Below are 576,716 nucleotides of genomic sequence, written 5' to 3' on the forward strand. Positions count from 1 at the left end.
AGACAGACATTCATGCACACAATGACACACACAGCATGATACTAATGCAGGAACTGGCACATGCATGCACACACTAATCATGCACTGATTCACCCAGGCAGACATTAATGAACTACTTGACACACCCTTAATACACTGATTCAGACACTGATACTTAGGGAAACACTAATACAGTCGCTGACATACCCAGAGAGACATTGATGCAGTCACTGATACACCCAGCCAAGACACTAATACGGCCACTGGCAGATGCATGGAGACATTGATGCCCACATTGACACACCGAGGAAGACTCTAATGGACTGACACACCCATGCATATACTGATGCAGACACTGACACTCTCAGCTGAAATCTAAACCATTTACTGACACACCCAAGCACACATCCATGCAGGCACTGACACACCCACCAAACATTGATGCAGCCACTGATACACTCATGAACAAACTGATGTATGGCCTGAAAACGAATCCAAATTCTAATACAGCCACTGACACAACCAGGGACACACTGAAGCAGCTACTAACACATCAAGAGAAACACTTGTGCAGTCCTAAACACACATATTTGCACACTGATACAGACACTGAAACACTCAGCCAGAAACAAATTTAGCCACTGACACAGAAGTATAGTCTGATGCAGTCAGAGACATATCTAGGCACAAACTGAAATTAGCACTGACAAACCTAGACAAAATCTAATATAACTAGTTACACATGTAGACATACACCAATAAAAACACGGAGACACCCAGCAAAACCTTCATGCAGCCAGTGAGACACCCATGGAAACTGTAATACAGACACTTAGACATGACGTTCATTTAGATATGACAAGTAAGGCACGTATAGTGGGTATTACATAGTGATGTACATTTTTATGTAGCTACTTAATTGTGTAAAGTATGTAATTCTATATTATGTGATGTAACCTTAAATATATTGGATTTTATTTCCTTATTAGACGTCTACCTTTATTTACAGATAAAGAGTAACAATGGCAAAAAAGACAGAAACAGGAAAACAGAGTAACAGAGTAAATAATACTATCTATAACAAAAACATCATATTGAGAAAGTAGTGATGAAGCATTTGTCCTAAAGAGGAAACTATTTATTTTGATACTGAACAGAATGATAACACTGCATAAAACAGTGTTGTCTATGAAGAGAAGAAGTAAACAAAAAGACTTGTGAATAGAAATATTTTTTGTAACATTTTCAGAGGAGAATGGAGGCACACATCCAGTACTGAGCCTTTCTTTAATGAAGAAAGCTACTTGCAAGAGAACACATTAGTGCACGCAATTAAAACAACTGGTGAGTGTTATGATGTGAAAGATGGTACTCCTATTACAAAAGAGGAGATGGTTCCTAGGAAGAGCTGAAGAGGTACAAGGAAGACGTCGACAGACCCCTGTATACAATGGATACAATCGATTAACAAATTAAGACATTTTCGACACCAATTTTTAAATAGAAGTGTGAAGCAGAAAATTGAAACTCTGCAAGGATTAGATCGATGAGGAATTTTGCTAATTTACAGGGACTTTCACTGGTATGTTGATGGAATAAAGTGTGTAGAAGCAACTTTCATAACTTCAGAATGTTAGCTGTTCATCAGACTAAAATGGGCATTTTAGTTAAGAGTCTACTTTGTGAAAACTCCTACCTTATGTGAATGAGAGATGAATAGAGCTCTATTGCATGGTACACTGACAGAGGCGAAAAAGGTTTGTGAAGATGTTCAGTTTCATTTCTTTGATCCTAAAGAAGAGTCTAGGGAATATGAGGAGTTGGTAACTGGAGGTGTAAAGGTACAGAAGAGAGGCATTAGCATTAAAAACCTTTGACAAGAAAGTATAATGTTTGAGACAGTTTCTTCTGAAAAACCAAACTGTATTTGCCATCGACATGCTCACTACAAAACTCAAACTTGCAATGGAGTTGTAGTCTCAAAAACGGAACAGGAGAACAGAGATAAGTTGAAATAATTTGTTGTATATTTATTTGTAAAAGAATGCTTTAATTTGTCAACGCTCAAAATTAAATATAAGTACTACCATGATAAGTTGGAGCAATACATAACAGGTTACATTTGGTTTCAAGCCCAGAAGAACTTAGAGAATTAAGGGCCAGATGTAGCAAAAATAAAAATTGCGACTCGCATTTTGCGAGTTGATGCGACTCGCTAAATGCCAGTCGCAAATTGGAATGCCAGAAAAAAAAGCGATCCGATTTTGCGACTCGCAGCCGGACTCGCAACGCTGTGTGCAAGTCCGCAGTTTGCGAGGTCGCTGTTTGCGAGTGTGCAAAAACGAACTCGCAATTAGCGAGTGGGTGTCGCAAATTGCGAATACCTTCAAAATTGCTTGCAGATGCAGCAGAACACTCCAGAAAGCATACCAGAACACCCTGGAAACACTTCCTGGCACATGATGATGACATCACAGCCAGGAAGTTAACAAATACACCTGGGAGGAGGGCTCAACAGTGAGCAGTGTCTCTGCCACTCACAGTAGAGTGCTGAGGAGTGGTAGGCACAGCACCATGGACGCAGCAGGGACCAGCCAGGCTGGCAGGAGGGGCAGGAGATCATAGATAACAGCCAGGACAGATTCATGTGGCACATGGCGTTAATGTGCCACATGACTGGTTGGCATTTTCCTGCCCATGGACAATTTCAACTTGTATATAGTTTCTTCATGACATTAATAAAACAGTTATTTTTGTTCCACTTAACAAATGGTTAATAGGTGAGTATGGTGGGAGTTGACACGTACCGTCCAGAATATTGCGTTGCAATGTGGTCCCGTCTCAGTCTGCCTTGATTAGCTAGACTCCAATCCCCAAGATGGCGATGTGGTTGTTCTTGCTCTTCATCATCAGGATCTGGGTCTGCAGGGGTGAGAGGTAGCCCACGTCGGGTGGCTATGTTGTGGAGGATGGCGCATGCGACCACAATTTTGAAAGCGGTAATGGGGGTGTATTGGAGGGCGCCTCCGCTGCGGTGGAGGCATCGGAATCTTGCCTTCAGGAGTCCGAAGGTGCGCTCTATGAGGTTCCTGGTCCTCTTATTCGCACTGTTGTATTGCCTCTCTGAATCATTGCTGGGTGTTAAAAATGGAGTCATGATCCATGGCCTTAGAGCATATGCACTGTCACCTGTTGGGCACAAAAGTACACTGTTAGTAAGTCCAGATAGTCGTGCACAGTGACCTGTGTGTATGTCTGCAAGGTGTATGCAGCTCTACCTAGGAGGTATCCGTCTCCAAACTCCCCACGTTCCAGGCGTTGATGTATCCCACTATGTCTAAAAATGTATGAGTCATGGGTACTGCCTGGAAACTTAGCTACGATGTCCGTGATGACGTAATGGGCATCACAAACAACCTGTATGTTGAGTGAGTGGGTACACTTTCTGTTGCGGAAAATATGTTCCAGATTAGCGGGGGGCATATTTGAATGTGTGTCCCATCTACACATCCAATGACATGGGGGAAGTGGGCAATGCGGTAAAAGTCCAGCTTCGTGCTGTTAATTTCTGCCTCATTCCTTGGTAAGTATATGAACTGAGACCTGTGCGCTACTAAGGCATCTAGGAATGCCCTGAGGAACCTTGACACTGCACTTTGGGATACCCCACCTGCCACGGCAATGACCCCCTGATAGCTCCCTGAGGCCAAGAGGTGCAGTGCGCATAGTACTTGCACATGCGTAGGGATGGCGCAGCCACGCAGAGTCTTGTGTTCTAGCTGTGGTTTTAGTAAATCTATTAATTCTAGAATGGCAGCGCTGCTAAGGCGGTATTTATCATAGATCTCCTCTTCAGTTTGCTGGAAAAGGGTCTGCCTTGTTCTATATATCTTCTCCTGTCTGTGGCCCCTCCTCCTCCTCTGCTGGGCTGCGTAGACTCTCCTCCTCACTGCTATCAGGTATATGTCCGCCATCTTGAGTGACCCAGATGCCTTCTGGGTCTCCTTTTATACTTTGGTAATGGTTACCACCTGCTCTGAGTTAGTGGTAAATGCGACTTGCAAACTGGGCTTTTTGCGACTAGTCGCAATTTGCGAGTTGCAATTGCATAAGGTTTGCGACTCGCAAATTGCGACTTGCAATTTGCGGGTCGCAAAATGGGGTCGCAACGGATGCGACTCGCAAACGGGTCCCATCGCTTTTTGCGAGTCGGAAATGGGCTTTTTGCATCCCATTTCCGATTTTGCACTGTCGCAAATTGCGAATCGGCCCGTTTGCGAGTCACAAACGTTTGCTACATCTGGCCCCTAATGTTTATAAATCAATTCTCATACAATTTATGCACCCTTTTTAAGCAATAGTTCAAATGGACCAAAAAACTGGGAAACTACTACAATCAGAGTTGGAGAAGGCCTTAAAGGAAGAGTTGTGTATTTACCCTAAAATTGTAAATTAAATATTGAAACTGTTGGTGTAGAGAGATGTTGATGAACCAGTTATTCTAATAAATAGTGTGCCTATGAAAAACAGAAAAATCTGACAAGATTAAGTGCATTATAATAAAGTTTAAAAAACGTCATTATACCTGAAACAACATGATATCTATTACATACATGCCGATGTTGTTGGCAATATAACTTCTATGGAGGATGAAGCATTACCCTCAGGTGGACAGACTGAAAGATTGGATAGATCGAAATCAGAAGAAATATAGGGACACTACAGTATCAATCTACTCCATTCTAAAGAAGCTATTGATCTCTTACAAATTAAACAAGCAAAAGGAGCCCCAATGAGTGTGTGGAAGAAAGGTTTAGAGGCTCGCTGTTTTATCACAACTGTCCCCAACACGAGTCGATTGGTGGTATGATAATCACCCTGTACAAATACCAGCAGCTGAGTATAGGTCAATTAAATTATATTCAGAGAATGCTAGATTTTGTCAGTGTATTCCATGTATATTCCATCTATTATTTGAGAGTGACTTGTCTGGACTATCACATGCTGTAAACCATATATTTAAGACATGACTTAATTTATAAAATCTCTCTGAAAGAGAATTTGCCAACAAAGTTCAAGGTAAAGATTAAAAGTTGGAAACCAATTTAATTATTTTGATGGCATGTCAATGTGGTACCAACGAGTATTGATATGGTCATCATGGATAACTGAAATGCATGTTGTCAAACTTAGGTGCACCTACTTGGTTTGTGATACCAGTTGTGCAGAGGATCCAGAGGATGAATTACTTGACTTTTTAGGAGAAGCAAACGCAAGCATTAAGGACATCAGCATGAAGGCAGCAGGAGAACTTTGTTCTTTGGATCCTGCAAATGTTTAAATAGTTCAGTCACAGGTTTCAAGCCATGCTCTCTTTCATCAGTGATAAAACAAATGTTCCTCTTGGTGAAATTACAGATTTTTTTCTGGTGCAAAGAGTACCGAGCAAGAGGTGCACCTCATATTTACATGCTGTTATGGGTAAAAGATGCACAGAGATCTGGAACAGACATTGATGACTGTGTACTTTCTTTCATGGAACTGCAGATGACATGTACCATCCCGAAAGACAAAGATGATCAAGGCCTAAGACAACAGGTTCTGCGTTTTCAAACACACAGATGTGGCAAGTACTGTCATCAAAAATACAGATGTAAAGGAAAATTTTATAGACAATGTCCTTTTGGATTTCCAAGACTTACCATTTCCAAAGGAAGAATGAACAGCTTCTTATTTGCAGTCAGACATACACTGGCACGAACATCACTGAAACACACATATAACCTCAGAAGAACAGAGGCATCCAAGTATATTAATTACTATAATCCTGTCATTCTCAAAATGTTGAATGCTAATATGGACACACAATCTTTGCAGACAACTCCATCGCTGTTGCTCATTAAGTCACTTCATACATTACAAAATCAGAGAAGACAGAGATGAAGGAGATGTGGAGGAGATTTCTGTAGAAATGTCTCTAACCAGGAATCCTACATCTTCAGCTAGAAAATGCTTTCACCTAGGGCAATAGGCTCCTATGAATTTTGTGACCAGTTGAGCTCTGACAGTTTCTACTCAAAGTTAATGGGAATTGTTTGGGTAAGTCTAGGCCTTGAAAGCATGTGAAATAGAGTTTTGAAGTCTTTCCCAGTAAATCAATACCTAGCAGAGTTTGATCCGGAAAGTACAGATATTGTGAAAGACAGCATTCAGTGTTCATGTTTTTCCAGTTACATGAAAATGTTAAATGATGAAATTGAAAAAAGGAAACAATTGCTGCTGAGGTAGCTAAGGACAGTTCACAAGGCAGCTAAAGGTCAGGACCTCTCAGTCAAGATCCTCTTGAACAACTAATTATTGAAAATGAAGCTGCCATAGCCATGAATGAGGTGGAGACTGAAATGTAACAAGCAAGGCATGAAAGTTTTGATTTGGAGCAGTTAGTTTAACAACTGAACGATGAACAGAAAGAAATATATATGGAAGTAAAAGAGAAAATAGAGCATGGATTCCTCTATCAGAAGAATGACTGTAAATGCTCATCATTTAATCCAATACTTTTGTACATCAGTGGTCTAGCTTGCACTGGGAAAAGATTTTTAAATGAAGTTCTTACCGCTCATCTACAGAGAATTGCAAACTCTAATTTGTTGCCTGTAGTAACAACATCAAATGGATTAACTGCACACAACATTAAAGGAATTACTTTGCATCGACTACTTATGCTACCTGCAGAATATGGCAACATAATGGAATACCAAAAGAATGAAGCTTGTTGTGAAGTCTCCAGAGTACAGAAGAAATTGAAACTTTTAAAGTATCAATGAGGTTTCAAACTTAATGCTTGCCTTTGTATACTTGAGAATGCAACAGATTCTGAATGCAAACTATGACGTACTGTTTGGAGGAAAGCACCTAATTTTATTTGCCGATCTACTACACCTTGCCCACATGAAAGGGCAACCCATGTTCAAGACACTTCTACATGAAAAAACTCCTATTTCCTTGTGAAGTGTTGGAAATGTAAATAATTGGCTACACTTCCAATACAAGGAACATGTTCTGAAGGATATTAGAGAAGGGGTTCTCACAAAAGAGGGAACACATTGCTTAGGAAGTCGACTTATAAAGAAACCTTTTTCTTCAAAGAAGTAAGCAGCAAAGCTAATTTTTAATTTCATCAAAGAATGAAAATCCATTGTCTGCCTAATGTCTAAACTTCAGGAGTGCTACTGTTTCAACTAACAATTGCTAAAACTGGAGAAAGAAGAAATTTGGGAACAGTAGTCAACAAAAATAAAACACCAGGCGGTGACTGTACAACAAACAAAGTTGGATTCAATGGAGAAATTGGTGTCCAGAACTGTGGGGGTGAGAAAAGTGTTGGTGTTTACAAAACTTATATGGTAATTTTGCAGAGTAATTTAAATGTTGAGAAGGGGTTAGTTAATGGTGCCATAGGCAATGTAATTGATTTAATTTAGTTTGCTAACAGGAAGGAGGTTGTGTACCTAGTAATTAAATTTGGTCAAGTTGAAGGTGTAAAACAGACTGGAAGGTCTGTTGAGAGTTTCTTGCTTGTAAAAGACTTGTATGCTCGGAGGAAGCAGTTCCCAGTGTCTCTAGGATATGTCTCTAGCATATGCTGCAACAATTCATAAATCTCAAGATTGAAGTATAGATGCAGCATCCATTAATATTGGTAGTACTGTGTTTAAGGAAGCTATGCCACATGTAGCCTTTTTGAGGGTTAGAATATTGTCTGATTTGTATCTGGTAGACTTTGATGATAGTAAAATATATGCCAATGCAAGTTCTGTCAAAGAGTAAAACCGATTTAGAAGTGTTTATGCTCGTCGTGTGGAACAGCATCCAGTGTATGTAAAACATTCCATCTGCCCAAAGTGAAAGCTTTCAAAGGATAGTAGTGACATTGTTGAAATGAAATGCAAGAAAGAGAACAAGGAACATTTTAAGGAAAAAATACTGACAATGCTGGTGATATTGTTGGTTACCAGTTGTCAATCCCCTCTGGTGTCAACTGCTATGCCAATGTGGTTCAAAATGCACACTTCTCTTTACTTCCTGTTGATCATGCAATTAAACAGAGAAAAGAGAAAAGATTGTGTTCTGCACTTTCTACGTTATTGGAATGCCTGTGCTCTGATAGAACTAAAACATATTCTGCATCTCATATTCAAAACCTTGTAAATGTGTGCATTGGATCTGTATACTTTACTCAAAACGCTCAAGAAGATACACAAGAATTCTTTATGGTAGTGTTTGATATCTTAGAAAAAGAGATGGGACATATTTAAAACTTATTTGAACTTAGTTATTCACAGGACCATGGGCGTGAGAATTGTTCTTTTTCATCAAAAACACAAATAGATTCATAGCAATTTATTTACTTAACTTTATAGGACTGCAAACCTATCAATTTTTACAGGTTGCTTCAAGAAGCTTCACAGAATAATACCTGTGAAAATGTCAATCAAATCTTCTATCAACTTTGTATAAATGAGGAAGTGGCAAATATCTTATCCTAATGCTACAGCTATGTACAGCAGAGGAAAGTAAATTGGAAACCCAAATTACACATTTTTAAGTAGGACAAGTATCTATTTCCGGAAAAACATATACCACTATGGCTATTATTTTCCATGCTGAGTAACTATTACATCTACACTACATCATCTTTGTAAAAACTGCAACTGCGTGGACAGAATTTAACAAAAGCAACCTCACATTCAAGAAAAACTGCCTTTTAAACTACCAAATTCCTATCTTCTGTTTCTTGAATCTACGTTTTAACAAAGTTTAGAACTAAACAATGAAACAATATTACTTCTTACACTCCTAATACAACCACTTATGACATCATACACAGCCTACTCGAATTGCTGACATACAGTTAATGATACAATGATACAAATCGGATGCCAGTCATTATAAACTGAAGACCAGGACAAAGGTACAAGAAGGATTAGAATTGGAAAACTCAAATAGTCTACTTCTAGTTTGTGTAGTACCAACTTTTATAACATCATATGATCTGCCAGGGGTGATGTCTTTATATGGCTCTTTATATGCTAGTGTCCTTAATACATATTAATTGTATTGTAACACTTTCAATTAAAATCAGTTACCTGTAGCATTAATAGTAGTGAGTGCAATGCATAGTTTTGCTAATTTAAAGTGACATTCTGTGCATTTCTGAGGTTTTTTTTCCTACAATCTATGTGATTGTTTTTTTTCCCCACTGCTCAATGATGATTCTTTATACAACACATCATTTATGGAGTTAAAGTATGGACGCTGAGAACAGTAAAAAAGGGAAAATAAAATGTTTAAATTATATCTATGATTCCTTTACTGTGGTACAAATGTGTAGTGCTTTATTATTAACATGACAATTTACATTGCAGAAATGTGATGTGCAAATGTATACCATGAAACATTAACTTCTATTTATATGTTTTCTCTCTTTTTACACAGATCAATGGACCCATTTATTGTAGTAATGTAGGTAACTAGTTACATCGTTCACCATTCATAACCCATCCAAAAAGACACAAAGGCAGGCATTGGTGCATACACCAACACACCCTGATACACACTGATATATACAGTGATACATCCAGGCACACACTTATACATGCTCTAACACAGCCAGGCACCCACTAATGCATACACTAACATACCCAGAGGCACACACTAATGCATACACTAACACACCCAGAAGCACAGTGAAGCATGCACTGACACATCCAAGTACACACTGATACATATACCGGCTCACTCACACACACACTGTTGCATGCACTAACATACTCAGGCACACACTGATGCATACACTAATATACCCAGACACACACTCATGCCTACACCAACATACCTGGGCACAAACTGATACATACACTGACATGCCCAGGCACATACATGGATGCATTAATTCGCCCAGGCACACACAAATACATATGCTGACACACCCAAGCACACACTGATGCATGCACTAACATACCCAGGCACACCAATACATACACCAACATACTCAGGCACACCGTCATGCATGTACTAACACACCCAGGCGCACACTGATAATTACACTATCAGACCCAGACATGGAAGTCAACATTGAAAAGACACTGAGGTGCTTTTGGATGTTGACTTCCATGAGCAAATTGTGCAGCAAACAAATTTGCAAGCTGAAGAATTTCTGAGGGAGTATGGAGGCACTCTAGAGGTCTCATTCTAGGCCACACCAGTAGACTCCCATTTCAAATGAGGTGTTTAAGATATCTTTGGGCCTTATACTCAACAATGGGGTTAGTGCAGAAACCAGTCTTGCAGTCCTACTCACTCAGTTTGGGTAACCCCCTTCTTCGCACCGTACATGAGCAGAGATCATTTGTTACTCTTGCAGCGCATGCTGCATTTCAATTATAATTATGCTTCAAAGCCACAAAACCATCCAGACAATGCCAGCTTGTTCACAATTCGTCCTGGTGTGGAATATTTAACTCTGCCAGGTTTCCAGTGATTTATACTCCTGGATGAATATAGCCAACAATGGACACTTGATTCTGTCCAAAGGGCGGATTGAGGCAGTAAATTGCTAGCAAAAGAGCTTGCTATGGCATGAAGCTGTATATGCTGTGTGAGAGCTTTACTGGCTATGTGTACAGCTTAGAACTGCATACAACAAAGGACTCCACTGTTAACCCTGTAGGTTGCCCTCCCACACTAGGTGTCACAGGAAAAATAGTATGGGAGCTTGTCCAGCTACTACTTGACATAGGTAATAACCTTTTATGTGGACAATTTCTATGTGGGAGTAGAGCTGTTTAGTGAGCTGTACAAAGCTGGCACTGTGGCCTGCAGTACAGTTCATTGTTGCGGCAAAGGATTCCAACAGGAGCTTGTTTGTACGAAGCTTCAGGAATCCTGGAGCTCTGCGTTGCATTCCAAGGAACTGCTTGCAGTCAGGTTCTCGAATGTGCATGTGCTCACTATGATTCATGATGAGAGCACTTCCTCCGTCAATGTTTGGGGTCAGATGGCCAAAGTTCACAAGAACACTTATATACTTGATTACAACAAGGACATGGGTGGAGTGGATAAGAATGACCAGGCCCTTCACCCCTACAATGCGAGTCGTAAATCTTGCACTTGATACAAGAAACTGTTTACCCACCTGATCTAGGTGGCAACATAAAATGCATATGTTGTTTATTGTCAGACAACCACAGGAAGACTCATGCCTTTCCTTAACTTTTAGTTGTCCATGTTTGAAAGTATTACTGCTACAGAAGCAGCCTCCTGCACTTCATATGTTCTGGAGGATGTGACAAGCTGCAAGAGCAACACTTTGCTGATTGCATTCCTGAAACATCTAAGAAAGATCAACCATATTGTCATTGTAAAGTCTGCTCGAAGCAGGGAAAGAGGCAGGAGAGTCTTGCTTACTGTTCCCAGTGCCCATATTAGCCAGCCCTATGTTTTCCTACTTGCTTTATGTTGTATATCATGTGAAGTACTGGGAAATTGACTGAGGTGAAGCTGCCATTAGGTAAAACTTACAATGGTTGTGCTTGGATACCTACCAGCCATTGGCCACTACTTTGCTAGGTAAGCAGTTCATAATTTTAGTTTTACTTGAGGAAATCATGGACTTCCTTATGTCCTGCTCAACACCTTTATCTACCGTCAAAACGTGATAGGTGTTCTGTTAGTCGATTGACAAGTGCATTTTAGTTCCCTACCCACACTGCACATTCTGGTAGACAGAACACATGCCATGTTGTCAGAGAGTACTGTAGGAAGTTGGCTCTGTATGTGCTATTTCAAAGTAAGGAATAGCATGCACAGAGTCCAAGGGTTCCCCTTAGAGGTAAATTAGTGGTAAAAATAGATAATACTAATGCTCTATTTTGTGGTAGTGTGGTCGAGCAGTAGGCTTATCCAAGGAGTAGTGTTAAGCATTTGTTGTACATACACATAGACAATAAATGAGGTACACACACTCAGAGACAAATCCAGCCAATAGGTTTTTGTATAGAAAAATATATTTTCTTAGTTTATTTTAAGAACCACAGGTTTAAATTCTACATGTAATATCTCATTCGAAAGGTATTGCAGGTAAGTACTTTAGGAACTTTAAATCATAAAAATTGCATGTATACTTTTCAAGTTATTGACAAATAGCTGTTTTAAAAGTGGACACAGTGCAATTTTCACAGTTCCTAGGGGAGGTAAGTTTTTGTTAGTTTTACCAGGTAAGTAAGACACTTACAGGGTTCAGTTCTTGGTCCAAGGTAGCCCACCGTTGGGGGTTCAGAGCAACCCCAAAGTCACCACACCAGCAGCTCAGGGCCGGTCAGGTGCAGAGTTCAAAGTGGTGCCCAAAACACATAGGCTAGAATGGAGAGAAGGGGGTGCCCCGGTTCAGGTCTGCTTGCAGGTAAGTACCCGCGTCTTCGGAGGGCAGACCAGGGGGGTTTTGTAGGGCACCGGGGGGGACACAAGTCCACACAGAAATTTCACCCTCAGCAGCGCGGGGGCGGCCGGGTGCAGTGTAGAAACAGGCGTCGGGTTCGCAATGTTAGTCTATGAGAGATCTCGGGATCTCTTCAGCGCTGCAGGCAGGCAAGGGGGGGGTTCCTCGGGGAAACCTCCACTTGGGCAAGGGAGAGGGACTCCTGGGGGTCACTTCTCCAATGAAAGTCCGGTCCTTCAGGTCCTGGGGGCTGCGGGTGCAGGGTCTCTCCCAGGCGTCGGGACTTTGGATTCAAAGAGTCGCGGTCAGGGGAAGCCTCGGGATTCCCTCTGCAGGCGGCGCTGTGGGGGCTCAGGGGGGACAGGTTTTGGTACTCACAGTATCAGAGTAGTCCTGGGGTCCCTCCTGAGGTGTCGGATCTCCACCAGCCGAGTCGGGGTCGCCGGGTGCAGTGTTGCAAGTCTCACGCTTCTTGCGGGGAGCTTGCAGGGTTCTTTCAAGGCTGCTGGAAACAAAGTTGCAGCCTTTCTTGGAGCAGGTCCGCTGTCCTCGGGAGTTTCTTGTCTTTTCGAAGCAGGGGCAGTCCTCAGAGGATGTCGAGGTCGCTGGTCCCTTTGGAAGGCGTCGCTGGAGCAGGATCTTTGGAAGGCAGGAGACAGGCCGGTGAGTTTCTGGAGCCAAGGCAGTAGTCGTCTTCTGGTCTTCCTCTGCAGGGGTTTTCAGCTAGGCAGTCCTTCTTCTTGTAGTTGCAGGAATCTAATTTTCTAGGGTTCAGGGTAGCCCTTAAATACTAAATTTAAGGGCGTGTTTAGGTCTGGGGTGTTAGTAGCCAATGGCTACTAGCCCTGAGGGTGGGTACACCCTCTTTGTGCCTCCTCCCAAGGGGAGGGGGTCACAATCCTAACCCTATTGGGGGAATCCTCCATCTGCAAGATGGAGGATTTCTAAAAGTTAGAGTCACTTCAGCTCAGGACACCTTAGGGGCTGTCCTGACTGGCCAGTGACTCCTCCTTGTTGCTTTCTTTGTTCCCTCCAGCCTTGCCGCCAAAAGTGGGGGCCGTGGCCGGAGGGGGCGGGCAACTCCACTAAGCTGGAGTGCCCTGCTGGGCTGTGACAAAGGGGTGAGCCTTTGAGGCTCACCGCCAGGTGTTACAGCTCCTGCCTGGGGGAGGTGTTAGCATCTCCACCCAGTGCAGGCTTTGTTACTGGCCTCAGAGTGACAAAGGCACTCTCCCCATGGGGCCAGCAACATGTCTCTGGTGTGGCAGGCTGCTGGAACTAGTCAGCCTACACAGACAGTCGGTTAAGTTTCAGGGGGCACCTCTAAGGTGCCCTCTGTGGTGTATTTTACAATAAAATGTACACTGGCATCAGTGTGCATTTATTGTGCTGAGAAGTTTGATACCAAACTTCCCAGTTTTCAGTGTAGCCATTATGGTGCTGTGGAGTTCGTGTTTGACAGACTCCCAGACCATATACTCTTATGGCTACCCTGCACTTACAATGTCTAAGGTTTTGTTTAGACACTGTAGGGGTACCATGCTCATGCACTGGTACCCTCACCTATGGTATAGTGCACCCTGCCTTGTAAGGCCTGCTAGAGGGGTGTCTTACCTATACTGCATAGGCAGTGAGAGGCTGGCATGGCACCCTGAGGGGAGTGCCATGTCGACTTACTCATTTTGTTCTCACTAGCACACACAGGCTTGTAAGCAGGGTGTCTGTGCTGAGTGAGGGGTCTCTAGGGTGGCATAAGACATGCTGCAGCCCTTAGAGACCTTCCTTGGCATCAGGGCCCTTGGTACTAGAAGTACCAGTTACAAGGGACTTATCTGAATGCCAGGGTGTGCCAATTGTGGATACAATGGTACTTTTTAGGTGAAGGAACACTGGTGCTGGGGCCTGGTTAGCAGGGTCCCAGCACTCTTCTCAGTCAAGTCAGCATCAGTATCAGGCAAAAAGTGGGGGGTAACTGCAACAGGGAGCCATTTCTTTACACAAGCCCCCCCCAGCCCACAGGCCAGGAGACTCAGCCCAAGCTGGGAGAGTCTTCCTAGTCTGTCAGGCGAGGAAGAGTAGGAGAAATAGGCTGGTTAGTTGCAGGGCCTACTCTGCCTTACATCCTTCTGTTCAGGTCATTCCCTTTGGGGAACTGACCTACTTCCACAGTGATAGGACCTAGTCTGAATTGCCTCTTGTCTGCCTCTTCAATGTCTCCACCCATTCTTTCTATTTTGGTCCTAGAGGTATCCACCTCTGCTAACCTTATCTTGGCCAGGGTTACCCCTAGCTTACCCAGAGAGGTTACCCAGAGCTGGAGTAACCCCACCATGACCAACAGGGTCAGGGGGCCTAACTTGCTATTTGGCATGGGGTCTGACCACCATGCCAAGGATAGTGCAGCCACAAAGGCTAACACCCAGCAGAGGCCACTGACAGCTGTCAGTGCCCAGAACCACACCTTTAGCTCTTCACCTAAAAGGGAAGGGGCTAAGTTACAGGCTTCTTTGGGTTCAGGTTGCCTGTCTGCTGTATTGGAGTGGGGGGTTACCACATCTTGTAGTAAACACCCTTCTTCCACTCTTTCTTCTGTTAGCTGAGGAGCCACCCACTCAGGTTTAACAGTTGCCTGACTAGCCAGGACTTCTTGTGGGTCAGGTTGGACTTTATCAGGGCCATTTTTGGAGTTCTCCCCTACTGGAGCAGAATCTCCTTGGCTTGCTGTAACCTTGGCTAAAGGTTGTCCACCCTTCCTACTCTGTTTTCTTTTCTTCTTCTTCTGGGGCCTGCTTGCATTTACTGCAGAGGCAGGACTTCCAGAATCCTTGGGAGAGGACTGGCACTGGACCAGTTCCTCTCTTGAGCTCTGACTAACCTCTGGGTAGTCATTTCCAAGGAGACAATCAAGGGGGAGGTCTGTACTGACTACTACCCTTCTCCAGCTAAGAGTGCCACCCACTTCTATGGGCACTAAAGCCACAGGCCTCTTAGTGACCCTGTCTAGGCTAACTCTTACCCTGGCAGTCTCACCTGGGATGTACTGGTTTGAGAGCACCAGCCTGTCATGCACAATAGTGTGACTGGCACAAGTGTCTCTCAGGGCAGTGGTTGGGATTCCATTCACCAGTAGGTGGTGGAAGTGTCTGCTTCCCTCTGGAATCTCCAACTCACCTGTTGGGCCCTGTTTCCAGTTGAAGGCTAGGAAGACCTCCTCATCTGAGGAGTCATCTCCCATGGCTACACTGGTTACCCCAGGAATTTTGTTCTGGGGTTTGTTTTTGGGACAAGAAGTGTCCTTGGTGTGGTGCCCAGACTGTTTACAGTTGTGGCACCATGCCTTAGTGCCATCCCAGTTCTTACCCTGGTACCCACCTTTGTTTTGGGTTATGTCCTGGGGCCCACCCACCTGTTCTGGTTTTTGGGGGCCTACAGAGGACTCTTTTTCTTGGTTTCTAGTGTTACCCACTTTCTCCTGGGGAGTTTTTGTAACCCCTTTCTTTTGGTCACCCCCAGTGGAAGTTTTGGTTACCCTAGTCTTGACCCAGTGGTCTGCCTTCTTTCCCAATTCTTGGGGAGAAATTGGACCTAGGTCTACCAGATACTGATGCAACTTTTCATTGAAGCAGTTACTTAAAATGTGTTCTTTCATAAACAAATTATAAAGCCCAACATAGTCACACACTTCATTTCCAGTTAACCAACCATCTAGTGTTTTTACTGAGTAGTCTACAAAATCAACCCAGGTCTGGCTCGAGGATTTTTGAGCCCCCCTGAACCTAATTCTATACTCCTCAGTGGAGAATCCAAAGCCCTCAATCAGGGTACCCTTCATGAGGTCATAAGATTCTGCATCTTTTCCAGAGAGTGTGAGGAGTCTATCCCTACACTTTCCAGTGAACATTTCCCAAAGGAGAGCACCCCAGTGAGATCTGTTCACTTTTCTGGTTACACAAGCCCTCTCAAAAGCTGTGAACCATTTGGTGATGTCATCACCATCTTCATATTTGGTTACAATCCCTTTGGGGATTTTTAGGATGTCAGGAGAATCTCTGACCCTATTTAAGTTGCTGCCACCATTGATGGGTCCTAGGCCCATCTCTTGTCTTTCCCTCTCTATGGCTAGGATCTGTCTTTCCAAAGCCAATCTTTTGGCCATCCTGGCTAACTGGATGTCCTCTTCACTGGGGTTATCCTCAGTGATTTCAGAGGTGTTGGTCTCTCCTGTGAGGGAACCAGCATCTCTGACTATTATTTTTGGAGTCAGGGTTTGAGGGACCCTGTTCTCCCTAGATAGGACTGGTAGGGGGGAATTTTCCTCCAAGTCACTATCCTCTTCCTCTGAGTTGCCACCCTCAGAGGGGTTGGCCTTTTCAAACTCTGCCAAAAGCTCCTGGAGCTGTATTTTGGTAGGTTTGGGGCCCATTGTTATTTTCTTTATTTTACAGAGTGACCTTAGCTCCCTCATCTTAAGATGGAGGTAAGGTGTGGTGTCGAGTTCCACCACAGTCACATCTGTGCTAGACATTTTGTTTCTAAAAGTTTGAATACTTTTTAAGAATCTACAACTGGTTCTAGAATCTAATTTCAAACTTTTAACAAACTTTTAAACTCTAAAAGACAATGCTAAACAGGGACTTAACACACAAGGCCCTAGCAGGACTTTTAAGAATTTAGAAAAATTTCAAATTGCAAAAATGAATTTCTAATGACAATTTTGGAATTTGTCGTGTGATCAGGTATTGGCTGAGTAGTCCAGCAAATGCAAAGTCTTGTACCCCACCGCTGATCCACCAATGTAGGAAGTTGGCTCTGTATGTGCTATTTCAAAGTAAGGAATAGCATGCACAGAGTCCAAGGGTTCCCCTTAGAGGTAAAATAGTGGTAAAAATAGATAATACTAATGCTCTATTTTGTGGTAGTGTGGTCGAGCAGTAGGCTTATCCAAGGAGTAGTGTTAAGCATTTGTTGTACATACACATAGACAATAAATGAGGTACACACACTCAGAGACAAATCCAGCCAATAGGTTTTTGTATAGAAAAATATATTTTCTTAGTTTATTTTAAGAACCACAGGTTCAAATTCTACATGTAATATCTCATTCGAAAGGTATTGCAGGTAAGTACTTTAGGAACTTTAAATCATAAAAATTGCATGTATACTTTTCAAGTTATTGACAAATAGCTGTTTTAAAAGTGGACACAGTGCAATTTTCACAGTTTCTAGGGGAGGTAAGTTTTTGTTAGTTTTACCAGGTAAGTAAGACACTTACAGGGTTCAGTTGTTGGTCCAAGGTAGCCCACCGTTGGGGGTTCAGAGCAACCCCAAAGTCACCACACCAGCAGCTCAGGGCCGGTCAGGTGCAGAGTTCAAAGTGGTGCCCAAAACACATAGGCTAGAATGGAGAGAAGGGGGTGCCCCGGTTCCGGTCTGCTTGCAGGTAAGTACCCGCGTCTTCGGAGGGCAGACCAGGGGGGTTTTGTAGGGCACCGGGGGGGACACAAGTCCACACAGAAATTTCACCCTCAGCAGCGCGGGGGCGGCCGGGTGCAGTGTAGAAACAGGCGTCGGGTTCGCAATGTTAGTCTATGAGAGATCTCGGGATCTCTTCAGCGCTGCAGGCAGGCAAGGGGGGGGGTTCCTCGGGGAAACCTCCACTTGGGCAAGGGAGAGGGACTCCTGGGGGTCACTTCTCCAGTGAAAGTCCGGTCCTTCAGGTCCTGGGGGCTGCGGGTGCAGGGTCTCTCCCAGGCGTCGGGACTTTGGATTCAAAGAGTCGCGGTCAGGGGAAGCCTCGGGATTCCCTCTGCAGGCGGCGCTGTGGGGGCTCAGGGGGGACAGGTTTTGGTACTCACAGTATCAGAGTAGTCCTGGGGTCCCTCCTGAGGTGTCGGATCTCCACCAGCCGAGTCGGGGTCGCCGGGTGCAGTGTTGCAAGTCTCACGCTTCTTGCGGGGAGCTTGCAGGGTTCTTTCAAGGCTGCTGGAAACAAAGTTGCAGCCTTTCTTGGAGCAGGTCCGCTGTCCTCGGGAGTTTCTTGTCTTTTCGAAGCAGGGGCAGTCCTCAGAGGATGTCGAGGTCGCTGGTCCCTTTGGAAGGCGTCGCTGGAGCAGGATCTTTGGAAGGCAGGAGACAGGCCGGTGAGTTTCTGGAGCCAAGGCAGTAGTCGTCTTCTGGTCTTCCTCTGCAGGGGTTTTCAGCTAGGCAGTCCTTCTTCTTGTAGTTGCAGGAATCTAATTTTCTAGGGTTCAGGGTAGCCCTTAAATACTAAATTTAAGGGCGTGTTTAGGTCTGGGGGGTTAGTAGCCAATGGCTACTAGCCCTGAGGGTGGGTACACCCTCTTTGTGCCTCCTCCCAAGGGGAGGGGGTCACAATCCTAACCCTATTGGGGGAATCCTCCATCTGCAAGATGGAGGATTTCTAAAAGTTAGAGTCACTTCAGCTCAGGACACCTTAGGGGCTGTCCTGACTGGCCAGTGACTCCTCCTTGTTGCTTTCTTTGTTCCCTCCAGCCTTGCCGCCAAAAGTGGGGGCCGTGGCCGGAGGGGGCGGGCAACTCCACTAAGCTGGAGTGCCCTGCTGGGCTGTGACAAAGGGGTGAGCCTTTGAGGCTCACCGCCAGGTGTTACAGCTCCTGCCTGGGGGAGGTGTTAGCATCTCCACCCAGTGCAGGCTTTGTTACTGGCCTCAGAGTGACAAAGGCACTCTCCCCATGGGGCCAGCAACATGTCTCTGGTGTGGCAGGCTGCTGGAACTAGTCAGCCTACACAGACAGTCGGTTAAGTTTCAGGGGGCACCTCTAAGGTGCCCTCTGTGGTGTATTTTACAATAAAATGTACACTGGCATCAGTGTGCATTTATTGTGCTGAGAAGTTTGATACCAAACTTCCCAGTTTTCAGTGTAGCCATTATGGTGCTGTGGAGTTCGTGTTTGACAGACTCCCAGACCATATACTCTTATGGCTACCCTGCACTTACAATGTCTAAGGTTTTGTTTAGACACTGTAGGGGTACCATGCTCATGCACTGGTACCCTCACCTATGGTATAGTGCACCCTGCCTTAGGGCTGTAAGGCCTGCTAGAGGGGTGTCTTACCTATACTGCATAGGCAGTGAGAGGCTGGCATGGCACCCTGAGGGGAGTGCCATGTCGACTTACTCATTTTGTTCTCACTAGCACACACAGGCTTGTAAGCAGGGTGTCTGTGCTGAGTGAGGGGTCTCTAGGGTGGCATAAGACATGCTGCAGCCCTTAGAGACCTTCCTTGGCATCAGGGCCCTTGGTACTAGAAGTACCAGTTACAAGGGACTTATCTGAATGCCAGGGTGTGCCAATTGTGGATACAATGGTACTTTTTAGGTGAAGGAACACTGGTGCTGGGGCCTGGTTAGCAGGGTCCCAGCACTCTTCTCAGTCAAGTCAGCATCAGTATCAGGCAAAAAGTTGGGGGTAACTGCAACAGGGAGCCATTTCTTTACAAGTGTGGCAAAAATGTTAAAGGCTTGACTAGACTTTGAAGTGCTTGTTAGGGAATCATGTATACTGCACAAGGACCACCCTGATTGCACACAAGAATAAGAGTAAGTGTAATAAGTCAAACACCTGTCCTATGGGACTTATTCACCTACATTTCTAGTTGCTATGAAAGTGTGCAAACTCAATTAGTAGCTTGTATCAGAACCAACAATATTGAAACAATGAACAGGACACAATATCTTGTATGATGATTGTTTCACATCTTTAGAATTAGATGTGAAAACAATCATACAAGATATTGTGTCCTTTACCCTATTTCAATAACATTACCCTATTTCATTAACATTGGGTATGATACAAGTTTGTAATTCAGTTTTCACAATTTCAAAGTGAAAGTAGAAGAGTCAGTGAAGGAGTCCCACAGGCCATTTGTTAGGCTTACTACTTTAGGGAACTTAGGCAGTATTCCTCAGCATGTATGCCTTAGTTTCAAGGGTCGATATACTCATTCAATTTGAGGAATAGGCCTTGGAAGGCATCCTTAGACACCTCCAACTTACATCCACAAGCTGGAAGGAGTTGGGTTTAGCAGAGTAAATGCACTGATGGTGCATGAAAGAAATGTTTTATGGTCCTTAAGTAGCTAGGGATGAAAGGCATTAGTATAGATTCACTTGGCAATTATACAGGATTAGTCACAATTCTGATGAGGACAGAGACATGAATAGGTAAGAAAAGCTTATGGTAGGTGTGCTTTCCGAGGTTTATTGCATAGGTAGAAGGCAGACAGTAAAGGTTGTATAGATACACATGTCATAACTACTTCTTCACCTATGAATTCAAACCCATTGGTACCACACTGGCCCCAATACTGAGTTGCTATGGCACATATGGATAAATGCTTGACCTCTTTGCCCTGTTAATTCTCTGTCAGAACTTAGTAGATGTTCAGTTTGCTGTATGATTAGTACTTGACAGTGACAGCACTGCACATAACAGTGGATGGGACATAGGCTACATTCTCACGGACTACCCTGTGTGGCAAAAACTACTGTTCTTCATAGCTCATAACGTTCTCTTTAGAAAACTTCAGCAGTATTCACCAGCATGTTTGCTTTGGTTCAAAGGTAGATATGCTCCCTTAGTTCAAGGAATTATGCCTTGAAGATATACTCAGACACTCTCAACTTCCATCAAAAAACTGGAAGGAGTTGGATTTACCACAGTGAGTACGCTAAAGAAGCATGTAAGGCATGTCTTCCTGAGCCTTGTGTGGCTGTCATGTGATCCATTAGTAAAGGTTCACTAAGCATGCATTTGGTAATGTTCAGAAAGAAGGAGGCAGTTAGTTAAAAGGTGGGGAAATGTGATCACTGATTTTGTCCTGTGGCATACGAATGTGATGGGCCTTTGCATGGTGGCGATATGCTGATGCAAGTGCACTAATTTGTTGTATTGGGCCTGCAGCCGGCGGTATAAAAGGCTTGAATGTGGCGCATGAATGGTATGTGAAAGGACCATAAAGTGGTTGGTGCCTTGACGTGACTTTATGGGTCACCTTCAGAAGTCTTGGTTTCAATATTCAGATACTTTGATAAGTACTTGTGTTTTGAAGCCATCATTGTTAGAGCTTCTAAAACCAAGCAGTATAAGCGGTGGATTAACTGCAATAACAAATACCAGATTTATATTTGTGGTGGTAAAATGTCTCTCACTAAGAACTCCTTCTTTTTTTCTCATTTTAGGTAGCTGTGGATTTTGGGCCCTAGGTCAGCCGGTACCTAGGCAAGCCTTCACAGTTTTGAAAACTAGACAACCAGGGGAGTTCTGGGGTACCTGACTTGCATGTCTCATGCAAAGTAATATAACCCAGAAGCCCTGGCAAACCTCCAACTTTGGTAAGAAACACACATTGTCATCATAGTTCGGACGAACATGGCATATACGTGGAGCCACAGGTTGCGTACCATCACAAGTTATCACATCTCCCAATAAGAAAGGTACCCCACTTGTGTGGATGGCCCAAGAGAAAAGGACACAAAAGGCCCTAAATTGCTATGTTGAGAGATAAGCAATAGAGGATACAGCACTTTTAGGGCAGTGCTGTGGTGCCACCTATGCAAACCTATGAACTACAGACATTTTTTAAAACTAGATAGCCAAGGAAGTCTGGGGTGGTGTGCCTTGCATGGATCCCACAAGATTTTCTTGCCACAGTGCTCTACAAACCTCAAACGCTGACTGAAATCACATGTTTACCTTTCATTTCTGTGAGGGAAGGTTCTGGAATCTGCAAAATTCCTACCTCTCTGCATTACCCCACTTATGGTGATAAAAATGCTTCCCCAGTTGTGCCTAGTGCCTGCTCCGGGAGTGGCTCAAACCAAGTTCAAAGGGAGCCCTCACCAGGTGACTCCCATTTACCTTCGTTTGATCCGTTTCTGTCACATGCACTAGGCCTACCCACACAAGTGAGGTACCATTTTTAGTGGAAGACTTGGGGGACTGCTGAGTAGAAAGACCTTTGTGGTTCCCCGCAGATTCCAGAATTTCCATCAAAGAAATGTGAGGAAAATATACTTTAAAGTCAAAGTGTTAGGTTTTTAAGGGATTTTGGATAACAAAAGCATGGAAAGAGCAGTGCAAGTCAGCAAACCCTTCATACCTCTAGATGTCTAGTTTTGAAAAAGGCTGGATAGGTTTCCCTGAGTGCCGGCTGACCAAAACTCTAGAGCTACCCACATTGGAAAAAAGGTCAGATTTCGGTGGAAAAATGTGATGCATTCATTTTGCGTCCTTGGCCATGCTCTGTTGCGGCCACTAGGCCTACCTACACAAGTGAGTTACCTTTTATATCAGAAGGCTTGTGGAAGAATAGAATAGTAGAACATTTGTTATTACCATTTGGATTTTGCTGCATTTGTATCTTTCAAATGTAAGCCAGAGTATAGAAAAAGACAACATTTAGAAAAATACCCTCCAAATCATACTTTAGCATAGTTACCCACAGATTCAGAGATGTAGAAATAGCCACTGCTCCAAAACTCCATATCTTGTGCCCATTTCAGAACAAAATTGGTTTCTCAGATATCCATTTTTCACTCTGCCTATTTCGCAATATGAATTGGTCTATGATTGGTACTCAAGAAAAAAACATTGTACGGTGCAGCTCAATTGTTGGCTCTGGCTATCTTGGGTTCTTGGACAGCCTACAAACCATATATATCCCTGCAATCAAAATTATCTAGCAAACATAACGGTATATTGCTTAAGTAAAATTGTAACAGACACTTTTATCTGGAGCACATTTTACCTATTTTTCTCAAAAAATTCAAATTGTTGTTATATTTTTCCTAATATTCTTGGTCCCCTCTGGGGGAATCCACAAACCCTGAGTATTTTTGGAATCCACAGGATCTTGGAAAAAATGGACAAAAATGTGGTGTGGTTAGCTTATCTGAAAAATAATTAAAAACCCTAAGCGCAAACTACTAGAAATAGCCAAAAAAGGGATCAGCACGGGGGGAAAAGACCCAGCAGCAAAGGGGTTAATAATAATCTTGCAGTTGCTCTTGAAATCTGTTGAGGGTCCTTAATACCATCAAAGTTCACAAAAAACAAATTCAATCTCATCATTACTTGTGTATAAACTTTACTATGTGGACTATTGTTCCATTGACAAATCTGTGTCCTACATCCAAATTGTGTTGTAAAATAGCATGACGTTTTGCACAAACAACGCTGTTCATGACGCAGATTTCTCCATGTTTAATAATTTCATAGATAATGGTTTTGTTATTGGAACATTTGCTCCATTACTTTCAAATGAATCTTTGCAAGGGAAATGTATAATGTTTTCATTTTCTATTTATAATAGTTCCATATTTAAACCATTGCATTCCTTTAGGATTGTCATCAAACAAAAAACAGATAGTGCTTTCAAAAGACATGAATGGATACCTTCTCTTGGAGTTTTGAAATGGGGGAATTAAGTGATAATTTTTGCACCTTACGTAACAATCCCTAGCCCAATATCTTTTAAGATTTTGCCATATTTTTGTCATCTGCTTGCCTCATATTTTGTGTAAGTTCACTTGTGAAAAATATAACTAAATATTAAAATTACCTATATTTTCTAATGAGTTTCTAGCTTCTTTAGCTGTGACAGTTTAAAAAACTGGGTCTCCTTTCACAGGAGTAATCTGAAGTAAATTGCCAAAAACTGTCACGTGTTTACCACCAAAGAGATTATCATGTGTTGTCTTTAGTATGTTTGCCATAGGTAAGTGAACATAAGCCATCATTACGTTGGAAACCATACTAACCTCGTCTATAAACAAAATGTGTTGGTTTTTGATAACTCGACAAAGTTTTTATGGGTTATCACTGTTTAATATTAAGTATTCCAGTTTATTATTATTCTCCACTGGTAGTAATAGTCACAGTAATATTTAACCTTATGTGTGGCTAATCCAGTTGGAGCTGTAACAACACAAGATAAGTTTGAATACATATGTTTTTGAAGGTAGGCAGTTATAACATTTATAAGGAACCTTTTCCTAGTACCAGACTGGCCTGATATATATTGTAATATAGGCTGATATTCAGAGTATATCATATATATATATATATATATATATACACATATATATATATATATATATATATGTGTCAATCAAAATTTAGCAGTGCACTCCATTAGGGGTGATAAATCTTGCATTTATTTCATTTCAAGCTGGAAACAAGGAACGAACAACGCGTTTCGACCGTCTGGTCTCGAAAAAGAATTGACACATTGTACTTTCGGGTTCGGCTCGCCCTCAGCAGTAGCACCGGTAATTGGAGCGCGGTGCCTTCGAGAGCCATTTTGCTTTATATATATATATATATATATATATATATATATATATATATATATATATCATGTTCATGTTGTTGTCCATGATCAACACTTATTTTAACTTCCTCAAATATTGAACGTTGATCACTATTTAATTGTGATAACATGTATGCAAAATTTCACTTCAACTTCACCCATAGCAATTGTTCCTTCATTTATAATATTTGCACCCCAAGTAGGTCTGCAGGATTTAGATTATAAATGTTTTTTTTTTACTTGCAGAATCATAAGCAAATTCCAAGTGGATTTTTCTCCCCATCTACAAATTCTTGGTCCAACATTTTGACATAAATCTTGAACTTGCATCGTGCTGTTCGGTTTGTAATCATAAAAAGCTTCCTCATAAGATATAAATATTCCAATCAATTCTTCCTCTTTTTGCGCATAGTTTAAGAGGCTGTAAAAGTGTAAAAAATTAAAAATCTTTGTTTGCAGGGTTATCATATATACGTTTGTTGTGATTAATTAGCCTAAATTTGGATTGATGTATTAAGCAACCGTCTGTTTTCTACACATGAAAATGTCCATTATGAACATCTTCTACAACATTATTTCTGTAAGGTTAAAATTGAGCTACTTCATATAGTGACATGTTTATCAATAAAGGGCTTCTGTGAGGATAGTATATGTCTTTTAAATTTGTTTCCACAATACCTTTTCTTTCAGGATCAAAGTGAGCAAGATATTGAATTTCAAGCAAATGTTTTAAAACTCTTCTTCACAAGAACACAAATCCTAATCCAAACCATGTAGTTGTGACAGATTTAGCATATAAACTTGAAAAGTTTAAACCCCTCACACACCTCATAACTGCTAACCTCTTTGTGAGAAAGCATTTGAAGGATAAATTGATAAAGCCTTTTTGTTAAAGATTGCACAGCAGGTATTTCTTCCCAGACTTCCTTAATATCACTTTTTTCAGCTTTATTAATATATCAAGTCACATACCGGGCAACAGCAGTAGTATTTACAACAAACTGGATATTAATATAATCATTCCACGTATGCATTATTAAAGGGTGGTAGTCACTGTGATGCACATCCTCTTGATAAATTGTATGTGTTATTTGAAGACTGTCCTTAAACAACATGCCTAATAGAAGAGAAAACATTATTCACTCTTCCTGTTTTTAGAATGGGCCTTGGGAATCCAAACCAACATTTAGGGCCTCACTATGAGTCTAGCAGTCTTCAGACCGCCAGACTTGCGGTGACAGTCGGAGCACCGTGGCTTTGATGGTCCGACTGCCAAATTATGACTTTGGTCATCAGACCAATAAAAGACTGCCTTCCCGACTGGGAACATGGTTCCTTACGGCAAGATGGCAGTCTGGCTTGTAATCAGCCATGGAGGTGGTGGATTCAGCGCCGCCATGCCGATTACAAACCCTCTTTCTGCCAGCTGTTTTATAGCTGGGACCTTGCTATGAAAAGGTCAGCAGAAAGGTAGTGCAGGGACCCCTGCCCAGCACCATTGAAATGTGCACCGCCTGCTATGCAGGCAGTGCACATCCTGAGGATGCTAGTCGGCTCAATCTGTGCTACGAGATAGCACTTGGCTCCTTTAGGGGAGCAGAATGTTATCTCATAGCACTGTTCCTGCTGGACTAACCAGCGGGAACACTCTATTTCAAAGTTTTCAGTGGTCAGCCAGGTCAGACTGGTGGAAAACTTGTAGTAGGACAGGGGCACACCACCGCCATGGCAGTAGTGTCCTCCCTGCAAGTTCGGGAGTCCTGCGTTGAGACCAGCAAACTCACAATGAGCCCCTTAGTGTACTGTTTTGATCTCTTTTCAAATTTCCTTAAACAGTATTTTCTACATTTGTGGGTTTGAAGTTTCATAACTTGTTCAAGCAATTGTCTGTTACTTTCCTTATTTGGAACTTCACACATAACACATTGTTCAATAAAGTGAAGAACAGATTTATCATAGTCATACCCAAATTTTGGTGCATTCTCTTTCTTGGTACTCTTCTCTTCTTCTTTTTTATTTTTTAGAAATTGAAGCATTGGTTTGCATGTGTGTATTCCGCAAAAGATGGCCACTTAACTGGGTCATAGCTGGGTGGCTACAACGGTAGAACTGTGCAGCGGCTTCTTCTGCCTTTTTCATGTTTTTTTAATCAACATTACTGAGGAGAATTTCTTCGTTCTTTTTTTTTCAACATCACTTTGGCTGCCATTTTGAATTCTCCTTCACTATTCTGAGGCCAAATTGTGATACCTCAGTTATTGTTATGTAAGTAATGTAAGAATAACCCTCTTTGCATGCACTCTTTTGCTCTTATTTGGACTTGTAGAGTTTTTTTTTTAATAATTCCCCACTTCAGATAATAATGTATGAGGGAAACTCTTTAATAAACTCCTCTCAAGTGATTGCTGGAATGAGGAATACTCCTGAAGTATCATGTAAACGGTGACACATACTTTCATGATTTTCTTGGCAATGGTTGACGCTTGGCGGAAGCAGTTAATTTTCTCTTGCATGTTGCTGCAGAGGAATTTAAGGTGACATATTTATTTTTTACATTCCTCTTCCTAACCTTTTCAATTGCGTCATCAATCCTCTTCATTTAGGCGGAAAAGTCACGCCTCAATTCACAGGAGATATAAACATCCCCACTCCTCATTGGCAAACCTCATAAGCTGAAATATAAATCTAATTCACCTTTCATTGTTGCTAAGCCTACTACCAGGAAACCTCATCATCAAAAGGACGTTTGCCCACACTATCCTGCAAACTATAATGGAAGGAGATTGTGACCGCAAGAAGGCCTCACCGTCACCTGTGACGGGCCATTTCCAAGAAGACGCCTGGGTCAGTGAAATCTGCACTGGTCTGGAAACAAAGTCTACTTCACCCAACACATTTCTAATCCATCTGCTGCCAAACAGAAATTATTTCTGGAGATGAGACCTCAATTAAAATCCTTACTATCAGACATGGCCCCTCATTATGAGTTTGGCGGGCAGAAAAGGCCACCCGAAAAATCTCCCGCAGTGAGGTTACCGCAAGTGTGGTCCCCTTCCCACAGCCCTATTAAGAGTTTCCCACTGGGTCAGTGGGAAAGAGCCGGCAACATTGACGCCAGCTCATAACTGAGCTGGCGGCAAAGTTGTGGTGCGTAGGGTGCACCAGCACCCATCTCACTTTTCCCTGTCTGCTAAGTAAACAGTAAAAAGTGCAACGGGGCTGGCCATGGGGGCCCTGCACTGCCCATGCCAAGTGCATGGGCAGTGCAGAGGCCCGCATAGGGCCCCCTGCACCCCATCTCTGCCAGCCTTTACATGGTGGTGCTACCACCATGTAAAAGTTGACGGAGAGGGGACTCGTAATCTCCAGGGCAGCGCTGCTCTGCCAGATGAGGACCGCCAGCCCCTCCAGTGGAGGAGAAGTGGTGGTGCTGGTGGTCCAACCGTGGCGCTACCGCCACTGTCTTAATGTGGCTACTGGACCACCACAGTGGCGGCGGTCCAACCGCTACCTCGGCCCTGGTGGTCTGAAGACCACCAGGATTGTAATGACCGTCATGGTCTGCTGCATCCTTGTTTCTTCAAAATTAGTTAACAAAACAAACAATTCACATTTGAAGAACCGGATCACTTCCAAACTTTCCCTCGGCAACATAGTTATGAAAACATGGAAACTGTTATGGACGCCTTAACATAATATGATCGTATGTTCACTTGCTTTGAGGTATAATTAGTAATTACTTTGTTTTCATGTTTTATTCCATTAGATGATGATACAGAAGTTCCTTCTCCTCTCCCTTTTGTTCCAGTATATAGTCATGTCAAATTACCCTATACCCCAGAGTACTTACCTTGCATGCGTTATGTCCATTGACATCATCTTGCTTTATCATTTATGGTAAGTTTGTAATCCATATACCTTTTTGTTATCTCCTTTTCATATCCTTCCTATTATCATCTCTGTTTAACGTGTTTATTGTTAAATATTATATCCAAGTTCATTCAGAGTTGAGACATGTCCATCTTCCTTAGGTGTTCTGACCCCTCACATCATTTGGGATGTTTACTTTTGTTATTTTTCTTTCACTCGCAAAAAAGGAAATTGCTTTCCTGTATTGCCTGGTCTACTATTCTGAGGATTCTCTGTATTCCCCTTTCCCTTCTCTTTATGTTTTCTTGTATCTCTTATATCTTCATTCTCTTCTTTTCCCTTTATACTTGGATGTTCTTATACATATAATGCATGACTTTACAAATGTTTTTAAGTTGTTATTATGTCTGACCTAGCAGTTCATTTACAAGTTGTTACATGGAATGTTAAGGGTTTAAAGAACCCGGTTAAACTTCAGTGAGTTTTGTTTATATAACCTCAAATGTCAAATTGCCCATCTTAAAAAAACACATCTTACTGACAAAGATGCAGGCTTGTTAAAGAAAGCTTGGATTAGTATCTTGTGTTTTTCTCCTATAAATCACAAAAATTGAGTTGTTATTCTATGTCATAAATGTCTTAATATTTCATTTGATTTTCAGGAATGTGAAGATGAAGGTAGATGGATAGTGGTGAAGCTTACCATTAACAATATCCCCTTCACTCTTCTTAATGTTTACACATCCAGACCCTAATTTTGGACAGTAATATCTTATAAAATTACACAATAATATTCACAAAATTTAATATTGGGGGGGAGTGTAATCAGATTTTAGATCCCTTCCTTGACCGCTCTTCCTCTACAAAGGTTTTACCTCATAAAGCTCCCAAAGAGTTCCAACATACTATTTCTCAACACTGCCTCTCTGACTCCTGGAGAATATATAACCCAGACTTAAAAGAATATTCCTTCTATTCTTCCCCCATCAATCCAAAACTAGAATTGATTATATATTTTTAAGTACAAATCTTCTACAACACTTAACTTACTCTGAGATAGGATCAATTGTGAATTCTGATCATGCCCCTGTAAAAACAAATCTGGAAATCTTAACTACAAGCAACCACAAGTCAAGATGGTGACTCAATAACTCATTGCTTTCAGATAAAGCATTTCTCATTGTATTTTAATTCTTTGCTTCCAATTTTTTTAAACAGAATGATACTGGTGATATTGCCTTTAATTTTGTATCGGATGAATTTAAAGCAGCCTCCTGAGGATTTATTATTAATTCTGTTTCATCTAGGAAAAAAGTCAGGGAAAAAGAGATTACTCACTTATTAACTAATATTAAAAGCTTAGAGCGCACATTAAAATAATAAGGAAGATTTAGAAAAGGTGACTGCAGCAAGGATGCAGTTTAATAAAATATTTACTGAAAAAGCATGTGGTACGCTTCTTAGAGTTTACGTTTGGTATTATTGTGATAAAAATAAAGCTGGTGATTTACTTGTTAATTATTTGAAAGGAAGAAAAGAAAAGAACGTTATAAAGACCATCACTGACTCTAGGGGCACCCAATTACTTCACGATGCTGATATAGCAGATTGTTTTGCACAATATTACAAAACACTTTATACCCCATATAGTAACCCTACAGAAGCCCTTATAGATTCTTACTCTGTAATCCAATAAATTCTGATGAGTCATTCCTAGAAGTTCAATTCACTTTATATGAACTTCAAACAGCAATTAAATGCTTGCCAAAAGGTAAAGCGCCTGGCCAAGATGGTTTTACCATTTAATTTTAGCTTCAGTTTTCTCTGATTGTATTCCCTCAGATTTTTAAACATATTAATTACATCCTATCTATTAATTCTTCCAATGGTTCCTTCTCAGAAGCAACGATTTGTATTATTCCAAAATAGGATCGTGATTTGACATTAAGTAAAAATGATCATACTATCTCTTTGATCAATGCGTATTGTAAGATCTTTGCCAAAGCCTTTGCTCTTGGACAAATTGATCTCGTGCCAGATCTAATTTCTCAAGAACAGTCTAGCTTTGTCAAAAATAGGAACATTGCAGACAATCCACGTCTTCTTGAATATTATTAGTAGAGCAAAATCCTCTATAACAGCACTCACTTTAGATGCAGAAAAGGCATTTGATAGAGTTAATTGGCAATTCCTTACGAAATCCTTAAAATGGCATGGTTTTGGTCCTAAATTCTTACAATTGATCTCCTTATTGTATTCTTCACCTCGTCCAGTATTGGTTAATGGAATCCAATCACCATGCTTTCAACTTAGGAGAGGTACCAGACAGGGATGGCCCTTATCCCCAGTGTTATTCATATTAGCACTAGAACCCTTCCTCCATCAGCTTAAAACTTCTGACATGTTACACAGATTCCAAGTCAAAGATAATCATATTAAGTATACTGCGTACACTGATGACATTCTTCTTTTCATTTCACAACCTGACACATCACTACCATCCTTTTATAATTAGCTGAGATCCTACTCTGCAGTCTTGGGTCAAAAGCTAAATTTAGTTTTACCTCTTAATAAATACTGCATTAAACATTCCTTTAAAACAGCAGGATTTTCATGAAATCCTGTTAAGATTAAGTGACTGGGATTTTTTTACACTAACAATCTCAAGGGTACACTAAAAGCCAATTTTGATAGTTTAATCACTAGAATTACTTATTTTATCTAGACATGGTCACCCCTCTTTTTATCTTGGTGGGGACGTCTTGACACAATTAAAATGATGATACTTCCTATTATTATGTTTTCCCTTCAGAAGTTACCAATTAAAATACCTAAGACATATTTTATCTCCAAGGATAAAATTCTATCTAAATTCTCATATCATTGAATAGGCTTAAATTGCCCAAAGTATTGTGTGGAGTTAACTTCCCTGACTTCTATCTTTATCATAAGGCCTTTGGTAATAAGCAGATTCAATCTTTTATCTTTCATCCTGATGTCACTGAGCCTAAATTATGGTTTACATTAAAAACTTCCATTGTTTTCCCTTTTTCACATGAACAAGTTATTTATATGTCTCAACCGCCAAAGTTTTGGCTACCTCCACTTATATCACACTCCTGTTCCTTTATAAAAAAACACTTCTTACTGCCATATAGCAATTTCTTCACAGTCTCATTTGGTATAATAAAATGATCCTTCATAAAGGAAAGCCTCTTTTGTAGAAGGGATGGATTGATAAAAGTCTTATTACTGTATCTCAACTCATGACAAAAGGTTTAATCGCCCCTTTCTCAATTTGTGCCAAATCATATAAACTATGGTCTTCATTCATTAATCAATATAATTTATTACACATTCTTCTTTCAGAGGCTCTTATCTCTCTCTCCAATCCTTTTAGTAGTGCAGTTGTCACACAGGCACCTAAATATTCACCACATAAAACTTCCACAGCCTCTCTTACATATAAAACACTTATCACAAATATAACAAAGAGACCAAAATCTACACAAGAAATACTATGGGAGCCTGACTTCCAACTCACTTGGCCACTCTCCTTATGGGACAAAATATGGGCAAAAATATATCCTACTGGTCTTTCAGCCAATTTGACCCAGACACTGTGGCCCATATTTATGGATGGTTAGCGTCGCCTTAGCTTCATTAATTTTGATGCTAAAGCGAAGCTAACTTAACTCCATAATTATATTTTGACGCTAGACCTGTCTAGTGTCAAAATATTGAAGTTAGTGCCATTTCTAGGAAGCACCAACCCACCTTGTATCAATGAGATGCAAGGTAGGCGTTCCCTTCCTAAAAAACAAAATCCCCCAGCACCATATTTAACTCCCAACGCAGAAACAACACGTAAGAAGGAGGTGTACCTAAATAATGGCGCTAAGCCCACTGAGCACAATTTTTAATGCCTGATCAGACTGGCCGTTAACGTGCAGGTAGGCCCATTTCCATGGGGAAACACCATGGAATGGGCACAATGATGTCCACCCCAACCTGCAGCATCACCACCACCCTGGTAAGTTGCAGGTAAGTGTATGTGTGTGGTGTGCTACTGGGAGCCCCTTACCTGAGGACCCTTGGCTGGCACTAGGTATGTTGGGCTTGCCCTGGGGTCACTTGTCCCCTGTGGTGGGCATCGGGGTAGTGGTAAAGACTCCTGTCTATGGTTAGACAGGAGTCATTTTTTGGGTGATTTTGCGTCAAAAAATGAGCTAGGCTCAGTAGCAGCAGATATTTTTAGACGCTATCCATTCTTTACTGCCATTGTGCGTCATTTTATACATTTGCGCGTGGATAGCGTTAGGGAATGGAGTTAGCTCGCGTTAACAAAAATGACTCACAACTGCGCTAGCGCAGTTGTGCGCCATTTTTCATAAATATGGGCCTATAGTTTTTTTACAGTAGGATATTTTAGACGACTACACATATGTTCAAACTCAAACTTATTAAGCAAGATACGTGCTGGCATTGCAATTCATATCCTGGTACTTATGTTCATATGTTCTTTCATTGTCGAATAGTTCCTAATTTCTGGAAACAAGTTTGGGATAAGATTACCACCATAACCCAAATCTATGCACAATTCTCTTTTGGCAAAGTAATTCTTAGAGGATTACATATACTATGGACTAATAATAAAATGCTAGGTAAATGTGTAGACTTGTTGCTTGTATTAAGCTTTCAAGTTGCAATGTCTAACTGGAAAACCACAGAAAATCTCAATATTCAGCAATGGTGGAGCTTAGCATGTTACAACCATAGATTTGACAGGTTTAATTTACAATATTTTCCTATGCTGGTTAAAAAAGGTATTATATGGTCTCCTTTCACCACATATCTTTCTAATGTTGCTAAAACTTGAATTGTTTAACTATTACATGTAGTTCATTTATACTAAGCGATTTAGTGCATTACTAATCAGTCATATGATAGAATGTTTTCCTATTTTATAGTGTTCTATATTATTGCTCATGAAGATATATATGTTCATATTTTACTTTTTTTCTTTCTCCCTTCTTCTCTTCCCCTCTCTTTCTTTTCTGTTTATATTTCCTTAGTCCTTTATAACAAGTGCCATTCATTTTTTGATCTAAATGACTGTACGCACATTGTTTGATTTCTCTCTAAGGTTTATAATCTATTTATTAGCTTTCATACTTTCCTTCTATCAAATGGCAACATTGTCGAATGTTTCATTGTTTCTTTATTGAAAATAAAAATTCTTAAACTGGAAAAAAAGAAACGTAAACATTGCTTGGAATTAGTGTTTAAATAAAATCTGGAAACATTTGCTGGATCTAAAGAACACAATTTTCCTGAAGTTTTCACAGCCACATCTCTCAAATTATTGTTTGCCTTAAGTAGGAAAGTGTATAATTCATCTCATATGTATTTGGCACCTGAGAAACCAAGTCTGTGGTCCCAAATTTCTCAACACACTTTGTAGTTCTCCATGTCTTCTAAACTAATATTTATTTGTACCTCGTTGATAAGCCATCGTATTTATTGAGTTGTATTCCAGGTTTGGACAACATTGAGGCTCTAAAGATTTTTCCTAACTACTAACAGGATCTCCTGTAGCCTCTCTGTTTGACAGAGTTCTGAAACATCACCCATTACACGTTTGAATGTAGTTGGTGTATCCAATAGCACTTGTATATTTCTTCAGAGTGCTCTTTAGTAATTCACTGAAACTGACCTACATTATCTTTGTCTGGAACTAGAAGGTTGTTAGTGGCTATGAAATAACTGAGTTGAAAATTCTGGTAGTGCTGTAATTTGCTAACAAGTATGAAATAGCATCTTGTATTTTGGGAAGACTTACCAACTCTTGCCATTTTTTAAAATCTTTTGTTGGAGCTCCCTCGACTAATACAACTAAAAGTTCTACTAATTTGTGCTGTATACTCACAGTACAAATATATTTGTTTATATAATGGTAGAATAACAACCTTTGCTTTTAGGACACACACTAATTCTTGAGGTTTTCCAGATTTAGGTTGCATTCTAATAACAGTTTGAAAAGGATGTAAAGTTTAAATTAAGATACCTTCATATAAATTTAAACTTTGTAATTCTGCAGGTATATGGTAAATCTCCAAATTGCATGTGAAGGCATAACTTTATGGTCAAGTTCCTAAAGCCAAGAAAAACATACAATTTGATCAGAATAAACATCATATCTGTTTTCTACAATAAGATACATAGCAGGCTTTCTCCATGCTACTCTAGCTTCTTTTTCTATTCTTTAAAGTAAATTAATATATTTCATTTGGTTTCCATAATGAGTCTGTCTACAACAAAGGCACACTTTATTTGGAATTTCTGAAGTAGGTTTATGGAATAGCAAAATATCTGAATCAAACTGTTTAAAGTTCATAATTCGGATTGTCCTTTGTGGTTTCTGGGTATAAAATATGTTGAGACACGTCATCTTCAGACTTGCCACCAAAGTCTTTTGATTCTATATACTTTAATAAGACATTCTCAGGATTGAAGTATAATAGACCATCATTATTTTGCTCCAAATTTATTGCAGGTCCTTTAACAAAGTATAAAGTTCTTACAAATCTTCATATAGACGACTAATGAATTGAAAGCATTTTAATGTAATGAAAAGTGGAATTGCACATATTATTTTGAAGACAGCCTAAACAATGGCGTTGCAGCTGTGTAATATTGCAAAATGGTCAGTTGTCTAATGTTTGCAAAAGTTTAACTGTACCTTACACTTGCCTCCTTTTACAAATAGTAATTATGTTTTGCAGTGTTTCCAATGATTTTGTCTCAATCTTGCACATTGAAGTGCAATTTCATTGGTAAAAATAATGTTTATTTTTTTCCCAAATCTTGTTTTGAGGGCTCTGTTACATCCTTCACTTTCCTTCTCTAAACCAACAATGGATCCATTCTTAACTTCATAGCAATGTCCTTCAGTGTTTACAGATGGGACCCAATTAGTGTATGTATGGTAACCTTCTTCATCAAAGTATGGTTCACTACTGGACATGCATCTCCACTAGCCTCTAAATATGTTAGAAAAGTTTAACTGATTCAAAGTTTTTATTGGCAATCTTATATATTTATTTATATATTTATACGTCAAAATCAAACGTGTGAGTTTTTGCATGCGATCCAGTGTTAAAAGATATACTAATTTCTTCTTCTTCTTCAATACTTTATTCGGTGCAAGTAGACCATAAAAGACATTTAATAAATACAACCATACAGGGTTCAAAAACAGATAAAACATTATTAATACAAATTCCGAATTCCGAGAGAAGCATATATATAATTCAGCATAGCCTGTATTGTCTCTCCACCTCCCAACTTGTGCAAATAGGAATAAGCGAGCTGACTAGATCTAATACTTTTGGCTAAAAAGACAGGGCGTAAAAACTGTTTTCTTGGTATAATATAAAAATTACAAAAAAGTGTAAAGTGCAACGTGCTTTGAGATGATTTTCCATCACAGCAACGTGGTGGGAGGTTCTTAAATCAAGTACCACAGGAAGGAAATGCTCCCAAATAATGCAATGTATTCAGGCGAAACCTGGTAAGTAAAAACCTTTGCCGCTCAGAGCTAATAATAACCAGGTATAACATTGGTTGTAATTGTTGAGTCATTTCCTGGTTTCTCTCTTAGCATGAGTTTGGCTCTTGATCCCATATTTATATAATAGGTATATATATATATAATAGGTATAATAATTATTTTCATAGAAAGGCTTTTTCCACAATCCGCTGAACATTGTTTATGTTTCAGTTATGTCATTTGCAAGTGGGATTACTTTTTACTAAATTACAAAGTACTAAATGTTTATAGATACTATTTCTAATTGTCTCCCTCCTTGCACGACTGCACAAGAATGAACAATTCACCCGTTTCTTTTTGCAGTTGTGTGGTTTAGATGTAGTAGCATTTGTGGGTTTATTTTTCGCATGCAGAAGCATATTATCATTGGAAACTTGAGCCTTACTTTGCCAACATGCGATAGAACTCTTACCATTTTCCTTTTTGCAACATCCACTTTGTTCTTTTGGAGGTATGGTTGCTATATCTCTAATACATTTAGAACACATTTTCATTTCAATATTTTCTGGTAATATTATGAAGGTATTGTGGTCACATGTGCTGTACTTGTACATAAACATAAAAAGAAAGGGAACAGTACTATTAGTAATAAGTAAGTACGCATGTAACATTTTCTTTCTGAAAAATATTAAGCCACTTTATTATAGTTTACTTTCACTCCTAGCAAGTCATGTTTTTCTTTTCCTAACAATAGACCAACATAAAACAAAAACCTTTAGCTCAAAGATGTATTTGAAACACAGTTCTACTAAAGACACACAAGATATGCAAAACTGTCTGCATAAGTCTAGTAGTATAGGGCTATGTTTGTAGCCTAGTTGTAAATGAAATGCAATAGCATTTTCTGTAATATACAAATGTCATTTATAACAACCCATATAATTGAGTATTGTTCTCATGTGCTTAAAGTTAGTCTGTGTTTCACATCAGTTTTCAATGAACCACCATGTACATAACAAATAATTGGTGCCTTACCCATGTAATACTATAGTCTGTTGGTTTCAATAATCATTAAAGAGGATGTGGCGTAATGGCCTGAGCTGCCAACTTAGGAGCTGGGGTAACCAGGTTTGAGTCTCAGCTTTGGCTCAACATCCTGAAATTCTGGGAAAGTCACTAAACCTCTCCGTACCTGATCAGTGCCTTGAGACCCTCACGGGTGACTTGCTGTGCTTTACAAATTCAGGATTTATTTATTTATTATATGACCATAAATTGTAGTGAAATAGCTACAGCTACTCAATAGTATGTTTAAAGTTTACAGTCTAGTCTTTTTAGGAATAAATGTGCTTCTCTAGAACTGTTTGGGCTATATTACAAGCTAAATCTCACATAGCACAGGTCAGCCTCTTTCTTTCATAACTATAATATGATCCATAGAAGGTAAATATACAGTGTTGTAGCCCAGTACATCCATGTTTAACTTTACTACATTGAGTCACTGTTTCTTGAAGGTGTTTGGTACTGTTCAAAGAACATAGTTCTTGTGTAGATATTTGGACACAGTTATATATTTGGGCTATAGAATATGCCAAGAAGAGAGGAATTGAGTAGAATTTAGGTATAGCAAATGTTGAGATCACATGGGTGGCTGAAAGAGGTTTAAGATGGAATAACATCCTTCCTCTAATTTCATCTCTTAGTTATTGTGAACATCCCCATTTTATAAATAATCGTGGCGGAGGCATTAATATTGGTCTCCTGACTGGTGTACGATTTGAAATAGAGATGAACGCTAATTTCAAATCATTAATGAGTTTATTTCCTCACACCCATGTTGTATATTCTAATAATCGCCAAAGGATAAAATGAAGTACTCAATAGAAAATGAGACAAAGTATTAAAAAACATGACACATATCAACAAAATGATGTCTGCCTTTTCTAAGAGATCACACCATGTCTTCCACATATCACTTCAACATTATGTTTTCCAAACTTTACCTTCACCGTGCAGAAGGTGTACATTTTACTGCAACTGGCAATAACATCTTCATTAATAACATTTGCCAAATCCTACTAAACCATATGTAAATCCAAAATACACTCTTGTAATAAAAGGCTCAGTAAACATGAATACATGTTTGGGTCGTTTTTAATCAAATATTTTTACAGTGCCGTGGTACTCTCAATAGAGACCAACATGAAAGTACTGCAGTACTCAGTAATTTTTGTACAACACATTAATACAATTTCAAACACTATTGACTACGTATCACAATAGTGTTCTCAGTAGAATTATAAACCAGAACTTTTTCCACAAGATATTTGGAAAGTGTATTGTAAAACACAGTGTAAGTGCAGAGTCAAACAACATGGCTACACATTAGCCAATCAGATTATCCCTCGTCATTGCCATGTTCCAAGCTTGGTCCTCCATACTACTCTGGCCACAGATGTAGCTAAACAAAACATTGCAACTTAATATTTACTTACTGAAAATACCTGCACTGCACCACAGAATCATCTACACCCTACTATGTAATACTGCCAATTTTCAGAAAAAAACAGCTGACCGTTTTGCACTATGCAAAAGAAAAACATAATCTATGGAAAATGCATTGGGTTTCAAGTCCATTTGGGACCCCCCTTTTTTCTTTGCCCCCAACACCTCCCCCCCCCCCCCCCCCCCCCATGTAAACACTTTCAGGACCCCAACAATGAAACTAGGCCAGCAAGTCTGCAAACTTTCATGGACATTCATGAAATGGGTGCAATATATACTATAATTAGATTATATATTTATTTATTTTATCTTAATGTTACCTTTAAACGTGATTTATTTGGGAATATTAGCGCAAACCAGAACAGGTGTACTATGTAATTTCCTTGGAAACACAGCTTTTAAAAATAATGCATAGTGACATGCAGATCGTCGGCTAAATCTCCTTGAATTCAGCTTGTGAATCCACCCTGCAGGCTCCATCCCTTTTCTTCCATCACAAACTCCGTTTGGAGCAGTTCCCTGTACCTTCTTTGCTAAACTTTGACATGGCACACCCCCAAGACATGCAGAGAGGATTTATTAAGCAGACTGTGCCTACCCAAGGTTACACTTGTCTGTTGTCACTTCACTTTTGTGGGGAACATCATTTACAAAGCAGTCTTTACCACGCAACACTGCCTTTAACATTAAATAATAATATATATATATATATATATATATATATATATATATATATATATATATGTGTGTGTGTGTGTAAAAAACCTACTAGCGTTTGTCAGTAGGTAGTTAGTTGTTATAGTTATGACATAGATTCCATAGAAAAATAGTTTTTTGACTTTGCCATATCTGTGGTGTCATTTGCTGGGGCTTTATGGAATTTTCTATTAAAAAAAAAGAAAAGAAAGTATGCCCAAGGGTCTTGTTGTACATGGAAAGTTTTGAGGTGATCCGCCAAGCAGGGACTGAGAAATGGGGGTGGGGGAATGGGGGGGCAAAAAAGTGTGTTTTCCATTTTAATTACCATAATGATTTTGAACACCCCTACAGATTGAACTGCTGGACGGAATTACATCAGATTTGTCAGAAATGTAACTTTTAGTCCAGAAAGCAAGATTTCTGTTATTTGGTGTGAATCCATTCAGTAGTTTTTGAGATATTTAAAGGAAACCAAATATATATATCTGGGTGGAGCCTAAGCACAGATCTCATGGTTAGATCTGATTGGCTGCCAGCACTTTAACAAGGAAGTGCTGGCAGCCATCTTGGGACCGATATACATGATGACACCCCATTGAATTGCATTGTAATGAATGGCAAGCTTTGAGGATTGCAAAAAGTAGAACATTTAAAGGGTGATAACAGATTTTAGTTACAATAGAAACCATTTGTTGATCGCACCACGCTCATTTTAGGAAACGTGGTGTGTTCTAAGGTGATATTGTTTACCTTGTGTAAAAGCCTTCTGATTCATGTGCTCTCATGATTTTCCCACGGAGGTGATGGAAAGTGCTCCAGAAGCTAAAAATAGATCATTTTCTGCTGTAACCTTTATCAACCATTTGAGAATGAAGTCTGACATTCTCAGTAAAACCTGCACTTCCAACAGGTGCACCCTATCAGTTGATTCCCTTTTGCTCTACTGCAGCAACCCAGAGTGTTCTAGAGAACAACTAGAGCACTACTAGTCTTACCTATGACAAAAGTGTGACACACCTGAAGCCATCTTGATTTAATCAAACTAGTAAAATAAAATATAATTTAGAAAGGATCAAAATGAGGGTTTCATTTTTTCTTAGAAATTATCATTTGTGCTGTAGAAAGAAACATTAGGACATGTTTTAAGTGAGTTCTCAAATATATTTCTCTTCTACTTCATGAAAACATTCTGACATGGGGGCTGAAACATGCACTTTTAACACCAGCAGTAACTCCCTGGGGTTCATCAGCTTACAGTGTTCTAATGAGCAACTAGAGTGCTAACATTCTGTATTTATGCCAAAAATGTGGCACATCTGAACGCAATCTTGATGGAATGGAAGAGGAAAACTGAAAACATTTTCTACAGTGGATACTGCAGTAAATAAAGAAATTAGAGCATTTCATAACAAATAGGTCTCACCAGAGAAAAAAGCACACATAGCACACATATCACCCAAATGTAGCCCAAGTATAGACCAATGACAGAAGTGTGCAAAACACTTTAGATTTTTAGTTTTTTGCAGTTTTATATATCCCAGACTTGATCTGAAGGTATTGGAGTGCTTTACATGAGCATCAGTTACATTATACAGGTATACATTCATTTTGGTACATTAAGATAGCGACAAAGCACTTTTAAATTATTTGCTATGTGAGAACTCAAACAATATGTCCTCATTTCAGTTTTGTTGCACACTAACTGTGATTTCTATAGGAATAAAGCCCTCTCATTTTATAATTTCTAAAGGAAATGCTTTAGGTAATAATGTTTTGATTACATCAAAATAGCATCAGGCTTGCTACACTTTTGTAATAAATATCGAATTTTAGCAACTTAGTTGTTCATTAGATTATGGTGGGGAGGCAGAGGTCAGGGGCATGGACTCAGATAATTTAGGGCAGGTAGGAGGGTGTAGTGGCAACAAGTTGATCACACTGGGCAGGCAGAAGGGGCAGTGACAGTACAACAGACCATGGAGGGCAGTTGAAAGAAAGAGTGAAACTACTAACACGTGGATTTTAAGAGCTGGAAAGATAAAAGTGGGGGAGAAAGAAAACATTGAGAGGAAACAGAGTAAAGGAAAGAACAGAGTGGGATAGGTGAAACAGACCCTCCAAATATAGACGGCAGCTAAGAATAGATTTAATTGGCTCCCCCAAGTCCTCAAACAGAAGTCAGAGTGTGGGACAGGAGGAGGCCCTGCGGAGCATCAGGCGGTGCATTAGCAGAGTTGTATGTGAACCCCAAAACAGCAATATTTGGGTGCTTCAGATCGGGATTTGGGGTATAGTCAGAGCTGTGTCCCGGCCCAGTGCTGAAATAACAGAAAGGCAGCGGGTGAGGAATGAGAAACAGAGCGATGTGTAATTCCAGGTATTGGAATAATGGCGCACTGCAAGTTAGGGTTAAGGTGCACTAACAGCGTGGTATGTGGGCTGCAGTACTGGAATAGTAACGGGCACACAAGGTCAGAAGTGAAGTATGTTAATGGAGTTATGTGTGGAACCTAGTATTGGCATGTCAGTGTTGCTGAGTGTTAGCCTGGAGGTGCCATGGTAAGGATGCAAGTGGGGCCCAGCATGGGAGTGGCATTGCCTCTGAACTATAGAAGCAAGGAGTCCTGAATGGCGTGTGTGTGAGCCTTAGTACTGAGAAGAAATGTGCACTCAATGTTAGAATTGATGGAATCTGGCCGAGCTTTGGTGGTTCCCATTAACAGTGGCATTGGATGTTAGACTTGAGGTGCACTGACTGAGCTGTCTTTTGCTCTTTTGGGTCCAGAATTGGCTTGTCAATAGCACGGAATATTTGTATTGAGCTGCTAAAATGGAACTGTATGTGAGTGCGGTCCCAGTATAGGAAAGGAAGTGAACTAGTCATGGTAGAACTGAGGTGCACTGATGGAGCTGCATCTCTGGTCCCAGTACTAGAACAGCAGTGTACTGATGGTAAGAACTGAGGTGCTCTGGCAGACAGCATGTATGGGGTTCTAGCATGGGCATGGCTGAGGGGCTTGGAGTGTGTAAACTGAGGTGCACTGATGGAGCTGCGCCCGAGATCCCAGTACTGGAGCAGCAGAGTGGACTGACTGGGGAAGAAGTAAGGTGCTTTTAGTAGACAGCGTGTGTGGGATTCCTGGCACCGGCATAGCTGAAGGGTTGGAGTGTGTGAACTGAGGTGCACTGATGTAGCTGTGCATGAGGTTCCAGTACTGAAACAGCAGTGTGTACTGACTGGAAGAACTGAGATACTTTGTCAGATAGTGTGTGTGGGGTTCCTGGCACTGACACAGCTGAGGGCTTGGAGTGTGTGAACTGAGGTGAACTGATGGAGCTGCTAGTGGGATTCCCGTGTGGAGCAGAAGTGGTCACTGTCTCTAAGGATTGCAGAGCCTTGGTAGAGCTGGGTGCCTAGGATATAAGCAATTACAAGTGATCATCTGCCTTTTCTCCTCAGCATTGGGGTCCACAGGCAGGCACACTTGGTAACAATCCAAGCCAAGGAAGGGCGGGAGCCAGGCAGCTGAGAGGGGTTGCACAAAGTCCAAATGTGACCAAGATAACAGCCTGATTTATAGCCTTGTTTACAGCTAAGCTTAGAGCAAGAGTGCTCTGCAAAAGAAGAGGGAAGCCTCCCTGGACAGGAGCAGGAAACAAAGAGTAATTTTACAGTAGTTGGTCCCTGCTCCCGCACATAAGGAGGGACAAAAAGGCATGACTGACCACTAGGAAGCAAGGATTTTTAAACGACACTGAAACTAACAAATTAAATAGCTGGAAGCCCACAGGAGAAGTATACAAGATGTTGTGCGCTTACGCTAGACCTAAAAAGCAGGTGGGGAAGACTCTGCAAGACTGCTACTCTTTTTGCTGCAGAAATAAGATACTAGGGGGCATATTTAAGAGTCCCTAGCGCCATCTTAGCCTTGCCATAGTGTCATTTTTTTAAAGCTAAGGTGGCTCTAAAGTGACTTTGCAATCCCGTGTGCCACATTATTCCTGCGCCAGGCATAATGTATGCAAAGGGGGGGCTTTCTGGTGGTAGGCGGCCCGCAAAAATGGCACAGTGAAGTTCAAAAGATTTCACTGTGCCATTTTAGGGCGTCATTTTGAACACCTGCTCAGAGCAGCCATTACAATGACGCTCCCATAGTAACCCATGGGCCTCCTTGCACTTTGCTGCACTAGTGTCAAAATCTCTGACTCAAGTGTAGCAAAGCACCATAATAGCATAACAATTTGTGTCACTATTGTGCTGAAAGGCCGCCATGGTGCGTTGTATCATAAATACAGCGCAACCATGGTGTTGTTTGGTGCCAGAAAGGGGTGCGTAAGAAAAGTGGCGCATTATTGCTGATACACCACATTTTCTTAAATATCGGCCTTTTTGCGCCATGATTGCTATTGCCTCATGCACCTTCAGAATCTTACCAGCCCTACATATAAATATGAAGGTGGGAATGTAGAATTATAATTTCAAATCAAGTGTGAAAATAAGAAACCTCTAGAACAACCCGTTAGCGCATACCAAACAAATTAAAAGTTTGGGTTAAATACACAAACGTGAAATAAGCTGTGGGAAAGGCAGACCACGTACATACAATAAGGACGCGCGGCTGTGGTTGTAGGGGAGTGAAAAGCACAGCTGTGAGAAAACAGGACGGATGGGATATGCTTAAAAAATGATTAAAAAAAGGCACGATCTTATCCTAATTACAACAACATGCGATTTAAGAATTGGCTAAGAGGCTGGTTATTAAACCCGGTGAATGGCTGTTTTTCGACCGGCCTGGGAACTGCAGTCCATCAATAGCACTGCTCCAACACTGAATGCACTTTACTAATGGTAGGCCGATGGGGACGTCTTGCCTCTGAAGAGGAGGGGGCCTGGGATGCCTTTCTTGTCCCCGCCAGCCAATGGTCACAGGGGGGTGTAGCCGGACCCTGTGCTTGCAGTGCTAGCTGCCAGCTGGACCGAACTGACTGAAAGTGCTACTTGGCAGCATCTGCCCGAGTGCCTGTGTGCTGCAGCTTCTGGCACATCTCCGCAGGAGAGCTGTTGTGCAGCCTCTGCTCGGATTCCTCTCCGCCAGCTGCCTCCTGCATCGCAACTTTACGCACACGGTTGTTTTGGTCCGGCTGCATGTGCAACAAGAACAAGGGTAATCAAGCAAACATAACAACAGAAAGAATTCTCTCCCAAGGACTGACTCACAATGCCACTTCATGTTCTAATGAAATCCTCGTTCTGTCTCTGGATCTTGGTGATGCGCCTAGAAGCAGCAAGCAGTCAGCAAGGTAAGAGCACTGCGGGAGCATTGGGAGACGGGCAGGCTAAGCATTTCCAAGACGTTCACAGGTCCTCACAAGATCCACTGTTGGAAACTTTTCTTTGGGGGAGTTAAGTGTTCATCCGGTGGATTGCAGTCGGTGAGTTGTGTGTTGGTTATGAATGATTGTCAGGGAGAGTTTGCATTGAGCTGTATTTTTTGCTCTGCGGCTACTTAGTGGATGACAGTCTGTAAACAAATGTTCCTTTATACTGACATGGTAAAGTTCCCCATGCTCCTGGCATAACATATAGTATCTCAAAGACTCGTACATCTCCTCTTATCGGGATCCCAACTTGTATGTGTCAAGGGAGCAATGCATGCACCTGGGGCATAAGAGGGGCCCATCAACTCATGAAGGGTGGGGACATTAAGCAAAAGGCCAATGAATAGCTGTGAGACAGGGGAGACTCAGGGACCCCTCGTCACTTTTTGCCGCATGGGTTGTGGGGAGGGCGCATTAATTCTGTATGTGCCACTTGGATGTGTTTAAAACCGAATACGTGTTGTCGTTTGTTCTAAAAGTGGCTATTCAGTTTCCCCCGTTTTGATTGTATATTCTTTAAATGCAGGTGTACAAATGACGCAACTAAACATTGCATTTTGAACTGTACAGTTGTGCGTTTCACTGCCTCCTCCACAGAATAAGTCTTACCTCCCTCTAGATGGCTGGTGCTATCGGGAGGCTTGACCTCCAATTAGAGAGCTGTACAAAGCAGCTCCTTAATTCTAAAGAGTGCACAAAGGCTAGACGGTTGGAAAAATGTTCTCTTCGTGTGCAAAGCTGAACCATAGCGAGAAGTACTTAACGAAGAGCCACTCTTTACCGAAACACGCAGAAGTGTGTCTCCTTAGAACCATCCTTCAGTGGAAACCAGCACAGCTGGCAACCACTTGAGTGCACAGCCCCAGGCAATTAGCGCTAGCAACTAACATTTAGCAGGGCAAAGCTACTCGTTTTAAAGTGTTACAGCTTTTCATAGTCCCCCGTTTGTTTACATACTTCAGATGTGTTCGTTTATATTGTTTATTTACATCCACAATTAAAGACAACTAAACTACAGGCTATGTTTCTTTAAAACGAACCCTAAACAGGTATTTTCTACTCGTACTGCGACTTCTTGCTTTTTAGTGGCAGATCTCCCTTATGATTGGCTCATCTCTTTATCCTTCAGAAATGCATCCCAGGTTGAATTGAATTTATTTACTCAGACCCGTAAACAGCCAAGTCGTGTGCTCCAGACAACATGCCGCATGAGCTGGTTGGCTTTCGTGTTCATTTAGGAAGCATTCCAGCGCGCGAGCATTCCAGCCTTCAGCATAGTTGTCAATCCATTAAACCTGTCATGGGCTGGTCTCTGGTTAGCAGCTTGCAGAAAATACTCACCGAGTCAGCCCCACGCTCACCCATCACCCAAGAGTCACATTCTTTAATTAGTAACACCCTGCCTCGGAATTAACAGCAGAGGGATAGAAGTTAGAAAGAGACGTCTGACCTTCTAAAAGGCAAACAGTTTAGAAGCGGCCCTTTAATGTTTCAAAGAAACGATTAAGACTTGTAATTTTGGTAATTAAAGACAGAGGCAGACATTCCGTGTAACATGTTTCAGTTGTCAACTTTAACATGCTCCTAATGCCAAGAAGACATTTTAAGGATGGTGCATTTATTGAAGTTTTTAGAAACACTTTGCATCTGAAGACGTTGGGTAAGTTTCTGAACATATTCTTTAATTATGCAACTCTAGGTCAACAGAGCCTTTACATTTTCCAGGTCCATGCGTGAGGAGCTCTTCCAGTCCAAGCTTTCGCTTTACATTCTGGGACTGTTAGTGCTAGTTGCCCCACAATAGGATCAGAACTACAACTCCCAGAATGCATAGCTAACACCCTGACTGGATGATCTACTACTTTATGGATTTAAGAAACTTGAGCGCTCAAGGAAGATAATATTTTTTTAAATTGTTTGTTAGAAGGTACTGCCCTGTTTATGTCTATGTACAATCAATGGTCTAAGTGAAAAAGAAAGCAGTAGTAGCAGAACTGAGACGAGTGGGCACCATTGTCACTTGTCACCTATTACACTATCAGACAAACTTGATATTTCATTTGCACTTTGTATTCTGGGACCTGTCATTTTCACTTTTAACATTGCAAGTATGGGCTCAAAAATCCCATCATGCAAAGTGCTTGTACATAAAAAGCCAAGACTGGCTGATGTTGTTAAGTGGCTGCAATGGGGATGACATGGGAGAGATTACTGGTGAGTCAAAATCTTTGGTACCTGATACCATCAACAGACCATTACACCGTTGCTTCCTCAGATAGCATTACCCAAAATTACAGGTTGGGTGAGGAGGACAGCTGGTTTCTCTCAACAGAAGAGGCAGACAGAATGGAATGATAGGAGGCTGGGATTGTAACAGGATAAAGAACATTTCAAGATAAGGTGTGCAAAAAACGACTCACTGATAGGAGCCAGGTCCCGTAGCTACACAACCCTTCACTCCTTCTTCATGGTGTGTGTAAATAAATCGGTACAAATAGGGTGACACTGAATAGGCCCTCTTTTTTCCAGAAACAATAATATTTCTTTATCTTTTAAACTTTGGCTGATTGGTCTAAGATAGGTGGTTGGGGTTAGATTGCTATTTGGCACCCCATTCCACCACAATGTTTCACTGATATGACCCATATAGGTATTCAGTTTGTTTATACATGGTATGAGTATGCACAGTAAAAATTAATAGATAGACCGAATGGAGACGATACAAATAAAACCCCAATCAAAATTTGGGTCTCCAGTTCTCATGCCCTCGTTATTCCTAGTATGGACTACATAATACCCTGGTTGTGGCTCTCCTGAAACTGCTTAAACCACTCTTCCACTCATCAGCCAGATTGGTCTAATTAGGCACAAAACTCAACCACATAACCTCTGCTCTGAAAAATGTACATTGGTTGCCCAAACTATGACGCGTGACACACAAAGCTATCTATTTTAAACCTACCTAGCAAATCAGGTGCGTGTCTCAGGACCTGATAGCAAGGGTGCCTACCTTTTTTACTCTACAAGATTAAAAACAAGCTTAGATATGGGACACTCCTCAGGGATGGCCACGGAACATTACACCGCTGCTTACTCAGATAACATATCACATGCCTGAGAATAGTACATACCCTCCTCTCCTTCAGGAACGCCCTGAAAACATATCTGATCTGCCAGCATCTCACCTTGGATATCCATAACTTCAGTGTTATGATGTATTCTTGGATATGGGAAATAGTCACTTCTTCCTAAAACTGTGCTTTTGCTTGCTTCTTCTGCTTTAGTTCAATGTTAAAGCATTCTGTATTTTCTTGAGACATGCTCTTTACCTTTTTCTATTATAATTAAGTAGCTCTAATATAATTTTAGTGCTGCCAGCATTATATATAACTGTAAAATAAAATAAATAAGTAAAATTAATTTGAACTGGTGACCATCACATTTAACTTCAGCATCACAATGCTGACTGTGCCGCTCTGGTCAGAGATGATACTGCCGTGGTTTCCTTTTACGGAATATGGAGGGTATATGTCCCAAGTGCTTTGTCCATGTGTTAGCAGCAGAAATATTGGAGGACTGTATTGTAGTTGAATTTACATAGCGCTTTAAACCCCTGACAAAGCGCAGCAGTGCATTAGCAGATGGCTAGTAAGCTACCCTGTAAAATATGTGCATAAGTAGTGGAGGGAACAGGATCAAGGAAGAGCTTTATAATAACATAGTATTGTGCTGGTTGAAAGGGTGTGGATTATTAGTGTGGCCAGCATTGGATGTGTTTTGGAGTCATGCATAATCGTTGTGGAATGTTCTCATGTCACTGACACATTGCCAGTTCTGCTGGCTTAGTGAACTAATACATGCACTCTAGGAGTCTTGCTTTACCCTCATGACCACAGGTTGATTCCCAGCAGGCCACTCACACTTCCATCCTTCTGAAGTTGATAAAATGAATACCATAGTGTTGGGTAAAAATAAATATCTGTTATTCCGCACTAAGATGTTTTAAAGGGTGAGCCTGCTCCATACAAATGCACATTTTATGTTATGTTGTAGCTGCACTTATGCGTGAAGTTTAATGCAGTTGTGTTATTAATTGCGTTAGTAGTTGCAGAGGATGTGAGTCCTTCATAAGTAAAAAGCCTGCAATTGTCATTTTACTGGGAACCGAGTACCTCACTATGGCACTTGACTCTCTCAGGGCAGTGGTGCAGAGCAGTCCAAGGCCTACTCAGTAGAAGTGGTGGGAGCTAGAAATCCCAATTTTCTAGCACATAACAACAACACTCAATAAATTATACAGTGGTCACTGCTTTTTCATTTAAAAAGGAAAAGTACATTTATTGCAAAAACATGACTAAATACTATGCATAAAATTGCACACACGTGTGTGTGTGTGAATATATGTATGTATATATATATATATATATATATATATATAGTAGCAGTCACCACTAGGTAGTTATAGTTAGGACAGTGTTTCCATAGAAAAGGCATTTTTGACTTGCCTATCTCTTTAGTGCCGTCTGACAAGTCTACATGAACATTTTTCAAAAAAAGTATTGCAGTAATTCTTGTCATGCACAGAAACTTTAGGGGAGACTTGTCAAGCAGGGACAGAGAAAAGGAAGGGGGTGAAAAAAATTGCATTTCCCATCTTTATTCCCATAGGACTGCTAGAAATTTCTGCAGCCCGAACCACTGGACCAAATTTTGCAGAAAGCTAGCTGTCATTACGCTGATTGTGTTTCATTTATTTGGTGTAAATACTTTCAGTAGTTTTTGAGAAATTTAGATAAAGCTAAATTTGTATATCTCTGGCCGTGAAACTTCGCGAATATGTACCAAAAATTAGTGAATTTACGTGAATGCACATGCAAAAAAAAGCTGTGTGATTGGATGACCGCAACCTGACTAGAAGTTGAAGCCCCCATTTTATTTCACGGGACATGGTCCCTAGGAGTGAAAATCCTAAGTGAAAGTGGCATAAGAGGTCAGGGTGAAGGTACCCTGACTTTAGGGGTGTTATATATATATGTGTGTTTTAGGGACAAATTATGGGTTTAAAATACTTTTGTGTTGCCGTGCATGATAGGTGCAAAAATTCTTGATTTTGCGCAAATTTTTCACAAAATATTTGTGAATGTGAAAAAATTTGAAAGAAAACCCGCAGACTCATTTATACACTAATTCATTCACTCATGCACCCACTCACACACCCACTTATGCGCCCACTGAGACCCACTTATAGACTTTCACACCCACTATCAGACACTCATGCACCCACTCAGATCCACTAAGAAAGACAGGCCCTGTGGCAAACTTGTGCTGCGTTTGGCCAAAGGTTGTGTGTGGCGCGAGTTTGGGTGGTTAATAGGGCTTGGCTGCAAGGCCTGACTGCAGGATTGGAATAATGTATAGCAGCAGTTAAAATTACTTTATGTTTAAAAACCATAGAAATTCACTGAAAAAAAGCAAAGGTTACAGAGACGTTATAGCTAGGTTCTGAATTTACTTGTACAAAACCATAGAAATTCAGCAGTTACAGTTAGAGTTCTTTCAAGTAACTATAACTCGCACCTTCGCCATGCAAAGTTTTCTTATCAATAATTCTATTGTATATGTTGCAGTGATAATATCATAGATGCCAAACAAGATCTCATCAATGATATAATATGTGAAGTAATGAGCTGTACATGGCGAAGGCGCCAGTTATAGTTACCATATGGTGGAGTTATAGTTAGTTGAAAGAACTCTATGGTTTTGCACAAGTAAATTCAGAACCTAACTATAACATCCCTGTAACCTTTGTTTTTTTCAGTGATTATATATATATATATATATATATATATATATATATATATATATTAGGTCAATTGGAATACTTTTAGTGGAGCCATTATCACACATTTCACCCCTATTGGGTCCTGGCCAAATAATCCCAATGCCCCCACATATAATAAAGAAAACATCACACAGTAAGGGGATGTCTTTAATTACAAGCCAGAACTACAGACTTTGTCAATAGATCACCACATCAATATATATAAGACAGGCCTACTTGCTCTGTCAGGGTGTCATATTAATATAAAAGCAGGCCTCTTTGTTCTGTCAGGGTGTTGCCCCATTAATAAAAATAAGGACATGTTATACTGTACCAATATACCACCGTTAAACTAATGGAAACCAAAATCATACTCATAGGCAACCATTATAAACATTGTAATGCTAATTAATTAAATTAATAACAAAGCATTTGCATTTAAAGCAATCACAAACATATATATTTTCATATTTAATTAACGCTCCTCCGGCCACATACTAAGGATCCATTACACTCCAGACCCTAAGAGCAAACAAAAGCTAAAGCTCTGCGAATGCTTAAAATGATGTAAACCTCTTCTGGAGTCTTGATGTATAGGCCTCTGGAGAGTTAGACTCAGTTTGGCCAAATTCCTTCAGGGGGGCTGCTGCACTCCCTGCAGACCCCCACTGCACTTACTATATCCAATGGCGGTGCCACTGCCCCTCCTTGAGGCCACCACAAGCAGAAACTCACATTTAAATAGACCTTTAAGGGCATTTATGGTGTGATCCTCTCTAGACTGTAGTGAATATTAAATAAGCAGCTTTTGGAAACACAGCTTCACTCCACACCATATTTTTTAAAATCATTCTGAGTGCTCTTGTCACACCTAGTGCTTCTGTTGATCTTTCCTGGTTTCTTTCATTTTCAAGAAGGCAGCATGGAGAGCCCACATCTGCTGCATGGTCTCCCCCTCACCCATGCTCCTGCTCCAGCAAGAGGGGAAAGCACTGTCCTCTTGCTATATTACCCACCTGAAGCTATAGCTATGGGATCCCCCATCCCCCATAGATACAGGCACAGGGGAGGAGGATACAGCCAACATCACTCCCAGGGCTATGGCCTCCTCTTCAACAATTGGAAGACCACAATGGCACTCCAACAGTTGGTTTCTGTTGTTATGGGCCCTAGCAGAGGGTTCTGGCCCAGAGCCCAACATTATTGTGGTGGCCCTCTGTGGAGATGAGGGTCCCCAGAGGCAAGAAGGGCCCAACACACATCCCCTCCCCAGAGTGGTTAAGTGAAACACCAATGTGCTGAATCCCGGGCCCTGACCACCCCCGGGGGTATTTCTCAGAAACAGCAGTGGAGCCCCACATGCTTGGTTTTGTCTTTTTTTGTTTTTAAAAGGGCGGATCTTTAAAGATGCATAGGTTGGGCCCCATTTTCTCCATCTTGGGTTTGTTTTGCTCTTGGATCGCAAGCTGTAGCCATGAGGCGTATTTTCAGCAAGCCTCATGACCTCTAAAAGGGTGCACTTTACTGGGTGCTGGATTCTATGGCTCCCTGCTCCAGTCTTCTCCTCAGCCTTCCTTGCTCCTGGTGCTCACCTCCTGCTGGTGGGGGCATCTTGTGCAATCAGCCAACACAACTCCCTCTTACATGCCCCCGTCAGACCCCATGGCTGTCTTGCAGAGTACCTGGGGACTGTGGAGTCTAGGTATCTCCCCCTCCACCCCAACTGGTCCTCCGGAGGCATAATGGGATCAGCACCACTGTCCTGGAGAGACCCATCTTAGGTCTGGGATCAGCTGATGATAAAACATTACATGTTGCAGATTGCGTACGATTTCAGATAAGCATGCCCAATGTAAGATTGCTTAGTTGCAGTTTGTCTTAAATGCTCATGCATTTATACAGAATGACAATTAAAAATCACATTTGGATAAATGTAAATTACTCCATTCAATTCAATCAGGCTTCTGCCTTCCATGTGACTGACTCACGCTATAAACAAAATAGTAGAATCATTATTGTCTATTTTTTCTATGTATTATGGAATAGAAGACTGTAGTCTTTCTTGTATCTTGTAGGTGAAAGTCTAGAGTCAACATAAATTAACTGCTATGTGCAACAAGCATGGGCATGCTAACAGTTCTCACCCACAAGAGCTATTTGCATTGGCAAAGTTTTTTTAGCCACATTCCACATCAGGGCAGCTGCTGTGCAGCATGGCTGAAAGTAATACAAGTACTGGCCAGGACTGGCTGTGTCATAATACTTTTTTATTACTGACGGCATGTCAACATGGAGGGATGGAGGGTGTGGGGAAAAAAGCCCTATGACATGGTTGCATCATTGTACCTTTTTATTGTAGAGTGGGAGCAGACGGGAAGCAACACAAACAAAAGAGGTCTGGAAGCAAGCAGAAGCAGATGGACAACAAACAATGGAGGGGGGACTGGGGCAACCATAAGGATGATGTAGGGTGGGATGGTGGTGATGGGGGGGGGCAATCAGACTAACAGAGGATGAAAAGCAAGAGGGTGATGTATGCAGACAGACAATTGAGGGAGGGGCAAGCATAGGCACAACAGAGGGTAGGGTAAGCAGACAAACAACAGAGGGTGGTGCAAGCAGGGGTACAACAGAGAATGGGCCAGCAGACAGACAAGGGATGCTAGAAGGGAGGGGCTGGGACCAAGCAGACAGACAAATTCAGAAGGGAAGGGCTGTGGCCAAGCAGACCGAGAGGGGTTACAACATAAGGAAGATGGCAGAAAGCTCTTCTAGAATGCTTTAATACAAAGAAAAAAGTAGCACCTAAAAATAGGAAGGAAGCCTATGACAGCTGAGCAACAAGAAGAAAGCAAACAAGAGTGACAATTAAGCCAAACAACAGTAAGCAATTGGTGGCCTCTAAGGCCAGTGTTAGGAAACAAAAGGTCCCAAAGAGACAGCGCATGCACTGTTTAAGCAAGACCTAAAATGGGAAAATCCTATAAAATAATCTCACTGGAACCCACTTGAAAGCTTTGAGTTGAGACAAAAGCAGTGATCTTGAATATATTAATATTAAAGACTGTACCAGTCTCATCATCACTCAAATCAGTGTGAAGGAATGAAAGGGTGTTCATTCCTGGAATAAAATTTCTCAGTTTTCTGCTCCTAACCATTTTTCTAATAATGGAAATAGCTTTATTGTCTCTCGTATCCAATGTCACCTTAACACTGAGGTAAGAGGCACAATTAGTGCAGAGGAAACCAGAACAATCATGAAGACCATTCACTCTGAGGCCCTGGAAGACGCTTTGAGAAAGGAGCAATCCCTACCAGGAAGCCCCTCATCCTTATTCTCAACACCTACATCAGTACAGCCACCTTCCCAGACCCGTGGAAGTACACAGCCATCAACGTCCTCCTGAAGAAACTCTTTGCCAACCCAACCAAAATCGCCAGTTATGGACTGACCTTCCCTACCCAGCCAAAGTCTTGGAAAAGGCCATCAATAAGAACCTCTCCAACCACCTAGCCAAACATCAACTTCTCAATTTCACACAATCAGGATTTAGACCCATATGGAAACCACCCTATAGCAGCAACAGATGACATTTGGATGATCCTTGACAGGGGGACACAAAGTCCTCATCTTTCTAGAATTTCAACAGCCTTTAACACTGTCTGGCATCCTATTCTAATCAGGCAACTCCACAAATCAGGCATTCAGGGACACACCCTTGAATGGATCTGCTCCTTCCTCACCAGAAGAACCCAAACCATCAACATGCCCCCCCTGCTCCTCTGAAGCACAAGATCTTATTTGAGAAGTCCCACAGGGATCCTCTTCAGCCCGGCACTCTTCAACATCTACATGCCTCCTCTGGCTGATGTTGTACAAAGTTCACAACATAAACATACTCACTTATACCATTGATACACAACTGATACTGTATGTCTCAGACCAAACATCCAACAACAGACACAAGTTGACCACATGTATGACAGAAGTAGCCAACTGAATGAAATCAATTTGCCTTAAACTGACTCTGACAAGACTGAAGTGGTGGTATTCAGAACTCCAGCTGGTGGCCCACAGACCTTGAACCCACTCCCATGCCCTCCTCTCAAGCAAGAAAATTGTGAATCATCATAGACAACAAAGTTGATATGACCGGCCAAGTCAACGCAGTTGCCTTGTCCTGCTGCTGATGCTGAAGAAACTCTTCAAGTGGCTGTCAAAGAACCCCAAGAAAATGATCACTCAAGCCCTCATTACCAGCAGACTAGACTAGGGGAACACCCTATACGAAGGAATAACCAACCAGCTCACAAGAAGACAGTAGACCATCCAAAATGTAGCAGCCAGACTAGTCCTCTACTCCCCATGCCAAGCCTACATCTTAACACTCCTCAGGAAACTCCCGATACACTAGCTTGCACAATTCAAACTCTGCACCCACACCTACAGAGCACTCAATAAGACAGACTCTGCTTACCTGAATAACTGCATTCACTTCCACCAACCTTCCATACACCTCCGCTCTGCCAGTTTCTCACTAGTACACACCCTACGCGTGCACAATGCCTAAATCCTGGAACGACCTCCCACAACACATCCAAGCTTCTGTCTCTCTTTTTGACATACGTAAGATGCTGACGACTCAGCATTTCGGGTTGACCTCTAACACTTGCTGCAGAATGTCTGTATACCCTTCAAAAGGGCAAACTGCACAGACCAGACCTACCCAACACCCAAAGACTTGAATATATATATCTTCACTGCAAAATCCAAAGGTCAAAGTAACGTTAATCGTTAGGTCTCAGAAATTGATGCTTTAAAAAAAAAAAAAAGTAGAAATTCCATGAAAAAAAACAAAAGTTAAAATAACATTATAGTTGTAGGTGACTATGTCAATCACAGCATTAGCATTTTTAACTTAAAATCACACAGAAATTCACCAGTTATAGTTAGCAAAGCTGACTATAACGTCTACCCCCACCATGCACTTCTTGGGACCTCACATATTACATCACTCATTACATGTTCTTTGACACAATTTATGGCATCACTCCCCTCCCTGAGCCATCATAAGCCGGGTAGAGCCCACCCTTGGGGAACGAAACTACCAAAAAGGGGAAAAAGGCTGCACAGCCCCCTCCCTGAGCTTTTATTGGTGATGGGGACACAGTGGTTTCCCTGCCCGAACAGGCGCGTTTTTAAAATTCTTGCCAAATGGAAACAAGCACAATATTGTTATCACTTGCAGGAGCAGCTATTTATGCTGCTCCATCCATGCGGGAGCAATCTCTTGATCTGTTTCCCTGTCCGCATCATTGCGAACAGGGAAACAGATCAAAAGTCTGTTCCCAGTTGGCTGGAGAATTTTAAACCTCAGTCTCACTTGAGACCAGACTTTATGTTTGCTCCTGTGTGGTGGGAGATTCACAAATGCTCCAGTGAAACAGGAGCAAACACAAGTTTCCCTGCCGATGCAGGCTGGGAAACTACTGTGTCCTGGGGTGGGCTCCCTAGGACACAACAAGTAAGCCAGTTCCTGGGATGGGGTCCTCTGTAAAGGGTCAGGGAGAGGTGGCACAAGCTCCCCCAGTCCTTTTAAAAAAAGGAGCAGCCCTGGGGAATGGGGTCCCCAACGCCTTTTCAAGGCTTGAAGAGTGAGCCCAAATGCCCCCTCCCATTTTGATGACATTTCAGCTCCCAGAGGTGGGCTCTCCGGGGCGTGTGATGGCCTGAGGCGGGGGAGCATGTGTCCTTCCACCCTTTTTAATGATTTTGGCCATGGGATGAGCTCCCCAGGGACAATAATGGCACAGGGAGGGGGTGCTATGTGGCCCTTCCCCTTATTGACTGTGGTTCCGGGGTGCAATTCCCAGGCCTATAATGGCTTGAGGAGGGAGGGATGCCCCCCTCACCCTAATGGAAGAAATCTGCCCTGGCCACCATTTTTTTTTTTTTTTAATGATCCCTAGGGATTGCAGCAAAAATTGCAGCATTTTTTGTAGTTGTTTTTGACACCAGAGGTTTTTCCTGAAGGTCCCCCTGCAAGGGGACCTGGGGGGCAGGGTATCCCTACTATGCTGGCCCATATTTTATGGGATTCAACACTTCAGGACAGGGCACTAAGTCCTCAAGTCCTGGAATGGCTACCAGCAACATTCTGCTGATGTTGCCAAGAGCCAATCAGAGCGCTCACTTGCAGGAACCTGACTCCCACTGGAGCAAATTGGCCCAAGGGAAAAAAGCTCCCTTGGCCAATCAGAACAGTCCATTTTTAAATCGGTGCTCCACAAGATTCTCTCGAGCCTCTCACAGACCCAACCATCCAGATATACAAATATGTTTGACCCTGAATTTCTAAAAAAACTACTGAACGGATTTACACCAAATCAGAAAAGCACAATCTGCAGACCAAGATCTAGCTCCCTGCCAAATTTTGTGTAACTCCGTTTAGCAGTTATTGTTGTAGACCTGCCTAAGGAAGTCTATGGAAAAAGCATGGAGATTTTGCATTTTGGGTTCCCCTTTTTTTGGTCGAGTCTGCGTTGCATGCGCTCGCGCATGCGTTTCGCAGCGAGACTCTTTTGTATTTAGAAAAGGGCTCAGAGCCCTGTCAAGTTCACGTCAGTGTTGTTTATTGGTTCGTGGGCTTCCCTAATAAAATCTGCTTGCTTTCATTAGTCGAAGGCACGCATATGTCATGCCTTTTCCGGTAGCTAGCCCTCCTCCAGCGCAGCGACCAAGTACAGAAAACATGCGATGCTCGCTGTTTTCCATCGGGCTCGTGGACTTTTTTTTCTCTAATTTACGAGCCTGATCTCGCTTGGCAGAAGTTGAGCGCTTTACATACTTGATTTCACTTTTTCGGGTTATGTACATAAATGCACTTTTGCCCGATAGGTGAAAAGCTGGGTTAGGAGTTTACAACGCGATCAGCTCTAACATGAGCAAACGCGAGACCCTTTGCATTGTAACTGCTTGTTTTCTTAGCCCCTGCTTGACAGATCACCCCAGAACTTTTCATGCACACACAAGCAAAAAAAGAAAGTTTCCTGGATATTTGTGAATCTGTGCCAAAATCATTAGCTTCACAAAAAGTGCATTTCCTATAGAAAGGCTGACATAAATATAATAGCTAGGCAGTGGCGACTGCCACTAGGTAATAAGTATATATTATATGTAAAGATGTGTCCACTGTTCTCGCCTCTAAACCAGGCTAAACAAAAGTTTAGCCACATCTAAATGGATTCACACTATATTTACCAGGCTTACTGAGAAAAATGCAGGTTTTTTTTTGTTCACCTTGCTTTAGGTGCATTACCACGATCTTTTTCCAAGCCAAAGGTACAACAGGGGAGAATTCAATACATGTTGGTAGTCCTAACTGGCAGTTGAATGATCACACTTTACCATTAAAGCTGACTTCTGTAGCTTGTAAATGGTGACATTAAAATAGAATTGGTAGATGTGGGAAGAAATCCTTTTGTGTACTGTGGAAAAAGGAAAAAGGTAGTTTATTTGTTTCATATTGAGAATTAAACAATGCATGGCCAGCCTGCCTGCGAGCGAGGAAAAGGAAAGAATGAAATATAGCCAGGTGGATGGGTTAACTACAAGCATAAAAGGATATGGCCCAAAAACATAGCCCTGGAAAATTGCCCCAGAGTGAGGTTTCGTTTTTTTTCTTTTCATTTTTTTGAAGTATGGCGTAACACTTTAATGAAAAATGTTGCGTTTTAAGCCACGGTTTCCTTTCCGTAAATGGAACAATAGATGGATTGAGTGGAGTTATTAAAAAAATCATGTGCAGTAGGGTTTTATTAACAGGTTCAGAGTTATTTGGCATGTGCAAAAATATTCCCCTAGTTTCACATAGTGATCGTGAAGGTTGGAAGAATGGAATTATAGCTCCCATGTTGAAATTGCTAAACTCTGCAGAGGTTGCAAATTATCGAACAATCACCTTGCTACTTAAGTGTGTCAAACCCTGGAAAAAGTGGTGGCCACACAAGTCGTCAACTTCATAGAGAATTAAGAGGTACTGAACTAATGCCAACTGGACACCCGGCCTAGAAGAGGGACAGACAACCACTCTTATTCTAGGAATTAAGACAAAAACTAGATCGGGTCCAGATAATTGTGATGTTCTTTCTGGACTTCTCAACAACTTTTAATACGATGATACTATTGGGATCAGCAGTATGAGCAATCTAGGTACTAAGGGAGCTGTCCTGAGCTGGAATTTTTTCATAGGGTACAGACAGTCGATGTGGGTACTTTTACTCAGAGGTTATGGAGTGCACAGTGGAGTCTCTTAGGGCTCTCCACTTTCCCAGTACTGTTTAACATCTATAAATAAATGCAAGATAACCTAATTCTCTCCTTTGGCGTCATGCCATTATCACATGCTGATGGCGCTTAGATCATCATCCAGTCTGAGCCAAAGGCACCAAGGGCTGCGCACAATTAATTTGATTGTATGATAAAGGTAAACAATGGAAAGCAGGGAATTCTTTGAAACTCAGACAACAAAAATACGTAATGTCATTTAAGAAACATAAGGATTATTTGGCCAAAAGTAGTATCTCCCAGCCAGTGCCAAGTGACGAAGCAAAATCGTTAGGTGAGACATTGGATAGTGAACCTACATTCCAAAATTGCCCCAACGTACTTTGTTGCTCCAGTTTCCTCGCACTCTCTCTATTAAAGAGGGAATGAACTTTCCTTCCAGAACAATACAACTCCAAGATAGTGATTGCTTGCATAATACCAAGATTGAACCACTTTAATGATCTCTTATTGGTCGTATCACTTAACCCGACAGCCAAACTACAATATTTGCAAAACACAATAGTCCAACTGATATTCTGAATGTGAGAATGGCCACTGTAAAACTGTGGTAGACTTGGGCCACAGAAGAATGGACCATAATCTCAAAAACGTGCCCCTTATTTGGAAAAAGGTAGATAGCTGCTGCCTCAAGTTGAATGGGGATAAGATGAAGGTTATGGTGCTTGGCAATAACCCAAATTTCCAGCTGATGTTAGGGTTACTGTCTAGGTACAGCACCAACCCCTAATACCTCCTATAAAAAGCTTGGGGATTTTGCTTGACAAATCACTTTCAATGGAAGCACAAGCTTGGAAACTTGCTACCAGATGCTATGATCTCCTTTAAACAGTCCAAAAAAGTTTAGATTTGCATCCTTTTCTTTCTAAAAGGAGTGTTGTTTAGTCCTTAGTACTCTCATGTCTGGATTAAGGTGAATTCCCAACACTTAGGGGCCCCACAATATGTTACCAAAAGGCTACAAGTTACTCACAACGCAACAGCTCAGCTTCTGCTTAACATTCTTAGACATATCTCTGGCTTCCAGTTCATCAGTGGGTGTAGCTCACGGCTCCATGGGAGAGGCTTTCCTTTGCTTCAGATTCTAATGTGCCTTACACACCTAGTAGGGCACTGAGGTCAACTAAAGCATGACTTATGAAATTGCCTCAAATACACAGGACACAAGGGGATGGGCACTCTTTCTCTTATCTCATTCCCAAGCTGTGGAACTCTATGCCCATTACCCTACGAATGATGGAAACTGAACTTATGTTTAGGAACGATTTCAAAGCATGGTTTTATTTAACTTAGTTTCTAACTTTAGAGTGGTCGCGGTAAAGCTTAGGTATCAATAATGTGATGATGCTGGCCCTGGAAGCCTTCTGTTATCTATGTATTCTATAAATCCTGATAGAATAGAATAGTACAGGATAGGACTGTCAATTTATTACTGGAAGAAATGTAAATTATTCAAGCATAGAGATAGCAGGCCAGCATGGCAGCTTAGGAAGCACCTGAATAGATGATGGTGTGGTATTCGGTAGTGCAAGTAGCCAAATCATCATTAAAATACATTTTGTAGTATGATTTGCATGACGGGTGAATTGCATGATTATATGCAGGGTGGTTTTAGGAGAGATTGGAGGGTAGTGGTAAATTGTTATTAGTGAGCGTGAAGATGAAAATCTTCGGTGAAGGTAGGAATATTATGGATGTTTTCAACCAGTTTACTGTAGTCAGGAACAGAGAGGTGTGCAGGCATACTGCTCATCTTTGATACAGCAATGGTGAAAAAGAGCAAGCTGAGTTTGACTTATTGAAGGGTTAGGATGAAGAAAGGGAAGAATACATTTGTTCAAAGTTTTGGTAAAAAGGAGGTTGCGTTGATGTGGAAATCATATAGTGTATGATGGATAATATTTATATAAGGATTCCATTAAGAAATTACACCTGGCGATAGCAAGGAGGAGACTTACCGAGCAGTGTGGTAAAGTAAACTGCAATGACAAGTATGGACAGTACTCAAAGTCAATATTTTGAGAGGTGAATTCAAAGTAAACTAGGAGGTGCTCATATGAAGTTGGATGATGCTGAAGCTGACTGGGAATAGTGGGAAGAAATGTGTATATGATGCAATCAACTCTGCCCCTCTTTGAAGAAGATGGTCAAAAATTAAACATCACTTGCTCAGTGTGAAAAAGCCCTGCTAAGTAGGAGTTGTGTAATGGGTTCAGCGAAATTGAGGAATCCAGTGGAACATAGTGGAAGAAAAATTTATCAGTGATAAACAACGTCTTATTATACATGAATCTCTCAATCCATAGGTAGAACAAAACAGCCAGGGGAGAAGCTGGTGACTGGAAGGTATGTTTGGGATCTGGGGCAACCTGGTGGGATGAGTAGTATTTTTATTTTACAACTTTTACTACTTTAAGCCACATCAGCGCATCTACCCATCCTCAGACCCACTAGGCTTTGACGCATCACCCCATGAGGCTGTAAAAGATCTCAGTTTTGAGGGGCTATAGGATATGAGCAGTAATCTGCTAGTCCATATAAATGATGCTCCCACCTTTATTGTTATCAGCCAATCTGAGGTTTCAAATCGGATTGTGCTTGCGCCTCATGTGAGTGCATGTTGGCGGAGCAACAAATAGACAGCATTCCTTTTAGGAGTAAAGGAATCTGTGCATGTGACACATGTGAGTAAAGGTATTCCCATCTCTTATGATGAGGGTAGTGAGGGAGAAGAGGAAACAGAATTATAGTTGGTTGAAAGGTATCACATATGATAGGGCTGGTGAGCAAGTTTGGAGTGTTGGTTGGAGGAAGATCAAGTGGTCTTAGTACTTCAATGCAACCTTTGACCTAGAACCTCATAATTGTAATCTCAGTTTAGGTTTCTAGTGGGATCAAGGTGGGAATCATAGAACCCCCTCCTTCATGCTGGAGTCAACAGTTGGCTTGTTGGTGTCATTATTTCAAGGGATGAGAGTACAACATGAGGTTCATGCTCTCAAAATTGTCCTTACTGCCTTGTTTACAGTGTGAGTAGACAATAGATCTGTGCTAGTGTGATGCTGGGGACTATTCTCATCTCATTGTCACACCTCAGTATATGTTGAGTTCTTTGGTGAGACACTATTTCTGATCACTTTTCTTACTTTTGCTACAATTTCACTGTTCACTGGTGATGGTCTGAATGATAAAGAGGGTGGGTCTGAATAACCTTTGAGAGTGATGATCAAGTTGCCCTGTGAAGTTTTGCTCCTTCAAAGTGTATATTGCATTATGGAATCTGCAGTGCTTTTAAAATGAAATGAAATGAAAATATATTTTATAGAGCAAACGTATACCTGAGGGTGTCATGGCACTAACCACAAACAGAAACAAGAAGAAAGGGAGAAGCCCTGCTGTCAAAGATTAAAAAGCCAAATTTTTAGATTTTTCCTAAAGCAGGAAAGTGATGAGCAGTTCTTCAGATCTGCTGAAAGAGAGTTCCACATTTTGGAAGTCCTGTAGATGAAACTACGTCCACCCCGACAGGCTTTCTTGAACTGTGGGACCACATATTTTGATCCAATGATGAAATCCAGTCTCTTGCTGGAACATACCAAATTAATTTGTCTTTTAGATATTGTGGCCCTAGACCATGTAGCGTTTTAAACTCTATACACAGTGCTTTAAAATAGATGGGCTTGTGCACAGGAAGCCAATGCAATTGGACCAGGGCCTCAGACATTGACTGGTATTTTGCGATTCCTAAAAGGAGTGGAGTCGTACCTTTTGCAGAATCTGCAATTTGTTTAGTAAGCACTTCTGAAGATTCATATATAGGACATTACAGTAGTCCAATTTTGAGCGAATGAGTCATGCAAATTCTAATTTCCTCAACTCTAAAGAAATGAAAAGAAGAACATTTCTAAGACTTTTCAAAGCAAGAAAATAGGAAGAAGTGACTGACTTAATTTGTTTGCCAAAAGAAAGCGCTTGTCAAAGAGAACACCCAGATTTTTAACTTTGGAGAATGGGAAAGGAAGATTGCCCAGATCTGGAGGCCATCAATCTGGGGGCCAGAATTAACTGTTGTTCCTTAGAAGCAGCACTTCAGTTCTACTAGAGTTTTGTTTAAACAGATACTGGCCATCCAAAGACTGATCTGGTGCATACAGCTGAAAAACGTAGGTGTGGCTTCTTGCTGAGGGTCTGAATGCTTGTTTCCTGAGATGGAGATGACAATCTTCATGTTGTCCACATAGCTGACTACAGAATAACCAAAGGATTTGATCAAAGATGACAGTGGGGTCAAATACAAATTAAAAAGAGAAGGGCTTGAAGAAGAGCCCTGTGGGACCCCGCAGGGAAAAGTAAAGGAGCTAAAAATGAAATTATCCAAAGCTACAGATTGCTCTCTCTCTGAAAGAAAAGATTTAAGGAAATCTAAAACAGAACCAATGGACAGGACATGTTCAATCAACACCTTGTGATTGACCAAATCAATTGCAGCTGATAGATCAAGCATAATCAGTGCTGCCACACAACACCCATCTAAGATAGCCCTCAGTTCTTCAGCAGCTTTTACTAGTGCAGTCTCTGTGCTGTGCTTCTGAAACCAAATTGGGTGTGATCCAGTAAGCAGCTAACTTCAATGAAGGACATCTGCTCTTTATTTATTGCCCTCTCCACAAGTTTTGAGGGGTAAGGAAAATGAGAGCTAGGCCAATAATTATTACAGTCTAGACGCTCAAGATTTTTTTTTTTTTTTTTAGCAGAGTCAGAATGGACACAACCTTCCAAGCTTTTGGAAAGTAGTCTTGATGGAACATTTTTTAAAGATAGGGGTCAGATGGGTGGTGATGGTTCTGGGAACTGACTGCCAGACCTTAGGGGGACAGGGGTCCAGGGGTGAACCTGATCGAATAGTTAGAATCAACTTGTGGACTTGATCCGTATTTAGTAGGGAGAAATTGGAAAAACGGATGTGTGTGCACATGAAAGATCGCTGAAGAGGCTGGCAATTTGGAAACCATATTCTCAAGCTCAATTTTAAACATGCTGCCACGTAATCTGACCACATGAGAGGTAGGACTTCAAAACAGGATAAAGAAGTATTGTCTGAAAAGATGCCATCTATCGTGTTTCAAGAAGTGTGGGATGGGGCCGTGACCAGCTGATTCAGACCAAGACTATTCTTTAGATCAAAGAGATTTCCCAAATCTCTGTCTAGGTCATTGTCCAGATGGAAGTTATAATCTTCTAACATAGTAAAATTATCTAAGAAGGCCTTGACCTCTAAGAGTCTGCCTAAGCTTTGAATGAAGGTGGACCTTGGTCTGGGTGGTTGATAGATTAGGAGACCATTAAAGGAGATATGATGTTTGAAGGTGATCTTAAAGTTTAAGGCCTCACAGTGAGGGGCAAGAGGAGCAGTGGATAAGAACAATCGCTGAGCAACCGCCACGCTTACCAGTGTGGTCTATCTTAAAAAGTGAGTAACCATCGCAAATTGCTAAAACTAAATCCGGGTCACTTGGAAAGTCAGGACTCTCAGCAGGAAAGCTCAGGTACTAACAGATTAAGTCTTTGGTGTCCCAGAGACTTCTTAACAGGAAACAAGCTCAGTCCAAGTTCCTCCTATAGCATCCAGCTTTTCTTCCTATGCAGAATGTTCTCAGTCCACAAGGACTGTGGGGCCAGAGGTCCAGTACTTATACCCATTTCTGTCTTTGAAGTAGGCAAAATTCAAAGAGAAGTCTTTGTAGTACACAAGACCCTTCTTTCCCTACCCTAACCCCAGACACACCACAGTCGGTTAGAGACTGCTTTGTGTAAGGACAGGCACAGCCCCATTCAGGTGCAAGCTATTACTGCCTCTCTAGCCCAGGAAGGCCCATCAGGATATGCAGGGCACACCTCAGCTCCCTTTGTTTGACTATGTAGAGTGAATTCAGCCCAACTGTCATTCCAGAGACAGGTAGAGGCACAGGATTATTAAGCAAGAAAATGACCACTTTCTAAAGTGGCATTTTCAAACTTACAAAACCATCTTCACCAAAAGATGTATTTTTAAAGTGTTTGTTCAAAGACCCCAAAGTCTACATTGCCCCCTGCTCCCAATGGTAAATTACACTTCAAAGATATTTTAAGGCAATTCCCATGTTACTCTATGGAAGAGATAGTCCTTGCAATAGTGAAAAACAAATTGGCAGTATTTCACTATTAGGACATGTAAAACACACAAGTACATATTCTACCTTTTATATACATGGCACCCTGCCCATGGGGGGGATGCCTTGGGCCTACCTTAGGTGTGATTCATGTAGAAAAAGGAAAGGTCTGGGGCTCGCTAGTGGGTGCTCTTGCCAGGCCAAAATGGCAGTCTAACACTGCACACACAGACACTGCATGTGAGTTTACAGGGCTACTCATGTGGGTAGCACAATCAGTGCTACAGTCCCAATAGTAGCATTTGATTTACAGGCCCTGGGCACACATGGTGTCCTATACTAGGGAGTTACGATTAAATCAAATCTGTCAATCATGGATAAACCAATCACAAATACCATTTAAACAGAGAACACTTGCACTTTAGCACTAGTCAGCAGTGGTAAAATGACCAGAGCCCTAAAGCCAGAAAAATCTAAATTCAGCACAGGATCAAAATCAAGAGGGGAGAAGCAAAAAGACAGGGGAAACCACACCAAGATCTGACAGGTCTAACATGCTTCTTCCTATTTCCCTTCCTGTGCTGCTTCCACCTCCTGCCACCTAGTGCCCTACCCTCCCCCCAGGACCTACTTAATGGAGGTTGCAGCGTGACCCCATTGAGCAGGCTACCCCACGAAGGCCTCTGTCCAGCTTGACCTTTGCCAGCTTCTGCTGTCTGGTTCTGCTCTTTGTCTGTTCCTTTTCTCCTCTGCTCTGCTTGTTTTCTGCACCTTCCCCCCCCCTTTTCTGCTCGTTTTCTGCACCTTTTTCCTCCTCTTTTCTGCTCATTTTCTGTACCTTTTCCTACTCTTTTCTGCTCATTTTCTGAAACCTTTACTCCTCCTTTCTACAATTTTTTACCCTGCTTTTGACTTTTCTGCTCCATCTCCTCTATTCCCCATTTCATTCCTCCCACTAGTTACTGCCTCCTGCCATCCAGTGCCCCACCCTCACCCCATGACCTACTTAATGAAGGCTGTAGCATGCCGCACCGCTGACGTGCTGAAGGTGTACCGAAGGCAAGCCCATCTGTGCCTATCCACACCTTAACCACGTCCAGTGCCAGGAAACTTTGCCCTCCAGCCACCACCACTACTCCACCGAGGAGCTCAAGAGCTTCAAATCTTGGGTGCCACAACAGCAACTGCTGCACCATGTCCCCTCATGCTACCAAAGGACCCTTCCAAAACTGCTTCTACTCTTGCAACATCGACCTGCCAGCTCACACCGGACCCTGTGCCGAACCCACCCAGAAGGCCATGGTTAACCCAGAACTTCTCTGATGTATGCTGCTCAATGCTTGATCCCTGTGCAAACATACCACAGATATCTGGGACCATTACTTCCCTCTTACCAGACATTGCCTTCGTCATCGAAACCTGGCTAGGAGCATCAACATCATATTCAAGAACACCATTTGATGCATCTCCACCAACGACAACACCTCACCTCTCATGGAACACCTCAATTTCCAACTACAAACTGATGCCAAAACTACCGCAAGAGGCACCCTCGTAAACAGACCCCCTAGGACCCTGACAAGCCTTTTGTGATACTACATTCTACTTGGTGACCTCAATTTCCACATCAATGATGCCAACTCCATCCCCCTCCTCGAGCAACAAAGGTCTTGTCCAACTAGTTAATGTACCCACACACAAGGCCAGACACACTCTCAACCCCCCTCTTTACTTCCAGTGACAGAGTCAGATTCAGCCATGTCAGAGAACTCTCCTGGTCCGACCACAGCATCGTCCACTTCACCATTGCCGATGCCCAACACACCACCACCAGGAACCAGAGAGCCGACTACCGCAACTGGAGTAGAGTAACCAAATCACAGTGGACGCAGGCCCTCATCTCATCCACACCCAAGGCCTCATCCGACTTTGACCAGGCCATCCTGAAATTCTCTTCCTGGATCAACAAATAAGCTGACTTAGTTAGAAACAACAAAATCTCTACAAAGGCCAGCTGGTACAAGCCAGAGCTCAGAGACACCAAATGCAGCTGCTACAAGGCCTTCCAACAAAACACCCCACAAAGCAGCCCTCAACACTTACCACTGACAACTCAAGAAGGCCAAGAGAGCAGCCATCATGATCCGCATTGATTCAGCATCCAACCGCACAAAAGAACTTTTCAAGATAGTCAAAAAATACTCCAACCCAGCAGGCACAGCCCTTCCAAGAGGTCTGCAACACCCAGTCTGACTATTTCCACAGCAAGATCGCCACCATCTACCAAAACATTGACCCCCCAACCCATAATCTCCAACCTCAGCTCTCTCACACTCCCTAGCTCTCACCAACAGTACAATCTCCACATGAGCACTGCTCACCACTCAATCCACTTCAGCCATCATGTCATCCATTCACTCAAGGGCAGCCACCGACCCATGCCCCTACCACCTGTTCACCTCAGAACCAACCCCTTCAACACAAAACCCACCAGCATCCTCAACACTCCCATCACTTTGCCAGTTTTCTGAGACAAATGGAAACATGCGGAAATCAAACCCCTCCAGAGAAAACCCTTTGCTGACCTCAACAAACACAGGAATTACCAACCCATCTCTCTACTCTGCTACCTGGCCAAAGTATGCAAGAATGCCTTCAATCAGCAGCTCACCAGTGACCTGGAAGAAAGCAACCTACTGGACACCTTCCAATCAGGTTTCCGTTCCAACCACAGCAACGAGACTGCACTCATCTCTGCCACTGATGACACCAGAGCACTCCTCGACCATGGGGGAAACAGCCACCCTGATCATCCTTGACCAATCAGCTGTGTTCCACACCATCTCCCACCACACCCACAACAGACTCCACAGCATTGGAATACAAAACAACGCGCTGAAATGGATTGCCTCCTTCTCACCATCCCCTCTCACCTCACTCCCAAGCGGATCATTTGCAGCATACCCCAAGGTTCATCCCTCAGCTCCACTCAGTTCTATACCTCCATTACCCCCCTGGCTGACATCATTAGAGCCCACAGACTCAACATCATCTCCAATGCAGACGGTACTCAACTGATCCTCTCACTTAGTGAAGACCCTTCCACCACCAGAACCAACTTCCGCAACGCCATGACCACCATAGCTGACTGGATGAAAACCAACTGCTTGAAGCTCAACTCCTCCAAGATGGAAGTCCTGATCTTCAGGAAAAACAACTCCATTTAGGACTATCGGTGGTGGCCAGCTGAACTCGGACCCACTCTGACACCTATAGATCACGCTTGCAACCTTGACAGATCAACGCAGTCGCCTCCTCCTGCTTCCACACCCTTCGCATGCTCCGCAGAATTTTCAGACGGATCACCGCCAACACCAGGAAAACCATCACCCAGGCCCTCATCACCATCTGCCTCAACTACAACAATGCTCCCTATGCAGACATGTCCTCCCAACTCCTTACAAGACTCCAGACAATACAGAACACCTCCACCAGACTCATCCTGGACCCTTCCATTTGCACCCACATCAGCCCCCACCTCAGAAACCTCCACTGGCTCCTGTCCAGAAGAGATGTAATTTCAAGCTCCTCACTCATACCTACAAAGCCAGACATGATCAAGGACCGCACTATATCAACCACCGTCTACACTTCCACCAACCCACAAGGCACCTGCGCACTTCCTCTCTGGCCCTTGCACACACACACCCAGGATATGGGGCAGTGGTGGCTACTCTTTCTCCTACTTCCCCACCAAGGCCTGGTACAACCAACTCTTTCCCCTATGAACTACATCCTCCCTGGCAGACTTCAGAAAGAGACTAAAGACCTGGCTCTTCAACAGAGACATCACACCCCAGTGCCCAGATACCCTCAGGGGTGACAGACTAACTCTACAAATGACTGATTGATTGACAAATGTATGACTGTAGAATTATTAGACTGCCTGTTGAAAATAATGTATTTTATTTGATCACATTTAGTTTCAGTAAAATTAAATTAGTGCAGCAGTTGTGGACTCTGTTATACAGCGTTTTTTCACCATTTTGGTGTGGAAAGGGGGCCATGACTAATAGCAGGGTGAAGCCTCGAGTAGATCATGATATTGCTCCTCTCCCTCATTGTCATTTTTTAACTTCGCCTGCTCTAGCTTCTCATTAGCCAAACACCCACCCTACATAGATCAGTGGCAGCCCGCTCCCAAGTCTGTTTTACGCATCGGATGTCCTGTTAATGAGCAAAACTAAGATTGGTTTACAGCATATGATGAACACCCTTCATTGCTACTCCCTCTTAAATGAGCTAAAAGTATAGCTTGACAAAACTAAAGTTATGATTCTGGGGAACAAATTCAAAAAGCATGGAAGTTGGGACCCGAACCACAATAAAGTGCAAAGAGAAGCTGAATACAAATTCTTGGCTCTGTTCATCAGCAACAGAAGCTCATTTTGATCCCATAAATGACACGTGAAAAATAAAGCCTGGGCCCTCCTTTTCTCGTTCTGCTCACTCAATAAGCAATTATCAGGCCCTGTCTTGGCCTCAGTGCATAAAAGTAATCCAGGTAAAATTAGTCCTTGCACTTGCCTACGGTTCGTAAACCCTGAGGGGGGGGGAGACCAAAATTGCTTGACAATCTAACTACAATAGTTTACAAGAGGATATTTCTTCTACTACAACACTCCTCACTTCACTGGCCCAGCTTCAATTAGAATTTGGCCTAGTTAAGCAAACGATAACTCGCAAAGAGGTATTCTTGAAATTGTGCTTTAAATTTAGGCAGGCCTAGATTAATTTAAATGAGATCTCAAGAGAGAACATGTCTTTAAAACATTATCTAGATTAGTCTCTGGCTGAACTGGAGGCAGAAGAACTATGGAATACCCCTGTCACCTTTGGCTCTTTCAAAAAACCGATTTCCAGGAACATCCATTCTTTGTCACTGCTAGATGACAAGCAGGAATTGTCAAAACATTCCCACACTTGGACAGTAATTTACCGCTACCCAGTCCTCTCCAATCAACTTTATCTTGGAATTCCTTTAGAAAAAGCTATAAAGTATAATCTTTTGTTATACTGTCTGCATGGACCTCCAACCTTGAACCTAACGCCTATTTAGTGCAATGCCAATGACTTGCAGCATTGTAGACTCAAAGGTTACTCCAAGGAATCCATAGAACACATTCTGGGTCTAGTCCCATATTGACATCAGTGGGATGAGCTTGGTTAAAACAATTGTTCAATCGGATGGGCTCCGCACGTGCAGGCATGCTGTAGTATCTACAATTCAAGTTACTAGCATCCTTTTGCCTGCTCAGTTTGTGAAATTCACAAATTTGGTAGAAAATTCAGACACAATCTGTGGCAAGTTAATCATTTTAGAGTGTCTTTTAAATGGCATGCCTATTTTTTATTTTTTTCATTTGGCATTTTATACAATGGTTTAATAAACTAGCATAAATAAATATAATTTGAATTCTTCTGATCTAGCTTCTCAAGAAGTATTTTTTGCTTACTCGTATCGATGCACAACGTTGCATAACTGAAAATCATATGAAAGTCAACATTATATGAAAAGCCAAACAACAGGCCTGCTATCTAGAACAATAAATAGACAGTAAGGGTCACAGCAACTACTCTAACCTCTACTATGGGGGTCATTATGAGTTTGGTGGACAGAAAAGGCTTTCTGCCAAACTCCCGCGGTCAGGCTACCGCCAGTGCGTCTCCCTTCCCGTGAGCCACATTAAGAGTTTCCCACTCGGTCACCGTGCGGCCAGCGAGAAACAGCCTACAACATTGACGCCAGCTCATAATAGAGCCGGCGGTAACGCTGTGGTGCCTAGGAAGCACCAGTACTTGTCATGACTTTCACTGTCTACAGAGCAGACAGTGAAAATCGCGAGGGGGCTGGCCAGGGGAGCCTCCTGCACTACCCATGCCAAGTGCATGGGCAATGCAGAGGCTCCCCTGGGGCACCCTGCACCCCGTCTCCACCAGCCTTTACATGGCGGGGCTACTGCCATGTAATCTCCGGGGGAGAAGGGACTCATAATTCCCAGAGCAGCGCTGCTTGCAGCACTGCCCTGGTGGATTAGAACCGCCAGCACCACCAGCTCCTGCAGTGGAGGAGAACTGGCGATACTGGCGGTCCAACCCTGGTGCAACTGCCACGGTGGTAATGTGCCTGTCGGACCGCCACATTGGCGGCGGGCCGACCACCACCAGGGCCCTGGCAGTCTTAAGCCAGGGTCATAATGAGGCCCAATATATTTATTGATCAGTGACAAAATAGTGTGTCCAAAAGTAATTATTATTTTCTTCTACCCACAGCCCCAGAGTGCTATCCCAATGGGCATCAGATTCTTCAAAACTCATACAGAAGCATTGGATTTGACTCGTCAAGAATCCAGGAATCGTCCATTCAAGATCTGATATGCGACCATTCTCTGACACCAGGGTGGTATCGTTTTGTCATCTTCGATAAACCAGCAGAGATGCCAACCAAGTGCGTGGAGGTATTGGTGCACCTCATCTTGCATATGCTGAAAAACAAATGTGTTTCTTCTAATTTTAGAATATGGCTCTCTTGCCTCCCTATTCATTAAGCCCAAGAAATAGAAGTTTAAATGTGCTCAAATAGGTTTACTGCTACATTTCTGTCTTTTAGATGATCCACAGTAAATCCCTTGAGTACTTCTGGAAGACTCTGATTGTCTTAGCAAGGCATTGGTTTTTACTTGAAAGCAACTGTAGTACAATGTGTATAATTTCCACTACAGGGAAAACTGTACGGTCCCAATTCACAAAAGTATACTTCGAATCGGGGCCAGGGTCGGCGGAAGCACCGCCAACAGGCTGGCGGTGCCCCGCAGGGCATTCTGACCGCGGCGGTTCAGCCGCGGTCAGAAGAGGAAAACCGGCGGTCTCCCGCCGGTTTTCCGCTGTCCTTCTGAATCCTCCATGGCGGCGCAGCTCGCTGCGCCGCCATGGGGATTCAGACACCCCATACCGCCATCCTGTTCCTGGCGGTTCGCCCGCCAGGAACAGGATGGCGGTATGGGGTGTCGTGGGGCCCCTGGGGGCCCCTGCAGTGCCCATGCCAATGGCATGGGCACTGCAGGGGCCCCCGTAAGCTGGCCCCACTTTGAATTTCACTGTCTGCATTGCAGACAGTGAAATTCGCGACAGGTGCATCTGCACCCGTCGCACCTTCCCACTCCGCCGGCTCAATTCTGAGCCGGCGTCCTCGTGGGAAGGGTTTTTACACTGGCCTGGCGGGCGGCCTTTTGGCGGTCGCCCGCCAGCCCAGTGCAAAAGCCAAAATACCCTCAGCGGTCTTGCGACCGCGGAGCGGTATTTTGGAGGGGGGAAGTCTGGCGGGCGGCCTCCGCCGCCCGCCAGACTTAGAATGACCCCCCAAATGTCTAAGTTTACCTTTGTGATTCGATCCCTACAAGCAATTGTGCTTTCTCACATTCAAGGTTATTGTTTTTTGTTTTTTGTTTCCCTAACGATAATTGTTTTTCTGTGAAGCATCCATATCATTTACACTGCCATTAACTATGGAATGTACAATTCCCATTTCCACACTGGAAACATATTAGAAGTATGATTACAATTTGGTGGTGAGGAAGATTGTGCAGATTTGTACGGGAAGTGGTGAATTATCCACTGAAGGTTTCTCCACCGGTTAAGAAGCCTCCTGATGGTGGAGGTAATTGTGCATGAACAGTAGGGTATCCTTCATCTGACAATTTAGCACTTTTTGAATAATTTGAAGGATGTTTTGGAACCACCAGGAGTAAACTGGCAAGCATTTCTAGGATAGGATATTACCTGTGAGAATTGTGTAAAATCCACAAATCGTGGCTTCTTCTTTTTGCAGGTAGAATATTTCCAGAATGGCTGCAAACCTACACATGTTCACTAGTGTTATTTGCAAGGTATAATTAAGCTAATCTTAATTAGTTCAATCAGGATTGGATTACTGTCCTTCCAAATATATTTTAGGTGCAAGACTAAACTGAACTTTTGTGCTCAAAAAGCTTTGTGAATCTGATCTTTAGAGATCAATCATAGTAACTAAAGGTATTATCCATAAAAGTAGAAATTTACAAAATGTAATCTTCACCCAGCTACCAAAGTATGTTTTAAAATACTACAATGGCCAGGGATGGCCAATGTTCTAGATAATGTTTAATGTGAAACACAACAATAATGAACTTAAACAGTTTAGGATTCACTTATTTTGTACATTCATTATACAGTCATTTTCAGGGATGTTTGTGTTTACTACTACAAATGCTTCTTAAAATGTTTACTGTCTCCACAAAATATTTGTAAAGTCTGTCAGACGTAGGAATGTTGTCAGAATTTCTACTTAAATTTATATTATCACTATAACATGAATTGCTCTATGTTTCGGTGTGTCATTGCTTTCATATTTATTTCTTTAGAAAATGGGGGATGTAGTTTGGTCCAATCACCTGTGGGCCACACTTGAAATTTGGCTATATGCCTTCTTTTGTAGTTCACCTGATCCCTTCCTAATCTATGTACATTAAATGTCCCTCTTTGCAAGGGTAGGCAAAAAATGTACACCATCATATTTTTCCTAAAACAGCTCTACAAGTTGTGGCAAACTGAAAGCACAAAGGAGCTTCATCTGAGCACGACACAAACTATAAAATAGATGGAGAATGTGGTGTAAAAATGGCTGTACACCGTTTCTATCAGCTTGTGTACATAATGCAATTATGACAAATTGTGCGCACTCAGAAATTACACAAAAATATAAGGTGGTAGAGGAAATACTGATTCTGAACTTGTTCCATAGTAATGAATGCAACAGCAATAATCGGGCAGAAACAGACCCAAAGTCATGTGCCAGTATTCATCATACTGGAGACATTGTTGTGCCCCGAGTTACCACGGTATTTGTATTACGAGTGCATGTGCATTAACAGCAGTGATATAGGATAAGAAAGGAAGAGTAAGTAAGAGTTGCAAAGGAAAGGTGTGCTGCTGTTGCTACTTCTGCTGCTGATGAAGATAACCTTTAATGAAGTTCCCAACTTGAAAGAATCTCTAGTCGCTGGGTGTGCAGAATTTTGCATCTTTATGTGGATGAGATGTGCATATTTGTAAACTTGCAAGTGGATTTTTCACATATTTATTGAGACATTTTCACTGTCAGAAAAGCTAAATCTCATGACTGAGGGTGATGCACGCTACATCTTAATCATCAAGTGCCCTAAATATAGTGAATTTTCAGTACAAGTGTATCCAATATGATCAAAATCTCCTCAGTTGTTCGCTGAAAATCAACAAGTAGATTACTGATTTATTAAACAGATTTGTGAATAAACTCATTAGAACACCTGATCATGAATAGCGGACTGTAAAACAAAATAAAACGAAATTATTGGCACATGCATACCTTGACAATGGGATAGGGAGACATATGTACACTAATTTGTTCTGTTGCTGATTCCATAAAATTGGAGCTCATTCTTTTCAAAACACTGTTTTCACTGAAATTGCATGTGCACTACATGCTGTGCCCAAATTCCTCTAATCTTGTATTTTCCCTGTCTACAATAATTGACTGAAGAGTTCAGAGCAGGCAAAGTCACTTATGAAATCGCATGGAAACCCAGGATTTCCTGTAGTAGAATGCTTGAAACGTACTTATTGTTTATAAAATATGAACATTACAGACTGTAGTTTGCTTTCTACCTCCTTTGTAATACTTGCATTGCAGTTGATAAGGGTCTATTTTTCCAATCTTACACACATCACATATTAATTTTGTTATATCATGGATGCGTTGTATATTTAATATACTTAAAGCAGTGCTTTTTGCTACTTTAAAGAAAACAACGTTTTTGCTGTGCGAAAAAGCTTGATGCAAAATAAATTTAAAACTTGAGATTCATTGCACCATATAATTTTGAATATATGCAAAAGGTAATAGTGTTTGAGGCACAGATAGTTGCTTGGTCCACAATTTACTCACTGTTGACAGGGACTCGGGTAGGCTTTACCATATGACTGGGTTCTACAACTTCCTCATGTGCAAAATTACTAAAATGCTAATTACTCTAGGGACACTGCAGGCATCAACACTGAAATAATTTGCTCCCTCCCATCACGTGAATGACAACCATATTCTCCTCATATTCAACTTGCTTCAAACCTTAAACTCCAAAAAAAAAAAACACCCCATGAAATTCTGACAAAACTTTAATAGCCTTGTTCTATTTTTTTTTACTCTTAAGTACGAAAAAAGAATGAATGTGTGGTATCATACCTTCATACAAAACAACAAAAATAAACTATTTTATATACACAAATAAATACATTATTTACAACAAATCATAAAGTTGTTCCAAACATCTCACAAATCTGTGGGAATACATTGATGAAATCGCAAATTAGGTTCCAATAAATCTTGAACATTTGTGTTTTTATGTTCACCCTAAATTGCATGGATGAGGAAGCCTGGCATTTTCAAGTTTTTTGCAGTCTGATAATGACTATGACTAGGTTTTTGTTTTTTAAACATCAATATTTCCAGTGTCAACAACACAAACTCACTTGAAGAATGTCTTGGTCCACCCAATACTTTAACATTTCCCATCTAAGTAACTAGGGACACCATAGTAAAGAGCCTTTAACAGCAAGGCCGACATTTTTAAAACCTAGCTTGATCATTAGTGAGAGCCACTAAAGGCCTCTAAGAATCGGATGTCACAGTCTGACCCGTTACTTGGAAAATAGCATTTATGTGTTCAAATGGATTGTTGGTGATGACAGGCAGCAGAGAATCCCTGCTTTTTTTGCACCTGGCCCAAGTGCATTAAAATGCTTTACAGGAGAACAAGATATCTTACATGAGAACCAGTCATTACATTGTTTTTTAAAGTGATTTGCCTAGAACCAAAGGATGACAAGCTAAGACCAGGACTCCAGCCTGGACAGGTCCTGGACAGGAAAATAAAAACAACATCAAAAGGGATGTCCTTAATAGATTAGCAATATGCATTCAAACACAACTGAAGAAAATGCAGCAAATAATTACTTAAAAATAATCTAACCACCCCTAGTAAGCCAAATGTGGGACTGCTGATTGTTAAAATGAAAATCAGTTATATTTATAATAATATGTTTTAAATTAAAATTTATAGTATCTCAGCTGGAATAGGAAAACCCATCACTGAAGTATTTCATTTTAGTATTAACCTGAATTAGATCATATTTTTTAAACATACCTTTAAAACAAAATGTACTTACAGGAAGTGCTTCTGATTTATTAGTACCTAATTTACAAACTTAAGCAACGTTTTTAAATTCTTGAACAGTTCAGGGTTATTAACATGGAGTAGAATATGATTTGCATAGGTGGAATACTTTATCACTATTTACCTATTTTAAATGTCCTACCACTAGCATTATGGTAAATGTTAATTAGAAAGATTCAAAAGCAATAATATAAAGAAGCACTGAAATGGAGCACCCTTGTTTAGTACCTCTTTTAATAGAAAAATAAGGATGTTAGATGTTAGTATTAAAGATAAAAGCTTTTAGTGGAATATATAATAGAGACAAAAGATGTTTGAAACTTATGAACAAATATATGTCATTCTAAACCATTCAGCATAGAATTTAAATCAACATAGTCAAATACTTATTCAGCATTTTAAGTAAATGCGGCAAAAGAGGGTTCTAGAAAGTTGCTTTACTAATGATATCTAAAAAAATATACATATTGCCACAGGACAGCTTACTAGGTTGTATTTTGTAAGTACTCACGTGTAAAGCTAAAAGTTTTACAGACATTGTGTAATCTTTAGAACTAAAGGCATATATGTCAAGAATTTTTCCAGCGATTAGTACCTTTCCCAGATTTTTGAATGAGAGACATAATTGCTTGTAAAAATGAGCCATGAACAGAATTTGTGTGGCAAAAGTGCTAATTGGTCTCTAACAACAGTATCAGTTGAACTTCAGAAACTGTGAAGCAAAAATTAGAATCAGATTATTGAGAAACACTGCTTTATAAAGAGACGTATGACTAAGAATGATAACTCAAATTGTCTTCCCTAGTACCGGTGAGTTAAAATTTAAAAACTGCAGGTAACCTTTGTTCTTCAAGATCCGGTGAAAGAGTTCCCACAGGTAAAGGTATGCTAGGTTTAAATATGGGAAAGGAGGCTTTGCTGTTTTATCAGGCCATGGAAGTCCTTAAAATTCTTATATTTTTCTTGAAACATGTGTCCAAATAACCCTAGAATTTATGAAAGCACTTAGCTGCTCTAATATACCACGTCAAACAAAAACATTTTAAACTGGCATCACAATAATAGAAGGAAGAAGAGGAAACACACAAGATTGATAAATAAGAAACAGATAAGAAAAGGGAACTCAATTGCTCTAAAAGAAAGACCGCAAACAAAGAGAAAAATAGAAACATTACTAGTGGGGATGGTGAAGACCACATGAACAAGAATCAACTCAACTTCTACTGCATCAGATGAAAGCTGCCTAGAAGGTGTATCGGTTAATACCATATAGAACTCACAAAGAGAAACTCCTGCTGATAAGAAAACATAAGTATCTGACACTCAAATAAAAATGATGTTGTAAGCAACATAGAAAACTCAACAATCTTTGCAAAAAAAGAAAAATCCCACAAGAGAATACACAATTAAAACAAGAAAGAAAAATAAAATCTTCATGCTGTACCTTGCTTAGAAATATCCATCTCAGCATCTCTTCGATTGAGCATATATGTCATTAATTTGACCTGATATGAATGAAGTAAAGTTCTCTAGTTATGAGTTGCTTTAAGAAAATATGGCTGGATGAGACTCCATCATGCATTTTAGTTTTTCAATTTAGGCCTCAACTATATAACCTAATTACGAAGAGGCTGACAATTATCACACTTGATAAAAATCTGACATTGAAATCTTTTGAATTAATTAAATGTAGTAACTAATTATCACTTATTACTACTGCTTTGCTTTGCAAATAACATTCCATTCCACTGGCATAAGTGGCAGAATTTTTGCAACTCCACGTTTCTCTTGTAATACTTAGATATGGCCATATTCTGCCAATTACAGTGTGGCAGGATTTTTTCTCTCAAGCATGCTGAAACAGTAAGTTGATGACTGAGATTTGATGGTCCATGTCATGATTTTTATTCGGTAGACATCCGGTGAGATCTTTAACATGGGTGATCATGACTGTTTGAGGTCAGAATGCTGCCACTCAAGTCGAAAAATCTACTTGAGTGGCAGCAAAATCAACTCGAGTATCTGTACCCTCTGGCAAGTTGTGCCATCTGTGCTGGGTCTTCAGCACAGAACACGCTCCTAGCACAAATTACAGCACAAGCAGCTCAATGTGCTTATTTCCGCCAACTGGGAGCAGTCCACAGACTCTTGTAGAATATTTTTGTTGCTCCGTGGAATTCCGCAGAGTCAAATTCCGCATCTTCCTTCCACCCTTAATTTATATGTGGGAACACCACCGGGATACCATCAACAGAGCCTGTGCTGGCTCCTCCAACAGTAACCCCGGTATGTCCACCACAGAATTGCCGGAGTGCCTTTCAATCATGTTCGCTGCTGGTATCTGCCATGCAATGCCTTGGGGGACATAGGCAGGGAAAATGCAAATGCAAAATGGCCACCGTGCATAGGGATTAGTCTCCCTTTGCATTGAGGCCTTTCATTATTTATTTTTTGTTTTGAAGAAAAAAAATAACTTTTTCTTTGGGAGTTTGTTTTCTCTATGCAAAATGTTTCCGATTAGTTGATTTAAACCTGATGCATTCTTTGCAAATCATTAATGATGGAAAGGATCTGCCACTGCAGTGACTCTCTTTACAGCACAGAGATCTCCACAAACCAGGCAGGGCATCTACAAATAGAGCAGAAGAGTGACACACCATCTCCCAGAGTCTAGATGGCACTTTAAGTGTTCGCCAGTTGTAATACCCTAAACCCTCACACTTTCTCCAATTTATATTCTTTAAATCCTTTTGTGACATTTTACCTCACCAATCTCCTACTCCACTAATTTTTGGGATAGCATACTCCAAGTTGTTGACTCTTTGTTTCTTCTCAGATAGCCTCTTTTCAGCTACCGGCCATTAATCATCTAATTTTCACAATGTTTATACATTTTTCCCATGAAAGGACAAAGTGATTTATTCTTTTTCAAAATCTAGGGATAATCCAGAAGATTACTTTAGAGGAGACAGAGAATCCTAGCTCTTCTTTACAGAGGCAAACATTTATAGTTGCATGCATTAGAAGTTGTGGATGGTAGTATACGCTTAGGAATATTTAAGTAGGCAATGTTTTGTCAGTGGCACTGGATTCCATTTTGAAATGAAAATTCGAAGGACAGTGAACTGTGAATCATGACAGAGCATGGGTCAGATACACCACTCAGGTTTGACTTAGTCAGAGAGTTTACTTTAGGACTAAGTCTAGAAAATGGAAGTCAAATTATTTTAGAGGGGCAAGAAGGGATCCACAACATAAAATAGCCATTGGACCTGGTCCCGGTGAAGTTATTGGTATAGGTGGGAATGGCGCAGATTGGGAGAATTAAAAATTCACTCTCAGGAATATCTTGTCTGTGGCCGGATACTTTTGGTTCCTTTACCTGGCCACATTTTCTATGATTGGATTTAGTCACTAGTTTGAAGCTCTGATTCCTTCAGCGGGGCAGGTTGTGGGACAGGGCTGGTGAGAGTCCCACAAAGCTGGATACTTTCTATGTGCAGTCCAACTGAAATGAATTTGCTGCTGTAGAAAAGATCCAAGTGGGAGAAACCACCAATGCACCTTGGTGGGATTGATTTGACAGCTTTGTTCATTCCTCATATGCCTTTGGAGACAAAATGTTTCTATACATAAGTTAAATATGCCAATTAGAAAAATAAATAGTTTTAGCATGTTTTATGGGTCAAAGCAGAGTTCCTGTACAAAGTCAAAAATCCAGCAGCATCAATCCACACAAAATATGTGTGGCCATGCAAAAAAAGGTACTTTCAGACACATGGGATCCCTAATACATATTAGGTCTCCTGACCAACCCCCTCCTAGCTTTATTGCATTATTTAATGACACACGTAAGGCCAGATTCAGATATAGACGGACAAGTTACTTTGTCACAAACAGTGACGCATATTCCAATCTCAGAAATCTAAATCCCATAGCAAATATTCGGATTTAGATTTCAGTGGATGAGATATCTGTCACCGTTGTGACGGAGTAACTCACCCGCCACTATTTAAATCAGCCCTCTAGTATGGAGTCTTAAAGTGTGCATTCTTTAATTGCTAGTCCTACAGCATGGAATTCATTTTTTTATCTGAAGTAGTTTCGTTCAGCAATATTGTGTTGCCTCTTGGCTACTTAAAACCTTTCCAATGTAATCAGTCAGTCAATCAATCAAATAGAGTCCACAAGTAGAATGCCACAAAATCCTGCATATTTTAGTGACAGTCTGCTTCTTTTTTTGTCAAATGCAAAAGGTTTACACTATAAACTATAACACTCCCTTAATAGTCACTGTATTAGTTATTACCTAAAAGCTCCTGGTTTCCAAAACAGGTATTGCGTATAAGTGGGGACAATTTGCAGATCTTTGTCAGACCAGACATAAGCTATATAAATTGTAATTTGATTCGAGCCGATGGCGGTCACTTAGGTGTTCCCATGTGAATGTGTTGCAATAATGGGAAAACGAGAATGAACATTATCTTTCACCTCTTTGATTTATTGATTTATTGGCTAGGCTGCTATCTGAACACCTAGCAATTGGCCCAAAAACGGATATATGTGAACATTAGAGAGAATTTTATTTGCATTTGCGTCCATACTCTAGTGATATGAAATGACCATATGCTTAAAAAATAAGAAGCAGAACTTTGCCTGTAAACTGTACGAAAAGGCATTCACAGTGTATCAACACGAAACCTTTACTAGCTTAAAAAGGTGCACGACTCAGTGCCAGCCATTATTAAACATTCTGCCCGCATTCCTCGTCTCTCTTGTTCATTCATATGCCGAACCTCCTGCTGTCCTGATCTGCAAAAGCTCAATTTCCAACTTGACCTCAACTTCCCTGCACAGCACGTGCTCTGATTGACAGATTCTATCAGACGCCTCAGTTCCGTTATCCAGATTAGGTAACCTGCACGGGGTGGCCTTGTACACAGTTTATACATTATCACTTTCCATTTGGTAAAATCACTTCTGAAATTTAGATGACAGTTCTTCCATTTTACTAATAAGATTAACAGTTTTCCAAAAAGCGGTCAACTGTAAAAGGCACAAGCTTAAATCAGCAGACTCGTTTGAAATGAAACAGCGTGGTGTTTGTAAACCCCAAAGCAAAGAACAAATCAAATGTAAAGAAATTATATTGGTCCAGTCTATTTGAACAGCATTTGTGAAAACAAAAAATGATGTATGTATATGCTGATATGCTTACTCCTTGATAAAGACAATAGACCAACTTTTTAGACTATGGTGTTCTGACCCTTTCACAAAGTCAGCAACTCTGTCTTACTTAGAATAACACCCTCTGTATTACAACATGGAAAGGCTGCATGCAAACCCACTCTGAGCATCCTGATTAACATCTTACTTTACCTTAAAAACACATAGTAATTCCCTGACAAAACAAAGGCTAATGTGATTTTATATTTAGGAATTGCACTAATATGTTACTTTACATTAAAAAAACTAAAAAATTCACTGAATAAAGAAAGGTTAAAGGGACATTATAGTTAGGCGAAAATGTCATATCATACCATTTGAAATTAAAAAATAGCTCACTGGTTATAGTTATTTCAAGTAGCTATAACTCATTTTCTAAAGTAACTATAACTTGTGACCTCACTATTGATAGAGCGTTCCGTACTAATAAATTACCTGTATTTGGACGCTCTTAGGTCGATGAATCTTTTGACCAAGTGGGGCTCTCTTCACCCGAGATTTGTCAATTTACTCAAATCAATAATCAATAACGAACATAAGCAGTGCTCAACATAACACTTCACAATTAATCCAGAAAACATTTCGGCGAACCATGACCTTTCGGCCATGAATAACCACACCAGTTTATTCAAAGTTAATGAATTTATTTCCCTATATTAACAAAGCTAGCACAATATAGATGTGTCTCAACACCAAATGATATATGTAAATGAACATTAATAGCTGTCCATAACGGCGAAAAAGATGCAATCTATGCAGCATTTGAATAACAATGCATTCAATAATAGCAACGCAAACCACTAAAACTATAATCTGTAATGAGCTAATTGCATACATTAGTCAGCATAACAAGGTCTCAAATTGCATCGTGCGACAAATGAATCCTCATCTAACCTCAAATTAGCATCGGCATGTGGGACTTCATGCAAAAACAATTTAGCAACATTGATTTGGAAAACTCCGAACTAGGGCTCTTATCAAAAATCAGCAGTTGGTTACCTAAAAAGAAACACAATGCAATTGTACATTTTCCCTTCATATTTACCAAATTCAATCAGCATTCAAGGAAGTCTTCGTCTCACAGGTACCGGTTTCCATCAGCATGGGACGGGGCAAAGGGGCAGGGTGGACGGGGCAATTGCCTCACAGCGGCAAGATAAAAGGCAAAACTATTACTTCATGCAAAGGGACGAATCAAAGTTAAAGTCTCTAGGGCGAGAATTACTTAAAGTCTCTTTCTCTCGATTAGAGAAAGCATCAAAGTCTCATCGAACATCAATTGGCATCGTAGAAGATGGCAAAATGACAAAGTCGGTAATAGCGGGTAATGTCCAATGGCTAATGGCGGGTAATGGGCTGGTAAAGGCTAAAATGGCAAAAGTGGCTGGTTTCTTCTCGTGCACCAGGTTTAAATAGACAACAGTTCAAATCCAGTAGGGTCTTCCATTGGAGGGTTCATAGGTTGGCTTCAAATTGTCCAATCAAAAACTACAGTTCACAAGCTTCTACCTAGGCATACATTATCCTTGGAATCGGGAACGTAAGTTGCAACATATTTTACCAATTAACTCACTTTCAGAGCGTCCATTGTCTGCACCTGCAGATTGACCTTGGAGCAAAGAAGAAGATGCCAGGCTGGCACGAAACCTTAAAGATAAGCATGTGAACCGATCTCACTGGAAAAGTACAGCTTCAAGCAAGAATACACATTTTATTAGCACGTTAGAAAAACACGAGCATCTAAACCGTGGGACAAGGCAACTAGGCCGAAGCCTCCACTAAAGTTATGCTAAGTTAAAACATTTCAAACAAGCAAATCATAGCACACGTTTACGGTTATGTCAGATTAGTACAATTCTAATACATCACGTTATATAAAGCACGCTTATAAATGTTGGCAAACTACTCTGAGGGCACATTTGTCCCCGTACAATCTTTATTAGTTCGGTTAAAGTCACACTTGATTATTGCAGTACTACGTTTATGCGCTAATAAATGTAAAACCTTCATTTCTGCGTCATCAATCCCTCCTCTGATGACTACTTGTCATCACACAAAACTATTCCCACAAATTTTATTCCATTAAAATTCTGTCAGTTCTCTTTGCCTTTTAATTCCCCTTGTTCTTGCCTTGTATTCTTCTGCCATTCTTTTCATCATTTTCTCTTCCTTCCTTCTTTTAATTCTTGCCATGATCATTAGTATTCCCCTCTTTATTCCCCAAATCCCAAAGATGCAAATTAGTACTATTAGTATTCCCTGTATTATTTTTAGTAATATTCCATTCCAAATGCCACCAAGCCAATTTCCTACTGAAGCAATTCCCTTTCCAACCTTCTCCCAAACTCCTGGTTCTTTCAATTCCTTCAAGTCTGCACTCTCTTTTGTTAGATTTGCAAGCATTGTTTTAATCTTCACACTGTTGTCTGGTATATACGTGCAACAGTGACGCGCACCAAGCATTTTGCAAACGCCGCCATCCTTTGCTAAAAGAATGTCTAAGGCAAGCCTGTTTTGAAGAGTCATAGCTCTTTCTGCTGGAAGTTCAGCATCCATCAGGATTATAGCACCTGAAAACTTTGTCAACATGTTATCCACTATAGTAGACAACTTTCTTATTTTGATGGAATTCAACACAACTCCCAATGAAGGAATCATGGCTCCAAATATATCTCCTACCACAGCAGCTGCGGTCTCTCTTTTCTGGATACGATGAGATCCAGACGTCTTTGGAATCACCGATAGGTCATCCAGTTGATAAACCTTTGGGAACACTATACCCAAATAACATCTCCCCCACCATCCCTTTGGAAGACGATAATAGGCATTATGCCCACAAATGTAATATACACCCGGTATGACAGGGTCAAGTCCGTTCAGCATGAATGTCCATTTGGCCTTAAAGATAAACGTATGTTTACATTCACTCGCTCCCACAAAAATGTTATCATAATAATATTCACCACGATATATACAAAATTTCCCTACATGCCAAGCATCTAAAGCTATTCTCCCTTGTGTTTTTATTGCGGCAAAAGCATAATTATCTACTGAAGTCCTCTTACTTAGCTCTTTTTCTAATTTCGCATTCATTTGTGCCCTTCTATCATCTGTGCGATCTAAAAAGCTTATTTCTACTGCAGTGAGCGAGCAGGTAAGATTTTCCCTATGAGCGTGAGCTGTTTCAAAAGGTTGCATTGGCTCGAAAAATTCCCTCATTATTTTAGCATTCCAATCTTTAGCAATCTGGCTTAGTTGCGTTATTATAGGAACATATGCAAAGGTAACATCATAATTTGAGTAAAAATACTGTATGTTAGTTTGACCATAAAATCTAGAAGTTACTAAACTACATGTAATCCCATATGTAAGAGGCATGTGGTGATAAGTCACCCCTTCCTTTACCGATGTCGGTATCTGTGTACACACATAACAATCTTTCGCATCCATAGTCTCAACATATTCTGTTAGTAGGCGATAGAAAACATTATACGAAAGTTCCTTCTTATCATGCAAGTGTCTCTCATCGAATTCTAGTCTTTTCAATGCGGTTAGTTCAGTGACAGTAACAGGAGCAGAAGTAGAAGCATCAATTTTCTCATTCTCACCCTTCCCACGCGTTGCAAGCACTATTGCCATTATTATTAGTACACATGCAGTTATCAAGCCTATACACGCATATTTACAATATTTCACTCTACTGTTTTGTGTCATGATCTGTATAGAATCAGAGAGCTAGAAGTACTTATAAAAAAACGATTTAGCAATTAGTTACAAAGCTTGAACGAGCACAATGTTCACACAGTTTTCTTCAGGAGCCCAGTCACTTATCGGTTAGCAGCATTTGTCTCAATTCGGCAATAACTCAGTCTTTTTTTTTTTTCTTTTTTTTTTTCTTTTCAATTAGCAACGTTGTCTCAAATCGGGTTTAAGAGTCAATCAGGTTATCAAAGTCTTATCAAGTTAGCAAATGTCTCATCCGGTTTAGCAATGTCTCAGCTGGTTGTATCACGTTAGATTATAGCAAGCAATGTCATTTATCAGTTTTTTTTTTTTTTTTTTTTTTTTTTCAGTCAATAGTGTCCATAAAACTTTTCTTTTCTATTGGTATCTCTTCTTCTTCGTTCTCGAGGCTAAGAGATACAAATTCGTCGGTCCAATCGTCATTGACTACATATGCCCATTCTGGACCGGAATATCTCCTGTTTGGTATTCTTTTCCTTTTCAATTTTGCATCTCTCTTTGATTCTGCCTCACTGGTACTTTCCTCTTTGGCCAAGTCTATTTCTTCACTTGATGTTGGTACCACGACAGACACTTCCTTTCTTTTCTCTTTCACTCTTACTTTTACTGGTGATATACTTGGTCTTCTCTTTGCACTGTGTCCACTTGATGGACCTGCGAGCTCTTCTGAAGAAGTTTGAACAGTTTCGTTCTGTTCCGCCTTGTCCCCTCCTTCTGGGGAGTCAATCAGGTTTTTCTTTTCTTTTTCTGTACCGTCTGCTTCTGGGAAAGCCCTCCTCTGATCAGGCTCTCCTGCTTCTTCACCTCTTTCGAGCCCTTTGTCACCGTTACTTTCTTCAGGCTCTTTGTCACTTTCAGCTGCTTCAGGCTCTTTGTCACCTTCAGCTGCTTCAGGCTCTTTGTTACCTTCAGCTGCTTCAGGCTCTTTGTTGCCTTCAGCTGCTTCGTCGCTGTCTGAGGTTTCTCCTTGGTCTTCCCCAAGTGAATCGGTTGTTTCGTCCTCAGAGAATATTTCTCTCTCCTCTATTTCTGCCTGTTCGCTTCTAGTTCTGTTTTGCTCTGTCTCAGCGCTTGGCACTTTGTTATCAGGTACTGGCAGTTTCAGCGCTTCAACTTCCTCATCTGTGGGACACAACACTTTCTTTGTATGACTGGCGTGAATCCAGTTGGGAACTCCCGCACACTTCACAGCGGTAGTGGTCGTCAGGATCACTTGGAAAGGGCCTTTCCAACGGGGTTCCAGACACGACTTCCTCACGTGCTTCTTTATCACGACCCAGTCACCTGCTTTCAGTGTGTGTCCTGGACCTTGGATCGGTGGCAAGGTGGTTGCTTCCACCTGGTGAGAGAAAGAGCGAACCACGTCAGCCAGACCTTTGCAGTAGTCTAACACCATATCATCTGTAATATTCAAAAGCGCGTTTGCGGGAACTGCAGGAAGTCTCATGGCCCTGCCCATGAGAATTTCATGCGGGGACAATCCAGTCTTTCTGTCAGGGGTGTTTCTCATTGACATTAACACCAAAGGCAATGCGTCAGGCCATTTCAAATTTGTCGATGCACATATTTTCGCCATTCTTGATTTCAGTGTACCATTCATTTGTTCCACCAGTCCTGAGGCTTCTGGGCGATAGCTACAATGCAGTTTTTGCTCAATGTTCAGCGCTGCGCAAAGTAACTTTATCACCTCGTTATTGAAGTGACTTCCTCTATCTGATTCTAAAGAGATCGGGAATCCGAAACATGGTATCAACTCCCTCAACAATAGTTTTGCAACTGTAAGGCTGTCATTTCTACGTGTGGGGTATGCTTCAATCCAGTGACTAAAAATGCACACAATCACCAACACATACTTCAGACCTCCATGCACAGGCATCTCGATAAAGTCCATCTGCATTCTGCTGAACGGGCCACCCGCCCTACCAATGTGACTCACGTTCACAACCATTCCCTTTCCTGGGTTCATCTGTTGACAAATGACACAACGATGGCAAACTGCTTCTGCAACTTGACGGAATCTGGGGTTAAACCAATCAGTTTTGAATAATCTTATCATGGCATCTCTCCCTAGGTGAGCCTGCCCATGATAGAACCGCGCTAGCTGCGATAAGAGACTATTTGGTAAAACAAATTTTCCCTCATTTGAAACCCATAACTCATCTGGTCTCTTTGTACATTGTGACTTAATCCAGGAAACTCTTTCATCCTCCCTGACGCTATTCTGTAATGCTTTTAGTTCATCCATTGTATCCACGACCTTCAAGGCAAATGCTTCAGCTGGTTCGAGTTCTGGCTCATTTATCGAATTCCATTCATCCCTGAGCAATATACAGTTCAAGGCACAAAATCTTGCGACCTGATCCGCATATGCATTTCCCAGGGAAACATAGTCCTGTCCTTTTGTATGAGCACTACACTTTACCACTGCAATTTCGGCTGGCATCTGAATGGCGTGTAACAATTCCCTTATTCTCTCCCCGTTTTTCACTGGGGACCCTGAAGAAGGTCAGGAAACCTCTCTGTGACCATAGTTGCCCAAAGTCGTGCACAATTCCAAACCCGTACTGACTATCAGTGTAAATGGTAACCTTCATCAATGTAGACAGTTGGCATGCTCTTGTAAGGGCTACAAGCTCTGCTACTTGTGCGGAATAGACTCCTTGAAGCCAGGACGCTTCCAAGACACCTGTTACAGTACATACAGCATATCCTGCTTTCAATATTCCCAATGCATCTCTTAAACATGACCCATCAACAAAAACAATTTGGTCATTTTCATCAAGCTTAGTATCCTTAATGTCAGGTCGGGGTTTTGTGCAAAATTCAGTCACCTGAAGGCAGTCATGCTCGACGTCTTCAGCGTTCTCAATTTCAGCATTTTCACCGGGAAGCAAGGTTGCTGGATTCAACGTAGTGCACCTTTTCAGCTGCACATTCGGTGAGCCCAGAATTATCGTTTCATACCTTGTGAGTCTTGCTCCAGTCATGTGTTGCGTTCGGGAGCGGGTCAAAAGTATCTCAACTGAGTGAGGGACCATGACTGTTAATGGGTGTCCCATCACTATTCCTTCACTCTGAGTGAGGCTGATACCAACTGCTGCTACGGCGCGCAAACACCCTGGAAGTGCTGCTGCGACCGGATCCAAAGTAGCTGAAAAATACGCTACTGGTCTGTTTATACCACCATGGGCTTGGGTCAAGACAGACAAAGAACATGCATCACGTTCATGACAAAACAATGTGAAAGGCTTTGTGTAATCAGGCATACCTAAAGCTGGAGCCCTGCACATGCATTCTTTCAATTCAATAAAAGCATCCATCTCCTCTCCTTTCAGCTCAATTTCATCCAAAGCATCCTTCTGGGTCAGTTTCAGTAAAGGCTTTGCTAGAGTCGAGAAGTTGGGAATCCACTGGCGACAGTAGCTCACCATCCCCAAAAACTTCCTCACCTCCCTCCTCGTCTTTGGTGGACTCATTTGAAGTACACTTGTTATTCTTTCCTTCATTATTCTCCGTGACCCTTTCTCTATCTGATGACCCAAGTATTTTACTTTCTTCTGACAGAACTGCAACTTTGAAGGAGACACCTTGTGTCCATTCCTTCCCAGATGGTTCAACAGAGCAATGGTGTCGGCTGTGCAGCCGCTTTCTGTCTTAGATGCAATCAGTAAGTCATCAATGTACTGTACTAGGGTTGACTCGAATGGCAATTCTAACGCTTCCAAATCTTTCTTTAGAATCTGATTGAAAATTGACGGTGACTCCGAAAACCCTTGAGGAATTCGACACCAACTGTAAACTCTGTCTAAGAATTTGAAACAAAAGAGAAATTGGCTGTCCTCATGAAGAGGCACCGAAAAGAATGCTTGTGACAAGTCGATGACTGAGAACCACTCGGCATCGCAAGGGATTTGAAACATTATCACAGCTGGATTCGGTACTACAGGGCAGCATTTAACTACGATGTCATTTATTTTCCTCAAGTCCTGCACAATTCGGACCTTTCCATTCGGCTTTATTAGTCCCATGATTGGTGAATTACATGGACTGCTTAACACTTCTTTCAGTACTCCCTGTTTTACGAACTCGTCAATGAGTTGGGCGACTTTCATGAGGGTGTCTTGTGCCATGTGGTATTGTGGGGTCTGGGGAAAGGATACATTGGGTTTTACGGTCACTTTCACTGGTTCCACTCCTTTCACCAATCCCACCTCTTTTCCTGTCATATCCCACACTTCCTTTCCGACTGTTTCCCGTAATTCAGCTGGAATATCTTCTTCAGTTATCATCGGAAAAAGGTTAATCAGAGGATATTCTTCATCGACAGTTTCCATCTCATCCCCTTCTACACTGTCCTCTTCTTCCCCATCACTGCTCGTCTGAATTGTAATTCCATCGTGCGAACACATAATCGAACATCCCAATTTGCACAATAGATCTCTCCCTAACAGTGCTATCGGGCTTGAGTCACATACCACAAAATTATGTAACCCTTGATAGTTACCAATGCTGACTGGTACTGGGTCTGTGATTGGGTTCGTCAGGTGCCTGTTTGCTACTCCCACTACTTGAACTGCTCTCCCTGAGAGTGGCAAATTTGGTACTTCAATGCTCCTAACAGTTGAACGTGTGGCTCCTGTGTCAACCAAGAATGAAACACGATGACCCATAACTCTTCCTTCCACATATGGGCCCTTTTGATCAACTTCCAAGGATGCTGCAAGCACACAATTTCCCTCCTCATCTGAACTTTCACTCTCCCATACATTGTTTATTCCATTCTCACTGTGTAATGGGAACTGTTGTACGGTGCCATTTGTACTCATCACCTGACTCGAGACCTGTGGAGGAACCATCACTTGCTGCTGACTCACTGGTGCCAAAGGTATTTGCATTTGCTGATTAGGTACCATGGGAAACTGCTGTTGCATTGGCTGCATTTGCGTCATCTGCATACGGGGCATCTGCATCTGCTGCGGCTGCATAGGCTGTAATCCCTGCAGCTGATTTATGGTCTGAAAATGTGGGTTTGGACCTCTCATTTTCGGTCCCCTCATTGTCTGAAATGCATTGACATCATTGTTTTGCTGACCAACACCTGCACCTTCCTGCACCACCATCGGGCACTCGCGTTTCCAATGTCCGACGATTCCGCACACGTGACACGGCATCACCCTTTTCATTGCCTGCACACCATTCGGAATCGCAACAATGTTCAAATCCAGACCATTACTCCCAAAGCCTCCTCTGCCTCTGCCTCTCGCCTGTGGCTGAAACACCATATTTCCCTGCGGCTGCGGCTGCGGTATCTGCTGTTGGAACCCTTGCAACCCTTGCAAACCTGTCTGAGCTGCTTTAAGTTGCATCATCATCACTTTCTCCTTCAACCTTTTCTGTTTCACTTCAATTTCGTCGCTACAGTATTTTGCATAATTCAACACCTCATCAATAGGTTTCGACTGCCAACAAATCAAATGCGTCTTTATCATCTGACTTATCTCTGGTCTCAGCCCTTCCACGAATCTAAACACAAAATGAAGCATGTCCTTCGCCTCTATTGTTTCCGTGCCACTGTAGTTCTTGAACGCCTTCAACAACCTCTCATAGTAACCATGATTCGACTCTTTAGCCTCTTGGGCAGTTCGATCAATCTTCTGCCAATCCACATTTTTCACGGCAACCTTCGTTTTCAAATGCTCAATCACCTTATAGTACAAGCTCATTACCATAGGTGATGGTGCACCCGTATCCCTGTCTCTCTCTGGTTCACTTGTCGGCCAACCTACAGCCCTTTTGCAGTCTTGCCACAAATCTGCCGGAACCACAATCTCAAAGAGGGTGTTCAGGTCCTCCCAAAGACATTTTGCAAGCTTCACAAACCTATCAGTCTGTTGATACCATTCAATCGGTTTCTCTCTCAGTTTGGGAAAATCATCCGTAAAAGACTGAGGGGGTTATTCCAACTTTGGAGGAGGTGGTAATCCGTCCCAAATGTGACGGATTTACCACCAGCCGTATTACGAGTTCCATAGGATATAATGGACTCGTAATACGGCTGGTGGTATATCCGCCACTTTACTGTCACTTTTGGGACAGATTACCACTTCCTCCAAAGTTGGAATAACCCCCTGAATGTCGCTTCTGTGCCACGGTACATGTATTAATTTTCCCCCTGCTGTCTCCCTCATTGGTAACATGGTTATTGCATCACTACTCTGTGGTCTTTTCTCGTTGTGCTCTGGGACACTGTCTTTCTTCTTTTCCCTTTTCTTTGCCCATCTGCTTTCCCATTTGTCTAAGCACCTCCACACTTGTGCACTCTGCAGCAATTCTCTAAGGTGCGTTTTCATGCCTGCTGACCTCATGTGTTCAAAGTCTGTGGTCCTGAAATCCAATCTATAGCTCCTGCTCAAGTGTTTTGTCTTGTCTATCTCGACCCCGTTTTTGTCAGCTATTTCTTGCAACCTTCTATGTACCTTGTTCACTTCTCTCGTAATCCTGGGACATAGATACCTCAGCTCTTCTTCTGAGTAGGACTCTAACCTATTCACACCCATAGTCCCTTCCACCAATTCTTCCGCTTCCATGTTCAACCTTACCCTATTCAGATAGTCTTCTCCCTTCCCACTGTCTGAGCTTTGTGTGGAATTCAGACTGTTGAACCACTGTGTTAGCTGTTGCGCATTCAACCCCATCAGTGTAGCATTCACATCGACTGCCATTGATGGTTGCGGCAACTTTTCAATGTTCAATGATAGCGGTATCATCAGTGGGGGACTCGACCTCACCACTGTTGACTGAGCACATATGGGACTAAACTCCATCAAGGACCCAGATCCAGTTGGCTGAGCCGCTATCGGAGTTGTCTCTGGAGTGCTTTCTATGCACCTCCTTTCCGTCCCATTCTGCACCATTGATCCTTGACCGCTCATACCTGAGTTAGGCTGAATGTACAAAGGTACCAGTGGACCTACAGTAATGGGTAGGGATATCGCATCTGGGTTCTGTCCATTCCCCAGGTTCTGAGGCATGTTCATTCCCACACTATGGGTCATCATTGCCGGCATGCCCGTCTGACTCCCCGTCATCTGAGCATGTGCTGTTCCCCCCTGCATCTGCTTTTGAGGCATCAAAAACTGGGTTGATTCAGCTTGTGCCAATGTTGGGTTGCGACCATTCTGTCCTCCCATTACGGTTGGATCTAGAATCATTCCCGTACTGTTGTCACTGCTGTAGTACCTTGGGACCTGCGGCTGATAATTTTCTGCTGTTTTCAATATAGGCACATCTGGATATATTCTCCTAACCTGCGGTATCTGCGGGGTGAATAGTAAACTCGGGTCCTTAGATCCCGATGGCGTTTCTGAATTCAGAGTTTCATTATTCTGTACCGGTGCCGGAGGGGCAGAACTGGTACTTGGACCTTGTTCACTCTCTACATAAGGTGGTGGACGGTCGTTCAGCAATTGCATGATGAACTCCTCATCCTCTGACTCTTCTTCTCTCCTTAACTTTTCCTCGTCCTCTCTATCTTTGGAACACCTCCTGTTTGTCTTACAGGTAGCTTTCTTGCCTATCGTCGCTTCTTCCTTAGCAATTGCGGGAAACAATTTTATCCCCTGCAATATATCTGACCTCCACACCTTCTGTGCATTATCCCACCTAGCGTCCGCTAGTGTCTTTTCTGCCTTTCTTATCCTGGTCTCGAACTTCTTTTGCTGTTGCTGTCTAGCCATTAGTTCCCAAATCGCTAGAGCCTCAAACTGTGCTGGCCTTGGAGGTACCTTCATGTCGTACATCGCGAATCTCAAATTCTCTAGGATCCTTATATTGAATGTCCCATGGATCGGGAACGCTACGCTCCCATGTTTCTCTGTCAGTTTGTGCCATTGCTTTAGCCAAAGGCACGGAGCTACCCCCCTTTCCTCCATTACAATGTAAGCTGGTGTACCTTCGGGTGGCGTCTCCTCTCCTACGCTCGCTTTAATGTAAGACTCCCCCTTCATCGCACTCTTTAATGCTTTAAAAAATGTCATTTTCTCGTCTTTTATTTCACAAAATTTGTAATCAATAGGTGACTTTAATTCCCGGAATACTCTTCGCTTGCCTTTCCCCTTCCAATCGAGCCCCACGGACTGCGTCCAATCCGTGCGTGACCCTTCTCTGCAACCAACCTATCCCAGCGCGGCTCCTAGTGACGTCACACTCACACACTCTGCGGCTGACAAAGCCTCGCGGCTAGTCCTCCTTCACTCAGCTCCTCTCGTAACAACTTCTAGCATGTATCGCGAGCAACCAAATAATAATAAAACAGATCTGTCGGTTTACTACAGGAAGGGTAACACAATCGCTTCAGGACCTTAGGGATTTTTCACTAGCCTCGGCAGTTATTCCATCTTTCACGGTCCCCACGTTCGCAAGCAAATCTGACCCGCAGACTCTGCTCTCAACTTGTCAGTGATCTATTCTAGTGCACTTAGAATTTGTCAAAGCCCGAAGTCGAAGTTTTCTTTCACTCCCTTAACACACGTACCGACTCGTTGACCACGCCCGGTCAACCTATTAAACCGACCAGACCACAACATAAAACAAGTGTCTCATACACTTTTCAACATACTCCGGAGTCTCTTGACCTCGCAGGGCCGGTCTCAACAACAACAACCACGTGGACCTTTTTCCTGCACAAAGCACCACATACACATGAAGTTCGACGACTTCCCTACTCTCACACTCGGAGTCGCACCTCCGCTATTCTCTAAAATCCTCGCAACCTTTTCAAACAATCTGCGGCAATAAGCTGTGCAAGCGCAAAATCCTAACTTCACTCATACCGTCACTAGTACCGCCAACGCCGATTTCACACCTCCATTCTCTCCATTCGCAAGCTCCGAGATCCCGGGAAAGTCGCGGGGGACTTAGCCCATCATCATTCTCTCAATCTGTTTTACCCAAGAAAAATCTAATTCAACACCATATACCTCTCGAGTGGGGTCCCAAAATGCCTAACCGTCCTCTGCTACCATCTACTGATAGAGCGTTCCGTACTAATAAATTACCTGTATTTGGACGCTCTTAGGTCGATGAATCTTTTGACCAAGTGGGGCTCTCTTCACCCGAGATTTGTCAATTTACTCAAATCAATAATCAATAACGAACATAAGCAGTGCCCTGATCAACATAACACTTCACAATTAATCCAGAAAACATTTCGGCGAACCATTACCTTTCGGCCATGAATAACCACACCAGTTTATTCAAAGTTAATGAATTTATTTCCCTATATTAACAAAGCTAGCACAATATAGATGTGTCTCAACACCAAATGATATATGTAAATGAACATTAATAGCTGTCCATAACGGCGAAAAAGATGCAATCTATGCAGCATTTGAATAACAATGCATTCAATAATAGCAACGCAAACCACTAAAACTATAATCTGTAATGAGCTAATTGCATACATTAGTCAGCATAACAAGGTCTCAAATTGCATCGTGCGACAAATGAATCCTCATCTAACCTCAAATTAGCATCGGCATGTGGGACTTCATGCAAAAACAATTTAGCAACATTGATTTGGAAAACTCCTAACTAGGGCTCTTATCAAAAATCAGCAGTTGGTTACCTAAAAAGAAACACAATGCAATTGTACATTTTCCCTTCATATTTACCAAATTCAATCAGCATTCAAGGAAGTCTTCGTCTCACAGGTACCGGTTTCCATCAGCATGGGACGGGGCAAAGGGGCAGGGTGGACGGGGCAATTGCCTCACAGCGGCAAGATAAAAGGCAAAACTATTACTTCATGCAAAGGGACGAATCAAAGTTAAAGTCTCTAGGGCGAGAATTACTTAAAGTCTCTTTCTCTCGATTAGAGAAAGCATCAAAGTCTCATCGAACATCAATTGGCATCGTAGAAGATGGCAAAATGACGAAGTCGGTAATAGCGGGTAATGTCCAATGGCTAATGGCGGGTAATGGGCTGGTAAAGGCTAAAATGGCAAATGTGGCTGGTTTCTTCTCGTGCACCAGGTTTAAATAGACAACAGTTCAAATCCAGTAGGGTCTTCCATTGGAGGGTTCATAGGTTGGCTTCAAATTGTCCAATCAAAAACTACAGTTCACAAGCTTCTACCTAGGCATACATTATCCTTGGAGTCGGGAACGTAAGTTGCAACATATTTTACCAATTAACTCACTTTCAGAGCGTCCATTGTCTGCACCTGCAGATTGACCTTGGAGCAAAGAAGAAGATGCCAGGCTGGCACGAAACCTTAAAGATAAGCATGTGAACCGATCTCACTGGAAAAGTACAGCTTCAAGCAAGAATACACATTTTATTAGCACGTTAGAAAAACACGAGCATCTAAACCGTGGGACAAGGCAACTAGGCCGAAGCCTCCACTAAAGTTATGCTAAATTAAAACATTTCAAACAAGCAAATCATAGCACACGTTTACGGTTATGTCAGATTAGTACAATTCTAATACATCACGTTATATAAAGCACGCTTATAAATGTTGGCAAACTACTCTGAGGGCACATTTGTCCCCGTACAATCTTTATTAGTTCGGTTAAAGTCACACTTGATTATTGCAGTACTACGTTTATGCGCTAATAAATGTAAAACCTTCATTTCTGCGTCATCACTATGCACTAATTACCTCCCATATTACACCATTCAAGACATGTTCTATGACATCAGTGATAACTTTGCTGCAACATCTGATATTATATCATTGAGGACGATACTGTGCATACTGGAGGTACAAGTTATGGCTACTTCAGAACACTGGCTGTTTCTATGGAGTCCACCATGAGATGACAGAAGACCCAAAGACCACAAAAGAATAACAGAGGACACACCTTTTTGATGTACTGTTAGACTTCCAGGAGAGTAGTATATTGAGACCACCCAGAATCAACTGCCGGCCAAATTATTAAAGGCACCAATGAGAGGTAGTGGAATCCACACAGAAGCGGCCCACCCATTAAAGCATCTAAGACTAAGTAGAATGAGGGCAAGAAAGAAGGGACTCAGGCCAAGGTGTTTCTAAGCACCAAAAATGCCTTAGCAAGACAGATGCCACAGAAAGACACAGAAAGAAAGTGAATTATTATTTAGGATGGATGGTAGTCCAGCGCAAGTAATAAAGTCACTAACCTGTTAGGTCTAAGCAATTGTTTCAAAAATGTAAACCTGCACTCAACCAATGATAGGTTTTGCACAGAGAGGACAACCTTAAATTAAAGAGAATGTTAAAATCATTTAGAGGTACCAAAACTTTAATAAGTCAAAGATATAGCACAGTTAAATTCCCACTCCAATTGATAAAAATAGAGTAAAATGTAATAAACAAAATGACAACAAAACAACAAAAATCCAATACAGGGATCAGGAGATTTTTAATCAGAGAAGTTCCTTGAAAAAGTAAAGTGCTAATCAGTAGTCAGTGTTTGCAGTTGGCCGGGACCTAGGCATGATTTGAGGCCAAACGCAATGAAGTGTTGTTCAGATACACCGAGTGGGTTCATACCGGTCAAAGATTTTACCTTCTGACTTAGGGCCTGACTAAGACCCTCGTGGACCGACAGACAGACCGTCAACACAGCCTCCAGCTTCCAGGCCACCGTATTATGAAATGCCCATGGGGCTGGTGGGACAGTCAGTGCGGCAACATTGGCTTCAGCTCTAAAAGAGAGTAGAGGCCAAAGCCAGCTGCACTGACTGTGCTGCCAGCACAGTCGGAATGCACACTGTCTGCCATGGCAGACAGGGCACATCCCTAGTTTGCTGACAGAAGGGCCCCTGCAGTGCTCTGCATTTCTGCTGGCCTTTTTATGTTGTCGGGGTACGACCACCAGCATCCTAATACATTTAGTCGGACCGCCAAGGATGCAGAGGTAGGACCGCTCCTTAGGGTATAGCGGTCCTAGGGACTGCCGTTTTCGTATTCAGCCCCTTAGTCTCTGAAATGTAAGTCAAAATCCTCCAGTGAATCAAGGTTGCAGCTGTATCCCCTCAATGCTGGATAGCCACTGGATAATGTCTGTTGAAGCCATTGGTTTTGGCAGGAAAAGCTCCTAACAGGAGAAATTCAAATTTCACAGCCTCAAAGTCCTCATTTCAGGCAGATGCAATCTGCACCTTGAATCGTTCAAGATTTTTACTTTTGGACTTAGTCTTTTTATAACACTCAAAGCCCCCCATTGGGGCAAGCCTGAAGCTGTATCCAATGCAGCTGTGTTGAAATTGGCTGCAATTGCTTTGATGCCCCATTCATGCTTCACAGCGCTTGAAGTGAAAAATATGTCTAAGTTCCAACTTTTCTCACTTTGTTGAAGAAATCCAGATAGATACAGTCACGGACACCAGGACCTCAGGGATTGCACAAAGGGGTCAGGACCTACTCCAGTACAGGCCATCAGAGCAGAAGGATTCAATCCAGTTCTAGTTGTAACTGGTTAATTGACCTTTGAAGAAAAATACATCTTGCAGCTAGCGATGTCCCTGTAGCCACAAAAAGAGGCCAGCAAACTGATGCTTTAAGTCTGCTTCTTTGCCCTGGAAAAAATGAATGCAATTCCAACTCTTTATATCTCCTCACTGGCATCAAATAATAGTTGAATCCCTTCTTCTGTACTGTGCCAGTCTTGTAGATTTCACTAACCTTTGGGTAGCGGTGACCTCTGACACTCCCTAACCAGTTGGCATCTCTATCCACTTTTACAGAACATCTTGTTTGCCTCACTTCAGACTTTCCCACCCTGCACCATTTTAAGGGAAATCCAAAATGGAACAGGCCTTTTGCCCCAAAGGGAAGTCAGAGGGCAAGTCAGTGATGTGTTAAGAAAAATAAGCATTCTCTTCCTCCTCAGCCTCACCAATCTGGTTTTTGGACCAGCTTCCCTCCCAACCAAACACTATGGCCTTTCAGGAGAGTTAAGTACAGCAGTCAGGGATCAGCCAATTTTTACAAGTTTAGGGGGCAAAGGATATTCGATGGATACTGGTGTGCAGAGTCTAAATATCTGCAATAAAATTCTGGAAAAAACAAATGCGGGTCACCACTAAAAAAGGGGCAGTTTCTCACACTTGCACTTAACATTGCCTCCTTCCACACATTTACCTGGCCTCGACATCCTGTGAGGACCCAATAAGAAGGATTAAATGTACATGAACAAGTGGGGCCAGACAAGCCAGGGAAAACAGAGGAAGAGACAAGCGTGAGAATCCTGGACAGAGGCGTAGCTTCAGGGATGGGGGAGTGTTTGGGGTGTGACACCTCCCTAAATAAATGCATTATAGGCTTGAACTGGGGACCTTTGTTGTTTTTTTTTCTCTTAGTCTTTCTTTGACTAAAAGGTTTTAACTTATTTGTTTTTTTAAATCTTAGAAAAAGCCCAACTAATGCAAATAAGTATTGAACATGTTCCTCGTGGGAACAGTGTATCCCAAACTTTGGTTATCTCTCCACCCTTGGACATACTGTTTTTAGTTAGTAATTTTGCAATTCACACCTCTCGAATCTCAGTCCGAGCTATGCCCCTGAGCCTGGTAAAGTCGGAGCAGCTGGTACAAGACAGTTGACTCACCATGTCCAAACATCCAGTGTGGCTGAAAATGTTACAATTATCTGTATTGCAGTTAGAGTACATAAATCATCTGGTCGAACAGACATCCATGTACCTGCCAGCACACCCAATTAAAAGAGAAGGCTCCTGATTTTTTAAGCTAAAAAATAGCTTCATTTCAGCTTTTTCGCAACTGACATTGCCTCCACTGTATGCATCTGCTGTTTTTGGCAAATGTTCCCAAACTGATAAACTTTTAGTAACACCCCTGATCTTGAATACATGCAATGCAAGGAAGTTTAAAATTCTGTGACTCCTATGAAACACACGTTCCAAATCTGCAAGACTGGCCTTCTTGAATTGCATACTGAATATTAATGTCCCATCTTCAATGTATAGGATATTATGAAAACATGTCTTCCCTCTCATCTATTCAGCTACCCTCACCACATTTTTGGAAAGGTGCGCTGCCATGCTTTGTGTCTTTTTTTCTTACTGAGCTCAAAAATCCTGCTAGGCTTTTTGAAGGCTCTTCCTTTAACTGTACTATTTTTCGGTGGTTGAGAGAGGCTCTGACGTGAAGAGTCACCAAAGGATACCCTATTTTGTGAAAGTGACTATTGCCACGTTACCCAGGCTATGTGAGACTGATGATGGAGGTCGTTCTGGCCAAGGCCACCATTTTACCTACACCTCTGTGGGATGACTGTATGCAGGCTTCCTGCTGTAAACGGCCCTTTCAGTCTCCAACAGCAGGGACGTTTAGCCTTCATCATGTCTGGGATTAGCATGAATGTACGTGTGGCACTTAGATTTATAAATGCCTCCTTTTTCATCTATGGGCTTCAACTATTTTATGGAGATATATTCAATTTATCAGAATCATTGGGTACCACGGGAATTTAAATCAAAGTGAAGACTGGATATCAGCATCCCTGCACGTATCCCATTAATCGCCCTCCATATTTTGTCACTGGATCAGCTGGGTTGGCAGTGCAGTGTGCCTGGACAGCCATAGGGGAAGAAGAGCAGAAAGGGCTTAGGGAGCAAGTGTGACTACTGGAGTCCCTTATTACGTCCCGTTTTACTACAAATAACGTGATTTAAACATATTTTTTTTTAATAAAGACATGGCAATTCTGAAAACAGTAAATAATTTGAAAGACTCATGAAAGCAATTGATAGTTAAAAGACAATCTCTAATCACCCTATCTGGTTAGTGTTAACTCCTTCTTGCAAATATTGCTTGTAGAAGGGAAGGAGTCAGTATATGGTGTCAACAACATAATTATGTCTTCTGGTACCTACTAGATAAGCTGTTCCTTACCCGAATTAACCTGCTCCCAACTCACTCAACTTCACTTCCTAGCCGCAGCACTGAGTGTCCTCTTTTATCTGCAAGGAACCTTGCACTCTAGTGTGTAGAAGGGAAGAGCAGTGTCTTCAGTGATTCACCATAATATAAGTTTCAAGACTTTTATGAGAAACATTAATTTTGAAATATCATGCAGAGCTGTTTTAAACTGATTGAAAGAGAGTGAAGCTGGAGGTCACCTTGCATGTGTGTTTAAAGATTAGGTGAATACATGGTGGCCCATGTCTGCTACAATACACAAATATTTAAATTGTATTTTCTTAACACTTTTATTTTCATGTTAGTCTTTAAAAAAATGTTTCTACTCTTCACATTCATTTTCATCGTTCTTCTGCCATCTAACCCTTTTTTCTCCCTGGCTGCAATTCATCCCTTCATTCTATCCAGACTTCTATAAGTCTTCTTTTCTTCCCTCTGTTTGCCAGTTCTCAGTATTATCATTTCTTGTTCTCCCAGGTCCTTTACTGCTTAAATCACCTTCTTAGCAGTCTCCACATTTCTTCAGCATTCCCCACCTCATTATTTTTCTTTCCACTTTTCTCGAGTCTCTTTTCAGACTCCTTAGATCTTCCTCACCTCTGTTTAGCAATACAATTTTCCTTCCTTCACTCTTCTTTCCTTCTCACTAACTCTCTTACCATCTTCTCAGGACTCTTTGTGTATCTCCCCTGCAGTCAGTTCTCTCTCATCCTCTCCCCCCTCCAATGCCTCACTCACTACAGATGCCTCCACTCCTGTGTCTGGGAGACGGAGAGCAGGAGCCGTCACTCCGGGCCCAGCTTGTGGAGTGAACTTGCCTCTTGGCTGGTATTGTCGGACCAAGTGATAAAGGCAAAGGCATGTTTCCTGTCTGCAGATTCTGTACCATCAAGGCAACTGGATTCATCAAGGCATAAACATAGGCCAATCTGAGACTGAAAAATTGTATCCCGTTTACATGTCATAATGGAACGTCTCCGATTTTATGTGTTCACATTAGGTAGTGAAATATGGACTTTAAGGCAGACACATGTAACAGCATTAAGGTATCTCAGTTCATTTCTGATGTTCATTCTAACTTTTTGTTCATGCAGATGAACCATTGTGGTACCCAAGCACCTGTTTGGTTGTCTCTGAGGGAGTCTGAATCACTTCCCAGGCCTGGTGAGATCAAGCAACTTACAGCATGTGCAACGTGGCAGTTTTTCTTCAGCAGTTCAAAAGATTGTTGTCTCTTCAGAATTCCTGTCACTGTACGGAACTGTGGTGGATTTTTCGTATACCTGCTACAGCCTACTCAAGGATGTATGGGATACTGTGCCGAAGGTGAGCAAATATATTAGATGACTGAAAGGAGCATGGTTGGGATAGAAACGTTCCCTGCATGGTAATGAATGTGCAACCCTGCCTGCCCTGACTGCCCATCTGCACTGATGTCTGCATCCTTAATGCTTATTTATTTTGTCTTAGACAAATGCACAACCACAAATCATGCATGCGTGCTATGACACTGGCCGGTCTCATGTTGGACCGGGAGGGGCACCCAAAGCACTATCCTGATACTGGTGGAATGCTACTGCCTTCACTAGGAGTTAAGCAGCACAAGCACAATGGTGGCAGCATACTGTGTAGTGATCAGTAAGAGTTAACAGGCCCTTTTTAACTTTACAAAGACAGAGGATACACAGTTCCAATAAAGAGAAAAGAGAAAATATGATCCTTGCTGAGTCCTAGGGGCAAGAAAAGGAAGTCTCTGAGATCTAAATATACTTGAACAAAAGCCCTCACTCACCAATAGGTGACATGCTTCATCATTGGGCTATGCTCCTCGTCAGGCCGGCACTACAATGCCTGACGGGCCCCACAAGGGAGGCTCTTTGCCGGAGTTCTTTTATTGTAGGAAAATGCCGGTTTAATGTAAATTGGAATGGTAAAGAAGCAAAGTGCTGTAAAAAATGGCAAGAGGTAGAAAAAGTAATTATTTGGTATTGAACCTCTGTCATGATTAAAAACAAGAAAGAGTAATTCGGGGAAAGGAGAATAAGGTCTTGTCTCCCCTGCAAAAGGTCAAAAAACACCTTACCCTGAATTCTGGGAGTGTAGTATGAGCAGGTATAGGAGCCCCTATACTGCTAAAAAGGTCACTTTTTAACTTTAGACATTGGAGTGAGGCATATCGGCTCACTAATTTTTAAAGTTTTGTTGCTGTGTGGTTAGCTCACACTTTACCTACATCGGTTTGGTGTGAAGTGCTGCACAGTGTGGGAGTGGTGTATCTGCACTGAATGTATGTGTGCTTATGACTGATACAATACATGAAGGATGTAGTGATGTGGAGTGTGTGTCATTTAAATGCATGTGCTAGGTTTATATGTGCCTGTGGATAGTTCAATACAGGAAGGAAGCAGTGCATGCAGATTAAATGCATGTGCTTGATGTATGGGTGCCTATGAGAGCTACAGTACATGGAGGATACAATACTCTTCAGAGTGTGCATGTTGTATACTTGCACTGAGTGTATGTGTGCCTGTGGTCTATGCAATATATGGAGTGCTTTGGGTTTCATTTTGGGAGGACTCCATGGTAAAACATGGAGAGGAGGACAAGAAATCCCCTGACAAATTTGTGTATTGCTGCATTGCTGTAATCTGGGTGAGAAACACTTGAGAGGAGAGAGCCAGGCTTAACCTGTACACTTCAAAAGGTGCTCTTTGATTCAGTGAGAGGTCACAAGGAAGGGGCCTAGGCACATCTCAGGAAGGAGTTGGGGCCGAGAAGAGAATCATAAAAAGTAGGTCTGGGGCCCCATGATAACCTTTGATGCACGAAACACTGTGGCTGACTTGCAGTTGTGAACTATAGGCAATCTTTTGGCTTGTGTTGTCAGATGATCCGCTTTAGTCACTTCTGTTGTGTCAAAAGAAACAGACCTCAACAGAAAATTTCACAGACCCAGACACTAAATCACATTTGGTGTCCATAAATGTAGGATAAGAAAGGGGATTTGAGACCCTAAAAATGATCATCTGGCCAAGGCCTGCTAGTCTGCCTGCTTGGTGAGGGTATATCACCCAGGAAATCCAAAATCACCTGCCCTGGAGCACCAGCACCTGCATTCTTGCTAGACCAGTATACCCCGTGAAGAAGATGAGGGCACTGGGGGAAGCAAGGACCAGTGGGGAGTCCTGTTGAGTGGGTTCCCAGTACAAGTTTTAAGGAACTTCTGCTGCACCGATCGGGTCCTTTCTCATGTGCAGGACAGAGTTGGCGACCCCTGTACAGTAGGAGAGAGCTGCCATGAATGGAGCCATTGCTCTGCCCATTGGGCAAGAGTCCATGTGTAGTACAAATTCAGCAACCCCGTATGCCAGCATGGACCGCATTGAAAAAGACTGCAGTGTAGTAAGGGCTGTAGACTTGTGCTGTGGTGGATGGTGACTCTATATGCCAACAGAGGCCACCGTGAAGGATTTCATTGTTTTGATCGGGCAGGAGCCTGTGAGATACGGTGACTATGTATGCCAGAGCTGGTCAGTGGGAGCATCAAGAACTGTGACTTGAAGTGCCACCTCTTATCGAAGAAGTAAGGATGCCATAGGAGCACCTGTGCACCATCACCCAGGTGACGGACACACAACAGGACCATCATAGCCATCCCCTCTCTGGGAGAGAAACCAGACACTTAACCTGCAGGAAGAGCCCAAAAAAGCCTCCGGTCACTTCAAGAATGTGACTGCGCATGACAAAGTCTGCACCTGCTGAGTGTAGCCGCTGGGACCACGTGCAGTCGACACCACTGAACTCAGCTGCAACTGGTGCAAGCGCCCACGTACACGGTGTACTCCAGAACTCCAGTTGCTGCACGCCTCCTGGTGTGGGTAAGTCTGTTTTCGGGCCGTTAGCTTGTAACTAAGTTTGTGCAATAGCGCTGAACACTATTGACTCTAAATTAGAATCAGAGTATAATTTTGAGACGTGCACTACTAGTCAGGCATACCCTGGATGTTACCAATAGAGAGTGGAGAATAATTACTATCTCGAGGGGGGAGTGGGAGGGCAAATTGCCACGGATACACTTGAGCCCAGACTTCAATGGAGACTGTGTGATTGTTTGTGAATGACATAATTCTCCTTTGTGCTGGTAGCAGTAGAATATAAAATATTTCTCTTTTTTCATAAATATGAGTATTTAGCTGGGTGATGATTTATTGCTGTAGTGTCCCTCGTAGTTTGTGAGCCTTGAACTGCTCAGACCATGACATTTTGAAATTTTTCACCTCTTACACTTTTAATCTTTATTTTAATCTTTTTAATTCTTGCAAATTTGGATAGTCTGGGGGAGATACCGATTTTTAATGCCTACATTTTTTTTTTATTAATGATGTAAGTATTGTGGGGCGTGGAGGGGAAGAAACCTTTGTAATTTTTAACTTTACACTTCTGCTAGAATCTCATTGTTAACACGTCGTGCTTTCAGTAACTCTCCTACTTCCTGGTTCCCTTCTTGGCCATTTTAGAGATGTATCTCGGGGCTCCTGCGCTCTAGTTGTTGCTGGCTAGCTCTACTTCAACAGCCCTTTGGTGCTGATGCGTGCAGCAGACGCGCTGCTGATGCACCAAAGGAGCACCTTAGGCAAGCCCATCTGCACCCATCTGTGACCCGAGCATGGCCAGGGCCAGCCATGCTGCCTCTTTGCCAGAAGGTAAGCGCTATCTTGGCACCATGTTGAAAGATATTTTCAAGATGGCACCATAATGTGACACGATTTTAAAGATTAGTAACTTAGAGGACCCGGTTTCTTGTAAGAAATGCAGAAAGTGTTTTGGTGCGATTGACTCTTTGTATGTGCCCTCTTACCACTATATAGTAAGCACGCCCTAGGGGGCGCTCTGGTCAATGCCCGGTCTCTGAGCAGGCATGCACATGAAATAAACAACCATATTTGTGATCTTAAGTTGGATTTTTTGTCGGTAACTGAGACCTGGCTGAAAGATTGGTGCAGCTCAGATATTGCAATGACATTGCCCCCAGGATACTTAAGTTCCAGGCAGGATACACCCAATCACTGTGGGGGGGGGAGGGGGCTTACCATCACCTTCAAGGAGATTTTTCAACTTGTCTCAGTTAACAGTAGCCCATTTGAGGGTGCTGAGAGTCTGGGATTTTGCTTTAGAGTAACTCCTTTATTATTCTTCCCAGGCATCCTGAACTATTGTCCTCCAGGTCAGGTTCACAAATTGTAACATCACTTGGTGAAAACCTAGCTCCTCTGGTACTCTGATACTCAAATTTCCCCATCTTAGGTGATTTTAATTTTCACCTGGAGTGCACAGGTAATCCTGAAGTAAATTGTTTTTTCAACACAATGAATCTCCTGGGCTTGTGCAATCTTGTGAAAGGTCCTACCCATAAGGGAGGCCATTCCGGGGATGGTATTTGTACAAACAACCCATTACTTCTCATAAAAAAGCAGAGACCTGTAAGTTGGTCAGACCATTCTCTTATACCTTTTATGCTTGTCTGTGAATCAGATAAGCATACTTCATCTGTTTCATGTACGCCCATGGGTTAAACTGGTATCTAATCCTTTATTTCTGCACGCTCTTAATGACTCATAATCTCCTCTTACAGGCCAAGTAACATATTATGATGAGACCTTTAATAGATGGATAATTCATTGCAGCGGATAGGTTCCACTCTGAGGTTCCATCAAAAAGAAAGCCTAAAATGCACCACCTGGCCCCTTGGTTTGAATCAGCCCTGACAGGGCTACATCTCTGCTGTAAGCAGTTGGAGAGAAAACGGCAGAAGTCTTATAACGTCAATGATTTAGAAATGTTCATATCACTTAAGAACTAGCATGAATAGATCAAATTATTGAAGAATATATATTTTGTGGCACAAATAGAACCAGCTGATCAAAAGATAATTTTTAACATCTCTAATTTATTTCTTAAACCCAAGGCTATGGAGAATCAGATTCCTCTCAAGCATTATGAAATGAGATTTTGGTCTTCTTTACAGAGAAGATAGAGAGTTCTGAAGCTAAAACCATCCCAGCAAAAGACCCTAGTATGCTGTCAGAATTTCATACAGTTTCACTTCTCCAATCTCATCAAGCCATTTTAGCTTGTAAATCTGGCTGTCCTAATGACCCCAGTCCTAAACAAATTAGTAGACATAGTTAACCCTGTGATTAACCTGATTTTGAATAATTCTTTGAGCTCAGCTGAAGTCCCAGGAGCCTGGAAGGTGGCCGTGGTTAAACCACTTAAGTAGAAACATTCTCTCAGTGCGACCAATTATCTAACCTTAGGCAAATGTCTCTTTTGCCGGCACTAAGCACAATCATGGAAATTATGGCAAAACAGTCAATTAATCTAATTCTCAGAGACATCAAAGGCACTCCAAGCCTTTTAGTCAGGCATCTGCCCAAAGCACTCAAAGGAAACTGCCCTCTTGGAAGTGGTTGACACTTTGAAACCTACACTAGATAAAGGGAGGATTGCTATATTGCTACTTTTGGACTTATCAGCAGCATTTGATACCTATCTCACATGACATCCTTCTACAGAGAATTCAAGAGTGTGGAATTGTTGGATCTGCTTATCGCTGCCTGAAATCATTTCTTTTCTGGACACAAACAGTTGTTAAAATTAGGTTCCTATACATAAGGAAACCATGGTTGCCACAGGAGTCTCACAAACCCGGCCCTGTTTAATATTTACATGGCACCACTAATCGCCTTGATATCATCCTTTGGGATTGATACTATTTCCTACGTAGATGACACCCTGCTGATCCTGTCACTCGACAAATCTTCTCTGGGCTCAGAAAGGAATTTTAATAATTGTCTAGGAGCTCTTCCTAGATTGATGCAAGCCAATCACCTGAAATGTAATACAGAGAAAATGGAGTGTATGCTATTTGGAAAAGCCAATGATTGTGTCCCCTCAGTCTGGTGGCCAGATGATACATCCCCCTGACAGTAAATGTGATCAGAAATCTGTAGGTCAAATTTGATTCTCAGCTGTTGTTTTTTTCCTTATGCTCTGGCAATTGCAGGTATTTGTTTTAACTTAATAAAATCTTTAAAGACATGTTTTGATCTCTTACAGCTACTAGCCAAAACATGGGTAGCATGTGCTCTAATCACCTCCAGGCTAGATTATTGTAACAGCCTGTTTGCAGGCTCCTCAAAACATGTACTTCACAGTCTTCAGACTGTGAAAAATGCTGCTGCAAGGGCAGTCTTTAAGCTACTCAAGAGAACTTCTGCTTCAGCAGTTATAAAATCCCTTCACTGGCTGCCAATCCATAAGAGAGTACTTTTTAAAATTATCTTGTTCACTTTCAGAGCCTATAAAGGGACTGGTCCTAAATTTCTCTCTGAAAGGTTCAAACACTATTCTACCAACAGGACTCTAAGATCGTCACAAGCCAATCTATTAAAACCATTTCACTTTAGATTAAAAACCAAAGGAGGCAAAGATTTTACGGCCCTAGAAGTTAAGGCTTGGAACTCTCTACCTAGTCATTTTAGGTTTTTGAGTCCTAAACTACATTTAGGAAATGCCTCAAGAACTGGGTTTTGGGGATCTCAGATACCCTTTGTTATTCTTACATTTTGTAAGTAGTTGCTACTTCTTTATCTCTTTTTTCATGAAACTACAGATGTGTCTCCTTTGCTGCCTTATTACTCTTAGTTCAGTAATAGCACCAGGATACTCCCCTGGGAGTGACAGTTCGCCCTCTACAAATAATAAATTCAGTTCAATTCAATTCATGTTATCCTAAGAGCCAAATGAAGAAGGGGTACTTGGCCTAGTTACTAAGACTCAATAGTAAATCAGGCCCCAGGACATCAGGAGTAAAAGGCCTCAACCTCCATGGTAGGGCCCAGTGAACCCTGCTTGCCCTGTGGCCCCCTGAAAGGGGTTCAGACAAGCATTGTAAACATCAATTTGTTCTCCATTGACCTATGAAGGTCACAGGTGTCACAATTAGTTAACTGCAAGTGTTCATTCATTACTGTTTAAAGCGTTGTAGTGGTCTACCTGCTTTGTAGTCAGTGTCGATTCTCTATGCTCCTATGGGAATTAGAAAATGCACTAATTAGACATGCAAATCAGCTCTGGTGTTGCTTGGGTAGATATTTATTGCTCCAGTTTTAGTTTCTGTGCAGACATATCTAGCCAAAGCTAGTATCATCAACACAAAAGGTGTACAGAAAGGTGTTGTGTTGGCTTACTTCTGCCATTGATTGATTTAGATCAGATCCTTTCACCCATTACTTTTTAAATTGCCAGTTATGATGGATGGAGTAATTCTTCTTCATGCAGGTATGGCACATTCTTTGGCCATTAATTATACAGGAAAAGTGAATGGTATCAAGATCAGTGCATATGTTACTGCTCCTGCAGCATGAGATACCCCTTCCTACAACCACCTCTGGCAGCTGAACCGGGTATTGAAAGTGTCATCGACTTCACCTCATCAGAGATGCAGCAGCAGAGATTGGTCAAAGAATTGGTACAGGCCTCTACTCTGGCACTGTTGTAATGCTGTGAGAGGTATCACCCACAGACTAAGTGGTAGGCATTTGGAATTGAGTGCCACCTGATGTTTACTCTGTGTTATGATTTTAGCAGAGAGTATTTGTTCAGTTGCAGAGATGGCAAGTGGGTGCTGAGCACCACCCAGACTGTACACATCTACTGCCTGATGGTGTGAGAAGTGAGGGACTATTGATACCAAGTGGCCTTGTCGTAGGACTCTTCACTTGGGGGTAGGACTGCATAGCTTAGGGCAGCAGCACCGCCGAGTATTGGTGCCTGAGTCAGTCGGCCTGACTTCTTTGGCTATCTTGCAGCACCTCACCCAAACTTAGAAAGTAAAGGTGATTTGTGGCAGCCTAGAAACATGACACTCTGACTCCTAAGGGAAGTCGATGTGAACATATCACACCCTTTTTCCTCAGTTACACAAAGTCTCACACATGCCAAAGCAAACGTGGAGATTCAAGATAAGTTTTAATAGATTTATTGATGCAATTGCATTCGATTATAAAAAAACATAAGCTGTGATGATTAGGAAGATGAAACATTATACAGTAATTATTGTTACACTTAGAGCGAAGAAAATAAACTATCTCACCATCCTGATATGATTATAAAACCTACTGATTCCTACCTACACTCTAATGTTTAAACCCAGAGAGCATAGTGGTGTTAGCCCTTCTGCCTGTCTCAGCCGATGGTAAGAGCCCCGAGTTCATACCTGAAAGATTGGCAAGGATCTGCATGTTGTCTTCTGGCAACCCTCCCGGTTGGTTGTAGAGTCGGAACCAGGATCAATGAAGCTGTCAATGAAATGGTGTACATCCTCTGATGGCAATGGCTGGAATTTCCTCTACCCTCCTAAGGCTTATGCATGATTATGTAACAAATCAAGCGTTGTTCTAGGAACAGGCCTGACGAGATAATATGTCTAGCGCTGAGAGTTGACTCCGTAACTCCTGGAGTGGCAATACTAGTTAGAATATCATGTACAGGTCATGACAGCCTTGAGCAGGACACAGAGTCAAACATGTGTGAAGGGCTGATAAAATGGCAAAACAAACAACCATGCCTTCTCAGAAAAGGCAGATCATTAAAATATAAAAGCAATGCACGGAAAGCAAGCATTGCAAGAAATATAAAATGAATAAAATGTGCATGTGTATTTAAAGGCTCATGCTACGGGCCTAAAGCTAAAATAAAACTGTCCAACCTAGATATTAAGGGGAACCCACAACAGCCTCCTTCTCCCACAGATGCAGAGGCAGGCTGTGGGTGCTGAGCACTGCTATACCAGCTTTGCCACTTTGGGATGTAGATTGATTCGGTTCATAAACTGTATACATTTAAAAAACGGTTCCCTTCCTTCTTTTTTGTGTTAGGTATAATATAATACTTCCCAGTCATATAACTTATATTATTGTATAAATAATAATAAATAAGACTTGGCAATATATTTGTGTTTAGTCATTTTAATGAAGTAACATGTATTTGTATTGGTACGAAGCAGCCACGTTAAGTTAGGCCAATATGCCCTTCAGAGATAGAACAGGTGCTTATGTCTTAACCTAAAAGGGCCATTCTTTAGGACTTAACAACATCTGGCACTGTTGAAATTATTCACTTTACCGTAGCCATCCTTCAAGTCCTTTGTTATTTATTTATGCATTTATTGATTTATTCATGCATGTATTTCTTTCTTTCTTTATTTGTTTATGTTTTTTATCTGGGGTTGTTTAGTGCACTGCGTACAGACTTTTGGTCACTTCTGAGACGCAGTGGAAAATCAGATATTATAGATGCCCTTACCCGATGTTCTGCAGTCCCTGCTAGTGTGACCGTTTTGTTAGATAACAGTCTGAACAGTTCAATTTCGAAGGTCCCTGAAGTGCATGTGGTTGTGTTTTGATCTTAGTGAGGGTTGAGTGCATTTATCATTCTTGGCCTTGCAAAGCACTAATCCTCCTCCATGCTTCATCCACTTGAATGAACGTTGATGAATCAAGTTAGATGCCAATGAATGAAGGTTGAAGCATGAAGTTTTTTAGGGCCATTTTCCAGAAGGCTAGTTGTAGGGCCCAAAGAACGTTTATCCTGGTTTCAACTACCAGTTTATAAAAAGCCTGTGAAACAGACTTTGTGCAGTGATATTTACTAATATTGCTGGTTTATGCATAATAGCATATCCTCGATGCGAACATTCCTTTGCCATAACCATAGAGGCTGAGTGCTTTAAGATAGTAAAGAGTGAAAGGGTTGATTTCAGAAATAGTATGACCCTTTATTTGGGCCCATATTGGCTCGTTAATGTTGTTTTGTCGTCATTTCTTCCCTGGACAAATTCAATGTGGAAGTTTGATTATCCTCAACTGTCCATTTGGCATCTACCTTTATTTAAATCATCCTTATTGATCAAGGATTTTGCATTTCTCCCATAAAATCAGTCTCTGTCATATTACTATTTGTTACAACCTTTTTAATATGAGTGAAATAGCTGAACTTTTCTGCTGAGAATATTCCACTATCTCCAAACATTCCTAGTATTGTAATAATTCTGAGAATTTAACACATTCTTTAGATTATAAATTCAAAGCATTAAATGGGGTCTTCTCTGCATCTAAATTTAGGGCACAAATTAGCTTACATTTAGTTTCCCTTAAAATGGTGGGAAGAAATTTGTTCTGAACACATCTCAGTTAATCATTTGATAATGCTGTATTTTGCTACTGTGCGTCTGACCCCAGATGATTTTTGGATGTAAGGCCTTTCTTTATCTAACTACAATTTGTTTTGTGACTTTTATAATACAATTCACAAACGGCACCTTAAGTAGAGGGTATTATTCTGTAAACCATAATGTGTTGACCTTATTTCCTTTTACATGCAAAGATGATGCCTTTAGAAGTAAGACTGGCCACTACTTCAATAGTAATGCAGGAACAAAATATTCACCCAGACCCACTAGTTCTTATGACATGCTCCCAGAAACTAGAATGCCCTGCAACCCCATATCTGACTATCACCTTTTCCTGCACTCAAAAGTATGGTTAAATGGTATGGAATGACGATGGTGGCACAATAGGATGCATATCTCTCCCTGCATAGTTAGCTGCCCTGCTGACCCTATCTGGCTCCCCTGACACTAGAGCCGGCACTGTGATTCCCCCTGCTTGCCAGCATGGAGATGAAGGTGAGTCAAAGGAGATGGGGGTAATAGACTGCCCCCAGGATATGGAGCAGTGGTCACAAAAGTAACAAGATGGCAGCTGCTAATTGGGAATTGTAGAAAGGAGGGCTTGACACCTGCCTCAGAATGTAATGGCGCTTGTGGAGGAGCGTTTACTGGAGCGGGCCACACATGAAGAGGTGAAACTGAGCTGAGCCAGGAGAGGCCACTGTGACTGACAACAGAGCGGGAGAGCTGCTGCGTTGAGGGTGCCTTGTGCTCCACAATGACAGATGCTAGTGGAGTGGGACTGACGGGCCATATGGGACCCCATTACTGGAGAGAGCGGGCACTTGGTCTGAGGGCAGGTAGAATTGGGTGCCTGGAGGTCCTAAATGTCTGGATTACTCCCTCTTTGACTGCTGCGGGACTTGTGGAAAGTTGAATTGTAATTTTTACCTGTTGAATATAACCTTGCAGATGGCCTAAAGGAATCAATAGATTGGCTGCTGGTGAAAATGAATGAATGGACACAGAAATGGAAAGGTGTACCATGACACGATGGGGCTGAAAAATACAAGCAGGAGGCAGTTGTAAAACACATGCATTGTCATACACTGTTGTGTAAACAAGTAAAACATTTTTTCCTAAAAGTGGACTGTGGTGTATCTTCCATTGGTGCAGCAGGTATAGTTGTTCTCTGACCCATATTACTGAGGGGCCCACTAAAACCTGATATCTGATGTTTTTTCATTCAAAATAGCTGGCATGGGGCCTGTACTATTCCCTGCAGTAGGGGCCATTACACACTGGCTATGCCACTGAAAGATTGATCTTAGAGAGGTGCATCTCGTGAGGTGCAGCAATTAAGGAATGTGTATTGAAGACAAAATGTTAAGGAATATGATAAAACATACAGCTAGAAAGACTGTGTATGTGAATGTAATGTAAATATGAGAAAGGCCTTGACGAGCTGCTGTCACTGGACAGGATGGAGCTTGGTCAAAACACGAAGGCAAGCAGCTGTGATAAAAAGTTTAATATATGAAAAAATGAAGTAGTAATGAAATTAAAACAGAAAACATTAATAGAAAATGTATATGGCTTCAAGTACTAGTGTCATTTTAAGGATTTTGGTGGGCCCCTGGCAAGTCATATGTTGGGGACAAGCTTGGAATATCTTAAAAGTTTATATACCTTAAGCTATCAAAAACAGTGTCACTCAAATAGCCACAATATCTCTCAAACAAGACCATAAAAATCTTCAAAATGACAATGGGTAGAGAGAAAAACAGGAGTTAGATGCAGGCAGAGAGATGGAGTGTACAGTGACGTAACAAAACATGAGAGGCCCCCCCCTTCAAGATGTGCTGAAGGGGCTCCTACCATCATATCAGTAGTTGCTCAGGGGACCCCTCCTGTGAGGGTAAGCCTTGGGGCCTCCTGGACCACATGGCGTGCAGGTGCCTCTATTACACCCATGAGAAGATATATATATCATGAAATGGATACAGCAGACAGAGGTCTAATAGAGGGAAAGTTCATTAACTAGGATCCTCTTGGAAGGTGGGGGCTCTGGCCAACTGTACACTTTGTGCATGCCTTTAAAATGTCTTTGTCAGGTACAATGATATGGAAAGTGTATGTGACTGAGGTGCATTTAGTGTACTGCAGTGGTGTAAGAATGGAGATAGAAAAAGGAAGTTGTTCAGAAATTATTTCAAAGCATACAGGATTAAAGTAGCATTGCAGACGGACTGCAGAAATAAATTAGCAGTTGGTTACAAATTAAGATGACCAGATTTTGAAAAGCAAAACCCGGGACAGGCCAGTCATACAAGTAAGACTAAAGGGTGAAAGGACACCTAGGAAATGTAGAATTGTTTATAAATATATATATATATATATAAAACCTAGTGACAGTTGCCACTAGGTAGCCACTAGGTAGTTATAGGTAGGACCATGTTTCCTTACTGAAAGCATTTTTTTACTTGCCTATATCTTTGGCACCGTTTGACGAATCTTAATTAAATTCCCCCTCTCCCCCCCCCCAAAAAAAAAGCGGCCTGGTGATTCTTGGTGTGCATGGAAACTTTCAGGGTGATCTGTCAAGCGGGGGCTGAGAAAAAGAGGGTTAAAGAAACGTTGTGTTTCCCATGTTAAACCCCATAGGATCTGTCAACACATCTACAGCCCGAACCGTTCGACGGAATTACGCCAAATTGGGCAGAAAAGCTAAATCTCGGTACACAGATTGTGCTTTTTGTTAATTGGTGTAAATTCGTTCAGTAGCACCAGGGCCGGCCTGCTATCTCCTGGGGTGCCCACCGCAGGACATAGCTTTTTGCTCTGCCAAGCCAAGCCGCCGCAAACTCTTCGAGTTTTGACAGCAGAACCTGTAAATCAGGTCCCGCTGTCAAAATCTGAAGCTTTCAAAGCAGCTCCCTGCTTGCTGAAGCAATGCACTGCTAGGGAAGTCTCAAGACTATCCCCACCCCCCAGTGACTAGTAGCCCATAAAGGGCATTTTATTGAAAAACAAAAAATAATTTAATAAAATAATATGTTGGGTCCACGGGGCCCCCTTGTGGTCTCAGATAGTCCTTAAAGGGCTAAAAAGACAAAGAGAACCCCATAGCTCATGGTGACGGCCGCAGTCCTTTACACTGAGCTTTAGGTATATTAGTCCAGCTGGACTGATTTCCTTTAAAAAAATTTTTTTTTAAAAAGCAAATTATTATGTTTAAAAAAGTGCATTTTGTATTTTCAATTGGTGGCAAATATCTCATTCTTAGTATATCAGATATCAAAGCCTAAAAAACCCTATCCCTCTCCCTCTCTCTCTCTCTCTTTGAATCAATTTTCCAACTCATACACCCACTCAGACACTTACACAACCACTCGCAGACCCACTCAGACATTAACGCACACACCCACAGACCCACTCAGACATTAAGTCCCCTACTCAGACATTTGCGCACCCATGCACAGACCCACTCAGACCGTCATGCACCCACTCAGACCCACTCAGGCAGTTACACCCCCACTCACAAACCCACTCAGACCGTCACACAGCCACTCACAGACTCACTGACACCCTGATGCACCCACTCACAGACCTGCGCACATACTGATGCATCCACTAAGACACTGGTGCATGCACGCTCACACCCAGACACTCTGACAGCCACTCTTACCCCAGATACAATCTGTGATATGTATTTTCACACCTAGAGAGGCCGCGGCCAACTTCCTCCGTGCATGCGCAAAGGGCCGTGCACAGCATTGGGTTGGGTGGTTAGGGGGGTTGGCTGCAGGGACTGGTTGTGGGCCAGCCCTTACGGGCAACCCCTACTGCGCACGGGAGAAGGCTGTGCATAGTGAAAAGTTTGGTGCTTATAAGGGGTTGGACTCAAGGCCTGGCCGTGGGCAGTGGTTGGATTCATGTATAGCAATGAAAATTACTATACATTAAAAAAAAACATAGAAATTCACTGATAAATCCAAAGGTCACAAGGATGTTATAGTTACGTTCTGAATTTAATCATACAAAACCATGGAAATTCAGCAGTTACAGTTAGAGTTCTTTTAAGTAACTATAACTCGCGCCATAAGGTAACTCTAACTCGTGCCTTCACCATGCATAGTTAATTACTCCACATGTTATATCATTAATGACATCTTCTATCACACCTTTCATATTATCACTGCAACATTTGCAATAGAAATATTGATCAGACAACTGTGCATGGCAAGGGCACGAGTTATAGTTACCTTAGGGCACGAGTTATAGTTACTTGAAAGAACTCTAACTATAACTGCTGAATTTCCATGGTTTTGTACGAGTAAAATGAGTAAATTCAGAACCTAACTATAACATCATTGTAGCATTTGGATTTCTCAGTGAATATATTTATATATATATATATACATGCACTCACACACACAGTGTGTGGCAGTGACCTTCAAACACTGAAAACTGTTCTAATTGAATATTACAGTTCAAGATTATATTTAGATATTTAAGGCCTAATTTCGAGATTGGCAGATGGGGTTACTCTGCCACAAATGTGACGGATATGCTGTCCGCCAAACTATGATTCGATTATATTTTATCGCCATCATACGGCGGATGGGATATCTATCACGTTTCTGAATGATAAACCCGTCTGCCAACCTCTAAATCAGGCTCTAAGTCTCTGGTACTTTTAGGTACTTTTTTCATGTGAGTATACACTTGGCACTTTGATAAGTAAAGGTTTCTGAACTAGGTGTGCAATAGTTGCGCTTGGCACAGACTCGTTCTATAAGTTGATTGCACTTGTTCCTTTAAGCTGTCATTTACAAAATATTATCTATGGCAAATCGGCATGACCACCTCCTGCGCTGCTTGGAGCATAATTACTATTTGCCTGTGGAAATAAAAATTTGTTTCCGTTATACAGAACCACTAAACATTCTTCTAAAATCCGCTATATGTTTTTTAAATTATCAAGAGTGTCGGGACACTGGGTATAGGAAGTTGGCTCTGTATATACTATCTCAAAGTGAGAGATAGTGTGCACAGAGTCTAATTGTTCCCCTTAGAGGTTGATACTGGCAAAATTAGATAATACTAATGCTCTATTTCATGGAAGTGTTGTCGATCAGTAGGCTTATCAGAGGGTAGGGTTAAGCATTTGTTTTACACACACAGGCAAAAAATGAGAACACACACTCAAAGACTTAACTCTAGGCCAATAATTTTTTATATAGAAAAATATTATTTTCCTAATTTATTTTAGAACCACAAGATTCATAATTCAAGTAAGTACATAAATTGTAAGGTACGTGGCATAGGTAAATATGGAACTTTGAATTCAAACAGTAGTGTACACAGTTTTGGCAAAGATGGCAATGAGCTATTTTAAAAGTGAACAGTGCAAAAATCAACACTTCCTGGGGAGGTAACTAATGGTTAGTTTTTCAGGTAAGTAAAGCACTTACAAGTTCAGTCTCCACGACATAGGCAGCCCACCGTTTGGGGTTCAAGTTAACCCCAAACACCCAGCAACACAGGGCTGGTCAGGTGCAGAGGTCAAAGTAGGGCCCAAATGATATAGGCACCTATGGAGACTAGGGGTGCTTGGTTCCAGTCTGCTAGCAGGTAAGTACCTTCATCCTCGGGGAGCAGACCAGGGGGGTTTTGTAGAGCACTGGGGGGGTCACAAACAGGCACACATAATACACCATCAGCGACACAGGGGCGGCTGGTTGCAGTGTGTGAAGTAGTTGTCGGGTTTTGCATTGAAAGCAATGGAGTGACACGGGGTCACTCTGGCGATGCAGGCAGGGCACAGTGGGGCTTCTCTGGCCAGCCACTGACTGGGCAAGGATGAGGGCTGCCTGCTGGTCACTCCTGCACTGGTAGTTGGTTTCTTCCAGTTGCCGGCTTCTTTGTTACCAGGCAGTCGCGGTCAGGGGGAGCCTCTGGATTCTCTCTGCAGGCGTTACTGTGGGGGTGCAGGGAGGTCATCTCAGGGTGCCCACGTCGTTGGAGTCGCCTGGGGGTCCTCTCTGCAGTGTTGGTTCTTCTGGACACGAGCCGGGGGCATTGGGTGCAAAGTGTTGGGGACTCATGCTTCCGGCGTGAGGCTGGAGTCCCTTTAAAGATGGATTCTTTGTTGCTGTTTTGATAGAGCGGCTGTCCACAGCACTTTCTTGATCCTTTGGTTGCAGGGCAGTCCTCTGAGTCCTCAGAGGTTGCTGGTCCAGCTTGATGTGTTGCTGTACAGGTTCTTTGAGTCTGGAGAGAGGCCGGTAGAGCTGGGGCCAAGTCAGTTGTCGTCTCCGTCGTCTCTGCGGGGCTTTCAGGTCAGCAGTCCTTCTTGTTGTTGAAGGACATCAGGAATCTGGTTTGCTGGGTTCAGGGCTGCCCCTAAATACTCAGTTTAGGGGTGTGTTTAGGTCTGGGGGGCAGCAGCCAATGGCTACTGTCCCTGAGGGTAACTACACCCTCTTTGTGCCTCCTCCCTGTGGGGAGGAGGGCACATCCCTAATTCAATTGGGGGGGAATCCTCCAAAGCAAGATGGAGGATTTCCTAAGACAGGGCTCACCTCAGCTCAGGACACCTTAGAGGCTGTCCTGGCTGGAGGGTGACTCCTCCTTGTTTTTAGGGTCGAGCCTGCGTTGCAAGCCCTCGCACATGCGTATCGCAGCGAGGCGCTTTAGTGTTTAGAAAAGGGCTCGGAGCCCTGTCTACGTCACGTCCGTGTTTTTCATTGGTTCATGTGCTTGCCTTTTAAAATCTGCTTGCTTTCATTAGTCTAAGGCATGCATACATCATGCCTTTTCTGGTGGCTAGCCCTCCTCGAGCGCATCGACCAAGTACAGAAAACATGCGAGGCTCGCTGTTTTCTGTCTGGCTTGTGGACTACTTTTTCTCTAATTTACTAGCGCAATTTCGCTTCTCAGAAGTCGAGCACTTTACATAGTTAATTGCACTTTTTCGGGTTACGTGCATAAATGCACTTTTGCCGATAGGTGAAAAGTCGGGTTATGAGTTTACAACGCTATCAGCTCTAACATGAGCAAACACGAGACCCGTTGCATTGCAAATGCTAGTTCTCATTATCTCCTCCGGACTTGCCGCCAAAAGTGGGAGCTGTGTCGGGGGGGACGGGCATGTACACTAGCTGGTGTGCCCTGGGGCGCTGTAACATCAGGCTTGAGTCTTTGAGGTTCACTGCCAGGTGTTAGAGTTCCTGCAGGGGGAGGTGTGAAGCACCTCCACCCAGTACAGGCTTTGTTCCTGGCCACGGAGTGCACAAAGGCACTCATCCCATGTGGCCAGAAACCCGTCTGGGTGTGGCATTTTCGTAAATGGCTCTCGGTTACTTAAAACGCCGTGGAATTATCTGACCACGGTTTGTTTGTCTGATTAGATATTGACACGTGTAAATAAAGATAGCGACATAGGATTTCTTCATTTGTTGATTTGTACTGAGTTTTCCTTGCACCTTATTGAGATTAGACAAGTCTCTGGATAAGATTATTGCTTACATATTACGTACCTGAATCAAGCCCTGATGAAGTCCGTGAGAGGGTTCTCTCATAGGACGAAACACGTGTTGGCTGTGGTGGCTATAGGATTATGAAATTCAAGGACGATTTTCAATTATTATGATGAACTGTGTGCTTCAAGAAATAAATCTATTCTGAACTATGGATGGTGTGATTGCCTTTCCACACTGAAGATTAGACATATCATTAACTTCAAATTCTATATTCATGGGTGCCCTGACATTTGGCTTCTACATTGTTAGTTTCCTAGGAAACATTGGAGGACTAAGGAAGGTCCTCTTGCCAGGAGCACCATGCCACAATTGAAACGTTAATACTACTATATGGACTTACTGTGAGCGCCCATTTTCCTATGACTCTCTTTCTTGGTGCTTTCGTCTTGGCCATTTATAAGGGACTTATCTGTGTGCCAGGGCTGTGCCAATTGTGGAGACAAAGATACAGTTTAGGCTTGGTTAGCAGGGTCCCAGCACACTTTCAATCATAACTAGCATCATCAAAGGGCAATACGTTAGGGGGTAACCTTGCCAATAGTGGCATTTTCCTACACTGGGGCAAACTACTGAAAACGGGCACTGTCTGGGGAATTCTAGGGCATATGGTCACCCCATTACAAATTAACCGAAAACATAGCAGATGTAAATGACTTTGCAGACCAGCGAAAGAAAGCAGGAGATGGGAGGCTCTAGAGAAAAAGTGAAAGGTCGGAGGAATAGAAGCGTGTAGCACATCAGGACAGGATTGAAAAGCACACTTAGAAGAAAGCTGGAAAACACCTGCACGCTTTAGGAAAAATTAAAAATAGTTGAACACTGGTCAAAGCAAAGAAAGAGCCCATTAGAGACATGGTAGACAGGATGTTCCGTAGGGGAGAGACAAAAACAAATGTGATGACCTAAAATTATTAAACTCATCAAATAGAAAAAAGGACATTTTAGAGAGAAAATAAATATGCCATGGTAAGCAAGGGACAGTGTTGATTTGTATGTGAGCTCTTTTCTTGGTAATCCCTAAGGCTTTAACCTAATGAGCGGTACATTAAAACAGATAACTCTTATATGGTCTCTATATCAAGAATGCTAAAAGTTGTGCGAGTAGATGACCTGTTCTTAGTCACAGACTAGAAAAACAATATTGCTGTAAGAGCCATCTCGCTTTTGAGAGATGCATGAAAGCAAAGGCTTTTTTCAGAAAAATTGAGACCCACGTCTACCATCCAAAGGTCAGAAGAACATGGGTTTATTCATACCAACCTTTAGATCTGAAATCCCTAAAATCTGAAAGCCATTGGACAATTTCCAGGGCAAAGACAACACCTCTAGCAAACAGTTGCTCTACATAACCATGAGAATCAGTTGAACTGAGCTACATATCATGGTATTACTGATGATGAACTGAATGTGTTTTGTAACATTCTGTGGTCATTAGGCTTGTTATATTCCAATTAAGTGTGTTTACATTTTTACTGTATGCAAGGCATAAGCTGAGAGCTCTATTAAATAAAAAAATAAAAAAATCTATTTGCATAACGGTGGAAAAACACTACCACGATATTGCTATGTTTTTGCCACACATCCATGAAGGAAAGAAATAGCCTAATGGCTGCCACTGCCTGAAACCCCAGATAAATCCTCTGCATATTCTTGCAGAGTCATATGTTCAGTGCAGGTGAATTACATGGCTTCATGGTTGATGTTGATATATATTCTTATGGGGTGCACAGGTATACCCTGAAACAAGGTGAAACTTGGGGCTTTAATTGGCTGTACCACAGGTACTGTCTGATGGAACCCTTGGGATTCACCTGTGCAAGACTGTCTAGACACATCTTGGGTACTAGGTATTATCAGGAACCCAACCAAGGACTTCAATTTGGCAAAATGCCATGGGAAACATAGGTGACATCACCACACTTTGACCTAAATTACATCATCACAGAAAGTGACATCATATGACTGTTGATGCTGAATGAATCAATCAATCAGTCAATCAGGGATTTGTAAAGCGCGCCTACTCACCCATGAGGGTCTCAAGGTGCTCGTGTGGAAGGGAGGGTGGTGAGGTTCAGTAGAAGAGCCAGGTCTTGAGGTCCTTCCTGAACTGTGACAGGGTGGGGGATTGCCTGTGGTGGATGGGGAGGGTGTTCCAGGTCTTGGTGGTGATGTGAGAGAAGGATCTTCCTCCGGCTGTGGTTTTTCAGATGCAGGGGACGTTGGGGAGGGCCTGGTTGGCGGAGTGGAGTTGTCTGGCGGGAATGTAGAAGGAGAGTCTCTGGTTGAGGTAGGCTGGTCCGATGTCGTGTAGGGCCCTGTAGGTGGGGGTTGGGAGCTTGAAGGTCCTTCAAGGAACTTCATCTAGTGCATGCTTGCTTAGCTTTGACACTGCTGCTGACATGGGGCTGATATATCTCAGCTACGCATATGTGTATTTGTTTTAACGTTCTGTGTCTCAACGAAAAATCAGCTCTCTTTATTGTGGGGACTGCTCAAAATCCAAGTTTATGTAATCCACACTGTGCTTGTGCTATCATGTTTATATTTTTTGGTGAGCACAAGCGCAGGATTAACTTGGCCACAGTCAGTGCTCAATTTGTAAATAAAAAGGTGCTGGTGCCCAAAGCCCTCCTCTTAAACATGCGGCTGCTGCAATTAAATGTGTGAACACGGAATACTGAGGTGGCGTAATCCTGTAACCATCTTGGGCCTCTTTAATCCATATAAAGCCACTCCCTGCCCCTTCAGCTCACTCTTGCAGATTTCTACTTTCTTCCTTTGTGACGCTTTTTTCGTTTTTCCCTTCCTCAGTCTTTCCCATATGTGTCTGTTGCTTGCAGAAAATGCTCGAGGCAGAAGAATAAGCCCTGGCCCTCAAAAATAAGTGCCATTGCTCAGCACCGGAAACAACAAGCACAAATTAAGCACTGGCCACAGTTCATACATCAAATGGATAACGTTACTAATAACGTGGATTTTGGCAAAGCTTGACAAGTCATCTGCCAGCTACTTATTACTGTATTTGGTTGTTAATCTGGTACTAATGAGGTAAAATCTTTGCCCAGATAGTATAAAGCCATTTAAGTTGACTGGCTTCTGGAGCAACCACAAATGCCCAAAAGAGAATACCAAAAAGGATTTATTGTAGGAGGAAAGGGAGTGCCCGAAAGACAAAATGTAACTTTTCTTGGGTTCTCAAATCATTGGATGATATGGAATGCATGAAGCAAAACAAATTAAATAACCGGAGAGCCCTTGTCAGCCTTCCAGTTGACCACTTAGGTACCATTAGACACCTATAAATACATTTACCAGCAACAGCGTCCACAAACCAACAACTATATTTGAACTGCTCAATTTGATTTTCGTCCAAGGAAAGGTTCTGTGAGAGGGAGCGGAGTGTTTGGTCAAAGACGTGATTTTCTGGTCAAGAGAATAAAGGAGAGACAGACCATAAGATGGTGAGTGCAGTTAGAGTGGTCATGAGGTGATGAGACAGATGGGGAATGTGCCACGGAGGAGGTTCCTGATTGTGGAAGCAAAGAAAGCGCCTGTGTCTTGTGCGTGTGAATTTTCTCTCTCCTGCCAGGGAGCACTGCTTCTGCGGGGTAGGAATAGATCTGAAAAACTAGGATTACCGAGGGGCTGCCTGTGGAGCCATGTCAGGCTTGCACCCACATCATAAGTTCCAGATCAAGAGACTAGGACAAGGACACGCTGTCAAAACAAAGGGTCGGGAAAGGCAAGAAGAGAAAGAACAGGGACGAGCGGATGGGGGAGATGAAACACATACAAGGGTGGGTGGAGGGAGATAAGCCAGGGGCGGGTCGAGTATAAAATGAAACAGGGACCGGGGTGAGAGGAGAAAAGTAACGCAGGGGGAAGGAGATTGGGAAGGCAAATAAGAAACATGAACGGTGATATGGGAGACCCTGAAAACACAAGCACTCATGAGTGCTTGATAACAAAGAAAACAAGAAGTTCGCTCCAAAGTTATCAGCAATAGTGCAATTATCCATGTAACAGGGTCGATGGCAAAGGTGGTAACAAAACCGCCCTAAGGAGGGAGTAACATAAAGCAGTTACCAAAGGAAACAAAAGATTTTTGAAAGGCAAGCCCATGAACAAGTGATAGTGATGGACGTAAAGTGGACGTGGTTAAAAGTCCAGATACATACCAACATGTTGGAAAAGCAGCGCTTGCGCGCTGCTGTGTTCGACCTAAAAACGGTACCTGGGGAAGTTGGGGAGAGAAGAATTGGGGAGATGGGGGAATCGCTGCAGGACAAACATGGAGAATAGAGTGTGTTGCTGTGTGCCCCGCGGGAAATGTCTGCAAATCGTTATGGATGCTTCCATGTGATGTTACTAGTGAATATGGCAATGATATAATCTGTGACATATCTGAGGTCACCGGCAGAGAGAGATTTGTTTTGTGTTTTAAGAGCACATGCACCTGTCTCTGAGGTGAAAGCTGAGCTTAAGTTGTGAGGGCTGTCGAGGAATACGGCAGAAGTAATGATGTACGTCAACTACATAATGCTGATAAGCTTCAAAATAAAATAGTCAGTGACTTTTGCCCCTGCAACATGGCACTAAGGGCCCGATTTATATTTCGGCGGACAGGATGCTCTGTCACCAACGTGACATACATCCCATCCGCCGTATTACAGGTGCCAAAGGATAAAATGCACTTGCAATACTGAGGACCGGGATCCCTCACGTTTGTAACGGAGTATCCTTCCGCAGAAATATAACTCGGGCCCTAAGTTAAGAATGTGATATTTTAATGCAATAATGTGATTTTTCCTTGGAATACATGAAGGGCTGCAGCAGAGATATGTGGTAGGAAGATTATCAGGTGCCACGTGTATTTTTTAATGTTCGCAATTATCTAGTCAAAAGCATATAATGTGCTGATGTTGTATCCACTCATTTATATAGAGTGGCATGTTTATTTTTGGCATGTTCATTTTGAAATGTTCTTTTATTCTGCTTATTAAATAACTCAAAGTAACTGTTTTCCAGTTGTTTCTGAAACCATATCGCCAACATGTGGCCCAGAAGAAATTGAAGTTGGGGGAGCATGCATCAGTAAGTATTTTTTGTTCTACAAATTCCTTAATTGAAGGTGCAATCTAAATATGAATTGGTATCTTCGAAGCAAAATCTTATCAGAAACTGCATCTCAAGGACATCTACAACTTCAAAACAATCATTGAAATACACATCGTTTAAGATTATGAGCAGTTAAAAGGTGTTCTCAAGTTTCAGTGAGACAGATGCCTGTTACTGTCTGGCGAGCAGCGGTATCAGCTCAATTCTCCCACAGAACAGGCGCAGCTCAGGCAACAGAAAGGAAATCTGCACATAAACAACAGGTGCAACACCAGTCTCAGTACAACAAGCTTCCTCACACAGAGAATGGGCGGAAATTGGCCAGCAGCAGCACAGAATGACCAAACATGCACCAAGAAAGTGCAATATATGCAATCGCAGTGGAAGCATTTAATACAAACACACAACAGGTACATTACAACAAGCAGCATTAGTAGCTCTTTTCTCAAACGCAGAACCAATATTACAGGGAGCAGCAACACAAGCAAACTCCCCCCAGCTTCAACTAGTCATCAACAGTTCAATCTTTTCAAGAACACACAGAACACATACAATAATGGCAGTGACAGCAGCAGTGAAAGCATCCCACAACTGTACAGTATATGTACAGAACAGACTGCGGTAATACAACTATGCCTCTCTCAGATACATAACTGATACAGCACATGTAGTAGAAATCAAGATTTCCAAAACCTACGGAGCCGATACAGGATGGCATTATACCTGATAGTGTTCCTTACAGACAAAAGGCATAGTTTACAAATAGAACAAGCCCCCCCTTATAACATACAGGGAAGAGGTAGAACATGCTGCCTCAGGGGGAAGGGTTGTGGTGCCAAAGCTAAGGTGTCACTTGCCACAAAAGTGGACATACTGTCTGAAAAAAAACCTAGGGCTCAATTTAAAGGCAGTTACACTACCCTACCTTCATGGTTTGGCACAGCTGGTTTCCTCCTTGGCCTGCATTCCAGTCATTTGGCACAGGGGATTCTAGGATTTCCTTAGTCTTGGGGAATGGGAATTGTATCCTATCACCCATGCACCTCAGATCACTTTACTAATCATAAGAATTATTTTTCCCTGGGCGCACTTGCATTTCTTACAAAACACAGAATCCCAAATGTTCATGTGCCAAACCACACAATTGTGCAGCACAGAAAGGGATTTCCCTTAAACCACACGTGCACATCTCAAGAAAAGTAATTCTTGGGAATGTCAATGTTCATTGAGCCTCTCAGGTCTTGTTGAATCCCTGGAATTTCCTCATAGCTCAAATGCCCAGCAAGAAACACTCCTAACAGGCTTCACTCCAGGACAACCAAGGAAAACAAAACACCAAACACTGGTTGGCATTGCACTATTTTACCCATATCCGCCACTGTCCCAGGATCCCCCCAATATAACACTGCCAGGCTGCTATCAAGGGCTAATTACAGTGAATGGCGTGGCAAGGGAGAGGCTAGCAATTTCAAATTTTAGACAAGGGAAAAGGCAACACCTCTTCCAAACTGTCAATGTGGCCCCCTATTATCTTGCTTTGTAGTTTTAGTCTCTTGTCCCCTTTCCTTGAGAAGGAGGTGCTCAAGGTAACCAGGAGGCTGTCTTCTGTGGACTTCCTTTATAGACCAGAAATTAAAAGACAGGAGGTAATGGCAAAAACAAGTCCTAGACTCAGAAAGAAGGAGGGCAGATGAAGTGAGAACAGCACAGCTAATACAGAGAAGAAGAACTAAGGCAAAGATATTGGCCATGTCACTAGTCACTGTTGCTCTAACAACATTTAAAAAGAGCAGTTACTGGTTACTTAAGCAAAATCAAATGTCCACTTTCGGAATGATTGTTGCAATCTTTTTGTTACCATTCTCAGAGCAGGTAGTAAATGGAAGCATTCATCTACCACAGAATTGGGAATTACTTAGGAATTTGGCGCAGAAAAATGGAGTCCACACGCTTACACCTGATTCCATGGGGATTGATTTATAATAGCAATATATATATATATTTGTACTTGTGTGTGTGTGTGACTCTGGCTAGAAACATTATTTCCAGTCACATCATAAATCTGCATACCTTGTAATCGGAGCCTACGTATTTTGTTTTATTGGCTTAGAGATTAAAACCTGAACAATTGTTTATTTCTTACTGATCAATTATACATAACCCTCTGCCAGATTCTGAATGAGCTTCTAAGGCTCACATTCCTCCTTTTTCACAACAGGGTTAAGCCAGGGAGAAACAGGCACAGGTATTCTGAAAATGACCTCTTCTCTAGAGTTTCCATTATTATCCCCTTTAATATTCTTGAGTGACCAGTTTTCATTGTGAACTAAAGAGACAGAAAAATGTTAACTGTTGAGATGGGAATGTCCCCTGCATGGTATACAGGAGTGTTTCTCTGCTTTGAGTTCCTGACTGCATTTATCAGATATCCTGAATTTGGAATTTTGGCCCTGGCATCTTGATAATCTTGTATGTGTGCTGAGGCCTAAGTCTGTTCCTGACATGAGTAGGTCCTGGATTTGTCTACTCGTCTGGAGTAGCACCCTAAGTTTGTCCACATTTGGGGAAACTTGGGCCCACATTTATACTTTTTTTGTGCCGCATTTGTGCCATTTTTTGGCGCAAAAGCGGTGCAAACTTACAAAACATAATTGTATTTTGTAAGTTTGCGCCTCTTTTTCATAACAAAATGACGCAAATGTGGCACACAAAAAGTATAAATATGGGCCTTAATGCTTTAAATGGGGCAAAAACTAGTACAGGTACTCATTGGTCTATGGACTAGGTCAGGCTAAGAGGTGGGGCTATACTGCAGGGCTACATTGTGCACATTTAATGGGATCAAAGTTTTCCTGATGTGAAAGTGCGCATGTTGATAGGGACTTTTATCTAGAGTATTATTTTTGTCCATACATGTACATAAGAGTAGTTTTAATACTATCTTCACATTTTAAGTGTGTGAATTATCTTTCCATATATTTTTGCATTATGCACAGAAATCAATAGTGGGGAATTTTAATAGAACTTTAAAAAAGAACTTTGAAAATTAAACATCATTATCTCAATATGTTTAACAATAGTCCCCATCTATTTAATATGTATGCTTTTCATATGTTCATTGTAACAGTACAAAGCCAGCTATAGGCAGGCTACTCCACTTCATAGCTTTCATATTTTCCAGTGGCTCCTTTTCAATCAATCGCCTGCACCAACAAGAATGACATGGCCTCGTTGGTATTAAAATGAAAGATAAATACCTTCTTACAAAAACACCAGCATCACATCCTTGAAAAAGTACTCCAATAGATACATTTTTATAGAAATAGTAGATTTCCGTAAACTGACTTGGGTTTTAGCCTATTAGCGTAGGTTCAACACAAAATAGACACTTTTAAACAGATGCCTGTTGAGTACTTGTACAGTAGGTGGCGGGGCTGTACAAACAGGAATTTGTAACGACCTGAAAGAACCCATTTTAGCAACCTTAGTACATTCGCATTACAAAAGGTTGTGAAACAAAACAATAAGAATATAAATCTGTGCCTTGTAATTTGCTTGCAACTCCCTGATGCCAGTTTACAGCTCACAGTCCAATGTTAGAAGGATTGCAACTTACGAATTTTAAGTAACAAAAGAATCCCTGTGACAAAAGGAGATATCGACATAAAATACAAATCTGTGATCTGCATGTTACAAGTTGTGCATTGCAACAGGCACATTAACCCTTTAAACTACATTATAGATTACATCTATGAGTAGACAAAACACGGATCCCTCTAGCAACTTAATGAACCCCCTGCTATGTCATCGTTCAGAACATTGCCTAAAAATCGATGGGCATGGGAAGATCTCTGCAGCAGGTGCCTTAACCTCCTTTGATATTTTAAAATACAGCCTCCTGTTTTTGACTTTGTATGCCAGAACAAAGTTACTGTCACAATTGTCCTTGTTTCCATTTATTTTTGTGGTAGAGTGTTTATAAATAAATATATAAGTGGACTGTCAGGCTACGCCTTTCTTGACCCCAAATTTTGGGATTCCCGAATATTTCCTTTTTCATTTCCAGCACTACTTTAGCTGCACAGCACAATAGAAGTGGTTCCCCTATGGTATGACACTTAAACCACATATGGTTTACACAAGCTATTTTCCTTAACATTTTTGGAAATGTTTAACTACGTTTAAACCCACTGTCTCACTGCCGCCTAGCGGACATCATTCAGCTGCTTCTAGCTGGTCCATCATTGCATCAAAGCTCCTCCGTGCATTAAAGTTTGACCCCTTCTTCCAGAGCCACCTCTTTATCACAGACAGAATGGCCCCTTCAAACCCAAGTGTGGCCACCACACAGAGAAAGGCTGATCCGCACTGGGAGATCCCTGGACCTGCAAAGGTAAACCTGGTACTTGCACTTCCTGGAAAGGGCAGGCTGTGCAGAGGCAGGGCTTGTGCGGCTGTCAGCCGTTTACCCAGCTACATGGACAGTGCAGACAACACCTTTCGGGCATGCAAGCGCTCTCACACGCACACAGCATTCATACATCTGTTTTCACAAATGCTTGCCCTCTGCCTTTGTAAGCTCTGCTGTACCTCAAATCTCACCCACTGTGCCTCTCTACCACTATCACCAACTTCAGAAAAAAACTAGCTACATACGGGTGCTGGTGCAATATGCGTTTAAGTTGTTTTCACTTAAGACTTCCTGCAAGTCCCTGGACTTTTCAGTCAGGAAGCCTAGCATCGCACACCACAGAGTGATTGACTTCACCGGGACTAATTGGAACCTGTGCCATCAATCTCTGTGTGACCCGACCCCTTTCAAACTCCAGTGCAGCTCCGAATGGAAACAAATGAGCCAACAGCACAGTACAATGCTAGATTTGCATTCGATTGTCAGACTGTGCTGCTAGAAGATGCCCTCCTGACAGACTTATCAGCAGCTGTTAAGAATTACCCTGCTGCTAAACAAAGTCATTTCACTCAACTTGCTTTGCTGCCTCATGAGTACTGGTGCTCTCCTCGGCGAAGTTCTGGTACCCTGGGCAGAAAATTCAGAAGTGCTGGTTCTCATTACAGGGAGTATTGGCACAGTTAAAGCACTGGTGACACTGGGCCCTTGTCCCTGTTATTGGTGTAGTACATAGAGCAGTGTTGGTAGATTAACATGTTTTGAGAATTACTGGTGTGCCTAGATCATTTTATGAGTCACTGGATTGAAGGCATGCTTGCCCATCAATGTAAAGCTGTCCTCACTCAGTCTTTAGAGCTAACATCCTGAGTGTGTGATAGTGAAGCCTGCAAAGTAAATGAATGGGATGTGTGTGAGTCAGAGCAATGTGATCTATTTTGGATACCCTTGCCTTGACCTTCAAAAAGATGGACGCAAGGAATGTCCTCCAAGAAAGTAGAAGTGGAAATATATTGCTTATATTCCTGTAGCTGGAGGGAGGAGACCTAGTCTCTGAAGGGAGGGTCTCTGTTAGGTATTCTATGAAGCCTTTTTGCAGCATGAATCCTTTTCTGGATTCACATGCTGTGGTTGGGTCCAGAATTTTCTTTCTTTCTCTTATTTTTGTTGTTGATGTGGGCGTCATTGAACGTCATTTGGTGGTATGTCTATCTCTTGTGTGATGTCAGACGGTGCACTGTATGTTCCTGTGCATAGTGACCATCATCAGATTCTTTTTTCATCCATTGGGTCTGGAAGATACAGAGGAACTCTGAAACCTTTTTGGAAAAATTCAAACATTCAAGGAAAAAAACACAGAATTTTTGAACCAGGTGAAGGAGAAAGTGACAATAGAGAAGGGGATGCTTCATTCTTCCCTCTGACGGCTGACCCCGCCAAAGTCAGCACGTCATTGAAGAAAGAGGCAAGGTAGCGGTCATGGAAAAAATCCTGTTTACATTTTGACCATGCTTCCACCACAAGTTTGTGCATTGAGACCCCAACAAAGTGGCTGCCAGAAGACCACCAGGACAAACATTGCAGGGCCTACACCATGTTCATACCTAAGATCCTGAAAGTACATATAAAAAAAAAATGGAACGCTATAACTCCATGTCAAGTAGCCAGAAGTCACAGATGTCGCTTAAAGATCTAGGACTGTCTAGCGATGTTGATGACAATGTCGAAGAGGCAGAAGCAGTCCACGGAGGATCGGACACATTAAAATCCTCTAGGCAGATGTTGAGAAGAGACAAGTGGAGAAAAAGGCAGTAAAGGTTGCAAAAAGGAAGGTAAACAAATCGCTGAAAGGCTCGGAGGCAAAGTCCGCAGAGAAAAAAAAACACACTCCAGGCTTGATGTCAAAGAAAACCTCGATCGAAGGTCAGCAGTAAGTGAAAGAAGCCCATAGATTTTAGCCGTGGGTTACCGATGAAGGCAAAGCACAGAAACCACCAAAAGGTCCATCATGTTGAGAGACCTCAAAGGAAAAACCCAAACTTTTGGAGACTGAACTATTGACGCAAAAGAAAAAGCCATCCCCGACGCTCAACACCAAAAAGGACCAAGAGGTGGCAAGGAAGAAGTGAAGTTTAGAGACAGAAATGGGGGTGCTTCTCCAACGAAATAAGGAGCTCAACCACTCCTGAAGGGAATTTCGGATCCCAAGTAAAACTTCGAAGCCCTTCAAAGCTGAAGAGCAAGAAATGGTCTTAGAAGCTCCTGCCACATCTGAACCTCATGAAGAAGAAGCCGAAGATGAGTTTTACAAACCTGAAGGGGTAGAAGGAACAGGTGGGTTCGATGAGGAGTCATGGAATGACCTCGACACAGAATCTCCAGAAAAAGAGGTAGACACCTATCCCTCGGGGCCATCACCGCCCAATGACCTCACAATTTACAACAGTCTGGTAATAAGGCCTGCAGACACATATGGGGTTCCACTGGAGGAGGAGAAAGGAGATTCCTGTTTTCTCCTGGAGACATTAATGCCTGCCAATAAGAGGAATCTATACCTTGCAATGCTACCCCTTTCGGGAACTTGCCACAGCCAAACCAGTTACACCACGCTCCAGAGTGGAAAAGAAGTATATGCCCTCAACAAAAGATCCCAAATACATCGAAGGGAACACACCAGCTGACTCCATCATTGTAGCTACCACCAGAAGAAGCAACTCACACACCTCAACAGGTCCTCCACCAGAAAGGGAGAGCAAACAGCTCAATATGGTGGGAAGAAACGTGGAGAGAGAGGTGGCAACACAAAGGTGAATTGCTAATTCCAATGCACTGTTAAACAGATATAGTTACCATCAATTGTTTGAAATTGAGGCACTCATGCAGAAACTTCCTGAAGAGGACATAGAGAGAGCCAAGACATAATGCAGGAAGGCAAGAACATTGGCAACACACCTGAAGTCGGCTTTGGACGCAGCAGACAGATGTACACAGGGACAATGTTAAGGAGACATGCCTGGCTCAGAATATCAGGGTTGAAGCAGGAAGTACAAGACTCCATCATCCACAAACCCTTTACAGGGGAGGCACTATTTGGCTTGGTGGTTGATGAGTCCTTGCAGCAAATCAAAAAGGACTATGAGACGGCTAAGGCGATGGGAGCCTTACAATACCAAGTTGCATTCAGGATGGGTAGAAGTACACCCAGACGTTCCACAGGCACGTGACCCTTCCCTTAGGGTCAACAACAACAACAAACTTAAACCAGCTTGCAACAAGCCGCACAACAGTCCACATACCAACAGTGGCATCATACTGAAAGGCAGACCTTCTGGACAAGAGGAAGGGGAAAAGGACAAACCCCCTGATGTGGAGGAGCCACAAATAAGTGGCTTAACAGCAGAAATAGGTCCCCACAAAACAGCAGTGTGAGGCAGTACAGAAAATTACCCACTGCAGTGGGAAGAAATCACAGAGGACAATTGGATTTTAAATGTGATATGTCATGGATACTGCATAGAATTGATCAAAAAGCCACCACCAATTTCCCCCAAACCAAAAAGATATCACAAGGTGGAGCTCATACAGCTCAGGAAAGAAGCCAAAGAACTTCTACAAAAGTAAGCGACAGAAAAGGTACCATTAAAGGAACAAAACAAAGGAAACTACTGACCATATTTCCTGGTTCCAAAGCAAGTCCTCACCCTAAGACCAATTCTGGACCTCAAATTCATAAACAAGGTCATCCACACACAACATTTCAAGATGGGTTCACTTCAAGAAATAATCCCACTCCTACAAAAAGGGGACTATATGGCAACATTAGATTAAAAGGATGCCAACCTGTACATACCCATGAATCAAGCACCTAAAAGATACTTGTGATTCATACTTGAGAAAGTACACTAGCAATTCAGAGTCTTACCATTCAGCATAAAGTTTGCACCAAGGGTCTTTACAAAATGCCTTACAGTGGTTGCAGCCTTCCTGAGAACTAAAGGAATACATGTGCCTTGATGACTGGCTGGTACAGACAAAACAAAAATGTCAAAGGGGCATTCAAACAAAGATCATATAGTTAGAACATCTAGGATTCTCTGTAAACCTCAAAAAGTGGTCTCCATAACCAGAACAAGGAAAGGTTTTCCTAGGGGCAACACTGAACTCCAAAACAGCATGGGCATACCTGACTCAGAAGATGGTAAAACCATGGTAGGGCAAGCTCACCTATACCAGACAGGGCAGTCTCTGACACTGAGGACAGTCATGAAGCTAAAGGGCATGATGGCATAATGCATTCCACTCATAACACATGCAAGACTGCAAATGTGCCCATTCCAGGGGTGCCTATGCAACAGGTGGTCACAGGCCACTTGGAGTTTGGAGGATCTAGTGATGGCAACAGCAAAGATGCAAAAGGAGATACAATGGTGAACATCAACTTAGGATGACCATTCACAACACCAACTGTGACAATAACAACAGATACATCCCACAAAATGTGGGGAGCACACATGGGTGACCTGAAGGTATGTGGGCAATAGAATGTCACAGATGCGATTAAACACATCAACTTTCTGGAGATGAGGACAGTGTTCCTTGCTCTAAAGGCCTTATAGGCACACATAACAGGGAAGACTGTACTGATACAAACATACAATACAACTATTTTTTGACCTGAACAAACAGGGATGTGCGAAGTCATTCACCCTCAGCAAGCTAGCCCAGGAAATATGGCACTGGATGATCCCAAGGAGGAACAACCTACCATCAGTCCACCTCCCAGGAAAAGAAAACACAGAGGTGGACAGACTAAGGAGACAAGAGCCCACCTCACACAAGTGGGAACTAAAACAGCAAACTCTGGAGAGGATCTTCAGGGCCTGGTGCAAGCCAAAAATAGATTTGTTTGCAACATCAGAGAAAAACAAATGCCAACACTTTGCATCCAGGTTTCAACACCTCCAGTCAGAAGGGAATTTCCTGTCACTAAAATGATCAGAGAGATTTGCTTACGCCTTTCCACTGATTCCCCTAATTCCCAAGGTACTGGAGAAAGCTATACATCTTGGGTCAAACCTCATCCTAAAAGCCCCACAATGGGCCATCCAGACGTGGAACTCAAACCTACTAGGGATGTCTATGGAACAAATGATCAACATCAGAGTGGAACAGAACCTCCTTATAATGCAGCTGGGGAAGGTGTACCACCCGGAGCCTACATCTACGGCCTAAAACTATGGAAATATTAAAGGAGACTAGGAAGCCTGGCACAAGATAATGCTATGCTGCAAAATAGAGAAGGTATCTCCACTGGTGCACAAGAAACAAAACAATAGAAACAAGACAGGAAAGTGTACTAACATAACTCTCTCACCTGAAGGGCAGTGGGATAAACTTAAGGTACATCTGGAAGCTATAGTAGCATACACCAGAGGCACATCAGGTAACAGCTTTTTCACCTTACCAGTGGAGAAAAGATTTTTAGAGGGTTCAAAGAGAATTGCAACCCCCTCTCCGGACAGCACCAGCACCTATGTGGAGCCTGAGCACAGTACTAACACAATTCATGACACCTTTTGAGCCTATGCACAAGGCAGATCTCCTATCTATCACACTTAAACCCGCATTCTAAATTTGCTATCACATCACTATGGAGATTGAGTGAATTTCAAGCATTAACAATACAGGAACCATACGTGCAAATACACAAAGACAAGCTGGTTCTCAGAGCAAACCCACAGTTTTTAACCCAAAGTAGTGAGCAACTTTCATGTCAACCAAAACATTCAACTACCAGTATTCTTCAAAGAATTGCAAAAAGAAATTGAAATAGCCCTACACACCTTGGACATAAGGAGAGCTTTGATACACTATGTGCAAGAAACAAAACAGTTTTGCAAGGGAAATCAATTGTTCATCTCCTATGCAAAACCAACCGTCTGGTTCCTTGCATTTAACTTTTGATATTCATTGTGCGCAACCATTTCCTGGCATTTGCATGGTGACATTCGAATCGGCAAGACGCTCAATTCATTCCTTGTATTTAACTCACAAGGAAAAATCTTCCAACATGAAAACGAGGCCCAAGAACTCGAATGCCTTCGAAAATGGGATCGGGGGCCCAGCCCGACCTCCATCTTACCGCCCTGATCAAGGATCACTAATACAATGAAGGGCAAAGGCCTGGAAGATCTAGGTAGGACTCCGGAACAGGAGCTCAGGAAACTCTGCAATGCCAAAGGTTAAACAACAGCATATCAACATAATGCATGAATTATGCTCTTGCATAAAGACTGGGTTTTTGCATTGTAGTCGCCCGTAGAGCGCACACTGCCCTGATGTTGACACTGTACCAAGGTTGTGTCTGAAGAACAGGCTGGATAAGACACTTGGAGTGAGAACCACAGTTTTACAATTTCAGACAGTGCTTCCACATCTCCTGTCTGACAAATGTGAATGAAGTGTAACCCCTCTATCTCACTAATTGTTCCAGTTGTGATTCTCTGTGGCAGAGGAAGGGAGTGTTCTGCAGAGTACTCAGGACTAGTGTCTGCCTGAAAAAAGTGAGCGAATATCATGTCCGCAGCAGCTGTGGGGGCACAGAGTAACAGACTGATGGACAGCAGGAATCAAAGGACATCCCTAGATACTCCTGATGTTTCCAGAAAGGAATCGCAACTCATGAGAGTACAAATGCCAAGGCCCATTTGGGGCTGTAATTGTGACATGTGATATGCCCATACAGGATGACAAATGCTGAAGATTGTCAATATTCATTGTGGGGCTGCAACAACCAGTGGTGTGAATGGCTCATGTGAGCCTGTAATTGCCAAAGTTATGACTGGCTTGTGCAGGGCTACATCAAAATAATTTGTGACCAGCCCATGTAAGGGCTGCAGCTATCAAGTATTGCAAGACCTTGTCAATGGCTTCATTCTTCTTTTATCTGGCTGTGGTGTGTGCCCAGCTGCCAGAGGAAAAGGCCTGAGACACTTACCACTAGTTCAGTTGGGACAGTTTTATCTCAGGATTGCCACTTTCCACTTCCACAAGCAGAAGAGGCAAAATGGGCATGCTGCCAAAAGAGGCCCAGCACTGGAGGCAGGAGGCACTCTAAGACTACCTGTCAGCATGCTGCCACTTATCAGACTATGTGAGCATGCCCAACAGTACTGGGCACACCTAAGGAGACCTGAGAGGACTGAATTCACCCATAAGAGGGAAAGAGATTAAAAAGACTAAGGCCCTCATTTGGACTCTGGCGGTCAATTCCACTGACCGCCAAAGCCCAATCCGCCAGATGACTGCCAGGGCTGGTGGTCAGCAGACCTCCATATTACAAGTGCTGGTTGCTTTCTGTCATTATTGAGACAGAAAGCAGCCAGCATTCATGCTGGTGGTCGGCGCTGCAGAGGCGGGTCCCTCACTGGAACTGCCACACCAGCCGGACTCCGCCCTCTGTATTACAGGCCGTAATACGGCTTGGCGGTGTCCTGTCTGCATGGTGATGGCAGCGAGGGAAGACCGCCAGGACCCATCCCCTCCCGGACGTCCTCCTCAACGGAAGAGGAATGTGGATGTCCGAAAGGGAGGGAGAGGGTCTGTGGTGTGTTTGGGTGCATGTGTGTGTGTTTGCGGAGGGGGTGCTGAATGTGTGCATGTCTGCGAGTGTATGTGTATGTATATGTGTGTGAATGTGCGCATGTATGGGGGTGTCTGTATGGATGAATGCGAGTGACTGAGGGTGTCTCTGTTGATGAATGCGAGTGAGTGGGGGTGTCTGAGTGCATGCATGCATATGCTGAATGGGTGTGCATGTGAATGCATGTGTGCGTGATGGGGTGGGGGGTGCATGTGAGAGTATGGACGGGTGGGGGGGATGTGTGCATGTGTGATGATGTGTGTGTGTGTGTGTGTGTGTGTGCTGGTGACAGGAATGAAGATTCTCATGACCTCCAGTCTCGTAATGAGGGCCTGAGTGTGCATACAGTTTGGTATTGAGCTCACTGGACCTGTACAAATTCACACTATTCTTACATCCAACAAACTAAAGGGGACTACCCAGAACCATAGAGAGAAATACCTAGAGACAGTGGACACAGCAAGGGTGTAGTCTGTGCACAGTGATTGCATGACAATACTACACCAACATTTAACATGCGTGCTTTACCACACAATGCCCTTACTATGCAATGCTTTTACCACTGATATACCATTATCACATATGCCTTTAACGCAGAGGGTAAGTTTATTAAATGTGAGTTGAACAGTCCTGATTTATTTATTTATTTGTATATATATATATATATAAACAAAGCGGCTCAAATTCAAGAGGCACCGCGCTCCCTGTACCGGTGCTACCGCTGTGGGGGAGCCGATCCCACTGAGAATTGTATACGCCAAGAATTAGCAGTGCACTCCATCAAGGGGAAAGTAAATCTTCTTTTTAATTTCTTTTCAAGACTGGAAACACAAAAGAACAACGTGTTTCGACCGTATGGTCTTCTTCGAGTTCACCGGGGGGCCGAGCAGACAATCAGGGCCCCATGGACCACCACCTCCCTGGGGCAAAAATATTAAATTATGTGGGAGGTCGAGTCGACCCCCAGTGCCCCACGGACCACCACTTCCCCGGGGCTACAAAACAAAATTATGCGGGCAGCTGAGCGAAGGTTGTGTGGGCGGAGGGGTCTGCATTCCCCTCTAACTTTTTTTTATTATGTAACCCTGGGTAGGTAGCTTTCCCCAGGGCCCGGGGGGTCGTTGTGGCCCCCTAAATATTTATTTAATGTTTCCCTGGGGAGGTGGTAGTCCCTGCACCTGGGGGGGATAGAAACAGCCCCCCAACTTTTTTTATAATGTAGCCCCAGGGAGGTTGTGGCATGGGGTTTGGACCTTAAAAGGGGATAGCAGCAGGGCCTGACCACAGGCCGCACCCAATCCACGCCACGCATGGCCTGAGATTTGCTGCTTGTAGTCCCTGCAGCCAATCCCTGCTGCGCATGGCCAGAGGCTGTGTGCGGAGGTGGTTGGATTAACACATAGTAAATAAAAATACTTTAGTTATTATAGTTATAGTTACCTTAGGGCATGAGTTATATTTTCTTTGAATACCTCTAACTATAATAGCTGAATTTCTATGGTTCTATAAGTTTAAAATGTGAGCCTAACTATAATGTCCCTGCAACCTTTGTTTTTTAGGGTGACTATATATATATATAAATATATATATATATAAAAAAACAAAAGAATGATTGCCACGCACTCCGCTCAGCCACAAAATTAATTTAAGTGTTTTATTCGGTGCAGAAAAAAGAGAACAACGCGTTTCGACTTTGCAGTCTTCTTCTTAGTTCTACAGTCCTTTCTCTAACAGATCTATTTATACTGTCTATTTTACACACCAGTCCAATGCATTCTGGTTATGATAGTTCAATTATACAATACAACATTTCACTAAGTTTATACTAAATTTCATCAAATCAAAATTTGTTAATCCCATGAAATAATATTTATAGTACAAAAAGTATATTTTATAACTTAAAAAACTGATTGTCATAAATTAGAGAAAGAACCAAATAATTATAAATAATAATTCTACAATAATCAGCCATTTCATTTGATTCATGATTAAATAAACCTCAAAATTAATCTCCATAATTATTCACTCACAATTCATTTATCGTGTGTAAATTATGTGCAGAAAAAGTAAATTAATTAGTGTAATTCTACAATTTAATATTCAATCGTGGCTCTGATGATTTTTGTAAAATAAATTCTGGTTCATTTTAGTTCATAGATGGACATAAAGCTCCTCATCATAATTAAGCCCTAACGGGGTCTTAGTCCTCATTGAAATAATGTATTTAGATTCAAGTTGTCTCAATTTTTTTACTCTATCTCCACCTCTTTCATTTTCAGGAATGTGGTCTAACCCATAATATCGTAACATTCTCCAACTGTTTATTTCATGTTGTTGGAAGTGTTTGGCTATGGCATATGTTAGATCCTTATGTAAAACTGCTCTGACATGCTCTAGGATTCTTTTCTTTAGCATGCAGATTGTGCTGCTTACATATCTCAAGCCGCAATGACATTCAATTACATAAACTGTAAATTTGGTGTTACAAGTTATTCGATATTTTATGTTCATTTCCGTTTTATCCCATAATTTTACAGTTTTAGTTGATTTTCCAATTTTGCAAGCTTTACAACTGTTACATTTAATGAAGCCACATTGTTGTTCAGTTAGCCAATTCTGTTGATTTTTTATTGTAAAGTGGCTTCGTACAATATAATCTTTCAATGATGGAGTTTTCCGATACGTAATCATTGGACCTGAGCCTATTGTTGGACCAAGATCTGGATCTTTCCGTATGATATGCCAATGTTTGCATAAAATATTTTTGATAAGGCCACTTTCTTTAGTGTATTCCATGATCATTCTCACATTGTTTTCCTCTATTTTATCCTGTGTAACCTTTATTTTCTTGGGCACTAGTGTCTCATCTCGAGCACATTTCAAACATTGGCATATCATACGGAAAGATCCAGATCTTGGTCCAACAATAGGCTCAGGTCCAATGATTACGTATCGGAAAGCTCCATCATTGAAAGATTATATTGTAAGAAGCCACTTTACAATAAAAAATCAACAGAATTGGCTAACTGAACAACAATGTGGCTTCATTAAATGTAACAGTTGTAAAGCTTGCAAAATTGGAAAATCAACTAAAACTGTAAAATTATGGGATAAAACGGAAATGAACATAAAATATCGAATAACTTGTAACACCAAATTTACAGTTTATGTAATTGAATGTCATTGCGGCTTGAGATATGTAGGCAGCACAATCTGCATGCTAAAGAAAAGAATCTTAGAGCATGTCAGAGCAGTTTTACATAAGGATCTAACATATGCCATAGCCAAACACTTCCAACAACATGAAATAAACAGTTGGAGAATGTTACGATATTATGGGATAGACCACATTCCTGAAAATGAAAGAGGTGGAGATAGAGTAAAACAATTGAGACAACTTGAATCTAAAAACATTATTTCAATGAGGACTAAGACCCTGTTAGGGCTTAATTATGATGAGGAGCTTTATGTCCATCTCTGAACTAAAATGAACCAGAATTTATTTTACAAAAATCATCAGAGCCACGATTGAATATTAAATTGAAGAATTACACTAATTAATTTACTTTTTCTGCACATCATTTACACACGATAAATGAATTGTGACTGAATAATTATGGAGATGAATTTTGAGGTTTATTTAATCATGAATCAAATGAAATGGCTGATTATTGTAGACTTATTATTTATAATTATTTTGTTCTTTCTCTAATTTATGACAATCAGTTTTTTAAGTTATAAAATATACTTTTTGTACTATAAATATTATTTCATGGGATTAACAAATTTTGATTTGATGAAATTTAGTATAAACTTAGTGAAATGTTGCATTGTATAATTGAACTATCATAAACAGAATGCATTGGATTGGTGTGTAAGATAGACAGTATAAATAGATCTGTTAGAGAAAGGACTGTAGAACTAAGAAGAAGACTGCAAAGTCGATACGCGTTGTTCTCTTTTTTCTGCACCGAATAAACCACTTAAATTCATTTTGTGGCTGAGCGGAGTGCGTGGCAATCATTCTTTTGTTTTATATATTTTGAGAGTTCAGCCAACTCTCCTGCCCTGCACCAGCTGACAGTGCGCGTCGGAATCCTTGGCTTGCTTTGTTTGGAATAGATATATATATATATATATATATATACATAATATACACACACACCTACTTACAAGGTCCTGGCACCCTGGTAGCATTCTTTCTTATGTCTATAATTTAACAAGTGTGACTATTGACCCCTTATTATGAACCATCCATTACACAATGAGAGGTTAAGTGGCTGGTCTCTATAGAATCATTCTTGGAGATTGCTGTAGTGCCCTCCATGCTGGCAGAAATTGTTTGGAGAAATCATTTCCTATCTAAAAGGTCTCCGAACCCTGCTTCAATTGTCTTCCACCCTTCATTCTACAGAGAATGGATCTGCATCTGACTTAACATGCAGTGGAAGCAAGGGATGGAAAGGCCAACTACAGACTAATCTTATTTTGGACAGTGCTCCTAGGACATTTTTGCAGTTTTATGCTAGGTCCTTCGAGGTGAGGACCTATGAGTTCTACTTTGCCATAGAGTATATTTTTCCCTGCCACACCAGCTTCGGTCCACTGTGAGACTTGACTGCCCAGGAACAATCAGCCATAGCACAAGCCAAATGGATCATATTAACAGCCCCAGTTGGAAATAATTATTTCTATAATCCTCTTTCGCTGGAGCATACAACCATGTGGTTAACGTTATTTTCTGTCACAAAGCCAATGATGTGCTCAAAGTAAATATGCATTTTACTGCTGCTATTTTAAAGGGTTTTATAATTCGAGCCTAACAGACAGTGTGAGCTTTCTATTTACGAAAGACATATTGTGGCTTTACCAAGAACTTCCTGAGACTGGCAGCTGGCTCACTGTTTCTCATTGGTTAGCTTTACTACTGCTCTCATTTGCTTGTTTTCTTTTGGTTGGCTTTCATTGCATCATCCCGTCCTTGTTTTTGTCGCTACCATGGTGCATAACCTCTTTATCTGTTAGACTGGCTGACTTCTGTGCTTCCTCTGCTCACTTTTAGTGAACTATTTTTTGTCTTTCTTCCAACAGTCCATGAGAATGCATGTGTTTTCCAGCTGTTTCTCTTGTGGGATGTTCTCCCTCCTTGTTCTCTCTCGCTCATGTGCTCCTGTTCCCCATGCTCCACGTTGCTCTCTTTCACACGTGTTCTCGCCCTATTGTTACTTCTTAGTGCACCCACTGTAATACTTCTTTCCCTATTCACTTTGTGACTTCACTTCCACCACCCGGCATCTCCCCAATCAGCTCCTACAAGCTGCTGATCAATTACATTTTAGAAGCTCTTGTATGCTACATTTTGAAATAGTGCTTTTGTGCTCTTCGTTTCTTAATCCATCTCGGATCGGTAAAAAGCATGTGTACTCCTGCAAAATAAACCGGCAGCCTCATCATGTATTGTTTTTCTTACCACTGCTACACAGCAGCCGTGATACTGTACAGCATTGGCTTTGCCAACGCTTGTTTATGCATGTTGTCAGTCACTGTACAGCAACATGCTGTAGGTTAAAAAAACATAGATGGGACGTATTATTTCTTTGCCAGACATGTCACGATTGGTCAAAGTGCATTCGATGCTTCCCCCACCATGTTTATGAATTTGATGAAATGATATTACTGTAAACTTGTGTCAGGTGTTTAGGAATAAAGGCATTGCGTTTCTTCCTTGTGCTGCAACCATTTATAGTGCATCGACACGAGAAAAACTTCATTACACACCTGACCGTAATTATGGAAATTAACTCTTTATTGAACAAATCAATAATTAACAATAGGGGATTGTTGCCAAGCTTGAATGTCAGGACTTTCTAGAGTTTAAGCTATTAACTCAGGTAAATGTGTCTCAACTTTTATGCCAACCACCTCTGTGTATTATTTTAATTCGAATTGGTCCAAGGGGGCATTTGGGGGAATTCGTTGTTATCTAGAAAGACTCAAATCAGCAACAAAAAAAAACAATGAAAATATGATCTCAAATGACTGGATTGGAAAACAAACAGGTCTCCTGGTATATATGCATTTTCTGTTCTGCTTTCTGTGATGCATCATTCTTAACATTTCAGTGGTTGCATCCACTTCCCCTAAATACTAAAAGCATGTCTGTCTTACCAGATAAGTTTTCAGCAGCGCTGTCATCATTACCACCAACCTCTTCACAACCACCACCACCGCCGGGGACCCCTGAAATTGTGGCCGAGTTGTCTCGAACGAACATTTACCTCAAGTGCTCCTTTGAAACCGCCTCTGCAAACAGCTCTATGGGGTTTGTCGTGACCTGGTCCAGACTCTCTCTTGAGGGTCTCACAGAGGAGGTCCGACAGGAGACGACCGTGCAGGCATTCTCCCTCATAGAACTGGACGGCATTAACATCCGGCTTGGAGACCAGGTGAGTTTCAGCATGTTCATTCCTACATGGAGAGATAGATTAAGCGTAGCTGTCTGTTTTTGTCCTCTATTGTACATTTAATTTTGATTTTCAAAGGGATACATTCATTAAAAAAGCTAACCATGTTTGCCTCAGTGCAATGTTTCACCAAGACAAACATAAGATGTACCACCTTGGAAACGGCGGTGCAAGCATCACTCTCATTAAATGCAAATGCAACATGGTCTGCAGCAGTGCAGGATTCCCTAAGTACACAAACCTACTACTGAATAGCAAGTAGCCGCGCAAACTCTCATTCCACACAGAGAATACGCACAGCAGGTCAAAAGCAGTTCAAACGTGCAGTGCAAACCTTCCTCACACGGACAAAAGGTATGCTTCCTATTTTAGAAACCCTATTTTGTATGTGGAACTGTCGTGAAAGGTACCCCTTGAGCAAATGTAAACCTTCTACTTAATTAGGCAACCAAGGCTATTGACCGCATGTTCCTTCAGTGTTTTTTGTTCTGGGATTAACCCCTTAGCTGCTGGGCCTTTTCCCCCCCAGTGCTGAGCCCTTTTTTGGCTATTTGGGGTAGTTCGCGCTTAGGGCTTCATAACTTTTTGTCCACATAAGCTAACCACCCCAAATGTGCGTCCTTTTTTTCCAACATCCTAGGGATTCTAATGGTACCCAGAGTTGGTGGTTTCCCCTGGAGGAGACCAAGAAAATAGCCAAAATACAGTGAAAATTTAGTTTTTTCCAAATAAATTGGAAAAAAGGGCTGCCGAAGAAGGCTTGTGGTTTTTTCCCTGAAAATGCCATCAACAAAGGGTTTCTGGTGCTGAAATCACTATCTTCCCACCTTTCAGGAACGGGCAGACTTGAATCAGAAAACCAAATTTTTCAACACAAATTTGGCATTTTACTGGGACATACCCCATTTCTACTATATTTGGTGCTTTCAGCCTCCTTCCAGTTAGTGACAGGAATGGGTGTGAAACCAATGCTGGATCCCGGAATGCTAAACATTCCTGAAAACTAGACAAAATTCTGAATTCAGCAAGGGGTCATTTGTGTAGATCCTACAAGGTTTTCCTACAGAAAATACCAGCTGAAATAAAAAGATATTGAAATTTAGCTGAAAACAACAGCCATTTTTCTTTATGTTTTACTCTGTAACTTTTTCCTGCGATGTCAGATTTCTGAAAGCAATATACCGTTTTGTCTGCTGGACTCTTCTGGTTGCGGTGATATAAAGGGCTTGTAGGTTCATCAAGAACCCTAGGTACCCAGAGCCAATAAATGAGCTGCACCCTGCAGTTGGTTTTCATTCTATACTGGGTATACAGCAATTCATTTCCTGAAATATGAAGAGTGAAAAAGAGGTATCAAGAAAACCTTTGCATTTCCAAAATGGGATCAAGATAAGGTTTTGAGGAGCAGTGGTTATTTGCACATCGCTGAATTCCGAGGTGCACATACTAGCATGTGAATTGCAGGGCATTTCTCAAATAGACGTCTTTTTTACACACTCTCTTATATTTGGAAGGAAAAAATGTAGAGAAAGATAAGGGGCAATAACACTTGTTTTGCTATTCTGTGTTCCCCCAAGTCTCCCGATAAAAATGATACCTCACTTTTGTGGGTAGGCCTAGTGCCCGCGACAGGAAATGCCCCAAAACACAACATGGACACATCCGATTTTATTTATAGAAAACACAGCTGTTTTTTCCAAAGTGCCTACCTGTAGATTTTGGCCTCTAGCTCAGCCGGCACATAGGGAAACCTACAAAACCTGTGCATTTCTGAAAACTAGAGACCTAGGGGAATCCAAGGAGGGGTGACTTGCGGGGCTCGGACCAGGTTCTGTTACCCAGAATCCTTTGCAAACCTCAAAAAGTCGCTAAAAAAACAAGTTTTCCTCACATTTCGGTGACAGAAAGTTCTGGAATCTGAGAGGAGCCACAAATTTCCTTCCACCCGGCGTTCCCCCAAGTCTCCCGATAAAAATGATACCTCACTTGTGTGGGTAGGCCTAGCGCCCGCGACAGGAAACGCCCCAAAGCGCAACGTGGACACATCCAGATTTTTGGAAGAAAACAGAGGTGTTTTTTGAGAAGTGCCTACCTGTAGATTTTGGCCTCTAGCTCAGCCGGCACATAGGGTAACCTACCAAACCTGTGCATTTCTGAAAACTAGAGACCTAGGGGAATCCAAGGAGGGGTGACTTGCGGGGCTCGGACCAGGTTCTGTTACCCAGAATCCTTTGCAAACCTCAAAAAGTCGCTAAAAAAACAAGTTTTCCTCACATTTCGGTGACAGAAAGTTCTGGAATCTGAGAGGACCCACAAATTTCCTTCCACCCGGCGTTCCCCCAAGTCTCCCGATAAAAATGATACCTCACTTGTGTGGGTAGGCCTAGCGCCCGCGACAGGAAACGCCCCAAAGCGCAAAGTGGACACATCCAAATTTTTGGAAGAAAACAGAGGTGTTTTTTGAGAAGTGCCTACCTGTAGATTTGGGCCTCTAGCTCAGCCGGCACCTAGGGAAACCTACCAAACCTGTGCATTTCTAAAAACTAGAGACCTAGGGGAATCCAAGGAGGGGTGACTCGCGGGGCTCGGACCAGGTTCTGTTACCCAGAATCCTTTGCAAACCTCAAAAAGTCGCTAAAAAAACAAGTTTTCCTCACATTTCGGTGACAGAAAGTTCTGGAATCTGAGAGGAGCCACAAATTTCCTTCCACCCGGCGTTCCCCCAAGTCTCCCGATAAAAATGATACCTCACTTGTGTGGGTAGGCCTAGCGCCCGCGACAGGAAACGCCCCAAAGCGCAACGTGGACACATCCAAATTTTTGGAAGAAAACAGAGGTGTTTTTTGAGAAGTGCCTACCTGTAGATTTTGGCCTCTAGCTCAGCCGGCACCTAGTGAAACCTACCAAACCTGTGCATTTCTGAAAACTAGAGACCTAGGGGAATCCAAGGAGGGGTGACTCGCGGGGCTCGGACCTGGTTCTGTTACCCAGAATCCTTTGCAAACCTCAAAAAGTGGCTAAAAAAACAAGTTTTCCTCACATTTCGGTGACAGAAAGTTCTGGAATCTGAGAGGAGCCACAACTTTTCTTCCAACCGGCGTTCCCTCAAGTCTCCCGATAAAAATGATACCTCACTTGTGTGGGTAGGCATAGCGCCCGCAACAGGAAACGCCTCAAAGCGCAACGTGGACACATCCACATTTTTGGAAGAAAACAGAGGTGTTTTTTGAGAAGTGCCTACCTGTAGATTTTGGCCTCTAGCTCAGCCGGCACATAGGGAAACCTACCAAACCTGTGCATTTCTGAAAACTAGAGACCTAGGGGAATCCAAGGAGGGGTGACTTGCGGGGCTCGGACCAGGTTCTGTTACCCAGAATCCTTTGCAAACCTCAAAAAGTGGCTAAAAAAACAAGTTTTCCTCACATTTCGGTGACAGAAAGTTCTGGAATCTGAGAGGAGCCACAAATTTCCTTCCACCCGGCGTTCCCCCAAGTCTCCCGATAAAAATGATACCTCACTTGTGTGGTTAGGCCTGGTGCCTGCGACAGGAATAGATCACACAACGGTCAATGTTGGTCCTTACGTGAGGCAGCTGTTGACCCTGGGGTGATCCATTCCTGACACAGGCACTAGGTGTAGGCACTCAAGTGGGGTAGTGTTTTTATCAGGACAGGTGAGGAGTCACTGGGTGGTAGGAATGTTGTGGATCCCAGCATATTCCTGTAGTTTGTGTGACAGAAATGCGAGAAAAATAGAGTTTTTTTTCAACATTTCAGCTTTGCAGGGTATTCTGGGTAAGAAAACTTTGGGGAATCCACACAAGTCACACCTCTGTGGACTCCCCCGAATGTCTAGTTTCCAGAAATGTTTGGGGTTAGTGTGTTTCTCTACATGGCCGCCGAATCCAGGACCAAAAACACAGGTGCCTGCCTTACAAAACCAGTTTGTTTTGCCATAGACAATTTTGATGTCTCCACAATATGATTTGGGTGGTGGAATTTGGGGCTGAACTAAATTGGTGAGCTCCCAAGAGAGCACTCTCTCTCTGCTTGCCGCCGCATTCACCTGCTCTCTGGGTTGGCCTAACCCACTATTACCCAGTTGCACGAACAGCTTGCGAAGGGACAGCAGGACTGTCCTCATCACCTCCCTCATAATGTACTGGAAGAGGAGTTTTCGAATGGGACTCCTCTGACTCAAAAATCACTCCCAGAGTCTGCGCCATTGTCCTATCCCTCAGATGCTGTCTCAGTATCTGATGTCTCAGTCTCTGATCCTATGTCAGAGCGGTCCTCTATAACCCGAGTGCAGGCAGCAGTCATCCATCAAGATGCCATCTCTGCTATTGGCTAAACTGTTGCTCTAAAACACTAGCCTACGTAGACCGTCACAAAATCGATGGTGTGTGTGAGATACGTGCAACAGTAGAGGCCACCTTACCTGCGCTTCTTCCCTCAATCAGCACGTACTTTCAAGACACTCAAAAAACACCTTGTCACATACCATTCGTCACAGTCTTTAGCACCTCCTGCGCCCAGTCCAACAATCATTATTGGTGCTCCCACTCCCTCCTCCTCGGATTCCCTCATTACCACCCAGCAAAAGTGCCCTTCATCTCTCCATAGACTTTACTAATGTACTCAGCTATTTACATAAAATACAGATGTGCTCTTTGCAGTAGGCATATAAACCTTCTGCGCTTCTTTATGGCACTAAAACTGCCACTAGACAAGTCGGACCCTTTTCCCCCCAGGGAAACCACACACATATTGACAAAAGTGATGTATATATGACAGCCAACCACCTGAAACTCAACTCAAGCAAAACCGAAATAATCCTCTTTGGCCCACACAAAAACACCTGGGACCCCCCATGGTGGCCCACCACGCTAGGCCCTGCACCCACCCCCGCCAACTACGCACGCAACCTCAGCATCATCCTAGACTCCTCCCTCTCTATGACCCAACAACTCAACGCTCTTACCTCCTCATGCTTCAACAAACTCCGTATACTGAAAAACATTCAAATGGATCCCCACAGAGACCAGAAAAACTGTCACTCACGCACTCATCAGCAGCAGGCTTGATTACAGAAACGCCCTCTACGCCGGCACCACTCTAAAACTCAAGTGCAAACTACACGCATCCAGAACTCAGCAGCACGACTCATCCTCGACCTCCGCCGACACGAACACATCTCTCCACACCTCAAATCCCTCCACTGGCTCCCCATTGACAAAAGGATCACCTTCAAGATCCTCATCCTCGCACACAAATCACTCCACAACACAGGCCCTGCCTACTTCAACGAGAGTCACCTTCCACACCCCCACACGAAACGTCCGCTCAGCTGACCTCTCTCTCGCCTCTGTCCCCCGCATCAAACACACCACCACCGGGGGCAGATCCTTCTCCTACATTGCACCCAAAACCTGGAACGCACTCACAACCCACATTCGCAAGACCCAAAACCTACTTCTTTTCAGGAAGGGCCTCAAAACCTGGCTTTTTGAACAGTGAACCTCCTAGCCCCTTTCCCTCCCCCCCCTCCCCCCCCCAGCGCCTTGAGACCCTCACAGGTGAGTAGCGCGCTTTATAAATCTCTTTGATACAGATCTACCTATATATATATATATAGGTTGTGCTGCGATCGGGGGCCAGGAAACACTTTCATGAAGGCCTCGTAAGAAAGGGGAGACTCTCCCCTTTCTTACGAGGCCTTCCCGAACGTGTAAAAGGCCGTTTTCCCCATGAAAGCAGGAAGCGGCCGCAAGGTTGCTTCCTGCTTTCATGGGGAAAACACCTTTGCAACGTCAGCGCGCCTCACGGCGCGCTGACGTCACAAAGGGGCGGGTGGGGGGCGGGGGGAGACACGGTAGCTTCCGTGTCTCCCGGGGGGAGTAAAAAAAAATCCTCGGGTGCGACGCACCCGAGGATTTATTAATGCCCTTCCTGGTGTCGGCCACTGGTCGTGACCCGCACCAGGTCGGGTGTGTGGGCGTCGGCCAGTGGCCGACGCCCGCACCTAAGAGGTTAAAAGAGCACTTGTCTAAACAGACTTGTTGTTTCCAAAGTACACCCTGTGGGTTTTGAGACCACGCCATTTAACCGTTGGCCTTTTAGGTCACGCTTATTAGACAGTGCATGCACTAATGTTGTGAGGCATGTTGTGGCTTACCAAGAACATAGACAGTCTTTGGAGACCGCCCACTGGTTACCATTGGCTGGCTTTCCTTGTCATTCTCATTTACCTGCTTCTTATTTGTGTCCCTTGTTGATCCCATGGATCATTGCCTCTCTGCAATACATTTGACTGTCAAGCATTGCAACTTACTCTGCTTGCTTTTCAAGCACTACTTTTTTCTCTTGTATTACTCCAATAGAATGTGTGTGGTTTTGACCCATCTCTCTTGTGTATTTTTCTATCGATGCACTCTGTGTGTTCTCTGTTGCCAGACTGGCTTTTCCTGCCTTCCTCCTTCTTGAACTTGTCTGTGTGTTTCTCCCCATTGCTTCCACCCACACACCCTCAGTGTGCTTTTCCTAACCCTGTGTGCTTACTCTGCCACCCTCCAACTTGTTGCTTAAGGGTCCCTTCCAGTCCACCCCCCATTGCCTTTGTGTTTTCTCCAATGTTGCTTGGCATTCCTCCCACCCTCCACCGTGCTGCTTCAGCCTTTGCCCCCACTCCCATGTTTCTTTATTTTCTTTTTAATTGCCGATTTAACTCAGATTGGTAACTAAAAATAAATAAATGCATCTGCCTCATTTTGTAGGTGTTGGCGCCTAACAAATGATGTGGGTGGCTGTGTCAAATACTCTTTTTATCTGTAACCACACTGCACAGCATTTCCTGCAGCGTGCCTAAAATCCATTGGCAAAGCCACTCAGTCACAAAGTCAAGCTCTAATTGGCTTTGCCATTGCTTGTTTGTCCAGTCTCTTTCAGCCACTGACTTGAAACTTTGCCAATTACACCTTGGCTCTCCCAAGAGGAATATTATCTCTCATCTAATGCTATTGGCCGTATGGGTGTACCTCCCTGCCTCAATTGGAGTGCTTGTATTGCAGTGCATGAGGGGCTAATTTACAAGTCCTTACACACTCTATCAGCTTCTCTTAGCTAGTGTATGCACAAATTCATCCTTGTTCCTTCCTGTCTTTACGTTCATTAACACATTAAATCCAGATATGTCTTTCTGGAGTAGGCCAGCCAAGTTTCGTGACACACACTGATTCAATTCTTCAATCGTTATAAAATAGTGTTTTTCCATGAATCCCTAAAACACTGACGGTGCATGCAGTGTCATACCTCTCTATTCTCCAAATTCGCTATTGGCATAAAAGTGCTCTATGGGTCATAGTCACATGTGCTATGCACCGCAGTTTTACATGCTGACCACTGATAATGATATTCTTGCAGCCAGCATAAGGCACCTGTTGCGGCCAGTGCAACATTGTCAAAAGAGAAAGACCCCGGTCCAAAAGTATTGTCAGCAGCCCACAGAAGGTGTTATCGAAGTCAGAGTGCCCAATGCCAAGCTCTCTATTTAGTCTGGTTTACACTTCCTGCTTCTTAAAGCTTCCAGGATAGCCTCTCTCTGCTACTTTATTTCCCTCTTGCAGGTTGTTTTTCAAACTTGCATTCTCTCTCAGCCACTGTTTTTCCGTCTTTCATTCGTTCCTTCTTCGCCCTTTTGCATGTTTTCTCTCTTGCTCTGGATCAAAGTTGGATGAGTCAAAATGAGCTCTGGTCCCTAAAAATCCTTGCTGCTGGTCCCCACATGCAAGCACTGACTCACATTAAGCAATGAGTGCTACAATCAGGCTGGCTTCACTTTTCACAGCCTCCTCATGGGGCAACTTTTAAAACCAAGCTAGAGAGTTTTGCAGCATAAATATTTCTGGAGTCACATGGTGAGTTTGCGTTGCTGAATTATGTCATACATGATACCATTTATTTTGTTGCCAGCTAATAGGAAAGTTACATTTTAAATACAGACTGCCATCAAATGCCTCGTGTTTTTTTAAATACATCTGGAAGATTCTCTCACAGGCTTTCTGGCACGAGGATAATATTATTTTTGCCTCTGGCTGTGTTGGGAATGGTGCCTGGATATTGCTTACTGGGGTTCCACGTCTGGTACATTTATCAGTCGTTCGATAGAAATGTTCTGTTGCAGAATTTTATAAAAGGAATTGGCAGTCCTGTTTTGCAGTTTAGGGGAATGTATGTGTACAATATTCTGTTACAAGTTGATTGGTTTACCCGTTGCTTAAGCAAATGATGCAGTCAGTGGTTTTTACAGTCTACTAGAACCCACCTCTCAATTTATGATATGCACGTTTTCATCCACTTAGCGTCAGTGGCACAGAACACAAACAATTTTCTCACTGGTGGTGTACAAGATCAACAGTTGCAAATTACGTCTAACCAATAGGCCGAGGGCCAGAAAACTCTCCTTATGTGGTACCGGAGAGCACTTGGCTCTGTCATGTTTATGAACCTTCAATAAAATATCATTTTGTAAGCTGTGACAGCGACTCTCACAGGGATGAAAGTGAAGTGCTAATAAATTATTGGGAATATCTAAATACGTGAGCTAAAATGTATTGGTTTCAGAAATGTCATTTTTGAAATGCATATAATATATTTTGAAATGACTAGCCCAGATGACTAAAGCTTTTTTGCGGTCACAACCCGGCAGAATCGCAAAATCGGCCCGTTTATAAATGCAAAAAAAGCATTTTGTTATGTATGTATCCCAAACTGTGATTCAGTAGCACGTTATCGAAACCCAATTTGTAATTGAGAATTCATACCAATTCTTTTATTTGGAAGGGGATTATTTAGGGTGTTCCTCCCAAATACCGAATCTAAATGCGGTGTATTAATCATTTGCAACAGAATTTCATTCACAAAATATTTATATTTTGCACACCCCTCAAAGGAGATGGTAACCCATTTGCAAATGGGAAGGGTGCCCCAGAGGACACCATGGGACCCTTTCCCCTGTGAGAATGTTTAAAAAAAGGTATTTTTTAAGGAGCAGTCAGTGGTCCAGTCGACCACTGCCTGTTTTTAGAAAATGAAATTTAAATCTTCAATTTTCTTTTTTGCAGTGTATAGGTCTCACCTTTGGGATCTTATAAGTGTTTAGCCATGCAGCACATTATCAGACTACCCAATGCATCACAAATGTAATACTGTATGTGCCATGTAAATGGAGATAAGCATAAGTTGTGGCACGGTTAGGTCTCATGCTGTTGTAGGCCGGACAACCCCTAGACTAAACTGTAAAAGCATGTTTATAGCACATACTAAGAATTTTTGGGGCGCTAAAATGTTTACTGGGATAGGTAGCAAGCTATATGTGTGTGGAAGTGGCCAACATTATCTCTCAAAGTGGGGTATGCTCAAGTTCCATCAAAGCTTTGAAGTTTGACTCTCAGATTTTCAAACATTGGTATCAGTATGAGATTGTGAAACTGTTTTATAAAGTACTCCTATGAATAAAGCTAACAGCACCACTAAGTCACTTCATGCCTTTAGGTGATTTGCCCCACAAAACCTAAATGAAATAAAAAACTAAAATAACACAGTAATGTAATACAGAACAAATATGTGTGTGTGTGTGTGTGTGTTTGTGTGTGCGTGCGTTGAAGTGAAAAAAATGCCATGTGGTGATAAGGAGATGGCCAGGCAGGCAGCGTGGGGGTGATGGCATGTAGAGAAAGGATGAGTGGATAGGGCTCAAGTCTTCTCTTTGTTCCTCCCAGCTACAGGTGAGCAAGAGTTAAACTACTGCAGCCTCACGAAGCAGCACTTAGGTTCTAGAGAGGCCGCTAAGTGCCCCTCCACCCCCGCACTGACGGTGCAGGAAGCAACAAAAAATGTGTACACTGTGTAAAAAAAAATTATGTTAGTCACGTGCGGGAAGCAACCAAAGCAAGCGTGTGACCTGTAAACAAAAGTAAAGTTAAGTGTGTGGCCCTCATGTAAGTAAAACAATCATCCACAAAATACCAGGCCTTCAAACATATTTTGCTTTTTAACCAATTAGTAACTGTTAATCTGGGTCTTTTTTTCATTGTCTGCACATCTGAGGGTGTCATACAGTCGTAGAGTAGTCCGGGGGTCCTCCCTGAGGTGTTGGTTCTCCACCAGCCGAGTCGGGGTCGCCGGGTGCAGTGTTGCAAGTCTCACGCTTCTTGCGGGGAGATTGCAGGGTTCTTTAAAGCTGCTCCTTTGGATAAAGTTGCAGTCTTTTTGGAGCAGGTCCGCTGTCCTCGGGAGTTTCTTGTCGTCGTCGAAGCAGGGCAGTCCTCAGAGGATTCAGAGGTCACTGGTCCCTTTGGAAGGCGTCGCTGGAGCAGAGTTCTTTGGAAGGCAGGAGACAGGCCGGTGAGTTTCTGGAGCCAAGGCAGTTGTTGTCTTCTGGTCTTCCTCTGCAGGGGTTTTCAGCTAGGCAGTCCTTCTTCTTGTTGTTGCAGGAATCTAAAATCTTAGGTTCAGGGAAGCCCTTAAATACTAAATTTAAGGGCGTGTTTAGGTCTGGGGGGTTAGTAGCCAATGGCTACTAGCCCTGAGGGTGGGTACACCCTCTTTGTGCCTCCTCCCAAGGGGAGGGGGTCACATCCCTAATCCTATTGGGGGAATCCTCCATCTGCAAGATGGAGGATTTCTAAAAGTTAGAGTCACCTCAGCTCAGGACACCTTAGGGGCTGTCCTGACTGGCCAGTGACTCCTCCTTGTTGCTTTCTTTGTTCCCTCCAGCCTTGCCGCCAAAAGTGGGGGCCGTGGCCGGAGGGGGCGGGCAACTCCACTAAGCTGGAGTGCCCTGCTGGGCTGTGACAAAGGGGTGAGCCTTTGAGGCTCACCGCCAGGTGTTACAGCTCCTGCCTGGGGGAGGTGTTAGCATCTCCACCCAGTGCAGGCTTTGTTACTGGCCTCAGAGTGACAATGGCACTCTCCCCATGGGGCCAGCAACATGTCTCTAGTGTGGCAGGCTGCTGGAACTAGTCAGCCTACACAGACAGTCGGTTAAGTTTCAGGGGGCACCTCTAAGGTGCCCTCTGGGGTGTATTTTGCAATAAAATGTACACTGGCATCAGTGTGCATTTATTGTGCTGAGAAGTTTGATACCAAACTTCCCAGTTTTCAGTGTAGCCATTATGGTGCTGTGGAGTTCGTGTTTGACAAACTCCCAGACCATATACTCTTATGGCTACCCTGCACTTACAATGTCTAAGGTTTTGTTTAGACACTGTAGGGGTACCATGCTCATGCACTGGTACCCTCACCTATGGTATAGTGCACCCTGCCTTAGGGCTGTAAGGCCTGCTAGAGGGGCGACTGACCTATACTTGCATAGGCAGTGAGAGGCTGGCATGGCACCCTGAGGGGAGTGCCATGTCGACTTACTCGTTTTGTTCTCACTAGCACACACAAGCTGGCAAGCAGGGTGTCTGTGCTGAGTGAGAGGTCTCCAGGGTGGTATAAGACATGCTGCAGCCCTTAGAGACCTTCCTTGGCATCAGGGCCCTTGGTACTAGAAGTACCAGTTACAAGGGACTTATCTGGATGCCAGGGTCTGCCAATTGTGGATACAAAAGTACAGGTTAGGGAAAGAACACTGGTGCTGGGGCCTGGTTAGCAGGCCTCAGCACACTTTCAATTGTAAACATAGCATCAGCAAAGGCAAAAAGTCAGGGGGCAACCATGCCAAGGAGGCATTTCCTTACACAACCCCCCCCCCAAACGAAAGAGGATGAGACTAACCTTTCCCAAGAGAGTCTTCATTTTCTAAGTGGAAGAACCTGGAAAGGCCATCTGCATTGACATGGGCAGTCCCAGGTCTGTGTTCCACTATAAAGTCCATTCCCTGTAGGGAGATGGACCACCTCAACAGTTTAGGATTTTCACCTTTCATTTGCATCAGCCATTTGAGAGGTCTGTGGTCAGTTTGAACTAGGAAGTGAGTCCCAAAGAGGTATGGTCTCAGCTTCTTCAGGGACCAAACCACAGCAAAGGCCTCCCTCTCAATGGCACTCCAACGCTGCTCCCTGGGGAGTAACCTCCTGCTAATGAAAGCAACAGGCTGGTCAAGGCCATCATCATTTGTTTGGGACAAAACTGCCCCTATCCCATGTTCAGAGGCATCTGTCTGCACAATGAACTGCTTAGAATAATCTGGAGCTTTTAGAACTGGTGCTGAGCACATTGCTTGTTTCAGGGTGTCAAAGGCCTGTTGGCATTCTACAGTCCAGTTCACTTTCTTGGGCATTTTCTTGGAGGTGAGTTCAGTGAGGGCTGTCACAATGGATCCATATCCCTTCACAAACCTCCTGTAGTACCCAGTCAAGCCAAGGAATGCCCTGACTTGAGTCTGGGTTTTTGGAGCTACCCAGTCCAGAATAGTCTGGATCTTGGGTTGGAGTGGCTGAACTTGGCCTCCACCTACAAGGTGGCCCAAGTAAACCACAGTTCCCTGCCCTATCTGGCATTTGGATGCCTTGATAGAGAGGCCTGCAGATTGCAGAGCCTTCAAAACCTTCTTCAGGTGGACCAGGTGATCCTGCCAGGTGGAGCTAAAGACAGCAATATCATCAAGATAAGCTGTGCTAAAGGACTCCAAACCAGCAAGGACTTGATTCACCAACCTTTGGAAGGTGGCAGGGGCATTCTTTAAACCAAAGGGCATAACAGTAAACTGATAATGCCCATCAGGTGTGGAGAATGCTGTTTTCTCTTTTGCTCCAGGTGCCATTTTTATTTGCCAGTACCCTGCTGTCAAGTCAAAGGTACTTAAGAATTTGGCAGCACCTAATTTGTCTATGAGCTCATCAGCTCTAGGAATTGGATGGGCGTCTGTCTTGGTGACAGAGTTGAGCCCTCTGTAGTCCACACAAAACCTCATCTCTTTCTTTCCATCTTTGGTGTGAGGTTTGGGGACTAAGACCACTGGGCTAGCCCAGGGGCTGTCAGAGCGCTCAATTACTCCCAATTCCAGCATCTTGTGGACTTCCACCTTGATGCTTTCCTTAACATGGTCAGACTGCCAAAAAATTTTGTTTTTGACAGGCATGCTGTCTCCTGTGTCCACATCATGGGTACACAGGTGTGTCTGACCAGGGGTTAGGGAGAAGAGTTCAGGAAACTGTTGTAGGACTCTCTTACAATCAGCTTGCTGTTGGCCAGAGAGGGTGTCTGAGTAGATCACTCCATCTACTGAGCCATCTTTTGGGTCTGATGACAGAAGATCAGGGAGAGGTTCACTCTCTGCCTCCTGATCCTCATCTGTTACCATCAACAGATTTACATCAGCCCTGTCATGGAAGAGCTTAAGGCGGTTCACATGGATCACCCTCTTGGGGCTCCTGCTTGTGCCCAGGTCCACCAGGTAGGTGACCTGACTCTTCCTTTCTAGCACTGGGTAAGGGCCACTCCATTTGTCCTGAAGTGCCCTGGGAGCCACAGGCTCCAGAACCCAGACTTTCTGCCCTGGTTGGAACTCAACCATTGCAGCCTTTTGGTCATACCAAAACTTCTGGAGCTGTTGGCTGGCCTCAAGGTTTTTGCTTGCCTTTTCCATGTACTCTGCCATTCTAGAGCGAAGGCCAAGTACATAGTCCACTATGTCCTGTTTAGGCTCATGAAGAGGTCTCTCCCAGCCTTCTTTAACAAGAGCAAGTGGTCCCCTTACAGGGTGACCAAACAGAAGTTCAAAGGGTGAGAATCCTACTCCCTTCTGTGGCACCTCTCTGTAAGCGAAAAGCAGACATGGCAAGAGGACATCCCATCTCCTTTTGAGCTTTTCTGGGAGCCCCATGATCATGCCTTTTAATGTCTTGTTGAATCTCTCAACTAAGCCATTAGTTTGTGGATGGTATGGTGTAGTGAATTTGTAAGTCACCCCACACTCATTCCACATGTGTTTTAGGTATGCTGACATGAAGTTGGTACCTCTGTCAGACACCACCTCCTTAGGGAAACCCACTCTGGTAAAGATACCAATGAGGGCCTTGGCTACTGCAGGGGCAGTAGTTGACCTAAGGGGAATAGCTTCAGGATACCTAGTAGCATGATCCACTACTACTAGGATATACATATTTCCTGAGGCTGTGGGAGGTTCTAGTGGACCAACTATGTCCACACCCACTCTTTCAAAGGGGACCCCCGCCACTGGAAGTGGAATGAGGGGGGCCTTTGGATGCCCACCTGTCTTACCACTGGCTTGACAGGTGGGGCAGGAGAGGCAAAACTCCTTAACCTTGTGGGACATATTGGGTCAGTAGAAGTGGTTGACTAACCTCTCCCACGTCTTGGTTTGTCCCAAATGCCCAGCAAGGGGAATATCATGGGCTAAGGTCAGAATAAACTCTCTGAACAACTGAGGCACTACCACTCTCCTAGTGGCACCAGGTTTGGGGTCTCTGGCCTCAGTGTACAGGAGTCCATCTTCCCAATAGACCCTATGTGTTCCATTTTTCTTGCCCTTGGACTCTTCAGCAGCTTGCTGCCTAAGGCCTTCAAGAGAGGGACAGGTTTCTTGTCCCTTACACAGCTCCTCCCTTGAGGGTCCCCCTGGGCCTAAGAGCTCAACCTGATAAGGTTCAAGCTCCAAAGGCTCAGTTCCCTCAGAGGGCAGAACTTCTTCCTGAGAAGAGAGGTTCTCTTTTTCTGACTGTTTTGCAGTTGGTTTCCCAACTGACTTTCCTTTTCTCTTTGTAGGCTGGGCCTTTCTTCCAGACTCCAGCTCTACTTTTTCACCCTGTGCCTTGCACTGTGCTCTTGTTTTTACACACACCAGTTCAGGGATACCCAGCATGGCTGCATGGGTTTTTAGTTCTACCTCAGCCCATGCTGAGGACTCCAGGTCATTTCCAAGCAGACAGTCTACTGGGATGTTTGAGGAGACCACCACCTGTTTCAGGCCATTGACCCCTCCCCATTCTAAAGTTACCATTGCCATGGGATGTGCTTTAGTCTGATTGTCAGCGTTGGTGACTGTATAGGTTTTTCCAGTCAGGTATTGGCCAGGGGAAACCAGTTTCTCTGTCACCATGGTGACACTGGCACCTGTATCCCTCAGGCCCTCTACACTTGTCCCATTAATAAAGAGCTGCTGCCTGTATTTTTGCATGTTAGGCGGCCAGGCAGCTAGTGTGGCTAAATCCACCCCACCCTCAGAGACTAGAGTAGCTTCAGTGTGGACCCTGATTTGCTCTGGGCACACTGTTGATCCCACTTGGAGACTAGCCATTCCAGTGTTACCTGGATTGGAGTTTGGAGTGGAACTTTTCTTGGGACAGGCCTTGTCTCCAGTTTGGTGTCCAGACTGACTACAGTTTCGACACCAGACCTTTTTGGGATCAAAGTTTTTACCCTTGTACCCAGGATTGTTTGGTGAAGAGGCTCTGGGCCCACCCTCCTGTGCAGGTTTTTGGGGGCCTGTAGAAGACTCTTTACTATTTTTATTTTTGGCTGTCTCACCACCCTTCCCCTGGGGAGGTTTTGTGACCCTTTTCTTTTGGTCACCCCCTGTGGAAGTTTTGGACACCCTTGTCTTGACCCAATGGTCCGCCTTCTTTCCCAATTCTTGGGGAGAAATTGGTCCTAGGTCTACCAGATGCTGATGCAGTTTATCATTGAAACAATTACTTAACAGGTGTTCTTTCACAAATAAATTGTACAGCCCATCATAATTACTTACACCACTGCCTTGAATCCAACCATCTAGTGTTTTTACTGAGTAGTCTACAAAGTCAACCCAGGTCTGGCTCGAGGATTTTTGAGCCCCCTGAATCTAATCCTATACTCCTCAGTGGAGAATCCAAAGCCCTCAATCAGGGTACCCTTCATGAGGTCATAAGATTCTGCATCTTTTCCAGAGAGTGTGAGGAGTCTATCCCTACACTTTCCTGTGAACATTTCCCAAAGGAGAGCACCCCAGTGAGATTTGTTTACTTTTCTGGTTACACAAGCCCTCTCAAAAGCTGTGAACCATTTGGTGATGTCATCACCATCTTCATATTTAGTTACAATCCCTTTGGGGATTTTCAACATGTCAGGAGAATCTCTGACTCTAGTTATGTTGCTGCCACCATTGATGGGTCCTAGGCCCATCTCTTGTCTTTCCCTTTCTATGGCTAGGATCTGTCTTTCCAAAGCCAATCTTTTGGCCATCCTGGCTAACTGGATGTCCTCTTCACTGGAGTTATCCTCAGTGATTTCAGAGTTGTTGGTCCCTCCTGTGAGGGAACCTGCATCTCTGACTATTATTTGTGGAGTCAGGGCTTGAGAAGCCCTGCTCTCCCTAAGTAGGACTGGAGGGGGGGAATTTCCCTCCAAGTCACTATCTTCATCCTCTGAGTTGCCATCCTCAGAGGGGTTGGCTTTTTCAAACTCTGCCAAAAGCTCCTGGAGCTGTACTTTGGTAGGTTTGGAGCCCATTGTTATTTTCTTTAGTTTACAGAGTGACCTTAGCTCTCTCATCTGTAGATGGAGGTAAGGTGTGGTGTCGAGTTCCACCACATTCACATCTGTGCTAGACATTATGCTTCTAAAAGTTGGAATACTTTTTAAGAAACTAAAACTGGTTCTAGAATCTAATTCAAACTTTTAACAAACTTTTAAACTCTAAAAGAAATGCTAACAGGGACTAACACAAGGCCCTAGCAGGACTTTTAAGAATTTAGAAAACTTTTAAAATTGCATAAATCAATTTCTAATGACAATTTTGGAATTTGTCGTGTGATCAGGTATTGGCTGAGTAGTCCAGCAAATGCAAAGTCTTGTACCCCACCGCTGATCCACCAATGTAGGAAGTTGGCTCTGTATGTGCTATTTCAAAGTAAGGAATAGCATGCACAGAGTCCAAGGGTTCCCCTTAGAGGTAAAATAGTGGTAAAAAGAGATAATACTAATGCTCTATTTTGTGGTAGTGTGGTCGAGCAGTAGGCTTATCCAAGGAGTAGTGTTAAGCATTTGTTGTACATATACATAGACAATAAATGAGGTACACACACTCAGAGACAAATCCAGCCAATAGGTTTTGTTATAGAAAAATATCTTTTCTTAGTTTATTTTAAGAACCACAGGTTCAAATTTAACATGTAATATCTTGTTTGAAAGGTATTGCAGGTAAGTACATTAGGAACTTTGAATCATTTCAATTGCATGTATACTTTTCAAGTTATTCACAAATAGCTATTTCAAAAGTGGACACAGTGCAATTTTCACAGTTCCTGGGGGAGGTAAGTATTTGTTAGTTTTACCAGGTAAGTAAGACACTTACAGGGTTCAGTTCTTGGTCCAAGGTAGCCCACCGTTGGGGGTTCAGAGCAACCCCAAAGTTACCACACCAGCAGCTCAGGGCCGGTCAGGTGCAGAGTTCAAAGTGGTGCCCAAAACGCATAGGCTTCAATGGAGAGAAGGGGGTGCCCCGGTTCCAGTCTGCCAGCAGGTAAGTACCCGCGTCTTCGGAGGGCAGACCAGGGGGGTTTTGTAGGGCACCGGGGGGACACAAGCCCACACAGAAATTTCACCCTCAGCGGCGCGGGGGCGGCCGGGTGCAGTTAGAACAAGCGTCGGGTTCGCAATGGAAGTCAATGAGAGATCAAGGGATCTCTTCAGCGCTGCAGGCAGGCAAGGGGGGGCTTCCTCGGGGAAACCTCCACTTGGGCAAGGGAGAGGGACTCCTGGGGGTCACTTCTGCAGTGAAAGTCCGGTCCTTCAGGTCCTGGGGGCTGCGGGTGCAGGGTCTTTTCCAGGCGTCGGGACTTAGGTTTCAGAGAGTCGCGGTCAGGGGAAGCCTCGGGATTCCCTCTGCAGGCGGCGCTGTGGGGGCTCAGGGGGGACAGGTTTTGGTACTCACAGTCGTAGAGTAGTCCGGGGGTCCTCCCTGAGGTGTTGGTTCTCCACCAGCCGAGTCGGGGTCGCCGGGTGCAGTGTTGCAAGTCTCACGCTTCTTGCGGGGAGATTGCAGGGTTCTTTAAAGCTGCTCCTTTGGATAAAGTTGCAGTCTTTTTGGAGCAGGTCCGCTGTCCTCGGGAGTTTCTTGTCGTCGTCGAAGCAGGGCAGTCCTCAGAGGATTCAGAGGTCGCTGGTCCCTTTGGAAGGCGTCGCTGGAGCAGAGTTCTTTGGAAGGCAGGAGACAGGCCGGTGAGTTTCTGGAGCCAAGGCAGTTGTTGTCTTCTGGTCTTCCTCTGCAGGGGTTTTCAGCTAGGCAGTCCTTCTTCTTGTTGTTGCAGGAATCTAAAATCTTAGGTTCAGGGAAGCCCTTAAATACTAAATTTAAGGGCGTGTTTAGGTCTGGGGGGTTAGTAGCCAATGGCTACTAGCCCTGAGGGTGGGTACACCCTCTTTGTGCCTCCTCCCAAGGGGAGGGGGTCACATCCCTAATCCTATTGGGGGAATCCTCCATCTGCAAGATGGAGGATTTCTAAAAGTTAGAGTCACCTCAGCTCAGGACACCTTAGCGGCTGTCCTGACTGGCCAGTGACTCCTCCTTGTTGCTTTCTTTGTTCCCTCCAGCCTTGCCGCCAAAAGTGGGGGCCGTGGCCGGAGGGGGCGGGCAACTCCACTAAGCTGGAGTGCCCTGCTGGGCTGTGACAAAGGGGTGAGCCTTTGAGGCTCACCGCCAGGTGTTACAGCTCCTGCCTGGGGGAGGTGTTAGCATCTCCACCCAGTGCAGGCTTTGTTACTGGCCTCAGAGTGACAAAGGCACTCTCCCCATGGGGCCAGCAACATGTCTCTAGTGTGGCAGGCTGCTGGAACTAGTCAGCCTACACAGACAGTCGGTTAAGTTTCAGGGGGCACCTCTAAGGTGCCCTCTGGGGTGTATTTTGCAATAAAATGTACACTGGCATCAGTGTGCATTTATTGTGCTGAGAAGTTTGATACCAAACTTCCCAGTTTTCAGTGTAGCCATTATGGTGCTGTGGAGTTCGTGTTTGACAAACTCCCAGACCATATACTCTTATGGCTACCCTGCACTTACAATGTCTAAGGTTTTGTTTAGACACTGTAGGGGTACCATGCTCATGCACTGGTACCCTCACCTATGGTATAGTGCACCCTGCCTTAGGGCTGTAAGGCCTGCTAGAGGGGTGACTGACCTATACTTGCATAGGCAGTGAGAGGCTGGCATGGCACCCTGAGGGGAGTGCCATGTCGACTTACTCGTTTTGTTCTCACTAGCACACACAAGCTGGCAAGCAGGGTGTCTGTGCTGAGTGAGAGGTCTCCAGGGTGGCATAAGACATGCTGCAGCCCTTAGAGACCTTCCTTGGCATCAGGGCCCTTGGTACTAGAAGTACCAGTTACAAGGGACTTATCTGGATGCCAGGGTCTGCCAATTGTGGATACAAAAGTACAGGTTAGGGAAAGAACACTGGTGCTGGGGCCTGGTTAGCAGGCCTCAGCACACTTTCAATTGTAAACATAGCATCAGCAAAGGCAAAAAGTCAGGGGGCAACCATGCCAAGGAGGCATTTCCTTACAGGGCTCATGACAGATATACGAGGGGCATCTCAGCTACTGTTACAGCAATTCAGATGGCTCCTATTGCAGAGTTTTGAGGAGCCACCACATGGGGGCTGCACCTAGTACTTTTGTTAATCATTACAGGATTAAATAACAGATGGACTTAAAGGATATTTTTGGTTCTGAAGTCATTTTCTCTATCAAGGGAATAGAGGAAGGTTGTGTGTTTTGGAAATGTAAGATTAAAGGCTTAATTTGCTCATGCAGCCTTAGTTGTGCTAGAATTGTTTTGGTACATATCATAATATTATAAATTCACGTGAGGGAGGAATGAAGAGGTTATACTTTGTTCACTTACTGATAATTGCATTACTCCTAGTCCTACTCCCTTGCATCAATTCCTTAATTTCCTCCTTCTGCTCTTTTCCATTCTAGGCCAAGTACTGTTGGTTGTGCCTTGTGCACTCACAAACATGATGGGTGGAGGGCTCATTTAGATTATTGATTGTATGGTGATAAGTGTCGCTGGAGGCAATGCAGCCTCTTGATGTGATCATATGAAGCGAGGACGGAGGGGTCGGATTAATGCAAGTGCCTGTACGTAATTGAGGCATAACATAGTCTGTGTGGCAGAGATTCTATTTCTCATTAGTATTTCGGATTCTCAGAACAGCATTATCAATAAAGTATACACCAATACAGCTATCATGTGTTACATACATTAAAGCAGACAGTGTCATGCTTCAATGTTTCAGGACTGTGGCCTAGGTACACTACATCTGTCAGCTACTGTGTATCAGAAGATGGTACTATGTCAACCAAGTCTGGTGCTGACACCTGACTGCAAAGGTTCCACTGTGTGTGAAATTACTGTAACGATGAAGACAAGTGTTTGGTGTGCAGTCATGTGCTACTTTTGTTGATGAACAGAGCCACCTATCTCTGTTATGGCAGCCATTGCTAAAGGGAGAATTGGGCAGACAAACACACTCAGTTGATTTCAGGTTTAAGGCTGTGGCAACGCAGCTAGGGTAAGGGGCTCTTGGCTGGTTACATGTGAACATGTGCACACGTGTGTACACGTGTGTGGACTGCCCATGTGAGACTACCATCATGCACAGCCCAGAAACAGCACACACAGGTAGACTGCCACAGAGAGGACGCCACAGGGTTATATATTGACCCGGGATAGGCCTTATACTATTAGTGGGCACTTATAGGTAATGTCAATGTAATTTACTGTTTTGTCTGCAGTCACACTTTATTATATACATAGGGAAATATCTGCCTTAGAACGCAGTCTTGCTTCCCTTGGGTCTACAAAGTCCAGTGAGGTATGAAGCTGGGGAGGAAAAGATGCACACAGTTCATATTCGCATGTCCTGAGATCATAGTTGTACATTTACATTTTGCCCTAGTAGAGGGAATTAAGGGCCTGATTCTGACCCTGGCGGCCGGTGACCGCCAGGGTCACCGGCCACGGGAGCACCGCCGACAGGCTGGCGGTGCTCCTGCCGGTTTACCGCTGCCCTTCTGAATCCTCCATGAACAGGATGGCGGTAGGGGGTGCCGCGGGGCCCCTGGGGGCCCCTGCAGTGCCCATGCCAATGGCAAAGTATTTCAGTGTCTGCTATGCAGACACTGAAATACGCGACGGATGCCACTGCACCCGTCGCACCTTCCCACTACGCCGGCTCAATTCTGAGCCGCGTCCTCGTGGGAAGGTTGATTTGCCCTGGGCTGGCGGGCGGCCTTTTGGCGGCCGCCCGCCAGCCCAGGGCAAATCTCAGAATCACCGCAGCGGTCTTTCGACCGCGGTGCGGTGTTCTGACGGGGTTACTTTGGCGGGCGGCCTCTGCCGCCCGCCAAAGTAAGAATGACCCCCTAAGTCTGTCTCACACAAAAATAAATACTTAGTAGTGATTCTCTCAGCTCCTGAGGGGGGAAGGGTGGAGATTAAAAGCTGCATCTGTTAATAACCTGTCACACTGTTCAGTGTGCCTTGGCTGTCCACAGCCCTCGTACAAAGGCGGGAGCCTAGATAACTGGAGTCAGCATAGTAGGAGGGGTCCTCATTGGTGTTTTGGTGGGGGAGGCCCTGGTAGTGATGTCAGCAAGAGTCTGAGCCGAGCCTCCAAGAGCAGATGTGACCAGCGACTAATGGATGACACCATCTTGAACTTTCCCAGCGTGCTGGGCAGGAGGGTTAGACAGGGGTGAAGAGGAGATGTTACATCCTAGGAATGGCCAGGGCCTGGCCTCTAGAACCTTCCACCCACTTTTAAGAATTCTTGCACAAGGGAGAGAAAAAGCTGTTGGTGCTTTTTGCTTCTGGGCCCTGGGACTGCAACAGCCATGGACAACAGGGAGAACAAACACCCTGATGCCCAAAAGGAATAAGGGCTATGCCCCCAGTTGGCCCCAGGAGCAGTGGGCCTCTCGAGGATCCAGTGAGGCTGGCCCTCTTACTCCTATAGGGACCAGTTGGAGGAAAACTCTGAACTCCTGTGCCCAGACACAGATTCAAGGAGGAAAGGTGGCACAGACAGCCAGTGGAACCCACTCCCTGCAAGGTATACCATATTTTAGGCAAGGAGACCTCCAGCACCCACAAAGGAGGGGTTTAATGGCTGCCTTAATTGTGTCATGATAATGTATAAAGAAGGCACATAGAGTGCAGCACCTTCCAGGGGTTGGTTTTGTGGCTGAATTTAATGCTGCCTGAAAGTGGCACCCTCTAGGGGTTGTTTTTATGGTTGCCGTTATGTGGTCTGAAAGTATATAAAAGCACGCAGACATGTTATGTTAATTTTAAAATGCTTTATTAATATAACAATGTTGACAACGGCTACTGATCAAGTTTTATATATGCTATTGACATTAATTATTGGATCTACATATGGTTATTCTTGCTTAGTGCATTTGCGCACACAATTATGGTATTTTTAATATGTAGTTTGCTGTTCTTGTAATATGGTGAGCCCTTGTTAAAACCAATAGACTGTTGTAGCTATCACAATACCCCATTTTTTTATATGTTGTCTTGTGTAGGTGGGGGAGTCACTCTGATTTTATGGGTCATTACCCTTTGAGTTCAAATGTGATTTTGTAGTGACATAGGGTGTCATAGGGTATTTTTGATCTGGTTTATTTATATATTAGTAAAACAAAGCATAATATTTATTCATGTGTATAATATGTAGGAAGCTGGCCTGGTGTGTGGTGAGCACCTATGTTGTTGTCACTTTATACCAGGTCCAGGTATCACCTATTAGTGAGGTGTAGGCTGTGTCTAGGAAACCAGGGCTCTCTAGAGGTAGCTGTGGATGAGCAGCCAAGACTTATCTAGGAGACATGCAAAGCTTATGCAATACCACTGTGATCACACAGCACTTACACACATGAGGGCACCACACAGTGTCACAAAAATAAAGATACTTCATTGTGGTAACACAAATACCAAAATACTGTATCTGCAATACCTCAACTGGAGGTGAGTAAACACACTAATATGAACACATTACAAGTCAAACGTCGGGCCCCAACTCAAGAAAGTGGAATCGGTAGAGGGGACCAGGGAGAACTAGGAAGCCTACAAGGTAAGTATTTGAGTGCCCCCCAGCAACCAGGAGAAAAGAGGTAAGTATCTGGTTTTCCCCAAACCCACCAACAGGACTTCAGAAGAGGATAATGCAAGATTCAGACAAGTCTACAAGAAACCAAAGGTGGATCCTAGAAGAAGACCTGTAAGGGAAGGAGACTATATCCAGTTCACGTAGGAGTGTCCGGTAATGGCAGGAGCCACTACCCACCCATCTCTGGATGCAGGAGCAGGTCGACAGTGGACGAAGACAGTCAGCAGTGCAGCACTAGAGCAGCTGAAGAGTTCCAGAAGTGATGCAGTTGATGTCCCACTTCGGAAGAAGGATTGCAGTCAGTCTGAGGTGTGGAAAAACCACCAACAATCCTTGGGAAAGGCAACTTTTGTGGAAGAAGAAATGAAGAGCTACTGGGGACCAGCAAGGACCAGGGGGACTCAACCCATGAAGGGGAGTCCCTCGTGACTCTCAGCAGTGAGTAGAGTCACAGGAAGAGGAGGCAGCCCCGACATGCGACCCACAGGCAGCAAGAACAGGAGTCGAGGTGAGGCCCATGCAGTACACCTAGAAAGGAGTCCCACATTGCTGGAGAAGCACACAGAGGACTGTGCATCACAGGGAAGAGTGCTGGGGGCTGGGGCTACATGGAGCCTTCAGGTCTATTGGAGGAGATGCCAACAAGCTGTGGTAGTTGCAAGAGATACAGTGCATGGGGTACTGTCCTGCATGAACAGGCAAGGGCTTACCATCTCCAAAGTTGGAAAGCTGGTAGAGAGGAGCGAAGGGACCACTCCAGACCACCACCCCTGATGCAGGATCCACACAGCTCTGAAGGAGAGGAGATCCATACAGCCCATCGTCGTTGCAGTTGGTGCCTGGGAATGCAGGGGAGTGACTCCTTCACTCTAATGGAGATCCTTCTTTCTTCTCAAGCAGACTGAAGACTTGTCACCCTCAGAGGATGCACATCCAGGGAAATGCCACAGTTGCTAGAAGGAGCTGTGTGAACAATGTTGCAAGCAGAGTCGTCGATGTGGATGCAGATTGTCGGTTCCTGGAGGGTCCAGTTGCAGTTCCAGTGCCCAGAGGTGAAGCAAACGATGCAGAGGGATCCTGTTGGAATCTTGCATGTCAAATCTGAGGACTCATCCAAGAGGGAGACCCTAAATAGCCCAGGAAGGAGGATTGGTCACCTAGCAGTGTGACCACGTATCAGGAGGGGGCTGTGATGTCACCTGCCTGTCCTGGCCACTCAGATGCTCCCAGAGGCCTCTGCCTACCTTGGATTCAAGATGGCAGAATCAACTGGCCACCTGGAGGGGCTCTAGGCACCACCCCTGGGGTGGTGATGGACAGGGGAGTGGTTATTCCTCTTTCCATTGTCCAGTTTCGCTCCAGAGCAGGGACTGAAGGTCCCAGGACTGGTGCAAACCGGTTTACGCAAGGAGGGCACCAAATGTGCCCTTCAACGCATACCAGTCAGTGGCTTGGGTAGGCTACCCATCTCAAGCCATGTGACACCTATTTCTAAGGGAAATGGTGTTACCTCCCTCTCCCACAGGAAATCCTTTGTTCTGCCTTCCTCTGCTTGAGCTGGTCAAGCAGCAGGAGGGCAGAAACTCATCTGAGGGGTGGCAGCAGCGTTGGATGCCAAGAAAACCACAGGAAGCTGGTAGGAGCAATGCTGGAGTTCCTCTAAGGAGCCCCAGAGTGCATGGAATCATACAGCCCATACTGGCAACAGTGTTGGGGTATGATTCCAGCATGTTTGATACCAAACATGCCCAGGTTCGAAGTTACTATTAAGTAGCTGGACACAGGTAGTGAGTGATCTGTGCCCAGTACACGCGTAAAATGGTATCCCCGCACTTACGAATTCCAGGATAATGGAGCTGGAGTTCATAAGGGCACCTCTGCTCATGCAGGGGTGCCCTCACATACAGGTACCTGCACCCTGCCATCTGGGCTAGGAGGGTCTACCATAGGGGTGACTTGCAGTGACCTAGTGCAGTGACCTGAAGTGATAGGGTGCATGCACCTTTTCATGCAGGCTGCAATGACAGGCTTGCAGTCACACTGTACATGGGCTCCCATGGTGGCATAATACATGCTGCAGCCCATAGGCAAATCCTGGTGCCCCAATGCCCTGTGTACCTGGGTACCATATACTAGGGACTTATATGGGGGTACCAGTATGCCAAATGTAGGGTGGGTGAAGTGCCAAGCAACCACATGTAGATCCAGAGAGCACAGTCACTGAGGTCCTGGTTAGCAGGATCCTGTGAACACAGTCAAAACATACTAACAGGCAAAAAGTGGGGGTAACAATGCCAAAAAGAGGGTACTTTCCTGTATAATGAATATACTTTTCCTTTTCTAAAGAAACGGAACTGACTGGACAATCATTTATTCAGAGTTCTTACTGTTTGATAGTGAATGGCGATTACTATCCCGCATCACCTCCTCTTAACAAGCCTTGGGCGGCTCTGCTTCACTAACCTGAGAGAGTCAAGTGGTACAATGGGGTGCTTGGTTCCCAGTAGGGATAAGTTGTGGACCTATTACTTGCACAGACCCCACATCCTGCATAACTAATAACCCAATTTCCTTCAACATCCATTTGCTAGTACACGGCACCAAAGAGCTTTGGTCAGGAATCAAACAAAATAAAGCAATGCAGTTTGGTTTTGAGTGTGTTTCATGTTATCTTGTGATATTTTGAACGCCTGCTAGTTGCTGAAGGCAGTAGATAACATGAGCATTAGTAAATTCATTCCATTAGGCACAGTAACAGCTTTTGTTTGGCAGATAAGTAAATCATTATAAAATACTGTACCGCACTGTGTTCTGACAGTCCAACTGTATACACCTCCAAGCAGCCTCATTGGAGCAAACTCTTACCTTAGAGTTTCTACAGCAAAGATTTAAAACAAGATTTGTGGTAACAAAACAAATTATGCCTTAACCTATGTCTTGTCATACACATCCTACGGGTATTGAACTCAGGCAGCAAACTAATACATAAACTGAATTACACCCACCCCATACCAGAGTTCAGGTCTAACTACGTAGTAATATAACATGCTTGTTGTATTGCTGCGTTGCATATTGTTAATCTCTGTGAGATGTGTACAAAGGCGGTTTATGCCATTGTTGCGTTGTATGTTCTAAATAATTGTAATGACAGTAAACACTTTCACTATTGCTGTACAATTAGTTTTATTATCCCTTTAAATAGAGGTGTTTCGTAATTTAGGTTAAAGCCTTGTCATTGGAAAGCGAAAAGGTCTGCTTATAAATGGCAATAATGATCAGACCTATTGGCTTTGAAAATCCTTGTTTAAACATTAATGCAAAAATCACGATCACATAATAAGCTCAATTGTAACCTTATAGGATATTTAAACACACGGCTGCACTGAATGATACCATGGGAAGCAATTTTCTTTTCAACGTTGCCTAATATGTATTTTAAAATGATGCATTGTTCATGCTGTGAATCTCATAAAATGTTCATGATACCCATTTTACACATGGTTAACCTTTGAGTTCACCGCCAGATTATTGCTAGTCATAATAGCTCAGCTCACTTTCATGTTGTAATAACCCGCCAAACTCGGTTTGACCCCGAAAGGAAAATAGGTTGGTTAAAATAGCAGTCTGTGGACCCCTTCACACACATGCTTGCAGATCACGATGTATACCAAGGATTTGTTATTCTTGGCGCTTCAGTTAGAAGTGCTAATTATGTTAAACGTGTTTGTAGAACAAATTAAGTTTAAGTACTTTGGCAAACTTTTCCATCTAAAAAAATAAATGTCAGAGAACTTGTACCATCTTAAACTACCTTTTTCCCAAGAAAGTTGGTATTATATAGCCCGAACCTAGCTGAAATGCTGCACATTAAAAGGAGGGAGGAAACAAGATCACATGTTTAAGGAGGCTAAGATGATAAAATGTTGAATCAAGTGCTGAGGCTGGGCCAGTGATTCATCTGTAAATGAATGAGTGCTGGTGGCCAGAGCTCTGCTCAGAAGCCGGTGGCATTACACATTGGCCGCAGAATTCCAAAGCTGAGAAACCTTCAATTTATCTCCGGCCTCTTTAATTCAATACCATACACCCCCTCTCCCTTTATCTCACTCTTGCAGGCTCTAGTTTTCTCCCTAGGTGACAGTTTTTCCGTCTTTCTCTTCCTTCTCTCTCTGTCTTTCCGCTTTGTGTGATTCTCCGTCTCTTGCTATTGGTAGATATCACATGCGGATAAATAGGTTCTGGTCCCCAAAAATAGGTGCTTGTAGCCCCCACCGGCAACCACAAGCCTAAAGTAGGCACTCGGCTATGTCAGAATCCAGAATCCCTTGTTTCAAAGTCCCCAACGGATCCATTAGAGCACATATCCTCCCTTGTCTGTGTTGTGTGCGTAAAATGGAATGTTTATGTATGTGTGCATGGAACTAATCTATTAATTAAAATTGTGTTATAGAATGAAATCAAAGGAAACACCTTTCAATTGACCAACATTTTCATGTCTGCTGCTAAACTGGAATTTGAGACGTATCTTTTCATTAAAGATGTCTACCCTCATTCAAAAATTGTACAATGCTACAAGGTTATTTTTTTTTAAATTATCTTTGATCCATTTCCTTTTTAACTCTTAATTTTGTGTTGCCTCCATTTACTTTTGTTGTATGCATGTCTTCCGAAATAATTTACAGATGCCTTACCTATGGTTCCCGACTCATTTCAAAATGTCAGTGTGAATGACACACACATGCATACACTGGTGTTGTTTTTATTGAAACATAACTAGATCTTTAGAAAAGTGTGAAATTACATGTTTGTGCTAAAAAATGGACGTCATTGAAGCGACGAGAACCTAACAAATATTCAGTGTTGGTTATTTATTTTTGATTGACAGATTTATTGCAGTTGTTCAAGCTTCTTCCTGGAACATCCAGAATTTCAAAGTCAGAGTATGGAAAGCAATGAATTCTTTGCTGGTGTAAAGGTAAAGACGAATAATTCTGAAATATGCTTCCAAAAAGGAATCTCATTATGGTGAAATTATCTTGTTAATTGTGTACCACATCTGTGCAAGAGTTTGTGTCATCTGGGTCTACAATGGAAGAATAGTCTAGCACCAGTATTGTGGAACGTTTACAAAAGACCAAAAGTACATACAGTTTCGTTGAAACACAGGACCTCTTCATCTTAGGTTTTTTTGTTTTTTTCCTATGCCTCAATTTTCTTTTATACTCAGCTAGAAATCTTTCCGGATTGATTTACTATTAGGATTGCATATAACTATTCTTTTCGTTGGAGTTTTTTTTATTACGAATTCCAAATCAAGTATTGTTTTGATTCTGTTTCCCTTTAGCAATACTACTTTTCTCTTCAAATTTGTCAAATTCAGCACCTTCTTGATCAGGGTCTCCACCAAGACCATTTTGGGTGACATCAGGTTTTTGTCTTGAAACAAGAATATTGTTTTCCAGTTTGATGCCAGATTTCGAACATATAATGGGCTTAAAATTATTAATATCTGATCAGCAGGAAACCTCAATAGTTTCCACTGCATCTGTAAGACAAATGTTTGCAAAGAGAACAAGCATTTTCAATGCAACGGGTCTCGCATTTGCTGTAGTTAGAGCTATTAGCGTTGTAAACTCCTAACCGGACTTTTCATGCCACACAAACTAAAAGAAAAAAAAACACAGCATGATCGCACTATGTAAAATGCAGCAGAAAACAGAAAAACTGAGCGCTATGTAAACCCCAGCGCGATCGAGCTGGGTGGGAAATAAACAGATAAAGTAGTCCATAAACCATGCTGAAAACATCGAGCCTCGTATTTTTCAGTAGTTTACCAGTGCTGTGTAGGTGGGCTAAACACTGGAAAAGGCATGACGTATGCATGCCTTTCCGACATGAAAGCAAGCTGATTTTAAAAGGCAAACCCACAAACCAATGAAAGTGACGGATGTGACATGGGCATGGTTGGAAGCCCAAGGAGAGATTACTACAGGGGACGGAGCGCTTTGCGCTCGCCCCTAAAAAGGGGTTCTGCGGTCTGGCTTCTACCAGTGTCACAATTTGAAACTTTTTGTATTGTTCAGAAAAATCCATTTTCATTAGAGTGGGCAAAAAAACACACATCAACAATTCAGTTAGTGGCTTTTGCAAGTGCAGTTCCGATTATTGCACTTCAACCTGTAATCTAAGAAAAAAATGTTCAGAAGTTGCATTTTTCTTCAATTATTTTTTTCAGTTGCTTCCTGAATCATTTACTATCTCCGAAGATGGAAGAGAGTACAGACTGAACATTCAGAGTACAGTGCCCATTCCTTGCTCGGAAATCAGCCAAGTGGGCCATGATTGCGGGGTCTTGTTAAAGCTTCAAACAGTCAATGAAGGTACAGTACAAAGCAACAGATTTTATCATGAAAATGTTTTCTTTGGACGAAAGAAACACCGGTGTTGCTTAAAATATAGCAAGTGAGTGCTTTCATCAGTACTTTTTGTTTGACTCGCCAAAAAGTAACGAAAGATGAGATATTTAACTCATCCAGTAATTATTGTCTCCATTAGATATCATTAAACTCGGAATTGTAATCACTGATCAAATATGGATTAACACAAGGGTCCAACCAACCAACTTGTAAATAGGGCAATAGTCTTTCATTCGTCTGAATTATATGAAACACTGCTTTGAGAATAATAATTTAATGTCTAGAGGTTATTCAAATAGTAGAGCACACTAGATATTTTTATCATCAATTTGTATAACCAGTTTAGTCACCAAGAATATATAAGGTACAATAAATGTAAGTTCTTCTGAATAAACGTGCAAAATGTTCTACACATTTGTATTTTTCAACAACATTAGGGACTCAATTTAAACATATTTTACATAGCAACTTTGCATTTTGGTGTACACAAAGTTCAATCTGCAAGTTCTAATTCCATATCCTGTTTCTTAGAATGAGTAGCAGCAGACCTTTAGGCATGTAAATTAAGCTAGCAACTTTTAGAAGTCCAAATGTACATCAATTATTTAGCAGTGGTAACAAGAGGGTTAATGGGGATGACTAAGAGGGGGGACACTGTGGTTTGGGTAATGCCAAAAGAAATTGGACTGATGGTACACATTGGAAAAAGAGAAAAGATGTTGAGGTGTAATTCTACCTTAACCATATCCCAGTAGATTATCCACCAACATGAAAATAGTTTAGAGTGAGGGTTACAAACAGTGTTATGTATTTACTTTCATAAGGTTGTATGAAAGTATTCATTGTCATAGGTTGCTCTTGACTGATAATGATCACACTGAATTTTTCTTCCAAACAGACGAAGACCAGTTGGATCTAAATCTGGCTCTTTCTTCTTGTCAAGTGGCTCTCCGGCAAATGTCATGCTATAACAGCACCTGCAGCCATGCTAGTCTCAATTTCACTGCTGTGACAGACTTCACCCGAGATGGAGACCGAATGACCAATATAAGGGTGGAACCAATTGTTAGTGATAACTTCCTCTGGAATGGATATGCCCCAAAAGGCATACAGGTTGGCATTAGTTAATAATTGTTAATAACTGTGTGTAAGTTTTGTTACTTAAACATCCAAGAGTACAATTCATTCATTGAATTAATTATAGAGATCCACGGTCATTGTGAGGACATTTAAAGTAATGAATAAATACAAATTAAAAAGATAAAAAGATAAATCTTCCTTGATTGACTGTAAGGCACCCTTTCTCTTAGAGACTATGATCGTCATCAATATAAATTAGCAATCAGTTCAATGTGCCCCGAGGTTTCAATCCAACACTCACATTGAACATTTAGGAATTAAAAATAATGATAAGTCAGTATAAGCATACTGCCAAAAAAATAAATGTTTGTGCATGTATGATGAGAGTAAGGCAAACAATATTGTTCTCACTGGAGATAGTATTATGGATATTAAGATTTCCCTTGTAGCAGTATTAAAACACTAAAGACCATCATCCTATCCAAAATAATTTCATATATTCACATTTCCATTCAATTCTGAAAAACTCATAAAATAGTGTAATATATTGTGAGTTTAGGTAGCTAATTACTAAATTGAAATCATAAATATACCGTATGGAGATAAACATTAACAATATTATACATCCATTACCAGTGAGAATTACTTTGAATTAGAATTAAAGAATGAGATGTATTGTAAATCCTCAATGAAACAGCTGAACTACTGTTACATGATGCTAGGAGCGTAACTGCCAATTATGAATTTCTCTAATGTCACTACTGTCCTCACCACCATTGATATGGTGGCAGATTTGTTGCCTAATGAAAATATTAGGGTAGTGAAAACAATACTTATGCTGTTATCATTGCTGCCATCACCAACCTGACCCTTTTGCTTTGATTAATTTCTCAGCTGCAATCGTTTTCTGCCTAAGGTCTAAGCAAGGGGCCTTGTGCTCTTCAACCAGAGTTTTTAAGTGCAGTGCAAGTGCTTGGAGTACCAAATGTCAAGAGAGCAGTAACTGCTACCACCTCTTAATATTTTTAGTTGATGTCCTTTTGAGCCTACTGATCCCCAACGTCTAGGAGCGCTTGTCATAGTGCAAGAACATGGAAAGTAAATAAGGTTTATAACCTCAACATGCTAGGACACATCCCCACATGCAAGGGAGACTAGTATGCAAACAATGGTGATGAACCTCTATTTTAGGGGGACATTTCGAGTAACCATGTTTGCTAATGCAAATTATGGCAGTTAATATGTTTTCCAGTGTTTTCAAAGTTTCTATTGCCACCATAGTATTTTTCTCCCACTGGCCCATCTGGAAGGCATTCAGAAATTGATGCTGAGAATCCCCTGCTGAGAGAAGGGGTCCTCTAGACATTCCAGATGTTCTTCCGTCACTTTGGCTGGTGTGAGGACATTCAGCCATCTTATTAGATGCAATTTGTGAACACTAGGTTATAAATCAAATCCTTGGTGTTGGAAAATGGGTTATTGGTAAGGGCAGGTAGGTACCTACACCTAGCAACAAGCCACTAACCTCCACCTAGGTACAGTTAGGTCTCAGTAAATTAATCCCAGCTCAACCCTTGGTAGCTTGGCAACGAGCGTCAAGGCTTAACTTAGGAGACAAAGTGTAAAGCATTCAAATATCACAAAACAGTAATTAAATAAAACACAGGAAACAGTTTAAAAATCCAAAACCAATTTATAAACATAGTTTATATTTTTATCTTTAAAATGACACCAAAACGAATAAAATCGGATAAAGGGAACCGGAGATATGAATTTTTAAAGAATTATTACTTTTCTAGCGCTTAGAAACAAAAAGCGCCAATCGGGTCATCTGGTTGCACCTCGACCGGGGCAAAGTCAAACTTTCAGGCCGACCGCGATGGAGCCCTGCTCGGCTACAGATCGCGGGTGGCCTCGGTTAAAAAGTTACCTTCTGACTTAGTCTTTATTTTGAAGATTTTTCTTCAAGCTGGACGAACCTGCCAGTCGAATCCGACCTCCTGGAGCCCTTGTCCGGATACCCGATGTGGGTTTCCTCGGTGGAGACTTTTACCTTCGGACTTAGTCGTTTTTTCGAGATGAAAATCCTTCGACCGGGGTAAACCTGGATCTTGACCCGACGTCCATGGAGCCCTTCTCGGATACGATGGCTGGGAGGTCCCGGTCAACTTTTTACCTTCGGACTTAGTCTCTTTTTTGGATGTTTTTCTTTACCGGGACGAACCACGAAGTCAGGCCGGGTCGCGGTTGAGGCAAGCCGGCTAGAATTTCCGCGGCAGGTCGGTCCCTCTCTGGAGCTTTTTTCCAAAAATTCTCAAATCTTTTCCAAACTTCTGGGGCTTCACCCAGATGTTCTTTTAAGGTTCTTTTGGGGTCCACAGCTCACCCTAAGGGTCCAGAAGTTCTGTGATGGTCCTAGGGGGGTGCGGACTTCAACTCCCAGAATGCACCTGGCGCAAACTCCTTTTTGGCCACTGGACAGTGGTCAGCTGGTCGCTTTCTTCAGGAGTTGGTGCAGGGGACTCTGGTTAGCAATTTTTCACCTGTAGCAAACAGGGAGTCCCTCCTTGAACCAGTTGAAGCCAGGCAAAGTCCTTCTTGTGGTGAAGCCCAAGTGTGCAGCTGGTGCAGTCCTTCTGAGTGCAGGGTCCAGGTGCAGGCCAGGGGTCCAGCAGGGCAGTCCTTCTTCTTCTTTAGTTCCTTTCTTGTTGAATTCTGGAGGGGATCTGAGGTGTGGGTGCAGGTCTGCCAGTTTTATCCTTGCTCCTGGGTGAAAAGCAGGGGGGCCCTGGTTCTCCAATCAGGGACGGGGTCGTCCCCCTGTGATGACCACTTCCTGGGAAGTGTGGCAAAAATCCATCCCAGAAGGCAACAGTCTCTAAAAATCCAACATGGATGAATCTGATTTTTGGAGGTTACATCTGGCTGAGCCCACCCACTGGTGTGGCTAAAAATCATAAACACACCCCTCTCCTGCCCTCTCCTAATCTAATCAAGGGGGCACCTAATTGTCTGGGGTTGCAGGATGTGGGGGTGTTGCTGGGTGCTCCAAATGTCCTTCTCTGCCTTTGAAGACCAGTTTGGCAGCCCTCCCCCTTCCTGCCTCACCATCTGCTGAGGGGAGATTCTCTCCCCCAAGCACATTCCTTTGTGTGAAGTCAGGCCACTTCACACCTCATCAAGGTAGCCTGGCAGAAGCTGCTGCAGGCTGGCTAATCAGAGCACAGCAGCAAAAACAATGCAGAGCTGAAATTGGCAACTTTTTAGGTAAAGTCTAAACTTTTTACCTGAACTAGTTATATTAAATCCAACAACTGGAAGTTGTGGGATTTATTACAACAATCAATTTGATACCAAATTCTTGGTATGTAACATTTAAGGAGACTTTAAAATTTAAAATAAAGTCTGCCCATTCTAGCCTATGAAGGCCATTTACTTCCATGAGGGAAAAACGAATTTGGCTGTTTTTACCTCACCAGGGCTTATAAATCTATTTTTATAAAGTCCCTGCTTATAGTTACATGGCACCCAGCCCTAGGGGCACATAGGGCACACCTTAGGGGTGACTTATATGTAAAAATAAGGTAGTTTAAGACTTTGGAAGTACCTTTAATTCCAAAGTCGAATTTGCATATAACTTTAATTTAAAAGCAGCCAGCAAGGCAGGCTTGCTTTTAAAATGACACTGGGCACCTCAGCAATGCACCTAGGTGTGCACCACCTATGCTGTGGTCCCTAAACCTACATGCCCTACCATATACTAGGGACTTATAGGTAGGTTAACTTAGCCAATTATAATTAGCCTAATTTGCATATCCATTTTACACAGAGCACAGGCCCTGGGACTGGTTAGCAGTACCCAGGGCACCATCAAAGTCAGGAAAACACCAGCAAAAAGAGGAAAATGGAGGCAAAAAGTTAAGGGGCCTCTGCAATCAGCCCTGTTTTCTCACACAACCCCCCCCCAGCCCACACGCCCAGGAGACTCAGCCCAACCCTGGGAGAGTCTTCCTGGCTTGTTAGGCGAGGAAGACAGTGAAGAAAATTGGCTGTCCCTTTGCAGGGCCTACTCTGCCTTATATCCTTCTGTCAGGATCACTCCCTATGGGTAGTGAAGCCATCCCAACAGTAAAAGGACCCAACTCAAACTGAAACTTTCCTCTAGGGGGGTCTTCCTCCTTTCTCTCTGCCAACTTGGGTAGTGAGGTGCCCACCTCCCCTACTCCAAACTTTGCTAGGGCAACACCTAGCTTACCCAAAGAGGTCACCCAACACTTGAGCAACCTCACCATGAACAATAGGGTCAGGGGGCCTACTTTGCTATTGGCCCTGGGGTCTGCCTCCCAGGCCAAGTACATTGCTGCCAGGAAGGCTAGCACCCAGCAGAGGCTACTGACAGCTGTCAGTACCCAGAACCACACCCTAAGCTCTCCACTGACAGGTGGCTGAGCTGCTTTAGGGGCATCTTTGGGGTCCTGGCACCCCTCTTGCTGTCTAGAGTGGGGGGCTACCACCTCCTGTGGCAGACACCCTCCTTCCACTCTCCCTTCTGTCAGTGCAGGGGCAACACCTTGCATCTGGACAGCTGCCTGACTACTCAGGACTTCCTTGGGGTCAGGTGAGGCCTCACCAGTGCCAACTCTGGGCTCCCCCCTTACTGGGGCAGAAGGCCCTTGGCTCCCTGGAACTCTCTTTAAGAGTGGCCTACCCTTCCTTTTCTTCTTTCCTTTTCTTGGGGACCCCTGTCTCCTAACTGTAGGGACTGACTCCCCAGGACTTTGGGTTGGGGGGGCGCCCTGGGCGACCACCCCATCTGTGACCAGACTCACCTCTGGGAGGTCATTGCCCAGGATACAATCTAGGGGAAGGTCAGCACTGACTACCACCCTAATCCAGTCAAGGATACCCTCCCTCTCTAGGGGCACTATGGCTACAGGTTTGGAGGTGACCTCCCCTGTGGCTATCCTGACTTTCTTTGTCTTTCCTGGGACATACATGTCTGGGGTCACTAACCGGTCACTCACTATAGTGTGACTGGCACAGGTGTCTCTCAGGCCAGTGGTAGGGATCCCATTCACTTGAATGTGGTGGAAGTGCCTACTCCCACCCTCAGGGATCACCAGCTTACCATCTGGTCCTGTCTCCCAGCACAATGCTAGGAGGACTTCATCATCTGAGGAATCCTCCTCTATGGCTACACTGGACAGCCCAGTGCTAACCACCTTCTTTGGACAGGCTGCATCTCCTCTGAAGTGACCTGTCAGCTGACAGTCAAAGCAAGCCCTACTGTCCAAGAGCTTTTTTAACCCTGGGTCTAACTGTCTCTGCTGGTCTGCGTGGGAGTGGGATTTACTCTCCTCCTTCTTAGGGTTCTGGGGTACAGAGGGAGTCTCTGTGGTGGGCTTACCACCTCCCTCCTTAGGTTTTTGGGGACCTGTCCCCCCCTTCTTGGAGTCTCCCCCCTGGGACTTGACAACCACCCTGGTTCTCAACCACTCATCAGCTGCCTCCCCTAGCTCTCTAGGGTTGGTCTGCTTAGAGTCCACTAGATGCTGGCGTAACCTTTCTTGGGTACAATTGGTCAAGATGTGCTCTCTCATGATCAGATTGTATAACCCCTCATAAGTATCTACTTTGTTACCAATAATCCAGCCCTCTAGTGCCTTTAGTGAAATGTCCACAAAGTCAACCCAAGACTGGGTACTGACCTTCTGGGTGTCCCTGAACTTCATTCTATATTGCTCTGGGGTCAGACCAAACGTCTTGGCTAAGCACCTTTTCATACTAGGGTATGAATCTGCCTCCTCCCCCCTTAAGGTCAGAAGCCTATCCCTCCCTGAGTTGGGGACCAACTCCCACAAAAGGGAACCCCAGTATTGAGGCCTAACCCTTCTCATTTGGAGTGCCCTCTCAAAGGCCCCCAGCCACTTATCTATGTCATCCCCCTCTACATAAGCAGGAACCACCCCCTTGGGTAATCTGGGGCAAACTCCCCCACCCATGGACACCTCAGCTTCTTTATCGCTGCTTCCATCTCTTTTCTCTTTGTATGCCCACTTTTTCTTTTATAGGGCCAGCTTCTCTGCTTCCAAAGCTATATATGCTAGCTGGGCCTCCAGCTCTCTTTCTCTGATGGATGGGTTCTCTCCTCCTGAAAGGACCCCCTTCCCACCACTAGCTTTGGATCTGCCCCTAGTGACTGTATTTACTGAAGACCGTTCTTCCTCATCCTCACTTGGGCTCAGATGCCTTCCCTCCCCTGAGTGGTTAGAGCTTGCATCCTCCCTTCTTTCTCCCTCCTCTGGAGCTTCTTCTGACTCTACCTCTTGGGCCTCAGCCCATGCTGTCAGGGATGTTATCAGGATTTGCTTCCTGAGATCAGTGGTTGCAGGCAACCCTCTTTCAATACACAACCCCCTAAGCTGGACTACTGTCAGTGTGGGTAGGCTAGCCAGATCAAGCTCCATGGTTCCCTAGTTTTGTGTCAACAAAAACTTTTTGCAAAAATTGGAAACAAGAATTTAGAAAAATTACAAAAATTCAATAATTGAAATTAATCCAAATTAAAAATTAAAAACAATTTTTGCACTAGGACAATTTAAAGGATTTTCAATTTGTTTTACCTAAAACTGTAACGTGATATTGAACACAAGTACAGGATCCCGTCGCTGCTTCCAATTATGTTGGAAAATGGGTTATTGGTAAGGGCAGGTAGGTACCTACACCTAGCAACAAGCCACTAACCTCCACCTAGGTACAGTTAGGTCTCAGTAAATTAATCCCAGCTCAACCCTTGGTAGCTTGGCAACGAGCGTCAAGGCTTAACTTAGGAGACAAAGTGTAAAGCATTCAAATATCACAAAACAGTAATTAAATAACACACAGGAAACAGTTTAAAAATCCAAAACCAATTTATAAAAATAGTTTATATTTTTATCTTTAAAATGACACCAAAACGAATAAAATCGGATAAAGGGAACCGGAGATATGAATTTTTAAATAATTATTACTTTTCTAGCGCTTAGAAACAAAAAGCGCCAATCGGGTCATCTGGTTGCACCTCGACCGGGGCAAAGTCAAACTTTCAGGCCGACCGCGATGGAGCCCTGCTCGGCTACAGGTCACGGGAGGCCTCGGTTAAAAAGTTACCTTCTGACTTAGTCTTTATTTTGAAGATTTTTCTTCAGCGGGACGAACCTGCCAGTCGAATCCGACCTCCTGGAGCCCTTGTCCGGATACGCGATGTGGGTTTCCTCGGTGGAGACTTTTACCTTCGGACTTAGTCGTTTTTTTGAGATGAAAATCCTTCGACCGGGGTAAACCTGGATCTTGATCCGACGTCCATGGAGCCCTTCTCGGATACGATGGCTGGGAGGTCCCGGTCAACTTTTTACCTTCGGACTTAGTCTCTTTTTTGGATGTTTTTCTTTACCGGGACGAACCACGAAGTCAGGCCGGGTCGCGATTGAGGCAAGCCGGCTAGAATTTCCGCGGCGGGTCGGTCCCTCTCTGGAGCTTTTTTCCAAAAATTCTCAAATCTTTTCCAAACTTCTGGGGCTTCACCCAGATGTTCTTTTAAGGTTCTTTTGGGGTCCACAGCTCACCCCAAGGGTCCAGAAGTTCTGTGATGGTCCTTGGGGGGTGCGGACTTCAACTCCCAGAATGCACCTGGTGCAAACTCCTTTTTGGCCACTGGACAGTGGTCAGCTGGTTGCTTTCTTCAGGAGTTGCTGCAGGGGACTCTGGTTAGCAATTTTTCACCTGTAGCAAACAGGGAGTCCCTCCTTGAACCAGTTGAAGCCAGGCAAAGTCCTTCTTGTGGTGAAGCCCAAGTGTGCAGCTGGTGCAGTCCTTCTGAGTGCAGGGTCCAGGTGCAGGCCAGGGGTCCAGCAGGGCAGTCCTTCTTCTTCTTTAGTTCCTTTCTTGTTGAATTCTGGAGGGGATCTGAGGTGTGGGTGCAGGTCTGCCAGTTTTATCCTTGCTCCTGGGTGAAAAGCAGGGGGGCCCTGGTTCTCCAATCAGGGACAGGGTTGTCCCCCTGTGATGACCACTTCCTGGGAAGTGTGGCAAAAATCCATCCCAGAAGGCAACAGTCTCTAAAAATCCAACATGGATGAATCTGATTTTTGGAGGTTACATCTGGCTGAGCCCACCCACTGGTGTGGCTAAAAATCATAAACACACCCCTCTCCTGCCCTCTCCTAATCTAATCAAGGGGGCACCTAATTGTCTGGGGTTGCAGGATGTGGGGGTGTTGCTGGGTGCTCCAAATGTCCTTCTCTGCCTTTGAAGACCAGTTTGGCAGCCCTCCCCCTTCCTGCCTCACCATCTGCTGAGGGGAGATTCTCTCCCCCAAGCACATTCCTTTGTGTGAAGTCAGGCCACTTCACACCTCATCAAGGTAGCCTGGCAGAAGCTGCTGCAGGCTGGCCAATCAGAGCACAGCAGCAAAAACAATGCAGAGCTGAAATTGGCAACTTTTTAGGTAAAGTCTAAACTTTTTACCTGAACTAGTTATATTAAATCCAACAACTGGAGGTTGTGGGATTAATTACAACAATCAATTTGATACCAAATTCTTGGTATGTAACATTTAAGGAGACTTTAAAATTTAAAATAAAGTCTGCCCATTCTAGCCTATGAAGGCAATTTACTTCCATGAGGGAAAAACGAATTTGGCTGTTTTTACCTCACCAGGGCTTATAAATCTATTTTTATAAAGTCCCTGCTTATAGTTACATGGCACCCAGCCCTAGGGGCACATAGGGCACACCTTAGGGGTGACTTATATGTAAAAATAAGGTAGTTTAAGACTTTGGAAGTACCTTTAATTCCAAAGTCGAATTTGCATATAACTTTAATTTAAAAGCAGCCAGCAAGGCAGGCTTGCTTTTAAAATGACACTGGGCACCTCAGCAATGCACCTAGGTGTGCACCACCTATGCTGTGGTCCCTAAACCTACATGCCCTACCATATACTAGGGACTTATAGGTAGGTTAACATAGCCAATTATAATTAGCCTAATTTGCATATCCATTTTACACAGAGCACAGGCCCTGGGACTGGTTAGCAGTACCCAGGGCACCATCAAAGTCAGGAAAACACCAGCAAAAAGAGGAAAATGGGGGCAAAAAGTTATGGGGCCTCTGCAATCAGCCCTGTTTTCTCACACTTGGTAATATAGATAAATACAGCATTAAAGGGTGCCACATCCACTTATGTGGGGTATGTGTTCAATATAAATCAACACCGATGATATATAGAGATAAACTGAATACAAAAAATGAATGGAAGGAGATGGGCAAACACTTTCACACACACATAGTAACGTTGCAAGAGTGGAACTCTGTGCATCATTTATTCAGCTTACAATATGGACATCTTTGAATACTGGACACACATATTTAAAAGATGTGAATATATACCTTATCCTATTATGTTTTTGGTCATCACGCTTAAGTCTGTTAAGACTGTTAAGTATTCAAAGTTTAGCCATACTGCATGTACTAAGAAAATTTATTTTTGTAGTAGAATACCTGCTCATTTATATAAAAGTGCAGAAGTATGAATACACATTCTCATTTGTGGTTATATGTTGTGCAAATCACTTCCCTATGCCTCTTACTACAAGATGATTTACTAAATTGGCCATACTCGTATCACACGGAACACGCCGCCCACCCAGACCTTACGAATAATATTCTTCAAAACCTCTAGATGGCTCAAGTGAGTACTACAAAAACACTGACATACTTTTGTGGCCTACAGAGATAAAGCCATTTTCACCAGGACACTATAAAAATAAAACACTTTCATATTCATTGACAGTTTGTAAAATCACAAAAGAGTACAGTATGTATATTTTCTTAAGGTACCTCCATTCAATTTTATTCATACTCAAGGCATAAATGTCTTACATTATAATGAACCAAGCAGAAAGTTATTAGTCATATCAATGGCAGTAACCCATCATTCAAATGTAAACTTAATAAAAAACACTTTTCTGTAGTAATAGCCTTACGTTATTTTATATTACTCTGTTAGGTACACAAAGGGATCCCAAGCTGCTTGATCAAGTATTTAGGAACCCAGGTTAAGCTTCATGGTGCTAATTGAAATCCACCATTGTATCATCAATTGACTGGATTGCTGATTTAATCTGTCAATTCAATATCTGCATATCATAAATATGTTTAAAACATATGCTTCCTGCAAGTATAATGGGAGCATGTATATGTTAAAAAACAAGGTTAAAGGGTGTTATATTCTGCTCTCTATTGGTAAAAAATGACAATTCCGTTTAGAGTAGTATTCTTGATGCTGCAGTGCAATGTGCTTCGTAGAAGGAAAGGAAGACTGAGTTTTTTTAAGACTACAGACATTTCTGGAAGAATCAGTGCCTCAACACCCCCATCACCATAGTGTGTTGATTTTCCCTATTTGAAAGTCAAATGGATCTAAAATATGATTTGTTTCTATGCATGCATTACATATGTCTGAAAATGCTTGTACTTGGGATGCAGTAGTTTGTCAGATTATCAAGTGAACACAAATTGCCCAACTCTGTTGGGTGTAGAGATGGCTTCTTGAGCTATCGTCTTAACATTGCTGTCTTCAAATCAAAGTGTGCTGTTCCATTAGGCTAGTTGTTCTTGTGTTCTTGACATTTTTGAAAAAAATATGCTGAGAGCAAGTTGAACATTTTAGATTTGCAAAGGTTATATGGCAGTCAAACAGGCAACATACTTTTATATTAGTTATCTATTCATAATGAGTTATTGAAGCCAAATAAGATACATTTTCTGTGACAGCAGACAAAGGTTGTCTAAATGCAATGATGTGCAATGCACACCTGATCAAAACAAAACTGCATATTCTATTGATTCCAGCAAAAATGGCAAATCAGGGTACAGCAGCAGTCCGTAAATATTTCTTGCACCCAGTGTTAGTAGAATGGGATTGTTGTATGAAGGTGAAACTAACTATGAAGATGTTCAATGCAGATATCAAGGGCTGTAGTAAAGGTTAGATCTATACAAATAACAATATAAAAGTTCACTAAGGTTTCAAAATGTCCACTTATTTTGAACAGTTACCTTTAAATTCATTGTTATTGGGGCAGGTTAGCAAGGTTTCAGCTAAAGCTTTAAGTACAACTGAATTGAAAAACAGAAGCTCCACATGACAAATACTAGAAAACCAAAGGTAGCATGGGTTCTAACTACATTTGCAGGAGAGTGCAGATTGAAATTTCAAATGTAGGACCTGCCACCTCAAAGAAGAAAACTGAAGCATTTTGACTACAAAGAGGTAAAGCACTTTTGTGTGCTCATGTTAAAGGACACATGTATCAGAAAAAAACTGGTTGGATGGATTGAGATGCCTGCTCCCTGACACCAGGTCATACTGCATTGGTATTCATACAACTTGCAGAAGGTTTTGGAAATGTGAATCACTGCCTAGCACCAGCTGAAAACTTTTACTGCCTGCATAAATGATCCACTGAATCAGTAGCCATCCCAGTAGCATGACAAATCCCATATGGGCCCATTATTCACCATGAGCTGCTACATATGTCCCACTGGACATGATGCAGTGTTGCTTGTAAAGAGGTTGGGGGCTTGCCACTTCCACTGCAAACAAAGAAACTGTGCGTGCTGGAGATGCAGTAACCTTATTCCCTTCCCCCTCTAATTCAAAATGGCCTCCTGATTTACTTCTAGACCAGGGCATTGCGAACAGAACATTTACAATGACATGAAAATATTAAGCACTCGATCATATTCGCATTTATTGTGGTAGGTTTGAACTGAGCATCAAACTTTGAGGAAAAGATGTTTTAACAATATTTGTTTTCATTAAATATTGCTTAGAGTAACCCACTCTCTCTTAAACACTAAAATTAGTGCATGTTTTAATTCTTCAAATGTGTTATATACACTGTAATGTATTGGAATCGATTGGTAATTAAGAAAATGTATTAATCTGTCACACATTACAGATTCCCTGCTGATTCATACTGTTGCATGAATAAATGGTCAGTAATGAAAGACTGGATGGTTGTAATGTATGATTAGGTCAGAATTTCATGAATGCTGACTGTACCGCTACATCAATCAAGGTTTTTAGAGGCTGATATGAATGTGAAACAAGTGTTTCCTTCTTACACACTGTATTTTCATACAAAGTTTGAGATATTTCATTTAATATTCAACACATTAATGTCCTTCCCAAAAGTCATGTCATAAAACATTCAATAGTTATTTAATATAATTATTCTCAATTTCAGTCTATTTGCCTCTTTACAAGTTTGGCAGTCATGAGACCAACAAACTTGCAGTGGTGGTCAGACCACCGTGGCTCTGGCAGTCTGATTAGGAGGTGGTTCGACCACCAAATTACGACTTTGGCAGTCGGACTGCCAAAGGACCACCGTTCCCAACAGCATGACGGTGGTCGGGCTTGCAATCAGCCATTGCGGCGCTGAACTCAGCACAACCTAGCTGATTACAACCCCTCTTTCCACAGGCTTTCCATGGTGGGGAGCCAACCATGAAAAGGCCGGTGGAAAGGAAGTGCAGGGGGCCACAGGTGGACCCCTCCACTACCACTGTCTCTGTTGTGGGCAGTGCAGGGGTCTCCCTCCCCAGCACCATATGGATGCACACTGTCTGCTTTGCAGGCAGTGTGCATTCCGAGGGTGCTGGAGCGTTAGGATATTGGCCTCAGCTTCCTTAAGGGAGCCAAGGCTAATATTCTAACACTGTTCCCATGGACCAGCCCAGCAGGAACATTGTAATAAGCTCAGGGGGAACATCGCCGTTATGTCGGTGGCGTCCTCCCCATGAGTTTGGCAGTCCTCATATTGAGGCCCTATGACTTTTATATCTCACTCATAAATTCTCACTTTAACTCGGAGTCCTGAGAACATAATGTAGACCTTACATTTGAACCCATTCTCCAGTGTCTCTTCCCTAACTCTCATTTAACCCTCGGTAACTAGGCCCATTCTCCCTCTTTCAAAGATTTGCCTGCAAACTGAAGAAAACAAGCTTCTGGCAGGACCCAATCTCCGGTTTCTTCTCGATGAATGCTCTCCTTTTCTCTTTTTTATAACCTAACATGGTTGAAGCCACACCCATTCTCTAGCTTCCCCCTGGTAATTGGTCCTGCTGCCAGTGGTACCACCTTGCTTCTACAACTTCCCTTTCCTGATTAGTGGATCTTGCCCTTGATACAACAGAAGACCCTCACCCTATAAAAAAAGATATACTTTCCATTTCCTCCTTCGATACTGGCATGGTGGTTTTGGTGTTTCTTGACCATCCTGGGATTTCCAAGGAGTTGGCTCCCTCGCCTACAGAAAAATAACAGATACAGCTACTGTGGGAACCAACAGAAGTTTCCATGTCTGTTCTGGCAGAGTTTGGGAATGGCCTGGGTACCACAGGAAAGCCACGGCCAAGGCTTCTCTACTTGCGATTAGTGCTGTTTGTCACTTGCCTCTCTGATTCTTCCGAGAGGTTTCTCATGTGGATTGTTCAACTTATTAAAGAATCTCTGTTAGGGTTCTTTTGGAAAACAATATTTACCACTATCTTGGGAAGAAGCCTCACTGTCTTTGCCAGGATCTCACAAAGTGTTACACAGATCAACTGTGAGGCACTACAGACCGAATGATAACTTATGTTTATCTGTTACTTTTCTTCATTTGGCAAAATGCTCATTGTTCATCAGCGCTTATCTTTTCTTATTTGAATAACATTTTTTTTACAGATTACAGTGAAGGATGTGCCTACTGCTTTCTGCTACTCGTTCACAGACCCTCACATAATTACATTTGATGGAAGGTAAATATACTGCTAATTAAATATTTTAATTAGACCATAATTTCTGGTACTTTACATTTTAATTCACCCTTAACCTTACTCTTCCATTCCATATATGTTCTATTTAGCGAATGTTCGTCTATGACATGGCCAGGTTCTAAAGAGACGTAGCAAACAGTTTGGATAGGAGGATCCTATGTTCAGTTTTATATCAGACTCTCCTGGAAAGCCAAGGTAGTTTTTATTGCACTCACTGCAGATGTATTTCCAGCATCGTTCATTGTCAGCAAGTTCAGCAGCAGGGTTCTGGATCTTCAGTAAGCGACATATAACCTTATGTTGAAGATTAAGAAAAAGTATGATAAAATAGCCATATAGTAATGTATCATGGGCCTCACTGAAGTGACTCATTTATGAGTGTTTCTGACATGAGGAAATCAGTTAATACATAATTTCTGGAAGATGTTTGTGAGGTACGACATTTGAGTGGAAATGAACAAGTACATCTCTTAAGAACGAAGTTTGTTAATTTTTTTTTATTAGCTCCACTGGCCTATTCATCATACCTCAAGTAAGTGCCGTGCTCCTATGAGAAGACAGTATAGAAGTCTTTATGCGTCAACAAAATATGTCACACACACTCACCAGCTCAAAGGTATAGAACAGTGGTTCCCAGCCTTTTGACTTCTGTGGACCCCCGCATTATCAGTACTGGATCCCGGGCGACCCCCGCTGAATCATTACTGGAATCCAGAGACCCCACACTGAGCCAGTACTGAAAGCTGGGGACCTAATCTGTTATTCTTATTTAATTTTCTAAGCAGTCGCGGACCCCTGAGGAGCCTTCACGGACCCCAAGGGGTCCCTGGACCACATGTTGGGAACCACTGGTCTAGAAAGATCCATCCTGCTTTCAGTTTTAAATCCCCTGTAGCATCAGCAACCGAAAAATCTTAACAAGTTACCAATTTCGAGTGTTCCCTTTGAGTTTGAAGTCCAGGACTAATGGCTCTCCTGTCCCACCCCCGGGGACCCCTCCCTATATGTATTATAAGTACAGGAAAGGAAATTAGTGGGAAGAGATGGATGCTGAAGTGGTAAAACGAGCTGTTTTTGAGCAAGTCACATGGGCAGGATTGGAAGCACATGAGCTCGACGGGAGCTTTTACACTTCACAAGTCTGTGGCTATAATTTAGACTTTGGCGATCACTTTACCACCTTAGTGAACGGGCTTCTGTTTCCTTGTTAATGGCGATGAGTTCCAGATGCCCCTCGGACCCTTCTGAGCGGAGCACAGAGGCCATTTCTCAACACTACCGTGCAGCTTGACCTTCCCCATGTGGTAATGTGACGGGGAGATCTCCACCATGCAACACGTCACCAGGTGTGTCAGAGGTCAGGGGCGCAATATTTTATTAGCAACGTGACACACGCATCCTGTGCGGTTGGGAGGGAATAAAACACCGGGCGCCCAGCAGTAAAACCTTTTTTTTTACACATTAGCGTCTACACTCACACAGATCATGTAAAGTAAAAATGGATCGAAAGCTGGCTCCTTGTGTTTTTTAACCGTGTTATGAAGCGTGAACTTGACCCGAAGGGGCGCTTTACGTGAGCTCCAGCTGGGTTACACAAGGACACATTTTTACGTGATTTGCCGAGAATCACAGGAAATCGTGGCGACGCCGAGACTTGCGCCTGGTTCCCCCGCTCCACATACTGCAGCTCTGGCCGGTAGGCCACATCCTCTCCCTGGCTATACGAACTTTGAGATGATGTTGACCGAGTTTGTTGGAGGGTTCCTGTAAAACAGGGTACACTACACAATCTACTTCAGTCATCTACGTTTTAAACAATGAGTACATTAAACACAAATGTAATACGATTGCATCATATTTGTTAGTGAACATTTATAGATGTACGGTATTGGTCCAGTCTAAGGCGATATCGAGATAGATAGTTAAAAATATAGTGAAGCAAAGGGAACATGGCAAGAAAAGGTCCGAAAACAGTGATGTTTTGCTGTAGATTGTGTGAATGCTGTGTTTCTGTGCATCCCAGATCTTTTGTAGGGGCACTTTCTGAACCCTGACTCACAGTTGTAAATGCACAACCACCTACTGTTTTGTACAGAATCATCAAATACATAAACTTCATTGTAATCTCAAAATCACAGCGGATTTTAAATCTTTACCCAGTGAGATATGAAAACTGCTTCCACTCAACAGCTCAAAGCCAGTGATTTAACGCTATTACACCTTGTACTACAAGGTGTCATCAACAGAGATTGGCAGACACCGCTCACACACTTCATCCTTGATTGACACTGACCGTGTTGGTACAGGTGCATCCACATTTGTGCATCTGGATCATCCAGATTTGTTGCACAAAACAACTAATCTGACTTTTCTAACCACTTACTAACACTTGTTTATTAATTGCATAAAGACATGTTTACATTTTAAATTGTATCACATCTACCTTGCTTTCTGAATATACCATTCCTACTTTCGGTGTGTGTGCTAGCAGTGGCACAATTTAATATGTGTTCTTGTCATACTACTAAGAATTGTCTTAGTGGAGCATAAGCAATCGAGAAACTCATCCCCACAGGCCACGCTTGTTAAGAAATCTTCAACAACAGATTCTCAGTTAGAATATAATACCACATATCTTGCAGTTTCTATGGCCAATTAAGTTTGTCATCGTAAAGTTTAAGTGATGCTTCCCTTGTTTATCCTAGTTCTAGATTATTGGTCCACATGGTGCTGAATCAGGAGACAGGCCCAGTAAGGAAGAGTAGGTCTAGTGGTTAACATAAGTACTCCACGTACTAGCCATTTTCACCACTCACTACTCTGCATCATTGCCAGCCAATGTTCATTGGTTGACAATGTACCAATGTTGCACTTATTTTGGACGTGGGTCAGGTTTCTTTTATAGAGTGTTTATTATTTCATGACTGCTTAAAGCGAGAAATCTAACTTACATGTTCTCTTTCCTGCTAGTAGTACCTTTAAACCTACAGCACAACATCCTTAGTTGGCTATTGATTTGGTCCAGATCCAAAGGGTTTTTACCCATCAGAATCAATGTAATGACCGTATCACTCCTCCTTCTATTACATAATCCGTATTACATTATTGAGAAAGGCACTGATCGACTTACTCCTTAATTCCCCCAGTTGCTGTGTTTTTGGTTGTAAATATATTTAATACATTTCCATGTGTCATGCGCAATCACACCCAGGAAAATATTTACATAGATATTTAAATGAATGGCTGAATGGCATTTGCTATTTACACAGTACTTCAATGGGATATAATTTGAATTTACATATGATCTTAAGGAAAAAGAAGAACATGCATATATATATAAAACAAAGGTTACAGGAATGTTATAGTTAGGTTAACATTTTACTTATGAATTCAGCAGTTATAGTTATCTCAAGTAACTATAACTTGTACCCTATGGTAACTATAACTTGCACCCACGCCATGCACAGTTTTCTCATCAATGATTTTACTGCAAATGTTGCAGCAATATTCTCGATGAGGTAGAAGAAGTTATGAGTAATGTAATATTGTGGCATAATTATCAGTGCATGGGGAGAATTATAGTTACCTTAGTACATAAGTTGTAGCTACTTGAGATAACTTTAACTGCTGAATTGCTATGTTTCTTTTAACGTAAAATAACATTTGATTACCATATCCAGACTATTCTGGACTGGGCAGCTCCAAAACCCAGACTCAAGTCAGGGCATTCCTTGGCTTGACTGGGTACTACAGGAGGTTTGTGAAGAGATATGGATCCATAGTGACAGCCCTCACAGAACTCACCTCCAAGAAAATGCCCAAGAAAGTAAACTGGACTGTAGAATGTCAACAGGCCTTTGACACCCTGAAACAAGCAATGTGCACAGCACCAGTTCTAAAAGCTCCAGATTACTCCAAGCAGTTCATTGTGCAGACAGATGCCTCTGAACATGGGATAGGGGCAGTTTTGTCCCAAACAAATGATGATGGCCTTGACCAGCCTGTTGCTTTCATTAGCAGGAGGTTACTCCCCAGGGAGCAGCGTTGGAGTGCCATTGAGAGGGAGGCCTTTGCTGTGGTTTGGTCCCTGAAGAAGCTGAGACCATACCTCTTTGGTACTCACTTTATAGTTCAAACTGACCACAGACCTCTCAAATGGCTGATGCAAATGAAAGGTGAAAATCCAAAACTGTTGAGGTGGTCCATCTCCCTACAGGGAATGGACTTTATAGTGGAACACAGACCTGGGACTGCCCATGCCAATGCAGATGGCCTTTCCAGGTTCTTCCACTTAGAAAATGAAGACTCTCTTGGTAAAGGTTAGTCTCATCCTCTTTCGTTGGGGGTGGGGGGGGTTGTGTAAGGAAATGCCTCCTTGGCATGGTTACCCCCTGACATTTTGCCTTTGCCGATGCTATGTTTTGATTTGAAAGTGTGCTGAGGCCTGCTAACCAGGCCCCAGCACCAGTGTTCTTTCCCTAACCTGTACTTTTGTTTACACAATTGGCACACCCTGGCATCCAGGTAAGTCCCTTGTAACTGGTACCCCTGGTACCAAGGGCCCTGATGCCAGAGAAGGTCTCTAAGGGCTGCAGCATATCTTATGCCACCCTAGGGACCCCTCACTCAGCACAGACACACTGCTTGCCAGCTTGTGTGTGCTGGTGAGGACAAAACGAGTAAGTCGACATGGCACTCCCCTCAGGGTGCCATGCCAACCTCACACTGCCTATGCAGTATAGATAAGTCACCCCTCTAGCAGGCCTTACAGCCCTAAGGCAGGGTGCACTATACCATAGGTGAGGGCACCAGTGCATGAGCACTGTGCCCCTACAGTGTCTAAGCAAAACCTTAGACATTGTAAGTGCAGGGTAGCCATAAGAGTATATGGTATGGGAGTCTTTCACACACAAACTCCACAGCACCATAATGGCTACACTGAAAACTGGGAAGTTTGGTATCAAACTTCTCAGCACAATAAATACACACTGATGCCAGTGTACATGTTATTGTAACATACACCCCAGAGGGCACCTTAGAGGTGCCCCCTGAAACCTTAACCAACTACCCGTGTAGGCTGACTGGTTTTAGCAGCCTGCCTCACTCGAGACATGTTGCTGGCCACATGGGGAGAGTGCCTTTGTCACTCTGTGGCTAGTAACAAAGCCTGCACTGGGTGGAGATGCTTATCACCTCCCCCTTGCAGGAGCTGTTAAACCTGGCGGTGAGCCTCAAAGGCTCACCCCCTTTGTTACCGCACCACAGGGCATTCCAGCTAGTGGAGTTGCCCGCCCCCTCCGGCCACGGCCCCACTTTTGGCGGCAAGGCCGGAGGAGATAATGAGAAAAACAAGGAGGAGTCACTGACCAGTCAGGACAGCCCCTAAGGCAACCTGAGCTGAAGTGACTCTGACTTTTAGGAATCCTCCATCTTGCAGATGGAGGATCCCCCCAATAGGGATAGGAATGTGACCCCCTCCCCTTGGGAGGAGGCACAAAGAGGGTGTAGCCACCCTCAGGGCTAGTAGGCATTGGCTACTGCCCTCCCTGACCTAAACACACCCCTAAATTCTGTATTTAGGGGCTCCCCTGAACCTAGGAACTCAAATTCCTGCAACCTAAGAAGAAGAGGACTGCTAAGCTGAAAAACCCTGCAGAGAAGACGGAGACACCAACTGCTTTGGCCCCAGCTCTACCGGCCTGTCTCCCCACTTCGAAAAGACACTGCTCCAGCGACGCTTTCCCCACGACCAGCGACCTCTGAATCCTCAGAGGACTGCCCTGCTCTAGAAGGACCAAGAAACTCCCGAGGACAGCGGCTCTGTTCACCCAAGACTGCAACTTTGTTTCCAAAGAAGCAACTTCAAGACAACTGCGTTTCCCGCCGGAAGCGTGAGACTTGCTACTCTGCACCCGACGCCCCCGGCTCGACTTGTGGAGAAACAACACTTCAGGGAGGACTCCCCGGCGACTTCGAGACTGTGAGTAGCCAGAGTTGCCCCCCCTGTGCCCCCACAGCGATGCCTGCAGAGGGAATCCCGAGGCTCCCCCTGACCACGACTGCCTGACTCCCAGATCCCGACACCTGGAAAAGACTCTGCACCCGCAGCCCCCAGGACCTGAAAGATCGGAACTCCAGTGCAGGAGTGACCCCCAGGAGGCCCTCTCCCTTGCCCAGGTGGTGGCTACCCCGAGAAGCCCCCCCCTTGCCTGCCTGCATCGCTGAAGAGACCCCTTGGTCTCCCATTGATTTCCATTGGAAACCCAACGTGTGTTTGCACACTGCACCCGGCCGCCCCCGTGCTGCTGAGGGTGTACTTCCTGTGCTAACTTGTGTCCCCCACGGTGCCCTACAAAACCCCCATGGTCTGCCCTCCGAAGACGCGGGTACTTACCTGCTGGCAGACTGGAACCGGGGCACCCTCTTCTCCATTGAAGCCTATGCGTTTTGGGCACCTCTTTGACCTCTGCTCCTGACCGGCCCTGAGCTGCTGGTGTGGTAACTTTGGGGTTGCTCTGAAACCCCAACGGTGGGCTACCGTGGACCCAAACTTGAACCCCGTAGGTGGTTTACTTACCTACAAAAACTAACCAATACTTACCTCCCCCAGGAACTGTTGAAAATTGCACTGTCTAGTTTTAAAATAGCTATATGTGATTTATTTGAAAAGTATATATGCTATTGTGATTATTCAAAGTTCCTAAAGTACTTACTTGCAATACCTTTCATTTGAAGTATTACATGTAAAATTTGAACCTGTGGTTCTTAAAATAAACTAAGAAAATATATTTTTCTATACAAAAACCTATTGGCCTGGAATTGTCTTTGAGTGTGTGTTCCTCATTTAGTGCCTGTGTGTGTACAACAAATGCTTAACACTACTCCTTTGATAAGCCTACTGCTCGACCACACTACCACAAAATAGAGCATTAGTATTATCTCTTTTTGCCACTATCTTACCTCTAAGGGGAACCCTTGGACTCTGTGCATACTATTCCTTACTTTGAAATAGTGCATACAGAGCCAACTTCCTACAGATACTTTGGCCCGTATTTATACTCCGTTTGGGCCGAATTAGCGTCGTTTTTTTCAACGCAAATTTTGGCGCAAAACGAACGCCATATTTATACTTTGGCATTAGACGCGTCTAGCGCCAAAGTATGGGCAAATAGCGTCATTTTTTTGCGTGAACGCCTTCCTTGCGTTAATGAGATGCAAGGAAGGCGTTCCCGTCTAAAAAAATGACGGCGACGCAAATGCGTCGTATTTATACTCCCGGGCAAAAATCACGCCCGGGAGGTGGCGGGTCAAAAAACCCCGCATTTGCGCCACTATTTAACGCCTGGGTCAGGGTAGGCGTTAAGGGGCCTGTGGGCTCAAAATGAGCCCACAGGTGCCCTCCCCTGCCCCCAGGTACCCCCCCTGCCACCCCTGCCCACCCCAGGAGGACACCCAAGGATGGAGGGACCCACCCCAGGGACATTCAGATAAGTTCAGGTAAGTATAATTTTTTATTTTTTTAAAATAAAATTGGGTGGCATAGGGGGGCCTTATTTGTGCCCCCCTACATGCCACTATGCCCAATGACCATGCCCAGGGGACAGAAGTCCCCTGGGCATGGCCATTGGCAAGGGGGCATGACTCCTGTCTTTACTAAGACAGGAGTCATTTAAATGGCGTCTGGGCGTCGAAAATAATGGCGCAAATCGGGTTGAGGCGCTTTTGTTGCCTCAACCTGACTTGCCCACGTTTTAAGACGCCCTAACGCCATTTTCCCCCTACGCCGGCGCTGCCTGGTCTACGTGGTTTTTTTCCACGCACACCAGGCAGCGCCGGTCTGCTAGCGCCGGCTAACGCCATTCCATAAATACGGCACCCGCATGGCGCTTCAGAATGGCGTTAGACGGCGCTACATTTTTTGACGCTAAACTGCGTTAGCGCAGTTTAGCGTCAAAAAGTATAAATATGGGCCTTTATGTCTTAAAAACCAGTTGCAGCACATACCAAGACAAATGATAAATGTGTTTAAATAAAACAAGTTAACTCGTTACACAAAATGAAAGTGAAACACAATTATATTTTAACATTTCTTTTGTTTTGCAATATTTGCAGCTTCTTAATGCCGTACTGTTATTTGCTGTCGTTTTACACAATGCAATATTGTAAGGAAATGCCTCCTTGGCATGGTTACCCCCTGACTTTTTGCCTTTGCTGATGCTATGTTTTGATTTGAAAGTGTGCTGAGGCCTGCTAACCAGGCCCCAGCACCAGTGTTCTTTCCCTAACCTGTACTTTTGTTTTACACAATTGGCACACCCTGGCATCCAGATAAGTCCCTTGTAACTGGTACCCCTGGTACCAAGGGCCCTGATGCCAGGGAAGGTCTCTAAGGGCTGCAGCATATCTTATGCCCCCCTAGGGATCCCTCACTCAGCACAGACACACTGCTTGCCAGCTTGTGTGTGCTGGTGAGGACAAAACGAGTAAGTCGACATGGCACTCCCCTCAGGGTGCCATGCCAACCTCGCACTGCCTATGCAGTATAGATAAGTCACCCCTCTAGCAGGCCTTACAGCCCTAAGGCAGGGTGCACTATACCATAGGTGAGGGCACCAGTACATGAGCACTGTGCCCCTACAGTGTCTAAGCAAAACCTTAGACATTGTAAGTGCAGGGTAGCCATAAGAGTATATGGTCTGGGAGTCTGTCAAACACGAACTTCACAGCACCATAATGGCTACACTGAAAACTGGGAAGTTTGGTATCAAACTTCTCAGCACGATAAATGCACACTGATGCCAGTGTACATTTTATTGTGAAATACACCCCAGAGGGCACCTTAGAGGTGCCCCCTGAAACCTTAACCAACTACCTGTGTAGGCTGACTGGTTTTAGCAGCCTGCCACACTCGAGACATGTTGCTGGCCACATGGGGAGAGTGCCTTTGTCACTCTGTGGCTAGTAACAAAGCCTGCACTGGGTGGAGATGCTATCACCTCCCCCTTGCAGGAGCTGTAACACCTGGCGGTGAGCCTCAAAGGTTCACCCCCTTTGTTCCAGCGCCACAGGGCATTCCAGCTAGTGGAGTTGCCCGCCCCCTCTGGCCACGGCCCCACTTTTGGCGGCAAGGTCGGAGTAGATAATGAGAAAAACAAGGAGGAGTCACTGGCCAGTCAGGACAGCCCCTAAGGCAACCTGAGCTGAAGTGACTCTGACTTTTAGGAATCCTCCATCTTGCAGATGGAGGATCCCCCCAATAGGGATAGGAATGTGACCCCCACCCCTTGGGAGGAGGCACAAAGAGGGTGTACCCACCCTCAGGGCTAGTAGCCATTGGCTACTAACCCCCCAGACCTAAACACGCCCTTAAATTTAATATTTAAGGGCTTCCCTGAACCTAAGAATTTAGATTCCTGCAACTTACGAAGAAGAGGACTGCTGAGCTGAAAAACCCCTGCAGAGAAGAAGAAGACACCAACTGCTTTGGCCCCAGCCCTACCGGCCTGTCTCCCTCCTTCAGAAGAAAACTGCTCCAGCGACGCTTTCCCTGGGACCAGCGACCTCTGAATACTCAGAGGACTGCCCTGCTTCCAAAAGACCAAGAAACTCCCGAGAACAGCGGCCCTGTTCAACAAAGACTGCAACTTTGTTTCCAGAGGAGCAGATTTAAAGACCCCTGCAATCCCCGCAAGAAGCGTGAGACTTGCAACACTGCACCCGGCGACCCCAACTCGACTGGTGGAGAACCAACACCTCAGGGAGGACCCTCCGGCGACTCCGAGACTGTGAGTAACCAAAGTTGTTCCCCCCTGAGCCCCCAATGCGACGCCTGCAGAGGGAATCCCGAGGCTCCCCCTGACCGCGACTGCCTGACTCTAAAATCCCGACGGCTGGAAAAGACCCTGCACCCGCAGCCCCCAGCACCTGAAGGATCGGAACTCCAGTGCAGGGGTGACCCCCAGGAGGCCCTCTCCCTTGCCCAGGTGGTGGCTACCCCGAGGAACCCCCCCTTGCCTGCCTGCATCGCTGAAGAGACCCCTTGGTCTCTCATTGAAACCTATTGAAAACCCGACGCGTGTTTGCACACTGCACCCGGCCGCCCCAGTGCCGCTGAGGGTGCACTTTTTGTGTGAGCTTGTGTTCCCTTCGGTGCCCTACAAAACCCCCCTGGTCTGCCCTCCGAAGACGCGGGTACTTACCTGCTGGCAGACTGGAACCGGGGCACCCCCTTCTCCATTGAAGCCTATGCGTTTTGGGCACCACTTTGAACTCTGCACCTGACCGGCCCTGAGCTGCTGGTGTGGTGACTTTGGGGTTGCTCTGAACCCCCAACGGTGGGCTACCTTGGACCCCAATTTGAACCCCTAGGTGGTTTACTTACCTGCAAGAACTAACATTACTTTACCTCCCCTAGGAACTGTGAAAATTGCAGTGTCCACTTTTAAAACAGCTAAATGTGTTTTATGTAAAAAGTATATATGCTATTGTGATTATTCAAAGTTCCTAAAGTACTTACCTGCAATACCTTTCAAATGAGATATTACATGTAGAATTTGAACCTGTGGTTCTTAAAATAAACTAAGAAAATATATTTTTCTATACAAAAACCTATTGGCCTGGAATTGTCTCTGAGTGTGTGTTCCTCATTTATTGCCTGTGTGTATGTACAACAAATGCTTAACACTACTCCTTTGATAAGCCTACTGCTCGACCACACTACCACAAAATAGAGCATTAGTATTATCTCTTTTTTGCCACTATCTTATCTCTAAGGGGAACCCTTGGACTCTGTGCATACTTTCCTTACTTTGAAATAGTGCATACAGAGCCAACTTCCTACAAATATATTCTTGAGTGTGCACACACACAGAAAGAAACAAGCAGACATGCAGACACAAAGCATTGCACACAGTCCTCCTTAAAGTGTCCCGATTCTCTCCCTCTTTCATTCGCTTTTCTCTCACAGAAAAACACACACATGCAAGAAGGCAAACACACATACCTAAACAGACCCTCGTTCTAAAAGACTCAGGTGGGATTAAATCCATATTAAACTTCTTTCCTCCCATGGCTTTCTTGGTTGTCGCTCTCAGCAGGACTGCCTCAATTCCTGTTTTTGCACATATGTAGACAGTGGTGTGAATGTGATTGACAGCACAGGGCCTGAATGGACCCTGTTCTGTCAAACACAGCATGATGGTGAATACCCAGACATTAGGCACATAATCCCTGCTGAATAGCTCAGTGGGGGGGGGGAGATTGGTTCAGGGCTAGAGCAGCACCTTAGCTGTCAGAGGCAGGTTCAAGTCTGACAGCCTAGTGCTCACCAGCACTAGCAGCTAATGAGCTTACCTTTCATGAGTACCGGTACTCTCCTTGGCAGCAGAGAAGTGCCGGTACTCAGTACCTGTGAGTACCGGCCCATTTAAAGCACTGTTGCAGAGGATCACCCAATGTAGTGAACCTGGTAATCCGTGATTTGCATCACAGTGACATAGTTGTATATGATAAAATTAAGGTAGTAGAGCACATTTCTTCCCCAACTTAAACTCCCATCAAACCATTTTTTTTGGATGATCGTTACATCGTTGCAGCCTCTGCTACAAAGGATGCTTTAAGAGATGAAAAGCGCATGAAAAGACTGTGTACGATTTATTGCCACACTGATTCCGCTTCTCAAAATCAGCTCTACCATTGAAAATGCGCAATGTGTATCTGTGTTTCCCAAATTCACCCAGTTCGAACAACATAGTCAGAAAAAAATGCAAAATGACAAATAGATGTTAACATTGCTTGAAAAAGCCACGCAAAGGCAGGAAGAACATGGCTTGGTGCGGTTTTCGAATCATTCTAGGAGGTTGTTTCATAACACTTGCACCCAGGCCCTTAGAGCGCTGCAATTTGCGTTTGTTGAAATAACCAAACCCGGCCGAATTTATAATTTCAACATAAACAAATGTCAGGCTGAGGCAGCCCTGCCAAACCAGAGAGCATGCAGGAAGCCCACGGATCTCTCCAGCAGGCACGCTACCTCCTGAGTCACCCAACTTCCTACTGAGGTACACATTTTCTATAATTTTACACTTTCATGCAGGCGCGCCTTTCTTTGCAGGTGTGATCTACAATATTTCAGAAAGTCCGACTCCACTCTGAGCCAGTAGCACATCTATGGATTAAGCGGCAGTCGGAAAGGAACTACATCCGAACACCCCTGGCTGTTTTAAGTGATAGCCCCGATATATTTCCAGTATTTGACTTCCCAAGGGAAAACGGATATTTAGTTAGTATGGACAGTTTTTCAACTTTTTTTTAGTATCCATCCAATTTTCAGTTCCACGATTGCCACATACTGCGGTGTGAGACAGTGGTGTACCAACAGCGTCACGGGCCTAATTCCTCCCCGACCACGGTCTGGGCAATGAATAGCCATAATTTGGGTGCATTGGACACGTAAAGCTTCTCGGTTCCGGTGCCACTGCACCCACTGCACTATTGATTGCCAGTCCCCAGGCGAGAAAGCAGTGTCACTTCCACTCTGAAAGAGGCAAACTCTCCATCCCGCTGTGCCACAGGAGGCAGCGAAGTGTGCGGCTGTTCACATCCAAACTAACCACTCATTTGTTTGGTTCGTTTCAGTGGACCTGAGAAGTCTTAGATACATACGTTCAAATTTCCCACATATTTTTGCGTTGGTCTAGCAAAAAGGAAATGCCTATAGCATGCATTATTCGCATTTTTTCTGTTTCTAAGCGCTCCCATCTTGGGAAACGTTGCACAGTCACTCAAATTATTAGCCTAGCATCGCCCAATGTTGTGAATCGGGTAATCCGTGATTTGCATTTTAGCGACTTAGTTGTATATGATAAAATTCAGCCAGTAGAGCACATTTCTTCCCCTACTTCAACTTCCATCAAAGAACTTTATTTCAATGATCGATACATCGTTGCAGCCTCTGCTACACAGGGGGATGCTTTAAGAGCTGCACAGCGCTTAGGAAGGCTGGGTACGATTTATGGCTACAATGATTTCGCGTCTCATCAGCTCTACCATGGAAAATGTGCAATGTCTATTACCGTTTCACAAAGGACATTACCAAAATCATCCTGTTTGAACAATACATTCAGAAATAACGCCAAACGGCAAATAGATGTTAACATTGCCCGCAATTAGGCACGCAAAGTCGGGAGGAACATGGGGCCAGATGTAGCAAAGGTTTTTACCCATTCTGTGTCTATAGGAAAAAGTGTTCATAGGTATCGCCCATGGTTCGGTGTGGCTTCCAAAGATACTAGGTTGTTTCATAGCACTTGCACCCAGATCATTAGAGCGTTGCAACTCGCGATTGATGAAATAACGAAACCGGGTAGCACTCATAATATCAACATAAACAGATGTCAGGCTGAGGCAGCCCTGCCAAACCAGAGATCATGCAGGTAGACCAGATATATCACCAGCAGGCACACTACCTCCTGAGTTACCCAACTCTTACTAAGGTACACATTTTTTTAAAATAATTTTACACTTTCATGCAGACGAGCTTACTTTGCAGGTGTGCGCTACACTATTACAGAAAGCCCATCTCCCCTTTGAACCCAGAGCACATTTGTGAATTAAGCTGCAGTACTAAAGGAACTACAGCCACACACAGCTGCTGCCAGGGCTATTTACAGTGATAGCCAAGATCTATTTCCAGTATTTGACTTCCCAAGGGAAAATTGATATTTAGTTAGTATGAAATGTTTTTCTATTCTTTTTACGCATTAGGTAAGTTGGCTTTTGCTCCTTTCCCTCCAACCACTCCCATGCTGAGCCCCCGCATGTGCAAATCTCCGCCTTCTACCTTGATGCTGCCGTCTGGAGCTCTTGCCCACCTCTGGGAAGCTGCAGTGCCTGCAAAAGCGAGTGTGTGCACCTGTCACCCGTATGAAGCTCTCCTCCTCTGACACAGCAGGTTCTCATATTCTAAAGAGTTCTAGGATATTTCACTTTAGAAAAGTCAGCAAAGTACGCTTTAGGCTAATTATTGTCCCTCAGCAGTCTCTATTCTACTCCTTTTGAATTGTTGTTATCCCCCAACACTCCCCCCACAGACCTGGCTCACCAACGGGCTACATTAAGAACAATCGTGGGCGAATGCGTTCGATTTAAAAAAAATAAAAAATCAGTAGATTTATGGTTCCTCGGCGAATGTTGCCAATTTTTTTTTTTTTTTAAAAACACTTTTTTGCCCTAGCAGGGTCCCAGGGCACCTCAGAACAATGACTAGGTGGTCAGGGTATTCCTACCTTGCCGCCTTTTCTTTTTTTAAAAATGTTTTTTGGGTTTCGGCTAAAGCAGAGTCCTAAACTGGCTGCCAACACTTTCTAGTTGAAGTGTTGGCAGCAAATTAGATATCAGTATGGGGACTGTTGGCTCAGCGTAGCCTCCACGTCCCTATATATGTATATATTAATAATTCCTTTAATATCTCAAAAACTACTGAACAGATTGACACCAAATCACAAAAAGCACACTATATGGACCAAAAGCTAGATTTCTGCCAAATTTGGTATAATTCGATCCAGCAGTTCGGGTTGTAGCCATGTTCAAAATCTCTATTGGAAAATGCATGGGGAAAACAGGTTTTGGGCCCCCCTCCTTTTTTCTCGGCCATCACTTGATGGATCACACCGAAACTTTGAAGACAGCAGCTGAACTGACTGTCATATCAGTTTTGAAAATTTTGTGAAGATTTGTTAAATGGCACTAAATTCATTGCAAAACAAAAAATGCATGGCCTATGGAAACTAGGGCATGATTTAGATCTCGGCGAATGGAATTCTCAGTCACAAACGTGACGGATATACCATCCACCATATTACGATCCCCACAGGATATCCATCACGTCTGTGAAGGAGTATTCCCCTCTACAATCTCTAAATCAGGCTCTAAGTCCATAGTAGTTATAGTTTAGGACCATGTTTCTATAGAATTTCTTTTTTTGATTTGCCCATATCTCAAGCACCGTTTGATGAATCTTTACGCAATTTTCTAAAAAAAAGTGGGCCAGTGATTCTTGGTGCACATGGAAAGTTTCAAGGTGATCTGTAAAGCAGGGGTTGAGAAAAAGGGGTCTCAAAAATGTTACATTTCCCATGTTAATTCCCATAGAATCTGTCAACACGTCCACAGCCCGAATAAATGGACGGAATTACACCAAATTGGGCAGAAAGCTAGCTGTCGGTACACACGTTGTGCTTTTTTTGTTAATTGGTGTAAATCCTTGCAGTGTTTTTTGAGAAATTTAGGGAAATTCAAATGTGTATATCTCTGGCTGTGAAGTATTCGTGAACAAAGATGACCTCATGCAGGGAAATGCACAGCTCTGATTGGCTGCCAACACTTCAAACCAGGCTGTGTTGGCAGCCATCTTGGGACTCGGCTTGAGTTGAGTCCAAGAGCACTGATAGAGCAAAAATGCATTTTTCAAAATTATTTTTTTGCTACAAATTTGCGATATTCGCAAATTCAGGACAAACATTTTTTAAAAAGCCCGCGCTTGTTTTTTTATTGGCCCCCGGGTGGGCCAGGTCCCAGGGCATTAAAAATATTGTGTGTGGGAAGGGTCTCCCAGCCCTCCCACCGCCCCGGGCACCACCACCTCTCAGGGGCTTTCTTTTTTATATATGCAGGGCCCATTGCACACCGCACCCCAGGGACCACCACCTCCCCGGGGCTTAAATTTTCATATATGCGGGGGGGGCGCGACATCCCCAGGGCTGTGTTATTTAGAATATGCGGGGTCGCCCGCCCCCTCACGCTACCCCAGTGACCACCACCTCACAGGGGCGTTTAAGTGATAATATATATGGGGGGGCCGTAGTGAAGGCGCGAGTTATAGTTACCTTAGGGCGTGAGTTTTAGTTACTTGAAAGAACTCTCACTATAACTGCTGAATTTCTATGGTTTTGTACAAGTAAATTCAGAACCTAACTATAACGTCCCTGTAAACTTTGTTTTTTTCCAGTGATATATATATATATTTGTTTTTTTCACTGAAAAGACCAAAGGCTACAGGTACTTTATAGATAGGAAATATAATAAAAAAACAAAACATAGAAATTCACTTAACAAAGGTTACTGGGATCTCATGAGAGTTTCACTGTCTACAAACAGTCTGGTACAGGGTAAACTCTCTTCATACACTGAACACTGTTTACAGTACCCATGTATCTACTTATATTAATTTCATTACTCAAAGTAGGTTCAGTGACTGTCAGGGGTTTGATGCAGATAAAAAGCAGTCCATAGTAGGGCATTCCTTTTGGAATAGGGGTTCAGTATTTTTAGAAACTTGCCTTTCTCTGAACAGGTGTGTACATATTGAAAACCATATGCAATGAGTCTTTTCCATATATCTTTGGTTGAATTTTAATGTGAACTATGCTACCCCTGAAGTTATGGTATAGGGTCAATGTTTCACACAACCCATGCTTTCTACACCTACGGGAGTTGGTTCTGTGATGGCATTAATGATGCCTCTTAGTCTTCTGTATTTAGTTTCAGAGCTATAATACCATATCCATTTATAGAGCAATGTGTGCCAAAGAAGCTTGGATGATGTCATCAGGGCTATCAGCAATGAAGTTATTTGAAATGTCATCAGCAATGTGAGTGTTTTTTAGTTTAAAAAGTTAATGTTGTCACTGACATAGTCACCTAACTATAACGTTACTTTAAAATGTGTTTTTTTCAGTGAATTCCTTTTCCATTAACAAAGACAAATCTTTTTTATCACACGTAATCATATCATAACTTTAACCTTTGCTTTTTCATTGAAGTGGCAAACTAAATGCAAAATGTAAAGCATCTTTACTTATTGCTCTTTCACGACCCACCAGAAATTGATTGACGAGCCATAGTTTGGGATACGCTATACTATAATGCATTTGGATTTTGGTTTGCATTTTTGGATTCACATGATGAACAGCAAATGTTTCTTATCTTTTTCTTTTTCTTCTGCTGACAGGCTTTATGATAATTTTAAAACAGGAACCTTTATGTTGTACAAAAGTACTTCGAGAGACTTTGAAGTCCATGTGCGGCAGTGGGACTGTGGGAGTCTGCACTTTCCAGCGTCATGTAACTGTGGCTTTGTCGCCAAGGAAGGAAATGATGTGATTGCATTTGATATGTGCAGTGGTCAGCTACATGAATCACAACCCCATTTATCGGTGAAGAGCAAAGACACCATGAGTGACAATGTCAGAATTACTGAATCCTACCTGGGAAGAAAAGTAACAGTATGTACCTAACTTTTCTTTATATATTCTCATGCCTGTTTTACCAATGAACTTGTTTAGGGAATACAGAAAGAACCACACTGACAACTTGTCTGTTTTGAAACTGTGACTTATTGTCAGGGCAAGTTTTCCCATACTATTCTGACATTAATTAACATTTTATTAAAACTAATTTAGCATAGTATTTTTTTGTCCGCATTTTAGCTTTGCATTTGTGATTCAGCTTTACCAATTTTTCCAGTAGGAGGGTGAGCTATCCATTCACCTCTCATAAATATTTTCTAGTTCTGTTTTGGTATTCCAGTTAGCCTGCTCATGGTTTAGATCACTGTTTCCTTTCTCAGTAGCTGACTTTTCTAATACACTACCCTCAGATTAACTTCAATAACTGGTATTATCTTACTTTCAGGACCACCTTCCAATTCTGTGACAACTAACCATAACTGAAACATAAGTAATGGACTACACATACATCTGCAGTCCCTTACGCCCTTCATTTGCCTCACATTCCTCTCAGCCACTCCACTTCCAAATGCCCCCTACTTGCTAACAATTTGGAGAGGTCTTTTGAACTAAAAAGCGAGGGAGTGCAGCCATTGAGAAGTTAATCACTTCTTTTTGGGTGCTGAAATAAGGGAAGTGCACTTTGTTCATTAGGTTACATGTTAATGCAATTGTCACTGTGTTCCACCCATACATCAAAAACACGTGATTCAGGAAGTGTCTTCCATTCCTTTCTACTGTACACCCTTGGTTATAGTCTTCCCCATTTCTCAATTTGGCCATGGATAATTGGATTCCTGATATTTAAGTGTGTTAAACTGAAATCTAGCACACTGTCATGCTACTTTGGTTTAAAATGCAAAACAGCATGCCTTTTCATGAAGTGTTAGACTGAACAGTGCTCAACAAGGAACTGATTTGAATACCAGATGGAGATCAAACTTTCAGGCATGCCACATCTGTTTAAAACTCCACCTCATTTACAATAAATTGTACAAAGCGCAATAAACTACCTTAAAATCTAGCAATCTTGGTTTAAGTTGCATTTAATGATGCTTACATCAGCTTTGCAATTCTAATACAGATTTACAGACCTCCAGTTGCTCCAAGCTTTAAAAGAGCTGTGGAGAGAAAAATGGCCAAGTAAGCACAGGATGTTAAGTGAGAAAATCCATAAGCAAAATTAAATATATTCACAATAAAATGCAATCCAACAAAATACCAATAATCAATAAATATATCTGCAAGTCAGTTGAAATTTGCAAAGAGGCAATGTTTAATTTGAGCTGGTAGTTTCCGATGCTCGGCACTGGCACCTGTCAACACCACTACTTATGGCAATCTGTCACACGGTGGCTCTGCATGTCTAATTTATAGATCAGCACAACAACAGTTGTTTAATAATTCAGTATATATTAAAAACTACTGATACCTGCCACCCAAGCCATTCTTGTAGGTTGAGGCAATGGATAATGCAGGCTGTACTGACCTGAGTCATTAAGCACTGGGAAGAGGAAAAGGGGACTCTTGTGATCTCAAAAAATATTTTTCAGAGAAATGGCGGCAATAGTGTTAGAAAATTGGTTATTGGCAAGGGCAGGTAAGTACCTACACTTAGCAATAGGCCACTAACCTCCACTTAGGTCCAGTTAGGTCTCAGTAAATTAAACCCAGCTCAACCCTTGGTAGCTTGGCAACGAGCGACTTAGTCGTTTTTTGAAGATTTTCTTCAGCGGGACGAACCTGCCAGTCCAATCCAACCTCCTGGAACTCTTCATCGGATACGCGTCGTGGGAGCCTTCCTCGGTGGAGATTTTTAACTTCGGACTTAGTCATTTTTTCGAGGTGAAAATCCTTCGATCGGGGTAAACCCTGATCTTGATCCAATGTCCTTGGAGCCCTCCTCGGATACGCTGGCTGGGAGGTCGCGGTCAACTTCCTACGTTCGGACTTAGTCTCTTTTTTGGAAATTTTCTTCACCGGGATGAACCTGCAAGTCAGGCCGGGTCGCGGTTTAGGCAAGCCGGCTAGAGTTGCCACAGCGGGTCGGTCCTTCTATGGAGCTTTTTTCCAAAAATTCTCCAAACTTCTGGATCTTCTCCCAGATGTTTTTTAAAGATTCTTTTGGGGTCCACAGCTCACCCCAAGGTTCCAGAAACTCTGAGATGCTCCTTGGGGGTGTAGACTACAACTCCCCAAATGCACCTGGCGCAAACTCCTTTTTGGCCACTGGACAGTGGTCAGCTGGTTTGTTTTTCAGGAGTTGGTGCAGGGGACTCTGGCTAGCAAGTTTTCACCTGTAGCAAACAGGGGGGTCCCTCCTTGAACCAGTTGAAGCCAGGCAAAGTCCTTCTTGTGGTGAAGCCCAAGTGTGCAGCTGGTGCAGTCCTTCAGAGTGGAGGGTCCAGGTGCAGGCCAGGGGTCCAGCAGGGCAGTCCTTCTTCTCCTGTAGTTCTTCCTTGTTGGAATCTGATGGGGATCTGAGGTGTGGGTGCAGGTCTGCCATTTTTATCCCTGCTTCTGGGTGAAAAACAGGTGGGCCCTGGTTCTCCAATCAGGGGCAGGGTCCTTCCCCCTGTGATGACCACTTCCTGGGAAGTGTGGCAAAAATCAATCTGAGGGAGCAACATTCCTCAAAAATCTATCATGGCTGAAAGTGATTTTTGGAGGTTACATCTGGCTGAGCCCACCCACTGGTGTGGCTAAAAATCCTAAACACACCCCTCTCCTGCCCTCTCCTAATCTAATCAAGGGGGCACCTAATTGTCTGGGTTTGCAGGATGTGGGGGTGTTGCTGGGTTGCTCCAAGTATCCTTCTCTGCCTTTGAAGACCAGTTTGGCAGCCCTCCCCCTTCGGGCCTCACCATCTGCTGAGGGGAGATCTCCTCCCACAGGCACATCTCTTTGTGTGAAGCCAGGCCACTTCACCCCTCTTCAATCAGCCTGGCCAGGCTGCCAGAGGCTGGCCAATCAGAGCACAGCAGCAAAAACACTGCAGGGCTGAAGTTGGCAACTTTTCAGGTAAAGTTTAAAACTCTTTACCTGAACAAGTTATATTAAATCCCACAACTAGAAGTTGTGGGATTTATTATAACAATAATTTGATACCAAACTTCTGGTATCTGTTACTTAGGGGGACTTTTAAAATGAAAATAAAGCCTCCCCATTCTAGCCTATGGAGGCCATTAACTACAGCAGGGTAAAACGAATTTGGCTGTTTTTACCTCACCAGGGCTCATAAAACAATTTTTATAAGGTCCATGATTATAGTTACATGGCACCCAGCCCTAGGGGCACATAGGGCACACCTGAGGGGTGACTTATATGTAACAATAAGGTAGTTTAAGACATTGGAACTACTTTTAATTCCAAAGTTGAATTTGCATATAACTTTAATTTAAAAGCAGCCAGCAAGGCAGGCCTGCCTTTAAAATGACACTGGGCACCTCAGCATTGCACCGATGGGTGCACTACCTATGTTGGGGTCCCTAAACCTACATGCCCTACCATATACTAGGGACTTATAGGTAGGTTGACTTAGCCAATTATAATTAGCCTAATTTGCATACTGATTTTACACAGAGCACAGGCCTTGGGACTGGTTAGCAGTACCCAGGGCACCATCAGAGTCAGGAAAACACCAGCAAAAAGTGGAAAATGGGGGCAAAAAGTTAGGGGGCCTCTGCAATCAGCCCTGTTCTCTCACAAATAGCAAACGTATTCAGAGGAAGCAAATATAGCCACTTTGATCATCAAAGTAAATCAGTCACCATTTACTTGAATAGCCAATGAAAGAGGCAGGCAGTAGTTTAACTTCGAGACGAAGAGGGGATTTGGGGCACAGACAGACTTTCATACTGGAAATAAACACATCAACTTATGTATTGGCATAGACTGGCAGGTATGTATATTTCTAATCACACCCATTATCTGCACTATCAGCACGATATATGATAATCTCTGACAGAGTCATATCTGTTACAACATTACAACGTGCTGCATACTAATGACACTTTTTATTTCTTCATTTTTTATGATATCCTGCTGTTTAGTAATAGTTTCTGTTTCTTACCAGGATCAGACCCCTCAGCGTTTTATCTTTCAGAGGATAATGAAATGAGTACAGTTAAATCGGGTAACAATACACACCAGTTACCTTTGAGTGGCACCAAGAGTCTTTGTCAGGGATTTGCATGGCTAAAAATGTGTTCTCCACAAATATGGTTATATTAAGGGTCTAATTGTCTGATTATATAGAGTATGTACGATATGCATTATAGGCCGATAGGGTGTACAATTATATGAGTCTTTAATTACAAATCATTGACGACATATGCTAATAAAATGGGGATTAAAACATAGACTTACTTATGTGCAGAATACACAACTCATATGGGTAGGTGAAATAGCTTTGATAACATGGTGGCCTAGGGTATGTGCTGTTCCCTTAAGGAAGGAATAACAGCACTAGCCACACTTCAAATTCCATCTGGTTTTATTGCATGTCACAAACTACGGCTACCACTCAGTTAGATAGTGGAACAGCAGTGCCATTCAGAAGGATACTATGTATTCTGTAATGCCACTTTTTCTTTGTTTTAATATTTCTGAAATACTGGGTTCACGGGAGAAAGGACATTAGGCCAGCACTGCAATGTTTTCATCTAAATCCACCAAAATTTAATGAGCGTAATTAGTCTGAAATCGTCTCTAGTTAATGGACTTTCTGATTTGCTCAATGCATTAATCTTCTTGTATATGTTCTGTGGGACTGGAAAATCACGTATATAGTGAATAAATACTGCCATATGGTGAACAACGAAAGTACTAGCTCAAAGTAATTAATCCCCTTCAGATAGTGTTTTGTCCTTTCCTATTGACGTGACCACCTACATTCTTCTATTCTTGTGGTATAGTACTGAAATCAAGTATATGTTTGGGAGTTGGGAGGATGTGCAATTTCTGTTGTGCCCAAGTTCATTTTAGGATGGTCAGCCATCTTTTAATCTTTCGGATATCATAATCCAGTCTAGAATTTAAGGTGTCTTTGAGGTTCTGAAACTTGTGTATGAGCTATGTTTCATCAACATAATTGAAGTGTAGGAAACAGGGTTTTTGTTGCAGTAGTCCCCCTAATTTTTGCTTGGTATTTGATGCAACTTTGACCGGGGTGCACAGAGTTCCTGCTAACGAGGCCCCCAAAACAAGGTAACCGGTCAATTGATCCCCATTTGGTAAGACTTTTAGCACCTTTGTAAGTCCCTAGTAAGTGGTTCCCCAGGTACCTAGGCCATAGGTACTAAAGAGGCTCCTAAGAGCTGCAGCATATCTTGTGTCACTCTAAGGGACCCAGCACCAAATTAATGCAGACTGCCACTGCAGGCCACGTGACTAGGTGCTCTAACAAGTGATAACATGACATGGAACTCACCCTATGTGCCATGTCCCCTAACACTGCATGGAATATTTGTAAGTTACCCCTACAGCAGGCATTACAGTTTAAGGCAAGGTGCATTATATTACATGTCAGGATATATCTGCATGAACAGATATACCACTGTGATGGCCAGTTCAATTACTGACAGTGCAAGTGAACAGGGGGGTCTTTTTATGGTATGTACTGGGCACTGGTTAAAACGAGTTTCCCAGCTACATAATGGCTTCACTGAAACCTATGGTGATTGGTATCAAACACTTTGTATGAATAATAAACCCACACCGATTCCAGTGATGGATTTATTAAAACATGCACCCAGAGGGTACCTTAGAGGTATCACCTGAATACCTACCAAACTACTAGTGTGCTGGCTGACTGGTCCTACCACCACAGATGAGGTTTTCAACCCCTGGAGATGAGAGCCTATGCTCTCTGAGGTTGGAAATAATGCCAGCTCTGGCAGGAGGTGTTGTCATCTTCTCCAAGTTGGATGACTGGTAATCAGTATATCAAAGCAGGAGGCTTCAAAAGCCTACATTGCCTTTGATGTGCGACCCTGGCTTCTCCCAGACAGGAGAAATTCCACCCCCTGCCCAGGGCCCATTTGGTACTAGGACCGGCAGCAAAATTAGCTTGTCAGAAGGTTTGTTCACTCTCAGGCTAGTACCACCTCTAAGGTGGGCTACCTGAAGTACGCACAACTAGAAAAATTCCACCATCATGGTTTTTGGTGGAATTAGATCTTCTTGGTCAGGGTTGTGCCCATTGGCTACTACCTGTCACTCCCTATAACACCCCTAAATACAGTATTTAGGTGGCACCCGATGCCAGGAACTCAGATCCAACAGACACCAAAAAGGAGTGGACAAAGAAGAGTGTTGGCACAAGAACAGAGGCGCAATGACTGACTTCATGCCAACCCTGCTAGCCTGCCTGCTGCCCCTGACAATCGTGGAAAAAATGACTTGTGCTGCTGCTGTGCAGACTCCAAGAAACCCAGAGGGCTTTCAGTGCTTCACAAATCTCTAGAGAACTCCCATGGAGTAGAGGAGCAATCCCCTGCAGCCGCAAGCACTAGAGATGCAAGGTCTGGTTCACCATCCTGCGCTTACCGGGACTGCCAATGCTGCAGACACCCAGCAAGAGATCACCATACTACTCCTACAGGTAGATCCACCCACCCTTCAAGTGTGGGGACACCAGACCAACTGGATCCACACAGTACCAATACCTGGGGTACCGGACCCTAGAGTACTGGATCCCTTGCAGCAACCAAGGCTTGTTGTATCCAGCCCATACACCAACACTAACGAGGACTGACCTGTACATCAAGGGACTTCAGGGACAGTGAGACCCACATTGAGAGTGCCCCAGCTGTCTTGCTTGCCCCTTTTCTGGAGAACCAAGACAAAGAGTGAGCCTCCAACTGCTGCCACCCAGCACCTCAAAGTACCTCTGCACCCATGCCCCACAGCCTGGATCTGAGGGAGACCCCCAGAGGCTCAACCCACCCTTGGGTTTGCGCAGACTGGACTCCTGATTGCCACCAGCAGTCTCTTTGTGCAGGCCCCCCGAACCACAAGTGCCTCCCGCTGAACAAACCCAACACCTAAGAGCACCACTGCACCGAGCCCCAGAGGCCAAGGAGAAGTGGACCAATGGTGTCAAGGACTGAGTCCCCCTGGGAGTTCAGCCAGACTGCCCCCCAGTCCCAGCTTGCAGCCTCTTTGTGGCAGGCCCATTTCACATCATAGTGAATGAGACACCCAATGCTATAAAACACCTCTGCATCCACACACCCCAGTGCCAGTTGGTGCTGCCTTGGACCTTGCCCCATACTCACTTCCCCCAAAATATAGACCCTGGTCACTTGATCCCCAAGTGGCCCGGCCCTTTAGCACCTCTGTAAGTCACTTGTAAATGAAATCTCTGGTACCTAGTACTAAAGAGGGTCCCGAAGAGTTGCAGGATAATTTGTGCCACTCTAAGAGACCCAATACCCACCGCATGCAGACTGCCATTGCAGCCTGTGTGACAAGGGGCTCCCAAAAGTGAAAACATGATGTGGCACACAGCCTGTGAGCCATGTCCCCAAAAACTACGCATGTAACCCCTATAGCAGGCCTTACAGCCCTAAGACAGGGTGCATTATATTACATGAAAGGGCATATCTGCAAGAGCAGATATGACCCTGCTATGTCTTTGTTGATTCTTACTTGGGGATAGTAAGTGTGTAGGGAAGACTTTTTAAATAGAAGTGCTGGACACTGGTCAATACAAGTTCCCCAGCTACATGATGGCTTCACTGAAACTAGGGATGTTTGGTATCAGCCATCTTGTATTAATAAACCCTCACTGATTCCAGTGATGGATTTATTGATACATGCACCCAGAAGGCACCTTAGAGGTGCCCCAGAAAACCTACTAACTGCTGTTGGGCTCAAACAACAGGTGAGATTCTGACCCCCAAGGGTGAGAGCCTTGGCTCTCTAGAGGTCAGAAACAGAGTCTGCTCTGGCCGGGGTGTTACACACCCCTTCCAAAAGGATGGTCTGTAAATCTGCTTTCCAATACAGGAGGCTTCAAAGAAGCCCATAGCGTTAGGTATGGAGATCTGGCATTCCTCAGACAAGGATGCCAACTCCCCCGACCCAGGGCGCATCTGGCACATGGACAGGTGGGAAAATGATCTATGAAGGAGGAGTGTGCATTTCCAGGCTGGACACACCCCATAGGGTGACCAGCCTGAAACAAACACAGCCTTAGGAATTCCTCCATCTTGTGTGTGGTGGAATTAGGAATTCTGGGACAGGGTGATGCCCACTTTCCAAAGGAAGTGGTAATTTAGGACAAGTAGTGACCCCAAGGGTAAGGAGCCCATTGGCTACTACCCTTCACTCCCCTTAATGCTCCTAAATTGAGTATTTAGGGAGCAGCCGATACCAGGATTTCAGATTTTTTGCTGGACACAGAAGGAGGAGTGGACAAAGAAGCCTGCTGGCCTGAGAACCGAGGAGAGCGACTGGCTTGGCGCCAACCCTGCCAGCACGTTTGTTGCACCCGACCCATCGCTCCATCACTGCATCTGCAGGCAAGCTAAGAAAGAACTGTGAGGACCGGTTCCCCTGGACTGGCCACGCAGTCACTGCCTGCAGACTCTTTCTGACCGGACCAATATCCATTAAAGTGAATGGGACACCAGACATTGTAACACATCTCTGTACCCGGACTCCCCAGAGCCCCCCAAGATAAACTGTTAGTAGTCTTGGACCTTGCCCCATACTCACCTCATTTCCAGAAGAACAGTCTTGTAAGTCATTGCTAAGTACCCTTATACAGTGTCTGTTCCTTTTCCATAGGATAGCATTAGGGCACCCAAGGCTGAAAAGCACCTGTGCACCCAAACGCCTCAGAGCCCCACAAGGTGAAATATTGATGTGGCTTTGAACCTTGCCCCATACTCTCCTCACGTCCAAAAGAACAGTCCTGTAAGTTTTTGGAAGATACCCGTATGCAGGGTCCATTCCTTCCCCATAGGATAACATTAAACACCCAAGGCTGAAAAGCACCTCCGCACCCAGACGCCTCATTGCCTCCCAAACTGACCTGTTGGTGCTTCTTTGGACCTTGCCCCATATTTACCTTAACTCCAGAAGAACAGTCCTGTAAGTCATTGTTAAGTGCCCGAATGCAGTATATGTTTCTTTTGCCGCAGGATAACATTAGGGGATCTGACGCTGAACAGCACCTTTGCACCTAGACTCCCCAGTGCCCCCAAAGTGACCTGTGGTGCTATCTCGCCCCATACTTATCTTAATTTCAGAAGACGGGTCTTGTAAGTCGCTGCTAAGTACCCGTATGCAGTATATGTTTTCCCCCATAGGATAACATTACCCCTCCAAAAATTGCAGTGTCAACTTCTGAAAACTGAAAAAATTCATAATGTGAAAAGTACTCACCCGATTCTGATGATCTTGGAATCAAACTTTATTTAAAAGTATGTGTTATTTAAAAAAAAATAGTGTTGGATTTCTTTATTGACTGTCTGCCTCGCTGACTGATTTAGTGTGTGTAGTACATGTTACCCTCTGAGATGCCTAACTGCTAAACCACACTACCACAAAAGAGAGCATTTGGGGTATCATTTGTGCCTCTGTAATTCCTTTGGGGTTTGCTTGGACTCTTTACACAGTGTACCTCATTTTCGCCCACTGCATAAAGAGCCAGTTTCCTACACAAGCTGTTTCGTTGCTCCATCCAGACAGTCCTGATTTTCCACTATGGTTTCCAATCAAGAAACTCCTTAAAAACCCCTACTTCTTAATTGCTTCCTTGATGATGCAGAGAATTAAAGTACTACATTCTTATTGTCTCATGAGGCACACCTTGTAGCTCTTAAATCACTGTATAAAAGTCTTACATACTAAATGCAACTATGCCTCGCTGTAGGCCAACGGGAAAATAAAAATCGAGGGTTCTTCCCTGACCTGGACTGATTAGCCATGCAAAGGTATTATCCTTGTCAAGAATATAGGCTCCCCATAATAACCCAGAAGAGTTGCAGAAAGGACATTTGACTTAACCTAGATTTTGATATTTTCCTGAAGTTGAAGGTGGAGATCAACAAACTTTGCAAACCTCATGGTCCTGACATTGCTGATCTTCTCATGAAACTGTAATCGCAAAAACAGGCAGTTGCAAAAATCTATACAATCGCAAACCATTCCCACAGCAATAAATCCCTAATAATAACTGTCATAGAAAACAAATGGCTTGGATCCTATCTTACTGACAAACAGAAGTATGAGATATCATATTCCTCAACCAAAAACAAAACAAAAGCAAAATCTCCTCAGTGTTGGCACAATGCAGAATTTCAGCACTACATAAAACATTCTGGACCCCAGAAAGACTCTACAAATTGGGCCTTATAAAATCTGACAAATGCAGAAACTACAGAATACAAACTGATTATCTGGATCTTTCATTGTACTTGGACTGCTACTTTAATTGTACAATGTCTAAGTACTTCTGGATTCAAATTAAAGGTGCAATAAATGAAATATTCCACACACCACTATCACTTATTAACACCACCATAACACTAGGCCCCTTGTCCATAACGCCTGCACCTAACGTTAGTAGGCACAACTTTTACCTCCTAGACCTTCTTCTAACAATTGGAATCAAAAACACCTTGGATGAATGGAAATCATAAAAGGACCTTCTTGCCATACATGTGTGTCCTTCACTAGAAGCAGTGACACCAATGCATTCAATAACAACTATACAATCCAAAGCTTGCACAAGCTATGGAACAAATGAGACCTGTGAAATCAAAACTGCCATGAACAACAATCCATTCCTTACAAATATTTCTAAACATGATTAACTATCAGCACAATCACTCCTGTTCACAAATTCACATGACCGCATATTCAGTATCCAACAAGGCATAACCTACAAATTTGTCTCAGCATGTGCTTGTACTTCTTCCCAATACTCAGTATCTCATTTTCTCTCCCTCCTCTTTCTATCACCTTGTTTCATACTTACATTTCCAATGGCTTGCAATGCTTACCTTTCTTAGGTATATTTCCATTAACATTTTCACTACTTTTATTCTTATGTTGTAACAGGCGATTTACTTCATGATGCATTGTGTACTGTTTGTATAGTTTTGAAGATTCTTAATTCATATTTCAATAAACATTTTTGAAACAGAATACCCCTATTCCAGAGTATGATTAGTAGTGTTGGGTGATGGACCATGTGGAATGTAGCAGAGTGGGCAAACACAATGAGTCTGGTTGCCCCAATTCAATTAGCCAGTGTTCCGAGCTCTTCCTCTGTAGATAAAATGGTAATTCATGTCCCTCTGCAAGGGCAGAAACCACACCTGTATCTGAAAGGTGTTGTCTGTTAGACGAATTTTAACAACTGCATGTGTGCCAACTTTTCACTCAGTGTGGCCAACATCCCTGTCATGTTTGCAATGTGTTTGAGGTTTTTTTAAAGGTTAAATACTAATGAACATTCCAGAGATTGCACTACTGTATAGCAATGCTAACAATAACATGACACACTAACATTGAGGGCAAAATTTCAAGGGACAATATATAAAAAAGTAATTGCATATAGGGAAGTATAGATTTAATATTCCTAACTCCACATCTATGTACCTTGAAGTTAAATTGAAGGTAAATGTACAGCATAGCTACATAGATGTGGAGTATGGTATAGAAAATCTAGACTTATATTTTATTTTGATATTCTGTCCTCGATATTTGGTCCCATGTAAATTGTTGATTCAGTATTCAGGGGTCATACCATTTACAGAGACACACTGAAATATCAGGATGGCACAATGTTGGACCTGGCCCTTTTTGCAGGGTCATCCCCAAACCTTTTGCCTCCTTCCTCCTATTTTTCCTGACCTGTTATTGTTGGCTTTTGAACTCTGAGCACTTTACCACTGCTAACCAGTGCTAAAGTGCATATGCTCCCTGTGTAAATTGTACTGTTGATTGGTTTATCCATGATTGGCATATTTGATTTACTGGTAAGTCCCTAGTAAAGTGCACTAGAGGTGCCCAGGGCCTGTAAATCAAATGCTCCTAGTGGGCCTGCAGCACTGGTTGTGCCACCCACATAAGTAGCCCTGTAATCATGTCTCAGACCTGCCACTGCAGTGTCTGTGTGTGCAGTTTTAAACTGTAAATTCGCTTGTCAGGTGTACCCACTTGCCAGGCCTAACCCTTCCCTTTTCATACATGTAAGACACCCCAACGATAGGCCCTAGATAGCCCCATGGGCAGGGTGCAGTGTATGGTTAAGGTATGACATATAATAATGTGTTTTATATGTCCTGACAGTGAAATACTGCCAAATTCGGTTTTCACTGTTGCAAGGCCTATCTGTCTCTTAGGTTAACCTGGGAGCTGCCTTTAAACATGATTAAAGCGTGGATTCCCTTTGGGAGAGGATCGACATGTGGAGTGTGGGACCTCTGAACTCACAATTTAAAAATACATCTTAAAGTTGGCTTTGAGATTGTGTTTTTGAAAGTGCCACTTTCAGAATGTTCTTGCTTGAACCATTTTTGTGACTCTGCCTGTTTGTGGATTCCCTGTCTGGGTTAGTTTGACAGTTGGGTTGTTTTCACCTCTCTCCAGACAGTGACACAAAGGGGGCTGGGGTGTCGCCTGCATATCCTGATGAGACATCTGTGCTAGGAGGGAGGAGAGGAGTGGTCACTCGCACCTGAAAGGGCTGTGCCTTCCCTCACACAATGCGGACTCCAACCCCCTGGTGTGTGTCTGGGGCATGGCCTGGGCAAGGCAGAATTTCACAAACAAGTGAGGCTTTCCTTTGAAGTAGGCCGACTTCAAAGGCTAACATGGGTATAAGAAGAGGACCCAAAATCACAGACTTTAGGCACTCCTTGGGGTAGATACCCTACCTCACAGACACTTCCTGGAGAATAAACTTGTAACCAGAACCTGCATCCTGCCAAGAAGAACTGCCTGGCTGCCCAAAGGACTCACCTGACTGCTTTCTGTGAAGGACTGCTGCCTTGCTGTTGCCCTGCTGCCCTGCTGCCTTGCTGCTCCCTGGCTGAGGTGAAGAAGTGCTCTCCAAGGGCTTGGATAGAGCTTGCCTCCTGTTCCCTGAAGTCTCAGGACCAAAAAGACTTCATCTCTTCAAGAAGGAATCCTTGTGCTTCGAAATTCGACGCAACGCCCACCGGTTCGACGCAGCTCCTGTGACTTCGTCCTGCCAGCGCAGGAAATCCACGCACCAACTGTAGGAAGTTGGCTCTGTATGTGCTATTTCAAAGTAAGGAATAGCATGCACAGAGTCCAAGGGTTCCCCTTAGAGGTAAAATAGTGGTAAAAAGAGATAATACTAATGCTCTATTTTGTGGTAGTGTGGTCGAGCAGTAGGCTTATCCAAGGAGTAGTGTTAAGCATTTGTTGTACATACACATAGACAATAAATGAGGTACACACACTCAGAGACAAATCCAGCCAATAGGTTTTGTTATAGAAAAATATCTTTTCTTAGTTTATTTTAAGAACCACAGGTTCAAATTTAACATGTAATATCTTGTTTGAAAGGTATTGCAGGTAAGTACATTAGGAACTTTGAATCATTTCAATTGCATGTATACTTTTCAAGTTATTGACAAATAGCTACTTTAAAAGTGGACACAGTGCAATTTTCACAGTTCCTGGGGGAGGTAAGTTTTTGTTAGTTTTACCAGGTAAGTAAGACACTTACAGGGTTCAGTTCTTGGTCCAAGGTAGCCCACCGTTGGGGGTTCAGAGCAACCCCAAAGTCACCACACCAGCAGCTCAGGGCCGGTCAGGTGCAGAGTTCAAAGTGGTGCCCAAAACGCATAGGCTAGAATGGAGAGAAGGGGGTGCCCCGGTTCCGGTCTGCTTGCAGGTAAGTACCCGCGTCTTCGGAGGGCAGACCAGGGGGGTTTTGTAGGGCACCGGGGGGGACACAAGCCCACACAGAAATTTCACCCTCAGCGGCGCGGGGGCGGCCGGGTGCAGTGTAGAGACAAGCGTCGGGTTCGCAATGTTAGTCTATGAGAGATCTCGGGATCTCTTCAGCGCTGCAGGCAGGCAAGGGGGGGGTTCCTCGGGGAAACCTCCACTTGGGCAAGGGAGAGGGACTCCTGGGGGTCACTTCTCCAGTGAAAGTTCGGTCCTTCAGGTCCTGGGGGCTGCGGGTGCAGGGTCTCTCCCAGGCGTCGGGACTTAGGATTCAAAGAGTCGCGGTCAGGGGAAGCCTCGGGATTCCCTCTGCAGGCGGCGCTGTGGGGGCTCAGGGGGGACAGGTTTTGGTACTCACAGTCTTAGAGTAGTCCTGGGGTCCCTCCTGAGGTGTTGGATCTCCACCAGCCGAGTCGGGGTCACCGGGTGCAGTGTTGCAAGTCTCACGCTTCTTGCGGGGAGCTTGCAGGGTTCTTTCAAAGCTGCTGGAAACAAAGTTGCAGCCTTTCTTGGAGCAGGTCCGCTGTCCTCGGGAGTTTCTTGTCTTTTCAAAGCAGGGGCAGTCCTCAGAGGATGTCGAGGTCGCTGGTCCCTTTGGAAGGCGTCGCTGGAGCAGGATCTTTGGAAGGCAGGAGACAGGCCGGTGAGTTTCTGGAGCCAAAGCAGTTGTTGTCTTCTGGTCTTCCTCTGCAGGGGTTTTTCAGCTAGGCAGTCCTTCTTCTTGTAGTTGCAGGAATCTAATTTTCTAGGGTTCAGGGTAGCCCTTAAATACTAAATTTAAGGGCGTGTTTAGGTCTGGGGGGTTAGTAGCCAATGGCTACTAGCCCTGAGAGTGGGTACACCCTCTTTGTGCCTCCTCCCAAGGGGAGGGGGTCACAATCCTAACCCTATTGGGGGAATCCTCCATCTGCAAGATGGAGGATTTCTAAAAGTTAGAGTCACTTCAGCTCAGGACACCCTAGGGGCTGTCCTGACTGGCCAGTGACTCCTCCTTGTTGCTTTCTTTGTTCCCTCCAGCCTTGCCGCCAAAAGTGGGGGCCGTGGCCGGAGGGGGCGGGCAACTCCACTAAGCTGGAGTGCCCTGCTGGGCTGTGACAAAGGGGTGAGCCTTTGAGGCTCACCGCCAGGTGTCACAGCTCCTGCCTGGGGGAGGTGTTAGCATCTCCACCCAGTGCAGGCTTTGTTACTGGCCTCAGAGTGACAAAGGCACTCTCCCCATGGGGCCAGCAACATGTCTCTAGTGTGGCAGGCTGCTGGAACTAGTCAGCCTACACAGACAGTCGGTTAAGTTTCAGGGGGCACCTCTAAGGTGCCCTCTGGGGTGTATTTTGCAATAAAATGTACACTGGCATCAGTGTGCATTTATTGTGCTGAGAAGTTTGATACCAAACTTCCCAGTTTTCAGTGTAGCCATTATGGTACTGTGGAGTTCGTGTTTGACAAACTCCCAGACCATATACTCTTATGGCTACCCTGCACTTACAATGTCTAAGGTTTTGTTTAGACACTGTAGGGGTACCATGCTCATGCACTGGTACCCTCACCTATGGTATAGTGCACCCTGCCTTAGGGCTGTAAGGCCTGCTAGAGGGGTGTCTTACCTATACTGCATAGGCAGTGAGAGGCTGGCATGGCACCCTGAGGGGAGTGCCATGTCGACTTACTCGTTTTGTCCTCACTAGCACACACAAGCTGGCAAGCAGTGTGTCTGTGCTGAGTGAGAGGTCTCCAGGGTGGCATAAGACATGCTGCAGCCCTTAGAGACCTTCCTTGGCATCAGGGCCCTTGGTACTAGAAGTACCAGTTACAAGGGACTTATCTGGATGCCAGGGTCTGCCAATTGTGGATACAAAAGTACAGGTTAGGGAAAGAACACTGGTGCTGGGGCCTGGTTAGCAGGCCTCAGCACACTTTCAATTGTAAACATAGCATCAGCAAAGGCAAAAAGTCAGGGGGCAACCATGCCAAGGAGGCATTTCCTTACACAACCCCCCCCCCCAAACAAAAGAGGATGAGACTAACCTTTCCCAAGAGAGTCTTCATTTTCTAAGTGGAAGAACCTGGAAAGGCCATCTGCATTGGCATGGGCAGTCCCAGGTCTGTGTTCCACTATAAAGTCCATTCCCTGTAGGGAGATGGACCACCTCAACAGTTTAGGATTTTCACCTTTCATTTGCATCAGCCATTTGAGAGGTCTGTGGTCAGTTTGAACTAGGAAGTGAGTCCCAAAGAGGTATGGTCTCAGCTTCTTCAGGGACCAAACCACAGCAAAGGCCTCCCTCTCAATGGCACTCCAACGCTGCTCCCTGGGGAGTAACCTCCTGCTAATGAAAGCAACAGGCTGGTCAAGGCCATCATCATTTGTTTGGGACAAAACTGCCCCTATCCCATGTTCAGAGGCATCTGTCTGCACAATGAACTGCTTAGAATAATCTGGAGCTTTTAGAACTGGTGCTGAGCACATTGCTTGTTTCAGGGTGTCAAAGGCCTGTTGGCATTCCACAGTCCAGTTCACTTTCTTGGGCCTTTTCTTGGAGGTGAGTTCAGTGAGGGCTGTCACAATGGATCCATATCCCTTCACAAACCTCCTGTAATACCCAGTCAAGCCAAGGAATGCCCTGACTTGAGTCTGGGTTTTTGGAGCTACCCAGTCCAGAATAGTCTGGATCTTGGGTTGGAGTGGCTGAACTTGGCCTCCACCTACAAGGTGGCCCAAGTAAACCACAGTTCCCTGCCCTATCTGGCATTTGGATGCCTTGATAGAGAGGCCTGCAGATTGCAGAGCCTTCAAAACCTTCTTCAGGTGGACCAGGTGATCCTGCCAGGTGGAGCTAAAGACAGCAATATCATCAAGATAAGCTGTGCTAAAGGACTCCAAGCCAGCAAGGACTTGATTCACCAACCTTTGGAAGGTGGCAGGGGCATTCTTTAAACCAAAGGGCATAACAGTAAACTGATAATGCCCATCAGGTGTGGAGAATGCTGTTTTCTCTTTTGCTCCAGGTGCCATTTTTATTTGCCAGTACCCTGCTGTCGAGTCAAAGGTACTTAAGAATTTGGCAGCACCTAATTTATCTATGAGCTCATCAGCTCTAGGAATTGGATGAGCATCTGTCTTGGTGACAGAGTTGAGCCCTCTGTAGTCCACACAAAACCTCATCTCTTTCTTTCCATCTTTGGTGTGAGGTTTGGGGACTAAGACCACTGGGCTAGCCCAGGGGCTGTCAGAGCGCTCAATTACTCCCAATTCCAGCATCTTGTGGACTTCCACCTTGATGCTTTCCTTAACATGGTCAGACTGTCTAAAAATTCTGTTTTTGACAGGCATGCTGTCTCCTGTGTCCACATCATGGGTACACAGGTGAGTCTGACCAGGGGTTAGGGAGAAGAGTTCAGGAAACAGTTGTAGGACTCTCCTACAATCAGCTTGCTGTTGGCCAGAGAGGGTGTCTGAGTAGATCACTCCATCTACTGAGCCATCTTTTGGGTCTGATGACAGAAGATCAGGGAGAGGTTCACTCTCTGCCTCCTGATCCTCATCTGTTACCATCAACAGATTTACATCAGCCCTGTCATGGAAGAGCTTAAGGCGGTTCACATGGATCACCCTCTTGGGGCTCCTGCTTGTGCCCAGGTCCACCAGGTAGGTGACCTGACTCTTCCTTTCTAGCACTGGGTAAGGGCCACTCCATTTGTCCTGGAGTGCCCTGGGAGCCACAGGCTCCAAAACCCAGACTTTCTGCCCTGGTTGGAACTCAACCAGTGCAGCCTTTTGGTCATACCAAAACTTCTGGAGCTGTTGGCTGGCCTCAAGGTTTTTGGTTGCCTTTTCCATGTACTCTGCCATTCTAGAGCGAAGGCCAAGTACATAGTCCACTATGTCTTGTTTAGGCTCATGAAGAGGTCTCTCCCAGCCTTCTTTAACAAGAGCAAGTGGTCCCCTTACAGGGTGGCCAAACAGAAGTTCAAAGGGTGAGAATCCTACTCCCTTCTGTGGCACCTCTCTGTAAGCAAAAAGCAGACATGGCAAGAGGACATCCCATCTCCTTTTGAGTTTTTCTGGGAGCCCCATGATCATGCCTTTTAATGTCTTGTTGAATCTCTCAACTAAGCCATTAGTTTGTGGATGGTATGGTGTAGTGAATTTGTAAGTCACTCCACACTCATTCCACATGTGTTTTAGGTATGCTGACATGAAGTTGGTACCTCTGTCAGACACCACCTCCTTAGGGAAACCCACTCTGGTAAAGAAACCAATGAGGGCCTTGGCTACTGCAGGGGCAGTAGTCGACCTAAGGGGAATAGCTTCAGGATACCTAGTAGCATGATCCACTACTACTAGGATGTACATATTTCCTGAGGCTGTGGGAGGTTCCAGTGGACCAACTATGTCCACACCCACTCTTTCAAAGGGGACCCCCACCACTGGAAGTGGAATGAGGGGGGCCTTTGGGTGCCCACCTGTCTTACCACTGGATTGACAGGTGGGGCAGGAGAGGCAAAACTCCTTAACCTTCTGGGACATATTGGGCCAGTAGAAGTGGTTGACTAACCTCTCCCACGTCTTGGTTTGTCCCAAATGCCCAGCAAGGGGAATATCATGGGCTAAGGTCAGAATAAACTCTCTGAACGACTGAGGCACTACCACTCTCCTAGTGGCACCAGGTTTGGGGTCTCTGGCCTCAGTGTACAGGAGTCCATCTTCCCAATAGACCCTATGTGTTCCATTTTTCTTGCCCTTGGACTCTTCAGCAGCTTGCTGCCTAAGGCCTTCAAGAGAGGGACAGGTTTCTTGTCCCTTACACAGCTCCTCCCTTGAGGGTCCCCCTGGGCCTAAGAGCTCAACCTGATAAGGTTCAAGCTCCAAAGGCTCAGTTCCCTCAGAGGGCAGAACTTCTTCCTGAGAAGAGAGGTTCTCTTTTTCTGACTGTGTTGCAGTTGGTTTCCCAACTGACTTTCCTTTTCTCTTGGTAGGCTGGGCCATTTTTCCAGACTCCAGCTCTACTTTTTCACCCTGTGCCTTGCATTGTGCTCTTGTTTTTACACACACCAGTTCAGGGATACCCAGCATGGCTGCATGGGTTTTTAGTTCTACCTCAGCCCATGCTGAGGACTCCAGGTCATTTCCAAGCAGACAGTCTACTGGGATGTTTGAGGAGACCACCACCTGTTTCAGGCCATTGACCCCTCCCCATTCTAAAGTTACCATTGCCATGGGATGTGCTTTAGTTTGATTGTCAGCATTGGTGACTGTATAAGTTTTTCCAGTCAGGTATTGGCCAGGGGAAACCAGTTTCTCTGTCACCATGGTGACACTGGCACCTGTATCCCTCAGGCCCTCTACACTTGTCCCATTAATAAAGAGCTGCTGCCTGTATTTTTGCATGTTAGGCGGCCAGGCAGCTAGTGTGGCTAAATCCACCCCACCCTCAGAGACTAAAGTAGCTTCAGTGTGGACCCTGATTTGCTCTGGGCACACTGTTGATCCCACTTGGAGACTAGCCATTCCAGTGTTACCTGGATTGGAGTTTGGAGTGGAACTTTTCTTGGGACAGGCCTTGTCTCCAGTTTGGTGTCCAGACTGACTACAGTTTCGACATCAGGCCTTTTTGGGATCAAAGTTTTTACCCTTGTACCCAGGATTGTTTTGTGAAGAGGCTCTGGGCCCACCCTCCTGTGCAGGTTTTTGGGGGCCTTTAGAAGACTCTTGACTATTTTTATTTTTGGCTGTCTCACCACCTTTCCCCTGGGGAGGTTTTGTGACCCCTTTCTTTTGGTCACCCCCTGTGGAAGTTTTGGACACCCTAGTCTTGACCCAATGGTCCGCCTTCTTTCCCAATTCTTGGGGAGAAATTGGTCCTAGGTCTACCAGATGCTGATGCAGTTTATCATTGAAACAATTACTTAACAGGTGTTCTTTCACAAATAAATTGTACAGCCCATCATAATTACTTACACCACTGCCTTGAATCCAACCATCTAGTGTTTTTACTGAGTAGTCTACAAAGTCAACCCAGGTCTGGCTCGAGGATTTTTGAGCCCCCCTGAATCTAATCCTATACTCCTCAGTGGAGAATCCAAAGCCCTCAATCAGGGTACCCTTCATGAGGTCATAAGATTCTGCATCTTGTCCAGAGAGTGTGAGGAGTCTATCCCTACACTTTCCTGTGAACATTTCCCAAAGGAGCGCACCCCAGTGAGATCTGTTCACTTTTCTGGTTACACAAGCCCTCTCAAAAGCTGTGAACCATTTGGTGATGTCATCACCATCTTCATATTTAGTTACAATCCCTTTAGGGATTTTCAACATGTCAGGAGAATCTCTGACCCTATTTATGTTGCTGCCACCATTGATGGGTCCTAGGCCCATCTCTTGTCTTTCCCTCTCTATGGCTAGGATCTGTCTTTCCAAAGCCAATCTTTTGGCCATCCTGGCTAACTGGATGTCCTCTTCACTGGAGTTATCCTCAGTGATTTCAGAGGTGTTGTTCTCTCCTGTGAGGGAACCAGCATCTCTGACTATTATTTTTGGAGTCAGGGTTTGAGAGACCCTGTTCTCCCTAGATAGGACTGGTAGGGGGGAATTTTCCTCCAAGTCACTATCCTCTTCCTCTGAGTTGCCACCCTCAGAGGGGTTGGCCTTTTCAAACTCTGCCAAAAGCTCCTGGAGCTGTATTTTGGTAGGTTTGGGGCCCATTGTTATTTTCTTTATTTTACAGAGTGACCTTAGCTCCCTCATCTTAAGATGGAGGTAAGGTGTGGTGTCGAGTTCCACCACAGTCACATCTGTGCTAGACATTTTGCTTCTAAAAGTTGGAATACTTTTTAAGAATCTACAACTGGTTCTAGAATCTAATTCAAACTTTTACAAACTTTTAAACTCTAAAAGAAATGCTAAACAGGATCTAACACAAGGCCCTAGCAGGTCTTTTAAGAATTTAGAAAACTTTTCAAATTGCAAAAATCAATTTCTAATGACAATTTTGGAATTTGTCGTGTGATCAGGTATTGGCTGAGTAGTCCAGCAAATGCAAAGTCTTGTATCCCACCGCTGCCACCAATGTAGGAAGTTGGCTCTGTATGTGCTATTTCAAAGTAAGGAATAGCATGCACAGAGTCCAAGGGTTCCCCTTAGAGGTAAAATAGTGGTAAAAAGAGATAATACTAATGCTCTATTTTGTGGTAGTGTGGTCGAGCAGTAGGCTTATCCAAGGAGTAGTGTTAAGCATTTGTTGTACATACACATAGACAATAAATGAGGTACACACACTCAGAGACAAATCCAGCCAATAGGTTTTGTTATAGAAAAATATCTTTTCTTAGTTTATTTTAAGAACCACAGGTTCAAATTTAACATGTAATATCTTGTTTGAAAGGTATTGCAGGTAAGTACATTAGGAACTTTGAATCATTTCAATTGCATGTATACTTTTCAAGTTATTGACAAATAGCTACTTTAAAAGTGGACACAGTGCAATTTTCACAGTTCCTGGGGGAGGTAAGTTTTTGTTAGTTTTACCAGGTAAGTAAGACACTTACAGGGTTCAGTTCTTGGTCCAAGGTAGCCCACCGTTGGGGGTTCAGAGCAACCCCAAAGTCACCACACCAGCAGCTCAGGGCCGGTCAGGTGCAGAGTTCAAAGTGGTGCCCAAAACGCATAGGCTAGAATGGAGAGAAGGGGGTGCCCCGGTTCCGGTCTGCTTGCAGGTAAGTACCCGCGTCTTCGGAGGGCAGACCAGGGGGGTTTTGTAGGGCACCGGGGGGGACACAAGCCCACACAGAAATTTCACCCTCAGCGGCGCGGGGGCGGCCGGGTGCAGTGTAGAGACAAGCGTCGGGTTCGCAATGTTAGTCTATGAGAGATCTCGGGATCTCTTCAGCGCTGCAGGCAGGCAAGGGGGGGGTTCCTCGGGGAAACCTCCACTTGGGCAAGGGAGAGGGACTCCTGGGGGTCACTTCTCCAGTGAAAGTTCGGTCCTTCAGGTCCTGGGGGCTGCGGGTGCAGGGTCTCTCCCAGGCGTCGGGACTTAGGATTCAAAGAGTCGCGGTCAGGGGAAGCCTCGGGATTCCCTCTGCAGGCGGCGCTGTGGGGGCTCAGGGGGGACAGGTTTTGGTACTCACAGTCTTAGAGTAGTCCTGGGGTCCCTCCTGAGGTGTTGGATCTCCACCAGCCGAGTCGGGGTCACCGGGTGCAGTGTTGCAAGTCTCACGCTTCTTGCGGGGAGCTTGCAGGGTTCTTTCAAAGCTGCTGGAAACAAAGTTGCAGCCTTTCTTGGAGCAGGTCCGCTGTCCTCGGGAGTTTCTTGTCTTTTCAAAGCAGGGGCAGTCCTCAGAGGATGTCGAGGTCGCTGGTCCCTTTGGAAGGCGTCGCTGGAGCAGGATCTTTGGAAGGCAGGAGACAGGCCGGTGAGTTTCTGGAGCCAAAGCAGTTGTTGTCTTCTGGTCTTCCTCTGCAGGGGTTTTTCAGCTAGGCAGTCCTTCTTCTTGTAGTTGCAGGAATCTAATTTTCTAGGGTTCAGGGTAGCCCTTAAATACTAAATTTAAGGGCGTGTTTAGGTCTGGGGGGTTAGTAGCCAATGGCTACTAGCCCTGAGAGTGGGTACACCCTCTTTGTGCCTCCTCCCAAGGGGAGGGGGTCACAATCCTAACCCTATTGGGGGAATCCTCCATCTGCAAGATGGAGGATTTCTAAAAGTTAGAGTCACTTCAGCTCAGGACACCCTAGGGGCTGTCCTGACTGGCCAGTGACTCCTCCTTGTTGCTTTCTTTGTTCCCTCCAGCCTTGCCGCCAAAAGTGGGGGCCGTGGCCGGAGGGGGCGGGCAACTCCACTAAGCTGGAGTGCCCTGCTGGGCTGTGACAAAGGGGTGAGCCTTTGAGGCTCACCGCCAGGTGTCACAGCTCCTGCCTGGGGGAGGTGTTAGCATCTCCACCCAGTGCAGGCTTTGTTACTGGCCTCAGAGTGACAAAGGCACTCTCCCCATGGGGCCAGCAACATGTCTCTAGTGTGGCAGGCTGCTGGAACTAGTCAGCCTACACAGACAGTCGGTTAAGTTTCAGGGGGCACCTCTAAGGTGCCCTCTGGGGTGTATTTTGCAATAAAATGTACACTGGCATCAGTGTGCATTTATTGTGCTGAGAAGTTTGATACCAAACTTCCCAGTTTTCAGTGTAGCCATTATGGTGCTGTGGAGTTCGTGTTTGACAAACTCCCAGACCATATACTCTTATGGCTACCCTGCACTTACAATGTCTAAGGTTTTGTTTAGACACTGTAGGGGTACCATGCTCATGCACTGGTACCCTCACCTATGGTATAGTGCACCCTGCCTTAGGGCTGTAAGGCCTGCTAGAGGGGTGTCTTACCTATACTGCATAGGCAGTGAGAGGCTGGCATGGCACCCTGAGGGGAGTGCCATGTCGACTTACTCGTTTTGTCCTCACTAGCACACACAAGCTGGCAAGCAGTGTGTCTGTGCTGAGTGAGAGGTCTCCAGGGTGGCATAAGACATGCTGCAGCCCTTAGAGACCTTCCTTGGCATCAGGGCCCTTGGTACTAGAAGTACCAGTTACAAGGGACTTATCTGGATGCCAGGGTCTGCCAATTGTGGATACAAAAGTACAGGTTAGGGAAAGAACACTGGTGCTGGGGCCTGGTTAGCAGGCCTCAGCACACTTTCAATTGTAAACATAGCATCAGCAAAGGCAAAAAGTCAGGGGGCAACCATGCCAAGGAGGCATTTCCTTACACAACCCCCCCCAAACGAAAGAGGATGAGACTAACCTTTCCCAAGAGAGTCTTCATTTTCTAAGTGGAAGAACCTGGAAAGGCCATCTGCATTGGCATGGGCAGTCCCAGGTCTGTGTTCCACTATAAAGTCCATTCCCTGTAGGGAGATGGACCACCTCAACAGTTTAGGATTTTCACCTTTCATTTGCATCAGCCATTTGAGAGGTCTGTGGTCAGTTTGAACTAGGAAGTGAGTCCCAAAGAGGTATGGTCTCAGCTTCTTCAGGGACCAAACCACAGCAAAGGCCTCCCTCTCAATGGCACTCCAACGCTGCTCCCTGGGGAGTAACCTCCTGCTAATGAAAGCAACAGGCTGGTCAAGGCCATCATCATTTGTTTGGGACAAAACTGCCCCTATCCCATGTTCAGAGGCATCTGTCTGCACAATGAACTGCTTAGAATAATCTGGAGCTTTTAGAACTGGTGCTGAGCACATTGCTTGTTTCAGGGTGTCAAAGGCCTGTTGGCATTCCACAGTCCAGTTCACTTTCTTGGGCATTTTCTTGGAGGTGAGTTCAGTGAGGGCTGTCACAATGGATCCATATCCCTTCACAAACCTCCTGTAATACCCAGTCAAGCCAAGGAATGCCCTGACTTGAGTCTGGGTTTTTGGAGCTACCCAGTCCAGAATAGTCTGGATCTTGGGTTGGAGTGGCTGAACTTGGCCTCCACCTACAAGGTGGCCCAAGTAAACCACAGTTCCCTGCCCTATCTGGCATTTGGATGCCTTGATAGAGAGGCCTGCAGATTGCAGAGCCTTCAAAACCTTCTTCAGGTGGACCAGGTGATCCTGCCAGGTGGAGCTAAAGACAGCAATATCATCAAGATAAGCTGTGCTAAAGGACTCCAAGCCAGCAAGGACTTGATTCACCAACCTTTGGAAGGTGGCAGGGGCATTCTTTAAACCAAAGGGCATAACAGTAAACTGATAATGCCCATCAGGTGTGGAGAATGCTGTTTTCTCTTTTGCTCCAGGTGCCATTTTTATTTGCCAGTACCCTGCTGTCAAGTCAAAGGTACTTAAGAATTTGGCAGCACCTAATTTATCTATGAGCTCATCAGCTCTAGGAATTGGATGAGCATCTGTCTTGGTGACAGAGTTGAGCCCTCTGTAGTCCACACAAAACCTCATCTCTTTCTTTCCATCTTTGGTGTGAGGTTTGGGGACTAAGACCACTGGGCTAGCCCAGGGGCTGTCAGAGCACTCAATTACTCCCAATTCCAGCATCTTGTGGACTTCCACCTTGATGCTTTCCTTAACATGGTCAGACTGTCTAAAAATTCTGTTTTTGACAGGCATGCTGTCTCCTGTGTCCACATCATGGGTACACAGGTGAGTCTGACCAGGGGTTAGGGAGAAGAGTTCAGGAAACTGTTGTAGGACTCTCCTACAATCAGCTTGCTGTTGGCCAGAGAGGGTGTCTGAGTAGATCACTCCATCTACTGAGCCATCTTTTGGGTCTGATGACAGAAGATCAGGGAGAGGTTCACTCTCTGCCTCCTGATCCTCATCTGTTACCATCAACAGATTTACATCAGCCCTGTCATGGAAGAGCTTAAGGCGGTTCACATGGATCACCCTCTTGGGGCTCCTGCTTGTGCCCAGGTCCACCAGGTAGGTGACCTGACTCTTCCTTTCTAGCACTGGGTAAGGGCCACTCCATTTGTCCTGGAGTGCCCTGGGAGCCACAGGCTCCAAAACCCAGACTTTCTGCCCTGGTTGGAACTCAACCAGTGCAGCCTTTTGGTCATACCAAAACTTCTGGAGCTGTTGGCTGGCCTCAAGGTTTTTGGTTGCCTTTTCCATGTACTCTGCCATTCTAGAGCGAAGGCCAAGTACATAGTCCACTATGTCTTGTTTAGGCTCATGAAGAGGTCTCTCCCAGCCTTCTTTAACAAGAGCAAGTGGTCCCCTTACAGGGTGGCCAAACAGAAGTTCAAAGGGTGAGAATCCTACTCCCTTCTGTGGCACCTCTCTGTAAGCAAAAAGCAGACATGGCAAGAGGACATCCCATCTCCTTTTGAGTTTTTCTGGGAGCCCCATGATCATGCCTTTTAATGTCTTGTTGAATCTCTCAACTAAGCCATTAGTTTGTGGATGGTATGGTGTAGTGAATTTGTAAGTCACTCCACACTCATTCCACATGTGTTTTAGGTATGCTGACATGAAGTTGGTACCTCTGTCAGACACCACCTCCTTAGGGAAACCCACTCTGGTAAAGATACCAATGAGGGCCTTGGCTACTGCAGGGGCAGTAGTCGACCTAAGGGGAATAGCTTCAGGATACCTAGTAGCATGATCCACTACTACTAGGATGTACATATTTCCTGAGGCTGTGGGAGGTTCCAGTGGACCAACTATGTCCACACCCACTCTTTCAAAGGGGACCCCCACCACTGGAAGTGGAATGAGGGGGGCCTTTGGGTGCCCACCTGTCTTACCACTGGATTGACAGGTGGGGCAGGAGAGGCAAAACTCCTTAACCTTCTGGGACATATTGGGCCAGTAGAAGTGGTTGACTAACCTCTCCCACGTCTTGGTTTGTCCCAAATGCCCAGCAAGGGGAATATCATGGGCTAAGGTCAGAATAAACTCTCTGAACGACTGAGGCACTACCACTCTCCTAGTGGCACCAGGTTTGGGGTCTCTGGCCTCAGTGTACAGGAGTCCATCTTCCCAATAGACCCTATGTGTTCCATTTTTCTTGCCCTTGGACTCTTCAGCAGCTTGCTGCCTAAGGCCTTCAAGAGAGGGACAGGTTTCTTGTCCCTTACACAGCTCCTCCCTTGAGGGTCCCCCTGGGCCTAAGAGCTCAACCTGATAAGGTTCAAGCTCCAAAGGCTCAGTTCCCTCAGAGGGCAGAACTTCTTCCTGAGAAGAGAGGTTCTCTTTTTCTGACTGTGTTGCAGTTGGTTTCCCAACTGACTTTCCTTTTCTCTTGGTAGGCTGGGCCATTTTTCCAGACTCCAGCTCTACTTTTTCACCCTGTGCCTTGCATTGTGCTCTTGTTTTTACACACACCAGTTCAGGGATACCCAGCATGGCTGCATGGGTTTTTAGTTCTACCTCAGCCCATGCTGAGGACTCCAGGTCATTTCCAAGCAGACAGTCTACTGGGATGTTTGAGGAGACCACCACCTGTTTCAGGCCATTGACCCCTCCCCATTCTAAAGTTACCATTGCCATGGGATGTGCTTTAGTTTGATTGTCAGCATTGGTGACTGTATAAGTTTTTCCAGTCAGGTATTGGCCAGGGGAAACCAGTTTCTCTGTCACCATGATGACACTGGCACCTGTATCCCTCAGGCCCTCTACACTTGTCCCATTAATAAAGAGCTGCTGCCTGTATTTTTGCATGTTAGGCGGCCAGGCAGCTAGTGTGGCTAAATCCACCCCACCCTCAGAGACTAAAGTAGCTTCAGTGTGGACCCTGATTTGCTCTGGGCACACTGTTGATCCCACTTGGAGACTAGCCATTCCAGTGTTACCTGGATTGGAGTTTGGAGTGGAACTTTTCTTGGGACAGGCCTTGTCTCCAGTTTGGTGTCCAGACTGACTACAGTTTCGACACCAGCCCTTTTTGGGATCAAAGTTTTTACCCTTGTACCCAGGATTGTTTTGTGAAGAGGCTCTGGGCCCACCCTCCTGTGCAGGTTTTTGGGGGCCTTTAGAAGACTCTTGACTATTTTTATTTTTGGCTGTCTCACCACCTTTCCCCTGGGGAGGTTTTGTGACCCCTTTCTTTTGGTCACCCCCTGTGGAAGTTTTGGACACCCTAGTCTTGACCCAATGGTCCGCCTTCTTTCCCAATTCTTGGGGAGAAATTGGTCCTAGGTCTACCAGATGCTGATGCAGTTTATCATTGAAACAATTACTTAACAGGTGTTCTTTCACAAATAAATTGTACAGCCCATCATAATTACTTACACCACTGCCTTGAATCCAACCATCTAGTGTTTTTACTGAGTAGTCTACAAAGTCAACCCAGGTCTGGCTCGAGGATTTTTGAGCCCCCCTGAATCTAATCCTATACTCCTCAGTGGAGAATCCAAAGCCCTCAATCAGGGTACCCTTCATGAGGTCATAAGATTCTGCATCTTGTCCAGAGAGTGTGAGGAGTCTATCCCTACACTTTCCTGTGAACATTTCCCAAAGGAGCGCACCCCAGTGAGATCTGTTCACTTTTCTGGTTACACAAGCCCTCTCAAAAGCTGTGAACCATTTGGTGATGTCATCACCATCTTCATATTTAGTTACAATCCCTTTAGGGATTTTCAACATGTCAGGAGAATCTCTGACCCTATTTATGTTGCTGCCACCATTGATGGGTCCTAGGCCCATCTCTTGTCTTTCCCTCTCTATGGCTAGGATCTGTCTTTCCAAAGCCAATCTTTTGGCCATCCTGGCTAACTGGATGTCCTCTTCACTGGAGTTATCCTCAGTGATTTCAGAGGTGTTGTTCTCTCCTGTGAGGGAACCAGCATCTCTGACTATTATTTTTGGAGTCAGGGTTTGAGAGACCCTGTTCTCCCTAGATAGGACTGGTAGGGGGGAATTTTCCTCCAAGTCACTATCCTCTTCCTCTGAGTTGCCACCCTCAGAGGGGTTGGCCTTTTCAAACTCTGCCAAAAGCTCCTGGAGCTGTATTTTGGTAGGGTTGGGGCCCATTGTTATTTTCTTTATTTTACAGAGTGACCTTAGCTCCCTCATCTTAAGATGGAGGTAAGGTGTGGTGTCGAGTTCCACCACAGTCACATCTGTGCTAGACATTTTGCTTCTAAAAGTTGGAATACTTTTTAAGAATCTACAACTGGTTCTAGAATCTAATTCAAACTTTTACAAACTTTTAAACTCTAAAAGAAATGCTAAACAGGATCTAACACAAGGCCCTAGCAGGTCTTTTAAGAATTTAGAAAGCTTTTCAAATTGCAAAAATCAATTTCTAATGACAATTTTGGAATTTGTCGTGTGATCAGGTATTGGCTGAGTAGTCCAGCAAATGCAAAGTCTTGTATCCCACCGCTGCCACCAATGTAGGAAGTTGGCTCTGTATGTGCTATTTCAAAGTAAGGAATAGCATGCACAGAGTCCAAGGGTTCCCCTTAGAGGTAAAATAGTGGTAAAAAGAGATAATACTAATGCTCTATTTTGTGGTAGTGTGGTCGAGCAGTAGGCTTGTCCAAGGAGTAGTGTTAAGCATTTGTTGTACATACACATAGACAATAAATGAGGTACACACACTCAGAGACAAATCCAGCCAATAGGTTTTGTTATAGAAAAATATCTTTTCTTAGTTTATTTTAAGAACCACAGGTTCAAATTTAACATGTAATATCTTGTTTGAAAGGTATTGCAGGTAAGTACATTAGGAACTTTGAATCATTTCAATTGCATGTATACTTTTCAAGTTATTGACAAATAGCTACTTTAAAAGTGGACACAGTGCAATTTTCACAGTTCCTGGGGGAGGTAAGTTTTTGTTAGTTTTACCAGGTAAGTAAGACACTTACAGGGTTCAGTTCTTGGTCCAAGGTAGCCCACCGTTGGGGGTTCAGAGCAACCCCAAAGTCACCACACCAGCAGCTCAGGGCCGGTCAGGTGCAGAGTTCAAAGTGGTGCCCAAAACGCATAGGCTAGAATGGAGAGAAGGGGGTGCCCCGGTTCCGGTCTGCTTGCAGGTAAGTACCCGCGTCTTCGGAGGGCAGACCAGGGGGGTTTTGTAGGGCACCGGGGGGGACACAAGCCCACACAGAAATTTCACCCTCAGCGGCGCGGGGGCGGCCGGGTGCAGTGTAGAGACAAGCGTCGGGTTCGCAATGTTAGTCTATGAGAGATCTCGGGATCTCTTCAGCGCTGCAGGCAGGCAAGGGGGGGGGTTCCTCGGGGAAACCTCCACTTGGGCAAGGGAGAGGGACTCCTGGGGGTCACTTCTCCAGTGAAAGTTCGGTCCTTCAGGTCCTGGGGGCTGCGGGTGCAGGGTCTCTCCCAGGCGTCGGGACTTAGGATTCAAAGAGTCGCGGTCAGGGGAAGCCTCGGGATTCCCTCTGCAGGCGGCGCTGTGGGGGCTCAGGGGGGACAGGTTTTGGTACTCACAGTCTTAGAGTAGTCCTGGGGTCCCTCCTGAGGTGTTGGATCTCCACCAGCCGAGTCGGGGTCACCGGGTGCAGTGTTGCAAGTCTCACGCTTCTTGCGGGGAGCTTGCAGGGTTCTTTCAAAGCTGCTGGAAACAAAGTTGCAGCCTTTCTTGGAGCAGGTCCGCTGTCCTCGGGAGTTTCTTGTCTTTTCAAAGCAGGGGCAGTCCTCAGAGGATGTCGAGGTCGCTGGTCCCTTTGGAAGGCGTCGCTGGAGCAGGATCTTTGGAAGGCAGGAGACAGGCCGGTGAGTTTCTGGAGCCAAAGCAGTTGTTGTCTTCTCGTCTTCCTCTGCAGGGGTTTTTCAGCTAGGCAGTCCTTCTTCTTGTAGTTGCAGGAATCTAATTTTCTAGGGTTCAGGGTAGCCCTTAAATACTAAATTTAAGGGCGTGTTTAGGTCTGGGGGGTTAGTAGCCAATGGCTACTAGCCCTGAGAGTGGGTACACCCTCTTTGTGCCTCCTCCCAAGGGGAGGGGGTCACAATCCTAACCCTATTGGGGGAATCCTCCATCTGCAAGATGGAGGATTTCTAAAAGTTAGAGTCACTTTAGCTCAGGACACCTTAGGGGCTGTCCTGACTGGCCAGTGACTCCTCCTTGTTGCTTTCTTTGTTCCCTCCAGCCTTGCCGCCAAAAGTGGGGGCCGTGGCCGGAGGGGGCGGGCAACTCCACTAAGCTGGAGTGCCCTGCTGGGCTGTGACAAAGGGGTGAGCCTTTGAGGCTCACCGCCAGGTGTCACAGCTCCTGCCTGGGGGAGGTGTTAGCATCTCCACCCAGTGCAGGCTTTGTTACTGGCCTCAGAGTGACAAAGGCACTCTCCCCATGGGGCCAGCAACATGTCTCTAGTGTGGCAGGCTGCTGGAACTAGTCAGCCTACACAGACAGTCGGTTAAGTTTCAGGGGGCACCTCTAAGGTGCCCTCTGGGGTGTATTTTGCAATAAAATGTACACTGGCATCAGTGTGCATTTATTGTGCTGAGAAGTTTGATACCAAACTTCCCAGTTTTCAGTGTAGCCATTATGGTGCTGTGGAGTTCGTGTTTGACAAACTCCCAGACCATATACTCTTATGGCTACCCTGCACTTACAATGTCTAAGGTTTTGTTTAGACACTGTAGGGGTACCATGCTCATGCACTGGTACCCTCACCTATGGTATAGTGCACCCTGCCTTAGGGCTGTAAGGCCTGCTAGAGGGGTGTCTTACCTATACTGCATAGGCAGTGAGAGGCTGGCATGGCACCCTGAGGGGAGTGCCATGTCGACTTACTCGTTTTGTCCTCACTAGCACACACAAGCTGGCAAGCAGTGTGTCTGTGCTGAGTGAGAGGTCTCCAGGGTGGCATAAGACATGCTGCAGCCCTTAGAGACCTTCCTTGGCATCAGGGCCCTTGGTACTAGAAGTACCAGTTACAAGGGACTTATCTGGATGCCAGGGTCTGCCAATTGTGGATACAAAAGTACAGGTTAGGGAAAGAACACTGGTGCTGGGGCCTGGTTAGCAGGCCTCAGCACACTTTCAATTGTAAACATAGCATCAGCAAAGGCAAAAAGTCAGGGGGCAACCATGCCAAGGAGGCATTTCCTTACACAACCCCCCCCAAACGAAAGAGGATGAGACTAACCTTTCCCAAGAGAGTCTTCATTTTCTAAGTGGAAGAACCTGGAAAGGCCATCTGCATTGGCATGGGCAGTCCCAGGTCTGTGTTCCACTATAAAGTCCATTCCCTGTAGGGAGATGGACCACCTCAACAGTTTAGGATTTTCACCTTTCATTTGCATCAGCCATTTGAGAGGTCTGTGGTCAGTTTGAACTAGGAAGTGAGTCCCAAAGAGGTATGGTCTCAGCTTCTTCAGGGACCAAACCACAGCAAAGGCCTCCCTCTCAATGGCACTCCAACGCTGCTCCCTGGGGAGTAACCTCCTGCTAATGAAAGCAACAGGCTGGTCAAGGCCATCATCATTTGTTTGGGACAAAACTGCCCCTATCCCATGTTCAGAGGCATCTGTCTGCACAATGAACTGCTTAGAATAATCTGGAGCTTTTAGAACTGGTGCTGAGCACATTGCTTGTTTCAGGGTGTCAAAGGCCTGTTGGCATTCCACAGTCCAGTTCACTTTCTTGGGCATTTTCTTGGAGGTGAGTTCAGTGAGGGCTGTCACAATGGATCCATATCCCTTCACAAACCTCCTGTAATACCCAGTCAAGCCAAGGAATGCCCTGACTTGAGTCTGGGTTTTTGGAGCTACCCAGTCCAGAATAGTCTGGATCTTGGGTTGGAGTGGCTGAACTTGGCCTCCACCTACAAGGTGGCCCAAGTAAACCACAGTTCCCTGCCCTATCTGGCATTTGGATGCCTTGATAGAGAGGCCTGCAGATTGCAGAGCCTTCAAAACCTTCTTCAGGTGGACCAGGTGATCCTGCCAGGTGGAGCTAAAGACAGCAATATCATCAAGATATGCTGTGCTAAAGGACTCCAAGCCAGCAAGGACTTGATTCACCAACCTTTGGAAGGTGGCAGGGGCATTCTTTAAACCAAAGGGCATAACAGTAAACTGATAATGCCCATCAGGTGTGGAGAATGCTGTTTTCTCTTTTGCTCCAGGTGCCATTTTTATTTGCCAGTACCCTGCTGTCAAGTCAAAGGTACTTAAGAATTTGGCAGCACCTAATTTATCTATGAGCTCATCAGCTCTAGGAATTGGATGAGCATCTGTCTTGGTGACAGAGTTGAGCCCTCTGTAGTCCACACAAAACCTCATCTCTTTCTTTCCATCTTTGGTGTGAGGTTTGGGGACTAAGACCACTGGGCTAGCCCAGGGGCTGTCAGAGCACTCAATTACTCCCAATTCCAGCATCTTGTGGACTTCCACCTTGATGCTTTCCTTAACATGGTCAGACTGTCTAAAAATTCTGTTTTTGACAGGCATGCTGTCTCCTGTGTCCACATCATGGGTACACAGGTGAGTCTGACCAGGGGTTAGGGAGAAGAGTTCAGGAAACTGTTGTAGGACTCTCCTACAATCAGCTTGCTGTTGGCCAGAGAGGGTGTCTGAGTAGATCACTCCATCTACTGAGCCATCTTTTGGGTCTGATGACAGAAGATCAGGGAGAGGTTCACTCTCTGCCTCCTGATCCTCATCTGTTACCATCAACAGATTTACATCAGCCCTGTCATGGAAGAGCTTAAGGCGGTTCACATGGATCACCCTCTTGGGGCTCCTGCTTGTGCCCAGGTCCACCAGGTAGGTGACCTGACTCTTCCTTTCTAGCACTGGGTAAGGGCCACTCCATTTGTCCTGGAGTGCCCTGGGAGCCACAGGCTCCAAAACCCAGACTTTCTGCCCTGGTTGGAACTCAACCAGTGCAGCCTTTTGGTCATACCAAAACTTCTGGAGCTGTTGGCTGGCCTCAAGGTTTTTGGTTGCCTTTTCCATGTACTCTGCCATTCTAGAGCGAAGGCCAAGTACATAGTCCACTATGTCTTGTTTAGGCTCATGAAGAGGTCTCTCCCAGCCTTCTTTAACAAGAGCAAGTGGTCCCCTTACAGGGTGGCCAAACAGAAGTTCAAAGGGTGAGAATCCTACTCCCTTCTGTGGCACCTCTCTGTAAGCAAAAAGCAGACATGGCAAGAGGACATCCCATCTCCTTTTGAGTTTTTCTGGGAGCCCCATGATCATGCCTTTTAATGTCTTGTTGAATCTCTCAACTAAGCCATTAGTTTGTGGATGGTATGGTGTAGTGAATTTGTAAGTCACTCCACACTCATTCCACATGTGTTTTAGGTATGCTGACATGAAGTTGGTACCTCTGTCAGACACCACCTCCTTAGGGAAACCCACTCTGGTAAAGATACCAATGAGGGCCTTGGCTACTGCAGGGGCAGTAGTCGACCTAAGGGGAATAGCTTCAGGATACCTAGTAGCATGATCCACTACTACTAGGATGTACATATTTCCTGAGGCTGTGGGAGGTTCCAGTGGACCAACTATGTCCACACCCACTCTTTCAAAGGGGACCCCCACCACTGGAAGTGGAATGAGGGGGGCCTTTGGGTGCCCACCTGTCTTACCACTGGATTGACAGGTGGGGCAGGAGAGGCAAAACTCCTTAACCTTCTGGGACATATTGGGCCAGTAGAAGTGGTTGACTAACCTCTCCCACGTCTTGGTTTGTCCCAAATGCCCAGCAAGGGGAATATCATGGGCTAAGGTCAGAATAAACTCTCTGAACGACTGAGGCACTACCACTCTCCTAGTGGCACCAGGTTTGGGGTCTCTGGCCTCAGTGTACAGGAGTCCATCTTCCCAATAGACCCTATGTGTTCCATTTTTCTTGCCCTTGGACTCTTCAGCAGCTTGCTGCCTAAGGCCTTCAAGAGAGGGACAGGTTTCTTGTCCCTTACACAGCTCCTCCCTTGAGGGTCCCCCTGGGCCTAAGAGCTCAACCTGATAAGGTTCAAGCTCCAAAGGCTCAGTTCCCTCAGAGGGCAGAACTTCTTCCTGAGAAGAGAGGTTCTCTTTTTCTGACTGTGTTGCAGTTGGTTTCCCAACTGACTTTCCTTTTCTCTTGGTAGGCTGGGCCATTTTTCCAGACTCCAGCTCTACTTTTTCACCCTGTGCCTTGCATTGTGCTCTTGTTTTTACACACACCAGTTCAGGGATACCCAGCATGGCTGCATGGGTTTTTAGTTCTACCTCAGCCCATGCTGAGGACTCCAGGTCATTTCCAAGCAGACAGTCTACTGGGATGTTTGAGGAGACCACCACCTGTTTCAGGCCATTGACCCCTCCCCATTCTAAAGTTACCATTGCCATGGGATGTGCTTTAGTTTGATTGTCAGCATTGGTGACTGTATAAGTTTTTCCAGTCAGGTATTGGCCAGGGGAAACCAGTTTCTCTGTCACCATGGTGACACTGGCACCTGTATCCCTCAGGCCCTCTACACTTGTCCCATTAATAAAGAGCTGCTGCCTGTATTTTTGCATGTTAGGCGGCCAGGCAGCTAGTGTGGCTAAATCCACCCCACCCTCAGAGACTAAAGTAGCTTCAGTGTGGACCCTGATTTGCTCTGGGCACACTGTTGATCCCACTTGGAGACTAGCCATTCCAGTGTTACCTGGATTGGAGTTTGGAGTGGAACTTTTCTTGGGACAGGCCTTGTCTCCAGTTTGGTGTCCAGACTGACTACAGTTTCGACACCAGGCCTTTTTGGGATCAAAGTTTTTACCCTTGTACCCAGGATTGTTTTGTGAAGAGGCTCTGGGCCCACCCTCCTGTGCAGGTTTTTGGGGGCCTTTAGAAGACTCTTGACTATTTTTATTTTTGGCTGTCTCACCACCTTTCCCCTGGGGAGGTTTTGTGACCCCTTTCTTTTGGTCACCCCCTGTGGAAGTTTTGGACACCCTAGTCTTGACCCAATGGTCCGCCTTCTTTCCCAATTCTTGGGGAGAAATTGGTCCTAGGTCTACCAGATGCTGATGCAGTTTATCATTGAAACAATTACTTAACAGGTGTTCTTTCACAAATAAATTGTACAGCCCACCATAATTACTTACACCACTGCCTTGAATCCAACCATCTAGTGTTTTTACTGAGTAGTCTACAAAGTCAACCCAGGTCTGGCTCGAGGATTTTTGAGCCCCCCTGAATCTAATCCTATACTCCTCAGTGGAGAATCCAAAGCCCTCAATCAGGGTACCCTTCATGAGGTCATAAGATTCTGCATCTTGTCCAGAGAGTGTGAGGAGTCTATCCCTACACTTTCCTGTGAACATTTCCCAAAGGAGCGCACCCCAGTGAGATCTGTTCACTTTTCTGGTTACACAAGCCCTCTCAAAAGCTGTGAACCATTTGGTGATGTCATCACCATCTTCATATTTAGTTACAATCCCTTTAGGGATTTTCAACATGTCAGGAGAATCTCTGACCCTATTTATGTTGCTGCCACCATTGATGGGTCCTAGGCCCATCTCTTGTCTTTCCCTCTCTATGGCTAGGATCTGTCTTTCCAAAGCCAATCTTTTGGCCATCCTGGCTAACTGGATGTCCTCTTCACTGGAGTTATCCTCAGTGATTTCAGAGGTGTTGGTCTCTCCTGTGAGGGAACCAGCATCTCTGACTATTATTTTTGGAGTCAGGGTTTGAGAGACCCTGTTCTCCCTAGATAGGACTGGTAGGGGGGAATTTTCCTCCAAGTCACTATCCTCTTCCTCTGAGTTGCCACCCTCAGAGGGGTTGGCCTTTTCAAACTCTGCCAAAAGCTCCTGGAGCTGTATTTTGGTAGGTTTGGGGCCCATTGTTATTTTCTTTATTTTACAGAGTGACCTTAGCTCCCTCATCTTAAGATGGAGGTAAGGTGTGGTGTCGAGTTCCACCACAGTCACATCTGTGCTAGACATTTTGCTTCTAAAAGTTGGAATACTTTTTAAGAATCTACAACTGGTTCTAGAATCTAATTCAAACTTTTACAAACTTTTAAACTCTAAAAGAAATGCTAAACAGGATCTAACACAAGGCCCTAGCAGGTCTTTTAAGAATTTAGAAAACTTTTCAAATTGCAAAAATCAATTTCTAATGACAATTTTGGAATTTGTCGTGTGATCAGGTATTGGCTGAGTAGTCCAGCAAATGCAAAGTCTTGTATCCCACCGCTGCCACCAATGTAGGAAGTTGGCTCTGTATGTGCTATTTCAAAGTAAGGAATAGCATGCACAGAGTCCAAGGGTTCCCCTTAGAGGTAAAATAGTGGTAAAAAGAGATAATACTAATGCTCTATTTTGTGGTAGTGTGGTCGAGCAGTAGGCTTATCCAAGGAGTAGTGTTAAGCATTTGTTGTACATACACATAGACAATAAATGAGGTACACACACTCAGAGACAAATCCAGCCAATAGGTTTTGTTATAGAAAAATATCTTTTCTTAGTTTATTTTAAGAACCACAGGTTCAAATTTAACATGTAATATCTTGTTTGAAAGGTATTGCAGGTAAGTACATTAGGAACTTTGAATCATTTCAATTGCATGTATACTTTTCAAGTTATTGACAAATAGCTACTTTAAAAGTGGACACAGTGCAATTTTCACAGTTCCTGGGGGAGGTAAGTTTTTGTTAGTTTTACCAGGTAAGTAAGACACTTACAGGGTTCAGTTCTTGGTCCAAGGTAGCCCACCGTTGGGGGTTCAGAGCAACCCCAAAGTCACCACACCAGCAGCCCAGGGCCGGTCAGGTGCAGAGTTCAAAGTGGTGCCCAAAACGCATAGGCTAGAATGGAGAGAAGGGGGTGCCCCGGTTCCGGTCTGCTTGCAGGTAAGTACCCGCGTCTTCGGAGGGCAGACCAGGGGGGTTTTGTAGGGCACCGGGGGGACACAAGCCCACACAGAAATTTCACCCTCAGCGGCGCGGGGGCGGCCGGGTGCAGTGTAGAGACAAGCGTCGGGTTCGCAATGTTAGTCTATGAGAGATCTCGGGATCTCTTCAGCGCTGCAGGCAGGCAAGGGGGGGGTTCCTCGGGGAAACCTCCACTTGGGCAAGGGAGAGGGACTCCTGGGGGTCACTTCTCCAATGAAAGTTCGGTCCTTCAGGTCCTGGGGGCTGTGGGTGCAGGGTCTCTCCCAGGCGTCGGGACTTAGGATTCAAAGAGTCGCGGTCAGGGGAAGCCTCGGGATTCCCTCTGCAGGCGGCGCTGTGGGGGCTTAGGGGGGACAGGTTTTGGGACTCACAGTCTTAGAGTAGTCCTGGGGTCCCTCCTGAGGTGTTGGATCTCCACCAGCCGAGTCGGGGTCGCCGGGTGCAGTGTTGCAAGTCTCACGCTTCTTGCGGGGAGCTTGCAGGGTTCTTTCAAAGCTGCTGGAAACAAAGTTGCAGCCTTTCTTGGAGCAGGTCCGCTGTCCTCGGGAGTTTCTTGTCTTTTCGAAGCAGGGGCAGTCCTCAGAGGATGTCGAGGTCGCTGGTCCCTTTGGAAGGCGTCGCTGGAGCAGGATCTTTGGAAGGCAGGAGACAGGCCGGTGAGTTTCTGGAGCCAAAGCAGTTGTTGTCTTCTGGTCTTCCTCTGCAGGGGTTTTTCAGCTAGGCAGTCCTTCTTCTTGTAGTTGCAGGAATCTAATTTTCTAGGGTTCAGGGTAGCCCTTAAATACTAAATTTAAGGGCGTGTTTAGGTCTGGGGGGTTAGTAGCCAATGGCTACTAGCCCTGAGAGTGGGTACACCCTCTTTGTGCCTCCTCCCAAGGGGAGGGGGTCACAATCCTAACCCTATTGGGGGAATCCTCCATCTGCAAGATGGAGGATTTCTAAAAGTTAGAGTCACTTCAGCTCAGGACACCTTAGGGGCTGTCCTGACTGGCCAGTGACTCCTCCTTGTTGCTTTCTTTGTTCCCTCCAGCCTTGCCGCCAAAAGTGGGGGCCGTGGCCGGAGGGGGCGGGCAACTCCACTAAGCTGGAGTGCCCTGCTGGGCTGTGACAAAGGGGTGAGCCTTTGAGGCTCACCGCCAGGTGTCACAGCTCCTGCCTGGGGGAGGTGTTAGCATCTCCACCCAGTGCAGGCTTTGTTACTGGCCTCAGAGTGACAAAGGCACTCTCCCCATGGGGCCAGCAACATGTCTCTAGTGTGGCAGGCTGCTGGAACTAGTCAGCCTACACAGACAGTCGGTTAAGTTTCAGGGGGCACCTCTAAGGTGCCCTCTGGGGTGTATTTTGCAATAAAATGTACACTGGCATCAGTGTGCATTTATTGTGCTGAGAAGTTTGATACCAAACTTCCCAGTTTTCAGTGTAGCCATTATGGTGCTGTGGAGTTCGTGTTTGACAAACTCCCAGACCATATACTCTTATGGCTACCCTGCACTTACAATGTCTAAGGTTTTGTTTAGACACTGTAGGGGTACCATGCTCATGCACTGGTACCCTCACCTATGGTATAGTGCACCCTGCCTTAGGGCTGTAAGGCCTGCTAGAGGGGTGTCTTACCTATACTGCATAGGCAGTGAGAGGCTGGCATGGCACCCTGAGGGGAGTGCCATGTCGACTTACTCGTTTTGTCCTCACTAGCACACACAAGCTGGCAAGCAGTGTGTCTGTGCTGAGTGAGAGGTCTCCAGGGTGGCATAAGACATGCTGCAGCCCTTAGAGACCTTCCTTGGCATCAGGGCCCTTGGTACTAGAAGTACCAGTTACAAGGGACTTATCTGGATGCCAGGGTCTGCCAATTGTGGATACAAAAGTACAGGTTAGGGAAAGAACACTGGTGCTGGGGCCTGGTTAGCAGGCCTCAGCACACTTTCAATTGTAAACATAGCATCAGCAAAGGCAAAAAGTCAGGGGGCAACCATGCCAAGGAGGCATTTCCTTACACAACCCCCCCCCCAAACGAAAGAGGATGAGACTAACCTTTCCCAAGAGAGTCTTCATTTTCTAAGTGGAAGAACCTGGAAAGGCCATCTGCATTGGCATGGGCAGTCCCAGGTCTGTGTTCCACTATAAAGTCCATTCCCTGTAGGGAGATGGACCACCTCAACAGTTTAGGATTTTCACCTTTCATTTGCATCAGCCATTTGAGAGGTCTGTGGTCAGTTTGAACTAGGAAGTGAGTCCCAAAGAGGTATGGTCTCAGCTTCTTCAGGGACCAAACCACAGCAAAGGCCTCCCTCTCAATGGCACTCCAACGCTGCTCCCTGGGGAGTAACCTCCTGCTAATGAAAGCAACAGGCTGGTCAAGGCCATCATCATTTGTTTGGGACAAAACTGCCCCTATCCCATGTTCAGAGGCATCTGTCTGCACAATGAACTGCTTAGAATAATCTGGAGCTTTTAGAACTGGTGCTGAGCACATTGCTTGTTTCAGGGTGTCAAAGGCCTGTTGGCATTCCACAGTCCAGTTCACTTTCTTGGGCCTTTTCTTGGAGGTGAGTTCAGTGAGGGCTGTCACAATGGATCCATATCCCTTCACAAACCTCCTGTAATACCCAGTCAAGCCAAGGAATGCCCTGACTTGAGTCTGGGTTTTTGGAGCTACCCAGTCCAGAATAGTCTGGATCTTGGGTTGGAGTGGCTGAACTTGGCCTCCACCTACAAGGTGGCCCAAGTAAACCACAGTTCCCTGCCCTATCTGGCATTTGGATGCCTTGATAGAGAGGCCTGCAGATTGCAGAGCCTTCAAAACCTTCTTCAGGTGGACCAGGTGATCCTGCCAGGTGGAGCTAAAGACAGCAATATCATCAAGATAAGCTGTGCTAAAGGACTCCAAGCCAGCAAGGACTTGATTCACCAACCTTTGGAAGGTGGCAGGGGCATTCTTTAAACCAAAGGGCATAACAGTAAACTGATAATGCCCATCAGGTGTGGAGAATGCTGTTTTCTCTTTTGCTCCAGGTGCCATTTTTATTTGCCAGTACCCTGCTGTCAAGTCAAAGGTACTTAAGAATTTGGCAGCACCTAATTTATCTATGAGCTCATCAGCTCTAGGAATTGGATGAGCATCTGTCTTGGTGACAGAGTTGAGCCCTCTGTAGTCCACACAAAACCTCATCTCTTTCTTTCCATCTTTGGTGTGAGGTTTGGGGACTAAGACCACTGGGCTAGCCCAGGGGCTGTCAGAGCGCTCAATTACTCCCAATTCCAGCATCTTCTGGACTTCCACCTTGATGCTTTCCTTAACATGGTCAGACTGTCTAAAAATTCTGTTTTTGACAGGCATGCTGTCTCCTGTGTCCACATCATGGGTACACAGGTGAGTCTGACCAGGGGTTAGGGAGAAGAGTTCAGGAAACTGTTGTAGGACTCTCCTACAATCAGCTTGCTGTTGGCCAGAGAGGGTGTCTGAGTAGATCACTCCATCTACTGAGCCATCTTTTGGGTCTGATGACAGAAGATCAGGGAGAGGTTCACTCTCTGCCTCCTGATCCTCATCTGTTACCATCAACAGATTTACATCAGCCCTGTCATGGAAGAGCTTAAGGCGGTTCACATGGATCACCCTCTTGGGGCTCCTGCTTGTGCCCAGGTCCACCAGGTAGGTGACCTGACTCTTCCTTTCTAGCACTGGGTAAGGGCCACTCCATTTGTCCTGGAGTGCCCTGGGAGCCACAGGCTCCAAAACCCAGACTTTCTGCCCTGGTTGGAACTCAACCAGTGCAGCCTTTTGGTCATACCAAAACTTCTGGAGCTGTTGGCTGGCCTCAAGGTTTTTGGTTGCCTTTTCCATGTACTCTGCCATTCTAGAGCGAAGGCCAAGTACATAGTCCACTATGTCTTGTTTAGGCTCATGAAGAGGTCTCTCCCAGCCTTCTTTAACAAGAGCAAGTGGTCCCCTTACAGGGTGGCCAAACAGAAGTTCAAAGGGTGAGAATCCTACTCCCTTCTGTGGCACCTCTCTGTAAGCAAAAAGCAGACATGGCAAGAGGACATCCCATCTCCTTTTGAGTTTTTCTGGGAGCCCCATGATCATGCCTTTTAATGTCTTGTTGAATCTCTCAACTAAGCCATTAGTTTGTGGATGGTATGGTGTAGTGAATTTGTAAGTCACTCCACACTCATTCCACATGTGTTTTAGGTATGCTGACATGAAGTTGGTACCTCTGTCAGACACCACCTCCTTAGGGAAACCCACTCTGGTAAAGATACCAATGAGGGCCTTGGCTACTGCAGGGGCAGTAGTCGACCTAAGGGGAATAGCTTCAGGATACCTAGTAGCATGATCCACTACTACTAGGATGTACATATTTCCTGAGGCTGTGGGAGGTTCCAGTGGACCAACTATGTCCACACCCACTCTTTCAAAGGGGACCCCCACCACTGGAAGTGGAATGAGGGGGGCCTTTGGGTGCCCACCTGTCTTACCACTGGATTGACAGGTGGGGCAGGAGAGGCAAAACTCCTTAACCTTCTGGGACATATTGGGCCAGTAGAAGTGGTTGACTAACCTCTCCCACGTCTTGGTTTGTCCCAAATGCCCAGCAAGGGGAATATCATGGGCTAAGGTCTGAATAAACTCTCTGAACGACTGAGGCACTACCACTCTCCTAGTGGCACCAGGTTTGGGGTCTCTGGCCTCAGTGTACAGGAGTCCATCTTCCCAATAGACCCTATGTGTTCCATTTTTCTTGCCCTTGGACTCTTCAGCAGCTTGCTGCCTAAGGCCTTCAAGAGAGGGACAGGTTTCTTGTCCCTTACACAGCTCCTCCCTTGAGGGTCCCCCTGGGCCTAAGAGCTCAACCTGATAAGGTTCAAGCTCCAAAGGCTCAGTTCCCTCAGAGGGCAGAACTTCTTCCTGAGAAGAGAGGTTCTCTTTTTCTGACTGTGTTGCAGTTGGTTTCCCAACTGACTTTCCTTTTCTCTTGGTAGGCTGGGCCATTTTTCCAGACTCCAGCTCTACTTTTTCACCCTGTGCCTTGCATTGTGCTCTTGTTTTTACACACACCAGTTCAGGGATACCCAGCATGGCTGCATGGGTTTTTAGTTCTACCTCAGCCCATGCTGAGGACTCCAGGTCATTTCCAAGCAGACAGTCTACTGGGATGTTTGAGGAGACCACCACCTGTTTCAGGCCATTGACCCCTCCCCATTCTAAAGTTACCATTGCCATGGGATGTGCTTTAGTTTGATTGTCAGCATTGGTGACTGTATAAGTTTTTCCAGTCAGGTATTGGCCAGGGGAAACCAGTTTCTCTGTCACCATGGTGACACTGGCACCTGTATCCCTCAGGCCCTCTACACTTGTCCCATTAATAAAGAGCTGCTGCCTGTATTTTTGCATGTTAGGCGGCCAGGCAGCTAGTGTGGCTAAATCCACCCCACCCTCAGAGACTAAAGTAGCTTCAGTGTGGACCCTGATTTGCTCTGGGCACACTGTTGATCCCACTTGGAGACTAGCCATTCCAGTGTTACCTGGATTGGAGTTTGGAGTGGAACTTTTCTTGGGACAGGCCTTGTCTCCAGTTTGGTGTCCAGACTGACTACAGTTTCGACATCAGGCCTTTTTGGGATCAAAGTTTTTACCCTTGTACCCAGGATTGTTTTGTGAAGAGGCTCTGGGCCCACCCTCCTGTGCAGGTTTTTGGGGGCCTTTAGAAGACTCTTGACTATTTTTATTTTTGGCTGTCTCACCACCTTTCCCCTGGGGAGGTTTTGTGACCCCTTTCTTTTGGTCACCCCCTGTGGAAGTTTTGGACACCCTAGTCTTGACCCAATGGTCCGCCTTCTTTCCCAATTCTTGGGGAGAAATTGGTCCTAGGTCTACCAGATGCTGATGCAGTTTATCATTGAAACAATTACTTAACAGGTGTTCTTTCACAAATAAATTGTACAGCCCATCATAATTACTTACACCACTGCCTTGAATCCAACCATCTAGTGTTTTTACTGAGTAGTCTACAAAGTCAACCCAGGTCTGGCTCGAGGATTTTTGAGCCCCCCTGAATCTAATCCTATACTCCTCAGTGGAGAATCCAAAGCCCTCAATCAGGGTACCCTTCATGAGGTCATAAGATTCTGCATCTTGTCCAGAGAGTGTGAGGAGTCTATCCCTACACTTTCCTGTGAACATTTCCCAAAGGAGCGCACCCCAGTGAGATCTGTTCACTTTTCTGGTTACACAAGCCCTCTCAAAAGCTGTGAACCATTTGGTGATGTCATCACCATCTTCATATTTAGTTACAATCCCTTTAGGGATTTTCAACATGTCAGGAGAATCTCTGACCCTATTTATGTTGCTGCCACCATTGATGGGTCCTAGGCCCATCTCTTGTCTTTCCCTCTCTATGGCTAGGATCTGTCTTTCCAAAGCCAATCTTTTGGCCATCCTGGCTAACTGGATGTCCTCTTCACTGGAGTTATCCTCAGTGATTTCAGAGGTGTTGGTCTCTCCTGTGAGGGAACCAGCATCTCTGACTATTATTTTTGGAGTCAGGGTTTGAGAGACCCTGTTCTCCCTAGATAGGACTGTTAGGGGGGAATTTTCCTCCAAGTCACTATCCTCTTCCTCTGAGTTGCCACCCTCAGAGGGGTTGGCCTTTTCAAACTCTGCCAAAAGCTCCTGGAGCTGTATTTTGGTAGGTTTGGGGCCCATTGTTATTTTCTTTATTTTACAGAGTGACCTTAGCTCCCTCATCTTAAGATGGAGGTAAGGTGTGGTGTCGAGTTCCACCACAGTCACATCTGTGCTAGACATTTTGCTTCTAAAAGTTGGAATACTTTTTAAGAATCTACAACTGGTTCTAGAATCTAATTCAAACTTTTACAAACTTTTAAACTCTAAAAGAAATGCTAAACAGGATCTAACACAAGGCCCTAGCAGGTCTTTTAAGAATTTAGAAAACTTTTCAAATTGCAAAAATCAATTTCTAATGACAATTTTGGAATTTGTCGTGTGATCAGGTATTGGCTGAGTAGTCCAGCAAATGCAAAGTCTTGTATCCCACCGCTGCCACCAATGTAGGAAGTTGGCTCTGTATGTGCTATTTCAAAGTAAGGAATAGCATGCACAGAGTCCAAGAGTTCCCCTTAGAGGTAAAATAGTGGTAAAAAGAGATAATACTAATGCTCTATTTTGTGGTAGTGTGGTCGAGCAGTAGGCTTATCCAAGGAGTAGTGTTAAGCATTTGTTGTACATACACATAGACAATAAATGAGGTACACACACTCAGAGACAAATCCAGCCAATAGGTTTTGTTATAGAAAAATATCTTTTCTTAGTTTATTTTAAGAACCACAGGTTCATATTTAACATGTAATATCTTGTTTGAAAGGTATTGCAGGTAAGTACATTAGGAACTTTGAATCATTTCAATTGCATGTATACTTTTCAAGTTATTGACAAATAGCTACTTTAAAAGTGGACACAGTGCAATTTTCACAGTTCCTGGGGGAGGTAAGTTTTTGTTAGTTTTACCAGGTAAGTAAGACACTTACAGGGTTCAGTTCTTGGTCCAAGGTAGCCCACCGTTGGGGGTTCAGAGCAACCCCAAAGTCACCACACCAGCAGCTCAGGGCCGGTCAGGTGCAGAGTTCAAAGTGGTGCCCAAAACGCATAGGCTAGAATGGAGAGAAGGGGGTGCCCCGGTTCCGGTCTGCTTGCAGGTAAGTACCCGCGTCTTCGGAGGGCAGACCAGGGGGGTTTTGTAGGGCACCGGGGGGGACACAAGCCCACACAGAAATTTCACCCTCAGCGGCGCGGGGGCGGCCGGGTGCAGTGTAGAGACAAGCGTCGGGTTCGCAATGTTAGTCTATGAGAGATCTCGGGATCTCTTCAGCGCTGCAGGCAGGCAAGGGGGGGGTTCCTCGGGGAAACCTCCACTTGGGCAAGGGAGAGGGACTCCTGGGGGTCACTTCTCCAGTGAAAGTTCGGTCCTTCAGGTCCTGGGGGCTGCGGGTGCAGGGTCTCTCCCAGGCGTCGGGACTTAGGATTCAAAGAGTCGCGGTCAGGGGAAGCCTCGGGATTCCCTCTGCAGGCGGCGCTGTGGGGGCTCAGGGGGGACAGGTTTTGGTACTCACAGTCTTAGAGTAGTCCTGGGGTCCCTCCTGAGGTGTTGGATCTCCACCAGCCGAGTCGGGGTCGCCGGGTGCAGTGTTGCAAGTCTCACGCTTCTTGCGGGGAGCTTGCAGGGTTCTTTCAAAGCTGCTGGAAACAAAGTTGCAGCCTTTCTTGGAGCAGGTCCGCTGTCCTCGGGAGTTTCTTGTCTTTTCGAAGCAGGGGCAGTCCTCAGAGGATGTCGAGGTCGCTGGTCCCTTTGGAAGGCGTCGCTGGAGCAGGATCTTTGGAAGGCAGGAGACAGGCCGGTGAGTTTCTGGAGCCAAAGCAGTTGTTGTCTTCTGGTCTTCCTCTGCAGGGGTTTTTCAGCTAGGCAGTCCTTCTTCTTGTAGTTGCAGGAATCTAATTTTCTTGGGTTCAGGGTAGCCCTTAAATACTAAATTTAAGGGCGTGTTTAGGTCTGGGGGGTTAGTAGCCAATGGCTACTAGCCCTGAGAGTGGGTACACCCTCTTTGTGCCTCCTCCCAAGGGGAGGGGGTCACAATCCTAACCCTATTGGGGGAATCCTCCATCTGCAAGATGGAGGATTTCTAAAAGTTAGAGTCACTTCAGCTCAGGACACCTTAGGGGCTGTCCTGACTGGCCAGTGACTCCTCCTTGTTGCTTTCTTTGTTCCCTCCAGCCTTGCCGCCAAAAGTGGGGGCCGTGGCCGGAGGGGGCGGGCAACTCCACTAAGCTGGAGTGCCCTGCTGGGCTGTGACAAAGGGGTGAGCCTTTGAGGCTCACCGCCAGGTGTCACAGCTCCTGCCTGGGGGAGGTGTTAGCATCTCCACCCAGTGCAGGCTTTGTTACTGGCCTCAGAGTGACAAAGGCACTCTCCCCATGGGGCCAGCAACATGTCTCTAGTGTGGCAGGCTGCTGGAACTAGTCAGCCTACACAGACAGTCGGTTAAGTTTCAGGGGGCACCTCTAAGGTGCTCTGTGGGGTGTATTTTGCAATAAAATGTACACTGGCATCAGTGTGCATTTATTGTGCTGAGAAGTTTGATACCAAACTTCCCAGTTTTCAGTGTAGCCATTATGGTGCTGTGGAGTTCGTGTTTGACAAACTCCCAGACCATATACTCTTATGGCTACCCTGCACTTACAATGTCTAAGGTTTTGTTTAGACACTGTAGGGGTACCATGCTCATGCACTGGTACCCTCACCTATGGTATAGTGCACCCTGCCTTAGGGCTGTAAGGCCTGCTAGAGGGGTGTCTTACCTATACTGCATAGGCAGTGAGAGGCTGACATGGCACCCTGAGGGGAGTGCCATGTCGACTTACTCGTTTTGTCCTCACTAGCACACACAAGCTGGCAAGCAGTGTGTCTGTGCTGAGTGAGAGGTCTCCAGGGTGGCATAAGACATGCTGCAGCCCTTAGAGACCTTCCTTGGCATCAGGGCCCTTGGTACTAGAAGTACCAGTTACAAGGGACTTATCTGGATGCCAGGGTCTGCCAATTGTGGATACAAAAGTACAGGTTAGGGAAAGAACACTGGTGCTGGGGCCTGGTTAGCAGGCCTCAGCACACTTTCAATTGTAAACATAGCATCAGCAAAGGCAAAAAGTCAGGGGGCAACCATGCCAAGGAGGCATTTCCTTACACAACCCCCCCCCAAACGAAAGAGGATGAGACTAACCTTTCCCAAGAGAGTCTTCATTTTCTAAGTGGAAGAACCTGGAAAGGCCATCTGCATTGGCATGGGCAGTCCCAGGTCTGTGTTCCACTATAAAGTCCATTCCCTGTAGGGAGATGGACCACCTCAACAGTTTAGGATTTTCACCTTTCATTTGCATCAGCCATTTGAGAGGTCTGTGGTCAGTTTGAACTAGGAAGTGAGTCCCAAAGAGGTATGGTCTCAGCTTCTTCAGGGACCAAACCACAGCAAAGGCCTCCCTCTCAATGGCACTCCAACGCTGCTCCCTGGGGAGTAACCTCCTGCTAATGAAAGCAACAGGCTGGTCAAGGCCATCATCATTTGTTTGGGACAAAACTGCCCCTATCCCATGTTCAGAGGCATCTGTCTGCACAATGAACTGCTTAGAATAATCTGGAGCTTTTAGAACTGGTGCTGAGCACATTGCTTGTTTCAGGGTGTCAAAGGCCTGTTGGCATTCCACAGTCCAGTTCACTTTCTTGGGCCTTTTCTTGGAGGTGAGTTCAGTGAGGGCTGTCACAATGGATCCATATCCCTTCACAAACCTCCTGTAATACCCAGTCAAGCCAAGGAATGCCCTGACTTGAGTCTGGGTTTTTGGAGCTACCCAGTCCAGAATAGTCTGGATCTTGGGTTGGAGTGGCTGAACTTGGCCTCCACCTACAAGGTGGCCCAAGTAAACCACAGTTCCCTGCCCTATCTGGCATTTGGATGCCTTGATAGAGAGGCCTGCAGATTGCAGAGCCTTCAAAACCTTCTTCAGGTGGACCAGGTGATCCTGCCAGGTGGAGCTAAAGACAGCAATATCATCAAGATAAGCTGTGCTAAAGGACTCCAAGCCAGCAAGGACTTGATTCACCAACCTTTGGAAGGTGGCAGGGGCATTCTTTAAACCAAAGGGCATAACAGTAAACTGATAATGCCCATCAGGTGTGGAGAATGCTGTTTTCTCTTTTGCTCCAGGTGCCATTTTTATTTGCCAGTACCCTGCTGTCAAGTCAAAGGTACTTAAGAATTTGGCAGCACCTAATTTATCTATGAGCTCATCAGCTCTAGGAATTGGATGAGCATCTGTCTTGGTGACAGAGTTGAGCCCTCTGTAGTCCACACAAAACCTCATCTCTTTCTTTCCATCTTTGGTGTGAGGTTTGGGGACTAAGACCACTGGGCTAGCCCAGGGGCTGTCAGAGCGCTCAATTACTCCCAATTCCAGCATCTTGTGGACTTCCACCTTGATGCTTTCCTTAACATGGTCAGACTGTCTAAAAATTCTGTTTTTGACAGGCATGCTGTCTCCTGTGTCCACATCATGGGTACACAGGTGAGTCTGACCAGGGGTTAGGGAGAAGAGTTCAGGAAACTGTTGTAGGACTCTCCTACAATCAGCTTGCTGTTGGCCAGAGAGGGTGTCTGAGTAGATCACTCCATCTACTGAGCCATCTTTTGGGTCTGATGACAGAAGATCAGGGAGAGGTTCACTCTCTGCCTCCTGATCCTCATCTGTTACCATCAACAGATTTACATCAGCCCTGTCATGGAAGAGCTTAAGGCGGTTCACATGGATCACCCTCTTGGGGCTCCTGCTTGTGCCCAGGTCCACCAGGTAGGTGACCTGACTCTTCCTTTCTAGCACTGGGTAAGGGCCACTCCATTTGTCCTGGAGTGCCCTGGGAGCCACAGGCTCCAAAACCCAGACTTTCTGCCCTGGTTGGAACTCAACCAGTGCAGCCTTTTGGTCATACCAAAACTTCTGGAGCTGTTGGCTGGCCTCAAGGTTTTTGGTTGCCTTTTCCATGTACTCTGCCATTCTAGAGCGAAGGCCAAGTACATAGTCCACTATGTCTTGTTTAGGCTCATGAAGAGGTCTCTCCCAGCCTTCTTTAACAAGAGCAAGTGGTCCCCTTACAGGGTGGCCAAACAGAAGTTCAAAGGGTGAGAATCCTACTCCCTTCTGTGGCACCTCTCTGTAAGCAAAAAGCAGACATGGCAAGAGGACATCCCATCTCCTTTTGAGTTTTTCTGGGAGCCCCATGATCATGCCTTTTAATGTCTTGTTGAATCTCTCAACTAAGCCATTAGTTTGTGGATGGTATGGTGTAGTGAATTTGTAAGTCACTCCACACTCATTCCACATGTGTTTTAGGTATGCTGACATGAAGTTGGTACCTCTGTCAGACACCACCTCCTTAGGGAAACCCACTCTGGTAAAGATACCAATGAGGGCCTTGGCTACTGCAGGGGCAGTAGTCGACCTAAGGGGAATAGCTTCAGGATACCTAGTAGCATGATCCACTACTACTAGGATGTACATATTTCCTGAGGCTGTGGGAGGTTTCAGTGGACCAACTATGTCCACACCCACTCTTTCAAAGGGGACCCCCACCACTGGAAGTGGAATGAGGGGGGCCTTTGGGTGCCCACCTGTCTTACCACTGGATTGACAGGTGGGGCAGGAGAGGCAAAACTCCTTAACCTTCTGGGACATATTGGGCCAGTAGAAGTGGTTGACTAACCTCTCCCACGTCTTGGTTTGTCCCAAATGCCCAGCAAGGGGAATATCATGGGCTAAGGTCAGAATAAACTCTCTGAACGACTGAGGCACTACCACTCTCCTAGTGGCACCAGGTTTGGGGTCTCTGGCCTCAGTGTACAGGAGTCCATCTTCCCAATAGACCCTATGTGTTCCATTTTTCTTGCCCTTGGACTCTTCAGCAGCTTGCTGCCTAAGGCCTTCAAGAGAGGGACAGGTTTCTTGTCCCTTACACAGCTCCTCCCTTGAGGGTCCCCCTGGGCCTAAGAGCTCAACCTGATAAGGTTCAAGCTCCAAAGGCTCAGTTCCCTCAGAGGGCAGAACTTCTTCCTGAGAAGAGAGGTTCTCTTTTTCTGACTGTGTTGCAGTTGGTTTCCCAACTGACTTTCCTTTTCTCTTGGTAGGCTGGGCCATTTTTCCAGACTCCAGCTCTACTTTTTCACCCTGTGCCTTGCATTGTGCTCTTGTTTTTACACACACCAGTTCAGGGATACCCAGCATGGCTGCATGGGTTTTTAGTTCTACCTCAGCCCATGCTGAGGACTCCAGGTCATTTCCAAGCAGACAGTCTACTGGGATGTTTGAGGAGACCACCACCTGTTTCAGGCCATTGACCCCTCCCCATTCTAAAGTTACCATTGCCATGGGATGTGCTTTAGTTTGATTGTCAGCATTGGTGACTGTATAAGTTTTTCCAGTCAGGTATTGGCCAGGGGAAACCAGTTTCTCTGTCACCATGGTGACACTGGCACCTGTATCCCTCAGGCCCTCTACACTTGTCCCATTAATAAAGAGCTGCTGCCTGTATTTTTGCATGTTAGGCGGCCAGGCAGCTAGTGTGGCTAAATCCACCCCACCCTCAGAGACTAAAGTAGCTTCAGTGTGGACCCTGATTTGCTCTGGGCACACTGTTGATCCCACTTGGAGACTAGCCATTCCAGTGTTACCTGGATTGGAGTTTGGAGTGGAACTTTACTTGGGACAGGCCTTGTCTCCAGTTTGGTGTCCAGACTGACTACAGTTTCGACACCAGGCCTTTTTGGGATCAAAGTTTTTACCCTTGTACCCAGGATTGTTTTGTGAAGAGGCTCTGGGCCCACCCTCCTGTGCAGGTTTTTGGGGGCCTTTAGAAGACTCTTGACTATTTTTATTTTTGGCTGTCTCACCACCTTTCCCCTGGGGAGGTTTTGTGACCCCTTTCTTTTGGTCACCCCCTGTGGAAGTTTTGGACACCCTAGTCTTGACCCAATGGTCCGCCTTCTTTCCCAATTCTTGGGGAGAAATTGGTCCTAGGTCTACCAGATGCTGATGCAGTTTATCATTGAAACAATTACTTAACAGGTGTTCTTTCACAAATAAATTGTACAGCCCATCATAATTACTTACACCACTGCCTTGAATCCAACCATCTAGTGTTTTTACTGAGTAGTCTACAAAGTCAACCCAGGTCTGGCTCGAGGATTTTTGAGCCCCCCTGAATCTAATCCTATACTCCTCAGTGGAGAATCCAAAGCCCTCAATCAGGGTACCCTTCATGAGGTCATAAGATTCTGCATCTTGTCCAGAGAGTGTGAGGAGTCTATCCCTACACTTTCCTGTGAACATTTCCCAAAGGAGCGCACCCCAGTGAGATCTGTTCACTTTTCTGGTTACACAAGCCCTCTCAAAAGCTGTGAACCATTTGGTGATGTCATCACCATCTTCATATTTAGTTACAATCCCTTTAGGGATTTTCAACATGTCAGGAGAATCTCTGACCCTATTTATGTTGCTGCCACCATTGATGGGTCCTAGGCCCATCTCTTGTCTTTCCCTCTCTATGGCTAGGATCTGTCTTTCCAAAGCCAGTCTTTTGGCCATCCTGGCTAACTGGATGTCCTCTTCACTGGAGTTATCCTCAGTGATTTCAGAGGTGTTGGTCTCTCCTGTGAGGGAACCAGCATCTCTGACTATTATTTTTGGAGTCAGGGTTTGAGAGACCCTGTTCTCCCTAGATAGGACTGGTAGGGGGGAATTTTCCTCCAAGTCACTATCCTCTTCCTCTGAGTTGCCACCCTCAGAGGGGTTGGCCTTTTCAAACTCTGCCAAAAGCTCCTGGAGCTGTATTTTGGTAGGTTTGGGGCCCATTGTTATTTTCTTTATTTTACAGAGTGACCTTAGCTCCCTCATCTTAAGATGGAGGTAAGGTGTGGTGTCGAGTTCCACCACAGTCACATCTGTGCTAGACATTTTGCTTCTAAAAGTTGGAATACTTTTTAAGAATCTACAACTGGTTCTAGAATCTAATTCAAACTTTTACAAACTTTTAAACTCTAAAAGAAATGCTAAACAGGATCTAACACAAGGCCCTAACAGGTCTTTTAAGAATTTAGAAAACTTTTCAAATTGCAAAAATCAATTTCTAATGACAATTTTGGAATTTGTCGTGTGATCAGGTATTGGCTGAGTAGTCCAGCAAATGCAAAGTCTTGTATCCCACCGCTGCCACCAATGTAGGAAGTTGGCTCTGTATGTGCTATTTCAAAGTAAGGAATAGCATGCACAGAGTCCAAGAGTTCCCCTTAGAGGTAAAATAGTGGTAAAAAGAGATAATACTAATGCTCTATTTTGTGGTAGTGTGGTCGAGCAGTAGGCTTATCCAAGGAGTAGTGTTAAGCATTTGTTGTACATACACATAGACAATAAATGAGGTACACACACTCAGAGACAAATCCAGCCAATAGGTTTTGTTATAGAAAAATATATTTTCTTAGTTTATTTTAAGAACCACAGGTTCAAATTTAACATGTAATATCTTGTTTGAAAGGTATTGCAGGTAAGTACATTAGGAACTTTGAATCATTTCAATTGCATGTATACTTTTCAAGTTATTGACAAATAGCTACTTTAAAAGTGGACACAGTGCAATTTTCACAGTTCCTGGGGGAGGTAAGTTTTTGTTAGTTTTACCAGGTAAGTAAGACACTTACAGGGTTCAGTTCTTGGTCCAAGGTAGCCCACCGTTGGGGGTTCAGAGCAACCCCAAAGTCACCACACCAGCAGCTCAGGGCCGGTCAGGTGCAGAGTTCAAAGTGGTGCCCAAAACGCATAGGCTAGAATGGAGAGAAGGGGGTGCCCCGGTTCCGGTCTGCTTGCAGGTAAGTACCCGCGTCTTCGGAGGGCAGACCAGGGGGGTTTTGTAGGGCACCGGGGGGGACACAATCCCACACAGAAATTTCACCCTCAGCGGCGCGGGGGCGGCCGGGTGCAGTGTAGAGACAAGCGTCGGGTTCGCAATGTTAGTCTATGAGAGATCTCGGGATCTCTTCAGCGCTGCAGGCAGGCAAGGGGGGGGTTCCTCGGGGAAACCTCCACTTGGGCAAGGGAGAGGGACTCCTGGGGGTCACTTCTCCAGTGAAAGTTCGGTCCTTCAGGTCCTGGGGGCTGCGGGTGCAGGGTCTCTCCCAGGCGTCGGGACTTAGGATTCAAAGAGTCGCGGTCAGGGGAAGCCTCGGGATTCCCTCTGCAGGCGGCGCTGTGGGGGCTCAGGGGGGACAGGTTTTGGTACTCACAGTCTTAGAGTAGTCCTGGGGTCCCTCCTGAGGTGTTGGATCTCCACCAGCCGAGTCGGGGTCGCCGGGTGCAGTGTTGCAAGTCTCACGCTTCTTGCGGGGAGCTTGCAGGGTTCTTTCAAAGCTGCTGGAAACAAAGTTGCAGCCTTTCTTGGAGCAGGTCCGCTGTCCTCGGGAGTTTCTTGTCTTTTCGAAGCAGGGGCAGTCCTCAGAGGATGTCGAGGTCGCTGGTCCCTTTGGAAGGCGTCGCTGGAGCAGGATCTTTGGAAGGCAGGAGACAGGCCGGTGAGTTTCTGGAGCCAAAGCAGTTGTTGTCTTCTGGTCTTCCTCTGCAGGGGTTTTTCAGCTAGGCAGTCCTTCTTCTTGTAGTTGCAGGAATCTAATTTTCTAGGGTTCAGGGTAGCCCTTAAATACTAAATTTAAGGGCGTGTTTAGGTCTGGGGGGTTAGTAGCCAATGGCTACTAGCCCTGAGAGTGGGTACACCCTCTTTGTGCCTCCTCCCAAGGGGAGGGGGCCACAATCCTAACCCTATTGGGGGAATCCTCCATCTGCAAGATGGAGGATTTCTAAAAGTTAGAGTCACTTCAGCTCAGGACACCTTAGGGGCTGTCCTGACTGGCCAGTGACTCCTCCTTGTTGCTTTCTTTGTTCCCTCCAGCCTTGCCGCCAAAAGTGGGGGCCGTGGCCGGAGGGGGCGGGCAACTCCACTAAGCTGGAGTGCCCTGCTGGGCTGTGACAAAGGGGTGAGCCTTTGAGGCTCACCGCCAGGTGTCACAGCTCCTGCCTGGGGGAGGTGTTAGCATCTCCACCCAGTGCAGGCTTTGTTACTGGCCTCAGAGTGACAAAGGCACTCTCCCCATGGGGCCAGCAACATGTCTCTAGTGTGGCAGGCTGCTGGAACTAGTCAGCCTACACAGACAGTCGGTTAAGTTTCAGGGGGCACCTCTAAGGTGCCCTCTGGGGTGTATTTTGCAATAAAATGTACACTGGCATCAGTGTGCATTTATTGTGCTGAGAAGTTTGATACCAAACTTCCCAGTTTTCAGTGTAGCCATTATGGTGCTGTGGAGTTCGTGTTTGACAAACTCCCAGACCATATACTCTTATGGCTACCCTGCACTTACAATGTCTAAGGTTTTGTTTAGACACTGTAGGGGTACCATGCTCATGCACTGGTACCCTCACCTATGGTATAGTGCACCCTGCCTTAGGGCTGTAAGGCCTGCTAGAGGGGTGTCTTACCTATACTGCATAGGCAGTGAGAGGCTGGCATGGCACCCTGAGGGGAGTGCCATGTCGACTTACTCGTTTTGTCCTCACTAGCACACACAAGCTGGCAAGCAGTGTGTCTGTGCTGAGTGAGAGGTCTCCAGGGTGGCATAAGACATGCTGCAGCCCTTAGAGACCTTCCTTGGCATCAGGGCCCTTGGTACTAGAAGTACCAGTTACAAGGGACTTATCTGGATGCCAGGGTCTGCCAATTGTGGATACAAAAGTACAGGTTAGGGAAAGAACACTGGTGCTGGGGCCTGGTTAGCAGGCCTCAGCACACTTTCAATTGTAAACATAGCATCAGCAAAGGCAAAAAGTCAGGGGGCAACCATGCCAAGGAGGCATTTCCTTACACAACCCCCCCCCCAAACGAAAGAGGATGAGACTAACCTTTCCCAAGAGAGTCTTCATTTTCTAAGTGGAAGAACCTGGAAAGGCCATCTGCATTGGCATGGGCAGTCCCAGGTCTGTGTTCCACTATAAAGTCCATTCCCTGTAGGGAGATGGACCACCTCAACAGTTTAGGATTTTCACCTTTCATTTGCATCAGCCATTTGAGAGGTCTGTGGTCAGTTTGAACTAGGAAGTGAGTCCCAAAGAGGTATGGTCTCAGCTTCTTCAGGGACCAAACCACAGCAAAGGCCTCCCTCTCAATGGCACTCCAACGCTGCTCCCTGGGGAGTAACCTCCTGCTAATGAAAGCAACAGGCTGGTCAAGGCCATCATCATTTGTTTGGGACAAAACTGCCCCTATCCCATGTTCAGAGGCATCTGTCTGCACAATGAACTGCTTAGAATAATCTGGAGCTTTTAGAACTGGTGCTGAGCACATTGCTTGTTTCAGGGTGTCAAAGGCCTGTTGGCATTCCACAGTCCAGTTCACTTTCTTGGGCCTTTTCTTGGAGGTGAGTTCAGTGAGGGCTGTCACAATGGATCCATATCCCTTCACAAACCTCCTGTAATACCCAGTCAAGCCAAGGAATGCCCTGACTTGAGTCTGGGTTTTTGGAGCTACCCAGTCCAGAATAGTCTGGATCTTGGGTTGGAGTGGCTGAACTTGGCCTCCACCTACAAGGTGGCCCAAGTAAACCACAGTTCCCTGCCCTATCTGGCATTTGGATGCCTTGATAGAGAGGCCTGCAGATTGCAGAGCCTTCAAAACCTTCTTCAGGTGGACCAGGTGATCCTGCCAGGTGGAGCTAAAGACAGCAATATCATCAAGATAAGCTGTGCTAAAGGACTCCAAGCCAGCAAGGACTTGATTCACCAACCTTTGGAAGGTGGCAGGGGCATTCTTTAAACCAAAGGGCATAACAGTAAACTGATAATGCCCATCAGGTGTGGAGAATGCTGTTTTCTCTTTTGCTCCAGGTGCCATTTTTATTTGCCAGTACCCTGCTGTCAAGTCAAAGGTACTTAAGAATTTGGCAGCACCTAATTTATCTATGAGCTCATCAGCTCTAGGAATTGGATGAGCATCTGTCTTGGTGACAGAGTTGAGCCCTCTGTAGTCCACACAAAACCTCATCTCTTTCTTTCCATCTTTGGTGTGAGGTTTGGGGACTAAGACCACTGGGCTAGCCCAGGGGCTGTCAGAGCGCTCAATTACTCCCAATTCCAGCATCTTGTGGACTTCCACCTTGATGCTTTCCTTAACATGGTCAGACTGTCTAAAAATTCTGTTTTTGACAGGCATGCTGTCTCCTGTGTCCACATCATGGGTACACAGGTGAGTCTGACCAGGGGTTAGGGAGAAGAGTTCAGGAAACTGTTGTAGGACTCTCCTACAATCAGCTTGCTGTTGGCCAGAGAGGGTGTCTGAGTAGATCACTCCATCTACTGAGCCATCTTTTGGGTCTGATGACAGAAGATCAGGGAGAGGTTCACTCTCTGCCTCCTGATCCTCATCTGTTACCATCAACAGATTTACATCAGCCCTGTCATGGAAGAGCTTAAGGCGGTTCACATGGATCACCCTCTTGGGGCTCCTGCTTGTGCCCAGGTCCACCAGGTAGGTGACCTGACTCTTCCTTTCTAGCACTGGGTAAGGGCCACTCCATTTGTCCTGGAGTGCCCTGGGAGCCACAGGCTCCAAAACCCAGACTTTCTGCCCTGGTTGGAACTCAACCAGTGCAGCCTTTTGGTCATACCAAAACTTCTGGAGCTGTTGGCTGGCCTCAAGGTTTTTGGTTGCCTTTTCCATGTACTCTGCCATTCTAGAGCGAAGGCCAAGTACATAGTCCACTATGTCTTGTTTAGGCTCATGAAGAGGTCTCTCCCAGCCTTCTTTAACAAGAGCAAGTGGTCCCCTTACAGGGTGGCCAAACAGAAGTTCAAAGGGTGAGAATCCTACTCCCTTCTGTGGCACCTCTCTGTAAGCAAAAAGCAGACATGGCAAGAGGACATCCCATCTCCTTTTGAGTTTTTCTGGGAGCCCCATGATCATGCCTTTTAATGTCTTGTTGAATCTCTCAACTAAGCCATTAGTTTGTGGATGGTATGGTGTAGTGAATTTGTAAGTCACTCCACACTCATTCCACATGTGTTTTAGGTATGCTGACATGAAGTTGGTACCTCTGTCAGACACCACCTCCTTAGGGAAACCCACTCTGGTAAAGATACCAATGAGGGCCTTGGCTACTGCAGGGGCAGTAGTCGACCTAAGGGGAATAGCTTCAGGATACCTAGTAGCATGATCCACTACTACTAGGATGTACATATTTCCTGAGGCTGTGGGAGGTTCCAGTGGACCAACTATGTCCACACCCACTCTTTCAAAGGGGACCCCCACCACTAGAAGTGGAATGAGGGGGGCCTTTGGGTGCCCACCTGTCTTACCACTGGATTGACAGGTGGGGCAGGAGAGGCAAAACTCCTTAACCTTCTGGGACATATTGGGCCAGTAGAAGTGGTTGACTAACCTCTCCCACGTCTTGGTTTGTCCCAAATGCCCAGCAAGGGGAATATCATGGGCTAAGGTCAGAATAAACTCTCTGAACGACTGAGGCACTACCACTCTCCTAGTGGCACCAGGTTTGGGGTCTCTGGCCTCAGTGTACAGGAGTCCATCTTCCCAATAGACCCTATGTGTTCCATTTTTCTTGCCCTTGGACTCTTCAGCAGCTTGCTGCCTAAGGCCTTCAAGAGAGGGACAGGTTTCTTGTCCCTTACACAGCTCCTCCCTTGAGGGTCCCCCTGGGCCTAAGAGCTCAACCTGATAAGGTTCAAGCTCCAAAGGCTCAGTTCCCTCAGAGGGCAGAACTTCTTCCTGAGAAGAGAGGTTCTCTTTTTCTGACTGTGTTGCAGTTGGTTTCCCAACTGACTTTCCTTTTCTCTTGGTAGGCTGGGCCATTTTTCCAGACTCCAGCTCTACTTTTTCACCCTGTGCCTTGCATTGTGCTCTTGTTTTTACACACACCAGTTCAGGGATACCCAGCATGGCTGCATGGGTTTTTAGTTCTACCTCAGCCCATGCTGAGGACTCCAGGTCATTTCCAAGCAGACAGTCTACTGGGATGTTTGAGGAGACCACCACCTGTTTCAGGCCATTGACCCCTCCCCATTCTAAAGTTACCATTGCCATGGGATGTGCTTTAGTTTGATTGTCAGCATTGGTGACTGTATAAGTTTTTCCAGTCAGGTATTGGCCAGGGGAAACCAGTTTCTCTGTCACCATGGTGACACTGGCACCTGTATCCCTCAGGCCCTCTACACTTGTCCCATTAATAAAGAGCTGCTGCCTGTATTTTTGCATGTTAGGCGGCCAGGCAGCTAGTGTGGCTAAATCCACCCCACCCTCAGAGACTAAAGTAGCTTCAGTGTGGACCCTGATTTGCTCTGGGCACACTGTTGATCCCACTTGGAGACTAGCCATTCCAGTGTTACCTGGATTGGAGTTTGGAGTGGAACTTTTCTTGGGACAGGCCTTGTCTCCAGTTTGGTGTCCAGACTGACTACAGTTTCGACACCAGGCCTTTTTGGGATCAAAGTTTTTACCCTTGTACCCAGGATTGTTTTGTGAAGAGGCTCTGGGCCCACCCTCCTGTGCAGGTTTTTGGGGGCCTTTAGAAGACTCTTGACTATTTTTATTTTTGGCTGTCTCACCACCTTTCCCCTGGGGAGGTTTTGTGACCCCTTTCTTTTGGTCACCCCCTGTGGAAGTTTTGGACACCCTAGTCTTGACCCAATGGTCCGCCTTCTTTCCCAATTCTTGGGGAGAAATTGGTCCTAGGTCTACCAGATGCTGATGCAGTTTATCATTGAAACAATTACTTAACAGGTGTTCTTTCACAAATAAATTGTACAGCCCATCATAATTACTTACACCACTGCCTTGAATCCAACCATCTAGTGTTTTTACTGAGTAGTCTACAAAGTCAACCCAGGTCTGGCTCGAGGATTTTTGAGCCCCCCTGAATCTAATCCTATACTCCTCAGTGGAGAATCCAAAGCCCTCAATCAGGGTACCCTTCATGAGGTCATAAGATTCTGCATCTTGTCCAGAGAGTGTGAGGAGTCTATCCCTACACTTTCCTGTGAACATTTCCCAAAGGAGCGCACCCCAGTGAGATCTGTTCACTTTTCTGGTTACACAAGCCCTCTCAAAAGCTGTGAACCATTTGGTGATGTCATCACCATCTTCATATTTAGTTACAATCCCTTTAGGGATTTTCAACATGTCAGGAGAATCTCTGACCCTATTTATGTTGCTGCCACCATTGATGGGTCCTAGGCCCATCTCTTGTCTTTCCCTCTCTATGGCTAGGATCTGTCTTTCCAAAGCCAATCTTTTGGCCATCCTGGCTAACTGGATGTCCTCTTCACTGGAGTTATCCTCAGTGATTTCAGAGGTGTTGGTCTCTCCTGTGAGGGAACCAGCATCTCTGACTATTATTTTTGGAGTCAGGGTTTGAGAGACCCTGTTCTCCCTAGATAGGACTGGTAGGGGGGAATTTTCCTCCAAGTCACTATCCTCTTCCTCTGAGTTGCCACCCTCAGAGGGGTTGGCCTTTTCAAACTCTGCCAAAAGCTCCTGGAGCTGTATTTTGGTAGGTTTGGGGCCCATTGTTATTTTCTTTATTTTACAGAGTGACCTTAGCTCCCTCATCTTAAGATGGAGGTAAGGTGTGGTGTCGAGTTCCACCACAGTCACATCTGTGCTAGACATTTTGCTTCTAAAAGTTGGAATACTTTTTAAGAATCTACAACTGGTTCTAGAATCTAATTCAAACTTTTACAAACTTTTAAACTCTAAAAGAAATGCTAAACAGGATCTAACACAAGGCCCTAGCAGGTCTTTTAAGAATTTAGAAAACTTTTCAAATTGCAAAAATCAATTTCTAATGACAATTTTGGAATTTGTCGTGTGATCAGGTATTGGCTGAGTAGTCCAGCAAATGCAAAGTCTTGTATCCCACCGCTGCCACCAATGTAGGAAGTTGGCTCTGTATGTGCTATTTCAAAGTAAGGAATAGCATGCACAGAGTCCAAGGGTTCCCCTTAGAGGTAAAATAGTGGTAAAAAGAGATAATACTAATGCTCTATTTTGTGGTAGTGTGGTCGAGCAGTAGGCTTATCCAAGGAGTAGTGTTAAGCATTTGTTGTACATACACATAGACAATAAATGAGGTACACACACTCAGAGACAAATCCAGCCAATAGGTTTTGTTATAGAAAAATATCTTTTCTTAGTTTATTTTAAGAACCACAGGTTCAAATTTAACATGTAATATCTTGTTTGAAAGGTATTGCAGGTAAGTACATTAGGAACTTTGAATCATTTCAATTGCATGTATACTTTTCAAGTTATTGACAAATAGCTACTTTAAAAGTGGACACAGTGCAATTTTCACAGTTCCTGGGGGAGGTAAGTTTTTGTTAGTTTTACCAGGTAAGTAAGACACTTACAGGGTTCAGTTCTTGGTCCAAGGTAGCCCACCATTGGGGGTTCAGAGCAACCCCAAAGTCACCACACCAGCAGCTCAGGGCCGGTCAGGTGCAGAGTTCAAAGTGGTGCCCAAAACGCATAGGCTAGAATGGAGAGAAGGGGGTGCCCCGGTTCCGGTCTGCTTGCAGGTAAGTACCCGCGTCTTCGGAGGGCAGACCAGGGGGGTTTTGTAGGGCACCGGGGGGGACACAAGCCCACACAGAAATTTCACCCTCAGCGGCGCGGGGGCGGCCGGGTGCAGTGTAGAGACAAGCGTCGGGTTCGCAATGTTAGTCTATGAGAGATCTCGGGATCTCTTCAGCGCTGCAGGCAGGCAAGGGGGGGGTTCCTCGGGGAAACCTCCACTTGGGCAAGGGAGAGGGACTCCTGGGGGTCACTTCTCCAGTGAAAGTTCGGTCCTTCAGGTCCTGGGGGCTGCGGGTGCAGGGTCTCTCCCAGGCGTCGGGACTTAGGATTCAAAGAGTCGCGGTCAGGGGAAGCCTCGGGATTCCCTCTGCAGGCGGCGCTGTGGGGGCTCAGGGGGGACAGGTTTTGGTACTCACAGTCTTAGAGTAGTCCTGGGGTCCCTCCTGAGGTGTTGGATCTCCACCAGCCGAGTCGGGGTCGCCGGGTGCAGTGTTGCAAGTCTCACGCTTCTTGCGGGGAGCTTGCAGGGTTCTTTCAAAGCTGCTGGAAACAAAGTTGCAGCCTTTCTTGGAGCAGGTCCGCTGTCCTCGGGAGTTTCTTGTCTTTTCGAAGCAGGGGCAGTCCTCAGAGGATGTCGAGGTCGCTGGTCCCTTTGGAAGGCGTCGCTGGAGCAGGATCTTTGGAAGGCAGGAGACAGGCCGGTGAGTTTCTGGAGCCAAAGCAGTTGTTGTCTTCTGGTCTTCCTCTGCAGGGGTTTTTCAGCTAGGCAGTCCTTCTTCTTGTAGTTGCAGGAATCTAATTTTCTAGGGTTCAGGGTAGCCCTTAAATACTAAATTTAAGGGCGTGTTTAGGTCTGGGGGGTTAGTAGCCAATGGCTACTAGCCCTGAGAGTGGGTACACCCTCTTTGTGCCTCCTCCCAAGGGGAGGGGGTCACAATCCTAACCCTATTGGGGGAATCCTCCATCTGCAAGATGGAGGATTTCTAAAAGTTAGAGTCACTTCAGCTCAGGACACCTTAGGGGCTGTCCTGACTGGCCAGTGACTCCTCCTTGTTGCTTTCTTTGTTCCCTCCAGCCTTGCCGCCAAAAGTGGGGGCCGTGGCCGGAGGGGGCGGGCAACTCCACTAAGCTGGAGTGCCCTGCTGGGCTGTGACAAAGGGGTGAGCCTTTGAGGCTCACCGCCAGGTGTCACAGCTCCTGCCTGGGGGAGGTGTTAGCATCTCCACCCAGTGCAGGCTTTGTTACTGGCCTCAGAGTGACAAAGGCACTCTCCCCATGGGGCCAGCAACATGTCTCTAGTGTGGCAGGCTGCTGGAACTAGTCAGCCTACACAGACAGTCGGTTAAGTTTCAGGGGGCACCTCTAAGGTGCCCTCTGGGGTGTATTTTGCAATAAAATGTACACTGGCATCAGTGTGCATTTATTGTGCTGAGAAGTTTGATACCAAACTTCCCAGTTTTCAGTGTAGCCATTATGGTGCTGTGGAGTTCGTGTTTGACAAACTCCCAGACCATGTACTCTTATGGCTACCCTGCACTTACAATGTCTAAGGTTTTGTTTAGACACTGTAGGGGTACCATGCTCATGCACTGGTACCCTCACCTATGGTATAGTGCACCCTGCCTTAGGGCTGTAAGGCCTGCTAGAGGGGTGTCTTACCTATACTGCATAGGCAGTGAGAGGCTGGCATGGCACCCTGAGGGGAGTGCCATGTCGACTTACTTGTTTTGTCCTCACTAGCACACACAAGCTGGCAAGCAGTGTGTCTGTGCTGAGTGAGAGGTCTCCAGGGTGGCATAAGACATGCTGCAGCCCTTAGAGACCTTCCTTGGCATCAGGGCCCTTGGTACTAGAAGTACCAGTTACAAGGGACTTATCTGGATGCCAGGGTCTGCCAATTGTGGATACAAAAGTACAGGTTAGGGAAAGAACACTGGTGCTGGGGCCTGGTTAGCAGGCCTCAGCACACTTTCAATTGTAAACATAGCATCAGCAAAGGCAAAAAGTCAGGGGGCAACCATGCCAAGGAGGCATTTCCTTACACAACCCCCCCCCCCAAACGAAAGAGGATGAGACTAACCTTTCCCAAGAGAGTCTTCATTTTCTAAGTGGAAGAACCTGGAAAGGCCATCTGCATTGGCATGGGCAGTCCCAGGTCTGTGTTCCACTATAAAGTCCATTCCCTGTAGGGAGATGGACCACCTCAACAGTTTAGGATTTTCACCTTTCATTTGCATCAGCCATTTGAGAGGTCTGTGGTCAGTTTGAACTAGGAAGTGAGTCCCAAAGAGGTATGGTCTCAGCTTCTTCAGGGACCAAACCACAGCAAAGGCCTCCCTCTCAATGGCACTCCAACGCTGCTCCCTGGGGAGTAACCTCCTGCTAATGAAAGCAACAGGCTGGTCAAGGCCATCATCATTTGTTTGGGACAAAACTGCCCCTATCCCATGTTCAGAGGCATCTGTCTGCACAATGAACTGCTTAGAATAATCTGGAGCTTTTAGAACTGGTGCTGAGCACATTGCTTGTTTCAGGGTGTCAAAGGCCTGTTGGCATTCCACAGTCCAGTTCACTTTCTTGGGCATTTTCTTGGAGGTGAGTTCAGTGAGGGCTGTCACAATGGATCCATATCCCTTCACAAACCTCCTATAATACCCAGTCAAGCCAAGGAATGCCCTGACTTGAGTCTGGGTTTTTGGAGCTACCCAGTCCAGAATAGTCTGGATCTTGGGTTGGAGTGGCTGAACTTGGCCTCCACCTACAAGGTGGCCCAAGTAAACCACAGTTCCCTGCCCTATCTGGCATTTGGATGCCTTGATAGAGAGGCCTGCAGATTGCAGAGCCTTCAAAACCTTCTTCAGGTGGACCAGGTGATCCTGCCAGGTGGAGCTAAAGACAGCAATATCATCAAGATAAGCTGTGCTAAAGGACTCCAAGCCAGCAAGGAGTTGATTCACCAACCTTTGGAAGGTGGCAGGGCCATTCTTTAAACCAAAGGGCATAACAGTAAACTGATAATGCCCATCAGGTGTGGAGAATGCTGTTTTCTCTTTTGCTCCAGGTGCCATTTTTATTTGCCAGTACCCTGCTGTCAAGTCAAAGGTACTTAAGAATTTGGCAGCACCTAATTTATCTATGAGCTCATCAGCTCTAGGAATTGGATGAGCATCTGTCTTGGTGACAGAGTTGAGCCCTCTGTAGTCCACACAAAACCTCATCTCTTTCTTTCCATCTTTGGTGTGAGGTTTGGGGACTAAGACCACTGGGCTAGCCCAGGGGCTGTCAGAGCGCTCAATTACTCCCAATTCCAGCATCTTGTGGACTTCCACCTTGATGCTTTCCTTAACATGGTCAGACTGTCTAAAAATTCTGTTTTTGACAGGCATGCTGTCTCCTGTGTCCACATCATGGGTACACAGGTGAGTCTGACCAGGGGTTAGGGAGAAGAGTTCAGGAAACTGTTGTAGGACTCTCCTACAATCAGCTTGCTGTTGGCCAGAGAGGGTGTCTGAGTAGATCACTCCATCTACTGAGCCATCTTTTGGGTCTGATGACAGAAGATCAGGGAGAGGTTCACTCTCTGCCTCCTGATCCTCATCTGTTACCATCAACAGATTTACATCAGCCCTGTCATGGAAGAGCTTAAGGCGGTTCACATGGATCACCCTCTTGGGGCTCCTGCTTGTGCCCAGGTCCACCAGGTAGGTGACCTGACTCTTCCTTTCTAGCACTGGGTAAGGGCCACTCCATTTGTCCTGGAGTGCCCTGGGAGCCACAGGCTCCAAAACCCAGACTTTCTGCCCTGGTTGGAACTCAACCAGTGCAGCCTTTTGGTCATACCAAAACTTCTGGAGCTGTTGGCTGGCCTCAAGGTTTTTGGTTGCCTTTTCCATGTACTCTGCCATTCTAGAGCGAAGGCCAAGTACATAGTCCACTATGTCTTGTTTAGGCTCATGAAGAGGTCTCTCCCAGCCTTCTTTAACAAGAGCAAGTGGTCCCCTTACAGGGTGGCCAAACAGAAGTTCAAAGGGTGAGAATCCTACTCCCTTCTGTGGCACCTCTCTGTAAGCAAAAAGCAGACATGGCAAGAGGACATCCCATCTCCTTTTGAGTTTTTCTGGGAGCCCCATGATCATGCCTTTTAATGTCTTGTTGAATCTCTCAACTAAGCCATTAGTTTGTGGATGGTATGGTGTAGTGAATTTGTAATTCACTCCACACTCATTCCACATGTGTTTTAGGTATGCTGACATGAAGTTGGTACCTCTGTCAGACACCACCTCCTTAGGGAAACCCACTCTGGTAAAGATACCAATGAGGGCCTTGGCTACTGCAGGGGCAGTAGTCGACCTAAGGGGAATAGCTTCAGGATACCTAGTAGCATGATCCACTACTACTAGGATGTACATATTTCCTGAGGCTGTGGGAGGTTCCAGTGGACCAACTATGTCCACACCCACTCTTTCAAAGGGGACCCCCACCACTGGAAGTGGAATGAGGGGGGCCTTTGGGTGCCCACCTGTCTTACCACTGGATTGACAGGTGGGGCAGGAGAGGCAAAACTCCTTAACCTTCTGGGACATATTGGGCCAGTAGAAGTGGTTGACTAACCTCTCCCACGTCTTGGTTTGTCCCAAATGCCCAGCAAGGGGAATATCATGGGCTAAGGTCAGAATAAACTCTCTGAACGACTGAGGCACTACCACTCTCCTAGTGGCACCAGGTTTGGGGTCTCTGGCCTCAGTGTACAGGAGTCCATCTTCCCAATAGACCCTATGTGTTCCATTTTTCTTGCCCTTGGACTCTTCAGCAGCTTGCTGCCTAAGGCCTTCAAGAGAGGGACAGGTTTCTTGTCCCTTACACAGCTCCTCCCTTGAGGGTCCCCCTGGGCCTAAGAGCTCAACCTGATAAGGTTCAAGCTCCAAAGGCTCAGTTCCCTCAGAGGGCAGAACTTCTTCCTGAGAAGAGAGGTTCTCTTTTTCTGACTGTGTTGCAGTTGGTTTCCCAACTGACTTTCCTTTTCTCTTGGTAGGCTGGGCCATTTTTCCAGACTCCAGCTCTACTTTTTCACCCTGTGCCTTGCATTGTGCTCTTGTTTTTACACACACCAGTTCAGGGATACCCAGCATGGCTGCATGGGTTTTTAGTTCTACCTCAGCCCATGCTGAGGACTCCAGGTCATTTCCAAGCAGACAGTCTACTGGGATGTTTGAGGAGACCACCACCTGTTTCAGGCCATTGACCCCTCCCCATTCTAAAGTTACCATTGCCATGGGATGTGCTTTAGTTTGATTGTCAGCATTGGTGACTGTATAAGTTTTTCCAGTCAGGTATTGGCCAGGGGAAACCAGTTTCTCTGTCACCATGGTGACACTGGCACCTGTATCCCTCAGGCCCTCTACACTTGTCCCATTAATAAAGAGCTGCTGCCTGTATTTTTGCATGTTAGGCGGCCAGGCAGCTAGTGTGGCTAAATCCACCCCACCCTCAGAGACTAAAGTAGCTTCAGTGTGGACCCTGATTTGCTCTGGGCACACTGTTGATCCCACTTGGAGACTAGCCATTCCAGTGTTACCTGGATTGGAGTTTGGAGTGGAACTTTTCTTGGGACAGGCCTTGTCTCCAGTTTGGTGTCCAGACTGACTACAGTTTCGACACCAGGCCTTTTTGGGATCAAAGTTTTTACCCTTGTACCCAGGATTGTTTTGTGAAGAGGCTCTGGGCCCACCCTCCTGTGCAGGTTTTTGGGGGCCTTTAGAAGACTCTTGACTATTTTTATTTTTGGCTGTCTCACCACCTTTCCCCTGGGGAGGTTTTGTGACCCCTTTCTTTTGGTCACCCCCTGTGGAAGTTTTGGACACCCTAGTCTTGACCCAATGGTCCGCCTTCTTTCCCAATTCTTGGGGAGAAATTGGTCCTAGGTCTACCAGATGCTGATGCAGTTTATCATTGAAACAATTACTTAACAGGTGTTCTTTCACAAATAAATTGTACAGCCCATCATAATTACTTACACCACTGCCTTGAATCCAACCATCTAGTGTTTTTACTGAGTAGTCTACAAAGTCAACCCAGGTCTGGCTCGAGGATTTTTGAGCCCCCCTGAATCTAATCCTATACTCCTCAGTGGAGAATCCAAAGCCCTCAATCAGGGTACCCTTCATGAGGTCATAAGATTCTGCATCTTGTCCAGAGAGTGTGAGGAGTCTATCCCTACACTTTCCTGTGAACATTTCCCAAAGGAGCGCACCCCAGTGAGATCTGTTCACTTTTCTGGTTACACAAGCCCTCTCAAAAGCTGTGAACCATTTGGTGATGTCATCACCATCTTCATATTTAGTTACAATCCCTTTAGGGATTTTCAACATGTCAGGAGAATCTCTGATCCTATTTATGTTGCTGCCACCATTGATGGGTCCTAGGCCCATCTCTTGTCTTTCCCTCTCTATGGCTAGGATCTGTCTTTCCAAAGCCAATCTTTTGGCCATCCTGGCTAACTGGATGTCCTCTTCACTGGAGTTATCCTCAGTGATTTCAGAGGTGTTGGTCTCTCCTGTGAGGGAACCAGCATCTCTGACTATTATTTTTGGAGTCAGGGTTTGAGAGACCCTGTTCTCCCTAGATAGGACTGGTAGGGGGGAATTTTCCTCCAAGTCACTATCCTCTTCCTCTGAGTTGCCACCCTCAGAGGGGTTGGCCTTTTCAAACTCTGCCAAAAGCTCCTGGAGCTGTATTTTGGTAGGTTTGGGGCCCATTGTTATTTTCTTTATTTTACAGAGTGACCTTAGCTCCCTCATCTTAAGATGGAGGTAAGGTGTGGTGTCGAGTTCCACCACAGTCACATCTGTGCTAGACATTTTGCTTCTAAAAGTTGGAATACTTTTTAAGAATCTACAACTGGTTCTAGAATCTAATTCAAACTTTTACAAACTTTTAAACTCTAAAAGAAATGCTAAACAGGATCTAACACAAGGCCCTAGCAGGTCTTTTAAGAATTTAGAAAACTTTTCAAATTGCAAAAATCAATTTCTAATGACAATTTTGGAATTTGTCGTGTGATCAGGTATTGGCTGAGTAGTCCAGCAAATGCAAAGTCTTGTATCCCACCGCTGCCACCAATGTAGGAAGTTGGCTCTGTATGTGCTATTTCAAAGTAAGGAATAGCATGCACAGAGTCCAAGGGTTCCCCTTAGAGGTAAAATAGTGGTAAAAAGAGATAATACTAATGCTCTATTTTGTGGTAGTGTGGTCGAGCAGTAGGCTTATCCAAGGAGTAGTGTTAAGCATTTGTTGTACATACACATAGACAATAAATGAGGTACACACACTCAGAGACAAATCCAGCCAATAGGTTTTGTTATAGAAAAATATCTTTTCTTAGTTTATTTTAAGAACCACAGGTTCAAATTTAACATGTAATATCTTGTTTGAAAGGTATTGCAGGTAAGTACATTAGGAACTTTGAATCATTTCAATTGCATGTATACTTTTCAAGTTATTGACAAATAGCTACTTTAAAAGTGGACACAGTGCAATTTTCACAGTTCCTGGGGGAGGTAAGTTTTTGTTAGTTTTACCAGGTAAGTAAGACACTTACAGGGTTCAGTTCTTGGTCCAAGGTAGCCCACCGTTGGGGGTTCAGAGCAACCCCAAAGTCACCACACCAGCAGCTCAGGGCCGGTCAGGTGCAGAGTTCAAAGTGGTGCCCAAAACGCATAGGCTAGAATGGAGAGAAGGGGGTGCCCCGGTTCCGGTCTGCTTGCAGGTAAGTACCCGCGTCTTCGGAGGGCAGACCAGGGGGGTTTTGTAGGGCACCGGGGGGGACACAAGCCCACACAGAAATTTCACCCTCAGCGGCGCGGGGGCGGCCGGGTGCAGTGTAGAGACAAGCGTCGGGTTCGCAATGTTAGTCTATGAGAGATCTCGGGATCTCTTCAGCGCTGCAGGCAGGCAAGGGGGGGTTCCTCGGGGAAACCTCCACTTGGGCAAGGGAGAGGGACTCCTGGGGGTCACTTCTCCAGTGAAAGTTCGGTCCTTCAGGTCCTGGGGGCTGCGGGTGCAGGGTCTCTCCCAGGCGTCGGGACTTAGGATTCAAAGAGTCGCGGTCAGGGGAAGCCTCGGGATTCCCTCTGCAGGCGGCGCTGTGGGGGCTCAGGGGGGACAGGTTTTGGTACTCACAGTCTTAGAGTAGTCCTGGGGTCCCTCCTGAGGTGTTGGATCTCCACCAGCCGAGTCGGGGTCGCCGGGTGCAGTGTTGCAAGTCTCACGCTTCTTGCGGGGAGCTTGCAGGGTTCTTTCAAAGCTGCTGGAAACAAAGTTGCAGCCTTTCTTGGAGCAGGTCCGCTGTCCTCGGGAGTTTCTTGTCTTTTCGAAGCAGGGGCAGTCCTCAGAGGATGTCGAGGTCGCTGGTCCCTTTGGAAGGCGTCGCTGGAGCAGGATCTTTGGAAGGCAGGAGACAGGCCGGTGAGTTTCTGGAGCCAAAGCAGTTGTTGTCTTCTGGTCTTCCTCTGCAGGGGTTTTTCAGCTAGGCAGTCCTTCTTCTTGTAGTTGCAGGAATCTAATTTTCTAGGGTTCAGGGTAGCCCTTAAATACTAAATTTAAGGGCGTGTTTAGGTCTGGGGGGTTAGTAGCCAATGGCTACTAGCCCTGAGAGTGGGTACACCCTCTTTGTGCCTCCTCCCAAGGGGAGGGGGTCACAATCCTAACCCTATTGGGGGAATCCTCCATCTGCAAGATGGAGGATTTCTAAAAGTTAGAGTCACTTCAGCTCAGGACACCTTAGGGGCTGTCCTGACTGGCCAGTGACTCCTCCTTGTTGCTTTCTTTGTTCCCTCCAGCCTTGCCGCCAAAAGTGGGGGCCGTGGCCGGAGGGGGCGGGCAACTCCACTAAGCTGGAGTGCCCTGCTGGGCTGTGACAAAGGGGTGAGCCTTTGAGGCTCACCGCCAGGTGTCACAGCTCCTGCCTGGGGGAGGTGTTAGCATCTCCACCCAGTGCAGGCTTTGTTACTGGCCTGAGAGTGACAAAGGCACTCTCCCCATGGGGCCAGCAACATGTCTCTAGTGTGGCAGGCTGCTGGAACTAGTCAGCCTACACAGACAGTCGGTTAAGTTTCAGGGGGCACCTCTAAGGTGCCCTCTGGGGTGTATTTTGCAATAAAATGTACACTGGCATCAGTGTGCATTTATTGTGCTGAGAAGTTTGATACCAAACTTCCCAGTTTTCAGTGTAGCCATTATGGTGCTGTGGAGTTCGTGTTTGACAAACTCCCAGACCATATACTCTTATGGCTACCCTGCACTTACAATGTCTAAGGTTTTGTTTAGACACTGTAGGGGTACCATGCTCATGCACTGGTACCCTCACCTATGGTATAGTGCACCCTGCCTTAGGGCTGTAAGGCCTGCTAGAGGGGTGTCTTACCTATACTGCATAGGCAGTGAGAGGCTGGCATGGCACCCTGAGGGGAGTGCCATGTCGACTTACTCGTTTTGTCCTCACTAGCACACACAAGCTGGCAAGCAGTGTGTCTGTGCTGAGTGAGAGGTCTCCAGGGTGGCATAAGACATGCTGCAGCCCTTAGAGACCTTCCTTGGCATCAGGACCCTTGGTACTAGAAGTACCAGTTACAAGGGACTTATCTGGATGCCAGGGTCTGCCAATTGTGGATACAAAAGTACAGGTTAGGGAAAGAACACTGGTGCTGGGGCCTGGTTAGCAGGCCTCAGCACACTTTCAATTGTAAACATAGCATCAGCAAAGGCAAAAAGTCAGGGGGCAACCATGCCAAGGAGTCATTTCCTTACACCAACCCTGGGGCATCTGAAAACCCCGCAACCCAAAGAGGATCCACGACCAATCGCTGGAAATGAACACACAGCCGACCCTGCGCGGAAACTAAATGACGCATCGCTGTGTGCGGCCCGAGAAATCGAAGCACACCCCTTTGTTTCCATGCTTCTCCTCCTCTGCAGTTCTTTGCGGAAATTTATCACACAAACTAGGTACTTTGTACTTGAAAGAGACTTTGTTTGCTTTTAAAAGACTTAAGACACTTTACATCATTTTTCAGTGATATCTCTACGTTTACTTATTGCATCTTTGATCGTTTTGACCTGCATTTATCCAGATAAATATTATATATATTTTTCTAAACACTGTGTGGTGTACTTTTGTGGTGCTATATGGTGGTATTGTATGATTTATATCACAAAAACTTTACACATTGCCTTCTAAGTTAAGCCTGACTGCTCAGTTCCAAGCTACTAGAGGGTGGACACAGGATAATTTGAATTGTGTGTGACTTATCCTGACTAGAGTGAGGGTTCTTGCTTGGACAGGGGGTGACCTGACTGCCAACCAAAGACCCCATTTCTAACACACAAGAAATAGAAACCTGAAATAAAAATATAGGAATAACTTGAGGAAAGAGCACAAGTCCCAAAACTTCATCGTAGTCATCCACCAAATACACTGATTACCTCATTGCAAAGGCATGGATTCTGCATTTTATACACTGTTGGATGAAGCATGAAAGGTGCTGATTGATGGTGCAAACTCAGTCAGATCTTTCTTATACATGGATTTGATAGGACATGGAATCAGAAGCCACTAACCCTTTTTCATAGCTGAACTATGAGCATTTATGACTAACTGAAGCTCCTAAACTGTCCATTTTGTCTTAATGTTTCTGAAATAACTGTCCTACAGCCATGCCATCAAGTACACCAGTTAGAAAGCCCAAAACAACTGGCTCATCTCTTATCTTTTGACAAGGTTTCAGAATATAGAAGCCACACTCATTTCATGGTCTGTTAAAGGGTTGAAGTAGCACTGTTGGGGCTTTTAAACCAATCCCTATCCAGGTAAAAAAAGACACTTTCAGAGACACCTTCTTTCTAATGCATTGTACTGGTTTGTCTAAGTATAATTCATTTGGTAAACAAATTGTCATTTTATGTAACGCAGCAATACCATTTTTTTTTGCTCATGACTGACATAAAAACATCACCAGGAAAGCTTGAAACGTTACTGAATAAAGAAGCATCCTGAACACTGCTTTCTCTACAGAGCACAAATATCACATTACATACACTAGTTTTGAACAGTCTCTGTCGATGATTTTACTGAAATGGAAAAAAAGACAAACATACAATGAGAAAGAAAGGCTTACTCACATAAAATAATTGTGCATGTGCATAAAATTGTGAATAGCTGTCAATGCAAGTTAACTGAGGCCTAGTCATGCTTCTGTAACCACATCTAATCAAGGCATTATTGCTGAGTATCAGACATCACCTACACCAGCAGTTGGAGTTTGTCTCTTGCCAGAAGCAAATTTAGTGTCACGCTCTGGAGAATGTGTCTTAGATACCCGGCAGGGTCAAGGAAGGGTAGGATTAGGTGTAGTATTGTCTGAACCAGTCTTTCCTTGAATTTCTTGTGGTATGCTTTGAGGTCTTGGTTCTATCCTGAATGGTTTGAGTACAGGACTAATACAACTTCTGGCTTCTATTCCCTACTGATCTGGTTCTATTCATGGGTCTCTTTCGTCACACTTGTCCTTTCCATCTCCATCTTAATCATAGTGACAATGAAGTGAAAAACCACGAGAAGAAACTTTGTTTTCTGCTTGTCTTATGATATTAAACGTTTATCACTTTATGAGGCTATCTTTTGCCAAATTATGCAAAAATTAACTTCACTGACCTATTAGCTTGTCGCGTAGGCTCTAATTATTCTAATGAGACTACTGGTTTTTGAGTAGCAAGATCGTCCACAGTGTGGGGGACAGAGTCTGACCCACGGCAGGCGATACTTGTCGCTCCAAATCCGGGCTTTGCTCCGGCTAACTAGCAGTGCCTCATCTCTCTGGAAAGGTAGAGATGAATGGGCAGCCGAGCGCATGACATATTTGTACTTCTCATGGAAGTCGTGGTCACTCAGGTCACATCCGGTTCTCTCATTCACAATTCGGTCTCATACATAAATGACAAGAAAAGCAGTATGAGTTTTAAAGATTGGTTTAATAAAACTACTGAATTTTGGATAGCAAAGCGTGAGCTGCAATAACCAGAACTACATAGCACAACAATATTAAAATGGTGACGATGAGAGTGAAGCATAAGAATAATGCTATCATAGTTCCACTAGAATCGATGGACTATTCCCTATCTAAATCCTATTTCGAGCACAGCATGTTAAGCTGTAATCCTGCCTTTCAGGTTCCCCCTGGAGGACATCAACCCTCATACCTGAGCAAAGGCCTGTAATCTGCGTCAGCATCTACAGCGAAGCATTCAGCATACAGTTGTGTTTCCCTGGCTGGAATCTCCCTCTTGAAATGTAATGGGACAAGAATGCATTTTTATATTTAACCCAGCAGATGTTCTAAGAAAATGTACCTATGTAAGGATGTGTATTTTCTACTAATGTTGGAGACTAAACTTCTACCACGTTTACCGGCAATGTACCAGACCGCAGCTTTGACTGAAGCACAGTGTGATCAAGAATGTGCTGTTTGAGAACACATTGCTGAACTAAGCAAAACAGTTAGATAGAAGAAATTAAAACAAAACCGTAAAACTGGTTATTGTAAAAATAACAATGCGAAGCTGAATAAAATATATCTAGGTCAAGGTGCAAGGTGGCCTAATGTATTGAACTAACGTGCATGGAGCTATAACTAAAATGGCTGCACAACAAGTTTATCTCCTTTCTCTTTGTGAATTCCCTTACTGTTTTATTCAGTTGACTATTTGTTTATGAAACAGATTTTAGTAGGGTTTCATACAACTTTCAGAGAGTGACGACAGCCCTTTGATACAATATAAGCAGTGTTTCAAGTAATTCCAAAGCTCCATTTGCTTTCAGAACAAACTGAACCCCAAACATTATACCCCCACCCTCCTCCATCATGCTTCTCTCCTTCCATGTACAATAGCAACCAATTCTGGAGTGGCTTGTAACAGTCAGATCTATTGGCCAGTGTTAAGTATTCTTAATGTACTGTCATAGGACCATAAAGGAGCAGCCTCAGATGCTATGCCATAAATCTTCATCCAGGTAGCTCTTCTCAGTGTATATTCTATTTCCATTATGGTGCTCCCATTGGTGTTCCCACTGAAGAGTCCTCTGACTGTGTCAAGCAATTCACTAAGGTATCCCATGCTTTAGCTGTTTCCATGGAAACCCTCCCCCTTTGGGGTCCCTGTAATAGCATGGCTGCTTCGTAGCTTGCCCACCTCTCAAGCTCCTTTCTCCACAGCGGTACTCTGGGGCACCAACAGTAAACCTAAATCTTGAAATCTGCTTGTGACTTTGTTTTTAGTTGTATGTGGGAACCAATTGAGTAAGCAGTGTTGTAGGATAAATAGAACATCTCTTTCAATGAAATCAGTGAGAGTGGCAGTAATCTGACCCCAATTGATCGTCAGCTCCCGGCAAGTCTATAACATGTGCAACAGCTCGGCTAACCTCCTCAGCACATCTCGGACATTTTGCACTTGTGATGTGAAAATAACAGTTGGTTAAGTAAGCTCAATGAATGACATAATAGTTAATCAGCTTGAAGCTGCCATTGTGTGCTACCTTAGGTACTCTCTCCAAAAGGTCAGCCAATCTTTATCAGGTATAGTGTTTTCTAGGTCAGTTTCCAACTATATTTGTAGATCATGTAAGGGCACTCCCTCACCTTCCTCTATCAAGCCACACAAGCAGGAAACAGCTTTATGTGTCCTGGAGGATGCAAAGATATATTGACAGGTCTTATGATGTGGAGGTTCTGCTAGTCCCCTTCCCCATTCACCCTGATCGCAGCGGTCACTGCCCTGTATGTAAGAAGATCATATTCCTACCCAAGTTATCCAAATGGAAGGAGAGCCTCTCTATAAAGGTTGCCAATCACTCATGCCCCTACTTCCCTCCAAGTTTCCAGGTCTCTCCAGTCCCCTCCATGAGGTAGAACGCCTAGGTATCTCAACGGTATAACTGGTGGATTTGTATCCATGTATGGGGCTTCTGTAGGACCCACTGCCAACAGTTTTGCAGCATCCTAAATTCGGCATGGTCCTGCCCACTATGGTATTGTAGCCTCAGTAACATACAGAACAGCATACAGGGATCTGGCGCTCTAGGGGACAATGCACGTCCTGGTGTCAATCGACCTGATACCCACTGCGTTAGCCATTGTAACTGCACTGCTAGATAATAATTTCCAAAATCGGACACTGCCACCCGCCGTATACCTGATCGCCAGAGAAAGGCCACCATGAGGGTATCCAGTTCCTTAAATATAGCCTTGGGAATTCAAATCAGTATATCTCCAAAATAATAAAGTAAGCATAGTAGTGCCACCATCTTCAGCAGTGCCACTCTACCCGCTATAGATAGGGGGAGAGTACCCCAAAACCCCATAGATTTCTTGAGGTCCCTGGTTGCCTTCACTGCACTCCCCTCCAACAAATTAATAGGGTCATGATAAACTTCAACGCTCAAGTATCAGAAGCGATCAGGTTCCCATTGGACCCCACCCAGTTCGGACGGTAGTGCTCTGTTCACTAGTGTGGGCAACACCTGTGATTTTGCCAATTGACCTTCAGGCCAGAGTTGCGCCCAAATCGTTCTAGCAGTTTCCAGGCATGCACATCCCCGTTGAGGCATCTTTAAGAAAAATAAAGAGGTTGTCAGAATATAGATAAATATGATGGGTGCTCCCCTCCCTCAGTATTTCATTATAAATAGTCCCAGATCTAGGGTAGGCTGCTAAAGGTTCTTTTGCTAGGGAAAATAATTACAGCAACAATGGGCAACCTTGCCTGGTGTCCCTTGCCACCTGATAGCAGTCTGACACAAGGCCCGTGGGGCACACCGGAGCCGTAGGGGCCGTGTATAGGAGGCTAGTTCATGCTATAAAGTATGCTCCCAGTCCGAACCAGTCCATGATGCATAGAGGAATGTCAACTTGAGGATATCAAATGCCTTTTCGATATCAACAGTGAAAACCACTGCTTTTGTACGGTCATAGTACTGGACTCCAAACTAGCAAGCAGCCCTCATATGTTAGTAGCTGTGTTCCAACCAGTAATAAAGCACACCTGATCTGGATGTGAAAGGCTGGGCATATGAGGAAGAAGTCTTGTAGAGAGGATCTTGCTAAGGATCTTATAATCTCTGATCAGCATTGACAAGGGGCGGTAGGCCTGCTTATCGTGTGTTTGTTTCTCAGAATCCAAAAGGCAAACCTCCGGGGTTTCCAGGGAGGATACTGGGAGCATTCCTGGGTGTTTAGATGTGTTGAAGAGGTCATGTAATTTAGAGCTAGCATCTTAACGTATGTTACATAAAATTCTATTGCAAGACCATCTGTGCCTGGCATTTTATCCCTCTCCATTGCTTTTATTGCCTCCAAGACCTTTGGGAGCGTTAGGTCCTCACCTAATCCTTCTGCTTCTGTAGCTGCCAACGTTGGGAGTGCCAGGGGTTCTAAAAATGTAGTTATCATACAGTGGAGCAAGCTAGTGTAAAGTTTGGAGTAGTAATACCGAAATTCCCTACTTATGTCCATTTGGTGTACTAGTCTTTGTCTGTTTCTATCTCCAAGATTGGTGAACCCCTAATAGAGGGGTTCGGCAACTACACCAACGATGGGCTAGTGCAGTCACTTTCCTAATGGGCCCTGATCATATAATTTCCATAATGAAAGCACCTAAGATGCTCTATGTGCTCTACTACCCATTTATTCAATTCGTGTCAGTCACTCTGTGTTTCTGGGTAACCTGGATGCTGTAGCTCAGCCTTACGTAGCGCCTCTTCTGCTTTTTTAACTTCTCTCAAGATAACACGCTGCAACCCCTACCCTGGATGACAATCTTGAGGGTGTCCCATTTGATTTGAGGAGAAGAAGTGGTCCCCTCGTTATCGGGGAAATACTGCCAAATGGCATCACCCATGTTTTCTCAGAACAGCAAATCCTCAAGGGATTTCCAAGTTGATATCTGAGGTTGCCCCCTTCCCCATGCTAAGGTCATTAATAGTGGCTTATGGTCTGATATTGTTCTTGATAAGGATTCCATTTACCTAATTTCGCCTTTTACCATCATCCACCATAAAAAGGCATTTTGTCACACATAGAGGCTGAGAATGGCCGAAAAGTAGGAATCATCAATCTTGCATGGGTGTAATCGTCTTCATGAGTCTACCAAGGCCCATTCCCACTGCCACTCTGCAAACGTGCATGCCAATTTGACTGTTGAGGAGTCAGTCAAAGGGGGATGAGATCTTTTGAGCACAGTGTCAGTGACACAATTGAAATCCCCACCTATCATCACTGTGCCTACTAGAGCGGGGGCTTTTACTCAGGAAAGTGTGGTAAAGAGTGTTCTTTGATTAACATTTTGTGCCTATATATTTATAATTGTTATTTCTGTACCATCCAACTGGCCCCTGAACACTGTGTACCATCTCTTCTGGGTCCACTGATATTTCCAATGTTTTAAAAGGGAATGCCAGGTCTAATCCAAATCAGCATACCTCGGGCATAGGTCAAGTATGTAGTATAATGCATCTGTCTGAGCCCCTTATTAAGCCATGAGGTGCGTCTCTGGAAGAAATGCTATTTGGGCTCCCGTCCTCTGCAGGTAGTAATAGATCTTGTATCTCTTAGACATAGGGGGTCATTACAACCCTGGCAGACGGTGTTAAAGCGGCGGTAAGACCGGCAACAGGCTGGCGGTCTTTTTTTGGAATTATGACCATGGCAGTTACCGCCATGGTCATCCACCGCTTCTCCCTTCCGCCCGCCAGGGCAGAGACGACCGCTGGGCTGGAGACATGGGTCTCCAGCCCGGCGGCCGTGACAATACCGCCGCCGGTATTGTGACCCGGCTTACCGCCGTGGATTTCCAGCGGTAGGAACCGCCATGAAATCCATGGCGGTAAGCACTATCAGTGCCAGGGTATTCCTTCCCTGGCACTGATAGGGGTCTCCCCCACCCCCCACCCCGACTCCCTCTCCTGCACCCACACCGCCCCTGCCACCCCCCAAGGGTGACAGGACCCCCCTCCCCACCCTGACCCCCGACATTACCTTACACATACACACCCGACACGCACGCAGGCACCACCAACACACATACACGCACACACACCGACACACATGCCAACATCCACACACACAGTCAGACACGCACACCCACATTCACACATACACGCACACATCCATACAGACATACCTACAGACATACACGCACTCATTCCCAAAACACGCAACACCCCCGCAAGCATACACGCACTTACACACCCCCTCTACATACACCCACGCACACCCCCATGCACGCACACAACACACAACACCCCACCACCCCCCTCCCCTAACGGATGATCGACTTACCTGTTCCGTCGATCCTCCGGGAGGGGACGGGAGCCATGGGGACAGCTCCGCCGACACCACACCGCCAACAGAACACCGCCGCGCAGAATCACAGGACGTGGTTCGCTGGGCGGTGTTCTGTTGGTGTGGCGGTGGAGGTTGCGCAACCTCCACTTCCCCGCCGCCCGCACTTCCCCGCCGCCCGTCACTATGGCTGTTGGCGGCTCTCCGTCGGAAAAACAACGTAGAGCTGCCAAGAGTCATAATACGCAGAGCGGAAAACAGCCACCACTGGCGGTCTTCAGCACGACGGTTCCTCTGCGGTCTTGTAAAAAGACCGCCGAGGTTGTAATGACCCCCATAGTATACGTACCCCTTATGTTCCAGGTTATGAGTTTATAGTTGTTGTGTGCTGTCATCTTAACCAGATCCACTCACCTTTCCCCCTGCCTTAATCCCGTACAACCCCACATCAGCATTCAAAACAAATTCTCTCAGGACAGGAGGCACCAGTGGTATCCCAGAGCCAAAATACATTTCATACCTCAAAAAATAACATCCCAACTCCCACTCTCTAGGGCAAGCAGGCATTGTTTCTCCATCCAGAGTGTCACAGTAATGAGAAACATGCAGAAGTACCTATGCAATCTAACAATTACCAATTGGGGGTGTGGCACCTAGGGTCTCACTTCCTGTACCCTACTATCTCAATTCCATTAACATTCCTCCATTGGTGTCTAGGGGTCTTTGTATAGGTACCCATTAACAACCTGAGAAGCTCTTGACGGATATACCTCTCACAAATTAAAATCATGAGCACATCACACTGTCCATCTCAGATCAGTTTGTCAGCCATGCCAGAAGTCACCACAGACAGCTGAGCCTCGGAGCCTGTATGGATCTCAGACCCACCCTCTGACTCATCATCTTGATAGTCCATATCTGCTGATGTTGGACTTGCTCCACCACTGCTCCGGGATGCTGCAGCTTCCATCGTACTTTGCTGGTCTCTGGTGGCCTCATAATTCAATGGGAGTCCTCCTTAGGGGCTATGACATCTGACACGGTTACCTCATTTTATTCGATCATGCTGGTGCTGTTCCCTTTTGGGGACTGATTGTGGCTGTGAGTCAATCCAATCTTATACCACCTGTGGTGTTCCAAAGAACTGTGTTACATTGGGTGTTTGGATGCAGACTCTAGCAGGGAACAACATGGTGTATAGGATGTCTATCAGTCTAAGTAATTTCTTAGCTTCTATGAATGTCGCTCGTTGTTTTTGGCCATCTCTGGTGAAATCCGGGAAAATCATTATTTTACAGTTCTCTACAACACGTTCTCCTTTTGTCCTTTCTTAGGTCAATATATGACCTCTGTGTAGTGAAGGCTTTTGGTTATTATTGGCCTCTGGGTTGGCCCAGGAGGAGGTTGCCTTGTTGGGACCCTGTGCACTCTCTCCAAAGCATACAGCTGTATAAAGGCCAGTATGCACCACCTCCTCTCATAATAACCACTTCTCCAAAAAGGACAACATGTCTGTATGTATGTATGTATTGAGTATTTATAAAGCGCATTCCGGCCCAAGGGCATCGAAGCGCTAACTGGGTGAGGCGAGTCGACTTAACAAGGAGACTACCAGACTTATTGCGAAAAAAGCCAGGTCTTGACCAGTCTCCTAAATATTAGATAGTTATGTTCTTGCCTTATGTCCAATGGTAAAGAGTTCCAGATTTTAGCAGCCGCAATGGTAAATGCTCTGTCTCCCCACTTTACTTTCTTGGTGCGGGATGTTTGAATTCGATAGGCACAGGCCGAACGCAACAGCCGATTAGGCCTGTACCATTGCAGCTTGTTGGTTAAAGCCTTAGGCCCAATCCCATGGACAGCCTTGTGGGTGATGCAGAGAGCCTTAAAAGAGAGCCGCTGGATTACCGGAAGCCAGTGTAGATCTCTAAGGCACCTCTTAGCAGAGGACCCGCGAGGCAATTTTAATAAAAGCCTAGCAGCAGTGTTCTGCATCAACTGTAGCTTGCTCAAAGATTCTTTATCCAGATTGAGCAAAAGCGCATTCCCATAGTCCAATCTGGAAATGACTAAAGCCAAAATGGCGGTAGTTCTGCAGGTTTGTGGAATAAAAGGAAATATTTTTTTTAATTTCTTCATAGTCCACATACAGGTCTTGATTATCTGATTGACCTGAGGTTTGAATGACAATTGATCGTCAAACACTAATCCTAAGTTTCTTGAGGTAGACCGTGGTACAGGAAGAGTTCCACATTCTTCAGGCCACCAGCTAGAAGACCAATGTTCCCTTCCAATTCCAAAGCACAAAATCTCAGTTTTTTCACAATTGAGTTTCAACCAGTTGGTCTTCATCCAATGATTCACTGCTGTCATACAGGCGTTGAAGCGGATGGCCACTTCTTCCAGATCTTTATTAATAGGGATGATAATTTGAGTATCGTCTGCATATGAAGTAGGAATAAAGCCGAAAGAGCGAACCAGCTCTGCCAGTGGTGCCACGTACACGTTAAATAGCGTCAGGCTTAACGAAGAACCCTGAGGGACCCCACACGGCAAAAGATAGGCAGGGGATCTAAAGTCGCCACTACTAACTGTGGCCCACCTGTCTGATAGAAAAGATTCAATCAGCTTAAGAGCCTGGTCTCTAATGCCTACCTGATAAAGACGATCTAGCAGGATGTGAGGAGCAATGGTGTCAAAAGCTGCCGACAGGTCCAATAGCACCAGAAAAAACCCCTGGCCCTTATCCACCAATCTGCGTATGGTGTCAGATGATGCAATGAGAGCTGATTCAGTGCTATGGGGTTTCCGAAAACCATGTTGCGAGCATAGGGGAGAAGGGCTATTGGGCGTAAATTCGTCAGGTCATCGGGTTTACCAGCTGCCTTCTTTTTTAACGGAATAATAGTGGTTTCTTTCCATGCCCTAGGATACAAGCCCGTTGTGAGAGCTTCCTGAAAAATAGGGGCCAGCATAGATACCGCTAGCTCTGGTACTAATTGGAGGATAGCAGGGGGGCAGGGATCCATAGGGGAACCTGATTTACCTTCCAAGAGTAGTTTACACAAAACCTCTTGAGATGGCATCTTAAACCTTGAGAGTAAGAGTGGCTTGTCTGGCAACCCGTTTACTGTCACCACAGGGTGCAGATGTGTAGCTGACCAGGGGGAAAAGTTGGCTTGTTCCTTGTCCATCCTAAGGCTGGAGTAGATGTCAAGAACTTTACATTCAAAGAATTTAGCTACTTTATTGCAGAAGTCTTGGGAATTTTCTACTTTAGGAGCGCCTAAGGGAGTGGTGAGAACATTGATGGTTCTAAATAGCTCTCTAGAAGAGTTGGCTGCCTCGCTAATTTTACGTGTAAAATAGTCCGATTTGGCTGCCCGACAGGCTTTTTTGTAAATGCTTTAGCTCCACCCTCTCGGCTTCTCGGGAGCTGAGTTTCCAGCAGCGCTCCTTCTGCCGGTATTTTCTCTGTAGAATTTTGAGGTCTTGAGAGAAACATGGTTGATTAGGTTTTTTCCTAGTGCGGGGAACAGAGATCCTCGCCGGTGCTAGCGAGTCCATTGCCTGTGTAATGCCCAGATTGAATCTAGCTAGCGGTGATAACGTGGACGCCTTTAGATCATTCCAATTATGTATTAATGTTATTTTCAGTGGTTCTGCTTCAATATTTCTCCAGGATCTTATCAGTTTTTTCTGGGGAATGGGTATTATAGGCTGCTGCCTGGCCAGAAATTTAAATGTCAGGAGAGCATGATCCGTCCACTCTAACGGGGTCGTTGAAAGATACAATTCTTCCTCGGGGTGGGTGAAAATCCCATCTAGGGTATGGCCAGCTCTATGAGTGGCCATCCCATCCTTTAGGACCCAATCCAGAGCCACCATAAGGTTGAGAAATTCCACAACCAGCAAATCACTTGTGTTATCAAAATGGATGTTAAAATCTCCCAAGATGATTGCTTTAGGGGCCATGATTAAAGGTTCCAATAATGAAGTCCATATCGAGAGGAACTTAGAAACGGGGCCGATAAATTAACAGGCCTTCAAAGACCAGAGATTTGTCAAGGAGGAGTTTAAAGGCCATAGCTTCACAGACCTCTGGCATGTGGCTAGCACTATTCCAAGTGCAAGTAAACTCAGACCTGCAAATAATGGCCAAGCCTCCTCCTCTGCCTGTATTCCTGTCAACCCTGTAAAAAGAGAAGCCGGTAGGGGCCGCCTCAATAAAATCGGGGTCCGAATCAGGCCTCGCCCACGTTTCTGTTAGGAAGAGACAATCTATGTTGAGAGTAAGAATAAGTTCATTGATTTCAAATTTGTGTTTTGGGAGGGATCTAACATTTATAAGAGCAAAAGAGCCCACAGCTCTACAGTCCCTTGCAACTCCACCCAAAGCATGTTCTGAATTGTTCTCTCCTGCTCCCCGAACTCCCTGGGTTTTCTGCTTTCCCTTCATAGATGGTATAGGCACCATCCAGTTACACTGCGCACACCTCCAGGCATGAGTAATGTCAGGGATAAGTGTGTGTGTGCACCGGGGGCCCGCCAGATTCTTAAGTTCTGCTATGGTGTATGTAAGGAAATGCCTCCTTGGCATGGTTGCCCCCTGACTTTTTGCCTTTGCTGATGCTATGTTTACAATTGAAAGTGTGCTGAGGCCTGCTAACCAGGCCCCAGCACCAGTGTTCTTTCCCTAACCTGTACTTTTGTATCCACAATTGGCAGACCCTGGCATCCAGATAAGTCCCTTGTAACTGGTACTTCTAGTACCAAGGGCCCTGATGCCAAGGAAGGTCTCTAAGGGATGCAGCATGTCTTATGCCACCCTGGAGACCTCTCACTCAGCACAGACACACTGCTTGCCAGCTTGTGTGTGCTAGTGAGGACCAAACGAGTAAGTCGACATGGCACTCCCCTCAGGGTGCCATGCCAGCCTCTCACTGCCTATGCAGTATAGGTAAGACACCCCTCTAGCAGGCCTTACAGCCCTAAGGCAGGGTGCACTATACCATAGGTGAGGGTACCAGTGCATGAGCATGGTACCCCTACAGTGTCTAAACAAAACCTTAGACATTGTAAGTGCAGGGTAGCCATAAGAGTATATGGTCTGGGAGTCTGTCAAACACGAACTCCACAGCACCATAATGGCTACACTGAAAACTGGGAAGTTTGGTATCAAACTTCTCAGCACAATAAATGCACACTGATGCCAGTGTACATTTTATTGTAAAATACACCACAGAGGGCACCTTAGAGGTGCCCCCTGAAACTTAACCGACTGTCTGTGTAGGCTGACTAGTTCCAGCAGCCTGCCACACCAGAGACATGTTGCTGGCCCCATGGGGAGAGTGCCTTTGTCACTCTGAGGCCAGTAACAAAGCCTGCACTGGGTGGAGATGCTAACACCTCCCCCAGGCAGGAGCTGTGACACCTGGCGGTGAGCCTCAAAGGCTCACCCCTTTGTCACAGCCCAGCAGGGCACTCCAGCTTAGTGGAGTTGCCCGCCCCCTCCGGCCACGGCCCCCACTTTTGGCGGCAAGGCTGGAGGGAACAAAGAAAGCAACAAGGAGGAGTCACTGGCCAGTCAGGACAGCCCCTAAGGTGTCCTGAGCTGAGGTGACTCTGACTTTTAGAAATCCTCCATCTTGCAGATGGAGGATTCCCCCAATAGGGTTAGGATTGTGACCCCCTCCCCTTGGGAGGAGGCACAAAGAGGGTGTACCCACCCTCAGGGCTAGTAGCCATTGGCTACTAACCCCCCAGACCTAAACACGCCCTTAAATTTAGTATTTAAGGGCTACCCTGAACCCTAGAAGATTAGATTCCTGCAACTACAAGAAGAAGGACTGCCTAGCTGAAAAACCCCTGCAGAGGAAGACCAGAAGACGACAACTGCCTTGGCTCCAGAAACTCACCGGCCTGTCTCCTGCCTTCCAAAGATCCTGCTCCAGCGACGCCTTCCAAAGGGACCAGCGACCTCGACATCCTCTGAGGACTGCCCCTGCTTCGAAAAGACAAGAAACTCCCGAGGACAGCGGACCTGCTCCAAGAAAGGCTGCAACTTTGTTTCCAGCAGTTTTAAAGAACCCTGCAAGCTCCCCGCAAGAAGCGTGAGACTTGCAACACTGCACCCGGCGACCCCGACTCGGCTGGTGGAGATCCGACGCCTCAGGAGGGACCCCAGGACTACTCTGATACTGTGAGTACCAAAACCTGTCCCCCCTGAGCCCCCACAGCGCCGCCTGCAGAGGGAATCCCGAGGCTTCCCCTGACCGCGACTCCTTGAATCCAAAGTCCCGACACCTGGGAGAGACCCTGCACCCGCAGCCCCCAGGACCTGAAGGACCGGACTTTCACTGGAGGAGTGACCCCCAGGAGTCCCTCTCCCTTGCCCAAGTGGAGGTTTCCCCGAGGAACCCCCCCCTTGCCTGCCTGCAGCGCTGAAGAGATCCCTAGATCTCCCATTGACTTCCATTACAAACCCGACGCTTGTTTCTACACTGCACCCGGCCGCCCCCGCGCTGCTGAGGGTGAAATTTCTGTGTGGACTTGTGTCCCCCCCGGTGCCCTACAAAACCCCCCTGGTCTGCCCTCCGAAGACGCGGGTACTTACCTGCAAGCAGACCGGAACCGGGGCACCCCCTTCTCTCCATTCTAGCCTATGTGTTTTGGGCACCACTTTGAACTCTGCACCTGACCGGCCCTGAGCTGCTGGTGTGGTGACTTTGGGGTTGCTCTGAACCCCCAACGGTGGGCTACCTTGGACCAAGAACTGAACCCTGTAAGTGTCTTACTTACCTGGAAAAACTAATCAAAACTTACCTCCCCTAGGAACTGTGAAAATTGCACTAAGTGTCCACTTTTAAAACAGCTATTTGTCAATAACTTGAAAAGTATACATGCAATTTTGATGATTTGAAGTTCCTAAAGTACTTACCTGCAATACCTTTCGAATGAGCTATTACATGTAGAATTTGAACCTGTGGTTCTTAAAATAAACTAAGAAAAGATATTTTTCTATATAAAAACCTATTGGCTGGATTTGTCTCTGAGTGTGTGTACCTCATTTATTGTCTATGTGTATGTACAACAAATGCTTAACACTACTCCTTGGATAAGCCTACTGCTCGACCACACTACCACAAAATAGAGCATTAGTATTATCTATTTTTACCACTATTTTACCTCTAAGGGGAACCCTTGGACTCTGTGCATGCTATTCCTTACTTTGAAATAGCACATACAGAGCCAACTTCCTACATTGGTGGATCAGCGGTGGGATACAAGACTTTGCATTTGCTGGACTACTCAGCCAATACCTGATCACACGACAAATTCCAAAATTGTCATTAGAAATTGATTTTTGCAATTTGAAAAGTTTTCTAAATTCTTAAAAGACCTGCTAGGGCCTTGTGTTAGATCCTGTTTAGCATTTCTTTTAGAGTTTAAAAGTTTGTAAAAGTTTGAATTAGATTCTAGAACCAGTTTTAGTTTCTTAAAAAGTATTCCAACTTTTAGAAGCATAATGTCTAGCACAGATGTGAATGTGGTGGAACTCGACACCACACCTTACCTCCATCTACAGATGAGAGAGCTAAGGTCACTCTGTAAACTAAAGAAAATAGCAATGGGCCCCAAACCTACCAAAGTACAGCTCCAGGAGCTTTTGGCAGAGTTTGAAAAGGCCAACCCCTCTGAGGATGGCAACTCAGAGGATGAAGATAGTGACTTGGAGGGAAATTCCCCCCCTCCAGTCCTACTTAGGGAGAGCAGGGCTTCTCAAGCCCTGACTCCACAAATAATAGTCAGAGATGCTGGTTCCCTCACAGGAGGGACCAACAACTCTGAAATCACTGAGGATAACTCCAGTGAAGAGGACATCCAGTTAGCCAGGATGGCCAAAAGATTGGCTTTGGAAAGACAGATCCTAGCCATAGAGAGGGAAAGACAAGAGATGGGCCTAGGACCCATCAATGGTGGCAGCAACATAAATAGGGTCAGAGATTCTCCTGACATGTTGAAAATCCCCAAAGGGATTGTAACTAAATATGAAGATGGTGATGACATCACCAAATGGTTCACAGCTTTTGAGAGGGCTTGTGTAACCAGAAAAGTGAACAGATCTCACTGGGGTGCTCTCCTTTGGGAAATGTTCACAGGAAAGTGTAGGGATAGACTCCTCACACTCTCTGGACAAGATGCAGAATCTTATGACCTCATGAAGGGTACCCTGATTGAGGGCTTTGGATTCTCCACTGAGGAGTACAGGATTAGGTTCAGGGGGGCTCAAAAATCCTCGAGCCAGACCTGGGTTGACTTTGTTGACTACTCAGTGAAAACACTAGATGGTTGGATTCAAGGCAGTGGTGTAAGTAATTATGATGGGCTGTACAATTTATTTGTGAAAGAACACCTGTTAAGTAATTGTTTCAATGATAAACTGCATCAGCATCTGGTAGACCTAGGACCAATTTCTCCCCAAGAATTGGGAAAGAAGGCGGACCATTGGGTCAAGACAAGGGTGTCCAAGACTTCAACAGGGGGTGACCAAAAGAAAGGGGTCACGAAGACTCCCCAGCAGAAGGGTGATGAGACAACCAAAACTAAAAATAGTAAAGAGTCTTCCACAGGCCCCCAAAAACCTGCACAGGAGGGTGGGCCCAGAGCCTCTTCACAAAACCATGGGTACAAGGGTAAAAACTTTGATCCCAAAAAGGCCTGGTGTCATAGCTGTAAACAGCATGGACACCAAACTGGAGACAAGGCCTGTCCCAAGAAAGGTTCCACTCCAAACTCCCATCCAGGTAACACTGGTATGGCTAGTCTCCAAGTGGGATCAACAGTGTGCCCAGAGCAAATCAGGGTCCACACTGAAGCTACTCTAGTTTCTGAGGGTGGGGTGGATTTAGCCACACTAGCTGTCTGGCCGCCTAACATGCAAAAATACAGACAGCAACTCTTAATTAATGGGACTAGAATAGAGGGCCTGAGGGATACAGGTGCCAGTGTCACCATGGTGACAGAGAAACTGGTTTCCCCTGGCCAATACCTGACTGGAAAAACTTACACAGTCACCAACGCTGACAATCAGAGAAAAGTACATCCCATGGCAATGGTTACTTTAGAATGGGGAGGGGTCAATGGCCTGAAGCAGGTGGTGGTCTCCTCAAATATCCCAGTGGACTGTCTGCTTGGAAATGACCTGGAGTCCTCAGCATGGGCTGAGGTAGAGCTAAAAACCCATGCAGCAATGCTGGGTATCCCTGAACTGGTGTGTGTGAAAACAAGAGCACAGTGCAAGGCACAGGGTGAAAAAGTAGAGCTGGAGTCTGGAAAAATGGCCCAGCCTACCAAGAGAACAGGAAAGTCAGTTGGGAAACCAACTGCAACACAGCAAAAGAAAGGGAACCTCTCTTCTCAGGAAGAAGTTCTGCCCTCTGAGGGAACTGAGCCTTTGGAGCTTGAACCTTATCAGGTTGAGCTCTTAGGCCCAGGGGGACCCTCAAGGGAGGAGCTGTGTAAGGGACAAGAAACCTGTCCCTCTCTTGAAGGCCTTAGGCAGCAAGCTGCTGAAGAGTCCAAAGGCAAGAAAAATGGAACACATAGGGTCTATTGGGAAGATGGGCTCCTGTACACTGAGGCCAGAGACCCCAAACCTGGTGCCACTAGGAGAGTGGTAGTGCCTCAGCTGTTCAGAGAGTTCATCCTAACATTGGCCCATGACATTCCCCTTGCTGGACATTTGGGACAAACCAAGACGTGGGAGAGGTTAGTCAACCACTTCTACTGGCCCAATATGTCCAACATGGTTAAGGAGTTTTGCCTCTCCTGCCCCACCTGTCAAGCCAGTGGTAAGACAGGTGGGCATCCAAAGGCCCCCCTCATTCCACTTCCTGTGGTGGGGGTGCCCTTTGAAAGAGTGGGTGTGGACATAGTTGGTCCACTGGAACCTCCCACAGCCTCAGGAAATATGTATATCCTGGTAGTAGTGGATCATGCTACCAGGTATCCTGAAGCTATTCCCCTTAGGTCGACTACTGCCCCTGCAGTAGCCAAGGCCCTCATTGGTATCTTTACCAGAGTGGGTTTCCCTAAGGAGGTGGTGTCTGACAGAGGTACCAACTTCATGTCAGCATACCTAAAGCACATGTGGAATGAGTGTGGAGTGACTTATAAATTCACTACACCTTACCATCCACAAACTAATGGCTTAGTTGAGAGATTCAACAAGACATTAAAGGGCATGATCATGGGGCTCCCAGAAAAACTCAAAAGGAGATGGGATGTCCTCCTGCCATGTCTGCTTTTCGCTTACAGGGAGGTACCACAGAAGGGAGTAGGGTTCTCACCCTTTGAACTTCTGTTTGGTCATCCTGTAAGGGGACCACTTGCCCTTGTTAAAGAAGGCTGGGAGAGACCTCTCCATGAGCCTAAACAGGACATAGTGGACTATGTACTTGGCCTTCGCTCTAGAATGGCAGAGTACATGGAAAAGGCAACCAAAAACCTTGAGGCCAGCCAACAACTCCAGAAGTTTTGGTATGACCAAAAGGCTGCACTGGTTGAGTTCCAACCAGGGCAGAAAGTCTGGGTTCTGGAGCCTGTGGCTCCCAGGGCACTCCAGGACAAATGGAGTGGCCCTTACCCAGTGCTAGAGAGGAAGAGTCAGGTCACCTACCTGGTGGACCTGGGCACAAGCAGGAGCCCCAAGAGGGTGATCCATGTGAACCGCCTTAAGCTCTTCCATGACAGGGCTGATGTGAATCTGTTAATGATAACAGATGAGGATCAGGAGGCAGAGAGTGAACCTCTCCCTGATCTTCTGTCATCAGACCCAAAAGATGGCACAGTAGATGGAGTGATCTACTCAGACACCCTCTCTGGCCAACAGCAGGCTGATTGTAGGAGAGTCCTACAACAGTTTCCTGAGCTTTTCTCCCTAACCCCTGGTCAGACACACCTGTGTACCCATGATGTGGACACAGGAGACAGCATGCCTGTCAAGAACAAAATCTTCAGACAGTCTGACCATGTTAAGGAAAGCATCAAGATGGAAGTCCACAAGATGCTGGAATTGGGAGTGATTGAGCGCTCTGACAGCCCCTGGGCTAGCCCAGTGGTCTTAGTCCCCAAACCTCACACCAAAGATGGAAAGAAAGAGATGAGGTTTTGTGTGGACTACAGAGGGCTCAACTCTGTCACCAAGACAGATGCCCATCCAATTCCAAGAGCTGATGAGCTCATTGATAAGTTAGGTGCTGCCAAATTTCTAAGTACCTTTGACTTGACAGCAGGGTACTGGCAAATAAAAATGGCGCCTGGAGCAAAAGAAAAGACAGCATTCTCCACACCTGATGGGCATTATCAGTTTACTGTTATGCCCTTTGGTTTAAAGAATGCCCCTGCCACCTTCCAAAGGTTGGTGAATCAAGTCCTTGCTGGCTTGGAGTCCTTTAGCACAGCTTATCTTGATGATATTGCTGTCTTTAGCTCCACCTGGCAGGATCACCTGGTCCACCTGAAGAAGGTTTTGAAGGCTCTGCAATCTGCAGGCCTCTCTATCAAGGCATCCAAATGCCAGATAGGGCAGGGAACTGTGGTTTACTTGGGCCACCTTGTAGGTGGAGGCCAAGTTCAGCCACTCCAACCCAAGATCCAGACCATTCTGGACTGGGTAGCTCCAAAAACCCAGACTCAAGTCAGGGCATTCCTTGGCTTGACTGGGTACTACAGGAGGTTTGTGAAGGGATATGGATCCATTGTGACAGCCCTCACTGAGCTCACCTCCAAGAAAATGCCCAAGAAAGTGAACTGGACTGTGGACTGCCAACAGGCCTTTGACACCCTGAAACAAGCAATGTGCTCAGCACCAGTTCTCAAAGCTCCAGATTATTCTAAGCAGTTCATTGTGCAGACTGATGCCTCTGAACATGGGATAGGGGCAGTTTTGTCCCAAACAAATGATGATGGCCTTGACCAGCCTGTTGCTTTCATTAGCAGGAGGTTACTCCCCAGGGAGCAGCGTTGGAGTGCCATTGAGAGGGAGGCCTTTGCTGTGGTTTGGTCCCTGAAGAAGCTGAGACCATACCTCTTTGGGACTCACTTCCTAGTTCAAACTGACCACAGACCTCTCAAATGGCTGATGCAAATGAAAGGTGAAAATCCTAAACTGTTGAGGTGGTCCATCTCCCTACAGGGAATGGACTTTATAGTGGAACACAGACCTGGGACTGCCCATGCCAATGCAGATGGCCTTTCCAGGTTCTTCCACTTAGAAAATGAAGACTCTCTTGGGAAAGGTTAGTCTCATCCTCTTTCGTTTGGGGGGGGGTTGTGTAAGGAAATGCCTCCTTGGCATGGTTGCCCCCTGACTTTTTGCCTTTGCTGATGCTATGTTTACAATTGAAAGTGTGCTGAGGCCTGCTAACCAGGCCCCAGCACCAGTGTTCTTTCCCTAACCTGTACTTTTGTATCCACAATTGGCAGACCCTGGCATCCAGATAAGTCCCTTGTAACTGGTACTTCTAGTACCAAGGGCCCTGATGCCAAGGAAGGTCTCTAAGGGATGCAGCATGTCTTATGCCACCCTGGAGACCTCTCACTCAGCACAGACACACTGCTTGCCAGCTTGTGTGTGCTAGTGAGGACCAAACGAGTAAGTCGACATGGCACTCCCCTCAGGGTGCCATGCCAGCCTCTCACTGCCTATGCAGTATAGGTAAGACACCCCTCTAGCAGGCCTTACAGCCCTAAGGCAGGGTGCACTATACCATAGGTGAGGGTACCAGTGCATGAGCATGGTACCCCTACAGTGTCTAAACAAAACCTTAGACATTGTAAGTGCAGGGTAGCCATAAGAGTATATGGTCTGGGAGTCTGTCAAACACGAACTCCACAGCACCATAATGGCTACACTGAAAACTGGGAAGTTTGGTATCAAACTTCTCAGCACAATAAATGCACACTGATGCCAGTGTACATTTTATTGTAAAATACACCACAGAGGGCACCTTAGAGGTGCCCCCTGAAACTTAACCGACTGTCTGTGTAGGCTGACTAGTTCCAGCAGCCTGCCACACCAGAGACATGTTGCTGGCCCCATGGGGAGAGTGCCTTTGTCACTCTGAGGCCAGTAACAAAGCCTGCACTGGGTGGAGATGCTAACACCTCCCCCAGGCAGGAGCTGTGACACCTGGCGGTGAGCCTCAAAGGCTCACCCCTTTGTCACAGCCCAGCAGGGCACTCCAGCTTAGTGGAGTTGCCCGCCCCCTCCGGCCACGGCCCCCACTTTTGGCGGCAAGGCTGGAGGGAACAAAGAAAGCAACAAGGAGGAGTCACTGGCCAGTCAGGACAGCCCCTAAGGTGTCCTGAGCTGAGGTGACTCTGACTTTTAGAAATCCTCCATCTTGCAGATGGAGGATTCCCCCAATAGGGTTAGGATTGTGACCCCCTCCCCTTGGGAGGAGGCACAAAGAGGGTGTACCCACCCTCAGGGCTAGTAGCCATTGGCTACTAACCCCCCAGACCTAAACACGCCCTTAAATTTAGTATTTAAGGGCTACCCTGAACCCTAGAAGATTAGATTCCTGCAACTACAAGAAGAAGGACTGCCTAGCTGAAAAACCCCTGCAGAGGAAGACCAGAAGACGACAACTGCCTTGGCTCCAGAAACTCACCGGCCTGTCTCCTGCCTTCCAAAGATCCTGCTCCAGCGACGCCTTCCAAAGGGACCAGCGACCTCGACATCCTCTGAGGACTGCCCCTGCTTCGAAAAGACAAGAAACTCCCGAGGACAGCGGACCTGCTCCAAGAAAGGCTGCAACTTTGTTTCCAGCAGTTTTAAAGAACCCTGCAAGCTCCCCGCAAGAAGCGTGAGACTTGCAACACTGCACCCGGCGACCCCGACTCGGCTGGTGGAGATCCGACGCCTCAGGAGGGACCCCAGGACTACTCTGATACTGTGAGTACCAAAACCTGTCCCCCCTGAGCCCCCACAGCGCCGCCTGCAGAGGGAATCCCGAGGCTTCCCCTGACCGCGACTCCTTGAATCCAAAGTCCCGACACCTGGGAGAGACCCTGCACCCGCAGCCCCCAGGACCTGAAGGACCGGACTTTCACTGGAGGAGTGACCCCCAGGAGTCCCTCTCCCTTGCCCAAGTGGAGGTTTCCCCGAGGAACCCCCCCCTTGCCTGCCTGCAGCGCTGAAGAGATCCCTAGATCTCCCATTGACTTCCATTACAAACCCGACGCTTGTTTCTACACTGCACCCGGCCGCCCCCGCGCTGCTGAGGGTGAAATTTCTGTGTGGACTTGTGTCCCCCCCGGTGCCCTACAAAACCCCCCTGGTCTGCCCTCCGAAGACGCGGGTACTTACCTGCAAGCAGACCGGAACCGGGGCACCCCCTTCTCTCCATTCTAGCCTATGTGTTTTGGGCACCACTTTGAACTCTGCACCTGACCGGCCCTGAGCTGCTGGTGTGGTGACTTTGGGGTTGCTCTGAACCCCCAACGGTGGGCTACCTTGGACCAAGAACTGAACCCTGTAAGTGTCTTACTTACCTGGAAAAACTAATCAAAACTTACCTCCCCTAGGAACTGTGAAAATTGCACTAAGTGTCCACTTTTAAAACAGCTATTTGTCAATAACTTGAAAAGTATACATGCAATTTTGATGATTTGAAGTTCCTAAAGTACTTACCTGCAATACCTTTCGAATGAGCTATTACATGTAGAATTTGAACCTGTGGTTCTTAAAATAAACTAAGAAAAGATATTTTTCTATATAAAAACCTATTGGCTGGATTTGTCTCTGAGTGTGTGTACCTCATTTATTGTCTATGTGTATGTACAACAAATGCTTAACACTACTCCTTGGATAAGCCTACTGCTCGACCACACTACCACAAAATAGAGCATTAGTATTATCTATTTTTACCACTATTTTACCTCTAAGGGGAACCCTTGGACTCTGTGCATGCTATTCCTTACTTTGAAATAGCACATACAGAGCCAACTTCCTACAGTGTATCTATTTTTTCCAGTGCAAAATGCAGGGTTCCTTGCCCTCTGACCCGTCCTGGCACGGACGGGCGCAGACGGGCTTGCCTCTGGCGCGCCTTTCGCGCGCCAGCGGCATGCCCGCTGCGCGCGGCCTCTGCGCGGCCGTGTTTGAGCCATCATTTAACCCCCCTTGATGAGGCAGATCCACTAGACCGCAAACCGCGGTTTCTGCCCAGAAACAGGAAGTGGGCTCTAACCGGCCCAACTTCCTGCACCAAATGAGACCGGAGCCTCAGAACACCATCAGTGAAAATATCCCTTCCTCAAACGAGTATTATTCAGGTAAGGAGGGAAGGTGCTTTTCCCAAGATTTAAAAATTGAGGCACATTTAAATAAATCCAATGTCTGTCCCTTTGACCCTCTACGTCATGCCTAGGATGCAGATGTTATTCCTCTTGCATCTGTATTCTGCATTCTCTGCTCTTAGCTCCAATGTGTGGACTCTCACTTCCACTGTTGTGAGGAGCTCCCAGAGGGACGTTACGTCAGTAGGGATCTCTGTATTTTTTCTTTCAGCCATCGTTACTCTTTCTCCCAGACATCAGTGATCATCCTTAGGAAGGCCAAATTCTGCACCAAGAGTGTCTATTTTGGTTTCAAGGACCTCTCTGGAGGACGTGATCACCTGGAATATTTCTTGTTAGGTGGGCCACTCCGGGTGCCCCCTAGTGCGGGTTGAAGGTTCATCAGGTCTTCTTGCCACCAATGTTTCACTAGTCATTGTGCCAGAAGCCATTGAGCCCTAAAATGTGTATGAGTGTTCTAGGAGCATCTTGTCTAGAGACTAGGTGGTTAACTGTCATGTCGACAGGTACCTAGTGGAGGGAATGTACATCTGCTTCCCTGTTGACCCCTCAGTTCAGGCTTCCCGGGGTTGTTTGATGGCTCTATCTTGTTCAGGGCTCACTGCCATGTACCATCATTTAGAGACTGCAATAGTTAAGCTGTGTGGCCCCCAGCGCCTGTCGCAGGTTTCCTACCCCTGCCCACAAGGACCAATGTTAAACTCTCTTGGATGTTCCCAGCTTTCTACGGGTCCCAAGTGCCCTGGGGTAGTAACACGGATAAGCCACCACTTGTAATGGGATGCAGTTCAACAGTTTAATCTTACTCAGTGCTTCTCAAACCACTTCAGGGTCCCAGCTTCACAGTTGCAGCCCACCACCTACTTATGTTCCTTGAATGGGGGTCAGTTCTGAGCTTCAGGCCCCTCTACTACCCCTTGTAGTACTGCTGGGCAAATGTCCAGTCTCGGCCAGCCAGGTGACCGGCGGGGCACCCCGCTTGCAGCCCTGTCACAGTGTAGGGTTTTAAGCCACTGCCTTTGCTAGCATTAGAGCCCCTTAGGATGATGCACTGGCTCTCAAGCATTAGTGTGGGTAAGTTCTGCTTTACCTTCTGTGGTAATGTTCAGGCCGTAAATACTGCAGCAGGCCGAAACTGTTTTTTTCTGATGTCGGTTGCTCTGCAGAGCCGCTTCACTCATTCTAGTGGGCTGCTTGCAAGCTCCCTGGGCCCCCAACGCTCCACCGCTGTTCCTGCTGCATCTGTGCACTCATTGCTTCCCCTGGCACACCTCAGATGCCTGTCCATGCCATTATCCGGGAACAGCACATCTTTCATGGTCAGTTTAAGCCAGTGTTGCTGCCATTGTAGCACTGGAATCAATCTCGGCCTACTCGTGATTCACCTCCGCAATCTTGCCTGTCTCGTAGATCCAGTCAATCGAGTCGGGATGTGTCATTCAGCTCTCTCACTGGCGGGTTGTTTCCTGACCCCCCACCATTGTAGCAGCATGTGAAATGCTCACAATGCCGGGGGTGGTTGGACATAGCCTCAGGTATCCCTTGTTATCCTCTTTCTTGGGCCATCCCAGGTCTAGTGGGGCCGAGTCCTGGGCAGGACGCCTTCGAAGTCCCCTCTCACTCGCTCCTCACCTTCACAGCACCACCACTTTTCTCGCTCTGTCTGTTCACTCATTGTGGCCTCTAGTGCACCTTCACTGCCTGTCCGTGACATTATCTGAGGGTAGCACTTCTTTAATTGTCAGTCTGAGCCAGTGTTGCCGCTGCTGTAGTGCCGGAATCACTCTCTGCCTACTCATGATTCACCACCATCCCCATTGCTGCTTGGCCACCCCCTGATTCTTAATAGCCTCATAAATATTGGTAGTTGTCAGCTTATGGGAAATGATGCAAGCTGTCTATCTTTGCATGGTTAAGAAAGTCTATCTGGGCTGTGTTACATAGAGTGCCCCTGGAGTGCAAATTGTGTGTGTGCCCAATTTCTGCACCCTCGAGGCATAGTATCATTACAGAACAAGTTACAGACACTTCCCTCTTCTTTAATACTGATAGAGCTGGCACATTTGTAGCACCAGCTTTATCTTGAGAGGGCATTCCCTCATTCGCATAGGGATTCTATGCAAATGAAGGAATCACTTTGCCTCTGGGCTCATGCCGCACTATGGACACCAGTGCAGAGGCAAAGAAAGATCAAGAGCTGCACTGATGGTGCACCACAAAGAGGTGGCACACAGTCAGTGCTCCCTCTGAGGGCAGCCCTCCATTAAAGGGGGGGCAATGGACCTCTACAGCATCCCCCTGCAGGCAAATATGGTCATGCATTGCACCTGACTGCTATGGGATTTCTTTAACCCCTGAAGTGCAGACAGGTACCGCCTGCACAGTAAAAGACAGAGTGGTTGATTCAAACAGCTTCTCTGTATTTCACTAATGCCTTGCCCTGGAGTACGCACAAGTTCACAGCTGCCTTATGGGCAGTGAATAATTGAGATTAGGCTGCAGTTTCCTTGTTTGCATCTAACTCACTTGTATATCTGATGAGGTGCCCACTAAGTAGCTTTTAAGTCTTTCTTGTTTCTCATGATACATTCTCATGTAAGCAGTGTGTTAGTAAGTTCATATTTATGATCAATTTGGGGATTGCTTCTTCATGTGCCCATATAATAATTTATATGTAAGATCCTGCTCATCATTGACTGCTTATGTTAACATTTTCTTGGCTCTTCCTGTTTCCTTTACCTCATTTGCCTCTATTTAGATTAGTATTCTGTACATGGCCTTTGACTCTTTCTGAGGCTCATCTCTTTGAGCATGAAAATAGGTGGGTCCTTTTATGTGGGTGGCAGTGTTTCTTGCAGAGATGCATTATCAGCTTCTTTCTAAAATGCACCATGGTTGAAGCAGCTCTGTTGTCAGTAGGAATACTGATCCATATCATGGGAGCATTGATTAACAAAATCTCCTGGATATTTCTAGTACAACAGTGTTTTGCCTCTTGGATAGGGTGCTCATCTGAGGTGGTTAGTTTCCTAAACCAGGTTGTCATGGTATGGTTTCTGAAGGCCTTAGAAATCAACTAGTCTTGAAGATTATGCAGACCTGAAGGAGATAGGGCCTATGTAGCTCCTTGAACATTGGGGTAGTGTGATTGAATATATTCTAGGGAGGCGTGGTGCCATGTAGGTTGCCATTGAGTTGTGCCAAGGTGGAGTCTGATAGAATATTGGGCAGAGTGTCGCTTTCAAACAGGTTTGAGAGTACAGAGCTTTTACTGTTTTCTGAAATTGGTTTCTGGAAAGAGGTTGATCACTTTTTCTGATAGGAGAGCTGGGCCAAAATGTTTTGGTTTTTCTGGTGATGTGTCCTTTGAATGTGAGGTCCATATCCAGACTGAATCTAAGTGATGTATTACTGTATGTCACCAGAGTAGCCACCAATATTTACCTTTAAGTTTATGTTCAGGTTTTTGTTAGATAGCCAAGACTGGATCTGTGGTTGTTTGGAGATATTGATAGGTAGACAGAAGTCCATTGATAGTTCGATGGGGCTTCAGGGAGGTTCTTGACATCCATTTCTTTATTAGTTAGAAGCAAGTTATGAGTCTTTTCATCTCGTTTGTTGAGGAGGCCTTAAGGTGATTTGAGCCTTTTGGTTTCATGATGGATAATGCCAGTTAATGATGAGAAAGGCTCTGAGAAGTTCCACGTAGAGATAAATGCTGATAGGAAATGGATAGCTCCTTGGTGTGTTGTGCAGGGATCTGGCGTTTCTAAAAATTGTTGGCAGTTGGTGCTGTAGGAAGTAAACTATTGCAGGATTGAGGCAGAGACATCAGGGCATGACTCCAAGGATTGAATCCGTGCTCAACAGTCATCTATGTTGAAGGTTATAGTGAGTTGATTATGGTCAAGAGACAGGCCATTACTATCGCTGGTGAGGAGGGGTTGCTGTCTCTGAACTTGATCATTGCTTAAAGCCCCATTAATAGACCTCTAGGAGATTAGATTGCTCATGTTGGTCTGTTCATGAATTTGGATGGAAAATAGTTCTTCAATATTTTTTCCTAATAATGGGAAATGGTGTGGAATGTGGTTAGGTGAACTGGATTTAAGATTAGTCACTTCAAAATAGGGAGTATCTGCTCTATTTTGAAGGTGTCCAGGAAGTTGCCAGGGCCAAGGGAAAATATATTGAGGAAGACTGTGAGGGTATCCTTTCAGAAAGATGTGATTAGGAATGATGGTAGACATTCTTACTCATGCCACTCTTTGGACCTTTCTCTTATGTAATGGTCTCTTGAGTGTCATGCCTTTCTTTTTCTCTTTATCCTGATCAGTTTTTAATTATCCAACCGTTCTATTCCACTGCAAGTATTTTCAATTTAAATTGTTGTTAAATCTTGACTGTATCCTCCTTTAGCTTATAAAATAAGCAGTCAGTATACCACTTATGCCAGAGTGGACAATCCATTAGTGACCACCTAGACTAGTGCTCAAGCAAAGCAATGTTTCACAGGGAAATTATTATTATATATTCAGTTTAGAAGGCAATTATGTCTTTGCATCCCATTAACCAATACTCTGATAACATTCCTTAACAATAACAGAATAAACAATTAATAAAAGTGTTAACTGAAGTTGTTTATTCGGAACAGTCCTATTACCTCTCGAATTTGATCTAAACTGGAATTCCTGAAAATCACGAAATACTTGAGCATCTTCATTTTGCTAAAGGTAATTACATTTTAGTGCATGAGGCAAACAACATCTTCTGTGTCTGGGTGATTGGTGTGAAATACAATTGCTATCTCTGTGTGCACTTTGTTGACCTCACTACACAGGATTTACAGGTATTCATCAGTAAAAGAAATAGTAAACTAACTGATAATGAAGTCATACCAACTACTCTTCATCTTTGTCATTGGACAGTGATGTGTAATTCTCCTCCTCGCACCACAGTTTATACTTATGTTTGATGAGTCTTTGACCTTGGCACCTCAAATTCGTAAGGAGTCTATTATCTGTAACTTTTACCTAAGGATCTTTGGAACAATTCTTCCTCTGTTACCATTCTCTTGTTGCTTAGCATATTTTCAGATCACTGTAGACTTGTGACTGAGCTACTGCAATTCACTCTACCTTGTTCTACTAGTTTACCTAATCAATATACTTCATATTATCTAGTATGCAGTTGCAGAGCTTCTCCATTTGATCATTGAATTATTTGTTTGTGCTTAATTTGAGTCAATGCAGCTTTAAATAGATGTAATTTCTTAGATCTCTCATAGATAATGGTATTTGCCGCTAGTACAGCCCACTGTCAGGGATTCTGTTGGCTACAACTAAGATGACTTGGGTTTGCACTACGAGTAATACAAATTGTGAAGGTTAATATAATGATAGATTGAACCATCACTGGTTTAGATGTATAACTTTAGGTGTTACATTTTAAATTAGTCTGGAAAATAGAAAAGTTTATCATATTGAGTAATGGCAATTTGTTATTTACTGTGTTCCGAATGAACTAATTCACCATATTCTATATGAACTAATCTTCCAAATTGTTGTACTGAAATCTTCTCTCTTTTCGTAGATCTCCTTCTCCTCTGGGGCCTTCATCCGCTCTGATGTGAGTGAATGGGGAATGAGTCTGACCCTTCGAGCACCAAGCTCTGACTTTAAAAACACACTTGGACTGTGCGGCACTTTTGATGGTGATACAGAGAATGATTTTCATGATATCAGTGGCATCAAAATCACACAAACCTCTGATAATCATCACACATTTATAAATGAATGGAGGTAAAAGCATCTTTTCTACACAAGCTTTTGTATTCTTTTCTTATTGTGTTTGTTACGACAGACCCTCAAATCAGTCCTGAGCAATCACTAACAAAAGGCTAAGAAGGATGAAAAAGCAGAATGGCCCAGTTTTTTATTTCCTACGGTACCTTATCTGAGAACAGTATTTGTTATAAAGACCAAGGGGTAACCGGGTGTTGATGATTGGACATTCCATTGTTATTGCTTATCATTGTGCAAATCCAGTTTTGACTTTACTTTTCCCAATTAAATGTATTAAGTCTGATTGGCATTGAAACCAACATCAACTGATCTCTTGTTATGCCTTACAACTCACACCATGAGTAAATTTTTCTCATTTTTGTGTCTTGCATCCCATCAAAATTACAGCCTGCAGGCTTAGAATGTGATTCAGTGGGGTATGCCGTTGGTGCAATTTTGTACATAGCACTTACACATAGGCTTTTAAAACACTGGGCTTGACATTTTTATATATGACTATAATGCCTATTTTTATATTTGTGCTAAAAAATCAAAATTAAATAATGATATAAAACATCTGACTTGATGTATTGGATAGGTTTGTTCTTGTGGCAGGTTTTCAATGCAATCAGGATGAGTATGTGTGAGGCAAATCTGCATATCACGAATTTCAGTGAAGATCATTTGTATACTTCTTTATCAATCAGAAAAAATCAAATCATCTTTACTTCATTTTTGGTTAAAAAAACACACTATGATTAAATCAATTTATTTGCAGAGTAAAGTACTAAAAGGAAAATAGAAAGACTGCTGAAGCAAAAACGTAGCTATAATATTTCTTTTTCATATTTACAGAATTCCTCCTGGGGATAGTTTTTTTGACAAAACACCAACTCCACTTGATTCACCTAAGAAGATAAATTATTGTGGATGTACTGTTGATGGCACTGAGCATTATCAGTCTTCCAATAGACTGAATCCTGCATCTCAGGCTGATTTTTTGACTTCTTGCAAGGGAAATGGTAATGTACAACAGTCTGCCCTGATACCAGGACTGGACGTGACTGCTGAATATATTAGCTCTGTTGAAGAGAGCAGGGATTTATCTAAACGTGCATTGCCTGAAGAGAGCGACGCTTTCAGTTTTCTTTCTGGAAACATGCCACAATTTAATAAGACTTCAAAATATATAACTGCTTTAGCACACCAAAGTGCTTACAGTAAATCAGAGGATGAAACCAGAATGGAAAAGAAGAGATTTGGGAATCGGAGAAACAGGCGGAATACTCATCAACATGGAAGTTATTCTCCTCAAGGACAGTCTGTCCGAAGTAGATTGAAACGTCAGAATTATTATGAATACCTTCCCACATTTCCATTTCAAAGTCTCAGCCAAACTGACCTTGAAGGGTTCAATTATTTCTTCCCAGAGGACCACACGACGGATGCCCAGCAGGAGTTTATGCCCTCCTGGCCTACACCATCTGGCCTTACACATTCTGGAGCTTTGGAGGTATGCCATCAAACCATAAGCAACTCAACCATAGCTCAATCTTGTGAGGATTTTCTTGGAAGCAGGATTGGGGATGTCCTAGAGATGTGTGTTACAGACTTGTTGCTAAAGGATGATCTCACTTGGGCAGAGGCTGGACTTGCATTGTTGGAGAATGATTGCGAGCGCAGAATCTTAGAAGAAGGGAACTACAACACTGAAAGACATGGAGACGCACTAGACAGCATGTTCCAAGCATTGCGGTGTCCTAAGCTTTGCAGTGGAAATGGGCAGTGTTTGGAATGGGGGTGCGCCTGCTTCGACGGCTTTGGTTCCTATGACTGTAGTATTCTTGCAGGTAAGCATAGCAATTAATAAACAAACTAAGTGATAATGAAAAAAATGAAACACATAGATAAATGGTTAAAAGACAGAACACAGTAATTGATCTTGGGTTAGGAGGATGCACAAGGGATGGTTAGGAGAGAAAATAATAGGGATATCAAGTATTTAAGAAACCAAGAACTAGAAGAAACAGTATAATGGGGCTTGTCATGGATGTTCATGACTTATAGGCCAGAGAAAATCTTAGAAAAAGGGAACTACAACACTGAAAGACATGGAGATGCACTAGAAAGCATGTTCCAAGCATTGCGGTGTCCGAAGCTTTACAGTGGAAATGGGCAGTGCTTGGAATGGGTGTGTGTCCGCTTTGATGGCTTTGGTTCCTATGACTGTAGTATACTGTAGTATTCTTGAAGGTAAGCACAGCACTTAATAAACAAACTAAGTGATAATGAAAAGAATGTAACACATAGATAAATGCTTAAAAGACAGAACACAGGAATTGATCTTGGGTTAGGAGAATGCACAAGGGATGGTTAGGAGAGAAAATAATAGAGACAGCAAGTATATAAGAAACCAAGAACAAGAAGAAACTGTATAATGGGGCTTGTCGTGGATGGTCATAACTTAAATCAATCAAAGATGGTAGAAGTAATAGCGAGCTGCAGTAGAACATATTTGTAAAGCGCACCTTCACCTCTTGGCGCTGAATAACAGATTGTACTCATTTTATCGACCTCAGAACGTGGATGAAAGGCTGAGTGGACCCGCCGGGATTTGAAACTGTGATCACGAGGTGTCCTACAGTGGATGCATTAGTCCACTAAGCCACCAGACCCGGCTAGGAGGGTGATGTTGTCTGCACACTATATGGGAACAGGGTGAAGCAGCTTAGACAGCATGAATGGATGAGCTTAGAGGGATGGATGATAGGGCATATCAAAACATGAACACCAAGGAATATTATAGAAGGCATGTTGTGAGTTCATAAAATGAAAATTAAGTGAAGCAAAGCAAAGCAGAACATATATCTCAGCACGATCATGACAACAGGGGGGCAGCCAGGGCTCTTTACCCATTTTAAGGCCTCATTCTTGAGGTCCCCATCTGTTCTGTCCTAAAAGAGGTAATGTGGCCACACCCGTAAGTGGCACCAAATGCTCTGATTTTCTCTTTTCCCAAAACACATATCTCCCTAATTCCATACCGCTCTTTTGATCAGACACCAAAGAGAAACCCCTGCCACCACAAAAGCTTCTGACGTGTCTGTGGGTCAAGATATACATGAAGAACTGTGACAAGGCATATATGAGAATACATAGACATAATATGAGAACTATATAAAGATATAAAACTCAGTGAGGACTGAGATTTGTATATGATTAAAGTGAGGGGGAAATACAGATGCATGGAGATACATTATAAGATTAGACACCACGCAGAAAGGTCTGGGGAAGGAGAACAGAGTTTATTTGACTGGCAACTATAAAATGGATTGATTAAACAGAAACTTCCTGAAATCGTTTTGAAAAGTGTTAAAGAGAAAGTAATTTGGTGCTGAATGACTGGAGCCATTATCTTTTTGGTCAGGTGTTTAAAGTAACTTATTCTGCTTGTTCTTATGAAACATTTGTTTGGGACTAGGATTAGGGGGCAGGCCAATCTGCAAGTAGACCTTGTCAGCCAATATTTGATGTTATTCCAATGAAAAAAAGACTTATGGATGTAAAAGGTTTCTTGATGTAAGTTTATCCGAGTGGGGGCTTTTCATATACAAACTCCATAGTGCTTCCCATACCCCACCAAAAGCTTGATGAGAGCCACTGGTGACTTGGTCTGATGTGATTAAAAATATAGAAAGCAAATTTGAATCAATAGGCAAAATACTTAGCCAACAACTTTATTCAAAGAAGGAACTTAAAGCTCAGAATGGAACTTTTGATTCAAAGCTGCGTTTCTGGCAAGGAGAAATGTCAGTGTCACCTTGAGAATTGTTTTCTTGTGGTGGTGGGGGAAGGGGCAAACAGGTTGAAGGTAAAACTGATGGGGCCACCTACAACAGGATTTTGTGAAGAGGGGGTGTGCATGTGTTTGTTATACATATTTTGCCACCTAGTGGTTGAATCTGGAATTGTTGCCTTTTTGTCTTTTTTGAGTGGACATTGATAACTTGGTGTTGTGTCCCTCCTCCAATAACAAAAATACAAAACAGAATAACAGAAAAGGTTCATCATGTTTTCAAAATAATAAAAGACATATAAAGCAGTCTACCTAGTGCAAAAAATGAGTACACCAATTTAAACAAAAATATATAATTCATGCATTGCAAAACACAATCCGGAGGACATAACCCATTATTAGCACAAAATAAATTATTCAAATACCCCTTCCAATAAAAGATAATAAAAAGAGATGATATCAATCTCAATCTCAATCAAATTATGTCTCTTTGGTATTGAGTTTTATTAATTCATTGACATGCTTTGGCGGTATTTGTATGTTTAAAACCACTTTCTTCTGAACAGCACATTATTTAAAACATCTTTTATATATAATCCTCCCTGCTACCCCAGTAGGGATTTAATTATTTTTATCTTAAACATGACCAGCATGTTTAGAGAAGTGTACACCTTGGTCCTCTAAGATGTCCTTCTTAAAACAAGAACACAGAATCAAAACATGGAATTTGTTTTGCTGCAATTGCAATTGCAATTGTAATTGCATTCATATAGTGTTTACTACCCCTGGCAGGGCAAGGAAGGGGTTTATGCTGGGCAGTACGCTGCTCCAGAGCCCAAGGTTAGTGATAAATTAAGGGTCATTGGTTATTGTTAGTTATTGGGTTTAGGTTTGTGTGCTTAGCAAACCATTCTGGGCATTTATTCCAGTTTCTTTGTAAAATATTACATTAACAGGAGTTAGGTGGAGTCAGTCAGTCAGTCAGTCAAATAACTTTATTCGGCAATTGCCATAAAAGTGCAAACCAAGACACATTTACCGATCTATAAATAATATAAAATAAAACTTAAAACCATTACTAATTAGGTTAGTTAGGTGGAGTCATTAGTGATGTGTCAGTATGTGAGTTCATGTAGATGGTCAGTGGGGCTAGTAGATGAGCTTAATGATTTAACAAATTGTTAGGCTGCAGGGGTATGACTTTGAAGGAAGGAGATGTTGGGATCTTTGATAATAATTATAGGCAGTTCTCAGATATATAATCACAAAGATTAATGCAAGCATGCAGGTTATTAAGAGAAGGTTGTAGTCGAAGGGAGGATGCATGGAGTAGATGGAAAGAAAGGAGATGGCCATTTAAAAGAAAGAAGGAGAGACGCCAGTCAGAACTTAGTTCAGTGTCCATAACCATAGTGATAATACTGTTTTTTTAAAGGCACTAGAATCAGAAAAACACTTCTATCCACTGCTAGGCTGTGACTTAGCAACTGATCCAGTAAGGCCAGGAAAGCATTAAGTAATAGTTGTACTCATATATCAGGAAGTAGCACAAGCTTTAGGCTGTCCTTGAATGAAGACGTTAACTCATGAAATATGCAATTTGAGAAAATTGTTATGTTATGTATGTTTGTAAAGTGCACTATCACTTGCAAGGGCATTCTAGTGCTGAGTAGGGATGTGTGCCAAGTCCTATCTGAGGTAGGTTGGTTAATTGAAAAACCAGCTCTTCAGCTTCTTGTGGAATTCAAATAGAGCGGTATAGGCTCTGCTGTGGAGATGGAGTTTGTTCTATGCATTAGAAGCAATGTTAGAAAATGCATGTCCTCCTGATCTGGTTCTGTGTATGTGGGGGATGTTGAAGAGTGGGAGTCCTGCATAGTGGAGGTGTCTGGATGGTTGGTGGAAGGTGGGTCCTGAGCTTTGAAGTGCCTTGGATATGTGTTCGGGGAGTTTGAACTGTGCACATTTGTGTATTGGAAGCCGGTGTAGTTCCCTGAGGTGTGGTGTAATGTGAGTTATGTGTGGGAGGTTGAAGGTAAGTATTGTGACTGAATGTTCAGTGGTACGTAGTCTTTTGGTAACTTATTCAGATATCCTAGCGTAGGGTGTGTTCCCTAGTCCAATGTGCTGGTGGATAAATAGTGCTAACATTGAAAAGGGGATTCTACAACACTGGAGCTGATGTCTTTTGATGTTTATCCTTACGCGTGGCTCACAGCTTTAAGTATAAGAAGCAAAGCAGTATCCCTTTGCATGCCCATGTTGTAGAATAGACAACTTTCCAAGACAGGGGACGCATATTTCCTTCATTCATGAGGCTTGAAGGTAGAAGATAAGACATCTAGGCAAGGGGGTGGTGCCTTGGCAGCTCCCTTTAGAAATTAAATGAAGACTTTGTTAGTAAGGAGCAAGTGATTAGGCTGGCTGAAACCCTGCCTACAGGGGGTAGGGGGCGGGCTGAAATGCAGGCTGTTGTATAAGGTGAAATGTGTACATATAGGTAGAGCCCAGTATTTCTTGCTTACAGGCAAATGAAGAGAAATCGCACCTCACTGTGTGCGTTCTGGGCAGCTGTTGCAATATCTTACTAAGTAGCCATTATTTCCTTGCTTTCACTTTGGAAGCATGACTGCTGAGATTATTTGCTTATGGTTTGTAGATATAGACATTTTTGCATGCCTGAACTGATGTTAGCTGGGGATAGCATGTGTTTGTAAAGTTGAATTTAGTAGGAGAAAAAAGAAAGGGATTGGACAGACCAGTCAGTGTGAATACGGTTAACAGTAAACTGGGGGCTCACAAACAATCGCCCAGTGTTTGTGAGAACTGCTCTGCTGTTGTCCTTCAAGAATGGAGAACCAATAAAATTAAGGTCTCTCTGCAGTATGTGATCTTTGAAGCCTGGTATGTGTTGAAAGTGAGGTCAATCATTTCTTCAATGAATGTTTTGTCATTACCTGGCGTGTGTTATAGCAAAGTGGTTGTGATGTCATAGGAATGTGATCTCACACCAGTAAACTGGAGGCATTTAAATTAACCTTTCAAGGTAATTTGTGAGATAAAATTAATACAGTCGCTGTTTATTGTAACCATTCAATCCAACACGATTTTCTCTGTCTGTGCAACATTTTTAATTATTGGAGGAATAACGTATGCATAGGCGATGTGCTGAGTAGGAGAAATAGCTATTGGTAAGCAAGTGGACGATGAGGACAATATTTTGCAGTCTGATCTGATTTAGATGAACCATTAACAGTTGCTCATCTGCACATATGTAGAAAACATTTTAGCATATTTGATGGCGTGTTATTATTGAGTAATTAGTAAATACTGTGTTTTCACCCTAACGCGGTAATCATGCTACGTATCACTGATTAGTGTATGTACTAATGCATTTAGTGTTCTTATGGCCACTTTACATATTTTGGGCCAAATGTACGTAGATGCAATTTTGCATTTCCTAAATAGCGACATCATTGACATTGCTATTTAGGAAATACAAAATGCTATGTATCGAAATACTGATGTAGGAATCGCTATTAGGAAATCTTAATTATGAACACCATGCATTTGTAACAATGGGCCAGTTTTGCATTTCCTAAATATCAATTTCCTATTAGGAAATTTCTACTTTAGAAATGCAAAACCAAGGATGGCTATGGGCAAAAGGCCCCCCGAAATTCATCCCAGAAATTGTGGAGAACATGTAGAGCACACGTGCCCTGGGGGCATGTGTGTGCTCAGTTTCACTTTTAAAAAAGCATTTTTGGATGCTTTTAAAAAAAAATTACACATGGTTACCATTGACTAGAAGTTAATGGTAATTTCATTTCCTAAATGCCCAATTTAAATCTAGGAAATGCTTTGTACAACTGAATAGGAATCACAAGTAGGTAATCCAAATTACGATTGCTACTAGGTAGAGATTGCAGTTTGCAATTCATCAACAGGTTTTGTACATCTGAAAAGCCCATTTAGCATTTCTTAATGGCCCAAAATAGCGATTCGGACCATTAAGAAATGCCAAATGGTTTTGCAAATCAGGCCCTTTGAACCTAGTTCCCTGCTATGTGAGTGGTAGAATGATCCTGGCTTGATTGAACTATGGAAAGTGGCGAAGGACTATGAAATTTCGGCTTGAGATTTGAGAGAAAAGTGTCACCCGCCATCTCCAGTAATAATGACTGTGGAAAAACAGCTCAGGGAGTCATCATGCTATAGCTGCACGGAGACGGACTCAATTTGAGGCAGCTGCAGTGAGTCTCTGGAAAGTGGGTACAGGGGTTTGGAGATATGTGCACTAGAGGAGTGAATGTGAGGGGTTAGTGACAGCCCGGACACAGGGCTTAATTTGTAAAAATTCATTTCCCTGCCAGCGCTGCCAATACAGTACCAACAAAACTATATCAAACTCCTATAAGTGTGGCAATTCAGACTATTCCAGGACCTTTGGGGGGGGCCCTGAAATAGGTGGTTGGATCGAGGATCTAGAGGAGTGAGTGGCAATCTACGAAATGTGTATAAAGATGAATTAAAGTGACCACAGATGATGACTAAGCTATGTTCAAGATTTGTCGTAGCTCACGACTAATTCCCCCTTTAAACCTATGACTGGCATAGTACATCTGTTTGGCCCTGGGACACCTCACACCTTAGACATGGTTAAGAAGTCCATGTGCTGAGGAGCTGCACCCTGGATGAGGGCACTGGTGTTAACCATTACCACGTGACTTCTACCCCTTCAAAATGTCTCATTATACCAGCTGTACACTAATCAGACAACAAGACTTTGAGAAATTCATCCATTAACCCTTGTCCTTTGATAGGTGAGGCTTTGAGGTCGGATTTAAGTCGGGGACACAAAAAGTGTCAGCAGACTCCTTCGATATCCGGATATTAAGAGTGAACATTTAACGTGATAGCTTAGTTAACTGAGTCGAGCAAACCCTCATTGTAAAAATAAAACGAATTAAAAAAATAAATACATTAATCAAACATTTCAGCAACTGATGGTAAAATCTAAGAGAAGTTAAGATACTGCTTTCATGAAGTCAGGCCTCGTAACTCCTCAGGACATATCATGCAAGGCTACAGTAAGTTAAGGTCCTTTTTCATCTGCTCCCTTACACTATGGAATGACGCAATTCACTCGAGGCTCGTGACTTAGCAACTCTAATTCAGAAAAACACTAAAACCCTGGAATTTCAAGAACATTTGACTTAACAAAAACCGTCAATTCACCCCTCATTACTCTCGTAGCTTTCCTCTGTGGTTTGGGGTCTGATATAGCCTCCCCATTTGCAAACCAGTGATGTGCAATTTGCACACTGGCCGGCTTACGATTGGGACTGCAGTTTTCAATGTGACGTATGACCTGTCAAATAAATATTAATTATGCAGGTCACAATTTGCTACCTTTTGTTAATGGCTGGCAATGCAGGAATGGTGGTCTGCATGGGCAGAAGACATCGATTCCTGGGTATACTTTCCGAAATGGGCACATTTTTTAAAGCAGTCCATTTCAATTTAAGACACAGTGGCGGTCATTCTGACCCTGGCGGTCAAAGACCGCCAGGGCGGAGGACCGCGGGAGCACCGCCGACAGGCCGGCGGTGCTCCAATGGGGATTCCGACCGCGGCGGTAAAGCCGCGGTCGGACCGGCACCACTGGCGGGCTCCCGCCAGTGTACCGCCGCCCCATTGAATCCTCCAAGGCGGCGCAGCTTGCTGCGCCGCCGAGGGGATTCCGACCCCCCCTACCGCCATCCAGATCCCGGCGGTCCGACCGCCGGGATCCGGATGGCGGTAGGGGGGGTCGCGGGGCCCCTGGGGGCCCCTGCAGTGCCCATGCCACTGGCATGGGCATTGCAGGGGCCCCCGTAAGAGGGCCCCTAAATGTATTTCACTGTCTGCTGCGCAGACAGTGAAATACGCGACGGGTGCAACTGCACCCGTCGCACAGCTTCCACTCCGCCGGCTCGATTCCGAGCCGGCTTCATCGTGGAAGCCTCTTTCCCGCTGGGCTGGCGGGCGGTCTGAAGGCGACCGCCCGCCAGCCCAGCGGGAAAGTCAGAATTACCGCCGCGGTCTTTCGACCGCGGAACGGTAACCTGACGGCGGGACTTTGGCGGGCGGCCTCCGCCGCCCGCCAAGGTCAGAATGAGGGCCAGTGACTGCTTTAACACAAATTTGTTTGCCATTTAGTAAGACATCTGGGTGGGTAGGCAGTAGTTCTCTGGACAACTGCCTGCTTCCCCCATTACCCGATGCCTTTAACATAAGGTACTCCAGGGAACACCTTCCGTTTTGGGAATCAGTTACCACCCTAAATCGGGGATCGGTAACTCATCTATGATGTGCACCCACAGTTCCAGTCATAAACTATTGATAATATTACTTTCCAAATCTCAAATAGTATGCGGAAACCCCTTTCAAGACCCATCCTTTTTGTGAATCTGAAAGGATCGCAAAAGCTCTTTTACGAGTTTGAAACATTTTCCAAACTCGTAAAAGTGCTTTTGCAATAAAGAAAAGCCCCTTTGAGGTCGCAAAAATGTGAATTTGTAACTCACAGAGCTTGCGACAGTAAAAGGGCTTTGTACATCGGACCTTAGGGAAATTCAGAATGTCTCAGTCAATAAAGAATTCGGTTTCTCTACAATTGTTTGTTATCCTTTTATATGTGGTGTGTATTCTCTACATCGTTTAAATTCATATAAAATATGTTTTTCTGCACCCTTACATTTTTTTGTGCATTGATTGACTAAACCATCTTTTACGTTTTGATCCTTTTAAAGATCAGGTCCCAGAAATCATAGAACTTGAGAATGCTGGTCTATGTGATGTACGGCAGTATGACTGCACATCTGTCAGAGTTTTCGGTCAAGGATTCAGGGAGTCACCCAACCTGAAATGTGAAGTGGCCAAACAGCAGGTATGTTAGCTATGACATCACAGGCACTAAATGTTTTCTATGAAAGTCTATTTATAATTCATTGCTAATGTGAAAACTGAGAAATGTACAACTCCTTTAAGACTCTAGAAACGTTTTTCTGTGTCTGCAGTGTGCAAAGGGAATTTTAACTCGAATTAGTATATAGTCTGGTTTTCCTCTAGCAGAGTAAACCTACCCTGGAAAAAAGAATGGGCTGTTTTGGTTTCTCCACCTATACAGAGGGAACAGGTTTCACAGAGAGGGACCTGGGAAATAGTTTGAGCGGGCTTGCATTTCAAACATAGACAAAGCCAAACGTCCAAAGCAAAATCTTCCAACTTGCACAGCATTTAAATGAACCCCACTACAGTCGACGTCACCCATGAACCACAAACTCTTAAATCACATAGGCCCTCATTATGACATTGGTTGCAAATGCCGCCTACCGCCACGGCAACGGCTGCCAACATACCGTCGCCAAGGCTACTGGCCGCCAACTGCATTATGACTGTAGACGGAATACCGCCAGAACGCTGGCGGAATTCCGTCGACGGCCATGGTGGAGGACGACGGTAAGGGCTGCTGCCAGCAGCAGCACCATGCCAGCAAAACACTGCTGACCGTATCATGTTCCATGATACGGCCAGGTGGTGTTTTTCTGGCGGATGCTGCTGCTGGCAGCAGCACCACATCCTGTCTCCTGCCGGAGGACCCCCTGCAAGCAGGTAAGTTGGGTTCTCTGACAGGAGAGGGGGGGTTGGGGGGGTTGTTTGCGTGTGTGGGGGTGTGTGTGACTGTGGGGTGTGTGTGTCTGTTTTTGTATGCGTGCATGTGGGTGTGAGTCGCATGGAATGTGTGTGTGTATGACTGAATGTGAGTGTACGTGTCTGTTGTGTGTTGTGAATGCATGTGCGACAATGTATCTTAGTGTCTGTTGCTGTGTGTGGGTATGTATGTGTGCATGCGTGGGTGGATGTGGGTATGAGTGTGTGTATGTGTGTGTTTTGCGTGTACGTATGTGTGTTTATGCTGGGGGGTGGGGAAGGGCTGTGGGGAGAGGGAGGGGAGCGGGGGAGACCCCTATCAGTGCCAGGGAAGGAATTTCCCTGGCACTGATAGTGCCTACCACCATGGTTTTCGTGGCAGTAAGATTGCCACGAAATCCATGGGGGTAGGCGGGGTCATAATCCCGAGGGTGGAATCGTGACAACTGCCGGGCTGGAGACCGAAGTCTCCAGCCTGGCGGCTGTTACAACCCTGGCGGACGGAGCGGTACATTGGCGGTTTGGCTTGAGCCAAACCGCCATTGTCATAATTTGGAAAAAGGTACCGCCAGCCTGTTGGCAGTACCTTTCCCTAAATTAACGCTGCCCGCCAGGGTCGTAATGACCCCCATAGTCTTCATAAATCCCCCACACACAATGAAGGCCAAAGTCTCCAGTTATGCTAACTGGGGAGACGGAATACCCACAAGATCACAGATAAAATGACCTATGACTTTTGGACTATAAATTCACTCCCACCGGTCATGCCGAGCCCAGGTTGAGTGGGCAGTAGCCAGCCTCTCTCAATAGAGGGTACCCTTTGTGGGTCAAATAGTAACTAGAGCAGAGATAAAATGCCAAGCTTAAAAGTAAAAATTTGGAGCACATCCAGTGACCTCGATTTATTGGGAAGTCAACTAGTCCTAGGGCCACACTCGTGGTGACAGTTGGACTGCCGCACTCCAGGCAGTCCAACTGCATATATTGCAACCCTGGAGGGCGGACCCACCAGGGGACTGCAGGCACTGCTAAGAATATCATTCAAAATGGACGGACGGCAGTTGGGGTTGTGCTCAGCCACGGCGGCACTGAACTCAGCACCACCATGCTGATTATACCCCCAATTTCCGCCATAATTTTCATGGCGGGGTCCCCGCCATGGAAAGGCTGGTGGTAAGCCAGTGCTGAGGGCCTCAAGGGGCCCCTGCACTGCCCATGTCTATGGCATGGGCAGTGCAGGGACCCCCTGCCCAGCACCCTCGGAATGCGCACTGTCTGCAAAGCATTCCGAGGGTGCTCGGGTGCTACAGCATTGGCCTCAACTCTCTTAAGGAAGCCGAGGGCAATACCGTAGCACTGTTCCCACCTGTCAGCTGGAATGTCGTAGTTCAATGTTCCCATCGGTCAGCCCGGCTAGAACTTTGCAATACGACAGGGGAGGTGCCACCAGCATGATGGTGGCTTCCTGCCCGCGGCTTTGGCTGTCCAGTAGTGGGACTGCCAAAGTTGTAATGAGGCCCTTAAACGTTTATTTTGACTGGAGTTCCTCATAAATGCCAGATAATAAGGAGTTAAACAATCATATGCTGAATACAAGACAACCATAGGCATAATGACTTGACAGATGTTGCTTGTAGGGTTTAAAGAATTACGCTTGTCACTGTGAAGTAGAAATGTAAAAGCAAATAAAGAGCAGTTTTTTTTATTTTTTTAAAGTATGATCACATACAAGATTAGAAATACATACAAAGATCGACATCTCTCCATTTAATGGAAAAGGAGGCTTCTCTGGACGATCTGATCATTTAAAACTTGCACACTTATGAAATAAAAAGCATATTTTAGCCTCACTGGGATGAGGGTTTGGTAAATTATAGAGGAGGGTAATGCAAAGAAGCTTTAAAGAGCAATGTTATAAAGGGGAATGACAAACGAGCAGGTGTGGACAATACAGGTGAATGCTTTGAAATGCCATTTCTGGAACCTCTTTCACTGCCATTCAGACTCATTAGCTCTTTCCAAAGGGGAGAATTTGATGGAGCAAATTTTAAGCTGTCGAAGGGTGAACAGAAATTATACTGCTATTTCCATACTATGGGTGCAATTACAAATCATGCGGGGTGGTTCTTCTACAGGATAAGCTACCCTACACAATTATGAGCTGATCAGGCGTGGACTTGTACCCCGTAACTACATTTGTTCCACTTTCTGAAACAGGCCTGAAGGATGCTGACAAGGACCATCTCCGTAATTTAATACCATGTATGTTTTTACCCATTCCGGGACTGGGACTTGTAGTTAAATGGTAGTTTTGAACCTTGCATTCCCATGCACCCTGTACCAAGCGCCACACAATTGAGCCAATGGTTGTCACCCATATTTTTCTTTGTCCGCAATGAAGTCATTAGACAAACAGTATCTATTTCCATGACCTGGAGAGGATTCTTGATGTTCAAAAAGTTTGCCTCCTACCAACTTACCACTATTGGTCATGCAATAAAATAAAATAAAATAGCTCTTAGCAATATAATTATACTATACTTATAAGTCTTCTTTACTGAAGAGACAATAGCCAGATAGGATTTAGTCACAATCACTCTATTCTGGTGGACTCCATGGTTCTAGGTGACCTGGGAATGCTACTCTGCTCTATTTTTGGCTTTTGGACTTAAAATCAGCCTTTATTAAAAGAAAAAGGTATTTGCTCTGTGAGAAGCATAGGTCAGTGTCAGTTCTTTATATATTAAAGGGGATTCAATTGCTCTACTGCAATACTGTAAAGGTTTGTGTGGGAACAGGAGATAAATGTATATCTAGGATCTCAACAACAAAGGAAGTTTTACCAGGTTTCCTTTGGCTCCCTTACTTCTTACCTTGTTCATCTTGTGACATCCATTCAGAATTAAGCATCATAAAGAGCTTTTCTCAAAGAGGTTGCTTATTGGCATGTTCTCACTATTTTTTAAGAGAATGACATTGCATCGAATATTGCTGTCCTTGGAGATGTCTTTGATTTTTAAAGTGGCTGGAGCAACACTGCATTGGTGTTTAATTGAATGTAATCCTTGCACAATCAAAGAATATTAAAATTATTTCTAAATTAATCCAGAAGGGATGGTAGGAACAGACTACAAATGTTGTCATTCTGGACTGTTATTTAATGATTATTATTGGATGACAGTATAGCTGGGACCATATGGCGGATATCCAAAAATGAACAACAAAAATAACAATGCATAGACTAGTCCAATTCCAGGATTAGCATAGCATTGTGTTTCTTTTGCCCTCAACGAAAGCATATATCACAGTAGTAACTCTTCCATGTGCATACACAGCCCAATTTGATTGCAAGCCCTCTAAGATACTTTGGATGTCATCAATTTATATTTTAGTGGAGGGTATTATTGGTACTACAGTCCATTCCTATTCAAGTGTATTTGATTGGAACTAGTAATACACTCAGACAGTGTTTTAAAGGGACCAATGCTCTTAATATTTGAGATTGCACATGCCCCCTTCAGATACACACTTTCAGTGGATGGCAACTATCATCTCAATGTAAATGCACTTTCCCACACTACAACTTCGATAGAATGACTGTTATTGAGTAAATCCCAGAAAACAGATAGACACAAGAGTGCAGATAGTAAAAGATAAAATTCTAAAATGGTTGTTACAGTAAGATATTTTATCAAGGATTTTTACCATGCCATAGAAGAGAGACTGACATAATGTTGAAACATGTTATAAAGCAAAGGAGCAACTGATAAAAATAACTGGGCTAACTACTTGAAATAACTGAGGTGATGTTCCTTCGTTTAATCACTGAGCATAAAGAGCTCTGCAATTTAGCAACTACATACAATGAGGGCAAGAACCTTGAAGGTAATATAGCACAATTTAAACATAATGTGGAAGAAATGCCTATCCAATGTAGCTATGATATGCTTTGAATGTGTGCTCCCCACAGAAGACTAAGAGATTAAAATAGAATTATTAGAGGCAATTGTTGAGGGGACCAAGGCAACTCTGACAAATCTGAAATAGTAATAATCCCAACACCCAGATTAGAAAGAACATGAGTCTACATTCCGGTGAAGAATTCAGAATGAGAATTCTTTTAACAGAAAATGTTAGGTCACTCCTTAAGTTCAAATATATTAGTCTTTATATGAAGAGAAGAATGAGGTATTTAGACATTTCCAAAGTTGGCTTTTTTGAGAACTGTGCTTTTTTTAATTATAAACTTCATGTATTTCATGGTGTTGGGATGATTTATTTAAAAATAATACATGATAAGTTACATAGTGGATGAACGAAAAATTCTTGCTACATCTACATTTTTAGGAAAGAAATATCTTGGAAAAAATATTGCTGCAATTAAGGTTCTATGAATACACAATTTTGTGAGTGAAATAATATTCCACATTCAGGCATCCACTGTAAAGATCAGGCCTTGTACTGGAAAGGGACTACTGGTGAAGACATTGATGATAACTATCCTGGAACAGAGATATAATAATTATAGTTAATATTAGAAAACAATTTTGACTGGATTTCATTCTAAAATGGAGTGACCATCCAGGCCTTAATGGCATTGAGGTATTCCTCAACTGATTTAGATGATTTATTGGGAAAATAAAATACTAATGGAAAGGTGACCATATGCCAAGAGCGGATTAAGTCATGGCCAAACATTTTATTTGGAATACAAAGGTGCCCAATGGAAGAAATTAGACTGCGTCTATTTAACACATTTCTATTACATCTACATCAATAAATATGCTGATATACAATATTAATAATCAAATTCCTAGAACCTTGAATGCTGGCATTTTGTTGTAAGTTATCACTGTTCGAGCTGTGGTGACATTCTTCTGTTCTGTCTTTGGTTGTAGTATACAGATGGAAAATGGTTTCTTGCAGAACCTCTGTTTACACATGCTGCTTTCCGAAATAGCAAGGCGGTGGACTGTCAGCTCCCTACTGATGGATATCACTCTGATGGCATGGATTTGGTGGATAATAGACCTATAGTAATTTGGCAAATCAAGGTAACGGAAGAACACCCAATCAATTATGACCAATAATTATGTTGATTGATACTATATTATCACTTCAGAAGTTGTGATTCTTGCATGATTACATTTTACAGGTTTCTAATGATGGCTATGTCTACAGTAACCCAAAAACCATGTCCCTGTATGATGGAGCATGCCAAACCTGTGACCCCCAATCTGATGGCTTCTGTACCTTAAAGGTAATATTTCTTCTTCAGCATTGCAAAATATTAATTTGTGTCTCCATTTCTACAAAATTATTTGTCTAAAATCGAATTGTATTGGGACTTTTACATTTAGTAGTTTTCCTTTTTTGTCACTATACATACAGGACGTAAATATGCACATAGTATTTGTTTGTGTATTTTGAAATACAAAATACCCTGTTGATAAATGACTATGTAGAGTGTGCAGAATATTAAAGGATGGCATGGCTTATTTGAGTCACTTTCTCCTCATGGCTACTGTAGACAATTCAAGAGAAGTTAGGAAATTGTTTATGTTAGACAGATCAAACTCTCACCAAGCCTTAATGTACCTTATTACAAATCTTAACAATTCAAACTTTCACATCAGCAACAATCCTATTCTTACTAAGTATGGACCCCGCAGGCAAAAAATGCAAAGTGCTCAAAAAAAGCAACCTATCCTACTAACTTAGCAGATTTTTCTATTTGGGTATTTAGCCATCATTGTGTCATTTGTGTTACCCTCTAAATATAGTAAACACAAGAGAAATGATTTATAAAATGGGTACTGGAAAACTAAGCATTACTAAGCTTTAGATACAGCAATGATAACTGGCACTTTGGGAATATGCATAAACGTATGTGGAAGAATAAGTTAGACATTAAATATGACTGTGCAATAAAACCCAGTAGATCTTAAATAATTAGCACTACTTTGTATCTCCTCAGCATATCAATACAAGTAACACCAAATGTTTCTGCCTCCTTGTTCTATGTTGTGATACAAATTACCTTTGAAATAAGTACGTAAGCTGCTTTTTATCTAGAACACATACAGTTCACAAATCAATTTTTCATGCCTATATTGCATGTCTGTCAAAATAAAAAGTAATGATTTATGTTTATTACATTATGGCCCTCATTACGAACTTGCGGTGGCGGTCTTAAAGAACGCCATATTGCGACTTTGGTGGTTTGGCTAAAGCCAAACTGACGAAATGCCGCCCATAAAGCCAGGGCAGTCGGACTGCCGGGCCAGAGGTGAGCACCTGTGGCCCGGCTGCAGCCGTAATACTGCCATCGGTATTAGAACTTGGCAGACTGCCAGCATTTTGTGGCGGTCACACCAGCACAAAAATGCTGGTGGTCATTCCCCCGGCGACAGGAATCTCCAATTCTGCATGCAGACACTGCTTTTACGCGCCCCCACTCACCCACACGTTCGCTTACATACACACCCACACACTCACACCCACAAACACGCCCATTCATGCACACCCACACTCACATGCACACGCTTGCATGCACTCAAACTGACACAAACACTTGCATGCACGCACTCAAACTGACACATACACTCACATGCACGCACTCAAACTGACACACACACTCGCACACACTCAAACTGACACATACACTCGCATGCACACAATCAAACTGGCACATATACTCACATGCACACACTCAAACTGACACATACACCTGCATGCATGCACTCAAACTGACACACTCGCATGCATGCACTCAAACTGACACCCCCTTCCCTCTCCACATTCACACAAACATACACGCACTTACACACACACACACACAACACTCCCCTCCCTCCCGGCATGCATGCACTCACAAACAGACACAGACACCCCATTCTCCCCCGCATATATACTCACACGCTGACACCACACACATTCACACAACACCTTCCTCCCTTCGGACGATCAACTTGATTCGGCAAGGTGGGCGTCTGGGAGGGCATGGGTCCTGGCGCATTCCTCCACTGGCACCGCACTGCCATGTAGGAAACCGCTGTGCCATATTACGGATTGTAATCCAGTGGGTAGCGTCCTGTTGGCGGGGCAGTGCCAGCAGTGGAAACTGCCTGTATTATGACCTTGGCCAGGCCAACGGTGTTGAATTTCCACCCAAAATCAGGTAGAACTCAGCACAGCGTCGTGATATGGCAGTCTTTTGGCACCTGCGGCTTCGGCGTTCTTTCGAAAAGACCGTCAAAGTCGTAATGAGCACCAAAGTCTTTACATTTGGAAAGTTTATGCATGGGATGTGCTTGTATTTAATGAACAGAATGTGTTTGTGCCTACTCAGATGTACATTTTGACTTACTTTTAACACTTAGCTATACACAGGAGATTTGCAAAATAACTACTCCAGTCATGTTTTGTTCAGTTCCAGTGGATAATTTCTTTTAAAATTATTTGTAAAATTTTGTACATCACCCTCCAGGTGTTTAGCCTCTGTAAGCCAATGTTAGGTGACAAGCTAAGTTCTCCCAAATTTGAAGAACCTAAGTTTTCTATGATGTTGTTTCTCTTTTTTTTACTTTTAATATTGTTGTTTATCTTTGCCTTTTTATTATCCTGTTAACCTCTGAGGTTAGCTTTTTACATTAAAAAGGGGGCATACAATGTGAATTCTGGTGCTTTCTCTTCCAAAATCCAGTTGTCCCAGTATTCACATGCCTTTTCTCTGTTTGGTCTCACAAAATTTAATTAAGATGCACACTTTATCAGGTCCAGTACTTTAAAGCTAGTGTGATAAGATTGACAAAACATATTTTTCAATCAGGCTTATAGCTCAGATTTATCATTTTATTTATTTAGCAATTTATTGAAATATAATGCAATGCTTCCATAGAAGTGGAGCCAGGGTCTTACACATATGTCGTGTCTCTGGACTTTGAAAGTCAATGGTGCCAAAAAGACCTGAAAAGTAGTGACCCTATTTTTAGTTATGATACCGCTCCATCTTGAGGAGGTGCCTAGATATTTCAGCAGTGTGTTTGTTAACCCAAATTCAAATCAAAGGCATTAGAAATGTGTTTGTCAACGTTTGCCTCCTTATCACACTGAGATCGTATTCTGTCAACATCTTGTCCTTAGGGCAACATTCGTCAATGATATTGGAAACATCTTTGTTCTTGAAACAACTACCAGCAGTATAAAAGTAGAAACAGAAAGCTTACTCTTTCACTAAAGACATGTTAGCTTTTGCGTTGAAATCAAAAGACACCAGTATGAGTAAACAAAAGGGTCATGAATAAACTTCAGCTTCAAACGATGATTGAATCTTAGAAGAACTAAAGACAGGCACATCAAAAAAGTCCCAGCACCTAAGGGCATACATGCTGTCGAAACAGTCGTCAGGACTTCTGGTGCTGAAAAAACTTCTCACATCAAAACAGATTTACAAAGAGAGCAAATGTTATTTTATGAGGCCTTCCATGGATATTACAACCAATTAAAGTGGCAGAAAAGATTGGGCCAGACACGTTCACAAGCAGGAAGTCCCAAATGAGAGAATCAAAAGCTTTCTCAATATCCAGTGAGACCTTCACCCTATCATAGTTGGTTCTGGGTGCATCATGAAGGATCTGCAGGTGGCGCCTGACATTAATAAAGGTACTGGGTCCCGGGATAAAGCCTGATTAACCTTCAGGGATTATTGTGCCTATTTGGAGAAAGAGCCTATTAGCGAGTATCTTGTAGTCTAAGTTAAGGAGAGATAGTGGTGTAAAGGAGCGCACATCTAACGGGTCTCACCCGGGTTTTGGAAGGACCACTATCAGTGCCTCCCGCTAAGAGTCAGAAGCTGTCCCCTGGAGTGAGCTTTGTTGTTTACGTCCAACAGGGGTTGAGTTAAATTGGTGGTAAAGGTGGTGTAATACTCCACTAGTAGGCCATCTATTCCCAGTGTCTTATTCCTGGCTATTCGGGCAATGCAGCTCTACCTTTGTTGAGTTGGAGGGGCTCATCAAGCTCAGCATGCTGGAGAGGGTAGTGTTGAGTAAGACCGGTCAATACCAACATCTACAACACAATTAAAATCCCCTCCCCACACACATGGGGCAAGTAGGTCGCAAAAGAGAGCAGGCATAAGTGTGTCTGGGAATCTGCTGAGGCTGCAATTAGGGGCATCATTTTCCACTAAGGACAGGGGCACGCCATCTAATTGACCCTCCAGCACTACATATCTACCCCCGGTCTGTACTATAGTGTTCCAAGGTGCATGGAATCCCTGGTGCTACCCAAATAATCACCCCCAAGGCAAACGCAGAGGTGGTTGTTTCATAGACTTGTCCACGCCATTTAGATTTGAGTTTCTTAAGCTCCTTCTCTGTTAAATGAGTTTCTTGTGGTATGGCAAAGTGGACATGGTGGCGCTGAAGATAGACTCTGTGCCATTTGGTGGCCTTACCATGCCTTGCATATTCCATGTGAGTATATTGTACCATGTGTTTTTTGTATATGGATGTGTGTTTATTACAAGTAATTTAAGCAAAACATTCTACTGTTCATATGGTCCCCGAATGTGGATACTCCTGCCTCCCCCCGCAGTCCCCCAAAACAAAAATCTAACTTCGTAATGAACATTCTTAAATAACACCCCCTAGGCAGGCGGTACAGAAGCCATCTACCAATCCCCTTCAAACAAGTTGTGTAGGTGAAACCATTTTAGGGGTTAAACTGGTCATTTGGAAGTCTCTTCGTGGGTCGCGGAAGCTGAAGTTGTGTCTTACCTCGCAGTCTTAGCCCAGAATAAATGGCATCCCATCCAGACCTTGTATTGAAAGAAATGCAGTGGTCTGTCCAAGAAGAGACCCCCAAAAGAACTTCTGGAACTGATATCAGATACCTTAGTATGGCACCTTGAGACACCGCTTTGGGTCATCCAGTGACCCATGACAGCACCCCACAGTTGGCACCATGGCAAGGCAATGACCAGCCCCCACACTGACAGTCATGTGGCAAGGTTGATTTTGGTGTGCATGGATTAAGTCATGCACCAAGGGTGTTCTAAGAAGAAGCTTGTGCATGCTTGGAGTTAGTTCCGGACTTCTGACGGTGACTGCAGATGAAGAGTGGGAGCTTCCCATATTGGAGGCCAAATATGTTCTGCCCTGAATGCTGCAAAGGAATTGGTAGTGCATTGGGTGGCTTCTCAAATCACTTTGGCTCGCCCCTCTGCCACCTTCATTTTGGTGCCCTCTCCTGGACCCTGTGTGCCATCAATGACAGGGGAGCAGAGTCAGCCAGTCTCCCTCGGTCTCCCCTTGCAGTAGGGGTTGAGCTAGCCCCTTGGCCCGCAGCCATCTCCAGACATCCTCCAGTGAGGTGAAAATATGGGTTTTGCCTCCATCCATCCCTCTGAGTTTTACAGGGAACAGTAATGCATATTTAACTTTCAAGTCTCAAAGGCGTTGTTTAACTTTTGTGTAGGAGTTTCTCTGCTGTTGCACCACTGGTGTAAAATCAGGGTATGCTGTAATGGTTGCATCTTTGAATTTCTAGCGCCTTTGGCTTGAAATCACTGGAGGACCAGGTTGCAGTCCTGAAAGTTAAGTAGACGGGCGATAATTGATTGAGGTGGAGTACCCGGCATCAACGACCTGCCCGGTACCCTGTGTGCCCTTTCAACCAAGAAGAATTTTGGCACCATATCTGCTAGTACAGTGTCCATAAGCCATTTCTCAACGTGTAGTTCCATGCTTGGGACTTCGACGTGCTCCAGAAAGCCCAAGAAAAGGACATTATTCCATCTCGATCTCCTCTCCACATCCTCCGCTCTTTGGTGTAATGTTGCTTACTCCGTGCTCAATCACGTTATCTGTGCCTCCAATTCTTGGATGGTAGATTACATAGCGCCTATGGATGATTACGTTTCTTCCACCCTCTCTGTCAGTTTACGATGTTCATCATGGAGGATATTCACATCTTGGGAAAAAGTATCGATTTTAGCTTCAAAGGATGTTTTGGTGTCCATCATTACCTGCAAAACCTGTTCAAACTGGGTGGAATACATTGGTAGGGTGGTCTCCAATTTCTGAAGAGTGCTTAAAGTGCAATCCGCAGACACAGAGGTGAGCATTGGTCCCAATTCTTCAGGAATCAGAGGTTTTGAGGTTTTAGGCTTGACCATTCTCCCCTCTGGAAGTGGAGTATGGCAGTGCAGCATGCATTTCGAGGGGGGTAGTGCTCCCGTAAACCACCCCTTCAAATATGCTCCAGACACCAATACAATCGCGTTACAGCGGGAGATGACAGTCAAGGTCCCGCAATAAATCGATCGCTGCAAACTCAGGTCCCCCTAGGAAGTAGCTATGAGCAAGCGAGAGGACAGCCCCGAGGCAGCAGTGGGCAGATCAAGGGCTTGGATCTGGCAGAACATGCATCAATCAGGGCAACTCCTTACAATTTTAATCCAGGCGTGACACAGTACAAGCAATGAGTGCAGACACCACACTGAGGGCCCATGCAGTAAGGCCATGATGAGTGTATCCCAGCTGCCAGTGTTGCATGAACCTCAGTCCCAGGGAGGAGTGCGCTGGCAGCAATTAAAGGGAATTGAGGTCTTTGAGGCCTGCTGCAGCAAGGCTGTGATGACCGCAAGACTGCTAGTAGCTGGGGTGCTACCACCCGCTGATGAATCAGGCACCATCCAGTGTAGGATGAGGAAAAGGTAGCATCAAGGAGTGCATCAGAAAGTCAAGGTCCTGTAGGGGGCCATGGGGTAGTGCAAGTGGCCACATCCCCACCGGTAGCACCAAGGGCTGCACAGCTGCCACAGCAGAGCAACACCATGAGGTCCCTGCAGCTGTACACAATCGGGTCTGCAGTAGCGGGGGCATCTGCCATCGCCAGCGGCACACTTTGGGAGCGAAGGGGGTCCTCCCCCTACCTCCAGCCATTAGGGTTGCCGGGCAAAGTCCATGTGTGGCCCCAGTCATGCCACCAGAGGCCCTGCAGCAAGCCCCACCATCAGCCAATTCAGCAGGCCCGATCAACTGCCAATTTTGTATCCCCCGATCACAAGACAAAGTCCGGTGATCACAGAGCACAAGCAAGGTTGGGTGGGCAGAGTTAAACAGGTTGATTTTTTGGGCTGTCTATGGAGCTTTTTAGTGAACTCCGATGCAGCCTCCATCTTAGCCATGCCCCCCTAGTCAAATAGAAACATATCCTACAAAACAATCATACCTAGATGCTACGCTGTCTTATCATGCAGTGTTCAATAGAGTGTAAGGCATACCGTGGGTCCAAATGGAGGAAAAAGTAATATACATGATCAGAAATATGCAGAAAGTGCAGTGAGGAATTTAGAATCTACTTGTGCATTTAAGTGTTATACTCCAAGGTAGAGAGGTGTTCAAAGAAAACAGGGAAGGTAGTTACACCTAGGTTCAGAAAATATTCAAGGACTCCCCACAAGACCCACTCTACATGGAAGGTCATATTGATTTAGTAGCAATAACCAAGTAAAATAGCCTAGAATGTGGGTGAATTAAGCAAAGGGCCTGGACTAGACAAAGAAAGCAAAACGTTTGCTATGTAGTGGAGCACTGCATACTCAGCAGTGCTTTTCAGCCGGTATAGCGAGCAACATTGGGAAGAGAAGAGTAGGAAATCTTGGAACATCTTCCTTAGGAACCAAAGAAGAGTGAAATTTCACTTGTGCTAGAAGGCAAGCCAATTTGTAATATATGCTTAAAATCTTCATGTTATTGTATTTGCTGTGTATACTGCAAGCAGGCACTTGAGCATTAAGCTATGGTTAGAAGACATGCTTCGCTGGCGAAGCATGACGTCTCAGCAAATATAATTTACATTCATAAAATAATATGTGACTTCTGGTAAAAATGTTGGAAAGATGTGCAGGCTATTGAAACAAAGAGGAGCAAATAATCATAGAAGGGCCAACAGTAGAATTCCTTTTACAGCTCTAAAATTGTAGAAACTAGAAAGGAAGTTAGCTGTCACATGCAGCTTGCCAGTTACACTCACAGTAAAGATAGGCTTTTTATGTAAGAGGTAGAAAATAGATGTCAGTGCCAACAATGTTATCTCCTTTGAGCAAAATGTCTTTATAATACCAGTCCAGGTACACCAAACAACAGTGAAGAAAGATTGCAAGGTCTGAAGAGGCTGTCAAGGTGAACCTCAGACCACTGGTTTTGTTTAACCCCTTCGCTGCCAGGCCTTTTCCCCCTCCTGTGCCAGGACTTTTTTTGGCTATTTGGGACAGTTCGCACTTAGGCCCTCATAACTTTCTGTCCACATAAGCTAGCCAAGCCAAATTTGCGTCCTTTTCTCCAACATCCTAGGGATTCTAGAGGTACCCAGACTTTGTGGGTTCCCCTGAGCAGGCCAAGAAATTAGCCAAAATACAGTGACATTTTTTTTTTTTTCAAAAAAATTGGAAAAAGTGGCTGCAGAAGAAGGCTTGTGGTTTTTTCCCTGAAAATGGCATCAACAAAGGGATTGCGGTGCTAAAATCACCAGCTTCCCAGCTTTCAGGAACAGGCAGACTTGAATCAGAAAATCCAATTTTTACTGGGACATACCCCATTTTTACGATTTTCTGTGCTTTCAGCCTCCTTCCAGTCAGTGACAGAAATGGGCGTGAAACCAATGCTGGATCCCAGAAACCTAAACATTTCTGAAAAGTAGACAAAATTCTGAATTCAGCAAGGGGTGAATTGTGTAGATCCTACAAGGGTTTCCTACAGAAAATAACACCTGATTTTTTTTTAAATTGAAATTGAGGTGAAAAAAACAGCAATTTTTCTCTACGTTTTACTCTGTAACTTTTTCCTGCAATGTCAGATTTTTTAAAGCAATATACAGTTACGTCTGCTGGACTCTTCTGGTTGTGGGGATATATAGGTCTTGTAGGTTCATCAAGAAGACCTAGGGGAATCCAAGATGGGGTGACTTGTGGGGCTCTGACCAGGTTCTGTTACCCAGAATCCTTTACAAAGCTCAAAATTTGGCTAAAAAAACACGTTTTCCTCACATTTCGGTGACAGAAAGTTCTGGAATCTGAGAGGAGCCACAAATTTCCTTCCACTCAGCGTTCCCCCAAGTCTCCCGATAAAAATTATACTTCACTTGTGTGGGTCAGCCTAGCGCCCGTGACAGGAAATGCCCCAAAACACAACGTGGACACATCCCATTTTTTGACAGAAAACAAAGGTGTTTTTTGTAAAGTGCCTACCTGTAGATTTTGGCCTACAGCTCAGCCGGCACCTAGGGAAACCTACCAAACCTGTGCATTTTTGAAAACTAGAGAACTAGGGGAATCCAAGATGGGGTGACTTGTGGGGCTCTGACCAGGTTCTGTTACCCAGAATACTTTGCAAACCTCAAAATTTGGCTAAAAAAAACACATTTTCCTCACATTTCGGTGACAGAAAGTTCTGGAATCTGAGAGGAGCCACAAATTTCCTTCCACCCAGCGTTCCCCCAAGTCTCCCGATAAAAATGATACCTCACTTATGTGGGTAGGCCTAGCGCCCACGAAAGGAAATGGACCAAAACACAACGTGAACACATCACATTTTTTCACAGAAAACAGAGGTGTTTTTTACAAAGTGCCTATCTGTGGATTTTGGCCTCTAGCTCAGCCAGCCCCAAGGGGGGCAGAAATGGCCTAAAATAAATATGCCCCCCCAATCCCCCCGGGGAGCGACCCTTGCCTACGGGGTCGCTCCCCCTGTGTGACATAGGCGGAAAAAAAAAGATCCCCGGTGCCTAGTTGTTTCTGCCCCCCTTGGGGGCAGATTGACCTAAAATCAGCCGATTTGCCCCCAAGGGGGGCAGAAATGGTCTAAATACAATTTGCCCCCCAGGGGAGCGACCCTTGCCTAATGGGTCGCTCCCCATCTCTAAGAAAACAGACGAACAAAAAAAAACACACAAAAAAACACAAAAAAAAAATCGCCCTGGTGCCTAGAGGTTTCTGCCCCCCATGGGAGCAGATCGGCCTAATAACAATAGGCCGATCTGCCCCCAGGGGGGCAGAAATGGCCTAAAATAAATTTGCCCCCCAACCCGCCCCCGGGAGCGACCCTTGCCTACGGGGTCGCTCCCCTTGCGTGACATTGGAGCAAAAAACAAATCCCTGGTGCCTAGTGGTTTATGCCCCCCTTGGGGGCAGATTGACCTAAAATCGGCCGATCTGCCCCCGAGGGAGGCAGAAATAGTCTAAATACAATTTGCCCCCAGGGGAGCGACCCTTGCCTAATGGGTCGCTCCCCATCTCTAAAAAAACAACAAAAAAAACAAAAAAATTTAGCCCTGGCGTCTAGAGGTTTCTGCCCCCCATGGGAGCAGATCGGCCTAATAACAATAGGCCGATCTGCCCCCGGGGGGGGGGCAGAAATGGCCTAAAATAAATTTGCCCCCCACCCCCTAACCCCACCCCGGGAGCGACCCTTGCCTACGTGGTCGCGACCCTTGCATGACATTGGTGCAAAAAAAGAATTCACGGTGCCTAGTGGTTTCCACCTAAAATCGGCCGATCTGCCCCCAAGGGGGGCAGAATTGGTCTAAATACAATTTGCACCCCAGGGGACCAACCCTTGCCTAATGGGTCGCTCCCCATCTCTAAAAAAACAAACAAAAAAAACCACACAAAAAAAATTAGCCCTGGCTACTAGAGGTTTCTGCCCCCAGGGGGGGGCAGAAATGACCTAAAGTAAATTTGCCCCCACCCCCCACCCGGAGTGACCCTTGCCTACGGGGTCGCTCCCCTTGCGTGACGTTGGTGCAAAAAAAAAGATCCCCAGTGCCTAGTGGTTTCTGCCCCCTTTGGGGACAGATTGACCTAAAATCGGCTGATCTGCCCCCAAAGGCGGCAGAAATGGCCTAAATACAATTTGCCCCTCCAGGGGAGCGACCCTTGCCTAAGGGGTCGCTCACCATCTGCAAAACAACAACAACAACAAAAATCCCCGGTGCCTAGCGGTTTCTGCCCCCCTTGGGGTCCCCCTTGGGGGCAAATCGGCCTAATTAAAAAGGCTAATCTGCCCCCCAGGGAGGCAGAAATGGCCTAAAATAAATGTGCCCCCCCCCAGGGGAACGACCCTTGCCAAATGGGTTGTTCCCCTTGCGTGAAATTCACGAAGAAAAAAAAACCTCCTTGGTGTCTAGTGGTTTCTGTCCCCCTTGGGGGCAGATTGACCTCATAAAAATAGGCCAATCTGCCCCCAAGGGGGGGCAGAAAAGGCCTTAAAAAAAAATGCCCCCCCTGGGAGTGACCCTTGCCCAAGGGGTCGCTCCCTTATGCCAGTTTCATAAAAATAATAGAATTCCCTGGTGTCTAGTGGGAGTTTCAGAAGCCGGATTGCTTTACAATCCGGCTTTTGAAACGCTGAGAGAGACTTCAAAGGGAAGGAAATACATTTCCTTCCCTTTGAAGCCTCTCCGGGCCTCCTCCACGTGATCGAGCTGAGCTTCCAGCGCGAAGGAGGAGGCCTCTGTGACAATCAGCGCGCGAGGCGTGCTGACGTTACGGCGGGGGGGGTCGGGGGTGGAAGGGGAAGGGATTCCCCTTCCATCCACGACTGGGGGTGTGTGTGGGGGGGGGGCCAGTGGGGGAGCGCAAGCGCTCCCCCCGGTCCCCCAGTTCCCGGGTGCAGGACTAGGTGATCTCGTCCAAGGCACCCGGGAACCGGTGCCTTGGACTAGATCACCTCGTCCAAGGCTCAGAATAGGTTAACCATTTAAAAGGGGTTTTGTATAGAAGTACTAGAAAAACCACCAGATGTGAAACAAAGAAAACTTCTAGACCAACATATCACTAAATTCTGATATCAAAGTGAGTCTTACAAGAGGAGAGAAATACAGGGTATATTCATGCAAACACATAGAAAAAGTGGACCTGACAATAACACTAATAATACAACATGTATCCGACATGAACCCAATTGTTGAGCAATTTCATGACACATAATTTAAAGATTATGACATTACAAGAATTTATTGATTTGTTGAAGGGGCTAAGGCTTCCTGAAAGCATTGGGCATCAAAGATATCTAGTTTCATATCCAAATATATCCCAACCATCTGAAACATCTTCAGTTTATAGCAGGGAGACATTATGAGGTCAGCGTTCTACCACTTGGCATAAAATCTTCCCAAGAATGTGCACAAAATATTTAATCATGGTTGTGCCCATATCAGGTGCTAACGAGAAACACAAGTTTACCTATATTTATATGAATAGCTGCCGAAAGGGCATTCACTCAATCAAAGCCAGACCCTATCAATATAGTGGGGTTGTTGTTGCCTTAGCTTGACAAATATCCCAGATACATTCAAATAAAAAAAAAAAAATGGGAGTTGAAAAGCAGTGACAATGCCGTCACAAAAGTGGATTCTGGCCTTTCAGAATCCTATTCCCCTATGCCAATGTTTTTAAAACTATTAAGCATGATGGTATTGTGCATCCACCAAGTATGACATGCTCATCTGCAAATCATACCATTATAAAAATGGTAACATATCAATGGTTACAATTAACCCGGTCTTTGGAGGATTTAGAGATAGTGAGTCACAATTTACAAACATCATTAAATGATGGGTGTAGGAAGTTGGCTCTGTATGTGCTATTTCAAAGTAAGGAATAGCATGCACAGAGTCCAAGGGTTCCCCTTAGAGGTAAAATAGTGGTAAAAAGAGATAATACTAATGCTCTATTTTGTGGTAGTGTGGTCGAGCAGTAGGCTTATCCAAGGAGTAGTGTTAAGCATTTGTTGTACATACACATAGACAATAAATGAGGTACACACACTCAGAGACAAATCCAGCCAATAGGTTTTGTTATAGAAAAATATCTTTTCTTAGTTTATTTTAAGAACCACAGGTTCAAATTTAACATGTAATATCTTGTTTGAAAGGTATTGCAGGTAAGTACATTAGGAACTTTGAATCATTTCAATTGCATGTATACTTTTCAAGTTATTGACAAATAGCTATTTCAAAAGTGGACACAGTGCAATTTTCACAGTTCCTGGGGGAGGTAAGTTTTTGTTAGTTTTACCAGGTAAGTAAGACACTTACAGGGTTCAGTTCTTGGTCCAAGGTAGCCCACCGTTGGGGGTTCAGAGCAACCCCAAAGTCACCACACCAGCAGCTCAGGGCCGGTCAGGTGCAGAGTTCAAAGTGGTGCCCAAAACGCATAGGCTAGAATGGAGAGAAGGGGGTGCCCCGGTTCCGGTCTGCTTGCAGGTAAGTACCCGCGTCTTCGGAGGGCAGACCAGGGGGGTTTTGTAGGGCACCGGGGGGGACACAAGCCCACACAGAAATTTCACCCTCAGCAGCGCGGGGGCGGCCGGGTGCAGTGTAGAAACAAGCGTCGGGTTTTCAATGTTAGTCTATGAGAGATCAAGGGATCTCTTTAGCGCTGCAGGCAGGCAAGGGGGGGCTTCCTCGGGGAAACCTCCACTTGGGCAAGGGAGAGGGACTCCTGGGGGTCACTTCTGCAGTGAAAGTCCGGTCCTTCAGGTCCTGGGGGCTGCGGGTGCAGGGTCTTTTCCAGGCGTCGGGACTTAGGTTTCAGAGAGTCGCGGTCAGGGGAAGCCTCGGGATTCCCTCTGCAGGCGGCGCTGTGGGGGCTCAGGGGGGACAGGTTTTGGTACTCACAGTCGTAGAGTAGTCCGGGGGTCCTCCCTGAGGTGTTGGTTCTCCACCAGCCGAGTCGGGGTCGCCGGGTGCAGTGTTGCAAGTCTCACGCTTCTTGCGGGGAGTTGCAGGGTCTTTAAAGCTGCTCCTTGAAACAAAGTTGCAGTCTTTTTGGAGCAGGTCCGCTGTCCTCGGGAGTTTCTTGCCTTTTTCGAAGCAGGGCAGTCCTCAGAGGAGTCAGAGGTCGCTGGTCCCTTGGAAGGCGTCGCTGGAGCAGAGTTCTTTGGAAGGCAGGAGACAGGCCGGTGAGTTTCTGGAGCCAAGGCAGTTGTTGTCTTCTGGTCTTCCTCTGCAGGGGTTTTCAGCTAGGCAGTCCTTCTTCTTGTAGTTGCAGGAATCTAATTTTCTAGGGTTCAGGGTAGCCCTTAAATACTAAATTTAAGGGCGTGTTTAGGTCTGGGGGGTTAGTAGCCAATGGCTACTAGCCCTGAGGGTGGGTACACCCTCTTTGTGCCTCCTCCCAAGGGGAGGGGGTCACAATCCTAACCCTATTGGGGGAATCCTCCATCTGCAAGATGGAGGATTTCTAAAAGTTAGAGTCACTTCAGCTCAGGACACCTTAGGGGCTGTCCTGACTGGCCAGTGACTCCTCCTTGTTGCTTTCTTTGTTCCCTCCAGCCTTGCCGCCAAAAGTGGGGGCCGTGGCCGGAGGGGGCGGGCAACTCCACTAAGCTGGAGTGCCCTGCTGGGCTGTGACAAAGGGGTGAGCCTTTGAGGCTCACCGCCAGGTGTTACAGCTCCTGCCTGGGGGAGGTGTTAGCATCTCCACCCAGTGCAGGCTTTGTTACTGGCCTCAGAGTGACAAAGGCACTCTCCCTATGGGGCCAGCAACATGTCTCTAGTGTGGCAGGCTGCTGGAACTAGTCAGCCTACACAGACAGTCGGTTAAGTTTCAGGGGGCACCTCTAAGGTGCCCTCTGTGGTGTATTTTACAATAAAATGTACACTGGCATCAGTGTGCATTTATTGTGCTGAGAAGTTTGATACCAAACTTCCCAGTTTTCAGTGTAGCCATTATGGTGCTGTGGAGTTCGTGTTTGACAGACTCCCAGACCATATACTCTTATGGCTACCCTGCACTTACAATGTCTAAGGTTTTGTTTAGACACTGTAGGGGTACCATGCTCATGCACTGGTACCCTCACCTATGGTATAGTGCACCCTGCCTTAGGGCTGTAAGGCCTGCTAGAGGGGTGACTGACCTATACTTGCATAGGCAGTGAGAGGCTGGCATGGCACCCTGAGGGGAGTGCCATGTCGACTTACTCGTTTTGTTCTCACTAGCACACACAAGCTAGCAAGCAGTGTGTCTGTGCTGAGTGAGAGGTCTCCAGGGTGGCATAAGACATGCTGCAGCCCTTAGAGACCTTCCTTGGCATCAGGGCCCTTGGTACTAGAAGTACCAGTTACAAGGGACTTATCTGGATGCCAGGGTCTGCCAATTGTGGATACAAAAGTACAGGTTAGGGAAAGAACACTGGTGCTGGGGCCTGGTTAGCAGGCCTCAGCACACTTTCAATTGTAAACATAGCATCAGCAAAGGCAAAAAGTCAGGGGGCAACCATGCCAAGGAGGCATTTCCTTACAATGGGCACAAGACAATGTGGTCAAGGGGAAAATATTCACCTGACCAGTCCCAACTGTGACGTTGCCAAGAAAAGCATCACACTCAGGACAGGCAGGGCATCTGGGGAAACTGTAAACCTTGTATCACTATCATGATACTCACATCCAGTTACAGGGAAATACACTGTCAATGAGTTGATAACTCTTATTTGCATATGATTAGATCCTTATAAAATTAATTCTATAGTTCATCAGCAAATTTGGAACATCACCAATCACCATGATTCTAATAAAGCCTTAATAGATGAGTCAAACATGGTATTCACAGTTACTACAGATGAGCAACAAACAATTTGACAGCATGGCTCCTGAAGTCTTAGCATTTGTCATTTACATATAACACATGAATGTAAGAATGGTCATGATAGTCAGGGAGGCATGCTATAGTGATATGTAATGCAGCAAAAATGGAAACAGTTGTTTTCATAGTGTTATTACAACAAGTATCAACCCAAACTTAATGAGAAAAATGTAACTTCTCAATATCTTATGCTCTTGATAGCTTGTAAATTAGTATATGTATAACGTAAAAAACAACACTCAATATTATCAGCCCATACAAAGGGCCCAAATAAGGTAACTATGTTTACAATATCAGTGCTAAAAACATTTCTGGAAGGAGCCTAAATGTCTCATATTTGAAATGTAAAAGTAAATATATTACAAAAGTTTTAAATAGGACAATTTTGATTCTCATTAAACCAATGCACAAAGGCAACTTTAGAAATTACCACACTTAAAATTACCTTTTTCGTAGCTATCATTCCATTAAGGGCAGTTTGTGAGCTACATATGTGAACTATGCAGGATGCTTATTTAGAAATGCTTAATGACAGGGTAATTGTGGGAAAACATTTTTTTTCAAAGGTGGTTCTTAATTTTCATGTTAACTAGACCATTCATTTGCCAATTTGTTTCCAAACTTCATTGACAGCATCTGAAAGAACATTACATACACTAGCTGTTACGTGAACAGGTACCTACTATATGGAAGGCACTTACACAAAAACAACATTTTTTTGTGAGTTACTTTCATCAAGACAGGTACAAACCCAACAGAAAAGAAAACATTGCAAGACAAATTGTGGGGCAATCCGTTGATGCTACATATTAGTGGGTAGGAAGTGAGCATGAACACCGAGGCACATTTCAGTAGAAAAAAGCAACATATGAAATAGATATAAAATAGCAGATGAATAAAAGAGGCAATTATATATATTGTACTTAAAACAAGATGGCTGACACCCAAGACCAGGAAAATAATGGACCTGTCTCTAAGTTCCAATTTCTTGTAAGATCAAGGAAATGGAAAGCATAAAATAAGTATATAGTAATCTGTGAATTTCTAAATGCTCAGATTCTATAGGCATGGACTTAGCATTGGGAGACATAAGAAAATCATAATTTTGACAACTGAATCAAACCAACTGTAAACCCTGAAAGAAATATGTTACATGCCTGTGGCAATAGTTGTGAGTCTTGAGACTCTTCCAGATTTACATTCTGTGCTTTATCCCAAAATTGAATAGTTGAGTCGGGAAATTCCTTTGACTAAAATAAAGTTTTATCTTTGACCATCAACCATTGGTTAAGACCACCCCCTGACAATGTAGACCATTAGCCCACAATGATGAGTATGTGACCAACACCTTTATTTTATATTTTTTTATTTGTCCTGTGTGGTTTTGTTTTTTTAACTATAACTTATAATGTGATATTCTCTTTCACCAGTAAAGTGAGAAGGGCCCATGTAAATGTAGAAGAGTCTTTGGCTGAAAAAAATATTTTTTTAGTTCAGTAATTAGTTTCTTTTGCTGTGTAAACCCATTCTAGATTCTTCTGCAGTGCATTTATTATACAGCCGTATTCTTTACTTTTGCAGTTGTGAGAATTAAGTTGCAGTAAATACATATTTTAACACAGTATGTTCTCCTTGAACTTACTGCCTTCTCTGGACATGTTCACAATAATGTTTAGTATTTTACACACTGGAGACAAGCAAGGGGTTTCACGGTGATAGAAGATCGTGCAGATGATTGCTTTGCTCCACATATTTTTTCAAATTACTAGTTATCTAATTTTAAAGGATCTTACTGAAAAATGGGATATTGACTATTGGATGGTAGTTAGGACCTGTTGATCAGCCAATAGTGTCTGCAGGAGGAGAGCAATAGCCACTTGCTTAATTGTATCTTGTACCCTATCGCAGATGATGTCAGCTGTAAGGGTATGAAAGAGTTTCTCATACATGTTGCTGTATGTAGTTCCTCTAGCAGATTTGAGTTTTTTTATTTTGTGAGCTAATTTGAAACCACTAAAGGGAGGAGTTTGAAAGTGCTCAGTAATTATCTGCAATGCCCAGGGTGGTGGGATTGATATGTTGACATTGTTCTGTTGATTTTAGTTCTCCCTTTTATGTAAAAAATGTTAGACCCAAAGAAAGTCTAGGACAGTGATGTTTTTGGTAAGATAGTTTGGTGTGGGTGTTTGCAGGTCTATTAAACATAGAATTAGCATTTTTTGTTCATTTTATTGTCTATGCTATTGACTTCTCTGAATCATAAATTTAGATTGTCAACGTATGACAGTGAAGCATCCCAAGCTATGAATTTCTCCAACATAGAGAATAAATCAGTGCGATGCTTGAATTGCAGGGGTAACATTGCTGTCCATCTTTTTCTACCCAACATGCCCCTTCAGTCAGAGATCACCCTATGCAAATCAAACTTTCTCCTTGTTCTATAGTAATCAAGCCTAAATTTCCATGTCAGGTGCCCGCTATGTGGGATCATAAGCAACCCCAGGATAGTTTTGGCTACTTCGGCCACATCTGGGAATACATTTTGCACTTAAAGCATTTCACTTAGAAATACAAAAAGTGAAGGCTAAAGTGCTTGAATAAATCTCAGCAATTGGCAGATACTTTGGTCACAATCCAATATATGCTTTTTGCTCACTATGCCACTCCAGACAGAGAACAGTCACTTGCAAATCAGGCATGTTCATCCTCAGATTGGAAAAGTCCAGCTTGAACCTTTAGGCCACATCCTCTATGGTCAGGAATACATGCTTCTATAGAAGGGGGTTCTGCCTTTTGGGCCTCATTAATTAGGATCAGGTTGAGTCCAGTGAGCATGGGATCCATATCTGGGTCTTAACCTGCGGACTTTGAAAACAAAAAAATGTAATGGGTGGGTTGCTTGACGTAGTCTCAGCTACTGTTAATAATTCATTGCCATGTTACGTCATGACACATGCATAAACAGTCATGTATAAAAAGCCCCCTATAATAGAAAACCCTTCCCAATATGGATGTCCATGAATCTGCATGCATGCAAATGCATTGTGACAAACTGCAGCCATTTTGGCATTAGCTAATGCCAATGCAAACAAGCATTAGTAAAGCTAATACCTCTGACACTTACAGCAGCATCTATTGACTTTGCCAGTGCTTGTTTGGCTGTGTGTATTTTGCATTCCAACCGTGTTATGAAGGGAATATAGATAAAATAGTGTTCATGTGTTGGAGGGCAATGTGTTGGTTAGAACCTGGTCTTAATACACTGACTTGAAAGGCTGACCCTGTTGTACAGAAAGGATTATGACCTGCCTCCAAGTGAAAGTGGGCATTGAATGAAAGTGTTTGAATAAATGTGCTGATGATTTGATGACCCTTTAGTGATAGCCAAAATATCAAGTTTTTTTTCAAAGGCCATTAATATTTTCCTATGCCATGCTTTTACATTTAGAGTAGCTAGTGGTGGTGTGTTTTCTGTGCATGTGAGCATTTCGGAAGTGTCCAGCTTTCAACCGCTATTTGAACTCCATATTCTTAGATATATGGAGAGTTGCCATTGTTTTTGATCATTGCATAAAGAATAGAGATCTGTTGAAATAATCCCCATTTTCTAATTTCAGCCTACGCATAGGGTCTCAGGTAATGTTTTTATACATGCATTTGATAATTGAATGGCAGGTCCCAGAGGCTTATTTGGCAGCCAGGTTTTGGGGGGAAATATGGCTAGGTCCAAAATGCGGAGGCATGGTGAGCAAAAGAACAATGGACTTAACCCAGCTCTGTGACAAGGGGTGAGTGTTTGAAAAGTTTCAGCACTCAATCCATCATCCTTTTGTGTTGCTATTTGGAGAGTTACCATTGTTCTTGGTCATCAGAAAAAGAATGGAGATCCGTCAAAGTAACCCCCAATTTCAAATGTGTCTAACACCCTGCAAATAAGGTCCCAGGTAATGGTTTTAGAGATGCAGTTGATAATTGAATGACATATACGTGTTTTTGACAGAACGATATATCCCTATTAATACACAGCCATTATAAGACCCTGATTCTGTTATCAATCACACCTTGATCGTATTACACAATCTATATAGAGGAAGCCAAAACATAACCATTTATGTGAAGTTACATAAAGCCAGCTTAAATTTGTGTAATGGACTAGAATCAAATGTATTACTGCTTCAATGGAAATATGCTGCAAAAGTAATTACAGTATTTAGAAGCAAGCTGTGTAGTTTTGACTTCGCTGAATTAGCTTAGATCCCATCTAACTTACCCTGAAGCATGACATTGACTCAATTGAAGCATACTTAAGACTATGTGGTAACTAATCTTGGAAATTAGATTAATTTAGCTCTCTCTTACACCAGAGTTTTCAACCCAATTTCAAGTTTTGCCAGGTTGACATGCCGGCTGAAAAAAAAGGAAAATAAGTATTCAGGAAAATCCATTAGGATGCTAGAAAGTTTTCTATGCCATGAGCCTAATGTCCAGCCTCTGGACTTCAGGAAGAACCAAAAAGAGATTGTTTTCAAGATGTCCTCCACTGATATCGCTAGGGAAACACAATATCACCCTCCAAATTCAGAGAGGCTATTCCAGTTATTTAAGGCCTGTTTGTTATCTCTGTGAACATGTAACTGGGACTCTCTAACCATCTTTTAAGCTGGCATAAGATGGAAGACACAATAAGTAGTTCTACTGATTCATTGCTGTGTATTATCCACCAGACACAGGCTGATCTGTACAAAAAATATGCATGCATTAATATGAATAAACAATGGTTCTTAATACTTACTGAAAGTGGCCCCCACTATATCCTCAACAGATACTTTGATGCTACCATATCTTTACAATGAGCTAGGCAATGTTCAATAGTATAAAACACAGAAGCAGATAACTCGGGGTTCAGTGTCCCTTACTCTGAAATACTGTGGAGTGTGGATTCCTCTTTAGGAGGGCAACTGAAGAATTACTAAAAGGTGCCTATGTTCTTTGGTGTCTAGGGCATGAATTGATGTCCCTGGATGATTGCTAGTTGCAGCTTTGTTTATCATGTTAGATTATATATGTGCATTTATAAGAAAGGATATATTGCCAGACCACCCACAGGAGCCACATAGATTTCTCATCAATGGGAGAACTATTGAAGTCCTGCGCTGCAGCCAGGCACAGAACATTAGGACACAAGTATCCAGTTAGTGCTGTGGAGTAGCTGTAGAGTAGCACTAATCAGATCTATGACAGTACAGTGCCAAAATTCACATAGATACAATTTCAGCTTATGGTTTCTAGCATCATTAGATTGGAAGCTTTTTAAGGCACATGGGATGATCTCCAATGATTTTCTTCTGTGATCAGCTATGCACATTTAATCAATGGGCAATATTTTTTAATACTGCTCTGTTGCTGAAGTTCAGCTTCTCGTGTTATTGGCATATATTGTTTTCTATCCTTACAGGAGAAAACATGCAACATTGAAGGACTCTGCTATGGAGATGGAGATCCAAATCCCAGTAGCCCCTGTTTACGTTGCAGGCCCGACATATCAAAGTTAACATGGTCAATCTCTCAAAGTAAGTACTGCTTTTTCTAATTTTCTGTTGTAGTTGAAACTAGGGGAGTAAGACATTTGTGTCATGTTAATATTTTGGGAAAAATACACGTAATTACACATAATTAAGTGAAATACAAAAATGGAATTTGCCAGTATATTTTAGTGTGAAATGCATCTTTACACTCTTTTTTTATGTGATTTTGCACTTAAAAAAAACTTAAACAACAAATGTGCCATAAGCATCAGCCATTCATGTTTTGGTCGTTCACGGCGACCCCATGTAGTCATGCTGAATCATTGCTGGGAACAGTGTTTAACCCCTTTGCTGCCAGGCCTTTTCCCCCTCCTGTGCCGAGCCTTTTTTTGGCTATTTGGGGCAGTTCGCGATTAGGCCCTCATAACTTTTTGTTCACATAAGCTTTGTCCTTTTTTTCCAACATCCTAGGGATTCTAGAGGTACCCAGACTTTGTGGGTTCCCCAGAAGGAGGCCAAGAAATTAGCCAAAATACAGTGAAAATTTCGTTTTTTTTAAAAAAATGGGAAAAAGGGGTTGCAGAAGAAGGCTTGTGGTTTTTCCCCTGAAAATGGCATCAACAAAGGGTTTGCGGTGCTAAAATCACCAGCTTCCCAGCTTTCAGGAACAGGCAGAGGTGAATCAGAAAACCCAATTTTTCAACACAATTTTGGCATTTTACTGGGACATACCCCATTTTTATGATTTTTTGTGCTTTCAGCCTCCTTCCAGTCAGTGACAGAAATGGGCATGAAACCAATGCTGGATCCCAAAAACCGCTACATTTCTGAAAAGTAGACAAAATTCTGAATTCAGCAAGGGGTAATTTGTGTAGATCCTACAAGGGTTTCCTACAGAAAATAACAACTGAAAAAGAAAAAAATTGAAATTGAGGTGAAAAAAACATCAATTTTTCTCTACCTTTTACTCTGTACCTTTTTCCTGCAATGTCAGATTTTAAAAAGTAATATACCGTTACGTCTGCTGGACTCCTCTGGTTGCGGGGATATATAGGGCTTGTAGGTTCATCAAGAACCCTAGGTACCCAGAGCCAATAAATGAGCTGCACCCTGCAGTGCGTTTTCATTCTATACAGGGTATACAGCAATTAATTTGCTGAAATATAAAGAGTGAAAAATAGCTATCAAGAAAACCTTTGTATTTCCAAAAAGGGCACAAGATAAGGTGTTGAGGAGCAGTGGTTATTTGCACATCTCTGAATTCCGGGGTGACCATACTAGCATGTGAATTACAGGGCATTTCTCAAATATATGTCTTTTTTACACACTCTCTTATATTTGGAAGGAAAAAATGTAGAGAAAGACAAGGGGCAATAACACTTGTTTTGCTAATCTATGTTCCCCCAAGTCTCCCGATAAAAATGATACCTCACTTGTGAGGGTAGGCCTAGCGCCCGCGACAGGAAACGCCCCAAAACGCAACGTGGACACATCACATTTTTTTAAAGAAAACATAGGTGTTTTTTGCAAAGTGCCTACCTGTAGATTTTGGCCTCTAGCTCAGCCGGCACCTAGGGAAACCTACCAAACCTGTGCATTTTTGAAAATTAGAGTCCTAGGGGAATCCAAGATGGGGTGACTTGTGGGGCTCTGATCAGGTTCTGTTACCCAGAATCCTTTGCAAACCTCAAACTTTGGCTAAAAAAACAAATTTTTCTCAAATTTTGGTGACAGAAAGTTCTGGAATTAGAGAGGAGCCACAAATGTTCTTCCACCCAGCGTTCCCCCAAGTCTCCTGATAAAAATGATACCTCACTTGTGTGGGTAGGCTTAGTGCCCGCGACAGGAAATGCCCCAAAACGCAACGTGGACACATCACATTTTTTTAAAGAAAACAGAGAGGTGTTTTTTGCAAAGTGCCTACCTGTAGATTTTGGCCTCTAGCTCAGCCGGCACCTAGGGAAACCTACCAAACCTGTGCATTTTTAAAAACTAGAGACCTAGGGGAATCCAAGATGGGGTGACTTGTGGGGCTCTGACCAGGTTCTGTTACCCAGAATCCTTTGCAAACCTCAAAATCTGGCTAAAAAAACACGTTTTCCTCACATTTCGGTGACAGAAAGTTCTGGAATCTGAGAGGAGCCACACATTTCCTTCCACCCAGCGTTCCCCCAAGTCTCCCGATAAAAATGATACCTCACTTGTGTGGGTAGGCCTAGCGCCCGTGACAGGAAATGGCCCAAAACACAACGTGGACACATCACATTTTTTCATAGAAAACAGTGCCTACCTGTGAATTTTGGCCTCTAGCTCAGCCGGCCCCAGGGGGGGCAGAAATGGCCTAAAATAAATTTGTCCCCAACCCCCCACCGGGAGCGACCCTTGCCTACGGGGTCGCTCCCCCTGCATTACATTGGCGCCAAAAAAAAATCCCCGGTGCCTAGTGGTTTCTGCCCCCTTGGGGGCAGATTGACCTAAAATCAGCCAATCTGCCCCCAAGGGGGGCAGAAATGGTGTAAATACAATTTGCCCCCCAGGGGAGCGACCCTTGCCTAATGGGTCGCTCCCCATCTCTAAAATAACAAACAAACAAACAAAAAACACACAAAACTAATTTTCCCTGCCGCCTAGAGGTTTCTGCCCCCCCTGGGGGCAGATCGGCCTAATAACAACAGGCTGATCTGCCCCCGGGGGGCAGAAATGGCCTAAAATAAATTTGCCCCCCCCAACCTCTCCCGGGAGCGACCCTTGCCTATGGTGTCGCTCCCCTTGCGTGACATTGGCGCCCCAAAAAAAATCCCCGGTGCTTAGTGGTTTCTGCCCCCTTGGGCATTGTGATTGTCCATCCCTGACTTGGGGGGGTGGGGGGGAACCCCACAGAGGGAGCGCTATCGCTCCCTCTGGGCTGGGTGCCCAGGACGTAATGGTTACGTCCAGGGCACAGCAGGACTGTGCCGCAGGACGTAACCATTACGTCCTCGGCACAGAACCGGTTAATTATGCAACACAGCATAATAGTGTAATTTGAGGAATTTTGCATAACAAGCGTAATGTAAAGTTAGCAAAATTATGCAAGATATAGGGCCAGATGTATTATCATCCCGGTTTGCAATTCCTAAATAGCGATTTTAAAGAAATTGTTATTTAAGAAAAGCAAAATCGGATGTATGAAAATTGCGATTCGGTAATAGTGATTTCTTAAAAGTCGCAATTTCTATGACAGAATCGCAATTAGGGAATGGGACTCCATCCATCCCTAAGGGCCTGTAGGCCCATAGGTGCGAATGGTTTTGCATTACCTAATTTGCGAATTCCTAACAGGAATTCGCAAATTAGATAATGCAAACCCAGGGTGCTGGGGGCCTAAGGCCCCCTTTGATGCCCCCCCAAAACAAATTGTGGACATGTGAAGCGCCCACATGCCCTAGTGGCATGTGTGCGCCACATGTCATTTAAAAAAATGCATTTATATTGCATTTTTTAAAATTGCGCATGCTTACCACCAAATTGGATTTGGTGGTAATTGCATTTCCTAAATGCCCAATTCGCATTTAGGAAATGCTTGATACATGTGCTTTGGAAATCGCAAATAGGAATTCCTTATTTGCGATTTCCTATTTAGAGAATCGCAATTTGCGATTCTCTAAATAGAGTCGCAATTTCAGGGAATCACTATTTTTTTAGCAATTCCTTGAAATTGCATTGCAAATCCATTTCATAAATCTTGAAAGTCATTTTTGTATTAGCAAACGGTCGAATTTTGTGATTTGCACCGTTTGCAAATGCAAAATACTTTGATACATATGACCCATAGAGTGCAAAATGGAAATTTCACTAAGGCTACTTGGAACTAAGAAGATTTTGGGGTAAATGATGAAAATGACAAAAAGACCATAGACATGGACATTGTGTTCCGATGATTACTGGTTATGATATGAAAAATGAATATATTATAATTTGTCAATTTTCATGGTGTATTTTTCTAATGGTATTTATTTATGTTTGGTAAACACCCACTCACAAAAAAGTGTTTCTTTTTTCAGGCAATGCAGCTCCTGTGTTTCAAAAACTTCAGCACAGGCTCCAGACATTTTATGGGGAAAACTTTGTGTACCAATTCATGGCGTCAGATCCAGAAGGCTCTGCCATCTTGTTCACTCTTGATGAAGGACCTGAAGGATCCAGCCTGTCGCCTGCTGGACTACTCATTTGGAAAGCAATGTCAAAGGAGCCACAGACATTTCAATTTTCTATAACAGATGACTGCAATGCTGAAACCAGGGTATCAGTAGAGGTAACAGAAGCCGATTCTATTTATTTCACTTCTCATATTATTTTGATTATTTGATCTATCTGGTACTTGTTCTGTGGAATAATTGACATTGTAAATAATCATACTCTCGAAAAATAAACTTAAAAGATCAATTATACCATAAATTGCACGTACGCAAATCACACATTTCATTTAAATAAGATGGTCCATTATGAAAAGTATTCTTTCATTTATGCTGACCATCTTCATTAATTCAGAGCATACTAAAGGGGTTGAAAATGTGATTTTTTAGGCCATGCAAAGTTGCTTGTAGTAAATTATTAAATTTGAAAGCAATTTAGAGTGTTTTTTTACTAACGATAGTTTTAAACTGACCAGCTTCCGTGCTAAAAACATATGTGCAGAAGTACAGCAACCACCTTGGAATCCCGTTTAGTTACTTTGTTCATTAATTTAATATTTTTATTTTGAGATCCAGAATGAAAAAGAATACAAAAAAAGAACTATGTAGTACACCAACACGTAAGGGCGAGTCCATAACAAATTTCATACCATACACATTTAATTTAATAGAATATCATATCAATTCTTATTCAACTTAAAACACTATATCATAACACACAAAAATACTCTGCTCAATTCAATAACATGAAACCTAAAAGAATTACCTATTCATTTTCGCCTTAACCAAGCATTTCCACCATAACTTGACCCCATAGTTTGTTAAATCACAGACTCTCAACCTTGTAGGGCATACAGTGAATTTGTTGCTCTTACTTGCTTCATCTTCCCCACCCATTCACCAACTGAGGCAGTTAGCTTTGTTTTACACCTTTGAATCAGCGAAAATCTAGCCACCAACAGCGAAACATAGAGCATGTTTTTATATCTGGGGATTAATCACAAATCGTAGCCTAGTAACATTAACCAGATACTAGGTACCAGCTGACTTCAGGTACCGAAATATCACTTTCCAGTAATCTTGAAGAGTGGCACACTGCCCAATAAAGTGGAAAAATGTGCAACTGCATTCGATTCACATTTAAACCACTTGGCAATGCTGTATCAATTCTGACAAAAAATTGTGGGGTTCTGTAAAGTAGCAATTTTATATAAAACTGCATTCTACGAAAGTTGGCACCCCTCAGGCCCATTAAATTAATTTAGTAATTTTGTTCCACAATTCCCTTGTTAATATAAGTAATTCCTGTTTCTCCCACGTACTAATACCTTTTTGACACGTATCAGATCGTCTATATGATGCAAGCTTTTTTCATACACCTGGTCACTTTAAGTCTCCGGCCTCATAATCAAATTTTGACTTATAAGTACTCAACTAATATCTAATGTCTTACATTTAGAAACAAAATCTTTATTAGGACCCAGCGGCCAAAAGTTCTCCACTATCAATCCTTTGATTTCTGACCAATTTTTCAACCTATCCCCATATATAATTATCAACCGTGGTAAAACCCATTGCGCCACATTTCTGAACTGCACTTTGGCCCATCCATCCCAATTAATTTCCATCTAGGGTGTGACAACGTTAATGCAGGGGACTGAGTAACATCTATAGTGATTCATGTGTTCTTTAAAGAACAGCACACTTTTTTCGGTGATTTAGTCAACTTTAAAGTGTCTCTTGTATTCTAATCATTTAAAACCAAGCATATTAGGGCATTCTTAACAATTCCAAGTAACTCACGCTTCACATTAAATTTGTAATTATATTGTGCAAAATAAGCAAAATATTATTCCCGCAAATTGGGGAGAACTAAGCCACCTTCCTGCACATCTCTATAGAAATCTGTAAGTTCTAAACTAGTAGTTTTATTCTGCCAGATAAAATATGTAAAAAGGGATTTAACTTATCTAAAAAAAAAAAAAAAAAAAAAATGGCCACTAGCGCACAAGATATTGCAGAAAAAAAGAAAATTATACAGAGGAAGAATTGACATAAATGTTAAGGACTTTTATCATATATTCTGTCTTTTCCACTGTTTTTGTCCACTTCTTAGCATTGTTTCCTGTTCAAGGAACGTGGTTTCCATCCCTTCCCATATGCCCTTATGATGGAAGGCCAAAGCAGAGCACGATGCATTTTATTCTGTTTAGAAAACTTTAAGCAATCCACAGGAAACGCTTTCTGATCCCCTTTGTCCTCAGTTTTAACACAAGTTTGCACAAGGAGTCTTTTACTATTGTACAACAACTAGGGACACAGGAGTCGTGTTATGCTGTTTTAAATTTTATCAGATGCTGTGTACGGACTAGGAAGAGCTATTAATGTGACGATGAACTACTGTGTTTTATTAGCGTTTTAACACTGTAGCATTGCTGTTGGGGTCCCTAGTTGTTGGTCAATATGACTTTGGATCTTCTCCGTCCTTACCTTTTTAAAACAAAAAACTGAATACATTCCCTAGATTAAAAGAGGATGGTTTAGGGCTTCCCTCGAGCATAGAATTAGCAATCAGCAACAAATACTGCATTAAAACATCCAAAAATGCCTTATGAAATTCTGACAGAAAACCATTGGGCCACAAAAATTGCAATTTGGCAAACTGCTTACTACCTCACCCATCTCTTCTTTTAAGAAGCAGTGGGCCATTTTTAGCCTGTCATTCTCTGAAAGTGAGGGGATATCTAACCCCTCCAAAATATCTCTACTGTGCTCTAGCCAATTAGTTTATTATAGCTGTAAATTCACTTATAATGCTCAAGAAATATTTTGCTCAGCTTTCTCTGTTCCTTACTGTGCACCCCTGATACTTGGCACTTAAAAACATGACTAGTGTTTCTGGCTACTCGCTCAGGAGCCTGCCATGCCAACAACCTCCCAATAGATTTACTCTCATCATACATGTTCTGCATATAAGCCCTGTTAGATCCCTAACCCTTAAGCATACTAATAGCCACTCACCACTCATTTAGCTTTCTCAAACTCCCTGCTGTTCCCATCTGAGGACTGCCGAAAACAATTATTTCACTCTTCTTGCACATGTTTCTCCAAGGCCAATTTTTGTTTTTTTGCCATTTCTCTTATTAGCCACATCTTTAGAAATAAGGTGTCCCAGATGATATAGAAGCTTTAAGTGTGTCCCAGACAACATTTGGTGGAGCCCACCTATGGTTCCTTGCAAAACAATTTTGGATCTCTTCCTTACACACCCCTAACTCATACCTCTTCCTGAGGATACTGCCGTTTGAAAAACCACCTCCTAACTTGTGGTTTTCACCTTCCCCGAAAAATATCTAACTCGAGAACTGCATGGTCGAAAACCCAAGGATTGTGTCTGCAAGCATTTAAAGGCCAGGGTATTTGAGACAACAACAAAAAAAAAAGATCTGAAAGGCTGATCGAAACCTGATTGAAAACATATGAAATTCCTCTTTTTCTGGGAAGGCATCCCTCCAAACGTCAACTAGAGAGAGGACTCCTTGATATGTTTGCATAATGTTTGCTACCCTGGGCTACTGCTGCCTTTTAAAATTTGCATCCATAATAATATTGCCTGGGACTTGCATTAAAGATTGATACAACTCTTCATACTGCCTGACATTATCTTGTAGAGGTGCATAAAAGCTTATAAGAGCAATAAACCCAGCACCAGCAGCCCTGCATGTTGATCGCCCATTCATGAACTTTGGCATTTAATTTTTGAGCTTGGAAAACAGAGACATCCCGGTGAGCCCCTGGTGTGGATGAAAAGCCTCTATAGGCTGCCCACTTCTTGAGCGTAGAAAACTTTGTTAACTTTCCTAACATGATGTGAGTCTCCTACAGTAACACTACATGCACTCCTCTATCCAGACTTTGATAGCTCGCTTTTCCTGTCTGTTATTTAGCCCATTGGAGTTAAATGAGACCATCTTCAGGATATTCCTTCCCCCTTCCTGTTTCTATCGCTGAGCATGCTCAAAAAAGTGCTTAAAGTGCTCACAGTGTAACATGTGCCTTAAAGTGCTTCAGACTACTGCAGTGCTTCACATGCTTGCTAAACGTCTGTAGCCAGTGTACTCACACCACATTTTTATGGTTTTCCTTCTCCTCCTTCCAAAAGTGCTTTGACATCCCTGCTAAGGTGCAAATACAAATTCCAAAAGTGCTACAGTGCCTCCTGTTTATAAGAATATGCTCCTAAATCCAAAAAAGAACATCCCTAGACCGTCAAATAAGCCGCAGCCATTAGAGTTCATAAGTATCAGCTATAAATCCACTCCTAGGTCACCATCACAGTTAGCGGGCCTACCCTGCCATTTTCCTGCCCAGTGGCATATCTTCCTGTCCTAAATACTTTGGACTTCATTTTATACTGCTCCCAAAAACACTCTTGAACACCCCTGGGCACCTTCCCCTCATCACGTTCCCCCATGCCTTGGTGGGAGTCCCACCCTCCCTCTCACTTCTTACGTCCCACCCCACCCTCACCGCTTTTGCCATCATGTCAGAGTGCCAGAGTCCCTTGCTTCTCCCCTCCTGTTCCCCTCAACCATGCAATCATAATCCAGCTTTCCCACAAGTCCATTGTCTTCAGAAACATTGCAGCTTCTTTAACATTGCAAAATATTTAAAATGTGCCTTTGAATAATAATTTGAGTTTCAAAAGTGGTATTATCGAGGCTGTGTGGAATCATACTTCTGAATTCAATTCACCTTTGAGCCAATTCTACTGTCATATCCAAACAAATCTGAAACATAAAGAGATCTGCTTGTTTAAGGGACTTCTTCTTACTCCCTTTAGCCAATACCTGGTCCTTAATTGTATAGTCTGCAAAGTTTACCTGCATAGTCCTGGCTTGACCAACAACCTGGGAAGGGACTCTTTGAGTCCTCATAATTGTTAAATCTTGATTATGGTCTGGGATCACAAAGGTCTTAATCAGGTTTTCCACAAAAGGTATACATCCAGCAACATCCTCACTATGTTCTGAAATTTCAGTTAGCCTTAGGATCCTAGCATGATTCTCCATTTGCTACTGTTTCTCTTTGAGCCACAATATCCCCTTTTCCAACTATTTATTGGGTTTGTCAAAGACATGGACCTTATCTACACATTCAGACACTCTTTGCTCCATTTTGTTCACCCTGGTAGACCGGTTCTCCGATTGTACAAACACTGAGTCTAGGTGTTCTTTGAATTCATCTGCCATTGTTGCTTGTGTAATGCTGATTGATTTAACCTCTTTTAGTACCTACTGTAGCATACTGGCTAGGCCAGAGGAATCCTCTTCTAACCCCAACAATTTAACAAGAGTGTAGGAAGGTGGCTCATCATTTTGTGGAGCAAAACACCATGCACTATGCAAAGTGTCCTGCCAACCCTTATTGGTTTACAGAGGCACACACAAATGAAAACACTCAATGTTCTTCTTTTTGTGGTAGTGTGTGTGAGCAGTTTAGGCATATCAGAGTTTGTTGTACTTGAGAGGCAATAAATGAGACGCACACTCAAAAATAAATCCAAGACCAAATTAGAAAAATAACACACATTTTTTACGTAAATTTTGATACCAAGAACTTCATTATCAGGTAAGTAAAATGTTCACTTAAATGTGTCTTTACGCAGCAGTGCTTTCCGATGGGGAAAAAGGCATACATAGCATACAGTTATTTATGATCACTTTCTGAAGGTCCAAAGTTAGTCCAGCAGTTGCTCGTTACCTGCCCTGGGCCATCTGCATGCAGAGTTCTGGTGAGGTTGGTAGCTTTGCACACTACACTGGTGAAGAGAAGGGGGATCACCTGGAAACAGGCTGCAGAGAAGGACTTGGGGCCAAGTCTGGGAGCTCCCACCGGGGGGCTCAGGTCACAGGGCTCCCAGGAGCAAGAAAGCACAGTTGATTCTCAGGTACCTGGGCTGAGACGCTCAGGTGCAGAGTAGATAAGTCGGCTAGGTGCGTCAAAGGCCCTCATGGTTGCCGCTCTCACCAGTTGAGGGCACAAAAATCAGGACAGCTGGGCCACTCAAGAAGTGGGTCTCTCTGGTGCTGATATCTCTTGACAGGCGCTCAGTCTTGGTGCAGTGGGAGTCCGATTGCTCTCACATGGGCTTGGATTGTTGCAAGGGGTCCGGTACCCCAGGTAATGGTGCTGTTTGGATCTGGTTGGTCCTGGTTTCTTCACACATGATGGGTCGACAGATCAGACCTACTGGAGCACAAGTATTCTTCCTATGCGGCTGCGGCATCAGGTTGGCTGGAGAGCTGCACAACGATAGACCAGACTCTGCTGCTTCATTGCCTGTGGACTGCACGGGGGTAGCTCTTCTACTCCAAGGGAGATTGCTGGCAATTTGTGAAGAACTGGCAGATTATCAGGGCTCTGGGCAGGTATTCAGCTGCAGAACAAGTAACTTTGTTGCGATTGTTGATACTGGTTCAGACAGACAGGGTTTAAATCCAAAAGTCCACAGCAAGTCTTCTGTTCTCACTTTCTCACAGCTTGTCTTTGTCCTTTTTTATGGTGCAGTTGAATCTGAGTTCCTGCAATCAGGGGTACCTCCTAGATACTCAATTTAGTTAACTTAAGATGAGTCACATGTTGCGGCCAATGGGCTGCTTACACTCACTATATGACAACTTCCTATGGGGAGTAGGCATAACACTGATCCAGTGAGCCTAATACCACAAAAAAACAAGATGCTGGCATTCTAAGTTTTGTGTTCACATGAGGTAGCCCACCTTAGATGTTTACCTAACCTGATAGGTAACATGCCTCCTAACTAGCTAATTTTCCCGCTGGTCCTGGTGCCATCTACATGGACTGGGGAAGTAGGATCGCATGACAAAGGCGACAGAGGCCCTTGATGCCTGTTCTCTTGATATGCTGATAAATAGCCATCCTCCTAGGAGGAGGTGGTAATGCCTCCGCCCAGAGCAGACTTTGTTTCTGACATCAGAGAGAGTTGGCTCTCACCTCCAGAGGGTCGGAAACTCGTCTGTGGTGGCAGGCTTCTCAAGACCAGTCAGTCAGTACACTAGTAGTCGGTAGATTTTCAGGGGGCACCTATATGGTGCCCCCTGGTTTCATGTATTAATAAATCCATCGCTGGAATCAGTGTGTTTCCAAGATGTTTGATACCACACACCCATGGTTTCAGTCAATTCAGTGAAGCCATCATGTAGCTGGGGAACTCGTAATCACTAGTGTCCTGCAAATGTACTTAAAATGAATTCCCTGTTCACTTGTAATATCGAAGAATTGTCTTAGACTTCACAGGGGCCTATTTGCTCATGCAAATATGTCCACACATGTAGAACAGAACACCCTGCCATAAGGCTGTAAGGCGTGCTGGAGGGGTGACTTACCTATACTACATGAAGGGTCCATAGGCATGGCACACCAGAGGTTTTCATTTTTCTCTGCACCATGTTGTGCAGCCTGCAATGGCAGTTTGCATAAGTGGCTGAGGGGTCCCGTAAGGTGGCTCAATACATGCTGCAGCCATTAGGGGCCCTCTTTAGTACCTCTTGCCCTAGGTACGGTGGGTACCATCTACTAGGGACTTACAGGAGTGCCAAAGGAATTGTCAGTTGGAGGAACAATTGTACAAGTTTAGGGAAAGAGATCTGACACTGAGGACCTGGATAGCAGAAACCCAGTACACTTCTGTCAAAAGTGCATTAGATACCAGGCAAAAAGTGGGGTGACCATGTCAAAAAAGGGTCCACGACCACTGTGGACAATCCAGCTTTTAACCTTGAACTTGAGCTCATCAAATTCTGAGGGTTCAAAATGTCACTTGAATTGTCATCCATTCGAGCATTTTTCTCATGTAAAGGTTACATGTCCAGCCCAGGGCCTTGAAGAGCTTCTCCCTCCCTTCTCCCCATAGCATTCGCTCCCCTTATGGCATTATTCCTGCTGGTCTGAATAGATACATGCCTCCTCCTTCTGCAATATCAGTAAATGAATAATTAAGTCCCCTTCTTGTCTGACTTCCTGAGAAGTATTACATCCCTCCCTCCTCAACAGCTTTCTCTATTAGCTCTTGCTGCATTGTCTGCACTTGCATCATCTGCTCTCCTGATATCACACAAGTCAGTATGCCTTGGATATGTCCAGTTCCCTGGCATCCAACCCCCAGATTGCTTTCTGCAATGTTTTGGGCAACCACAAACTCTGTGTCTGAGGCAGATGGGATACTTAGCATAATAAGAGGTGATTCCTTCTCTCCTTCCATTGCAATGCATGAAGCAGCTATAGCCTTATCACACACACTTACACATTTTTCTACATACTCCTTGATTCACCCAGGGACGATTTTTCCTTCTTGATGGAGTGTTTTAATGTCTCCATTGATTTAGCTAATTTGGCCAGCATTATCTTGAGACACATTAATCACTGAAGAAGATAAGGTACCAGTCACCAGCCTCCCAAGGAGCCGGAGAGAGCAAAAGAGAGCAGGAATAGTGTTAACTATCTGTCCAAGCCCAGGCCAAACAACAGCAGTCCCTGAAAGAAGGCTCAATTCAGAAGCCAGCAATAAAGTTCAAGGAGGAGATAGGGTAAGCCTCTGAAACAGGGAGCAGGCAATAACCAAGTAGTGGTCCTAAACTTCCTGTAGAGGAGAAAACGATCAGCCCTCTCTACCTGATATTGAAGGCACAACTCAAAGCCAGAAATGGAAGTTCAAGTAAGAGACAATAAGCTTCATGCAACTGTGAACACTCAATAACAAAGCAGCACACCAGAAATCCTGCGTGGGCGAGAAAGCCAACCCTCTCTACTTCGCATCGCTGTACAGAGTTTTTTGCAATGTTCCTCAAGACCTTCACTCCTCTTGGTCCAGAAAAGAAAATACCTTAAATGCTGCATCCAGCTACCTCAGCACCAGCATGATCTCCTGATAAAAAAACCTTCATCGGGAATGACTTTCCTACCCAAGCTGCAAACCTAGCAGAGGGAACTGCAAGATCGTTCAATATCCATCTGGCACCGCTCATAAGCCGCTGTATGATTTGGCCTGTAGTAATGTGCTGTTGCTTGGCCCTTCATAAAAAAATATTTTAAAAAAGGACGTAAGAGAAGGGAGAATGAGAACAGAGGCTGAGAAGGGAAGTGAGTGGCCTTCTAGCCATGTGAATCTGCATTGCCCTGGTAAAAGCAAGATAGAGTAAAAATAACAGGAAAAAACAATGTAGCTGGGGATGGACAGGGTAAGGGGACAAAGGAGGAGCACAGGAATGGTAAGTGTAAGGAAATGCCTCCTTGGCATGGTTACCCCCTGACTTTTTGCCTTTGCTGATGCTATGTTTTGAATTGAAAGTGTGCTGAGGCCTGCTAACCAGGCCCCAGCACCAGTGTTCTTTCCCTAACCTGTACTTTTGATTCCACAATTGGCACCCCCTGGCACCCAGATAAGTCCCTTGTAACTGGTACCTCTGGTACCAAGGGCCCTGATGCCAGGGAAGGTCTCTAAGGGCTGCAGCATGTATTATGCCACCCTAAGAGACCCCTCACTCAGCACAGACACACTGCTTACCAGCTTGTGTGTGCTAGTGAGAACAAAATGAGTAAGTCGACATGGCACTCCCCTCAGGGTGCCATGCCAACCTCTCACTGCCTATGCAGTATAGGTAAGACACCCCTCTAGCAGGCCTTACAGCCCTAAGGCAGGGTGCACTATACCATAGGTGAGGGTACCAGTGCATGAGCACTGTGCCCATACAGTGTCTAAGCAAAACCTTAGACATTGTAAGTGCAGGGTAGCCATAAGAGTATATGGTCTGGGAGTCTGTTTTACACGAACTCCACAGCACCATAATGGCTACACTGAAAACTGGGAAGTTTGGTATCAAACTTCTCAGCACAATAAATACACACTGATGCCAGTGTACATTTTATTGTAAAATACACCACAGAGGGCACCTTAGAGGTGCCCCCTGAAACTTAACCGACTATCTGTGTAGGCTGACTGGTTCCAGCAGCCTGCCACACTAGAGACATGTTGCTGGCCCCATGGGGAGAGTACCTTTGTCACACTGAGGCCAGTAACAAAGCCTGCACTGGGTGGAGATGCTAACACCTCCCCCAGGCAGGAGCTGTAACACCTGGCGGTGAGCCTCAAAGGCTCACCCCTTTGTCACAGCACCGCAGGACACTCCAGCTAGTGCAGTTGCCCGCCCCCTCCGGCCCCGGCCCCCACTTTTGGCGGCAAGGCCGGAGAAAATAATGAGAATAACAAGGAGGAGTCACTGGCCAGTCAGGACAGCCCCTAAGGTGTCCTGAGCTGAGGTGACTCTAACTTTTAGAAATCCTCCATCTTGCAGATGGAGGATTCCCCCAATAGGATTAGGGATGTGACCCCCTCCCCTTGGGAGGGGGCACAAAGAGGGTGTACTCACCCTCAGGGCTAGTAGCCATTGGCTACTAACCCCCCAGACCTAAACACGCCCTTAAATTTAGTATTTAAGGGCTCTCCCTGAACCTAGAAACTAGATTCCTGCAACAACAAGAAGAAGGACTGCCTAGCTGAAAACCCCTGCAGAGGAAGACCAGAAGACAACTACTGCCTTGGCTCCAGAAACTCACCGGCCTGTCTCCTGCCTTCCAAAGAACTCTGCTCCAGCGACGCCTTCCAAAGGGACCAGCGACCTCTGAATCCTCTGAGGACTGCCCTGCTTCGACGACGACAAGAAACTCCCGAGGACAGCGGACCTGCTCCAAAAAGACTGCAACTTTATCCAAAGGAGCAGCTTTAAAGAACCCTGCAATCTCCCCGCAAGAAGCGTGAGACTTGCAACCCTGCACCCGGCGACCCCGACTCGGCTGGTGGAGAACCAACACCTCAGGGAGGACCCCCGGACTACTCTACGACTGTGAGTACCAAAACCTGTCCCCCCTGAGCCCCCACAGCGCCGCCTGCAGAGGGAATCCCGAGGCTTCCCCTGACCGCGACTCTCTGAAACCTAAGTCCCGACGCCTGGAAAAGACCCTGCACCCGCAGCCCCCAGGACCTGAAGGACCGGACTTTCACTGCAGAAGTGACCCCCAGGAGTCCCTCTCCCTTGCCCAAGTGGAGGTTTCCCCGAGGAAGCCCCCCTTGCCTGCCTGCAGCGCTGAAGAGATCCCTTGATCTCTCTTTGACTTCCATTGCGAACCCGACGCTTGTTCTAACACTGCACCCGGCCGCCCCCGCGCCGCTGAGGGTGAAATTTCTGTATGGGCTTGTGTCCCCCCCGGTGCCCTACAAAACCCCCCTGGTCGGCCCTCCGAAGACGCAGGTACTTACCTGCTGGCAGACTGGAACCGGGGCACCCCCTTCTCTCCATTGAAGCCTATGCGTTTTGGGCACCACTTTGAACTCTGCACCTGACCGGCCCTGAGCTGCTGGTGTGGTAACTTTGGGGTTGCTCTGAACCCCCAACGGTGGGCTACCTTGGACCAAGAACTGAACCCTGTAAGTGTCTTACTTACCTGGTAAAACTAACAAAAACTTACCTTCCCCAGGAACTGTGAAAATTGCACTGTGTCCACTTTTAAAATAGCTATTTGTGAATAACTTGAAAAGTATACATGCAATTGAAATGATTCAAAGTTCCTAATGTACTTACCTGCAATACCTTTCAAACAAGATATTACATGTTAAATTTGAACCTGTGGTTCTTAAAATAAACTAAGAAAAGATATTTTTCTATACAAAACCTATTGGCTGGATTTGTCTCTGAGTGTGTGTACCTCATTTATTGTCTATGTGTATGTACAACAAATGCTTAACACTACTCCTTGGATAAGCCTACTGCTCGACCACACTACCACAAAATAGAGCATTAGTATTATCTATTTTTACCACTATTTTACCTCTAAGGGGAACCCTTGGACTCTGTGCATGCTATTCCTTACTTTGAAATAGCACATACAGAGCCAACTTCCTACAGTAAGCAGCTGGGAAAGAGAAGATGGGTGAGAGCAAGGAATGCCACTGTGCAAGTCCAAGAAGTAATAATATACACAATATGCCATCAATAGAATATAATCTAATTGATAGTATAGAAGTTTTTCTCTAGGGACAGGAAAATACAATAATATGGAGGAAAGTGACTGAATCAGGAGCATCCACGTGAAGTAGATAAGACAGCCATCCTGATCATGAGCAAAGGGCTGATCTAAAGCCTCTCTATGTATTGGATTGGAGTCAGTAGTCTTTGCAAACAAACATGTGAAGCAGTCTGCCAGCTACACCTAAGAATCTCAAATAGGTTTGAGAGAGGAAGCATTGGTGGGCAATCAGCAGGAAAAGGCAATATCTGAAAGAGCAAAGATCAACACGTATTTTTATTCAGGGTAGTTGACCTGACTGTCAAGTACAAAAGTCTCCTGCAAGAGCGTTTTCATTTGTTCTTACAATACTATAAAAAAAAACTCTAGTATTATTTCCATCTAAATCACAACACCATGCAAATAATATTCGAGTTTGAGCCACTGAATGATTTCTAATTTTTCAAAAGTGATAAAGCTCTAATTTAAATGTTATGTGTTTGGCATGCACTGTGAGTAGCGGTGGGTGATTCCACTCCGCCAGCAGAGTTCCCTGAGTTTTCCCTACTGTACACTCCGCACGGAGTGCAGAGTTCTGAAAAACTCCGCAAAGTGATGTGGATGGGAGTCTTTCCTCTCACTTGCCAACGTTAAGTTGGTGAGTGCAAATCACTAAGTTGATGAGCACGAGCAAGATTTCTGAACACGAGCAGTCACAGTAGGCTGCGACTGCTCGCAATGAAAAAGATGCCTCTTGTGTTGAGGAAGCTGCCGCTCAAGTTGAAAATCTACTTGAATGGCAAAAATGGGTTAGTGCCCTCTGGCTCTCCGTGTGATGCTGCTCACACTGTTTTTACAGCGTGGAAGATACTCCTGCACTGAAAATCAGTGAGAACTGCATGCCTTACCCTAACTCCACTGCACACGGAATCCTGCGAAGCACGGCAGAGTTTTTTCAGCACTTCCTAGAGTTACGCATAGCAGGACTCCGCATACTCCACCCAGGCCTAACTATGAGTTAAGTGTGTGGTAAAAGTATTTTTGATGAACTAAGGAAACAATATAATATTCAAGGACTTGTACATGACATACATTTGCAAGAAGGATCAAAGTCTCTGTTATTGAAAACATTATTTGTGTGTGTGATATAGCACAGGGATAAAACTATGGACCTGATTCAAAGTTTTGCAGATAAAGATTTTTTCCACCTTTCTGATAGATCACCCACTCCTTCCAAGGTGGTGGAGACACCTTCACGATATTTAACATTCTCTGCCAAAGGACAGGATGTTCCACAGCCGATATTGCACAATACGCTATTGAATAACCCATTTTGAACTGACACATTTTCAATCTTCCTAACATGCAGGGCCATGTTCCAAGCATGCTGTGAACTCTTTAGCTACCCTGCAGTTAAAGACTGCTACCCTTTCCATGGCAGGTGTTGTGGCAGACTAGACACTCAAATTGAGTTTTCATATTGCCAGGTTTGCTGGCAGATTCAAGTTCGCTCCTGGTGGAGTAGATAGCACAGTTAGAGGAATTTCTAAATGGAGGATATCCACATCTGTCATTTCCTGCTATCATGTAATCACAACCTATGTCTTAATTCTCACTACACTCCATTGAATTAATGCTTCAAAATATCGAACCAGAACTTTTGCTATAAAATGTAAGCACTAAAAAATGATAATTTATTATCAATATTGAGTATTACATTGGATGGGGAATGTATTCTTGTGTCTTCCAGGTCAGTGTTAAGAGCTGCAACTGCTTGAATGGTGGATCATGTGTAACAAACATTAACTTCCCTCCTGGTAGAGGAGAGTACCTATGTTCTTGTTTGCCGGGGTATGAGGGTGAACATTGTCAAGTGAACATTGATGACTGTAAATCCAGCCCTTGTGGCCTTAGCAGGTGCATCGATGAAATAAATAACTACAGCTGTGAATGTATTCAAGGGCTCAAAGGTAAGTCATCATTTTCTTGTGATGTGAATGTTGCTCACTTGCATATTACCATATTAACATTAACAACAAAGGTTGAGCATCCTATTTAGAAATATTGATATTGTCCTTCATCTACTATCATAGAGTATTTCTGCATTGAGAATTACCAAAAATGGTGATAGCGACACACTTCTGTGTACATTTTGCATTTAGTAAATCTTAATGAATACAATTTGTGAAATCACATGTTTCACCAGTGAGATTTAAAGAATGTGTTGACAAATTTCATACCAAATAGGTTTGATATACATTGCTGTGTACTTTGCCTCTTTTGAACGTTTTTTGTTTTTAATTCTTGGAATATTTATTTTAGGTTCTATCTATTATAAACACTAACATTTTATGTGTCTGTTTTTATTAGCATTCGTAAGAAAAAGAAAAATTTACATTGTCAAAATACATATTTTATTAGATCCTTTTCTTACATGGGCAATGTTATAAACTGAGAGATCAGTTTATGTTTAATAAAAGTAAAATGTATTATTTTTAAATAAAATTCTCTTTGTGGGATTTTTAGAACAAAACAAGTAACACAACACTGAGAAAATCAGTAGGCACCCTGCTAAAGAAATATGGCTACATTCTTACAGCATCTCATTGAGTGTCCACCCGATGTCCACCCACTCTTTACTCCCCTTCCCAACCTCTTCTGGGAAACACTGGCCATACCATACCATAAAAGGTTCTCATATGAAACAACTCTAATACACCTCACTAATTATAACAAGTAAAGCAAGACTTCATTTTCTCCTCTTTCTAAACATTCACTTAAATGTCTGTAATGCCCTCAACATGGAATGGCGCATTATATTTTGAAGAGCTTTCTGCCAGACATTCCAGGATCAGTCTCCTTCAACATTTAAAGTGCCAATGTGTCCTCTAGCAGAAAAGATTTTATGGATTTCTCTTTTAAACATGTCTACTATTATTGTGCATTCGCCTTCTCTGCATTTGTTGAAATGGACTGGGTGAGTCACCAGTATGAAATCACTATTGTAATCAGTGTGTATAGAGATGGAAAGGTAGTTTGTCCCAGGTGCTTAGTCAATGTGTCCCATACTCAGTTGTGCAATGATACACCTTAGCGGGCTTTCTTGTGCAAACAAATTACTTTTACATCCCGTAGGGATCTGCCAACAATGGCATGGACCATCATTACTGAAGCTTTCTCTGTTTGTGGTTTTGACCATTCCACTGCAATGCAGAATTGCACTACCACTTACCACATATGGAAATCAGGTAACAATAGTCCTTTCTTCAGACTTGACTGCTGCAACAGCCTTAAAGGTAATCTCTATTGGGAGCCAATCCATATGATCATGTGATTTTTGTGATTCAGTTGCAGCATCTGTTCTAAAAAAAACTATTATCTGCTGTAATCAGGAGAGCCTAACTAAGACATGATGGTTTCAGCAAACTATTGATTTTGAGTGAGTTGCTTCTCTCCACCTGTGACATAAACAATGGTGTCCAATTGTTTGTGTTTCTTGTGATGTCTTCCAACTGAGGGGGGGTAGTTTACCTTATAAAGATTCACTGCCAGTGGTGTTACTTTAATTCTCAAGTATTTATTATGAGATGTTGACCCTTTGAAGGCAAATCTAAGTTCCAGTTCCACATCCAGGACAAGGGGCAGTTTAACAACCTGTGACGTGGCCATATTATTTTTACAGCCACCACTGCTACGAAATTTTGCATGTGTCTAATGATTTTGGACAAAATAGAGGTGGGACTGCCTAAAGATATGGAGGACTTCGTCAGCATACAGGGCTATTTTATATTCCCTTATTTTCCAAATAGATGAGAGACAGTGAGTGTGGCAAGCCAGCAGATTTATATTTAGAGCAAGTACTAGCTGTGAAAATGAGCCGCTCCTGTGATGTTTCCCTCTGTAATCAAAAGGCCCATATTTTCATCAAGAGCCTTGCGATAGGTAAGCAATATTTTACCATCACCAAGGCTATAGTGCTGGATCTGGATCCTGATCATTGGAGGGCCTCTAACATAAAATTCCAGCATACCCTGTCTACTCAGTCAATATTTGTTTCCATGCCCAAAGACAGGGATTTTCTTTTTTGCATTATTTCTACTAGGTGCATTGTTGATCTGCCTACGCATTATAAAGCAGTAGTGACCAATATGATTCAACTCCAGCAACATCTCAAGACTGGTGGCCAAGATCTTGGTGACCAGTTTGACATCTACATTGAGAATGGGTATTGCTATATAAGTGGAGAACAGATGTGAATATTAGGCAGGCTTTGGGATCACTAGAGCCATAACCCTTACCTCAGCAAAATGGCAGAATAGTCTAGGCACGCTCAGGGTATCCCAATAAATAAATGACTTGTAAAACAAAATCACTGTGAACTGTAAACCCATCCATCCCTTGGTTTTATTGTGTTCGTACACTTTAACCTCTGCTTCAAAGGGCTGTCTAATTATTCTCTATGTTGTGGTGTGCTGTGATGCCACTATGTAGTGGATTCATCTCTGCAAAGGACTCATTTTATTGTATGTAGTCCCTCTGTCTTGTCCCTCAACTGCCATACTAAGGCTAAGGCTTTTCTCTACTTTTCTCCACTTTTTCTCTATTTTGGAGCGTAATCCTCACTTTGCTTGAAAGCTTTCACTGCTAATCTAAGAGCTTAAATAAATTATATGTTCTCTACAAATCTAAATGCTAGGCTAATCAAGTAAGCCTTCAACTTTAGATTCTCCTTGTTTGTAACAATGGATGTACTGTAGTTAATGACTTTGCCTTATTCAAAATCATACACAAATTGCTCATGACCAACACCATTCAATATAAACACCACTGAATATTACTACTCTGTCTTGATGATTGACGCTTCGTGACTATCACACCAGCCTTACACCTCTCCATATCTCCCACTTGCATATCACCATGTCCCTATTTTCAGGCACTCACTCAGTACTCTGGGTATGTCATCAGAACTAAATTGAGTAGCTCCTGGCACTCATATATACCACTGTAAAGCCATGTAGAATTGAAGCAAGTTGTCTCTAAGCCCCCTTTAATGGCTGGAAAAGTTGTTGATCAGTATGTTATAAAACTGTGTAAATAAATAGCTACACATCATGCTTCGAGAGTTTCCATAACTCGGAGTGAGTTCAAGGTTTTCTTCCACCTTCTCACAATACTATTGAAACAAACCAGTACTCAGACCCTTGTCCAAAATATTTGCATTCAGAGTGGAATATGTAAAGCAAATGGCATAGATGTGCACTAGAATGCACTGTGTAAATGTCTGCTCTGAAACTCGGGCAATTCTTAGAGATGCCATCAAAGATAAAGTTTAAATTAAGTGCAAAAGGCAATGCAGCATTAAATAGCTTTTTGGAGGCTTATAATGTGAAGGAATCAAACGTTATAGGTAACTTCTGCACCTTAATTAAAACATACTTTTGACTGTATTGACAACCAGAAAACATTCCCAAACCTGACGTAAGATGAAAATGTATAAAGTATTGCATAGACATTTCTGTTTGTCAGATGTTGTGGGACCAAAGACAAATGTTCCCAATAGTAGGGGCGCATGGTACAGGTTTATGCAGCTAGAGACTGCTAGGACTAGTACAGTGACATATTTCTACTGTGTTTACAGAAATAATCATCCAATGTGATTAAATGAACAAACATCCTTACTTCTTACGATATTTGAAACTTTTCCTCCATAGAAGAGCCCCATTTGTTTGCTATGTTTTCTCCATTCTTAGAATAGCAACATCTTAAAGGTGTTGTAGTACCTCTTCACAAAGTTTTGAATGACTGGAGTATGCATTTTCGGCTCGGAATTGCATATTTCTAAGTGTGAATATCAATTGTGGCTGAAAATGTCATTAGAGGAGCCTCCAGAAGATAAAGATGGTGGATACGTATTTGAGTGGCAGGTATGGTAAGTAGATTGAGCTAAAAGTAGCTTGAATGTTACTTGGTAGCTATCTTTTAAAAACATGAGCTAGCTGAATAATGGCACAAAAAATATACCACTTTTACATGTTAGAGTGAAGTGTAAGCCATTGTGTTGGAGGTCTTCTACATGGAAATTCTAAACTACAAATGTGTTTGTTCTCATCAAAATGTAATGCTGTTTGAAAAAAATAGAACCAAATGAGCTTAAACAAGGATTAATTCTTTGATTACCATCTTATAACTATTACAAATATATGCCTATTTCATTTAGGTAGAAATTGCCAAGAAGATATTGATGAGTGTTCAACCAGTCCTTGTTTCCCTGGAGTTGTTTGCTCAAACACATTTGGTTCTTATCAGTGTGGGTCCTGCCCACGAGGACTTGAAGGGGATGGTGTGACTTGCTATGGTAACTATAATCATGTTTTCTGATCGTCCTATAAGTAATTCTGGATTGTTAAAAATGTGCATGCCTTTTATTTTGCCAAATTGTATTTACACATGTTACATTGCAGTAGCTATAGGAAGCGCTCTTACATGAATGACCCTGAGTCTTTCCTAAATTGCTCTGATGAAAGGAATAATGAATATAATCTCCTTTTGGAAGAGAAGTTACATGGAAACATCCATGAGCCTAGATACAGTAGCAAGGCAAAAGACTTTCTAATTATGTCATGCAACTGACTAGATTTGTTGCACAAAAATAGAGGCAATAGGCCAAAATGAAAAATGCTCTTTATTCACCATCAGCCAAAAACAAAGTAGTAAAGAAATCATGGCCAATGAGAATACTAACATGGGCAATCAGAATGTTAACTGCCAATAACTCAAAATAGGTAAATTCCTGGTTCCTTTAGTACAGTACAGATCATTTGTCGTAAGTTGGGTAACTAATCAGAGGGTCACACACTTCAGCTATTGCAGTAAACATTATGTCATTTTTGGGGCTAGCTGTTCTTGTAGTCTCTCCCAGAAAGATGTTTACACTTTTCTTCCTAAGTTGTAAAAATTGATCCTTCAAACGAAGCATTTAGAGCACCAATATGTATGTAGCATCCTTTCCATAGTTGTCAACTGTGATGTTTCACACCTTTCGAGAGGCTTTGATTATTTTTCCCAACAGCCACCTAGTGGTGGGACTTTTGTTGCATATTTAAAGTGCTCTTGTACCCAAAAGCCAGGACTGGCTTAATACATTACCTGTCTGACTTCCACAGACGAAGGCCTGCAATAGCCTCAATAATATGTATTGACCTGAAATGGTCTGCATGATTGCTGGTTACTATCCATCTGTCTCTATCCCACCACAACAGAATTTACAAAAGAACTAGTCCACCAATATTTTTCTCTTATTGTACTTATTCAAATTGTGGTTATTAAGGACCAAATCCATAAAATGTATTGATACGAATAAGTGAATTAATGCTGAGTATTTTTAAACAGGTGAATGACTTAAACCAGGCTCTACCTTGCACTAGCATCCAATGTCGCATTCAGCAGACAGAGGAGACATGTTCTCCAGGTGAAATATTTGTAATTGTCTGGCAGAGTTCTTAAGGATCTACTGTGTTATAATCGAACATTTAGATGTCACTGCATAAAGGGCATAACAGTAGTCAAGTATGGCCTAATTGAGGCTTCTGGGTGCAGTAGCTCTATGATAATCATGTAGCAGAGGTTTAATTATTTTCTTTCAGATGGCAGGTACTCAGTACACCACTGAACTAATATAACTATGCAGGGCCATCCTATTGTCTCACCAGGGTGCCTAGTACCTGAAATAAATGTGAATGTGTGCAATTGGTTAATCAGCAAATCTAAAGGCTGCTTGGGAGCGAGTATACAGCATTCATTGAAGTAGTCATTTGAGGCTTTCTGGTGAAAAAGGTTTGTTCTTTTTTAGAGGTAAATAAGGGTGTTATCAGCTGCGTTCCAGGGAGAGTCCCTGTTAGAAATGGGGTCTCTAGTTGGCAGTCAGTTTTCACCCTGTCCAAGTAGGGACCCTCACTCTAGTCAGGATAAGGGAGATACCCAGCTCAGATAACTCTTGCTTGCCCCCTTGGTAGCTTGGCACGAGCAGTCAGGATTATCTCAGAAGCAATGTGTAAAGCATTTGCACATAACACACAGTAATACAGTGAAAACACTACAAAAGGGCACAACACCAGATTTAGAAAAATGGCCTATATATATCTGTGTAAAACAAGACCAAAATGATAAACATCCAACATACAGTAATAAAGAGATGAGTTTTGCAAAAATTAACTTAAAAATACAGTTCCTTGAAGTCAGTAGCTCTGTCTGGGGCTATGACAGCATCGTGAATGACAAATACAACATTTCAGGCTGGCTGCTGTGTCGCGGGCCAGCTACGGTGTTGGGAAGACCCGCAAACAGTACCTTGGAAAGGCAGGGTGTCATGATCTTTGCGATGAGATTTGCAGTGCAGTGTCGCTGGCATTGGTTCCGGAGGTTAGTGTGAGGGTCATTGGGCCTTGAAGTCACACACTTTGCAGATCGTACTCCAGGCTAATGACCAAGTTAGGAGGGCTGGCTGAGGCGGCGTCTGAGCTGCGGTGTGAAGCGGGACGATCTAACGTGCGGTGCCCACAGGTCAAGGTGCAGGCAGCGGCTCGGTGACGCGTCCTGCGGTGTCGGTGAGACCAGGGCTGCGGTGTGAAGTGGAGCAGTGCAACGTGTGGCGCCTTCAGGTCACAGTGCAGGCAGCGGCATCATCATTGCTGAAGCGCTGTTGTCAGGACGTCGGTGTGGTGCCCACAGTTTGGGGTGCATACAGTGGCATCTGTTGACGACACTGGAGTTGATGGCACTGGCATTGGTAGACCAGGGTTGCGGTGCGGGACGGGACGGTGCTTCATTGTCAGCGAAGTTAGAGTCAGCATGGTGCGTCATCATCAGGGATGCCAGTACTGCAGTGTGAGCAAGGCGATGCAGAGTGCGGGCCCACAGAACTGCAGGCCAACCCAGCAAAGCAGATACAGCAAAGGGGCAGTACTTCTCCTCCAGCTCTTCTCCTTGGCATAGGTTCCTCTTGATCCAGACATGTTCTAAAAGTCTGCAATTTTAAGTCCACTACTTATAAACCTTTCTGAAGAAGGCAACCTTCAAAGGAAAGTCTCTGTTGTTGACACGATCCTGCCTTGCCCAGGCCTGGCCCCAGACATACACCAAGGGGTTAGAGAGAATAAATTGTGTGAAGACAGGCACAGCTCTTTCAGGTATAAGTGTTGGCTCCTCCCTCCCCACTCTAGCCCAGGAGACTCATCAGGATATGCAGGCTACACCCCAGCTCCTTTTGTGTCGCTGTCTAGAAGGAATTCATAACAATTCAACTGACAGTCTGATCCAGCAAGAAAATGCCCACTTTCTAAAAGTGGCATTTTCAAACAGACTATTTAAAACCAACTTTCCAAAAAGTTGTGTTTCTAAACTGTGAGTTCAGAGACCCCAAGCTCCACATCTCTACTGGCTCCCATAGGGAAACTGCACTTACAAATTATTTAAAGGCAGCCCCCATGTTAACCTATGAGAGCGATAGGCCTTACAGCAGTGAAAATCGAATATGGCAGTATTTCACTGTTAGGACATGTAAAACACATCTGTACATGTCCTACCTTTTAAACACGCTGCACCCTGCCCATGGAGCTACCTAGGGTCTACTTAGGGATGCCTTACATGTATTAGAAGGTAAGATTTAGGCCTGACAAGTGGATACACTTGTCAGTTCGAATTGGCAGTTCAAAACTGCACACACCAACACTGCAGTAGCAGGTCTGAGACATGTTCACAGCGCTAGTCATATGGGTGGCACAACCAGTGCTGCAGGCCCACTAGCAGCATTTCTTTTACAGGCCCTGGGCACCTCTGGTGCACTTTACTAGGGACTTACCAATAAATCAAATATGTCAATCATGGATAAGCCAATCACCAATACAATTTACATAGGAGCACTGGCACTTTAGCACTGATCAGCAGTGGTAAAGTGCGCAGAGACAATAAACCAGCAAAAACAGAATCCAGTATACCATAAAAACAGGAGGTCCGAAGGCAAAAAGAAAGGAGAAACCACCAAAAGATGCCAGGTCTAACAATCCTTTTAATAAAACTTATTAAAAGGGTTTGCAATATGAATAGTCTGATTGCATATAACTAGAAATAAATATGTTATCACACTTGTTTTCTATTGAACAGTGAGAGCCTGATGCACCAAATATAAGTGGCTGTAAATTGTGCACCAACTTTTTGCGAATGGAAACAAATTTTGCGAACTGACCTTTGTACTGATAGGCCTGTTAAAAAAATTGAAAATTATAGTGGGTCACTAACTGGCCCACCTCATCAATATTCCTGAAGCAGGGTGCACATTGCAACTCACTTCAATTGCAGGCCATCACAGGAATGAATTGTTGCCTAGTGGGGTTAGCAGATCACCATGTATGTGATTGCATTTTAATAAATTAAACTTTTTTTTTTAATGTAGCCTGTTTTTCTTAAAGGAAACAGGACTGCATTAAAAAAATATATATATATATGTTTTTTAAAGATGTGGTGGTGGTTCCCTTGAACCACTGCCTATTCACCAACAATCGTTTTTTGCATTCATAGTTGATAATGTTTTACCATCTCAACTCCGGAGTCGGCAACTTTTCAATGTTTTTTGACTGGACTTCAATTGCAAAACATTGACATATAACATAAGAAAGCACTATTTAGAAGAGATGCCCTAAATACACCCCTTCCGAATAGTGGTTCATTATGTCTTACTAAACCCAATTTGTGATTTGATAACCTGTTAGCGATGACAAAATGGATTTAGTATATTAAAAAAAGCTATTTAGAGATCACAAACTCTATGGCGCTGCAAATCACAGGCTTTTGTGACCGCAAAATGGCTTTGTACATCAGGCCCAATGTCTCTGCACATTTAACTGCAGCCTATATTGCACTTTGTGTAATACAATTTTTTTTAAATGGTTTGCATAATTACTGTGCTTTCAGTCACAGTATGGAACTTCGTAGCACTATAAATACATGTCACTGTTCCCTGGTGTACTGAATAGGATTGAGTTGTGACAATGCCTGCTTATACACTTAGGCATCTGCAGTGATCACATTAACCAACTGAGATTTCCTAACATAAAGGAATGCTCTTCTTATTGGTAACTTTAACTTGCATTTATTTTCACTTAAGATAGTTGTGTTATATTTATTTACATGAAGGTGAAAGGCCAACAAAAAGTTGTGGAAAATGTGCTTTTTTAGCCACATCTCTGGCCCGGTCCCCTCTGCAGTCAGGATTACAGTTCCAATACTCACTTTTATGTACTTCAGCCTCAGTGGTCCAGTGAAATACTTTGTGCAAGGTGGACATTGAGACCTCATCTCCAGCGCAGAACACCTGAGCTTAAGAATTGTGCCTGTCTGGGAAGCTGCAGCAGCATGAGCTAGGACACAAAATAGGGGCGGAGGTATGGTCTAAAGTCTTTTTAGCTACATGTGCATTGTGCCCCTGCCTATAGGTGTGCATGCCTGTTAAGAAACTCACGATTTTCATCTTCAGAGCTATATATTTTTTTCAGCTTCAGATGCTTGAAATAATTGTGATTCACATATGTGACAATCACATTACACACAAATATCAACTGCAGGTGTGTTTCTCGACTGAGATATAGCACTACAGATCTTAGTATAGTCTCTTATGTGTGCAAAATTTCAAACACAAAGTAATTAGTATGCTTTTTCAAACCACCATCAGCCTCAGTCCACTCCCAGTTTCTCAATGTTGCCATTGAGATTGCTTGCAAAAAAAGTTTCAGGCATCTTGCTGTTTCTTTGTGATGTCTGCAGGCTTTTCTTTCGTTTTTTGCAGTTTTATGTAGTACAAACATGACACTAAGGTATTGAAGCACTTTCTTTATCTATTTTGTTTGCAGTTTTATATAGGGTGAACTCAATACAGAGCTTTACATGAGCACCAGTTACAATACACAAGAACACATTAATTCTTGGTAGCAAGGGGAGATTAAGCGATTTAATCAGAATCACAGGATGTATAGACGACCCCGAGACTCGAACTGTGTTCTCCAGCTCCAAAGTCGGCAGCTCTGGACCTTATGCTACATCCTCTTCCCTAGGGTTCTTTGTCTAGTGCGTTTGGGGCAGTCTTGGAATAACTTGTTTTTTAAATATAGCGCTTGGTAATACAGCTTGTGCCATTTTATAGCACTGCAAAGACGGTGCCATTCTTAACAAAATCACTATAATTCATTTGCAATTCAGCTGCCTCTTCTGTTATTCTCTTTGTATACAGTCAATGCTTTTAAATGTTAGGCTGGTATTGCCAATGAAGGGGAACAATTCTTTTAAAAGTTTAACACATAGAAATATATGGCTGCCCGCTTTTCTTTGCTCCTAACTCTTTTGACCCCCCTCATTTTATTTTTTAAATGCTACAAAACTGCCGCTTTGTGGCTTGTTTGGTGCTATAGAAGGTTAGGTAAACACAGTAGAAAGGGTTGCATCTCTAGGATATCACAGCAAGTCCGTTAGAATGAGGCAAAAACAATCCCAAGATGGTGGCCTTGTTAGGTCCTCTATCCTTTATCAACAGGCCTGGGAGGGTTGCTGTGGCACCTGGCACACATCTACTACACCCCAAACCAAAACACAAGACATTGTCATTCACAATGCCAATAGCTCTAACTCTCACACATGCAAGACCTATTGCAATGCAACTGCTTGTGTAGTTTCGCACTACCCAAAAACAACTTTTAACTAGCAATCGCAAGGCAAATAGGTCTCACGTGTAATATGCTGGCACCAACCTATTAGCTTTACTATGCTTGTTCGCTTTTCCATAATTTAGAGACCAAACTATTCAAGATGACCATCTTTGCATGCACGTACAATAGTGACCATCTTGAAATAGTTTTTATCATTAAGTATACAAACCATTCCTACCTGGCCACCCATGCACCTACAGGGATAAGCATGCACTGATGGCCATCTTACAGAAATAACGATCAAGAGAAGATGTAAAGGAATGAACATAAGAAGACTGAAAGAACGATGAATGGCAAGAAGAACATTTCTGAATTCTTTCAGGGGGAGGCTTCCTCTGAATGCCTGTTGGGCTTGCTGACCTCACTCAAATATTGGCATTTGTGATATGGTTCAAAGTGTGGGGGGGAGTATTTTATTTTTGTTGGTTACCCCCTTATGTGTTAGCATTATTTTACAGCTTCCAGGTAAAGGGCAGATGGACAGTTTGTTGCTGAAAGGTGGAGCACTGGGCGAGTATATGAGACAGATAGTAAGTGGACAAGAGAGTGTCCAGGCACAGAACAGGGAGAGCAAGATAGGGACTGGACAAGTGGACAAAGGAGTGTTGTTAATGACAGAGATCTGTTCTCGCAGGTCTGTCTGCATTAAACTTTAAAAACAAATGTGCACAGCAAAATGAGGACACAAATATCCTTGACATCATGCATTTAATAATACTCATTTACACCAAGGAAATTTACTCAACTGGGTGGACCACATTTGAAGCTTATAAAAATGACATCTAATAGCATGCACTGAACCAAGTAAAAAAACATTAAAATGAGTTGAACATCAAGCCCACTCTATGTTTATTTTATACAACATGTCTTTAACAAGAGGCAGCTAAAGCTAAATACTGCAGTTAAGACCAAAAATGTTCACCGAGGCCTTTTTGCTAGAATTGACTTCTGTGATAAAGTGAATATGACATAAACAACCATTAACAGATTTCACTTTGTGCTATTCTAATTATATTTGAGATTTTAGAACGTGAAAAACAAAGGCCTTGATAAACAAAAGCATTTTCGTCTGAAAAATGTCTCGGTTTATACCTGCTAGCTATTCACAAAGGGATAGTGTAAATCTTTTAACTCCTCTGTAATTGTACACCACAATAGGATTATGCAAGCGAGTATCCCAGGCAAGGGATTGAAAATGAGTTTAACAAGGTCCATGTGGCCCTGTGAACACCAAAAGACATATCACTCCGGAAATGGTCGGAGATTTGCTCCTGTAAAAGGCTGAAATAAAAGGTGAACAGAACATCCTTATCTTTAAGATGCTCTCACTGTGAGTGATGTGTTCTCATGGAGGAAGAAAAGTAAATAATGCAATTGCACATCACCAGACACATATCCCATCGTGTAATTGTACTGTGCTTCCGATTTCGTAATGTGAAAATACAAGTAACTTAAAAAAGTCAGGTGACTTTTCCAGGATTAAGCTAGGACATATGTGTCTTTTGCAACTTTCCAGGAAGGCTCCTATAAAGGTTTGTACATTTGGAAAAATAGGTATATACCTTTCAAGCAGAGTTGTAGGTTTCATAATGTGTTGTTACTCTTTTCTCTGAATCACATTATTACATTTAAAAATGTGACAACAGCGAGCATCTTTATACTACTAATGAAGGTATCAAACAGAAATGAAATGTCTTTGACTTGTTAACATGTATTAAAATATCATCTTCTTACACCTGCCTTCATATTCTTAAAGTCCAACTTCATATCTAGGCCCTTGATGGGAACAGTAAGAAAGGAATTTTGTTGGTGTCATTTGAGTTCCAATTTTCTTTCTAGCTCACGCTTGTGGAAGGATAACATCTAATTTATTATAGTTATGTTTTTCTTTAAAACACTTTTCTTTGAATCACAACTTAAAAAATCTTTCCTTAATGCTGCTGTCCGACCTATAAATAAATGTAAATGTTGTTCACATCACTTTCTTTAGTGGCCCTGGAGGTAAATTATGGAATTCACTGAAGTATACCTTCCTGAGCTGATAGAATTGTTAAACGAGTATTGAAAGCCAGGGTATACCTAGCCGGGTAACTTCACCCACACCAATTTCATGCACTGTAAAAAAAAAATACAGAATGGGTAAGTCACTGGGTTTGTAATGTTTGCAAAAAGTGAGTAAAATTATTTATGTAGAGAATTTCCCAATAAAAATATATGCCAATTCAGCTGCAAACCATTTTCTGTATAAAAAAAAGAAACTTTTGCACAGTTAAGATGACGTAAAGCTCATAGTCAACAAAACTTTTGCAAGTTCCATAGATTGTTTTCTATATTTCGCAAAATGTTTCTGAAGAAATTGCAACATTACGCACTGTTAATCATTATCCTACTCCTGCTTTGATGGTGAAACGAGTTTTGTCAGTGTTTCTAGAAAGAAGACACGTTAGTAATTGCATGAATAGCCTTCTCTGTCAGTCAGCTATAAGAGTAATACATTATTACGTAATACTACTTTTCTCCTTGAAAATCTTCCACTAATTAATAATGTACTCTAGAGACTTACATTTCAGCTGCTGTGTAAATATAATTTTGCCTGGTATCTATTTTAATTGAGATACATCATTTTGTGTTGTTTTTGTCCACATTGTTTGCAGTAAAAATACAAGCTCCAACACAAGTTCCTTCACACTCTGCTGTCCTAGATGATTTTGAAACAGATTATGGTGGTACAGAAGATGATATTGAACAGCCTGATAGAACTGAAGATTACCATTATGGCCCTGAAGAAAATGAAAGTACTGATGAACAAACATCAGAGAGAGTTTCTGGCAAGTAAAGAACCCCAAAATATAGATTAATAGCAAATGTATACATGGTTTGTGTTTGCCATTTGACAGTAAACTGAAGGACTTCCATCAGATATCCTCACCACCCTGCTGATTTCTGTTCAGCCCCTGCAAGTAAATGGCTGTCACATCAACAGCCATACAGTCATATGGCATGATGGCAATGTTTGAGTATCACATGTCTACCTTTTGTGTGGTCTTTGAGCAATCTTGGAAGTTTGGTATTATGGATGATCTGGGTAACGACATTCTGATCTCATTTTGTTGGATATGTGTAGGTTTGTTTGCAGTAGTGCTTAGTTATGGTTAACAAATGGAGGTCCCTTCTGTGTGTTTTGTGCACTAGTGAGTGATCCTTAGGGGTTATGGGTGAACAATTATCATTGCCTGGTGTGTTGTTTGTTTTAGGGGGCATACCTATAGCAGTTCTGTAGCTCTCATGCTTTGTTGTGTGAATTAGTGTACAGATTTTAGGATCTTTGCTTAGCAAACTATATTGCTTTTGTGCTGCATTGTGCAGGATTGTCTATCTACATTAGTATGCGGTCTGTATGAATACAAAATTGTGTGCACTGTTGGTGTACCGTTAGGGCTGTATGTCACAATGTTGAGTATTAATTATCACTCTGCCTGAACTGTTTGTGAAGAATACAGATTATCATAATATTGTGATGGTAAGTATATAGGTAAGTATAGATCTGCTTCTCAGGTACATACTTGGAAGATTTGTAAATTATCAATGTATATAAATGTGGTTTTAAATATCGTATCTATACCTACATATATTTCCCTCCCGTTAAAATGTTATGGTAGTCCACACTCTGGTCATGATAGTTTGATATTGTCAGAAAATACTATTGTATTTAACTCTAACTGTCAACTCTCAAATATATTTAAGGATCAGTGAATCTATCATTAATGTTTAAAAATCTCATCTGATAATTCTAAAAACACTAGGATCTCACCAGTCTAGGTAATAATGTGTGCTACAAACAAAGCACAAAACGTCTGTAAAGAATAACCTGAATGCAAATTACCAAGCACCACAGCAAAATAATCAAAAGAAAGTTGTCCTTTCCACATGCCAGAGTTCTCACTAAAAATGGGTCTGTTGAAGGATAATACTAAAATACATACAATTTATATAGGTTTTCTCTCAAATCAATTCAATGGAACCTAATCATGTGACAGAAACCATCGAATGAGATGGTGGCCGCATCTTCTACGATAGGAAGCACAAGATGTCCTTGAGAAGAATATGTCATTCTCAAGTACAATACTGAGCTAATTATTTTCCCAAAATCACACTTGCATTTGCAAGGCCTGCAAACAAAACTATGCTTTGCAGAAATGTGTGAACATGCAAACAAAATAGCTTGACTTCTGGGCCTACTACAGCCATGATTCCTAGCAAACATAAAGAAGGGTAATGTATACTTCAAGTCACTAAAAAATGACATCCATGTTCAATTATAAAATATATCGCTACACACTTTGTCATATTGAAAAACAATAGTACTGGAATACATAGGAATAAATTAATATGTTTTCATATTTTTTGTCGGTAGCAGTCTTTGGCTGCATCTGACCACCATGAGTTGAGTGGGCAGTTGAATAGAAGAACATGCTGAAGGAGAATGCACTATGGAAAACGTGGCAGAAATCAGCACTAGATGAATGATTGTGAGAGTAATCCGGCACTGAAAGAGTGTTACATAGAAATCATGGATATCTGTTCCAGGGATACAAGGTCAGGGCTGGGGGAAAGGAGACAGCATACTGACAGAAATTGGTCTCATTCCTTACAACATCATGTATGTCTCTGCCAGAAGAGTAATATTATAGCACCAGGAGAGGATGCAGGCATGGCTATTCCTTAAGAACTGTTCATCATGTCGACCAGCCACACAGTCAAAAGCCATGCTTGTGATATCACCAGTTTTGAGTAGCACATTCATAGGAATATTTTGCTTGATATAAAATGTTGAATTTAAACACATAAAAAAATATGAACATCTGATGAGGAACCTTGGTTAATAAAAATTGCAATGGAAAATGTGTGTGAGGGGGATATTAAAATGTCAAATAAAGTTTTAGGTTGAAAACTGAATTTGTGTCATGTGTACCATTGTTTATGAGAAGATAACAGCTTCTCTATATGTTCGATAATAGAATATTAGAGAAATATGAAATCTAATGCATCTCTAGCAAATGAGAAAATCAATAGGGATATTATGATCCTATAGAAAAAGCAGATTGCTTTCTTGCAGAAATATTACGAATGCTAAGTATTTTTGGGGGAGTCACTCATTCTAATACTTTCCTATTCCTTTATATTACATAAACAATACATGATTTACATTAAGTGTGTAAGGCTTTAATGACGATGTGTTTTATATTGCTACGTTTTCACAATGTACTGTGAACATAACCAGGAAAATTCATCTTGGCCCTTATGGCAAGTGCTTTTATGAACTAACTTACGAACATGAATGGAAGGTATGGACAAGGTATGACCCATGCACCTCCATCAACTTATCTGGAGACAGATTTGCTACCACTTTACACTGTCACAATGTTATACAAAACCATGTGACGCATACATTGGTATTTATCTTTCAGAACAAAAGGTATTTGATTTACAAATGTACCATTCTTTCAGGACAAAAAACACTCCCTTGTATGGCTTTCAGTCAAGGAGAATTACTTGGGTGTTACATTAAAAAACAATCTCATAGCTTCTGATGCAACGCCCAATCTTAGAAGATAGCCAGACCAGGCTTTGTATTGAAAACAAACTCCTCCATCAAGCAGGCACAAACATGGAGAAATAATCCCATACATTGTTTTTGTGCTGGAATCCACAGCAAATAGAGAGTGTGTGGATTCCCTATATTTATTTTTGTCCAAACGTTCGAATTTCTAGTGGAAGTCTATGCTTCCGGTACAAATGCTATGCAAGGCTGTGTACTTTGAGCAGCAGGCCAATGTAAAAAAATATGGCTTTGCACTCTGTTCTCACTTGTACAACATCACACAGAAAATATGTTTGCCTCACTGCATTGCGTCAAAAATAAGTAATTCTGCCCCACTGTGTATTGGACACATTGCAACCTACCACAGATTACTAGGCTTTATGGCAAGCATAGTTAAATTAGGGATTATAATTACCAAAATCCATATCACCGTAGCTAGTAAAAAAGCAAGGAATATAAATATAACAAACCAGAACACATATTATAAAGTGTATTTTTAAGTATCCCTAGCTGCATAATCTTTAAGCTTCAACAATTTTGGTTTAATGAGGGTTGGTATTTAATTTGTGGCTTGGTATTTTGCATATTGGGTGTTATATAATGGCTGCCCCTATAAGCACATAAAACACTATAGGGTAATTGTTATAAATATAAATATGAAGAGCTTTGTAGTAGATATATAAAGTAAAATGTAAGTCATCAGTAGACAGTTGATGTTATGGTACCTAAAGTACTGAGCTCTTCTTCCAGTAAGCTTAACTATTTTAGCTTACAAATAGTGTCCTAGTTTATTCTGTTTGCTATGAAATAAAAAATGGCATATGGAATTTGGATCTAGTCTATGTTATGCTTTAGTTTTTTACTGTGTTGTCAGGAAATGCCTCTATCCACATTGGTTGCTTAAGGTAGAAATCAGGGGCCAGATGTATCAATGTTAGGAATAGCAATTACCTAATTGCGATTATCTGTGAATCACAATTAGGTAATCGATATTCCTAATGTATGAAACTCATAGAGTTTCATTTAGCGATCTCTAGTGGGTCGCAAACCGACCTAACTTCTTAATATTAAGGAGCTAGATCCCAATTTGTGACCACTTAAGAATCACAGCCATCACAGGGATAGTGGCCTGCTGGGCTCAGCAGACTACTATGTCTGTGATTGCTTTTTAATAAAGCAATGTTTTTTTTTTTTTAAGCAGCCCATTGTCCTTAAATGAAAAGGGATCCATTTAAAAAAGGAAACGTTTAAGAGTAGGCATTGGGCTGTGGGACCACTGTCTGGTCTTAAAAAAATGTTATAACATACATTCACAAAGGGAAAAAGGTACTAGAAAGTGATAACTCCAACAGTCATGTTAAAGACACAAAACATGTGGGGCGTATTCACAAAATTAAAGTTGATTGAGAGTAAATCTACACGTGTAAATGTATTCTTATTCCTAATAGTAAATGTATTGCTTTTCACTATTCACCATTTCCAAGTGTAAATTTACCATATACTGCTTTCACATCCTGAAATAGGGTTTGAAGTCAACACTACAAATGTAAAGTAACTGCAGCCAAAATGATCCAAAACAGACCTATAGTAATTCCAGCACCATGTATGTCCTCCTACTGGTACTGCAACATCCTACCATAGGAAATATATACAAATAAGTAAAGTTAAAATAATTTACATATAAGTAACACATTATTATTTTATCACACAATATCTGTATATGTGTTTTAATTTGAAAATGGATGCAACTTTATAAAAGCAACATTACTATTTTAATAGTTTAATAGTATATAGTGTATAATAGTACATCAATTTAAATTAATACTGTGTATATAAAGTTTTGGTAATTGTTTATACATAATATGTGAATCTAAGCATCATAGGTGCAATTTTTTAATATAAATCTTAAAAAAAGAATTTTTATTTATTTTGTTTGCTTGAATTAAATAAATTAAATGTTTAATTCAAAATTGAATTCATAGTGTAAAGCTACTGCTCATAACTTTTCACATGTGGGGGAGTACTGTGGTTAATTAAATGGAAAATGTACAAAATTATTGAAGTTTAAAAAAATATTATTAACAGCACTATTAACTTAACTATTTAATTAAATATTTAATTAATTTAAAAAATAAACTTTTTTTTAAGATTCATTAAAAATCCTACCAAATGAAAATGTTTATATTTACATAGCATGTATATAGCTGGCCATGTGTAAACTTAGATGTGTGATGGTATCCCTATATAAATAGAAGAGGTAGAGTTTCCACTCATAGGTTCGTGAATTGAAGTTTTTTTTTGTAAGTAGGACTACTGTAGCACTACTTCACGTACTACAAAATGCTGTTTGTGAATTAGGCCCGTGAAGTTTAAGAAATATTTTAAAATGTTACACTGTACAATACAAAGCCATAGGAGAGGAAGCTGTTTGATGTTCAACTACAGGTTAGAACACTCCGAAAATGCATCTTTCAGGTACCTGGGGTTAACAAAAATTGGATAGTTTCTCAGTGTTTCCAAACTATCCCTTTTCTGATATCTCGTGATTAGTTCTCATTCTTCCAATCTATCTCTCAGGAGGTGTAGTTTAACCGAATACAACATCTTCTACAACACAAAACCATATACAGTCTAATGTAATGTTGCATGATTTTGCAATACAGAGTATCATGATTTCTTGCTTTTTTCTGCAGTACCAAACACTAATCAGGCAAATTTGAAAAATCCATGTGCTGCTAATCCCTGCTTCCCTGGAGTTCAGTGCTTTGAAAGTCAGTCTTCAGGAGCTGATTTCACATGTGGGCAGTGTCCACAAGGCTTGTCTGGAGACGGACACATATGCACAGTGACCGTAGCATTACCAGGTAAGTATATATTAATATATTTTCATAACCAAGACCTAGCAAGGTTACAGTGTTCTTCCTTTACTAATTATCTCAGGGGCTGTGTGAAAACAAAGGTAACCATGTCCTCAAAGGTGTAGAGGCAAGGACCATACCCATGCTTCACAAGTAGCACAAAAATGGGAAGTGTAGTGGGTTATTCTAAATGTAAGGCTGTGAATAGCTCCAAGCCAAATTTTGATCTTTGTAAATCTGTTACCTCAGGGTCTCTCAGTGGTATTTCTTTAAAGTCTACAACATCTTACTGAAAAGTTGTTTTTTTAAATCTCTAGCAATTTATTTTGTTTGGATAATGGCTGAAACAATATAAATATCAATATTTGTAATTCAGAGTTCAAGGACGATTGGACATATTTCTAGAGAGATCACATATTTCTTTTTGTATATGTACAGTAGCATGTACTTCCAGCTTCCACATGCCCGGCAACAGGTGATGACATCCTCCATATGGATATAAATATAAATCAGCAGCCTTCACCTGGCCAGCAACATCTATGACCATCATCCACATTTCCTACAATAGGTAATTCCCACCAACACATACCCTGTGAAAGGTTAAGGGTAGTTCTGAATAACGGTGTTCACAAAGCACTGTTTCCCTTCTCTTTCCTCTCCTCTCCCCTGTAGCACCTTGTAGGCCTTAGTAACACTTTGAGTCAGAAGGAGTAGTATGAGTGTCTCAGCTACAGCATGCAGCTACAGCTACCTTTGGATGATGTGGTACTAGACGGAGCACATATGGGTTAAGCAATACATTACACATGGGCCTCACATATCATATCCAAATTGAACCCATTCAAGATAATAAACAACACTTGCACAGTTGTGTATATGAAGCATCAGATACAGAGATGGGAAATGCACCCTCAGTGAATGTAACCTTCAATATTGATGTGAAAATGTGGTCCACTATTTGTGGAGATGGCTGCCAACAGTAGTGAATGAAAATGACACCACCCCGATTCCATGGAACCTGTGCATCTTTTCTAACAAACTCCCAACATGTCTTATGGGATGTTCTGCATTTAAGACTTTGGGCGTGATTTGGAACTCAGAAGATGGGTTAATCTGCCACAATGGTAATGGCTGTCCCATCTGCTGAAATCTAAATCCCATCATCTTCAATAACATTTAGATTTGAGTGGATGTGATATCCATTACTGTTTTGATGGAGTAACCCATCCACTTAGTTCATTTCAGTCTAGGCCACTCACAGCTACCAAGTGTAGTGCTGCTTCGCAGGGTGAATGTTGCGATTCAGCTACACTGTGCTAATTGAGCTAAGTTACTTACCTGAGCTTCACTGGCTGTGCTTCAGGCAAAACAAATACGTGCGTTCCCATTGGGAGAAATTGGTGTCAAGACATGCTTCAAAGATGGAAAGTTAATGTTCATCACATGGACCAGAAAAAGGCCATCCATGAAGGCCAGATAAACAGAAAATCATTGAAAGATACTAAAGAATAAGTCTTATTTTACAGTCACAGAGAATGCAACACAGCAGATCCACTTGTATGCTTTGTCATAGAACTAGGTAACAAGACATTCAAAATAATTTCCCCTGTCCTACATCTGTCTGGCTGCAAGAATGCTGTAATTTGCATTACATTTTTTACTTCTTTTACTACCTTGCAATTGTGCAACAAATGCAAGAGGGTCTGGAAGAATTCAAGGTGGGAAATACCTATTCGTGTTGTCTATTTCTGTCAGGCATATTCACCACTGCAAGTTTGTCTCTCTTTAATTAAGAGGTTACTGTCAGAGTCACCAGATCCTCGGGGTCTGTGCACGTTCCCAACACGTCCACCACTGAACAGCTCCAAGACTCTGATAGATAAATCACAGATACTGAGAGAGTTCAAGAGGGGAAGGGAACAGCTGGGAAGGAGACCTGTATTAAGAAAAAGGTTAGAACACACAATATGAAAATTATATCTCCTGAAATCAATACTAGACTATGATTCTAAGCCTAGTCACTCTGAAAACATGAACAATCTAAGAGTTAAGTTTAAAATGACTAAGTTTCAAGATGGCCGGATACCTGTAGGGGAATCAAGATGAATTAAATGAAAACTTTCTTATTCAAGTACTTTCCTTTACATGAGAATCAGAAAAACATTCTGACTAAATTTTAAACCAGTCATATAAATCCTGTTTTGAGAATGTATACTAGGACCATACAATATTGCATCTAGAAACTCTGGCCTTCTGTGTACTCTTAAAATGTTTCAACACAAATTGTGCATATTGCAGATATATATATATATATATATATATAGTAAACACCAAAAAAGGATTGTGCACCATGAATAACACAATATGGATTCAGAAAACAAATCACATAACTTGTCAACTCGAATATTACATAATAAATATCTTAGAATAGTGGCATACAATAAACAACATGAATTAAACTCGAGGAGAGAATCGTGCATCTTGCTGATTCGAGTGTCACCATGTAAAATACCAAAAAATGGTAGCACGCAATGAATATCAAAGTCAAATCATCATTAATCGAATCGCGCGTCTTGCCGATTCGTAAAACACGATGTAAATGTCAAGAAATAACAGCTCACAATAAATAACAAGATCAATGTACAATTAAACGAATCGCGCTTCTTTTGCCGATTCTTAAGCCACCATGTAAATGTCAAGAAATGGTAGCGCGCAATGGACAACAAAGTTAAATCCTCATGAAACGAGTTGTGCGTCTTGCCAATTCGTAAAACATCATGTAAATGTCAAGAAATAGTAGCGCGCAATGGACAACAATGTTTAAACACCATAAAATGAATTGCGTGTCTTGCTGATTCTTAAGCCACCATGCCAATGTCAAGAAATGGTAGCACGCAATGAATAACAAAGTCAAACCTTTATGAAATAAATCACGCGTCTTGCCTATTTGTAAACTACCATATAAATGTCAAGAAATGGTAGCGCGCAAGTAATCTGTTACTCATTTAAGAATTAAACCAAGAATATGAAAATTCTCAATAACGGTGTCGGGACAGTCCAACCACCGTCTTACCGCCTGGAACAATGATCACCAATGAAGGACGAAGGGCAGAAGACTGGAAGATCCAAATAGGCCGCCGGGACAGGTGCTCTGGAAGAAGCTGCTGCTCTGCACCGGGTTGGGCTGGCTCTCTTTTATAGAGTCTTGGCCCAGCCCAGAACCACGCCCAGGCATGTTGCAGGGAAAGTCTCTGGAAGGCCCTGGAAAGGGGCCACACCCTAACACACTCTGAAAACTTGCAGCAATACATTGCAAAGGAACAGTATTTGTAAGCATATTAAAAATAAGTTTTCAGGATTGAACTCTGCAATGCAAAAGGTTAAACCACAACATATCAGCACAATGCATAAATTACGTTGTTTTGAGAGTGCTGGGTTTTTGCATTTTTGTCGCCAGTAGAACGCGTACTGCTCTGGTGTTGACAGTTACAGTCTTAAGATTCTCCAGAAGGTTAGAAGTTTGGAGCTAATAAGACCTTTGGTATGCTCAACTTTTCACTCTAAACCTATGAACAGGAATGACTTGTTTAAGTGTAACCCAGTAACTTCACTTTGTAGTTCTTCAGCCCAATAACAGGAAAGCTTACAGGACAGCTCCCTGTCAATGAGGACCAGAACCAGACACATTTCTCACACAAATCATTTTCAGTAACTCCAAAGTCCCTGTCCACTGAATTTCTTGCTCTTTAACACACCACCCCAGCCAACAGCTTCATTAACTGTGGATTCCAGTCTTATAAAGGTCTTGAATGTATCCATAATTTTACCCTGCATGTGCATGCCAAGATACCTTCATAAAGAGGTCTGGAGTTAGTTCTCTACAGAATGTTTATCACCTATCATGTTTTTCCCTGAGTACATGATGTGCATTTGTAGAGTTAATTGCCCCTGGTGCAGTACCCATGTGTTGTCCTTCTCATAATTTCTCTTCCTGATAGGCCTAGCACATTTTTCTACTCTGGTGAACTCTCCCGGCAGATGCTCACCAGCAGAGTTCTAGACCAGGTTTTCCAATGAACAGCTTGTGAGCTACTGGAAGCTCTAAAGTTATCTGTAAGTTAGCTATGCTGTGTGGAGCTCAGACTATTAAATTACAAGGCACTTCAGAAAACAGGAAGGGTGAAGGAAAAGGGTTTGAGGGAAGACCACACAAGGATGTCAGGTCTACACAGAGGCACTATAGATATAGCTATTATATTCTTACCGTGCAGAGGTATTCTTTATTGACAGAGCCATTTTTACAGTACTGCTGGCACCATGCTTGATGCTGTGAGGTGGCATTATTCTTGCATAATATAGTCTTGTCTGATATGGTCACTATTACAGCAGTAATAATATTAGTAGCTCTCAATGAATTTTAATTGAACATAAGTAGCTATTAATACAGAAACGTTTAAAGACCCCTGTTCTAGACTCTGCTGATCTGTATGGTTCCAGTCGAAGTGGCATTTTTTATATCAGGGGTTACTACTGTCCCAATGACCAGCCATGGCTGTGCAAGGCTATAACAACTGGTTGGTTACACCTTGTTGATATTCCTGGGGTACTGGCTTTTTTTACCTTCATTTTCTGTCGGGGAGATTCCCTGCTGTCACTACATGGTAAAATATATATTGTGTGTCATGACTAGGCCCCTTATGATTAGGGAGTGCTTTGTGTGTGTGTATTTAGCCCCCAAAATATAAGATATCCTGAAGGAAAATAGGGTTACCAGAACGTATGTGGTCTCTCAATTGCTGGAAATACTGCATAATGCTTTGTCATCCTTTTGACCCGATCAGCTGTTACAAGTCTGGTGCTGTTTATATGATTCATATCACCTACAGTGGCACAGAGGAGGCTTAGTGTTTGACGTCCACTAAATCAAACCAAATGTAGGGCATTTAGGGACAGTTTGTGAGATACCTTGATGTCCCTGTGAACTGTAGGAGGGAGCGACCCTGACAAGCCAAGATTGTGGTGATAAAGCAAATACAACAAGGAGATTAATGGAATGCTTGAAATAATCTCAGCCACTGTCAATCGCTCAGGTCACATCCGAATGCGTAATTTTTTTTGCCCACCATGCCACGTCAGTGTGGACTCCCATGTGCAAACCAGTCTTCACCGTGCTCCTTATGGGAACAGTCCAGCCCGAACTGCCAGGCCTGGTCCTCCCTAAACTGGAACACAAGCAACTTATGACCGGTTTCACCCTAGTTAGGGCTCTTTAGCCAAGTATAGCTTGGTTCCAGTGGCACAGTGACCCCAGGACCTATGTCTGGGCATACCCAGCACACTCACGATGGCAAAAGCAAAAACAGCAAGGTGATAGATGGACCTAGCCTGGCAAACTGAGCTGGACTGTTCCCTTGGGGAGCAGGGCCAAGACTGATTTGCATATAGGTGGGTCCAAACTGGAATGATGTTGTAAGCTTTTAGGGACAGATCTGCAAATGGGGGTGATTGCTTGACATTGTTCAGCATTCCGTCCATCATCTGCTCTTTTTGCATTTGTCACCCTAAGTAGGAAGGGTATGCCCAGACATGGGTCTGGTGCTCTCTATGCCACTGTTTCAAGCTAGCCTGGCTGGTGAAGGGTGATACTGTTGTGAAGCAACTTTAGCTATTACACATGCATGTCATTTTAGCATAGTCCTCCAGCTTGTGCCCTTTCACTTTAAGGCATACATTTTTGTTATTCTATAATTGTTAGCTGGAGGCTTAGTGAAGATGTTGTTATTATTTTATCAGCTTGTCCTTTACACAAACTTATTTTTTCTGCATGACATTCTCATGCTGTACTCTATACAAGGTTATACATGATAAGTTACGAATTATTGCCGGTACAAAGCGTTCATCATGTCCCCAATTTTTATACAGAGAAGTATACATGTTGTCACATAAGGGCAGTTTTCTCAGACCCCCCGATGTTTTCTTATAAAACACATCATTGCCCTCTACATGACAGAAGGGAATTCCAATCAGTTGCCATTGTACATTCCACATTGCCTTCACAGGTTTCTGCTGAGACCTAATGCAGTCTCTCCCTCCATGTGGAAGAATTGGTGGTAGACAAACAGACCTCTTCTTTGTCTACAGCCACAGGTTTGAGAGATGGAGTTCTCCCGATGGGTCTGATAGGCAGATTAGGGCTTACACTGCCATGCTCTTATAAATCTTAGTAGTTCAGGTAGGGATTTTTAGAACCATTGTTGTAACAATATGGTGGGACTGTTACTATGCTTCACTTTCCTTGTCGCTGCCTTGCTTTTATTACATTTTATCTCATAATTTGCAATACATGCCTTTTTATGTACAATGCAGTTGATTCAGAACCTCGTCCTGCTTCTCTTTTACCTTTGTATGTGTGAGACATGTGACTGAGAGAAAGGGGTAAGATCTGTTCAACCACGATTTCCCTGAGAAATCGGGATGACATGCTAAGGACTGCCACAAATCACCTTTTACTTTTAAGTACTGGTGAGGTGCTTCTAGCTGGCCTGAAGGGTTAGGCCGACAGTTGTCACACGATGTAGGATCAGACTCAATCCCACGTGACCAGTGGTGCTGCCACCCAAATCCAGCAGTCTTGTTACTGTAACAAAAGTCTTTACTACAGTACCCCAAAACCAATCCCAGTTTGCTTGATTCTGGTCCAGGGAGTACTTGGCCTGGTAGTTTGGGCTGGACTGTTCCCATGGGCAGCAGGGTCAAAAATAATTTGCAAATGGCTGGGTCCAAACTGGAATGGTGTGGCGAGCAGAAACAATTATGGATTTAGGCCCAGGTCTGTGACTGGAGATGAATGTTTGACATTGTTCAACATTCCGTTCTTCATCTGTTCTATTTCCAGTTTATGGAGGTACCAAAACTCAAGCACACTTGAGCAGACATACTAAAAGTCACCTCTACCATATATATTAAAAATGCAGGCTCGCTAATGAATCAGATTTTAAAATGTTGATTAAATACTGCACAAGTGATTCTTTTTCCCTTTTCTGAAATAAGCATTAAGGGATGTTTCACTTAAAACAAGCCTTTTCATGTGGCAATATTGGTTTAACCTGTGCAGTAAGTAGATTTTAAAAAAGATGTTACTGTAAAGAAATCATAAATTGCCTATTTTACCATATCTCACTTCTCTGCATGTTTGCTCTAAGGCTAATTTCGTAGCCAATGTAGGGTTTTAAACATTTGAAAACATGGATTATTCTCAAATTTAGTGGCTACAGCCCGGGATTTATGGTTTGTTTTTTAGAGTCTGTCATGTGAGTGATGCAAATCCCCACTGCAACTTGCATGTGGCATATGACGTTTATGCTACTAAACTTCAACTTCATGAATTGGAGTTATTCAATTGTTTCTTTTAGGGGAGGCTAGACCATTTGAGCTGGCAGGGGTTTTGGCAGTCTCCCATTACATAGGGTTGAAATCTAAGAACAAAATTATCTGTGGAGACCATTCAATAGGGTTTTTTTCTCTAAGAACCCTATCCTGTCTTCTCAGCTCTTTTCAGTTACTACACCCCACCACACTTGTCGCCTTGCAATAGCCTACCCATCTTCTCATCTCTTCCCACACCCTACTAAATATCCCATGCCTCATTCACTCTGGAACATCACCTTGCCTCCTTGTGTAATCCCCCTACATTATTTTCTTCTCATGCAACCAAACCTCCTCCATAAACTACTCCCTTCCATTGCTGTTCCTCTTCTGTGTCCCTAACATAGATTATCCAAACCCCTTTTTGCCCCTTGTCCCCGTGTTCACAATATACATCACTAGCTCCCCTCATTGTAAACACCATGCAAAGCCAATACAAACAAACAGACATGCCTCTGATACGTACCTGCAGAATTAGAAAGGGTCTACACAACTGATCTCATCTAGCCTACAAGCAGGGGCAGAAGATGAGCAAGCAGGTGGAGATTGTGGGTCACTTAAGTCAGACCAGTTGTGCCAATAAAGTCTGAGACTGGCCACTAGGACAAGCCAGTGCCTCTCAAAAGCCAGTAACTCTGTATACATAGCAATGACTTACCCCGAACCATACTAGACTCTCATTACAAATGTGCATTTTAGAAATCTCCTCAGTTACCTATAGGCCATTCTATAACCTTTCAAATGCATTACAGTTCAAATCAGGTCCTAGAAGCAGTTCATTTTGAAGTATGCGCTTCGGCCAAAACTGCGTCATCATTGGCCCAGACCATTTCGACCTTTGATCAATAATATAACATTTCCCAATACAAATATATATCTGATTATGCGAATTGCTCTGGTCTTCAAAAATTTGTCTTTGAACCGCCTAAAAATATTGTGAAAGATCTGCGTTACTTTGACAAACATGAATGTCCAGCTTTTGCATTTTTGCTTAATAATGTAATCAAGATTTTTTTTAACTGTTAATTCATTGTGATATTTTATTGTACCGGTCAGAAATTTTCCAAATATAATCTGTAAATGTTGTTGCAGCTGAGCCATTAATTGTAGTTATAACACTGGTGATAACATTGCACTTCTAATGTAGAGAGGCTGCCTGTTGGCTATTGACGATGCTGAGTGTGCAGATTCCGACTAAATACTTTACCGATAACATTACATTACCTGCCTCTTTTTCCAAGTTAATTAGAACGATGTAAAGTTGATGACAAGTTGTGAAGTGTAAACCAGCCATATGGAATTCGTGTTTCATGCACTGAAATGGAAACAATGTCGGTTCCCAGAGAACAAAATATTAGCACTATTTTAGTTTTTCACCGAGTGACACAAGTGCTCTTTGTTTTGTAGAATTCCAGCCTCGACCTGCAGACAGACCGAGAACTGCTGTTAACAGAAGTGTCACCCCCAGGCCGGAAGCCACACGAAACATCCTGCCAACTTCCAAATCTGAAGCACGGCCGTCCTCGACAAACTTAGACCACTTCGATTCCCACACAAACGTGAATAGGCAACCTTCAGTCACTAGATTTGTAGGCCTCGGCCCTACAACAAATGACAGAATGGACGCCAGTGGCAGTTCTGTCATAGAGCAGAGTGCGAAAGTGACAAGCACGAGCAAGAATGTATTTTTATCTGAAAAGGACACCAAAATACAGGCTCGTTTCCGAAATCTGACAACAATCACCAAAGAAATCCTTTCTGATACCAAAACGAAACTGAGCACTATAACAGAAAAGCTACCTGCCCGAAACACTGGTTCTACATTTGAAAGTTCATCAGCAAAGCAAGCATTTGTTAAACGCCCTATCTCCTCTAAACTCACTGACACACCCGAAGAATGGGAAACAGCTGTAACAGTGGTGTATCAGATCGTGACTTGCGCAGATTTCCCGTGCTTTCCAGGGGTGCCCTGTGAACCAAGCCGAGAGAGAGGCTTCAAATGTGGTCGCTGCCCATTTGGATATCACGGTGATGGTGCGACTTGCAAAGGTATTCTGCGGTGTCATCTTTAGAATTCCATCCATAGTGAATGTAGATTTCTACATGCACTTTTTCTTCTGAATGCTTGGAGCATTCCATATTAGAACATTGGAATGCTGGGGGCTCCATTGAAAACAATGGAGTGCTGCGGGCTTTTACTGGCCGGTAAAAGCCCGCAGTGCCAACATTCCAATGTTCGCTTTGTTCACAGCAACAGCTGTGAACAAAGCCTCACGCAGCCCGAGGGGATCTTAATCCCCTCGGGCTCCATGAACATTTTCTTTTTTAATAGAACATTCTGCCCTGTGTGGCAGAATGTTCTAATAGCCTTAGAACCCGCCGTAGCGGGCTCTACCGGCTATTAAAGTCCCTCTCCCTTGTTAAATGCCCTCGCCTTCGGCTCGGGCATTTAACGCGGGGAGCGGGCCTTTAATAGCCGGTAGAGCCCGCTACGGTGGGTTCTAAGGCCATATTATCATACACCAACCATTAAAGGCCCGCTCCAGCGTTAACAAGGGAGCAGGACTTTAATGCCAGTATAGCCAAGCTATGAAGGGTTATAAGGCTACTAGAACATTCTGCCACTAGAGGGCAGAATGTTCTAATAAATAAAACAAAAGCCTCACAGAGCCCGGGTGGAGGGGATTAAAATCCCCGTGGGCTCTGCCTTTGTTCACAGCAACAGCTGTGACCCACATTCCAAGTTCAGAGCTCCAGGCTTTTTCAGGCCAATAGAATCCCAGAGCTCTCCATTGTTTTTAGTGGCGCGCCCAACATTCCAAAGTTCTAATATCTTAAATGACAAGCACATATAATATTTACATCAAAATGTACTGTGAAGTATTAACTTGTCAAAGTTTTGTTATTACTTCATTGCACCTTTTTACATATGCCTGTCACTTACCTCCTTTCCTTTCTACATGCCGCAGCAAACTATTACGTCCAAGCATAGAGTTTAAACTTTGTGACATACGGCGAGTTCTGTGCAAAAATTCACTCACTAAAGGTACAGAGTACACATTTTTTTCTATGAGAAAGTGTCACTTGCTCAGGCATGAGAAGTGATATACTCCTGAATATCCAAGTGCATGTCAAACTAACTTACGGTAAAAGGCTTTGAAAAACAGGACCTAGATAAACAGCATCAATTAGAACTAATTTTCTGACTTTTTCTCCCCCCATATGCATTTCAGTATCAACACTTGATACCTACAGTTAACAAAAATGTTAACTTTAGTTCCCAGAATTTTTAGCAAGACCAGGAACTCATTGCCATAAAGATGAACCTAAACGTAGGGCCACTTTCCCAATAAGTTCACAAATCCCCAGACACACTGGTGTACACTCATGTCTTGTGGAGATTTACTCCTAACTGCCCTATTCACAAAGGTGATAGGTGTATGTGTGTGTAGCCTATGAGTGTCTAAAGTTCACTCCCAGCAATACCTTTGAAACATCTCTTTGTGGCAAATAGTCATGCAAATGTTTATGAAAAATCCTGATTTTAAGATATCTATTGAGGTTTCAGGTTGGAAAATATTGAATTTTCGTGCATTGCATGAGATATCTCTTCTCAATCATCAGGGAAAGAAAGTGCATTTCTAGACACCCACATATTAGTTTTTACTGCAGAAGTGGTGCAGGTCTTCGGAAAGACTATAAAATTACAAGTAAACCTTCAATACAAGTAGCTTAACGTTTTTCCCATCTAAATTGCTAATAATTCACACGTTTGATTTAAGGTTTATTTTTGTGAATTAGATCAATAAAGTTTTCCCAATCCATCTACTCATAGCATGCTATGGCCAAAAAAGAAATGTTCACTAGGGAACACTTCCGTGGACACTTTTCCGTTCTTAACCATGTACAGTGCTTAATTTGTAAAAAAATAAATAATAAGTGCCAGGACTCAAGGTACTAATCACTGGGCCAGTGTTGCTGGCATAACCCACATCACTTTGTACTGCAGGATTAAGTTAAAGTTTTAACATTCTTTAAATCTATATTAAATAGTTTGATGTTCCACATGCTGTTTAAAAATACACAGCGCCACCATATGGTGATTTCTCAAAAATATTTGCAGGTGTTTGGAAATAAACGCAGGCATGTCGAACACCTGAAAAAAACAGCATGAATTAAGCACTGCATGTGGATTAACATATGTACTTTGAACAGGTTCCTAATCTGTGAAACTGTGTCTTGCTCTTTTTATTTACACATGCATTTCAGCTTGTTCCAACAATGTTACATTATCAAGAAACACTCCCATGTGGGTGGGTTGACAAAAAACATTATCTGATCACATAATTTCAAAGCACCTAACACACATTTTCCAGATTTTGCATACTGAAATTGATTTACACAAAGGAATAATGCATGTAAGTTAAAGAAAATGTTCAAAGGCCCTCATTATCACTTACCTTTAATGTGGTAATGCCACACCTTTGTGAATAAATTCCAACATGTCTAATGTGCTCTCCTAGAAGAAAAACATTTCTCCGTCCCAAGAGATCCTTGGTCTTTTGACAACAAAGTAAGAGTCCTTCAAAGAGGTGAACATGTTCGGGCTGTATACATAGAAACTGGTATATGAGTTGGTGTGTCTTACATTTGTACCCTTGCCTTACTGGGGGTGTCAGGAAGAGACCATGAGTAGGTCTGGTTTACACCAGGCTCGCTCCTTGATTTCGCCATTACTACAAGAGTAAGCCACAGCAAAATCTGTGTGAATCAGGCCTCTGTTGCTGCACCTTTCCTTTGAAAGAGAATGTTGGAAGTTGGATAGCATCTGCCCACATTATTACCTCAAGTACCTTTGAAAGTAACTGAAAAGAGACTTTTTTAGATTTCAGTTATTATTCTCTGAAAGGGGTATGTATTCATGATAACAGAGATTAGCACCCAAAGATGGTTATATGATTTAAGTCACCATGTTATCCGTTCACTCTTCTGGCAACATGAATGGGGTCAAATAATAAATTTCCTCTTCAAAGAGTTCATATTCAAAGGCTGCATCTGTGCCATATGTGGTCCATAGAATAGCCTATGCAACTCTTAACAATAAACCTCATCAACAACGAAAGCTTGACACCTTTGTAGCTTTACCCAGATTTGACTTCTATAAAAGTTATGGCAAAGTTTTGTATATCACTCATTCCCCTTTAGGATCTTTTAGTGCTAGGAAGGTGTGAAGGCAGGTGTATGATTTGAAGAGAATTATTGAGGAGTGTGACTGAACAAATTAGCTGTAAAAACTGTTACTTAAGAGGGGCTAGAAAGGACTTCTTCTCGTAAGTCCAGTGGGAGCATTCCAGAGGGAAAAGGCAAAGAAACCAAAAAATGAACACTATGAAGTTTAGCGCTGTCCAAAACATAGGGATCATAAACAGTATTCATCAAGTCTACTGCTCTAGAAGAGAAGTGTCTGATGAGATGGGAAATGAAAGAACCGTGTGAAATATTATATATGTAGCAGTGTACAAGACAGATAATGTTAGAAAAATTCTGGACTGAATGAGTGACCAATATACCTACCTCAAGATGGGAGATTCTATGCAGATTCAGGGATAGGAAGTCACAATCTTGGCAAAATAATTCTAATCTCATTCAGAGCAAAGGAGAAAGGACGTATTATTGCCCAAATATATAACAATTAAATAAGATGCAACTACTGTAGCAAAGGCAGATTGTTGACCTTCAAAAGTAAAATAGTGAGGTACTTTTTGTAATCTCTGTATTTGATAAGTACAGGAATATGCTATCGGAGTATGCTATATCGAAAGCCTAGGAGGACTTTTGTAATGTTAAATCAATCTTGATTTCCAAATGTTTTAGTGAGAATGAGGACAGACAGGGGAACAACTCAAAGTTGTTTAAGCACTATGGCATGTTTCTGAAGGCAATACTGATTGCAAAAGACCTCAACACCAATTTGTATGCCTTAGGCACAGGTGAGGGCCCTTAACAACCTTTAAGGCTATTAGAGCATTCCATCTACTGGGTTGGAATGTTATAAGTTAGAACGAGACAAGCAGAAAGACACACATTGAAATGTTCGAGCTGAAGGTCTGTACCAGCAGTTATGGGCCCTGAGCTACTTCATTATCTTCAAATGGAACTCTTAAAATTCTAATTTTCTAATGTTCCTTAAAGAGTGGCCCCATGTCAACTATGAGTGGCATCTTTGCCACTTATCTATTTGCTTTGGCAAATTTCATGTTTCTTTAACAAAGTGTTTTTAGACCACAAACAGATGCATATGGTCACATTAAGGGCACTGAAACAGGAAACGTTTTCTTCCATCCACATTTTTCAAATACTTTGGCATTCCAATAAATGACATCACAACCTCTACATAATCTATTTCCTCATGAGTACATTACTGTAGCTTAAATTTAAGAACTTAGAAAATATTCCCTGCAGCTAAGTTAGATATGTTGATGTATCTATTGTGTATGTATGGTTATAGTGTACATCAAGATTATATAATAGTCCAGTTACAGTGATTTAGCTGTGATACAGTATGTGTGTTTTAATAAAACAAATGATATATTTTACTGTTTTTCAGCAATATGTAGACAGCCCTGTGGTAAAAATATGGAGTGTGCTGCTCCAAACACATGTCGTTGCAAACCTGGCTATTCTGGATACAACTGTCAAACAGGTACATGAACATAAAAGGACCAACTTTCTGAAATGTAGTAAATAGCCAAGAAATCATTATTAAATTAAAATTAAAATCTTGATTTTACACAGCTCTGTGTCGGCCTGATTGCAAGAATCGTGGAAAGTGCATTATGCCAAATGTCTGTGAATGTCCTCCAGGATATGGCGGTCCTACGTGTGATGACGGTAAAGAAATACTTTCATTTTTTAAGACCAAAGTAATGGATTTTCATATATATAATGTAACAGGATATTTATAATATAAATTACGACTTATGATATAAAGTAGAACTCCTTAGCTTCCTTTCAGTATTGGCAATGAAAAAGCAGAAGGCTTGATTTTCTGCTTCACTTGTAGTCAGATCGATTTCTGCTGATAAGTGTGTCACATACCAGGAATTGAGCATCATATTCAGTCATTCTCCTGTGTATTACAATATTGCAGGGTCTTTATGGTTTCAGATTTTTCAGCCCAACACCAATGTGTGTTTACTTACGCATTTAATGTAGGCAATGTATATTGCTCTAACCAATGCTTAATTTGAGGCCGTGGTTTCCAGTGCGGGGCACTGGCACTTTTCTTTTGGGCTGGCACTTATTTGTCTGCCTCAAGCTTTTACTATGAGCAAAAGACACACATAGGAAAGATGGAGGAAGAGAAAAATGAAAAATGATCACATTATAGAAAGCAGAAAGCTACAGGAGTGAGTTGAAGGGGCAGGGAGTGACTGTAAATGGATTAAAGAGACCCGAGATGGCTTCAGGAGTACGCTGCCTCAGTATTCAGTTCTCACACATTTAATTGCAGCGGCCGCGTATTTTCAAAGGAGAGCTTTTGGCACAGGCACGTTTTTATTTACAAATTAAGCACTAACTCTAACAATGTAAATAAACAGCCACACACATGTGAGGAAAACTGATAAAAATGTTCTATAATGGTCTTGAGTAAGTTGTGGAACTACGCAGAAATCTGTGTTGATGTGAATCACCAGCCTCCATGATGTGTGTCTTTGTTGGCAAATGTACCTTTTTGGCTAGCAAAACGTTATTTCTACAAAGGAAGTAAAAAGTGACTGTTTGCCTGTGCCACTTTGGAGTCCCAGAAAATATGTTTTCAGAGAGAATCATATAAGTAGTGAGAAACTGAAAAAACTGGATTTGCGTGTATATGCTTCTAAAAGAGGAGAAAACACAAAATAGACCAATGCCCTAGAGCTGTGAACACCTAAATCATGGACATCAATTATGGGTAGTTCTGGTTAGCTCTGCTAATGCTATGCTTGACTTGCATTTTGGTATCTTTGTTGCTGCCCTTGCTACCAAAGATGACACACTCAATTAAGGCAGTTTTAGGACTCCTCTGTTTACTTTGTATAGTGTTCACTCTTACTCTTCTGGAAAAGATAGAACAGCTCCAGTGTACTTTAATTATTGTCTTTTTTAGGTCTGGCATAGGGACAGCCTTAGCTGCTTTGACAGTCTCATGTTTAAAACAATCATAATAAAAATACATACAGATACATACGTTACCCCTTTTGTTCAACCCTCTTCATCATTTGGTCTCTTCAAGAGCCATTCACATTTTGCTTCAGCTCACCACAGCCTACAGGATGGAGCAATGGGCCACCCCACTTAAACCATTTTCTCTCTTCAGTGTAAGGATTACATTTTTCTCTTGGACTTGTGTGCGTTTAACTACAAAATAGGCCACATAACTTCTAGGTCTGGGAGGCCAATCTACGCTTTCCTTTCTGCTTCCATTTTATTTTGTTTACTTTTGAGAAGGGACACTTGTGCAATGAACTATGTGTATGTACTTTATTTTTGAAAGCATAAGAATGCCACCTCTGGTTCTGAAATTTCTTTTTGCATGTCTCACACACACACACACAATAAGCTCTTGAGCTATTTGAAGGTTATAGCATAAGACCATTTTTGATGAATAGTCCTATCATCCTCTAGTCTTCCCTTGATGACTTAGATTACAAATTGATTGGAGATCTATTCCTGGATAAAATTCCACTCTGCTGAACTATAAGTGGGCTGGTGTTCCCACACCTGCTTTTCTGGGTGCGGGAACATCAGACCCAACTTTAGTGGCTGTGAATCTTGCTAGTAAAAAAACACTTAAAAATTAATGCTATGTTAACCCCAGGGTAACTTGAAGATGGGGGAGCTCCATTGTGCCAGGCAACATTCTCTGTTTTCCTCAGCCACCCTGTTGAGAGCTGGTGGTAAAGGTGTATTGTAAACTGCATGGGAATTCCATGTGGTATTATGCCTAGTAATTCCTTATTTTCATGGTTACTCTCCATTCTGTTGGTTTTTAACTCTTAATGGAGGGGAAGAAGTGTGGCAATAACGGCCTGAAACAGTAATTCCATCGAGCCGGTGCCTCTACAACTGTTTCCTCCTAGCTCGTAATCAGGCCTTTAATCTGTATCATGCAAACCTTTTTCTCTTTTATTTGCCCTTCTTAGGATTCTGTTTCCCATACTTATGTGAGTAACACAGGATTTTGGGACAACCTAATGGCTTTACAGACACGTAGCAATCAGTGCAGAAAGCTTCATTTGAATTTTAATAATTAATGTGCAGTTTCTATATTATATTTTGCACTTTTCTTCTGTTCTTGCAGCATACTGTGATCCACCTTGTCAACATGGAGGGGACTGTCTGGCTAGAAATGTTTGCACCTGTCCCTTTGGTTTTGTTGGACCACGATGTGAAACAAGTAAGGATGGCTGCACTGAAAATGGATTTGTTTGCAATTAGTGACAGAGTAAAACCTCAGAATAAATATCGGGCCTTATTAGGATCCCATTCAATACAGAGCATAGACTCTAAACCAGTTCATGCTTTTGTATTTCATGAAATTGCACTGTTCATAGTGCAGCCATTAACTGAGAAATATTGGGTCCCGGGCTCATTGTGCCACTGGATTGAAGCTAGCCTGGCTGATGAGGGCCAATACCCGGAAACTAGTTCCAGAATGCTTGTTTCCAGTCCAGTGAGGACCTGGCCTGGCAGTTCGGGCTGGACTGTTCACATGGGGAGGAGGGTCAAGACTGATTTGATTGCATATGGCTAGGTACAAACTGGGGTGGCATGGTGTGCAAAAAAAAAAAAGATGGATTAAAATGCAGCCTGAGCGATTGCCAGTGGTTGAGATTAATTCAAGCATTCCATCCATCACCTTGCATTGTCTGTAGCAACAGCACTAACTTAGTGATTTTGTTACCTTGGTACTGCACAGTGAACTGGATCATGACTCAGCCATAATGCTCTAACATGAATGTACATGCTGGCTGTAAGCCTATTGGTTATGTCTATGCAATTGCATGGTCTACAGTGCATACATTTAACTCCAAATGTCTCAAATTCTTCAAGTTGTAATGCTTTAGCTGCAAAAAGGACAGCTTGGAAAAAGAAAGGCTCACACAACCACTGCTCAAAGTTTCTAAGCTTGAAGTCTGCAGCTCATGTGATCTCTCAGGAAAATTTCTGAATTCAATGAATGCTTATTTGACTGTGCTGTTACATAAAGGCAAGCATTCATTTCTGTTCAGAAATGGCGCACCAAGGGGCAAATGTACTCAGCTTTTTTTGTGTTCCCAATTCACACTATTGGCACATTTGTGTTTTCAAAAAATCATTTTGGTATGAATGAAACCCAAACTGTGATTGGATAGTAGTTACTGAATTGCAGTTTGGGTTTATGACCAACCACCAATTTGTTCTTTGGAAGGGCCATATTTAGGGTGTCCTTCCAAATAACGAATTGGAATGGTATATATTAATATTTTGTGATCAAATTCTGGTCACAAGTATTAATACTTTAACAACTACAAAGGTACTGGTAAGCCGTTCAGTAATGAGAAGGGAGTCCCCTTAAGACCTCTACACTTTTATGAATGTTAATAAAAAAAGTTTGTTTAAGATGAGGCAATAGTTTACGGGACCACTGCATCTCCTTAAACAAAAAAAAGAAAACAGAAACAATAAAACAAAGAACTTTTCTTTTTAAACCCGGTACCATTTCCTTCCTTTATTAAAAAGCAATCACATGCATCCTGTGATGACTGTGATTTCACAGTAGGTCATCATTTTCAGCCTCCTCATTAATAATCGTGAGGCAGGTTAAATTGCCACCCAATATTAATCGTCCATTTGTGAACTGACCTATTAGTAGATAAGTCATTTTGCAAATCACTACAGTAGTCACATAAATACTGGTCGCAACTTGCAACCAGTTGTAAGTACATTTGTCTCATAGTTATGAAATGGCCCCACGGTGTCCTATGTGTTTGCCTGGTCTGGTTGCAAATCTTCAATGCACACTGTGTACATCACAATCTCCTCCCTAGCCATTTGAGATGTGAGGCTTTATTGTTTAGTGGTCTATATTTTTATTGTTGTTTCCAAAACTATGCTTCCGCCTGCTTCTGAACATTCATTGATTATGTCATATCGTAGTATTCAAAAATATATATATTACTGTTTTCATATGGTGTACTTTTTTAATCCACAATGTTATTTCCAAAAACTAGAAATTACTTTTTCACTGCTTATCTATTTTAATCCTTCATTCAGTGGTTTGCAATCGACACTGTGAAAATGGCGGTGAATGTGTTGCTCCAGAGGTCTGCAAGTGTAAACCAGGCTGGTATGGCCCGACGTGTAGCACTGGTAATTCACGTTCCTTGTTTTTATATTTGATTACGTATTTTTTTTTTTATTGCTCTAATAAAGTCCCTTGTTAATTATTAGACTATGATGAAGTAAATAATAATTGTGTAGCGAACAGTTAAATACCACTGACCTTGTTTGATAACCTGGCTCTGTTGTGTATATTTCCATAATAATATCTTAACAGAAGTTTATGTATTTTTCCTCTCTTTCCCGCAGCTCTTTGTAGCCCCGTGTGCCTCAATGGTGGAACGTGCATGAAGTCAAATGTGTGCCTCTGTCCGAACGGATTCTTTGGGCCTCAGTGTCAGAACGGTAATCTAGACAATGATTCATTTTTTTTCTTGATGACGTAACGTTGTAAAGCTGAATAACTTCACACTGTTCTTCACGTATTTTCATTTGACTTCTTCTTTCTTTACTTCTCCTTTCCTCATGTATTTATCTGTTACGAAGTTCATATGGCTAGATTATAGAAATTGTCCCAGGAGAATGATGGGTGTTAATTCTGTTTTTGAGCTTCTGTGTATTTTTTAGCATAGTATGGGGTGTAAACAATTGTGGAGTCCCTGGAATAGTTCACTTTGAGCAAGTGCAAAGTTAGTACTCAACCCATGCAAACTGGTAATTTCCTGACTGAATCAAATGCGGAAATGCCATTTTCTATGGAGTCTGCTCTCTATTACACATACAGACACTCGAACAAATGGCCCTGAATATATGGCATAACTTTGCACCTCTAAGGGGTTGACACATGCCTAGTGCATTCCTCAGAGTACCGTTTGGATACAGAGGGGCCCGGTCAGCTATGGTGGATACACATGGCGGATACCATAGGCTGTGCACCCTGCCCATCAGATGGTGCTTGTTTCCATGATCTGCACTGTCTGCATTGCATATCCTTATTCTGTGGGGCATCTTTCTTTAATGGAGTGGCTGACCATCGTTTGTCTCAGGTGTACTTCGTTAGGATGAATACTAATGCAAACCAGGACCCTGCACCCCTACCTCAAACTAGCCTCTGGTTTCACTGGACTCATTGGAAGACATGTGGCTGTATTACAGAAATATACACAATAGTGCAACAAGTATTTACAAGAATTACCTTCTTTTGAGGCAGCTTAGTATCAGAGAAGGAGCCACAAACATTGGTGAGACAATGACCAGTGGCGCATGGTACCATTGGTTTCAATCTAAGCACAACCGCTTTTCCACCTAGGAAGAATGTCTAGTTGTCAACCAGGCCCGGCTCTCAACATCATTTCTCATAGAGCCTACTCGCTCAGCCTTGGCCTTGCCGAACATTATTTAATTGCACACCCTTGGCTTTTGCCATTGCAAAAGGCCTAATGGGCTATACCTTTTTTGTTGTTGTATTCTTTTACAAAAGAAACGCCCCTGCATGTTAAAAGCAGACAAGATACTACAGCACTTTTAAATATGTGAACCGACCTATTTAAAAGTGTGAGTTCAGGATGTGTGCATCCTGACCTGACATATTTAAAAGTGCTCTCTTGTATGCTTTTAACATGCAGGAACATTACACTTTAGTAATCAGCTTATATCACTATAATGTGAGGCATTTATTAAAGCTGTTAATAAATGCCTCTCAATGTAGTGATATAAAATAATGTACTAAAATGGAAGGCTCCCTCCTGCACTTTAAAAGCATGCAAGAGACTAGAGCACTTTTAAATATGTCAGTTCAGGATGCATATATTATGTCTGATGTGTGGTTAAACCCTGTGCATTTGTGGTATTATGGTTGCTTATCTAACTATTAGTGCTCAATTTCAAGTATTATCAGATTTAGATTACAACTATAATGTCCTTTGTATTGAACCTAGTGTTTTAGATGTTAATTGTATTGTCTTCTGAATAACTTTAACTAGGAATTGTCAGTATTTGATTGTTGGTTTGTAATATTATTTTTTGATTCCGAGTTTGCACTCTTTGTAATTTTAATATGTCCCCTTCCCTTGACCAATCTGCAAATAAAAATGGGTGAAACAGAGCTCAACAGGGCCTCTTTGAATGTGCCCCATCCGATCTCTCAAATGATTCCAAATGTGGAAGTATGGGTGACAAAACATCTGACCTTCTGCAATTAAAATGAGAACTATTTTTGTACAGTTATTTCCAAATACCTCTGAATAAATGGTCACCAATCTTTATGTGACAAGTGCCTTGCCATCGTTCATTGCCTGATGTTCACCCATTACTGAAATGTAATCTAAAATGTGAGTCTACAGTGTGCACGTCAAAGTATGGATAGTTTATTTATTATTTGTGACCTACAGAGACTCGTTCAAGACCAAACATAAAATGTTATAGCATGCATGCTCAATACTTTCTGGTTGCTCAAGGACTCCCTATGAATTAATAAGCATCAATGACACTTGCAGAAATGAACTTCTGTAATGTCAAACAATAATAACATCCAGAGGTACAGTATTGAAGAGCTTCAAAGGCCCTAGTATTAGTGCGGTTTAATGGCCACATGCAGTTGTGAACATCAATGACCTCATGGACTAAAATCAATTTTGCCTAGCACTGGCAGAACAAATTGGGGTTAACATGAATGGGATTCACTGGCCAATGTTTTGGCCCCAGCAAAAGTGATCATCAGTGGCCCTATGGAATAGTGAATTGACACATCAAATTGATCTGATGTGTTCTCTATTCACTGCTTCATTTTATATACTGTATAACTCTACATCCTGGCCAATTGCATTGGGTGGACACCTGTTGTATGTTGAATGTCACCCTGGGAGTGAAGCTTGTTGTTGTAGTGATTTTTCAATAATTGTCTTTGTTTTGTCCCAAAGTAGTACCAGAGCCTGGATCCTGCACTTGCTGAACTTTGGGAGACAGCTCTAGAAAACTATTATTTTTGTCCACTGGAAACTGTGCTTATAAGGTCACTAGCAATCTAGTTTTTTGTTTGTTTTTCTTTTTTTACTTTTCACTTGCAAGTCCTTGTGTGGATAGTTAAATCAGCTACACCACATGCAAGCCAATCCCTAGCATTAGAAACCATCACAACTAAAATAAGTTCTCCCACTAATTCGTGGAACATTCTACAGGTATATCTCTGTCCACATGGAAATTCTCCAGTTAGAAGATCATCTCTCTATGATCAGTGTTGACATTTCACATACTGATCTGATTGAAAATATTTTGTTTGAATACCTTACAGTCTCCCATTCCTCTATGAAAAACATCCTAGGAAGTGATCCTCAGTTGGAACTGTCTGAGCATGAGCATCAGTTTGCTCAGCTCTCAATACATTAGCTCATATAAAGCAAAGGCAGTCTGGCCCTTTTAAGAAATATAAGGCTTGGTATACCCCTGAGTTAAACGAAATACAAGAGGAGTTCTGAAACATAGAGCACCAAGGCTGAAATGAGTATGCTCCATCCTTAATTTTTTAATGGCAAATGCTCAACCAAACTTGTAAGTCAGCAATCAGATCAGCTAAAGCTTTCGGTTACTCCCATAAAATTCTAAAATTCTGGCTGCCCTGTACTAAAAGACCTGCATGGAACAAGTCAAAGGTCCACTGCCTTATGCAGGCAGTATGTGGCGTCCTTTCATGTCAATATATCCAGAGTTATAGCCTCACTAGCCTTGTGCAGAGACAAAAAGTTCCCCATCATCCAATTTGATAAATTGGTTTTCTCAATTGATGTTCTCCATTGTTACAGAATGGGCACACTGTTCCTGTTAGAAATGGGGTTCCTGGTTGGCTAAGGTAGGTACCTAAGCCAGGCAGGAACCACCACTCTAATCAGGGCAAGGGAGTTACACACTCAAGATAACCCCTGCTTGCCCCCTTGGTAGCTTGGCACGAGCATTGAGGCTTAACCCAGAGGCAATGTGTAAAGCGTTTGCCCATCGCACACACCAGTGATACAATAAATACACCATAAAAGAGACTCCACGCAGGGGTGTATAAAATAGGTTTCTGTATTCCATGTATATATATCATTATACCAAAGTGACGATATTCACAAGTACTGTGTTCGCAACACAAATCCCAAGTCAGTACTCATTATCTTGGTTAGGCAAGAACAAGATTGTTATATATCAAGGCATCAGTCACAGCAAGTAAGTTATGGTAGTAACTGCATGAATCACCATGCAACATAAGGCCAAAGATATCACATTTCATAAATACTATGTAGGTATTCACACAACATAAATCATGAATGTTGCACATAGAATGACATGGCTGTACGATGACTCAATATGCAAGAGGACAAATGATGGTCAAAATATTATCCAGGTAGAAAATATTACAGTACATCCCATACATCCCTAAGTGTCATCATAGCAGTAGGGAGCATGATAACTGGACGCCTTATGCACATATGGTGACCATAATCGTTATCTTGGTACTTCTAGACTCAAAAATTATATACATCCCACAACATCAGTGCAGGAGGTGTAACAGTATACCATATAATGCCCCGAAAACAAACACAGGTGCAGGCCCCCCTGTTCCCATATTAGGTGGATTACAGGAATCCTAAGAGAGAACCTGGTGAGATATGCTACATGCTGCAGGGCTTGGCAGAGAGGACTTCCTGGACTTCCTCACACACCGAGCAGATCAAAAGGCAGCTACGGTGACCACAAAGTGGAGGCTCTGAAGGAGACCAGGCTGCCCACGAACGAGCAGTGCGGCTGCCGAGGGCCTGGGGCACACACAATACTGGTGAGAGCCCCTGGCAGCATGGGGCACTCCTTTTGGAGTTGACCCCGCTACCCTGAACCTCCACCGCTACAGTCTTCTTCCTGGGGCCGGTTCTGTGGACTCTGGCCCACGCTGGTCCCTAGGGCAGGTCCTGCTGTGCTGATGATGGGAGGCTTACTGGTTGCCTTGGCAAAGTGCCGAAGGCTCAGTGTGCTCCAGCCTCGGCCTGGAGTCGTGTGTCAGTTAGGGGTGCCTTTCGAGTAATTCCAGCAGAGCGTGATCAATACACGCTGGGGCACAATATAGTGCTCATACAGCAGCACACAACAAGGGCAAAATACTACATGTTGCTTCTCGTGGGACCATAGAAAGTGCTCCGTCACATGTTTACCCGAAATCTAGGCTGCATGAACTGGGTATGCAGTCCAGCCCTTGGAGAGCACTCGAGGTCACAATGCAGGCAGCCAGCAGCAGGTCAGCTCATTAGGTAGCTATGGAGATGTGGCAGTCCTTCCAGCCACCACATTTGAGCAAGGCTCCCTAATGGCGCATCCTCCTGGCAGTTCTTGAGGTGCCACTGTAGTCAGGTAACAGGCTGGAAGCAGGGCAACAAGGCAAAAGTAATTGAGATAAGTCCTTTGGGCCACCCAGAAGACACAAGGCAGGAGGGCAACATAAGAAGAGCAGTCCAGATGATTCCTTTGCATAGTCCAGCAGTCCTTCTGACAGAGGTTCTCTAAATTCAGGGGGCAAGAGGCCCTCTACTTATCCTCTAAAATGTCTTTGTTCAGGGTGTAACTTCAAAGGGGTGCTTTCAAGTCAAGCACAACACGCTTTCAACCTAACCCCATATCCAGACATCAGTAGGGGCTACTCAGTCCATTGTGTGAGGGCAGGACACAGCCTATTCACATGTAAGGTGTGAACGAACCTCCCTCTCCCCAGACAATGAAGACTATCAAAATGCAGATGCCTCTTCTGCCACACCCAGCCCTTCCTATGTTATAGTTGTCTGGAAAGTATGCACCAAGAGGAACTGTCACTTGGCCCCAGTTGGGGATTGGAGTCAGGCTGAAAGCACTAGAGATATAAGAACAGATAACTGCCCACTTTCTAAAAGTGGCAATTCTAAAATAGTAATGCAAAATCCACCTACGCCAGTAAGCAGGATTTCTCAATACCATTCCTAACATACTAAACATGCCCATGCTACTCCTTACAGATCAGAAGATACTACTTAGACATATGTCAGGGCATTTCCAATGAAATCTTGTGAGAGGAGCAGCACTCACAGTAGTGAGAAACTAAATAGACTGTCACTACTAGGACATATAGTGCATAAAGAGAAATGTGTTACCTTTTACATACACAACACCCTGCCTATAGGGCTATCTAGGACCTATCTTAGGGGTGACTTAGGTGTAGCAAAAAGGGAGTTTAGGCCTTTGCAAGTAGTTTGCACGCCATGTCAGCGTGGCAGTAAACTATGCGTGCAGGCTCTGCAGTGGCAGGCCTGAGACAAGCTTGAAAGGTTACTTCTGTGGGTGGCACAATCAGAGCTGCAGACCAACTAGTAGCATTTCATTTACCTGCCCTGCGCATATGGTATACCAGTTTACAAGGGACTCACAGGTAACTTAAATAAGCCGAACAGGTGTAAGCGAATTATACCACGTTTTACAACCAGAGAGCACATGCACATTAGCACTGATTAGCAGTGGTAAAGTGCCCAGAGTCCTAAAGCCAACAAAAAAAAGGTCAGAAACATAGAAGGAGGAAGGCAAAAAGTTTGGGGATTACCCTGCAGGAAGGACCAATTCAAATAGTTCCAGTATGCCCCAGGCCCACATTTCAAAAGGTGCGCCTGGTGTGGACAGGGGCAGTAGACTCTGTTATGATGTATATGCTCATGTCAGGATGCTTCCATGTCGGCCTGTGTTTGAAAAAGGGACAGAGATCCCCCTGCAGGTGGTTGCAGGGGGTGATTTCTCCCACCTGCAGGCGAATGTCTATGGCCTCCATGGGACCCTCTTTGCCCCTCAGAGAGCTCCCCCCAGGCAGCTTACTAACAATGAGTCACCTTTTTTGTTGTGCACTCTTAAGGGCCTAATTACCTCTGTACCATTGTCCATACTTGGAAGCGGGCCAGGGGCAGAGTCAAAGTGTTTCTCTCATTTGCATGGGGCTACACTCCCATGCATATGAAGGACCTCCGTCTCAAAACAGCACTAGCGCTACATGTGTCCCACCACAATCAGCTTTACAAAAGGGGCTGCACACACATTTATGGCCCCTCCTGTAATGCCATATTGTCCCAGGGGTAGTGGTGCAATCAATGATGTCATTTGACATGTCATGAGTTATGTAATATGAGGTTATAAGTAGTGTATGGCAAAGGCACAAGTTATAGTTAGTTTAATCAACTACAATTAGTGAATTTCAGTGTTTTTTTTTGTTTTTTTAAACAGCTATTTTTATTAAATATATTTATAAAGTTCACTTACATCCCCAAAGGGATAGCCTGGTGCTAGACCTCATACTTGCCCAGTTCCAACCACAACCTTAGAGCGTAAACAACCAAGTCTTCAACATTTTCTGAAAGGCTAACAAATCCTGAGTCATGAGACATGGCAACAATGGTTATTCCCACAGGACTAAAGAAGCCAACAGTTAAAAAAGGTCCTCTTGGCCAAACAGAGTGGTTTATTTTTTTAAAGTTAGGACATAGCGGGAGAACAGCAACCTTCGAGATATCACTATATTTTGACCTTTACTAAGTCAAAAAACGGCTGATCAGATTTACACCACATCACAAAAAGCACACTTTCTGAGTAAAGATGTAGGGCCCCATTACGAGGCTGGCAGTCATCAGACCTCCAGCCTTGCCATTGCAGTCTTACCACCACGGACGCGGCAGTAAAGACTGCCACATTACGAGTTTTGAGGCTTGGCTGAAGCCAAACCTCCACAACACCGCCTGTCGCACCGACATGGCTGGCAGTGTGCACATCCAACCCGGTGGCAGGACCAGCCTCCCGGCCAGATTACAAGGCTGCAGACCGCCAGGTTTTCTGTGGTGGTCACCCCACCACAAAAACCCTGGCAGTCACGTACCTGGTGACAGGAATCCCATTCCTGTTGCCGACACATGCACCCCCAAACAGCCAGACATATGCACATCCCCTCTACACCCATCTGCACACTTACAAACACCTCCCACCCCTTCACGCACATATGCATTCACATACACATCCCTCAGCAAACACATACATCCACACAAACACCCCCACTCACTCGCAAAAATGCAGACACACATCTCCACTCACTCGCACACATGCACTCAGACACCTCCATACACGCCCACATACACACACAAACATTCACATTTAATTACATACAAGCAGGTATTCACCACCCCCTCTGCATACATGCATTCACAGTACACCTCCTTCCCCCCTCCGCATACACACACACACACATGCACCCACAAACACAGACACCCTATCCCCTCACTTTCAGACAGCCACTTACCTTCTCCATCAAGGAGGTCTTCCGGGAGGGGATGGGTCCTGGCGGTCTTGCACCGCCAGCTCCACCACACCTGCAGGACTCCGCCAAGCAGTATTATGGCTTGTAATACTCCGGGTGGAGTCTTACTGGCGTGGCGATGCTGGTGATGCAACCGCATCTTCAGAGTCAGACTTCCGCCCATAAATGGGCAGTAGTCCTTTAATGACTCCTAATATGGCAGCAACAGACCGCCAGCACTGGCAGTCTGATTCCTGCAACGGCTTTGGTGGTCTTCCAAAAAGGCCGCCGAAGTTGTAATGAGGCCCTTAGTTTCTGCCAAATTTGATATAGTTTTGTTCGGCCATTTTGTTTCTGAAGTCATCAAGGAGTTCCATGACCATTTCAAGGAATGAGGCCAATGGAACTCTGAGGTGACTTGCAATATTCTTATCATGTACGGCAGGGGGGATTTTATTCCTTATATAACATTGTCACACCATCACCATTCCCTCAAACCACTGACATAATTAATGCGTAGCTCTTTCATGAGAAAGAGAGAACATGGTTGCAAACATGAAGAATAAAGTAGAATCTCTAGTGCAAAATAGCTGTTAAATATTTGTTGTAAAAGATATTAGACCCAGTTTAATACAAGTGAGTTTTTAAGAAAAAGGCACTGCAGCTCGGAATGTGTAGACATATGCAGATTCTAACTTTTGTATAAATACCTAAAGAGAGCAACAAATAAACATGATGCCATAAATATGTACTTTCTGCTTTTCACTGTACAGCTAGAAACACAGAGGAGAGGAAATAAAACACATATAATTTCTCATAATTACAGAGGTCTAAGCAGTCCTTTTAGACCAAGTCACTTTTAGGAGTGTCAAAATCTATTTTTTATTATACATGATCAAAACATCACTTGCACAGCAATTGTAGCAGCAACTTGTGTTTGTGCGCCTCTTTCAGTCAGAGATGTAAATTATATTGCAAGGACATCTCCGCCTCTGGATCATGGTATTATCCGGTCAGGAATGGTGGAATACATTTGCATCATCAGTACAACGAGCAGGCTTAGTAAAATGAATAATTAAATAAGGCTGACAGAGTCCTTTAGAAGGCTGTGACTGCAAGATATAATTTCTTGAAGTCGGTGCCACCACTGCAGGTCACAAGTCTCCATAACAGTTCTGAGGTAGGGACTTCATTTTGTGGGATGACTTACCTACGCACTTCTATCAACGCAACACCATTTGTAGCTGAACGTTGGCGAATACCCATGTATTTGCAACATGCTGAGAGTTCTGTGTCATTCAAGACACTTCGGTTCACTTCAGTGGCAATGTAGAAATAAATTGTAATCAACACAATAATCCTCACACAGGCTTGAACTGCGGGCCACACAAGTTGAGTGTGATCTAAATTCGAGATGCCCGATTGTTGCTTCTCGTCTGTGGTTGCCGATACAGCTGGCAATTTTGCTAGCACTGCTAGACATTAATCATAAGGATCTATTTGACAGAACCATATGTAGTCCCGTTATGCTAAATACCTGCCAATTAGGAAGGTTGTAACGTTATGCTTGACCTTCATATGGAAAAGCATGTTTGCATTACATGCTTTATACTGGCAATTGTTATTGTTTAAATTAAGGCATTATGTGGGCCATGTGCATTGACAGGATAATATTTAAATGCGTGGTTTAGCAGATTTTCAGCTCATCTGTCAGCCTTCCCTCACATGTCGGAAAAACGAAATCACCTAATTTCGGAAACTGGGAGAAACCATGCAGATTCATTAAATCATTTGCAATATACATTTAATGATACTTATTACCCAAACCTCGTGATTTCAGAACATAGACCTTAGTCCCTTTTTTTGTCTGTAGGGCTGTTTAAACATTGCTTTATGACTTTATGAGTGTGTTACCGTTTTATTTTATTTAATGACGGAGTTGCAGAAAAAAAGACGTGTGCAAAAAGCTGAAGAATGTTTTTAGTAGGTTGTTCTTGTAGAGGTCCAGGCTTAATCCTGCATTTCTATGAAAGAGCTAAGAGTTCTTCAGGCACCCCTGAAACTGAGCAGCAAGTCATAACTACTACGAGAGTAAGTCACAACAAATTCACTGTGGAGCAGGCCCTGTGCGTGTTTATTATCTGTTTGTGTGAGGGGCAAGGCTCAAAATGTACTGCATGCCATATTCAGAGAATAACGGGTGATGTAGTGATCGCCATCTACTGAAAGTCCCAACCTGCCATTAATAACGCTGACAGATACTGAAAAGATACCACTTTGCCCCTTTTCCCACCTTACTCACGAATATTAATTCACACACACTTACAAAAAATGATATTTCCGGGTTCACTCACTTTCTAACTGTAAGTCTCTCAAAATTCTTCAGTTTGCTCTTGGGGGCCTAGAGAATGGACAAGGAGAGAATTGACTGGATCAGGTGCAGCAAGGGGACCATTGGTAAGGACAAAGGTCAAGCCAGTGATAGCAGATGCTGCCTTCAGCAACCCCTAATCGACATCCAAACCCACTTCACTTATTCATATTGTATTTCCCACAATTCCTCCCCTTTACAGTAGTTAATGGCAACCCTGTTTCCTAACTATATACCTCCTTCCTAATCCCTCTACTTTCCTCGCTAATCTCAAAATCCCTTTTAATTTCTATTCCCTATCAATATCGCCCTCTTACACCTTATGAAACGCCTAGTCTACTCAAAATTCTCCAACCCTACCGGTATGCTCATTGTAGAACATCACTCTTTGGAGTGCTGTGTTCTTCAGTCTGCTGTATACACAATATACAAACAGAAAGGCGTACTATATTGTAGGTCTATAATATACATGTGCATAACATAAACCATAACACATACACTGCTAAATCATACATTCAGATGGTTATTATTATCCAACACAATGGTATTCATTTTATTAACCTCAGAAAGATCAGTCTTGCACTGGCCTCTATATCATCGACCTATTCTCTGTTTTCTCCTGCAGCGGTTTGCAACCCTCCCTGCAAGAATGGCGGTCACTGCATGAGGAATAACGTCTGCACTTGTCCTGAAGGCTACAATGGGAAAAGGTGCCAAAAAAGTAAGATTTTGCAAACATTAACAAAAGTACTACTTTTCAAAATGTCCTTTCTGGAGTTGGAATGTTCTTACTGGTACTGCCATCTCTTAAGGTGTCTGCGATCCAATGTGCATGAACGGTGGACGGTGTGTGGGGCCCAACGTGTGTTCGTGTCCCTCAGGGTGGAAAGGAAAAAAATGCAACACACGTAAGTCTATTATTCAAATCTTAACATTTTTGGAACATTTCCCAAAATAATAGTTCTGCTCGAATTCGCATCTGTGAGCTATATGTGTGTCAAGCATTAAGATCTAGTTGCTTTTTTATTTGAGTCAAATTAAGCATTTAGCTAAGGCGTTACAACAATTCATCACATCAGAAACCATTTAGACACATATAATTCAAATGCTGCACTTGCTAGCAGCTGTTTCTGAAACTGACTGGTTGAACCACCCTCTAAGGCCCCAGTCATGCAGGGTGGTGAGAAAATGCATATTTCTGTACATGTGTTACTTTGCCAATGCCTCTTTCAAGGTTAAACAAGAACACACACAAGACCATGGAATGCTCAATTACTGAGTTTGATGTTGCATAGCAAAACTAATGGCAAAAGGTTTTGTAAACGTTTCTTAATGCCAAAACACTGCGAAATGTGATAACCTAGCAGCTAACTTCAACTGTCTGCATTCATTTTATGTATTTGTTTTTACAGATTTATCAAAGCTAGATAAATTATTATAATTACTAGAAATTGAATTGTTTTTCTTGGATGCTTTTTCTTGAGGTACTGGAGCAGTCTCTTTCTCCAAGTCATCAACGAACATTTAAAAGGGCATCTTATTGAGTATTTTCTTGCAACTTTCCATAGTGGTGACTTTTGAGGCAAGGGTTTAAATAACATTAAACGCTGTGGCCAATGTTATTCCTTCGGAAAATGTATATGAATCTTTGCCTACCTTAGGTGTTGTCTGATTCACACTAGTGTTTGTAATCATAGTCTCAGTCAATGAGCCAGCATATCCAGGTAAAAGACTACAATGTAGCAAACATGGTAGGAGTCCTGGCCCTCTGCCTAAATGGTATTTAGCTACAAAATTGACAACTCAGTTGTTCGAAGCCCCAGCTTCTGAGTTTCAATTAAAAACAAAAATGTTTTTGTCTCTAAAAATTCATCGCCTACATGAGGAAGGTCCCACTTTAAAATAAAGAGACGATTAATTAGAGTGCTAGGAGCCTCACTGTCTCTTTTTTCCTCTTTAACATAGCTCTGGTAGTCTGCATAGGGACACAGTTCATTTAATTAACATTTTAAGTAGTTTTGCAGGCCTTGCAACGTGGTAAATATAGCACGGTCTAAGCACTCCTAAAGATAACAAGGCATATGGTTCTGTCTTTCAAAGAGGAACGTCCACAGTTAGTATTTCCAGATGGTGGGGGCACTTAATGGATTGTGTGCACCTGCTATATCTAAACGTTTCACTAGGCATGACTAGGAACAGCTCCTTAAAAAGGAGTTGCAATCATCATATTGCATGATGATGTCCATAGAGCCATAAAGACTTGAATGATAGCTAAAACAAAAGGTATTTACTCTTGTCTATTGCACTCAGCTGAAGGATGAAGAGGATTAACTTTAATATCTATTTTGAACTGGAAAGATGCACATTTGGGCCAAGGAAACCCAAAGGTAGGGTTATCACAAATAATGTCAAAAAAGTGTCTCAGCAGACCAATGCCCCATGTCATAAGCTTTATTTTGTCAATTAGTCTGACCATGTGCTATGCAAGGACCTCATGACAACTGGGTAGCACCTTCCATTGAGGTACCTCCAAAAGTCATCAGGCACTGTTATGTTTTCATGGTGGGAATCAGCTGCCAAGCAGTGCAGCATCTCTTCTCTTCTATCACGTAGACGAGAGCAGCAATGTTCTTCAGATAATAAGACTTGGCCCTACCCCTTCGGAAAGACAATAACAACAATGCTACAATAAGGTTCTACCATCTGCAAACAACACCAAGTATAAAGTTCCCTTGGAAATCCAGTAAAACGTAGGAAACTCAGACAGAAAGTCCAGGGCAGCCACTGTCACAATAGAAGGCAGGTAATGATCCTTTAATGGCCCTGTCAGGGGGATTCCATTGATGGCCACAGGGAGTAAGTGGCTGAGCAGGTACATCAGTGGCTGAGCAATTGGCTTTGCATGGCAGTCAGTGTCCAGTCTGGGCCAGACAATAGTTTTAGCAGCAGGGTCTGTGAATGTGTAGCAAAGTTGAGGGTTTGTCAGTGGAGGGGACAGTTGGCCCAGAGGATTTTCTAGAGGGTTAATAGCCTGATTTAGATCTTGGTGGATGGGTTACTTGTCACAAACGTGATGGTTATTCCGTGTGCTGTATTACAATTTTCATAGAATACAATGGAATCGTAATACGGCGGATTGAATATCTGTCATGTTTGTGACAGAGTAACCCCGTCCGCCAAGATCGAAATCAGGCCCTAAGTGTTTAACAATATCAATTAGTGGTTGAGTAAGGGAGTCACTTAGCTAGTAGGGTGAACTCGAGAATGAGAAGGGGTTAACAGTGGTTGATCTTGCATAGTAAAGTACTGATAAGGAGAAGCCAAACATGGACAGGATAAGTAAGTTAAAACCAGTGCACTAACAGGGGTGAGTGGTTTTGGCAAGAAAGATAGTTAGGGGGCCTGTGAATTTGCAGGAGTTGTCATTGGTAGGGCAGCTGGATGATATAGGGAGCCGGTGGCCTATGAGAACTTCATTAGGTTGTTAATGAAGAAAACGTTAAGAAAACAAAGTCAGTGACTCAGGCCCATATTTATACTTTTTGACGCAAAACTGCGCTAACGCAGTTTTGCGCCCAAAAAATTAGCGCCGGCTAACGCCATTCTGAAGCGCCATGCGGGCGCCGTATTTATTGAATGACGTTAGCCGGCGTTAGCCGCCGGCGCTGTCTGGTGTGCGTTAAAAAAAACGATGTACACCAGGCAGCGCCGGCGTAGGGGGAAAATGGCGTATGGGCGTCCACAAATGGTGCAAGTCAGGCTGAGGCAAAAAAATTGCCTTAACCCGATTTGCGGCATTTTTTTACGACGCCCATCCCCCACAGAAATTACTTCTGTCGCCTGGGCATGGTCATTGGGCATAGTGGCATGTAGGGGGGCACAAATCAGGGCCCCCTATGCCACAATTTTTTTTTTTTAAAATACTTACCTGAACTTACCTTAATGTCCCTGGGGTGGGTCCCTCCATCCTTGGGTGTCCTCCTGGGGTGGGCAAGGGTGGCAGGGGGTGTCGCTGGGGGCAGGGGAGGGCACCTCTGGGCTCATTCTGAGCCCACAGGTCCCTTAACGCCTGCCCTGACCCAGGCGCTAAAATCCGGCGCAAATGCGGGTTTTTTAGACCCGCCCACTCCCGGGCGTCATTTTTGCCCAGGAGTATAAATACGACGCATATGCATCGGAGTCATTTTTTAAGACGGGTACGCCTACCTTGCATATAATTAACGCAAGGAAGGTGTTCACGCAAAAAAATTACGCTAACTCCATGAACTTTGGCGCTAGACGCGTCTAACGCCAAAGTATAAATATGGAGTTAGTTTTGCGTCGAAAAAAACGACGCAAATTTGGCGCAAACGGAGTATAAATATGCCCCTCAATATGTAATTGGGTGACCACCAGGAGAAAGTCACTCTCTAAACAGGGAAGTCAGCATATGAGTATTTGAAGTCTGTAGTAGGAGAGGGATATTAATGTCCCATATGAGAAATCCTTTCAGGAGTCGGGGACTTAGCAGTTGGGCTAAGATTTTCAGTGGCCATTCATGGTGAAGATTATGTTTGAAAGGGCATGTTGATTGCTGTGTAACAAATTATGTGTGGTTGACAATTTGGAGTAAATGGATCAACAATATTGATCTGATAAAGCACAGTGACTGGTCTGTTTGATTCAGGGACTCGAATGGGAGAGGCACCAGTCATGCAATTGATTGCCACTTTAGCTAAGAGAATCAGTGGCTGGTGGCAGGGTTCCATAGTCTGTTGCTGAGTTGCAATTACTGAGAAGGGTAGATCAGGTTTTTAGTTGGGAGAGTTGGTGGCTGGACATTATCTAGACATAAGAATTTACGCTGGACAAATGGAATTAGTCCCTGAACAGCTGGAATCACTGGATAATATTCAGGTTGATGGAAAGTGTGCTATTGGAGGAGCAGGCAGGTCAGAAATTATTTTTGCAAAGAGGAATATGTACAAGGAGAGCTAAGGGAATAATGACAGTTAGTGCTGTTATATTAAAAAAATGATCCTGTGGAGGAGCTAGAGCATTGAAGAAATTGACAGGATGTTTTATATAAACAAAGTGACCAGTTATGTTGTATCATTCAAAACGTTTGCAATTATCTAGGGTTTCAGCTATGGCTCATTCTCTTCCTGGATGCTGTGGATGTATGAGGCTGGCTGTAGTATAGTGCTCCAACTAACAGAAGGGCAGCTGTTCAGGTCTGTGTAGAGACGAAAATAAAATTGAGTGGCACAAAGGAACTAATGCAATATGTCTCTTATGTGCCCACTGTCTCAACAATAGATGTATTTCTTCTGCTTAGGGTGCGCCCTTGCATCTCTTACAGAACAAATGGCAAGGTGATGAAAGTAATGCTTGATTTAATCTCGAGTGTCATTAGCAATTGCTCAGTGGCACAACCTAGTCAGCTCTAGAGAACACAAGATCAGTTTTGTTTGTTTAGGCCTCATCAGTGAGGTAAAGCTTGGGTTCTGTGTCACAGTGAGTGTGGGACCCATAGCTGGGCACATCCTCCACACTTAGGGTGTGTAATGTAACTCTCAGCCACTTCGGGCTGCATTTCAGTCCACCTTTTTGTGCCTGTATCTCTTACTACAGCTCACGTCTTCTGTGGTATGGAGGAAGCAAACGGAGAGCAAAACATTCAGTTCACTTTGTTGACAATAAGAAACCTTCCAATCCTAAGTTCATTGCTGGTCCCAACAATTAGCACTGTATGTAGAAAATAAAAGTTAAATATTTTACTTAAACCAAAAAATTGCTATCCCAACAACCACGAATTGTCTAGATGAATGCGAGCCACAGTGCAAATATATAGGTAACTTACAACCTTCATTCCCATTATATTTAAATGTAAGTCAAATCCAATCAAAATTGCAAAAAAGGCCATTTAGGCAAATATATTGAGTTTGGTGAGAAAGGTAATATTTTATATGATGCATCTGAGGATGGCATTTATGGTGAACTCTGTTATCATATGTGTTCTATGCTGTCATACGCTGTGCATTGACGAGGCAGAATTTTTGTAGGTTTATGGTTTTCATGGGTATGCTTAACGTCCCTTCGATTAACTTCCCTTCTACTGATATGTTTTCTGGAATTCTCTCCAGCCTGAGAGAAGATTCTCTAGACCTTCTGACACTAAGGTCTTATGAGCTGATTAAGAGTTTGTTGGAGAGGGTACTCTCTAGCAAAGGAGTGCTCTCCCTACCAAACTCACTGTCTGTCCACCTAATTTAGAGGTGGGCTGACCACCAGGTTTACACACATGCAGTAGGAGTAGAGGCCATCATGGGTAAGTCATCTGATTGTCCACCCTACTTAGAGTGGAAGGTTGGATGGCTTTTTATTTTACTGTCTGTCACCATCAGGCATATATTGGTGGTGAGGGACAGGGAAAAAAAAAGTTACCCCTTCACCATGGAAAACATCCATGGTGTCAGTAGTTTTTTTTTCCCAAAAAAATAAGCACCTGCTTTGGGATTTAGTTTTTGGAAATAAAAATTGGAAAAGTTTGCCATCTGGCCATCAAACATGAAAATTCCATCTGCCAAACTCCCAACAGTGTGGCCGCCACCTATGCAATGCCCTCCTCGCAGGAGCTATTGTGGGTTTGCAGGTAGGTTGGCAGGCGGAAACCTAAGTGTACATTGCAATGGTGCTGGCCAAATGCATGGGCAGTGCAGGGGCCTCCCTGTTGCCCCTTGCACCTGTTCTCTGCCAGCCATTTCATGGCAGTGTTACCTCCATGAAACCGCTGGCAGAGAACAAGGTCATAATCCACAGGGCAGGCCCTGGCAGATTACGACCCCTGCCACCTCCAGACCACCGGGATCCAAGATCCTTGTGGAGCTGTCAGTTCCCTGGCAGTCCGACGGCCTGGGTTGTAATGCGGCGGTTGGGCCACCTCATTGGCAGCAGTCCAGACCACCACCACGAGTGGCCATTGCTCAAGGTATGAGCATGAGCAGAGATCCCAGTTGGAAGCAGCCTTCCATCACATTGCAGTGAAACAAATATTTTAGCGATCTTGGTGATTGTACATTTATATTTTAAAGTGTACATCAGAATAAATGGGGATTATATCAATACTGACTTTTTTCTTGACAGTGCTGCCATTTTGATTGATAGGAAAGTTTGAAATTTTTCTATTGAAATGTGCTAATGTAGCTAAGGAGTCTGTAATATTATTTCTTAATATTATGCTATGTTGTGTTGTTTGATGCCATTGTGTTATGTTCTGAGATCCGAACAGCACTGCATTCTCATTAGCATTTGGTGGGTAATCATTAGGCATTGAACCGAACCAGTTGAGGGTCATGAAAGTGTTTTGTATTTGGGTTCAAGAAAACCCCATAAGCATGTGGTAGGACTACACTATATCACCTCCTTTTAAGTGTTCTTCTTTGAAACAGACGAATTAGCCCATGTTTAAGAGGTCTTAGGGTTATAACACTGAATTCACACAAAGGGTCTTTGTTGTACCAGTAGGTAGTATTGATTGCATCCTTTCACACCCCTTCATTAAGCACTCTACATAGCCTGCCACCAAACTAGATCAGAACTGGCAGTGCACACTGCTGATATATGTTGAGATTTTTGTGGTCACAAGAACAAATCCTGAAAATTCTAACCCAGCCTTTTCTTCTTCCAAAATTCATGAACTGTCATTACATCTGCTATTTCATTGTCCTTAGGATAGGAAAACCAATTGCATGGAGAGTTAATGCTAGTAATATGCTGCCTATGGTTGTTAGGATCATTTATTAATTATGCTATTTTCATAAGGGTGATTTTATTTTTGTGTGAAGCTATTCTGAATAAAATGCTAGTAAGTTATGTGCCTACCTTTGAAATCTATGTTATGTAGGATATGCAAGTTGCATTTCATACCCCTCGCTGGCTAATTCATCCTTTGATACTACCAATGGCATTTAAATACATAGCGGTTTCTAATGGGTGATAATAGTTTTAAATCAAATGTTCCTGCTTTACTGATTTTTCTGTTTGTATATGTTGTATCAATATATGACAGACATTATAAAATTATCAAAGTACACAGGCAAACATTAGTAAAGAGACAAAATAAAACCTAACACTGTTAAACTTTTAAGACAAAGTAGCAAATCTGAGCATGAGTTATGTGAGTATGCTGCAGCAGAGTCAGTGAGTCAGAGCATTTGGGATCAAGACACCTAGCCTGATGCAGTATTGCTCTCTTGATGGGGTCCAAGACATGTGGTAGGGATTGCTAAGTGAGTAGTGTGCCATGGTGGTGTGGTTTAAGGGCCAGGCAATGGCAGCCGGGTATCAACCCTAGAATCTGTAGTTGGGCACTGTCAGAGACTCCGTACCGCCTCTCTTCACAGAGACACCTACTCAACCACAGCCCAGTGAACAACCATGCTTTGCCACATTTCATGCAGACCCTCTATGATAACAAATCAAACGGAAATTTAGTTGGCTCTGTACACCTTTTCTAAACCTGGGGCTTGATTAATCTTTGTCTGAGTTCTGAGGGGTAAAGAGACACACAATAAAATTCTCGATACAAATTACAGTGTAACCTGTTGGTCATACATTAAATTTCAGAGCCCAAGAAAAAGTTTAAAAGAGTTTTATTGCAGACTCAAAGTCTAACTTACATAAATGAGTCTTGAAACCTTGGTATGCATGTACAAAATCACCAAAAGAGAAATAAAGCACTTCACAACATTTAATTTAATCAATATGTGCAGATCCAATATTTCAATAGCAACAATACAGAAAATAAGGAAAAGCTTCTGGAGATATGAATCCAAACTCAAATTATCCTGCCTAACCATTAGATCTAAATTTCTAACTATTCTAAACACTAAAGGGATTTCAGGAAAAGTGTCAGCACTACAGAACTTCTGTAGAAGTCCCTGTTTAGAGAGTTGTAAGTAGCATGAAGCCACTTAAAGAAAAAAAAGGTGTGAGGTCTGCACCTCAGAGAGGTCTGCTTTGATCAAGGGGCAGGGGAATCTGAATCTACAACTATCTAAACATTCTTGATTATTCCAGAAGCTGACATCACAGCCAAAACCTTCTACTAAACAACAGTTCTGTAAATCATTTGTTGAATTGACAGTTGAGCTTTTTGAAACTAAATCAGTTAAACCTTGGTTCAATCCCATGCTCAGGAATTTCAGATGGGAGTTCTGCTGGCATATTCAAACTACTCCTCTCGACCTTCGTAACACGTCTTCTCAGGCCTTCTTTTTCTTCTTTGCACAATGGTATCCTTATTAGCCAAAGACTCATACCATTGCACCTGCAGCTTAGGAAAATATGCAATAAAACAGTCTTTCACGTTGAGGATTAGAAATACAACAAAACTCAAGCCTTCACTCTGGCCAAGCTAAAACAACATGAATACACCTTTAGTTTACTTGATTTTCCACACGTTTCGCATGGTGAATATAAAATGATTATGAAAATAAAATTTCCCAAATACTATAACATAAACGTACTGAAAAACAATGAATAAATGTGGTTTACATTAAAAGTTATATTCATACTTGCACTTGTATACATTTCAGTGTACCACATTATATGGCAAGTTATTTTCACATGTCTACATAGGAAAATACCCACTCCTTTATTTCATGTTTATGAAACATTATGGCACAGCCAAGTTATGCTCTCGTAAAATGCACACTACCACTAGTATTCTTAGTAGGAGCAGTAATAGTAGTAGTAGTTGTTGTAAAGTCAATATTTTATAATTATTGAATTATTATTAGTAGCAGTATTTTGAGTACTTTTGTTAATATTGTAATTAAGCATATTAAATTAGGAGACAGTGTTGTGATGCATAAGTATCATTAAACTTTTACAAAGATGTAAATTTTTCAGAGAAATAGGCTTAGCATTCTTCCCTCATCTTTACCTCACCACGTACCTTTGTCCCAATTATAATATTGTTTTTGTCCATGCATCTGTTTCAGCTATCTGTCTTCAGAAGTGCAAAAATGGCGGGGAATGCATTGGACCGAACCAATGCCATTGTCCTCCAGACTGGGAAGGAATGCAGTGCCAATCTCGTAAGCTGCTTTTTAGAATTTGCACTTCCCAATGTTCCTAGAAATTTGCAAAAGTTACTGTCTGATGATATGTGTAATATTGTCATTGAGTATCTTTGCTTTTAATTCTTAAATGTTTTATTCTGCCCTTGTTTAACAGCCTTGTGCAACCTAAAATGTCTTTATGGCGGAAAGTGTGTGCTGCCTAATGTTTGCTCATGTCGCCATGGATACACAGGAGCAGTCTGTAATAAGAAGTTGCAGGTAATTGATATTTGGATTATCAGTGCAAATCATTTTCATGTCTTTTCGTATATATGTACATATGAATATGAACGTTTATGGAGTGAACCATAACTGAAAAATTTCAGGGATGTCTGATTTTTATTTTGGAACCATAATGGCCTTTAAAAAAAGGGAATCGTCACCCAGTGACAGATGTCAGTACGGAAGAGGTTGAAGGGAAAAAGGACCTTTGAAAACCCAGCAGTAGGACCCTTATTCAAAGCTGATGCCATTTACACCTCTTAAAAAATAAGCATGTAAAAGGAAGTTTCATGAAAAAAGACATTCTATGACTGGTGTTATGTTATGTTGTTATGCTATGTTATGCAGATTTGTATAGAATAGTTTATCATTTGTGTGGGTATCCAGGAGCTTAGAGTAGGAGTGTAGGCCTGGTGGTGCTCTTCGTTGAAAAGCCAGGTCTTCAGTTTCTTGTGGAAGTTCAAGAGTGGAGCTGCAGTCCTGATGTGTCAGGGAGTTTGTTCCAGCTTTTGGCAGCAATGTAGGAGAATGTGTGCCCAGATGTGTTGCTTCTGTGGATGCAGGGCTTTGTGTGAGGGAAAGAGAGGTGAAGCGTAGCTGTTTGGAGGGTTAGTAGAGTTGGCCTTGTTTGTTGGGGAAGGCTGGTCCAGTGTTGTGGAGGGCTTTGCAGGCATGGATGAGCAGCTTGAATTTGCAGCAATTCTGAATGGGTAACCAGTGCAGTTCTGTGAGGTTGTGAGTGAAGACAGCACTTTGGGGGATGTCTCAGGTGAGTGTGGAGGCAGTGTTTTGGATGGTTTGGAGTTGTTGGGTGACTTGGTTTAAGGTACCGATGTAGAGTGTGTTGCATTAGTTTAGTCTGCTGGTGACGATGGTCTGGGTGACCGTGTGCTTTGTGTGCCTGGGAGCCATTTGAAAATCTTGTGATGCATTCTGAGGATGTGGCAGCAGGATGTGGTCACAGCGTTACCCTATGCCAAAGGGTAAATTCTATTCATCATGAAAATTTAGATTACACAGTTTAGGTGAAATGATTTCTCAGAAATGCCATTCTATGAACTTGGATTTCTATGAAATCACATACAGGGTGTCTAGACTCCAGTTTCAACAAATCTCAAGTAGCTGAAAATCAGCCAGATCTGCCTTTGAACTTGGAAGTACCAAACTCTGACCTCTAGAGGGCAGCATTGCTTATCTTCCATGTTTATTCGCTGCCTTTTGGATTATCACAATGTAAGCGTATAACAAATACCTGACCTTTTTTTTCAAAGAAAAGACATTGTAATAAACATGCAATCACTACTTAACAACTGCACTAGTTTGGTCCACGCACAAAAAGACATAAGTAAATACCAAGTAAATGCTGTGGAATATAGGCCTGTAATTCCTACTTTGTTTCTTAGTTGTGTTTGAATGGAAACTTCACTTAAATCTAACTAGAGTTTTATTTGTAATGCTACGTCACTTCTAATATGGAAGAGATTTAAACGTATCTAATTGACACCTAAAATCTGCATTAAAATGCAGAAGAGTTTAAAATGAGCAGAGCAGCTTCATAGCAGGAGCAGCTCGTGGGATGTGGAAAGGAGTGGGTGGTGCGTGAGGGGGCACTTACCTTCTCCACCCCCCAACCGTGCCACTCCTCAGCGGCATGCAGGCACAGGATCCCAGCCTGCCCTGCAACCAATCCCAACGCTGCTCAGAGCAGCATCAGGAATGGCTATGAGCGCCCAGCCAGGGCGCTCCCAGGCACACTGAGAGCCTGTGCAAGCTCTCTCCAGCCCTGCAACTGTGTGGAGAGAGCACCCTGCACACCTGAGATGGCCGGCCAAACATACATGCGCAATGAGGGGAGTGCTGGGCACTCCCCCTCACTGCTGGTCACCCCGTGGTCCAGCCCGGGGCTTGTTTATTATCGTTTTCCTTTAAAGGCTGCTGTCAGGGGGGGCGACGCTCCTCTGCCCTAATTGAGGAGCCGCCCCTGATTTATAGCCAATAAAGACCAGCACATTAATCAACAAAATCTGTACACATTTATTAAAAAACTCTGATCATTTTACAAAGCACCAGGCCTTTCTGAGGCTACCTCCTTGTTGGCAGGTTCTCGGTGCAGCATCAGGGTTAACCATTTCCCTGGAAATGGAAAAACAACATTGTGCTTAATTAGTAATAAATCATGCTGGGTAAATTGGCATATATAATGTGTGTGTCTTTGTACAGATCAAGCCTGCACTTTGTCTAGCACCCTTGCACGTTGCTCTGTACATTACCTACTGTGGTAGAACGAAAGTAACACATGCATTTTGGCAGAGAAATTTTTCAAACCAAGGGTCTGTTGTAAGCAATTATTGACATCAATACTTCTAGAATACAGAGCACACAAGCTCAAATATAACTAGAAACGAAAACACCATACAATTGAACCCATGACTTTATCAATTAATTATTAGTTTGCTGACAATGAATTCTTGCTTCACCAATACTTCAGCGCACGGTTATTATTGTTCACTTGCAAGGCGTGCAGCACAATCTTGGTGTTGCCCAGCTGTAGTGTACAGATGAGATGAAGCAATGGATGTACTCCTGCTGTGTGGTGCTGTGCTGTATGCTGCATGGATGAAAGTGATAACCCACTGAGCTATCTTAAGCAAAGTCCACAACATAAAAAATCAGTGAATGCATTTTGTAAACAATGTTAGAAATCAGCTTCTGTCAAATTTTGTTGAGGCTCAAATTGCGTAAGCATTGACTTTCAGAAGTTGGGAAAACAGGATACCATGGAAGTGCACAAAAACGTAAACACTGACAAAAAGAAACATTAACCACATACAATCAATTATAGTCGTTATCCATGGACAAGTTACTCGACTGCTAAGGTGCTGTAAATACACTTCTGGTTAGAGTTTACAGAGGTACACAGGAGGTTGCATCTCACATCTTCCGAACATGTAGCAAGTAGGGCTCAAACCTAGGTGGGGCTGAATTTTGTCCAAAGCCTTTGACATATTCCTTTTCTTTGGCAAAGCAGGGCACTCACAGTACTTTGTATGTGAGTTCGAAAAGAGCAGGTGTGTAATTTGGTTAGTAATATTGGGGGGTGGGGGATCTTCAGATTTCCCAACAATCATGTGGGTTAAAATATACATTATATGAGAAGCAGGATGGGGGGGGTTTAAGGAGCAGTAGGAAGGGAGTGTGGAGTGGATTGTTGAGGTACCTAAAACTCAGTATTTTGTAAAATAAACCATTTTAAGACCTTTAAAACAGTGACAAGTATGTGTGTTTGCTGGTGTGTGTATGTACAAATCCCAAGTGAAATCAGACAATAACCTACTGTAGGAAGTTGGCTCTGTATGTGCTATTTCAAAGTAAGGAATAGCATGCACAGAGTCCAAGGGTTCCCCTTAGAGGTAAAATAGTGGTAAAAATAGATAATACTAATGCTCTATTTTGTGGTAGTGTGGTCGAGCAGTAGGCTTATCCAAGGAGTAGTGTTAAGCATTTGTTGTACATACACATAGACAATAAATGAGGTACACACACTCAGAGACAAATCCAGCCAATAGGTTTTTGTATAGAAAAATATCTTTTCTTAGTTTATTTTAAGAACCACAGGTTCAAATTCTACATGTAATATCTCATTCGACAGGTATTGCAGGTAAGTACTTTAGGAACTTTAAATCATAAAAATTGCATGTATACTTTTCAAGTTATTGACAAATAGCTACTTTAAAAGTGGACACAGTGCAATTTTCACAGTTCCTGGGGGAGGTAAGTTTTTGTTAGTTTTACCAGGTAAGTAAGACACTTACAGGGTTCAGTTCTTGGTCCAAGGTAGCCCACCGTTGGGGGTTCAGAGCAACCCCAAAGTTACCACTCCAGCAGCTCAGGGCCGGTCAGGTGCAGAGTTCAAAGTGGTGCCCAAAACACATAGGCTAGAATGGAGAGAAGGGGGTGCCCCGGTTCCGGTCTGCTTGCAGGTAAGTACCCGCGTCTTCGGAGGGCAGACCAGGGGGGTTTTGTAGGGCACCGGGGGGGACACAAGCCCACACAGAAATTTCACCCTCAGCGGCGCGGGGGCGGCCGGGTGCAGTGTAGAAACAAGCGTCGGGTTCGCAATGTTAGTCTATGAGAGATCTCGGGATCTCTTCAACGCTGCAGGCAGGCAAGGGGGGGGTTCCTCGGGGAAACCTCCACTTGGGCAAGGGAGAGGGACTCCTGGGGGTCACTTCTCCAGTGAAAGTCCGGTCCTTCAGGTCCTGGGGGCTGCGGGTGCAGGGTCTCTCCCAGGCGTCGGGACTTAGGATTCAAAGAGTCGCGGTCAGGGGAAGCCTCGGGATTCCCTCTGCAGGCGGCGCTGTGGGGGCTCAGGGGGGACAGGTTTTGGTACTCACAGTATCAGAGTAGTCCTGGGGTCCCTCCTGAGGTGTTGGATCTCCACCAGCCGAGTCGGGGTCGCCGGGTGCAGTGTTGCAAGTCTCACACTTCTTGCGGGGAGCTTGCAGGGTTCTTTCAAGGCTGCTGGAAACAAAGTTGCAGCCTTTCTTGGAGCAGGTCCGCTGTCCTCGGGAGTTTCTTGTCTTTTCGAAGCAGGGGCAGTCCTCAGAGGATGTCGAGGTCGCTGGTCCCTTTGGAAGGCGTCGCTGGAGCAGGATCTTTGGAAGGCAGGAGACAGGCCGGTGAGTTTCTGGAGCCAAGGCAGTTGTCGTCTTCTGGTCTTCCTCTGCAGGGGTTTTCAGCTAGGCAGTCCTTCTTCTTGTAGTTGCAGGAATCTACTTTTCTAGGGTTCAGGGTAGCCCTTAAATACTAAATTTAAGGGCGTGTTTAGGTCTGGGGGGGTAGTAGCCAATGGCTACTAGCCCTGAGGGTGGGTACACCCTCTTTGTGCCTCCTCCCAAGGGGAGGGGGTCACAATCCTAACCCTATTGGGGGAATCCTCCATCTGCAAGATGGAGGATTTCTAAAAGTCAGAGTCACCTCAGCTCAGGACACCTTAGGGGCTGTCCTGACTGGCCAGTGACTCCTCCTTGTTGCTTTCTTTGTTCCCTCCAGCCTTGCCGCCAAAAGTGGGGGCCGTGGCCGGAGGGGGCGGGCAACTCCACTAAGCTGGAGTGCCCTGCTGGGCTGTGACAAAGGGGTGAGCCTTTGAGGCTCACCGCCAGGTGTTACAGCTCCTGCCTGGGGGAGGTGTTAGCATCTCCACCCAGTGCAGGCTTTGTTACTGGCCTCAGAGTGACAAAGGCACTCTCCCCATGGGGCCAGCAACATGTCTCTGGTGTGGCAGGCTGCTGGAACTAGTCAGCCTACACAGACAGTCGGTTAAGTTTCAGGGGGCACCTCTAAGGTGCCCTCTGTGGTGTATTTTACAATAAAATGTACACTGGCATCAGTGTGCATTTATTGTGCTGAGAAGTTTGATACCAAACTTCCCAGTTTTCAGTGTAGCCATTATGGTGCTGTGGAGTTCGTGTTTGACAGACTCCCAGACCAAATACTCTTATGGCTACCCTGCACTTACAATGTCTAAGGTTTTGTTTAGACACTGTAGGGGTACCATGCTCATGCACTGGTACCCTCACCTATGGTATAGTGCACCCTGCCTTAGGGCTGTAAGGCCTGCTAGAGGGGTGTCTTACCTATACTGCATAGGCAGTGAGAGGCTGGCATGGCACCCTGAGGGGAGTGCCATGTCGACTTACTCGTTTTGTCCTCACTAGCACACACAAGCTGGCAAGCAGTGTGTCTGTGCTGAGTGAGAGGTCTCCAGGGTGGCATAAGGCATGCTGCAGCCCTTAGAGACCTTCCTTGGCATCAGGGCCCTTGGTACTAGAAGTACCAGTTACAAGGGACTTATCTGGATGCCAGGGTCTGCCAATTGTGGATACAAAAGTACAGGTTAGGGAAAGAACACTGGTGCTGGGGCCTGGTTAGCAGGCCTCAGCACACTTTCAATTGTAAACATAGCATCAGCAAAGGCAAAATGTCAGGGGGCAACCATGCCAAGGAGGCATTTCCTTACACAACCCCCCCCCAAACGAAAGAGGATGAGACTAACCTTTCCCAAGAGAGTCTTCATTTTCTAAGTGGAAGAACCTGGAAAGGCCATCTGCATTGGCATGGGCAGTCCCAGGTCTGTGTTCCACTATAAAGTCCATTCCCTGTAGGGAGATGGACCACCTCAACAGTTTAGGATTTTCACCTTTCATTTGCATCAGCCATTTGAGAGGTCTGTGGTCAGTTTGAACTAGGAAGTGAGTCCCAAAGAGGTATGGTCTCAGCTTCTTCAGGGACCAAACCACAGCAAAGGCCTCCCTCTCAATGGCACTCCAACGCTGCTCCCTGGGGAGTAACCTCCTGCTAATGAAAGCAACAGGCTGGTCAAGGCCATCATCATTTGTTTGGGACAAAACTGCCCCTATCCCATGTTCAGAGGCATCAGTCTGCACAATGAACTGCTTAGAATAATCTGGAGCTTTTAGAACTGGTGCTGAGCACATTGCTTGTTTCAGGGTGTCAAAGGCCTGTTGGCATTCCACAGTCCAGTTCACTTTCTTGGGCATTTTCTTGGAGGTGAGTTCAGTGAGGGCTGTCACAATGGATCCATATCCCTTCACAAACCTCCTGTAATACCCAGTCAAGCCAAGGAATGCCCTGACTTGAGTCTGGGTTTTTGGAGCTACCCAGTCCAGAATAGTCTGGATCTTGGGTTGGAGTGGCTGAACTTGGCCTCCACCTACAAGGTGGCCCAAGTAAACCACAGTTCCCTGCCCTATCTGGCATTTGGATGCCTTGATAGAGAGGCCTGCAGATTGCAGAGCCTTCAAAACCTTCTTCAGGTGGACCAGGTGATCCTGCCAGGTGGAGCTAAAGACAGCAATATCATCAAGATAAGCTGTGCTAAAGGACTCCAAGCCAGCAAGGACTTGATTCACCAACCTTTGGAAGGTGGCAGGGGCATTCTTTAAACCAAAGGGCATAACAGTAAACTGATAATGCCCATCAGGTGTGGAGAATGCTGTTTTCTCTTTTGCTCCAGGTGCCATTTTTATTTGCCAGTACCCTGCTGTCAAGTCAAAGGTACTTAAGAATTTGGCAGCACCTAATTTGTCTATGAGCTCATCAGCTCTTGGAATTGGATGAGCATCTGTCTTGGTGACAGAATTGAGCCCTCTGTAGTCCACACAAAACCTCATCTCTTTCTTTCCATCTTTGGTGTGAGGTTTGGGGACTAAGACCACTGGGCTAGCCCAGGGGCTGTCAGAGCGCTCAATTACTCCCAATTCCAGCATCTTGTGGACTTCCACCTTGATGCTTTCCTTAACATGGTCAGACTGTCTAAAGATTTTCTTTTTGACAGGCATGCTGTCTCCTGTGTCCACATCATGGGTACACAGGTGTGTCTGACCAGGGGTTAAGGAGAAGAGTTCAGGAAACTGTTGTAGGACTCTCCTACAATCAGCTTGCTGTTGGCCAGAGGGGGTGTCTGAGTAGATCACTCCATCTACTGTGCCATCTTTTGGGTCTGATGACAGAAGATCAGGGAGAGGTTCACTCTCTGCCTCCTGATCCTCATCTGTTACCATCAACAGATTCACATCAGCCCTGTCATGGAAGAGCTTAAGGCGGTTCACATGGATCACCCTCTTGGGGCTCCTGCTTGTGCCCAGGTCCACCAGGTAGGTGACCTGACTCTTCCTTTCTAGCACTGGGTAAGGGCCACTCCATTTGTCCTGGAGTGCCCTGGGAGCCACAGGCTCCAGAACCCAGACTTTCTGCCCTGGTTGGAACTCAACCAGTGCAGCCTTTTGGTCGTCACACCAAAACTTCTGGAGCTGTTGGCTGGCCTCAAGGTTTTTGGTTGCCTTTTCCATGTACTCTGCCATTCTAGAGCGAAGGCCAAGTACATAGTCCACTATGTCTTGTTTAGGCTCATGAAGAGGTCTCTCCCAGCCTTCTTTAACAAGAGCAAGTGGTCCCCTTACAGGATGACCAAACAGAAGTTCAAAGGGTGAGAATCCTACTCCCTTCTGTGGCACCTCTCTGTAAGCGAAAAGCAGACATGGCAAGAGGACATCCCATCTCCTTTTGAGTTTTTCTGGGAGCCCCATGATCATGCCTTTTAATGTCTTGTTGAATCTCTCAACCAAGCCATTAGTTTGTGGATGGTATGGTGTAGTGAATTTATAAGTCACTCCACACTCATTCCACATGTGTTTTAGGTATGCTGACATGAAGTTGGTACCTCTGTCAGACACCACCTCCTTAGGGAAACCCACTCTGGTAAAGATACCAATGAGGGCCTTGGCTACTGCAGGGGCAGTAGTCGACCTAAGGGGAATAGCTTCAGGATACCTGGTAGCATGATCCACTACTACCAGGATATACATATTTCCTGAGGCTGTGGGAGGTTCTAGTGGACCAACTATGTCCACACCCACTCTTTCAAAGGGAACCCCCACCACTGGAAGTGGAATGAGGGGGGCCTTTGGATGCCCACCTGTCTTACCACTGGCTTGACAGGTGGGGCAGGAGAGGCAAAACTCCTTAACCATGTTGGACATATTGGGCCAGTAGAAGTGGTTGACTAACCTTTCCCACGTCTTGGTTTGTCCCAAATGTCCAGCAAGGGGAATGTCATGGGCCAATGTTAGGATGAACTCTCTGAACAGCTGAGGCACTACCACTCTCCTAGTGGCACCAGGTTTGGGGTCTCTGGCCTCAGTGTACAGGAGTCCATCTTCCCAATAGACCCTATGTGTTCCATTTTTCTTGCCTTTGGACTCTTCAGCAGCTTGCTGCCTAAGGCCTTCAAGAGAGGGACAGGTTTCTTGTCCCTTACACAGCTCCTCCCTTGAGGGTCCCCCTGGGCCTAAGAGCTCAACCTGATAAGGTTCAAGCTCCAAAGGCTCAGTTCCCTCAGAGGGCAGAACTTCTTCCTGAGAAGAGAGGTTCCCTTTCTTTTGCTGTGTTGCAGTTGGTTTCCCAACTGACTTTCCTGTTCTCTTGGTAGGCTGGGCCATTCTTCCAGACTCCAGCTCTACTTGTTCACCCTGTGCCTTGCACTGTGCTCTTGTTTTCACACACACCAGTTCAGGGATACCCAGCATTGCTGCATGGGTTTTTAGTTCTACCTCAGCCCATGCTGAGGACTCCAGGTCATTTCCAAGCAGACAGTCCACTGGGATATTTGAGGAGACCACCACCTGTTTCAGGCCATTGACCCCTCCCCATTCTAAAGTAACCATTGCCATGGGATGTACTTTTCTCTGATTGTCAGCGTTGGTGACTGTGTAAGTTTTTCCAGTCAGGTATTGGCCAGGGGAAACCAGTTTCTCTGTCACCATGGTGACACTGGCACCTGTATCCCTCAGGCCCTCTATTCTAGTCCCATTAATTAAGAGTTGCTGTCTGTATTTTTGCATGTTAGGCGGCCAGACAGCTAGTGTGGCTAAATCCACCCCACCCTCAGAAACTAGAGTAGCTTCAGTGTGGACCCTGATTTGCTCTGGGCACACTGTTGATCCCACTTGGAGACTAGCCATACCAGTGTTACCTGGATGGGAGTTTGGAGTGGAACCTTTCTTGGGACAGGCCTTGTCTCCAGTTTGGTGTCCATGCTGTTTACAGCTATGACACCAGGCCTTTTTGGGATCAAACTTTTTACCCTTGTACCCATTGTTTTGTGAAGAGGCTCTGGGCCCACCCTCCTGTGCAGGTTTTTGGGGGCCTGTAGAAGACTCTTTACTATTTTTAGTTTTGGTTGTCTCATCACCCTTCTGCTGGGGAGTCTTTGTGACCCCTTTCTTTTGGTCACCCCCTGTTGAAGTCTTGGCCACCCTTGTCTTGACCCAATGGTCCGCCTTCTTTCCCAATTCTTGGGGAGAAATTGGTCCTAGGTCTACCAGATGCTGATGCAGTTTATCATTGAAACAATTACTTAACAGGTGTTCTTTCACAAATAAATTGTACAGCCCATCATAATTACTTACACCACTGCCTTGAATCCAACCATCTAGTGTTTTCACTGAGTAGTCTACAAAGTCAACCCAGGTCTGGCTCGAGGATTTTTGAGCCCCCCTGAATCTAATCCTATACTCCTCAGTGGAGAATCCAAAGCCCTCAATCAGGGTACCCTTCATGAGGTCATAAGATTCTGCATCTTGTCCAGAGAGTGTGAGGAGTCTATCCCTACACTTTCCTGTGAACATTTCCCAAAGGAGAGCACCCCAGTGAGATCTGTTCACTTTTCTGGTTACACAAGCCCTCTCAAAAGCTGTGAACCATTTGGTGATGTCATCACCATCTTCATATTTAGTTACAATCCCTTTAGGGATTTTCAACATGTCAGGAGAATCTCTGACCCTATTTATGTTGCTGCCACCATTGATGGGTCCTAGGCCCATCTCTTGTCTTTCCCTCTCTATGGCTAGGATCTGTCTTTCCAAAGCCAATCTTTTGGCCATCCTGGCTAACTGGATGTCCTCTTCACTGGGGCTATCCTCAGTGATTTCAGAGGTGTTGGTCTCTCCTGTGAGGGAACCAGCATCTCTGACTATTATTTTTGGAGTCAGGGTTTGAGGGACCCTGTTCTCCCTAGATAGGATTGGTAGGGGGGAATTGTCCTCCAAGTCACTATCCTCTTCCTCTGAGTTGCCACCCTCAGAGGGGTTGGCCTTTTCAAACTCTGCCAAAAGCTCCTGGAGCTGTATTTTGGTAGGTTTGGGGCCCATTGTGATTTTCTTTATTTTACAGAGTGACCTTAGCTCCCTCATCTTAAGATGGAGGTAAGGTGTGGTGTCGAGTTCCACCACAGTCACATCTGTGCTAGACATTTTGCTTCTAAAAGTTGGAATATTTTTTAAGAATCTACAACTGGTTCTAGAATCTAATTCAAACTTTTACAAACTTTTAAACTCTAAAAGAAATGCTAAACAGGATCTAACACAAGGCCCTAGCAGGTCTTTTAAGAATTTAGAAAACTTTTCAAATTGCAAAAATCAATTTCTAATGACAATTTTGGAATTTGTCGTGTGATCAGGTATTGGCTGAGTAGTCCAGCAAATGCAAAGTCTTGTATCCCACCGCTGATCCACCAATGTAGGAAGTTGGCTCTGTATGTGCTATTTCAAAGTAAGGAATAGCATGCACAGAGTCCAAGGGTTCCCCTTAGAGGTAAAATAGTGGTAAAAATAGATAATACTAATGCTCTATTTTGTGGTAGTGTGGTCGAGCAGTAGGCTTATCCAAGGAGTAGTGTTAAGCATTTGTTGTACATACACATAGACAATAAATGAGGTACACACACTCAGAGACAAATCCAGCCAATAGGTTTTTGTATAGAAAAATATCTTTTCTTAGTTTATTTTAAGAACCACAGGTTCAAATTCTACATGTAATATCTCATTCGACAGGTATTGCAGGTAAGTACTTTAGGAACTTTAAATCATAAAAATTGCATGTATACTTTTCAAGTTATTGACAAATAGCTACTTTAAAAGTGGACACAGTGCAATTTTCACAGTTCCTGGGGGAGGTAAGTTTTTGTTAGTTTTACCAGGTAAGTAAGACACTTACAGGGTTCAGTTCTTGGTCCAAGGTAGCCCACCGTTGGGGGTTCAGAGCAACCCCAAAGTTACCACTCCAGCAGCTCAGGGCCGGTCAGGTGCAGAGTTCAAAGTGGTGCCCAAAACACATAGGCTAGAATGGAGAGAAGGGGGTGCCCCGGTTCCGGTCTGCTTGCAGGTAAGTACCCGCGTCTTCGGAGGGCAGACCAGGGGGGTTTTGTAGGGCACCGGGGGGACACAAGCCCACACAGAAATTTCACCCTCAGCAGCGCGGGGGCGGCCGGGTGCAGTGTAGAAACAAGCGTCGGGTTCGCAATGTTAGTCTATGAGAGATCTCGGGATCTCTTCAACGCTGCAGGCAGGCAAGGGGGGGGTTCCTCGGGGAAACCTCCACTTGGGCAAGGGAGAGGGACTCCTGGGGGTCACTTCTCCAGTGAAAGTCCGGTCCTTCAGGTCCTGGGGGCTGCGGGTGCAGGGTCTCTCCCAGGCGTCGGGACTTAGGATTCAAAGAGTCGCGGTCAGGGGAAGCCTCAGGATTCCCTCTGCAGGCGGCGCTGTGGGGGCTCAGGGGGGACAGGTTTTGGTACTCACAGTATCAGAGTAGTCCTGGGGTCCCTCCTGAGGTGTTGGATCTCCACCAGCCGAGTCGGGGTCGCCGGGTGCAGTGTTGCAAGTCTCACGCTTCTTGCGGGGAGCTTGCAGGGTTCTTTCAAGGCTGCTGGAAACAAAGTTGCAGCCTTTCTTGGAGCAGGTCCGCTGTCCTCGGGAGTTTCTTGTCTTTTCGAAGCAGGGGCAGTCCTCAGAGGATGTCGAGGTCGCTGGTCCCTTTGGAAGGCGTCGCTGGAGCAGGATCTTTGGAAGGCAGGAGACAGGCCGGTGAGTTTCTGGAGCCAAGGCAGTTGTCGTCTTCTGGTCTTCCTCTGCAGGGGTTTTCAGCTAGGCAGTCCTTCTTCTTGTAGTTGCAGGAATCTACTTTTCTAGGGTTCAGGGTAGCCCTTAAATACTAAATTTAAGGGCGTGTTTAGGTCTGGGGGGTTAGTAGCCAATGGCTACTAGCCCTGAGGGTGGGTACACCCTCTTTGTGCCTCCTCCCAAGGGGAGGGGGTCACAATCCTAACCCTATTGGGGGAATCCTCCATCTGCAAGATGGAGGATTTCTAAAAGTCAGAGTCACCTCAGCTCAGGACACCTTAGGGGCTGTCCTGACTGGCCAGTGACTCCTCCTTGTTGCTTTCTTTGTTCCCTCCAGCCTTGCCGCCAAAAGTGGGGGCCGTGGCCGGAGGGGGCGGGCAACTCCACTAAGCTGGAGTGCCCTGCTGGGCTGTGACAAAGGGGTGAGCCTTTGAGGCTCACCGCCAGGTGTTACAGCTCCTGCCTGGGGGAGGTGTTAGCATCTCCACCCAGTGCAGGCTTTGTTACTGGCCTCAGAGTGACAAAGGCACTCTCCCCATGGGGCCAGCAACATGTCTCTGGTGTGGCAGGCTGCTGGAACTAGTCAGCCTACACAGACAGTCGGTTAAGTTTCAGGGGGCACCTCTAAGGTGCCCTCTGTGGTGTATTTTAAAATAAAATGTACACTGGCATCAGTGTGCATTTATTGTGCTGAGAAGTTTGATACCAAACTTCCCAGTTTTCAGTGTAGCCATTATGGTGCTGTGGAGTTCGTGTTTGACAGACTCCCAGACCATATACTCTTATGGCTACCCTGCACTTACAATGTCTAAGGTTTTGTTTAGACACTGTAGGGGTACCATGCTCATGCACTGGTACCCTCACCTATGGTATAGTGCACCCTGCCTTAGGGCTGTAAGGCCTGCTAGAGGGGTGTCTTACCTATACTGCATAGGCAGTGAGAGGCTGGCATGGCACCCTGAGGGGAGTGCCATGTCGACTTACTCGTTTTGTCCTCACTAGCACACACAAGCTGGCAAGCAGTGTGTCTGTGCTGAGTGAGAGGTCTCCAGGGTGGCATAAGGCATGCTGCAGCCCTTAGAGACCTTCCTTGGCATCAGGGCCCTTGGTACTAGAAGTACCAGTTACAAGGGACTTATCTGGATGCCAGGGTCTGCCAATTGTGGATACAAAAGTACAGGTTAGGGAAAGAACACTGGTGCTGGGGCCTGGTTAGCAGGCCTCAGCACACTTTCAATTGTAAACATAGCATCAGCAAAGGCAAAAAGTCAGGGGGCAACCATGCCAAGGAGGCATTTCCTTACACCTACTTAAAGCACCTGTCCCCACATATTTACTACAGATTGCATTTATTAGGGAGGTGCAACACCCCAAACACCCCCCTATAGCTACGCTCTGGCAAAGAGTCCTTCAAATCAATATGTTCCGCTTATTTGTACCATTAATTTTATGAGCTCAGGGACAATGCTTTTTATTGCACTTTCTGAAAAAGTAAAATGTTTTCTCCTCTTTTAGGTGTACAGTCAACATGGTCAACGTGGTTGAATAAGAGCAGCTAAGTAACCCAGACTCCAAAGTAAAACACCAATGTAAATGGAATTGTCCATATTGAAAAGGGGTTCATTCAGAACTGAGGGTGAAAACCTAATATGTACACCAAAGGCTAGTTCATGAAGCATGTCCTAAAGATAGTAACAATCAGTAAAACTATGTCTAATATTTAAAGAACTGACTTGCAATGGCATACTTAGCTCAGACATGTAGAATTCAGTGTACTATCATCCACTCGACTCGTAGAAACACTACCTCAGACTCTGAACACGTTGGCAATGTTAACAATGTGCACTTTGTGTGTTTATTGCAATGGGTTTTTTCACCTTTGCATCTATAATTGTGAATAAAAAGTTATCATATTTAAACAGTGATAGAAGCATGTGTTGTCCTTCAGCACGTAATCTGTAATCTCTAAACTATTTTGGGCATATTTGTTCATCATTCATGTTTTACTAAGTGGTACCATGATAAAACGTGTTAACGCCCCTGAGAGACATAATTTTAGACACTGCCTTTATCAAATTAAATATAAATATTTATTTCTTTTAAAATATAATTTTCAAACTTTTCTTTGAGGGGAAACAAATGTCTTTTTATAAGTGGAATGAAATACAATCATATACAACCTAAAAATAGATTTATACTTCTCCCAGCATTTACGGCTGTGCACTATACATATATTTCTTTTTTTTTAAACTGGCCTGTGATCTTGTTGAACACTGTTGCATCAGAATAAATAAAAAAAATTCAAATTTGTATATAAATAACTATATTATAAACAGAATAATTGGTGTTTGTGATGCTCTCTTTTTAACATTTTATATTGGAGTACGTTATGTCAAACAACATATATGTAGAATTTACTATTTTATAAAAACAAAAAATAATCTCAGATGTTCTACACTTGCCTTATTATAAAATGTGTACACGAGGAAAACATCTCGAAATTTAATTTTCTAGAATGTATAAAAGTTACTTTCTGGGAAAAAAGACAGAATAGAAAGTTAACTCTTTAATCTGTGACAAGGTGTGTTTGCATTTTGAAACATCTTATTATCATTAACTAAGAGCATGATGCATCAAATATCATAGCAAAGTCAATGTTTACTTGAAAATAGGAGACTAGTAAGGTACAGTTTTGAAAACTTAACTGGCATCGCCTATCACTCAGTGACGCTTGAGTGTAGGGGGGTTGTGTTCTTGTATAGCAATCAAACTGTGTAATGTTATTGCACAGGGAGATTTCATCCTATCAACACCAGCCTACTGGAAGGAAGATATTTTTTCTTCACAAAATCATCTTGCTCAGAGAAATTAAAAAGGGGATAACATATACTGTTTAGGTGAAAATCCATAACACTTATTTGCAAAGGCTTAGTTCTGTAATATTCCACCACACCACAGAATCACCATTATTTGTAACATTAGTTCTATTATTGAGTAAAACCTTGTTTCTTTTATCATTCAGATAATACACTTTAATATCACTGCAATGTCTTAAAACCTCGGTATAGTATCATTTACATTTTCTTGAAGATCCGTATTATTTAGAAATGAAGGTTAAATTGATAAGACAAAGATAAATGTTCAGTGATACCATGAAGCTTTACTATGGGGCTAAAGGCCTGTTTTAAGTAATAAATTTGCAATTTAAAGTGAGAAATCTTTAAAGTCTGTTCTGCATCTTGTTTTAGTTTCTAAAACAGACTGGAAAAACAAAATGCAGGCAAGTCTATGGAGAATAATGCCATGTGGTAAGGACTAGATAAAACAGAATATCCATAAGGATTGAAAGAGTGTTTTACTTTGTGCACACCTTTTTAGAATAAAGACATATCACCTGCAGTGTAAGTTGAATAGAAAGTAGATATAACTTTTCCTAGTTTATTTCTTTTGTCAGTCTGACTTGGGACTTGTCAAAATGTAATATATCTGCAAAAAGATGAAGAAGTGAATTGATAGAGATAAACATGACATTTTCTTCTGTCATTCATACAGTACAGATGCTGCTTTAAAAAAATATTTAACAATACCTGACTTGGTGATTATGGTAATGTTACCTGTTGTTTCCAGTAAGCACTGTTACTAGGATATGCCAAAAGCGTGTCTGTTAGTTAAATGTATTTTATTCTTTAAGTTAACTTTTTGGTAAATTTGGATTTATGTAAACCAATCAACAGCAAATGTAGAATTGTGACAAACTATACGGATTGCAAACATATACCTGGGTGTAAATACCAAATGCATTTAAACATATGTACATAGGCTGTTGTTAATTCTTTGTTAATGTTCATTGTGGTATTTGAATATTATGTCTGTGTATAGTGAATCAAATCATGAACATTACAATAAACTCATTTTTGGTAAAAACAAAAATGTATTTTTGTTATGCTCTTCCTCAGTTTCTGCACTCCTCATTCTATATAAATTTTTGTGGAAGTATTTTTTACAAAGCTGTCCCTCTATCATTGCTACCTTGGAGTCAAAACTATTCATCAATGGGTTCTCACTTTCTGTGTTCTCGCAGGGTGCTACATTATTTGTGTCCTCTCATGTACTTCAGTGTTTCACAGAAGGTAGTTTAGGAGCTAACCACCATTTGTAGTGGGATACTGTTTTACAGTCTATGCAAAGCATGTGAATCTACAGCAAAGTGTGCTACAAGCTAAAAACTTTACTTACCATGTAAGTATCTGCATGTAGTGCTGTAAATCCACATTCACCCATCCTCCACCCAGAAGCATGTGGGACTATTTGTAGATCTCTTTATTAAGAATCCCCTTTTTCTAATGCATATGTGCACCGTATTGCATTCACTTGCCACTCCATACTTCCATCAACCGCTGTGCAAAAATAAATCTAAAGTGACGTCGCTGCCTATGTACCTTTCCAACTGAAGGTGGAGTCACAGCACAACCTATGACTTGAAAGATTTCCTTTAAAGAAAAACAACTTGAAAACATCTGAACCCAAGATAAGATGGCAAAAGTATGGGAAGCATGTGAATCTACAGTATTACATGCTATGAACAGATGCTTACAGGGTAAGTGAAATGTTCCTTTTTGTGCCCGTTGGATTTGGGGCAGTAGATGACTTGATGGGACAGTGATGCGCATCTCAAGGACCACCCTCTCCCTGCTAATCACAATTAATCATATGTTATTGGCTTAACTCTGCAGAATCCTTGTTATTTTATGCCTGGTGTTAGCTAAGAACGTTTATTTTTCCAAAACGGTTCTTAAAAATACCTGAATTTAAATACAATCTTAGACGGGCTTCAGTCAGCTCTCTCTATCGATTGGTCTGCTGTAGGGTCATTCACAATTTGCTTCATCCTAATTCAATATAAAGCATATGGCAATGGGTCAGCCTCTTCAACCATTGGGTCCCTTATGTATTACTCCATTTTAACTATGCACAATATGCACATGTTTCAGAAAAGTATCCCCATTCAGTTCCAGTGTGTAGTATATGAATATCCAAATTTTCATAAAACATAATCTTTTCTTTAATTTTTTTTTTTTTTTCAAGAGACCATTAGCTACTTAAACACTTCTATGGGGCACTCGCTTCATTCTGTCTGGGCACTGCTGGTGGCATCCTTCTTTAAAATGCCTCTGAAACCTTTCCATTATGGCCACCCATGTATTCACAAAAAAGAAATGAACCAAAATGAAAAGTGGCCTATAAAATGAGAAAACAAAGTTAAACACTGGCAATTGGATCCAGCCTTGGAACTGTAGTGAACAACTTTTCAGGTGGATGCACATATGATCAGGAAAAATGTTGGCTCACAGGGCAAGAGAGATAATAAATGAAGCGGCCTGATCTATTGTTGCACAACTCATGCTGTTCAAAACAGAAGCAGAGTTTGAATGACATTAGACCAACACAATGACAGGCGAAGGCTAATGTGAAGTCCGTCTATGGATGTGTATATGTATGTTTGTGCATGTGTGTTTTATGTATTTTTAATGAATCTTATTGACTACAAGAAACTGGCAGACAACTAAACCTGGCAGGCGCTCCTAGAAGATCCAGCATGGATTATTATCACTCTACAAATTGTCTACCCTTAAGGTTTGTCAAAGTCGGTAATCAAAATTAAAATCCTTGCCTACTGAAGTAATCTGTGACACTCTATGTAAGGTAATACCTGTCTATAGGCTTTAAAATGGTGCATTAACAATCTACCCTTAAGGTCCTATTGACTTCTATGTACACTTTTTATAATAAGTATGTTTAGGCTATTGCTGTTGAGACATTTGACAATTAACAAAAGAGTATAATTTATATAAAGAAGTGGAAACAATATGTATTTATATAGAAGGCCACACCGTCCTTTGTTTCAAGTACATCAAAAAACTGGAGCCCTACTGAGACATGTGGGCCAATTCTGCTATTTGGGAAAAAGCACAAGGCATTTTATTGTTTAACCCTCACCCACCAGGGTTAGCCCTTGGTGGCATGCTTGATCACTGGGTTCTGCTGTGGAAAATGAAGGGGTATAGGAGCTGAGGGGGTTCTTAAGAGGATGAAAATACCTGTCTAGTAGGAAAACTTTGTTGTATTTCTTCCTCCAAATGGTATGAGTACAACGGTTAACAAGAGTAGAAAGTGTGTTTGAATTTAATGATCCTACCTTCTAAATGGTCTACATGTTTCAAGCTACCCTTCCCTGTGGCTTTCGTCAGGACCAAGGAATACACAATATGTTAAGACTTCACACACTCTGCATGCACAAATAAACCATACACCTACTTAGTGTCTTGTTCTGTGTTCTCTGCGACATAGAAACAAAGAATTAGCCTGCTATTGTAAACAGCACATTCCGAGAGATTATGTGCTCAGAAACAGTGTGGCTGACATGGAGCAGCATGCATGTAACCAAAATACACCCTGATGTAGTTATAGAAAGGAGGCTTCTCAATATAGTGTTATAGTGAACACATTTATTAAATCAGTGGTAAACCTTTGTGAGCAGGCACTCAAATACAACACAATACATAAAAAGGAGACTCCACATACATATAAAAAGCAATATTATTGCTTCATAGGTCCTCCGGTGGCAAGGCAATGTCGAGACGGGCCACTCACCTGAAAAGCAGGATATCTGCAGGGGCGATGGTATGCCCCGACCTCCTGGCATGCTTCACTCTGCTATTTATAGCCAATTAGGAAAGCAGTTGAGTTTCCACATGTGGATGAGTCACCACACCCAATTAGAAGCACATGTCTACACCACACCCAATTAGAAGCACATGTCTACGCCTGCTCACATTAGCAAACAAGCATTGGTAAAACAAGCATTGATAAAAATCAATTGTGTAACACAGCACATTATGTTTACTTAGAAACATGAAGGTTTAACCAAGAACAGAGATATGATTTAACCATAATCCCTGGGAATGCTGACAGATAATGTAGGAGGCACCTTGGGGATTCCTGACAGGCAAGCCTGTAGTCGCACCCTGCATGAATAAAATATAAAGAAGATACTTTCAGCATTCTATACTCACTACACGCAAAGCCTATGTGAGTAAGAGAATGAGTAGAATGAGAAGGGGTTGGGAGCTGGCAATGGTGGTTGCATTGCAACGTAGCTTTACATATCTTTTTGAATCAAGTTTCTCACATACAGTAGTATGGTACATATCAGGCCAATATAGATTCTGACTTCAAGACTGCACTGTACATATTTAGGCAAAATTAATGCATAAATTGCAATGCCATTTTTGGATACTACAGAATTGTGGAGTTTGGATGATGTTTAGGTTGATGGGGCAAAATGTATTGTTGAATAGCTATGGTTCTTTATGTATTTGTTAACAGGAATTCTGACCTGCCAATGGTGCTTTACTTAAGGGGCAATAAAGATCCTTGCCCACCAGTGGTGCTTTACATACCTTCACAATGAGGTTTGAGTGGCAACATTGGAGTACATAAATAGACAGCTTAGAAACTGTTGAAACAAAGTTTACTTTGCATACTATGGCATACCATGGCCTCATGACAGAACCTGTTATTCAGTGAATAACACTAATGTGTGAGGCCTAAAAGTATCCAGTAAGTAATCAGTATTGGAATTCTAGCAGATGCCCGAGTACCCTGAGCAGTTCATTCACACAGTGAGTTGTCTCCTATTAGAGGGTGCTTTACTAGCCCTTGTGAATATCAGTGATGACTTCTGACTAGCTAGCATTCTGAGAACTTCCCTTGGAAGATTGCCATACTTAGCAACATAATATTAGCAGCAGCTATTTAATGGACCATGAACCTTGAGGGGTATTATGTCCTGACAAGGAATTGGAGAATAGTAGTATTTTTCATGCCAGAGCATTCTGTATGGTAATTTACACAGAGGGGTCCACTGCATCATCCATGGCACTGTTGTTTGCCTGCTTTATTTCCAGTTTTTTTATATTCAGCACATATGTTCTTTATTGACACACAATTGATTTTCTACTTTAGAGAAAAATTGATCATGGGTATTGTGGTAGGGTTAGAAATCGGGACTCTTGTTGGCAGAGGTCTGCATCCTGTCCAAGTAGGGACCACAATCCTAGTCAGGGTAAGTTAAATACACGCCCTGAATTAACCTGTGCTCACCCCTGGTAGCTTTGCACAGCGCAGTCAAGCTTAACTTGAGAGGCAATGTATAAAGTAATTGTGCAGTACTTAATTAGAGTAACACAGTGAAAGAAACCACAGAATGACTCCACACCAGGTCAGAGAAATAGAGAATATTTATACCAGAATGACAAAAGTCCAATCAGTAGAATTTGAGATCTGAATTTTTAAAGATTACATGTGAAAACAGTTTAGAAGTCCCTAGCTGTCAAAAGGTTATGTGAGGTCGAAAGGGACCAGTGCATATCTAAAATCCAGGCTGACCACGATGGAGGGTAAGCCAGCTACAGAGCCTCGCATGGTCCGCTGAACAGTACCTTTGTTGAAGCAATGTGTTGACTGTGAGGACACAATGCTTCAATATGCCACACTCGGGGCGATGCGTCGCTTTTTGAAGTGGGCTGCAGGACCCACATCTGAGACCCAGGACTGGAGAGGGCACCTCAGGAAAGGATAGGACTCGCAGATGGCAGAGAACAGCAGCTCCGGGGAGAGTTGCAAGCAGTCTTTGATGTCCCTGAGTCTGCAGATGAACAGGGAGCAAACCAGCAAGCCCTTGGAGACTCTTGGGTGCAAATATGTAGAAAACAAGTCCAGTTCTCACTGCAGGACAGAAGCAGCAGCCAGCAGACCAACACAGCAGAGCAAGTAGCAAAGTGGCAGTCCCTCCTACAGCACAGAAAGCAGAAGGCCAACACAACAATTCAGTTGCAGAGCGACAGTCCCTCCTGGCAGCACAGCAGTCCTTCTTCCAGGCAGATTGTCCTTGATTTCAGTATAGATCTGATTTGGTGGGGTTTGGGGTTCAGTATTTATACTTAGGTGCCCTGGTTCTGGAAGGTGGGAGAAACTTCCAGACCTTCTTTTGGAGTCCACAAAGTCCCTGTCCTTCCCTCCCTGGCTGTAGATACTCTCCAGTGGGTTATGCAGCCCTTTGTGTGGGGAGAGGCACAGTTCTATTCAGGTATAAATGAAGCAGTGCTAAGCTCTGCCCCCCACCAAGCCAGTTAATGGACCATTAAGGCCCATTAAGTCACACCTAAGCTCCCATTGCATGACTGTCTAGAGGGAATGCTCAAAGCCCAGCTGTCATCTACCCCAGACTTGTATTCACAGACAAGCAGAGGCACAGAATGGTTGAGGTAGGAAAATGCCAACTTTCAGAGTTACATTTTAAAATCTGATTACACCATAAGTTGTGATTTTAAATTCTTTTTCAGGGACACCAAACTCAATATTTCTAACTTTTACCATTTAGAAATTACACTTAAAAGATATTTTAAGGTAATCCCAATGTTATCTCGTGGGAGAGATGGGCCTTGCAATAGTGAAAAACAAATGTAAGAGTTTTTCACTGTCAGGACATGTTCAACTTAAAAGTAAATGTCCAACTCTTTAAATACACTGCATCCCACCCTGGGGGCTAACTAGGGCCTACCTTTGGGATAACGTACTTTTACTAAAAAGGAAGGTTTGGGCCTGACAAGTGGGTACACTTGCCAGGTCAAGATGGCAGTTTAAAACTGCACACACAGGCTCTGAAGTGGCAGGTCTGAGACATGCTTGAAGGGTTATTGTAGGGGGATGCACAAAAGTGCTGCAGACCCACTAGTAGCATTTAATTTACAGGACCTGGGCACATATAGGCCCATATTTATACTTTTTGACTCACAACTGCGCCAACGCAGTTGTGCGTCAAAAATTTTACCGCCGGCTAACGCCATTCCAACGCGCCATGCGGGCGCCTTATTTATGGAATGACGTTAGCCGGCGCTGCGGATTGGTGTGCGTCAAAAAAAATGACTCACACCAGGCAGCGCCGGCGTATGGGAAAATGGGGGTTGTGCGTCAAAAAATGGGGCAGGTCAGGTCTGAGGCAAAATTCAGGCCTCAAACCGGATTTGCGCCATTTTTTTTTATGCCCAACCTCCATTGACATGACTCCTGTCTTAGCAAAGACAGGAGTCATGCACCCTTGCCCAATGGCCATGCACAGGGGACTTATGTCCCCTGGGCATGGTCATTGGGCATAGTGGCATGTAGGGGGGCCCAAATCAGGCCCCCCTATGCCACAAAACAAATCTGAAAAAATTACTTACCTGAACTTACCTTTACTTCCCTGGGATGGGTCCCTCCATCCTTGGGTGTCCTCCTGGGGTGGGCAAGGGTGGCAGGGGGTGTCCCTGGGGGCAGGGGAGGGTACCTCTGGGCTCCTTTCGAGCCCACAGGTCCCTTAACGCCTGCCCTGACCCAGGCGTTAAAAAACGGCGCCCATCAGGCTGTGCGTCGTTTTTTAAGGCCCATCCCCTCCTGTGCGTCAAAATGACATCAGAGTATAAATATGGGGCACAGGTCTTAAAGTCATTTTTTAGAAGGGAACGCCTACCTTGCATATAATTAACGCAGCCTGGTTCCCCCTTCCAAAAAATGACACACATGGTGGAATTTTGACATCCCCGGGGTCGGACGTCAAAGTATAAATATGGGGCAGGGTTTGCGCTGATTGTGCGTCAAAATTGTGGACGCACATTCGGCGCAAACAGAGTATAAATATGCCCCATAGTGCACTTTACTAGGGATTACAAGTAAACTAAATATGCCAATTGAGGAGAAGCCAATGTTACCATGTTTAGAGTACAGAGCACCTGCATTTTTATGGCACTGGTCAGCAGCGGTAAAGTGCCATGAATCCTAAGGGTCTGTGAAAATGTGTCTGAAAAACAGGCAGAAGAGGGCAAAAAGTGTAGGAGTGATGACCCTGCCTTTTCAAACAAGCATGAACTGAAAAATGACAATTTTTCTGTAGTACACTTCACGGAACTGCTTCTAAAGCCTATTATTTTCAGCAGATACATTTATAAGTATACATTGCTGCAAAGCTCCTAAGTTTTTTATCCAATATTCTTTGGAGGGAGAACTCCCCACTAAAAACCCATTGCAGAGGGTGACACGTGTGAAGAACTTCTACTGGAACTTGCTAAATTATTTCAAATGTAAGACTATTCTCTGAATTTCATACAGCAGCAAATTGACAAGTCTTTTCAGTTACCCATAGAAACACTTATTTGGAATACCAACAGCAGAAACAAACGTAAAGGAATCCCTTTCTCTTTTTACAGTTAGACAAATCTTCATCAATCATTCCAAAAAAAGTTACTCATCCTCAGTCTCCTTCCAGAAAAGTTTCATGGGCATCAATTCGCTAAAATGTTAGGATTAGCAGAAATGACATCACATATCTACCCTTTGGCCCAAAGGGATCACCGTAAATGACATCATGTGATGTTTGACATTGAGGCTCATATTTATACTTTTTTGTGCTGCATTTGGGTCATTTTTTTATGTAAAAGTGGCACAAACTTACAAAATACAATTTAGATTTTGCAAGTTTGCACCGGTTTTGCGTAAAAAAATGACACAAATGTGGTGCAAAAAAAAGTATAAATATTGGCCTGAATCTTCCCCGATAGTAATGTCATATGACCTTATTCCTGATGACATCATAATAACTGACAATGCTGAAGAGCCACTAAAGTGCACAGTTATATGATAACAAAACAGTTGCTAATTCAAATAAGTGTCAATTTTTTTAATCACACTTACACTTTAAAGAGGGTGCTGACATGATATGGACATTACACATTTCTCTTTTATTGCATGACAAATTATGTGTTTGTTAGAAGAGGAGATTATATAGCGCCAAAAAAAACATAAAACAACACCGGGGAGTCAAATTATTGATACCACTAATTGTCATAATTAAATGTTTACCCTGATATATACCCCAAGCATATGATGTACAAGACAACAAAAAAAAGATTTAAAAAACAATAGTGGATTTCTCCATGAGTATTTCTTCATATAGACCATACATTGAATGTGTTCTAAGGCATTGACATGAAATATTCATTAGCATTGTACATTTTTTATTGCCATCATTTCCCAGGTATTATCACTCATTAATGCACAGAGATGAGGTTTTTATTCAAACCCACCTTTTTTCCATGTGTTCACTATCATGACAATTGGCAACTTGTTGTTTAAAAATTTATATTTTTATTATTCCTTATTTTATTGGAGTGAATGTACTTTGAACTGCTGTATGTTTTGTTCTGCAGAGCTAAGAGTTTAATGCCTGATATCATAGTTGGATCTTCACCAAGTAAACAGTGCACATCACAGTGCTGTTTACCTCCTTTTCTTGGCATTTCCTTTGCCACCAGTGAGGGCAGGGCTCACAAAGACAGTGCCAGTAGGTGCATGAGACAAGGCAGCAGTGGTTGCTGTGACATCTGCAGGGGCGGCTCTTCCGTAAAGGAGGGGTGTCGCCCACCTTTCTAAGAACCAGCAGCTCTAAAATGAAACAATATTTCATTATTGTTTTATTTTAGCAGACCAAGCCCTTGGCATTGCTCTCATGCTAGGTTTAGCATGGGAGCAGCACCAGAATTGCTGAGGAGCCTGTGCTACTGTGCTAAGGAATGCTGGGACACCAAAAGAGAAGAGACGAGGAGCGAGGCGGCGGGAATTTTCTTTTTTATTATTTATTTCTCCTGTCCTTGTCATCCCCCGGCACTCCCTCTTGAATTTGATTGTGTTTGAATTTGTGGCGACCGCTGCTGGACATCTGGCAATCCCTAAATGATGTCCATGATGCTGATTCATCACATGGGGATGAAGAAAATAGATGTCCTAAAGCTTCAATTTCCTATGTTAATTTCCATAGGAAATCTTAGGAAGTGATACAGAAAAAAATGGCTTAATAGAATTACACCAAATATCGCAAAATGTTAGAACTTTACTCAGAAAGTGAGCCTTTTTATTATTTGGTGTAAGTCCGCTTAGCCGTTTTTAAGAAACTTTCATCTAAAGAGATGCTTGGGTGGTCACAAAGGTAAAAAGTAGTGAAACCAACCAAACCCAGACATACCTGAAAGGTAGACACTTGGGGGAGTCCAGAGTGCTGTGTCCCAGGATGGTTTGCTACCTACAATGTCCTAAAACCTCAAACTTTGCCTAAAATCATGCATTCTCCTTGCATTTCTGTGACATAAACTACCGGAATCCAAAGGGATCCACAAAGGTTTGACCACCCATCGTTCCCCTACTTTTCCCAATTAAAACACTACCCCACTTGTATTCCATGGCCTAGTGCCTGCGACAGAAACAGATCAAACCTGGGTCAATGGGAGTCCTGGCATCAAATGACATCATTGATGACAATGCTGACGACATTTCAAATGACATTACTGCGGACATCAGTGATTACACCATAGTCACACTATCATTTAGTTGCTGAGTTTACATATGTGGATTCATAGCATGGAAATAACCCTGGAGCCAAGTGTAATTAATAATTTTACAATGTATATGAAACACCATTTGCAAATCACTAAGGTTTGTGGTGAATGTAGCACTCCATGTTAAACAAGGTAAAAGTTGTTTGCATCTGATGTGGGTTGCATGTTTGAAAGTATATTGATGCTTAAAGCCAAAGTCTGTTCTAAAAATCTCCTAGAAGGGCCAGGCTGATGTTGAAAATACCTTAACAACCAGAGAATAACAAATCATGACCATGTAAAATAGCTGTAACACAGTGGTATAGACAAATTCTTTGAGCTGTGCATTTTTATTTTTAGAACTTCACTAAATATTTTGAGCCATTGCAGATTGTTGAATAATGCAGAAGGTAGGGGTGTCTCACGCAGAGGCGCTTTATTTCATACTGATGTTTTGAACATGGGGTTAAGGTTGTATGCCATTTTGACCATTTCAGAAATGTATGTAGTGTATTCTATTAAACTACATAGTATGTTCAATTAGGGCTTGTCAAAAGAGGTCTTTACAAAAGCCCTGTCAATCTCTTGACTTACAATTAAGGGATATGTGAACCCGTTAAGAGAAGTAATCCCATTAAGCTGAATAGAAGTTCCTCCAGAAGTGTAGAGTGCTAAAGTCCACACACCATTAGGAAGGTGTCCCAATGATTACAAAGCATCAGTGATCTTTTTAATGATATCATTTAGCATATCATGAATAATGTAATATGTGAGGTCATCATAACTAGTTCATGGTAAATTTGGAAGTTATAGTTAGCTCACTAAACTATAACTGGTGATTTGTTTGTTTTTTAGATGTTAGCTTTTACCTAATTTCATCCCCTATCACATCACTTTAGGCTGTGGTTTTTCAGTTAAAGTGCAAAGACTGAAGTTAGACAACTAATTTAATTAATTTTACACTAATTACTACAGGGTGATATTTTAATTATCTGTCTCCATTGTTTTCTATGGCAGTATATGCTGGAGTACCAGTAGCTGACCATATGAGGTGGTTAATTTAAACACAGACTGTCTTGGAGCACATTTACATCTGTTCTGACACTTTTGGGACTATAAAAATTGTAATAGTATTTATTGTGACTTGCAACGGTATTACTCTTTTATGGGGGGGTGTTTTGTATTAGGACAGACCTTTCAATTCCCTCCTTAAATTTTCCCTAGCCAACCCCATTTTTGAGTAACTCTCACAGTGTGCTTGCAAGATATGTGACAAAGTCATAATAGGATGCTGTAGCACTTCTGCTCTCACCTTGCCCCTCCCTGTCCCCTTGTATACTAGTATCTTGTGAGCCCGATGATGTCTGGAGCAGCACTTTATACCCACTTCCGAGGACCCAGGACTGGATTAGCACCACTTGGAAGGACAAGACTCACAGTTGGAGGAGTCCAGGTTTTGTATCAGGAGAGGTAGAAGTCTTTTATGCCCCAGAGACTTCAGAAAACAGGAGGAAAGCAAGCAATCCCTTGGAGTCAATTTAGTTCTGTGTTAAAGAGATGCAGGTCTGGTCCTCTCAATCCAAAAAGGAAGGCAGCAGACAGCAGCTCAGCACAGCAGAGCAAAGTACAGCAGAGTAGCAGACCATTAGACCGGTAGTCCTTTGAGCAGCACAGCAGTCCTTCTTCCTGGCAGAGTATCCATAGATCCAAAAGTGTATTGAGTTGGTGGTGTCTGAGACCCAGTACTTATATGCAGTTGTGCCTTTGAAGCACACAGAGGCCCTGCCATCCCTGCCCTGGCTCCAGACTCACTAAGGGGTTTGCAGACCTTTGTGTAGGGACAGGACATAGCCTATTCAGGTGTGTCAGCTCCTCCCTCCCATCCTTCCCAAGATGCCCATCAAGATATGAATGACCCATCCGTCACACATAAGCTCCCCTTGTGTGTGGCTGTCTAGAGGGAATGACAGCTGTCACCAACCCCTGGTGTGCAGTCAGAGACAGGCAATAGGCGCCAAACGGCTAAAGTAAGAATATGTCAAGTTGCTAAAAGTGGAATTTTCAGAATTACAATTGAAAATTCAACTTCATGATAAATTGTGACTTTAAATTGTGATTCCAGAGAAACCAAACTTGGGGGTCCCATATCTTCTCAATTGGAAATTACATTTATAAAATGTCATAAGGTAATCACAATGCTAACCTATGGGAGAGAAAGGCCTTGCAGTAGTGAAAAATGAATTTAAGAGTTTCTCACTAATAGGACATCCAAAACTTGAAAGTACATGCCCTACTTTTTAAATACACTGAACCCTGGCTTTGGGCTGTCCATGGCCTACCTTAGAGGTGATTTCTGTGCATTAGAAAAGAAGGTTTGGGCCTTGCAGGAGGGTTAGCATACCCTGTTGACATTGCAGTTTAAAACTGCACACATAGGCTCTGTAATGGCAGGCCTGAGACATGTTTGAAGGGGTACTTTAGTGGGTGACACAATCTGTGCTGCATGCCCACTGATATTATTTAATTTATAGGCCCTGGTCATAGGCAGTGCATGTCATTAGGGACTTACATGTAAATTAATTATGCCAACTTTGAATAAGCCAATGTTACCATATTTCAAGCAGGGAGCACATGCACTTTAGCAATGGTTAGCAGTGGTAAAGTGCCACGAGTCCTAAAGCCAGCAAAAACGAGGTAAGCAACATAGGAGGTCTGAAGGCAAAAAGTCAGGGGAACCGACGCCATGGATGCCAGGTCTAACAGCAATGCTTAGAATTGTAGAGGGTTGGTGCGCACGAAAAGCAAGAGAGGTTGCAAAACGTGATGGGGAATACAAGTGCTTGGCTCCAAGAACTTTTGTGCAAATTGAGAATGCACCTTATAAACATTCTAGTTAATCGTCTTGGTAAATGTAGAATTTTGAGTCACGTTTATTATGCATCTTCCAGAACACACAATGACAACAAAACTAGAAAAATCTAAATTCAAAGATATTTTTTTATTGGCCAACATTTTGAAAAATACAGTACTACAAAGAGAAACGAAATACAAGGAATAAGTCAAATTACTGTTGAAGAATATATGCAACTGAAAAAAAACAAATTGGCAGATTTACGTAATTTCTGCGTTAAAAAGTACGCTAAGAGATCAGTGGAAGCACTTTCAAGGCTTCCATTTCTTTGTACACTGCAGACCAGAATATGGTGCTCGGCATCTACATACATCTGGAGAAATACATTTCCCTCCATGTTGACAAGGTAATTTGCAAATAGCTGAAATAACAAAAAAAATATTAGTTGGTCTATAGGGGAACAGTTACAGTTAAAAATCTCACCTTTTAGTATTCTTTGACATATTATATACTACTGCTTACGTGATGATAAATTGCATCATGGCATTTACAAGATGGTCCTTGATTAAAATAAATATTTAATTTTATCTTTGTAAAATGCAAACTAATCTTTTGCCATTACCATTGCCATTATTGTAAGCGACACTGTGTTTTGACAATTATTACATTTTCATTTAAAACATTTGTAACACATCAAAATTTCAGTTTGAATATTACCGTAATTTAAATTCTCTAGCACAAATGTGGTATTGTCTCTTTTATTTGAACTGCCAGACCCCCACTTTGGATACACAGCGTTGTGCTGCACAGTGCAGTAATTTTCCAGTGACTGCCCTGCTGTGGCTTATTTCACTATGCTAGGCAGTTTATGAAGCTCAATACCTATCTGCATGAGGGGCAAAACTACTTCATTATCATGCAAGTACTATGGTATACATAGTTCAAAACATTTACAACTTTCTATGTGTCCTGTACAATACAGCACACATTAAATGTTTTGAGGAAAACAACAGCTCAAGGAGGCATACATTTGTGGGTAATTATTTTTATACAAATGTCAGAATATATGACTTTGTGTAAAAAATCATGGAAAATTACAAGACAGCACCCATCTACCACGTTTAGGACACCACCTTGACAAAGGGTGGTGTGTTACATAATTGTTTTCTAGTGGAAAAAGTTGACTGCACCATCTTCACAACCTATGTTTTGCTCACAGTTTCATAAAGATCAACTACATGTCAGTTGTATAATTATAAATCTCATTCCATGTAACCTAAATAATAAGTCTGCAGGGTATAAATGGACATTAAATAATATATGTAAGAGTGTTGAAACTTGCAGGACTACATAGTTGAGCATCTGAACTTTTGGACAAAACTCTAGCACATATACCCTATGACTCATAAAAGAAAAGATCTGAAACCTAATGAAGGCTACTCCTGCGAGACATGTGATCAGGGTGAAGTGGCTGTTGATTTTCAAGGTTGCGTAATGATCTAGTAATATCAAAGCATAGACACTGGCCTCCTCCAATTCCATTATCAGGCTAAAGAATATTGAACAAATAATCTGTACTATGCTATGATCTAAAATCAGCTTGCTTTTTTCTAATGTGATTTGTAGCTACAAAAGGCTGGTGTTCAATAGGTTTGTTGGGAAGGACAGGTTGGGCACTGTTCAGAAATTCAACAGATCTTTGATGTCCAGCCTGGAAATTTTCAACAGAGGTGACAAAGATTTCCCTTTCAATGGCAGGCAGCTATTTTTAAGCCTCTCCAAAATAGACAGCCTATAGTTTGCTCTAATGCTGTGTAGAGTTTGAATAGTAATATGTCAGAAACACACCTAACTGTCTTGTTCACTCTCACCATTTTTCGTACTGGGATGCAGATAGATGTTAGAAATCTATTAACTCAAGCAAGCTAGCTAGGTACTAAAGTTTTCTGTAAAGAAACAGCACCTAGCAAATATACCATGGACAAAGAGTTAATTTTAACCTTACTTGAGAAAACTGAATACCTCCTAATAAAACAAGCAATGGCAATAGGTCTGGCTTTGATGTACCAAAGCATGCAAACAGAGGTGTTCAATAATGCTTTTTGTACGCACAAATGATGTTTAGTATGTTCAATCCAGACCTACATGCTTTTCCAATGATACAGGGAAAAAAGCAGCAAAAAAGGATTGATTTCTATATAGAATGCATATAGATTAGAGATAGTGAGCTGATTGGGTAAGATGATTCAGTGCATTTTTCAGTTGTAAAATAGTACCCCTTGCATTAAAATGGAAGCACTTCAAACAGCAAACGACATCAGGTGAAACAGAAATACTCCACCAGATAGAGCCAAAACCCATTTAATGTACATTTTAAAGCCTGTTAACAATATGTCTTTCACCCTCTTGTTCCCTTCCTACAGTTGACCCTACTTGTGGAATGCCCTGAAGAGTTGTGGCCGTGCTGCACAAGTGCCAAGTCAAACTGCTGCTCCTGTGCATTGACCGCAATTACCAGAGTCAGACCATCACCTTCCACAGACACCAAAATGCCATTGTACATGATCAAACTGAGTAACATTACTGCAGACAAAGGCTGTTCCAATTCTTGGCATGTTTAGCATCTTTGTGATCATAGGTGATTCCTTGCAGAAAGGGCCTTTAACATTATTTCCCACAGCATACCCATTAAAAAGTGAACTGAAGCTACTGTAAAACTAAAAGTATTATAAAAAGGGAACCTAACATTAATAAAAAGCATTTTATACTAAATATATGGCACTGATTCGGCACTATATTTATTGTTCATTATGATAATGATAAATGCACCTAGGGTCCTGCCCAAACCACCCACCAAGAGTAAACCTTGACTGCTTGACCTCAATACCCCTGATGGTAAACACCTGGAAAAGAAGTTGCTCTGCAAAATAGTGATCTCACAGTAATGTCTGGTTCCTGAAATTCCATGGACAATGTACAACACTTAAATCAAATATTGGCAATTTCCTCCTAATTCTCATAATCGTCGGAGCACTGGCCTGCCATTCATGCAGTATCTAATAGTACTGAACCTGCCTTCAAGCCATGCTATCGCCATTAGCCAATCACAGTGCAGTTACCAAGCTCATCAGTGCCAAACACAGATTTTCAACCAAACCTGATTCATGAATACTGACATATATTTAATTTGGAATCCCAGTTTCATTATTCTTTTCCTTTAATGTAGGTATGCACATTTTCTATGTTTTTCTGTGATATGTCCCTTTTTCTGAATCCTGTGTGTTATTATGCTAAATAAAATTTGAAATTGATTTGACTTTTGGCAGAATGTGACACCTTCTTCGATACATCCATGTGTTTTGATGATCGCGTACCACAGCCAGTATCCTGCGGTTACTACCAGTGGTTCAGTAGTTTCCAATATATAATTTGATCTTTTATGTATAATTATGCTAGTAGAAGTATGCTGGTGCATAAAAAGAAAAAAAGGTGATTAGCAACAAGTTACATATGACTATCTACTGAACTAAACATACACAAGCTGTCCTCCTTAATTGCATGAAGTGCTCAGACTGGATCAGCCAATGCAAATGGTTCTAATAGTGGGACTTACTGCTCTTGTTTGCCTGTTTTCTAGGTTCATGGATTGTGAAGCAGGCAGACAGCAGGCGTGTATATTTGTCTATGTTGATTGAGATTAGGGAGGAATAAGCTAAAAACCCTCTTTCCTACGTTGGTGTATACAACTGCCTTTATCTCAGGTCCACAATTGTGGGTGAGTGGTATAAAAAGTGCACAACAGCCTCTGTAGAGGACAATGATGGTTTCTAATTCCCTCAGCAAGAAACAATAAGGCTACATAAAAATAAACATGAAAAATTGAGTTGTAGATGGCCCCATATTGAGTTTGTTAACCAACACTTACTTTGAGGACATAAGTAACAGTGTCAGATCACTTTAAAGTTAGAGGCAGTGTGTTGGTTTCACCAACAAAAACATAAATAGACTGACATGCACATAAAAAGTGCAGTTGAGGCCTTGTTATTTGCGGCTACTAATCAAGCAAAGAAATTCCAAAGCGGGAAATGCTAGAACTTACCTAAATGACATGCTCCTCCGACCCATCCTGTCGGACAGCTGCAGACACCAGGAGCCACACAAACCCCACCATTTCGACAAACCTGTGGACACATTGCTAGAAGGAAACAACAAATTATATGGATTGTTTATTCAGATTGTATGAATACAATTCATGCAGTACAAATAGGACAACTTTTGCTGTTCATGTCTCATAAAGAGGGATCTCTTCACATTTCTTCATGTTTTGACTGTTTTGCATTGGCTACTCACACAAAGAGGATTATTTAAACTTAAGCTTCATTGAGTTGTTACAAGCTGCCATCCAGTCTTATGCCTTAGATATTTAAATCTACAACCAGAATCCTGAGCTTACCTCTAATTCTTACACTGAGAGAACCTTCACCTACAAATGGTATTATATTTGATGAATATCTACTTCAGTTATTAAAATCAAAAGGCTGCTCTACTTTTTGCATTTACATTAGGCATAATGTATTCTATGAAAAGTCTCCTGACACCAGCCTTTGACTTGGATAGTCTGTGATAAATTGGAGTGGAGTGGAATAGATGGAAGCGGAATGGGGTAGATTGAAGAGGAGTAGGGTGGCTTTGAGTGGAGTGGATTGGAGTGGAGAGGAGTGGGCCAATTGGAGTGGCGTGGGGTAGATTGGGGTGGAATAGGGTAGATTGGACAGGAGCGGGGCGGTTGGGATAGATTGGAGTAGGATAGATTGGAGTAGATAGACTATAGTAGGGTAGATTGGAGTGGGGTAGGGTAGATTGGTGTTGGGTAGATTGGAGTTGGGTGGAGTGGGGTAGATTGGGGTGGAGTACTCTAGATTGGGGAAGATTGTGGTAGATTGAGTGCAGTGGGGCAGATTGGACTGGAGTGGTGTGGGTGAATTGGAGTGTTGTGGTGCAGTTTGGAGTAGAGTAAAGTGGTGTGTGGTAGAGTGGAATGAAGTGGGGTAGATTTGAGTGGAGTAGGGTAATTTGAGTGGAGTGAGGTAGATTGTGGATAGATTGGTGTACGGTAGATTGGAGTAAGGTGGAGTGGGTGGAGTAGATCGGAGTGGGGTGGATTGTGGTAGATTGGGTCGAGTGGTGTAGATTGGAGTGGGGTAGACTGGAGTGGAAAGGGGCAGATTTGAGTGGAGTGAGGTAAATTGGGGTAGAGTGGAGTATGCTACATTGAGGTATAGTGGAGAAGGGTAGATTGGGGTAGAATGGAGTGGAGTGGGGTGGATTGAGGTAGACTGGGGTGGATTTGAGTGGGGTAGATTGAGGTGGAGTGAAGCAGAATAGATTGGGTTAGATTGAAGTGAAGTGGGGTAAAGTGGAGTGGAATGGAGACTGGAGTGGATTGAGGTACTTTGGAGTGGAATCGGGTAGATTGGAGTGGGGTAGATTGGCCTGTGGAAGATTAGAGAGGAGTGGGGTAGATTGGAGTGGAGTGAGTTAGACTGGGTAGATTGGAGTGGAGGGGAGTAGGATAGCTTGGAAGGTATTGCATTGTGGTTGGTTCTGGTAGATGGTAGTAGAGTGGGGTGGAGTGATATTGACTGAGGTAGAATGAGTGAGGTAGATTGGAGTGCAGTTGGGTAGATTGGAGTAGAGAGGGGTATCTTGGGATAGTTCTGGGTAGACTGGAGCGGAGTTGGCTAGACTGAGGTGGATTGGAGTGGAGTAGATTTGGGAAGACTGGGGTAGATTGGAGTTGAGTACAGCAAACTGGAGTGGTGTTGATTGAGGTAAAGTGAAGTGAGGCAGATTTGTGTGGCGTGGGGTAGATTGGAGTGGAGTGGGGTAGGTTGGGTAGGAGTGGAATGGGGTAGATTGGAGTGGAGTGAAGTAGATTAGGACTGATTGGAGTACAGCGGTGTAGATTGCATTGGAGTACGGTAGAGTGAGTATACTGGAGTGAAGTGGGGTGGACTGGAGTGGATCAAGGTGCATGGCTTCCAAGGGGGTGGTGTTTGGGTGTGTAATTCTCCAAAGGAATGCATTCATGGCTTGGTAGTTGGGTCTGGAGACCCTGAGACAGGTCTGCCTTGCCTGTGTCGTTTTTCCTGTCCTGTATAAAACAGTGACCTTGGAGGCAAAACAGAAGAGAGAGCGAGGGGGGTATACAGCTGGCGGCAGAATTTCAATCTGTGAAGCCACATAACCTGGAAGCAATACTATTTTCTCTGCTGGTCCAAATTGTGTGTTCCTAGTCAAGCATTATATTTCAAGGATCCTCCTTTTTCTTTATTATCAGAAATGCCTCTCTGTACAGTGATATAAACTGATGTACAACTGATGTACAATGAAACGCTTCTGCATGTCAAAGAAATAAACCTTTTTGAATTTTGAAGATATTGTATCATTTTTATATTATATTTGTATACATGATATACGTGCCAGTCATTTTCATGGCTTGGTCTGTGCACAGAATGTTGGAGCAAAGTCATACTTAAGCTTGGCTCTCCTTTGCCTATTAATTGTCTGGAGTGCCCACCTCTGTTTGCAACTTGGGCTTAAAACAAGGGATCTTTAGTCACTTGATAAAATGATTTGTAAAAGACAAGGACTGGAAACACAGTCCTGCTCAGATGCACCGATTTCACAACTTTACTGTCGAGGCTTCTTGTAGCAGAGATGAAGAAGAGTGCTCATAGTAAAAATACATTTAAAATAGGTGAACTCAGGGCAGGGTCTCCAGGTAGTTGTGCTGTTTGACCGTACTCATGAGTTTCCAAGGAGAACTACCAGGCTCAGGTGGGGGCAGGCATGGTATAGCTTCAAGGAGGATGTTTGGGTTTGACATGCCCCAAATGCATTCTTGCCATTTGGGTATGTGGGACCTGTGTCTGGTCTGCTATGTCTGTGCTGGTCTTCCTCATTGTTCTAATTTCACTAAGAGCTTATAGCCTGCTTATTTTTTTTTAGAGCGGAAACATTAAGTATATATACTGACCGGTTTACCAAAAATAGTAAATCTGGACCCATATAAGTAGTTCTTGAATGGATGCAAATTTACTACATTTTGGAATTCAAACATGTGGAGTAGTAGACCTGGAAAGCTGTGCTAGTCTCAGTATTCCATGCATACTACTGGCAATCAAACATCCAAAAAGTGATGGGATGAATACTTGCAAATAGTCTAACCAGTGGCAATCACTCAGAGTAGCATTCCAATAAGCATTTTTTTATCCACTGTGCCACTGTAGACAGAGGCCCACCTTATGCAAATAAGTACAGATCATATTCCACATAGAAACAGTCCACCTCAACCCTTGTTCATTTCACTTCTACACCCTGTAGCCCACTGCTTCATTAGTTGGGAAATTTGAGATTCACTGCCCCCCACGTCACACTGAACAAGCTACACCTCTGTGTGGAGTGACATAAATTGGGGTAGAGTGGAGTGGAGTGCAGTAGATTGGAGTGGATTGTAGCTGTGGCTGTTAGGCCATATCTCTAGTATCTAAATGCATATCAATATAGGACACCTAAAAGCGCTTTCCATGGAATAGAAGAATGAAGTCTTAGGCACAGATTTTAAGGAGAAATGAAGTAGTTCATGCGCTGTACAAAATTAAAATGTTTTAAACAGACACCTACTTTGTATGCGCAGAGAAGAGGTGGAATAGATTTGACTGAGGGCACAGGTTTTAAGGAGAAATGAATTAACTGAAATGTTGGCCATAATTAAGGCAACATTCTTTGTGTTTGAAGTGGCAAAGATGTGTCCAAAATGTTTATGGGAGTCCGTTTTCAGACAAGTGCATGCTTTACGTTGACACATACTTTGTATGTGAAGAGAAAGAGCGCAGCCCACAACCGCATGAAGTCACATGGACATGCTTTAATATTCCATGCCATTTCCTCAGTGCTTTAAAAGTAAGCGCTGAAATGTATATAAAAAAGTCACACACTGCTTAATTAGTCCAGGCCACTTGGCTGCTGCTGTAAAAGGAAGCACAATATTCCAAAACACTTTAAGGCAATAACAAACAAACTTCTAGGGCTGAAGTTAAAAGCAACTCAAAGGTGTAGCACGGAGGTGGAATTGATGGAAAGATAAATTAAAACAAATGTAGTACCCTTATTCACAGTGGAAGCCACTGAGCAACAGCAGGAAATCAATCAAATTAAATTAATTAGTGCTTGTCTATGCTCCAGAGAAATAAAAGGAAAAAACATGAGGCATATGGTGGCCAATTAGGAGGCAGCTAAAAGGAATGACAATATAGCCAGCAAATGCTAAGTAATCAGTGGGCTCCCAGTCCTTTCTCTTATGCAATACCCCTTGCAACAAATGCGCATGTGCACTGTTAGGTGAGACCTAAAAAGGACATTGCTCGTAATGGCCAGGGTGAATAAATCTCATTCATTTTAAGGCACCTTTTACCACTTTACTGCAGGGTGTAGTGTTGTATAATGTGGCTTTTTTACTAAGTAAGGGTTTAGGAGTTTCCACTTATCTGCAGAAAGTGCAGAATCTGATATGCAGAACTTTAATCCTATCTTTCTGTGGCACAAATACCAGGTTCCCCTTGGCTATCTGATGTCTGAGATGAAAGAAATAAAGTTGGTCATTTCACTGAACTCCAAATCAGAGGCTTTATAAAAAGTTGTGAAAGTATCGATGACATGGGTAGAGATGACAGGAATTAAAAAAAACAAGGTAACATTTCATGGATCATTTTCAAATTACTATTTTCATCTGAAAAACATTGGAACTTCATTTGATTATGAAAAGAAACACAACATAGATAATACATCAACGGTCAGATTTATCATTATTTCACACACTACAGCAAGCCACCTTGCTGTGCTGCGTGAAAGGGAAAGGGCAGAAATGTGCCACATTCAATATGATACGGTGCATTCCTGTCCTTTCCTTGCACCTCAGTGCAAGGTTGCCTGAGTTGCAGGTAGGATTGTTATTGTACAGGAAGGGGCACCTTCTTTTGAAAACAGAATCCTCAGAGGCATTATCCTCTTTTTAATTGTGCTGCAACACAGGTAGAAAGAGGAAACAATGAGGAGAAACAAGGATATTTCTCCTTGTTGCGCCTCCCCTTGGAAGGCGTGGCATTTTGATGCATTCCCAGGTTTACTAGTGTTGGTAAATCTGGAAATGCTCCAAAATCCATGGGTGGATGTGTTGGAACACCCAGGCTTCACAAATGGAACACCTCCCTGGTGCAGAGTAACGCAAGGTAACGACTTGTGCTGCCTTGCATTACACTGGATTTATCAAGCCATTCAGGGCTACACAAGGTGGCCTTGAGAGAATTAATAAATCTTTGTTGTTGTGTCACCCTTGTGCCCCCCTGCATGGTGCAAGGATGACACAACACCATGATAAATATGACCCCAAGATAATATGAAAAATAAACACATAATCAAGGGCAAGCTAGACACAGGGCAAATAAGCACAGAGCTCTGTCACACACTGGTTAGTTCAGCAAATATGATATTAGCTATTATAGCCTTAACAATCATGAACATATTTGACATCTCCCTGATTTCAGCGCAAAACTCTTTGAAATGATGCATGCAAATTGCAGGGTAGCCTTATGTTCTGGTTACTACTAAAAGTAATAAACCAATACATTGCCATGCTAGAAAACAACTAATTTGTAAATGTAATGTTTTGTACGCATATGTCTATGCAGTGCACCAATGTGCAGATTCACAAAACCTCCATGGACACCTGTAAACTCTTTTTGGGTTGCAAATGTATTTGTAATATTAATATCTACTATATGCCTACACGTCAGGTCCCCAGGTTTCCTAAGCCACTTGGCATACTGTCTGCATTTTGAAAGATTTGCATACAGAAGGTGTTTTGGTTATGATTTGAAAGTGTGCTGAGGCCTGCTAACCAGTGTTCTTTCCCTAAAACTGTACCTTTGTTTCCACAATTGCCACGCCCTGGCATCCAGGTAAGTCCCTTGTAACTGGTACCCCTGGTACCAAGAGCCCTGATGCCAGGAAAGGTCTCTAAGGGATGCAGCATGTCTTATGCCACCCTGGGGACCCCTCACTCAGCACAGACACACTGCTTGCCAGCTTGTGTGTGCTGGTGGGGAGAAAATGACTAATTCGACATGGCACTCCCCTCAGGGTACCATGACAACGTCACACTGCCTATGGCATAGATAAGTCACCCCTCTAGCAGGCCTTACAGCCCTAAGGCAGGGTGCACTATACCATAGGTGAGGGCATAGGTGCATGAGCACTATGCCCCTACAGTGTCTAAGCAAAACCTTAGACATTGTAAGTGCAGGGTAGCCATAAGAGTATATGGTCTGGAAGTCTGTCATACACGAACTCCACAGCACCATAATGGCTACACTGAAAACTGGGAAGTTTGGTATCAAACTTCTCAGCACAATAAATGCACACTGATGCCAGTGTACATTTTATTGTGAAATACACCCCAGAGGGCATCTTAGAGATGCCCCCTGAAAACATACCCGACTTCCAGTGTGGGCTGACTAGTTTTACCAGCCTGCCACACACCAGACATGTTGCTGGCCACATGGGGAGAGTGCCTTTGTCACTCTGTGGCTAGTAACAAAGCCTGTACTGGGTGGAGGTGCTTCTCACCTCCCCCTGCAGGAACTGTAACACCTGACGGTGAGCCTCAAAGGCTCATCCCCTTTGTTACAGCGCCCCAGGGCACTCCAGCTAGTGGAGATGCCCGCCCCCTCCGGCCACGGCCCCACTTTTGGCGGCAAGGCCGGAGGAGATAATGAGAAAAACAAGGAGGAGTCACTGGCCAGTCAGGACAACCCCTAAGGTGTCCTGAGCTGAGGTGACTGATTTTTTGAAATCCTTCATCTTGCAGATGGAGGATTCCCCCAATAGGATTAGGGATGTGCCCCCCTCCCTCAGGGAGGAGGCACAAAGAGGGTGTAGCCACCCTCAGGGCCATTAGCCCCCAGACCTAAACACACCCCTAAATTGAGTATTTAGGGGCTCCCGGAACCTAGCAAGATAGATTCCTGCAACCTGAAGATGAAGAAGGACTGCTGACCTGAAGCCCTGCAGAGAAGACGGAGACACCAACTGCTTTGGCTCCAGCCCTACCGGCCTGTCTCCCCACTTCAAGAAAAACTGCAACAGCGACGGGTTCCACAGGGTCCAGTGACCTCTGAAGCCTCAGAGGACTACCCTGCATCTAAAAGGACCAAGAACTCCAGAGGACAGCAGCTCTGCTCCAAAGAAGAAACATCTTTGCAACAAAGAAGCAACTTTTAAAGACAACACGTTTCCTGGCAGAATAGTGAGACTTTGCACTCTGCACCTGACGCCCCCGGCTCGACCTGCGGAGAAACAACACTACAGGGAGGACTCCCCGGCGACTGCGACCCTGTGAGTAGCCAGAGTTGACCTCCCTGGGCCCCCCCAGCGACGCCTGCAGAGGGAATCCAGAGGCTCCCCCTGACCGCGACTGCCTGCTTCTAAGAACCCGACGCCTGGTAAAGACCCTGCAGCCCCCAGGACCTGAAGGATCTGACCTCCAGTGCAGAAGCGACCCCCAGGTGGCCCTCTCCCTTGCCCAGATGGTGGCTACCCCGAGGAGCCCCCCCCCCTTGCCTGCCTGCTTCGCTGAAGAGACCCCTGGGTCTCCCATTGAAACCTATTGCAAACCCGACGCCTGTTTGCACTCTGTACCCGGCCGCACCCCTGCCGCTGAGGGTGTACTTTTGTGCTGACTTGTGTCCCCCCCCGGTGCCCTACAAAACCCCCCGGTCTGCCCTCCGAAGACGCGGGTACCTACCTGCTGGCAGACCGGAACCGGGGCACCCCCTTCTCCATTGAAGCCTCTGCGTTTTGGGCACCACTTTGACCTCTGCACCTGACCGGCCCTGAGCTGCTGGTGTGGTAACTTTGGGGTTGCCCTGAACCCCCAACAGTGGGCTACCTTGGACCCAACTTTGAACCCTGTAGGTGGTTTACTTACCTGCAAAACTAACAAACACTTATCTCCCCCAGGAACTGTTGAAAAGTGCACTGTCTAGTTTTAAAATAGCTTATTGCCATTTTTGTGAACACTGTACATGCTACTTTGCTGATTCAAAGTTCCTAAGTTACCTAAGTGAAATACCTTTCATTTAAAGTATTACTTGTAAATCTTGAACCTGGGGTTCTTAAAATAAACTAAGAAAATATATTTTCTATACAAAAACCTATAGGCCAGGAATGGTCTTTGAGTGTGTGTTCCTCATTTATTGCCTGTATGTGTACAACAAATGCTTAACACTACCCTCTGATAAGCCTACTGCTCGACCACACTACCACAAAATAGAGCATTAGAATTACCTCTTTTTGCCACTATCTTATCTCTAAGGGGAACCCTTGGACTCTGTGCATGCTATTTCTTACTTTGAAATAGTACATACAGAGCCAACTTCCTACAGAAGGTCTCGAAATTATGGTGATTTTAAAACATTTCGACCTAGGTCACAAAGTCATGAATTTCCAGATGCATAAGTGAAAGTCTGCACACTAAACAGATTTACAGATGTTCGCTTAGCTCACAAAACTCTCAGTTCTGATTTTTTTTGCTTTAAGCATACCTCCTTCCCATTGCATTTCATGGAAACTAATTTTCCACGAAAAGCCTTTGCTTTCTCCACATCACAATCATAAATTGGGAGCATTATTGTGCTTTCACAAACTTAATGTACCACTTACAATTTGACCATTAACGGTAAAGTTAAGAACTACACATACGTTTGCAAAGGGGATGGATATGTTTTTCAGTGCCAAAAAATATTATCACCATCTTTGTGCTCACTCATTTGTATTTCACTTTTCTGGCCACCTTCTGTGCACTCTCCAGCACTGAGAAGTCCTACAACTACTCTACCAGGAGCTGCCTATTAATGACAAATGGGTTTTGGGGGTCAGCCTCCCTGGGGATGTGTGCCGCCTGGGATTATTGAGGCAGTTGGAACAGTCAAAGTGACCGCTGAGCTATTTTTGGGCTACCACTCATATGGTAGCCAAAGGTATCAATTATGGCCATTTTAAGATTCCCACATCTTTTTATGGTGGCTGGAGGTGCAGAATTAAAGTGTTTTGCTTTATGAAGTTATGGTGGATCAGAGGGTAGCGGAGGCGTTATGGCTCCAGGAAGCCAGCAGAACTGACATATTAAACCCCAAAATGAGATCTGTGAAATGCTCGATCTGCCTGGCATCAGAGAAGGTTACCATAGCTGTGTTCACCACAGTGCTGGACTGCGTCTTGTGCAAGCAGGTCGCACCCTCAAGCTCAAGGATGCAGCAGGTGGGTGTGACCTAGAGCGTAGCATCAGCAACTTTAGGCAGTGGGGAGGGTACACACAGCGCAAGGAACAATAACCCTGTGGCAGTGGGGCCTAGGGCCCCGGGGGAACCATAACCACAATGTGCAAAGAGCAGCATACAGGAGAGCCACTAGCCACTGGTCTCACAGCAGGAAGAGGGCCCTGTCACTATAAGTACATCTTCTCCCCAGGCCCCCTTGGGCATTATTACTTGGGCCCTTTAGGTGATTAGGGGAAAAGAGGTGACACAGATTGGCAAGGCACATGACAGGGAGAGAGAGCGGAGGGGGGCCAGTGCATGGGCACATGGGAGCTGCTATGGGTGATTAATCTTTGGAAAGGGGGACGTCACAACATTCAGTGGAATGAGCTATCCTCAGGCCTGGAAGGCTGGCTGGACAGGCCCCCCCCGGGGGGATGCACCAGATGGTCCATGGACTCTGGGTGAGGGTTCGGAGGCTCTCCCAGGTTGGAGAACAAGGAGTGGAGGCAGGGAGGTGGAGACCACGTGGAGTGGTTAGCCGGGGGGAGGATGGGCAGGCATCAGCCCTGTTGACCTCCTTAATATGGACTGACGAGGAAGTTGGGGGTATGAATGAATATGACAGTGAGGTCCCATGGAGCGAAGGGCTGGGGTCCACATCGGCGTTGATGGGAAAGCGGCCACTAAGAGTTTTTTCACGTGCTGGGAAGGACAGGTATAGGGCCACTTCACATCAGGGAGGGAACTCTAGGTCGCAAGTACAGAAGGGCATATTTACAAGCCCTATCGCCAATGGAGTGTTACTTTTTATGATGCTCTGGTGGCACTATGCACTGCCCCATATTTACCAGGTGGACACCTTTTAAATATGGGCCCCTGAGACAGTTTTCTGCAGCAGAGGGGTGTGCAACGCGTGTTGCGGTGGGTGTTCCACCACAACACCCATTGCTTTTGACACTGCCTGCACATTAACAAACATTCCATTCAACGTATACACCTTTGCACTTTGGTGCAAGGATACCTGTGTTGGTGCTGGCATCTATCGTGGTCAGAGGGGATCGGTCTCTTATTCCTCTGTGGATGTTGCAATGGCCCTGGTGCAGCAACGGGATGGGGAGCAGATATGGCCAAGAGCGATATCAAATCAGCTTTTAGGCAGTTGCCAGTATACACACAGAGGATTTTCAGTTGCCGGCCGTACAATGTGGTTTTCGATCTCACATGTGCTGTTTGAATGCTTTAGCTCATTCTTGCAATGGGCGCATCAGTGACACATTACCTAGAAGATTTCTTCTTTGTTGATCAACCTGACTCTGTAGACTGCCAAAAGCAGTTGGTAAATTTCCATGAGCTCAAGGGGGACATAGGAGTGCCATTGGCCCCTGAAAAGATCATGGGCCCTAGTATTGCCCTGTCATTTCTGGGCATCAAAATTGAGTCGGTGGCTCTGGAAGCATGGTTATCTTTCAACCAGAAAGTGACCATTCATCCTTTGCTGAATGCCATGTCAGCGAAAGAGAAAGTGACAGTTCATGAGGTACAGGTCCTATTGGGCCATTTAAACTTTGCATGCAGGGTGGTTAGGGCAGGCTGGATTTTTCGCATTTGATTGCTGGTAGTGGCCAAGAGACTGTGGGGTGAGGCGTTGGTACACCAGAAAGTTCATTTCATGTATGACAACATGGCAGTGGACCACATTGTTAATAGACAGTCAGCCAGAGATGCACAGCTACTGAAGCTGTTGCGAGTTTTTATTTTGAGCTGTTTTAGAAATGACAATTTGTTAAGGGTGAAACATGAACCTTAAGTGGACAATGAAATAGTGGATGCGGAAAATTTCCACAACAGAACATGACACCTGTTTCTTCTGATCCAGTGAAATGCACTGTTACTAAATTTCTTTACCATGTTTTCATGGATGCGAGAACTTCAATACAACCGTTAATAAAATACAGTGAATGCATAAGGCATACCTGGCATACGTTTTGAAAGTATATTGTGATACCAACAAAAATTTAAATAGAGTATTCACAGTCACAATACTCTGCTGAAGTTTGAATATGTGTAAAGTGACATAACTGAAGACTTAGGCCCTCATTCCAACCGCGGCGGTCAATGACCGCCGGGTTGGTGGACCGCGGGAGCACCGCCGACAAGCCGGCGGTGCTCCAATGGGCATTCCGACCGCGGCGGTAAAGCCGCGGTCGGACCGGCAACACTGGCGGTCTCCCGCCAGTGTACCGCTGCCCATTGGAATCCTCCAAGGCGGCGCAGCTAGCTGCGCCGCCGAGGGGATTCCGACCCCCCCTACCGCCATCCAGTTCCCGGCGGTTCTCCCGCCGGGAACCGGATGGCGGTAGGGGGGGTCGCGGGGCCCCTGGGGGCCCCTGCAGTGCCCATGCCAATGGCATGGGCACTGCAGGGGCCCCCGTAAGAGGGCCCCTAAATGTATTTCACTGTCTGCTGCGCAGACAGTGAAATACGCGACGGGTGCAACTGCACCCGTCGCACAGCTTCCACTCCGCCGGCTCGATTCCGAGCCGGCTTCATCGTGGAAGCCTCTTTCCCGCTGGGCTGGCGGGCGGCCTGAAGGCGGCCGCCCGCCAGCCCAGCGGGAAAGTCAGAATTACCGCCGCGGTCTTTCGACCGCGGAACGGTATTCTGGCGGCTCCCGCCGGCCGCGCGGTGACCGCGGCGGGCGGGAGTCGGAATGACCCCCTTAGTTCCATCGTACAACAAATAGATTGCAGTTCAAGGGAGCTTCACTACACAGTCTTGCGCACCCCCACATCCCACCAATTGTCAAGATGATCTGAAACTAACCATCCACAAAAGACTCATCAGTATTGTTAGAAATTGGGTTTTTGGTTGGCAGTCAGGTTACCCCCTGTCCAAGCAAGAACCCTCACTCTAGTCAGGGTAAGTCACACAGAATCCAAAATTATCCTGTGCCCACCCTCTGGTAGCTTGGCACGAGCAATCAGGCTTAACTTAGAAGGCAATGTGTAAAGTATTTGTGCAATAAATCATACAATAACACAATATAGCACCACAAAAATACACCACACAGTGTTTAGAAAAATATATAATATTTATTAGGATAATTGTAGGTCAAAACGAATAAAGATCCAATGTGAAATTTTAGAGATATCACTGAAAAGTGATATGAAGTGTCTTAAGTATTTAAAAAGCAAACAAAGTCTCTTTCAAGCACAAAGTACCTGGTTTAAAGTGGAAAATCTCCGCAAAGGGCCGCAGAAGAAGAGATACGTGGAAAAATGGTGTGTGCGTCGATTTCTCCCCTGCACACACGGACTTGCGTCGTTATTTTTCACACGGGGAAGTCGTGCGTCGTTTTCTGGCGCACGGACAGTCTCTTTCTGTGGGTCGCGGGATTACCAGATGTCCCGGGGTCTGTGCGTGGATTCTTCAGCTCGTTTTCCGGCTGCGTGTCGTTCCGGGAGGCTGTGCGTGGAATTCTCGTTCTCACAGCAGGCGTCGCGTCGATTTCCCCTCTGTAAGTCGGGCGGCGTTGTCCTTGCGAGGCCGTGCGTCAAAGTTCCGGTCGCCCCGAAGGTGTTGAGTCGATCAGCGTTGGTGTGCGGGGATTTTCTCGCCGCGGAGCAAGCTGTGTGGCAACATTTTCAGCGCACGAAGAGTCCAAATGAAAAAGAGAAGTCTTTTTGGTCCTGAGACTTCAGGGAACAGGAGGCAAGCTCTATCCAAGCCCTTGGAGAGCACTTTTACAGCCAGACAAGAGTTCAGCAAGGCAGCAGGGCAACAGCAAGGCAGCAGTCCTTTATAGAAAGCAGTCAGGTGAGTCCTTTTGGCAGCCAGGCAGTTCTTCTTGGAAGGATGCAGGTTCTGGTTCAGGTTTCTTCTCCAACAAGTGTCTGATGAGGTAGGGCAGAGGCCCTGTTTTATACCCAAATGTGCCTTTGAAGTGGGGGAGACTTCAAAGAGTGGCTAAGAAGTGCACCAGGTCCCCTTTCAGTTCAATCCTGTCTGCCAGGGTCCCAGTAGGGGGTGTGGCAGTTCTTTGTGTGAGAGCAGGCCCTCCACCCTCCCAGCCCAGGAAGACCCATTCAAAATGCAGATGTATGCAAGTGAGGCTGAGTACCCTGTGTTTGGGGTGTGTCTGAGTGAATGCACAAGGAGCTGTCAACTAAGCCCAGCCAGACATGGATTGTAAGGCACAGAATGATTTAAGTGCAAAGAAATGCTCCCTTTCTAAAAGCGGCATTTCTAGAATAGTAATATTAAATCCAACTTCACCAGTCAGCAGGATTTGGTATTACCATTCTGGCCATACTAAATATGACCTTCCTACTCCTTTCAGATCAGCAGCTACCACTTCAATACTGTATGAGGGCAGCCCCAATGTTAGCCTATGAAGGGAGCAGGCCTCACAGTAGTGCAAAAACTACCAGGACATGTAAACTACACAGGTACATGTCCTGCCTTTCAACCACACAGCACCCTGCTCTAGGGGTTACCTAGGGCACACATTAGAGGTGACTTATGTGTGGAGAAAGGGGAGGTTTAGGCTTGGCAAGTACTTTTAAATGCCAAGTCGAGGTGACAGTGAAACTGCACACACAGGCCTTGCAATGGCAGGCCTGAGACAAGGAAAAGGGGCTACTTAAGTGGGTGGCACAACCAGTGCTGCAGGCCCACTAGTAGCATTTAATCTACAGGCCCTAGGCACATATAGTGCACATTACTAGGGACTTATAAGTAAATTAAATAGTCCAAGCAGGTATGATCCAAGGTTACCATGTTTAAAGGGAGAGAGCAAATGCACTTTAGCACTGGTTAGCAGTGATAAAGTGCGCAGAGTCTAAAAGCCAGCAAAAACAGTGTCCAAAAAGTGGAGGGAGGCAGGCAAAAAGTTAGGGGTGACCACCCTAAGGCTGTCAGGTCTAACAAGTATGATGCCACAGAAGAACATACCTTGAAACCAAAACAAGGAAGACCAATGCCTAATAAGTGCTTTTTCTTGAACACAAGTAGCAGCTGGATTCTCTCATGATTTGTTTTTAGTTATGTTGGGCCACCTCACTGAGAATAATGCCCAAGTAATCTGGAAACTATGGGCCATATTTATACTTTTTGACGCAAAACTGCGCTAACGCAGTTTTGCGGCAAAAAAATTAGCGCCGGCTAACGCCATTCTGAAGCGCCATGCGGGCGGCGTATTTATTGAATGGCGTTAGCCGGCGTTAGCCGACCGGCGCTGCCAGGTGTGCGTGAAAAAAAACAACGTACACCAGGCAGCGCCGGCGTAGGGAAAAATGGCGTTTGGGCGTCCCAAAATGGGGCAAGTCAGGCTGAGGCAAAAAAATCGTCTTAACCCGATTTGCGCAATTTTTTTTGGGCGCCCAGACGCCATTAACATGACTCCTGTCTTAGCAAAGACAGGAGTCATGCCCCCTTGCCCAATGGCCATGCCCAGGTGACTTCTGTCCCCTGGGCATGGTCATTGGGCATAGTGGCATGTAGGGGGGCACAAATCAGGCCCCCCTATGCCACAATTTTTTTTAAAAAAAATACTTACCACAACTTACCTTTTCTTCCCTGGGATGGGTCCCTCCATCCTTGGGTGTCCTCCTGGGGTGGGCAAGGGTGGCAGGGGGTGTCCCTGGGGGCAGGGGAGGGCACCTCTGGGCTCATTCTGAGCCCACAGGTCCCTTAACGCCTGCCCTGACCCAGGCGCTAAAAAGAGGCGCAAATGCGGGTTTTTTTGCCCCGCCCACTCCCGGGCGTCATTTTTGCCCGGGAGTATAAATACCACGCACATGCCTGGGAGTCATTTTTTAAGACGGGAACGCCTACCTTGCATCTCATTAACGCAAGGAAGGTGTTCACGCCAAAAAATGACGCTGACTCCATGAACTTTGGCGCTAGACGCATCTAACGCCAAAGTATAAATATGGAGTTAGTTTTGCGTCGAAAAAAACAATGCAAATTCGGCGCAAAAGGAGTATAAATATGCCCCTATGTCTCCAGGAGCCCAAGAATGCAGCATTCATTTTTTGATCATTAGATTGTGGATATCAAGTGTATGCCTATGGGCTAGTAGAAACGTATTAAACGTATCATTAATTAATTGGTAACTGTTATTAGGAGCCTTCAACTTGTGGATGTAGAAACCTGAGCATAGACCAGAAACACAGCTAATAGATAAGCAGAATACCATGAATATATATATATATATATATATATATATATATATATATATATATATATATATAAATGGTTTCTTCTAGAGCCCGGCTAATCACCTATTCGTGTTCCAGGGCCTTAGGGCAGGGGATGTACTGAGGCTCAGTTGAAAGGCTGGATGGCTGATCAGTCAAAGAGCCAGGTCTTGAGGTCTTTCCTGAATTGAGGCAGAGAGAGAGATTTCCTGAAATGAAGAGGAAGAGCATTCCAGGTCTTAGCCGCAAGGTAGGAGAGGATCTTCCTCCAGCTGTGGTCTTGCGGATTTGTGGGATGGTGGCCAGGGCCAGGTGAGCAGAATGGAGTTGCCTGGTGGGTGTGTGGAAGGCGATGCGGTGTTTGAGGTACTGAGGTCCGATGTTATGGAGGGCCCTGTAGGCGTTTGTGGGGGGGATTGAAGGTGAATCTCTTGTTGATCTGGAGCCAGTGGAGGTTTCTCAGGTGTCTGGAGATGTGGCTGTGGTGTAGGATGCCCAGGGTGATTTTTGCGGTGGTGTTTTGGACTCTTTGTATCTTCCTTTGGAGCTTCTGGGTGGTGCCTACGTAGAGTGTAATGCCATAGTTGAGCTTACTGCTGACAAGCGCCTGAGTGACTGTTCTTCTGGATTCAACGGGGATCCACCTAAAGATCTTTGGGAGAACGGGGAGAGTGTAGAAGCAGGAGGACGAGTCGGCATTGACTTGGTGGTTCATAGAAATCAGGGTGTTGAAAATGATGCAGAGGTTGTGTGCGTGGTCAGTCGGAGTGTGAGGGCTCCAAGCACTGTGGGCCACTAGGAGTCATCCAAGGTGAGGGCGTGGTACCCAGGATGAAGACTTCTGTCTTGTCAGAGTTGAGCTTGAGGCAGCCGGCTTCCGTCCAGGCACGACTGCCTTTATCCCATTGTGAAAGCTGGTCTTTGCAACAGTAGGTTCATCAGTGAGGGAAAGGATCAGCTGAGTGTTGTCATTGTAGTAGATGATGTTGAGTCCGTGGTGTCTGATGATGCTTGCTAGCGGGGTCACGTAGATGTTGAAGAAGGTGAGGCTCAAGGAGGAGCCTTGGGGGATGCCACAGCTGATCTTTGTAGGTTTGGATGTGAACGGTGGAAGCCTGACTTTCTGGGTTTGGTCGGGGAGGAAGAAGAGGATCCATTCCGGGGCTTTGCTGTGGATGCCGGCCTCATGGAGTCTTGCTCAGAGGGTACAGTGGAAGATGGCGTCAAAGGCGGCTGAGAGGTCCAAGACGATGAGAGCTGTGGTTTCACCTTTGTCCAGGAGATTGTGGATGTTGTCTGTTGTGGGACGGAGAGCAGTCTCAGTGTTGTGGTTGCTTATGAAGCCAGATTGGGAGGGATCCAAGATGTGGTTGGTCTTGATAAATTTGGTGAGTTGGGCATTGAAGGGTTTTTCAAAGACTTTGGCCGGGAAGGAGAGCAGAGAGATGAGTCTGTAGTTCTTGAGGTCCCACAGGTCTGTGAAGGTTTTCTTCAGCAGGTGGTTGATCTCTGCGTGTTTTCAGTCTTCAGGGAAGGCGGTGGCAGGAGTTCTGAGGGGGCTCTGGATTGGGTAGTCCTCATGATCTGTAGGGTATCCTCTTCAGTGAGAATGGTGGGTGGGGGCTGGTGGATTCTGTCTTGTAAAGCTGTCATAGATGTTGGAGATCTTGAAGTGGAAGAAGGTGGCGAGTTTGTCCCAGAGGGCTTGTGATCGGGGGATGTCCATTGTGTCATTGCTAGGTTTGATTAATTCTTTGATCACAGTGAAAAGTTATTTGCTGTTGTGTGCATTGGTGTGGATTCGTTCTTGTATGGTGGTTTTCTTCGAGGCTCTGATGAGGCGGTGGTGTGATGTGATGGCAGTTTTGAGTGCTGCATGGTCTGCCGGGGTCTTGCTAAACCTCTATTTTCTTTTGAGTTGTCTGCAGGTGTGTCTGGACTCGTGGAGGGTACGGGATAACCAGCTGGCTTTCTCTGTGGTCTGTTTGCTGGAGGGTTTCCTTAGGGGGGGCAAGGTTTTGGCACAGTTAGAAATCCATCGGTGGAGGATGCGTGCAGATGGGCTGGCATCTGTGGAGGTCGGTGGTGGTGTGTTGCCGAGAGTGATGGCAAGCTGATCACCGGTGCCCTTGTTCCAGCTTCTGTGCGGGTGGTTGCAGGCGTGTGGTGGTAGGTGTGGTTGGTGAAGGAAAAGTGGATGCAGTGGTAGTTGGTCCAAAGGAGTTCAGAGGTGTGACTGACAAAGATGTCGTTGCTGGTGGGGAAGATGGGGGTCGAGCGTGTGTCCACCAGAGTGCAGCAGGGCAGTGACCAGTTGTTTGAGTCTGATGTTGGTGAGAATCGTCAATAGGGGTGAGGTATTGGGGTCGCTGAGGTTGTCCAGGTGAAAATTGAGGTCGTGAGGAGGATGTAGTCTGTGAAGGCGAGGGCGTGATGTGCGATTAAGTTGGCTATGGATTTGCTGAAGGGAGGTGTGGTCCTGGGGCGGGGGGTTTGTGAATGAGGGTGCCACGTGGGGTGATGTTCGGGTTGGTCTGGATCTGGAAGTGGAGGTGTTCAATTTTGGGTGCGTGGTCGTGGGTGCTGGTTGTGAGTAAGAGGGTGTTCTTGTGGACAATGATGATGCCTCCTCCTAGTCAGTTGGCGTGGTCCTTGTGGATGATCTTGTAGCCATCGGGGATGACCTTGGGGAGTTCTGGTGCAGAGGTGGGGTTTAGCTGTCTATGCAAGAGGAATGCGATGTCGGTGGTGGTGGAGTCGAGCTGGTCCCAGATCTCCACGGCATGTTTCTTGAGGGAATATCAAATATATCATATGAAATATATCAGGTATTACTGTTAGTCCTTTTAACATCTATCCCTTACTCATCATAACTATGTCATTCATATTACATAAGCAATGCTATTAATGTAATGGTTGCCAGGTCCAGGAGAAAGTTAAATAATGCTTGTGTAAATAGAATACTTTCTATGACTTTGTGTTACTCTTGTCACTCAAAATTCCAGAAGTTATGCCGTTTTACCATGTTGCATAACTATTCCACTGTACTTACTTGCTTATGCCTACTATCCCTCCTGTGGTATAGGCCCTCATCCACGACTCTCCAGCCATCTCTCTGTCTTTTCTTTCAAGATTAATACAGATGTAACCCATCTGCTTGCAGTCAGCCTCAAAGTCTTGGTGCTAGGGGTTTCTTGGCCTTCCGCTTTTCCTTTTCTCTTGAGAGCTTGAGGTCAGGTCTTGCCTGGTGGTGTTTGTAATAGGCTTGCAGAGGGTATGACCTATCCAGTCCCAGTGTTTTCTAATGATTTCTTCATGACCAGGGAGTTGGAATGTCTGCTGCCATAGGTTGTTGTTGCTGATGGTTTTCGGCCAGCAAATCTGGAGGAGTTTCCTCAGACATGTGTTAATGAAGGTCTGGACTTTGTTAGTGATGATCACGGTCGTCTTCCAAGTTTCTGCTCAATAAAGAAGGATCGATTTTATGTTGGTGTTAAAAAGCTTGATCTTTGTTTATAGTGTTAGGTCCTTGAAACTCCAGATCTTCTTTAGCTGAATGAAGGCAGCCATTTCTTTTCTGATTCTTGCCTTGATGTTGACTTCTGTGCCACCCTGCATTTCTGTGACACTACCGAGGTAGGTGAAGGCCTCAACCTCTTCCAGTACATTGCCTGCAGTTCAGTTTGTGCTGGCTGTGTTAGCCTTCAAGATTTTGGTTTTTCCCCTGTGGATGTTAAGGGCAAGTGGTGCTGATGTGGCCGGTACGTTGTCAGTCTTCTTTAGCATCTGTAGATGGTATGGGAGAGTAAAGTAAGGTTGTCTGCAAACTCCAGGTTATCAAGATGAGCCCAAGGTGCCCACTGGATCCCATTTCTTCTCCTTGGTCTGTATGACATTGTAATCCATTCTATGGCCAACAGGAAGAACAAAGGTGAGAGCAAACAGCACTGGGGGACTCTGGTCCTCACTTAGAAGGCTACTGTGAGTTGTCCTCCATGGACTATCTTGCAGGTCATTCCTTCGTAGGAGCGCCTCATGATTCTTACAAGTTTATCTGCCACACCGTAATGGCAGAGGACTTTCCAAAGGGTCTCTCTGTCCACATTGTCAAATGCCTTCTCATAGTCGATTAAGTTGACGGGGGAGTTTCATTCCATCAACTGCTCAATGATAATGTGCAGTGTAACAATCTGACCTGTGCAGGATTTATCCTTGCAGAAGCCAGCTTGCTTGGCTCACAACTGAGCATCAACTTGTTCCTTCATTCTGTTCAGAGTGACTCTGTTGAACACTTTTCCTGGGGTTGATAGAAGAGTTATTCCTCTGTAGTTTGTGTAGTTAATCAGGACACCTTTCATGGGGATCTTAATGAGCTATTGCTCCTTCCAGTCTGATGACATCTTTTCCTCTTCCCAAATCCTTCCGAACATGGGGTTAATTCCTACCTTCAGTGCCTCAGCAGATATGTTGTCAGATCTTGCTACCTTCCCATGTATCAGGTGTTTCATGCTTGCTGTATTTCTCTCTTGGTTGGTCTGCTGCAGTCAATCTGCAAGTCGTTGTAAGCTGGCTGTATGTCTAGTGGCGACTTCAGGACAGGCTGGTTCAGAAGTTCTTCAAAGTGCACTACCCAGCTTCGTTGTTGGCCTTCGTTAATCATGATTGTCTTTCCTGCATTGTCTTGAACAGGTCTTTCTAGCTTGTTTGTATCTGGCGGAGAGTTTCCTTGTCATGTCATAGAGCTACTTCAGGTTTCCATGGCTTGCTTCTTCCTGGGCTTCTGTGGCAAGGCCATTGATGAATCTTCACTTGTCTACTCTTCATCTTAAGCTACTCTTCTGTTCACAGCTACATTATAGTGGCATCTGTGTTTTTGTACTGTTTTTAGCCCAGAAAGTGTCTTTGCTTCATATATGGTGTGAGGCTGTATTGCATGCTAAAATATAGAACTAAATAATGAAGTTGCATAGTTATATATTAATTCTTCAACTCGTACATTCATTTTTTTAAGTTATGCAAAAGCAAATTATGTGAATTCTACACAGCCTTACAACTTTGCCACCCTCAAATTGAGAAAAATTAAAGTTGAAAACAAAAGATTCTACAAATTGCAAAAAAAAAATATGACCATGATGAAATCAGTAATAACTATGGCATATTTTACAGTGAGACTATGTAAAGGTGTGGAATATATACATCATAAGAGAATATATAAAGTCATTCAATGAACAACAGAGATATTTTAATCTACTAATTTCAAATGATAAACTAATTAGTAACAGAAAACATTCAGAACTTCCTGCAACTTGATTCATCCAGATGGTCAATAAGATATTATGAACGTAATGCGATCCTTCATCTCTAAAACAATGAAAGTCTCCTTGGCTGCTGTGTATGCACCCTGCCAATCTCAGCCTAAGTTTGCCCCATCTCTATACAGTCATCATTGTCTTTACAAAAGGCCAAGGATGAGTACAAAGTATAGAGTCTAGTGTGCAAGAACAAATTATCTGACTTTCAAGTTGATTGTGACCATAATTATGCATTAGAAATTTTCTCCTGAAGTCCTCCCAACATCATGCAGCATGTAAATGTGTTCATCCTCAAGAATCTGTAGCCAAATTTAGACTGGGGTAAACAGAGATTACAGCCTTCTTATGCCAAAGTACTGTCAACACCTTCCGCCCACAATTGCAAGAGGTATCTGAATAGATATACTACCAGCAGCAGTTGCCCCTAGGGGGTGCCAGGGTGCCGACCTACTGCCTCCCTCTGCACCACTGCTTGGCATATTATAGATTTTACATGAAAACAAAGGATCCCACAGATCATTTATTTGCATGTAAAAGCTGTAATACTACCTTGCGAGGAGAAGAGAGCTCCACTAGATGTATTGCACGTGTCAGGCGGGAGCTCTTATAGCCCAGGCCTTACACATACACAATATATATCTGACATGCTGCACTTGCATCACACAGTGTAGCATGTCAGATAATGGAGATTTAGGACTTGTCTATCACATACCTTCTTTCCCAATCAGAAGCTAGAATAGAGGAAAAGGTCTACCTCTGCACCCCCAACTTTATTCAAGCTTCTAATTGGGTCGAAGCTAGTGGATCTGCCTTTGGCTGCTGCTGACAGATGGGAGTCAGAAATTGGGGGCTGTCCAGGTAAGTTATCGTGTTTAAGAGTGCAAGTGTGTGTTTGTGTGCTGCGTAGTGCATATGTATGTATGTGTGAATATCTTTTGTGTGTGTGCCTGCAGCTGTGTGTGTATGCCTGCAGCTGTGTGTGTATGTGCATGCATGTCTGCTTGTGTGCGAGGTGAAAGTCTGGCCCGTGTAGTTGGAAAGCTAGGCTGACTTAAAGTGCTGGAAGGTGGTTTTGGGATGCAACACTTTAATCATTCACCAGCCACCACAATATTCTACAAATAAGAAGTAATATCCTGACCCCCTTCCCCTACCAGTGATCAGCCTACAATCCACAAAAGGGTGAAGTTATACACCACTAGAATTTAGTTAGCTACAGTGGTGAAGCCGAGTAGGATCTAAAAGCTCAGAGCAGATAGTAGATTCATTGCTCCAACTCTAAAAGTTTCAGGGACTGGTATGGAATGGGAAACCCTTTTTAGGGTCCAGCCTGCGAGTGCATGCGCTTGCACATGCATCTCACATGTTAGACACTATTTTGTTCAGTAAAGAGCTTGTTGGCTTGCATGGCACTCTTCTTTACAGCCTCGTAATTCGTCAAGACATGTCTAGCATCATTTCCATTCCTCGGTGTAGAGCAGGGATCAAGCACTAATTAATTTTAATTTAATTAATGCCCGTTGTTAGAAATGGGGTCTTTGGATGGCAGTCAGGTTGCCCCCTGCCCTCACTCTAGTCAGAGCATAGGAGAACCCCACTCAGTTAACCCTTGCACACCCCATTGGTAGCTTGGCACGAGCAGGCAGGCTTAACTCGGAAGCAATGCTTAAAGTATTCATACCTACACACACAGTAATACAGTGAACCACTTCAAAATGACACAACAACGGTTTAGAAAAATAGTAAATATTTTATCTAAATAAACAAGACCAAATACAATAAAACTCCACAATACACAATTAAAAATATGATCTTAGCACTTAAAGACACAAAAATAGTTCCTAGAGTATCAAATGCTGCAATTTGATGTTAAGCAGCGTGGTGACGGAGTCGTTTCCTACAATGCAACACCACTGGCACCGTTTACGGAGTCATATGACTCCCAGGTACAGTACCTTAGCAGAACAAGTAGAAAACAGCCCAATGCACGGAGTCGGGGAGCTAGGAGTCGCTGGATCCAATGCAGCGTCAGTTCCGGTGCTAAAGGACAGAGGAGCAGAGGCGTTGTGCAGCAGCGTTGGGTCCTTACTGCAGAGCGGTTGAGGTGAGGCAGCGTCGGTTGCGATGTGTCGGTCCCTTGGTTCCAGCAGATATGAAGTCTGGCGAAGTCACAATGCGGCCGTGCGACCTCACAGGGTCCCAATGAAGTCACACGGCCGCAGGTGCTGCGATGATGTTGGGTGTCATGGACGTCAGACTTACGACACTCTGGTCTCTGCTAATTCATGTGGGGTCAGCGGCTCCGGCAACGCGAAGCCTGCGGAGTCATTGGGGTCATTGCATTTCTGTGAAGTCCACAGTTTCAGGGCAGGTGGCGTCGCGGTTTCCGTGCAGCGGCGTCCTTAGCGAAGCCACACGTCATCGTCCGCCGTCATTATACAGGTTTTCTCCAGAAACTCACTTCCAAGGGCCCTGACTCAGAAATGGATGGTGGAGCCATTGATGGCCCTGAGGCTTCGAAACAGGAGGCAAGCTCTACTCTAAGCCCTTGGAGATACCTCTCAAGCAGGAATACACAGCAAAGTCCAGTCTCTGTCCCCTTGCACAGGCAGAAGAAGCAACTTCAGGACAGCCCCACAAAGCACAGTCACAAGCCAGGGCAGCACTTCTCCTCAGCTCTTAAGGTCTTCTCTGGGCAGAGGTTCCTCTTGAACCCTTGAAGTAATCTAAAGTCTGGGGTTTTGGGTCCAATTCTTATACCCCTTTCTGCCTTTGAAGCTGTCTAACTTCAAGGAAAAGTCTCTGTTGTTCACAAAATCCTGTCTTGCCCAGGCCAGGCCCCAGACACACACCAGGGGGTTGCAGACTGTATTGTGTGAATGCAGACACAGCCCTTTCCGGTGTAAGTGACCTCTCCTCCCTCCACTCTAGCACTGATGGCTCATAAGGGTAAGCAGGCTACACCCCAGTACCCTTTGTGTCACTAGCTAGAGGAGATGCACAAACAGCCCAACTGTCAAACTGTTTGTGGATTCCCTGTCTGGGTCAGAGAGAGTCGCAGAATGGTTTAAGCAAGAAAAGTGGAATTTTCAAACTAACAATCTAGAAACAAACTTCAATAAAATATGTATTTTTAAATTGTGAATTCAGAGACCCCAAACTCCATATTTCTATCTGCTCTCAAAGGGAATTCACATTTTAATAATATTTAAAGGCTGCCCCCATGTTACCCTATGAGAGAGACAGACCTTGCACAGTGAAAACCGAATTTGGCAGTATTTGACTGTTAGGACATTTAGGACACATCAGTACATGTCCCACCTTTAACACACAAGGCCCCCTGCCCATGGGGCTACGTAGGGCCTTTCTCAGGGGTGCCTTACATGCATAAAAAGGGAAAGTTTAGGCCTGGCAAGCGAGTACACTTGCCAAGTCGAATTGGCAGTTTAAAACTGCACCTACAGACACTGCGGTGGCAGGCCTGATTCATGTTTACAGGACTACTAATTTAGGTGGCGCACCCAGTGCTGCAGGCCAACTAGTAGAATTTGATTTACAGGCCCTGGGCACCCCTAGTGCACTTTACTAGGGAATTACTAGTAAATTAAATATGCCAACCATGAAAAAGCCAATTACACATACCTTTTACACAGGAGCACCTGCACTGGTTAGCAGTGGTAAAGTGCCCAGAGTATCCAAAACAGCAAAAACAGAGTCCAGCACACATCAACAACCTGGGAAGCAGACGCTAAAAGTTAGGGAAGACCACGCCAAGGAAGCCAAGTCTAACACCCGTCCACTGCTCCTGACGTGATAGAGGCACTATTTTGTTTTAACTTCCAGTGCCCTGTAAACAGAAGACAAACAATATTGCAAAGATTTTTTTTTTTATGATAACTTTATTTTAATTTGTTAAGTCGTCTTTTCTCAGAATCCACTCATGTTTTTTTTTGTTTTTGCTCATGGCACTGTTGTCAAAAGATGACAATTAACTTGTTTGAAATATGCGAGACCTATTGCATTGCAAATACTAGTTTAAAAGATGTGTGCTGTACCAGTGAAGGAATTTCCAGGATTTCCCCTTTTTCAGATCTGCTTGTACACAACAGGGATGGTAATCTAAGAAATAATTTTGGTGCCTTGATAGTCCCATGACCAAGGCTTGGAGGTCTCTGCCAGTGTCATTTCTACCTCATTGCCCTGCAGGACTGCCAAAAAGAATAGGAACATCAGAATTGTGATGCTTTCAAGGTAGTGCGTCTATTGTCTTGTTGATATCTGCTATGCCCCAGAAATGTTCTTGCCAGAGGCTGCTCGCCACTGTAATTAAGGTCAATTATTGCTAGTGGCTTTTGAAGGTTAATAGTGCGGTCGTCAAAGAAATTAAGCCTGGGCGGAATCAGAGGTGGTGTCCTAGCCCAGGACTAAATAAGGACTGTAGTCCCTAGCCCATTGAACAAAGCTATCTTCACCCTACCTCAAATAATTCATTGCCTTGCTTCTTTGTGAGAGCCTACAATAAGGCAACCTGAAATTTGCCTTATTCCAAATACCCCAAAAGCCACAATTGTCAGAAAAATGTGGCACCTCACACTGCCTGTATAGCATCTAGACTTGCTTCAGACTCACAACAGGACGAAATGCAGTTGTAAATATCACAGTGGAACTACTCTTTCCACTGGCCGGAAGAAGACTACTTAGGCCTAAGTTCTCTGCAGTTTATTACCTGGGTGATCTGTAAGCAAAACGCCAAGTGATTAAATGAAAATTTAAGGAACTGCCCAGGAGTGGATACAATAATTTCTCCACTGCTGCAGGAAGTAAATGAACTGAATCATATTCCCTACTGGAAGGCACAAAATTACCGTCCTGCATTTCTAAAAAGGTAGCGTAATTCAAAGAAGTTCAAAGGAGCCAGCTGAGTGAAAAATACTGCAGTGTGGGCCTAGAGCTTGGTTGACACTGGCACAAGGCCAATCATAAACTACTTGAAGAAAGATAACCGCACTTAGGGACAGATTTTTGGAAAGTGGTGGTGCACCACTTTCCCTTCACCCCTTAGCCCCCCCGCCTCCACCATGTGTGTGCCGTATTTAAAACATGGCGCACCGTGGCTCAGGGTAGGGGGCAGTAGCATAATTTTTCATGACGCTATTGATGTACTCTGCAATGTGGGTGCTACTCCTGCAGAGTACATAGGGTCCCACTCTACATAATGGAAGCCCCTTTTTAGTGCCTGCTCTAATCAGCCGTTAAAAGTGCAGCACAAAATGATGCAAGGAAATCGTCTAGATTTCCTTGCGCCATTTTTTCGGCCACCCTAACGGGGGAATGTCCCCTTTGCATACATTATGCCTGGTGCAGGCATAATACAGCACAAAGGATTACAAAGTGGTGCAATGCATGCATTGGGCCACTTTGTAAATATGGTGCTAGGATTTTGGGTGCGTTAGGCCACGTTAGCGTAAAGAAATTATGCTAATTTGGCGCAAGGTAGCGTTAGAGTCTTATAAATATGCCCCTTGGTATTTTGTGAGCTACTCAGATATCAACTGAAATCTGTTAAACTTAATTTCTTCTCTGCTGAGCGTTGCCCAATCAGTAGCAATAAAAAAATCTCAAAACCACATGAATCGCAAAAAAAAATGACAGTCATAACAGTTAAAAAAAGAAGTTAGCATTATACAGTAAAAATAATCATTTTCTAATTTCACATTCAAAAAAACTTAAATGTGGAGGTTTTAGAGCTAAACAGAAGGTAACTTTCCCTAAATCAACTCCATATAAAATGTACGCTGAGTACTGTATATTATGAACACTGCCCTTTGTGAAAGATATAATGATTCCTTTGCAGTTCTCAACTTGAACGTATTTAATTTGGGACCCTAAATAAAGATAATGTGGGTACAGCATAACAGAAGGTGAGTCTCAACTTCTATGCATGTGCCATTGCACAGCACTATGAGATGTTATCAGGTGCCCCTCTAAAATCTGAGTATTTCCACAGAAAGATCCACAATCTAAACTTCGAGGAGAGGGACTTAAAGAATAGAAGTCGTTTCCACTAACTGCTCTGAGATTCCGAACTCCTTTGGGAGAAAACACGGGGGTACTTTGGGAGCACTCCAGGAAAGTTGGATGGAGGACAGGAGAGGAATTTGTTTTAAGCCTTATGAATTAAGCTGACCAGTTTTTTTCTGAATACCAGGCCTACTACGACAAAGAAGGGGTTATGTCGTGTTTAGTTGCTTCAGCAGCTGCTTCCTGAAATTCTCCATCTAAGCCCATAATGAAGAAATGCTTGGGGCATTGCTGTACTTGGGATTATGGAAGTATTTTCTTTGTAATGCTGCGCTGCATCTTGAGGCAGCCACTTGCATTCCACAGTGGTCTTAGAGCTCAAGTAGCAAAGGAATAAATGTACATTTATATCTACAACATATCGTTACACCAAAAATTGAAAATCATTAGGCTGACGCAGTGCTTAATTTATGAAAGTAGGAGTGCCAGGCCGAAGCTTTGCTCAGAAACCTGGTGCAATTATTCCTCTACTTGCAGCACAACAAGGCTGCTAGTCTTTTATCAACTACTAGACACTTTTGCCCCCGGGGCAGCTTCTCCGCAGTGGCAGAGGGGCGTTGTTGCCCCCCTGGCTGAGCCAACAGATAAAAAATAAAACGATAGCTTGTAATCGTTTTATTTTTCATCATTTTTCTTCTTTTTGCTCAGCCAGCAGCGTATACAGGGAGGGGTGGGGCTGGGCCATGGCAGGTGGGATGGGGGAGGAGGGGAGAGTGCACTAAGTGCACACGTGTGTTTGGCCACCCGTCTGGATCCGGCCAAACACACATGCGCACTTAGGTTTCTCCAACCCGGCTGTATGCACAGCCGGGTTGGAGGAACAGCACAGGCCGCAGGCATGAGTCTGAGCAGCAGTCCGAGCCTCTCATACTAATCCTGATGCTGCTTTCATGCTATGATTAGCATAAGAGCAGCACCAATATTGCTGGGGAGCCTGTGCTGGTGTCCCTGTGAATGCTGGGCCACCGGACAAAGAGATGGGACGAGCGTGGCAGCATGATGCGGCAGGAGGTGGCAACAACAGGGAGAACCGGTAAGTGAGTTTTCTTTTTTTTCATCCCTGTGGTCGACCCTGCCCCCCCCCCCTTTGACATATGTGGTGGCCGCCACTGCCTACCCTGTTTTCTCTCTCTTGCAGGATCCCCAGAGCTCCCTTTGTGACGGTTGTGCTGTCTTTCTCCTAACCTGTCCTTCCGATCACTATGTTTTTCCATCTCCTGCACTTGGTAAATATCTGATGCAGAAAAAAAAATGCTGTCCCCATCGGCGGCCACCGCAAATCACAAGGGAAGGAGTGGAAGGGCAGACACAAGGGGAGAAAATAAAAAAAGAAAAGAAAAGAAATTAAACTTAAACCTTCAGGGACACTTTCGGCGATGTGGTGCCCCAGCATTCGTTGGGACACCGGCACAGGCTCCCCAGCAATTCTGCCACCACTTAGATGCGAAACATAGCATGTAAGCAGTGTCAGGATTGGTCTGAATGGCAGTGACTGCTGCTCAGAAACAAGCCTGAGCTCTGTGCAGTTTCTCCACCCCGGCTGAGTAAATAGCTGGCCTGGAGAAACCTAAGTGCACATGTGTGTTTGGCACACCTCAGAAGGCCGGACAAATACACATGCGCACACAGTGCACTCTCCCCTCATACTCCTCCAATTCCGTGGCCCAGTTCACCCCTCCCTGCACTGCTGTGCCAGAAGCTGAAAAATAAAACAATAGAAAACAATTGTTTTATTTTCCTGCTTCTGGCTCAGCCAGTGGGGCTACACTCCTTCGCCATAGCGAAGGAGCCGCCCCAGCTGGTCCTCAAGAATAAGTGCCAGTACCACCCACTGGCAACCACCGGCTCAAATGAAGCACTAGTCTGATGCCTGCAAATAGCATACTCTTATTTTAGGAGCTCAATGTAAAGGGGCAGGGTGAAAACCTATCCGTGTTTTTTTCACACAGACAGGTTTGCAACTGGCATTCACTTTGCAATGTAATAAGCATCCTTGCCAGTTGCAATAGCAAATACACATTCGAAACTGGTTGCAAATTTTTGTGCCTCATTTTTATTTTTGAGGGAAACGGAATTTTGCACCCCCTGCGAACAGCAGAAAATCAAGGGTGGAAGTGGGTACCCCCACATCTCTGAGTTTACCATTTTAAAAGCAGCCCGTGTCCCAAGGGGGGGGGGGGGTAATTTTAAAAACAAGTGTCGGCATGCAGAAAATTATATCGAGGGATCAACGTCACTTCTCTACAATTCGTATTTAGCCACAAAATGCCATTTGCAAGAAGGAAAGATTATTACGCTTTACAAAGTTCCTTTTGTGCATTGTGAATTATGCTTTAACATTTGCAAAGCCTACAACTTTGAAAGGCGCAAACTTTGTGAACCGAAAAGCACTTTGTAGATAGGGCCTTTTTTCTTGGACTGTTTTGGGTGAGGCTTGGGATTTAAGCAGAGGTGTTCTACACAAACAGGGCTTTCTATTTGTAAACGTTCTTCTTTAACAAATCAAGATTATGGTTCGTAGGCCCTCATTAAAAATTAGGCTTTTCAGGACTAGTTGCGATTCTGAGTGTGTCCGACCGAGAATTATTGGGTTTGAAAACTTCACACCCAGTAATTCCTGGAACAGAGACATAGGGCTTGACACTAATGCTGCATGGCAGGGTCTTTGAGTAACAGCACTGCCTGGCCGCTGCACATCCCCTGCAGCAGTCCAGAGGAGCAGAGAATTCTCCCCCAAACAGGCACATGCATTGCCTGGACTTCTGCAGCTCCAACTCACCAGGATTGTCAGCACAGGGCAGGCAGGAAAGGCCAGCAGCCTGTCATCTAATTTGTAAAAAAAATGCTATACAAATCACCAGGTACCTCCTGGTGGAAAAAACCACATTAACGTCATTTTATTTTACGGTAATGTGTCCAGAGGCCAAAATCGCCAAGCCATATTTAGAAAGTGGTGCAATGCATACATTGCTGCACTTTGTAACCCTTTACTCTACATTATGCCTACACCAGGAATAATGTATGCAAGGGGGGCCGAAAAAATGATGCAAAGAAATCGAAGAGATTTCTTTGCGTAATTTGTTCTGCACTTTTAATGCCTGCTCAAAGCAGGCGTTAAAAGGAAGCACACCATTGATTACAATGGATCTCAATTGACTTCTCACTATTAGCGGCAACATTTTTTACGCTAATCCTGCAAAGCTTCAAATTAGCGTAAAAAAATTTGACACTAGTTCCCCCACCACCGCCCTGGTGTGCGCACACATGGTGGTGTTAGGGGGGCGCTAAGTGGCACAAGAAAAGTGGCGCTGCTCTGGGTGCAGTGCCACTTTTCTTAAATCAAGGCCAAAATGGCTGGACTTTGGCATAGAGATAACGGAGGGTAATTTAATTTAGGGCTCACCCTGTATGTCCGCAACAAAGTCTAACCGATTTATAATGAGGAGTTTAAAAGAAAGTAAGTTATGTCCATTAAATGAGCGTGTGCCTCAAATTTTGTCAAAATAGTGCAGGTCCAGTGAATGAAGGGCGCAAACGAGGACCATCTGTGTGTATTTACTGTCAGAAATGGCTAACATTTGACTTTCTGCAGGTGCGATTGAAATGTAAACAGTTTTACTTACCTTCTTGGCATCTTGATCCAGTCCAGCCAGAGGCACAAATGCACTTCACAACGCCATTGACAGAGATGCATTCCCCGCCATTCTGACAGCCGCCTTCACAGCTCACTGTAAAACAGAGGCACATGCTAAGAATTGCCGGGCGATCTTGTCATGTATTTGTCATCAGATCATTAGCTGTAAGCTGTTACAGATGTAGGCTTTATTGTTTTAGCAGTCAGAGCATTTACATTGGTGGAAATGAGTACAGCACATTTATTTACTGATAGCTGAAATAGCTGACTGATGAATTATTTCTTTTCGTAGCCACATGGGTAAAAAAGCAACTTAGATTAGTGCCAGACATGCTCAATCATATCTAATGCAGCAAAGCGTTTTACAGAGAAATTTTTTAATGAAAAAAGCATCTTGATCATAGTGCAGTAGTCGGGATACGGGTTCCTGGTAATAAAATCTAGGATGTGATTGTAGTGAGGTCGACCTCCTTGGGGCTCGACTATTCAGTATCATGTACATTTAGTTAATGCATTACTTTATGCGTGTTAACCTTGCCTTACAGCATTAAACTTTGAGGCAGAGGAAAAAAATTAAGTTGCATATAATTGCTGTTAGACCTGACAGCCTTAGGGTGATCTTCCCCCAACTGTTTGCCTCTCTCCCTCATGTCTCTGATCTATTTTTTGCTGGTTTTAGGACTCTGCACACCTTACCACTGCTGACCAGTGCTCTCTCCCCTAAACATGGTAACATTGGCTCCTACCCATTTGACATATTTAGCTTACCTATAATTCCCTAGTAAGGTGCACTATATATGCCTAGGACCTATAAATTAAATGACACAGGTGGGCCAGCAGCACTCTTTGTGCCACCTACATAAGTAGGCCCCTTAACCATGTCTCAGGTCTGCCATTGCAAGGCCTGTGTGAGCAGTTTTAGTACCATCTTTACTTGGCATTTAAAAACATTTGCCAAGCCTTAAACCCCCATTTTATTACATATGTCATCCCTAGGGTAGGCTATTGGACATGGCTCTGCTAAGGGAGGGAATTGTCCTAAAACGTTTAGTATTTTTCTCTCAGTCTTTGCTGACGCTCTGTGCATTACTTTAGGACTCTGGGCACTTCCCCACTCTCTGGCAGTCAGAAAGTGGAGAAGCCTCCCTACCTATGATAGGGAGAGGTGGGTAGGGACATGGTTGAGGTGCTGTACCCAGGAGGGTCCTGTGAAACAAGTATACCACATACCTGGGGCGGGTACAGCCTGGATGCTAGGGGGACATGCACTGTGTGTGCCAGCCCCTAGAACTCCTGGTTAATCATGTCCTAGACCTCTGGGATAAGCTTGCAGGGGTGTTAGTGCACCTGCACGCAGGGTGTCTGTCCCTATGCATGGGCCAGCCCTGAACTGCCTTATGCATTCCCTGGAGGGCCCAACAGCAGGGCTGGTCGTAGGTGTAGAGCAGGGTGGTTATACAAAGGAGTACCTTGTCCGAGCAGGGGAGCACCCCCATGTGGGTGTCCCCTAGCTGAAGGGGGGTTTGGCTGCATCCATAAAGGTCGTCCAGTCCTCTACTAGTGGCAGTGGGCCATGGGCACTGTTCCCCTGTATGGGCAGGGTGGAAGTGCAAGCTCATGTCCTACCTTGGAGGGGAGGTTGCACTAACCAACAAGTGCGGGCCCCCCCATGGCAGGGCTCAGGGTGTGCTCAGAGGCCATGGGGCCTTCAGAGGTATGGAGCCTGGCACACAAAGCCAGTGGGTGCACACTTACATGATTGGGGAGTTCATATATGTTGCGTCTGGCACAGCCTGCCAATAGGAGCGTCCTTGTAGAGGGCTGACTGATCATATAATGAGTCAGGCCCAGGGGGCCTCTGCATGCCCATGTGCATGTGGGAGTTCATGTATATGGGGAACTTAGCATTGCTTGCCTCTAGGTGCCTAACTGTACCAGGGCGTCATACGCTTAAATGGGACTGGCACAACTTGCCAGTGTGTGCATACTTGCACACAGGTGTTGCCAGGTGTAAGTGGAGACTGGTATCACTCACCTGTGTGTGCATACTTGCACGCAGGTGGTTTTCCTATTAAAGGTACTGGAGCTGGCATCACTTGCCAGGGTGTGCGCATTTGCACACAGGTAATCTTATATAGGAACTGAGGCTGATAGAGGGGGCCAGTATTGGTGCACTTGCACCTTTGTGGTGGCTTTAACAAAAGTGTCCCACCTGCCCCAGCAGGTATGGGTGTGCACCAGGGCAATTGTGCCCCAGGGAGTGCTAAATACCCATGCGTGTTCGCACTACCTGAAAGAGCTGCTCTGCCCATAATGTAATACTGGAAATTAGTCTTATTAAGTCTGGCTGCAATAGTGGATCACATAGGAGCAGCCTCAGGATGTTTAGTATAGTTGTATCTAGAATGACAAACCCCTTGTGATGGTAAAGATGGTTTTGCCATCAATTCCCTAGAAATGCCACTTCTAGAAGTGTTACAAATAAACATGGTAACCCAATATTCCCCATAGGTCTGTGTAACCTAAACTGCAAAGCACACAATGTTCATGGAGGAATCATTTGCATGCAAATATTTCAGCAATATTAAATACTATTAATGTTGTAATTAATGATGACTCAAATTCCATTAATGAATGAATCTTCAAACAGCGTATAATTCATTTCTGGAAAAATGAAGAATTTTGATACATTCACTAATAATATAATCATCAATATAGCAAAGGAACAAAGATAATTTTTAGTGCTTTTATACAAACGCACAGCAACCCATCAGCTGCTGGAATCCATTAGGAGTGATTACTGATTGTTTGAAAGACTGCATGTAGGACTCAAACCTTTTGTGGTTGGAGAGTCAGGGGGGTTGGTGTTCTCCTTCTGTCCCTTGGATGTAAAAATTATATTTGTTGCTTTGCTATATTGATGAATATATTATTAGTGAATATATAAAAATTCTTCATTTTTCCAGAAATGGATTACATGCTGAACATAACTTCTAGAAATGGGCATTTCAAGATTCTGAAATGGTTCTGGTGTCTTGTACATTAGGCTTCATTCCATAAGTTATGGGGGGAAGAGCACAGCTGTGCAATCCCCACCCAACTGCTATAAAACATGACCATCCAGAATGACAGATACCAGCCATTTGGGGCCTGGATAGATAGGTTGGAGTAAGAGGTTTTTGGCACCAGGCCTCTCGGAGCCAAAGCATGGCCCCACTAAAGATAAACATCTGCATTCTAGAGCTTCAAGACAGATAGGGAGGACATTTAGAGGAGACATCTGTGGTTCAAAGGAAAACCCTTTGAACCACCCCCAACTTCAAAAGAACCATATAGTATAACTAAGAGTACTCAATGCTACAAGGCAGAGTAACTTTTTGTAAGGAAATGCCTCCTTGGCATGGTTACCCCCTGACTTTTTTCCTTTGCTGATGCTATGTTTTGAATTGAAAGTGTGCTGAGGCCTGCTAACCAGGCCCCAGCACCAGTGTTCTTTCCCTAACCTGTACTTTTGATTCCACAATTGGCACACCCTGGCATCCAGATAAGTCCCTTGTAACTGGTACCTCTGGTACCAAGGGCCCTGATGCCAGGGAAGGTCTCTAAGGGCTGTAGCATGTATTATGCCACCCTGGAGACCCCTCACTCAGCACAGACACACTGCTTACCAGCTTGTGTGTGCTAGTGAGAACAAAATGAGTAAGTCGACATGGCACTCCCCTCAGGGTGCCATGCCAGCCTCTCACTGCCTATGCAGTATAGGTAAGACACCCCTCTAGCAGGCCTTACAGCCCTAAGGCAGGGTGCACTATACCATAGGTGAGGGTACCAGTGCATGAGCACTGTGCCCCTACAGTGTCTAAGCAAAACCTTAGACATTGTAAGTGCAGGGTAGCCATAAGAGTATATGGTCTGGGAGTCTGTTTTACACGAACTCCACAGCACCATAAAGGCTACACTGAAAACTGGGAAGTTTGATATCAAACTTCTCAGCACAATAAATGCACACTGATGCCAGTGTACATTTTATTGTAAAATACACCACAGAGGGCACCTTAGAGGTGCCCCCTGAAACTTAACCGACTATCTGTGTAGGCTGACTGGTCCCAGCAGCCTGCCACACTAGAGACATGTTGCTGGCCCCATGGGGAGAGTGCCTTTGTCACTCTGAGGCCAGTAACAAAGCCTGCACTGGGTGGAGATGCTAACACCTCCCCCAGGCAGGAGCTGTAACACCTGGCGGTGAGCCTCAAAGGCTCACCCCTTTGTCACAGCACCGCAGGACACTCCAGCTTAGTGGAGTTGCCCGCCCCCTCCGGCCACGGCCCCCACTTTTGGCGGCAAGGCTGGAGGAAACAAAGAAAACAACAAGGAGGAGTCACTGGCCAGTCAGGACAGCCCCTAAGGTGTCCTGAGCTGAAGTGACTCTAACTTTTAGAAATCCTCCATCTTGCAGATGGAGGATTCCCCCAATAGGATTAGGGATGTGACCCCCTCCCCTTGGGAGGAGGCACAAAGAGGGTGTACTCACCCTCAGGGCTAGTAGCCATTGGCTACTAACCCCCCAGACCTAAACACGCCCTTAAATTTAGTATTTAAGGGCTCCCCTGAACCTAGAAAAACAGATTCCTGCAACTACAAGAAGAAGGACTGCCGAGCTGACAAACCCCTGCAGAGGAAGAACAGAAGACACCAACTGCCTTGGACCCAGACTTACCGGCCTGTCTCCTGCCTTCCAAAGAAACCTGCTCCAGCGACGCTTTCCAAGGGACCAGCGACCTCTGAATCCTCTGAGGACTGCCCTGCTTCGAAAAAGACAAGAAACTCCTGAGGACAGCGGCACTGCTCCAAAAGAACTGCAACTTTGTTACAAGGAGCAGATTTAAAGACCCCTGCAACTCCCCGCAAGAAGCGTGAGACTTGCAACACTGCACCCGGCGACCCCGACTCGACTGGTGGAGAACAACCAACTCAGGGAGGACCCTCCGGCGACTCTACGACTGTGAGTAACCAAAGTTGTCCCCCCTGAGCCCCCACAGTGACGCCTGCAGAGGGAATCCCCAGGCTCCCCCTGACCGCGACTGTCTGAACTCCATTTCCCGACGGCTGGAAAAGACCCTGCACCCGCAGCCCCCAGCCCCTAAAGAAACGGAACTTCTGTGCAGGAGTGACCCCCAGGAGGCCCTCTCCCTTGCCCAGGTGGTGGCTACCCCGAGGAGCCCCCCCTTGCCTGCCTGCATCGCTGAAGAGACCCCTTGGTCTCCCATTGAAAACTGAAGGAAACCCGACGCGTGTTTGCACACTGCACCCGGCCGCCCCCGCGCTGCTGAGGGTGTACTTTCTGTGCTACTTTGTGTCCCCCCCGGTGCCCTACAAAACCCCCCTGGTCTGCCCTCCGAAGACGCGGGTACTTACCTGCTGGCAGACTGGAACCGGGACACCCCCTTCTCTCCATTATAGCCTATGTGTTTTGGGCACCTCTTTGACCTTTGCACCTGACCGGCCCTGAGCTGCTGGTGTGATAACTTTGGAGTTGCTCTGAACCCCCAACGGTGGGCTACCTTGGACCAAAAACTGAAACCTGTAAGTGCCTTACTTACCTGTTGAAACTAACAATAACTTACCTCCCCCAGGAACTGTGAAAATTGCACTGTCCCCACTTTTAAAACAGCTTATTGTGTTTTATGTAAAAAGTATACATGCTAAAGTAATGATTCAAAGTTCCTAGAGTACTTACCTGCAATACCTTTCAAATGGGCTTTTACATGTAAAATTTGAACCTGTGGTTCTTAAAATAAACTAAGAAAAGATATTTTTCTATAACAAAACCTATTGGCTGGATTTGTCTCTGAGTGTGTGTACCTCATCTATTGTCTATGTGTATGTACAACAAATGCTTAACACTACTCCTTGGATAAGCCTACTGCTCGACCACACTACCACAAACTAGAGCATTAGTATTATCTCTTTTTACCACTATTTTACCTCTAAGGGGAACCCTTGGACTCTGTGCATGCTATTCCTTACTTTGAAATAGCACATACAGAGCCAACTTCCTACATTGGTGGATCAGCGGTGGGGTACAAGACTTTGCATTTGCTGGACTACTCAGCCAATACCTGATCACACGACAAATTCCAAAAATTGTCATTAGAACTTGATTTTTTGCAATTTGAAATTGTTCTAAATTCTTTAAAGTCCTGCTAGGGCCTTGTGTTAGTCCCTGTTAGCATTTCTTTTAGAGTTTAAAAGTTTGTAAAAGTTTGAATTAGATTCTAGAACTAGTTTTAGATTCTTAAAAGCATTCCAACTTTTAGAAGAATAATGTCTAGTACAGAGATGAATGTGGTGGAACTCGACACCACACCTTACCTCCATCTCCAGATGAAAGAGCTAAGGTCACTCTGTAACATAAGAAAAATAACAATGGGCTCCAGACCTACCAAAGTACAGCTCCAGGAGCTGTTGGCAGAGTATGATAGAGCCAACCCCTCTGTGGATAACACAGAGGAGGATGATAGTGAACTGGAGGAAGAATCCCCTCCACCAGTCCTATCTAGGGAGAACAGGGCTTCTCAAGCCCTGACTCCAAAAATAATAGTCAGAGATGCTGGCTCCCTCACAGGAGGGTCCAGCCTCTCTGAAATCACTGAGGATAACTCCAGTGAAGAGGACATCCAGTTAGCCAGGATGGCCAAAAGATTGGCTTTGGAAAAACAGATCCTAGCCATAGAAAGGGAAAGACAAGAGATGGGCCTAGGACCCATCAATGGTGGCAGCAACATAACTAGGGTCAGAGATTCTCCTGACATGTTGAAAATCCCCAAAGGGATTGTAACTAAATATGAAGATGGTGATGACATCACCAAAAGGTTCACAGCTTTTGAGAGGGCTTGTGAAACCAGAAAAGTTAACAAATCTCACTGGGGTGCTCTCCTTTGGGAAATGTTCACAGGAAAGTGTAGGGATAGACTCCTCACACTCTCTAAAAAAGATGCAGAATCTTATGACCTCATGAAGGGTACCCTGATTGAGGGCTTTGGATTCTCCACTGAGGAGTATAGGATTAGATTCAGGGGGGCTCAAAAATCCTCGAGCCAGACCTGGGTTGACTTTGTAGACTACTCAGTAAAAACACTAGATGGTTGGATTCAAGGCAATGGTGTAAATGATTATGATGGGCTGTACAATTTATTTGTGAAAGAACACCTATTAAGTAATTGTTTCAATGATAAACTGCATCAGCATCTGGTGGACCTAGGACCAATTTCTCCCCAAGAATTGGGAAAGAAGCCGGACCATTGGGTCAAGACGAGGGTGTCCAAAACTTCCACAGGGGGTGACCAAAAGAAAGGGGTCACAAAACCTCCCCAGGGGAAAGGTGGTGAGACAGCCAAAAACAAAAATAGTAAAGAGTCTTCTACAGGCCCCCAAAAACCTGCACAGGAGGGTGGGCCCAGAGCCTCTTCACAAAACAATTCTGGGTACAAGGGTAAAAACTTTGATCCCAAAAAGGCCTGGTGTCGTAACTGTAGTCAGTCTGGACACCAAACTGGAGACAAGGCCTGTCCCAAGAAAGATACCACTTCTAACTCCCATCCAGCTAAAACTGGAATGGCCAGTCTCCAAGTGGGATCAACAGTGTGCCCAGAGCAAATCAGGTGTCACACTGAAGCTACATTAGTCTCTGAGGGTGGGGTGGATTTAGCCACACTGGCTGCCTGGCCCCCTAACATGCAAAAATACAGGCAGCAGCTCTTAATTAATGGGACAAGTGTAGAGGGCCTGAGGGATACAGGTGCCAGTGTCACCATGGTGACAGAGAAACTGTTTTCCCCTGGCCAATACCTGGCTGGACAAACTTATCCAGTCACCAACGCTGACAATCAGACTAAAGTACATCCCATGGCTATGGTAACTTTAGAGTGGGGAGGGGTCAATGGCCTGAAACAGGTGGTGGTCTCCTCAAATATCCCAGTAGACTGTTTGCTTGGAAATGACCTGGAGTCCTCAGCATGGGCTTAGGTAGAACTGAAAACCCATGCAGCCATGCTGGGTATCCCTGAACTGGTGTGTGTCAAGACTAGGGCACAGTGCAAGGCACAGGGTGAAAAAGTAGAGCTGGAGTCTGGAAAAATGGCCCAGCCTACCAAGAGAAAAGGAAAGTCAGCTGGGAAACCAGCTGCAACACAACACCAAAAAGAGAACCTCTCTTCTCAGGAAGAACTTCTGCCCTCTGAGGGAACTGAGCCTATGGAGCTGGAACCTTATCAGGTAGAGCTCTTAGGCCCAGGGGGACCCTCAAGGGAAGAGTTGTGTAAGGGACAAGAAACCTGTCCCTCTCTTGAAGGCCTTAGGCAGCAAGCTGCTGAAGAGTCCAATGGCAAGAAAAATGGAACACATAGGGGGTCATTCTGACCCTGGCGGTAATTACCGCCATGGCGGAGGTCGGCGATAGCACCGCCAACAGGCTGGCGGTGCACTGCTGGGCACTCTGACCGCGGCGGTTCAGCCGCGGCCAGAAACGGAAAGTCGGCGGTGTCCCGCCGACTTTCCGCTGCCCTTGAGAATCCTCCATGGCGGCGGAGGGCGCTCCGCCGCCATGGGGATTCTGACACCCCCTACCGCCATCCAGTTCCTGGCGGTTCTCCCGCCGGGAACAGGATGGCGGTAGGGGGTGCCGCGGGGCCCCTGGGGGCCCCAAAAAGAATTTCAGTGTCTGCCTAGCAGACACTGAAATTCGCGACGGGTGCAACTGCACCCGTCGCACCTTCCCACACCGCCGGCTCAATTCTGAGCCGGCGTCCTCGTGGGAAGGGTGTTTCCCGCTGGGCTGGCGGCGGACTTTCGGCGCTCGCCCGCCAGCCCAGTGGGAAAGCCAGAATGACCGCCGCGGTCTTTTGACCGCGGAGCGGTCTTTCGGCGGGAACCGCGTGGCGGGCGGCGACCGCCGTCCGCCGCAGTCAGAATCACCCCCATAGGGTCCATTGGGAAGATGGACTCCTGTACACTGAGACAAGAGATCCCAAACCTGGTGCCACTAGGAGAGTGGTAGTGCCTCAGGGTTTCAGAGAGTTTATTCTGACCTTAGCCCATGATATTCCGCTTGCTGGGCATTTGGGACAAACCAAGACGTGGGAGAGGTTAGTCAACCACTTCTACTGGCCCAATATGTCTCAGAAGGTTAAGGAGTTTTGCCTCTCCTGCCCCACCTGTCAAGCCAGTGGTAAGACAGGTGGGCATCCAAAGGCCCCCCTCATTCCACTTCCAGTGGTGGGGGTCCCCTTTGAAAGAGTGGGTGTGGACATGTGTTGTCCACTAGAACCTCCCACAGCCTCAGGAAATATGTACATCCTAGTAGTAGTGGATCATGCTACTAGGTATCCTGAAGCTATTCCCCTTAGGTCGACTACTGCCCCTGCAATAGCCAAGGCCCTCATTGGTATCTTTACCAGAGTGGGCTTCCCTAAGGAGGTGGTGTCTGACAGAGGTACCAACTTCATGTCAGCATACCTAAAACACATGTGGAATGAATGTGGGGTGACTTATAAATTCACTACACCATATCATCCACAAACTAATGGCCTTGTTGAGAGATTCAACAAGACATTAAAGGGCATGATCATGGGGCTCCCAGAGAAACTCAAAAGGAGATGGGATGTCCTCTTGCCATGTCTGCTTTTCGCTTACAGAGAGGTGCCTCAGAAGGGAGTAGGATTCTCACCCTTTGAACTTCTGTTTGGCCACCCTGTAAGGGGACCACTTGCTCTTGTTAAAGAAGGCTGGGAGAGACCTCTTCATGAGCCTAAACAAGACATAGTGGACTATGTACTTGGCCTTCGCTCAAGAATGGCTGAGTACATGGAAAAGGCAAGTAAAAACCTTGAGGCCAGCCAACAACTCCAGAAGTTGTGGTATGACCAAAAGGCTGCACTGGATGAATTTCAACCAGGGCAGAAAGTCTGGGTTCTGGAGCCTGTGGCTCCCAGGGCACTCCAGGACAAATGGAGTGGCCCTTACCCAGTACTAGAAAGGAAGAGTCAGGTCACCTACCTGGTGGACCTGGGCACAAGCAGGAGCCCCAAGAGGGTGATCCATGTGAACCGCCTTAAGCTCTTCCATGACAGGGCTGATGTAAATCTGTTGATGGTGACAGATGAGGACCAGGAAGCTGAGAGTGAACCTCTCCCTGATCTCCTCTCATCAGACCCTAAAGATGGCTCAGTAGATGGAGTGATCTACTCAGACACCCTCTCTAGCCAACAGCAGTCTGACTGTAGGAAGGTCCTGCAGCAGTTTGCTGAACTCTTTTCCCTAACCCCTGGTCAGACACACCTGTGTACCCATGATGTGGACACAGGAGACAGCATGCCTGTCAAAAACAAAATATTTAGACAGTCTGACCAAGTTAAGGAAAGCATCAAGGTGGAAGTCCACAAGATGCTGGAATTGGGAGTAATTGAGTACTCTGACAGCCCCTTGGCTAGCCCAGTGGTCTTAGTCCCTAAACCTCACACCAAAGAAGGAAAGAGAGAGATGAGGTTTTGTGTGGACTACAGAGGTTTCAACTCTGTCACCAAGACAGATGCTCATCCCATTCCTAGAGCTGATGAGCTAATAGACAAATTAGGGGCTGCCAAATTCTTAAGTACCTTTGACTTAACAGCAGGGTACTGGCAAATCAAAATGGCCCCTGGAGCAAAAGAAAAGACAGCATTCTCCACACCTGATGGGCATTATCAGTTCACTGTTATGCCCTTTGGTTTAAAGAATGCCCCTGCCACCTTCCAAAGGTTGGTGAATCAAGTCCTTGCTGGGTTGGAATCCTTTAGTGCAGCTTATCTTGATGATATTGCTGTCTTCAGCTCCACCTGGCAGGATCACCTGGTCCACCTGAAGAAGGTTTTGAAGGCTCTGCAATCTGCAGGCCTCTCTATCAAGGCATCCAAATGCCAGATAGGGCAGGGAACTGTGGTTTACTTGGGACACCTTGTAGGTGGAGGCCAAGTTCAGCCACTCCAACCCAAGATCCAGACTATTCTGGACTGGGCAGCTCCAAAAACCCAGACCCAAGTCAGGGCATTCCTTGGCTTGACTGGGTACTATAGGAGGTTTGTGAAGGGATATGGATCCATTGTGACAGCCCTCACAGAACTCACCTCCAAGAAAATGCCCAAGAAAGTAAACTGGACTGTAGAATGCCAACAGGCCTTTGACACCCTGAAGCAAGCTATGTGCACAGCACCAGTTCTAAAAGCTCCAGATTACTCCAAGCAATTCATTGTGCAAACAGATGCCTCTGAACATGGGATAGGGGCAGTTTTGTCCCAAACAAATGATGATGGCCTTGACCAGCCTGTTGCTTTCATTAGCAGGAGGTTACTCCCTAGGGAGCAGCGTTGGAGTGCCATTGAGAGGGAGGCCTTTGCTGTGGTTTGGTCCCTGAAGAAGCTGAGACCATACCTCTTTGGTACTCACTTCCTAGTTCAGACTGACCACAGACCTCTCAGATGGCTGATGCAAATGAAAGGTGAAAATCCAAAACTGTTGAGGTGGTCCATCTCCCTACAGGGAATGGACTTTATAGTGGAACACAGACCTGGGACTGCCCATGCCAATGCAGATGGCCTTTCCAGGTTCTTCCACTTAGAAAATGAAGACTCTCTTGGGAAAGGTTAGTCTCATCCTCTTTCGTTTGGGGGGGGGGTTGTGTAAGGAAATGCCTCCTTGGCATGGTTACCCCCTCACTTTTTGCCTTTGCTGATGCTATGTTTTGAATTGAAAGTGTGCTGAGGCCTGCTAACCAGGCCCCAGCACCAGTGTTCTTTCCCTAACCTGTACTTTTGATTCCACAATTGGCACACCCTGGCATCCAGATAAGTCCCTTGTAACTGGTACCTCTGGTACCAAGGGCCCTGATGCCAGGGAAGGTCTCTAAGGGCTGCAGCATGTATTATGCCACCCTGGAGACCCCTCACTCAGCACAGACACACTGCTTACCAGCTTGTGTGTGCTAGTGAGAACAAAATGAGTAAGTCGACATGGCACTCCCCTCAGGGTGCCATGCCAGCCTCTCACTGCCTATGCAGTATAGGTAAGACACCCCTCTAGCAGGCCTTACAGCCCTAAGGCAGGGTGCACTATACCATAGGTGAGGGTACCAGTGCATGAGCACTGTGCCCCTACAGTGTCTAAGCAAAACCTTAGACATTGTAAGTGCAGGGTAGCCATAAGAGTATATGGTCTGGGAGTCTGTTTTACACGAACTCCACAGCACCATAATGGCTACACTGAAAACTGGGAAGTTTGATATCAAACTTCTCAGCACAATAAATGCACACTGATGCCAGTGTACATTTTATTGTAAAATACACCACAGAGGGCACCTTAGAGGTGCCCCCTGAAACTTAACCGACTATCTGTGTAGGCTGACTGGTCCCAGCAGCCTGCCACACTAGAGACATGTTGCTGGCCCCATGGGGAGAGTGTCTTTGTCACTCTGAGGCCAGTAACAAAGCCTGCACTGGGTGGAGATGCTAACACCTCCCCCAGGCAGGAGCTGTAACACCTGGCGGTGAGCCTCAAAGGCTCACCCCTTTGTCACAGCACTGCAGGACACTCCAGCTTAGTGAAGTTGCCCGCCCCCTCCGGCCACGGCCCCCACTTTTGGCGGCAAGGCTGGAGGAAACAAAGAAAACAACAAGGAGGAGTCACTGGCCAGTCAGGACAGCCCCTAAGGTGTCCTGAGCTGAAGTGACTCTAACTTTTAGAAATCCTCCATCTTGCAGATGGAGGATTCCCCCAATAGGATTAGGGATGTGACCCCCTCCCCTTGGGAGGAGGCACAAAGAGGGTGTACTCACCCTCAGGGCTAGAAGCCATTGGCTACTAACCCCCCAGACCTAAACACGCCCTTAAATTTAGTATTTAAGGGCTCCCCTGAACCTAGAAAAACAGATTCCTGCAACTACAAGAAGAAGGACTGCCGAGCTGACAAACCCCTGCAGAGGAAGAACAGAAGACACCAACTGCCTTGGCCCCAGACTTACCGGCCTGTCTCCTGCCTTCCAAAGAAACCTGCTCCAGCGACGCTTTCCAAGGGACCAGCGACCTCTGAATCCTCTGAGGACTGCCCTGCTTCGAAAAAGACAAGAAACTCCTGAGGACAGCGGCACTGCTCTAAAAGAACTGCAACTTTGTTACAAGGAGCAGATTTAAAGACCCCTGAAACTCCCCGCAAGAAGCGTGAGACTTGCAACACTGCACCCGGCGACCCCGACTCGACTGGTGGAGAACAACCAACTCAGGGAGGACCCTCCGGCGACTCTACGACTGTGAGTAACCAAAGTTGTCCCCCCTGAGCCCCCACAGCGACGCCTGCAGAGGGAATCTCCAGGCTCCCCCTGACCGCGACTGTCTGAACTCCATTTCCCGACGGCTGGAAAAGACCCTGCACCCGCAGCCCCCAGCCCCTAAAGAAACGGAACTTCTGTGCAGGAGTGACCCCCAGGAGGCCCTCTCCCTTGCCCACGTGGTGGCTACCCCGAGGAGCCCCCCCCTTGCCTGCCTGCATCGCTGAAGAGACCCCTTGGTCTCCCATTGAAAACTGAAGGAAACCCGACGCGTGTTTGCACACTGCACCCGGCCGCCCCCGCGCTGCTGAGGGTGTACTTTCTTGGCTACTTTGTGTCCCCCCCGGTGCCCTACAAAACCCCCCTGGTCTGCCCTCCGAAGACGCGGGTACTTACCTGCTGGCAGACTGGAACCGGGGCACCCCCTTCTCTCCATTATAGCCTATGTGTTTTGGGCACCTCTTTGACCTTTGCACCTGACCGGCCCTGAGCTGCTGGTGTGATAACTTTGGGGTTGCTCTGAACCCCCAACGGTGGGCTACCTTGGACCAAAAACTGAAACCTGTAAGTGCCTTACTTACCTGTTGAAACTAACAATAACTTACCTCCCCCAGGAACTGTGAAAATTGCACTGTGTCCACTTTTAAAACAGCTTATTGTGTTTTATGTAAAAAGTATACATGCTAAAGTAATGATTCAAAGTTCCTAGAGTACCTACCTGCAATACCTTTCAAATGGGCTATTACATGTAAAATCTGAACCTGTGGTTCTTAAAATAAACTAAGAAAATATATTTTTCTATAACAAAACCTATTGGCTGGATTTGTCTCTGAGTGTGTGTACCTCATCTATTGTCTATGTGTATGTACAACAAATGCTTAACACTACTCCTTGGATAAGCCTACTGCTCGACCACACTACCACAAAATAGAGCATTAGTATTATCTCTTTTTACCACTATTTTACCTCTAAGGGGAACCCTTGGACTCTGTGCATGCTATTCCTTACTTTGAAATAGCACATACAGAGCCAACTTCCTACACTTTTACAGTGATGCAGGACCAGTGCTGTTGGACTGCATGGGCACACTGCCAGAGGAATCTGTTGTACCCAGGAGGATAACTGTCCAAGGAAGTTGTCGGCGCTCCCTTTCTGCTTAGTGACTGGCTTGGGGCTGATCGCCTGCTGCTGTGTAGCATTACAAAAGGTACTCTCCAAGGACAGGGTGGCTTGCCCCCTGTTCTCTGAGGAGGTCTCAGGGACATCAAAGACCTTCCAAGAGGAACCTACATAGTTTGTCGGTAATACCTGGGGAGCAATGTCCCCTGCTACTCCTACATCATATGCTGGATTTCACCTGTCAGCAGTGGCATTGGTTGCCTAAGTCTAGTGTCTGGAGACCGGAGATGCCTGGTGCAGAGCTTGCCAAGGACTGCCCGTACTTCAGGTGAGTGGCCCATAATTGCACGGACCACTGCATGCTGAAATGTCTTGCTGTTGTGAACAGGATCACATGGAGCAGAACCCTGCGGGGCCTGCTATTGTTGAGTGTGTCGCATTTTTCTTGTGTGAGTCCTGGCTGGACTCTCATTGGGTGTGGTGCCCTGTTCATTGGTTGTGACCCTTGGAGGTGGGAATACAACCTGAGTTCTACTGTGTTGGCCTTGTATGGCATGGCTGAAATTGTGTTGAAGTGTGTGACCAGGGAGTCTGGTGTGACTAAGGTCATTGTGTACTACACAGTGTGCCTCATTCCAGAGAGGTATGGAAACCAAGTTCCGAGTGTGACCGGATGGTATGGTGCGACTCAAGTCAGCGCATGCTAGACGTGGTGCCTCCCAGAGGGGTGCAGGATTCACATCCTTTGAAGGAGAGTTCAGGATTGTCTGATGCACCAGAATGGTGCCTCTGTCCAAGGGGGTAGCACTGTGGGAATTTCCTTGTGATTGAATGTACAGTCAGGGCGGCTCAGATCATCAAACTCCTAACGTTGTGCATCCTTTTTGTGGAGGTACGGCAATGAGCACTTTTCACGTGGGACCGTAACCGTCTGGTGTCGCTTGAGTCTTCATACCCAACACACAGCATCTCCTGGTAAAGGAGGTGCAAACCTAATAACCTGTCATGTGCAACTGGAAGTGTAGAGGGAGACTCAAGTCGACAAGCCCCAATGGCGCCTCTCGGTTCTGAAGGTGCTGAAATTGGTAACTATTTGGTAACATTGGATTGTCTGGCTGGGCAGGGCTCCTCAGTGTCTAACCGCAGCCTCAAGTGACCCTCCATTTGTCTTTCGCAGACCTCTGAGTGAACCTCCGGTGGGGAGCCTAAACTTTCCTTTCTAATTGTTTACCAGCTGTTGTCTTTCTTTTCACTCATCTTGACCCCAGAACCCTGAGAAGAGTGACTTAGCCACAAGCGGCCTAGTAATCAGGGAAGGATTGATGAAATCTAAGGCTCATGGAGGGGCTGGATAGCTGAAGCAGGTTGGTCTGTGGAAGGTGGTTTGGAACCCAGGTACTTGCAACCACAGTGGCATACACTATCCGTATATCAGGGCACCGCACTAGGGTGCCAGAAGTGAGTGCATACGAGTGACTGTGTACATGCGCCGACTGATATCCATGGAACCGCACAATGGTGCAGAGTGGATGTGCGTGCGTGGTTTCGGGTGAATTCAAAGGCAGTACTGTAGTGCTGCTGGTCAAGTTTATTCTATCAGTGAGTTCTTACAGTTGGCATTACATCTTACTAGTGCGGCCTCAGCTGCTGTGCTACGTGGAAGTGTTGTAAACCTTGCATGCACATTCTGCTGCTAATCTTGGGAACTGGGGTGCAACCTGAATTTATGTGTTACAGTGATTGTAGGGAATTCTAGGGTGGCACTCGTGCTGATGATGTTTGGCACCTTCTATGGGTGCAGGGAGGGAATGTACAATTTTTCTCATGTGTACATACAGTAGCTAATGTTTAACCCAGTTGGGCCTCATATTGTGATTTATCTTGCTAATTGGGGTATAGGCCCAGAGTTACATTATAATCTGGTTGTGTTGACAATGTGTGTGTTGAATATAATCTTTTTATACATACACTGTGTGTGAAGTCTCATTTGTGCCATGCAGTGTGGTTGTGGTGGGGAAGAGCTGTGTCTTTCCTTTAAACATTGCTTCTGTGGCTACTCTGTGCCAAGCTACCTAGTGGGTGAGCACAGATTATACAGTAGGTGTAATCACCCACCCTTGACAGGAGTGGCGGGTTCTGCCTGGCTAGGCACTTGCCTCAGCCAACCAGAATATGCTGCCTCCAAAATAGGCCCTATGCCACCCACAGGGCAGGGTGCAGTGTATTTAAAGCCAGGAAATGTACTTTAAAGTTTCACATGTCCTGGTAGTGAAAAACTCCCAAAGTTGTTTTTCACCACAATGAAGTCTGTTCCTCTCATAGATCAGCATTGGGAATTCCTTAATATACTTTGAAACTGTAATTCCTGACCAGAAAGGAGTAGCTTCCTTATATTTCATATGTTTGGAATGGTATGATAAATCCTTTTTACTGGTTATGTCAGATTTAATATTACTATATTAGAAATGGCACTTTTAGAAAGTAATCAGGAGGACAAATGTTCCTGGAAGACATATTTATGCACAATTTGTAAAATCAAATCACATTGCTCAAACAGATGCAGTAATCCCCAAACAAATGAACGAAAAAATGTAATAATTGCTATCCACATGTACTGTTAGAATAGATTGCATTAGAAACAACACATACAGTTGCTAGAGTTTAAAGTGTGTGCACATATACATCAGCTTCTCTATCAACATTGTACATCTAACCTAGGGATCAAACACAATTGATAGTCAAGATTGAAGGATCCCAGAGAACTGTCCACCCCCTCTTGACAACAGAAGTTTCATAATGCACAGTCCCAAATCATTTTACTTAAACCACACAGTGACATGTCAGTGAGGAGGAATTGTTGACATTTCAGTCTCCAGTGGCACAGGGGTCAGCAAGGCCACCATTAGGACTCAGTATTGAAAGAATGGGATCAACCAAAGATCACACCTACATCAGATAAAATGAAGAAACTCAAAAAATATACTTACTTCGGAGTCAGAAAGGCACCATGTGCTCTGCTTGTTACTCCAAAGAGATACCCCAAACAGTGTCTCAAAATAAAACCACCAATGTGAACCCCCATCTGATGAAAGCACGCCCACCATGTGTGTAAAAGCAAGACATACCAACAATCATATTGATGCACAAAGAACTCAGGAGAGGCTTATCTATTCAACTCAGTAAGCTGATGTGAATGACACACATTGGCCCTGACACTCTCTAAACAAAACTGAATAACAAACACAATAAGGATCCTAAATCCACCAATAAAAATCCAAAATATAGTCCCTCACACTTACTCTACTTACATATTTACAATTCATTGATATTAAACTATACAAGGAATGCTGGCAATCACAGGCAAAATAAAGTAGACTTAAACCCAAAACAAAGACCTAGAACAAATGAGAGACACTCTCAGAAAAAAAGTAACAGCTAAATAAATCTCCTAACAGTAAAACCCCTTCGTAATATGGAAAGTTACTCTAATGGAGAAGAGAGCAGCTGTCTGCTCAAGTGACTCCTGAATCAGTGGTATAGAATAGTCAGCACAAACACTGAAATCGATCACTTGCACAAAGATTTAAAATGCACTGGGAGTGCTCATGTGATAGATGCAAAGCCTGTGGTGCCCACCTTAGAATGACTATATACTCATCTCTTAATAATGGTGTCACAGAAAGAATCATGTATCTCCAATAGATAGTAAACAAAATCACATGTTATTACTTAGTCAAAGGGAAAAAGATTATTAAATAATAGTTTGATACAGAAAGTAATCTTAGAAAGTGCACCTGGTCAACGAGTGCCATCTTTAAATGTCTTATCATTCCACAGAGTTATGCAGATCAATCATAATATAAATGAGTAAGCCCAAATAGTTAAAAAGGCAGGCTTGCGTGCTAATTTAAGTTTTTAGTGCTGGTTATAGTGAAATGCACAAAGAGAAGACATAGGGGGTTATTCCAACTTTGGAGGAAGTGGTAATCCGTCCCAAAAGTGACGGTAAAGTGACGGATATACCACCAGCCGTATTACGAGTCCATTATATCCTATGGAACTCGTAATACGGCTGGTGGTAAATCCGTCACATTTGGGACGGATTACCACCTCCTCAAAAGTTGGAATAACCCCCATAGTGTGGGCCGCCTGTTAACCTTTAGGGAAAACAGATGGATTGGGTTGACTGATGCAGTGAAGAAGGCTTAAACCAGCCGGTGGAATGACAGGTGCTTGCCCTCACATAACCCTTCATAGATGGCAGAAGACAGATGTGCCTTTGAGTGGGTCTGTGTAATTCTCTGTACTTGGTAAATCTGTTTTCAATTTTCTCACTTCTGTAGATGTTTTCCATAGTTGGAGTGGAGAATTTTTTACTGATACTTCTCTGACCTGGTGTTTTTTCATTGTGTACTTGAGAAGTCGTTTTCAGTATAAACAAGTTTGAGATATACCTTGCAACACTTTGCGATGGTTCTTTTATGTTTGATACTTGATTTGATTTATTAGCCCTGTTTCACCTCCCCCCCACCCACCCCTTTTTTTGATTACTTACATGAGCATGCAAGCCTAACTTTTTAAACTCTAGCAACAGTGTAGCTGTTGTTCCTAATATAATCTCTTCTAACAGTACATGCAGATAGTAATTATTACATTTTTTTGTAACTTTTTTCTGGGGAGTACTGGATCTGTTTGACCAATGTGGTTTGATTTGAGAAATTGTGCATAAATAATTCCTCCAGGAACATTTGTTCTCTTGACATTAGTCTATACCCAGTTCCTTGGGGAACATTGGGCAGCTCTGTGTATTTTCAACTTTTAGAAAGTAGACATTTCTCAGCTTTTACTGCTCTATGTGACTTACGCCCTGTCTCCAATCCATGTCTGGTCTGTGAGGGGTGACAGCTCCCCTTTGGCATTCCATCCAGACAGCCAAAAACACAGGACAATAGACTGCATTTGCATTCATATGCATCCTGATGGGTCTTTCTCTGCAGGAAGGGTTCACACTTACACTTCAAAAGGTAGTGACCTGACCCCACACAAAGGACTGATACCCCCCACAGATAACCTGGCAGACAGGATGGGGCTGAAAGGGAACTGGTGCACTTCAAAACCACTCTTAGAAGTCTCCCCTCTTCAAAGGTACATTTGGGTATGAGTATTGGGCTTCTGACCCCATAAAATTAGACACTTCTGGACATACAAACTGGACTCTGTCAGAAGAGCAGCTGTGCTCGTAGGACTCAACTGGACTGCTTTTCTGCTTATTCCCCTGTTGCCTGCTGCTCCATGATTCTGCTGGAAGGACCATGCCTTCCCAACACAAGTGATCTCCAAGGGTTTGTTAGTTTGCCTCTTGTTCCATAGTCCCAGGGACATCAATGACTTGAGCCACCTGCACCTGGTCGGTACAAGTTATGAGTCTGCCCTGTCTTGGTAGTGGACCTAAGGTGCTTTACCCTCTGTGGTGTTTATCAGAACTGCGCAAAGCAACGTGAAGCCCCACAAAGCCTTGTTGTGCAGCTGCCAGCTTCACCAGACTCAATGCCGGGCAGCGTGTTGCCCCACAAGGACCTCGCCACGCAGCTGCCAGCTCATCGAAACTGGACACAGAGACGCCAAGCATCCTCGCACATCTCCCCAAGATGGGCCCAAAGTGACACCAAGCCCTGCAAAGCCTTGCTGCACAGCTCACTGGGATCAGCACCAAGCGAGAGAAGCCCTGCAAATCCTCGCACCACAGCTTCTTGAAATAGTGTTAGTAAATCTGAGCCCTAGCTCCAATGTTCCAAGGCAGCTAAACACCCACTACAGCATTGCTCTTCTCAGATTTTTTTAACACGGTTGAAAACTGTAGTTGAGGTGAACAACTCACACTATTGTTTCTCTCTTCACTCATTTTTAATTTAAGACAGTCCTGGGAAAATGTGGATAGATTGCAAATTCAGATAAACAAATTAATTTCGTTTCTTATTTAACAAAGATATTTGTGTACAGCAGATCAAGCACATGGCCAATGAAGCTGTTCCCACGTACAGGGAACAATGTATGTTGACAATATATCCTAAACGTCAGTGAATAGTAAAAGTGTGAGAAATTGCTATGTCCATTTCAAAGAAGTACGTTTTTAGGTCCCTTCGAAATTTCCACTGATTAAGGTTGAGTCTCAGATGTTCTGGTACTTGATTTCATATTCTTGCTGTTTGAGAAGAAAATGTTTAGTGACTTAGGGCCAGATGTAGGAAACTGTTTGCGACTCGCAAACGGCAAAAATTGCTGTTTGAGAGTCGCAAACCGGAGTTTCCTATGCAGAAATGCATTTTGCGAGTCGGGACCGACTCGCAAAATGCATTTCCGAATCGCAAATAGGAAGGGGTGTTCCCTTCCTATTTGCGATTCGCAGTGGAATGCAATTCCATTTGCGACCGCGTATGCGGTCGCAAATGGAGTCGCAGTTACCATCCACTTGAAGTGGATGGTAACCCACTCGCAAATTGGAAGGGGTCCCCATGGGACCCCTTACCCTTTGTGAATGGACCACAAAATATTTTTTCAGGGCAGGTAGTGGTCCAACGGACCACTACCTGCCCTGAAACAATTCCGAAACTAAAGGTTTAAGGAAAACGGGCTACACTTAAAAAAAAAAAAAAAACTGTTTATTGATAAGCAGTCACGAACATGGAGGTCTGCTGACTACAGCAGGCCTCCATGTTAGCGAGTGCCCATAGTCGCTATGGGGCCGTAATTTGCGACCCACCTCATTAATATTAATGAGGTGGGTCTTTGCGAACCCATAGCGACTCGCAGACGGTGTCTGAGACACTGTTCTGCATTGCAAATTGCGAGTTGCAATTTGCGAGTCGCTAGGACTCGCAAATTGCAACTCGCAATTTGCAATATTGCTACATCTGGCCCTTAGACCATGATTTAAGAGGGCCTAGAGCCATATATCGCCACATTAGCATATTTGTTTATGCTAATGTGCCAATATTATGGCAAAATTGCAGCAACACATTTACAATGTGGCGCAATACATGCATTGAATCACTGTGCAACCCCTTGCGCCACATTATGCCTGTGCCAGACATAATGTATGGAACGGGGACATTCCCCCATTAGGGGGCCCACAAAAATGGCACAATCAAATCTAAAAGATTTACTTGCGCCATTTCTAGTGGTATTTCTAACGCTTGCACAGAGCACGCATTAAAAGGAGGCACACATATGTTTTCAATGGGCCTCAATGTGCTTTGTAGGATTAGCGTCATCATTGTTGGGGCTAATCATGCAAAGTGCCAAACTAGCATCAAACTTTTTGATGTTAGTTCCCTAACTACAGCCATAGTGCACCATATGTTTAATACGGCGCACACATGGTGGCGTTAGGGGACGCAAAGGGGTGCAACAAAAGTGGTGCTGCATTAGATGCAGCGCCACTTTTCTTAAATCTGCTCCTTAGTATTATTTTTTTGGGGACCTTCAGTAGGGATCTGGATTTGCCTCTAGTATTTCTGTCACCTTGCAAGGTGAAGGCTTGTTTTTCAGGTAGCTGAGAATTAGTGCTTTTTAATATTTTGTAGAAATATGTTGTACTAAAACCAGCTGAAAAGGGGTAACCAAAATAAGTGAGGCTTCTGTTATGCTAAACACACAACTGACTAGTCTTTCACTGGGGTTGATCTAGGTCTCTCCTCAAATCACTTGAGCCATGTTGTAATACCTGGCTACTTTGCTTTTCTTCGAGTATTTCAAATACAATGGAGAGTGCTTAAAAGCTCAACTGCTATTGTATCATTTCAAATCCACATTCATGTCCAGGATACCGACAATTTAAAAGTAAACACTTAGGCCCTGATTTACAAGAAACTGGCTCAGTGCTGTGCTGTGCCAAAATCAGCAGTGCCGCGTTGCGCCAGTTTTGAAATGCAGGGCTGCACCGTATTAACAAGCATATGTCTCAGCCCTGCATTTCCCCCTGTGCATACACTAAATTAAGCTGCCTGAGCCAACGCAGGCATCCTTGCACCATAGTACAAGAGTGTCTGCATTGAGGGGAGTGACTTTATGTGCAGGAAGGTCTCCCTTCCTGCACATAAACAATCTACAATAGCGATATGGCAATTCTATGTGTGCTGCAGAATGCAGCACATATAGAAGTACAAAAGGGTCATTTTTGAATGATTGTTTATGTGCAGAAAGGAACACCTTCCTGCACATAAATATACATCCATTGCATTTTGCTTCTTCTATGTGTGCTGCAGAATAAAAGCATCCCTCCTCATTTTGTCACGTTAATGCCACCCCTGGGGTGGTGTTAGTTTTTGGTGTGGCCACAGTTTTGCAATTTCTCGTCAATCTGGGCAGCGTCAAAAGGAATGGGTGTTGAGTTGGAATGCCCACTGCAACACCCATTGCATGCCCCTCTGATGCAGAACACTGCATTGGAGGACCCCATATTTACAAGGAGGCGTAGAGAAACAAAAAGTGGCGTTACACCTCCTTGTAAACATGAAGCAGTGGTTACTGCCACTAGAGTGTTGCAAAAAGTGACGCTCCAGTGGCGATAGGGCCTTGTAAATCTGGCCCTTATTTTATTGCTGTGGGGGGTCACAGAAGAAGTTTTGCTATGGCTGAATTTCATGTAAGCCACGATGGGGTGCAGCACCTGTTCTTAACAACCACCAATCACTGGCAATGGCAATAGGTTCGGCTTATGAATGAAAGTGCCTCCTCTATGACTGATAGGTTTAGGCACCTAATAGGTCATCATACATGTACAGTGTCACTCATATTTTCATTCACAATCCAATCATCTATCTACTGGTTCATTCTTGCATTCACCCTGACCCAATCACATTAAAACACGCACAAACTCAACAGCATATGGAGTGGTATACATTTCGCATGGCTACCCTCCACCCATCAGTGCTGCTTCTAGAGAAGGACAACCACCATAAATTATCTAGTCATCTAAGAACCTTTAACAACATTACAATGTGATGTGTGTGCCCCTAAAGTTCAAGGTCCGACAGCTGGATAAATACAATTATCACAGCTGGGTGGAGGGCAAGCACTTTTTTGTGGAAGCACACAACTTCTGCCCAGTCAAAAACATGCACTGGCTCCCAACATGTGGGAGGTGTCAAAGTCCCTCTCTAGATATGCTCACATAACTTGCGACAGCTGCGCTGTCAAGCCAGACAAAAAAGCACTGCTAAAGTGAATACGTCTGGGATTAATGTCCCAAAACAAACAGCATTAGCGCATTAGAGTGATACACATAGGAGGGAGGTATCAGGAGCAGAGCTATAGTGAGGAGTGAACATTTTGCTTTCTTCTATCAACAACGAGAACCTCATTTCACCAATCTGGTCCATGTGTTTGAAGGAAGCTTCACAGAAACACTTAGGGCCTCATTTTTTTTTGATGCTCCAGTGGTCCAGTATGCCGGCCCATATTTACAATGCCACGCAAAGCCAGCCTGCATTCCACTGCATTGTAAATATGGACCCTTCTCACGCATAATACTGCATGAGAGGGCCGTTCCATGACTGTTTACAAGTCTGGGAATGTGTCAGATTCCTATGCCACGTGTAAGGTGGTGGGGAGAAATGACATTATTGTTCCCTGTTTTTTTCCTCTTTCTATGTGTGCTGCATTCCACAGCACACACAGAAAGAGGAAAACACCATTAATGATTGTTATTGTGCAGGAAGGTGTCCCTTCGTGCACATAAACAATCATCCCTGCAATGCAGGCACCCTTGCACCAAGGTGCAAGGGTGCTTGCATTGGTGCTGGCAGCAATGTGTGTGCCAGGGCAGGGGAAAAGGATAGTAATGCACCACATTTTATAGAAACGGTGCATTCCTGCTCTTTTGTTTTGATGCAGGAGCAGCAAAAAGGCTTGCGGCGCTGCCTGGCACCAAAACTTAGTAAATGAGTCCCTAATTGCCCTATATTGTTGCCCATCTATTTTAGCCCATAGGAAATGATCGTCTATACAATGAAATGCTTCCATTTTCTGGCGATAATGGCATTACTCCTAGTCCTACTTCCTCGCCTTCCTTTTAACCAATGAGGCCTCCCGCCTCCCCCCTAGACCCTCCCTTCCCCTTTTTAAAAAAAAAACCTCCCTTATCCCCTCCTGTACAAAAACCAAGCCCAAGCCGCAACTCGGACCGTCCGTACCGGGAGGGCGGGAGGGAACGGAAAAGGAAGGCGAGGGAGTAGGACTAGGAGTAATGCCATTATCGCCAGAAAATGAAAGCATTACCCCCGTCCCTCCCTCACCTTCCTTTTAACCAATGAGACATAGCAAGAAAACACACAGGAGACGGACACCGAGTTGCAAGACCTTTATTCAATATCCTGCACCAAGATCACTCCAAAATCCCACCCTATTACCTCATAGAGGATAAGACTCGGTGACCTAACACCGACTCCAAACTACCCAAGTCCGACAGCCTGTAATGACGCACAAACGTCGAAGGAGAAGCCCAAGTGGCGGCCCTGCAAATTTCCACCATGGAAGTCCCCTGAAGCTCCGCCACCGTAGCAGCCATACCCCTGGTAGATCAACCTTGAATCCCTTGAGGAGGAACCACCCCTTTCAAGGAATAGGCCAACAGAATTAACAATCTTACCCACTGACTCAAGGAAGCCGTGGAAGGTTTTTCACCTTTGCGTGCCGGACCAAAATTAACAAAAAGCGAATCCCCCTTACGAAAAGGAGCCACCACCCTCAGATACTCCAACAAAACTCTGCGGACATCCAGCGAATGCAAACGGACCTCCTCCCGTGAGGAGGGATTTGGACAAAATGAAGGTAGGATGACCTCCTGATGCGAATGGAACGAAGAATTGACTTTCGGAATAAAGGAAGGCACCGGAACTAGAACCACCCTATCGTGAAAAATCTTACAAAAAGGAAAGGAACAAGCCAATGCCCCCAATTCCCCCAACCGACGAGCCGAAGTAATGGCTACCAAAAAGAACGTCTTCAAGGATAAATGGCGCAAATCACACTCCCCCAATGGCTCAAAGGGGGCATCCGCCAACACATCCAAAACCAAAGAAAGATCCCAAGAAGGAAACAAACGTACAGGGCGAGGAAACAAATTAATAAGACCTTGAAAAAATCTAGGCATCAAGCGCCCTTCATCCTGAAGATTACGCCACGGACCTCTGAATGCCTGAATAGCCGCCCACTGAACCCGTAGAGATGCCACCGACAACCCCAAATGAGCACCGTCCTGTAGAAACTACATCACCTCAAAGATAGAAGCGCAAGTAGGATCCAACTCATGACTCAAGCACCAAGAAGAAAAAACCTTCCACTGTCTAACATAAGAAAGTAAAGTGGAACGCCGCCTGGAAGCCAGTAAGGTAGAACTCAAAGCCACAGGAACTCCCAGACCTGTCAAGCCCCGCCGTTCAACCTCCAGGCCGTCAAGTGTAACCTCCTCAATGACCCCAATGGGAGGCAAGGAAACTCCAGGGGAGACGGACAAAGAGGCAGAGGCCACATCCTCCCGTCTGCCATCAGCCTCAACAACGGGAACCAATTCGCTCGCGGCCAAAGTGGTGCAATTAGGATAACCCCGGACTCCAGATCCCTCACCCATAACAGAAAAGACCTGATCAGTTGAAACGGTGGGAACGCATACAAAAGGCCCCTCGGCCAAGGACATGACATCCCGTCCACCTCCCAGGCCTGGGGACACCGAAACCGGGAGCAGAAACGATCCACCTTCGCATTCTCTGCGGACGCAAACACATCCAGTACTGGAAGCCCCCAAAGTCGAACCAGATGCCGAAACAGACACTTCCGAAGTGAGAAAAGTTGAGAGGAAGGAATCACCCTGCTCAGTAGATCCGCCCGAACATTGACCACCCCCCGAATGTACGTAGCCCTGAGAGAAGGAACCCACTCCTGAGCCCACACAAAAATCTCCCTGGCTAGACTGAACAGAGCCCTCGACCTGGTCCCCCCTTGCCGCTTGACATAAGCCTTGGCCACTAGGTTGTCCGTCCGAACCAGAACCGCCGCCCCCCTCAGGGAACCCTGGAAATGAACCAGAGCCAGAAGTATAGCTCTCAACTCGCGCCAATTTGATGACCGACTCGCCTCCCGAGGGGACCAAAACCCCTGAATCTGAGCCGACCCCATCCATGCACCCCAACCGGAGAGGCTGGCATCCGTGGTCACCACCACGGGTCTCAGAGGTGACAAAGACACCCCTACCCACAGATGGTCTGAAATCAACCACCATTGCAACTCCCTGCGAATCAATCCGGATCCCGGAACCCTGTCCCTCAGAGAACCGGACCCCGGCGCCCACCTTCTCAAGAACCATGTCACCAAGCACAGGAGATGGAACCGCGCCCAAGGAACCAGAAATATCACAGACGCTAAATGACCCTGCAGACGCAACCATAGAAGAGCTTGGGGTGCAGCCAGTAACACTACCTTCTTTACCAAAGCCTGGAGTACACCCAATCTTTTTTCTGACACCGTCACCAAGCCTAGACGAGTCTGAAACCGAGCCCCCATAAACACCAGATCCTGGGACGGAACTAAATCTGACTTCTCCCAGTTGATTAAAAACCTGTGGTTTTGCAGGACCCCCAGAACTTGGGCCACCTGCCTCTGCAACAGGACTCGTGACTGGGCATGAATCAAGATGTCGTCCAGATAAGGATGGAGGAACACCCCCTCCGAATGCAGCAAAGCCACCAGGGGGGCCAGCACCTTCGTAAAAATTTGAGGAGATGATTTTAGACCGAAAAGAAGAACGCAAAACTGGTAGTGTTCCTGATCCACCGCAAACCTCAGGAACCTCTGAGAAGACCTCGCCACAGGCACGTGCAGGTAAGCATCCTGCAGATCCAGCGACACTAGGAAGTCCCCTTGTCTGACCAATGGAAAGATAGTCTGAATAGACAGCATGCGGAAATGCACCGTCCTGATCCAAGCATTCACCTCCTTCAGATTGAGCACGGGTCGAAATCCCCCTGAAACTTTTTGCACAAGAAACAAGACCGAATAAGTGCCCTGACCTCGTTCCTCCATCGGAACGTGGGAAATGGCCCCTTTGACCAGCAAGTCCCGAACTCCGTCCAATAATGCTCTTCTCCGTGACCCCCCTGAAGGTAGAGGGGTGGGACGTACCCCTGAATCTGGGGGAACTGCCCCAAAATCTATGACATAACCATTGGCCACAATGTCTAGCACCCAACGATCGTTGACACTCTCCTCCCAAGTTGAAAGAAAGTGACTCAGCCTTCCCCCAACCGGCCCTATGCCAGGCCCACAATGATTGTCAGGACCCCTTCTTGAACCCACCCCGGTTCGCAGGAGCCGACTTCTTAGGAGAAAAACGTGGCTGAAAACGCCGTTTCCTAAATGAAAAGGATTTGGCATCCCTATTCGGAGAAGATCGGGAATACTTCTTCCACCCTTTACTTGAATCTGAGTTCGAAGGCTGAAACAATGGGAAACCCAAATTGTCCCGAACATGTGCCATCACCTCCCACATTTCTTCTCTGGAAACATATTTCCCCCCAGATGACGTAGACGGGGCCTCATCCTCACTGTCTGATGAAGACTTCCTCGCAGCTACTGAGGAATGAGCAATCTTAGACTGACCAGTCCTGGCCATGCCTGCTTGAAGAGCCCTGGTAACAGCCACCTCAATCATATCCTGCACTTCCTCTCTGGACATGAGGGGAGTACCTCCACCCGGCAACTGTGAGCTCTCAGGAGTAGAAATGCCAGCCGCGCCTTCCTCCTCAGAGGAGGAAGAAGAGACAATCCTACGTCTTTTCGCCGGCACTTTAGGCATGTTCAACATCCAAATAACACTGTTTGGCACCTAAACTCACTCCCCATATATAGGATCCTGGACCACCCCCAACAGGGATCCACCAATCCGTAAAAAGGTCAAATTTAATGGCCAAAACCATAAAAACCTCGGGCCGAACGCCCGTCCTACCTGCAGAGCAATCACACTCGTATTTCCTCAGTTCCCCGCGGCTCCGCAGCACGGAAACCCGGAAACCGATGCCCCAGCCACAAAGGGCCGGCTGACCCCGTCAGCTGGCCCCCAGTACACGCTTCCCGAGCAGCCCTGCTGCTCGTCAAAGACGCGACCTGCCGTAGCACTCCTCGCGGAGCCCCGCGTCCCGAGGAGTGCCTCCAGCGTCGACCTACAGGCCCCGCCGTGCAGGTAAAAAAGAGAAAAAAAAACCGTCTAGCGTTGGCTAGACAAAAGAACAGGAGGGGATAAGGGTGGGGGGGGTATAAAAAGGGGAAGGGAGGGTCTAGGGGGGAGGCGGGAGGCCTCATTGGTTAAAAGGAAGGCGAGGGAGGGACGGGAGGTAATGGATGAGTAGTTGGCAAGAAAATGTCTTCACACTGAAGTTGTAATAATCGTATTATAATGTTTAGTTAAGTGCAGTATGAAAAATCATTTGGTACCACATCATCCCTGCTTTACAGTCCTGAATTAGTATTTTGATAAACTGCACGCCCAAGATGTAGGGATCCTGCTCGATAGAAGACAATTCATCAAGAAGAGGACCGATTGTTTTACTGTATCACCCATTACTAATTTTAATAGAACTTCAACAGACATTCTATGTTACCACAGTTTCTGGTCATCCAGTTTACTGGATGATTCCACATGTAGCAGAGACGTATAAATGGATTACAAGCACGTCTTTGATTATGCCTCTACTTCCTCTGTCGAAGAACGCTCAATCTATTTAAAAAACGCTCACTCTATTGATGTGAAACATGAAGGTGTTGTCTAAATGCTTCTTTGCCGAATACGGCAAAGGTGGCAGACAGAAAACAGAACTTGGTCAAAGAAGTTTCCTGAAGAGCAAAGTTATGATTGCACACTTGAATATTCCATGAGACGGCTAGAACAAGCTCTGTGCCTGTACAGCAAATTGTATTTGCCTAAAAGTATAAGACTTGGGAACTTGTTACACTGTTGAAGAAGAGATTACAGTTATAACTGGTACATTTTTCAAATGGTAACTGTTCTGTTAAAGATCTGTACTTCGTATGCTGTGCAAATAATGCACAACGATCTGTTTTCCCTAAAAGTAAATAAATAGACATTTAACTAGCTTTAGATACAAAGCGAAAGCTAAAAAGAATACCTACCTTTCCTTTTGAAGTTTTACAGTCTGACATTCAAATAATCCAATGGGTTTATGATACGCTATCAGACAGTGTATTTGCTGTATTGTTATCTTTCCATATTTAGCATGCATTTGGTACATCAAGCAGAGCTATGATTGTTAACCCAGTTAAGTGTTAGTCCCATTTCACAAAGCTTGTTTTGCCACTATGAGGAGCCCTTATGAATTACCTATTGTTAGACCTGGCTTCCTTAGGGTGATCTTCCTCCACACTTTTACCTCCTCTTTTCTTACTGTACCTTTTTGTTGGCCTTAAGACTCTGAGGGGCATATTTATACTCTGTTTGCACCGACTAGGCGTCATTGTTTTTTACTCTAATTCGGTGCAAAACGAACTCCTTATTTATACTTTGGTGCTAGACCGGTCTAGCGCCACATTTATGGAGTTAAAGTCATTTTTTGGAAGTGGAAACCAACCTTGCCTTAATGAGATGCAAGGTAGGCGTTCCTGTGCTAAAAATTACTCTATGGCCTTAATGCCATATTTAGGGGCATATTTATATTCTGCGGTATATTTATACTCTGTTTGCACCGAATTTGCGTCATTTTTTTACTCTAATTCGGTGCAAAACTAACTACATATTTATACTTTGGTGCTAGACCCGTCTAGCAACAAGGCCCTGATTTATATATTTTTTGCTGCATTAACGTCATTTTTTGACGCAAAAGTGCCACAAACATACAACATATTGGCCCGTATATATACTTTTTGCTGCAAAACTGCACTAACTCAGTTTTGCACTAAAAAGTTTAGCACCGGCTTGCACCATTTCTGTGCACCAGCCGGGCACCATATTTATGGAATGGTGCAAGTCGGTGCAAAGGGTAGGCTAGAGTAAAAAAACAATGACTTTAGTCGGGTGGGGCTGGCAGTATAGAAGAAGAGGGTTTAGCACCAAAAAATGACTTTAGGCAGGTTAGAGTAAAAAAAAAAAATGACTCTAACCAGATAAGAGACATTTTATGGTGCTAAACCTACCATGCAACATGACTCCAGCCCTAGAAAAGGCGGTAGTCACGCCCACCACCCCAGTGGCCAGCACAGAGGACAAGGGTCCCCTGGGCATGGCCATTGCACCCTGTGCCATTTATGGGGGCCCATTTCAGGGCCCCCTATGGCACTTTCAAAAATAAAATGCAATCTACCTGTACATACCTGGGATGGGGTCCCCCATCCTCTGCAGTCTCTCTGGTGTGGGTTGGGGTGCCCCTGTGGACTGGGGGGGGGGGCACCTGTGGGCTTATTCCATGGTGTTCCACCATGGATAGAGGCCCACAGGTCCCCTAACGCCTGCCCTGACCCAGGCTTTAAAATATGGGGCAAAGCAAGCTTCGCACCATTTTTTGACCCCCTCCTCCCTCCCTTGCACCATTTTTGCATGGGAGTATAAATATGGCGTTAAGGCCATAGAGTCATTTTTTGCACTGGAACGCCTACCTTGCATCTCATTAGGGAAAGGTAGGTTTCCACTTCCAAAAAATGACTTTAACTCCATAAATTTGGCACTAGACGGGTCTAGCACCAAAGTATAAATATGGAGTTCGTTTTGCACTGAATTAGAGTTTTAAAAAAATACGCTAATTCAGTGCAAACAGAGTATAAATATGCCCCTTAGCGTCAAAAATTTACGATAATCTGGTTAGAGTCATTTATTTGGACTCTAACCTGCATAACATCATATATTTTTTTACGTTAGCCTACCCTTTGCACCAGCTTGCACCATTCCATAAATATGGTGCCCAGCTGGTGCTAAAAAATGGTGCAAGCCAGTGCAAAAGTTTTCGGTGCAAAACTGCGTTAGTGCAGTTTTGCACCAAAAAGTATAAATAAGGCCCTGAGCACTTTACTGCTGTTAACCAGTGCTAAAATGCATGCACTTCTTTCCTAAACCTAGTAACATTAGTGTATCCCCAAATTGCATATTTAATTTACCTGTGAGCCCCTTATAAAGTTGTATACATTATATCCAGGGCCTGGCAATTAAATGCTACTAGAGGGCTTGAAGCAATGATTGTGCTACCCACTTCAGTAGCTCTGTAAAGATATCTCAGGCCTGCCACTGCAGATCCTGTGTGTGCGGTTTCACTGCCACCTAGACTTGGCATTCAAAACCTCAGTACATTTCTGGACTGAAGAAACCTGCTGGAGTAAAGACTGCTGTGTGCCAGGATCATCACCTTGCCAGAGTTGACTATTCCCAGGAACTGCTGTTCTGCCTCGTTGTGCTTCCCTGCTGCCTGCTGATCTCGACCCTGCAGCCCAAGAATCAACAGCTAACCTGAGAATGACTCGAAGGGCTTGATGACCTGTATCCGGGTCTACTAAGGGTCTCCAAGACATCAAAGACCCACTGAGCGGCTTCCTTGCAGCTTGTCACCCCCTTTTATCACAACTCCCAGCGGCTTCCCTACAGCATGCAGCCCCCATTTTCAAGGATTGCAGAATGCCTTCCCTGCCGCTCACAGGACGCTTTGTCAAGGATCGCAGAGCAGCTTCCCTGCAGCCCATGGCCAGCTTTGTCAAGGATCGCCGAGTGGCTTCCCTTGACCTCAGGGTAGGTCGCCCCCCTGTCCCCGCAGCGCCACCAGCTCTTGTGTGTTGCCTTCTCCTCCTTCTGCTTGCTGATCCGCCTGTTACCCCCCTCTGCCTTCTGTATCCTGTGTGCTTGTGATCCTCTGTCTGCATTCTGTACCCCAGTGTGATCGCGCCCCCCCCTTTTGCTTCCGGTATCCTTGCGTGCTTGTGCTCCCCTCTTCCCCCTTTTTTGCATTTTGTATCCTCGTATGATTGCGCCCCCCCCCCCGTTTATTGCCTTCTGTACCCCTGTAAGACTGTGCCTTCTGTCCCACTCGCCGTTTTTCCCCCCCCTCGCCGTCCGTTTTTCCCGCTTTTTTGAGGCCGCCTCGTCCTTTAGGCCTCTCTGCGCCGCTTTTTTCCGCCTTTGCCTTTTGCCGCTTTTCCCGCCTACCCGCCCTTCTCCCGCCTCCCAGCTCACCCCGCCCCCCCGGCTACCCCCTTAAATGGCGGCCGCTGCGAGGCAGTGGTGGTGACCCTTGACCTCAGGGTAGGTCGCCCCCCTGTCCCCGCAGCGCCACCAGCTCTTGTGTGTTGCCTTCTCCTCCTTCTGCTTGCTGATCCGCCTGTTACCCCCTCTGCCTTCTGTATCCTGTGTGCTTGTGATCCCCTGTTTGCATTCTGTACCACAGTGTGATCGCGCCCCCCCCTTTTGCTTCCTGTATCCTTGCGTGCTTGTGCTCCCCTCTTCCCCCTTTTTTGCATTTTGTATCCTCATATGATTGCGCCCCCCCCCCGTTTATTGCCTTCTGTACCCCTGTAAGACTGTGCCTTCTGTCCCACTCGCCGTTTTTTCCCCCCCCTCGCCGTCCGTTTTTCCCGCTTTTTTGAGGCCGCCTCGTCCTTTAGGCCTCTCTGCGCCGCTTTTTTCCGCCTTCGCCTTTTGCCGCTTTTCCCGCCTACCCGCCCTCCTCCCGCCTCCCAGCTCACCCCGCCCCCCGGCTACCCCCTTAAATGGCGGCCGCTGCGAGGCAGTGGTGGTGACCCTTGACCTCAGGGTAGGTCGCCCCCCTGTCCCCGCAGCGCCACCAGCTCTTGTGTGTTGCCTTCTCCTCCTTCTGCTTGCTGATCCGCCTGTTACCCCCTCTGCCTTCTGTATCCTGTGTGCTTGTGATCCCCTGTTTGCATTCTGTACCCCAGTGTGATCGCGCCCCCCCTTTTGCTTCCTGTATCCTTGCGTGCTTGTGCTCCCTCTCCCCCCTTTTTTGCATTTTGTATCCTCGTATGATTGCGCCCCCCCCCCCCGTTTATTGCCTTCTGTACCCCTGTAAGACTGTGCCTTCTGTCCCACTCGCCGTTTTTCCCCTCCCTCGCCGTCCGTTTTTCCCGCTTTTTTGAGGCCGCCTCGTCCTTTAGGCCTCTCTGCGCCGCTTTTTTCCGCCTTTGCCTTTTGCCGCTTTTCCCGCCTACCCGCCCTCCTCCCGCCTCCCAGCTCACCCCGCCCCCCCGGCTACCCCCTTAAATGGCGGCCGCTGCGAGGCAGTGGTGGTGACCCTTGACCTCAGGGTAGGTCGCCCCCCTGTCCCTGCAGCGCCACCAGCTCTTGTGTGTTGCCTTCTCCTCCTTCTGCTTGCTGATCCGCCTGTTACCCCCCTCTGCCTTCTGTATCCTGTGTGCTTGTGATCCCCTGTTTGCATTCTGTACCACAGTGTGATCGCGCCCCCCCCTTTTGCTTCCTGTATCCTTGCGTGCTTGTGCTCCCCTCTTCCCCCTTTTTTGCATTTTGTATCCTCGTATGATTGCGCCCCCCCCGTTTATTGCCTTCTGTACCCCTGTAAGACTGTGCCTTCTGTCCCACTCGCCGTTTTTCCCCCCCCCTCGCCGTCCATTTTTCCCGCTTTTTTGAGGCCGCCTCGTCCTTTAGGCCTCTCTGCGCCGCTTTTTTCCGCCTTCGCCTTTTGCCGCTTTTCCCGCCTACCCGCCCTCCTCCCGCCTCCCAGCTCACCCCGCCCCCCCGGCTACCCCCTTAAATGGCGGCCGCTGCGAGGCAGTGGTGGTGACCCTTGACCTCAGGGTAGGTCGCCCCCCTGTCCCCGCAGCGCCACCAGCTCTTGTGTGTTGCCTTCTCCTCCTTCTGCTTGCTGATCCGCCTGTTACCCCCTCTGCCTTCTGTATCCTGTGTGCTTGTGATCCCCTGTTTGCATTCTGTACCCCAGTGTGATCGCGCCCCCCCCCTTTTGCTTCCTGTATCCTTGCGTGCTTGTGCTCCCTCTCCCCCCTTTTTTGCATTTTGTATCCTCGTATGATTGCGCCCCCCCCGTTTATTGCCTTCTGTACCCCTGTAAGACTGTGCCTTCTGTCCCACTCGCCGTTTTTCCCCCCCTCGCCGTCCGTTTTTCCCACTTTTTTGAGGCCGCCTCGTCCTTTAGGCCTCTCTGCGCCGCTTTTTTCCGCCTTCGCCTTTTGCCGCTTTTCCCGCCTACCCGCCCTCCTCCCGCCTCCCAGCTCACCCCGCCCCCCCGGCTACCCCCTTAAATGGCAGCCGCTGCGAGGCAGTGGTGGTGACCCTTGACCTCAGGGTAGGTCGCCTCCCTGTCCCCGCAGCGCCACCAGCTCTTGTGTGTTGCCTTCTCTTCCTTCTGCTTGCTGATCCGCCTGTTACCCCCGCTGCCTTCTGTATCCTGTGTGCTTGTGATCCCCTGTTTGCATTCTGTACCCCAGTGTGATCGCGCCCCCCCTTTTGCTTCCTGTATCCTTGCGTGCTTGTGCTCCCCTCTCCCCCCTTTTTTGCATTTTGTATCCTCGTATGATTGCGCCCCCCCCGTTAATTGCCTTCTGTACCCCTGTAAGACTGTGCCTTCTGTCCCACTCGCCGTTTTTCCCCCCCCTCGCCGTCCGTTTTTCCCGCTTTTTTGAGGCCGCCTCGTCCTTTAGGCCTCTCTGCGCCGCTTTTTTCCGCCTTCGCCTTTTGCCGCTTTCCCGCCTACCCGCCTCCCAGCTCACCCCGCCCCCCCGGCTACCCCCTCAAATGGCGGCCGCTGCGAGGCGAGACCGCGCCCAGCGCCCGAACCCCTGGTCCCCGCCCCCCCCCGCCTGACCTACGACTCCGCCATCCTCACCAGCCTCAACCCCGGCCGCACGCCGGGCTGCTACCGCGCCACCCCGAAACTGACCCACGGATCCTTCACCTGCAACAACTGCCACTGCTCCTGCCATCGGACCCACTCCGCTCCCGTCGAGAACAACGCCCCCGGAAACAACCTCCACTGCATCCTGATCAACACCCGATCCGTCCACAGGCACGCCATCGAACTGTGGAACCTCATCAACTCTACGAACCCGGACATCGCCTTCCTCACCGAGACCTGGATGAAACCCACCTCGGCACCCGACATCGCCATAGCCATCCCGGACGGCTATAAAATCATCCGGAGAGTCCGCACCAACCGCATCGGAGGAGGCATCGCCATCGCGCACAAAAACACCATCCGAGTCACAACCGACACCGACAACTCATTCCCCGACGCCGAACATCTCCACTTCACGATCCACAGCGACCCCAAGACCACCCTCAGAGGCACCCTCATGTACAGACCACCAGGACCTCGCTCCAAGTTCACCGAAGACATCGCAGACTTCGTCAACCCTCACGCACTCTCCTCCACCGACTACATCCTCCTAGGAGACCTCAACTTTCACCTAGAGAACCCCACCGACAACAACACCACCGCCCTCCTGGACAACCTCGCCAACCTGGGACTGAATCAGCTTGTCAACACCCCCACCCACTACGCCGGACATACGCTCGACCCCATCTTCTCCTCCAGCAGACACGTCACCTTCAACCACACCACCGAACTCACCTGGTCGGACCACAGCTGCGTCCACTTCAGCTTCAAGAAGACCACCGTGCATCACCACACTCAGCAACCACCAAGAAGACACTGGAACCGTATCACCACGGAACAGATCGCAGCAACCCTCTCCCAGAACCAACCCACCGGCACCACCGACCCAAACGAAGCCGCCAACAACCTCACCAACTGGCTCTCCGACTGTGCAAACCTCCTGGCCCCCCTGAAGACTCAAGCCAGCACCAACAACCACAAGAAAAACTCATGGTTCACCCCCGACCTCAAAGACTCCAAGAAAGAATGCCGCACCCGAGAGCAGACGTGGCGCCTCAACCAGACCGAAGAGAACCTCTCAGCTCTCAAGGACGCCACCTGCCAACATCACCAACACCTCCGCGCCGCACGAAAAACCGCCTACCGGAATAGACTGGACAACAACGCCCACAACAGCAAGGAACTTTTTGGCATCATCAAAGAGCTCTCCAACCCGGACGCAGAAAACAACTCCATCCCTCCATCACAGGACCTCTGCGACTCCCTCGCGACCTTCTTCCACCAGAAAATCACCAACATTTACAACAGCTTCCCGACCGCCGACGCGAACCCCCCCCCAGAACCCGCCAACGAGATCACCACCATCCTCAACTGGAGCCCAACCACCACCGAGGAGACCACCCGCGCCATGAATTAGATCCACTCCGGCTCCCCATCGGATCCCTGCCCGCACCACATCTACAACAGGGCCGACGACATCATAGCACCACACCTTCGAGACGTCATCAACGCCTCCCTCACCACCGCCACCTTCCCGGAGAGCTGGAAGCACGCAGAGCTCAACGCCCTCCTGAAGAAGCCCACAGCAGACCCCACCGATCTCAAAAACTTCAGACCCATCTCTCTCCTGCCGTTCCCCGCCAAAGTGATTGAGAAAATTGTCAACTCGCAACTCACCATCGCCCTGGAAACCCACGACTCCCTCGACCCCACACAGTTCGGTTTCAGAGCCAACCACAGCACCGAAACCGCCCTCATCGCAGCCACGGACGACATCAGAGCCCTGACCGACAAGGGTGAGACCGTGGCCCTCATACTACTGGACCTCTCTGCAGCCTTCGACACGGTCTGCCACCGCACCCCGATACGACGCCTCAGCAACGCCGGCATCAGAGGCATGGCCCTCGAATGGATCATCTCCTTCCTCTCCGGCAGGACCCAGAGAGTCCGCCTCCCCCCCTTCAGATTGACAGCCACGGAAATCATCTGCGGCGTACCCCAAGGATCTTCCCTCAGCCCCACTCTCTTCAACATCTACATGACCCCCCTGGCAAACATCGCACGCAACCACGGACTCAACCTAATATCATACGCCGACGACACCCAGCTCATCCTTTCCCTCACTAACAATCCCACCGCAGCCCGAATTAAACTTCACGAAGGAATGAAGGAAGTGGCGAACTGGATGACAGACAGCCGTCTGAAACTGAATGCAGACAAGACGGAAGTCCTCATCCTCGGCCCCACTCCCACCGCATGGGACGACTCCTGGTGGCCCCCCGCCCTAGGCAGCACTCCCCAACCCACCGACCACGCACGCAACCTCGGCTTCATCTTGGACTCATCACTCTCCATGACCAGGCAGGTGAACGCGGTGACCTCGGCATGCTTCAACACCCTCCGCATGCTCCGCAAGATCTTCCGCTGGATCCCCACCGACACCAGGAAGACCGTCACCCACGCCCTCGTAGCCAGTCGCCTGGACTACGGGAACACCCTGTACGCCGGCATCACCAACAAACTGATGAGAAAACTCCAACGAATCCAGAACGCCGCCGCAAGACTCATCCTGGACATCCCTCGCCCCCACCACATCTCCGGACACCTGAGAAAACTCCACTGGCTCCCCATCAACAAGAGGATTACCTTCCGACTCCTGACCCACGCACACAAAGCCCTCCACAACCTCGGACCCAAACTGATCAACAGCCGCGTCTCCTTCTACACCCCCCCGCGCACTCTACGTTCCGCCGGTCAGGCCCTGGCAGCTGTACCCCGCATCCGCAAAGCCACCGCCGGAGGAAGATCCTTCTCCTTCTTGGCAGCGAAGACCTGGAACTCGCTGCCCAGCCACCTTCGCGCCATACCTGACCACCTCTCCTTCAGAAGGCAGCTCAAGACCTAGCTCTTCGAGCACTGACCCCCCCCCCCCAGCGCCTTGAGACCCTTTATGGGTGAGTAGCGCGCTTTATAAATGCGAATGATTGATTGATTGATTGAGTTCGCGCCCAGATTTGTCAAGGATCATAGAGTGGCCTCCCAGTAGTTTGCCGCCAACTTTTACTAAAGATCACAGAGCGGCTTCCCTGCAGCTCACATGCTGCTTTACCAAGGATCTCAGAGCAGCTTCCCTGCAGCTCTCTTCCCACTTTATCAAGGACTGCAGAGCGGCTTCAGTTCAATCGACCCCCGCACTCCCTCCTTAAGTCTCAAAACCTGTGGCGGTGATTCAACATGGTGCCACTGGCCCCTCTTTAGAGCAATCCCGAGGTCCTTGATGCTGTGCTGGGGAGACATTTAAAACATAACGTTTGGCTGCTCTCAACGAAGAGCACGTCCGAAATATTCCCAAACTATTCTTAAACAAAGTGTACTCACATCGCAGAGTGCACCGAATCATCTTTTGTCATGTAACCAGCTACAAACACTCCTTTTAACTTTGAAAAGTGAGATTTTTTTATTGGATTTTTGTCACTTTGGTTTTATCCTATACATAGAGTCTTCATTTTCCTAATACTGTGTGGAGTCTTTTTGTGGTGTTCTCATTGTGGCTACTGTAGAGGGATTGCACAAATACTTTACACATTGCCTTCTAAGTTAAGCCTGTCTGCTCTGTGCCAGGATACCCAAGGGTGAGCACAGGTTATTTTAGGTCCTGTATTTTGACTTATCCTGACAAGGTTTGTGGTCCCTACTTGGACAGGGGTGCAGACCGCTGACAGCTACAGACCCAGGGGCATATTTACAAGCCCCTTGCGCCTCCTTGTGGTGCCATAGTGTCATTTCTTTATGCTAAGGAGGTTTTAAGAAGGCACCCAACATGTGCCATATTTACAATGTGGTGCAATGCATTCATGCAATGCGCCACTTTGTAACCCCTTACACCCCATTATACCTGCGCCAGGTATAATGTATACAAGGGTGGCATTCCCACACAGGGAGGCCCCAAAAAATGGTGCAGTGAAATATACAAGATTTCACTGCGCCATTTTTTGTGTCATTTTTAACACCTTCTCAGGGCAGGTTTATAGTGATTCTCCCATAATAACCTATTGGCCTCCCTGTGCACTAATTCAGCAAAGGACCACAATAGCATCATCAATTATGATGCTATTGTGTTAACATGTGCCATGGTGTGCTGTATAGTAAATAAAGCATTATAATGGTGATGTTAGGCGGATGCAGGGTGACGCAAGAAAAGTGGTGCACCAGAGCTGATGCACCACTTTCTTGAAAATATGCCCCTAGTTTCAAACACCTACCTACTAAAAGTGTGTTTTCACTTTGTCCAGTGGCTATGTCCTTTTTGGATGCAACATCAGATAGAGAAAATGCATGTAAGTTGGCATTGTTTAAAATTCTTTCTTCTGTTTGATAGCATTGACTTTATTACAACAAATGGGAAAATAGGAGTAAGCTCAGAAGCATGGTTAGATGCATAATGACACAACTCATTATGTCTAACCTTTCTCCATACACGTTCTGCACTTTAATAAGCTAGTTTTCCTCTCATTTGTGTTAAAACAAATATGACCTAAATTATGCTAATTTCAGATGTGTTGACGTTTGATGACCCAAGACCACATAGGTCAAAGGCAGGAAAATGAAGGAGAAAACGTGGTCCTCACCTTTTGTGGCCCAGGTGTAGGCATCTCATCTCTCAATGATTAGATATCTCCATTTTAAAATCATTCTATACCACTTCATCTATAACATCTATCTGAAAAACTGTGGGCCAGATGTAAGAACTGAGTGCAGCGCCACTTTTCTTGCGCCCCTTAGGGCCTCCCGAATGCCACCATGTGTGCACCGTATATAAGATATAGCACACCATGGCGGTAGTTAGGGAACTAGCGCCAAACTTTTTGATGCAAGTTCAAAGCTTTGAAGGATTAGTGTTGAAAATGTTGTCGCTAATCCTGCAAAGCCTATTAAGGTCCATTGTAAACAATGGTGTGTCTCCTTTTAACGCCTGCTCAGAGCAGGCACTAAAAGTGCAGAAAAAATTATGCAAATAAATGTATGCAAAGGGAGGGAACACCCCCTTTGCATACATTATGCCTGATGCAGGGATAATGTAGCGTCAAAGGGACACAAAGTGGCGCAATGCATGCATTGTGCCACTTTGTAAATTTGGTGCAGCGATTTTGGCCCCTATATTTTAACCTATGACCAGAGTGGAATTAATGATGATATTTATCCAAAGCCTGTTGGTGTACCGTGATATTCCTTGGTTATAAACAGTGTCGGCCTTAGGGGTGTGAGCACCATGTGATTACACAGGGCCCGCAACTTCGGAGGGCCTGAAAATGTCTCAGAAAAGTTTACATAAATGTACCATAAACGCCACAGTGCCCTCCTTAGAGCCGGTGCTCTCGCCGGTCAGCGCCCTCAGCTGAAGAACAGCTGGTCACAGTCAGCTATGGTGACAACAAAAGAACAATGGGGCGAGGATGCAGAAGGGAGTGTGTGTGTGCCTCTGAAGCCTTCTAAACTGACACATCCCACAGAAAGCAGGAGGCTTTTCATGGTCTCTGTAAACCCTGGCTATGCCACTGTTAGCTCCGAGATCACAGGTCAGTAGCAGGTAACATAAGGGCACAGTATCTCTGTTGAATACTGTTGGAACGTGTGCTGCGTGCAACATCATTGTTGTCATCTGCTGCACCGCAGGAAGGGCACCTGCCTCAGCTACATTGGCTTGTGTGAGTTTTCCAAAATCCACCACAGGAAAAAAAAGCAGCCGTGTGTGCAGTACATTGTGTATGGCGCCTTGCCATGAGGCAGAGCGATTTATCAATGTATTTCTCAATTCATTCATATCCAGTAATTACATTTCCCCTTTATCTGCAACTTGAGAAGTTCAAGTACTGGTGGACAGAGTGGTCGTAATCCCCAGGGCAGCACTGTATGTGGTGCTGCTCTGGTAGATTGGGACTGCCAGCACAGCCAGGCCATCGGGGGGCTAAAAAGTGGCGGTGCTGGCTGTCCGACTGTGGCCGACACGTCACGGTTATAATGTGGTTGTCTGACCGCCGCCAGAACGCCATCACGAGTCTGGCGGTCCCAGGACCGCCAGACTCGTATTTAGGGCCAGACTGTCCTGGACCAAGGCAGCAGTGTCTCACACACCCGCTGTTTGGATCTTTTTACAGCAGCTGCCGGCAGGGGGTTGATAGGGCCTTTTCCCACCTCTGCATTGCTGTGTACTCCATTAAGGCGTGGCTTCACTGTTGGCCAATATTTTTTTTAACAAAGGGGAGTTGTTGCTGACCTTGATAAAGCACGTTGATAGGTAATTACTTTCTTGCAAGAGTCCAACAGCCTAAAGTATGGGCAGGGCCATTTGCAGGCTCCCCAGGTTTGCAAAGTTTACAGACAATGAGGGGCATATTTTCAAGGAACTGGTGCAGCGAGGAGCTGCACCAAAATTGACAGCACCACGCTGCATCACTTCAGAAATGCATGGAAGTGCCATATTAACAAGAATACAGCGCACCCCTGTGTTTCCCCCTGCGCTGACACAAAAATTGCTGCTGAGCGCCAAAACAGCCACCCTTGCGCCATGGTGCAAGGATTGCTATGTTGCAGGGGAGATTGTTGTTGTGCAGGAAGGTGTCAATCTTTACCTGGTGATTTGCTCTTTCTGTGTGTGCTGCAGAATGCAGCACACACAGAAAGAGCAAAAAATACGAGGAGAAATGAAAGCATTTCTCCTCGTTTCGACATGTTAAGATTTTGCCGCTGCCTCAGGTTTACGAAATATCATAAATCTGGGGCAGCATCAAAATGGAATGCATGTTGATGTGGCACACCCACAGCATAACCCTTTGCATGCCCCTTCCACACAAAGTGCTGTGTGTGAAGGTGGCTGTATTTACAAGGTGACGTTAAACACCAAAAAGTGACTTAACGCCCCCTTGTACATACGGCGCAGTGCACAGCGCCACCAGAGCAGCACACCAAAACTCAAGCTCCAGTGGCACTAGGGGCTTGTAAATGAGCCCCATAGTGTTTTTTAACTTGTATTTGTTTGCATTTGTATTTACATGTATTTATGTCCTGTGTGAAAGTCTGGTGTGAGTATAATGTAATTGGTAACTGCAATAATAAGATTTCTGCAGTACACAATAATATAGTAAGGAAAGTTTGACTAAAGATTTATTTTCAGTTAAGTATTGTAATATACTGTAATTGCATTTATTTCTTACTCTCCCCTCCTGACTCTTCCCCCTCGCTGCTCTGCTCCCTGGATGGCACCTATTCATTGTATCTCCCAATTTCTCTGTTTTAGGGTTCCCGGAGTTGTTGTTTTCCCATTCCAGCACTGATATAGGCAAAGTAGTTTAGTAAGACAGAGAGAATGACTATATGATAGATACATTATAGTTTTGATGATATTTGAAGTAATTGTAATCGCTACTCATTTTTAAATAAAACATCTTTATTACTTGTTTGCGCTCTGCACATTTTTCAATGAATAATGAAGACATGTGTATAGTGAGTAATAAACCCAATATGGCGTGCCTTCAAAATACTCCTTTCAGAAAGAATTTGTAATGGGTTGGAGTGCCACATATCCACCACAGCCAACCCACCACACCTTAACTCTTATTTGATTGAAGAAAAACTTAAGATAAACATTTAATAAAAGAACATAACTTTCTCTTCTAGTGGTGGTCCTCTTCTGTTCTGTACCTGCCTTTCAAAGGCTCTGCCTGCTACCCTTGTGGCAGCAACACACAAGAGGGGCACTGTTCCACTATCTCTCCTAAACCCAACCCCTGATTTACATTCATTTACCTTTGTGGCAGTATCTTCCTCCATAGCCTGGTGGGCATCGGCATTTCCCTGGACGCAGACACTCCCCACCGTTTTTGCATTTTGGATAACAGGTTGCTGTGAAGCAAATGTGAAAAAAGAATACATTTAAGAAGACTCAGGATCCAGTAGGCAGAGATATTTCTCAAAACCACACTTTTTGCTACTCATTTAAAGGAAAGTTGAAATCAAGGGGGTCACTAATTTAATTCTTTAGGACAGTGGTTCCCAAACTTTTGACTCTTGAGGACCCCCACTGAATCACTAGTGGAAGCCGGGGATCCCCAGAAATTTGTAATATTTAAATTTCAAACATTAAAACAGTAATTCACATAAAATACACAAACAAGTACACACCAAACAACAACTAGGATTACTAAAGGTTCAGACCCTCATTACGAGTTTGGCGGTCTCAAGACTGCCACATTCGCGATGGCAGTCAGACTGCCGCAGATAGGGCGGGCTAACCACCCTATTATGACCGTGGTAGAAGCACCACGTTCCGACTGCCGGCACCGCCAGGTTCCCGTCTGGCGGTCTCAGCAGTCGCAAACCACCAGGGCTGCTAGTGTTGGGGAAAGGAAGTAAAATCATAATGGCCTCTCATCTCTACGTAGCATCTCTGTCACATGTCATTCATTTGTTTTATAGCACCTCTCATACTTGTGTAGGGTTTTGGAGCACTTTACAGGGGACTACAAGGTGTTGAATTCAAATGCTATCCACACTGTTAGGCAGTTTCTAAGAGTGTTTGGTATGGATAAGCACAAACTGAGGATTCAGAACATAACACAGTGGTTAGCATTGACTTGAATAATAAGAATGTATTTCTATGCAAGCAAACCTTTTTTAGCAGCATAAGGAAAATGAAGGACTAGATAAAAACATAACTTTTCAACTTGTACCATTCAGTTTGCATGCCACTCTTTGATGGCAGTTCATAGCTCACCTTGCTAGATTACGATTATAACTTATGAAGTGAACCACAACAAAAGAATCTCTGTGACAAAAGCAGTAACCCACTGAGCTATGCACATAGTTACTGTTCTTTGCATGATACATGTTATTTGCAGTAGGCATTTTAACCCTCTGTGCTACCTTAGGTGAGTCAAAACAAGGAACTTTGCTGTGCTTTTAAAAGTGCTGCACAGGGTAAAGAATAAATATAGACACACGTGTTTCGAGAGATCCCACATGGAGGAGTGCCTTGCTGCCGGCCCAGGGCTGTGGACCCCCTGGGAATGTGTCACAGACCCCTATTGGGGCCGCGGACCACAGATTGGGAACTGCTGCTTTAGATAGACCTCCAACAGTCTTCAGAATATCAAAACATCATGGATGTGACCATGAAGCTGAAGAATTGAGTCTTAGTTTAATTTAGTTGAAGGTAAACCAGTGACATACAGGACCTGACGAGGTTGATGTACAAATAAAAGCAGTTGTTATGTGCCAATGGGACCTTGCGATGAAGTTAGATGTTGTCTAAACCTTGATAGAGTATGATATTTTGTTTATGTTGAGATCGTATACCACAAGAGCTTAGTAGATTTGTGGAGAAGCCTGCAGGTGATCAGGCTGGAAGGGTTCTCCATATGGAAGGGTGGCTGAGGTCTGAAGAACACTGACAAATTGAACAGCATGGACATGGCTGATGACCTTGTAGCCCAAAATATATTGCCCCAGATGTAAGAGGGCCTAGCGCCATTCTAACAACACATTAGCGTCATTTTTTTACGCTAATGTGCCGTTAGATGGCCAAAAACGCCATGCCATAATTACAAAGTGGCGCATTGCGCCACTTTGTAACCCTTTGTGTTACATTATGCCTGTGCCAGGCATAATGTAGGCATAATGTATGCAAAGGGGGCGTTACCCTATTAGGGGGTAAAAAAATGGCACAAAGAAATCGGAGAGATTTCATAGCGTCATTTTTTCTACTCTTTTAACGCCTGCTCAGATATTGGTTACAATGGGCCTCTCAGTGCTTTGCAGGATTAGCGTCAACATTTTTAACGCTAATCCTGCAAAGCATTGAACTAGCATCATAGATTCTGATGCAAGTTCACTACCTATCATCAGGGTGCACCATATGTTAAATATGGTGCACACATGGTGGCGTTAGGAGAGCGCTAAGTGGCTCAAGAAAAGTGGCGCTCCACTTGGTGCAGCGACACTTTTCATAAATATGCCCCACTGTGTCTTACAGATCCAAAGGGAAAAGCATACAGAGGTCCCCTAAATCATTCATTCACAGGATTTACTTTGGAATGGCATTGTTTACAAGCGACAGTTGTCTTATAGCAGCTTGAGTTCTCAAGAGACAAGAATTTCACACCATTTTGATAAGCATTTCAAGATGAAGATCAATAAAAGCAAGGCCTCCACAAAGTATCAACACTGGGAAATATCTGCTAAGTCATTATTGACTGTTGCTCTTTGGGAAGTCCTGATTGCTTGGCTTTTGAACATACGTTCCTATTTAGGAGCTCAGTCATGAAATCTCGGGAAATGGAGGTAGTGGGATATTAACTCATAAAAGTTTGACCTTTGATAACAATTAAGCCCTTACAGGTTTGCCTGGTTACCAATTATAGATCCTGCTATCTACTTCGCATTTCTAGGTGCTCAATTTATCTCAATGACTCATTTTAATTTATAATGAAATGGGGATTTTATCAGTTATTTCACCTGCATTTTGACTGGCTCTCACTTATCTCCTATTTTGAGCCATAATGCTAAGGAGAAGAAGCATTTTGGTAACTTAGATCAAGTTTATTACACCCTGTTAGAAATGGGGTTTCTGGTTGGCTAGGGTATGCACCTCAGCCAGGCAGGACTTACCCACTCTAGTCAGGGCAAGGGAGTTACACGTCCAAGATAACCCCTGCTCACCCCCTTGGTAGCTTGGCACGAGCAGTCAGGCTTAACCCGGAGGCAATGTGTAAAGCGTTTGCACAACACACACACACATGTGACGCAATATCCCCACCACAAAGGAAACACAACACCAGATTATATGAAAATATACTGTATTGTACACAACGCAATAATCAGACCAAACATCACATATCAGTACTATCCTGCTACCTTAGCAGTTACACATTAGTTACTCTGCAACCTAGCAGAAGTGTCACACATAACACACAGGTTACTCAGTATTCTGCAACATAAGCAGTAGTCAGGAAAACACGTTATTACATCACAGCACTTGTCATAAGAATATCATAAAACGCCCATAGTAGGAACATTCGAAAACATATGGCAAGTTAGAAAAACATATTAGCAAGCATGTCCATAAAAGGAACATTTGCATACACATTTGTAAAAACAAACGCAGGTAGGTAATATATGAATCAAACAAAAGTCTGTAGAAAGAACTTTGGATTGCAACTATATTGGTCCTTTGAACAGTACCTGGTTGGATGAAGGCACCTCCAGTGCCTAGAAGGCGAACAATGGGGCCCCCGGCGCTCCTATGCGCAAAACGGGGGCCTCCCTTATACTCTGGGGTCAGAGGAGGGCGACATGCACCTCCTCTCTTTTATAGACAGGTCCCTCTGGGGACCGTGATTACTGGGGGCTCCCCAGGGCCTCAACCGGCCCTCACAAGGGGGGCCAAAGTGAGCAAAAACAACTAAGGGCAGGAGGGAGGCACCACGCACCCCCTCCAGTTTAATGACAGGCCCTTCCCGGGACCCGCGATTTCTGGCGGCCTCCACTGGCCCTTCCACCAAGGGGGGGCCCACAATAATGCCCGTTTTACCTAACAGCAGAAAAGGAGCGTCCTGCCCCTAACACAGAGGCCAGGGGGAAGGGGGCACTCCCCGCGCTTTCTCCTGGTCCTGCCGTGAAGCCACAAGAAGATCGGACCCTTCCAGGGGCCCGAGCAGACACTCGCCTGCACCCGATGCGGTGTGCGAGTGTTCTTCCAGCTTCCCGGGCCGCTGCGGTGATCTTATTTAAAGGGGCACAATGCAGCAAGGAGCCTACGAGCTCCAAATGCTCCATAAGAACGCTGCAATCAGCGCTATGGCAGCCGCAACCACGGAGAAGCACCCCTCGTGAAGAAATGGATGTAGGGGTCAGGGGCCACAGCACCCTGCACCTGGGGAGCAGAATCTTAAGACAAGGTCCTCAGGTGGAGGGCCCAGCTACAGGCCAGCACAAGGGAAAGGCAGCAAGTGGCAAGTCCTTCACAGTGAACAGGCAGGTCACAGGTCAGCACAGCAGCAGCAGTCCATGGCGGTTCCTGGTGAGTCCTTTCAGCCTTTGGTGTCCAGTTCCAAGATGATTCCAAGAGTCTCCAAATTGTGGGGAAATTTCCCCTGTACTTATAGTCAGTTCTTACAGTGTTTTACAATGGTAGGGAGAGGAGGTTCTAGCCAGTTACAACTGGTTCTGGGAGTGCCCCCTCTCTCCTTTCAGCACAGGCTCCAAACATCAGTGGGGGGTTAACGACCCTATTGTGTGAGGCCAGGGCACAGCCTTTACAAATGTAGGTGTGCCCCGCCTCTCCCTTCTCTCAGCCCAGGAAGACTATTCAGTATGCAGATGCACCTCTGTGATACCTCCACCCTCCCTGTGTACAGGCTGTCTGAAAAGTATGCACAAAGCCCCAACTGTCACTCTGCCCAGACGTGGATTGGAGTCAAGCTGCAAAACACCAGAGTCATAAGCACAGATAAATGCGCACTTTCTAGAAGTGGCATTTCTGTGATAGTAATAAAAAATACACCCACACCAGTAAGCAGTATTTATTATCACCATCACAACCATACCAAACACGCCTACGCTACCCCTCATAAATCAGACAATACTCTTTACACATAAGGCAGGGCATTTCTAATGCAATCCTATGAGAAGGCAGCACTCACAGCAGTGAGACACCAAGTTAGGCTGTTTGTCACTACCAGGACAGGCCATGCAATATGGCACATGTCCTGCCTTTCTACATACATGGCACCCTGCCCATAGGGCTAGCTAGGGCGTACCTTAGGGGTGACTTACATGTAGTAAAAGGGGAGTTCTGGGCCAGGCAAGAAAGTTTAGATGCCAGGTCCCTGTGGCAGAAAACTGTGCACACAGGCCCTGCGCTAGCAGGCCTGAGACAGGTTTGAAAGACTACTTCAGTGGGTGGCGCAAGCAGCGCTGCAGGCCCACTAGTAGTATTTAATTTACAGGCCCTGGGTATAGAGATACCACTGTACAAGGGACTTATAGGTAAATTAAATATGCCAATTAGGTGTAAGCCAATCATACCAACTTTAGATGGGAGAGCACCTGCACTTTAGCACTGGTCAGCAGTGATAAAGTGCTCAGAGTCCTAGAGCCAACAGCGAGAGGTCAGAAAAACCAGGAGGAAGGAGGCAAAAAGACTGGGGATGACCCTGCGTAAGGCAAAAAGTCCAACACACCCCAACTGAGGCAGATCTAAAATATAACCATTGCAATGGACTATAGACATTCAAATTAAATTCATCCCCTCACATCTCGATTATAGTGTCTTTAAAAGAAGCAGAAAATTGTGTTTTCACTAAATCAAGAAACAGTGTTTCCATCTTCAATCTCCTAAAGTGGAAATTATCTCTAGGATTTATTTGCAGCTTGTTTCAAGAACATAGAACACCCTCACCCTCAGGGTATGAACAGTACTTTTAGATTGCGTTGCCAAAGGTGGCATCTGAAAACATTGTACCACCATCCATGCAGATCAGATTATCTTTTTTCATGCCATCTGGCGTCATATTCTATAGAGGAGAAATGCTGACTATAACTTTGTCCTCCCAACAAACTACAACTGCAACCATTTATCAGACCATGATGATCAGAGGAATGGCATGAAATAGTGTTTTCTGGCAGTACCTGAGTAGTTTTGTGAAGGTACTGCCTACGTACTCTAAGAGTGATTCCTTTAAAGATAGGCTGGGAGAAAGCCTTTAAGTCTTTTTCAGGGCATGCTTGTATTTTTCCTTTTGGCACAATAAACCATTGCAATATGCATGTTCCACCTGTATCTCAAGCAATGACAGGCAAGGTAGTGCTGCTGAACACTTAAAGTACTGCATGCCGTCTTCAGATTGCATATGCCTTAATTCAGAGTGACCTGGTAATTTAGAGTCAGTAGTGCACATGGATGTTTGTGCCCAATCTGTAATTACAAGTTGTGAGAAATTTGATTTTTTTCCTGTTCACTGTTTGCTAGGAAAATATTTGTGAATAGCATGACTGGATACCTAGTTGGAAAATGAAAATATTTGTGGTTATCCCATATACAATCTCAAATATCAAATCACATTCTGCATTCCAAGTAAGAAAATGTAGCACAGGGAGGAAATACCAAACCCAATAAATACTGCACTCTGCGATATCATTAACGTCTGGGTGTGGGATTACCACACTTAATAACTGGCCAATCAGAATGAAACCCATTGTCTACCAACAGTAAGAATTGTGTCTTGTTACAACCTCCGTCCTTTATTACTGCTTATGTGATTGAAGTTTGAAGCTTGGACCTTTTTAAAACTGCATCAGCTGCTATCTGGTTCTAGGAATCTTGGTGGACGTATTTAGATCACATTATCTCTTGTAGAAATCGAGTGATGTTTTCAGCAATTGCTTTACTACTTGCCCTGATTTTGTCCTTATATCTTTCAAATTGTCTTCTGGTTAGTCCTCCTCTTAAACATTTTGAGTCAATTTGTACAGCAACTCCCCTCTTTACTAGCAAAAAAGTCACTCACTCCAGTAAAATAAGAAAAAGGAAAGAAAATGTTGTTGGTACTGTAGTCAATGAGACACAGAGGTAACCACCTAGGTGCAATATGAGTGGCCCTCTGTTTCCTGGCTCTGTTTGTGATTGAAAGGCTGGATAGCTAAGTAGATGGAAGCCTAAGTTATGAAGTTTCCATCGATAAAAACAGACTTGAAAGTCTCCAAGCCCAAACGACAACCACCCTATCAACATGATTCCCAACCAATAACGTCAATGGTGATATTCAGGGTTCCATCAGAGTTTCAATGAGCAAGTCAATAGTTATCAGGGGATCCAGTTACCAGTTTCTGGGCAGGGTACAACATCTATTCAACAATAAGGGCTAGTGAAATGGTTCAGATGGTCCTACAAAAAGGACGACCTTCTTATTTAGTATACCTGGGCTTCATGACAGTGGGCTGAAGGCATGCCTTTATGGTCCCTTGGGACTGAAGCACGGGTTGTTAAAACCACTCTAGGAGAAGCAGAATTTCCATCTGAAGAAAAGACATTGCTCAATGTTTAGTATTCAGAAAAATGCTTGCCTTTGTATTTACTTCAGCTGTTCAGTCAGGCTGTTTGGATCACCTGGCTTTGTGGTGGTCTCACTTCCTTAATGTGTCCTACATGGAAATTCTCCAGTCAGTTGAGCCTTCTGTGGATCTCCACACTATCAGGACAGCGGGTCTCCTTACAGGGACAATCAAACTCTCTCTCTGTATGGCTTGTCTCTTATTTTTCTCTTCAAAGGTCACAAAAGCCTAGCTTCTTCCAGTAGTCTATACCTGTCCTCAGTTAGAGGATAACTTTGAGCTAGTGGCAGCAGACGTTCTGAGCTGGTGCACAGAGTATAATCATGGTCCAAATGAGGTACAGCACACAAAGCCTAGGGATGTAGTATGTATTCTATTTGGGGGACATGGGTGGAAGCTTCGTTTGAAGTTTGAGCACTCTGGCCAATCCTAAACAAATGAATCTTATTTTCTTCTCATCTTATTTCTGTGGGCTTCTGGATAGAGTTCCCCAGGTCATATCAGTTTGGACTAGACAGAATGTGATGTGAATTGGCCACAGAGACCAACAGAGGTCCTCCATTGGTAGGTGACAGCCAGGAGAAAAAGATAAAATGGAGGAGAGAGAGCAAGTGAATCCTATTCTTGGCATAGTGACTTGCTGCAATATGATGCATGATTTTTTGATAAATATGCCCCTAAATGTGGAAATTGGGTGGAAGACAATGTTACCATGTTTTAGGAAGGGAGAACAAATACCTTAGCACTGGTACAGTGGTAAAGTGCACAGTGTCCTAAGTCCATACAAACAGGAGAATGGAAGACAAAACTTTGGATGAAAACCACACCAAGGATGTCAGGTCCAACATGTGATCACCCCAAGCTGAAAGCAGAGAGAACTACCCACTCTCTTGTGAATTCTTGTTGCTAAGTCAGAAGACCCTGGAGATACCTGGGGCCTTATTTATACTTTTTGGTGCAAAACTGCACTAACGCAGTTTTGCACCTAAACGTTTTGCACCGGCTTGCACCATTTTTTAGCACAGGTGGGCACCATATTTATGGAATGGTGCAAGCTGGTGCAAAGGGTAGGCTAGTGTAAAAATAAAATGACGTTAGGCAGGTTAGAGACAAAATAAATGACTCTAACCAGATTAGCGTCATTTTTTGATGCTAAGGTGCATATTTATACTCTGTTTGCACTGAATTAGCGTATTTATTTTTTTACTCTAATCCAGTGCAAAACTGACTCCATATTTATACTTTGGTGCTAGACCCGTCTAGCGCCAAATTTATGGAGTTAAAGTCATTTTTTGGAAGTGGAAACCTACCTTGCCCTAATGAGATGCAAGGTAGGCATTCCTGTGCAAAAAATGACTCTATGGCCTAAACGCCATATTTATACTCCCATGCAAAAATGGTGCGAGGGAGGAGGGGTCAAAAAATGGGGCAAAGCTTGCTTTGCCCCATTTTTTAAAGCCTGGGTCAGGGCAAGCGTTAGGGGACCTGTGGGCCTATTTCCATGGTGGAACACCATGGAATAAGCCCACAGGTGCCCTCCCCAGGCCCCAGGGGCACCCCAACCCACACCAGAGGGACTGCGGAGGATTGGGGACCCCATCCCAGGTATGTACAGGTAGATTGCATTTTATTTTTGAAAGTGCCATAGGGGGCCCAGAAATGGGCCCCTATACATGGCACAGGGTGCAAGGGCCATTCCCAGGGGACACTTGTCCTCTGTGCTGGCCATCGGGGTGGTAGGCATGACTCCTGTCTTTTCTAGGGCAGGAGTCATGTGACATGGTAGGTTTAGCACCATAAAATGACGCTAATCTGGTTAGAGTCATTTTTTATTTTTTACTCTAACCTGCCTAAAGTCATTTTTTGGTGTAAACCCCTCTTCTTTTATACTGCCAGCCCCACCCAACTAAAGTCATTTTTTTTTTTACTCTAGCCTACCCTTTGCACCATTCCATACATATGGTGCCTGGCTGGTGCACAGAATAGGTGCAAGCCAGTGCTAAACCTTTTAGTGCAAAACTGAGTTAGTGCAGTTTTGCAGCAAAAAGTATAAATAAGGGGCAAGATTTTGTAAGTTTGTGCCACTTTTGCATCAAAAAATGACGTTAATGCGGCACAAACAAATATAAATCAGGGCCTTAGTGCACCAAAGAATAAATATGGAGTTAGTTTTGCACCAAATTAGAGTAAAAATAAATTATGCAAATTCGGTGCAAACAGAGTATAAATATGCCGCAGAGTATAAATATGCCCCTAAATATGGCGGTAAGGCCATAGAGTCATTTTTAGCACCGGAACGCCTACCTTGCATCTCATTAAGGCAAGGTAGGTCTCCACTTCCAAAAAATGACTCTTTAACTCCATAAATGTGGCGCTAGACGGGTCTAGCACCAAAGTATAAATATGGAGTTAGTTTTGCACCGAATTAGAGTAAAACAAAATGACACTAATTTGGTGCAAACAGAGTATAAATATGCCCCCTGGTGTGGTCAATTCCAGGGTGATGCTTCACCATAAAGCCTATTCTCTCTAGGGAGATGGACCACCTCAACAGTTTGGGATATTCACCCCTCATCTGCATTAGCCATCTATGGGGGTCTGTGCTCTGTCTGAACCTGGATGTGAGCCACAAGCAGGTATGGTCTTAACATCTTCAGTGCCCAAGACCACTGCAAATGTTTCACTCTCTCTTGCACTCCACCTGTGTTCACAGGGAAGTAACCTCCTGCTGATAAAGGCTACCAGATGGTCTAAGCCCTTTCTGTTTAGCTGCGGGAGCACAGCCCATATGCCATGCTCTGAGGCATCTGTGTGCACAATGAACTACTGGGATGAAATCAGGTACTATCTGATGGGTGCCGTGCACATGACCTTCTTCAGGGTGTCATAAGCATTTTGGCATGCCTCCGTCCAGATCACCTGTTGAGGCTGCCTCTGAGAAGGCAACTCTGTCAAGGGAGCAACGATGATACCATGCCCCTTGACAAATCTCCTGTAGTATCTGGTGAGGCCCAAGAAGGCCCTCATCTCTGTCTCAGTCTTTGGGTGTTCCCAAGCCAGAATGGATTGCATTTTTGCCTTGTGGGGCTGTATCTCTGCCCTTCCAAAATGGTGACTCAAGTAGACCACAAAGCCCTGCCCTATCTGGCACTTACTGTCTTTGATAGTCAGGCCTGCTCTATGCAGAGCCTGTAGCATTTCTCAGAGGTTGCACAAGTGGTCCTCTCAGCTGGAACTGAAGACCGCAACTTTGTCTAGGTAGGAAGCACTGAAGTTTTTCATCCCGACCAGGACATGAATGACCAACCACTGGAAGCTTGCAAGGGCGTTCTTTAACCCAAAGTGCACCCCTGGAAGCTGGAAGTGGCCTTCTGGGGAAGAGAATGCATCAATCTCTTTTGCCCCCTCAGTTAAGGTGACCTGCCAGTACCCAGACATCAGATCAAACATGCTGAGAAACTTAGTAGCTCCCAAATGAGCAATGAGCTCCTCAGCTTGCGGGATGGAATGAGCATCACTCTTAGTGCTTGAATTGAGCCCCCTGTCATCCACACAGAAATGGAGTTTGGGGTGGTACCTGGCAGTGCAGCATTGGGGATCAGCACCACTGTACTGGACCAAGGGCTGCCTGAGGGCACAATTACCCCTAGCTTCAGCATTTTAGAGACTTCTTCCATTATGCTGGCACTCACCTTGTCAGATAGCCTGTAAATTTCATTATTCACTGGCATACTGTCTCCAGCATCAGTATCATAGGAACACCATGTAGTGAGTCCTGGGTTAGGGAAAAGAGAGAGCCAAACTGCCCCAACAGTTGATGATAGTCCCTTGTTTGCTCTGCAGTCTGAGTAGGGGAGAGGCTGACACCGTCCACTGACCCAACTTGGTTGTTAAAAGAAAGGAGGTCAGGGAGAGGATCACTCTTCTCCACCACTCCATCATTCATCACCAGCAGCTTTGTAATTTTGGACCACTCAAATTGGGGGTTTGAGGCCACTGATAAGCAGGACCCGTAAAAGGTTCCTGGGGTCTTGAGGTCCACAAGGTAGCTAATATCCTCTTTGCACCCCTTCATCTCATGGGGCTCAGTCCATCAGTCTTGTCGGGCCCTTGGCTCCATGGGCAAAATAACTCAACCTTTTTGGCCAAGCTGAAACCCAACCCGAGTGAACTTCTGGTCATACCAGAGCTTCATAACCTCCTGGCTAGCTTTCACATACTTTTTAAATTCTTCCAGAAGCACTTCATCTGGGTGCGGAGGGCGAGCATAGAGCTGACCTCATCCTGATGGGCTTTCTTGGGTGCTTTCTCCGAACTTTCCTTTACCAAGCCGAGAAGCCCTCTGACACCATGATCAATAGAAGTCTGAAGGGGTCAAAAACGTAACCTCCTTCTGCAGCCTCCCAGTAAGCACACAACAGGCATGACAAGAGGGTATCCCACTTCCACCTCAAGGGCTCTTACAGGCCCATCATCAAGCCTTTCAAGGTCTTTTCATAAGCCCATTGGTCAGGGGATAATAACGTGTGGAGAACTTGTATGTTACCCCACACTCATCCCACATGGACTTCAGGTACGCTGACATGAGGTTGGTCCCCCAGACAGATACTATCTCCTTGAGGAACCCTACCTGGGTAAATATCCCTGTCAGTGCTCTGGCCACTGAAGGTGCGGTATCTATCCTCAGAGGTGTAGCCTTAGGGGACTGGGTGGCATAGCCTACCAGTACCAGGATGAACCTGGTGCCTAGGGTTGTCATGGGGTCCAAAGGCCCAACAATGCTGATGCCCATGCTTTCAAAGGGGGCGACAATGACTAGGTTGGCTACATAGGGGAGCCTTGTGCTTTCCTCCTGGCTTCTTGCTGGCATGGCAGGTGGGAAATGACCTGCAGAATGTATCTGAGGTCATCTTCATCCAGGTCTAATTAAGTGGGTGACAAGCCTGCCAAGGATCTTGTCTTGCCCCAGATGACCTGCCAGGGGACATCATGAGCCAGCTCCAGTAGGAAGGTCCTGTAGCACTGGCGGACCACCACACAGGTTGCACTAAGGACAGGAATCTTAGGTGTTATATACAGGATACCTTTCTTCCAGTAAATTAAGTGATCAACAGAAGTGTTGCCGCTTCCTGGGCCTTGGCCTTCCACAATAGGGCCTTTAGAGTAGGGGACTCCTTCTGTGCTCAGCACAGCTCCTCCCTGGTGTGTCCTCCTTATGTCTACCAATTAGACAATTCAGGGAGGATTCCCAGGGTGGCAATGTCCTCACCTGTGGGTTTCTGGGCTTCGCCCTCAGGCTCAGCCTCTTCCCAAACTGTGGGAGTTTAAGGAGCAGGTTTCCTATGCCCCTTGCCCTTTCTCTTTTTGGCAGGTACCTGGTCCATTCTTTCAGGCTTCAAGTCTTCCTGACTACCCTCTCAGGTGGTGATGGACCGTGTGGTCAGGCATACCCACTTAGGCAACCCCAACATCTCTAGGTTGGACCAGAGTGCAGTCTATTTCCAGGTGGTGTGCTTCATGTCATCACTGAGCAGACAATCCACAGGCATGGATGGTCTCACAGCTATCCTCAAGGAACCTGAGACACCCCCATTGAAAGAGAACCAGAGCTATTGGCTAGTGACTCTAATAGTTGTCAGCTATTATAACCTGGTGGAATACATTAAGGACTACCTACTCTGAGGACACCAGTTGACACCTGATGGTAGTCATACTGGCTACTGTGTCTCTCAGAGCCTCCACCTGCTGCCCATTGATGGTGACCCATTGCCTGTACTTTTTAGTGTTGCTAGGCATCTGGGTAAATGAAACCCTCTTTCCATCATCCAGGGGCACTGGAATAACCTCTGTACTTCCCTCCTCATAGTAACTGGGACAATCTCCTTCCCAAAAGCTGTGAAGCCAGCCCCGGTGTATGCCCACCAGTGAGCATATACCTCTTGGGACATATGGCATCACCCTTGGAGTGCCCGACCTGAAAACACTCAGGCCCATATTAGTACTTTTTTAGCGCCGCATTTGCGTTGTTTTTTGGCGCAAAATCGGCGCAAACTTACAAAATACCATTGTATTTTCTAAGTTTGCGCCGATTTCGCATCAAAAAACGACGCAAATGTGGCGCTAAAAAAGTATAAATATGGCCCTCAGAGCACTTGGGAGTGAACTCCCCTGAAGACTTATGATCAGGGACCTTAATCTTCTCCTGGCAAGGTGTAACTGTTTTGGGGACCTTTAGAGAACCCCTTGTGTTTATTTTTGTCTCCTTTCTTTTTCTTCAGGTGGGGACCCTGTCCACCTTTTTGGTGAGCCTGCAGATACCTTCTTGAACACTCTGATGCTGACCCAGAAGTCATCCTCCTTTGCAAACTCTTTGCGATCAGTGTGCTTGCTGTCAACCTAGTGCAGCCCCACCAAACATGCAGAGAGCATGCGCTCTCTCAGAACAAGATTGTAAAATCATTCACTTTGCTGCCTCACACCAAACCACTCAGTGCCTTGATGGAGTAATCAAGGAAATCCACTCAAGACTGATTTGGCAGTTTCTGGCTGTCCCTAAACCTCATGAGGTCCTTCTCTGGGATGATTTCAAATGTGGCAATAAGGATAGCTTTCATGAGGGCATACTTCATCTGGTCTTCTATTTCTAATGTGAGTAGGTAGTCCTTCTCTACTGTAGCCATATGTTTCCAGAGACTTGCCCTCTAATACTCCTCTAAGATCCTGTGCTTTCTTAGGGTTACCTCACAGGCTCAGAACCACTTGTTAAATATCATCCCCCACTACATACCTAGGCACCACTGTGCATATTTATACATTTTTGGCTCATGGCAGCGCAGCAAGCCTTCTTGCTGTGCTGCCCTATGACAAAGCCAAAGGACAGGAATGCATTGTATCTGTAAGATATGGTGCACTGCTGTCCTTTTCCTCTCCGCTAGTGCACAATGGGCTGCCATGGACAAATTCAGGCACCCTTGCACCATGGTGCAAGGGTGTCTGGGTTTCAGGGATGATTGTTTTTGTGCAGGAATGGACACCTCCCTGCACAAAAACAATAATGAGAGGCTTTTCCCTCTTTCTATGTGTACTTCAGAATGCAGCACACATAGAAAAAGGAAAAATGAGGAGAAATAAAGGTATTTCTCCTCATTGCACTTCCCTTATGCCTCCCCTGAAGAGGTGTAGGTTTTTCACACATTCTCAGCTTCACGAAATCTCATAAATCTGGGAATGTGTCAAATGTCATGGGTGTTATGTGGGAACGCACACCATCACGCCCATGGCATGGCTCCCTGTTGCAGGGTGTGGCAAAACAGCAACCTGTATTGTGTTTTCTCAGTCCTTATTTACAAAGCCATGAAAAGTCACAAAGGGTGGCTTTTGCAAGGCCTTGTAAATATAGCCTTGTAGTGTGTGCCGCTGGACTGTCATTAAAAGTGGTGGAGAAGAGCAAACGTCTGCATGCCACTCAGGGCTATCCTTTTTAACTCCACTTAGAATATATTTTTCAAGTTGAAAAACTCTCTCCCTTCCCTATTGCACCTCAAGAATCAATCAATGATTGAATAGTCTCTGTCACTGACATACTTAAGGTCTGCTGTCCGTGAATCAGGCAGGCAGAACTTTAGTTTAGAAAAGAGAATACTCCTTAGCAGTTGCAAATGAGTACTTTCTCCACCAAACTCTAAATCAGCCCCTTGAGGCTTGGTTAATACTTTGGAGCGCATTATTTAATCATTCACAAACACATCAAAAACACAGAGTGAATTACTGACAGAGTAACAGTCCTCCAAAGTTAGAGATGTCTGATGGCTCACTTTCCTAATATTGGCAGAAACCACCGTCACTGTATCAATGTATTATATGTTTGAGGGACTGTAATATCAGAATGATGGTACCGACCATAAAACTTGTAACATGTTTTTGTATTTTTAAAAGCTAAAACCTGTTTGCGCATCTGGCCTTAATAAGTAAACTTATAAGGGGACGCTTATAGGTTGATGAACCTTTTGACTCGCAATTAAGACAATCCCATCATAATTCCAGTACATGGAGATCAATAACCAATACACAATATCAATAATCAACAATAATCAATAACATTAATAATCAAACAGTCAGAAAATGTCACGCGCCATGACCTCTCAGTCATGAATAACCACACCTTTTAGTGAAAGTTAGAATATTTATTTCCCTATATTAACAATGTTAAAGTCATGTACATTAACCTCAAAATCAATTGAAACACATACAGAAACATTACTGGCTGTCCAAAGCGGCGGAAGAAACTAAATCTAATCAAACCTTGAACTACAACACATTCTAAGGTTACTGTACAAACTAATAACAAGGACAATTGTGTCTACGTGATCATATACATTTAAGTTCAGCAAAGAGATTCATCAAGCATTAGTCCCTATTAATATATTTTCATTAATGAGGATCCTTAACTAACATCAGATTAGCATCAGCATGTTAGGCTTCATGCAAAGCAATTTCGTAACACAAATTTGAAAAAACATCTAACTATGGCTCTCGCAAAACAGTGTGGTTGGTACCTAGAAAGAAAAAGCAAATAGGCATAACAGACACATAGGTTCAATTACTACATCTCCTCAATTGGATCGGCAACACAAGATAGTCTTCGTCATCAGGACATCAGTCGATCACCAATGCATTAGGGTTCAGCCTCAAAGTTCAGAAAACGCAAAGTCTTCAAGCATTAATGTTAAGCATGTCTCTTGTCAAGACGCAGAGGAAATTATTGACCTTTCGTCCAGCAAGAAAATGGGCAAAAGCGGGGCTCCTCTTGGTGCAGTCTCATTAAGCTGAATTCACTAAAACTATTTCCCAAATTCCTATTGGTCAAGGGATCGCATGTTCACACTTTGTCCAATAAAACTAAAACTCCAAATCTTAGAATTCTACCATTACTCCATTCACATGTCATTGATTTGTTGTCCTTCAATGTCCTCATCATCCAGCTCATCAGGTAACAATATTGTTGCAGCTTCTACTCCAGTCAGTGTCTCCATTGTTGTCCTCCTGAGAAAGTCAGTCTCACACACATTACACACAAAATGTTACATTACCAAGAACAGCATCTTCTAGCAGTCGGTTCTCATGAGAATAGATTCTCACCTAAGAGCACATTTAAACAATACAATGGAAAATCACAGTTTAACTCTCTAGGACAGCCATTTATTAAATGTTAAGAAATACAGCTTGACATGAGGCCTGGCAACTAGGCCAAGACCTTCGCTAAATTAAGGTCTACAATTTAATAAAACTAATACAAAATGCATAACCCTTAATATGACATATTACCACATTAGTCAAATATATGCTCAACATTTCACAGCATTAGACCATTAATAAGTACACTTCATGAACATTGGAGGCCACTCATCGTAATCACATTTTCAAATGCGTGCATTATTTTTTCTATGTTATTATTTTTCTACACAAACCCATTATTCAGAATACATGAACACTCATTATTAATTTTAATAAAAACACCTTTGCTAGCAAACCCAGGCCCATCAAACTTGTAACATGTTTTTGTATTTTCAAAAACAAAAACTCAGAGCAGCACTATGTTTTTGGAAATACAAAAACTAATGGTCCCCACACCATGAGAGTTATCTCCATCACTGACATAGTTGAGGTCTGCCTATCTGTAGATCAAGTAGATGGACCTTCAGTTTGGCAGAGAAGGTACTCTACCTAGATGAGATGGCGTACAGTCTCGCCAAACTCTAAATCATCCCCCTAGTCCTTAATACAATATGAGTGAAGGTCAACTAAATGAAAGATGTACTAATTAAATTAAATGGTAATTGAGATCTGCTTCACCTAGATTTGACAAGAAGGTTGATATATATGGTTTATGAACTACAGTTGAGAATATGATAATAATGAAGAAATGAGTAAGATTTACTCTATTTATATCTGATAAAATGTAAATCACTCTATGCTAGTGGAAGCAGACCCTTCCAGTATAATAAAAGAAAGCTCAACTGTATAAACCTCACTAGAGCAATTCTGAAGAAAAAAAGGAAAGGAAAGGACAGAAAATATGTATATAATGAGGCACATAAAATGTTTTCAGACGGTGTGAAGAAAATGGCACCTCAGTGCCCAAAACCTCTGCATATTGGAAAATAAATAAGATAATCATTTAGTTTGGTATTCAGACATACTCAATGTCATCCTTGCAGTCACCCACAATTCTGTAGGGACTAAACTGGGACTAAAGAATGTACATAATTGTCTGTTTTGAAGTATGATTTGCCATGGGGCATATTAACTAGTACATGGAGGAAGAATGTGATATTACATTGTACATTATTATAGAAGGATTCAAAAGAGGCTATGCAAAACATTGTTTGTCTAACATAACATCTCTTTAAAGATATGCTATAGAAGTTATCAAAAGAAGCTCTTTTAATCTGCATGGGTGTGAATAAGATAGGTTTTTATCTCTGTGTCTTGAAACAGTTAATTTTACCAACATCAATGACTGATTTTTTCATTTCCAGTGAATTTGAGAGATTACTTCCAGCAGTGCACTGTAATGAAATCTGTGCTGCTCTCAGTACAACACCTAGAAAGTTGAGATGCATATTTTGCTTAGTTTAACAACTGTGGAATGTAACCGTGCAAGGGTTTTGTTCCTTTGGACATATTTGTTTATGTTCATTGCCTATTTCTTTATATTGAGCAAGAAAAGATTTGATTAATCAGGGCTCAATTCCTTCAGTAAAATATCTCTTCTGTGTACAGTAGATTACCTTGAGTTATGGGGTAAGGGCTCTTCTGAACTTTCCATGCCCTCCCATGAAGGTACTCAGTATATTACCTCCTTTTGCTCCTTGAGTATGGTTTTATTGCATTATTTGAATGAAAGGTTCTTTGGGAGAATATGGCAGCCACCAGGAGTGCTGGCCACGTTTAAGTGTGTCACAGTGGGAGAACAGAAGGGGAATTAGGCACACAGCAACCTAGCAGACCCACCTGTTATGACCCTGAGGCACTGCAAGGTAGTGGGTGGGGGCTCTGTCTCCTGCTTACCCCTCACTTGGCAAATACAACAAGGGCCCTAGAGTCAGGAGAGGACAATGCGGAGCACTGGCTGAGAGCCACACAGGAAGTGCAGAAGGGCTGTCTGGCTGCTGTAAGGACTCCCCTCCGGGGGAAATGAGGAAGCAGCAGCATAGGAGTGCTGCACACTGTGTGGAGCTCGAGAGGCCAGAAGATTACAGGAACCGGATCCCAGGATGTCTGAGATACCATCAGGTGCACAGGGAGTGAGCAGAGGAAACCTTCATAGAGCAGAGGATGGCTCAGAGAAAGAAAGGAAAGGAAGCAACCACCTAGAAGTGGAGTGCGCTCCACAGAATTGCAATATGCACTCCTTGAAGAATGCATCAACAATTAATTTCAGGTCCCCGCAAAGGTGGAGCAAGCAGGTAGGGCAGCCCATAAGAACGTATAATTCTCAGCTTGTGCCAGACCCGGTTGGGACTGCAAATGTAGCCCTCACCCATAGGAGCAGGGGAGGCTCACAAAAACAAATGTCGTTGAGAGCAACCCCCTTGCTGAGAACCATATTTAAAATGTTGCCAGAATCTCCTAAGGAAGAATGATTGGCGGGTTAGGAGGTGCCCAATACAAATACCAAAGCTGACACTATGGAGGGGAGTGAGCCTAACAATTATAGAAGTAAAAAAAATGACCTACTTGTTTCCCTAGCAAATACAGAGTGAAGGTGACAGTCCGCGCACAACAGTTGAAGGCCTGATAATGGATGGGCTGAGCAAAACAACAGACATCAAGAGCTGGTTGAGATGGAAGGAAGTGAGGGTAGGGTACTGTACGAGGGGTGGGTGTAGCGTGGTGCGAACAGAACGGAAACAAGTCGTGAAGTAAAAGGGTTTTGGTTGAAACTTTATTTTTCTTCTGTATTGTCTCCTTTATACACTCCGTTAGGTTCCGCCCCCAATCCCTCTTCCCTTTGACGTCGATTCTTCCCTTCTTTTCAGGTGGGACTTCCGGGGTATGATCTCTGGTGCCTCCGAGTTGAAGATCCAACGTGGTCGGGTTGGCCAAGGAGGGGGAACGCCAAAAAGGAAAAGAAAGGTAAGTCGGATATTTTTGGACTATTGGTCTGGGTTAGAAAGGGGGAGGTGTGGGTAGGTGTGAGGGATGTTGGGGTAACTGCCAACCATACATACTGTCACCCAAAGAGTTGTGCTCTCAGTTTCCAGTGACTTCCAAAGGCGCATAAATAACACAAAAAGAAAAATTAGACAAATAAATAAATAAATAAAAGTAAATAACAAACCGACCGTGGTAGGAGGACTGTTGCCTCCACAGTTCTCCTGGTGTCTTAGTATGGTGGGTTAATGTAAAATCAGGATCTGGTCAAAGGAAAAACCAGAGTGGGTAGCAGAACAAAAAAGGAAAAGAAAATGGGAAAAAGAAACAACCTCATCCCAAAATAAATACGAAAGGATGCGGTACGCTTTTTCTCGCATCAATTATACACACTAACAAATACTTATTATCAAAGGAGAAAAGAAGATATATATATTTGTTCTATGCGAGCTCTCTACTCTTTCTCGCTCCCTGATATAGCGGTAGGGGACCCCGTCTAAGCCCTTCCGCCTCCCGCTCCCTCCTCCCTCCCGAGGAATGCCCGGTAATGGTTATGGAGGCAGGGATGGACCATCCTTAGCCACGCCCCTCCGGGGACGTGGTGGGTGACGAGTTCTCGAGGGGCCTCTGTGCCCCGCGTCTTCCAAGGTTCGTTCTCGTTGCCTCCTCAGTGCGATGTCTCTGCTGCTTTCGGCATCTCTGCTTCCTCCGGCGTCTCTGCTTCCTCCGGCACCCGTGTCAGTTGTCCGGCTTTTGTTTCTGAGGAAACCCGGATATCCAGGTTCCCTCTCTTTTCCGGTTCTGGGACCTCCCAAGTGGTGCCCCCGGGGCGCCCTTCGGCCGATCTGCCAGGGCCACGAGTAGCCGGACGGAGAGCCGCCCGGCTACAGGTACTAGGAAAAACAACTGAAGAAGCCAGAGGTGGAGGTAATGGAGACCATGGATCCATAATAAAAGAAGCAGCGTAAGGTATCTCCAAGGAGGCTGGGACATTAGGGCAGCACCCCATAGGGGAGACTCTATTGAAAGGATGTTGTGCTCCCTGACGGCAGAGGTTAAATATGGGTTTTCCATTTCTAATACAAACCAGAGGGAGATTCAGGGTATGTGTGAACGTTTGGCAGGGAAACTGGATTCCCTGGCTCAAAGGACTCAGGCCCTTGAGGACGCTGTGGCAGAATTGAAAGCATCTGCTATAACTGATAGGGAAGAGCTAGGGAGGATAAAACTCTGAGAGAAAGAGCTACAGGCAAACTTCAATCATTACAGAACGCTGCAAGGAGGAACAATGTAAGAAAATTGAACATGCCAGAAGGGGCATAAGGGAGGACATTAAGAGGTTTTTTTGATCCCTTTTTAAATCAGGTGTGGAAGAGTCTGAGGAGGCTCTTGCTAGAGATGTACAGTGGGTACACTGGGACTCCTTTAGGAAACAGCCCAGCAGGAGAAAGCCAGGAAGGATTCTGGTGAATTGTTTGAAAATTCTCCATGAAGGAGCAGGTCCTGGCCAAAGCCATAAAGCAGAAAAACCTGAAAGAAAGTGAGTTTACACTTAAGGTATGGTCAGATCTCCCTTGTATAACCTGAACAGACAGTGGCAGCTGGGGAAGCAAATAGAGGAGTTCAAGAAGGCAGGCATGACTACAGGTAGAAGTCAGGTAGTTTACACAGATCAGAACTGCCCCATGAAAGGTGAAGCAATTTTCATTAAACAGCAAATAGATGCAACAATAGTGGAGATCAAGGATGGACATATGGGCTACTGCCAGTTTACAGCCATATAATGAAAAATACAACTTTGTGGGATACTACAGGCCAAATCTGGAGGATATCGAATCACTTAAGGTAGTTTGCCAGAAACTAGTGGCCCTCCCTGCTCCTATCATTTTGGCTGGATATTTTAATACCATTGTGGATAACAACTTGGATAGGTCAAATTATAGTAATGCAAAACACACCCGAAAATGCAGACATCTCAGGAACATGATCAATCAGTTAGTTTTTTATGAAATATGGAGGGTAAGAGCCGGGAAGGTCCCAGGGTACACTTTTCACAATAAAAAATTTGACACGCATATAGGACACATTTCATATTGAAGGGCCATGAAATATGCAATAAAGGTAAGGAAATTAAACATGTAACAGCTCACTTACCTGATCAAGCAATAGTCATTTTAGAAATGAGAATAGAAAGCAGTCAAGAAACAAAGAGATGGACCTTAGGCCACACTCTCTTATTAGACCAAGAGGTTATTGAGTGTTTGAGAGTGTTCTTAAATATCAACGTAGGTTCTACACTCCTGAACACAGTATGGGAGAGGTTGGGGTACTTGAGAATGAACTGAAAGAGTTAGAATGTCAACTGCTAGCCCAGCAGCAAGTATCTTAAAGCAAAATATCTCTGGAGAAGGTAATGCAGGAGAAGAAAGACCTGTTTGCACTAAGATTGGAGACAAGAGTGAAGGGTGCTAGGAAATCGCAGCCCTGGAAAATGAAAAAGGATCAGGTCATAGGAAATAAAAGATGAGGTGCTGAGATCAAGTGTCTCAAGCACACAGGACATCGAGAAAGCTTTCCTTAATTTCATTAGAGATTTCTATTTGTAGATTCTAAAAGTCATAGATGAGATGGTGAGGAGATGACAGGAGGGGGACACTTTAAATCAATTAAAAGAGGGTCAGAAAGTCCAATTAGAAAAAGATATTGGGGAAGATGAGGTTAGGCAAATAGCTAAATCAAGTAAAAAAGGGAAAGCATCAGGCCGGGACCGTCTCCCCAGTGAGTTTTATAAGGTATTGGGAGGCTCTATTGCCCCTTTTATGACCAGCATTTTTTCAGTGAAATCCTAGTGAATGGAGCGTTGATGCCACAATCATGGGAAGAAACTGTAGTTTCTTTAATTTGAAAACTAGGGAAAAACCCCAAAAAGTGTGAGTCATATAGACCCATTTTGCCCCTAAGCAGCGACTATAAAATCTTCACAAATATATTAACTAAGAGGTTAGGTCAGGTAGTGGGGGGGCTTGGTTCATAGGGATCAGAAAGGATTTATAAAGGGAAGATACGTGCATGAATTGACCCATGAGCTGATAGGCACAATAGATGTGGTTACTACATGTTTGGAATTCCCTTAGCTGTTGACGCTACAACGGCATTTAATTGGATAAATTGCTCTTACTTGAATGCTGTATTGAAATTATATAATCTGGGAGAGAACTTTCAGAGAGTAATTCAATGAATATGCACAGATCCCTCTGTCAAAATGCTCATTAATGGTAGATTAAAAACTGAGATTAAAATCATGAGGGACAAGGCAAGGATGTCATCTCTCCCCATTGCTGTCCAACTTAAATGTTGAACCACTGACAAGGGAGTTGAGGGGTGTTGGACTTTTTTGCTTATGCAGGGTCATCACCAATCTTTTTGCCTCCTGCCTCCTATTTTTTCTGATCTGTTGCTCTTGGTTTTTGAACTCTGAGCACTTTACCACTGCTAACCAGTGCTAAAATGCATATGCTCTCTGTGTAAATTGTATTGTTGATTGGTTTATCCATGATTGGCATGTTTGATTTATTAGTAAGTCCCTAGTAAAGTGCACTAGAGGTGCCAGGGCCTGTAAATCAAATTTTACTAGTGGGCCTGCAGCACTGGTTGTGCCACCCACACAAGTAACCCTGTTATCATGTCTCAGACCTGCCACTGCAGTGTCTGTGTGTGTATTCTTACACTGTAAATTCGACTTGGCAAGTGTACCCACTTGCCAGGCCTAAACCTTCCCTTTTCTTACATGTAAGGCACCCCTAAGGTAGGCCCTAGGTAGCCCCAAGAGCAGGGTGCAGTGTATGGATAAGGTAGGACATATTGTAATGTGGTTTATATGTCCTGACAGTGAAATACTGCCAACTTCGTTTTTTCCTATTGCAAGGCCTGTCTCTCTCATAGGATAACATGGGGGCTACCTTTAAATATGATTAAAGTGTAGATTCCCCTAGAGAGTAGATGGACATGTGGAGTTTGGGGTCCCTGAACTCACAATTTAAAAATACATCTTTTAGTAAAGTTGATTTTGAGATTGTGCGTTTGAAAATGCCACTTTTAGAAAGTGAGCAATTTCTTGCTTAAACCATTCTGTGACTCTGCCGTGTTTGTGAATTCCCTGTCTGGGTCAGTTTGACAGTTGGGTTGTTTTTCACCTCACACCAGACAGTGACACAAAGGGAGCTGGAGTGTGGTCACTCTCATCTGAAAGGACTGTGCCTGCCTCTGACAATACCGGCTCCAACCCCCTGGTGTGTGTCTGAGGCCTTGCCTGGGCAAGGCAGGATTTCACAAGTAGGTGCGAGTCCCCTTTGAAGAAAGGTGACTTCAAAGACTAAAATGGGTATAAGAAGGGCACCCAAATCTACAGACTTGAGAAACACTTCTGGAACCAAGAGGAACCTCTGCCTGGAGAAAGATGATAGCTGAGGAAGAAGTGCTGCCCTGCCTGTGACTGTGCTTTGTGGAGCTTTCCTGCAGTGCTGCTTCTGCCAGAGTAAGAGGGCAAAGGCTGGACTTTGTGTGCCTTCCATCTTGTGAAGAGATCTCCAAGGGCTTGATTTAGATCTTGCCTCCTGTTGTTTGAAGTCTCAGGGACAGCAAAGACTTCTCTCTGCCAGCACCTGGAGTCTCTGGAGAGACTCCTGCCCCGACAAGTGGTGCCCTATCCAGTCCCTGGGCCCTTGAAAGGAAAGCTGGTGGAATCCAAGGAAATCGACTTCAGACGACTTCGGACCGACGCCGGTGCTGAATCCGGAAACGCCGCCTGCACCTGACGCTGTGACCTTAGCTGGAAGGTGACGCTCTTCGCAGGCCCGACGCCGCAGCAGCCCCGCTGAAGTCCGCGGCTCCGTGGAAGTCACCGCACCACGTCATGACCGATGCCGCTCGAAGTGCACGGATTCAACGTTTCGCACAGACGCCGCGATTCCCGACTTTGCGCATCGGCTTGTTTTCACTCTTCACCGAAGGTACTGTACTTGGGGGTCTACACGACTCCGTGTCCGGCGCCGCTGGTGTCAGCTTGTTGGGAACGACTCCTTCACGACGCCGTGTTAACATCTTATCAAAGCATTTTTGTTTCTAAGTGCTATTTTTGAGTTTAATCTTTAAAAATTCATAACTTGATTTGTGTATGTCGGATCTTTGTCGTTTTGGTCTTGTTTTGTTAAGATAAATATTTCCTATTTTTCTAAACCGGTGTGGTGTCATTTTGTAGTGTTTTCATGAATTTACTGTGTGTGTTGGTACAAATACTTTACACCTAGCGCTCTGAAGTTAAGCCTACTGCTCTGCCAAGCTACCAAGGGGGTAAGCAGGGTTTAGCTGAGGGTGATTCTCTTTTACCCTGACTAGAGTGAGGGTCCTTGCTTGAACAGGGGGTAACCTGACTGTCAACCAAAGACCCCATTTCTAACAAGGGGACAGACTAAAATAAGACCCTCTAAGTACAATACATGGGAAAAAGATAGCTCTGTATTCAGACTACCTGATGATATATACAGCAGGCTTGCAGACCTTCCTATCAGTAAATTGAGAACTTGGTATCAGACTTTGAAGGAGTATCTGAATAGGCAGTTAGCTCCTCAAAGATGGTAAATAATGGCCTGGGGTATGGGGAAGGTCAATCAACGTGTTAAACGTGAGATGAACTATCTGGGAATTAAAATTATGCAGGACATAAGAAAGACTGTGGAATTCAACTTAAAAGTGTGTTGAAAGATACTAATAGTCTCCTAACTAGCTGGTCCCATCTACGTTAACTATCTTTGTGAGGGCAAACCTGATAAAAATTACTATACTTCTGAAATTCACCTTCCTCTTTAATTTGATTCCCATGAATTTAAAAAAAGAATGGTTGGGGAGGCCGCAAGGAACTATTAATTCCTTCATGTGGGCTTCAAAAGGTCTGCAGATTTAATTGAATCAGAAACGGAGAAAACAAGAGAAGGGAGAGCCCGTATTGCCAAACTTTCAGATCTATGCATGGGCCTCTCAGTTTAAGAACTTCAGGTGTTTACTCAAAGAGGAAGTAGGAAGGGGAAGCTTACTTAAAGTCATGTTGAAGAATGTGTAAGGAGGTGAATATCACTTTTTATACAAGTTCAGGGAAGTAAAACTCCACAAAAAAGTGAGACTAAAATAATAGAGGTGAATGCTTACCTTTGGTCACAGAAAAAAAAGGCCACAACATTTGCATACTACATTAGATACACACCATTGTGGGAGTCCCTGGGTACACCAGATTGCCTGAGACATAAGTTGCAACCCATATTAGGAAGACAGGAAAACAATACAGGGGGCAGCTATTGCAGGGTGGTGAACTTCTCACATGGGAAAGCATACAAAGGGCAGCCCAGGGCAAACGTTCAGCCTTTAAGTTGCTACAATTAAGGAGTTAGCCTTGAGGCTTGAGAATGGGGAAAGGGAACCCTAGTAAGAATGTAGGACAGTTACAAAGGGTGAAAACAGGGAGGAGAGCAATATCTTGCTAGTGCTGGTTGATCCTGGAAAGCATGGATGAAGATGTCATACTTCCAGAGCAGTTATGGGGGTGAAGAGTCCTGAAGCTACAGATCTATGACAAGTATCAATGTGCACACTTTATGATACTTCAAAACCTGCATATTTAAGAAGGAACCATCTATTTTCTTTTCGTAGAGCACTTTGATCCCCAAATAAGATTTCAAGATTGGGGAAAAGTGGGCCAGTGTGCTGTATGATTTGTATTTTAGAAATGGCTGACAATATCCATCTTTTCATGGAGTGCCCAGAGATACAGAAATATTGGGAAGATGTGAGTAAGTGCAGGAGTCAGGTCCTTTGAGTTGACATCAAGGTAAGCCTTGGATTAACTATTTTTGGGAGAGTGAAAGTATCTGCCAGGCTAAGAAAAATGGAGACCAAGCTGGTGTTCTATTTAGTTATGATGGCAAGGAAGAAGATTTGTAGTAAAGGAGTATCGAACTTCCCCCCACTAAAACTAAGTGGTTAAACTCAGTGATGTATGCTCAAAAAATTGACATATTATATAAGGCATCAAAAAGATCAAATGTATGGGGACCTCTAATTGCATGCATAGGGGAGATTGAGGTGGAAGGCAGCCAAAAGGTCACATAATTACATTTCACCTAGAAAATGGAAGCCCAGAAGCGTGCTACTTGGAACAGGTCAATAACATCATGACACCTCCAAGGCTGACAACCGTAGCACCCCAAGCATATAAACATGGCCACATCCAAGAGGTGGTAGGTTGAAAGCTGGAGGTGAAAAAAGGGTGAATGAGGACAAAAAAATAAAATGATAGGTGCTTTCATATACTGGTGGCTCTGATTTATCCAAGCCGAGCCCAAATGTTTTATTTGGCAGCAGTTAGACTGGTCTTTTTTACTACCTTTATACATTTAGGGGCATATTTATACTTTTTCACGCACAACTGCACCAACGCAGTTGTGCGTCAAAAATTTCACCGCTGGCTAACGCCATTCCAACGCTCCATGCGGGCGCCTTATTTATGGAATGACGTTAGCCGGCGTATGGGAAAATGGGGGTTGTGCATCAAAAAATGGTGCAAGTCAGGTCTGAGGCAAAAATCAGTCCTCAAACCGGACTTGCGCCATTTTCTTTGACGCACAATCCCCATTGACATGACTCCTGTCTTAGCAAACACAGGAGTCATGCCCCCATGCCCAATGGCCATGCCCAGGGGACTTATGTCCCCTGCGCATGGTCATTGGGCATAGTGGCATGTAGGGGGGCACAAATCAGGCCCCCCTATGCCACTTTAAAAAAAACGTAAAAAAAGACTTACCGGAATTTACCTTTAGTTCCCTAGGATGGGTCCCTCCATCCATGGGTGTCCTCCAGGGGTGGGCGAGGGTGGCAGCGGGTGTCCCTGGGGGCATAGGAGGGCACCCCTGGACGCCTTCCGAGCCCACAGATCCCTTAACGTCTGCCCTGACCCAGGCATTAAAAAACGGCGCACATCAGGTTGTGCGCCGTTTTTTAAGGCCCACCCCTCCTGTGCAACAAAATGACGCTGGTGTGTAAATAAGGCGCACAGGCCTTAAAGTCATTTTTTGGAAGGGAACGCCTACCTTGCATATCATTAACTCAAGGCAGTTTCCCGCTTCCAAAAAATGACGCACATGATGGAATTTTGACGTCCGCGGGGACGGGCGTCAAAGTTTAAATATGGGGCAGTGTTTGCGCCAAATGTGCGTCAAATTTTTTGATGCACATTTGGTGCAAACAGAGTACAAATATGCCCCTTAGAGTCTCACTTACAAGAAACTCACATGTCGTCATCTATGCATCAGATTTCTTGCGCCTGCTGCACATCCCCTAACAGATGCGTCCGAAATTCTGACACATCTGTTGGCTTTAAAGTGACGCATTGCTGGAGTTGCATTGTTAAACTGACACAAGCATTGTTAAACTGACACAACTCCAGCAATGTGAAAAGAGTCCCTTTGGAAAAAGCCTTGCATCAATTTTACACCTGGTCTGAGCAGGCGGTAAAATTTGGATGCAGTGAAGTCGCAGAGTGACGCAGTGAAAAGCTGTAAATTTCACTGCGTCAGCTCTTCGTGGCTTTTTCCGTGTGAATGCATCAGATTCCTTTGGGTTCAATGGATGTTGGGTGGAAATGATCCAAACAACACCCATGGAACGCCCCTTTCCTGCAGTGTTTTGTGTGAAAGGGGTCCTTATTTACAAGACCATGAAAAGCCATTCAAGGTGTTTTTGGCCTTGTAAGTATAGTCTGGCACACTGCCCCACCGGTATATTTTTTAAAAAAATGACGCTCCAGTGGTACAGTGTGCCGCCTGGGCCTCGTAAATGAGGTCCGTACTCTCTTACTCTTTTGCTTTTGTTAAGGAAAGAACTGCATTGTCATTTTTCATTTTTGTTCTTGTTTCAAAGCCGCTCTTTTGCTTTGAACAAGTTCTTCAAATTCTGTTCTTCCTCAAAAAACGTTTACCACTGTGGCAAGGTATTTTCCTAAGTAGTGGCTGAAATTACGGTAGGGGACATTATGACTTGGTCTTTATGAGGAGAGTCTGGACCTGGACTTTAGAGTTGGCTGATCCTACTATCATTCAAAGTATACACTACCCCAACCTCAGCGCCCCCTGCAGTCCACTAGCTACCCTCAGTGAATTGGGAGAATCAACACCCTCTAATGTACCTACATCATTGCTTCCTAAACCTGTACAGCTATTACCGAATTTTTAGAATAACAAACTTTTGTGACCCAACTAACTTTACTAAGCATGAGGTCGGGGATTTTTTAATGTCACTAAATCATTGAATTTCAGTGAATATTTTTCAATTGTTCTTCATCAAGTAAAGTGTTTTGATTTGTTTGGATAATATTAGAGTCTTTGTTTCCATCATACTTCAGAATTACAAGAAAGTATGACAATTTTGCTTTATTAAATTCTGAATGTGTACAGTTCATTTGCAGGTTTTTACATTTTGTTCTGTGTTACAAACAATTGTATTTTATAGCCTTTCTTTTTACACTCCCTGTAGCACTGCAAGATTGTTATATAATTAAATTTACTTTTTTTTTCTCTGACTGGAAATGTAGATGCATTTGTAAACTCCATTTCCCATGTTAAAAAATAAGCAGTAATTGATCAGAAGACATAGCTTCACTATTGAGCTCTGCATTCCAAGCACAGCAAATATGACAAGGTAAACACAGACTTTAAAGACTTTTGAAAGAGCAGCAAATGTGGCAAGATAAATACAGACTTTAAAGACGTTGGAAAGATTTTCAAGTGGATCCACTCTGACACCAGGAAGACAATCACCAACACACTTGTCACTATTAAACTGGAATATGGCAAAGCACTCTATGCCGGCATTACCAAGAAACTACAATCAAAACTACAAAGAATTTAGAATGCAGTAGCCAGACTCATCCTGGACATCCCCCGACCAGCCCGAACAGGGAACACACTCCCTCTCAAACTCAGGCAGGCCGCATCACTGAAGCAGTTCAGGAAGGACCTCAAGACCTGGCTGTTCGATTAGGCAGCACGCCCACAAACAGCGTCTTGAGACTCTAAGGGTGATTAGCCACGCTTTAGAAGTCAATGATTGATTGATTGAAAGGCATTTTTATTTGCTAATTGGACTTTTGTGAATCATCATCAATGGGCTTGTGATGATCCACAGTTGGGAAATACTGCTCTACGTAATGTTTTGATCCCTCACCAATAAAGAGGAGACTGAATCATCTGAAATATTGATGCATGGGTGCTGTTCAAAAACCTTCAGCAAAGGTGAGTCACAATGTTGCTCATTGAGTATGGCACGTTTTCTAGTCTGGTACTGTACACCTCAATCTGCCTTGACCCTTAACCCCTTGGGTGCCCGGGACGAGGCGGTTATGATCCTGGCCGTGGCGCTCAGGCGCCAGGGACGTAACCACCTTGTCCTGCACCCGGATGAGCCAAGGGCAGGGATGGAAGGGGAATCACTTCCCGTTCCACCCTCACCCTCCCCCGCCACCCCAGTGACATCTGATGACGTCAAGGGTCTATTACCTGGGGGGCATTTTTTAAGGCCTTTTCTGCCCCCCCTGTAATAAGGCCGATCAGCCCCCGGGGGCAGAAACCTCTTGCACCAGGGATCATTTTTTTTGTTTTTTATTGTTTACACGTGGGGAGTGACCTCTTAGGCAAGGGTTGCTCCCCTGGGGGAGCAAATTTATTTTAGGCCATTTCTGCACCCCTTTGGGGCAGATTGGCCTATTTTAATTAGGCCAATCTGCCCCCAAGGGGAGCAGAAACCACTAGGCACCAGCGATTTTTTATTTTTTATTTTTTTACTAATTGGGAGCGACCCCTTAGGCAAGGGTCACTCCCCGGGGGGGGGTTTTATTTTAGGCCATTTCTGCCCCCTTGGGGGCAGATCGGCCTATTTGTACTAGGCCAGTCTGCCCCCAAGGGGGGGCAGAAACTACGATACACCAGGGTATTTTTAGGCCATTTCTGCCCCCTGGGGGGCAGATATGCCTATTTCTATTAGGCTGATCAGCCCCCCAGGGGCACCAGGGATTGGTGTGTGTGTTTTGTTCGGGGGGCAGCCCCTTGGGCAAGGGTTGCTCCCCATGGGGGCACATTACTGTTGGTCATTTCTGCCCCCTTTGGTGCAGATCGGCCTTTTTGTGGAAGTCCCATCTACTCCTAAGGAGGCAGAAAGCCCAGCAGAGACCAAGGAAGAATTGTCTTAAAAAAAAAGAGGGTGGGGGTATGGCCATACCTCCACCCCAAATAATTGGGGACAAAGCTGTTCTCTCCACCGATGGGCAGATGGGGGCAATTACCCCTGATCTACTCCCCGGGGGGCAGAAAGGCTACTAGATGCCAGGGAATTTTAAAAAGTAGTGGGGGTGGTGGCTACCAAACAGTACGGGCATGGTTATGTCCCTACCCCAACTGAAGGGGGTAACAGTCTTGCAGTTCACCCCGCACACTAAAAGATCTTATCCCAACTGCAAGCAAGAGGACATTTGATTATTTGGGGTTCTGGTTTTACATTTGTGCCATGAGAGCTTGGCTAACTCTCAAAACTGGCCCACTTGGAATGGTGGGGGCTTCACTTTTTGGACTGTGGGTCACTGCTATGTAGAAAAATCTACAAGACCTAGACACATCTGAAAGGTAAACTTCTGGGTGAGTCCAGGGAGGTGTGCTTCACATGCACCCCACACCATGTTTTTACCCACAATGCCCTGCAAACCACCAACTTTGCTTGAACTCACACATTTTCCCCACATTTTTGTGATGGAACCTTCCAGCATCTGCAGGAATCCACAAAATTCTTTCCACCCAGCATTGTCGCATCTATACCAATAAAAATTCTGCCACACTTGTCAGCCTGAAAAAGTTTTTTTTTCAAACTGCCCTTTTGGACCGCTTTCGTTCCCCCTCAATTTCTACATGTTTTTGGCTCTTCCCTGTCACAGGCACTTGGCCCAACTACACAAGTGAGGCACCATTTTTATCAGGAGACTGAGGGGTACGTTGGGTATTAGAAACTTTTTGCAGGTGCAGTGATCCCACACAGAAATGTGGTTTGCTGAGGATTCCGGGTAAGAAAACACTGGGGTAGCCACGCAAGTCACACTTCCCTGGACTCCCTCGGGTGTCTAGTTTTCAGAAATATCTGGGTTTGGTAGATTTCCCTAGATGGTTGCTGAGCCCAGGACCAAAAGTGCAGGTGCCCCGCCCCTCCCCCGGCAAAAACTGATAGTTTTGTAATTTTAATCAGGAGGCTCAGGGGAATGCTGGATGGAAGGAAATGTGTGGCTCCTCTCAGATTCCAGAACTTTCTGTCACCGAAATGTGAGGAAACATTTTTTTTACCAAATTTTGCGGTTTGCAAAGGATTCTGGGAAACAGAACCTGGTGAGACCCCCACAAGTCACCCCATTCTGAATTTCCCCAAGTGTCTAGTTTTCAAAAATGTATAGGTTTGCTAGGTTTCCCTAGGTGCCAGCTGAGCTAGAGGCCAACATCCACAGCTAGGCACTTTCCAAAAACCACATCAGATTTCAAATTAAAAATGTGATGTGTCCATGTTGCGTTTCCTGTCGCGAGCACTTGGCCTCTTGTCTTTCTTTACATTTTTTCCTTCCAAATGTAAGACAGTGTGTAAAAAGGACATCTATTTTAGAAATGCACATACTAGTATGGCGACCCCGGAATTCAGAGATGTGCAAATAACCAATGCTTCTCAACTCCTTATCTTGTGCCCATTTTGGAAATACAGAGGTTTTCTTGATACCTATTTTTCACTCTTTACATTTGACCAAATTAATTCCTGTATACCCGGTTTACAATAAAAACCCATTGCAAGGTGCAGCTCCTTTATTGGCTCTGGGCACCTAGGGTTCTTAATGAACCTATAAGCCCTATGTGTCCCTGCAACCAGAAGAGTCCAACAGACCTAACTGTATATTTATTTCGAATATCTACCATAGATGGAAAACGTTATAAAAGAAAACATGGACAGAAATGCTTCATTTTTTAACCTCAATTTCATTATTTTTTATTTTTTTTATTTTAGCTGTTACTTTCTGTAAGAAAACCTTGAAGGATCTACACAAATGACCCTTGCTGAATTCAGAATTTTGTCTACTTTGCAGAAATGGTTATCTGTCCAGGATCCAGCATCAGTTTCACACCCATTTCTGGCACTAACTGGAAGGAGCCTGAAAACACAAAAATAGAAAAAATGGTGTATGTCCCAGTAAAATGCCAAAATTGTGTTAGAAAGTGTAGTTTTCTTATTCAAGTCTGCCTGTTTCTGAAAGCTGGGAAGATGGTGATTTTAGCACCACAAACCCTTTGTTTATGTCATATTCAGGGAGAAAAACCACAAGCCTTCTTCTGCAGCCCTTTTTTCCCATTTTTTTTTTTTTTAACAAACTTTTCGCTGTATGTTGGCTAATTTCTTGGTCTCCTCCAGGGGAAGCCACAAACTCTGGGTACCTCTAGAATACCTCTAGGAAGTTGGAATAAAAGGACGCAAATTTGATGTGGGTAGATTATGTGGACAAAAAGTTATGAGGGTCTAAGCGCGAAAAGCCAAAAAAAGGCCTGCCACCTAAGGGGGGAAAGGCCTGGCAGCAAAGGGGTTAATGTAGCGGCAGCATTGCAGGAATATATGAGGGAACCAGGATGCAGTGGCATAGGCCAGGCAAAACACGAGAGGCCGCACGGCAGACATATAGGCCTCAGGAGTGCTAACATGCATATAACTGTGTCTCTCACAGACTCATTCCCCTCTCCCAAAAGTCGTTAGTCTTGTTCTGCTGTCAAATGTTATTGATCTATGAATAAATATAGGGTCATAAATAGTATCCCCCATCACATATTCCCCCCTCACCTAAGCATAATATGTTGAGCTAGGACTCAAAAAGTGAGCTTTACAAATATATGGTTCACACTGTATAGAAAAAACATACCTACCTGAGGAGCTTACAGGTGGTTGGACGAGAACAAACAACCTTTTGCCACCCAGGTGTAATGGAAGGTTTTTGTAATAAAAGTGGACAGTATATCCATACACTGTTGATTTACTTCAGTGTAAGTGGAGTTAAGGTCGGTTGCTACCATTTCTTATTCTTGTTTTATCCACATTTAGCTACATAAACCAGCTTTAAAAACTGTAATGTGAGTACATTTCCCTTACAATATCTTGATCACATAAGACAGGACATTTTGGGGTTCAAATAGGTAGGGAATTGAGAGTGGAAAGTGTATTACAAGTTGTCTGTGACCAACTAACATAGAACTTTGTGGGTATTATCTTAATTGTCATGTCCTTGCGTTCTACTACACTAACATATGCACCGGACACTCGCTTCTAGCAACCCCATACTATTCCTTCCTCCATAGTGTTCTGTATACATGTTATGCCCACATACAGGTACTAGGACTTTGTGAAGATGTTGCTTTTTGGAACAATATCACAGAAGAGTATGCAAGGTAGCATACCATGATTTGAAAAGTGACCATCAAAAAATGTGGTTTGATTTCACCCATTTTATTTAGTTCTATTTTTCTTTACCTGTAAGTCTTACTTAGCAGGGGAGCCTGCCAGTAGGGTTAGGGTTGTTGGACCCCATTTGATTTGGAGTGAGGCTGGTTTCTGCCTCTAATTGCTTTTGCACATGCCCATGCCCTCTATGACGGGCTACTTAGTCGGCCAGGTAGTGCGTCCACGCACCAGCCCTTACATTGGATCAGATTCTCACTCATACAGCTGGCGATTTCATTTCCTTCTAATTGGCACACTGCTGGGGCGGTATTGGGGAGTGCCTGGCTCCCATTCTTTTTAAATCTCGATGCATTTCTGAGAGGAACAGCCCAAATATAATACATTTATGATTCGATTCACCCATTTTATTTGGTTTTATTTAACTTTACCAGTATGTCTGGCCTCACTGGGGAGCCTACTGGTATGGTAGAGGTTGCTGGACCCCAGTTAGCTCTTTCATTTCCGCCTGTTTTTTTTGAGTGACGTGGACTTCTAATTGGCTTCGCACACGGCCACACCCTCTATGAAGAGCTACTTAGTCGGCTGGGTAGCGCATCCACGCAGTGGCCTTTAGGCCTACATTGGATTGGATTCTAACTCATACAGCTGGCATTTTCATTTCCTTAAAATTAGCACACTGCTGCGGCCATGTTGGGAGGTGCCTAGCTCCCATTCTTTTCAAATCTTGACGCATTTCTGGGAGGAACATCCCAGTTTTAACACATTCATGGTTTGATTTCACCCGCTTTGTTTAATTTTACTTTACCAGTAAGTCTTACCTCGAGGGAAGCCTGCCGGTGGTATAGGGGTTGCTGGAGCCCAGCTAGTGCTTTCTTTTCCCCCAGTGCTTTTAGAGTGAGTCTGGCTTCTGCCTCTAATTGACTTCACACATGGCCACACCCTCAATGACGGACTACCTAGTCGGCAAGCAGCATGTCTGTGCAGTGGCCTGGAGGCTTACATTGGATTGGATTCTCACTCATACAGCTGGCGATTTCATTTCCCTGTAAACAATAGCTAAGCTACCTTTACCTGTACACTGATATACCACCCACCATGTTCTAGGAATAATTTTATTAGTGCCCTGCAAAGCTTGTTGGGATCATGTATGGAATATACAAACTTTACCTTACTTGGGGCCAGATGTATGAAAGCTTTTTGCATTCGCAAACAGTGTGAATGCCCAATTGCGAATACAAAAAGCCATTTCAGAATGTATGAAAGACATTCTGAACGCAATTTTAAGGAATCGCTAAAATAGCGATTCCTTAAAATTGCGACCCTGTTTAGAGAGTCGCAAATTGCAACTCTCTAAATAAGAAATCGCAAATAAGGATTCCTTAGTTGCGATTTCTTAGCACATGTATGAAGCAATTCCTAAATGCAAATTGGGCATTTAGGAATCGCTATTTACCACCAGGTTGAACCTGGTGGTAACCATGTGCAAATTTTAAAAATGCATTTAAAATGCATTTTTAAAATGCACATGAAAAGCACACATGCCATTTTGGCATGTGTGCACCTTACATGTCCTAAAAAAATATTTTGGGGTGCAGCAGAGGGGGCCTTAGGCCCCCAGCACCCTGGGGTTTTGCATTTCCAAAATTGCGATTTCTAGTTAAGAAATCGCAATTTTAGAAATGCAAAAAATTCACAGATATGGGCCAACAGGCCCATAGGTGCGAATGTGGCTGGTATCGCAATTTGCTATTCGGTAATACCATTTGCGATTTTTAAGAAATCGCTATTACCGAATCGCAAATGTGATACATTGCATTTTGCGATTCAGAAATAGCGTTTTCTTAAAAATCTCTATTTCCAAATCGCAAAAGGCCTTCTTAATACATCTGGCCCTAGGTGATTTCAGTTTTCACCTTCACTTAGAAGAAAATATAGAAACGGACCATTTGGTAAGCTGCTGCAGCAGCTTCGGCCTAATGCAATTTGTTAATGAATCGATCCACAAGGCCAATCAAGGCCAATCACATCCTTGATGGTATTTCTACCTTTTTTATCTACGGACCATAAGGTCGTTTTTTTCAAACTAGCAATCTCAGTCCTAAAATCCAGTCTCACAAGGGTAGGCAAGACTTGGAAAATGTGACCCTGGTGCAAGATTGAGAAAATCAAGCTTGAAGCCCCCTTACAGAAAGATTCCCCTATCACTGATACTAATGGTGATATAGCTGTAGAGAATTTCTCAAGATGACTCACTATTTACTCCACTCGCTCCAAAAAAAAACACGGAAAAAGTTATAGAAAGAACTTTAATGCTCCATGGTACTCTGTGGAGCTTAGGAAACTGAAGCAAAAATGTTGTGCTTTAGAACGTAAATGGAGAAAAGAGTATGAAAGTGTAACCAGACTTTTATATAAAGCAGCCTGTGATGAATATAAAACATTAATTATAAAAGAAAGAAAAAACTAATATTTTGTCGAAAAAAATAAGCTATGGTAAAAGCTCTACCGCTGAATTATTTAAAACCATCACCTTCCTTTCCATTTCTGATCAAAACAAAGCCTTCTCCCCTGATCAAATCTTTTGTGATAAAGTGACTCAGTTCTTCCAGCTGAAGGTCAATAATGTGTTTGAGTTATTTTCACCTGGCCATATCGCACAAGGTCTTGTTGACATTACACGCCCAAAGTCTTATGAGTCTTATGATGGGGAGCAGAAACCAGCAGCTTGCACAATTTTCCAACCCTAACTGAGGACAAAATCATAACATTATTAGAAGTAGCTAGATTTGGTTCCTCCGCAGACCCTTGCACACCATATGTGTTACATACAGTCTCTGATACCATTGCGGTGCATTTGACAAAATTTTAAACAATCTAAAGGCTGCTTGGAAAAAAGCATCAATTCTTCCCATCTTAAAAAAACTCTTTGGACCCTGTGATCGTCAAGCACTTTGTGCCCGTTTCCAGGTTACCCATCCTGGAGAAAATAATGGAAAAAGCCTTAAATGAGGTTCTCATGGTAGATTTAGATTCCCATGATTTTCTTGACTCAGCTCATCATGGTTTTCAGACTAAGCAATGCACAAAGCCAGCTTTAGTCTGCATAACTGAGGAAATCTGGCAGGTGGTGGACAGGGGAGGTAGGGCTGTCCTAATCCTATTAGAACTCTCAGCCACTGTTGATATTGTAAATCATTCTATTCTTATCAAACGGCTGGTGGATATGGGGATTGAAGGGGCAGCGCTTGTCATTCTTAGCTCCTTTCTATCCGACAGGAAACAAATGGTAGACATCGGGGGCTATAAGTCTGATCCCTTAACCCTACTATGCGGGGTCCTCCAGGGATCCTCCTTGTCCCTCACACTTTTCAACATCTATGTCATCCAATTAGTGAAGCTCATTCAATCCTATGGCTTCTCTGTTATTTCTTACGTTGATGACTCTCAGACAGCTGACTAGAGCATGTCTCAACTTGGATGCAGGAAAACTGTCTGAAGGTGAACCTTGTTAAAAATGGAGATCATACTCTTTCATAAAAGTCTAGATTTTTGGAACAACTCATGGTGGCTGGAAAATCTCGGTCCTCTTCCATCCCCTGTCCGTAAAGCTAAACATCTGGGGTGCTACTTGATGATCAACTAGGTTTCTCAGAGCAGATTAATCTCACAACATCTTACCATTTTTACCTGATTGAGACACTAAAAAAGGTTTTCCCCTCTTTCGAGTATTAGATGTAAAAAACTGTGGTTGTTGCCCTGATACTTTTGAGGGTTGATTATTGTAATGCATTCTATTTTGGCATTAATAAACGTTCCCAAGCTAAGCTTCAGTCCTTGCAAAATGCAGCAGCTCGTCTGCTTCTGAAAGTACCCAAGTTCAGCTCTATAACTAAGAAAATCCAGGATCTACATTAGTTGCCCATTTCAGGTAGAGTAAAGTTCAAGGCCCTGTGTATAACTCACAGAGCCTTACATGGTACGGACCCTCAGAATTTACAAAAAGTATTCAAATGGTACACACCTCTGCACAAATTAACATCTTCTTCCAACAAACTGGCACTCATACCTAAGATAAAATATTAAGATGAGGAGGCAGGAGTTTCTCTTTCCTGGCCTACAAGTTTTGGAACTCTTTGCCCATGTCCATTAGATCTCGAACCAGTCTTACTCTTTCCAGAAAACCGTTAAAAATGTGGATCTTCAGTTCTTTATTAAAATAGGTGGATTCTACTGTAAACTGAAGTCACTAGTGCCAAGACACCTCGGGATTCTCTCACTTTATGAAATTATTATTTACTTACTTACTCATGGCCATGACAAATACCTCACAGCTGTTGTTAAGTACATGGATGTGAAGGCGTGCACATCATATAGGACAGTGTCAGTCATTCCTGGATTTTTAACTGACATCACTGGGAATTGTATTTTCACACCCCATCCTAATCCCTAACACTCCCACCTGCCAGAATGAGCCTATATATTCCATTATGCAAAGAGATACTGACAAAACAATCAAGACAGGAGGAACATATGATGCTCAACATGGTGAGGTTTGGAAGATACGCATGTAGACTTTCATTCATTGAACTTTCAGGCCTATTGGTGTGAATGTGGAATCTAATTTCCTTTTCTTTTTTTTTTTAGAAAACTCTGGATTTGTAGCCAATAAGTTAGAATGGCTTTCTTGCTATTTCGTTCTTACTTTGATAGGGTTCCATTGTGTAGTTTTAAAGTTGCTATCTATGTTTAACACCAAGATGTTCTGCAAATGTGTTCTATAAATAAAATAACATAATGGAACTTAAAGGGTCAGGGGGTGCACATTTCCAAAAACTCAGACTGACCAGCTTGGGTCAGGAAACACATTGAAAGTGATGTAATGGTTTTCCAACATCCCGCTTGGATCATGTGATGAGGACGCATTCATATGATGCGTTTTCAGGGAGAGCCCACGCCCCGACGTAACATGGCTGTGGGCCCTAAAGGCCATTTTGGAACTGCCCAAGGGCCATGGATTGATCAAGGGTCTTAGAATCATGATAAGGAGCAGGACTAGTTTAAAAGATCAAAAGAGGGTGTGGAAAAACAGCCCTGCTGAATTAAACATATGATTCTGAACCCAACCAGAGACTCAGAGGCTCAAGGAGCTGCTGCCATCCCTCACCAGCTCCACCTGGGAGCCCCAGAATGCACAACTGAGGGAGGTGGGAAGCTGTGTTGGAGAACCCAGATAGAGAAGAGGATGGGAGGTAGTCAATTGCTAAAGCGAGACCCAAGTCTAATTTTTAAGGAAGAAAAAAGGGTGGCTGTGCTCAGGACCAATTCATTTAGCAGTAACTGCTCTGTCATTCTCTAATGCCAAAAACCAAAGCCAGTCTGACTATTGCCAGAAAAGGGCCTGGCTGTCCAGGCCCCTTTCTGGCACACAGTGCAGAGCCACTTTTCTGGAGCCCCTTAGCGCCACCCTAACACCACCATGAGTGCACTGTATTTAAAATACGGCGCACCATGGCAGTAGTTAGGGAACTACCATCTGTATTTTTTATGCTAGTCTGGCGCTTTGAAGGATTAGCATCAAAAATTCTAATGCTAATCCTGCAGAGCACCTAGAGGCCCATTGTAAGCAATGGAAGCCTCCTGTTAACGCCTGCTCTGAGAAACCGTTAAAAGTGCCGAAAAAAATGGCGCAAGGAAATCTGTTAGATTTCCTTGCGACATTTTTTGGCCCCCCTAATGGGGGAACACCCCCTTTGCATTTATTATGCCTGGTGCAGGCATGATGTAGCAAAAAGGGTTACAAAGTGGTGCAGTGCACGCATTGTGCACTTTGTAAATATGGCACAGCGTTTAAGGCCTTCTAACGCCACATTAGCGTAAAGAAATAATGCTAATGTGGCATTCAATTGGCGCTAGGGGCTCTTAAATATGCCCCTTAGTTTTTTAGGTGATAATCTTTTATACTTTTATACCCACATTTGGCAACCCCATTCTTCTTTTGGTTAGTTACTAACTGGTCCAAAGGCCTGCTAGCTGTAGCCTATTAGCTGTAAAGCCAGACCACAATGTGGATTATCAGGGTCAATCTAATCATACTAATATGGTCTAGAAATCAAGGTCAGGCCTAAGTCAGATATTGGATATCCAACAATTAATGCACTCGGTGAGCACCACTGTAAAGCCCCACAAGTCATATTCTAAACATTTATCACTCACACACACCGAGTGAAATCAAATATTTTCAAGCAATAAGTTGCCTTGTGTACATGCATGAAACAATCATACTTCTTACCCTGTTTCGGGTGGTTCACATATCATGTGTGTCTACGCAGTGGTCGTCCTGTAGTCACACACTTAAAGGGTAAGAGGAGTAACATTACCTTAGAACTTCATAATAACATTCTTTTTGTGATCATCTCCCTCCTTGATTAATGGCCAATTTATGGCCTGGTATTTGCCCTTCATGGAGGGTTTTTAGTATGTTGTTTATCGTAACAGTATCTCTTATCATAAACCACAGTAGCACTATTGTATACAAATCCAAAGGTAATAAACTATCATGAGAGCTGCTGAAAATTATTGTGAGGTCAAGATTGACAGCTCTTGCTCAGGATTCAATTCAACTATTTGTTTTTATGGTACCTGATTACCTAATTACAGTTATCAGGCAGTCGTGATATAAAATTAGTAAACAGCCATTAGCCATGCGAGAATCTATTCCCAGATTTACCATAAATGGTAGACCTGAGAATGCACAAGACTGCTCTGTCTCCCCAGGCTAGGTATAACGAGGAGAACCCTGTTTATTTCTACTTGTTTCTCCTCTTTATATGTGTGCTGCATTGTGCAGCACACATAGAAAGAGGGAAATGTCGCAGGAAATCGTTTTCCTTCCTGCACAAAACAACCCAGCATACAATGAGGGCACCCTTGCACCAAGGTGTAGGAGTGCCTGCGTTACTATAGGCAGCACATTGTGCTCCAGCCATGGGAAAAGATAGGCATGCACCATATTTTGTTAAATAGGGCACATTCCTGCCCTTTCTCTGTCATGCAGTGCGGCCCAGCCCAACTTGCTTCACTTTGTGACTTTTTTATAAATGTGCCTTCAAATGTGCAAGACCTCCTTAAGCCTATGGGGACTGATAATAGCACAATAATGCAGACAGGGGGCAGTCTACAACATAAATCCAATGAAAATGCAAGCAGCATCCTGCTCTGTGATCCTGAGACCATGACCAGACCAACAAATATAGCAAAGGGAGATTCAGACACACTAGTATCCTAACCATTGAACATAAATACTAGCTTGAGCAAGCTAATATTGGATATCTGGTCACACAACCTGGACAAAAGCTGGAAGTAGTCCAGGCACAGAGGAAGTCCAAGTGGGGGGGAAAATAATGGCAGACAAAATATTAAAGAGCCGGGGAAAGGGTAGAGAAGCTTCACAAACCCTCATGAGTGACAATATAGCAGGTTCCTTGTGTAAAGATACCAACTATGTTTACCAATAAACATGCCGAGCTGGGGGCAAACAGAAACAAATGGACTGGGACACATTTGTCAAAGGATTCACCAGGTAAATTGTCCGGTTGCATAGATAATTTACCTGACAAACCGCTAGACAAATGTCTGATTAAGGGGGTCACCACCTACTAGACAGACTATGGTGTTAGTAATTTTCAAAATATAGTGTTAACTCAGTGAACTGGGTAAAGGTGGGGAAATTCCTCTGCTTTTCTTGGATGAGTTAATATACTGAATAGATTTCCTCCTTTTTTTGGCCTGATGAATGCCCCTGACCTGGCTTCAGGCACTAGTGAGGGCAGAAGCATGTTGGCAAACTAAACAATGTCTGGGGCATTATTCCCGAAATTGTCCACATATCTATTCATTTTAAAGATATCTGATGTACCTATTAATAAAGGTATTTCCTGTAGGTTTAACCCAAAGTATTACACTTTATCCAGCCTTACACTTCATTAAGAACTCCCTCACAAATGGAGTTGAATCTGCCCTGATAGTACCATTTTACCAGAGTAGGATGAGGTTGCCGATGGTGAAGCATGCCACAAATTGTGACTGAGGCTTCCTTATCTAAATAAGCTGGTTTGTTGGCTTACCTTAGGATGCAGATACAGTGACCAAATTGATCATTTTCTGAAATTCCCAACATACCTATTTTGTATTTCTTAGTGAATAGAAAGTAACACAATCAATTAATATCACAAATGCGCTATGCCTACCTACTTTTTCAGATCTATATTGAACCCCAGCGGTAGCAATACGGTTGGTTCAAGTAATAAGATCCATATTCCCGGGTGCCCCTAAACTGAAATGTGTATGCCAATGATATGTTTTTATATATCAACCCCCAGCAATGCTCATTTGAGGCAGTATTTAAATTAATAGCAGTGTACTCAGCAGTGGAATGGTATAAAGTAACTGAGGCCAAAATTGAAATTCTATTGTTTAATACAACCTCCAAATGATGCCAAGTTTTGTATCAGTGACCTATAAAATAATCACCTAAGAAATATCCGAGAATTCACATATAGAAAATCTGGAAGAGCTATTCCAAATAAACATTAAACCTGCCAAACAAAAGATACCAATGCTACTGGAAAGATGGAATAACCTTCTAGTTTTGATAGTTGATAGAATCACAATTATTATAATTAATATCCTACTCAAACTATTATTTTCATTATCTAATATACTGTGTGTAATATACAATAATTATTCAAACAAAATTGATGGAATTATAATGAGCTTCCTATGGCAAAACCATGTATCATGAGGTAGTCTAAAGAAACTCAACTAAATAAAGAAGGAGGTCTCTCCCTGCCAAACCTAAGAACTTATTATCAGGCAGCATATCTATTACTTCTGCCTCCATTTACAGCTCCCTGGGAGCTAAGATATTCAATAATTTCTTCTTCAAACAAATGGAACCCTCTAAAGAAACGATGGACTCAGAACCCTAATTTGGTACATTTCAGACCTGCCAACTCACATGTTGTCACATTGTGACACAATATCGGCTCCCTTCAAACGCTCACCCAGTGAGGAGTCGATCTCACCCGATGGTAGGGAAAACAAGCTAAAAACCATTGTGAACATCAGATTTCAAGCTCATTTTCAGAGGCTTTAAACTGCCATCGTCCATTAAGGGGTGTGAAAACACCCCTGAACATCTGCACCAGCCTCCACATCTGCACCAGCCTCCACATCTTTTTCTCGTAAAAAGAACAGATGATGAGCAGAATGCTGAACATTCACCCCCAAGTCACAAAGATCTGGGTTTAATCCATCATTTTTTGCCCACTCCAGTTGGGACCCAGCCATATGCAAATTAGTTTTGACCCTGCTCCCCATGGGAACAGTCCAGTCCAAACTGCCAGGCCAGGTCCTCCCTAGGTCAGAAACAAGCATGCTGGTACCGGTTTCAGAGTATCACCCCTCATCAGCCAGGCTAGCTTGAATTCAGTGGAACAGTGAGCATGGGACCCACGACTGGGTGTACCCTTCCCACTTAGGGAGACAAAAGCAAAAAGAACAAATGATGGACGGAATGCTGAACAATGCAAACATTCACCCCCAGTCACAAATATCTGGGTTTAATCCATCCTTTTTTGCCCACCATGCACCCCAGTTTGGACTCAGCCATATGCCAATCAGTCTTGACCCTGCTCTCCATGAGAACAGTTGAGCACTAACTGCCAGGTAAAGTCCTCCCTAGACCGGAAACAAGCATCCTGGGACCAGTTTCTGGGTATCACCCCTCATCAGCCATGCTAGCTTGAATCCAGTGGTGCACTGAGCACGGGACCCCTAGGCATACCCTTCCCACTTAGGGCAACAAAGGCAAAAAGAACAGGTACTTCTCAGCACAAAGCTCAGCCCCCTCCAAGGCCACTCCTTCTCATCACACAGTGAAATGTTTGATTTGTATGGCAGGTTTGCAATTTAGACTCCAGGTCATGTATCATACAAGCCATAAACAATTACTCCAATATCTAAAGATACCCAATATACATGCCAAGTCAGACTTGACACATATACATATAATATATATATATATATATATATATATATATATATATATACACACACACACACACACACACGTGGAAATTACACAGCGAGAGTTTAAACACTGAGGAAGAATTGGTATGGAGAAAGGAGGGAATAGGGGACAAGCAGGTAGAATAAATGCATGGGAAGCGGTCAGATAGAAAGGTTTCATGTTTCATACGGTGAAACATGTTTAGTTATTCAAATATTTCCAGATGAAATTTCCATTTTGTTGGGATGTGCTGCAAATGCGGGATTAAGACTCAAGCCAAAAAGATGATGGCAGTAATTTCTGGAAAAACAAAGAGGTACCCTCCTTCACTATTTGGGTCTGAAATTTAAATAATGATAGTTTATAAGAGGAAAAAGATATATGCAAAGTTAACTGGTAGTATTAAAACAAGGAATCAGATATGGAAGAATTATGAGTAACACTTCTTGGTAGAAACTTAACTTGCAATCGGGTGGACTGGACATGAATTGTTTATTGAATGGTTATGGCTAAATACCAATGATGTGAAGGATGTACTGTTCACAAACCGGCCAGAGTAATGTGATGTTGACTAATCTTGAAATCTTTTAATTTTATGGATGGATAAATAGGAACCTAAATTAATGAAAATAATTTTTTTTTAAAGAAAGTGACATGATGTTCGACACGATGTTGGTCACTCAAGCCTCCCTCTTTCTTCACAGGTCATAAAACATTAACTGGTATGTTTTAGAAGAATAAAACATATACTATTATTTTCATCACTATTATTAGCAGTAGTAGCAGTCATATTAGTAGTAGCAGCAGCCGATGAAGTAGTAGTAGTAGCAGAAGTAGTAGAAGCAGTAGTATTTTGTACGTACTGTTGCAGCCTCAGTAGTGATAAAAATAGAATTACTTTGTGGTAGAGTTAACAGATGGCTGTCACGGTGAAATAGATATTTCTCGGCCTGTGTTTTAATTTAACAGACAATGCATTCTGGGAGTTGTCGTTTTTGCAATCCAATTAAACTTCAAAGGGCAAAGTTACAAAGGAATGTAAAAGGAAAGTTTAGGAATGGAAAGATGCTGTTCCCCAATGATACGGAGCCGTCGGGATAAAAAACGATCGAGTTTCTTACAAAACCGAACTCCTTCCGTGGTGACATTAAACTTTTTATTTATTTTTAAACGCATGCTTCTATCCGCCTTATGAATTGCAAAAATTGTAACATTTACAAAAAAAACTCTCTTGGTGCTAATACGCCCCCACAAGCCAGCACTATTCAGTGACTCACTATCAAACAAGTTTGTTCTTTGTCTCCGACTCGCACTCGTCATGAAAGTGTCTTTGTACTTCTAAGCAGCCCCTGGTCAACAAAAGCCAACACTTATAGATCACTCCTTTAACAGGATACCCCCTTTCAACAGCTGCGAGAATATCGTGCATTCCGGCTCGTTTTAGCGCTCGCCCCCACGTTCCACCAATGCCCCCCGCCACACACATACTTTACCGTTAAAAAAGTCCCTTCCCCTCACACTCACTTTCCCGAGTCAATTACATCTTACACATATTTTACTAATTTCAGTTATATAGTTTACACAAGTCCATAAAATATATCTTGAGGGTAAACGTGCACTGTTGCAATACTTTAAAATGGCAACTTCAGCTCGAAATTAGCCCTGAAAAACGTGTCTAAATTGTTCGTTTTAGTGGTTTGTCATTAATCTATCCTTACATTGTTTCTAAAATGCTTCATGAAAATGTTCTCCCAAAAAATCACAGGAGGCCAATGTTGAGAAACAATACACAAATTGTGTGTATATCTGCACACAAAAAAATCTGTAGAGAATGGGAAATGCTTTACTTTTAACGTTAGACTCATTGGTAGCGTTAACTAAACTTTTCGCGAACGCGCAGAAGGATCGTTATTACCTGCAGGTATGTTAACGTACAACTGAAGCGGCCACATGAGGTTAGCGCTGCTATGGGTATTAGCGGGCGGCAGTTAGTCTAAGCACATTTAATTCTCATTACCATACTGGCAGAGCTCGCCCTCATATCCCTTGGAGCAGAAGCAAGTGTTGTTCCTGATGCACAGCCCCACATGCTGACATGGAGGGGTACACACGGCTTCGGGGTCAAAGACGAAGGGGACAGCGACCCCTCGGGATGCCTTGGACCGGGTCTCGCAGACCCCGCTGCACAGCACCCCGATCAGCAGCGCCACGCTCGCCCTCCACGCGGAATGTCCCAGGGGTGACATGGTCTCCTCCGGTCCGGCTGTTCCGTCCTTCTATCCTGTCACCTCTTCACTTGAGGACGGAAAGTGCTGCTGTCTCCCGGTCTGCCCTGCTTCCTTCTCTACCTCTCAGTGGCTCGCGCACGGTCTTCCCTTCTCTCTCAAGCACCAATCGGCAGCAACAGGGATTGCCCATTGTACGCTGTAGTTTGCATATGGTAAAATGCATTGTTCCCTTCCCTTCCTCGAAACACAGAGCGGAGCGTCGCGGAACAGAAAGCACACCCGCAGTCATATATTAATAACAAAGCCACTGTAGCAAAAGCTGCGTCTATAACAAAATGTGTTCATGAGATATTTGGGTCTTATAGCCAGTGATGTGCACAAAATCATTGTAATGAGAGAGGAAATCACATGCTTGTTAGGGTGTCTTTAGTGTTACTGTTATCCACCACGTATATAGCGCCCACCAAGTCATAAGTAAGGCATTCCTAAGGCATTCGATGAATAAAGATTTCTGAATACAATACCTTGGTAGTCAGGCAGTTGCTTTTTAAAACCATGCATTAATCACCGGTAGCGTGTTTTGAATGAAAGTGTAAGTTATGTACGCTCAAGTGCCTTTTAAAAGTCTTGTAAGGGCCTGATTTAGACTTTGGTGGAAGGGAATTTTACTCCGTCAGTGCAACGGACTAAAGTCCTCCGTCACCCTGAGGGAGTACTCGGCTGCAAGATTTTGAGATGATTGCTGGCCCTGTAAACATCTCTTGCATTTACGGGAACTGCTGTTAGATGGATGGCTCCATCAACATGACAGAGCAGCATGTCAAACTTTCGACTTTTGTTTTTTTATTTACAAAAATAAAATTCCAAAATGGGATCTTTTTTTCAAATGCCGCCCTTGCCATGGGACATTTCTACGATGGGGTGGGGGTCATTTTCAAGTTTTACTGCCCCTTACCTCCCTGTTTTAAATTGCGGTGAAGGACAGGGAATACTTGCTATTTGTTTGCCCACTCAAAATAGGGTGGGCGGACAAATTGTGAAACCATCTATGGCCATTACTCTGTTTGGCAGTCGGAGGTGTAGATCAGTCACAAAGACGGAGTAGTCTCTGCCATCAACATACTAATTGTGGCTGGTGGACCTTCTGCTCCGTGGAGAATGTATTCCATTGCCGTTGTGATAGAGTACCCTCTACATCAAACTCTAATATGGGCACTAAGATAGCACAAATATATGTTTATGTGCCACATCCATCTGCCGAACGATTTTCTGTCTGTAGCAGAGGACTGTCTGCTATTTTGTGTTCAGGGTGGATGTATGTTTCAGTCCTTTAAACCAGTGTTGTCCAACCTTTTTATCGCCGCGGACCGGTAAATGTTTGATAATTTTTCCGTGGCCCGCTTGTCCCATTGTGTGACAAGCGGGCCACGGAAAAATTATCAAACATTTACCGCCCGCCACAGTGGGGCGGCCCGGTGCCGATTGATCCACGGATCGGCACCGGTCCGCGGCCCGGGGGTTGGGGAACACTGCTTTAAACATTTAAACATAACCGCTGGCCTAAAAAGTCCTTTCAGAAGTAGTTTCCACCCTTCCCCTGGTACTCAACAGCAAAAAGGCTATTGAGGGTGATGACGCAGAAAAGAAGGTTTTACATTTATTAGCGCATAAACGTAGTGCTGCAATAATCAAGTGTGACTTTAACCGAACTAATAAAGATTGTACGGGGACAAATGTGCCCTCAGAGTAGTTCGCCAACATTTATAAGCGTGCTTTATATAACGTGATGTATTAGAATTGTACTAATCTGACATAACCGTAAACGTGTGCCATGATTTGCTTGTTTGAAATGTTTTAACTTAGCATAACTTTAGTGGAGGCTTCGGCCTAGTTGCCTTGTCTCACGGTTTAGATGCTCGTGTTTTTCTAATGTGCTAATAAACGTGTATTCTTGCTTGAAGCTGTACTTTTCCAGTGAGATCGGTTCACATGCTTATCTTTAAGGTTTCGTGCCAGCCTGGCATCTTCTTCTTTGCTCCAAGGTCAATCTGCAGGTGCAGACAATGGAAGCTCTGAAAGTGAGTTAATTGGTAAAATATGTTGCAACTTACGTTCCCGACTCCAAGGATAATGTATGCCTAGGTAGAAGCTTGTGAATTGTTGTTTTTGATTGGACAATTTGAAGCCAACCTATGAACCCTCCAATGGAAGACCCTACTGGATTTGAACTGTTGTTTATTTAAACCTGGTGCACATGAAGAAAGCAGCCATTACCCGGACATTATTGCCATTAGCCATTTGCCATTAGCCATTAGACATTGCAGCCATTATGGCCCATCTTGCCGACCTCGTCATTTTGCCATCTTCTACGATGCCAATTGATGTTCGACGCCATTTTGAATGAGACTGTGATGCTTTCTCTAATCGAGAGAAAGAGACTTTAAGTAATTCTCGCCCTAGAGACTTTAACTTTGATTTGCCCCTTTACATAAAGTAGTAGTTTTGTCCTTTCATCTTGCCGCTGTGAGGCAATTGCCCCGTCCACCCTGCCCCCTTTGCCCCGTCCCATGCTGATCGAATCCGGTACCTGTGAGACGAAGACTTCCTTGAATGCTGATTGAATTTGGTAAATATGAAAGGAAAATGTACAATTGCATTGTGTTTCTTTTTAGGTAACCAACTGCTGATTTTTGATAAGAGCCCTAGTTAGGAGTTTTCCAAATCAATGTTGCTAAATTGTTTTTGCATGAAATCCCACATGCAGATGCTAATTTGAGGTTACATGAGGATTCATTTGATGCACGATGCAATATGAGACCTTGTTATGCTGACTAATGTATGCAATTAGCCCATTACAGATTATAGTTTTAGTGGTTTGCGTTGCTATTATCGAATGCATTGTTATTCAAATGCTGCATAGATTGCATCTTTTTCGCCGTTATGGACAGCTATTAATGTTCATTTACATATATCATTTGGTGTTGAGACACATTTATATCGTGCTAGCTTTGTTAATATAGGGAAATAAATACATTAACTTTGAATAAACTGGTGTGGTTATTCATGGCCGAAAGGTCATGGTTCGCCGAAATGTTTTTCTGGATTAATTGTGAAGTGTTATGTTGATCAGGGCATTGCTTATGTTCGTTATTGATTATTGATTTGATTAAATTGACTAATCTCGGGTGAAGAGAGCCCCACTTGGTCAAAAGATTCATCGACCCAAGAGCGTCCAGATACAGGTAATTTATTAGGACGGAACGCTCTATCAGTAGATGGTAGCAGAGGACGGTTTCGCCCTTTGGGACCCCACTCGAGAGGTAACGGTTTCGCCCTTTGGGACCCCACTCGAGAGGTAACGGTTTTGCCCTTTGGGACCCCACTCGAGAGGTAACGGTTTCGCCCTTTGGGACCCCACTCGAGAGGTATATGGTGTTGAATTGAAGGTTGCGCTCTTTGAGACCCCACTCGAGAAGTATATGGTGTTGAATTAGATTTTTTCTTGGGTAAAACAGATTGAGAGAATGATGATGCCCTAAGTCCCCCGCGACTTTCCCGGGATCTCGGAGCTTGCGAATGGAGAGAATGGAGGTGTGAAATCGGCATTGGCGGTACTAGTGACGGTATGAGTGAAGTCAGGGTTTTGCGCTTGCACAGCTTATTGCCGCAGATTGTTTGAAAAGGTTGCGAGGATTTTAGAGAATAGCGGAGGTGCGACTCCGAGTGTGAGAGTCGGGAAGTCGTCGAACTTCATGTGTATGTGGGGCTTTGTGCAGAAAAAGGTCCACGTGGTTGTTGTTGTTGAGACGGGCCCTGCGAGGTCAAGAGACTCCGGAGTATGTTGAAAAGTGTATGAGACACTTGTTTTATGTTGTGGTCTGGTCGGTTTAATAGGTTGACCGGGCGTGGTCAACGAGTCGGTACGTGTGTTAAGGGAGTGAAAGAAAACTTCGACTTCGGGCTTTGACAAATTCTAAGTGCACTAGAATAGATCACTGACAAGTTGAGAGCAGAGTCTGCGGGTCAGAATTTGCTTGCGAAAGTGGGGACCGAGAAAGATGGAATAACTGCCGAGGCTAGTGAAAAATCCCTAAGGTCCTGAAGCGATTGTGTTACCCTTCCTGTAGTAAACCGACAGATCTGCTTTATTATTATTTGGTTGCTCGCGATACATGCCAGAAGTTGTTACGAGAGGAGCTAAGTGAAGGAGGACAAGCCGCAAGGCTTTGTCAGCCGCAGTGTGTGTGAGTGTGACGTCACTAGGAGCCGCGCTGGGATAGGTTGGTTGCAGAGAAGGGTCGCGCACGGATTGGACGCAGTCCGTGGGGCTCGATTGGAAGGGGAAAGGCAAGCGAAGAGTATTCCGGGAATTAAAGTCACTTATTGATTACAAATTTTGTGAAATAAAAGACGAGAAAATGAAATTTTTTAAAGCATTAAAGAGTGCGATGAAGGGGGAGTCTTACATTAAAGCGAGCGTAGGAGAGGAGACGCCACCCGAAGGTACACCAGCTTACATTGTAATGGAGGAAAGGGGGGTAGCTCCGTGCCTTTGGCTAAAGCAATGGCACAAGCTGACAGAGAGACATGGGAGCGTAGCGTTCCCGATCCACGGGACATTCAATATAAGGATCCTAGAGAATTTGAGATTCGCGATGTACGACATGAAGGTACCTCCAAGGCCAGCACAGTTTGAGGCTCTAGCGATTTGGGAACTAATGGCTAGACAGCAACAGCAAAAGAAGTTCGAGGCCAGGATAAGAAAGGTAGAAAAGACACTAGCGGACGCTAGGTGGGATAATGCACAGAAGGTGTGGAAGTCAGATATATTGCAGGGGATAAAATTGTTTCCCGCAATTGCTAAGGAAGAAAAGGCGACAGGCAAGAAAGCTACCTGTAAGACAAACAGGAGGTGTTCCAAAGATAGAGAGGACGAGGAAAAGTTAAGGAGAGAAGACGAGTCAGAGGATGAGGAGTTCATCATGCAATTGCTGAACGACCGTCCACCACCTTATGCAGAGAATGAACAAGGTCCAAGTACCAGTTCTGCCCCTCCGGCACCGGTACAGAATAATGAAACTCCGAATTCAGAAACGCCATCGGGATCTAAGGACCCGAGTTTACTGTTCACCCCGCAGATACCGCAGGTTAGGAGAATATATCCAGATGTGCCTATGTTGAAAACAGCAGAAAATTATCAGCCGCAGGTCCCAAGGTACTACAGCAGTGAGAACAGTACGGGAATGATTTTAGATCCAACCGTAATGGGAGTACAGAATGGTCGCAACCCAACATTGGCACAAGCTGAATCAACCCAGTTTTTGATGCCTCAAAAGCAGATGCAGGGGGGAACCGCACATGCTCAGATGACGGGGAGTCAGACGGGCATGCCGGCAATGATGACCCATAGTGTGGGAATGAACATGCCTCAGAACCTGGGGAATGGA

At 44.2% G+C, this 576,716-nt stretch overlaps 2 protein-coding genes across 3 annotated transcripts; one reads left to right on the plus strand and one right to left on the minus strand.

The window, feature by feature from the left end:
• The first annotated feature begins 44,403 nt into the window (after nt 1–44,403).
• On the plus strand, nt 44,404–432,816 carry VWDE (von Willebrand factor D and EGF domains). Of its 2 annotated transcripts, XM_069211824.1 has the most exons (32): nt 44,404–44,759; nt 71,488–71,672; nt 101,454–101,685; nt 124,168–124,233; nt 142,479–142,753; nt 170,779–170,868; nt 172,129–172,273; nt 173,208–173,422; nt 187,167–187,240; nt 204,267–204,540; nt 303,349–303,557; nt 304,395–305,389; nt 314,133–314,269; nt 319,932–320,087; nt 320,189–320,293; nt 341,142–341,256; nt 345,255–345,505; nt 359,218–359,437; nt 363,685–363,822; nt 372,871–373,044; nt 378,512–378,682; nt 387,509–388,150; nt 392,709–392,804; nt 392,897–392,992; nt 395,445–395,540; nt 397,400–397,495; nt 397,715–397,810; nt 408,719–408,814; nt 408,906–409,001; nt 418,080–418,175; nt 418,315–418,418; nt 432,413–432,816. In XM_069211824.1, the coding sequence occupies exons 1-32, from the start codon at nt 44,678–44,680 to the stop codon at nt 432,440–432,442; spliced, it is 5,853 nt and encodes a 1,950-aa protein (XP_069067925.1). In that variant the 5' UTR covers nt 44,404–44,677; the 3' UTR covers nt 432,443–432,816. The 2 variants fall into 2 exon arrangements, with proteins under 2 accessions (XP_069067925.1, XP_069067926.1); XM_069211825.1 differs by lacking the exon at nt 44,404–44,759 and having other exon boundaries at nt 71,530–71,662.
• Nucleotides 432,817–447,339: 14,523 nt separating this feature from the next.
• On the minus strand, nt 447,340–571,426 carry LOC138262090 (wnt inhibitory factor 1-like). Its single transcript, XM_069211827.1, has 5 exons — nt 571,059–571,426; nt 524,953–525,048; nt 481,807–481,911; nt 451,311–451,406; nt 447,340–447,632 (listed from the first exon to the last, which is right to left on the minus strand). The coding sequence occupies exons 1-5, from the start codon at nt 571,285–571,287 to the stop codon at nt 447,523–447,525; spliced, it is 636 nt and encodes a 211-aa protein (XP_069067928.1). The 5' UTR covers nt 571,288–571,426; the 3' UTR covers nt 447,340–447,522.
• Between the last annotated feature and the right edge of the window lie 5,290 nt (nt 571,427–576,716).

The sequence above is a fragment of the Pleurodeles waltl genome, chromosome 10 (genome assembly GCF_031143425.1).
Source record: "Pleurodeles waltl isolate 20211129_DDA chromosome 10, aPleWal1.hap1.20221129, whole genome shotgun sequence".
Taxonomy (NCBI): domain Eukaryota; kingdom Metazoa; phylum Chordata; class Amphibia; order Caudata; family Salamandridae; genus Pleurodeles; species Pleurodeles waltl.

What these genes read in the sequence shown, in the direction of transcription:
- LOC138262090 (XM_069211827.1), bottom strand. Translation starts at nt 571,287, where the DNA reads ATGTCACCCCTGGGACATTCCGCGTGGAGGGCGAGCGTGGCGCTGCTG. An exon ending in GGGCGAGCTCTGCCAGTATG is followed by an intron (nt 525,049 to 571,058) that starts GTAATGAGAATT and finishes TTTGCTTCACAG; the next exon opens with CAACCTGTTATCCAAAATGC. An exon ending in AGGAAGATACTGCCACAAAG is followed by an intron (nt 481,912 to 524,952) that starts GTAAATGAATGT and finishes TCTGTTTTACAG; the next exon opens with TGAGCTGTGAAGGCGGCTGT.
- VWDE (XM_069211824.1), top strand. Translation starts at nt 44,678, where the DNA reads ATGCCACTTCATGTTCTAATGAAATCCTCGTTCTGTCTCTGGATCTTG. An exon ending in ATGCCCCAAAAGGCATACAG is followed by an intron (nt 173,423 to 187,166) that starts GTTGGCATTAGT and finishes TTTTTTTTACAG; the next exon opens with ATTACAGTGAAGGATGTGCC. An exon ending in ATGTATTCAAGGGCTCAAAG is followed by an intron (nt 359,438 to 363,684) that starts GTAAGTCATCAT and finishes TATTTCATTTAG; the next exon opens with GTAGAAATTGCCAAGAAGAT.